The sequence below is a fragment of the Symsagittifera roscoffensis genome, chromosome 7 (genome assembly GCF_963678635.1).
Source record: "Symsagittifera roscoffensis chromosome 7, txSymRosc1.1, whole genome shotgun sequence".
Classification (NCBI taxonomy): Eukaryota; Metazoa; Xenacoelomorpha; order Acoela; family Convolutidae; genus Symsagittifera; species Symsagittifera roscoffensis.
In genome coordinates, this window is record NC_087068.1 from 44,188,041 (window position 1) to 44,764,756 (window position 576,716).

At 35.8% G+C, this 576,716-nt stretch overlaps 16 protein-coding genes across 16 annotated transcripts in view; 4 read left to right on the top strand and 12 right to left on the bottom strand.

The window, feature by feature from the left end:
- Positions 1-2,434: 2,434 nt before the first annotated feature.
- LOC134851436 (mitochondrial enolase superfamily member 1-like) lies at positions 2,435-29,694 on the top strand. The gene is made up of 8 exons (XM_063867513.1): positions 2,435-2,624; positions 9,166-9,279; positions 9,367-9,623; positions 16,401-16,601; positions 16,906-16,983; positions 25,811-25,961; positions 26,138-26,335; positions 29,317-29,694. The coding sequence occupies exons 1-8, from the start codon at positions 2,558-2,560 to the stop codon at positions 29,577-29,579; spliced, it is 1,329 nt and encodes a 442-aa protein (XP_063723583.1). The 5' UTR covers positions 2,435-2,557; the 3' UTR covers positions 29,580-29,694.
- A 1,859-nt stretch (positions 29,695-31,553) lies between these two features.
- On the bottom strand, positions 31,554-33,348 carry LOC134851549 (paraplegin-like). The gene is made up of 3 exons (XM_063867679.1): positions 33,222-33,348; positions 32,875-32,956; positions 31,554-31,883 (listed from the first exon to the last, which is right to left on the bottom strand). Exons 1-3 carry the CDS (start codon positions 33,258-33,260, stop codon positions 31,576-31,578), a joined length of 429 nt encoding a protein of 142 aa, XP_063723749.1. The 5' UTR covers positions 33,261-33,348; the 3' UTR covers positions 31,554-31,575.
- Positions 33,349-35,962: 2,614 nt separating this feature from the next.
- On the bottom strand, positions 35,963-251,929 carry LOC134851547 (paraplegin-like). The gene is made up of 11 exons (XM_063867677.1): positions 251,900-251,929; positions 50,069-50,335; positions 47,563-47,713; positions 47,114-47,227; positions 43,847-43,997; positions 40,655-40,816; positions 40,119-40,337; positions 39,489-39,643; positions 37,697-37,828; positions 37,348-37,429; positions 35,963-36,312 (listed from the first exon to the last, which is right to left on the bottom strand). The coding sequence occupies exons 2-11, from the start codon at positions 50,308-50,310 to the stop codon at positions 36,005-36,007; spliced, it is 1,716 nt and encodes a 571-aa protein (XP_063723747.1). The 5' UTR covers positions 50,311-50,335; positions 251,900-251,929; the 3' UTR covers positions 35,963-36,004.
- On the bottom strand, positions 58,968-66,393 carry LOC134851295 (TATA-binding protein-associated factor 172-like). Its single transcript, XM_063867309.1, has 4 exons — positions 66,009-66,393; positions 62,700-65,504; positions 59,656-60,993; positions 58,968-59,357 (listed from the first exon to the last, which is right to left on the bottom strand). Exons 1-4 carry the CDS (start codon positions 66,381-66,383, stop codon positions 59,034-59,036), a joined length of 4,842 nt encoding a protein of 1,613 aa, XP_063723379.1. The 5' UTR covers positions 66,384-66,393; the 3' UTR covers positions 58,968-59,033.
- LOC134852044 (uncharacterized) lies at positions 68,581-70,748 on the bottom strand. The gene is made up of 2 exons (XM_063868324.1): positions 70,364-70,748; positions 68,581-69,858 (listed from the first exon to the last, which is right to left on the bottom strand). Exons 1-2 carry the CDS (start codon positions 70,736-70,738, stop codon positions 68,581-68,583), a joined length of 1,653 nt encoding a protein of 550 aa, XP_063724394.1. The 5' UTR covers positions 70,739-70,748.
- On the bottom strand, positions 72,921-73,706 carry LOC134851601 (histone H1.2-like). Its single transcript, XM_063867745.1, has one exon. The coding sequence runs from the start codon at positions 73,559-73,561 to the stop codon at positions 73,064-73,066; it is 498 nt and encodes a 165-aa protein (XP_063723815.1). The 5' UTR covers positions 73,562-73,706; the 3' UTR covers positions 72,921-73,063.
- LOC134851548 (uncharacterized) lies at positions 81,124-166,679 on the bottom strand. The gene is made up of 5 exons (XM_063867678.1): positions 166,669-166,679; positions 92,924-93,045; positions 92,429-92,605; positions 91,238-91,453; positions 81,124-81,938 (listed from the first exon to the last, which is right to left on the bottom strand). The coding sequence occupies exons 2-5, from the start codon at positions 93,018-93,020 to the stop codon at positions 81,229-81,231; spliced, it is 1,200 nt and encodes a 399-aa protein (XP_063723748.1). The 5' UTR covers positions 93,021-93,045; positions 166,669-166,679; the 3' UTR covers positions 81,124-81,228.
- Positions 118,596-122,014, bottom strand: LOC134851117 (uncharacterized). The gene is made up of 2 exons (XM_063867054.1): positions 119,771-122,014; positions 118,596-119,383 (listed from the first exon to the last, which is right to left on the bottom strand). Exons 1-2 carry the CDS (start codon positions 120,039-120,041, stop codon positions 118,839-118,841), a joined length of 816 nt encoding a protein of 271 aa, XP_063723124.1. The 5' UTR covers positions 120,042-122,014; the 3' UTR covers positions 118,596-118,838.
- Positions 213,445-218,752, bottom strand: LOC134851550 (selenoprotein T2-like). Its single transcript, XM_063867681.1, has 6 exons — positions 218,645-218,752; positions 218,013-218,255; positions 217,467-217,704; positions 214,380-214,467; positions 213,910-214,240; positions 213,445-213,727 (listed from the first exon to the last, which is right to left on the bottom strand). The coding sequence occupies exons 3-5, from the start codon at positions 217,659-217,661 to the stop codon at positions 214,107-214,109; spliced, it is 417 nt and encodes a 138-aa protein (XP_063723751.1). The 5' UTR covers positions 217,662-217,704; positions 218,013-218,255; positions 218,645-218,752; the 3' UTR covers positions 213,445-213,727; positions 213,910-214,106.
- On the bottom strand, positions 218,754-223,243 carry LOC134851545 (exosome RNA helicase MTR4-like). Its single transcript, XM_063867676.1, has 2 exons — positions 220,433-223,243; positions 218,754-219,172 (listed from the first exon to the last, which is right to left on the bottom strand). Exons 1-2 carry the CDS (start codon positions 223,239-223,241, stop codon positions 218,904-218,906), a joined length of 3,078 nt encoding a protein of 1,025 aa, XP_063723746.1. The 5' UTR covers positions 223,242-223,243; the 3' UTR covers positions 218,754-218,903.
- Positions 251,930-260,351: 8,422 nt separating the features above from the next.
- Positions 260,352-341,036, bottom strand: LOC134851164 (neuropeptide receptor 15-like). Its single transcript, XM_063867131.1, has 4 exons — positions 340,024-341,036; positions 310,537-310,693; positions 286,035-286,225; positions 260,352-261,712 (listed from the first exon to the last, which is right to left on the bottom strand). The coding sequence occupies exons 1-4, from the start codon at positions 340,614-340,616 to the stop codon at positions 261,220-261,222; spliced, it is 1,434 nt and encodes a 477-aa protein (XP_063723201.1). The 5' UTR covers positions 340,617-341,036; the 3' UTR covers positions 260,352-261,219.
- A 74,900-nt stretch (positions 341,037-415,936) lies between these two features.
- On the bottom strand, positions 415,937-418,107 carry LOC134851435 (glutamine synthetase-like). The gene is made up of 3 exons (XM_063867512.1): positions 417,861-418,107; positions 416,346-417,426; positions 415,937-416,178 (listed from the first exon to the last, which is right to left on the bottom strand). Exons 1-3 carry the CDS (start codon positions 417,872-417,874, stop codon positions 415,978-415,980), a joined length of 1,296 nt encoding a protein of 431 aa, XP_063723582.1. The 5' UTR covers positions 417,875-418,107; the 3' UTR covers positions 415,937-415,977.
- A 20,798-nt stretch (positions 418,108-438,905) lies between these two features.
- The window catches only part of LOC134851192 (hydrocephalus-inducing protein-like), a gene marked incomplete in the record, with an annotated part of 215,673 nt that continues 77,862 nt past the window's right edge, over positions 438,906-576,716 (bottom strand). The window contains 58 exon segments of the mRNA XM_063867161.1: positions 438,906-439,445; positions 439,880-440,029; positions 440,614-440,838; positions 440,978-441,208; positions 441,734-441,877; positions 442,801-442,971; positions 443,284-443,496; positions 444,872-445,091; positions 445,489-445,661; positions 445,935-446,083; positions 448,826-448,949; positions 455,334-455,535; positions 455,855-456,024; positions 456,290-456,529; positions 469,652-469,859; positions 470,418-470,565; positions 471,105-471,270; positions 471,545-471,686; positions 476,285-476,506; positions 477,123-477,422; positions 477,642-477,809; positions 478,098-478,376; positions 478,852-478,968; positions 479,304-479,318; positions 480,057-480,223; positions 480,552-480,829; positions 481,010-481,165; positions 481,473-481,883; positions 482,159-482,405; positions 482,646-482,756; positions 483,109-483,282; positions 483,535-483,673; positions 484,474-484,506; positions 485,216-485,320; positions 485,609-485,850; positions 486,085-486,356; positions 488,285-488,384; positions 488,823-489,024; positions 489,281-489,465; positions 496,844-497,000; positions 498,081-498,383; positions 500,320-500,545; positions 503,696-503,731; positions 504,021-504,074; positions 504,823-504,905; positions 505,631-505,782; positions 509,196-509,351; positions 510,573-510,620; positions 510,948-511,095; positions 511,368-511,748; positions 514,136-514,320; positions 518,509-518,649; positions 518,920-519,143; positions 528,115-528,309; positions 529,036-529,474; positions 537,602-537,690; positions 541,675-541,815; positions 543,109-543,141. Of these exon segments, the coding sequence (XP_063723231.1) occupies positions 439,092-439,445; positions 439,880-440,029; positions 440,614-440,838; positions 440,978-441,208; positions 441,734-441,877; positions 442,801-442,971; positions 443,284-443,496; positions 444,872-445,091; positions 445,489-445,661; positions 445,935-446,083; positions 448,826-448,949; positions 455,334-455,535; positions 455,855-456,024; positions 456,290-456,529; positions 469,652-469,859; positions 470,418-470,565; positions 471,105-471,270; positions 471,545-471,686; positions 476,285-476,506; positions 477,123-477,422; positions 477,642-477,809; positions 478,098-478,376; positions 478,852-478,968; positions 479,304-479,318; positions 480,057-480,223; positions 480,552-480,829; positions 481,010-481,165; positions 481,473-481,883; positions 482,159-482,405; positions 482,646-482,756; positions 483,109-483,282; positions 483,535-483,673; positions 484,474-484,506; positions 485,216-485,320; positions 485,609-485,850; positions 486,085-486,356; positions 488,285-488,384; positions 488,823-489,024; positions 489,281-489,465; positions 496,844-497,000; positions 498,081-498,383; positions 500,320-500,545; positions 503,696-503,731; positions 504,021-504,074; positions 504,823-504,905; positions 505,631-505,782; positions 509,196-509,351; positions 510,573-510,620; positions 510,948-511,095; positions 511,368-511,748; positions 514,136-514,320; positions 518,509-518,649; positions 518,920-519,143; positions 528,115-528,309; positions 529,036-529,474; positions 537,602-537,690; positions 541,675-541,815; positions 543,109-543,141 (10,544 nt within the window).
- LOC134851273 (nose resistant to fluoxetine protein 6-like) lies at positions 463,376-468,275 on the top strand. Its single transcript, XM_063867280.1, has 5 exons — positions 463,376-463,820; positions 463,968-464,159; positions 464,517-465,029; positions 465,225-465,400; positions 467,637-468,275. The coding sequence occupies exons 1-5, from the start codon at positions 463,376-463,378 to the stop codon at positions 468,273-468,275; spliced, it is 1,965 nt and encodes a 654-aa protein (XP_063723350.1).
- On the top strand, positions 546,066-549,466 carry LOC134851193 (urotensin-2 receptor-like). Its single transcript, XM_063867163.1, has 4 exons — positions 546,066-546,710; positions 546,900-547,231; positions 547,796-547,916; positions 548,945-549,466. Exons 1-4 carry the CDS (start codon positions 546,104-546,106, stop codon positions 549,082-549,084), a joined length of 1,200 nt encoding a protein of 399 aa, XP_063723233.1. The 5' UTR covers positions 546,066-546,103; the 3' UTR covers positions 549,085-549,466.
- On the top strand, positions 574,617-576,076 carry LOC134851761 (urotensin-2 receptor-like). Its single transcript, XM_063867987.1, has 2 exons — positions 574,617-575,565; positions 575,718-576,076. Exons 1-2 carry the CDS (start codon positions 574,637-574,639, stop codon positions 575,905-575,907), a joined length of 1,119 nt encoding a protein of 372 aa, XP_063724057.1. The 5' UTR covers positions 574,617-574,636; the 3' UTR covers positions 575,908-576,076.

Genomic DNA, 576,716 nt, shown 5'->3' on the forward strand with positions numbered 1-576,716 from the left:
ACATTTTTTGTAGTTTTTTCAAACGTTTTCACCACACTTAAATTATCTTCTTCAAATTTTAATTGAAATTTTCAGTCTTTTTTCTTGTAATGGGGGGCTGCATAGTACTTTGAGGGGTTGTAAATCATGCCTCCAAAACAAAAATAACTGCTAAGTTATTGTAGTTTTAGAGATATGACAGTTTTTTCAATTTTTTCAGAAGGTTTTCAGAAAACAGAAGTTTAATATAAAATTTTTTTAAACTTTTTGAAATTCTCAACGGATTTTTAAGGGGCTGTCAGAGAACTCGAGGGGCTTGCAAGTATCGCCTAGACATATGACTGCTGAAGTTTTGTAATTCTTGAGATGTGACGTTTTTTATTGTTTCTCAGTTTTTTCTCAAATTTTGTTTTGAAATTCCTAAACCTGTAGTTGGGTACTGTGAGAGTACGTACTCTCAGTAGTTGCAAATTTTGCATCCAAATACGACTGCTCAAATTCTTTTAGTTTCCAAAATGTGACGTTTTCTAAGTCGTTTTAAAACTATTCAAAGAACTTAGATGTTTAAAAAAAATCCACAAAATTCAATGGCTTTTTCAAAGTTTGAATTTGAAAAAACTAATGAAAAAAAAAACTTTTTGAAATTACGAACCATGTTATTGGGAGGGTGCTGTCAGATTACATTCAAAGGTTGCAGATCCTTTTTCATTATATTTGTTTTTTTTTAGTTCTCAAAAATTTGAAGCACTGGAGGTGTATTACACGCTACCCTCTCTTTAAATCAGTTTAAATATCTGGCAAAAAAGCTGACCTAACATTGGTGTGAGTGCAGAAAAAAAACAAATAGCTCACATAAATGGACTTATATTATTGGAATGTCTTTGCTGCAAAGAGTCAAATAGCTGACATAAAAAGCTGACATAAGCGCCCTGTCTGAGCCGGAAAATCCAAGAATTTGACATGAATTGAATGAGGTGTTAAATTATTGAAAAAGTTCAAGTAGCTGAAAAAAAATAAAAAAGTTATTGAGTTACTACGACATATATACCCCCCCCCCACACACACACGCGCGCACACACACACACACACACACAAACACACACACAAAAACACACATACACACACAACTCACACACACAAACAAACACATGACGTATCTCTGAAGATAGATTTGAGCCAGCAGCTGACATAAATTAAGTAAACTTTTTTTATCTCGCTGCGGGTCTACTCGACCTAAAACAAACCCAATGAAAAATTATAAAAACGAATCGATGACCAGTCAGTTCTATACCATTAATCAAAATCTCAGACCATAGCGTGAACATTAGCGTGAAGAGAAAACTGTTCAAATGAGCCCAGTAGTTTAGTTAGGAATCTTGTTGATTCTCTTTGCGCCTTGTTGTTAGAACAAATTTTTTCTCTCAAAGTGAAATTATCAGTCGTTGTAGCTACTCGAGAAACCCAATTTCAAACTAAATTTGAGAGTTTTGAGCAATTTTTTTAGATGATTGCGCAAAATCTTGCTTGAGCGGTTTTGCGTGGTTTTTCACAAATATTTTAGCGGTTTGTTTAAAAAAAGCCGCCCAACAAAAACCGCGGAATAATCAGTGAATTTTGAGATGTTGACTTTGAAAATAAGCCTCTGAACACCACCCATGTTTTATCTTGAAGGTTTTCAAAGGTTTGCAAAGAAAATCGGGTATATATTTTGCAAGCTTTCAAAAAAAGTTTATCCAAATTTTTAAGGACTTCTCTAAGATGTTCTGCCACTCGTGACTTTGAGCGAGATCTCAATTTTATACAGCCAATCCTGATTTCTTAATAACCGATCGAAGAGAACCGGAGTGAAAAGACTGGCGAGAAAATGATTATACTATAATAGTTCTTAGATTTATTCCTATGGTTCTTCTAATTCTATAATCCTAGAATTATTACTATAGTTCTTTTGACTCGATTCATGAACTTAATGACGCTGGCCTTCAGTCAGTCTGATAACGCTAGCGCTGATAAAAACTGTAAAGTTGTTACATGTTTTATATGGTGGTTATTACTTAAACATCCAGCCTGTGCATGTAACAAAACCGCCATATCTACGAACCGCCAATGCGAAGCAGAAATTAAATCAGAATCTGCTGTTAGGTGCAAAAGTTTTAGTTGTTACTTGGGTCCCTTAAAACTTTGATTAGTTTACGAATAATTTTTCAAACTTTCAAAAACAGGGCAAGCTTGTCAAAAAATTCGTCGGACCCATCGTTCACTATAGGTTTTTCAAGGACCAAACTATCATACTTGTACCTTTTTGTTATCATGCAAAGAAACGCTAGTTTTTAGCTTGTTCGAAGGGTGTTTTTTTTCTGCTTGTTGGCCCTTCGGCTTGTTGGCTCTTCGGTTTATTGGCCCTTCGGCTTTTTGGCTCTTCGGATTATTGGTCTTTTGGTTTGTAGGCCTACCGCCGTTCATATGCGTGCGATTCTGCAGAATGAGTATGTAATTTTCAAAGAGAACTCAAATCTCAAACTTGTGTGCAAATATCAGTTATCAAGAATTCATCTATAAATATTGCCAATATTGTATTAAAATGAATCTGGATGTTAAAATTGTGAAAGTGAGAAGCTGGGATGTTCGCTTTCCTACTTCAAAAAACGGTAAAACTCTAATTTATTTGAGATACTTTGCTCTATTTGCTCAGTTGCGTAGCTCAACCTGAAACTTTTGAGGGCAGCAATGGGTGGTTTTTGTTTCAAATTTTTCGACCTCTGTTTGTAGAAAACATCTAAAACGTCTAATTTAAGAGGTATAAATTTCTGCGCCTTTAAAAAAAAATTTTTCGACCGGGTTACATCAAGGAATGTTTTTGACTGAACACAAGTTTGCACTTGAAAAAAATTTGACTTCGGAAAAACAATTCTATATCCATTATCAAAAAAATTGATGATGGATACTATTGTGCTTCAGAGTAATTTTTTTCAGCAAAATTTCATCAAAGGGTTGCCCTGAACTAGTCGTTTTTACCTCAAATTGATTTTTTTTAAACAGATAAAGCTTTTAGAGGCTTCATCAGAAACAGTTGCTCTCGTTTCTTTTCTGTTGCTGAGCTTCTAAAAATTTTGTTTCATTGAAAAATTTCAACATGTAATTGTGTTTTGCAACTGTAAGTTTCGGGGAATAAACCTCTAAGCAAAATTTAAAACGATCTACTACGCCACTGACAATATCCTTTAGTACTGAGTTTTGAGGGGGTGTCCGAGGTTCAAAACTACTCACATTCTCAAAAAAGCTGGTTTAGTTGCAAGTAACTCTTATTTGTATTATGTTTATTGCCCCTTTTCGTGATTATCTCTCGAATGTCTCCCTTTTCACTGAGTCGCAAAAGTTTTGGTAAGGTAAGTGAACTGAGAAAGTAGTTCATCAATTTACTTGAAAAAAAAAGATCCGCGATCGTTTTTGACAGTTGGCTCTAGCAATTGATTATTCCACCGTTTCTTTTTTTTTGCTGTCTTTATTCTTAGTTGTTATCCCCAATAGACTAACTGAGAATCAAATAACTTCTTGCTTAAAAAATGCTGATTCTTGTCTACTATGAGAACCGAACACTCGAGTCAATAGCAAAAATTGTTCTGAAAAATTGAGGCCCTCCGGTATCCTCCAGTTCCTTTCCTTTTTTTTCTTCTTGTTTTAGCTGAGTCACGCCATTCTCTTTCAATCCAGGCATCCGCTTAATTCACTCCTCCGCACATAATTTATGACCACATCTATCCAACTGTCAACAGTGACTAGAGCGACCTCATTTTTTTTTTTCAATTTAGTTGCTCTTTTCTAGATAGAGGTATGCGGTAGATGTTACAATGCGAACCAATCAATTTATTCCTGACCTCCATGAATTCTTGCCCCCGATTTCAACCCAGCCTCCAAATCATGCTATGCTTACTCAGTGAGCCTCCCAAGGTCTTTGTTTTAATTATCCCGAAACTGTTTCAGTACTCCTGGGTTAAGATAAACATTTTTCATTGGTAGCTAATTAGTTTCAGGCTTCCACAAAATCCCCTGAACACTTTATTCCATTCACTATTTTTCGCCATCAGGGGAAGGTGGTTCGTCTATTAGGGGTCAAAAGAGCCCAAAAATTGACTTCGGGGAGCCCAGTGAGTTTCCCACTGAAACATATTAATTCGTAGACTTAGTTCCCATGCCGTGATCTCATTACTGCAGAATTCCTCTGGGCCTATAAATTTTTCATGTCTTATTGAATTGCTATTAAAATACCATAACTAAGCCGAGTGCAATTTTTACCAAGTCAACTTTAATTGGTTTTGAAGAAGTAGATATTTGAAAAAGCCGCAAGTCATTTTTGTGCCGCCTACGGGCACCCTTCATCCAATTTCAATCTCATTATTTGATCGCATTCCATCCCAAGTAAATACCTAGAGATACTTCACTTTCCGTAAGTTCAAGGGTTTCTACGCCCTTTGGGGTCACAACACTCAAAGGTCAACTTAAACTCACCATTGGATCACCAGTGGTCAAACTTCCTCGAACAATTTTGGGGTCTTACGGCGGTTGCATTCAACAAATTTGACCAATATCCAATTAAAACTTCTCGGGTTCTTCCACTTTAATGGTCCATCATCACTCTTCTCGGGAAATGACTATTAACACTGAAAAATGGCATCGGAGTGGTCTGGTTCACAAATGTTTTTTTTCCGTCGCTTGTGACTAGCAATTTTGCCGCTATAAAATACGCATAGTTTACTCATTATTTGTATAAGTTGCCTCTTTCCGGTCTAAGAAGGTGTTTTTTCAAATTATAATAGCTTCCGATCCAAACGTTGGAAATATGTCAAACTATAACATTTGATGTATATCATCGCTTTAAGTGTCCGCTTTCTACAATCTATTGATGTCGAGAAATAACAAAAAAAGTACAGGTGGATTTGTTTAATTAGGGCATAAAATCAGACGTGAGGGTTCGGGGGGTCTGGGAATCTAAACTTAAGCTTTACTCAACTACTAAATTTAACATAACATAATAAATTTTGGCACCGTTCCAGCAGCTAAATGCCGAGTTTTGATAGGGCCATTTACACTTCCCGAGACCATTATTACTTGGGCCAGGGGGGTCCTAGGGATCCGGACTTAGGCATGCCCGGGTGAATTAATTATGTAAAATAAAGAAGCCGAAATTACTATTACTACTAGCTAATAAGAATCGATTAAAAATGCCAATTTCTCAAAAGTAAGCCAACGTTAAAAAAATTAAAATTCGAATAGTTACTTTTTTTGGGGAAAAATACCGGAAGGATGAATGCCGTTGAAACTCATTTCAGAACAATTAACGGCATAGCAGTAAAACGTGGAAAATGACAACCTTTAGATTGCTAACTCGCAGCTGAGTCGGATGAAAGTAACCGTAAATGTTCAGAAAGGGGCCTAGAAAACTAGACGACAACAAATGAGACGAACGTTTCAAAAGGAAGTTAGGCTGATCAAAATCATTGCTGTGAAACATATTATTGTGAACAAAAAAAGGTTAAAAACCGCGATAATTTTTTGTTACATGTACAATTCGAGTTTTTTTCACATATTTTGGCAAATAGTGGCAATATTGTTCCAGTAAGCATCCAAACTGATCGTTTTGTATTTTTAGTAGCCAGCTGGCTGCTAATTTTGTAGTACTCCAGGAAAAAAAATTTAACGCCTGAGTTGAATTTGATTGGCTCGTCTTAGAGTGTTTTCACAGCTTTTTTTGGATCATTTTGGATTTCGCCCAAAACTTTTTGCCTAAAAATTTCTTCGTCATTGTATATATCTTCAGGATCGTGATTATGGTTGCCGGGATTTCGGAGAGTTTCTAAGTTCGTCGCTAAGCTTCTGCCACAATCAGAGATAACACAATAATAATGACAACCGGACCTAGTTTTTTAATCTTTCTCAAATCTAAGTCCATCATCGGTAATAAGATTTTTTCGACCTTGGTGCTTAGACGCAACAAATTTGAAATTTTGCGTTTTTGACTGCTTAATTTGCAACTTAAAATGCTCAGTCGAATGTTATTTTAGACTGTAAACAATTTTTGCACCCAGTTTCATCTTTTTTTTCAAGGGTTAAAAATATTCGTCTAATTTTCTTTTAGCTTTTCATAATAATGGTCGTCTAATTTCCTTTCAAATTGCGGCGTCTAGTTTATTTGTTTTCTAGTTTCTCAAACCCGTTTCAGAAAGCTTTAACTCTTTTCAGTGCTTTTTTTAAACAAACAATCAAATTACCTCTTTTCAATGCTTTTCTCAAGCAAACAATCAATTACTTCTTTTCGGTACTTTTCGTAACCAAACAATCAAATTACTTCTTTTCAGAGCTTTTTCTTAAATAAACAACGAAATCACCTTTTTTCAGTGCTTTTCCTGAACAAACAATCAAACTTCTTCTTTTGAGTGCTTTCCTCAAGTGAACAATCAAATTACCTCTCTTCAGTGCTTTTCTTAATCAAACAATCAAATAATCTATTTTCAGTGCTTTTGTTAACCGAACAATCAAAGTACTTTTTTTCAGTGTTTTTCTTAAACAAAAAGTCAAAAAGATACTCCTAATCATAATCGGTTTTTGGGGTGCCGGACTTCCAGCCGAATTCTAAAATTAGGGAATTCAAGCCGAATAGTTCTTTTTAAAGTCGTGAAATATGATTATATTGAAAACTTTTTTGAAGAATTTCTGAATTTCTTGATCGGCTTCTTGTCCTACACTTTTTGGGGTGCCGGACATCAAGCCGACGGGACTTCAAGCCGAATTCTAAAATTAGGGATTTCAAGCCGAATAGATCCTTATAAAGCCGTGAAGTATGATTAATTTGAAAATTTTTTTGAAGAATTTCTGAATTTCATAATCTTTCTTCACTAGTTATTGGCTTTTTCATAGAATTTAAGCCTTCAAAGATTGTTTTGGAAAGTTGAAAATGAAACACGGTTGAAAGTTATTTTCTTGTTTATAAATTATGCTTTTCAAAAAACAGCTGATGTTATTAGCGGATGCCAATCACAAATGGTGCATTGTCATGAATAACGCTTCCCGTACCTTACAAAAACTTGGAAACCAGATCTGAGCATCGTAAAATCTTGCCTATTTCAGATCTTGTCCAGACATGGTGCATGTTTCGTTTGGACATGGACATGTCTGAATCAGGACTGAGGCAGGTATGGATTCCATCACAGAAGCAGATCTGCTCAAGGTCTGATTCAGACCTGGAACATATATGGGTCAGATCTGAACAGATCTGCACCAGGTCTGACCCATGTGTGCCCCAGATCTGAATCAGGCCTTGAGCAGATCTGCTTTTGTGATAGAATCCATACCTGACTCAGTCCTGATTCAGACATGTGCATGTCCAAACGAAACATGCACCATGTCTGGACAAGATCTGATAAAGGCAAGATTTTAAGATGCTCAGATCTGGTTTCCAGGTTTTTGCTGGATAGATTTCCACTCACTAAAATTTCAAAAAGACTCCTGTGCAGATCGATTCAAGGGTCTAAAAACAGTTTTGATCAATTTTTTTTCAGAAGAAACCTACGAGACTTATCTCTTTCGATGGTGTGTTTTACTAGGAGTCATTAAGCATGGCCAAAAGTAAAAACCCTCAGATAACCTACTGTTTTTTGAATTAATTCTTGGAAAAAGGATTTACACGTCGATTTTCATTTTTAAGGCCGGTATCACTGAGAGTATAAACATGACAATGAAATGAAAATAATTTAAGTAACTTGATTGAGGATATTTTCTAATCATAATTAATATTGAAGCAGTAAAATGAAAAGGGAAGGATACTAACATACTTGATTTGAGAAGTTTCTAAACATAACCGAATCAAACGTACCTTCACAAATGATAACAATCCAACCGAAGCTCGTTCCAAAGAATGAAAACGCAAATAATCAACAGAAGCAGCTAGTATCTTCTTGAGAACAAGAAGAGGAGTCACAAATGTTCCTCAATCAGAGGAACATGGATGACAGACATGACAGCAGACAACAGCCCAGCTGTCTTTATAAATTATCTGAAAAGAATTGAAAACAAAAGAATGCAAGCTATAACTGGTCCAATCAAAAATAGTTGTATAACTGTCGAAATAAGTTGTATAACTGTCACACAAAGAAATAAGTTAATTGTCGAATGGCTAAACAATAGCCGTGAAGCTATTTCGGAATAATAGAGAGAAGATGAAAAAAAATTTTTGTTTCGCAGGTTTTTATTTTTAGCCACCCGACATTTCGTTCCAGAATTATTACAAACACATTATTCTAAAAGATCTACGTCTATAGAATTTATTTCTATACGTGCTTTTCAAAAACTGAAAACAAGGACGTGATTTTAAACGAGTTTTAGTGTTATTTGTCAAAATAACAAGTTTCAACTATAAAAACAAGACACGTGACAAAAGTTGAGAAATCATTCGAAAATTTCAAAAAAAAAATTTTTTCAGATCTGATCATGTCTGATGCAGTTCAGGACAGATATGCAGTCTCACTACAAATGGATTCACCCTGGGCATATCTGTATTTCTATTTTTTTTCTGTAACATTAAAATTTTTGTATTTTCCAGGTCTGAACATGTCTGATACAGTTCAGGACAGATATGCAATCTCACAACAAATGGATTAACCCTGGGCAGATCTGTATTTTTATTTTATTTCTGTACGGGTTATTATGGACTAAACTTGCCAAAAATTTTGAAAAGCAACGTTTTACAGATGATAAAATCGTGTTTTGAGGTGTCTGTAAAATTTTAATTTCGGCTTGAAGTCCCTTCGGCTTGAAGTCCCGTCGGCTTCTTGTCGTAGACTCGGTTTTTGAATACTAAATTTAAAAAAAAATAGCATAAATATATTAAAAATATATATTCAGCAAACGTTCACTGATAGCTCATAGAGCGAAGGACTGCTTAAAAGCTGATTTTTTTAGATTCCTTGTTCGGGTATGAGTCGGGAAGGGATCAACATATTTTGGTAATAGAATTTGTTGGAATTTAATTTCATTTTCAGCGATCAATTAGTTTATTATACAGGAAACTAGCCCAGCAAAATGGACTACAATATCATTTTTTGAAATTAAACTAACATAAAAAAAATTCTTCAAATTCTTGCGGAAAACCAAACTTCTTGCAAGTTCTCGCTGCAACCAGGTGTCATTTTCTTTCAGCTCATGGTTCTGACGCGGTGCATGGCCTCGTTGACTACTCGTGTGTCTATGTGCAGATATTCACTGACGCTCCTGATGACAGTTTGATCGGGTGTGGGTTGACCTTCACAATAGGTATTTACCATAAATAGGTATTTACCATAAACAATTGCCATAAAAGGGAGCAACACATTTTTGGTCTTGTCTGTTCTTCTCATGTAGGTCGGGGAAATGAGGTGGTCAAAAAGTGTGTGGATAGTCTCAAGAGTAGAATTATGGGCGTGAACTTATCCGAAGTAGTGCGTGAATTTGGACAATTTGCGCACAGTTTAGCCAACGACAACCAGATGCGCTGGCTCGGACCAGATGGCGGAGTGTTGTCACTGGCTTGCTGTGCTATCCTGAATGCCATTTGGGACCTGTGGGCTAAAATTGAGCAGAAGCCAATTTGGAGACTACTTTGTGACATGAACTCAAAGGTTATGACCTAGTTTAAGCGTTCTCGCATCCAAGTTTAGGCGAGAATAATCAATTATAACGGATTATTATGATGATTTTTCGACAATTATAATTGATTATAATTACCAAAATTAGGTGTTTAAAGGATTTATAATTGATTATAATCGTGATATTTTCCAAGAGATTATAATCTCTTATAATTGATTATAATTGATTATAGTTCTTACAAAAAAACCTTAGAATCAATTATAATCGGATTACGAAACTAAGTCAGTTCCAATTGGAACTGACTTAGTTTCAGTCAATAAGCAAAACAGTTTTCGATTTCAATGGTGTGACTGGTTGGCAAAAATGGGAGGCTAGGTAGAATTTCTAATTATTTCCTTATCGTGGGAGGGGGATTCGTTACTTGTGTCAGGGGCTACAATATGTTCAGTTGTCAATCATCCTAGTTGTCAATCATCCTAGTTGCTATTCTTTATTTCTCATTCTTTAATTAAGTGTGAGTTTGGTACCTGCCTGTCAATCAACTAAAAGCTGTCTAGCTGTTATGTGTTGACCTCTAGTTCACTCTCTTATTTATGCGAACTAGAATACAGTCAATTGAGTATTTAACAGCCATCTTTTTACAAACCCTTGTTATGGCGCAGCCAGTGGATGGTGGGGGGAAAAACCCCCTTGGAATTGTGGCCTTCTGGCCTCCAACTCAGGCGGAACCGCAACTTTTATGGGAACACTGGAAACAACGATTTCATTGGGCGATGGTGGCGAAACATGGACTAGTCTCGTCCGACTACTACTTTGCATCGACATTAACTGAAGCACAGATCGCAGACCTGGGTGACATTGGTGGAAGACCACGGGCAGAAGGTGAACGTACATTGATATCGAATCTGTATTTATGCCTGGGACATGAGGGACAGAGAGCCTTGCATAACCAGCATCCACATTTAGATATGGAAACAATACGATACCCACGTTTTTTGGATATCTGTGTAGCTCTTTTTCAGAAAGAGCGGAACGAAACGTACGAGAGGTACCAAATGTTGTCGAGGAAACAAAAGGAGGGTGAGAGTCTAGAATCGTTCTATGCAGAACTTAGCGGAATGGCGGCAAGATGCAATTTGGGCACCCAGGAGCGGAAAATGGTGAGAGACATATTTATTTTCAACATGAGGAACAGGGACGCACAGAACGAGCTGTGTCGGGAAACTAAAACCCCGGAAGAAGCATTGCGAATCGCAATGTCATATGAAAGAGGAGACAAGTACGCAAGGAGCTACAAGGGCGCCGTATCCGGTTCCACGGGAATGGCGCATCCATCGCCAGGGGGTTCCCTACATATCAAAATGGAACCAGTCAGCAATATTCGCGGATCCAGGGGACGAGGAATGCCAAGGGGACGGGGTCAATATCCAAATCGTGGAGGAGGTCGAACACACGATCGAATGCAAGAGCGCAGATGTTACAACTGCGATCAACCGAACTTCACCCCAGAACACCGACAACGATGCCCAGCAAGAGCCGTCACATGCAATTTCTGCAAAAAGATTGGGCACTTTGAGAGGACTTGCCGGGGAAAACGACAATCCAGGGGGGGACAACCGGTTGGATTGATCCAAGCGGATGAGCTCTTCGACGAGGAAGATACCCCCTCGGATGACGTGGAGCCCCAAGCTGCGGCAAATTCAGTAGGTTTCGTTAAACGAGAACACCACAGCTGGTCATCAGAAAGTTCAGACGATTACATGGTGATGGCAATTCGACGGAAGAAGGAAACGGTGTTGAAAGTTGCTGGGCCTAAACTCAAAATATTCATTAATGGGCACCCGATGAACATTTGGATCGACAGTGGATCGCCGATATCCATTCTAACACTAGAAGATTTGAGAAGAACAGTGGGAAGAGCGGGAATCAACTTGAAGCAGGATAGCACTGACGATGACGAATTTCGCGACTACAGTAACAATCGGATCAAGATGTTGGGCAGAATGGAACTCGAGTTAGCATCAAACGGCTGGAAGACGACAGCAGAAGTCCGAGTCATTGGGGGGACCAGACCATCCATCGTGGGACGTGATTTGATGGGTAAACTTGGACTCCAGTTGATGCAAGCAGATCCAAGGGGGGAGTCATGAATATCCAGGGGGCGGAGGAAAATTCATGCAAGGAGAGGCACGATGAACCAGAGGATGAACAGATGGATCAATGGCAATCATACTTCAGTAAGCTATTCCCAAAACTTTTTACTAGAGTTGGAAAAATTAGGAACTACAAAGTTCAAGCAGAATTTTTCAAAAATCTTGTACCAGTGCAGCAGAAGGGACGGAGAGTGCCGGTAACGCTCCAAGAAAAAGTGGACAAAGAAATTGATAAGCTATTAACCCAGGGACATATAGAAAAATTGAAAGAGTGTTTGGATCGATATTTTGTTTCTCCGATCGTCATCACCGTGAAAAAAGACGGGTCCGTAAAATTAGCATTGGAATCACGAGAGCTTAATAAACAAGTGCATAAAAACAAATACCAGATGCCAAATATAGAAGAACTTGTAGATACAATAGGACAACTCATATCCGAGAAAAAACAAGGGTAGGTGTACTTTACTACGATGGACCTCACGTACTTGTATGGGCAACTACCGCTTAGTGAAGAAACAAGCGTGCATTGTAATTTTTCTTTGGTGGGCGGACGATCGACAGGAACTTACCGTTTCCGAACAGGGTTTTACGGGTTAACGTCAATGCCGGCAGAGCTCCAGCGAGTAATGGACTCAATTTTAAACGAATTCCCACAAGCGAACGCGTTTATTGATGATATTTTGGTTACAACCAAGGGAACGGAAGTAGAACATATCTCCTTGGTTGAAAAGATCCTCCGGAAACTAAACCATGAAAACATATCCTTGAAGTTACCAAAATGCGAGTTTGCGAAACGCGAATGCGAGTGGCTTGGCCATCGTATAACCGAAACGGGGGTTACGCCCCTTAAACGAAAAACATCGCCGATAGACGCACTAAAAGCTCCTAAAACAGTCACGCAATTAAAGTCATTTATGGGCTCAATCCACAGCTTACATAAATATTTACCGGCGATAGCGGAGATGTCAGCTCCATTAAGGCCACTCCTCAGCAAGAAAAACGAATATAATTGGACCGCGGAATGTGAAAATGCTTTCCAAAACATTAAAATGGGGGTAGCGAACATAGTTGAATTAAAACACTTTGATATTCATAAGGACATTAGAGTTGTTTGCGATGCAAGTCACAATGGCCTTGGAGCGGTTTTAGAGCAATTGGGTACAGAAGGGTGGCGCCCTATATCTTTTGCATCACGATTCTTGAACGCAGCCGAGAAAAAATATTCCACTAACGAGTTTGAAATGCTGGCGGTGGTATGGGGGGCCAAGTATTTCAGAAATTACATCCTAGGAAGATCATTTACAGTCATTACCGATCATAAGGCTTTAATTTCATTACTTAACGGGAATAACAAGAAAAACAAAACACTTTTTTCAAGACTGACACGTTGGCTGGACAGGCTGATTCCTTTTGACTTTGTAATAGAACACAAACCGGGCGCCAAGATTGGATTGGCAGATTATTTGTCAAGGCATCCTAGCGAACCCCCTAAACCGATAAGTCAATATGATAATTTGTTCACCGTGGCAAAAATCGCTTCGATTAGAAAATCCCTTGGTTTTACAAATGAATTAAAACCCCTTGGTAAACGAAACTATCAGAATATTGGAGAAACTGGTTCTAAACAGTCTAGACGGTTTTCATCCAATCACAAGCGAGAACGAATAACATGCATACAACCAGCGACGGTTGAGGGCGGAAAGTCATGCGTGAAGACAACGACCAATAGGAAACGATCAATTTGCATAACGCTTAAATCAAAGAAATCCAAGGGATATTCAGTGTGCTCTATATATCGTTCCCTTGGAAGACGGTTAAACTTGCCTACATCGACACACTCAAACAAAATGGATAGCGACTCTAATTGTTCTTTCCCAGTATTTGAAATTGAAAATGTTGAAAATGAAACAATTGATTCCCAAACTAACAATCCGAATATACTACAACCTCAGATCAACTCTCCGCTTAAATTAGATGAAAATTTATTGAGTAGCGATGAAATAACTGTCATTAACCCTGAAATTGTTGCAATTACTAAAAACACACGGGATTCAAAAATTAATACAGTACTTTCAATACCTTCGAAATTTCCAGGCGAGCTTTTTCCTACTGTTAACCCGAATCAGCAAATTATGTCCATCATTCCCCGTGATTGCAAGGTTATCAAGAAGTCCCAATCGTTACCAGAACTTTTTAATTTAGAATTTGTTGCCTCGAACATACCGGCGGATGTGAACTTAGTACGAGTAAAAGAAGCATTGGAGAAGAAGACTAACTTGAAAGAAGAACTCCTGAAGATTGGGAAGTACTGGGCTCAATACGCTAACGATCTGTCGTTACGGGACGATTGTGTGTGGTTGGATGGACGGTTGGTCATCCCTTTACCTTTACAAGTCCCAGTGGAATCGCGGATACACTATTACCATCACGGTAAAAGAAATATGTTCGAAGCAGCGCGTGACGTCTGGTATCCTTACATGTACCGCAGTTTGGCAGCAAAGGCCACGTACTGTCAGCAATGCACGGAAGCGGGTAAGAATCTAAAATCGTTATTACCCAAGGGAGACATGGGTAAGGTCCCAGAACCAAGGGAACCCAATGAATGTCTACAGTTGGATTTCTGGGGGCCGATAAATTACTTGAATGAAAGTAAGAAATATGTTTTGGTTGCTACGGACCGATTCTCAAGGTGGCCGTCAGCAATGGTTACTACCACTAATACGTCAGATAAGGTCTTAAAATTCCTTGATAAGTACATATCGCATCATGGAGTACCTCGGAAGATCCACGTTGATCAGGGATCATGTTTTACATCTAATAAATTTAAAAGCTTTTGTAACGAAGAAGGCATCGAGCTAATGTACTCCCCAGTGAATGATCATCGAGGCACGGGGTCCGTTGAACGGACAATAGGAAGTTTGAAGAATTTTGTCCTAACATATGCGGCAGAAAAAGAACATAAGTCTCTAGAATCTATGGTCGATAAAGCGCTAGGCGCCCTACGATTCTCCAAAAATGCAACTACTAAATTAACACCTTTCGAAGCTCACCACGGCAGGGAGGCCAATACCGTTTTACGAAACCTTACGAAAAAACCAAGTTTGAAAAATTTGAATTGGAAGAACGTCTTAAAACAAAAATGTTTGTGTTTAGACGAAACTGATCCTGAGATGAGTCAAGTTGCATTCCCCCAGCATTCGAGTTGGGAGGAGAGGTCTGACCTTACATACGCTCCAGCTTTGCGAAGGGCCCCTATCACGCTGGATAGTGACCAACAAATGGACGCATGTCCAAGGGAGGTATCGGAAGTTGCCCCACAAATCCAAGGGGTGGAGACACTGGCCCTAACATCCAGGGGAGTGGAAGAGGACGCAACCTATACCAGCGTACTATCAGCAAGACCCTAAATCGGTATAAATTACTAAAATCCAATGTAATCTCTGAATCCGAACATACTTTAAAACTTAAAAACGGATCCGTTCTTAGGAAAAGTGCAGTGGCATCAAAACCGAAACCTGACCTTTCCAAGAAACGGAAGCCGGCTACGCTCAAGGATATGCTAGCGAGCGCAAAGAAAGGGGCAGTCGTGAGCCCGAAATCAAAAAGAGCTAAGACCACGCAGACGGTACTAGTAGCCACCTTCGAGTCCGACAGTTCGGATACTGAAGACTATCAGCCATTAAACATTCCGGTACGACTACCGGTAGAAATGCTAGCGAGACGCGAAGCAATTGCGGCGGGACAAGGCCCAAGCGGCAGAACGACGGTAGTGGAAGGAGGAACGGGAGCTAAAGCCAAACCCAGAGTGACAAGAGCTAAGCGAGGAAAAGGGGGCCAAAGAAAACAAGTGAAGGAAAGCCAGGAACGTCCAGCGTTAGTGGCGCGAGAGTGCATTGTAAATAGCAGTCAAGAAGAAGACTTGGAATCAGGCAGTCAAAGCGAAAGCTCGGGAACCAGACGGAGTACTAGAAGGAGAAAGCCAGTAGACAAAATGGGAGGGGTTATGATCGAAACTATCCAGGGGGCGGAACAAACAGGAAAACATCCAGGGGGAGAAGGAAAATGAATCTTATTCTACATCTATTCAAAAACTCGTTAACCCAGGGAGAGGGATGGCCATAAGCCTAAAACTCAAGTTTGTTAAAACTCAAGTTTTTGTTGTATTATAGTTGAGGCGGCAGGTTGAAGGTGTAGTTATTATATTCAAATTTAAATTACTATGTATTTAAATTTTACATCCATACGGAAATGTCAGGGGCTACAATATGTTCAGTTGTCAATCATCCTAGTTGTCAATCATCCTAGTTGCTATTCTTTATTTCTCATACTTTAATTAAGTGTGAGTTTGGTACCTGCCTGTCAATCAACTAAAAGCTGTCTAGCTGTTATGTGTTGACCTCTAGTTCACTCTCTTATTTATGCGAACTAGAATACAGTCAATTGAGTATTTAACAGCCATCTTTTTACAAACCCTTGTTACTTGGTACTAGGTACAAAAAGCTTATTAGAATCATAGAAAATCTTTTTTTTGCTGATCTTTTTTAGCCCAATTTTGTTCGCCAAATTTGTGTTTTTTTTTAAAGAGGCCCAATTAAAATTCGGAGTCGTGAAATTGAGTCGTCCTTGATAATGCAAAGAGAAATATTCGAGTTTCAGGATTTGATCAATTGTGGTATTTGGAAACACTTGGCGGACGAACTGAGTCCACAAGAGGCGTTGGACATGTTAACTTCTGTTGAGTCAGCAGATGATATCAAAAGAAGAATAGATCACGTGACTAATCACGGAGTGGCAGCCTATACAACTGCATGCGGGTGGTTGGGCTATACAGATGATTATATGAAGGACAAAATTCAGGTATAATTGATGACAACAACTGATTTTTTAATAATTATAATTCTGAACTTGCCAACATAATTCAGTTTTTACTCAACACGACAAATTTCAGCTTCAAATGCAAAGCTCAAAAACGGAAATTGCTTGTTTTGTTCACTATTTCTTTCCAAATGGTTAAACTTGAAATGGTTATTTTGAAAGCTTTAGGCGAAAGTTCTCAAATGGTTGAAAATTGTTAACATGTTGATGGCTTCCTGTAAAACCATCTGCATGCGATCCCCAAATTAATCAGTGAATAACCTAATGAGCTGTGATGTTGTTTAAGAATTTCATGAGTGAAGGATGGACGGCATTCAAAATAAAAGTGGGGGTCAACTTGCAGGACGACATCAGACGTTGCAAAGTGAGTTTCAAATTTCATTACACTCGATTTGCAATAGCGGATGATCAAAGTTCTGATTGCAAAAAAACTTTTTAAAAAAGTTGGATTAAATTTCATGTTGTTTTTGCTATTTTTTCGAAGTGAAATGACGAACAAGCAGATTGTAAAGTGCTTTTAAAGTAGGTCAATGTACCATTAATATCTTGAAACAATATCCACAATCTTCCCGAAATTTGAGTCCGAATAGCAAAAACGCTATTTTTTTTGTTCTGGGACATTTTTTTCGGAATGCGAATCACGACAAACAGGAACTTAATATGTTACCTCACTTGACGCCTCACGAGCTTTCCTCGGAGTACTTAAAATGAGGTCGTGAAAAACTACCCTCACGCCAAAGTTACTTCCAGCCACTTCCCTCCAAAGATTGAAAACTTCAAAATTAGTCGAAATTGTCGAAACTGGAGGTACCATTTAAAAAATTCAGCTATAGTGCCAATCATGCCCTCGAAACAGTATGTGCTTCTCGGAAATCAGCTAGTCAGTAAATGGAATCTTTTTTAAATTTTGGCATCTACCAATCACAGAAGATTTAGCAAACGTTGTTTAACCTGTGAAGAATACAATGCTGTTATAAAATTTTCCGGACAAAAGGTATCATACTTGAAAAATACAGCGCTTTATTTTCGAATTGGATTGCCTTTAAAAATTAGACAAAAAATTAAGAGACAAAAATTAAGAGAAAAAACTTGCTAGAAATTATAGCCGAATTGATATGGTGCATATGATTTTGAGAGATTCCAAGTTTACCCCCAAAAACTATCATCAACTATTTGACCAACTGCTGACTACATGAAAATGAGCTTCTTATCTAAGCTATCAAAGTTTATGAAAACGGTTTTTCAATAAAAGATTGGTATTTTAAAGATTAGAAAAGAACTTTTTGGCTTTGTCGGTTACACGAAAAGCTCACTTTCACATGCAGTCTTTGGTAAATTTTGGGCCCGGATTTCGCAAAATACATTGCATCATATTAATTCTGCTAAATTTCCAGGCAAATTTTCATATGAACTCTTTCTTTAATTCCAACCCAATTTGACAAAAACGCTACGTAATTTTTAATTTAATCTGTTTTGTCCGGATAATTTAAATCAACACTGTAGACTCTTTTGCATCATTTCTCCACATTCCAGTCAAAGCTATGCTCTTGAACACAGCTTTTTTGCTACCGAAAGCTATTTTTGTGGCTACAGCTGTAGCGCAATACAATTATTGCAGCCCAAATCAGTCAAACTGCGGTAGGATTCAATCTAGAAATAAAGAGAGCTCAACCTCACACACCATCGTTGCCACGACAAGGGAGCCAATACACCATAAGGCAATCTGAATATGAACGCTTTAAAAGTAACCTAATTAGTTCAGTCTAAACTGAAGGTACCATTTAAAAATTTCAGCTAATAGTGCCAATCATGCCCTCGTCGAAGCAGTATGTGCTTCTTGGAAATCAGCTAGTCAGTAAATGGATTCTTTTTTAAATTTTGGCATCTACCAATCACAGAATGTTTAGCAAACGTTGTTTAACCTGTGAAGAATACAATGCTGTTATAAAATTGTCCGGACAAAAGGTATCAAACTTGAAAAATACAGCGCTTTATTCTCGAGTTGGATTACTTTTAGACAAAAAATTAAGAGAAAAAATTTGCTAGAAATTATAGCCGAATTGATATGGTGCACATGATTTTGAGAGATTCCAAGTTTACCCCAAAAACTATCATCAACTATTTGACCAACTGCTGACTACATGAAAATGAGCTTCTTATCTAACCTAACAAAGTTTATGAAAACGGTTGTTCAATAAAAGATTGGTTTTTAAAGATTAGAAAAGAACTTTTTGGTTTTGTCGGTTACACGAAAAGCTCACTTTCACATGCAGTCTTTGGTAAATTTTGGGCCCGGATTTCGCAAAATACATTGCATCATATTAATTCTGCTAAATTTCAAGGCAAACTTTTATGTGAACTTTTTTTTTAATTCCAACCCAATTTGACAAAAACGCTACGTAATTTTTACATTTAATTCGTTTTGTCCGGATAATTTAAATCAACACTGTAGATTCTTTTGCATCATTTCTCCACATTCCAGTCAGAGCTGTGCTCTTGAACACAGCTTTTTTGCTACCGAAAGCTATTTTTGTGGCTACAGCTGTAGCGCAATACAATTATTGCAGCCCAAATCAGTCAAACTGCGGTAGGATTCAATCTAGAAATAAAGAGAGCTCAACCTAACACACCATCGTTGCCACGACAAGGGAGCCAATACACCATAAGGCCAACTGAATATGAACGCTTGAAAACTAACCTAATTAGTTCTCAATCTATACTGTATTTCAATGCGTGCGACACGTACTTGGCCATGTTTAAGCGTTTTTGCAACATTAAGGGGCATAACGTATCTATGTGTGACTAGGCCATACCGTATATTGCAATGCTTAAAATTTTTTTTGATTTTACAGTTTATCAATGCTGTGCCTTTTGAAAGGCCAAAAGAAAGCCATAGTTTATGATGTCACTACGGGACTGGAGGAGGGGTGCGTAGTTTAGGGAAGTGTAAAGGTTTGATTCAGCCATCTATACATTATGTATGAACGTTTTTTGTTTCAGGGTAATCTCAATAAATTTCAAAGCAGCAACCCTGTTCTCCCTGGGGTTCCGAAGTTGACCCCCATATCTGAGTTCCCATTTGTTTCTGAAGCTTTTGGATATGACAATTTTTGTAATTTTAGTTCAAAAATTCTCAGTAAGATTAGATTTCAAAAATTCTAAAAATTTGAAAACCCAACTCTAGAGGTGGCGCTGTCAGAGTATGTCAATAGTTGCAGAATTTTACTCTAAATTGGCATGCTCAATTTTGTTTAGTTTTCGAGATCTAATTTTTTTCAAAGTTTTTTTGAAATTTTAAAAACCTACATTTAAGAACATTTGACAAAAATTCAATTTCAAAACCCCATAGTTGGGAGCTATCAGGGTACTCTCAGGGGATGCATGTCTTACCTCCATAAGTGACTGCTCAACGTCTTACTTTCGAAAAGCTTAGATTTGAATTTCTTATTTTAATTTTTTTAAATTTTCAGATCCACGTAGCCATCTATCCATATTTGTTTGCACCATCTATCCAAACGGCAATCCATTAAGCCATAAACTCATTCATCAAGCTTCTGATTTGTCAAGCAATCCATCCAACCAGCCATCAAGCCAATCATTCATTAGTCGGTCTATCTCTGTAGCCATCAAGCCTTTCATCAATCTACTCATTCATCAAATCATTATTAAGCGATCCATCCATCTAGCCATCAATTTATCCAAGTGGCCATCAATCAAAGCATTCATTCGTCAACTCAAGACATCGTTCAAGCAATTCATTTTTTCAGCCAATCATCCAGTCAACCAGCAATCTAGCCATTCACTCGTTCTTATATCCTCCCATTCATGCATCCATCAACCTCTACATCTTTTTAGCCCCTCTCAATATTCCCATGCATGCACACAACCAGGCTTTCATCCACAAATTAAGCCACCATACATCTACTCATCGGTTGATGAATCGAACCAGCCATCCATTCATCTTGCCACCCGTCCATCCAAATAGCAATTCATTCTTGTAGCTATGCATTGATATAGCCACCCATCCATCTTTCCAGTCAACCAGCCTTCCGTCTACCAATTTAGCGCTTCATCATCCCTGCTATCTTTTCATCCACCCATCTAAGCCGACCATCAATCATACTGCAGTCCATCCACACATTCGCCAGTTCTCCATTCAGTCATTCATCATCGATCTAGCCGTCCATTCATCTAGATTTCAATCCGTCCCGCATCCATCCATCTAGATAATCATACATCTCATCAGTTATCCATGCAGCTGCTCATCGTCGAACTAACCATCCATTCAAACTGACATCACTTTATCCATCCAACAAGTTATTCATCCAATCAGCCGCCATCATCCCATCAAGCCATTCATTCTTCAAGCGATCCACCCTTCTAGCTTTTTATCCATTTAGCCATCAATCCTTCCAAACAGACATCCATCCATCCAAAAAGCCATCCATGCAGCTGGCTCTCCATCCATTCAGCCGTCCATCATCCCATCATCCATCTATCGTGCCTTCCATCCATCTAGTCAACCAGCCTTCCGTCTATCATCATAGCCCGCCGTCAATCCTGCCATCTATTCATCCATCCAACGATCCACCAATCTCAGCCATCCATCAATCATCCGACCGCCTAGCCACACACTCACACAGTCCTCCATCAAGCCGTTTATCATCGATCTAGCCATCCACACTTGTTGATATCCATTCAACCAAGCATGACCTCAGTCATCCATCAATGCAGCTGTTCATCGTCGATCTAGCCATCTCGCCATCCATCCATTGATCCAACGGGCCATCCATCCAACCATCAAACCATTCAGTCTTCAAGCGATCCATTAATTTAGTTATCCATCCATCTAATCGTCAATCCATCCATTAATCCATCCATTTAACACGCTATTTGTGCACCTGGCTATCCATCCATTCAGCTGTCTCTCAATCCCGCCATCCATCCATACCGCCATCTATTCTGCCGTCTCTACATCCAACCAGTCGTTTTTCACTGCAGCCATCACTCAAGCAGTCCATTACTCCGACCATCTAGCCATCTATGCGTCCATCGAGCTATCCATCCTGTCTTCAATCTTTTATTTTATCCATCCAACCAATCTTTCTAACATCCATTGATCCGTCCAGCTATCCTTCCCACCAGCTAAACAGTTTATTTTTCTCTTAAAGATGAACGTTTTAATTTTTCATGCAGCTTTAGCTGCAGGGTGCTTTCTAGTTTAATTTAATATTTCTTCTTATGTTTTCAGATGGTTCTTTTTTTTCAGATGGTTTTTTTTTTCAGATGGTTCGCGAGCTGATCGGGTCGGGAGGTAAGTTGATGGTGGACTGTAACCAAAAGTGGGAAGTTGATGCAGCAGTTAAATGGGTCAGGGAACTCTCCCCTTCTGACATCTACTGGATAGAAGAGCCCACACATCCAGATGATATAATTGGTTAGTTTTGTTGATAACAATATCCACAATCTTCCCGAAATTTGAGTCCGAATAGCAAAAACGCTATTTTTTTGTTTGTTCTGGGACATTTTTTTTGGAATGCGAATCACGACAAACAGGAACTTAATATGTTACCTCACTTGACGCCTCACGAGCTTTCCTCGGAGTACTTAAAATGAGGTCGTGAAAAACTACCCTCACGCCAAAGTTACTTCCAGCCACTTCCCTCCAAAGATTGAAAACTTCAAAATTAGCCGAAATTGTCGAAACTGGAGGTACCATTTAAAAAATTCAGCTATAGTGCCAATCATGCCCTCGAAACAGTATGTGCTTCTTGGAAATCAGCTAGTCAGTAAATGGTTTCTTTTTTAAATTTTGGCATCTACCAATCACAGAATGTTTAGCAAACGTTGTTTAACCTGTGAAGAATACAATGCTGTTATAAAATTGTCCGGACAAAAGGTATCAAACTTGAAAAATACAGCGCTTTATTCTCGAGTTGGATTACTTTTAGACAAAAAATTAAGAGAAAAAATTTGCTAGAAATTATAGCCGAATTGATATGGTGCACATGATTTTGAGAGATTCCAAGTTTACCCCAAAAACTATCATCAACTATTTGACCAACTGCTGACTACATGAAAATGAGCTTCTTATCTAACCTAACAAAGTTTATGAAAACGGTTGTTCAATAAAAGATTGGTTTTTAAAGATTAGAAAAGAACTTTTTGGTTTTGTCGGTTACACGAAAAGTTCACTTTCACATGCAGTCTTTGGTAAATTTTGGGCCCGGATTTCGCAAAATACATTGCATCATATTAATTCTGCTAAATTTCAAGGCAAACTTTTATGTGAACTTTTTTTTTAATTCCAACCCAATTTGACAAAAACGCTACGTAATTTTTACATTTAATTCGTTTTGTCCGGATAATTTAAATCAACACTGTAGATTCTTTTGCATCATTTCTCCACATTCCAGTCAGAGCTGTGCTCTTGAACACAGCTTTTTTGCTACCGAAAGCTATTTTTGTGGCTACAGCTGTAGCGCAATACAATTATTGCAGCACAAATCAGTCAAACTGCGGTAGGATTCAATCTAGAAATAAAGAGAGCTCAACCTAACACACCATCGTTGCCACGACAAGGGAGCCAATACACCATAAGGCCAACTGAATATGAACGCTTTAAAACTAACCTAATTAGTTCTCAATCTATACTGTATTTCAATGCGTGCGACACGTACTTGGCCATGTTTAAGCGTTTTTGCAACATTAAGGGGCATAACGTATCTATGTGTGACTAGGCCATACCGTATATTGCAATGCTTAAATTTTTTTTGATTTTACAGTTTATCAATGCTGTGCCTTTTGAAAGGCCAAAAGAAAGCCATAGTTTATGATGTCACTACGGGACTGGAGGAGGGGTGCGCAGTTTAGGGAAGTGTAAAGGTTTGATTCAGCCATCTATACATTATGTTATGAACGTTTTTTTTTCAGGGTAATCTCAATAAATTTCAAAGCAGCAACCCTGTTCTCCCTGGGGTTGCGAAGTTGACCCCCATATCTGAGTTCCCATTTGTTTCTGAAGCTTTTGGATATGACAATTTTTGTAATTTTAGTTCAAAAATTCTCAGTAAGATTAGATTTCAAAAATTCTGAAAATTTGAAAACCCAACTCTAGAGGTGGCGCTGTCAGAGTACTGTCGATAGTTGCAGAATTTTACTCTAAATTGGCATGCTCAATTTTGTTTAGTTTTGGAGATCTAATTTTTTTCAAAGTTTTTTTGAAATTTTAAAAACCTACATTTAAGAACATTTGACAAAAATTCAATTTCAAAACCCCATAGTTGGGAGCTATCAGGGTACTCTCAGGGGATGCATGTCTTACCTCCATAAGTGACTGCTCAACGTCTTACTTTCGAAAAGCTTAGATTTGAATTTCTTATTTTAATTTTTTTAAATTTTCAGATCCACGTAGCCATCTATCCATATTTGTTTGCACCATCTATCCAAACGGCAATCCATTAAGCCATAAACTCATTCATCAAGCTTTTGATTTGTCAAGCAATCCATCCAACCAGCCATCAAGCCAATCATTCATTAGTCGGTCTATCTCTGTAGCCATCAAGCCTTTCATCAATCTACTCATTCATCAAATCATTATTAAGCGATCCATCCATCTAGCCATCAATTTATCCAAGTGGCCATCAATCAAAGCATTCATTCGTCAACTCAAGACATCGTTCAAGCAATTCATTACTTCAGCCAATCATCCAGTCAACCAGCAATCTAGCCATTCACTCGTTCTTATATCCTCCCATTCATGCATCCATCAACCTCTACATCTTTTTAGCCCCTCTCAATATTCCCATGCATGCACACAACCAGGCTTTCATCCACAAATTAAGCCACCATACATCTACTCATCGGTTGATGAATCGAACCAGCCATCCATTCATCTTGCCACCCGTCCATCCAAATAGCAATTCATTCTTGTAGCTATGCATTGATATAGCCACCCATCCATCTTTCCAGTCAACCAGCCTTCCGTCTACCAATTTAGCGCTTCATCATCCCTGCTATCTTTTCATCCACCCATCTAAGCCGACCATCAATCATACTGCAGTCCATCCACACATTCGCCAGTTCTCCATTCAGTCATTCATCATCGATCTAGCCGTCCATTCATCTAGATTTCAATCCGTCCCGCATCCATCCATCTAGATAATCATACATCTCATCAGTTATCCATGCAGCTGCTCATCGTCGAACTAACCATCCATTCAAACTGACATCACTTTATCCATCCAACAAGTTATTCATCCAATCAGCCGCCATCATCCCATCAAGCCATTCATTCTTCAAGCGATCCACCCTTCTAGCTTTTTATCCATTTAGCCATCAATCCTTCCAAACAGACATCCATCCATCCAAAAAGCCATCCATGCAGCTGGCTCTCCATCCATTCAGCCGTCCATCATCCCATCATCCATCTATCGTGCCTTCCATCCATCTAGTCAACCAGCCTTCCGTCTATCATCATAGCCCGCCGTCAATCCTGCCATCTATTCATCCATCCAACGATCCACCAATCTCAGCCATCCATCAATCATCCGACCGCCTAGCCACACACTCACACAGTCCTCCATCAAGCCGTTTATCATCGATCTAGCCATCCACACTTGTTGATATCCATTCAACCAAGCATGACCTCAGTCATCCATCAATGCAGCTGTTCATCGTCGATCTAGCCATCTCGCCATCCATCCATTGATCCAACGGGCCATCCATCCAACCATCAAACCATTCAGTCTTCAAGCGATCCATTAATTTAGTTATCCATCCATCTAATCGTCAATCCATCCATTAATCCATCCATTTAACACGCTATTTGTGCACCTGGCTATCCATCCATTCAGCTGTCTCTCAATCCCGCCATCCATCCATACCGCCATCTATTCTGCCGTCTCTACATCCAACCAGTCGTTTTTCACTGCAGCCAACACTCAAGCAGTCCATTACTCCGACCATCTAGCCATCTATGCGTCCATCGAGCTATCCATCCTGTCTTCAATCTTTTATTTTATCCATCCAACCAATCTTTCTAACATCCATTGATCCGTCCAGCTATCCTTCCCACCAGCTAAACAGTTTATTTTTCTCTTAAAGATGAACGTTTTAATTTTTCATGCAGCTTTAGCTGCAGGGTGCTTTCTAGTTTAATTTAATATTTCTTCTTATGTTTTTTTTTTCAGATGGTTCGCGAGCTGATCGGGTCGGGAGGTAAGTTGATGGTGGACTGTAACCAAAAGTGGGAAGTTGATGAAGCAGTTAAATGGGTCAGGGAACTCTCCCCTTCTGACATCTACTGGATAGAAGAGCCCACACATCCAGATGATATAATTGGTTAGTTTTGTTGATAAAAACAAACCTAAAATCAATTAACCTGTAATAATTAATATATATACAATTATTTTAATTTGCACGAGGTCAAAATGAATAAGTTAAGGGAACGGTGGGGGGGGGGGTGGTTCTATGAATAACATTGCAAAGGGGTGAGTGTGCAGTGTTCTTTTATCCAGGTCACCAGAAGATCAAAAGTGAAGTGAACAAATTGGGAGTGCGGGTGGCCACAGGGGAGGTGTGCAAGAACAGAGTGCTGTTCAAACAGATGTGCAGTCAGGGAGCACTGGACATCTGCCAGATAGACTGTGCCAGAGTGCTGTCCATTAACGAACTCATACCCATTCTCCTACTCTGCAGAAAATACAACATCACTGGTAGACTAAACTACTAATTAACTAATTAACTAGTGTGTAATAAGTTAAGTGTATAATAGGTAGACTATAGTGTATAATAGGTAGTGTATAATAGGTAGACTAATTAACTAGTGTATAATTAGTTAATAAAGAAAAAATGAAATAGACAGAGTTAGTAAAAGTAGCTGTTTTCTTAATACTAACACCTCAAAACTGGTAGTTCATCATAGAATTCGTAGAGTTTATATCTGAAGGCTGCCTGAAGACTTGAATAATCAAGCAAAAATGGGTTCAAAATTAACAAATGGCTCTTTCAGTAATGGCTCTTTTAACAATTGGCTCTTTCCAACTTTGTTTTTCTCAGTAGTCAACAAGGCTGTTTATAGTTTAAATTGTTTGCAATACATAGCTTTGATCACGTTTCTTGAAAATGATTTAAAAATATCTTCATTCCACTCTGAATCTAGCTCTGCAATATTGGCACCAATGAGCTTGCTTTCAGTTTCGATTGACATATACCCGGGCTGACGTCCATAGAAGAAAAATGCTTATCATACAGTTTCATAGATGAAGTCTATGGAAAAATGCTTGTCAAAGAAAATTCATACAAAATTTAAAAAGTGGTTTAAAAAGTTTTAATGAACATTTTTGGTCTAATTGCCTCTTTTGAAGGTTTCTGGTCATTAAAATTATATTTCATCACTTTTGCTACGCGTTCATAAAGAAAGTATATTTCGCATCCTGGATCGAGGTTTGCCATTTATGTTTCGCTGTCGATATTCGACCAAAAACCATGGCTAAGAGGGCCCTATAGTTAAATTCAGACACGAAACGTGACTAAGTTGAGTTGGTCAAAACACAAATTCGAGTATGAGCAGAAAACTTCAAGCTGAAAACAGAAAGACGAAATGACTGTTTTAAGACCATTTATCCACGGGGGAAAGGACCAGCACAAGAGCTGTACAGCTCATCACGGCGAACCGCTGTTGTGCCCTTGTTTAAGAACTACATGCTATTTTTTTTTTTGGTTATTTTTCTGGGCTGGGTAATGTTGCTTCACCCTCAAGCAACGAGCACGGATCATGGTGGGCCTCGAACATCCGACCTTTCGATTGAGAGGCGGAGACGTAACCACGTCTCCACCGCTCCCAAGTATTATTGTCAAATACAAAAAAGACCATTGGATCCTTGCCCAATCTCAAAAAAACTCTCAAAATCATTCTCAAATTCATTCTCAAAATCAAAAGAATCAAAACAAAGTCGAGCTCAAAAAAAGAAGATACACATTATCTTAAGCAAAAGACCAAGAAGCAATTTTCCATGAATAAAACGACGCTTTAAGGTCTTTGTTGATGCAACAGAAACATAATGATTGTAATTTTTGGACAAAAAAATGATGGTCAAAATAGAATTAACATATCATTAATTAAATAACAGATCAGTGGTCTGCCAGAGGTCTGTCAATTTCTTTCTGTCTTTGGTAACCAAAAAAAAACATTTAGCATCTGCTTCTTTGAAAATTAAAACAATTAATCACACTCTGAACTTATGTATTTTATTGGCCGATTTCTTTCATGTTGAATATATTGCTTGGTTGAAATCGCGTCAAAGATCATTTCCTCAAGAAAACGCAGTCAAATGAATTTCCTTGGTTGAATACAATTTGTTATCGAATTTTCAAAATGCTTTTGCTTTGCCAAATGCCCTTTGTCCGGCAAAGCCCTCAATGTTTTGAATGCTTTTTAATGAATCTGCGATATTTTTTTTATTCAAAAAATTTTCAGAAAAATAAAAATTCTTGAAATTTTCCAAAATTTTCCCGCACGCGTGCAATTTCCAGCACAAAGTTAGTTACTTCTCATCCAGTAAGTAACAATTTATTTGAAGGAATTGGGTTACCTCACTTCATTTTGGAATTTGGACTTTTTTATTTTCGCTTCATACGCTACGACATAATAAAAATTGGTGAATAGCGCGCATTTGTTATCCCGAACTTGCCAAACAAATTAGCAATTTTTAACAACTTGTAACTTTACAAAATTTAGTCGCAAGCAAAATTGAGCTTCAATTTCGAGCGTAAGCCTGATGGTGTAAAAACTTCCGTCAAAATTGGTTAGATAAAAATCTTTCGAAGTTTTTTGAAAATTTTTCCACCACGCGTTATGTAACGTATGAAGTGATGTATGTATCGTGTAGTCTCGTGCTAATAAGGCTAAAAAGCTCCCCTCAATTCATTATCGAAAGTCGATAGCAAAAAAATTTTGAGCGTTTTTTGTCCCAAATGGATCTAGGACAACATGTGGGCGGGAATTCAAGCTAAATGCTGAAATTTAAATTTTACTAGCAGTTCAAAACGTTGAAATTTCATTTTTAAACTGTAATTTTAAAAAAAATAGGCAAGTTAAGTTCAAAATAATCAATTTTGGCAGAAGCACACGATTGAAAGATGGCCTCCGCTAGTTACGTCAGTCGGATTGATAACTGTCCAATTAATACACAAGAAAAACCATTTCAACAATGTTTCATCTCTGTATATCCTTCAACTCCTCTTTACGGCCCAAAATAAATGAAAAAGTCCATAAACCTTGAAAAAAGCATGAAAGGAAAAATTTGTTAAAAATTTTACAAATTGATCAAAATTCTTGATTTTTTGAGAAATAGGGAAAATTTTGCAATTTCTTGAAGGTTTTTGAAATTTTTTGATGTCTGGTGCCAGTGCCAACTTAATCTCGATTGTTAAATTTCAACCTCTGTAACTCTACAAAATGATCAAATATCAATTTGATTAAGAGCTCAGCACCTTAATAGTTTCAAATCAAAATAGACTAGTTACTCGAAATTGGTTACTCGAGAACTAGTTACTCGAACAACCCCTCTCTTACCCCAAGCAAACATGCTCAAAAATTATATTTCTGAGATCCCGAGGATATAAATTCGCTAGTCAACCAATCAAAAGCCACAATTTCATCAAATCAGATTTCTCCATGTACACTCTGTTTTAGTCTGTCCCCATGGAGGCGGAGTTGGATTATGCGAAATGATACAACACTTGGCCGCCTTCAACTACGTCAGAATAGCCCCGCTGGACCCAAACAGTGACTCACCCCCTCTGGTGGAACATGCTGACCACCTGTCGCATCACTTCGAACACCCTCTGAACTGTTTTGGGGGAGTGTATAACGTGCCGGAAAGTAAAACAGCAGGATACACGACTACACTTAAGACTGAGTCTTTGGCAAAGTATGCGGTGTCTATGAGTGAATGAACTGAAATAGTTGAAGCAAAACGAAACAAATTGTGAAAAGAATTAAGTTTTTGGCTAATATAATGACATTATAAAAGTAATTGATGCACGACTGTTTTTCTTTCAATCACTTCGTGTTCGGGTTTAGTTTCTCAAAACAAAATCAAGTATCAAAATTAAACATGAGATGTAAGAAAACACAACTTGAAATGACTTCTACGAGAAAAAAAAACAAATTTTGAAATGTTCGTTTTTCCCATCCGTGTAGGGAAAAACAATTAGTTTTGATGAATTATTAATGGCAGTCAAAGGTGTTCCGGCAGCTTATGAAGAGTGGGAAGGAATTACGGTGTAGGGTCCGTTTTTCAATTTTTCATCCAAACTTAAATACCTCGAGGAAAACTCAACTGTAGTATTATATTACAACTACATGAATCATAATAAAATTTTGAATTTTTTTTTCGCAATGTCAAGAAAAGCAGGTCTTCGTTTTATTTTCGTTTTTCAAACTGAATTAGTCAAAGCTTATGACACTGACGTCTCAACAAGAATTTAAACGCTATTTTGAATTTCTTTTCATAATTAGAGTTTTCTTGCAATTCCGTTTAATTTGATTGCCTTTCAATTAATTTGAAAGAAGAAAGAACGGGGACAATAGCATTTTTAGTTTTTTTTTCAAAAAGTTTCAAAACAAATTCTGACAAGACCTCAATAAATAACCAGTAGACAAGACAACTCATTGCAGCATGCAAAAGTGCCAATTTTTTTAAATTGTTTACAGCAGCAAAAAACCTGACTCAGGTTGGATTACAGTGAACAGGTGTTTGCTTGTATAATAGCAATAAAAAAGGGCATTGGTTTTCAAACTGGTAGTTTTCATATAACTTTGATCGAATTGTGAAAAAGCTAACAAAACTTTTCACACAGAAGCAAAGCTTCGCTTTGCAAACACTTGCGAGAACACGACCAAAAAGTAACTCTATCGAGTAAAATAAGAAACAGTAGAAATAAGCCTCGAAGTAGCAAAAACTCGGCTATGTGTATGATTCAAATCTGCGACTTACTGCAATCAAGACATTTTGAGTATCACGCACTGTCCACTCAGCCAAGCAAGCTTAACAACCGACAAACACTATGCGATTCCGCAAAAGTGGCACCAAATCCAAATAGACTCAATTTTGCATGTAATAATTTGGAACATAACAAGCTGAAGGCATCCAGACAAACTTTGCATGCAACAAATCGCAAAGCATGAAGCCACATTATGTATCAATCATGCATTTCAAAAAACTGCGAGATAAATTGAGTTAAAAAATTTCTGAAATCGAGTTTTCATTATTGTTGTTGTTTGAAACAAATCATTTTTTTCGGTTCATTTAATGAATTAAAAATGCATCAACTGTTTTAACTTATTACTTTTCGAATTTCAAAGCATATGCTATCAAAAAATTGTAAAGGTGCTCCATCATTATTGTGGTGCCGCACCATAATGGTCCCGCACCAATATTTGCGACTTAGATTGGGAAAAAAGGAAAGTTCGTACTAAAACACATTGCTTCGCAAGTTTATTACTGTAGAGATAGCCTATTTAGAGCTGGAAAATTTTTGTAGGGTTCACTGAAGAAACTGACGTTTCTCGGGTTTGTTCAAAAAACTTTGCTCTAGAAGGCGCTATTGAATTTTGTTGATGACGCGTTAAGCTTTTTAAAGCAATTGTTACGTTAATATCAAGTCACTTTGGTTTTCTAATGTTTCATTTCTTTTTTGATTGGTGCTAAGAAGAAATTTTGTTAAATCATTCTCAAAAAGCTTTTTTCGAGATGCTAAGCAATTCTTGTTTGAACTGAGTTCTACCTGAACTTTTCAATCAGAAATTCAAAAATTTCAAGTCAAGTTTATTTTGCTCGGCGTACTCTGGCAGCTCAATGCTAGAAAAGCATTATAAAATTTGCAAAACTTCAACCAGAGGCGTTATTTTAAAAGAAATTGCAATAAATTTAAACTACCAATAAAAAAATCATGCTGCATTAGCCTTTACAAATTTCTCTGAAAAAACAGTCGTTTGTTCCGGCAAGTCCTTTTCAAACTTAGGAGGTCCAATTAGTTGTTCAATGTCTTTGTAAGTTAGAGATTCTTTCTTGAGCAACTCTTCGGCCACTAAGTCTAACTTGTCTCTGTTTTCGCTGATGATACTTTCCACTCTTTTGTAGCATGTGCTTATTTCCGCTTTCATCTCTCGATCCATTTCTCTGGCCAATTGTTTGCTGTAAGGTCGCTCAATGTAGTCTTGTTGGAAGGATATGAAGCCAATGTTTTCGTTCATACCTGAAGAACGAAAAAGCATCCATAAATGTAATTTCTTTGAAGTACGATGAAATTATAAACATGGTTAACAGACAGCTGGAAGAGTCAATGAACGCTATTTACAAGAAAAAAAAACTATTGCCTTGTTTTTTCAAAAAAATTCAAGTTTCGAAATTCAACGAATAAAATAGATGGCCTTAAAGCTCTTTGAATTTCAAAAACGAATAATGATTGACACTTTTTTGGTTAAATTACCCAACTTGAGAAAACTGGATCAAAATTTTCATTTCACTGGAAAATTAACCATTCGCTGAAAAATCTGAATATTAAATTCCACTTTCAAAATTCGAACTCGATCACGTTTTTCGTGACCTTTACCCGTTCGTGTTTGATAGTGGACTTTGCCTTCCTTTTAACAAAGTGAACTTGAGCCTGAACAAATATTAAGACTTTTCCTGAAAAAAATCAGCACCACCTAGATAAGAGTCTGAACTACATTCCTCGACTCTTAATAACAAAAAACTTATGCTTGTTAATTTATTATACTCTACATCAAAAAAGTAAATTCGTTCGCATCGTGAGGCGGCAATTCGTAACAGGCGACAATTAGTAAAAAGCCACAATTCGTAACAGTAGATTAAGCAGGGAACACTGATTTACGCGCAGTATTCCTCTCGTGCCGAATGTAAGCGCAGCGGAGCAAGCGTATTCTACTTGCCAATGCTTTGTTGCAATTGTCGCTTGTTAAGAATTGTCATCTGTTACGAATTGACGCTTGTTACGAATTGTCGCCTGTAACGAACTGTCGCCCTACCCATTCACATATTCTCTATTGCCTTATATCAATTAGTGAACGCTTTTAACTAGGTACCATAGGCAGATATTATTAGGAACTGTTTTTTATCTTGCAACTTCCTGTAAAATCTATTTTTACACCCTAGTAGACAACTACTTCACTTTTTGATAGTAAAATAAGTACAGAAAAGAGCCCATAATGTTAGCTTTTACGTACCATATTTCTCCACCCTGTCCTTTGCTATCTTAGTCACTTTCTGCAGATCTTCTGCTCCATGAGACGACACCTGGTTGAACACCTTCAACATGCCAATATACGTTAAATTACAACTACTCATTTTTTGCTTCTAATAAAATCATCCAGAATTAGTTTTTCAACAAATAATCTGTGGTAATAATGCAGTATTTTTCCCAGTGTTTCGATCAACCAAGGACTTTTTCCCATTAAAATTGACCCTCCATTAAATTATAGCCCCTTTTCTGTCATTATAACAAAAACTAAGTTTGGACGATATCATGAATAGATTTGGATGGATTGGATAAATTGAATCGTCTGCAGCTTACCTGTTGTTCGGCCACTCTGCCCGCCAGACCGAGACACATGCTATCTAGCAGGTACTCACTTGTGGCCAGATATATGTCCCTGTCCGCGTGCCATGCTGACCCTATGGACTTGCTATAGACCACGATGCTGATCTGAACAAGACATTTACTATTTCCATAACATATAAACTTCAATAAAAATAAACAACACTAAGTTCAAATAGTAGCGCAAAAATTTACCGCTATCCATTTTTTTATGTGCATTAACCCTTTAGAGTTTCAAAATTCAATTTTTCAGATGCTTTTGTTAAAAATTTCCATTGAATTGATTGATTGCAATAACTAAGATCTGAACAAAATTTAGAAAATTGTGTTTGAAATCAAAAACTAGAAGAAAAAAAACTGATACTTTCAATCTTCGATTTAATTGGAACAATTTATCTCATACTACGACTACCTCAAATTGATAAAATTTTCATAATGGCCGACAATTTTGTAAACTCAATATCAACAAATGTAAACTCAATATCAACAATTGGTTCTCCCAGAGCTGTTCTCAAGATAAACCCTTCGTAGGTCGAGCGGCAAGAGCTTAATGAATAAACGGCTCCTGTTGTTGGCAGCAGCTTTAGAATTAGTGATGTAATTCATCAAATTGCTCTAAAACAATTGCTCTGGATTTAGATCATCGCTAATCGATAACTTGTTAATTCTTTCCTTTTACTCTACTTTCTCTCGAAATCTATATTTATGACAGCATATCTGAGTTTCAATCGAATCTTCGACTGTCCTTTCTTTCTTACTGGATTGCTTCTGACTAGATTGAAAATGGAGAAGAGCTTTGTATTCGGGTGTCTTTTTTGTTTTCTACGCAAAATCAGGTAGGTAAAACAAACATTTCATCGGAATGGTTCAAATTAATATATAGTTTCCAAAGTCTTTCAGTCGTGATACGAACAACATTCAAAAATGTTCAAACATTTGTCTGTGTCGAGAAAAAGCGGTTTGAAAATCTAGACTAATTTCAGTGTAATTTATTAGATCTTCTTACAAAAAACGGAAGGGGAGCTTTACACCACTTCCGATACAATCGTTAAAAAATCTAAAAAAGCCAAAACAGTTGAAAAAAAATGGAACAGCCAAAAACAATAGATGTATCAAAACGAATAAGACTAGTGTTGAGAAAACTAAGCCATGACAAAAGAATTCGCAATGTCAAGAAAAGCAGGTCTTCGTTTTATTTTCGTTTTCAAACTGAATTAGTCAAAGTTGATGACACTGACGTCTCAACAAGAATTTAAACGCTATTTTGAATTTCTTTTTATAATTAGAGTTTTCTTGCAATTCCGTTTAATTTGATTGCCTTTTAATTAATTTGAAAGAAGAAAGAACGGGGACAATAGCATTTTTAGTTTTTTTTTCAAAAAGTTTCAAAACAAATTCTGACAAGACCTCAATAAATAACCAGTAGACAAGACAACTCATTGCAGCATGCAAAAAAAGTGCCAATTTTTTAAAATTGTTTACAGCAGCAAAAAACCTGACTCAGATTGGATTACAGTGAACAGGTGTTTGCTTGTATAATAGCAATAAAAAAGGGCATTGGTTTTCAAAGTGGTAGTTTTCATATAACTTTGATCGAGTTGTGAGAAAGCTAACAAAACTTTTCACACAGAAGCAAAGCTGCGCTTCGCAAACACTTGCGAGAACACGACCAAAAAAAACTCTATCGAGTAAAATAAGAAACAGTAGAAATAAGCCTCGAAATAGCAAAAACTCGGCTATGTGCAGGATTCAAATCTGCGACCTACTGCAATCAAGACATTTTGAAAATCACGCACTATCCACTCAGCCAAGCAAGCTTAACAACCGACAAACACTAGTCACAAATGAAGCACCTACATATGCTAATAACTTGCCAATGCGATTCCGCAAAAGTGGCACCAAATCCAAGTAGACTCAATTTTGCATGTAATAATTTGGAACATAACAAGCTGAAGGCATCCAGACAGACTTTGCATGCAACAAATCGCAAATCATGAAGCCACAATATGTATCAATCATGCATTTCAAAAAACTGCGAGATAAATTGAGTTAAAAAATTTCTGAAATCGAGTTTTCATTATTGTTGTTGTTTGAAACAAATCATTTTTTTCGGTTCATTTAATGAATTAAAAATGCATCAACTGTTTTAACTTATTACTTTTCGAATTTCAAAGCATATGCTATCAAAAAATTGTAAAGGTGCTCCATCATTATTGTGGTGCCGCACCATAATGGTCCCGCACCAATATTTGCGACTAAGATTGGGAAAAAAGGAAAGTTCGTACTAAAACACATTGCTTCGCAAGTTTAATACTGTAGAGATAGCTTATTTACAGCTGGAAAATTTTTGTAGGGTTCACTGAAGAAACTGACGTTTCTCGGGTTTGTTCAAAAAACTTTGCTCTAGAAGGCGCTATTGAATTTTGTTGATGACGCGTTAAGCTTTTTAAAGCAATTGTTATGTTAATATTAAGTCACTTTCGTTTTCTAATGTTTCATTTCTTTTTTGATTGGTGCTAAGAAGAAATTTTGTTAAATCATTCTCAAAAAGCGTTTTACGAGATGCTAAGCAATTCTTGTTTGAACTGAGTTCTACCTGAACTTTTCAATCAGAAATTCAAAAATTTCAAGTCAAGTTTATTTTGCTCGGCGTACTCTGGCAGCTCAATCCTAGAAAAGCATTATAAAATTTGCAAAACTTCAACCAGAGGCGTTATTTTAAAAGAAATTGCAATAAATTTAAACTACAAATAAAAAAATCATGCTGCATTAGCCTTTACAAATTTCTCTGAAAAAACAGTCGTTTGTTCCGGCAAGTCCTTTTCAAACTTAGGAGGTCCAATTAGTTGTTCAATGTCTTTGTAAGTTAGAGATTCTTTCTTGAGCAATTCTTCGGCCACTAAGTCTAACTTGTCTCTGTTTTCGCTGATGATACTTTCCACTCTTTTGTAGCATGTGCTTATTTCCGCTTTCATCTCTCTATCCATTTCTCTGGCCAATTGTTTGCTGTAAGGTCGCTCAATGTAGTCTTGTTGGAAGGATATGAAGCCAATGTTTTCGTTCATGCCTGAAGAACGAAAAAGCATCAATAAATGTAATTTCTTTGAAGTACGATGAAATTATAAACATGGTTAACAGACAGCTGGAAGAGTCAATGAACGCTATTTACAAGAAAAAAAAAACTATTGCCTTGTTTTTTCAAAAAAATTCAAGTTTCGAAATTCAAAGAATAAAATAGATGGCCTTAAAGCTCTTTGAATTTCAAAAACGAATAATGATTGACACTTTTTTGGTTAAATTACCCAACTTGAGAAAACTGGATCAAAATTTTCATTTCACTGGAAAATTAACTATTCGCTGAAAAATCTGAATACTAAATTCCACTTTCAAAACAAGAAGTCGATCACGTTTTTTGTGACCTTTACCCGTTCGTGTTTGATAGTGGACTTTGCCTTCCTTTTAACAAAGTGAATTTGAGCCTGAACAAATATTAAGATTTTTCCTGAAAAAAAATCAGCACCACCTAGATAAGAGTCTGAACTACATTCATCGACTCTTAATAACAAAAAACTTATGCTTGTTAACTTATTATACTCTACATCGAAAAAGTAAATTCGTTCGCATCGTTAGGCGGCAATTCGTAACAGGCGTCAATTCGAAACAGGCGTCAATTCGAAACAAGCGACAATTCGTAACAGTAGATTAAGCAGGGAACACTGATTTACGCGCAGTATTCCTCTCGTGCCGGATGTAAGCGCAGCGGAGCAAGCGTATTCTACTTGCAATGCTTTGTTGCAATTGTCGCTTGTTAAGACTTGTCATCTGTTACGAATTGACGCTTGTTACGAATTCTCGCTTGTTACGAATTGTCGCCTGTAACGAACTGTCGCCCTACCCATTCACATATACTCTATTGCCTTATATCAATTAGTGAACGCTTTTAACTAGGTACCATAGGGAGGTGTTATTAGGAACTGTTTTTTATCTTGCAACTTCCTGTAAAATCTATCTTTACACCCTAGTAGACAACTACTCCACTTTTTGCAAAGGGGGTTGATATTAAAAATAAGTCCATAAAAGAGCCATGTTAGCTTTTCCGTACCATATTTCTCCACCCTGTCCTTCGCTATCTTAGTCACTTTCTGCAGATCTTCTGCTCCATGAGACGACACCTGGTTGAACACCTTCAACATGCCAATATACGTTAAATTACAACTACTCATTTTTTGCTTCTAATAAAATCATCCATAATTAGTTTTTCAACTGAATGATCTGTGGTAATAGTAATGGAGTGTTTTTCCCTGTTTCGATCAACGAAAGACATTTTCCCATTAAAATTGACATTCCATTAAATTATAGCCCCTTTTCTGTCATTATAACAAAAACTAAGTTTGGACGATATCATGAATAGATTTGGATGGATTGGATAAATTGAATCTTCTGCAGCTTACCTGTTGTTCGGCCACTCTGCCCGCCAGACCGAGACACATGCTATCCAGCAGGTACTCACTTGTGGCCAGATATATGTCCCTGTCCGCGTGCCATGCTGACCCTATGGACTTGCTATAGACCACGATGCTGATCTGAACAAGACATTTACTATTTCCATAACATATAAACTTCAATAAAAATAAACAACACTAAGTTCAAATAGTAGCGCAAAAATTTACAGCTATCCATTTTTTTATGTGCATTAACCATTTAGAGTTTTATAATTCAAAATTTCAGATATTGCTGTTTAAAATTTCCATTGAATTGATTGCGATAACTAAGATCTGAACAAAATCGAAAACCAGAAAAAAATTGATACTTTCATTCTTCGATTTAATTAGAACAATTTATGTCATACTACGACTACCTCAAATTGATAAAATTTTCATGATGGCCGACAATTTTGTAAACTCAATATCAACAAATGTGATCAATGGATGTTGGTTCTCCCAGAGCTGTTCTCAAGATAAACCCTTCGTAGGTCGAGCGGCAAGAGCTTAATAAATAAACGGCTCCTGTTGTTGGTAACAGCTTTAGAATTAGTGATGTAATTCGTCAAATTGCTCTGAAACAACTCGAATTTAGATCATCGCTAATCGATAACTTGCTAATTCTTTCCTTTTACTCCACTTTTTCTCGAAACCTGTATTTATGACAGCATATCTGAACGGTAGAGAGTTTCAATGAAATCAAACTCCTTCGACTGTCCTTTCTTTCTAACTGGATTTCTTCTGACTAGATTGAAAATGGAGAAGAACTTTGTATTCGGGTGTGTTTTTTGTTTTCCACGCAAAATCAGGTAGGTAACACAAGCATTTCCTCGGAATGGTTCAAATGTTATATAGTTTCAAAAGTCTTTCAGTCGTGATACGAACAACATTTAAAAATGTTCAAACATTTGTCTGTGTCGAGAAAAATTGGTTTGAAATGTTAGACTAACTTCAGTGTAATTTATTAAGTTTTCTTACAAAAAACGAAAGTGGAGCTTTACGCCACTTCCGATACAATCGGGAAAAAACCGAAAAAAACCAAAATAGTTTAAAAAAATGGAACAGCCAAAAACAACAAGATGTATCAAAATGAATAAAGCCTAGTGTTGAAAAAAATATGCCATGACAATATAATGTGAAATTAGTATCGGAGGAAATTAGTATCGGAGGAAATTAGTATCGGAGGAAATTAGTATCGGAGAAAACTTACCAAGCGCTATAAAGAGTCGAAAGTACATGAGCAGAAACTGTTTCAGCCGAAAAAAGATCAATAATACATTAAAAACTATTTAAAAATGTCCCCTTCTCCTCAAAAAAACCTCACACACACAAACAAATTCTTCAGTCACCAAACGACGCAATATACGGCCACTAAGCCGATAAAACAAAACATATTCTGAAATCATTAAAGCAGAATAAAATTTTCAACTAAAAAATACCAAGTCACATTGGTAAAATTACGAGCAGCAGAAGTAAATTAAAACACAAAAAGCAACTAAAAATTATGTACAACAAAAAAACAATACCACGATGTGGCAACTAAGCCGACAATACATCAGCAGTCAAATCATAAACCGGCAATTTCTTTGAAACCGAATATTTTCCATGTTGAAAAAAACTTGTCAGATTTAAACCCAGGAACTTTGCCGTACCAGGCTCTTTCGTTACCTCTAGACATAGTGAGCCGGAGACGCAAAGAAAATTGAATTCATCAACTGGGTCATTCGGTCTAGGTCTCCTCTTTTCCTAGTTTCCTACTTACCCTTAGTAGAGGTGCCGTGTGTTCCAACTGCCAAGCCACAATGGCATGTCCCGCCTCGTGGTAAGCGAACTTCCTCTTCTCCATCTGCTGCACACTGCCACTCCTTTTCTTCAGACCAAACTTCACTCTCTCAATCGCATACCAGAAGTTCTTATCTGTCCCACATCAAACTCTTTTTCATTTCTTGCTGCTTTTTCACTTTTTTTTCTTCAAAAACTTGCTGCTTTATTAAAATTCGGTATGGAAACAAATCCTATGAAGTGTTCAATATAGAACAGATTTGACATTCTGTGTCAATGATAACAAAATATTGTCGATTAAACAGCTTTCAAAAAAGTCGATTAAAGTGTAAAGTGTAGTCTACACATTGCTCATTAAATTAAACTTTCTCTATTTTCCGAGCTTAAATTAGGAAAGGAATCAAAAGTTTTCTCGGTCGGTGTTTTATAAATTATGCATTGTTTATTTAAGACCTGTACATTAGATTCTCAATTTTTTTTATCATAACGATAACTCTGAAACATTTTACCGAATAATCGGTTTGATAAAAACAAAAAAAAACAGAAGTGTTTCACCAGTATGACAAATCAAACGTTTAAGCAATCGGTTGGATGAAAACGAAAAAGAGCCCTGATATAAACTCGTGGTTGTGTGAGCCAGCATTAAGAGCTGCCTCATTGCAGAAGTTAGAGATGTCAGCCCCCGTGAATCCTGAAGTGTATTCTGCCAGTGACTCAGCGTATGACTCATACGGGTTCTCTAGCTTCAGTTTCTTCAGGTACACGTTGAATATTTCCACTCGCTCTGACAGAGTGGGGAGAGTCACTGTGATCTGTCGGTCAAATCTCCCTGAAAATCAGAATTCGTATATAAGGTTTATTTGATATAGAAGTATAAATCGCATTTCATCATCATATAAATTAGGTACATTTACAACTATATCAGGGCCACTATACGGGATAAACCAAACTTCAAATTTATCTGTTGCTATTGAAACCAAGGTTCTCGAAGGTATATATCTTTAAATATCACTTCCTCCAGTGACTTTCAATTGAAAAAGTTGAATAACATAAAACTCTGAAATATAGCCAAAAAACTATGTTGACGATAATGAACCCTGCCTTTGAAAAAACTAAAACGAAAAACTACAAGAATATGCTACTAGCCTGGTCGGAGTATAGCCTGGTCGAGTGTATCCTGCCTGTTGGTACTGGCTAACACCATTACCCCTTCGGATGACGTCATCCCATCCAGTTCAGTGAGCAGCTGGTTCAGAGTCTGCTCAGCCTCCCCGTTTTCAGGAAAACCACCACCGCCTCCACCACCAGCTATAACAATAATAATAATCATATTAATTGTTCCCGAAATTTGATACTTAATAAAAAGAGGCAAAGTCTACAGAACAACGTCAGAATCGCCCGAAAAAAAGACATTAACATGCGTCGATGACATCTTTTGTCTATACAACCAACGACTTCGATATTTTTCTTTCATATCATTTGAAAGCCCTGGAAAAAAACGATACCATACGGTAAATTTGAGCTATTTTGGTATGTGTATAAAAATGATAAATTTTAGAAAAATGGCCCTTTTGACAAAAAAACCGACACCCGGTACGCATAAATCAACTTATTTGAATTTCACATATGACTAACACAACACGCAAAATGTTTTCAGTAATTACCCACAAGCTTATTTGTGCACCAATTCAATTGTTTGCGTAACAGCCATTTTATTAATTCAATCTTTGCTATTTGAAATTGCACTCGTTTCTTACTGCTTGCTTAGACCGAAAATCTTACGAAGCTTTGTTTAATACTTCTGAATTATTTTAACTGGCCTGTTTTTTTTAGATTGATTTGTTATTGAATTTTGTGGTAGAAAACACAGGAGAAGAGCCAACCCGAGCCAAAAAAGTATAGGACCAATCCATTTCCAACTACATGCCCGAGGATGAAGAAACAGCGGAGAAATACCCTTTAAGAAACTACGCAATCCTGATAGACGAGTTTCGGGGTTAAGAGTCCAAATGTGCAAGAACAAACAAAAGGATCACCTCCAATTTACCGAACCCAAAAAATCAACTTTCTATCAGCCTGAAAGAGTAGAATTACCAGAAAAAGTCGTCACACATTCATCCAAAACCGCAAACTCGATTGAAGAATGTCTTTAGAAGAAAGTCCCCGCGACGCTGAATAATGAGTACAATGAGCAGGAAGATCTAAATTCTGTATTGGAGCTATTTTGAGTCAACAAAGTTTGCAACAGGAAGATTTGGGACAGTTTTCCAACAGCACTCGGGCATTCCGCTGAGACCAGATAAACCTAAGTCCGAAGTCCAGCAGAAGGGCCGAAGTCCAGCAGTTACAAAACCTGCAAGTGAAAAACTTGGACGGAACCGAAGAGTTTCTTGACGTTGCTGTCAACAAAAGGCAGACTACAGAAGAGGAAAAGAGTTTGCAACGCGAGCCGTCCAAAAGTGCTGCAGAATCTTGGTTCGCAAAAGGCCTACAGCTTTTAAAAGTCGGACCAAGTTGATCCCAATTAGGTTTACTGTATAAAAAGCCTTAAGATGATTCGGTTGGCGGCAGCCATTTCATGGATCTGACAGGAAATATAGAACAGGCAAATAATTGTATCGTATCGCCCGTAAAAAGTGTTTTGGCCATTCAGACTACACAACGCCTCCATTAAAAAAGTTATAACAAGAAATGATATCGACGGAGCCTGGTTGATCTTCAAAGATAGAACGGACAAATTTACAGTTGACGACGATATAAACGATATAATCAGGCCCCTGGTTAACCAGATACTTGAAGTCCGCCGAGTGATACCGAAAGGACAAGTCCAAAATCGGGCAATTGCATTGGAAGGTGAGACCGACTTTTAGAGGTGAGGCCTTGGAGCGGCTGGTGACTTAAGTCTATAGCAAGATGCGGACTGAATCAAAAACTGCGATTAGAACGTTTGTTTATCTCACTTTTGTGTAACCTTCAAGGTTCAATTAAAATCAATGTCTCCTAACTATAAAGGTGGCAACCAGACATGATATGTGAAATTTTTGGTCTGGGTTTTGGTACATACAAAGCGTCGTTAGATTTTTTTCTAATAGAAGGCTCAACATTTTTCGACTTTTGTTTTGGTTCTTAACATCCTGTTCAATCTGCAAACTGCCGTTATTGTTGGCCTTAGGCGAAGCTTTCTTTAAAAATTTTAATTTTTCACACGACGTAGGATTTTTCTACCGAAACGAGCATTTCAACCGCAATACGACTAGTGGGAAGCACACTCGCTTGGCAATCCCAAATTCCCGGATCGATCCATACGATTACCAAATTTTCGTGGTAAAACTGGTCGAATTTTAAAAAAAAATCATCCCAAGCATATATATATATACCTCAATTTTTTTCGTAAGTCGTTAATAAGTCCAAAATTGACTAAAAAATACCACGCATAAACATTCCGTAATTTTCAAATATCTGAACGATTATATAATCAATCACATTGTTCTTAACTGATTTTCGAGGCTAAGAGAACGCCATTAGACTATTTGGCTCGTTTTCAGACGTCTACGAAACAATAATTATTGCGACTATCGAATAGTACGCTCGAGGTGGTTTTTTATTCCGTCAAGTCTAGATGATCGAAGCAGGGGCGGTTTTAGGGAGGGGGGCGGACGCCCTCCTACACCCCCCCCCTCAGGGATTCGACCCCCTGCCGACCCAAAGGGTCCCCCTTTGGTACTTTTTAAGAAATCCATTTTTTGCCGACCGACCCTAAAATTTTTCTAAAGGCGCCAATAAAGACTAACTTTGAGGGGGAGCGCGCGCCAAAAAAACCCGATTTTTTTGTCAAAATTTTTCAAAAAGTGCCTAAAAACGGCTTTTTTGACCTGTTTTTTCAAAAATTTGGCCAAAACAGGGACCTTTTAGTGCTTTAGAAGAGCTCGGAAAATCAATTTGGTCGACCTAAAAAAAAAAGGTCGTCAAAATTTTCGAAAATTTATGATAATGCAAATAACGCAATTTAATTTTGCGCAGCGAAATATATATCGCACTGAAAAATTGTTCCAAATTCGGAATTCAGGCAAGATAATTGGTCGAATACGTTTCATACGTACGATTCAAATTTTCCCTCTTGATGTGACATTGCCCAAAACAAGTTAAAAGTTCCTTAGTTGACCACTCTACGAGTGGTCGGAACAAAATGAAAACAGCGCTGCAATACAAACTAAGCTCAACCTTCGTACTATATTTTATCTAATAACCAATCAAAGGCAATCATTTCTACTTGCATATTTTCGAATTTTTTTATTCGGGCTGACATCAAATACAATGTCCCTTATTTTGAAAACTGGCCTCTTTTGGCGGCCAGAGCATCCAGTTCGTCCAGAAACACAATACAGGGTGCATCCTCTCTAGCCTTCTTGAACAGATTACGTACCCTCCTCGCACCTAGTCCCCCAATCATCTCCACGAAGTCACTGCCAGCCGCGAAATAGAAGGGAACCTGAACATGAAAATTATCATCATTCTCTTTGAAATATTTCACACCTTTTTATGTATTTCGCGGGTAGACAAGAATTCAGTCATCAAAAGCGTAAAAATCAATTGCAACTTTGTTTAAAAGTTAGCTACTTGGAGTTATCGAGTTAAAATTTGGACATGAGTAAACTAAACGAGCGAAAGAGTTAAATTCAAACCTTTGATGATTTTAATAGTTCCACAAAAGAACGACAAAATACTCCGAAAAAAGCTAAGTAGTATTTTGACTACTAAGGATAGATAAAGGCGCACGGTCACAAAGATTTCTTGTACAGAGAAAACGATTTCCTTTCCTTTTCCAACTTTTTAAAAATTAAACAAGGATAGCCGGTTGCTGTGCGAGTAGCACAATGTTCCCACCACATTAGTAAATAACTACAAAAAAAGAGTTGTTTTTTTTTCTTCAAATTACTGTCGTTTCTTGTGCGTGGTATGCTTACAGAACTATACAAACGCGTAGAAAGCTAGTAAATTAAGCATAAACAATTAAAGTTGGCTTCAAAAAATAAATAAACAAAAAGAAATGAAAAAAAATATATATAAAACAACATTCTAAAATTTTTTCCTATTTTTTTTTGCTCTAAAACTTTATTTTTGAAAAATTTTTACTGCCGAGGAAGCGCTAAATGAAGCTTCCAAAACAAGTTACCGCCGAACAATTTTTTGAAAAAAATTTAATGTCGTTCGAATCATGACTGAAAGTTTTCATTATGATATATCTATCTGATTTTGCGTGGAAAAAAACATAGCCAACAGACAGATGGAAAAGAGTTGAAAATGAAAACGCAAGCAAACAGAAAAAAAAACACTGACTTGTTTTTTCGAAAAAATCTCAACTTTCGAATTTCCAAGTAAAAAACAAACATATGGCTTTAAAGCTCTTGGAAATTCTGGAACAATTTATGAACGACTCTTTTTTTGATAAAATTAACCCAATTTGAGAAAACTGGATCAATAGTTAAAAATTTAATACCACTGGGAAATCTGAAAATTAAAATCCAACTTAAGTTTGATAACGTTTTTCATGGCCTTAACTTTTTAGCTGTTTCATATTGGAGCTTTCCTTCCTTTTAACAAAGGAAATGAACTGAAATTAAAATAATCCGAAGTCAAACCGCAAAAAACTAAACTTTAAGGCTGAAACTAAAACGAAAAAATTTAAGGCAGAAGGAACGAAAAAATTTAAGGCTGAAACTAAAACGAAAAAATAGATCGCCACCTATACACAGAGGCGAAGCGGAGCTTCGCACTACTTGCGATAGAACAAAATCATAGAAAAAAAACAAATGGCTGAAAAAAAACATGATAGACCAAAATTTTCGCATGCCTCGATGAAGGAAACCAAGGGCCCAGCTAAAGCAAAACTTTTACGTTTTTGATAATTTTGAATTTGTTCTACCGATGCATGACGAATTGCGCAAACTCGAAAAGTGACTTTGAGAGGGTATTTTTAAAGAAAATTGAAAATGTTTCTAAAAAAGGAACAAAATTTACAAACTTTCCAAAATCACTAACTTTTTCTATTGAAACCAGGTCAAGGAGGGGGAAGTACAGAATATTTCTAAAATCAGGTTTCTCGATTGAACACTTAACTTGAGAATTGGCACGAAACTTTTTGAGTAGACTCAAAAAACGGTGAAATCTTCAAGGTTTCACTAGTATGAATGCCATAAATTTAAAAAAAAAACAAAGCAAATTATAAAAGTAAGCTTCCAACAACCTGTTGTGTCGATTAAACCTATATATCAGATTTGGCAGGATAGTTATCGAGAAATGTTCAAAAAACGGTCAACAAATCAAAATAAAAAAAGTGACACTTCCGAGAATCAAAGTATTTTGTTTTAAAAAAATTGGGCGTAGCCGCTTCTGCTGAAAAAATTCATCTGACCTGCAATTTCGATTCAACCCAAAAATCATGATTTGGGAGGGTAGTTTACGAGAAAAATTGAAAATTTTCATAAAAAACGGTCAATGAATAGAAATTTTGACTTTTCCAAGGGCCATAATTTTTTGTGTCAAAAACGTTGGGCGTAGTCGCGTATGCAAATGAGTTTCTTAAAACCCGTTATCTCTATTGAATCACAAACTCAGAAAAGGGAGGTTAGTTTTCGAGAAAATTTAAAAAAGATTTAAAAAATGGTCAAAAAAATTAAAAGTATGACTACTCCGAGGGCCATAATTTGATGTGTAAATGAAGTTTGGGCGTAGCCGCTTCTGAAGGGGAGCTTTTCAAATCTATTCCATTCATTGAAAATAAAATCTCAGATATTGTAGGTTAGCTTAGAAAAAAATCAAAAATATCTGTCAAATATTCCCCCATAGACTTTTTCGAAGGCTGTAGAAAAAGGAGTAAAGCAAAAAAAGAACACGGAAGTATGCAGGCACATCAGAATGTAGGCGCTCTTCTAATAGATATCCCCTTTTGAGAATCATTAGATGGGTTCTTTTGCAAAAAGTCATAAAAGTTTCCAAAGAGTCTCAAAAAACAAAAAAAAACCATCCCATACACTATCATAATACCTGTTTTTATCAAGCAGGAATTTTAGGCAAACAAGGCAAGCAAGTCATTTAAATTCAAATTAGCAACTGAACAACTAACAAAGCCGAAACAAGACCGACAATCCTTGAACAGGCACCAATTAAGCCGAAAAAAAACTGGCTTTTGTCAAAAGTTTCGAGACCCCACTGAAACTACCCTGTAGTAACTAGTACCTACCCAGTAGTTAAATTTGAATTTTCATGAAATTGAGCATGTCAGCTGCATAGCAGCATCATAAGCGATTCAACTGATTTTGTTAAACTTGTTGTTAACCCAAAAAAAAACTGTGTACATTCTGATTTGATATCGCTTGCTAATCGCAAGCGTAATCAGAGCCTGAACTACATTAATCAAATCTTAAGAAAAAAAACAAACACACCTACGAACAGAAAGTTCCTCCCCATTTTCAAAATATTCAGAGCAATTATATATTAACAGTTTGTGATGTTGATAAAAGCAAAGTTCAATTTAAAAAAATGCTGGATGAACTTTAATGTGCATGTAAGAGAAAATGTACAAGCAATTTTAGTTTTGAACATTACCTGAGCCTCGTTTGCAACTGCCTTGGCCAACAAAGTCTTGCCACATCCGGGAGGTCCCAACAAGAGCGCCCCTTTTGGTAGTCTGGCGCCTAATGTCGTGTACTTGGCTTGATTCTGAAACAGGTGAGACAAATGAGAAAGCATTGCAGTTTATCCTCATAATAGATAAACTTGCACGAATTTCCTATTTCGCTGATGATTGCTCATTGTCAACTGCATTTCTGTCATTAAATACGAATTTAGCGTGTTTTACCGGAACGACGACTAACAAGTCATTTATTCTTCCGACTTTCTAAGAAAATACGGAATACTTTAAAAACTGGGATTTAAATACTGTGGCAGAGATCTTCTGTATTACTTGCACAGCCAGTGGCTCACCTTGATGATCCTTAAAGAGAACTTGATAAACTGAAAATGGAATTAATTGACAAGAATTAAGAATTCCTTACCTTAAGGAAGTCGACAAACTCCATCACCTCTACTTTGGCCTCTTTCATGCCAGCCACGTCCTCCATTTTCACAAGCTGTTGCTTCTTTGGGTCAAACCTCTCCCATGGGTCCTTTGAGATCACCCCGAATATCTGTCCCAAGTTCATCCTCCTATAAAGAACAGCCTCAGAGCTCCATTTTACCAATACCAATGAATCGGTTCAAACTTATTAGCACAGGACTCGCACCTACGGTGCTTCAACTAAATCGTTGAGCGTGAAAAGATCTTCCTAAAATATTTACAAAAACAAGGACTTTTAATAGAGCCGTAAATTTGATAAATTTGAGTCGGCCCATCCATCACGGTTTCGGTTTTCCATTTCATTAATTGAACATTTTAAAAAGTTATCTTTTAGATTATTTTTCATCAAAATGATCTTATCTCTAAAACTACATTTAACCTTTAGGACTTAAACAGAATCCCTGACAGCCCCACGATACATGGTTGACAACTTCAAGTTTTGTCAGGTTTTAAAATCCATGTTAAAGAAAAAACTTTAAAAAGCATAAAATACGCTATATCTATGCTCTTAAAAGGCTTTGTTCAGTCATATCTGCAGGCCAAATGTGCAATCCTTGAGTGTATTCTGAAACACACCACCATAGGATTGAGAGTTTTAAGTTATGTTATTTTTTTTCAAATATAAATTTCTTGAAAAAAAGATAAATATATAAGAAACGACATAGCTCGAAAACAAAAAGGATTTGAGCAGTCATACTTGTTGCCGAAACGCACCCTTTAAAATCTCCTGAAAGCACTCCAGCATAAGTTTTAGAGTTTTAAGTTCTGTTAATTTTTTTAATCTAAAAGTTTTGAAAAAATCCTAAAAAACGCCATATCTCGAAAGCAAAAGAGTTTTGCGCGCTTAAGTTTAGAGGGCATAATTGCAACCCATAATGTTACTCTGAGAGCACCGCACCATAGGGTTGAAAATTTTCAGTTCTGTAAAAATTATTTAAATCTAATTTCTTTAAAAAATTTGTTTAAATCATAACACCGCCATATCTCGGAAACCTAAAGATTTGAGCAGTAATATTTGGAAGCCAGATTTGCAACCCCTGTACGCTACTAGCACATTACTATAGGGTTGAGAAAATTCAATTTTGTCAAAGAAAGATCGAAACGGAAAACTTTAAGTTTGCATTGCGAAAAAGGAAAAATGCTATAACGTTAACAGTTACTCTTCAACAGATGTAAAATTAAAATAAAAGGTGACCTTGGAAAATTAAAACGTTGAATTCAAAGAAACATATTAAAGGTTGCAAAATATTTCCTTATTACTAAACATTTCAACATAGGGATTTCAACATGTCAAGTGAAACGCCAACTAAATATGTATAAACAGATTGAAATCGGGAACTTTTTCTACGCAAAATCAGTTATCAGCAAAATCGTTTAATTTTTCAACACAAAATCAAAAACACACAACGCGTCTTACAAAGCCTAATGATATATGTTATTGAAGCAGTTACAGTGATGACTCAATCGATATTTAAAAACGTATATCATCAGATTAAACTATTATCAAATTAAACATATTATCAGATTAAACTGTGGAAGCCAAATTAAATCTGTTGTTGCCAAAATCGCATAGTTGATTAAATTATTTGTTCAACCATGTTTTTAATCTGAAAAACTTATGTTCCGATTTGATAAAGCGAGCTCGTATTTTGTGGTTTTAGATAAGAACTTAAATATTTTTCCGCCACGCTTTTACTTGAAAATAAAACCAAAATCTTAAAGAGCTGAATTTAGTTAGATTTATTTAAGATCTTTAAGATAAAATTATAATGAACTTTCAAACACATACGTTAAAGCGTATCCAGCATTAACGTCCATATCAATTAAAATAAAACGGATAGCGCGTATTTGAAGCATCATGAACATCTTAGTACAGCTTAAGGAAATTCTAAAATATGCGAGGCAGATTTCTTTTGCTATCGCAAAAAAAGAATACCGGGATTGACTGCCAACTAAAGAAACCCTCAGATCTATCTATTGAAAGATAATATTCTAATTTCAACAAACTTTGAAATATATTTAGCATATTCACTTTGCAATTACAATCAAGAAAAATGATAACCAAAGCTCTTGAGTCAGTTTTACTCACGACTATGTGGTCTGGGAACGTCCCACGTTTCGCCCCTAATAATTTCACACATTTCGTCCTCGCACGTTTCAACCCTAACTTATTACATAATTAATTAACGCCGCCTTCTTAATGTACATTTTAGGACACAGTTAATTAACGCCGCCTTAATGTATTTTATGAGGGGCGAAATGTATGAGGGCCGAAATGTGCCACTAGATTTAAGAGGGGCGAAACGTGTGAGGGTCGAAATGTATGAATACCGTGATCTGGTGGTTTAAAAGTTGAATCAAACAGCTGATCACTAGCATGTACAGACATCGGTTCGAGTCCGGTCACAGCTTAAATAACTTTTGCTTGAGTGATTTTCTCTCACCTTGACTGTGTATAGTTTATTGCATGAATGGAATGGCCATGATATCCTTTTTTCATGGTGGGAACTGAGGCGTCATTTTCGTATTGCTTTCTTTTTAACACGTACTTTCTGTTTGCTCCCACTGAAATCGACCTTCTCGAGGAACATTTCGTCAGCTGTGAAGAACTTTCAAGTGAGAAATTTGCTATTCCATACGAACTGTGCCGTCGGAGAAACAACGAAGACTTTGATGTTGATGTCATTTTATCAAAATGTTAATCGATTCATCTAAAAATAATATTAATTTATGAAATTCAGGTTCCGGGAAGCGATCATTACTTGCTTGGTTTAGAGTTGGACTAACAAGAAAAAAATTTAAATCATTTCTTCTCGACACTTAACAAGTGTTTTCGCTATTTTTCCACAGCGATCGAATCCCGACTAAAACGGCTTTATAATGACACTATTTGAAGCTTATTAGTCGTACATGCTTTTGTGCTGATGAAAGTATAGAAAAACTAAAATTCCCGAATACAAAACTCCTACCCTCTGCGTGGTTGGGACATCAAGTGTTGCCGGTTGGTGCGCACGTGGATTAGAAAAATGCGAACAAGCACATTTATTGATGCAAACAAACTGGGCTGTGGTATTTTGAACATTAAGAACTAATTTATTGAATTATTTGTTTTCGAAAGTTAGAAGACTTAATCGCGAAAGTTAAAATGGTCTAGGAAGCTTAAATTTCTCCGCCTGCGTTGCAAAAACGAATCGAGACTGCAGGGTTTAAATATTGCATAGAAATTTCCGATACCTGGATGGCTTTCGGGAAAAAGCTTTCGCTGGTCGGAACAAAAATGAAATCTATAAGGGGCTTAGCAAAAAAATCAAGGGGTAATTTCGAAGCAAAGGTTTTAAATTTCGTAGATTTTTCAGCAGCAAAGCAGCAAATTCAAATCGACTGGTTTCTTAAGCTCATATCCTGAAAGGAACATGCTCAGATGAAATTTCTCCCAGTTCAATCTCGCTTAAATTGCATATATTTGTATGTTTGCCGTGAGACATACTTCGTTAAATTTGAAAGTAGCTTTAAAATGCTCCATTCCCGAGTTTTTCAATGGCTTTGTGCGTTCACTAACTCTCAGAATGAAATTTGATTTATAATTATTATTCCGATCATTTGAAAAATGTGGAAGAACTTTGTATTCGGGTATTTTAGCTGATTTCTTTTTGTTTCAAGCCCTATCAGTCGTGATCCACATGACAATAAAATTTTTCAAAATTTTTTTTCCAGTGTCGAGAAAACCGGTTTGAAATTTCGAGCGAGTAAAGCGAGAGCAGCGAACATGCTTGTTTTTGCTTAACTTAGGCCGTTTACAATAGCTTATTTCTGTTTAGTTTCAATTTTACTCGTTTATTTAGATTTTGGAGTTTTAATAACGCCTTTTTGAAAATCACAAACTTTTGTAATCACTGCGGGATAACAAAAAAAAATGATTTTAAAAATTTTTTTTTGAATGATTTTTTTTGTTTCTCTTGTCATTTCTTTTCAAAAATTGTAGTCAAGTTTTCCTGTGTTATATTGACTGTCGAATATGCCTAAGTTGTATAAATAGCATTCAATATTTAAATAGCACTTTCAGAACCAGAAGTCGATCACGTTGAGTGTACACTTTTGTTCGATAGTGGAGTTTGCCTTCCTTTCAAAAAGAAAATGAACTGAACTTAAAAAGAAATCAACAGTCAAACCGCGAAAAATAAAATTTGAGCCTTAATAAATGAGTGTTTTAGCTGTCTTCTTTTTGTTTTCCAAGCAAAATCAGGTACCACAAAAAATTTTTTACACATAAGCGAAGCGAAGCTACGCGCCACTTGCGATATAACACAATTGAAAAAGAACGAGGTCAACCAAAATTTTTGTATGTTTTGATAAAAAACAACTAGGGGCCCAGCTAAATTTGGAGATAAGTGTTTGATATTAAATGAATTTGCTATACTGAAGCGAAAAAGGGATTTAAAAAATTCGACTTTGCCTTGAACCTTAGTTGTTTCTCTACTAAAATAAGTAAGAACAGTAAAAAAAATACTGAGATAAAAAATTTTCCCAAGGACATTGTAAGAGATAACATTTCTCTTACAAAAAATTAAGGTCTCGATGTTCCCATTGGAAAAATGATCGCAACCGGTTCTTTCAATTGAACTTTTCATCTCAGATTTGGTTGCAAAAATTTTAAGAAAACTCAAATTGAAAAAACGGTCAAAAGTTCTAAAAACAAAAAAATTCAAAAAACTTTAAAAAAACGAAAAGACTTTGCAAAATTCATAAATTTCTGAATTGAGGCAGATCATTTAGTCTTATCATTAGGACAACTCACTTGGTCTACCCATTAAAGTCTATTAAAGAGCAGGTTGTAACCGCTTCATCAGAGAAGATTCCCAACACCGAGTTTCTCGATTAAACACAACCTGAAAATTGGCAGGGTAGTTTTCGCGTAAAGTCAAGAAAATTCCAAAAAACGGTCAAAATTTCAAAACAATGACTTCTTTGAAGGCCATAACTTTTTTCAAAACAAACTGGGCACAGCCTAATATAAAGGTAGGCTTTCAACTACCTGTTGTTTAGATTAAACCTATGATATCTGATTTGGCAGGATAGTAAGCGAGAAAAGTTCAAAAAAGGTCAACAAATCAAAAATTTGATGTTTCCGAAAATCATAGCTTTTTGTGAAAAAACCGGAGGTAGCCGCTTATTCAGAAGGGATTCACGCAATCTTTAATTTTGATTCAAGCCAAAATCTCAGACTTGGTAGCGTAGTTCTCGAGTAAAGTAAAAGTTTTAACAGTACAAACGGTCAAAAACCAAAAATTTGATTGTCCGAGGGCCATAAATTGAAGTGTCAGAGAAAAACTTGGGCGTATTCATATTCGCACGAAAGTGCTTCCCACAACTCGTTTTTCGAATTGAACCCAAAATCTCAGATATGGCAGTGTAGTTTTCGAGAATATTCAAAAAATTTAAAAAACGGCCTTCTAATCAAAAATTCGACTTTTCGAGGTCGATAATTTTTGTTTAAAACAAATCTGTAAGTGGCGGCTAAGACAGGTAACCTTCCCGCTACCCATTATATCCATTGAACCAGCAATTTGAAAGACTAGATTTTGAGACAAGTCAAAAAGATTCACGAAACTGTAAAGAATCAAAATTTGACTTTTTCGAGGGCCATAAATTTAAGTGTAAAAAAATTGGGTGTAGCCGTTTATGCAGGGAAATTTGAAGAACCGTTCTTTTCAATGAAACCAAAAACTCAGATTTGAGATGGGTAGTTTTTGAGAAAACGAAAAAAAAATTGAAAATATGGGTCAAATATTCCCCCACAGACTTTTTCGAAGACTGTAGACAGAGGGGTTAAGTGAAGAGACTAAAGGGGAGTATGCAGGCACACCAAAGAGTAGGCGGTCTTTCATTCGAAATTAAAATTTTTCCAATATATTTAAAATTTTTGCAATATATATTTGGAAATAAGTTTCCATTGCAAAAAAAAATCAACAAACCGATTGGTAAACAAACAACCAATTACAGAAGTCCGGAGGGGAGTGTTATAATTTTTTTTACCTTTGAAACGACTCAAAATTAGATCATCAAGGCAATAAAAAATAGGCCAAAACAAATATTTAGCGAAAAAAAAACAAAGGAAATACGAAGTCAAGGTAAATAAAATTACATATTGTAGGAGTAGTTAAAAACATAAAAATCAACTTAAATGAACTGCATTCAAAAAAATAAAGATGTCGCAACTAAGCCGACAAAACTCAGGCAGACAAATCATAAGTCGACAATTTTTTTGAAACTGGATATTTCCAGATTGAAAAGAAAAAAGGGCTCTGCTCAGATTCAAACCCGGGACCTTTGCTGTCCCAGGCGTATTCGTTACCACCGGACTAAATGTACCGGAGATGCTTAGAAATTTGATTTCATCATGAACCAAGGTATCAAGTGATTCTGTTAAACAAGTTGATGACCCGAAAAAAAAACGTCTAACGTTGCAAACGAAAACGTAGAGTTTAAGAATACATATTTTTCATTAAGTCGACTTTAATATGTAGGGCGAGGTTAAACGGAGCTTCACACGACTCGTGAAGCAACAAAACATTTAAAAAACGTCGAAAATGAAAAAAAATATATGGCCACAATATTTGAGCAGACATAAGTTGATCCGAAAAAAAATCTGATTATATAGTAAAACCTTCAAGTTTTAAGTACCACCTGAAACTGCAATGAAGAACATTTGCAATTAAAACTACAAGAAAATTTTTTTATAGCATTAGTAAAATCTGTAATTTAGCAACTAAGCCGACCATCTTCGAGCAGACAAACTTAAGTCCGACAATTAATTTCAATAGAAAATATTTTTGAATTGCATACAAACTGACAAAACCAAGGTCCAGCCCAGACGCGAACCCCAGACCTTAGCAAGCAAAAGCGATCGCGTTACCCATAGGCCGACTAGGAAGGAACCTTTTAGATGTTAGGGTTCAAATTTTACAAAAAGATTTGTAAAAATAACAGAGTGAAGAAGAGAATGATTTGAGCCGAAAACTGTTGTCATAAATTCAATTTACTAATTAGGCTTTTAGCCTAATTGTTGTGATAAACTTATTAAATAGTTTGAGATGGGTATGTGCTGGTGATCACCTGGCTCGACCTTGCACACTTCCTGACCTGCCCGAAGTGGACCACTGGTCTTCAGGTAGCGTGCCATCCGCGATCTGGTCTGGAACCCGCACTGGAATTCTGGTCTCCTGGTGTGGAACCCGTAGCCCGATCTTGACTCTGGCTCTCCCCTTCTGCCTTCGTTATCTCTACGTCTGGGTGAGACCCCTCCTACGTTAGGCATGCAATTGTTTGCCTCTTTCTTCTCGACCGTGTTTCTGGTTTTAGCTTTCAACCGTGTGCAGAACGGTCACACCCCTGTTGGATCTACTCACATGCTGCTGCTGGCTCGCGAGAAACCTGATCCACAATCACGACAAGAACTGCGGTCACGCAAGTTTAAACTCAACTCAAAGCTGTCGTTTTATAACATTTCTATGCTCCTTCTTTTATGCGCTGGTGATATTGAGAGTAATCCTGGCCCGGCTGTCGACCCTACTCAGTTGTTCAGATTTGTTAACGCCGCGGAGATCTTAGTCGGGTCGTCTGTGGCCATCTCGGACCTAACCTCCGGTATCTATGATGCTTCTATCCTCAAAGTTGACAACGATCGCTTCTTTGCTCACTTTCGTGGTTGGAATAAAAGCTATGACTCCTGGGTCAACCTTGATCAAATTTTCCGGCTCCCTGATGGTTATGTTCCGATAGGCCGGAATTCTCGCGGTCCTATTTGCCTTCTCGCGCCTCCTGTCTCCAGTCCTATCTCTGTCGCTTTAACGAGTTCTCCTTCTCGGGATGCTCCTGTTAGCTCTGGCCTCTCTCAAGGGATGTCAAGTATGACGATCTCGGCTGAGCTCGCCGAAAGCGCTGTGCCGGATCTTTCTGACGTCATGTCTTCCAGAGTTGACACTGTCCGGTTCGTTCCGATTTCTCTTCGTAACGAGTGGTCTGAGGTTGTTGGTCACGCCCTTGACAACTGCGCCACCGCTCCGGACAAACTGAAAAACTGGATTCGGTTGCTCATGCTCCCCAAATGTATCTTGAAAGCCCCTCGCCGCGGAGGCAAGTCTCACGCCACTAATAACTGCAGAGACATTCGCCAAAGAATCAAGTCCTGGAAGGAGGGCAATACTCGGACCTCTGGTCTAACGCTACCAAAGGAACTAAAGAGCGAACGAAGAAAAACAGCAAACCTTCTCCTGACTTTAATGTCCGCAGAGCCAAAGAGCTAGCAGGCCTCGGTCAGTTCGGCAGAGCAGCTAAAGCCCTGTGTTCCGATGGCCTCGTGTCCAAAAGTGACGAGTCGCTTAAGGACCTTCGCAGTCTTCATCCTTCCGCTGACCCTCCTGTCTTTTCTGGCCGGGATGAATCCCCTCTTGCCTACCAATTCGAATCTGAGTTCGTTCATAAGTCTCTCAAAAGTTTCCCGAGCGGCACTGCTGCCGGTCCTTCGCGCTGGTTTCCTGAGCACTTTGTTCACGCCGTTGAGTGCCCCACTCCTCAGACTGCTGCCAGAACGTTAGAGTCTCTCAACAGGGTTGTTAATATCCTCGCTGCCGGGCAAGCCCCTTCTAGTCTCTCTCCGTGGCTGTGCAGTGCGAATCTCTTTGCCACCGCTAAACCCAAGGGTGGTGTCCGGCCTATTGCGGTCGGCGAAGTGCTCCGAAGGCTCACTGCTAAATGCCTTGCTAAAGCCGCCAACGCTGAAGCTCGTGATTTTCTGTGTCCTCACCAGCTTGGAGTCGCTACCAGCGGTGGCTCGGAAGCCATCGTCCACGCTACTAAAATGACAGTCAAAAAGTGCTCGGAACATGGTCACCAAGGCGTCTTAACAGTGGATTTTGAGAACGCTTTCAACACGCTAGACCGCACCGAGATCCTCCTTCAAGTTCGCAACCGTCTTCCCGGTCTCTCCGCCTTTGTTGAGTTTACCTACGGTCACCACAGTCATCTGCTGTTCGAGGATGTCATTCTCAACAGCGAGAAAGGAGTTCAACAGGGGGATCCGCTAGGGCCTCTCATTTTTGCGGTCACCCTGCACTCTCTAGTCGAATCTCTCAAGTCGGAAGTCCCCGGTCTCACCCTCAACTGCTGGTACCTTGATGATGGGATTTGTGCCGGCGACGAAGACTCCTTGCTCAAGGCTCTCGAACTCATCACTTCCAACGGCTTGCATCTCGGCCTCAAAGTCAAGCACAGTAAGTGTGAGTTGTGGGCCCCTGTGGAGTTCTCCTCCATCCCCGTCTCTATCCCGAGAGCAGCGTCTAATGGCTTCGAGCTTCTTGGCGCCCCCATTGGTGATACTGAGTTCTCAGTTAAAGTCCTGGACAAACGCATCTCGAAGGCCACCAAATGTCTTGAAAAGTTACCTCTTCTTGATGACCCCCAGCTCTCACATGGCATCACTCGCACTTGCCTTGCTGCTCCCAAGCTGACGTACTCTCTTCGCACTCAGCCGCCCTCTCAGCCTGTCGCAGCTTCCCTGCAAGTTTTTGATGAACTCCTCCGCGATGCTCTTTCTGTCATAGTTGGCTCACCTGTTCCTGATCTTGCCTGGTCCCAGTCTTCCCTGCTTATCAAAGATGGCGGACTTGGCGTCCGGCAAGCTCGCGACCAACACATCCCTGCCTTCCTAGGGTCTTCGTGTCAGTCAGCTCATTTGGTCTCGTTTCTTACCGAATGCGACATCACTGATACGCCGGAGTTCCTGCGTGCCTCGAACGAATTCCGTGAACAGTCTGGAAGCGTTAACACTCCCGGTTTTACTCAAGAAGCTTTCCAAGAGAAACTCGATAAGGCCACCTACAACGCTTTCTTCTCGTCTCTTCCCGATTCCCGCGAGCAAGCTCGTCTTCAGTCGCTCTCTCTGCCTTACGCCGGCGCTTGGCTTACTGCAGTCCCCATTAAAGGTCTTGGCCTGCACCTGCTACCTGCTGAGTTCCAAGCTGCTGTCAGATACCGCCTTGGTCTTCCTGTGTTCGCGTCTGCTCGTAGGTGCCCCGCGTGTCCGTCTGGCACTCTGGACGCCCTCGGGGACCACGCTGTCGCTTGTGGGGGGAGTGGTGGCCGGATCTCCCGTCACGACAGACTACGGGACATTATTTTCAATGCTACCTCGGCTGCCTCTTTAGCCCCCATCAAGGAGCAACGGAACCTCATCCCTGGAGAACGGTCCAAACCCGGCGATATTTTTATCCCTACTTGGAGCGCTGGTCGCCCAGCTGCTTTCGACGTCACCGTGACATCCCCGCTGCAGTTATCTCTTCTCTCTCGTGCGGCGGAGACCCCCGGGGCGTCCCTGGAAGTTGCTGAGGACCGCAAATTTTCGAAACACGAGAAAAACTGTGAGGAACAAGGAATCAGTTTTTTCCCGTTAGCAGTCGAAACGCTCGGGGGTTGGTCCGCTTTAGCTATCAAAACCCTCAAGTCAGTTGCTATCCTCGCTGATGCCAGACGTTCTGGTTCACGTGACGCTCGTGTTGCCCCAGTTCGCCTTCTCCAGAGCCTCTCAGTGTGCCTCATGAGAGGAAACGCCACTATGATTGTCAGCCGGGCCATCTAGTCTTGTGCAGTTTATTACGTTTTTTGCATTCCCAATTCTGGTGCTCCTTTGTTCCTTTGCTGTTAGCGCAAATTAGTTTTAGTTTTCTATGTTAAATTTGAAAGTTTTTCAAGATAAAAATTAATCAGATTTGCATTTAGAAAGTGACAATCAGTAAAATCGATATTCCCTATTTACCATTGCTACTAAAATTGACCATTCTGTGGAAAAAATTATTTACGGGAAAGTAGTCTAGTACCCAATTGCAATACCATTGCTTATTGCAAGGGTAAAAAGAGATACTTCAAGACTCGAACAAAGCATTTCAAAATGCCGATGTTAGTAAACATTTCTTAGCAATGAATTGGCCTTTTTTAACATGTTAACAGAGGGGCTTCTCAAACATGTGGCAATTGAAACGCCAATTCAATTGTGTGTATATTTTTTATGAACTTAGAGAGCTTCAGGGGCGGATTTAAGGGGGGACGCAAAATATTCAAATTTTGAAGGGGAGAGCCCGCCGAAAAAACGCAATTTTTTTGGGCAAAACTGTCAAAAAGGTGCCTAAAAACGCCTTTTTTGGACTGCCTTTTCAGCAATTCGTCTGGCGAGCTTTCGAAAAGTTTTGGGAAGATCCCCCCCCCCCGAGAAAATGCTAGATATGCGCCTGGAGAGTTTGGTTTAAGTGTGAAGATAAACTGAAGACAAAATAAGACGCTACGCCAATTTAATCTCAATAAACACATAATTTTCCATATACTTTATAGTTGAAAATTTCATCCAATTCAATCAATAACTTAAGCTAAATCGTCAATTTTACTGAGCGGTTCCCATAGATAGTCCAGTTCTTGTAGCAACGCCCCTTTACTATCTTCAACTTCAACTTTTCGCCTTTTGATCTGCTTTCCAGCATCTTCGTTCAAACTAGCCAAATACGATTCAGCTATAGACGCAGTTTGCATTGAACTAGTCGCACTGTTTTCTTCGTTGATAACTGAATTTGCAACTGCAGTTTTGAATTTCTGGATACTCATGATCCGCTCCTCGATGCTGTCTTTCGTGATTAGTCGGTACACTGTGACAGTTTTGGTTTGCCCGATTCTGTGGGTACGATCCATCGCCTGAAATCATCGCAATGAGTCAGATTATACGTAAACTAAATTTCAAGTTTTTTGTGCTTTGCATATTAATCATTCAAGCTTGTTGACAAAGTGAATCGTGAAAACATATATACAATGTTTTTTAATCAAAACAGTAAGCTTTTTTTAGGTCAAAACATTTAAAAAAAAAACTATTTCAGAGGAGCACTTGCTTTCGATCAGATTGCAAACTTTATTAAAAAGAACGAAAAAAATAACCCCCTTCTATAAAAATAAACCTCATCTTTAAGTCAAAGCCACTCCTTGGTCATTTGCCAACCTGTAAATCCTTCACAGGATTGAAGTCATGCTCTACAAAGACAACGGTATCTGCTCCTGTCAAATTCAAGCCCACCCCTCCCACTGCAGTAGTTGAAAGAAGGAGGTCAAATGTCGGGTCACCGTTGAACTTCTTCACCACGCCCATTCTCTCAGCTGGCGTCAAGCTTCCGTCCAGAATCAACAAGTTCAAAAACTTGAACTCTTTCTCCAAAACTTTCTCTCTAACTAATTTCATAGTGGCTTTGATTTGAAAAAACATAAGGACTCTATGTCGATTGAATCTTTCGTTCGAAAATATACTCGACAATAACTCGGAAAGTGCTTCCATTTTTCCTGAAGCTATGTTATAGCGCGGGTTCAATAGTGTGGGATCATTGCAGATTTGAAGTAAAATTTGCATTAGTTTTAATGAAGAAGTCTTTTCGGAACAGGTTGTTTTGAATTTATTTTCCGTTTTCTCGTATAGATCTTTTTGCTGTTGACTCATTGTGCAATAGATATCTTGAATGACTTTAGGCGGAAGTTCTTTGAGAACCGATTCTTTCTCTCTTCGTAAAATTAAAGGCAGCACTTTCGCGTGTAACTGTTTCAAAGCTTGCGAATTACGTTCCAAAGTTTTACTCGACTTGTTCAATGTCTCTTCATTTTTGTTCAAATTTTTCGAAAAATAAGATTTGAAGTGCTCAATTGAGCCCAAATATGAGGGTACCAAAAACTCGAACAACGTCCATAATTCACAGAGGCTGTTTTGAATTGGGGTTCCTGTAAGAACTAACCTATGTTTTCCTCTTAGCCTCTGAATGGCTAAAAAAGTTTTGCTCAGTCTATTTTTTATCACGTGACCCTCGTCGAGTATTATGTAATCGTATTCGTGACTGGAAAATTGTTCAATATCTGATCGCAGTATATCGTATGAAGTTATTCGAACAATATACGAACAGGACTGTTCTGTATTTGAAATCGATTTCCGTTTATCAATGCAGTCTATAATTAATTTTGGACAAAACTTTTGAATTTCGTGGTTCCAATGGTGGATCAAACTTTTTGGACACACAACAAGACTACATATAGGTTTTCTTTTTTCGATCACCTGATTTTTGTTATACATGACGTGACTAACTTTTTCGGTCACAAGATTTTTGCTTTTGACCACGTGATTTTCCATTTGTTCTGCTAGGACGCAGATGCACATAAGAGTCTTTCCTAATCCAAGGTCATCGGCTAGAATTCCGTTCAGGTTGTAATTTCTGAGAAACTGCAGCCAAGAAACGCCTTCCTTCTGGTACGAGCGAAGATTAACTGTGATCGATTTGGATATTTTTGGAGTCGCGAATGCCTACAAACAATCAAAAAGGTGAAAAAACATCGAATATTTGTCAATTCTATTTCTATCAGAGCCTTGGATTGCACAGTCCAAGGCTCATTAGAACCCATTCTGAAAAATTTCGTACTCCTTAGCTAGCTCTTAATAGTGAGAGAACTACAACAAGAAAAGTATCGACATCTAAATTCAAGTCCCCTTTTAGAGCTGAAAATAACGACATGCCTCAACGCGATGACTCGTAGTTTTCTCTAATCTGAGCAAAGACAATAATCTTATGCAACTATGCGTTATTTCAAGTAAAAACCGGAAAATCTAAGCTCACCTTGGGAGCTATGGAATCTTACCTTAACGATGTGATTGCCGATATTGAATGAAAATAGTGGACGATATGGCGGAAAAAAGGATCTAGCACTTCTGACTACAAGAAGAAAAGCACAAAGCAACTGTGACACAGAGGCAAAAATGACTTGCGATACAAAAATGAATGACTGTGATTAAAATCAAAAGAAAAAGCAAAAAAGACCCCGAACAAAATTACCAGCACCATTAGAAATTTTACACGGAGCTTTCGGGACGCTAAAAAAATTAAAGTAAAATTTTCCAAAAAGTTAATCTGCAGAAACTAAGCCGGCAAAAATAAGCAGACAGACAAAACTCTAAAAGAGCCAAAATTTTTCGGCTTGGAATCGAACTCCCGAGCTTTGTTGACAAGCATGGGTGTTAAATCAACTTAGAAGAAAGCTGAACCTTCAATAAATAGGGCTACGGGAATTAAGCTGACAAAAGTAAGCAGATGGACGATAGTCCGGAAAAGCACAAAAAGCACGAAGTTTGTAAAAAAAAACTGGTCCCGGTCAAATTGGAACGCAAGCCTTTGCCGTCTCAAGCAGGTGTGTTATCTCTGCGCCACCTGCGCCAGTTTGATTGTTTGAATTGATATATTTATAATAAAGGGAGTATATGTGTGAGTCCAGGATCCAGGATGTAAGTCCTGTGAACATAGTTATTAACGGGAAAAAAAGTCTAGCGTTCGATTGCAATACCCTTGCTTATCGCAAGGGTAATGATGATAATCAATTCATATCTGTGGGGGAAATAGCAAAATACCGTGTGATTAACTATCTTTTTCCTGGGTTTCGACTCAGCCCTAAGCAAGGAACACGGAATGTTCTGGTCCTCCAACTACTAGCCTCTCGATTAAAACGCAACTCCTCTGTTCTACTCAACAGTTTTTACGTCAAATTGCGCATTAAAACTTGAACTCTTTCAGATTCGGAAAGAAAGAATTTATTTCTCCATAATTGTAAATATATTTCAATTTATAACATCAATCAAAATAAACACATACACAAAATGAAGAAGTTAGATAACAGACAAGCATTTCTAATGAGAATCTAACCATGTTTGGTTTATAAACAATAAATAAACTATCAATAAGAGGAAAATTTTTTTTCTTTGTTATCTATATTAACTTTTCCTAATTTAGCAAAAAACAAAAACAATGAACTATCTATTGTTCTTAATGTGCAGTTAGAAATACTGTACACAATTTGAGAATATTATTCATAATTTCAAAAAACTACAATTTTGAAAAAAAAATCGCGATTTCTCGAAAACTACCGAGAGTTGGAACGTCATGTTTCGCGCCCAAACTTCGAAGTTTAAACCATGGCCTGGTACAAATTCAATAAGTGTACGAGAAAAGAAAGTTTGCAAACCTGATTGTTGATCAGCTTAGATAGAAACTCTGAACTTTCTTCATACGCTCGAAGCATCAATTCAGACCCCATTATTGCACGGCTAAAAATTCCTTTATCGACCGTATGTGAACTTTCACAGTCGACCACATTAACAGCTTTGTGCAAAATTAGTCCAAAAATCCTCGATGCCAGACATCTAACTTGGTTATCGTAACTCGTGATCGACTTCAAAACGGGCGCGACAAAGGATACAATCAAACGAGAATAGTCAAAAATTGTGCCGGCACTGCTCTGATTACTTCGGCGATTGATTTCCAGGACTGCCATATAAATTACCAGCATGTCAAAATAATTTCGACTTCTATCATGTTTATTTTCATCCAAAAGCGACATAAATATTATATCTGCACCTTGTCTCCCAGTTTGGGGATTCAACAATGCGTATACCATAACTTGGCTCCTGAGAAGGGTTAAATCTAAATGGACTTCTTTGTTGCTTAAATATTCTAAGGAGATAATTTTGCTGAGCACTGTTTCGACGAAACTTTCTTCAAGATTTTCGTCAGAAAACTCAAGCAAAGAGGAAACGTTAATCAACGCATCAATACGCATTTGCACATTGTTTGATTGATTTAAAGTGTCCAAGATAAATTTTTGAGTTCGAGTCAATGCACACGAAGCTACCAGGATCTTGATGACCATTTGAAGGTGAATTTTCTGAGACTCATTGAGAAAATTTACAAAATTCTCGATTATCTGAATTTTTTGTTGATTTTGGTCACCACTTTTTCCGAAGTCTTCTAAATATTCTGAGACCTTTTCTCGCTGAATTTCCGAAATAAAGCGAAGCAAAACTTCGCATAACTTTTCGGTTGCCTTCTCCGAAAGTCGATTTGAATTGAGAAGTGAAATCAAATATTTCGAAGCCAGCGAAGTTTGAGATAAATTAGCTCCCGATTTCAAACCAGCTATCAGTGCATTGACCAGTGGTGATAATTTCTCCGGTAGAGATTCTAATTTAATCAGAACGCATGCGGCAAGAAGCCTCAAGTTAGTCCAGAAAGATTCACACATTTCGTTAAAAACATTCAACTCCGATCTTACATCTTGTAGTAAATCATCTTCCTCAGACTTGTTGCCTTTGAAGCTTTTCAAGAAGAGTGAAATTTCATCAATACTTTTTAGCTTTTCAAAATTCGCGGAGTCTTTAGACAACTTTTTGAGCTTCGTCTTGATACTCGAAAAGAACGACAGCTGTTCTTGGAAATAAAATTTTTCGCAACATAAGTAATTTTCGACCTCTGAACAAATACTTGTCATATCACTTTGGGAAAATTTTACCCAGCTGTCATTTGCAATATTTAGTGCTTCGAGTCCAATTCTGACATTCAAAAACGCAATCCATCCATTCGTTTTTGAAAGAAAGGTCGGAACTATCTGAGCAAAGTCCGGCTGAACTGAAATGAGCATAGCTAAAATCCGAATAATTTGGTCATGAATTTTATTGTTTATTTTATTACATTCGTTCGGCACTTCTATAACAGCTTTTTGTAATTTATATTCACAGATTTTTGAATCTATTTCAATAATTGAAGTTGGCTTCAGTAACAAAATTTCAAGTAAATTTTGACAAACTTTCCCGATTTTCAAATAAATTTTCTTATTGTACTGATATACGAAGCTGTTTAAAGCAAATTCAACAAATCTTCTAATTTCATTAATAATTTCCGAGTTTTCGAATAGTTTCAAGCACAATAAAGCGCATAGGTAACAATCGGCAACAAAATTGCTTTCTATACTCCGAATAATTTGCAGACAGTCGATTACTTTTTGACTACTTTCAATATTTTCTGACAATGAAGTCAAATTGAAAATGGTCGACCAGCAACAATTTTTCACCAAATTTACCTCTAAGTCAATTTTGAGAGGATTTTTTGCCGTAAGAAGTGAGTGCACCAGTTTTAAAGTGGTTGGATTTGCAAAACTGGTAGATTCTGGTTTGGAACTTCTGGTAAGTTTTCCCATTACGAACGAAAACAGATCTTGTTTCCTTGAATGGTCTATATGTTCCATAACATTCAGAAACAATTCATCTTGTAATCTAGATATATCTGAATCGATTTCATCGTCAAACCGGTCATTTCTGATGATACCTTCAACAACTTGATTCCATTTATTTTTTGATTCATATCCATGAACCGCGTTTTTATGTTTCACTTCTGTGCAAAACATAGCTTTAAGTAAAAGATACGAGTTCATTTGTAATCTCCAAGTCCTGCCATTCAGCATTTTTTTCGCCAGTTCGAAACATCGTCCAGTTATTGACAGTTTGAAAACTAGTTCTGAAAAGACGTCGGCTAACAGTTCTCGAACTGGTATTGAAGTTTCCTCGCTCACGAAATCACAGAAGTTATCAAGTAGAAAAACTTCTGCAATAAAGTTCAAAACAAACATGGTTTTCGGTTTATTGCGCCAATCGCTCATCGGAACTATTAAATGTTTGAGACCTAATGCTGCTCCGTGTCTTCTTTCCCATGTCGATGACTTAAGAGCGTTCAAAACTGTCGCAGTTGTTTTTAAAAGAAACGACGCCACAGAACTTTCACAACCAATTGCTTCACTTCTCGTCTCTATTTCTTCTACAGAAAAAGTCGGCCAGGCGATTTGAACTTTTAGTTGACTCGAAAAACTTGGTTCCGATTTTAGGCTTCTTTCTGTTGTGAGCAATTTGGAATCTTCTAGAATCTGACTTGTAATCAATGAAGGAAGCTTGGAATCTTGATTTGTACTTCCAAATATATCGCCTATTTCAGTAGGTACGTCCTAAAGCCATGAAAAACTATTAATCATGAAAAAAAAACTTCGATCGCTACAGTTTTCTGAAGTTCCAAAAATTGTTAAATAATATCAACAAGTTTCCGATTGCTGTGCAAAAACACAGAAGTGCGCGGGCTCAATTATTCAAAAATATATTTAAAAAAAAACATTCTCAATTTTTTCAAATTCGGGCCATTTTTTGTGCGCGGTCTTTTTTTAAATTCTTTTTAATTCAAGCCGGTTAATCTCGACGCTGAGAAAACTAGACAATTCTTCAATGTCGCTCGGATCACGACAGAAAGGGCTCTATAATGATATATCACTCGATTAATTCTGATGATTATTTGTGGAACCTGATGTTACGTGAAGTAGAAAAAAAACACAAAACTATATCACGCAGAGACAAAGATCTTTCCAAACTTCAGAAGTAGCAGCAGAAAAACACAATTTGTATTTCGAAAACATTATCAAAATGATCGTGAATGATCGTAGTAAGAATTGTTTACTTACTAGGGAATCATAGACAGTAGTCTCTTTCGATTGCAACTCTTCATACGTATCCACAAACAACGAAGGTTCATCAAAAACAGAACAGCGTTCAAATGTTGAGCCTGTGCTCACAAGAAATTGTGAGTTTTCCAAGCTGAAGAAAAAATTGGTTTTATACTTTTCGGAGAAACTTTTCAGAACCGATGCACAGCATATTCGGCAATTGTTATTCCGAGAATCCAAAAGCTGTGTGCAAATTTGTTCCAATATACTGGGTACGCTATCTTCAGATTGAAGCAGAACTTCGGTGATTCGATCTGCAGCATCTCTTTTCAAAGAAAGCGAAGTTTTATCGCTAGACAACAGGTTCAGCGCCCTTTCTAAGCGTGAACTCATGTTTTCAAAACAGTCTGAAAACGTTTAGCACGTTATGCAACTTAAAACCAATTATTAAGTTACTTAAAGGGTGAAACTAGACTACTAGTTTAAAATAATTAATTATATGGGGGCGCTAGTTGTTTCATTCCGCGATCTCAACAACCAGTCAGTGGTCGTTTTGGTGTCAGAACAAAAAATATCATAACAAAACTTGCGCACGACAAAGATACCATGCCAAAAGATCGCATGTAACCGCTGCTTTGACCGTCTTCCAAAGCAGCGGTAAGTCTTTCCCTTTTGTAGTCGCCATACACGACATCCTTTCGTAAACTGCTTAATCTAAGTGAGGTGGCCAGTCATTGAGCAGAATAGTCTCCGAGCAGAAAGGTTCTAAGAGCGGAAAAACTTACAAACATGCAAAATTTATACGGGCAAATCAATGAAACAATTGTTAGAATCGTCCTTACTGCCATGGAAAAGAAGCTAGCACACAGGAAAGGAAATGACAGTCAATTTTTTGTCGCGTTAACAACTTGTGTGACAGAATCACTTGGTATCTTGGTTCATAATCAATTCAAAATGTTAAGCTTCTCGGCAACACTTAGTCTGGAGGTAACGAACACGCCTGGGTCAACAAGATCCTGAGTTCGAATATGCACAGGACTTGTTTTTTTTTGTTTCAAACGGTAAATATTATTCGTCTCCTTATGTTTTGTCAGCTCAGTTGACAAATCTTAGATTTTCTGCTGTATGCAGTTTTCATAGTAGTTGCTTTTTATGTTTTCATTTAATTCTGCAATTTGTAATTCTACTGGCCTTGACATCGTATATCTTCCTTTTCTTGTTTTTTCCTCAAATTTTTTTGGGCGTAAATGATTCCAGCTTAGTTTTATCGGCTTACTAACGTAATTTTGGGTCGTTCGAGAGAACCATTATTTGTATGCTTTCCTCCGGATTGCATAAAACGTTAAAAATCTCAGAATAGAATTTATAGTTCAAAGTTTTTCGTGACAACAATTTCACTTTTGCTCGACGCTTGTTTTTGAAATTTCATTAAACGCCGTTGAATGTGTTTCTGCACGTGTGTTTTGCAAATAGAACGTTCCTGATAACATTTTGAAGTTTTTTAATGTTTTTTTTTTTACTCGGTGGCTGTCATTTCCTTTCCAGTCTGCTAGCTTGCAATGCCATTTTTGTGGTATCGCAAGTGATGCGAAGCTCTGCTTCGCCTCTGTGTTTAATATAATTTATTCATTTCCTTGGTAGTAATGACGATTCTAACAATTTTTTTATTGATTTGCCCGTACAAATTAGCATGCTTGTAAGTTTTTCCGCTCTTAAACCCATTCTGCTCTGACGATTCCGCTCATTGACTGACCACTTTACGTAGAATTAGCAGTTTACGAAAGGATGTCGTGTATGGCTGCTAAAGGAAAAAACTTATGGGGGAGGGTCAAAGCTGCTGTTACATGCGATCTTGATACCAATATACCAAGTGATTCTGTCACATAAGTTGTTAACGCGACAAAAAAGTCTATATTCGGTTTCATAACGTTTGCTAATCGTAAGCGTAATTTCATCACATTTTTCTAGAATAAACTTTTAAAAAATGTTAATCAAAATACTCAGTTCATGCTTAATCTATTCCTTTACATCTGTGTATATTGACGATGCGTTTGTTTTACCGATCTGTTTTTCTGCCTTTTGGACTTTTTCTGCTCTTACACTATTCTCCGCCCCCTCTGAACATGAACAAGTACCAAAAAAGCTTACCGAAAACAAAAATTTTACCCTAAATTATTTCACGATTATTTAATGCGCCGTCTGAGCGATTATTTAATGCGACCCCAAAACTTCTCCAAAAAACCTTTGGCGCCAATATATGGAGTATATCAAAGGAATATATAAAAGTGCTGTAAGTTGAAAATGTTTTTGGAAATGGAAACAATTTAGTAGTATATATAAATTTCGAGGGCGGAGCTCTATCCCTTAAAAAATCAATTTCTGGTCACAGTCTTCCAAAAAGTACAAAGAAAGCAATCAGTTTAATGGGCCAAAAAACGGACGACAAAATTGTCCCTGTTTGAAGTCGTTACTTTAACGGATTACCCTTTCGATTTATTTTTACTATTGGAAACGTTTAAGACAACGATCGCTCTCGATTCTCACACCTTCCTAGTGGTTACGCAGCGACCCAAAAGAAGCAAGTCATAGTTCAACATTTCAAATAATCAAAATGTTCAAAATCTATTTCAATAATTGAAGTTGGCTTCAGTAACAAAATTTCAAGTAAATTTTGACAAACTTTCCCGATTTTCAAATAAATTTTCTTATTGTACTGATATACGAAGCTGTTTAAAGCAAATTCAACAAATCTTCTAATTTCATTAATAATTTCCGAGTTTTCGAATAGTTTCAAGCACAATAAAGCGCATAGGTAACAATCGGCAACAAAATTGCTTTCTATACTCCGAATAATTTGCAGACAGTCGATTACTTTTTGACTACTTTCAATATTTTCTGACAATGAAGTCAAATTGAAAATGGTCGACCAGCAACAATTTTTCACCAAATTTACCTCTAAGTCAATTTTGAGAGGATTTTTTGCCGTAAGAAGTGAGTGCACCAGTTTTAAAGTGGTTGGATTTGCAAAACTGGTAGATTCTGGTTTGGAACTTCTGGTAAGTTTTCCCATTACGAACGAAAACAGATCTTGTTTCCTTGAATGGTCTATATGTTCCATAACATTCAGAAACAATTCATCTTGTAATCTAGATATATCTGAATCGATTTCATCGTCAAACCGGTCATTTCTGATGATACCTTCAACAACTTGATTCCATTTATTTTTTGATTCATATCCATGAACCGCGTTTTTATGTTTCACTTCTGTGCAAAACATAGCTTTAAGTAAAAGATACGAGTTCATTTGTAATCTCCAAGTCCTGCCATTCAGCATTTTTTTCGCCAGTTCGAAACATCGTCCAGTTATTGACAGTTTGAAAACTAGTTCTGAAAAGACGTCGGCTAACAGTTCTCGAACTGGTATTGAAGTTTCCTCGCTCACGAAATCACAGAAGTTATCAAGTAGAAAAACTTCTGCAATAAAGTTCAAAACAAACATGGTTTTCGGTTTATTGCGCCAATCGCTCATCGGAACTATTAAATGTTTGAGACCTAATGCTGCTCCGTGTCTTCTTTCCCATGTCGATGACTTAAGAGCGTTCAAAACTGTCGCAGTTGTTTTTAAAAGAAACGACGCCACAGAACTTTCACAACCAATTGCTTCACTTCTCGTCTCTATTTCTTCTACAGAAAAAGTCGGCCAGGCGATTTGAACTTTTAGTTGACTCGAAAAACTTGGTTCCGATTTTAGGCTTCTTTCTGTTGTGAGCAATTTGGAATCTTCTAGAATCTGACTTGTAATCAATGAAGGAAGCTTGGAATCTTGATTTGTACTTCCAAATATATCGCCTATTTCAGTAGGTACGTCCTAAAGCCATGAAAAACTATTAATCATGAAAAAAAAACTTCGATCGCTACAGTTTTCTGAAGTTCCAAAAATTGTTAAATAATATCAACAAGTTTCCGATTGCTGTGCAAAAACACAGAAGTGCGCGGGCTCAATTATTCAAAAATATATTTAAAAAAAAACATTCTCAATTTTTTCAAATTCGGGCCATTTTTTGTGCGCGGTCTTTTTTTAAATTCTTTTTAATTCAAGCCGGTTAATCTCGACGCTGAGAAAACTAGACAATTCTTCAATGTCGCTCGGATCACGACAGAAAGGGCTCTATAATGATATATCACTCGATTAATTCTGATGATTATTTGTGGAACCTGATGTTACGTGAAGTAGAAAAAAAAACACAAAACTATATCACGCAGAGACAAAGATCTTTCCAAACTTCAGAAGTAGCAGCAGAAAAACACAATTTGTATTTCGAAAACATTATCAAAATGATCGTGAATGATCGTAGTAAGAATTGTTTACTTACTAGGGAATCATAGACAGTAGTCTCTTTCGATTGCAACTCTTCATACGTATCCACAAACAACGAAGGTTCATCAAAAACAGAACAGCGTTCAAATGTTGAGCCTGTGCTCACAAGAAATTGTGAGTTTTCCAAGCTGAAGAAAAAATTGGTTTTATACTTTTCGGAGAAACTTTTCAGAACCGATGCACAGCATATTCGGCAATTGTTATTCCGAGAATCCAAAAGCTGTGTGCAAATTTGTTCCAATATACTGGGTACGCTATCTTCAGATTGAAGCAGAACTTCGGTGATTCGATCTGCAGCATCTCTTTTCAAAGAAAGCGAAGTTTTATCGCTAGACAACAGGTTCAGCGCCCTTTCTAAGCGTGAACTCATGTTTTCAAAACAGTCTGAAAACGTTTAGCACGTTATGCAACTTAAAACCAATTATTAAGTTACTTAAAGGGTGAAACTAGACTACTAGTTTAAAATAATTAATTATATGGGGGCGCTAGTTGTTTCATTCCGCGATCTCAACAACCAGTCAGTGGTCGTTTTGGTGTCAGAACAAAAAATATCATAACAAAACTTGCGCACGACAAAGATACCATGCCAAAAGATCGCATGTAACCGCTGCTTTGACCGTCTTCCAAAGCAGCGGTAAGTCTTTCCCTTTTGTAGTCGCCATACACGACATCCTTTCGTAAACTGCTTAATCTAAGTGAGGTGGCCAGTCAATGAGCAGAATAGTCTCCGAGCAGAAAGGTTCTAAGAGCGGAAAAACTTACAAACATGCAAAATTTATACGGGCAAATCAATGAAACAATTGTTAGAATCGTCCTTACTGCCATGGAAAAGAAGCTAGCACACAGGAAAGGAAATGACAGTCAATTTTTTGTCGCGTTAACAACTTGTGTGACAGAATCACTTGGTATCTTGGTTCATAATCAATTCAAAATGTTAAGCTTCTCTGCAACACTTAGTCTGGAGGTAACGAACACGCCTGGGTCAACAAGATCCTGAGTTCGAATATGCACAGGACTTGTTTTTTTTGTTTCAAACGGTAAATATTATTCGTCTCCTTATGTTTTGTCAGCTCAGTTGACAAATCTTAGATTTTCTGCTGTATGCAGTTTTCATAGTAGTTGCTTTTTATGTTTTCATTTAATTCTGCAATTTGTAATTCTACTGGCCTTGACATCGTATATCTTCCTTTTCTTGTTTTTTCCTCAAATTTTTTTGGGCGTAAATGATTCCAGCTTAGTTTTATCGGCTTACTAACGTAATTTTGGGTCGTTCGAGAGAACCATTATTTGTATGCTTTCCTCCGGATTGCATAAAACGTTAAAAATCTCAGAATAGAATTTATAGTTCAAAGTTTTTCGTGACAACAATTTCACTTTTGCTCGACGCTTGTTTTTGAAATTTCATTAAACGCCGTTGAATGTGTTTCTGCACGTGTGTTTTGCAAATAGAACGTTCCTGATAACATTTTGAAGTTTTTTAATGTTTTTTTTTTTACTCGGTGGCTGTCATTTCCTTTCCAGTCTGCTAGCTTGCAATGCCATTTTTGTGGTATCGCAAGTGATGCGAAGCTCTGCTTCGCCTCTGTGTTTAATATAATTTATTCATTTCCTTGGTAGTAATGACGATTCTAACAATTTTTTTATTGATTTGCCCGTACAAATTAGCATGCTTGTAAGTTTTTCCGCTCTTAAACCCATTCTGCTCTGACGATTCCGCTCATTGACTGACCACTTTACGTAGAATTAGCAGTTTACGAAAGGATGTCGTGTATGGCTGCTAAAGGAAAAAACTTATGGGGGAGGGTCAAAGCTGCTGTTACATGCGATCTTGATACCAATATACCAAGTGATTCTGTCACATAAGTTGTTAACGCGACAAAAAAGTCTATATTCGGTTTCATAACGTTTGCTAATCGTAAGCGTAATTTCATCACATTTTTCTAGAATAAACTTTTAAAAAATGTTAATCAAAATACTCAGTTCATGCTTAATCTATTCCTTTACATCTGTGTATATTGACGATGCGTTTGTTTTACCGATCTGTTTTTCTGCCTTTTGGACTTTTTCTGCTCTTACACTATTCTCCGCCCCCTCTGAACATGAACAAGTACCAAAAAAGCTTACCGAAAACAAAAATTTTACCCTAAATTATTTCACGATTATTTAATGCGCCGTCTGAGCGATTATTTAATGCGACCCCAAAACTTCTCCAAAAAACCTTTGGCGCCAATATATGGAGTATATCAAAGGAATATATAAAAGTGCTGTAAGTTGAAAATGTTTTTGGAAATGGAAACAATTTAGTAGTATATATAAATTTCGAGGGCGGAGCTCTATCCCTTAAAAAATCAATTTCTGGTCACAGTCTTCCAAAAAGTACAAAGAAAGCAATCAGTTTAATGGGCCAAAAAACGGACGACAAAATTGTCCCTGTTTGAAGTCGTTACTTTAACGGATTACCCTTTCGATTTATTTTTACTATTGGAAACGTTTAAGACAACGATCGCTCTCGATTCTCACACCTTCCTAGTGGTTACGCAGCGACCCAAAAGAAGCAAGTCATAGTTCAACATTTCAAATAATCAAAATGTTACATCTAATAGTTTACAGACCTCTCGGTCCAGGAAACAATAAAATATTCAAATAGGATTAGTTTTCAGTTTTTCTAATATTGCTAGGTAAAGAAAAAGTCAGCCTATTTCTTGGTTGGCTTTTTAGCCGCTGTTTTCTTTGCTGGAGATTTCTTTGCTTTGGGTTTGGCGGGGCTTTTTGTCTTCTTAGGAGCTGGTGCCTTCTTTGTTGCGGTTTTTTCAGATGTCGCTGTTTCGGGTGCCACTTTTTTGACTGGAGATTTCTTCTTCGGGCTAGTTTTCTTCACTGGTTTCTTCGGTCCTGGTTCTTTTGCCGGCAGCTTGAAGCTTCCGCTGGCTCCGAGGCTCTTGCTTGAAGCATGGACTAGTTCCTTTTTGCTGACCATCCTTCGGAGGGCGACTTTGACGTGGTTGGCGGCCTTTTCGTCCACTTTGTAGTTGGCGTTGATGTATTTCATGATAGCTGCTTTGGACGATCCTCCTTTCTCGTTCAGCTCTTTCACTGCTTTTTTGATCATTGAGGCGAACGGTGGATGCGATGATGTTTTGGCAGCGACTGCCTTTTTGGGGGTTGCTGTTTTCTTTGGGGTAGCAGCAGGCATTATAGTAATAGTTCTGAGATTATATATCGACAGAAATTTGCTACACAAAAGAAAGAATTCAATGGCACAAACTGATATTGACTGGTAATTCTGTTCAGTATTTATACCATTGAGCTCAACCGGAACGAAAACTACCAAAGCAAGTCAAAAATAACATATCATTTTTACTGAAAAATGCTTAAATATCAAATTTAAAACCTTATTTTAAAAACAACCGCTAGACTAAAACCGAATCTTTTAAGCTAATATTTAGGCTATGAATCTAGCTGTTCATATGGTAAATATCTCGATTATAACAACCCACAAGAAAACCCCCAATTGTGAGAATAACGACCTTATGACATAATCAAAACTTGCGAAACCATCCAAACTTTTTCAAAATATTGTGATCGATAGCACATTAGATTTCAACTCACAAAAAACAAATATTAACAAGATAAAACTGAATAATTTTGGTAATTTTTAAAATTAAAATAACCTTGTGCTTTCGAGACAAAGAAGATTATTTGAAAGCAAAATGATGAAAACGTAAAAAAAGTGAGCTAGACTTAATAAAATAACAACGCAACAATCTATGATTTTGCAAGTCTTTTCCTTATTCGGGACAAATTCATGACAAAAATACCACAATTTGTTAAGTGGATCATCTAAATCGTTTGAAAAAAAATATGACTTGTTTTAGTAGGGCAGAAGGTATTTTTTTAATCGACTATTTCTTAATATTACCAACATCAGTAACGTGCTACCACCAACTTCATTGCTGCTTGCTAAATGTTAACATCATAACCGACAGACAGGTGGAAAAGAGTCATGAACGCAAGGAAACAGGAAAAAAATATATTGTTTTTTTTTTGACAACTTTCGAATTCCAAAGAAAATAATATTTGCGGGCATCAAAGCTCTTTGAATTCCGAGATCAATTTATGACGACACCTTTTTTGATAAAAAAAATTAACCTAATTTGAGAAAAGTGGATCAGCGAGTAGGTAAAATTTTTATTCCGCTGAGAAATCGGAAACCTAAAATTCACTTTCGAAACTGGAAGTCGATAACATTTTTCGTGGTGTTTATATTCTTGCTGTTGTATTCTGGTTTTTGCCTTCAACAAGAGAAATGAAGTGAACTTGAAAAAAAATCAGAAGTCAAACAGTGACAGTTCAAATTTTAGCGTGAACAAACTGAATAACTTTCTCCTAAAAAAAATCAAGAACTATATAAGAGTATTCATTCACTACGTCGTTCATGTCTCTTCAAAAGGGGTGAGGGTCAACCGCTTTGGTTCTTTTTTACAGTATTGGAGAATTTTTTACAGTATCGGAGAACTTCGACAACGAGGTTTAAAAATCCCAATAAACAAAAAGTTATTTGTATGACAACAAAAGGAAAAGGTAATCTCTAGACACATTAGAGACAAAAATTATTGACCTGCTCTACTCTTGCTATTTTCAACTTTAAAAAACTCTAATAAATGATAAGGCGATTAAAAGATAAGGCGCATTTTATATTAAATGGTCTAAGTTAAAACCATATTCAAACAGTTGCAAAAGATTCAATGAACGCAAGGAAACAGCAGAACCACTGACATGTTTTTCGAAAAATCATCTTTCGAAATTCAAAGAAAAAATAATTGCCCTTAAAGCTCGCTGAATTTCAAGAACAAATATAATTGGCATTTTTAGATTAAAAATAAAATATTTTGAGAAAACTGGATCAATCATAGAAACCGTTTTTTATTCCGCTGCGAAATCTGATAACGAAAACCCATGTTCGAAAATCAAATTCGATCTCGTTTCAACCGACAATTCTGCTTTCGCTGTTTTATAGTGGAGTTTGTTTTTTAAATAAAACCCAACGAACTAAATTTAAAACGAAAATCAAAATACAAACTTCAGAAAAATCAAATTTGAGCTAAAATTTTAATTGAATTGCTTTAATTTAATTAACAGTTTAAAAATGCAAAACTACAAACTTTTTTGTGACAAAGTTGATATCAATTGGAAACGAAAAGCAAAATTACCCCAATTTCTTCCAGTTTGCACAGCAGAAAAAAATTAATTCGCAAGAAATCAAAAGAACATAACTTGAAGCTTAAAACTAAGATGCCCTGAAGACTTGGAAAATATTTTGAGAAAGCATTTTGAAAACTATGAAAAACTGTTTTCAAACTTTCTTAACAAAAAGAGGTCATCACAATATAAAATTTTAACATAGCCAAAAAAACAGTTGGAAAATTGTCGATGAAACCAATAAACAGAAAAAACAACTGATTTTTTTTGAAACTTTCAAAGTTCAATGAAAAAAGAACAAACAGATGGCCTCAAAGCTCTTCGAATTTCACGAAAAAATTGTGCTTGATTCGTTTTTAAAAAATTAACCCAATCTGGGAAAACTGGATTTATAGGTTAGTTTTTTAATTTTGCTGGGATATCTGAAATGAACGCCTTTTTCAAAACTAGTAGTCAATCACGTTTTTTGTGGCCTTTACACTTTTGCTATTCGATAGTGGAGTTTGCCTTCTTTTACACAGAGGCGATGCTGCGGTTCACAAACACTAGCGAGACCACTAGCGCAAACACTAGCAAAAAAAAGCAGCCTCATTGAGCGAAAAAAAAAGAAAATATAAAAATAAGCCTCGAATTAGCAAACTTTGCTGCAAATGGGCTTCGAACCTGCAACCTCGAGAATTGGAGTCTCAAGCCCTGCCCTCTCGTCCAAGATGACCTAAAAACCGACAAAAACTAGTCACAAAGAAAGCAGCTACAGTGCAAATGCGATGCAGCAAAAGTGGCAGCAAATACGAATAGGCCACATTATGTTTAAATTATGCATTTCGAAAATTTCGAGATATAGAGTGAGAAAGTTTTTGAAATCGAGGTTTTATTATTGTTATGTTGTTTGGTTCATTTGATGAATTTACACAGAGGCGAAGTTGCACTTCGCATAATACACAAGCAAAAATATGACCGATAACGCTACTGGGAAAAACTTGAAGCTTAAAACTAAGATGCCCTGAAGACTTGGAAAATATTTTGAGAAAGCATTTTGAAAACTATGAAAAACTATTTTCAAACTTTCTTAACAAAAAGAGGTCATCACAATATAAAATTTTAATATAGCCAAAAAAAAAACAGTTGGAAAATTGTCGATGAAACCAATAAACAGAAAAAACAACTGATTTTTTTTGAAACTTTCAAAGTTCAATGAAAAAAGAACAAACAGATGGCCTCAAAGCTCTTCGAATTTCACGATAAAATTGTGCTTGATTCGTTTTTAAAAAATTAACCCAATCTGGGAAAACTGGATTTATAGGTTAGTTTTTTAATTTTGCTGGGATATCTGAAATGAACGCCTTTTTCAAAACTAGTAGTCAATCACGTTTTTTGTGGCCTTTACACTTTTGCTATTCGATAGTGGAGTTTGCCTTCTTTTACACAGAGGCGATGCTGCGGTTCACAAACACTAGCGAGACCACTAGCGCAAACACTAGCAAAAAAAAGCAGCCTCATTGAGCGAAAAAAAAAAGAAAATATAAAAATAAGCCTCGAATTAGCAAACTTTGCTGCAAATGGGCTTCGAACCTGCAACCTCGAGAATTGGAGTCTCAAGCCCTGCCCTCTCGTCCAAGATGACCTAAAAACCGACAAAAACTAGTCACAAAGAAAGCAGCTACATTGCAAATGCGATGCAGCAAAAGTGGCAGCAAATACGAATAGGCCACATTATGTTTAAATTATGCATTTCGAAAATTTCGAGATATAGAGTGAGAAAGTTTTTGAAATCGAGGTTTTATTATTGTTATGTTGTTTGGTTCATTTGATGAATTTACACAGAGGCGAAGTTGCACTTCGCATAATACACAAGCAAAAATATGACCAATAACGCTACTGGGAAAAACTGAATGAGTCAAATTTTGAGTTTACAAAATTTCATAAGTGACGTACGCCAATTATGATTCTATATAATTGGTAAGTGACACAAGCCAATTATGACGCATTAGCAGCACCAGTCAATTTGAAAAAAAAAATTACCGCGCGAACGCATTTTATTTAGTATACGAAAAAGTTCTTTAAAACATCCGACCCTGTCCAGTTTCGAACCCTCTTATTTTGCTGCTGGGTCTCCTTCCCTACCTCTACGGTACAGATCCATGATGCCTTGAAGCTTAAGCTCTATTAGTAAAAGAATCTGTGTTAATATCCTTAGCATTGGCTGTAACCTTAACACTTTCAAAATGAACATATTTTGTTGCAACAAAGGCATCGCAACAATATTTGAGACTTATCTTGGAAAAAAAAGAAAGTTCACACTATAACACAAGCTACGCTGGTGTAAAAACTCATCAATTGAATTAACTTATTACTATTAGAATGTCAAGGTACATGCTAACAAAAAGTCGTAAAGTGCCCCAAAAGTGGCACCAATATTTGCGACTTAGGCTAGAAAAAAGAATGATCCTAGTATAACACTAACGCTCACTGAAGCTCGCTAAGGTAAACAAAGAAATGAACTAGAAAAGAAAACTAAAAACAAAATTGAAAGTAAAACGCGAAAAAAGAGAATTGAGCGTGAACAAAATTTAAGATTTTTTCCTGAAAAAAAGCCTTAAAAATACCAAGAATTATATAAGAGTACTACCTTCGTCAATTAATCTAAACAATATTCACCCAATATGAAAGAAAATTGATCAAAGTAAGTTTTTGATCACGCCGGGGCATCTGAAAACTATCGGAACTAAATTCCACTTTCGGAATTAAAAGCCTTTCGGAACTAAATTCCACTTCCGGAATTAAAATCCAATCACAATTTTCGTGTCCTTAAGTTTTGCTTATCAAAAGTTAAATTTGCTTTCATTTTAACAAAGGAAATGAATTGAAAAAATCGAAAATCAAACCTGAAAGAATCAAAGTTGAGCCTGAACAAATTTTAAGACTTTGCCTGAAAAAAAAACAAGAAAAAACGAAATATATAAAAGTCTCTTAAAAATAGACTCTCACATTCATCGACACTTGAAAAATATTACACTATTTACACTACCGACACTTACACTATTACTATAATTATTATACTTATAATATCCGAAAGCAATAAATATTACGTTATTCAAAGCAAAATTTTAAAAATCCAACAAAAATGGCTTCAGGCTTCAAGTTTTTCAAGGAACGCTCGCTATGTGTCGACTATGGCATCATGTTAACGCTTTGCTTTTTTCTGGCTCTGCTAATTTTAACGTTTTTACATATTTTTTGTTTCTTAAGGCTTTATTGAGATTAGAGCGGTGCGAACACTTTGTACTCCTTCAGGAGAATCCGATTAATCTTGTTAGCCAAATAATTTCAATTCACCAATAAAAAGTTGAAACAAAATCGATTAAATCGCACAATTTAATTACAGCTATAAACAGATACTGGATTTGAACACAAAAACTAAACACAAAAAGTTGCGAGCCAGGTTGAAAAAAAAAGAATACATTTTTGACACAATCGTTGCTTGCAAATAAAAACTACCTCTTCTAACTGATTTTTTGAATATCTGGTTTTTGAATAACTAATGAAAAAAATAAAATAGCTTTTTGTATTGTGTTAAGCTAATGATTCTAGCTACTGTCTTCTTCCCGTACAGGTGCATTTACATTAATTTTTTTAAATTGATTGAGAGTACCAATGAGAAGTAAGCTATTCTTCTAAAATAATTAAACATACGGTGCATCAATGAAAAAGAATATCATGATAAGTTTGAATTACCTAGCGAATACTATTTACAACCCTGGTCCAATAAGTGTATGTACAGTAGAATTTACACAACCAAATCAAATCACTTCCAATAAATCACTTGACAAAAAAATGTGGAAACTAAACGGACATTTTAATAATACACGGATAAAAAAAAGTTTTTTTTTCAGCTAAGTTTTCGTGCATCACAGAAACCAATCAAAATTCTTCGCCGAAACTTCATTGTAACCAGGGGCGGATCTAGGATTTTCTCGAGGGGGGCGGGGGCGGATTTTCGAAAAATATTCCAAAATTTTGACGACCTTTTTTTTTAGGTCGACCAAATTGATTTTTCGAGCTCTCCCAAAGCACTGTTTTGCCCCTATTTTGGAAAAATTTTCTGCGCCGCAGGCAAATTTTTGAAAAAACAGTCAAAAAAAGCCGTTTTTGGGCACTTTTTGAAAAATTTTGACAAAAAAATTGCGTTTTTTTTGGCGCGCGCTCCCCCTCAAAGTTAGTATATATTGGCGCGAAAGGCGCCTTTAGAAAAATTTTAGGGTCGGTCCGCCAAAAATGGATTTCTGAAAAAGTATCAAAGGGACGACCCTTTGGGTCGGCAGGGGCTCGAATCCCTGAGGGGGGGGGGGCGTCCGCCCCCCCCCCCCCCTAAATCCGCCTCTGATTGTAACCACATATGAATCTTAGCTTTAAAACGGATACTTCCCTTGGATTTTTTTTCAGTGCCAGAAAACAAAGCTGCAAATTAATTAACCTATAGCAGAATAATCTGAAGAAACGAGAAATAGAAAAAGCTTTACAATTATAGGAACAATCACGAATTTGATATGAATAAATAATGATAAAATGTTAGGATATTTCTGATTTAAGATACTACTTATTGCATAATTTCTGGAAGATAAAATGCCTGATGATGACGACTGATTGGCTGAATATTTCTAAGAAGACATTTTGAGACTATCGATTTTTCCGAGCTATTCTTTTTGGTAATACTGCTTTTCTATATTAGAATAGAAAGATGAAGCTTTTAGATCTTACTGATTCAAGATGTCTTATTTATTAAAACCAAATGAGGTTAAGTCACATAAATGACACAGGAGCGAAGCAGAGCTTCGCACTACTTGCGATATATCACGAGATTTTATCGTTAGCTAGCAATTAAAAGAGAGACAAGCCACAATGTCGAAAAAATTTATATTTAAAAAACTAACTTTACCAATTTTTTCACATGTTTGTCTCCATTTGTCCGGAGAATCAAAATAATTTTGCAAAAATCAGCATTGAAACAGAATTTACGGATCGGTACTCAAGCCGCAAATATTTGTTGAGTAAAAAAAAGCAAAAAAAAGGCATAAAAATTGAGTAATAAAAGGCAATACTCATAATCGCTTGTTGTCGTGCCAAAAAGCAATAAAAGGCGACCAAGCCTATGTAAAAAAACAAAGTTGAATGAACATTTAAAAAGAAAAAATTTTAAAAAACGGTTGTAAATTTGCAATAAAAAAAACTAATTGACGTTGTATGTATACAAAATTTGTTTTTTTTTGGTTGCAAATTTACAACCGTTTTTTAATTTTTTCTCTTAAAAGGTTCATTCGGCTTTGTTTTTTTTTACATAGACTTGGTCGCCTTCTATTGCTTTTTGGGACAGCAAGCGACAATGAGTATTTAGGGAGATTTAAAAACTTGTTTCCAAAGATTCCAAAATTTTTATGACTCAACGGAGGTCTGCTCAAATATTTGCGGCTTGAGAACCGATTCGTAAATTCTGTTTAATGTGATTTTTGCAAAACTAATTTGATTCTCCGGACAAATGGAGACAAACATGTGAAAAAATTGGTAAAGTTAGTTTTTTAAATATAAACTTTTTCGACATTGAGGCTTTGTCTATCTTTTGTTCCCGATTACAAAACACTTGCTCTCACATTTGTAATGAAGAAACTATGATTCCGAAGATTTGCCAGGATCCCTCTCACCTGACCGAGATCCACTATGACTCATGGGAACTTGAGGATACCTTCTCAATGCTGGCGAATCATCATTACTATGGCCATCCAGATCAACCTCGACATACCCACTTAATCCGGTTGATTCTTTTCGGACGCCAACATTTTCATTTCTGGTGTTTGAAGCTAATTTACTTGAAGTTGATATATTTGAAGTTGATTTCTTTTGCGATTCTATGTACTTGAAGAACGTGTATAGTACACCACCAAGAGTGTTCAAAATAATACCAGCAAAACCAGTCCCGTTAACGTGCACGCCGCCGAAGGTGAAAAAGCCGATGATAGTAGTCAAAACTGATTTCATTGTAGCACCTAGACTAGTCGTCAAGGCTGACGTTACTGCTGTGCATAGAAATTGCGAGTAAACTAACACTGTACCTGATACTGTCACTAAGCTGAAGTGAAATAGGAATCCTTCCAGGAACCAACCATGAAAGTCGCGAAGTTTTGAGAACTCGTCAAAAATGAATATCGCACTGAGGCACAATGGGAAGGCATTGACTGCAGTGATGTAACTGATATCGAGCACTGATAAATTGTCTTCCTTTGAGGACTTTTGCACCATCAGTAGATATATGCTCTGGGCTATTGAGCTCAAAATTCCATAGGCGTAAGCGTCTAACTGGAAAGAAAGATCCCCGTATCCTGCAACACAAAAAGCGGTATTCGAACGATCTAATCAACATTTAAGAGATAACTATAGTTATAGTGATAACTATTTTAGTGATAACTATAGTGATAACTAATGTGTTCTAGTTTGAATGCACCTCAAAAAACTTATTGACGACTTAATACAGCGCTCTCATAACCCGATACCTTAAATAAAAAACCTTGAAGTGATTGGTTCAATCCATTAGACCCAAACAAAGATGAATTTCAATTGTCAAAAAAGTGCATTGAACGTTTTGCTGTTTTTGGGCCGCATAACGGAAGAGAGATCTCTCAAACTATTTTTATTGGTGATTTTTCCTAACTGATCTGGAATTGATCTTTCTTATTCGGTTCAAACTGGAAGATCACTTCCGGATTTTTGTTAAAATTAGCTGGTGAAACATGACCTTTAGTCATTGGTTCGAGCAACTTTGTGCGGGTGATTTACCATATATATTTGATCTGAATTGCTACTGGAACTATCACTCAAATCTCATTAATTCATTCCTTATTAATCAACCGTTTGTCGCTGCAATAACCTTGATAGGTTATGGGCCCAGATGCCCAATGACGAGTGAGAAGTCAGGAGTCAAGATTGACTGTTTGTTCAAACGAATAAGAAAAAAAGCTGAGATTTGCAGTGGAGTTGTGACAGTGAAAAACACAACTTGAAATATACAACTGATCAGTTAGAGAACTCCGAGAATAGGAGCAGGCCAAAACTACTTGGAGGTAGACGATTGACCAGACACAGAAGTGCAAAGATAGAAGAAGGGCAACACAACTAGTAGAGACAGGCAACTTTGACGACAGAAGCAGGGCAACACAACGTCTAGAGATAGACAACTCTGACTATAGAAGCAGCGAAACACAACACAGAAGAAGAGAAGACAGTCAAAAGCTACACGAAGGGGCACTGAATGAGCACAGCAGTGGAAGAAGTATTACACTATTGATAGTGAAAGAAAACTGAATCAAACTGATAATATATATGTTTTATTTGTAAAAGTTGCTGATTTATACCGAATTTTTGCGGAAGGATAAATTCGTTCGTACGCGGTTGCTCGAATCCGACACAAAATCAATCCAAAGAATAGATTGCCATTAAAATATAAAGAAACTGATACCATACCCCAGAATAAAAAGACGAACTTCTATTTTGCTAATATAAATTACCTAGTATGAAATCTGAGGAGGGACCTCAGCTTTGCTAATTTGCTGATGTGTTATTCGGTACGCACTCCGTTAGGTTCAAAATCGAATTTAGGTAATCAAATATACTTGCATAGTTATATAAGCGGGCGATATTGATGTTTATAATATATGATTTTGATGTCAGAGAAAACGGGGTCATTGAACTTTACCTAGGGCAAATTTTAACGTTTTGGATTGAAGCTTAACCTTTGTGAAAAAAGTTAAGTCGAAAATAAAAACTTGGATTAGGAAAGAAATTTCGAATAGGATAGTTTTTTTGGGAAAAGAAGAAGATTTTTCCTACTTTGAAGAGCAATTCGAGGCACGAATTTTTCACTTGAAGTTAAACAAGATTTTAGATGAGACAGTTGATTATAGAAATTTTATGCCAAGTTAAAGACCGAATGCAAGCAGTGATCAAAAACAAGCTGCAATAGATAAAGGAAAGGAGATTTTGAAGAAAACCAGTTGCATATCTGGTACGAACTTAAGCAGGCTCTAGATAAGAAATCAGTTTTGTTTTTAAGAACTTATAAAGGCAATGGTAGCAAAGCTTGCGATGTTTTACGGAAAAGGTTTAAGAGTTTTGAAAAACCCAGGCTGCAGAAACTAATCTGCGAACTTACAACTTCGAAAAACAATAGCAATAAAACAGTGATAGATGATTTGACAAGAGCAGAGGAGACTCAGTATAACTTCGAACAAGTGAACGAAGGAGTGAGTGAAAAAATGTTAATTTCAATTACTTTGAAAGGACTTCCCCAAAAATTTGAAACTTTTTCTAATATAGCTAAATTTAGTAGAGATGAGTAAGGTTTAAATGAGTTGAAAAGAGATTTAGTGAATTTTGATAGCGAGAGACAAGTAATTGAAAAAGAGCATGCTTTTAATAGCGAGAATAGAGTTTGTTTCAAGTGTCATAAAAGAGGACATGTGTCGAAACAGCGCAGAGAAAACTTAGGCAGCAGACAAGATAGTGGATACAGAGCTCGAAAAATTCAGTGCTATGAACGCAAGGAGCTTGGACATATTGCAAAAAAATTGCCAAGCAAAGAAAAAGTTCATTAGTAAGACTAAACGAGAACAGCAGAACCTAGCAGCTGAAACAGAGGCTCATTTTAGTTTCCTGAATGGAGTGTCTCCGGGCGACGACTTAGTTGTAGACTCTGGAGTTACCAGTAATATGATTAGGGATCGAGACATGTTTGTTAGTTTAGATGAGAACTTCAAATGATCGGTTAGCATTGCATATTTCTCTGAATCAAAAATTTTAGGTAATCAAATCAAGAGTGAAAGAACAGAAAGGCGAGTTCAAGATGATTGAGCTGAAGGATACTTTGTACATTCCTGAAAACTCAATGCAAATTTCTCTGAATCAAAAATTTTAGGGAATCAAATCAAGAGTGAAAGATGAGAAAGGCGAGTTTAAGATGATTGAGCTGAAGGATACTTTGTACGTTCCTGAAAACTCAATGCAAATTTCTCTGAATCAAAAATTTTAGGGAATCAAATCAAGAGTGAAAGATTGAGAAAGGCGAGTTTAAGATGATTCAGCTGAAGGATACTTTGTACGTTCCTGAAAACTCAAGAAATTTGCTCAGTGTATCAAAAACGAAGAAAGCAGGAGCAGAATTGTTTTTGGTGCGGGCTCGTTTGTTCGCCAGGGAAATGTTTCAGTTTACCCATTAAGAGAGGAAAGTGGTCTCTTTTTATGGGACACTTTTGTAGGAAAAGACGAGTGTTTTGTAGTTAGCACATTGAAACAGCGGCATTGCAGGATGGGTCATAATAACTACAAAGATTTAAGTCATTTGCAGCAACATGAAGGCATGAATATAAGTAATTTTAAAATTGAGAATTGTGAAACTTGTGAGTTAAAACAAAAAAAAAACCAGTCCCGAAAGATTCTTATACCAGGGCAACCAGGACACTAGATATTGTTCACACAGATATTTTAGGTCCTATCGACCCGATAGCAGAGGATGGACATAGATAAGCTATAGATTTTGTGGACCCTTTTTCTAGATATTTGAAAATTTATTTCATGAAGACGAGAGATGAGGCAACAGAAAAGTTGGAAAGGTTCATAGTAGACATAGGAGTCCCTCAGACTTTAGTTTCAGACGGCGCAGGAGAGTACATTGGTCAGGATTTTAAGCGAGTTTGTAGGAAACAAAAAATAAGACTGGAAACATCGGCTCCTTATACCCCTCAAGAGAACGGAAAGATAGAAAGGGTGTGGGGAACAATTACTCCAATGGCTCGCTGCATGATTTTTGATGCGAATTAATCGAAAACTTATTAGCCTTATGATCTTAATATGGCTACTAGTCTCAAAAATATGTGCTTTCATTCTGCTATAGGCAAAACACCTTACGAGTCTATGTATGGAGAAAAACCCAACCTTAATTTTGTGAAAACTTTTGGGTGTGTAGCGTATAGTTTTGTGGGAAAACAGTTTCGCAAAAAAAACTAGACAAAAACTCTAAAAGGGGAAATTTTCTGGGGACATCGGGAAATAGTAAAGCTTATCTGATAGGAAATGAGAGTGAAGAAAAACTCAAAGTGAAAAAGTCTAAAAACGTTAGTTTTGACGAATCTAAGTTCTACTTTGAGAAAAAGATAGAGAGTGACGAAGAAGAAAGAGGAGGTGATGTTGTATTTTTCGGAGACGTTCTCGAAAATATACCGAAAAGTACTAAGAAAGCTTTAGCAGACCCTGACTGGCAAGAAACAATGAAAAAAGAGTTTGAGTCATTAGAGAAAAACAAAGTTTGGGAACTAGTTAGAAATAGAGGAGACAAGCCTATAGGCAGCAGATGGCATTTTGCTTTGAAGTACAGACCTAATGGTGAAATTTCCATGTTTAAGGCTAGGTTTGTTGCTAAAGGTTTTAGCCAAGTTTAGGGAAGGGATTTTCACGAAACGTATTCGCCTACAACCAAGATGTCGACCATAAGAATAGTCCTGAGCTTAGCAGCTCAAAATAGGTATCAGTTGCGACAGTTAGACATTAAAACTGGATACTTGAATGCCAAACTAGATGAAGATATTCTTATGAAGCAACCTGAATGGTTCGAGAAGTTTGATGAAGAAGGAAAACCTTTAGTTTGTCTTCTAAAGAAAAGTCTTTATGGACTGAAGCAATCCGGTAGAAACTGGCATAGGACTCTAAAAAGCTATCTTGAGGAATTAGGTTTTGAAAATTCAGTTTTTGATGAGAGCTTGTTTGTTAGAAGGATTGTGGGAGAGATAGGTTTAATTTGTTTGTGGGTCGATGATATAGTGGTTTGTGGAGTAGACAAAAATTTCTGTAGCTGGTTTGAAAACAATATCTCTGAAAAATTTGAGATAAGCGAGATCTTAAAAAGTTCTTAGGAATGAAAATTGATTACTCAGGAAACGAAATTAGGATAAGCCAGGAGAAATATGTTGAAAAATTGATATCAAGATTTAAGATGACCGAAGCAAAGCCGATAACGACCCCTCTTGTTGAAAACGAAAAACTGACAAAATAAGATTGTCCTTTAAAAGGTAGCATAGAACAAGAAAATATGAAAAAATGTGACTATCGAGGACTTGTTGGTTGTCTAAATTACCTAGCTTTATCAGGTTGACCCGACATTTGCTTTGCAGCAAATTTTCTAAGTTCTTTTGTGGAAAACCCAAGTGAAAAGCATTGGAAAGCCGAAAAAATTGTCTTAGATATCTGCTAGGAACAAAAAGTTTACCTTTAGTATATAGAGGGGATAAGGCCTTGAATCTTAATAGCTATTCGGATGCGGACTGGTCTGGAAATATAGACAATAGGAGAACTACCTCAGGATATTGTTTTAAACTCAGTGACAACTCAGGTGTAATAAGTTGGTCTAGCAGACTTCAGCGTTGTGTATCAACTTCAACAGCCGAAGCAGAACACAATGCTGTGGTCGAAACAGTAAAAGAAGTAATTCATTTACAGGGCATACTTAGCGACTTAGGCATAATTTGTAATAGATCTTCAGAAGTTTTCGTTGATAACCAAGCTTGTATTGCCCTTAGTAAACACTCAATGAACCACGGAAAGACGAAGCATTTTGCCATAAAACTACACTTCCTTCGAGAGTTAGTTGAACAGAAGAAAGTGACATTAACTTTTTTACAAACAGCAAACATGCCTGCAGACACATTGACGAAAAACTTGGGAAGATGCAAAACTGCATATTTCCGAGACACTCTACTAAAGGCGGGGTATTGGTGATTTTTCCTAACTGAACTGGAATTGATCTTTACTATTCGGTTCAAACTGAAAGATCACTTCCCGATTTTTGTTAAAATTAGCTGGTGAAACATGACCTTTAGTCATTGGTTCGAGCAACTTTGTGCGGGTGATTTACCATATATATTTGATCTGAATTGCTACCGGAACTATCACAAAATGGATAGCCTTCGATTGATCCTCTGCGATTCGTAGAATCAACAATCAATTTTGATATAATTTTTATTTGAAAAATGGGAAGGTTTTAATTTTTTCTTCTTTTTTTGTTTTCCACGCAAAATCAGCTACCACAAATAATCATCGGTGAGATTTGAGTCTCATATCATATTAAAGCCTTTACACTCGTGATTCAAACGACAGTAAGAAATTCAAAAAATTGTTCCCATCGAGAAAAGCCGGTTTAAAATTTTAAAGCTTTTCGTCTTAATTCGAGCAAAAAAAGCAAACGAGCAGGCTTACAAAATACAATAGCTTTTTTAATGGCTGTAAAGTTTTTTTGAGTGTTTAAGCGCTTTTATGAAAACAAAATTTCAAAAATTCGAAAAACGGCAAAAAAAAATGAAAAAAATTTCGAATATTTTTTTTCAGATTTTCAAAAAAAATCTTTCAAAAAAAGATATTTTTTCAAAAAAAACACTAATTTGAAAAAAAAAATTGTTGAAATTTTTTTTTAAGACTATGGTCGGGATATTCTCTGCTGCTTGCACAGTAACCAGTTAGCCTCGTTTTAATGATTATTATCATGATTAACTTTATGATTAATTCTTTTATTATTATGATTATCTTTCTTATGATTATTATTATTATTATTATTATTATTATTATTATGATTATTATTATGATTATTATTAATACTATTATGATCGTTATTATCGTTAATAAATAGGGTGTAGACCCGATAGTCTATAGCCTATCTTAATACATGAGGACCAACACCCCGCTCCTGGCTGATCTGCTCCAAACTATGCTACTATAGTTATTAATATTAAAATGATCATAATTATGATTATGATTATGACTATTATTATGATGATTATCAATAAGATCATGATTAGTATGATTACTATTATGAATACTACGAAGATTATTATCATTATTATGATTAATACTATGATTATTGTTATAATCAGAATTATTAAAACTATGATTATTATTATTATGATTATTACTACGATTATTATTAAGATTATTATGATCATTACATAGAGGCGAAAATATTCAAAAATATGGCAAGCAAAAATATGAACCAGAACGCTACTGGGAAAAACTGAACGAGTAAAACTTTGAGTATATATAATTGTTTAAATGAAGCACGCTAATTATGCGTCAACATAACTGCTAAGTGACGCAAGCTAATTATGACGCATTAGAAGTACCAGTCAATTTGAAAAAATATATTACCAACTAACATGCCTCAATTTATATAGATGACGCATTTTAGCCAGAATACAAAAAAATTCATTAAAACATCCGACGCTGCCCAGGTTCAAACTCTCTTATTTTGTTGCGTGTCTCCTTTCCTACGTCTACGCTAAAGATCCATGATACCTAGAAGCTAAACAGCTATGTGTAATATAATAGTCTGTGTAAATATCCTTAGCATTAGCTGTACTTAATAGCTGGTTATGGATCTTATGCATATATTGCAATTAAAGAACACTTTCAAATAAACACTGCTATTTGCGACTTGGGTTGCAAAAAAAGTTCAAACTAGCACACAAGCTTTGCTTGAGTAATTATGTTTATTATTATGATTATTATTAATATAATTTTTATAATGGTTATGATTATGATTATGATTGTTAATATTATGATGACTATCATGATTATTTTTACTACAAAGAGGCGTAGCTGAGCTTCGCATCACTTACACAATCTTAAAAAAGTCAAAGTCGAAAAAAACATGTTGAAAAAAATGGATGAACAAAGTTTAGTATGTCTCTATGAAGGAAAAAAGCGATTCGGAAAACACTTTTTCTGTAATACCCGCATCTGAAGAAAAAAATGTATCCTTGACAATCTCAGTATATACAACAAGAGTCCTTTTGTGTTAAAACTTTACAAATTTGATGAAACTGTGGCCTAAAAGAAACGACCTTTCAATGAAAATTAATCTAGGTGTTGACTTTATAAAGACAAACGCGAAACGGAGCTTTGCACTACTTGCGACACAACACAATCATAAAAGAAGCATCAGTCGAAAAAAAACATGTTGAAAAAAATGGGTGAACCTAGTTTAGTATGTCTCTATGAAGGAAATATAGGACCCAGCTAAGGCTGGATATACGTGTTTGATATTTATTGAAATTATTATACTGATGCGTGACGAAATTTGCAACTTCAAAAATTGGATTTTGCAAAAAACCCTTAGCTGTTTATCTACTAAAATAGGTAAGACAGAAAAATTGAGAAAATTTTTCCTGAGACATAAAATTTCTCTTCCAAAAAAAAACAGTGGTAGACACTTTTGCAGAAAAAACCCGGGCAGCGGCTTCCTGATTGAAATTTTCATCTCACATTTGATAGGGTAGTTTTTTTAGAAAATTCAAAAAGTTGCTATAAAACGGTCAAAGGTCAAAAGCTTGACCTTCCGATTGTTTAACTTTTTTCTGCTTAAAGTAGGATGTGGTAGCTAAAATAGAAAAGATTCCAAAAATCGAATTCTCGATTAACTTTTTAACCCGAGAATTGGCACGATAATTTTAGAGTAGAGTCAAACAACTTCCAAAAAACTTTGGTTTGACAGAACTTTAGAGTAGAGTCAAACCACTTGTTTGAAGGCCATAATTTTTTTTTCCGACTGGGCATAGCAAATTATAAACCAACTTGCAAAAACCTGTTGTATCGATTATACATTTGACATCAAATTTGGCAGGATAGTTATTGAGAAAACTCCCTAAAACTGTCAACAAATCAGAAAGCTGACTTGTTGCGAGTATTTTCCCGTAAAGTCATAAAATTTAGAAAGAGAACGCTTAAAAAAATCAAAAAATTGACTATTCCGAGAAAAATTACTTTTTTTTTGTTAAAACATTGTGAGCTTCCAACTACTCGTTATCTCCGTTGAACCCAAAATTTCGGGTTTTGGAGGTTAGTTTTCGAGAAAAAATTTAAAAAGCTCAAAAACAGTGAAAAAAAAAATAAAAAATTTGTTCATTACGAGGGCAATAATTTCAGTTGAAACAAAAATTGGACGTAGTCGCTTATGCAGGAGAGCAAGAAGAGACCAGGGCAGTATGCAGGCACACAAGAATGCAGGCGGTCTTTCTATGGATACCATTTTGTAAAAATCGATGGAAGGGTTTTTGAGAAAACACTAAATTTTTGCAAAAAGTGATAAAATTTTCCAAAGCGTCTCAAAAAATAAAACAAAAACCCAATCCCATGCACTTTCATAACACCTGTTTTTATCAAATACGAATTTTAGGCAAACTTGCCAAGCAAAACATTTGAAATTCAAAGAAGCAACTGAACAAAACTCCCGAAGCGGAAACAAGGTCGATAATGATTTTGTATAAAACTTTAAAAAGGTTTAAGTCCCCAATGAAACTACCCTGTAGTAATTAGTACCAACCCAGTAGTTAAACTTGAATTTTAATGAAATTGAAAATGTCAGCTGCATAGCAGCATCAAATGAATCATTGATAGTGATTAAACTAGTAGTTAACCCGAAAAAAGGCTACGTTCCGATTTGATAACGCTTGCTATTCACCAGCGTAATTATACATGAATAAGTTAAACACATGCAAATTTTGAGCCTTGTATTGACCCTCTTGAAAAAGAGAAGGGGGACACTTAAAGGGATGCCGGAAAAAACTTTCAAAACGAACTGTTAACATACCTGCTAGTATGCTCCCTAGTGTAATGAGCAACACAGAAGCGAAGACCTTGGCCGATATGTGGTATTTGTGAAGTAGAAAGTATCCCAGGAACACATTGAAGAGAGGGCAGAGTCTCTTCAGAACATTGTACATGGGGATGTTCAGTCCATTTAGACAGAGGAGCGCAAAGGAGGAACTGGCGATGTAGCAGACACTTGGCAGGAGAAGAGACGAACCTAAAAAAAGATAAAAGCTTAACCAAACTTACCACGTTAAAATTAATTTCTTAGACGTAAACGACAAATCTAAGCACTAAGTCAACGAGAAAAACCACTGAATTCAGATCTACTAAAGAGTATTACCCTTGCGATAAGCAAGGGTATTATAATCGGGTACTCGACTTTTTCCCGTAAACAACTTTGCCCACAGGATCTTCACTTCTAGAGGACATTCACATCTAGAGAATCTTCACTTCTAAGGATCTTTCATCTGATATGCTCAAATTCTTGAAAACTCATAAAAGTACTAACAAGTAATTAGTTTAGGTCCGTTTCAGGTTGTAATTATTTAGAAAAAAATCGGGTTCCTGGTTTCCCTCCTAATTTCTGTCGGTTCAATTTTCTTTTTTATACGCGATTTTTTTAAAATCTGGTAGGGTTCTTTTTGGTTTAATTTTCAAAGCATGAGTTTCGTTCCAAATCAAACAAACTTTACTATAACTAAAATTTCACAAATTTGTAAATTTACCATGTCTGACTGAGTTTTTTTCCATTTATTTTTCGTTTGTTTTTTTGATTTGTCTTTTTTCTTTCACTATTTGTAGCGCTATTTGTTCTTTGCCCAGAGGTGCGAAGCGGAGGTTTGCTGCACTTGCGGTACAACACAAATAAGTTAGCGGACGACACAAAACATGGCAAGACAAAACATGGCAAGTTAGCCGACAAAAAATGAGTCAGAAAAATCCCCAAAAAATGGCAATTTTTTCCCCATAAAATGGTGCAAAAAATGGCGAGAGAAAATGGTTACGTGGTAAAACGTCGATAATTTTTCTAGATAATTCTTTCTAAATCCAAAGCACGTTTGTATATTCTACCTTTGACGCTTGCATATTCTATCCCTAACCTAACTTTTGTTGCGGGGAAACCATGGAATCCAAAGTTTATTGACATGTTCGGAAAAAGGTCCGGCTTAACAAAAACAAATAAACAAACCCAGTTTCATCGAGTAGTTTGACAATGATATCACCTTGCACGTCTTCAACACTTCAAAGCAGAAAACCAATATTAAAAACTGGATCAGCAGAATAAACATGGGACAGTTGAAGTTGTAGTTAGACACCAGATTCTTGTTCATGAAGGCCATAGCACCAGACATGAAGGCATAGAAGCCTGAGTTTAGGCATCGTCATAATTAAATTACAGGAAAAAATAGATACTTTAACATAAACTGACAGAAAAATTATTGCTTTTTTTAAGCATTAATCATTATAATTAAACGTTTCAGTTATGCTTTTATATCTCACAACAATTTGAAATCTTTCAGCTTAACTTATGGCGGTTTGTTGCATGGAATTGCTGGAAGAACCATTGACAGAACTTGCAGCAAATGAGATCTCCATAAAATGTGGATAGTTATTTTAAATTGAAAAACTCAATTGAAAAATTATTTCATTTCCAACAGTCATTTCTAATTTTGACGATGAGTGCCTGTGGCTAGCAGAGATCGCACTACGTCCGAGTGCAATCCCAAGAGGCTCGACAATGCTGGCAACACATGCCACTCGTTCCCACTCGACTCTGTCATGTTATAGCCCCATGCAATAAAACCTGAAAAAGACATCGGATCATGAAAAAAGACATGGAATCTCACAGTCCCCAAATAGACCGAGCTAAGAAAAGACAAAATACGAATTCTGGTTACATGTGTTTAGCGCTGCGTGTAAATTACTCCATTCTGACTGTTAAAGTTACCAAGTTAACCTCCTCTCCCTTAAATTTGAACCAAGTTAACATCTTTCTTCTTAACCGATGGGGGGAATTACAAATATTTTAAATGTCTTAACAATTTAAAAGATTTGAAAACAGAAAACTTCGGTTCCCCGAATCAATAAAACTTTTGAAATCAGAGATATGCTTGCTATTTTTTGCAGCATTACTCCAGTAACCTACTAAGGAAAACTGGCTCTTTCTATAATAGAAACCCCAAGAAATTGAAAAAATTAAATTATGTTATTTGTTGAAATCGCAAAAAAGATAATATAATTATAATTTAATTTCATTTTATTATCTTTTTGGCGATTTCAACAAATAACATAAAGGCGTTACGATAGATTTTCAGAATGCCAAAAACATTGAAATTTAGCCGTAAAACAGGACAAGACCCACAAGGATCCAGACGACGCCGCCTTCCAGTGGTGGATCCGACATCTTGGCTTGTGTGTGTGTGCCCTCCGAGCGGGACAAGCGGGAAACGCACGAGTTATCTGTGCGGCAAAGAACACACAGGGTTTTCGGAACGGAAGGGAACAAACCGGGAACGGCGAGGACCCAAAACCCCCCGGAATACCAACAGAGTGGCGAAGACCCAGCCAGTCAGAGCACCTCTTACAACAACATTGTGGCCAGAACCTCCCCCAGGTTCGAGTGTGTCGGGTTTTTTGTCGCTGACTCGGGACTAGCCCATCTGGGTCAGCTAATAACGAGGGCCGGAGACGTTGAGAAGAATCCGGGACCCACGCTGTGCGGAGAATGCAGGAAGAAAGTAACAAGCAACAGCGTGAAATGCACATGGTGCGAACAATGGATACACCAAGGATGTAGCGGTCTATCCCGGCAAGAGATCCAACAGCTAGCTAAAGCCAACAGATATGCATTTGAGTGCACCAAATGCAGTTCCGCTCTGTCGAACCCTAACAGAGAGTTTCCCGAGGTTGAAACGAGGGGAGAAAAACCCTGCGAAAACCCCGCGCAGGAGCCAAAGGAAGCAAACGGAACAGACACAAGGGTACCAAGGGAACAAGCTCCCTGGCCCCACCTCGACCAGGAGTCAGCAGAGGGTGAACCGAGGGGAACAAATACCTGCGACAACCCCGCGCAGGGCCCAACACTGACAAACGAGCTCCCGCAAAGAGAGGAACCGAAGAGTCCCTGCCTCCATCCCGGACAGGAGCCTGAAGAAGAAGAAACCAGGGGCATAGACAGTTGCGAAAACCCCGCGCAACATCTTCTGCGGCAAAAAGACTCGGACAAAGGGGAGAAAACAAGGAGAGGAAAAATGAGACGCCCCACTGAAGAACACCGGGAAGCTCGCAGACAGAAGAGAAAACAAAGAAGATTACCCACTCCCCCCGAGGGACAGCCGAGTATTACGGTAACTGCATGGAACCTACAAGGGTTATCAGTCCACGAAAGAAACAGAAACCGACTGAAGAGAGTAATTACGTATGCACAAGGCAAAAGATGGGAAATAATCTTAATATCAGAGCTTCGATCAAAATCGAAAGGAGTGATATGGCTAGGTGAAGATAGTGAACAAACAGCTGTTATACACTCCCAACGTAGCGGTATAGTTCTCAGTGGCGAGGCCCTCAAGTCCTGGATCAGCGAAGGCCAAAAGAAAAGTTTCTCGGAGCGCACTACCGCCATAGAGGTACATGGTATGAAAATTATATCAGTTTACCAACCACTTTGGAGTAACGGGGTCGAAGGAATAGAAGAATATAGACACTGCCTAGAAAATGAAGTAGCCCGAACCCCCAAGACCAAGGTATTAATAATTGGAGGGGACCATAATGCTCACATTGGAAGGGAGAGAGCCTGTGAAACAAATGGAAGGTATGGTCTAACCACGCCAACAACCGAAGCAGGAGGAGACCTCCTCGATTGGTGTGTAGCGCACGATCTCCAATGGATAAACTCTTTCTCTAACCTTAGGAAAAGGGGAACTTGGTTTAACCACAGCCACCGCAGATGGTATGAGCTGGACGGATTTATAATGAGGCGAGGAGAAAGGCACAGGCATGCAAAAAGGATACAAATTACCGAGGAGCTAACGCTATCGGACCACAAGCCGGTATCCCTCCACCTAAAAATCCCAAAGAGGTCCAGACCAACAAGAGTAGCACGGAAACCAGCAATAAACTGGGAGAAATTGAGTACTGAGCAGACAGCTCTAAAATTCCAAAAGGAGACCGAGACAAAGGAGGTGGACGAGGATAGCTCATGGAGCGAAATAGCGACAGCGCTAACGCAAGCTGCATTAAAGGTATGTGGAAAGAGAACCAGGCAGATAGCGAATCCGTGGACGATCGGCCACGAAGATGAGCTGTCACAGCTCCATAATTCCATAGCTTCGGCCGTGAGGGATAGAAACGAATCCTTAGAGCAAGACCGTCCACTCCAAGATATACTGCGTAATAGGGACAACCTTAGGAAAGCAAGGGCTAAAATGAAGGGGAAGCTGAAAGAATTAGAACGTGAATGGTGGGATAAAATCCTAGACGAATGCCAACAGGCCAACATCAAAGGAGATATGGGCACCATGTACCGAACACTACGCCAATTAGGCGGCAGAGATAGGAAACCGGATACTGGCACAACACTCACAACTGATGAATTCAAAGCCCACTTCGAAGGAGTATCGAAAAACCGATATGAAATCAGCCCTCAGCTTCTAATGGATACTGTTGCACGTATGGGGGATCACAGAGCGGAAAAGAAGTATATCGAAGAAAATAACCTGCTAAATGAGACCCCATCGGATAAGGAAATACAGGACTGCATCAGTGAAATAAGGGAGTCCGCGCCCGGAAAAGACAATGTCCGCATAAAGTACATCAAATTGGCCAGCCCACATATTAAATCAGCAATAGTGGCCATGGTTAAAAAGATGTTCTTATTCCGCGCCCCGACATGGCACGAAATCCTAAAAAACGGACAAATAGTACCCCTACATAAGAAGGGCGGAAAAAATGATGTAAACAACTATAGAGGAGTCTGCCTATTGGCCATGGGCAGCAGGATCCTGGCAAGAATTCTGTCCAAAAGACTAAGAAAGTGGACAGAACGCCTAAATATTCTAGATGACAATCAAAGCGGCTTCAGGACCGGAAGGTCGACTGCGGATGCAACACAAATCCTGGTCAGAATAACAGAAGACGCAGACGATCTAAAGAAGAGGCGAAAAATCTGGAACCTGCCTCAAATTGAACATACTGACCCTGAAGCAAGGCTTTTGGACCTACGTAAAGCGTATCCCAGAGTGAACAAACCAGCTCTTTGGGAAATCCTGCGAAACTACGGGATGAAAGGACCCTTCCTAGAATCCCTAGCAGATTTACACGAGGCAACCAGTTACCAAGTGAAAGGGAAGGAGGGAGATAGCGAGGAATGGATCCCAGAACGGGGTCTCAGGGAGGGTTGCTCGACATCGCCATGTCTATTCAATATCTATCACCAAGTGGTAATGCGCATAGCGGAGAATGAACGGAAAAAGATATCAGACGCGAAACATGGACAGACGGGCATAAAATGGCGATGGATACCAGGCAGCAATATACCGGATATAAACAAGATCGAAAAGTCAAACAGCGAGACGCAAACTGTTAACATAACCATATCCTTGTTCGCATTGACTATCATCGGCGAGCAAAGAGAGCTGGAAGAGGGCGTTAACATTATCAAAGAAGTCATGGAGAAATTTGAGGAAAAGAACAACACAGACAAAGAAGAAAAGGCTTTATTTGGATCAGAAGAAGCAGAAGAAATACGCATGTTGGGTTGTTGGCTAGGTCCCAAAAAAGACCTAATGAATAGAAAAAAGCGAGCTGGATACCTATGGGCAAAATGCCGCTCGCAACTTCTGAAAAGTAAACTTCCCAGAAAGAAACAAGCACAAGTGGTGCAAGCATGTGTCGAAAGTGGGCTCCTATTCGATTGCGCTACTCGGCCGTGGTATAACCAAGAGATCAATAATATTCAGTCGTGGATAGATAAAAGGTATAGATATCTCTGGAGTAATAAAAAGGGTCCACCGCTGAAACAAATGCATTTTGAGGGGGTTAATATGCAGGACATCCGGAACATGTACGACATAAGATCATTGAGATGGAAGATCGAGAAACGTACATTAGAGCGGATAGGCCACATATTAAGAATGAGCAACGCAAGGACGGTTAAAATGGCGGTGTTAGGGTGGCTGGGCAGCCTCGAGGAAATCCAGAAGCGACCAGGTTACAAACGGAAAACCATTTTCTACTGGAGGAAGTTGCTCAAGGAGGCCGGAATCAACTGGACCGAAGCCCCTAAATTTGCCTTAGACCGAAAAGAATGGAAAAGAAGAATCAAGATACGCATGGACCACTTGGAGAAATGGGAGTACCAACAAGGGAATCGCCATGATGGGGAAGAAAAGTTAGAGAAGAGGAATTTCGATCTCCCCCCGACGAACTTACAGTGTGACATATGTGAAAAGGTTTGCAAATCGGTAGGGGGACTAAAGATTCACATAAAGAGAATGCACACCGAAGCCTCGCACTCTTTCACGTGCAGTCGTTGCCAGAAAACATGGAAGACAGAAGGTCCATACAAAAATCACGTCAAAGTCTGTAACCCTCAAGAAGCTGAAAAACCCAGAAAATACATAGCAAAAAAGAAGGAATGTAGCAAATGCAACAGGACACTGTCGGCGACAAACATGGCCAAACACACAGACAGATGCAGGGGGGAGGGCATGGCTCGAACGAGCCGAACGCCTAGAAGAAGAAGAAGAAGAAGAATCCGACATCTTGGGCCCCACCAAGATGCAAATGGCGTCAAGCCCCCCCTCCCATTGGGTCGGGAGAAGCTCAGAAGTCTCCGGGTTTTCGGTTACGGAGCGTCTGAAGCCGGCCAGGCTGCTCCGTCTGCTCATCCTTATACTACTACTCCGCTCCGGCATTAATCCAAACCCTGGTCCAGGGCCTTACTTTTGCTCCCCTTGCTCTTTCCGCATCAAACGCACCCAGCCCAGTGTCTGGTGCCACATCTGTGGTTACATTCACCTTAAATGTAGTGGTCTTACCCACCTTAACCAACACCACACTGACTACTATTGCCCTACCTGTACCTCTACCTACATTTTACCTCCCCCAGGCACCAGGTCCTCTAACTTGACCACCCCCAACTCCCAAACTTGTTCAACTTCCCTAACCGCCCCCCAACCCCACCTCCCTAACCCCCCTCCCCCTCCCACCCTTCCCACCTCCTCGAATAATAATTCCTCCTCCCAAAATCGCGCAAATCGTAATCGTGTAAATAGTGTAAACAACTCAAGTTCAAACAACCATTTTAATCATACTGCTGTTAATAATGTAAATAGTTCACCACACCCCGCCAAAGGCCTTTTAAAAATCCTTCAATTTAATTGCAACGGTATCTCCGGAAAAGCACCCGAAATTGCTGCTTTCTTATCTCAAAATCAAATTCATATTGCTGTCTTCCAAGAAACTAAATTAAGAAAGAAATCTCGAAACCCCTCACTTGGCTCACACTACACTTTAGTTAGAAAAGATCGAGAAAAAGAAGGGGGCGGTCTTCTCATAGCCATACATGAGTCGATACAATACGAAGAAATAAATATTAACAACGATGGAACACTAGAGGCTATGGGCATATCAGTGGTAGCCAGTTCATCCAAGCTTCGTATTTATAATTTCTACATCCCCCCTCGCTCGAGCTGTCCCCCTGGTTACTCTGCGTCCCTTGCCGAACTACTTGAACCTGGGGACGCCTTAGTACTCGGGGATGCCAACGCACATTCACAACTATGGAACTCCAACATCGAGGAAGATCAACGCGGCTCTGTACTTAGCAATGAAATAACCGAATCCACCTTTGCACCATTAAATGATGACACACAAACCAGAGTCCCTTTTAACTCAGAAAACCAACTCTCGTCACCAGATATTTCCCTCGCATCCCAATCGCTCTTACTCTCCACATCATGGACCCCAATTAAATCTCTAGGATCAGATCACCTACCCATTCTTCTAGAACTACCCTTGGATGATTTTATAAATTTTTCACCTAAAAGGACTTTTATAAATTTTTTAAAAGCAGATTGGATCAAATTCACAGAGGAAATTGAGGAGGGTTTCTTTTCAGCGGTTCCACCTTCCGGAGTTGCCGCCGGAGAGAAATTCTTGAGGGACCTGGTGCTCAGGGCAGCACGCCACCACATCCCCGCTGGCCGTATTCGCCACTTCACTCCCTCTTTCCCCCGAGTCCACTGCCCTTGCCGCCGAAAAAGATTTAAGCCGACAACAAAATCTCCCCCCAGAAGTCATATCCCAACTGAACTGTAGACTCATGAAACAGACAGCAAAGGACAAAGAAAATAAATGGCGAGAATTCCTCCGGACTTGCGACTACCACACTGGTGCCAGAAAGTTCTGGAAAGTGGTACGCTCCTTAAATGGATCTAAGCCCGTGGCAGGAAGACACCCCATTACTTTTGGTTCTAAACCCATACACTCACCTCGTGATATTACCAGCTCTTTTAACAAACAATTCACCAATGCCAGACCCCACGCCTCTGACAAACTCCTTCGTATAACGAGAAGAAAAATTGCCAAACTACCGCTGTCAGACAGCCCAATTTTTACCCCTGAAAATACTAAACAAGCCATTGCAGACAGCAAACCATCGCGAGCGCTAGGTCCCGACGGCCTTTGTAATATACATCTTAAACATCTCGGCCCACTTGCTACTCAATACTTAACATACCTTTTTAATATCTCTTTGTCCGAAAACATTATCCCCCAAATTTGGAAAAATTCAAAAATTGCACCGCTTCCAAAGCCCAATAAGGATCTTAAACAATCAACATCTTACAGACCTATATCCTTACTCTGCCCAGCAGTTAAAATTCTGGAGAGGCTCGTTCACCCCATCTTTACCAAACATCTCCCCAACGCCAAACACCAACACGGCTTCCGCCCTTTTCACTCCACCACCACAGCTCTCTCCACTCTCGAATTTTACATTTCAGACAGTTTTAACCAAAATCGCCCCCCTAAACGTACGGTACTGGCCACACTTGACTTATCTAAGGCTTTCGACATGGTGTGTCATCGCTCACTTGTGGAACTCGTTCATGACACTCCCCTCCCAAGAAGTCTAGTCCGCTGGCTAAGTAATTACCTTAATGGTCGACAGTCTGCCACCTCATTCCGTGAACACACATCCCCTCATCGAATAATCCACTGTGGCGTACCCCAAGGTTCTGTTTTATCACCCACACTCTTCAATTTTTATGTCCATGATGCACCGCCACCTCCCGATAATGTAAACCTTGTTTCGTATGCAGACGACTTCCACCCCTTCGCAAGCAGTTCCAATATTGATATCGCCTCAAACTCCATCAATAGCTACCTAAAAAGGCTCTACGATTTTTTCACCTCACGCAAACTAAGTTTCGCGTCCTCTAAAGGATCAGTTACACTTTTCTCCTCTTATAACAAAGAATTTAATAAAACACCTAGTGTTCTTTTAAATAACGAGGCGCTACCCCTAAACAAAAATCCAACAATCTTAGGGGTGACATTTGATCCAACACTTTGTTTTGCCACTCACTGCAAACAATCCGCTGAAAAGGCCAGACGCAGGATCGGAATCCTGAAGGCATTAGCAGGATCAACCTGGGGTCACTCCAAAGAAACCCTCCTCCTAACTTTTAAAGCTTTAATTCGCCCCATACTTGACTATGCAGCCCCCGCATGGTCCCACGCATCAAGTAACACCTCCATAAATTGCCTGCAGGTTGCCCAAAACCAATCCCTTCGCGTTGTTACTGGATCAAATCTAATGAGTTCCACTGCCCACCTGCACAGTGAATCTGAAATCCTAACGGTCAAAGACCACCATACCCTTCTGTCATCTCAATTTTTTATCTCTACCTATCGTCCCACCATCCCATTAATTTTATACATTCACATCCCCCTCCTCCCCGTCTACTTCGCCCCTCAATTATAAGCTGCTTCAAAGAAGACACCCAGAAAATTTTAACCGACTTTTCAGTCTACGCAAACCACCCTCTAGTTCTGGACGACCGAGACGAAGTCTCCACTTTTATTTTTAACTACTACAAACCAATTTTAAAAGACAACCATACCTCCCTTGTAACCAAGTTCCTAGCCGAAACCCCTCCGTCTAAAGTTATTTGTATCCCTCCCCCAAAGATTGACCCCTCTGAAAAATCTCTCCCACGTCCCACGCGCTGTAAGCTCTCCCAACTCCGGTCTGGCTACAGCCGGCTCCTTAACACTTACCTATCCCGCCTCGACAGCTCCATCTCCCACCTTTGCCCAACCTGTTCCCTTGCCCCCCACACAACATGTCACCTTTTCAACTGCTCCCAAAACCCCTCCCCACTCACCCCAGCAGACCTGTGGCTTCGGCCGGTAGAGGTTGCTAAGTTCCTTGACCTGGAGACAGAAGAGCCCAACCCGACCCGCGTGGGCTAACAACAACAACAACAAGGCCCACAAAAAAAGTTATGAAAAAGAAAAACTTGGCAGGATTCATCAACCTAATAACGGATAATTTACATCTGAGTAGTCCCTTTCGTCACACCCACCCAACCTTGCTGCATGACCCACCCGCCTGGTCAAATCCTTTTCTGCGAAGGGGGAATGGAAAACCTTCTTGAACGCTGTCATTTGCCACCCACGTGTGCCCTGAGGGCATGTTCTCAATCATAGAATTGTATAAAAAAAGAAAAAAATCGCAGCCAACTTTTGAAAAGAATGTTCATGAAGTCTTTTAATGCTTCCAATACTTGGTTCGGGGTCTTGGATGTCCCCTGATGGCACCACAATTGTCCCAGGGAGCATTTATACGGAAAACGGCGAAAAATTGAACTCTCAAAAAGATGCAATTTTTGACCGATTTCAAAAGTTTGACCCTCTATAATAACTCAATCGGCTACGCGAAACCAGTTTTTGGTGTTTCATTTTTGGTTAAAAAAATATCAGCAGCTGAAATTTTTGATCACAATGTTTGATTGGATATATCTAATTTACAAATGCAAATTCTGATATTATGCATTAATGCGCAGAACTGTACCAGTTGATGCTCAGGAAACGTTTATCTATAAATCGCATGTAGTTCCGGCTACACTAACTCAGTGTACTCAAGGTAGCTTAAAAGTATTTTCGAGAAATACTTAATGAATTAACAACGTCAATAAACAATTAACATTGAATCAACTCGAACGAGAAAATAAACTCCACCTAACAAAATATCAAATGCGACGAAAAAAAAACATGTATAAAATCATTCCCCAATGGTTTTGCTGTATATCAAGATGTTCCACAGTACAAAGACTTGGAAGTCTTTTTAAAAAGTAACCCCCTAGTGGTCCCTGCAAACGATAAAAAGCAATGTAAAAATCAAACCGATATACTATTTTATTCATTCAACGCGGCGAATAAAGATTCTCGTTCCTGAAATAGTTTTTTTGCAAAGCCGAGGACGACAAAATTTATTACATTAACTTAGAAAATTCCAGCTGATATTATCACTGACATTTACAGCAAATAAATTTTTAATACAAAAACGTTGTCCGCCTAGGGCTAACGCTGGGCTCAAGGCCCGTAAGTTGTTGACCCAAGATAAACAAGACTGCTCGTAACAGGGCAAAGTCTTGAATGTTCCGACTGTCCATTAACTGGTCTCGAATAGTTTTTGGTTGAAGACAAATTGACAAAAACGTTTTCGGTTGAAAATAATAAGTTTTGAGTGTTAAATTCGACTCCTGTAATGTTAATAAGATCAATTAGCTTGCCTCAATTCAATTTAGAACGATTTGTAGTGCGGGATAAAAAGAAGATAAGAAAAAAAATTTGTAGTGCGGCGACGATTGTAAGAAAAACCAACTGGGCTTATACACTCCTCGCCTTCTTCGAGAGTCGGAACAACAAGTACCTCCTCAAGTTAGCTCAATTTATTCAATTAAAGAACTGAAAAGACGGCAATAAACTTCACTCTATGTGAAATTTGATTCAATCAACGTTTTTTTAAACAAATCTTTTATCATTTTAGTCCTTATAGCCTCGAGCTATCACATGATGTACAAATTTTGGGTTAAAAACAGTGCACACAAAACAATTGTATCAAAACAGGTCATGAGCCGACAAACCGATGCCAATATACTTCAAAGTAAGCATACATTTTGGGAGGTTGCATCTTCTCAAAATGAAATCCTTGTCTAAAAAACACTTTCTTAGCACCTGCGGGCTTGCAGTTTCAATCAAGTATAAACTATCAATTTTCTAATTTTGGTTTGTTCTAACAAGCCATCCAGAGTTCGTAGAGACTCGCAATGGGTCGACCAACGTAATGCGGTTTAAAGGCTAGCAGCCAAACGATCAAATTAACTGGTCACATGCAGAAAATAGATCACATGGATGGGTCTTAGCATCCCAGACCACAAAGTGACTACTTGAAACTTGGCTGATACGTTTATTTCATTACTAATGTTTTTGTTCTGTAGAGATATGCCCTATCCACATTCCCAACTCCTCATATCCTGTAAGCAAAAAGAGATGTTCTTAAACCAAAGTCAGGTCATATCTGGAGAGCTAAAAATTAAAATAAACTTATGTAAAAGTTCAACGACCGACCATTCTTATTTCTTGGTCTTCGTTGCAGAAGGAGCTTCTTCACAACCGGGAAGGGTTATCTCGTAAGATCCCAGCCTTCCTGATTTGCAAAAAAGGACAAGTAACGATTGTATCTAAACAACGCTACTTTCTGGAGGGCTTTTGTTCTTCGGGTCATTAATTCTCTCGTTCGATATCTTTTCGCAGTTTTTATTGTAACACTTCTGCGATTGTTCTCGTTGTTCTAACTTTCGCGAGTTTTCAGTTGTCTCAAAAATATCTGATTATAATGCATTTTTTTTTTCTAATTGAAATAAAAAAAAACATTTCTTCAGTAAATCCGACCTTCAGGTTTTGCTAATAACGCCCTATTTTGCTATATTCGATGTACCGTGCCTTGTGAGTTTTTGTTCCGACCAGTTGAAAAATGGTGAGGAACTTTGTACTCGGTGTCTTAATTTTTTTGTTTTTGTTTTCCACGCAAAATCAGGTAACACAATCAATTATCGAAATGGGTCGAATATATCATATTAAAGCCCTTCCAATCGTGATTCGAACGACATTAAAAATTTTCTTCTGAACTTTTTTCACGGTGTCGAAAAAACCGGATTTAATTCTCGATTTTTCGTCTTAATTCTAGCGAAAAAAGCAAGCGAGCAGGCTTACAACAGCTAAACTATGCCTAATTTAAGACCTTTAAACTTAACTTTAAGAAAGTAAAACCAGTTTTCGGAATTTTAGGCTCCATTTTCAAAACCAAAAATTTGAAATTTTTTTGCAAAAAAAATTTAAAAAATTTTTTCTAGTCATTTTTCGGCAAAATTTTTTGTCTAAATTGCCTATATTAGTATGACTGTCTAATATGTCTAAATTTTATCTTTACGTCAGACCCTTTTATCACGTCAAGCAGAAAAAACTACACTAAATTGAAAAAAGTCTTAAATTGTAGTTTTCTAAATTGTACAGTAACCGGCTATCCTCGTTTTACAATTTGCCTACGATTCTGTTCTAATGGCACATACGCCCAAGACAGCTAGCTCAATATAGTGCACCATCAAAATGATACAATGCCATGAGGCAGAATCTACAAAACACACATAGAAGGAAATTTATCTGCATCAAACCAACTCACTACGTGCTATAAATGGCATCATAACACATTGATATAGCCTCTCAATTTTTTCCTTAATCGGCACCATGAAGAAATAAGGAAGATAAAATATCTAATCTAATTTCTAGTGTGTTTTCAAATTTAATTTTTTTAAAAAGGTGCTGGGACGCAGGAACATGCTGCCACGCAACAAACTAAAACTAACCTAGGCTCTTTAACCTTCTCCGGAACCATTCTAGCTGTTATTGTACTGAATATTGAAATTAAGAAACTGTGAGTAGATTGAACATAGAGTAGGCTACAAGTTTCTTCGCATTATCACCAAACTTCATACTTGATATTACCACAAAACTTGAAACTTCTTCCTTGTCTCTTCCCCAGTCGTTTTCAGTTTTTTATTCATTGCGGTCTTGACTGAATTTCGATGAATTACAAAACTCTTCTAAAGGCTTCTGAGCCAATGTCCACTTGAAACGAGCTGTATACCCGGCTTTTTCAACATTTTTTCATAGTCGTACATCCAAGCAGTAATATTGGCTCTGAAACATGGCCTTAGCCTTTTCCAGCCCATATATTACCTTCATTGGAACCTTAAGTATTTCACATGTCATCTCGTACAGATCTAAGCCTTTGAGACAATTCCATTGAAAAATCAGAATATATACAAAATAGAAGAAGAAATTGAACTCTCAAAAAGATGCAATTTTTGACCGATTTCAAAAGTTTGACCCTCTATAATAACTCAATCGGCTACGCGAAACCAGTTTTTGGTGTTTCATTTTTGGTTAAAAAAATATCAGCAGCTGAAATTTTTGATCACAATGTTTGATTGGATATATCTAATTTACAAATGCAAATTCTGATATTATGCATTAATGCGCAGAACTGTACCAGTTGATGCTCAGGAAACGTTTATCTATAAATCGCATGTAGTTCCGGCTACACTAACTCAGTGTACTCAAGGTAGCTTAAAAGTATTTTCGAGAAATACTTAATGAATTAACAACGTCAATAAACAATTAACATTGAATCAACTCGAACGAGAAAATAAACTCCACCTAACAAAATATCAAATGCGACGAAAAAAAAACATGTATAAAATCATTCCCCAATGGTTTTGCTGTATATCAAGATGTTCCACAGTACAAAGACTTGGAAGTCTTTTTAAAAAGTAACCCCCTAGTGGTCCCTACAAACGATAAAAAGCAATGTAAAAATCAAACCGATATACTATTTTATTCATTCAACGCGGCGAATAAAGATTCTCGTTCCTGAAATAGTTTTTTTGCAAAGCCGAGGACGACAAAATTTATTACATTAACTTAGAAAATTCCAGCTGATATTATCACTGACATTTACAGCAAATAAATTTTTAATACAAAAACGTTGTCCGCCTAGGGCTAATGCTGGGCTCAAGGCCCGTAAGTTGTTGACCCAAGATAAACAAGACTGCTCGTAACAGGGCAAAGTCTTGAATGTTCCGACTGTCCATTAACTGGTCTCGAATAGTTTTTGGTTGAAGACAAATTGACAAAAAAGTTTTCGGTTGAAAATAATAAGTTTTGAGTGTTAAATTCGACTCCTGTAATGTTAATAAGATCAATTAGCTTGCCTCAATTCAATTTAGAACGATTTGTAGTGCGGGATAAAAAGAAGATAAGAAAAAAAATTTGTAGTGCGGCGACGATTGTACAAACCATAATAAGAATCATAAAAGATGTAAGATAATAAACTTAAAAATTTGTAGTGCGGTGAGGATTGTAAGAAAAACCAACTGGGCTTATACACTCCTCGCCTTCTTCGAGAGTCGGAACAACAAGTACCTCCTCAAGTTAGCTCAATTTATTCAATTAAAGAACTGAAAAGACGGCAATAAACTTCACTCTATGTGAAATTTGATTCAATCAACGTTTTTTTAAACAAATCTTTTATCATTTTAGTCCTTATAGCCTCGAGCTATCACATGATGTACAAATTTTGGGTTAAAAACAGTGCACACAAAACAATTGCATCAAAACAGGTCATAAGCCGACAAACCGATGCCAATATACTTCAAAGTAAGCATACATTTTGGGAGGTTGCATCTTCTCAAAATGAAATCCTTGTCTAAAAAACACTTTCTTAGCACCTGCGGGCTTGCAGTTTCAATCAAGTATAAACTATCAATTTTCTAATTTTGGTTTGTTCTAACAAGCCATCCAGAGTTCGTAGAGACTCGCAATGGGTCGACCAACGTAATGCGGTTTAAAGGCTAGCAGCCAAACGATCAAATTAACTGGTCACATGCAGAAAATAGATCACATGGATGGGTCTTAGCATCCCAGACCACAAAGTGACTACTTGAAACTTGGCTGATACGTTTATTTCATTACTAATGTTTTTGTTCTGTAGAGATATGCCCTATCCACATTCCCAACTCCTCATATCCTGTAAGCAAAAAGAGATGTTCTTAAACCAAAGTCAGGTCATATCTGGAGAGCTAAAAATTAAAATAAACTTATGTAAAAGTTCAACGACCGACCCTTCTTATTTCTTGGTCTTCGTTGCAGAAGGAGCTTCTTCACAACCGGGAAGGGTTATCTCGTAAGATCCCAGCCTTCCTGATTTGCAAAAAAGGACAAGTAACGATTGTATCTAAACAACGCTACTTTCTGGAGGGCTTTTGTTCTTCGGGTCATTAATTCTCTCGTTCGATATCTTTTCGCAGTTTTTATTGTAACACTTCTGCGATTGTTCTCGTTGTTCTAACTTTCGCGAGTTTTCAGTTGTCTCAAAAATATCTGATTATAATGCATTTTTTTTTCTAATTGAAATAAAAAAAAAACATTTCTTCAGTAAATCCGACCTTCAGGTTTTGCTAATAACGCCCTATTTTGCTATATTCGATGTACCGTGCCTTGTGAGTTTTTGTTCCGACCAGTTGAAAAATGGTGAGGAACTTTGTACTCGGTTTCTTAATTTTTTTGTTTTTGTTTTCCACGCAAAATCAGGTAACACAATCAATTATCGAAATGGGTCGAATTTATCATATTAAAGCCCTTCCAATCGTGATTCGAACGACATTAAAAATTTTCTTCTGAACTTTTTTCACGGTATCGAAAAAACCGGATTTAATTCTCGATTTTTCGTCTTAATTCTAGCGAAAAAAACAAGCGAGCAGGCTTACAACAGCTAAACTATGCCTAATTTAAGACCTTTAAACTTAACTTTAAGAAAGTAAAACCAGTTTTCGGAATTTTAGGCTCCATTTTCAAAACCAAAAATTTGAAAATTTTTTGCAAAAAAAATTAAAAAATTTTTTTCTAGTCATTTTTCGGCAAAATTTTTTGTCTAAATTGCCTATATTAGTATGACTGTCTAATATGTTTAAATTTTATCTTTACGTCAGACCCTTTTATCACGTAAAGCAGAAAAAACTACACTAAATTGAAAAAAGTCTTAAATTGTAGTTTTCTAAATTGTACAGTAACCGGCTATCCTCGTTTTACAATTTGCCTACGATTCTGTTCTAATGGCACATACGCCCAAGACAGCTAGCTCAATATAGTGCACCATCAAAATGATACAATGCCATGAGGCAGAATCTACAAAACACATATAGAAGGAAATTTATCTGCATCAAACCAACTCACTACGTGCTATAAATGGCATCATAACACATTGATATAGCCTCTCAATTTTTTCCTTAATCGGCACCATGAAGAAATAAGGAAGATAAAATATCTAATCTAATTTCTAGTGTGTTTTCAAATTTAATTTTTTTAAAAAGGTGCTGGGACGCAGGAACATGCTGCCACGCAACAAACTAAAACTAACCTAGGCTCTTTAACCTTCTCCGGAACCATTCTAGCTGTTATTGTACTGAATATTGAAATTAAGAAACTGTGAGTAGATTGAACATAGAGTAGGCTACAAGTTTCTTCGCATTATCACCAAACTTCATACTTGATATTACCACAAAACTTGAAACTTCTTCCTTGTCTCTTCCCCAGTCGTTTTCAATTTTTTATTCATTGCGGTCTTGACTGAATTTCGATGAATTACAAAACTCTTCTAAAGGCTTCTGAGCCAATGTCCACTTGAAACGAGCTGTATACCCGGCTTTTTCAACATTTTTTCATAGTCGTACATCCAAGCAGTAATATTGGCTCTGAAACATGGCCTTAGCCTTTTCCAGCCCATATATTACCTTCATTGGAACCTTAAGTATTTCACATGTCATCTCGTACAGATCTAAGCCTTTGAGACAATTCCATTGAAAAATCAGAATATATACAAAATAGAAGAAGAAATAAGAGTGCGCATACTATCAGTTTCACAGAGGCAATGCTGAGTTGAAAAAAGTTTTCGCATGTCTCGATAAAAAAATAAAGTCCCAGCTAAAGCTGGAAGTACCTGTGTGACATTTTTGATATTATTATTTTTATGAGGGATGAAATAGGTAAATTCAGAATTTCAAAATTGGACTTCGCCCATAACCCTTGTTGTTTCTCTACTGTAAAAATTTGGAACTTTCAAAACAACAGAACATGTTTTTTCAAAATTGAAGAATTGCCGTTACTGTAGGAAGAATTTTTGCAATCAGTTCTGTCAAATGATTCCTTCAGTGCAGATGACATGGGCATGTTTAAGATTCTTAGAAATCAAAAAGTTTATAAGAGGTCAAAAAATCAACATTCGATTTTTCAGAGAATCATAGTTTTACGAGTAAAAACAAACTGGATGTAGCTGCTTAGGCCAAAAGGATGTACTCAAATACTTTTTCAATTTTGGAGCTTAGTTTTCGATAAAGGTCAAATAGTTTCAAAAGACGTGCACAAAAATTTTAACCTGACTTTTTTGAAGGACAACTTATTGTGTTAAAAAAAGAAGTCATTTTTTCAGGGTAGCTTTCTACAACCCGTTACTTTGGTTGGTACCAAAACAGCGGATTGGAGAGGGTAGTTCGAGAAAGTCCAGAAATTTCAAAAAACGGTCGTAAAAAGAAAAATATAACTTTTCAGAGAGCACAAGTTCTGCAGAGGCGACGTTGCAATTCGCATTCACATGCAAAAATATGACCAATAACGCTACTGGAAATACTGAATAAGAAATTTTGAGTCTACAAAACTGCTAAGTGACACAAGCCATTTATGACGCATTAGCAGTACTAGTCATTATGAAAAAAATATATATACCAACATGCCTCAATTTATAGAGCAGACGCATTTTAATTAGCATACGAAAATGTTCATTAAAAATCCGACCCTACCCAGGTTCGAACCCTCTTATTTTGCTGCTGGTCTCCTTCCCTAGCTCTACGCTACAGAACCATGATATCTTGAAGCTAAAGTGCTTTTTGTAATATTGCAGTCTGTGTTAATATCTTTAGCATTGGCTGTACTTAACAGCAGGTTATTGATCAAAATGAACACTTTCAAAATGAACACTAATATTTGTGACTTAGGTTGAAAAAAAAGAGTTCACACAATCACAAAAGCTTTGCATGTGTAAACAACACGTTCTTTCCAAAAACACGTTCTATCCATTGAACTCAAAATCTCACAGTTAGGCGGGTGGTTTTTGAGAAAACGAAAAATTGGGTAAAAAATCCCCATAGACGTTTTCGAAGACTGTAGAAAGTATGTTAGAAGAAAAGAGACTAAGTGCAGACACACAGGTTTGTACGCAGGTCGTCCCAGCAATGCTCGCTTTTCCTACCAATACCCGTCGCTAAAACTTTTGCAAAAAGTGCAAAAAAATTTCCATAGCATTTCAAAAAAAGTAAAATGAAATAAAAAAAAAACGAATTTCATAAATTTTCAAATCATCTGTTTTTATCAAACAGAACTTCTACAGAACCATGCCTAATGGAAAAAAAATCATTTTTAAATTAGCAAAAGAACAAAACTTGTGAAGCAGAAACGAAGCCGACAATCATTGGGCAGAATCCAATCGAGTTGAAAAACTCAAAATTGTAAAAAAAAAATTACTTCGAAAGGTCCACTACTGATCTTTAATGAATAGCACATGTAACTACTATTATATTTGCTTCAAAACACAAGAAAAATCCGTGATAGGAGACATCAGCCGACATAACTGGAGCAAACAAACGAAAAACCTACAATTCAATTTTTGTTGAAGATAGTTTTTTCAATTTTATAAATACTGAGAAAATAAACACTTAGCCGTTTGTTATTTATAATAGTAATTGAAGAAGCTAAGAAAAAATGTCGTTCCAAGTTACCATTAGATTTGATCTATGCAGATGACATCGTAATATCCGCTGAAACGAAATCCCAGTCTATTGAGAAGTTTAAAATTTGGAACAAGACTTTGCAAGAACGCTGTTTAAAATTTAACGTGGAAAAGGCAAAGCTTTTGATTTCTGGCCAAAAGTGTTTTCCTCAAAAAAACCATGCACTTGTTGTCTAAAGGGAGTCGGCGCCGATTCAATGCACTGCAATTTCGGTAATCAATGGGTGCATAAAAAATGCAGTGGTCTCACGAAAAAATCTAAACATGATACTAATTATGTTTGTCCAAGATGGAATAATCCTTACAATTATAGCTCGAATCAGAATACTACTCCACGGATCAATCAAGTAATCAGTAATGTCTTCAATAACGTTAATATTCAAGATTCATTACACTTGCGAGAACAAGTATCTTGAAATCGGGAACTAGATTTGCTTTCAGAAAGCTAATATTCTGATCGATGATGCATTTATTGCGTAATTTTCAGCATAAACATAAATCTTTTCACCCAGATAACAGAATTCTTTTACAGTATCCATGGCCAATTCTCGCAAATGTAATAAATCTTAAAAAATAACGTTATTGAAGTTTAGGCCAAGGATACTGTAAAGGAATTCTGTTATCTGGGTGAAACGATTTATGTTTATGCTGAAAATGACGCAATAAATGCGTCATCGATCAAAATATTAGCTTTCTAAAAACAAATCTAATTCCCGATTTCAAGATACTTGTTCTGGCAAGTGTAAAAAATCTTAAAGATTAACGTCATCGAAGTTTAGGCCATGGATACTGTAAAAGAATTCTGTCATCTGGGCGAAAAGATTTATGTTTATGCTGAAAATGACACAATGAATGCGTCATCGATCAGAATATTAGCTTTCTAAAAACAAATCTAGTTCCCGATTTCAAGATATTTGTTCTCGCAAGTGTAAAAAATCTTAAAGATTAACGTCATTGAAGTTTAGGCCATGGATACTGTAAAAGAATTCTGTTATCTGGGTGAAAAGATTTATGTTTATGCTGAAAATGACGCAATAAATGCGTCATCGATCAGAATATTAGCTTTCTAAAAACAAATCTAGTTCGCGATTTCAGGATACTTGTTCTCGCAAGTGCAATAAATCTTACAGATTAACGTTATTGAAGACATTACTGATTAGAGACATTATTGAAGATAAAAATCTTGCATTTCTTGGGTTTTCGAATCTATGCTTAGAATGATTATTAATTTCTCATTTACTTCACAACCGACAAAAATTTGGAAAAACTCAAGGAAAAATGTAAAAATCAATTGTTATTGTTTAAAATATCAAAACTTCAAATATCAAATGAATGTTTGCAACTCGCAGGGGTGATAAAAATTGTTTTGACTATAACTGACAAAACATTTCATTCTTATCAAGAAAATTTTATATACAAAAAATTGCAGTCTGCTAGAAAAATTCGTCCTTCAACCGGCTACAAACTTTTGTTGTAACTACTTGAAGCTATTTATTTTAACGACGGTGGTGATAGTCGTTTTAAGCACCATTGTTTCTTAAGATTTCAATTATTTGAGAAAGTTGCAAATAGCAGGACCTTTTTAGTGCGGAACTTTGCAAATAGCATAAGCAGAACTTTAAGAGCAACCCCATGAAAACGTTAGAAAAAAGATCGCTTGAAACTGAACAAACAACAACAAGAGACCTTAACAAACAACATAATACAAATGGAGCTTTAAACACTCAAATCACATGTTCTAGATTTTTCTATAATCACATGTCATATCGAATGATATCAGACCTCTACGGAGATACTTTGAATAGTAATACATCAGCCATTGTAGATGCACTTGGAACATTGGCCGAATTGTTCACACTTAGAGCTTGCTGACCAGCTGAAATTAACTCATTGGCAGAAATCATTGGTTCAAGTTTGCTCCCATTACAATCCTCAATTTTGATGGTTCTCGTTTCTTCACGTTTTAATGTTACGTCTAGATATCCCGGCACAATCGACGCAACTTTCTTATACTCTTTCACTTCAAGATAGTACTCTCGCAATTTATCTTCATGTGCCGCTGTCGTTTTTGAGATAACAACAAAGGCTTCTTTTCCTTTAGCATTGCCAAGTGTCATTTTAAAACTCGGGTTTTCTACGTTCAGTCTTGCCATCAGCTTGTCATGTCGGTTCGCGAAAGCTCTGGCTTTCGGAATACCTTCAAAATTCTTGTATATCAGTTTTTCATTTGGACCTCTCAGAAATGTCTGGATTTCTTGAACTTCATGGATCGCTTCAGGTTGGTTCCACGTTAACTGAGGTTCGCCTGCGCTTACAATTTGTTCCAAGTATTTCAATCGTAGTAAGCATACTTCTTTTAGGGAATCTGATATGATGACATTTATCTTCATCTTCTTCGTCACAACATATTTCGCAATCCATTTAACTACCGTTTGATTCAGTGGCCGGTAATTTATAATTGACTCTAATAAGCGATTCGCGGTGCCAAAGTTCTTATTGTTTTCCATGGTTTCAATTAATTTCAAACTCGAATCTATATATCTTTCAAGGTGATCTGGATGCCCTTCTTTCACCAAAAATCCGATCCGGTCGCAAATTTTCTTCTGCAAAACTGAGTTATTTTTAGCTACGGTAGAAAGTAATGATAAAAGTCTAGACACATCCGAAATACTGCTAATAAGGACGTTTACTTGCTCTTCAGGAAAAACTTGCTTTTCATTCATATAACTCAAAATAAGGGTGATCGGGTCATTTGAACTTGAATACTGCCTTGATGCATACGAGTTGTAATAATAATTGCGAAAAGAACGAGTCAATCATCATCATTATTTCTTCATGCGTGAAGCCTTTTTTGATATTTTGCAGACAATTGAAAAGGTTATCGAAGTCTCTTGCATTTCCACAATTTTTTATGAAACAATGGAAATAGTGCTTGACCTCTTCTTCGGGGAATGAACTCACAGTTGCCGCTAAAACACTCGCAGTTCTGGTAGAACTTATTCCGACTTGCACTAACAATTTTAACAAATATAAGATCAGCTCCTTGCTTTCCAGATGGTTGCAGACGTCCAAAAGGCTAATCGATTCACTTTCGTTTAGTGTTAGGCCTGAACTCATAGCATCTTTCACCAAACGCTTTGCTTCTTCAATCTTCTCGTTTTGGATCAAATTTTGTATTCTTCTAACTACACTTGAAAAATCCGACTTACAAGTTATTGAGAAGTCGTGGTCTTCCCTCCACAAAACGAGAACTCTCTTCTTGTACCATTTATCGCGAGTTGCTCCTTCATTGCCACTTGGACCAGAACACCCGGATCCGAAATCTTTGGCCATCCAAAACCCATCTTTTCCCTTTTCGTTGAAGCCACTATCACCCGTATTTTTGCCTGTCTTTGATTCATAATTAATCAAGTTTTTCGCAGTCAGAGGAATTTTTAAGTTTCGAGCAGGATCAGTATTTTCAGTAAGGGATTTGAGTTCATTCAAGCTCACTCTAGTTTTGATAGTTTCGCAGACCTCGAATCGACATTTACCATTACAAGACATGTGCCAGCCGGAACCCCATCCACCCTCCCCGAACCCGCATTCTCCCGAATCCTTGATTTTAAAATTAGCAGTCGCCACATAAAATTTATATCTAACATGACCACTTTCTTTTCGATCACACTCCAACGCGGCTTTAACTCCAGTTAAAACACTTCGATCATTGCCTTTGAAAAATTGGACGATGTCCTCAGATTTTTTCGAAATAGACGCGTCTGAATATTCAAAATCAAGAGCCCAAACTAGGTACGAAGCACCAGGTATATCCATGTATCGGTTCAATTTCACACAAAGATCTTGCGTACTAGAATTGATAGTGCAGGGTGCAGGCGCTTTTCCGAGACCATTCCAGCACAGTGAATAAACTAACGCGACTCTATAACCCGAAGTGATTGTTTGTAAAGCGTGCGGACAACTAGCAAAATGAGCAACAAAAACGCATTGTGAATTACTACCTTCTAGACTGTTTTTGAACACTTTCTCCTGTTTATTATGTTTCACTACAAGATCTCCGCCACTGAAAATGGAAGGCAACTGTATAATTAAAGTACCGAACATATTGTCATGTTTTTCCGTATCTTTATGCTCGTCAAACTTGCCACCCTGTTCATAAATAAGCAACTTGTACAGAACGCCATAAATTTCTTTATCGTCCAAACCCAAATCTTTTTTAACTTTCGATTGAATAAGCTGATCAACCTTGGAAGCGAACTCACTACTATCAATCGAAAAGTATTTCGGGTCAATTTGAATACTTTTTCTCACCTTTTTATCAATCAACGTCTCTTCGCCCAATCCGTACGGAGAATCTTTGCAGTACTTTCTCACGCTTTCGCAAACAATTTTAGTCATCGGTAATGGTAAAATTCCATAACCTAGAATATTTATCATCGGCATGTTCGGAACATCAAGAACACTTAATAATCCACCTGTCGCGTAATCTCCGGAACCATTAGAAAACTTCTCAATAACTGATTTCAATTCCTTTCTCAGTTTCTCCATTGTAACCATATCAGAAGCTTCTGACGACGAAGAGCTTGCTCTGGGCTCACATTGATTTTTGAAGTCCAGTTTAACCTTTTTGACAGAAGATGCATAATAGCTGCAGTCGGATCCAGAAGAATCATCTTCAGGATCGATTCCACTCATGATGTCAATTTTTGACCTCTGCCGACCCTTGCGACGAGACCCTTCTGGTAAATCGATGAACTTTACACGTCCATGAACTTCAGCGTGGTCGATATCTTCACAGCTCTCATCTTCGTGTTGACGATCTCGCGTTGAACCGAGAACTTCGCCATTTCCTGGTGTCATCTGAAAACTGTCTCCGTTTTCGGAATCAGACTTTTCAACATAATCATCGTCATCGCAGGAATCTGAGTCTATTTCACTCGCCTCAACCTCTTCTATTTCAGAATCAACGTCCATTTCTATATCCGAATAGGCGTCCATATTTCGTTTTCTTAGTTTCTGCAATCAAAATTATCTGTCATATGATGCCTGCACCGCATAATATCACACCATCTGAAAGAGAATGAAAAAATGTTTATTGAATCCTTGTCTTAGCATACTTCAACTGAAATTCCCCAGGAAGAAAAAATACTTGGGTTCAAAGACCTTCGATTACTGCGACCAACGAAGCTGAGAAGCAACTTCGGATCCGGCTAAATCAATGCAAATCCGGGTGCTACAAATAAAAATCAAATCGCATGAAAAACTATATGAAATTAAAACCATTCAAATCGTGAATTGGACTGCAATGGAGAAAAACGGAACGATATTTTTGCTTTTTAGAGATTGAGTAAGTCAGAGGCATTGTTTGACAGGAAGCTGTTAATCTTATTGGAAAGCTTTGGTCAACTTCTAACCACTCTTCAGATCTTATGCTGCCATGTTTTTTTTAAAAACTTCGGCATTAAGGAACATAACTAACACGTGAAAAAAGCTGAAAAATAGACGACAGACGGTTCGAAAAGTGTCTTTTATGAAAAAATTTCAACTTTCGACAAAAAAAAGAAAATATACAGCCTTCAACCCCTTTCAATTCCTTGAAATTTAAGTGTTTGATACTTTTTAAAATAAAACTAATCAATTTGAGATAATTGCATTAATTTTTTAATAAAGCTGGGATTTCTGAAAATAAAAATCCATTTTTGAACCGAAGTCTTTCACGCTTTTCGTGACCTCTACACTTTTGTTATTGAAAAATGTGATTTGCCTTCTTTTCAGCAAAATTGAAAGTGAACAACTTAAAAAACTTTATTCAAACTTAATACTGAAAACAAAACGAAAAGAAATTGAAAAAAAATCGTAAAAATAAAAAAAAAAACTCAAAATTTGAAAATTAAATTTAAATTTTTGATTACCAACAAGATGGCTCAAAAAACTAACTTTACTCAAAAACAACTAAGTTTTAACGGCTTTGATTAAGCATAAATAAGTTATTTTCAGCTCTATTTTAAGCCTGCTCGCTCACCTTATTCGATCGAAATTAGACCAAAAATTTCAAGCAAGTTTTTCTCGACACTGAAAAAAATTTTGAATCACGGCTGAAAGGGCGTCAATATGATAAATCACTCGACACTTCCCGATGACTTTTTGTGGTGCCTGGTTTTTCGCGAAAACAAAAAAAAGAAAAACTAAAACACAACTGATTAAGTTCCTCCCCATTGTCCAAATGGTCGGAACAAAAAAGTACGAACAGTGACGATACTACAATCCTTAAATTAAAATTTCCCCTTGTCCACTATCTAGGACAAAAATTGACATCAATAAGTTAATAGATGAAAAGGACCAATAATTTTTGGTGGCGCCGCTTTCCTTCTGCTTATTTTAGCGTTTACCTTTTTTTGCGGGACTTTTCATAGTAAATGTGAAACTTGGCGAGGAAATCAACAAAAACTTGCATGCGCAGGATGCCAATTTCTGAAAAATTAACAGTGCATAATCTTCGTCCACCATACACGGTTGCTAGTCACATTTTTTAATGATTTCATCTATTTTTTCTCATCAGAAACAATATGACGGTTGCAACTATTCTCAAACACAGGAGTGGAAAATGCAATTTCAATTCTTATTAATGGATTTGACGAAAATACAAGTTTCAAATTTGCTATTTCTGAAAAAGTTTTGTTTCTGTAGGGGAAAACTTTTGTTCCAGAGGGGAATATTAGCCTAACCAGACAAATTCAATTTTTAAAAACAGTCGTTCGCTTTCACTGCAAAGATAATTCAAACTTATGCTCTAAATTGAAGGCCAAAATTGAAATTCTAAAACAACTTGAAACTATGAATATCGACAAACATCTAAAAGGTTTCTACTATATGTCAAAATTTCAAGCCAATAACTTTGATAGATGCAGAGAAACTAACGAAAACGTGGAAAAAAAACCGTTCATTCGCTCGATCAATTCAAAAAGTTGCAACTTCTGTGTCCCGTGACTCTACATTGTTTTGCTGACAAAGCTGGAGATGATTTTTTGAAATTAGGGCAGGTCAACACTATAAAACTTACTTTTTTTCGGTCAATCAGTTGATTGGTTTATCCACTAAGCTGTCAACCCAAATCTGCTCAAAGAACTGTATTTAAATCGTATGTCGTATGCTAAAAAACCGATATGCTGAAAAACTGGTACCAGAATCCTTAATTACAAACGTGCGAATTAATTGAAAAAAGTGAACTCTATTAACAAAAGATAATTTAGCGTTACTTCAGTGCTCTACTAAATGGCATAAAAGCAAAAATCTACAACTTCCTGCTCAAGTGTGCGCTTCTGATGTAAACTATATTCGAGTCTTTTCTGTTTTAGGGCCCAAAACTGAAATTTTTCAAATTTTGGTGGAAATTACTTACAGCTAAAGAGTAAAAAAAACGCTCTATGAACAAATTGACAACTTTGGGCCGTATAACAGAAAAAACGACCCCTTTATCTTAAACGATATAATTGAAGAAGCTGAAATTTTTAGGAAAAGTTGATCTATAAGTGTCATCGTACGTACAAAAACTACACTTTATACAAAAAGCAGTCAATATTTAAAAAGATACATTTATTTTACATATCGCATTTATTTCAATTGGCCTTTCTTGGTGTTAAAAATTAAAATGGCCTATTTTGAACTTTGCTTGATGTGCTGCAGTTTCTACGTGCAGTCTCAATTGGTTCATATCACAGCAGTGTACACCGCATAAAGTGCAGTGAAATAATTTGATCGGACCAGTTGTGGCTGTCTTCTCTTTCTTAATAGCTTCAACATGGGGTTTTGATTTCACGTGACCTTTAAACTGCCCTGGACTTGATTCGTATAAATTACACAACGCACATCTCAGAGTAAACCTTTCATCTATTTTCTCCTTTCGATTCTTCATACAGTCGTTATTTATATGCTTTTTCATTATTCCGATGTTGAAAAACACACCATAACAGAAATTACATAAAAACTTGAAATAGTATTCTTCAGGTTTAAATTTCCACATTTCGTTGATGTGTCCGCGCGAATGATTAATCAATTGTTCAAACAGTGACATTTCAGCATTGCACAGCAGACATCGAAACTGATGAAGAGGTGTTTTGCTACTGCTAGCTGCAAACTTTTCCAGATTCACCAATTCCGTTAGGGTAAGAACACTTTTTCCATCTAAAATCACCAGTCCGACCGATTTAAAAACAGACGCGAAGCAATCATGTGTTCCCTTTCGTTAGCTACCAAAAAACATCATATAACGAGGTTTTGATCAAGACCTCTCAGAAAGAGCCAAAAAAAGTCATTTAAGAATTCGCACGAGACATAGATAATTTTGACAATATGAAGTCTTTTTAGTATTCCAGGAGGGCTGGAATGTGGTCAAATTGAAAATCGACAAAAACTGTTTAAGCCCCCCATCAAAAACACCCTAGACTCATCACCCCTGCTATTTCTATCGCAAATTGAACATAAAAGGAAAGGCTCATTGTGAAATGTAAAACTGCAGCTTTTTCCGAAGAAGATATAAAATTTTGCGCCACGAAACAAACATTCGCTTACTTCTCTGTTGATGCTCATCTTTAGAAGACTGATTGTCTCTTAAGGTAGACACATTCACAAAATTGACCGAATTATTACTGCTAGGCGCAACTGTTACTGGGGCAGGCAATCGGAGGTATCCAGGGTTCATTAGACTCATCTGGGCCAGCAACTGGACATTTCTGATGTAATCTACATATCTGTGGAACGCCGCGAGTCGCTCTCTGTTTCGCTGTTCCTCGTCACAAACATGACAGTTGAGGAACCCTCTGTTGTGATGAGTATGCGCCATTTAGAGCACTGAGTTAATAATTACTGAATCTTGGTACACTATTTGTAAAGTATAGATCATGTGAAGCCTGCAGGAAGGCTTTCAAAAGGCGTTGCAATTGATAGCCAAGCACTAAATTCGGCAGAGAAGTTGAAAATATAAAACAGCAAGAGCGTTGCTTTATAGAGTACGAAAATCGAAGCTATGAAAAATTCACTAATATGGAATTTGACGATATAAACTATTTAACCAAAAATAAGCTCGCCTCTAAAACCAATATCAGAATTAACTGACACGTCAACAATTATAATATTTTCAAAAACTGAATACCTACGTCTAACCAAAAAAATATATAAGACTAGTAAATAAACAATAAAATACTGCTTGGTTTGTGACTTCAAGCAAAGACTACAGTCGCACAAAATGAAATTTAATCAACAAACACCGAAGTAGCTAATGAAGCTGACTCCAAGTACAATCGAAAAGAAAACTATGAAAAACCGTTGAATATTTTTTTCTGAGCGTCAAGCAAAAAAATTAAGATATTAACAATTCTTCATGATTTTTAAAAGTCAATCAAATAACATTGAAAAGAAACTGATATCTGAACGTACTGCTAATGTCAAACGATTAAAATCGAAGAATAATTAGTCTTTCAAGACCCTTCTAGATGTGGAAATCAATCGGACTTCGTGTCGATTTTCAAAAACCCACGATGGCGTTCTTGGTTTCGGAATGGGTCAATTTTGACCCCATTACATTAGATACAAAACAATCACATCAAACCCTACATCTTCCGGTCAAAATAACCAATAGTGTAGCGGCTCAGTTGTTGCGAGATTTTACCACCTTTTATCTTTTAGACACACAGCCAAAAAAAAACCTTGTTTTAAAACGATTTTAAAACACAGTTTTGGACTGTGCCTGACTGTTAATCATTACAAGTTACAAATTTTGGAAGATCGATTGCAAATAACCTCCATATTTGTATACATAAAAAACCGAATTCTAAACATAGCCAAAGATAGCCTTAATAAGTTTCATGGAATAAGTATTTGTGACCTTTTTGATAAAACAGCCAATTTGAGAAAATTGGGTCGACAGATAATTCTTTTATTCGGCTAGAAAAAAAATCCATTTTCAAGCTTAAAGTAAATCACGTTTTTCTCAATATTTGCATTTCGTTATTGTGTAAATTATGATCAGGTAAATAGTTAATTTACCTTCTTTTTTTACCAATAAACTTAAAACAGAGGCGAAGCGGAGCTTCACATCATTAGCGATACAACACAAAAAGAGCAAAGCAACAAAATCTACCAATTTGTTCCAAAAATTTTCTAGATTTGCCTTGATTGAATTTCATTTTGAGAAACCCATGCCAAGGAAAATAGTTGAATGTTAAATTAGCACCGGAAGAAAACTTGCGAAAAGTTAACATAGCAAAACAATTTTCTTTGAAAACTCTTTTTGTAGAACATCCCCGCTCAAAACACACACACCTAAGAATATTTTTCTTGCTTATCAATATACACAAAAATGAAGCCACCAAGCCGATATAATATCAGCCGACAATTTTTGAACCGAATAAGTAGAAAAAAATACAAACAAAATCCGAGTTGATAAATTTTTAATCAAGAAAAAGAAAGTGAGTAGTTTAGTTGATTGAAGTACAGTTTAGGGATTTTGATTGAGTGATGCCACTAGGCAAATTGTAAACATGGAAAAATCTAAAATTCGATGAGGTTACGCTTGCTAATAACATTCGTGAAAATAATCAAAAACCATTACGTCAAAAATGAGTAACGTCGTTTATTGTGCAGAACTTGCCGCCACATTCCCTTGAAGACAGAAAAAGTCCAGTCAAATTTGCAAAAAAATTCTGGAAATTTGACATTTTTTTAAAAATTGAAATTAGACGTTAAAAACCATTAACTTGAATTGAATTAAAAAAAAAATAGCTTGAACCTATAACACACCTGACTACTTATAACTAAAACTAGTTTCAGGTAATTTTAGGACAAACAAGATCAGAAACCATGCATCCGAAAAAAAAATTCTAGCAGAAAAACTCTAGGAGAAAATTTTGGCGCCTATAACAACCAGGAAAACATGAACTCTATTTACCTTCATGAAAGTACCAAAAAATCTATCAAAAAATTACAGAATTAATTACCCGGCAAAAAAGCCGACAAAAGTTGGGTCGAAATCAATAATGCCGACAAAAAATCAACTTACAGCTAAAATCTTTTTCAGCTGTAAAACAATTATCACTTGAGTCGTTCAATCCAGATTTAAATTACAGCTGTTAGACGCGCATTTTGAGTAGAAATAGAGTTAAATTTGGAGATGAACAAATTTCAGTCATCCTGTGGACAATAGTACCCGATTGCAACAACCTTGCTCATCGCAAGGGTAGAGATTCACGAAAACAAGGTCCAAACGCGACTCGAACCCGAGCGATGTCGCATGTACGAAAAATTGTTTAGGGGAAGTTAAGTTCCTGATTACAAGACACTTGCTCTCGCAAATTAAAAAAGGAATGGAGAAATCGCCTTTTCGAAAAAAAAACAAGTATTCAAAATTAAATTTTATCTAATATTTCTTGGTAGCCCTTTCCCTTCTATAGAACTGTCGCATGTGCGAAAAACCTAACTTAATTTTAGAACAACTAAAAAAACTAAACCAAAGCCTTTTAAAAATCCTTGCATCGATTGACGTTCAAATTAATTTACAATTGATATACCATTTGCCGAGCATGCCCGATTTCATTCAGTTCCGATAGAACTGTTGAAAAATTTCTTTAATAAAACGTCGGGCAACCTTTTACTGACACTTGATTGACACAATTAATACCCAAAATTTCCAAATAAAGTTTATTTATGATATTTTATTTGAGTAAAAAGATATATTCTAATTAGCCAATCACTAAGTCACTAATAGTTTATCAATAAAATATTATACGCTGTTACCTTTATCAAAACTATTCAAGCAATTTGAATGAAATTAGAGAAGACTGCTATTCAATAACTCGTCCGAACACCCTTGCTTTCTGGTTTTAATTTAGCAAGTAGAAAAACACTTATTTCAATTTCTTTCAAATTCCATACTTTTAAATATTTTCTTTAAATCCTTATAAGTTATTCCATATTTTCTAAATAGGACGGCACCAATCATGGGGTTAACGACCGCTAGGGTGTCACTTAGATTTGTAAGAATTGTCCATGTGATACTCATGTGTACCATGCGTATCACAATTGGGGCCCGATTTTTGCAGAATAAATTGATCCATTTGAAATCGGCTAAAACTCCTCGCAAATTTTGTCTCATCCTTTCTATCTAAAAAATCAACCCAATTTGTGAAAAACTTTTAAAATTTAAAACTTTTATTGTTTTTCCAGATAATTTGAATCAGTACTTAAGCTAGCTCGCGTCAACACAGATTTTTTTTTCGCTGTCATGGAATGAAATATGATTTGTTTGGAGTGCAATCAAAATCGTTTGGAGCACAATTTCAATAAAAATATGCAGTTCAAATATACCCTTCAAATGTTGATATCAAAAATAAAAATAAATATAAACGAACATATCAAATGAAACATAGCATATCTTAAAAATAAGGTTTAGCATAAAAGTAATAGCAGCTGAAATAGCAGAGATGATCAAACTTGCGCAGGGGTAATTAAGCTGACATTACATTTTCGGGCAGAAAAATTCTTGTACATAAAACCATCAAAAACTACTATACTGAGGACATACGCATAAGAGTCATTTTTGCCATCAAAGCCTTTACCACGCAATACGAGGAAAACACCATACGAGTGGAAAGAGCTGATTAATTATAAGCCGAAACCTTTCATACGGAACAAAGCGAGGGAAAAATAAAAAAAATGAAAGACCAAATCGGTAAGAACAACAAACAATAAAACCTAATAGAAAATGTATCTGAAATGCAGAAATGCTCAAAAAATGTTTTTGACGAAATCTCATAGTTGAACAAATGATTTAATTGACCTATTTAACCAAGTTGTAACCTGAAAAAAATCCATGTTCCGATTTATTATAGCTTGCTAATCGCAAGTGTAAATAAGCCAGCCAGTTATTAAGAATCGCCATTCAAATTTACTGCAATTTTACATTTCCCGACATGAGAGATAAGTATATTAGCAAACTCAAACGTTGCCATGCAAGTGTTACATCTGAATCTGTTCATTGGAGACTCATCGTCGCCACTTTTCACGTTTGCCATGTGACGTTTGCCGTTTTGGTGCTGTATCAAACTGGACTTTCCAATCACTGACATGCCACATAAATTACAATGGAAACTAGGGGGCTTCTCTTTTTTCCCGGGCTCAGAGGCTTTTCCCTGGGCACTTTTCGACTTGACTTGAGAGGCTTGCTGTGCACCTTTTCGACTTGTATACGCAGCATCTCCAGATCCTGCAGCAGAAACATCTGATTTTTTCTTCGACTTTCGCTTGGGAGTAACTGATACGGCTGAGTCGTTAAGCGAAGGCAAAGATTCATTAGTCCTGTCTTCGTACAAGGATGCAACTAAAGGATTATGATTGGAATATTCCGACGTCGGGTTGTCGAGAAAACTAAAATGATGAATTCGCACTAATATCTCGAAGTGTTCGGCCGACAGCAAATTGCGCTTTACGAGACATTCCACGTGATCCATTGATTTGAGATGCGCCAAGAAATCTTGCTCGTTTTTCTGATTTGTGTCACATAGGAAGCAGCGGTAAAAATCAGAGTCTGCCATGATTTAAGAATCTTTTCAGCACTGAGAGTACTCAATTCAAAGCCAATATCGAGGCTGACCGCAGTCTTCAATTATACTGAAGCGGTCCCCATTAAATATCTGAAAATACATGCAAGTGAGTCGGCATGTAATTGAAGTTGATAGGGGGCAGTACAACAGTGCCGAAGTACAACAGGGGTGCGTATTCATAGGTTCCAAAATGAAAAATCAGTCCCATAGGTTCCAAAATAAAAAAGCAGTCGCATAAGTTCCAAATCTTTCCAATTGGTCAAAAGACTAAATTAGCCGAGTCTCGGTTTAAGGTCGCCGGTGGGCGCGCTACGCGCGCGTCGCCGCTTCGCGGCGATAACCGGCTCTAAATTTCGTATAGAGTCCTACCCTTTGGTGGCAAGCTCGCAACACGTTGGCGCGGCTGCGGCGGTCACTATTCTGCAGCTTGAGTTTATGCTGGTTGAACAGTAAACAATCTATCCATAAATTCGTTGGCTCAAATTTCAACCAATCAGAATTCAAGAAGATAAATTTTGGAACTTATGCGACTGATTTTTCATTTTGGAACCTATGAATATTGGAACCTATGGGAATTCACCACAACAGGTGGGTATTCACAAGTACCAAAATGATAAATCAGTCCCATTTGTACCAAAATAAAAAATCAATCGCGTTAGTACCAAAAATAATCAATTGGCCTAAGGCTATTAAGCCGACTACTTTAAGCTCTTGGTTTAAGGTCGCCGGTGGGCGCGCTACGCGCGCGTTGCCGCTTTGCGGCGATAACCGGCTCTAATTTTCGTATAGAGTCCTATTCTCTGTTGGCAAGCTCGCAACACGTTGGCGCGACTGCGGCGGTCACTATTCTGCTGTTTAGTTTTCTTCTGGTTGAACAGTAGAAAATTAACGTAATAAGTCGTTGGCTCAAAATTCGACCAATCAGAAATCGAGTTGAATAATTTTGGTACAAATGGGACCGATTTTTCATTTTGGTACAAATGACCGTTGGTACAAATGGGACGTCACCGTACAACACTGCCGAAAAAAAAATTTAGTTCAACAGTGCCGAAAATATGATCAATTTTTCACATATTAAGTTCGGCAATCAAAAATTAAACGGCGAACGTTTACAATCTTAAGTAGCACTTAATATTTTGGGAGAGAAAATTTGGAACTTAGACGTTTTGGCGCCAAAATAATTGTTTAATTTGCAGTTGCAGACATTTTTGGCGCCGAAATTGGAGTGATTTTCTTTGATAATTAGCGTCAGTAATTTCTCGCTCTTTAGAAAATGCGTTTAAATTATTCTGAAATTTTCCCGCCTTTTTCGGCACTGTTGTACTTCGGTACTGTCTCATGAACCAATACACAATTTTTGCTTTTCTTCATCCCAATGATCCTGCAACTATTTGAACAGCAACTTCTGCTTTTGTTTCTGTAATCGGCGTGAATATGCTGGAATTCCACCATTCGAATTCAGTTGATATGTAGTGTTCTTGAATAAGCCAAAAAGATGATATAAATTTTCAAACTCTTCATCGCATAGACAGCATAATGATTGGTCTTTTATACCAATTTTCCACAATAATTATTTATAACGTTAACAGTTTTAAAACACCGATAGAAACGTTTCTTTTCAAAACAACTTAGTTGTCTGTTTTTCATAACCATTCGACTTAACCCTCCAAATTTTGTCGGTCAACCATAAACTTTTCGCAATTGCCTGTAATCTGGTTTTTTCCATGCTTTCTCGCGAAGTGAGTTTTGATGTATTGCGTGGTAGATGAGGCGAAAACTCGTAGAGTCATCAACATGCAAAAATGACTGATTTAATTCCAAGCAATTTTCATCCGCTTCTTCGATGGTTATCCCTACTGTTTTAAGATACCTATTCAAGAGCTTTTGACTCTTTTCGTCCCCCAAATCTTTTCGGGGGATAAAATGTGAACTTTTTAAAAGCTAACTTTGAATATAGCCATGATTCGTTCAAAATTAACCACAGTAAAATAGAAAATTGAATTTAACATTGATTTGTGTAATTAACAGCACACAAATGCACTCCCGCATAAACAATGCAAAATCTAATTTTATTTGCGCGTTTGTAAGCAATGCATATTCTACAAAGATTATTTTTCAGAATTAATAAATGCTGTGGGAGGGCAATCTACGGTACGGTACGTCACTTAAGGGGGAGTTGAGGGTGGAGATTGTACAGTTGATCCAAGAAGAAGAAGAAGAAGAATTTATTTCTCAATAATTGTGAATATATTCCAATTTGTAACATCAATCAAAATAAACACATACACAAAATGGAGAAGATAGATAACAGACAAGCATGTATAATGAGAATCTACCAAAGTTTGGTTTATAAACAATAAACAAACTATCAAAAAAAGGAAGAAAAAAAACATTTTTCTTTTTATTTATATTAACTTTTCCTTATTTAGGAAGAAAAAAACAATGAACTATCTATTATTCTTAATGTGCAGCTGGAAATATTGCACACAACTTTAGTATATTATACATGATTTCAAAAAAAAGAGAAAAAAAATCCTTTTTTTTCTATGTTGTTTTTCGAAACGAAAAAACTATAATTTGAAAATTGGGTGAAAATACTGTTTTTGGGTGTCCTGCACGTATGACGACCAGGGTTGGGAACTTATTAAAAAAGGTTATTGTTCCTACTTTCGATACGAAAGTAACGGAATATTTGTGCTCGGGTGGGTTTTTTTTTTCTTCAGACAAATTTCGACTTTTTACCTAGCCATTTTTGACGGAATTTTTTATATCATTCGAAAGCTATTGTTGTCCTGAGCTCAAATTTGAAAAGATATTTCACCTGTGATCATTTTTCGTAAAGTTATGGGGGTTTAAAGATTGCCATTTTGGCCAATTTGGGACTATTAACGCGCGATATATTTCGCGCTATTAACGCGTAAGCGGATATTTAATCCCTCTTAAAATCGTTCCAAATTGGTTGAAAGAAGCTTATTTGCCATAATTGATTTGTTACAAGGAGCTAAATCTATCCTTTTGTACTTTATATGGCGTGTGGGGGGATGATTTTTATAAAAAATTTCAAATTTAAGAAAAAAAAATTTTCATTTTATTTTATTACATTTAATTTTTTTCATGTTATTACTGCTCCATAAAACCATAAAAGGCAGTCGGAACATTCAGGGCTTCGCCCTGATACGAGCAGTCTTGTTTAACTTTCAATTTAACTTAGCTATTTCCTAAAAATATAGGTAGTACTTAGCATCACATCCTTTCAACAAAAGCTACAGAAGCTTGGTGGGTTGCCTGTGGCCGAATGGGTTTCAACCCCAAGTTGGTGACACTTGTTTCGACTATAATGGGCGCATAATGCATAGTCTACATAAGCTCAGAGGCTTATATTAAATAGTTTCAGATACTTGAAATGTTTACCGGGGTAGCAATGGTTGCCCCGCGATAAAATGTCCGACAGAAGATATCACTTGCTCAAGACATCATCTTCAAAAATCTCCTGATTGCGGATTCTCAAGCACGCCATCTTGATTTTCCAAATTTCAATATCTTGTCCCTACCTGGGGCTCGAATTGGTGCGGTCCAAAACTTCTTACCCGAGAAAGACAAATTCAACATCATCGCTCTGCTCATCGGCGGAAACGACGCCTTCAACGGAAAAGACCCCTCCAGTATACCTGCAGGCGACATTGCTGAAGAACTGTCGAAGCTAGCCGAGGAGCTGTGTGAACGAGCCAAAAAAGTTTTCGTCATCGGAATCCCTCATCGTAGTGAGAACCGAGCTCGATCTGCAAAAATAAACGAATTCCTAAGAAAGATAAAAGGAACTTGGAAGTTTAGAGGAGTGAGTGAAAAAATCCACAGCTCATATCATTTGAAAACTGACGAAGTGCACCTCAGTGAAGAAGGTCTGAAGGGCATTAAAAGTATTCTCAAGAATAAAATCTTATACGATAAACATTCGAACATCTGCAATACAGAAGGACATCTGGTATATTACGAGTGTCGTTTCAAGAACTGTCAGTGCCCCTATTAACGTAAGTAGAAATAGTGAACCGCAGGCCTCCCCTTTTCGGGAACCACCAGGTTTGTCTATTCCTTCTTTTTCCCCTGAGTGAGCCACAGGCCTCCCCTTTTCGGGAACCACCAGGTTTAACTGTTTTTCTATCCATAGTATAAGCAAAAATGGGCAAAAACTGCAAAACATGTAAAAGAGGCTTTGCCGGCAACGAGAAAACATACACTTGTGTCGCATGCAACGCTCAAATGCATTTGGAACCAACTTGTGTTGGGTTGTCTCTAGTGGCCATAAATGGAATAAAAGAACTAGGGCCGAATGTCATGTTGCTTTGTAATACTTGTTTGCAAAATAATGAACGAGACAACTTTATAAGATGCAAAACCCTGGCCAACATAGACGAGAAGCTCTCAAACATTGATGTAACTGAAAGCCTTAAAAGCATGGAAAGAAGACTTACCGATTTAGTAGATCAAAAAATTGGAAATGCAATGAAAACGACATGCGATAAAGTGGAAAAAACTTATAGTGCCGTTGTAGCTGCTGAAACCACCACCCGGATAAATCAAGCTCAAACCACTCAACATGCTGCCAGATCTAACTCTGATCACAACATAAATCAAAGTTTTAGGATACAAGGGGTCAAAGAGGACCCTGAGAAAACAAAAGGAGAAAACCTTGTCCCAACAAATGACGAAGTAAACGAAATACTAGACATAATTGGAGTGAAGCCGAAAATAATAGAACTAAAACGACTGGGAAAATTTGATCATAATCGAATGAAGCCAAGAACACTGCTGGTAACTGTACCTAGCGAACATGAAGCACGACTAGTACTAGCAAAAAGCCGAGAAAAGCGAGAACAATTGGTCGAAAAAGAGGTCTACCTGCTACCAGCATTGACCAAAGAGAGTGCAATTAAAGAGAACGAAATCCTTAAGAAACGAAGACAACTACTAGATGAAGGCGTTCCTCGCGAAAAGCTGAAAATAAGGAATCTAGAATTGTTCAATGATGGTGTGAAAGTAACTATTGACACTGAAGTTCAGGAACCCCAGCATTGACTAGGATTCCTCAACATTCTGCAACTAAATACTAGAAGCCTAATCAACATAGAGAGAAGAACTAAGCTAGCAAATGCAATTGCAGTTGGAAATTTTAATGTCATATGCTTAAGCGAAACTTGGCTTAACGAGAATATTCAATCATCAGAGCTTTTTCTAAGTGAATATAACATCTATAGATCTGATAGAGCTATTGTGAGTGGTAAAAACTGTCACGGAGGCAGCCTAATAGCTGTCAAGAATAGTCTAATTACCGAGGACTTATCCACCAAACATGACATTCCTGATTCATGTGTGCTATGTAGTATAAAACTTCATCAAACTGAAATGATAATTGGCTCATTCTACAATCCGCCAAAAAACAGTAATTACAGATACAAAGTGCATGAATTTGAACAACTGATCAAAGCCATTCCTAAAAACAAACCGCTTCTCTTATGTGGGGATTTAAATTTCCCAGAAACAAACTGGAACACCCTCACCAGTACTGACGAGGAAGAAAACCAAATACTGCAAAGTTTTGAAAATGGACTCTTTAGGCAGGCGATAGATTTCCCAACATGTGTGAAGAACATACTAGACGTAGCCTTTTATCGGAATTGCTATACAAGTGCCGAACAAGATTTTAACGTTTCCAAGATTTATGACTGCTCAGATCACAATGCCATAATGTTGTCTATTGAATGCACGGTATCAGAGTCGAAACCATACTTGGAAAATTTTAGAAGTTTTGGAAATGCCGATTTTGAAGGAATAAACAATTTTATAAACGAGAACCCATTTGAACCAGTATGCCACACAAACATTAACAAAATGCATGAGGAGTACACCCAATATTTGGATGAAATCATTAAGAGTTTTGTGCCTCTCAGAACAAGACATAGGAAATCACTTCCACCTTGGATAACAAGTAGCACTTCAAATTTGATCAAAAAGTTACAAACAAAACGGCAATCATGTATACTCAAACCGACCAACTACAGAAGACAACAAGTTAAACTGTTTGAAAATTTAGTAACTGAATCATCGGAATTGGACAGGAAAAACTACCAAGAGGAATTGTTTAGAACACGGAACACTAATGTAATTTTTAAACACCTAAAGAACTTGAATAAACATACAAGTCTTCCTAAGTTACTCATAAAAGATGAAGTTGAAAGCACAAATCCAAACGAACAAGTCAACATGCTAAACGACTTCTTTCATTCAGTTTTTAATCCTAAAGAAAGTTTTAGTATTAGAGATATTCAATTTGAAAATCCCTTGTTAACGAATTTTGATATATCGAAAAAGGCAGTAAGTGAGATTTTATCAACTCTGGACGTAACAAAGTCACGCGGCCCAAATGGGTTGCCACCTAGCTTTTTTCAGAAAACGAACCGCAATATATGCAAACCGATGAACAAACTTTTGAGAAACGTAAAACGCCTACGAAAAATACCTGATTCATGGAAAACAGCTGCAGTTACTCCTGTTCACAAAAAAGGTGACCGAAAAATGGTGAACAACTATCGACCAGTATCGCTATTAAATATTGACAGCAAAGTCCTTGAAAAATGTATATACAAAGACCTGTACCCTTACTTTGCCTGGTATTTGACGAAACATCAACACGGTTTTACTAAAGGTAGATCAGTTTTGACAAACATGCTCTCTTTCCTGAAAGAAATATATGAAGCGCTTGACAATGACTCAAACGCAGAAATTGTAGCATTCTACACTGACTTTGCAAAAGCCTTTGATAAAGTTCCGCATTTTGATCTACTTAAGAAAGTTGCACTTATAGGAATAGGAGGCTGCATGTTAGAGGTACTCTATGACTATTTGAAAAACAGGAAACAGTTTGTACGAGTAGACAATATCAGCTCAAAAGTTTTAGAAGTCACTAGTGGTGTTCCCCAAGGATCACTTTTAGGACCACTGCTCTTTTGCATTTTTATTAACGACCTACCTGAAGTACTCAAATTCTCTGAACCATATATTTTTGCGGATGATCTTAAACTACTTTCCATCAAAAAAACATCAATTGAAATTCAAGAAGATCTGGACAAAATTCAGCAGTGGGTAACTGAAAACAAAATGGAATTAGCACTAGATAAATGTGCAAAAGTAAGTTTTAGGGGCGGAGACGCTAACTCTATGCTTTTTGGTGTAGTGCTTGGAACATCGATGGTTGTGAAAGATCTGGGAATTTTTGTGTCGGGCGATTTAAGTTGGAAGGTACACATTGAAACAAGATTAAAGAAGGCAAACCAAGTACTGTACCTCCTGAGAAGAAACCTATCAGCAAAGATAAATACGTTTGTAAAGTTAGGCCTGTATAAGTCACTAATACTCCCAGTGTTATTATACGGACCCTCATGTACACATATATCGAGAGGGGATCAACTGCAGTTGGAGCGATTTCAAAAGAAAGTAATCCGTTGGATCACTGGAAATAAAACGGGAGTGTACATCAACGAACTACGCTTGCTAAAAATTTTACCCCTGCCCATGTTCATCCAGCTAAATAACATCTTACTTCTTGCCAGTCTTGATTCTAATGAACGAAATGAAATAGTGTTAAACAGGCGAACCACACGGGCTAGAAATACAGAAATTTTTGAGATGCGAAAAGTGAGAACGGAAAAAGCGAGAAACGAATTTGTTTTCAGAACCAGTAGGATTGTAAATCGATTAGAACCATATATTCATTTTGATAAACGAATCGGCCTCAAGACGAGAATTTTAAACACGATGTGGAAATTTGTAAACGAGAGATTTTCAGAAATGACAACGTGCACGTGGCAATTATTCTGTGATTGTATCACGTGCAGAAACAAGTGGACATTGTTTTAGAGAAGACGCCGGGACCAAGAATCCCAACAGCAGTGCTGTGAATCCCCAACAACAACAACAAAAAACGACCAAACATTAGGTCATTATGCATGGAACAAAATATAAGCCGAAATCAGTTGGGCAAATAAAAATTTTTAACAAAAAAAACGGAAAATAAACAATTTCAAGGTTAGGTAAATTACAAATTGCAAAAGTAAAGGAAAACACTAAAAGCAACTACAAGGAAAATTGCGTACAGCAAAAAGAAAGATTTAGCGACTTTCGCGAAAGGTTAGGTAAATTACAAATTGCAAAAGTAAAGGAAAACACTAAAAGCAACTACAAGGAAAATTGCGTACAGCAAAAAGAAAGATTTAGCGACTTTCGCGAAAGGTAGTTTGTCATCTGTGTAATTACGAAATATCGTCTTTCGGAAACCAATATTGAGAAGTTCAATTAGAAATCAAACTTGCAACCTTTAGGAGTTCCCTAACTGCACCACAAAACAAAGTAAAAATGAAAACTTCAACAAATTTCAAAAATCTGTTTTTTTTGCAGATAATTTTGAAAAATCGTTAAATACGCCATATCTCGGCTCTTAAAAGTTTTTGATCACGCATATTTGAAGGCCAAACTTGCGAACTTTGAATGTAACGTGAAAAATCCTCATCATACAATTGAGATCTTCAATTTCCGTTGGTTTTCATAAATTTAAATTTTTTGAAAGATATTTACTATAAAAATAACGAAATGTCTCCAAAACCTAAGGATTTGAGCAGTTAAATTTTGAGGGTACTAAATCCACGACATAAAATATCTTAAGAGAACTCCATCATTGCGTTGGAATTTTCCAGTTCTGTTAGTTTTTTAGAGTTTTTGGAAAAAAAAACAAATTGTCTCAGCCTCAGGTAAAGTGGAGCTTCGCACCACTTGCACTACAACGCAACATGAAAAACACAAAATGAAAGAAGTCTGAAAAAAGTTCATTCTAGGCAAACATGACAGACTTTTCAACATATGATTAGCAATGGAACAAGACAAACGCAGAGAAAATGAAGCCGAGAATCTTTGAGCAGACAAATTGAGCCGAAAAAAAAATACTATTTTAAGAAAAAACATCTTTCTGTTTAAAGTCCCAACTGAAACTACAGTAAACAACTTTTGCACTTGCACAAACAATGAAAAATGCTTACACCACAAAAATTGATATTGCAACTTAGCCGACAATCTTTGACCTGACACCAGTTAAACCGAAAAAAAAAGATTTTATGCACTTTTAGAAACTTTTAATTCTCTCCTGAAACTAGAATGAACAACATATGCACTTGTAATTACCATAAATTTGCTTACAGACTAAAAACATACCAATGATGGGGCAGCTAAGCTGACAATCTTTGAGAGGACACCAGTTGAACAAAAAAAGGACTTTATGAAAAAAAATTAAATATTTGAAGTACCCCTTGAAACTATAATGAAAAACACTCGCCCTTTCAACTGCAATGTAAGTGGCTTACAGCACCAAAAAAATCCGTAGGTGAGAACTTATCCAACAAAACTTCAACAAACAAACGGAAACTCGACAAACATGGGCTTATATACTAAAAAAAACAAGGTCAAGCCGAACCCCAACTTTAGGTTGCAAAGACAGATTTTCATTTATTTCAACAAAACAGCAAGGATTCAGTAATTCAAGTTTTGTGAATATTTTTTACTTGAAAACCAATCATAGAGAAAAATTAGGAATTCGTTTGTATGTGTGCGATGTGGGAAGGGAGGGCCGTTCGAAGAGGTGCTTTTGATTTTGATTGTTTGCGCGGGGAGAGGCGGGGGCAGCGACTGAGAGAATAATCATACGCGTTTTATTGAATACTCGGGGACGGGGAGGAGGGGCAATTTTTTTCTATTTAGTAATGTCTCCTTTAACTTTTATATCCGAGTTCATTATAAAAAGTCTGCATGTTTCAATGAGGTATGCTTCAGAGAAGCCCGTAAAACAGGCAGGAGATGCCCTAACTACGGGAGGCTACAGTTGGGTTACCGTAGGGTAGAGGTAGGGGGTAGGGTAGACTAGGGGAGTGGAAAAAGTTCGATTTGAAAAAGTTCGATTGGCACCAAGGTCAAACCTCAATTTTTTATAAATCGAAGTTATTATAATTCGAGGTCAGTGATGAAAAATTATACTTTAACGCAAAAAAGAAGTTCAAAGCTGTCAAATTTATTAACATGTTTGATTACATAAATGATTGATTTGAATTATGTCTGAATTTAGAAAACGTATCAATCAGTCCACTGTTTTTCTCAATTTTTTTTCCTTTAGTTATCAAAATGCCGATGGCATCCGTTCTTAAATTATTCGATGAGGCATTGTTTAATAAGCTAGTTACGATTGACGGTGCGGTAAAACAAAAATCAAGCCGAGATTTTTGGCATCAATAATGCCGAGTCTGAACTCTCCTGGGAGAGCAAATACACGTTAGTAGAAGAAAGGTCAACCTACAACCCACAAAATATTGTTTTTAGGAAGAAGTCCACAAAATGGTTGAAAAATTGTAAGCTGGAGTTTTCTCGATTTGAAACCCGAACTTTGAAATTTATTCAGCAACAAATAAACTGCGAACACCCCGGCCTACATGATATGACGGGCATCAGTGAAGATGATAAAGTGAAGTACCTGGCACTAAATCAGATCACCAAAGACCCAATTCCGCAGAGGCGGCGAAGAAGAAGAAGATTTGTAACCGTTCAAATGCAGAATCCAACGAAGATAAGGTAGAGGGGAGCTTTTGAAAAACTTCAAAATTCGATTGGTGCCGAGGTCAAATCTCGTTTTTTTTTCAAAGTTGTTATAATTCGAAGTCAGTGATGAATTAGTATATTTTTGTAATTAGTATACTAAAATTGTCTCATTCCATAAAAGTTTGATTTGAATTATGTCTGAATTTATGAAACGTATAAATCAAACCTGTTTTTCTCAATTTTTTCCGTTAATTTATCAAAATGCCGGTGCCATCTGTTCTTAAAGTGTTCGCTGATGCATTGTTCAATATTCTTGCCTCCTTTGACCGTGCAGTAAAATACAATCAAGCTGAGATTTTTCGCATCAATAATGCCGACTCAGACTCCCCTGGGAGAGCAAATACAGTTTACTGAAAGAAAGATTAAGCAATAACACACAAAATACAGTTTTTATGGAGGAAACCACAAAATGGTTGAAGAATTGTAAACTGGAGTTTTCTAGACTTGAGTTTTCTAGACTTGAAACCCAAATTTTTTCAGCGACAGACGAAATCCGTTCGTCCCGGCCTTGATGATATGATAGGCATCAGTGGAGATGATAAAGTGAAGTAACTGGCACTAAATCAGATCACCAATGACACGATTCCACAGAGACGGCGAAGGAGAAGAGTTGTAACCGTTCAAATGCAGAATCCAACGAGGGTGAGGTAGGTAAGGGGAGGGTTTGAAAAAGTTCAAAGTTAGATTATTACCAAGGTCCAATCATATTTTCTTCCAAATTGTTATGATTCCAGCCAGGCCAGTGATGAACTAGTATATTTTTAAGCAAAAAAGAAGGCCAAACCTGTCAAAATTTTTAACTTATCTGAATCTATAAGTGTTTAACTTGAATTAAGTCTGAATTTAGAAAACGTATCAATCAGTCCTGCGTTTTTCTCAATTTTTTTTAGTTTATGAAAATGCGCGGTGGCAACTGTTCTTAAAGTGTTCGATGATGCATTGTTCAGTATGCTTGCTACGCTTGAGCGTGCGGTAAAATACAATTAAGCCAAGATTTTCCGCATGAATAATGTCGACTCTGAACTATCCTGGGAGAGCAAATACAAGTTACAAGAAGAAAGGTGAACCGATAACCTACAAACAAATGTTTTCAGGGAGGAGTCCACAAAATGGTTGAAGAATTATGAACTTGAGTTTTCTAGATTTTAAACCCAAGTTTTGTAATTTTTTTAGCAACAAAAAAAATCCAAACACCCCGGCATTCTGATATGATGGGCATCAGTAAAGAGATAAAGTGAAATTCTTGGCACTAAATCTGATCATCAGTGAGCCGATTCCGCAGAGACGTCGAAAAAATAGAAGATTTGTAACCTTTCAATGGCAGAATCCAACGAGGGTAAGGTAGGAGAGTGTTTGAAAAAAATCAAACTTTGATTAGTACCAAGGTCGTACTCCATTTTGCGAAGTTGTTATAAATCCAGGTCATGGATAATTCAGCATAATTTCAAGCAAAAAAGAGGGCCAAACATGTCAAATTTCTAAACTTGTGTGATTCTATAAATGCTTGATTTGAATTATGTCTGAAATAAGAAAACGTAATAATCAGTCCTGTTTCTCTCAATTTTTCTCAAGTTTATCAAAATGCTCCGAACACCCCAGCCTTGATGATATGGTGGTCATCAGTGAAGATGATAAAGTGAAATACTTGGCACTAAATCACATCACCAGTGACGCCATTCCGCAGAGACGGCAGAGAATGAGAAGAGATGTAACCGTTCAATGGCAGAATCCAACGAGGGTAAAGCAGGTAGTGATTGAAAAAGTTCTAACTTTGATTAGTACCAAGGTCATACCCCATTTTTGCGAAGTTGTTATAAATCGAGGTCAGTGATGATTCAGTATAATTTCAAGGATCTCAAAATATTGAATTTTGGTTAGAAGATTGATGCTTTGATTTCAATCAAGGCTGGGTACTAACCTTTTCTCCTTGCTTTCGAACTCGAACTTCAACAAGGGTCTTTGAATATTGGATTCGTTGTTTGAATAATAGCTTGGTAATGACGTTTTGACTTTCTCTTTCGATTGCATCTTCAATCAAGTCTTTCGAAATTTAAATCTTATGTTTAAAAAATTGCTTGAAAGTACTTTTTCAAATAACTGTTTGAACCTTTACTTCAATTAAGGCTCTCAACGCTTGATGATCCGGTTTGAAAACGGCGAAGTAACTGTGTATGTGGACATCCGGGATTACTACTGGAAGGATGGAGTGATGACGCCATCACCCAAGAATGGCATCCGCATCCACCCCTATGAGTGGGCCATACTGAGGGCAAACATTCGCCACATCCAAAAAAAGCTCAAGGACTTGGAGAGAATTGAACTACCAAAGTGAACAGAATCGAAAATTACTACCAATCGAAAAGGCAAAAAATAAGGCCAAACCTGTCAAACTTTAAAACTTGTCTGATTTTATAAGTGTTTGATTTAAATTACGTCTGAATTAGAAAACGTATAAACCAGTCCTGTGTTTTGCTCAATTTTCCTTTATATTATCAAAAAGCCGGTAGCATCCATTCTTAAAATTTTCGCTGAAGCATTGTTCAATATTTTTGCTTCCTTTGACAGTGCGGTACAAATTAATCAAGCCGAGATTTTCCGCATAATTAATGCCGACTCTGAACTCTTCTGGGAGAACAAATACAAGTTACTAGAAGAAGGTTAACCGATAACCCAAAAATTATTCCTTTTTTTTTGGGGGGGGGTCCGCAAAAAGGTTGAAAAGTTATGAACTGGAGTTTTTTAGATTTAAAACCCAAATTTTGAATTTTTTTAGCAACAATTTAACTCCGAACATCCCGGTATTGATGATACGATGGGTATCAGTGAAGGGTTTTAAAAAGTTCAAATTTCGATTAGTACCAAGGTCATACCACACGTTTTTCGAAGTTGTTATAATTCGAGGTCAGTGATGAATTAGTTTACTTTTAAGCAAAAAAGAAGGCCAAGCCTGTCAAATTTTTAAATTTATCTGATTCTAAAAATCCTTGATTTGAATTTAGAAAACTTTTAATCAGTCCTGTGTTTTTCAAATTTTTTCCTTTAATTTATCAAAATGCCGGTGGCAGCTGTTCTTAAAGTGTTCGATGATGCTTTGCTCGAAATTTTTGCTGCCTTTGACCGTGCGTTAAAATACAATCAAGCCGAGACTTTCCGCATCAATAATGCCAATTCTGAACTGTCCTGGCAGAGCAACTACAAGTTACTATAAGAAAGGTTAACCGATAATCCACAAATTATTGTTTTCAGGGAGGAGTCTACAAAATGGTTGAAGAATTGTAAACTGGAGTTTTCTAGATTTGAAACCCAAACTTTGAAACTTGTTTAGCAACAAATGAACTTCGTTCACCCCGGCTTTGTTAACATGATAGGCATCAGTGGAGATGAAAAATTGAAAAACCTGGCACTAAATCAGATCACCAGTGACACCATTCCGCAGAGACGGGAAAGAAGGATAAGAGTTGTAACCGTTCAAATGCAGAATCCAACAAGGATAAGATAGGGGAGGTGAGCTTTTGAAAAGGTTCAAAACTCGATTAGTACCAAGGTCAAACCTCAATTTTTTCAACGTTCTTATAAATCGAGTTCACTGATGAATTAGTACTTTTTTAAGCAAAAAAGATAGCCAAGCCTGTCAAATTTTTAAACTTGTCTGATTCTATAAATATTTGATTTGAATTATTTCTGAATTTATGAAACGTTTAAATCAGTCCTCTTTTTCTCAGTTTTTTACTTTAATTTATCAAAATGCCGGTGGCTGCTGTTCTTAAAGTGTTCACTAATGCAATGTTCAACATTTTTGCTTCCTTTGACCGTGCGGTAAAAGACAATCAGGCCGAGACTTTCCGCATCAATAATACCGACTTTGAATTTTCCTGGGAAAGCAAATACGAGTTACTTGATAAAAAGTTAACCGATAACTCACAAATTATTGTTTTTAGGGAGGAAACCACAAACTGGTTGAAGAATTATGAACTTGAGTTTTCTAGATTTAAAACCCAAATTTTGTAATTTTTTTCAGCAACAAAAAAAATCCGAACACCCCGGCATTCTGATATGATGGGCATCAGTGAAGAGATAAAGTGAAGTTCTTGGCACTAAATCACATCACCAGTGACCCCATTCCGCAGAGACGGCAGAGAATGAGAAGAGATGTAACCGTTCAATGGCAGAATCCAACGAGGGTAAAGTAAGTAGTGATTGAAAAAAATCTAACTTTGATTGGTACCAAGGTCATACCCCGTTTTTGCGAAGTTGTTATAAATCGAGGTCAGTGATGATTCAGTATAATTTCAAGCAAAAAAGAGCGCGAAACCTGTCAATTTTTAAAATTTGTCTGCTTCTATAAATGCTTGATTTGAACTATGTCTGAAATTAGAAAACGTAACAATCAGTCCGTATTTTTCTCCATATTTCTCAAGTTTATCAAAAGGCCGGCGGCATCTGTTCCTAAAATGTTCGGTGATGCAATGTTCAACATTCTTGCTCTTTTTGACCGTGCGGCAAAATACAATCGAGCCCAGATTTTCCGCATCAACAATGCCGACTCTGAAACCTCCTGTGGGCAGGGGAAGGTAAGGTTTGAAAAAGCTCAAAATTCGAATACTACCAATCGAAAAGGCAAAAAAGAAGGCCAAACCTGTCAAACTTTAAAACTTGTCTGATTTTATAAGTGTTTGATTTAAATTACGTCTGAATTTAGAAAACGTATAAACCAGTCCTGTGTTTTGCTCAATTTTCCTTTATATTATCAAAATGCCGGTAGCATCCAATCTTAAAAATTTCGCTGATGCATTGTTCAATATTTTTGCTTCCTTTGACAGTGCGGTACAAATTAATCAAGCCGAGATTTTCCGCATAATTAATGCCGACTCTGAACTCTTCTGGGAGAACAAATACAAATTACAAGAAGAAGGTTAACCGATAACCCACAAACTAATGTTTTCAGGGAGGAGTCCACAAAATGGTTGAAGAAGTGTTAACTAGTTTTCTAGGTTTGAACTTGTTTAGCAACAAATAAACTTCGTTCACCTAGATTTGAGGCCTTGATAATATGATAGGCATCAACAGAGAAGATAAAGTGAAATACCTGCTACTAAATCAGATCACCAGTGACACCATTCCGCAGAGACACCGAAGAAGGATAAGAGTTGTAACCGTTCAAATGCAGAATCCAACAAGGATAAGATAGGGGAGGTGAGCTTTTAAAAAGGTTCAAAACTCGATTAGTACCAAGATCAAACCTCAATTTTTTCAACGTTCTTATAAATCGAGTTCACTGATGAATTAGTATATTTTTAAGCAAAAAAGATAGCCAAGCCTGTCAAATTTTTAAACTTGTCAGATTCTATAAATATTTGGTTTGAATTGTTTCTGAATTTATGAAACGTATAAATCAGTCCTCTTTTTCTCAGTTTTTTTTTTAATTTATCGAAATGCCGGTGGCTCCTGTTCTTAAAGTGTTCACTAATGCAATGTTCAACATTTTTGCTTCCTTTGACCGTGCGGTAAAAGACAATCAGGCCGAGACTTTCCGCATCAATAATACCGAATTTGAATAATCCTGGGAAAGCAAATACGAGTTACTTGATAAAAAGTTAACCGATAACTCACAAATTATTGTTTTTAGGGAGGAGTCCACAAACTGGTTGAAGAATTATGAACTTGAGTTTTCTAGATTTAAAACCCAAGTTTTGTAATTTTTTTTAGCAACAAAAAAAATCCAAACACCCCGGCATTCTGATATGATGGGCATTAGTGAAGAGATAAAGTGAAGTTCTTGGCACTAAATCTGATCATCAGTGAGCCGATTCCGCAGAGACGTCGAAAAAATAGAAGATTTGTAACCTTTCAATGGCAGAATCCAACGAGGGTAAGGTAGGAGAGTGTTTGAAAAAAATCAAACTTTGATTGGTACCAAGGTCGTACTCCATTTTGCGAAGTTGTTATAAATCCAGGTCATGGATAATTCAGCATAATTTCAAGCAAAAAAGAGGGCCAAACATGTCAAATTTCTAAACTTGTGTGATTCTATAAATGCTTGATTTGAAATAGAATCACACGTCTGAAATAAGAAAACGTAATAATCAGTCCTGTTTCTCTCAATTTTTGTCAAGTTTATCAAAATGCTCCGAACACCCCAGCCTTGATGATATGGTGGGCATCAGTGAAGATGATAAAGTGAAATACTTGGCACTAAATCACATCACCAGTGACCCCATTCCGCAGAGACGGCAGAGAATGAGAAGAGATGTAACCGTTCAATGGCAGAATCCAACGAGGGTAAAGCAGGTAGTGATTGAAAAAGTTCTAACTTTGATTAGTACCAAGGTCATACCCCATTTTTGCGAAGTTGTTATAAATCGAGGTCAGTGATGATTCAGTATAATTTCAAGGATCTCAAAATATTGAATTTTGGTTAGAAGATTGATGCTTTGATTTCAATCAAGGCTGGGTACTAACCTTTTCTCCTTGCTTTCGAACTCGAACTTCAACAAGGGTCTTTGAATATTGGATTCGTTGTTTGAATAATAGCTTGGTACTGACGTTTTGACTTTCTCTTTCGATTGCATCTTCAATCAAGTCTTTCGAAATTTAAATCTTATGTTTAAAAAATTGCTTGAAAGTACTTTTTCAAATAACTGTTTGAACCTTTACTTCAATTAAGGCTCTCAACGCTTGATGATCCGGTTTGAAAACGGCGAAGTAACTGTGTATGTGGACATCCGGGATTACTACTGGAAGGATGGAGTGATGACGCCATCACCCAAGAATGGCATCCGCATCCACCCCTATGAGTGGGCCATACTGAGGGCAAACATTCGCCACATCCAAAAAAAGCTCAAGGACTTGGAGAGAATTGAACTACCAAAGTGAACAGAATCGAAAATTACTACCAATCGAAAAGGCAAAAAATAAGGCCAAACCTGTCAAACTTTAAAACTTGTCTGATTTTATAAGTGTTTGATTTAAATTACGTCTGAATTAGAAAACGTATAAACCAGTCCTGTGTTTTGCTCAATTTTCCTTTATATTATCAAAAAGCCGGTAGCATCCATTCTTAAAATTTTCGCTGAAGCATTGTTCAATATTTTTGCTTCCTTTGACAGTGCGGTACAAATTAATCAAGCCGAGATTTTCCGCATAATTAATGCCGACTCTGAACTCTTCTGGGAGAACAAATACAAGTTACTAGAAGAAGGTTAACCGATAACCCAAAAAGTATTCCTTTTTTGGGGGGGGGGGGTCCGCAAAAAGGTTGAAAAGTTGTGAACTGGAGTTTTTTAGATTTAAAACCCAAATTTTGAATTTTTTTAGCAACAATTTAACTCCGAACATCCCGGTATTGATGATACGATCGGTATCAGTGAAGGGTTTTAAAAAGTTCAAATTTCGATTAGTACCAAGGTCATACCACACGTTTTTCGAAGTTGTTATAATTCGAGGTCAGTGATGAATTAGTTTACTTTTAAGCAAAAAAGAAGGCCAAGCCTGTCAAATTTTTAAATTTATCTGATTCTAAAAATCCTTGATTTGAATTTAGAAAACTTTTAATCAGTCCTGTGTTTTTCAAATTTTTTCCTTTAATTTATCAAAATGCCGGTGGCAGCTGTTCTTAAAGTGTTCGATGATGCTTTACTCGAAATTTTTGCTGCCTTTGACCGTGCGTTAAAATACAATCAAGCCGAGACTTTCCGCATCAATAATGCCAATTCTGAACTGTCCTGGCAGAGCAACTACAAGTTACTATAAGAAAGGTGAACCGATAATCCACAAATTATTGTTTTCAGGGAGGAGTCTACAAAATGGTTGAAGAATTGTAAACTGGAGTTTTCTAGATTTGAAACCCAAACTTTGAAACTTGTTTAGCAACAAATGAACTTCGTTCACCCCGGCTTTGTTAACATGATAGGCATCAGTGGAGATGAAAAATTGAAAAACCTGGCACTAAGTCAGATCACCAGTGACACCATTCCGCAGAGACGGCAAAGAAGGATAAGAGTTGTAACCGTTCAAATGCAGAATCCAACAAGGATAAGATAGGGGAGGTGAGCTTTTGAAAAGGTTCAAAACTCGATTAGTACCAAGGTCAAACCTCAATTTTTTCAACGTTCTTATAAATCGAGTTCACTGATGAATTAGTACTTTTTTAAGCAAAAAAGATAGCCAAGCCTGTCAAATTTTTAAACTTGTCTGATTCTATAAATATTTGATTTGAATTATTTCTGAATTTATGAAACGTTTAAATCAGTCCTCTTTTTCTCAGTTTTTTACTTTAATTTATCAAAATGCCGGTGGCTGCTGTTCTTAAAGTGTTCACTAATGCAATGTTCAACATTTTTGCTTCCTTTGACCGTGCGGTAAAAGACAATCAGGCCGAGACTTTCCGCATCAATAATACCGACTTTGAATTTTCCTGGGAAAGCAAATACGAGTTACTTGATAAAAAGTTAACCGATAACTCACAAATTATTGTTTTTAGGGAGGAAACCACAAACTGGTTGAAGAATTATGAACTTGAGTTTTCTAGATTTAAAACCCAAATTTTGTAATTTTTTTCAGCAACAAAAAAAATCCGAACACCCCGGCATTCTGATATGATGGGCATCAGTGAAGAGATAAAGTGAAGTTCTTGGCACTAAATCACATCACCAGTGACCCCATTCCGCAGAGACGGCAGAGAATGAGAAGAGATGTAACCGTTCAATGGCAGAATCCAACGAGGGTAAAGTAAGTAGTGATTGAAAAAAATCTAACTTTGATTGGTACCAAGGTCATACCCCATTTTTGCGAAGTTGTTATGAATCGAGGTCAGTGATGATTCAGTATAATTTCAAGCAAAAAAGAGCGCGAAACCTGTCAATTTTTAAAATTTGTCTGCTTCTATAAATGCTTGATTTGAACTATGTCTGAAATTAGAAAACGTAACAATCAGTCCGTATTTTTCTCCATATTTCTCAAGTTTATCAAAAGGCCGGCGGCATCTGTTCCTAAAATGTTCGGTGATGCAATGTTCAACATTCTTGCTCTTTTTGACCGTGCGGCAAAATACAATCGAGCCCAGATTTTCCGCATCAACAATGCCGACTCTGAAACCTCCTGTGGGCAGGGGAAGGTAAGGTTTGAAAAAGCTCAAAATTCGAATACTACCAATCGAAAAGGCAAAAAAGAAGGCCAAACCTGTCAAACTTTAAAACTTGTCTGATTTTATAAGTGTTTGATTTAAATTACGTCTGAATTTAGAAAACGTATAAACCAGTCCTGTGTTTTGCTCAATTTTCCTTTATATTATCAAAATGCCGGTAGCATCCAATCTTAAAAATTTCGCTGATGCATTGTTCAATATTTTTGCTTCCTTTGACAGTGCGGTACAAATTAATCAAGCCGAGATTTTCCGCATAATTAATGCCGACTCTGAACTCTTCTGGGTGAACAAATACAAATTACTAGAAGAAGGTTAACCGATAACCCACAAACTAATGTTTTCAGGGAGGAGTCCACAAAATGGTTGAAGAAGTGTTAACTAGTTTTCTAGGTTTGAACTTGTTTAGCAACAAATGAACTTCGGTCACCTAGATTTGAGGCCTTGATAATATGATAGGCATCAACAGAGAAGATAAAGTGAAATACCTGCTACTAAATCAGATCACCAGTGACACCATTCCGCAGAGACACCGAAGAAGGATAAGAGTTGTAACCGTTCAAATGCAGAATCCAACAAGGATAAGATAGGGGAGGTGAGCTTTTAAAAAGGTTCAAAACTCGATTAGTACCAAGGTCAAACCTCAATTTTTTCAGCGTTCTTATAAATTGAGTTCACTGATGAATTAGTATATTTTTAAGCAAAAAAGATAGCCAAGCCTGTCAAATTTTTAAACTTGTCAGATTCTATAAATATTTGGTTTGAATTGTTTCTGAATTTATGAAACGTATAAATCAGTCCTCTTTTTCTCAGTTTTTTTTTTAATTTATCGAAATGCCGGTGGCTCCTGTTCTTAAAGTGTTCACTAATGCAATGTTCAACATTTTTGCTTCCTTTGACCGTGCGGTAAAAGACAATCAGGCCGAGACTTTCCGCATCAATAATACCGAATTTGAATTTTCCTGGGAAAGCAAATACGAGTTACTTGATAAAAAGTTAACCGATAACTCACAAATTATTGTTTTTAGGGAGGAGTCCACAAACTGGTTGAAGAATTATGAACTTGAGTTTTCTAGATTTAAAACCCAAGTTTTGTAATTTTTTTTAGCAACAAAAAAATCCAAACACCCCGGCATTCTGATATGATGGGCATCAGTGAAGAGATAAAGTGAAGTTCTTGGCACTAAATCTGATCATCAGTGAGCCGATTCCGCAGAGACGTCGAAAAAATAGAAGATTTGTAACCTTTCAATGGCAGAATCCAACGAGGGTAAGGTAGGAGAGTGTTTGAAAAAAATCAAACTTTGATTGGTACCAAGGTCGTACTCCATTTTGCGAAGTTGTTATAAATCCAGGTCATGGATAATTCAGCATAATTTCAAGCAAAAAAGAGGGCCAAACATGTCAAATTTCTAAACTTGTGTGATTCTATAAATGCTTGATTTGAATTATGTCTGAAATAAGAAAACGTAATAATCAGTCCTGTTTCTCTCAATTTTTGTCAAGTTTATCAAAATGCTCCGAACACCCCAGCCTTGATGATATGGTGGGCATCAGTGAAGATGATAAAGTGAAATACTTGGCACTAAATCACATCACCAGTGACCCCATTCCGCAGAGACGGCAGAGAATGAGAAGAGATGTAACCGTTCAATGGCAGAATCCAACGAGGGTAAAGCAGGTAGTGATTGAAAAAGTTCTAACTTTGATTAGTACCAAGGTCATACCCCATTTTTGCGAAGTTGTTATAAATCGAGGTCAGTGATGATTCAGTATAATTTCAAGGATCTCAAAATATTGAATTTTGGTTAGAAGATTGATGCTTTGATTTCAATCAAGGCTGGGTACTAACCTTTTCTCCTTGCTTTCGAACTCGAACTTCAACAAGGGTCTTTGAATTTTGGATTCGTTGTTTGAATAATAGCTTGGTACTGACGTTTTGACTTTCTCTTTCGATTGCATCTTCAATCAAGTCTTTCGAAATTTAAATCTTATGTTTAAAAAATTGCTTGAAAGTACTTTTCAAATAACTGTTTGAACCTTTACTTCAATTAAGGCTCTCAACGCTTGATGATCCGGTTTGAAAACGGCGAAGTAACTGTGTATGTGGACATCCGGGATTACTACTGGAAGGATGGAGTGATGACGCCATCACCCAAGAATGGCATCCGCATCCACCCCTATGAGTGGGCCATACTGAGGGCCAACATCCGCCACATCCAAAAAAAGCTCAAGGACTTGGAGAGAATTGAACTACCAAAGTGAACAGAATAGAAAATTACTACCAATCGAAAAGGCAAAAAATAAGGCCAAACCTGTCAAACTTTAAAACTTGTCTGATTTTATAAGTGTTTGATTTAAATTACGTCTGAATTTAGAAAACGTATAAACCAGTCCTGTGTTTTGCTCAATTTTCCTTTATATTATCAAAAAGCCGGTAGCATCCAATCTTAAATTTTCGCTGAAGCATTGTTCAATATTTTTGCTTCCTTTGACAGTGCGGTACAAATTAATCAAGCCGAGATTTTCCGCATAATTAATGCCGACGCTGAACTCTTCTGGGAGAACAAATACAAGTTACTAGAAGAAGGTTAACCGATAACACAAAAATTATTCCTTTTGGGGGGGGGGGGGGGAGGCCGCAAAAAGGTTGAAAAGTTGTGAACTGGAGTTTTTTAGTTTTAAAACCCAAATTTTGAATTTTTTTAGCAACAATTTAACTTCGAACATCCCGGTATTGATGATACGATGGGTATCAGTGAAGATGATAAAATGAAGTACTGGGAAGTAAATGAGATCACCAGTGACCCGATTCCGCAGAGACGTCGAAAAAGAAAGAGTTGTAACCGTTCAAGTGCAGAGTCCAACGAGGGTAAGGTGGTTGAGGACTTTAAAAAGTTCAAATTTCGATTAGTACCAAGGTCATACCACACGTTTTTCGAAGTTGTTATAATTCGAGGTCAGTGATGAATTATTTTACTTTTAAGCAAAAAAGAAGGCCAAGCCTGTCAAATTTTTAAATTTATCTGATTCTAAAAATCCTTGATTTGAATTTAGAAAACTTTTAATCAGTCCTGTGTTTTTCAAATTTTTTCCTTTAATTTATCAAAATGCCGGTGGCAGCTGTTCTTAAAGTGTTCGATGATGCTTTGCTCGAAATTTTTGCTGCCTTTGACCGGGCGTTAAAATACAATCAAGCCGAGACTTTCCGCATCAATAATGCCAATTCTGAACTGTCCTGGGAGAGCAACTACAAGTTACTATAAGAAAGGTGAACCGATAATCCACAAATTATTGTTTTCAGGGAGGAGTCTACAAAATGGTTGAAGAATTGTAAACTGGAGTTTTCTAGATTTGAAACCCAAACTTTGAAACTTGTTTAGCAACAAATGAACTTCGTTCACCCCGGCTTTGTTAACATGATAGGCATCAGTGGAGATGAAAAACTGAAAAACCTGGCACTAAATCAGATCACCAGTGACACCATTCCGCAGAGACGGCAAAGAAGGAGAATAGTTGTAACCGTTCAAACGCTGAATCCAACGAGGGCAAGGTATGGAAGGGTTTGAAAAAAAATCAAAAATCGATTAGCACCAAGCTTAAACCTCATTTTTTTTTCAAAGTTGTTATAATTTGAGGTTAGTGATAAATTAGTATGTTTCTAAGCAAAAAAGAAGGCGAAATCTGTCAAATTTTTTAACTTGTCTGATTCTATAAACGTTTGATTTGAATTATTTCTGAATTTATGAAACGTATAAATCAGTCCTATTTTTCTCAATTTTCTCCTTTAGTTTGTCAAATTACCGGTGGCATCTGTTCTCAAATTGTTCGCCGATGCAATGTTCAGTATTCTTGCTCACTTTGACCGTGCGGTAAAATACAATCAAGCCCAGATTTTCCGCATCAACAATGCCGACTCTGAACTCTCCTGGGAAAGCAAATACAAGTTACTAGAAGAAAGGCTAACCGATAAACCAAAATTCAATGATTTTAGGGCTGAGTCCACAATATGGTCGAAGAACTATGAACTGGAGTTTTCTAGTTTAAAAAACCAAAAAAACTCCGAATACCCAGGCGTTGATGATATGATGGGCATCAGTGGAGAAGATAGAGTTAAGTACCTCGCACCAAATCAGATCACCAACGACCCGAGTCCGCAGAGACGGCAAAGAACGAGAATCAATGTAGCCGTTCAAATGCAGACTACAAAGAAGATAAGTTGGCGGAGGGAAAGGTTTGAAAAAGTTTAAAGTTCGAATACTACCAAGGCGAAACACTATTTTTTCGAAGTTGTTATAATTCGAGGTCATTGACAATTAAGTGTATTTTTAAGCAAAAAAGACAGCAAAACCCGTCAATTTTTAAAACTTGTCTGATTCTATAATATTTGATTTATGTCTGAGCTTAAAAAACGTAACAATCAGTTCTGTTTTTCTCAATTTTTTCTTAGATTATCAAAACGAAGGTTGCTTCTGTTTTTTAACTATTCGCTGATGCAATGTTCAAAATTTTTGTTTCCTTTGACCGTGCGGTAAAAATAATTAAGCCAAGATTTTCTGCTTCAATAAAGCCGACTCTGAACACTCCTGCGAGAGCAAAGACAAGTTACTAGAAAAAAGATTAACCGATAACCCACAAAACTTTGTTTATAGGGAGGAGTCCACAAAATGGTTGAATAATTGTAAACTGGAGTTTTCTAGATTTAAAACTCAAGTTTTGAAAACTATTCTGCGAAGAGTTGTAACCGTTCAACTGCAGAACCCAGCGAGGAATGATGTGCTGCAAGCTGCGATGGCCCCGTACAGCAACGAGGCTGTCATCGCTCACACTACTGCCCTTCAGCCCAACGCTAGCTTCTTTCCTCAAGATGACGTTGACCAAATGCTAAGAGCACCAGAGACGAAGTTCAAAAAAGGAGTTCAAACCGGGATGATAAAGGTGGAAGAAGTCATGTTAAAGCTAAGCAAACTCAACTGGGTAAGTTTTTCTGTTCAATTACGTTGATTTATCTCATACCGTGCCCGCATTTTTGTTTTTGGATTACTTGCCAACATCCGGCCTTTCCTAACAAAAACCAAACCCGAAGAGGGAATCAGGCCAAAAAGTAAGTCTGGAGATACAAAAGATGAGAAAACTCTTCCAGAAACTCGCTACGCTTGAGTTCATCAGACGATATCTTAATTTCTCCGACACTCTCTTCCAAGCGTCCAGAAGTCAACGAAAGTTCGGATGCACACGCGGATGATGAATTGGGCAAAAGGGAAGAAATTGAACAACAGTTCTCTCCACACAAAATTCCACTTCCAATTTTAAACTTAGGTACTGAAATTTAGTTCCAACTCCCTTTGATGGCCATCTCAACGACCACTTCATTGGCTTTACTGCATTATCAGTTTGCTCTGTATGAACCTTTAAGCTGTTTTGTATGAACCTTGAGTTTACATTCATTTAATTCAATCTCCAGATGCTATTTCTTTTTTTAATCATACCCTTTCTAATTTTTGATTTTCCCTGTGACTTGCAATTTCAATCAAGGATCTCAAAATATTGAATTTTGGTTAGAAGATTGATGCTTTGATTTCAATCAAGGCTGGGTACTAACCTTTTCTCCTTGCTTTCGAACTCGAACTTCAACAAGGGTCTTTGAATATTGGATTCGTTGTTTGAATAATAGCTTGGTACTGACGTTTTGACTTTCTCTTTCGATTGCATCTTCAATCAAGTCTTTCGAAATTTAAATCTTATGTTTAAAAAATTGCTTGAAAGTACTTTTTCAAATAACTGTTTGAACCTTTACTTCAATTAAGGCTCTCAACGCTTGATGATCCGGTTTGAAAACGGCGAAGTAACTGTGTATGTGGACATCCGGGATTACTACTGGAAGGATGGAGTGATGACGCCATCACCCAAGAATGGCATCCGCATCCACCCCTATGAGTGGGCCATACTGAGGGCCAACATCCGCCACATCCAAAAAAAGCTCAAGGACTTGGAGAGAATTGAACTACCAAAGTGAACAGAATCGAAAATTACTACCAATCGAAAAGGCAAAAAATAAGGCCAAACCTGTCAAACTTTAAAACTTGTGTTTGATTTAAATTACGTCTGAATTTAGAAAACGTATAAACCAGTCCTGTGTTTTGCTCAATTTTCTTTTATATTATCAAAATGCCGGTAGCATCCAATCTTAAAATTTTCGCTGAAGCATTGTTCAATATTTTTGCTTCCTTTGACAGTGCGGTACAAATTAATCAAGCCGAGATTTTCCGCATAATTAATGCCGACTCTGAACTCTTCTGGGAGAACAAATACAAGTTACTAGAAGAAGGTTAACCGATAACCCAAAAATTATTCCTTTGGGGGGGGGGGAGTCCGCAAAAAGGTTGAAAAGTTGTGAACTGGAGTTTTTTAGATTTAAAACCCAAATTTTGAATTTTTTTAGCAACAATTTAACTTCGAACATCCCGGTATTGATGATACGATGGGTATCAGTGAAGATGATAAAATGAAGTACTGGGAAGTAAATGAGATCACTAGTGACCCGATTCCGCAGAGACGTCGAAAAAGAAAGAGTTGTAACCGTTCAAGTGCAGAGTCCAACGAGGGTAAGGTGGTTGAGGGTTTTACAAAGTTCAAATTTCGATTAGTACCACGGTCATACCACACGTTTTTCGAAGTTGTTATAATTCGAGGTCAGTGATGAATTATTTTACTTTTAAGCAAAAAAGAAGGCCAAGCCTGTCAAATTTTTAAATTTATCTGATTCTAAAAATCCTTGATTTGAATTTAGAAAACTTTTAATCAGTCCTGTGTTTTTCAAATTTTTTCATTTAATTTATCAAAATGCCGGTGGCAGCTGTTCTTAAAGTGTTCGATGATGCTTTGCTCGAAATTTTTGCTGCCTTTGACCGTGCGTTAAAATACAATCAAGCCGAGACTTTCCGCATCAAAAATGCCAATTCTGAACTGTCCTGGGAGAGCAAATACAAGTTACTATAAGAAAGGAAAACCAATAATCCACAAATTATTGTTTTCAGGGAGGAGTCTACAAAATGGTTGAAGAATTTTAAACTGGAGTTTTCTAGATTTGAAACCCAAACTTTGAAACTTGTTTAGCAACAAATGAACTTCGTTCACCCCGGCTTTGTTAACATGATAGGCATCAGTGGAGATGAAAAATTGAAAAACCTGGCACTAAATCAGATCACCAGTGACACCATTCCGCAGAGACGGCAGAGAATGAGAAGAGATGTAACCGTTCAATGGCAGAATCCAACGAGGGTAAAGCAGGTAGTGATTGAAAAAGTTCTAACTTTGATTAGTACCAAGGTCATACCCCATTTTTGCGAAGTTGTTATAAATCGAGGTCAGTGATGATTCAGTATAATTTCAAGGATCTCAAAATATTGAATTTTGGTTAGAAGATTGATGCTTTGATTTCAATCAAGGCTGGGTACTAACCTTTTCTCCTTGCTTTCGAACTCGAACTTCAACAAGGGTCTTTGAATATTGGATTCGTTGTTTGAATAATAGCTTGGTACTGACGTTTTGACTTTCTCTTTCGATTGCATCTTCAATCAAGTCTTTCGAAATTTAAATCTTATGTTTAAAAAATTGCTTGAAAGTACTTTTTCAAATAACTGTTTGAACCTTTACTTCAATTAAGGCTCTCAACGCTTGATGATCCGGTTTGAAAACGGCGAAGTAACTGTGTATGTGGACATCCGGGATTACTACTGGAAGGATGGAGTGATGACGCCATCACCCAAGAATGGCATCCGCATCCACCCCTATGAGTGGGCCATACTGAGGGCCAACATCCGCCACATCCAAAAAAAGCTCAAGGACTTGGAGAGAATTGAACTACCAAAGTGAACAGAATCGAAAATTACTACCAATCGAAAAGGCAAAAATTAAGGCCAAACCTGTCAAACTTTAAAACTTGTCTGATTTTATAAGTGTTTGATTTAAATTACGTCTGAATTTAGAAAACGTATAAACCAGTCCTGTGTTTTGCTCAAGTTTCCTTTATATTATCAAAAAGCCGGTAGCATCCAATCTTAAAATTTTCGCTGAAGCATTGTTCAACATTTTTGCTTCCTTTGACAGTGCGGTACAAATTAATCAAGCCGAGATTTTCCGCATAATTAATGCCGACTCTGAACTCTTCTGGGAGAAAAAATACAAGTTACTAGAAGGAGGTTAACCGATAACCCAAAAATTATTCCTTTTTTTTTGGGGGGGGGGGAGTCCGCAAAAAGGTTGAAAAGTTGTGAACTGGAGTTTTTTTAGATTTAAAACCCAAATTTTGAATTTTTTTTAGCAACAATTTAACTTCGAACATCCCGGTATTGATGATACGATGGGTATCAGTGAAGATGATAAAGTGAAGTACTGGGAAGTAAATGAGATCACCAGTGACCCGATTCCGCAGAGACGTCGAAAAAGAAAGAGTTGTAACCGTTCAAGTGCAGAATCCAACGAGGGTAAGGTGGTTGATGGTTTTAAAAAGTTCAAATTTCGATTAGTACCAAGGTCATACCACACGTTTTTCGAAGTTGTTATAATTCGAGGTCAGTGATGAATTAGTTTACTTTTAAGCAAAAAAGAAGGCCAAGCCTGTCAAATTTTTAAATTTATCTGATTCTAAAAATCCTTGATTTGAATTTAGAAAACTTTTAATCAGTCCTGTGTTTTTCAAATGTTTTCCTTTAATTTATCAAAATGCCGGTGGCAGCTGTTCTTAAAGTGTTCGATGATGCTTTGCTCGAAATTTTTGCTGCCTTTGACCGTGCGTTAAAATACAATCAAGCCGAGACTTTCCGCATCAATAATGCCAATTCTGAACTGTCCTGGGAGAGCAACTACAAGTTACTATAAGAAAGGTGAACCGATAATCCACAAACTATTGTTTTCAATGAGGAGTAGACAAAATGGTTGAAGAATTGTAAACTGGAGTTTTCTAGATTTGAAACCCAAACTTTGAAACTTGTTTAGCAACAAATGAACTTCGTTCACCCCGGCTTTGTTAACATGATAGGCATTAGTGGAGATGAAAAATTGAAAAACCTGGCACTAAATCAGATCACCAGTGACACCATTCCGCAGAGACGGCAAAGAAGGAGAATAGTTGTAACCGTTCAAACGCTGAATCCAACGAGGGCAAGGTATGGAAGGGTTTGAAAAAAAAAACATAAATCGATTAGCACCAAGCTCAAACCTCATTTTTTTTTCAAAGTTGTTATAATTTGAGGTTAGTGATAAATTAGTATGTTTCTAAGCAAAAAAGAAGGCCAAGCCTGTCAAATTTTTAAATTGATCTGATTCTAAAAATCCTTGATTTGAATTTAGAAAACTTTTAATCAGTCCTGTGTTTTTCAAATTTTTTCCTTTAATTTATCAAAATGCCGGTGGCAGCTGTTCTTAAAGTGTTCGATGATGCTTTGCTCGAAATTTTTGCTGCCTTTGACCGTGCGTTAAAATACAATCAAGCCGAGACTTTCCGCATCAATAATGCCAATTCTGAACTGTCCTGGGAGAGCAACTACAAGTTACTATAAGAAAGGTGAACCGATAATCCACAAACTATTGTTTTCAATGAGGAGTAGACAAAATGGTTGAAGAATTGTAAACTGGAGTTTTCTAGATTTGAAACCCAAACTTTGAAACTTGTTTAGCAACAAATGAACTTCGTTCACCCCGGCTTTGTTAACATGATAGGCATTAGTGGAGATGAAAAATTGAAAAACCTGGCACTAAATCAGATCACCAGTGACACCATTCCGCAGAGACGGCAAAGAAGGAGAATAGTTGTAACCGTTCAAACGCTGAATCCAACGAGGGCAAGGTATGGAAGGGTTTGAAAAAAAAATCAAAAATCGATTAGCACCAAGCTCAAACCTCATTTTTTTTTCAAAGTTGTTATAATTTGAGGTTAGTGATAAATTAGTATGTTTCTAAGCAAAAAAGAAGGCGAAATCTGTCAAATTTTTTAACTTGTCTGATTCTATAAACGTTTGATTTGAATTATTTCTGAATTTATGAAACGTATAAATCAGTCCTATTTTTCTCAATTTTCTCCTTTAGTTTGTCAAATTACCGCTGGCATCTGTTCTCAAATTGTTCGCCGATGCAATGTTCAGTATTCTTGCTCACTTTGACCGTGCGGTAAAATACAATCAAGCCCAGATTTTCCGCATCAACAATGCCGACTCTGAACTCTCCTGGGAAAGCAAATACAAGTTACTGAAGAAAGGCTAACCGATAAACCAAAATTCAATGATTTTAGGGCTGAGTCCACAATATGGTCGAAGAACTATAAACTGGAGTTTTCTAGTTTAAAAAACCAAAAAAACTCCGAATACCCAGGCGTTGATGATATGATGGGCATCAGTGGAGAAGATAGAGTTAAGTACCTCGCACCAAATCAGATCACCAACGACCCGAGTCCGCAGAGACGGCAAAGAACGAGAATCAATGTAGCCGTTCAAATGCAGACTACAAAGAAGATAAATTGGCGGAGGGAAAGGTTTGAAAAAGTTTAAAGTTCGAATACTACCAAGGCGAAACACTATTTTTTCGAAGTTGTTATAATTCGAGGTCATTGACAATTAAGTGACTTTTTAAGCAAAAAAGACAGCAAAACCCGTCAATTTTTAAAACTTGTCTGATTCTATAATGTTTGATTTATGTCTGAGCTTAAAAAACGTAACAATCAGTTCTGTTTTTCTCAATTTTTTCTTAGATTATCAAAACGAAGGTGGCTTCTGTTTTTTAAGTATTCGCTGATGCAATGTTCAAAATTTTTGTTTCCTTTGACCGTGCGGTAAAACTAATTAAGCCAAGATTTTCTGCTTCAATAAAGCCGACTCTGAACTCTCCTGCGAGAGCAAATACAAGTTACTAGAAAAAAGATTAACCGATAACCCACAATACTTTGTTTATAGGGAGGAGTCCACAAAATGGTTGAATAATTGTAAACTGGAGTTTTCTAGATTTAAAACTCAAGTTTTGAAAACTATTCTGCGACAAATGAACTCCGAACAGCCCGGTCTTTCTGATATGATGGGCATCAGGGAAGATGAAAAAGTGAAGTACCTCGCTCTAAATCAGATCACCAGTGACACGATTCCGCAGAGACGGCGAAAATGGAGAAGAGTTGTAACCGTTCAACTGCAGAACCCAGCGAGGAATGATGTGCTGCAAGCTGCGATGGCCCCGTACAGCAACGAGGCTGTCATCGCTCACACTACTGCCCTTCAGCCCAACGCTAGCTTCTTTCCTCAAGATGACGTTGACCAAATGCTAAGAGCACCAGAGACGAAGTTCAAAAAAGGAGTTCAAACCGGGATGATAAAGGTGGAAGAAGTCATGTTAAAGCTAAGCAAACTCAACTGGGTAAGTTTTTCTGTTCAATTACGTTGATTTATCTCATACCGTGCCCGCATTTTTGTTTTTGGATTACTTGCCAACATCCGGCCTTTCCTAACAAAAACCAAACCCGAAGAGGGAATCAGGCCAAAAAGTAAGTCTGGAGATACAAAAGATGAGAAAACTCTTCCAGAAACTCGCTACGCTTGAGTTCATCAGACGATATCTTAATTTCTCCGACACTCTCTTCCAAGCGTCCAGAAGTCAACGAAAGTTCGGATGCACACGCGGATGATGAATTGGGCAAAAGGGAAGAAATTGAACAACAGTTCTCTCCACACAAAATTCCACTTCCAATTTTAAACTTAGGTACTGAAATTTAGTTCCAACTCCCTTTGATGGCCATCTCAACGACCACTTCATTGGCTTTACTGCATTATCAGTTTGCTCTGTATGAACCTTTAAGCTGTTTTGTATGAACCTTGAGTTTACATTCATTTAATTCAATCTCCAGATGCTATTTCTTTTTTTAATCATACCCTTTCTAATTTTTGATTTTCCCTGTGACTTGCAATTTCAATCAAGGATCTCAAAATATTGAATTTTGGTTAGAAGATTGATGCTTTGATTTCAATCAAGGCTGGGTACTAACCTTTTCTCCTTGCTTTCGAACTCGAACTTCAACAAGGGTCTTTGAATATTGGATTCGTTGTTTGAATAATAGCTTGGTACTGACGTTTTGACTTTCTCTTTCGATTGCATCTTCAATCAAGTCTTTCGAAATTTAAACCTTATGTTTAAAAAATTGCTTGAAAGTACTTTTTCAAATAACTGTTTGAACCTTTACTTCAATTAAGGCTCTCAACGCTTGATGATCCGGTTTGAAAACGGCGAAGTAACTGTGTATTTGGACATCCGGGATTACTACTGGAAGGATGGAGTGATGACGCCATCACCCCAGAATGGCATCCGCATCCACCCCTATGAGTGAGCCATACTGAAGGCCAACATCCGCCACATCCAAAAAAAGCTCAAGGACTTGGAGAGAATTGAACTACCAAAGTGAGCAGAATCGAAAATTACTACCAATCGAAAAGGCAAAAAATAAGGCCAAACCTGTCAAACTTTAAAACTTGTCTGATTTTATAAGTGTTTGATTTAAATTAAGTCTGAATTTAGAAAACGTATAAACCAGTCCTGTGTTTTGCTCAATTTTCCTTTATATTAGCAAAATGCCGGTAGCATCCAATCTTAAAATTTTCGCTGATGCATTGTTCAATATTTTTGCTTCCTATGACAGTGCGGTACAAATTAATCAAGCCGAGATTTTCCGCATAATTAATGCCGACTCTGAACTCTTCTGGGAGAACAAATACAAGTTACTAGAAGAAGGTTAACCGATAACCCAAAAATTATTCCTTTTTTTTGGGGGGGGGGGGGAGTACGCAAAAAGGTTGAAAAGTTGTGAACTGGAGTTTTTTAGATTTAAAACCCAAATTTTGAATTTTTTTAGCAACAATTTAACTCCGAACATCTCGGTATTGATGATACGATGGGTATCAGTGAAGATGATAAAGTGAAGTACTGGGAAGTAAATGAGATCACCAGTGACCCGATTCCGCAGAGACGTCGAAAAAGAAAGAGTTGTAACCGTTCAAGTGCAGAATCCAACGAGGGTAAGGTGGTTGAGGGTTTTAAAAAGTTCAAATTTCGATTAGTACCAAGGTCATACCACACGTTTTTCGAAGTTGTTATAATTCGAAGACAGTGATGAATTAGTTTACTTTTAAGCAAAAAAGAAGGCCAAGCCTGTCAAATTTTTAAATTAATCTGATTCTAAAAATCCTTGATTTGAATTTAGAAAACTTTTAATCAGTCCTGAGTTTTTCAAATTTTTTCGTTTAATTTATCAAAATGCCGGTGGCAGCTGTTCTTAAAGTGTTCGATGATGCTTTGCTCGAAATTTTTGCTGCCTTTGACCGTGCGTTAAAATACAATCAAGCCGAGACTTTCCGCATCAAAAATGCCAATTCTGAACTGTCCTGGGAGAGCAAATACAAGTTACTATAAGAAAGGAAAACCAATAATCCACAAATTATTGTTTTCAGGGAGGAGTCTACAAAATGGTTGAAGAATTTTAAACTGGAGTTTTCTAGATTTGAAACCCAAACTTTGAAACTTGTTTAGCAACAAATGAACTTCGTTCACCCCGGCTTTGTTAACATGATAGGCATCAGTGGAGATAAAAAATTGAAAAACCTGGCACTAAATCAGATCACCAGTGACACCATTCCGCAGAGACGGCAAAGAAGGAGAATAGTTGTAACCGTTCAAACGCTGAATCCAACGAGGGTAAGCTATGGAAGGGTTTGAAAAAAAAATCAAAAATCGATTAGCACCAAGCTCAAACCTCATTTTTTTCAAAGTTGTTATAATTCGAGGTTAGTGATGAATTAGTATGTTTCTAAGCAAAAAAGAAGGCGAAATCTGTCAAATTTTTTCATTTGAATTATTTCTGAATTTATGAAACGTATAAATCAGTCTTATTTTTCTCAATTTTCTCCTTTAGTTTGTCAAATTACCGGTGGCATCTGTTTTCAAATTGTTCGCCGATGCAATCTTCAGTATTCTTGCTCCCTTTGACCGTGCGGTAAAATACAATCAAGCCCAGATTTTCCGCATCAACAATGCCGACTCTGAACTCTCCTGGGAAAGCAAATACAATAAACTAGAAGAAGGGCTAACCGATAAACCAAAATTCAATGATTTTAGGGCTGAGTCCACAATATGGTCGAAGAACTATAAACTGGAGTTTTCTAGTTTAAAAAACCAAAAAAACTCCGAATACCCAGGCGTTGATGATATGATGGGCATCAGTGGAGAAGATAGAGTTAAGTACCTCGCACCAAATCAGATCACCAACGACCCGAGTCCGCAGAGACGGCAAAGAATGAGAATCAATGTAGCCGTTCAAATGCAGACTCCAATGAAGATAAAATGGCGGATGGAAAGGTTTGAAAAAGTTTAAAGTTCGAATACTACCAATGCGAAACACTATTTTTTTGAAATTGTGATAATTCGAGGTCATTGACAATTAAGTGTATTTTTAAGCAAAAAGACAGCACAACCCGTCAATTTTTAAAACTTGTCTGATTCTATAATGTTTGATTTATGTCTGAGCTTAAAAAACGTAACCAGTTAGATCATTGGAAGTGAAAACTATTACAAAAAACTTATCGTTAAGCTTCTCCCGGCGAGGCTGTAACATTATTTAAGTCAGTAAGCTTGATCATAGAAATGAAGATAAAACGATCGATGTTTTGTTAAAAAGTTGAGATTAGGTGAAACTGTACCGCTAAATCAAGAAATTATTGTAGGCGGAATCCAAGCAGAGGGTCTAAATCAGGAAGCAATTGGAGCTGAAACCCGCTCTGTTGCAGATGATTATATGGTTCTTCATTATCATGAAGAGCGCTTTTGAATCAGACTGCCTTTTATGATGGTTGTGATGACGCGACATTTAGTACCTCATTTGATTTATTGTCTTTTGCAGCCATGCTGCAGATTTATATACCAGTCTGCTCAAGGTCACTGGTTTGGCCTTATCGAGCGACACACTGTGTGTGATCACTCTTATGTTCTGATACATCGCTTGCTAGATGTAAACTTTATTCAACCTTTATTTAATTTGTTTCTCTTAGTCAGAGCCTGACTAACTAAATCTAAAGTAACCAAGAATCTAAGCAACTAATCTATCAATTCACTATTACGAACAATCTAGTTTTGTCCTTTAAATCTCGGCAAATGTCATGGCGCAGCCAGCAGTTCCTGTGAACGAAGACAGGACTGACCTGTTGGGTATTCCTCCTTTTGGGCAAAACCTTCGATTAACCCGCCATTCCTTTGGGAATCTTGGATTGGACAATTCTTCCTGGCAGTGGGGTTGAAAGATAATCTGAACCCTCAGGATGTATTAGCAGAACCCGTGGAGGTCATCGACGAACTACCCCCAAAAGCTGAGACTGTAGGTGCAGCGGAAACCGCTGCGGAGACCGATGCACGCCTCCTCAGAGATCAGGCAGCAATTCGTCGCGTTAATGAGTTCAATATCGAGCACAGAAGAAAAGGCCCTAGAATAGGCTTAAACTGGTTTTATCACGAAGCAGAAGCCCGACTGAAGTCACGGCTGTTTTTCGCTCTAGGAAACGAAGGGAAACGACGCTTCGCGGATTCCTACCCGCATACGGACATTAGTGTTACCCCTTTTCGTGATTTTCACAAGGCTTGCGAAACACTATTCAAGATAGAACGCGATTATACTGTTGAGCGCATTAAACTGTACAATAATATCTTTATGTTGGTAAACGATACTTTTTCTTCATTTTATGCTCGCCTCAGTGCTCAAATTGCCTTGTGTAATTGGCCACGTGCTCAAGAGAGGGATACTCTGAAAGATCTTTTCATAGGACGAATTCGTGATGTGGATGTTCAACAGCAATTGATTAAGGATTAAGGCAAAAGCAGACTTAGATGATACATTTCAACTCGCTCTGGAGTGTGAAAAGGGGGCTAGCACGTCGGCCCAGTTCCAAAAACGACTCCCGCATAACCAAGGTTACCGGCAATATAAAGGTAAAACAAGAGCCCACTTTCTCAATACAGTCATCTAGAGGAAAGCGGAATACTCCTCAGAACAACTCCAATCGACCAAATACACAAAGTAACAAAAGCAACAAGGCATGCTATTTCTGTGGCAATCCTTTTAGCCCGGAACACAGAAAGTCGTGTCCCGCTCGAGAGGTTACATGCAACCTTTGCAAAAAACGAGGCCACTTTGCTAAATGTTGTAATTCATCAAGACGGCGTGTCAATTTGGTCGATGATAGTGAGGAAGTGACAGACCCCTCAATCGATTGCAACTTCATAGATGCAGATTATGATAGCGAACCTGAATACAGTGTGCTACAGCTAGAAAGTGCCGTTAGGATAGATAGCATTGAGCTCCTCAGATCAAACAAAGGGAAACCGAGAAGCCTTAGTATCCAGCTGCGTACGGGATCGAGCTTTTTCTATTCAACTATCGACACTGGAAGTCCGGTCTCATTTATTAATAAACGGACTTGCGATTTAATATTACAACGCAACCCGTCTTTCAAATTTCGAGATATCGCACGGTACCCTATAGACACTCTGTATGTCGATTACAATAAAAAACCGATTCGCCTCCTTGGCTCAGTTTGTCTCCCGATCTCGTCTAGTGGTTGGAAAGTGGAGGAGGCTTGTTTCCTTGTCTCCGAGCACGGAACAAGAAATCTGTTGGGTCTAGACCTACAAGACCAACTGGGTGTAGTGACCACCCAACTGAGGGCAGAACACGTTCAGCAACTTGAAGTTCAGAACCAAGATCCTATCTCTGATTATTGGAGTTCTTTCTTCGCCAAAAAATACGCGCATGTGTTTAATCGATTAGGAAGATCAAAAAACCACAAAGTGTTTAAAAATTTCAAGTATCCTTTGGTACCGCGTCAAGTTAAGGGACGTAAAGTCCCAATTCACATCCAGGATAGAGTCGCTAATGAGATCAAACAATTGGTAAAACAAGGTCACATTGAGAAATTGGATAAATGTACGACCGATTATTTCATAGCACCCATTGTACTGACCGCCAAAAAGGACGGCTCGATAAAACTCGCCTTAAATGCTAAACCGATGAATGCGCAAATCTGGAAGAATAAATACCAGATGCCAAATATTCACGAACTTATTGATTCGGTGGCCCAAATAATCACTAAAGACGTACCTGGCACCGTTTGGTTCACCTCGTTAGACTTGAAATATGCTTTCAGCCAGCTGCCATTGTCGTCAGTTACCAGCAGTCATTGTAATTTCAATATTTTGTGTGGAGATGCTACGGGGACTTATCGGTTTAAGACAGGGTTCTATGGGTTGACCGACATGCCGACTGAGTTTCAAAAGGCGATGGATTGTACCTTGCAAGGATTGGAAGGTGTAATTTGTTACTTGGATGACATTCTAGTAGTCACGAAGGGAGATGTCCAAGAACATAATAATTTGGTCGAGAGAGTGATGCAGCGACTCGATGCAGAAGGCTGGGCATTGAAATTCAGTAAGTGCGAGTTCTCAGTAAACCAATTAACTTGGTTAGATTACGTTATAAATGAGCACGGGTACTCTCCGAAATTTTCAAAGATTGATGCGATCCGATCACTTAAACCCCCCAAAACTTTAAAGCAGCTCCGCTCGTTTAAGGGGACGTTAAATCATTTACAACGATTCATACCTGACCTATACACTTATACCGTTCATTTCCGAGAATCTTTAAAGGCATGTAATAAACAGTCTTTCCGGTGGGGGGAGGAACAAGATAATGCCTTCAAGAGTATCATAAATCTGTTGGCTAACATTCCCAATTTATTCCATTATGACTCTTCAAAAAAGTCTCGGGTAAAATGTGACGCTAGTCATAACGGGTTAGGAGCATGCTTGGAACAGGAGATCGAGCCGGGGGTTTGGGCTCCAACTGCGTTTGCCTCACGCTTTCTCAATAATGCTGAAACAAAATATAGTACGAATGAACTTGAGTTGTTGGCGATCGTTTGGGCGTGCGAACATTTTCGTACTTATTGCTTGGGCAATCGTTTTCAAGTATTAACCGACCACAAAGCCATCATTTCGGCACTGAGCGAAAATTATAATAACAAATCCTATCAGTCGCGCCTTTCGCGTTGGGCGGACCGGTTACTAACATTTGACTTTGAAGTTATTCACGTGCCTGGGGTTACGTTAGGCATTGTGGACTATCTGTCTCGCCATCCAACCTTCTCAGCTCCAGCGCCATCAATTTACGATGAACTTTTTGTTGTGAAGTCTATTGAGGCTTTCAATTCGGCCTTATCATTTATTAATACATTCAATATACTCGATTCGGCTAGTAAATTATGTTCTCCGTCGCAAGAGGTCGCTGTGCCTCAAACTCTGAAATCAAATTGTTTTCTCGACCAATCAAATCACGTTATGCAAATTCGCGTGTACGGTCTCTCACCGAGTGAGGGCGTCGAGTCATGTTGTTTCAGAGTTGACCAATCAGAAACCGGTATGCTAATTAATAATCGTAAACCAAATTCGCTCGCCTTGAATCATTGTCTCCGACCTGAATTGTTAAAAGATAGTTGCAACTCTTCCTTCTCATCTTTATTTCACTCAACAAAATCTCTTTCACTTCACTCATCTATTAACTACAACATGAATCCATCTAATCCTACTGCACTACCACATTCCGCTCTTCAACATACTAACGACAAACCACCAACTCAACCAGCTCACCTTACTGAATCACACCCATCACACAGCTCAATGGAGGAACAAGCAGAACTCCTCTCTTTTGTGGAAAATTTCACCTTGAGTTCCCCTTATTTTCGACGGCCGAGCCCGCGCCCTTCAGTAAGATCTCGTCAAGTAGGACGAATCTCTCGCCTGGATCAGGTGCGCCAACGTAATCGGACCAGAGAGCGTGCGGCGAAGACCCGATTTGTTGCTGCCAGGACTGCCTCTAGAAGGGAGGGACACAACCAGCTTTTGGAGGCTATGAGGAAGTGCCGATTATCAAGACCGGGGAGAATCCACACTGCTGGTAAAGTTGGCGTGTATGCAATCAATGGTGGAAAACCTATCATCTCAAAGTCCAAGAAAGAAATTGTGGGACTACCAGGATTATTCGACGCTGATCTTTTAGCCGAGCTCACGGAGGAAGACCGATTTCTGGGCCCGATGAAACGGGCTATTGATAGCAAGGACGTTTCCAGTTTTAATAAACTCGGAGCCTACATGGCCCAATTTTGGCCTAAGGCAGCGGTTGTCAACAACTGTGTGATAGTTGACAACAAACTGGCCATTCCAGAAGTTTTGAGGCCAGCTGTCCTTGCCCGCCTTCATCGGTCGCATCCGGGCCAAGAGGCCATGATGTCAGCCTCAGAGTACATTTGGTGGCCGTTCTTGAACCGGCAGATAGTCGACACCTGCGAGAAGTGCCGCGAGTGCACATTGTATGGTAAGAACCTAAAGCCCGTTAAAACTTTTCATACCGCTCAATCTTTGCCCCAGTTGACGGGGCCAAATCAGGAGTTGCAGTTAGATTTTGCTGGTCCTATTTTGGATGACAAAGGTGTGAAAATATTCCTCTTAGTAGCTATCGATCGCTTCTCGAAATTTCCTTCCGTACTTATTACAAAAACCACTGGGGCTGAAAAGGTTACGAAATTTCTTGAATCTTATATCCGAATTCATGGTTTACCTCATTCTATCAGGACTGATCACGGCTCCGGGTTTAAAAACGACAGTACAACAATTCTGTTCTAGTAAAGGTATTAAACATATCCTTTCTCCAGTCGGAGACCATCGAGGCTCTGGTCTCGTCGAACGTACGATACAGACTATAAAACGCAAGTTAGGCACTGAACAACTGGATCCTAATTTCGGTAATTTTAAAGAAGTACTCCATCGAATAATAGAAGATATTCGTAAAAATAATCATTCTACACTTAAGAAGTCACCTTTTGAAATGCACTTCGGACGTAAGCCCAATACTGAATGGTCACAAGCTTTTCATAATATAGTTAATTCTGATACTTCAGCACAGAGACTTGAACGCAACCTCTTAACGCCGGATCAAATTGCCAGTCAGGACTATAGTCGAGATCGTGTCAAGGTGGTGCCCAGAGGCAGTCTCAGTCCTCAGATTGCTCCGCGCTTCAACCCAATGTTCTCACTAGAGGGAAACATTGCGGAGAGTGAGCCGTACAAAGCGCTAGCTGATCTTGCTCGGGCGGCTAATAATTGGACACAGCATAAGAGAAACCTTCCGCCAGATGGGGGAAAGCGGGTTCTACAGGAGCTGTCGAGTCGCCATTCGGATTTGGCCCAGTCATTAAAAACAGGCCTTTCTCGCAAAACACTCTGCTTTGCGGAAGACCGGTCAGCTACTACGCCTCCAGGGGCCCAGGATACTGTTCGCCGTTTACCGACACTTCAACACCGTCGGCAGTCCAAAACAAGTAAACTAGAAACTCTCCTTTTATCCGATCCTAACCGCGTGAGAGTGTTTAGAAAAATTATAGATCGTCAGTCTGGCAAACCTCTTTCCTCTTTTTAAGCTTGCGAAATTCAAAATTACTCGCATCACCGATCACACCTATGTTACTGACAAGGGAAAAGTTTATCGAAAAAATCATGTCTGCCTTAAGCCTAACTTCAATAATAACTTTTCAGCAACACACAGCACACTAGGTGATCGTCTCCAAACTTCTGGAACATCTTCGAAAAGTGGGGGAAAGAAACCAGTTACTCGCGCATCTCATCCGACGTTGCTTGAAAAACGGCCAGCTAACACGAGCGTGTCACAGCCGGCGGTGGTGGATCTTACTGTTGATTCGTCTAGTGAGAGTCCTCCCGACCAGCACGCTTCGCATGAAATTCGGATATCTACTCCAATGGAAAAGCGATTACGGTTACATGACGAATCACCGCCTGTCACGTTTGGCAACTCATCCCTCACACCGGGCCAGTCTCCAATGGATACTTGTGTCTCTCTACCGCCCATCACTCAGCCTGTTGACCCTACAACTTTGGTTGCTGGTCTGCATCAGCTACCACTTGACGTGGTCGACTCCGAGGGTCCAGTTCTTCCAGACAAAAGTGCTCAAGCAGACCCATATTCGTCGCTCCCATCTCTTTCTCTCCCAGCTCAACCGGCTACGGATGATTCGGAAGGCACTCGGACCTCATCTCGTAGCAAAAAGGCCACAAAATTCTTCGGCGACCCATTACGACACTCTGTTAAATCGGTGGAAGAAGACAAATCGCTGGAAAAAGAAGCTGACATATTACCCTCCAAAAGTGTTCTACCTTCCTCACAGTCATCTAAATGGCGACCTCTCATTCGGGACCGTTCACACTTAACTTCTCCGGAGGCGCCATTCTCATCATCGCTGGATAAAGCTCAGGACGGAAAATGAATGTCGCTAAAACTTACTTTCAAACTTTTAACAAAACTTCGTTATGTAAACATTATTTTTATCACCATGCATTTTTACGGGATAGGGGTGCTATCTAAAAAATAATGCTTAGGGGTGCAGTCTATTTATTTATTTATTTATTGAAAAATTTTTTGGATTCTCCAAGAAATTTTACCTTCCGCGGGGAATGTGATGAGGCGACATTTAGTACCTCATTTGATTTATTGTCTTTTGCAGCCATGCTGCAGATTTATATACCAGTCTGCTCAAGGTCACTGGTTTGGCCTTATCGAGCGACACACTGTGTGTGATCACTCTTATGTTCTGATACATCGCTTGCTAGATGTAAACTTTATTCAACCTTTATTTAATTTGTTTCTCTTAGTCAGAACCTGACTAACTAAATCTAAAGTAACAAAGAATCTAAGCAACTAATCTATCAATTCACTATTACGAACAATCTAGTTTTGTCCTTTAAATCTCGGCAAATGTCAATGGTATCTTAAGTTTTATAATAATTTTCCTAAAATCCGAGCAGCGTTAAAAGTTGCGTTTTTAGAAGCAGAAGGGACTCAAGAGGAAGGTCATATACTCGACAATACTCAAAGTAAGGACCAAATTTTTATCACTCGAGATAAGTATTCGAGAATTTAATAAGTAAACCATTGTTTGGAAGGGTCTGTGCAAACTGTAAGTATCTTCTCAAAAATGCAGCATGATTATATGAACACGAAATCATAAACCGATAAGAAACCTGAAACACTTCACAATGCTTAATTTTCGAAACAAATGTTTCGATTACATTACAGTGCGACCGACACTATTCAGTTAACAACGCTGTCAGTGACTTGTATAAGAGATGTTGTTCTTTGATTGAGGCGCGATTGATTGATGGAAACCAAATGAACAGATTTCTATCAACTTGCTCCTCAATCAAACCGCTCCCAATTACTTGAAACGGGACGCCCGATTAATATGTTAATTTGGCTATTGGTAGAAACATTCAATCCCCTGCTTTTGAGTACAACGAGGGTGATTCAGTTCAGCATTTGAATCAGACTGCAGCAATTATGAACAGTGATCGTTAGTCAATTTTCAAAAGCTGAAAAGAAATTCGAGCGTAAAAAATGGCAACTTTTAGAAGGAAGTTAGGCTCAAGAAGCAGATAGGTCTGATAGAAAAACAAAAAAAATTCATCCTAAGTTCGAGAGCTTTTAAACGCGAAAAAAACTTCCGAATTGCTTTCAAGGAGATTTTCAATTTTGGGCAAAATATCAGTCTGTCATCCAGAAAGAAATAGTAGTTACCGCTGAGGCAAAAATATACAAGACTTCGAAAAATCTGTACGCTAATTTTTAATGAAAGCAATTTTGAATAGACAACAACGGAATCGACAAGGCGCAATTTACAACTCAGACATTGAAACGAGAAGAGACGAATCTTCTAAGTCAAGTGACGATTTGCGGACTACTCCTTACTCTTGAGAAACTTATTTTTCCTTAAACTTGCTCGATGGTTGACTTGATAGCGCTTATTTCGCAAACCAACTCAGAGATTTTAACCGAACTTTTTTTTCAATTAAGAATGTTCTTATGTTTTTTAATTCAGAGTTAAGCCGAATCAATTTAAAGCAAAATTGAATTTTTTAATCTAATGGAGTAATTGATAGTACTTTGAGGTCTCACCGCACAATTACCCAACAATGATGGACTTATGACTTGTAAATGGCTTGGAAATATTCTCGACCGAATGTTTCTCAACACCGGTTAGATAGAGTTTTCCAGCTCTGAGATAATCTGCACCAAACCGATGTTTTTTTAGAAACTCTGCACCAACCGGATATTTTTCAGATAAATGCCTCTATCTACAGAACTAGCTGAAGTATTTTCAAGAGCCCAATCAGAGCTACTGGATAAAGTTGAACTGGAGGCCAATTTAAACAATAGAATCTGATGATTCCATGAAATTTAAAACCGAACCAAGAAAGAAAATGCTGTTATGAGAAGAAAATGTTCTATATTTTTTCGACGCGCAAAACGATTAAGCGAGAAAGAGGTAGGTCGACCAATTTAAAGTCAACTTAATGTTTTTACTTCAGTTTTCTATACTTTGTTTTTCCTTAGATTTGACAAAAAGTTCCCCTTGTCGCAAAAGCATCTCATCTGAATTTCATTCAAATTCTCCAAAGTTTGACGAAAAGCTGTCAACAACATTTCAATGCCGCTATTGAAGATACAAATTTTTTAGTTGCTTACTATTTTTAGGATTAGAGTCAAATTGTTTACTGCTTATGGTTCAGAAAACCTATAGTTAGTGGGTAGCTCGTGAAGTAAATAATTTCATCAAAATGAAATCAGGCAAGTTGTATAAATCTCATAAAACAGTCAAAACTTGATCAAAAGTTCAAATGGTCAACACTAATTCAAAGGCTCAACACATCATTCTGAGTTTAGAACAAACTGATCAAAGTGATTAAAATGATGATTTAAATCGAGACCGCAAATGTTGGTTTATGTCTTCAATGTTTTCGAACGTTTATAGGTCAAAAATATTTCGTTTAAGATTCCTTGAATGATGAGATTTTAGTTGACTTGAACTGTGCTGCTACGACTAAAGGTGTCTGTAATTGTTCAGAGGCAAGACTTCAGATTACTTTAGTGTTTATGCAACACCTTCTCACGTGTTGCAAACAAATTTTGGCTCACCTTAAAATTCTGAAAAATGTAATTGATATAGAAAAATTAGGAAGTAGCCTTAAAGGCTTTGTTTATCAGTTTTTTGATAAAACTGTCCAATTAAATAAAAACCTAAAATAGGCGGAACCTAAGCAGAGGCTACAGCAAAGAAGGTGAAAGTCGTTTCTTTGCCAATGGCTCTATTTTTTTGCCGTAAGAGGTGGTGTTTTTTTCGTCTCTTTGCTAATTTATTCAATTGAAAAATTATTCATAATAAGCAGTTAGATCATTGGAAGCGAAAACTATTACAAAAAACTTATCGTTAAGCTTCTCCCGGCGAGGCTGTAACATTATTTCAGTCAGTAAGCTTGATCATAGAAATGAAGAAGAAACAATCGATGTTTTGTTAAAAAGTTGAGATTAGGTGAAACTGTCCCGCTAAATCAAGAAACCATTGTAGGCAGAATCCAAGCAGAGGTTCTAAATCAGGAAGCAATTGGAGCTGAAACCAGCTCTGTTGCAGATTATTATATGGTTCTTAATTATCATGAAGAGCGCTTTTGAATCCGACTGCCCTTTATGATGGTATGTTAAGTTTTAAAATAATTTTCCGAAAATACGAGCAGAGTTAAAAGTTGCTTTTTTTAGAAGCAGAAGGAACTCAAGAGGAAAGTCGTATACTCGACAATACTCATAGTAAGGACCAAATTTTTTTTTCACTCCAGATAAGTATTTGAGGTTTTGTTAAGTAAACCTTTGTGTGGAAGGGTTTGTGCAAACGGTAAGTATCTTCTCAAAAATGCAGCATGATTATATGAACACGAATTCATAAACCGATAAGGAACCCGAAACACTTCAATGCTTAATTTTCGAAACAAATGTTTCGATTACATTACAGTGCGACCGACACTATTCAGTTAACAACGCTGTCAGTGACTCGTATAAGAGATGTTGTCGTTTGATTGAGGCGCAAGTTGATGGAAAGCAAATGCACAGATTTCTATCAACTTGCTCCTCAATCAAACTGCTCCCAATTACTTGACAACGAGACGCCCGATTAATATGGTAATTTGGCTATTGGTGGAAACAATCAAACCCTTGCTTTTGAGTACAACGAGGGTGATTCAGTTCAGCATTTGAATCAGACTGCAACGATTATGAACAGTGATGGTGAGTCAATTTTCAAAAGCTGAAAAGAAATTGGAGCGTAAAAAATGGCAACTTTTAGAAGGAAGTTAGGCTCAAGAAGCAGATAGGTCTGATAGAAAAACAAAAAGGAAAAACTTCATCTTAAGTTCGAGAGCTTTTAAACGAGGAAAAACTTCTGAATTGCTTTCAAGGAAACCTTTCAATTTTGGGCAAAATGTCAGTCTTTGTCATCCAGAAAGAAATAGTAGTTACCGCTGAGGCAAATATATACAAGACTTCGAAAAATCTGTACGCTAATTTTTAATGAAAGCTATTTTGAATAGACAACAACGGAATCGACAGTGCGCAATTTATAACTCAGCCATTGGCTGGTGTAGGAGATGTTGTGCAAAGTGGAGTTGATTCATACCAAATTACAGTTCAAGCAAATCGATCCCAATTACAAGACACTGGGAACCCCGATCACACCGCAACGATTACAATTAGAGCTGTTTAGTTTAAGTCAAAAACAAACTGATAGAACTTGCTTGAAATTTTACGAGCAGACAAGGTTTTAGATAGAAAACGAAATCTTTCAAACAATGAAACGTTTTGAAAAAATTCCAAAGTAACCTTACTTTGAATGCAAACTGTTAGTTTCGTCGTTGTCTACAAAGAAGTGATATTTTTCCGCCTAAGCAAATTAAATTTACAAACGTTTGTTAATTAGCTGTTCTGATTAGAGAACAACGCAATCGACACTGATCAATTTACAACTCTGACAAACGCTGGCGTAAGAGATGTTCTAGAAAGTGTAATTGATTCATACCAACTTGCAGTCCAAGCAAGTCGGTCCCAAATACCAGAAACAGTAACCCCCCAATGAAGATAGTTTATTGTATATTGAAAGCAAAACTCATCCCGTTGCCTTTGAATATAACAGAGGTTCATCTGGAAATTTCCAGTTTTTGAAAATTTTCATCTGCAAGATTTCAACTTGGACGTTTTGGTTAGATAATAGATAATCAAGTATTACCCGATGATGCGATGCACCGGCTTCATCGTTGTGGGTTACGAAAACTAAAAGAAATATGGGTGGGCGCAAAGTGTTGATCAGTTATTCAAGACAATGCCGCTCATTAGAGAGCTTCAGATACGAAATAAGTCAGTTGGGTCCTTTTTTGTCGAGCAGAGACATTTTTTGATGAATCCAGTAATAAATTCAGCTATAACGGAAAAATTGGAATAACAGACTGGCCTCAACTGCGGCATTTCCTCATCAAGTCTCTTGTAAATAATACGAGCGCTAAAAGGATTGTGTTTCGGATATATGCTAGACCAATTAACAAAGCTCTTTCAATTGCTTCTGTCAAAATAGCAAAAATGAAATTAGTGCAACCAACTCGTATCAACAGACTGTCAAAATAAAAGTTGGTAATCTTCGTAACAAATTGACGAATTTCTAATTTTTGATCGTATGTGTTCATTTGACTTTTTAGGGAATGGCATTGTTTGATGGGATACAGGTAACAAACCAATGGTGTTTATCCAGTACTTTGTGCAAGATCCGGAAAATGACGTGGAAAAACGACGCATGAACCGGAAGACGACGTTCTAAAAATGCATTCCAGTTTGTCAACTTGCAATCACAGTGAGATGAAAAAATTGCTCATGTGGCTCCTGGTGAAATGTACTTCAAACGTTGGGTTTCCTTTTTGAGAATGCTTTGTAATCGAAGCCCTTATGTGAAAGATTTTGCGCAGATTGCCAATCTTGATCTTTTACAAAAGAGTACAATGATAATTCACCCGGAAGCCAAACCAGCTAACGAGCATAGGAGAGCTCACAATGCCAATTTACACGAAGTTGCCTTTCTGCTCAACGAGGAGGCGAATTCAGAAGACATAGTTGTTAGGAAACAAGGCGGACAATTTTTAGAAAGACCAGATACGCACAGGTCGTACTATGCGCTGCCTTTGTGCTCTTGTTTCCGTATGGAACCGATGGATGGCATCCAAAACTTCTACAGGAGTATGATAAACAAAAATTGAAACGGTAGTTTAGTTTTGGGGAAGTTTCCTATTTTACTGAATAAGATGTAATGAGTAAGACTTAAATATCAGTTTGTTTAGTTACCAGGACGCATAAACCGGAATTTTTTTATTAAGATTTACTGAGCAAGATTTATATATCAGTTTGATTAGATACCAGGACGCTACATGCTTAAATTTCCATAAATCTGAATTTTTTTCATAACTTTACCTTCAATCTTTTGTCGAATGAAGTTCAGAATTGTCTCAGCGAAGGACAAAATGCGTCGTCCCGACCCGATATCTTGATAAGAGCAGTCAGGCAAAAGCTGCGATATCTAATGGACGATACCTAACTGGGGGTGATTTATATTTGTTAGATAAAACAATTGAATATCATTTCGTGGAGAGAAATTTTATTTGTTAGATGAACCATTTGAAAAATAATTCGAGACGTTGCATTTTGTTCGGAGTTTTTCGGGAGAGTAACCGCGTACATGTACGTTATCGAATATCAGATGCGCCGTCTGACGACATTCTGTTGATGGTAGCAGCTGCCAGCCATCTTAATTGTGTGGAAGATGTTCATTAAAACAGAGCTGCCTCCAGATCCTCATTTTTCCGAGACGAGCCAGAACTTGCAATCGAAGAAATTTCGGAATATCGTCTTCAAAAGCATGGTTCATGAACCTTGTGGCCGGTGAAATCCAAAGTCGCCTGGTATGACTGACTGTAAAGGTTAGAAAAAACTCCAAAGCAGTTTAATGATACAACTATCTGGAACGATGATCGTCCTTATCCACAATGCCGTCGTCGCGATCCGCAGAATGAAGGGTCTTTTGTTTTAATTGCGGGTTATGTAATTGACAACCGAGGGATTCTGCCCTACAATTCTAAACTCAGCTTGTGTTACAGTGCTCATCAATTTGGAAGCTTGTATTTCTAGGTTTACACCGGAACATATCTTGAAATATCTGAACGAGGTCTATTGCTGACCGATTCGTATTAAATTTCAACTGTCTGTTGGAAACTTTGTGAAGCACAGCTTTTTGCAAGTTAATAAAAACAATTAATTAGAAGTTGAAGGCTGAAGTATAATGATACTAGCCGTTTTTATAATTAATAGGGATGCGATAGAAACATGACACGACTTAAGATTGCCGAAATAATTGATGAAACTGGAGTGTACGAAAACTAAAGATGTTTTGGCGCAGTTGAAGCTTGTGTAAGAATTTTCATTCCGCAATCTGAGCATTTTTCAGCTGTTCAGGTTCTTCCAGTTCATTTGGAAAAAGATAATTGGATAGCTTTCGCTGAGCGAAACATATATGAGGCATTGAATATATCCCGTATTAGCAAAACTGAAGAAACAGCTGTTTTACATGCAACCGCCAACATCCAAACAATGATGTTAAGTATTCAGATTTTCCCCTCAAGTTTGTGCGGAACTCGGTTTAAGAACTTTGGAAGTCTAGAAAACGTAATGGTTTAACTATTGACCGAATACCGACTGTGCACTCCTGTGCTGGTGAGAAACTTTACATGCCGAGGCAGCTGAATCATTCGAATTCAGAAGATTTAAAACAACAATACAACTAAACTTTCTTGTATAAGATAGTTTTGCTTTAAATAGGAAAAATATCTTATGGAGAATTGAAATATGTGCAGGGCGAACAACTGGAAATGATCAGGATGAGTTCCTCTCGACTGGAATTTCTTGCAGACGATGGCGAATGGACTATGGCTTTATCAGGAGCTGCTTTCTCTCCAGCCTCTCCTTCAGTGCCGAGACTTTTTTTATCACAGCTGCTTTTTGCGAAGTCGAGGATCCGAATTCATTGTTTGAGCGGCATTGAGAGTTTTGGTAAGACAGTTTACTGTACAAGAACTCAATTTTAACTATCGAGTCGTTGCGTTGTAAAGTCGCATCGACATAGAACAAATACTAAGACCACCAATGGAATTTGGCCAGTTTTCGTTTTCCCGTTATCAGCGAGCAACCAAAGGTTTCCTTGAAGCAGTCGATGAGCTTTGCAGAGGATGTGACCGATAAAACAGATTACAATCGAGATGTTAAAACAGAAAAGCTGGATGCGTACTTGAATGAGGGTTGACAAAGTCTAAATCCCGGAGAAAGAAACAATTTTGATTGTGTATGGATTTGTCCAGTGTTCAGAGCAATGTTGCTTGTATTTGGATGCTCCAGTTGGAACTGGAAAAAGATATACATTGAATTGTCTTCTGAGAGCGGTGCGAACAGTCAATGGAGATGAAAGAACACCAGTCTTAGCTGTACATTCAAGTGAAATTGGAGCTGCACAGTTATATGTAGGACTAACAGCACATTCGCGCTTCCGTATTTTAATTAAAAACTGAAATGTCACTGACCGATTAGAGTTGTCCAACCTGATTAAAAACTCCACTCCTTGTCTGAGATGAAGCACCAATGATGTATCGACACAATGTGAAAGCGCTGGATAGTTTTTTGCGTGTTTTCATGGCTGTGGATTTAGTGTTTGCAACGAAAAGCATAGTTCTTTCCGGTGACTTCAGGTTTGTAGTTTTTCTCTGATAATTCCTGTTGGGTCTGGTTGTTGGATCTTGGCAACGGAGATCTGAAAGATGATATTTTCCTTTATGCTTTCTGATGATGTTTTCTCTCAATGTTTTCGGACACAGACAGCTCCATCGACAGCGTTTATCGTGAAATTCTGTAATGCTTGCAGACAAACTTTGTTACTTTTTGTTTGATTCGAAATGAAGCATCAGGACAGTGGTTCGAAATAATGAGTAACTTTTATATGACTATTAAGTGTGTTGCTTAATTCGCAGTTTGTCGCTTGAAATCATGTTTTTGTTGTTATCCTGTATAGTAATATCAGCTTGTATATAGTTTTGAACAATTATTTGAGCAAAGGGAGTGAAGTAAAAAGAAACAGGTCATAGTGCAGTTAAGCTTGTAGGTCTAACGCTAAAAAAAATTTAAAAGTAATGTATATTTGCCATATTTTTTCCGTGAATGAAATTTTTGGTTTTTTGGCACAAGTTATTCTGTTTTTTTTTAAATTGCTCTTTTATTTTGTCTGCTATTCACAAAGAAATTTAGTTGATCTGTTTTCAAAAGAGTTGGTTTTGTAGCACCGGAGGGGCGCTTGACGCGCTAGTTTTGTTGTATTTTTCATTTAATCAACTATCACGTAATCAAAACATCTATTGAGTTTAAGTCTTTGTTTTCATTTTCATTCCAACACAAATTTCAAGTTCAACTAAACTTTCTCATCAAAGAATGAACCCAGTAAAAAAGAGCAGTTCTACTACATTTTCGTGCAAATTTAGTAAACTTCGTTACTACAAATTTCGCAAACATAAATTTTTAACCATCATATAATCGTTATAAACTTCTTTGGGCTTCAAAACTGTCACGCATTGATCAGTTTCCGCAACAATCTGATTCACTTGTTGTGTAACTTGTCTCGTTGTTCCTTCGCTAATGCACGCTGATGCCATTTATCATCCAGATGCATGTTAAGCGTCAGAGAAGATGGTACTATCATGTTGCACACGTTACAATGAAGTGGAATGGTACAATCTAATGACTTTTTAGAATCCGAATTTCTCCTATTTATGGAACGATTTCTCGAATTCCAGTTTATTTTATCTTTATGTTTCGCCTTGCAATGATGACTTACATCCCGAAAACTCGCAAATGATTCGGCACAATTTACACAACTGAACAGCTTGAAATCAGAAGTCGTTTTTTCTACAGAATTTTCATCATTATGACGCCACAACAATTCAAAACTGTAAAACGTTTCACCACAATCGTTGCATTTGTATAAGTTTGCGTCCAGCGGTAGATCACAAATAACATCATCCATTTTCTGCAAATGTTTTCGCCCTTTTTCATGAAAAAGTGTTGAGTTAAAATCACCTACATCTTTATCACAGACAAAGCATCTAACGGAGCTCAAACTGCATAAATTCTTTACAACGCTTTCTTTCTGTGAAATGCTCAAATCATTTTCAGACATTTTCGATTCCATCGGCAAAAAAATTCTTTTTCTTTTCTTCTTATTTCGTGACCGCCTTTTGTTAACCGTTGATTCTACAACTGAATAATCTTCATCACCGCCACGTGATAATTTTTCCTCGAAAGCTAAAGCTATATTGTGGTCCAAACTTTCCATAAGAGGTCGCACATTCGACACTCCAGATGATGTCGTAGCTTCGACATCAGTTGAATTTTTGGCCGAAGGACTCAAAATTTTTGCCTCACTCAAGATGATAGCTTGTTCCGATGAAACCAAATTTCGGCTCAATAAACAATTTATATGCGTTGCAGTTGTCAAATGCGCATTGAATTCACTCAAGTTCTGCTGTTTTGTTCCACAGAGAAAGCAATCATAGAACCCAAAGTCTGCAATTGCTCCCCTCATTTTAGCGAATTAATCCAAACTCAAACTTAAACACAAACTGATCTTGATTAAAAGTAAATGGAAAAAACGCAAGAAAAATGCAAAAAAAACACAAATAAGTTTTACTCGACTACGGATGACTATTTCGCAATAACTGGAAATAAAATTTGAGTTACACAGAGGGAAAATTGCACTTCGAATACAAAAGCAAAAATATGACCGATAACGCTACTGGGAAAAACTGAACGAGTAAAACTTTGAGCCTACAAAATTTCTTAAGTGACACACGCCAATTATGAGTCTGCATAATTGCCAAGTGACGCAACCCAATTATGACGCATTAGCAGTACCAGCCAATTTGAAAAAAAAAAAGAAATTTGTCAATATGCCTTTATTTATAGAGCGGACGCATTCTATCTAGTACACGAAAAAATACCTCTACGCTACAGATCCATGATACCTTTAAGCCTAAGTGTAATTTGTAATATAATAGTCTGTGTTAATAGCCTAAGGTTTGAAAAAAAGCGACTTCGGTCGAAAAAAAAGGCAGTGTAAAGAATGAATTGGTTGCTAAAAAATCCCAGAAAAGACTCACGGATATCAAGGAAAGCAACAAGCCCTAAAATTAAGCTTACATGTCAACAATATTGATCACCCCTCGGCATCTAATGCACGTCAGTACGCTTTCGTTTTCTCTGTACATTCTTCTTGTATGTGTCGCTAGGCCAGATCTCGATTCGAATGTTCGTTTGCATAGTTTACATTCCGTGAAACACTTTTCTTCCTTTGTGATCTTTCAATTTTTCTCCAATCGTTCTCTTGTGACTCCTCCCATCGTTCCAAGTAAGACTTTCGACTCCTTAAATTCGCTTTCAACTATTTCCTGTCCAGAGCCCTGTCTTTTATCTCTAGCTGGTCCATGCCTGTTTAACATATTCTTTTGATCCAGTGTCTGGGGCTATCGGTTCTTTGTTTCTGTTTTGCAGTCTCTTCCAGTTAACTCAGCCATCCGAAGGTTAAATGCTTTACTCTTGTCGTCGGGCATTCGTATCATGTGCCCTAAACGTTCCATACTTTGTTTCTTGATTTTCAATCGAATTGATTTAACTCGAATTTCTTTTCTCATATTCCATCTGTTTTTGTGCTTTTGTTCCATTTCTTTCAGTGGTGCTTGATTCTTGGAACTCCACGCATATCGATAGCATTTGTCCTCTTCATTTTGTATTTTGTTGATTTCTGATATTATCCATGTGCTTACTTGGCAATTCAAGATGGTGCTTTTACTACCGCCTCTATCACTCGTGCTTGCGTCTTTTTTGTTTCTCGAGACGCATTTTAACCTTGTTCTATGCCTCCATCCCGCGTTGGATGCATTCTTAATCATCTACGGACTCACCTAGCAACCTGGTCACGATAAAGGTATCATCTTCAATTCTGAATAGTGAGTCTCTTTTTTCATACTTTGTTTTCCCAAACAGTTCATAATGCGTATTTGATACGCAGTAGAGATTCGAGAAAAAAACCATTCTTTCCATATTATGACAATAACCTAGGAACTTGACCTAAATTAGAAAATTGACCTAATTTTTTCAAAACCATTAGATGGCATCAAAGAGTTGAGTGGCATTGTGTCTTTAGCATCATTTGAAATAGTTGTGGTCGAACTTGAGCTGAGAAAAGCATTATACAGAGAGGCGAAGCTGAACTTCGCACCAACTGCGATACAAAACAATAAAGCAGCTAAGTCGAAAAAAACGAAAAAAAAAACATCGATAATGTTCATGAACTAGATATATTAAAAGTAATAAATATAGCTTCGAAACAAAAACGAGCCAAGACAATGGAAGATAAAATAAGCATCAAAAATAAATAGCAAGCCGAAAATACCTTAGCAGAAACCCTTTAAGCCGAAAAAAATATCGACAAAGTTTATTAGGTCCACCTCACCCTTAAACACACACGCATACACATACAAACTTTATTCGCTCGACAAATAAAAAGCCGACTAAGCCGATATGAAATAGGCCGAAACCTATTAATACGAAAAAAAACGAAAGCCGAAAATTATTCAAAAAAATTAGGACTAATAAAAAGATATTAAGTCCCCCTTGACCTCAAAATGCACTTACACGGCTCCTCAAACAATGCAATAGAGGGCTACTGAGCAGATATAATATAGGCCGAAAAACAAAAAAAAAAGCCGAAAAAAAAGCCGTAGATTCGCTGAGATTTGTCTACGGCCAATCTTACTGTAGCTCTTCCATCAGATTCACCGGAGTCAGGTTTTTATCGAAAGGCCAGACGCACTTACGCTCGTCACAGGAGTACCTCGCTTCCGCGTTGAAGGAATATCTTCAATTTACCAAAACCTAGGAACGGTTGCTGACTGACTACCAAGAAAAATGACTACATAGCAAGATAACACGAAATTGAATACATTTATTTCAAAAATATGTTCCACAAAATCAATTTTTCGACCTCTCTGGAAACAATTAAACAGGCACAATTTCTGCTGAAGAAAAACTCAGAAAAAAATAAACATAGAGAAAAACCGCGAAGGTATGGTGTTTATTGGCAATGAAGGGAGTTAACGGATAACGCGGCTGAAAAAATACGCCCAAAAAACTCTACCGCAGCAAAATTTATGAGGGGCAAAGATTTTGATTTCATAGATCCATAGGCAGTATTCTAGCTTTCAGACCGCAACGGACAAGCACTTATTTTGCGAAACATTGAATCACGCATTTTCTTTTCTTGGATACGACAATTCACGACGGAAATTAACGGATAGTTCGGCTAAAATATGCCGGACAAAACTTCTACCGCAGCAAAATTTATGATGTGTGATGAGTTTGAACTCATAGATGGGGATTATTCAAGCTTTCAGACCGCAACGGATAAACACTTTTGTTGCGCGAAACTTTGAATCACGCAACATCTTCTCTTGGATCCGCAATTCATCTAAAAACAACCATCTAAGTTTCCCTAGAAAAAAAGCATACCCCACTTCCGAAATTTTTTATTCTTGAAAGGAACAACCCGTGAAATATCAAAAAAAATAATCTTCGTATGAATCTCTGAACATAGCCAATCGAAGAGTAATGAACGCAAGTAAACATAAAAAAAACACTGACTTCGTTGAAAAAATCTCAACTTTCGAATTTCAAAGCAAAAAATAGATGCCTTTTAAGCTCTTTGAATTTCTAGAACAATTTGTGATCGCCGCTTTTTTGATAAACGAAACATGAACGCAACTAGAGAAAACTGGATCAATATGTAAAGTTTTTATTCCGCTTGGAATCTAAAAACTCAATTCCACTTTCGAAACTAGAAGTCGTTCACGTTTTTTCGCGCCATTTCTACGTCCGTATTTGGAGAAAGCTATTTACGTCCTTTTCAGCAGATGAATTTCAATTGAACTCAAAAAGTGCATCATACCTATGTGCATCAATATTTTAAGACTTTTTCCTGGAAAAAAAAAACGACAAGACCTATATAAGTCTTCACTACGTTCATTACTCTTAATAAATTAAATATCAATAAAAGGTAGGATAGATTAAATATAACTTTTGTTCCTTGATCTATCAAGCACCAGTGGGTGTAGGTGACGAAGGTGGTGCCAAAAACAGGCGACTCAGATCTCCCCTTTTATAGTCCACCCTCAATTTCACAAAATCGTGAACCACTGTCTGTTCAAATCCTTCCAGTTCAGGGCCATTGATTACTGACGACAGATGCTCGGCGGGAGTTATCAGTAGGTTGCAAAGTGCTTGAAGACTGGAGAAGAGTTCCATCAAAAGAGGTACACAGAAAGACTCGGCAACTTTTTTATACTCTGAGAGGTCCATGGAAATCTGAATACCTGAAACAATAATAAACTGCAGAACGAAAAAGAAATAATTTCTCCCAATTTATGCTTACACATTTACTAGCATTTTCTAGAATGGGCAATTTTCCGAAAAAAAATCTAATTGTCGACAGTTTTTTTAGATGGATGTGATATGCGTTGCGATATCAAATTGAAAACAAGTTGGAATTCAATACTGTATTCTGAATATTGAATTTAGATTTTTTCTTTTCTTTGTTTTCTCATGTACTGAAAGATAGATCATTGTTAAGTACTCTGATCTCTCACTTAGTCTCAGTGTCATCACTTATGTATGACCTTGAGCGTACCATAAAATAATGATTTAACACCAGAGGTTGGCTGTACATACGTATAATAAATACTGCTACTGCAGTAGCGGTATGACACACCCCCCTCGGTGAAAGAAATAAATTATACAACATCAGTAGGATAATTTATTTAAAAGAGTTCAATTTACTCAGTTCTGAAGAAAGTCTTTTAGATGGATTATGTAAATTTCAGTTTTCCTCCAGCTCAATTTCCCAACTCGGGTTCCAATCTACTCCTTCGTCTAAAGTAGCATATCCGAATTTTCGCATAAATAAATGTCTTTCGAGTCGTCGCACTTTTGACTCCAAGGGTCTGTCGTCCCGATCTTTGAAATCTCTCAGTTGGTTTCTGTATTCTTTAAGTGCCTCCTTTAAAAGACCTCTTCCTGTAAGAATTTCGGATATTTCTTTGATTGAATGTTTTATCGGATCTCCGAATCGTTTGGGTTCTTTGTTTGTCTAGAACTTCGTCGAACACCTGACTCTTCCGCACTTGATTCGTCCGAGAATCCTTGTGGTGGTTCGAAGTTTGTATCCAATTCTGAGCCTTTTTGAGGATTTTCTCTAAGTTCATCCGCAACTCGCTGCACCCCTCTTTTTAACAGTTGGTCCGCGTACTTCTCCCAGTCAGACGGTGCCAAATTTCTATTGTGAAACGTCTCCACTATATCTTCCAAAGGGGTGTGCGCGTCAATGCCCTTCAGTTTCGGACGCTGTTTGATTTTCGGCGTAGAGCTCGACTGGATTTTGGTATCTGCCCTGACCGAATCCGGCTTAGATATTGCTTGCTCTTGTTCCGAGTTGACTGCAGTCGCAGTTTGGTTTGCGTTGGTTCCCTGTTGTTGCTTGCTTCGGCTTTTCTTCTCTTTTCCGCTCTTTTCCGGCTTATTCGTGTTTGTTTCCTCTGCTGATTTTGGTCCCGCCAGGTTTGGTTTAGCTCTTTTTATTGCAAGATTCAGTCCTCCCCCGGCCTCTGTGTCCTTAGAAGTGACTATTGTTTGGCTCTTCTGAAAGCGCTCTGTTGGGTTCATTTCATTTGCAATTTCCATTTCTCCTTGGAGTTCATCCTCCGATTCCAGTTCCTCTAGTAGTTCTGGAGAACTGATTCGCTTGAACTTTCTTGTAGGTTCCGACGATGGACTTTTACTTGTGCTTCTCTGTTTTTCTTGTGTAAGTACGGTTTTTGATTGAGCTATGTCCGATTTTCTATAGATCGAACCGGCCGATGTCTTAATTGTTGATTCCGTTTCTGAAGCTATTTTCCCCTTTAGTGGTCTGGTTAGGGCTTGTCCGCTTTTCCTTAGAGGGTCCTTTCTAAGTATTGTCTTGGGTGGTGACTTGCATTGGTTTTCTACTTTATCTTCCACGAATCCTTTTTCCCAAGAGTAAATCATTTCTTTTCGAAGATCGGGATTGAGTTGACCTGTCTCGTCCACTAATTTCCTGATGTCATTTTTAGCTGCATCCCTTCTTTCGTAGTTCCATCGGGCATTTGCCTCCAACAATTCCTTTAGGGCTTTGGCTCTTTCTTTGTCTCTGTCCGATGTTATCTGCTGCTTGTGCAGTGGGCTTGTATCCCTGCTGAGTTGTCCCTTGCGCACTATCTTGAGATTCTCTCTCGACTGATCAATCCTCCGTTTCATTTGAGACGCAGTCAGTGCTGAGCGTTCCAAGTGTTGTTTGTCTAAAGAATCAGAATTATTTAAAAACCTATCCCTCACAATTTTAAATTCTGTTTTTGGTAGTCTGCCGAAATGTGCTTGGAACGGGGATACTTGAATTGTTTTCTGCTTGTTCCACCGTAAATCTCGCATTATAATACTGAGACATAATTTGATTGATTTATTATTTTCATCGAGCATCATCACTCCCAGTCTTCTTTTTATTGTTTGAATTGTACGTTCAACCAACCCACAACCTCTGTGATCCCCCACCGGACAGAATTTTTGTTCGATATTAAGTTCCGAACAAAATTTTTTTAGAGTTTTTCCCTTAAAGCCTGAAAATTGATCCGAACGAATTGATTCAGGGACTCGATGTGTGTCGATATATGATCTCAAGAATTTTACTGTGCTCTTTCCACTTGTGGATTTTGTAACCTTCACTGATGGAAATTTTGAGAATCGATCAATAGCTACTAAAAGATAGATTTTTTTTCCTTTCTGATTTTCTATAGGCCCCGCGTAGTCTAGTTGTACCTCCTGTCCCGGCTGCGTGAGCAGTGGTAGTGGTTTTGACGAATTTTTCGAAATAAGGTATTTAACATTCTTACCATATCTGGTACAACTACGGCACTCCTCTGCCAAATTCACGATGTCCTTATTCATGTGTGGCCACCACAGATATTGCGCTGCTCCCAACATCGCTTCCTGTCCTGGGTGTCCCCGATGTATTCGTTTGAGGACAGCTTGTCGTAGTTGAACTGGTACCGCTAGCCGATTATTGACTAAGATGCAGTCGTCCTGAACTGCCATCTGCGACCACAACGGATTTGTATAGGGTCCCATCATTTCGAATCCTTGTTTGTCCCCTCTCTCTACCACTCTCCTGAGGCGGTCCATCCACGTGTCTTCTGTGGTCAGTTCTGCTAGTAAGTTTTTGTCGAACAGTTTTGCGAGGTTGTCCAGAGTCTCTACTTGTTGCTGCTTTTGCAGTCTTGATTTTCCTAGACCCTTTGGCGGTTGAATTGAGCATACTTCCTCCTCACTCTCCGCCTCTTCTGTGGTTGTAAGGTCGACTTCTAATACATTCACCTCACTGAGTTTTCGTTCTGTCGATGCGATCGGTTTTGACGATGTTGGACTTGATTCGTCTTCCACATTGTCCCTGACTTCTTGAGTATCGGCCACCAGTTCTCGATTTTCCTGAACATTGTTTTCTCCGCCTATTAGCTGCCAGAATGAGAGCAGTCTTTGGTCCGCTATTCGTTGTTGTTCCGGTTCCAGTGACCATTTTACTCGTTGTGCTTGACGTGTTTCGCTGTCTGAGCTATCCCTATTCTTTCTGCCTCCTCGTATAATTTTTCTCGTACGTTGTACTGTCTCTGTGATCTCCTCCTCTCCCGAGAGTTCGTTATTGGTGGAAAATGATCGGTTCCACTTTGGGTCCATTAGGCTTTCTTCACGCTCCTCGTTCCGCCAATCTTGTGGTGGGCTGGACCACCAGTCGTATGTTCTGTTTGTATTTTCTGACATCTCGATTCTTGAGTCTGTTTTTTCTATTTTTTTCGGTACTGGTCGTTTTTTCGTTTTGCAATTATTTAAGACTGACTGTTTGCTGGGTTGATTTGACAAAAGAGTGATTTGTTTCTGTTGAACTGTTGTGTTCAGCTGTTTTTGCAGTCGTGGAAACTGTTTTCTCTCGTTCCGGTCGAGCTTTGTTCGGTTTTGACCGTTTTGGTTGCTATAGCAACCATTATTTGATGACTGTTTCCTAACATTCCTTCTAGAACATTCTAGAACGTTTTCGTTCCGGTTGAGCGACCTTGAATCTTTAAGCCTACTGTTCCAGCAGTCGAATGCTTCATGAAAAGAGTTTATTGTTGCTACTACAAACTTTTCGTCTAATTCTGATTCGGGCCAGGGATCATTGAAAGGATCACGCGATAAATAATCAACTATGCCCATGTCCCTCCCCGGAATGTGAACTATGTTGAACTGATACGGCAGTAACCGGTCAACCCACCGGGTTAGGCGTGATTGGTAGGTCTTGTTCGATTGATTAACATCCAGTGCTGTTGTAAGCGCTTTATGGTCAGTTGCGATGGTAAATGGTTTCCCCAGAAGGTAGTGTTTATATCTATCTACTGCCCAAACAACTGCCAATAATTCCAACTCATTTGTTGAATATTTTTTTTCTTGCGCATTTAGGTATCTGGATGCGAACGAAATTGGGACCCACAACCCTTCATCATTTTGTTGTTCTAAAGTCGACCCTAGTCCATCATGGCTAGCATCGCATTTAACTCGTGTTTCACGATTTGCATCGTAATAATGCACTTTCGTAATATTTGCCACAGCTCCTTTTATAGCATTAAATGCTTCTGTGTGAACATCCCCCCACTCGAATTTTTTCACCGGTAGTTTCATGTTTTTTAACTTTTTCTTTTGATTTTCTTCTTTAAGAAGTGGTCTTAATTTTTCTGTCAGACTTGCTACGTTAGGTATAAATTTAGCTAAATGATTTATACTTCCTAGAAATGACCTTAGTTGTTTTAGGGATTTGGGCGGGTTCAAGTTTACTACCGCTTCCGTTTTAGTGATCTTCGGTCTAACCCCTTCTTCTGAGAGATGATGACCCAACCAATTCACTTCTTGTTTGAAAAATTCACATTTTGATAGTTTCAGTGCCAAGTTTTCCGCATCCAATTTCTTTAATACTGCTTCTACTAGATTGGCATGTTCGATTTCACTTCCCTTTGACACAATAAGTATGTCATCCAGAAAACAGAACGTGTTTTTAGCGTGATTGATGGTTCTATCCATAGCCTTTTGAAATTCAGCTGGCATATCTGCTAGTCCGTAGAATCCTGTCAAGAATCTGTAAGTTCCGGTTGCTTTTCCGCCCACAATGTTAAAGTTGCATTGCCTAGCTGTATCCGCAGCTAATTTTAGTTGACTGTACGCATATTTCAAATCTAACACCGATAAATATAGCGTACCCTTTTTGTTTTCAGTTACAATCTGGCTTACCCCATCAATAAGTTCATCTACATTTGGCATTTGGTATTTGTTTTTGAACAATTGTCTATTGATTGGTTTCGCGTCCATTGCCAATTTTATTGAGTCGTCCTTCTTTACTGTTATCACAATCGGGGCGATAAAGCAATCACTTGTACACTTATCAAGTTTTGTTATATGACCTTCTGTCAATAACTTCTCGATTTCTTTTTCGACTTTATTTTGTATATGAATTGGGATTCTTCTCCCCTTTTCTTGTATCGGACATAGTGGGTATTTGAATTTTGAACTGACGATGTGGTTTTTAGAAATGCCTTGCCTTTCGAATAAGTTCTTAAATTTATTTAAAAATATTTCTTTCCAACCTTCCGACTGCTCGCACATGAGCACGTCAAACCTGGTGAGTTCTTTTGGCGCTGTTCTTTGTGTAGTCACTATTCCCACTTGTCCTTGCAAGTCTAATCCCATGATGCATCTAGTTTTTCGCTCTGATACCAGAAAGGTTGCGCCCTTAACTTCCCAGCCCGCTGACCTCAGATTGGTTTTTAGGGCTCCCAGGATACTGATCGGTTGTTTGTTGTAGTCCACAAATTTTGTTTGTAAGTTCAATTTGTCAGACGGTATGAATCTCACTTTGTTTGATTTTTCCATGATTTCTTTCGTCGTTGCCCAGTTAAGAAATGAAACAGGACTACCAGTATCCACTGTTAGCTGAATAATCTGGTTATCTATTCGTACCATAGCCTTTAGTGACTTTACGCGGTTCAATGTTGGATCTCGAATAGAGTCTATTTTCTGAACTCTAACCACTTTTCCGTTTGTTTCTTTTCTCATCTCATTTATTCGATCTTTCACATATTTTGAAACTCGTTCATTTTCCGGTTGTTGAGTTTGTATCAACATGACTTCAAATTCACTACAGGACCCAACACCTTCACTGATCTGGTCGCATTCCACTATCGATTCTTCCGAATCTTCCGCAACTTCACTTGTTGTGATCTGCACATTTTAGCGAAATGATTTGGTTTACCACAGTTTTTACAGTCCTTTCCCATCGCTGGACAATTTTTTAGGTGTCCTTGTTCAAACGTCCTTCCACATCTATTACATGGTTTTGTTTTCGTGTTTTGATTTTTGTTATTATTCTGTCTGTTACTATTTTCTCTTCTATTTGGAGTTTTGGTTTTCCCCCCCAAATTTCGAACTGCCATTACAGGTTCCTGTTTTATTCTTACACCCGATGTGTAATTGCTACTTGATCCTCCTGCCGCCGCAGCATTAGTCTTTTGAAATGCCATTGTGGTTAACTTGCTATGTTCGAATTTTATAGCCCTTTTTAGAACTTCCTCTGGATCCAGGGTTTCGAATGTCAACGTGTCCTGTAATGTCATGTTCTTCATCTTCGAGATGAACAAGTCTCGCACTATTTCATTTTCCAATGTTCCTAGTTCTGATCGGGCTGCTTGAGCAGTTAACGCTGCGTGGAATGATTCCAGAGATTCTCCAGGTTCTTGCATTCTCGTAAATAACTTGTATCTCTCGTATGTTACACATTTCACTTTTTGAAACGAGACTTCTGCCAACTCTGTTACTTCTCTGAACGTCATTTTCGATATTTCTGCGTGCGGATTCTTTTGTAGGAATCTTTTCTTTCCCTCAGTGCCCAAAGATAGAAATAGTCGTGACACCAGTTTCTTTTGTACTTCGTTGTAGAAGACATTGTGTCCGACTCGTGGGCCTCTTGTTCTTTTCTCTTCGTTCTCCAATGCTACTCTGTCTCTAGCTAGTTTATCTCTAAGAATTCTGGCGTTCCTCGCATCTTCGTTCTCCCCATCCCTGGGCGTTTCCGGGCGTGGTGGTGGTTCCTCTAATATGTCTTTTGGTTCTTCCAAAATAATCTCTGGGTTCACATTTTCTTTGACCGTAACCGCCATGAGAAATTGTTCGAACCAGATTTTAAATTGCCACGGAGGGTCTAGATTCGCTGATGCCCAAAATACCGGGATTCCCATATCCGTTCTGTTGTCTTGAGCTGCGAATCCTGCTGGCTGCGCCATGTGATATGCGTTGCGATATCAAATTGAAAACAAGTTGGAATTCAATACTGTATTCTGAATATTGAATTTAGATTTTTTCTTTTCTTTGTTTTCTCATGTACTGAAAGATAGATCATTGTTAAGTACTCTGATCTCTCACTTAGTCTCAGTGTCATCACTTATGTATGACCTTGAGCGTACCATAAAATAATGATTTAACACCAGAGGTTGGCTGTACATACGTATAATAAATACTGCTACTGCAGTAGCGGTATGACAATGGACTAAAAATGACTTTGAGCTAACAAAACATCAAAAGATACAACATCGGTAAAAACTTCAGTGAAGCAGGCTGTGTGAAGGGGGATTGAAGTTCGCTCATCCTTAATTCCGTTACTGCTTAAACATTTTAGTATGAGCTGATATGACTGAAATAGATCAGACATCAGATGTCGTATTTCAAGAAAAAATCCGAATTGTCTTTTTCAAAAATTTGTTTAAATGGTTTCAATTATCCGTACACTGCCTGTCCTAAATGATCCAGCTAACGATAGTACAATTTACCTCCATACAAAGACACCTGCAGTCTGCGAATCTGAGCCAACAGATTCGAGTGGAACTGGAGTCCAAACTGGAGCAGAATCTCATCCGTCCACTGCTTCTCATTCCTCTTTAAATCCACACTAACTCTATTCACCACCTGTTGCACGAAAGAGCACACCTGTTTGCATGTCTCAGTCGGCCCGTGCATTATCGATTCGTCATCCAGTTGTTGGAACTCTTTCAGATTCTATTCAAAAAAACAGATGGCCTCGAGGATCTTTTACTTTCTAGAACAATCTATGATTGACACTTTTTTGATTAAATTAAACCAATTTGAGAAGCAACAAGCTTTTTGATCGCAGAAAAACTTCGTCAATATTTTTTGAAAAATTCCGCAATAAAAATGGTAACTCATTGTAACTACTTTTGAAATGGCATTCAGAGTCCGTGTTGAGGGAACTAAGCCGACAAAAAAAAACAGACGGACAAACTTCTATTTGGCAAAGAAAAGTCCCGGTTGGATTCCAACATAAAGTCTCTGTCGTCTCAAGCATGGGTGGTAATCTCTACGCCAGATGTGCTAGAAGGTTCATAGAGCTTGAATTTATTACGTCGCAAGTATTCACTTGCGAAGTCTTATGAACTATGAAGATATTTACGGTAGAAAAAGTCTGGTACCCGGTTGCCACAGCCTTGCTTATTGCAAGGGTAATAAAGTCACTTGCCGGTGAAAACTTACTTGGTTCGAGTAAATCTTTTTGATCCAAGCAGAGTAGTAATTCAGAGTTTTCTCAATTCCAGCATTGATCAAATTCTCAACTTCAGTAAACTTCTTCATTCTCAGTTCATCACAATGAGCGGGAATAGTTATCAATCCCTTATTCGAACTCGGGTTAAACAGAATATAATCTACGTACAGATTGTTCACTTCAGCAATTACACTGTAAGCACGACTTACAATACCGAAATAGGTCAAAAACGGCTCCACTTTTAGATTTTGAAGGTCGGACTGCGTGCTTGGCGTACCTTCGCTCACCAAATGCATGACATACACCAAATTATCATCGAACACAGCATCGAATAACAACTCAACAAGCGCGTTACCGAAATCATTTTTGTCCGAAGTCGAGTTCAAAAGCTTCTCGGCTCTCGCGACACTCGATTTAACTTCCTTCACGACTTGAATTAATTCGTCCTGATAGATCAATGCCGGATAATCAAATGTTTCCGAAAAAGGTTTTCTTCCAAATGTTTTCAATTGCACAGGAGTTTTCTTTACATGATTTTTAGTTGAATAGAAACTTGAACTTAGATCTTGGCAGAAATTGAAAATTAGCTTTCTTTCGTTCGCCATATAAGAGCTGAGATAGTTGGAAAATAGTTTTGTTTTGAGGGAGTATATATTACTTTTATTCACTAGTGAAGCTTGTTTCGAAAGCCTTTCGCAGAATCTTTGCATTTTAGCTTCGAATGAACTCAACATTTCCAGTTGACCCTTACTAAGTGATATGTTTTCCTTTGAATCCGATGATAGCATTAGGCTATGATCGATATAACTTTGAATCTTTTCCAGGAAAAGTCGGTTCAGAAATGTCGCAAAAATCTGCTCCGAATCTTCAAATACAGACTGGATTTCACTTTCTAGATTTTGAATCTGGCCCAAAATGTCCTCAAAAATAGTATCTGTCTCGATTGAAATTTGAGAGAGAAGTCTATCCACAAAAACTGTCACGCATTTTTGGTTATAACAGTCGAATTTCGCCATTAATTTTGCGAACTTACTCATGGATGTAATATCGTTTTCTTGAATAGCAAGCGCAAATTTCTCAATCAGCAAATTCTGAATAGAACCATGAGCGCTTCGTATATTCATAGCAGCCGATTGGAATTTAGATTCATCTAGCTCGGCCAAAACGAGTTGCATCTTTGTAAGCAAGTCAACAAATTCGGCTAACGACGCTTCGCTTTGATCTGACTCAAATTTGTCTTTTGGGAAGGAGTTACGCATGAACTGGTTGAAATTCGCAATCAAGAATTTAGCCTCAGAAATTCGCGTGTGGGGCTGGCTTATGTTTTCCAGTTGGTCTCCCAATGATACTAGTTTCTTCGATATTTCGATGATGTCATTTTCCAATTTGATGAAAGCCTAAATACAAGGAAACATGAAATAAGCCAGCTTCTTTGTATTAGTTAATTTTTTAAATCTCTTAACGCCGAGGTGGTATATTTCTTAGTTGACTTGCTGGAATTTGATTTTAAAGATAAATAAAATGTTCCTGTAATAATCAGTAGATGTTGACCTCTCGCGAGCACAAGCCGAGTTTTATTTTTGAAATCAGTAATTTGGAATAAATTAAACACTTTTAACCAATTAAGGGGGGATGGGGGCAGGGGGTAAAGGACAAGGAAAAATGACTATTTAATTTATAGACTATTTGTTTTTGTTTAAGATGTGCTTAATTGTTATAAACCATGGTGATTAAAAAATGTATTATTATGCTAACTTGGGGCAGCGTTTTGAGATTCTACCGGGCCCGTTGGCTGTCCTCTTCGGGTTAAATTAAAGTTAATTTTGTATAAATCCATGCTGAATTTGCTTTAACTCGTGAGAAATAAATTCTCTTTCTTTCTTTCTTTCTTTCTTTCATTCAACTGATACTTATGTTTGGCGCGGGACAGTAAAAGAGCCTCTATTTTATTCGGAATGTTCTCTTGTACCAACCTCTGAGCATCTGGCGTGTTGGCTCTCGAGGTCTTGGACTCTGTGCATCTGGTCTTCGATTTCACTCCTCGAGATGGCCTGCTGCTTCTTCAACTCACTCTCCATCTTGTCCTCCAACTCCTCAAGGTCACTCATTGTCTGAGACAGCACACTACAACACACAGGTCAAAGGTCGTCACTCACTTAAATGATGTATAACATTTTTGTTCTGATCTCTCTTATAATGTTTTGATCCGATACTATTTGGTACATTTTGAGTCAAAAACTTCAGTTTGACGAGTTTTAGAAAATTTTTACTTCCAGACCAGAACGCGTCACTACACTCGCAAAAGCCACATCCTTATTATAAAATCAATTTTAGTTTAAAACCCAGGCTTATAAAAAATAACCTTATCCACCATCACCTCAAAAATTTAACCTTGATAAAGTTAATCGTATCTATCATCACCTCAATTTATGAACTTAATTTAAAATCAACTAGCGTGTAACGCACCTCCAGTGCTTCAAACTGATTAGTGAACAAGAAATCTGCTGACACAAAAAAAATGGAAAAATAACAGCGAAGTACATGTAACCGAAAAAGACAGGGAAACCCAACAACGCTTTTGATTTCATGTACGGTAAAAATAATTTTGACTTGAAGGTTAAAATCTCCATAACTACTGAATTTCAGATCTTCGTAATCGAAACAAACCCTTAAAAAGCCGACAGCATACAGCTGCACTTTCCATTCTAAAAAATTGAAACAATCAATTGCAAAATCATCAAATTCATAAATGTGATTCATAATCCATCGCAATTAATTTTAAGATATCAGACTCTTTTCATATCTCGGAAACCAAAAGCATTTGAGCAGTCACCTTTGAAGGCAAAATTTTCAATTTGTGAGATTACCTCGACAGCACCTGACTACAGTGTTGGCAATTTCAAATCATGTGAATATTTTTAAATAACAATTTTCTGAAAAAATTTTTTTTTTAAATGTCAAATCTCGGAACACAAAAAGATTTGAGGCATTTGAGCAGTCCCATTTGGAAGCAAGATTTGCAATGGCTGAGGGTATCCTGACAGCCCCTCCCACTATAGAGTTGAGAATTTAAGGTTTTGAGCAGTCATATTTTTATGCAAGATTTGGAACTCAAGAGAAAACTGAGAGCACCCAATTTCAGGGAAGAGAATTTCAATTTTTTTCATTTGTTCACATAATTTCTTTTAGAATTTTTTTTTGAAAAAATCAGAAAAATCGTCATATCTCGGAAACTAAAAGGATTTGAGCAGTCACATTTGGATGCAAGATTTTTAATGACTGAGACTACCCTGACAGCACCTCATACTATAGAAATGAGAATTTCAAATTTTTTATCTAAGTCATTTGAATTTCAAAAAAAAACATAAAAACCTCATATCTTGGAAACTAAAAGGATTTGAGCAGTAATTTTTTGAAGCACGATTTGCAACCCCTGCGAGTACCCTAACAACACCCAACTACAGGATTGAAAGTTTGAATTTATGTTGAATTCTTTAAATATAAGTTTTCAGAAATTTTTTTTAAAAAAGTCACAAGAATCTTAAATATTGTAAGCTAGAAAGATTTGGGTGTTTATAATTGGACTTATTTGTAACCCCTAGGTTAACACTGACAGCATCTCACTTTTGGGTTGCTAATTTCAGACTAGACAAAAAAAACACGCTGGAAAAAAATCAAGCTTGAAAATTGAAAAAGAAAAATTTTAATCATTGCAATATACGATATAGCTTACACATGCAAAAAAAATTTCGTTAAGCATGCAAAAATAATAAGTTGAAAAAGCTTTAGCAAGGCGAGATAGTGTAGCCCGCATTTAATTATCTAGTAGATAATTAAGCAGTGAAACTCAAATTTCAAGTCTGAAGTCTAGTCAATGATGCTAGTTTTTATTTAATGAAAACTTTTCACCTGTAGAGCTTGGCCGAGTCAAACTCGAAAGAGTCAGGTCCCCCCGAAGAGCTTGCCGACACGGAGCTTGACAGAGACTTCTCCACTAATTGGTCGACAAATTGTGTGACATCGAATGTCGCACTCTCGAAGTCCGACTGCTCATACATTCTATAAATGAGGATCAAAATATTAGACAAAAACAGATTCAAACATACAGAATAAATATACTCATTACAAATAAAAAAAAAACAGACAACAGACAGTTGGAAAACTCTCAATTATCGAATTTCCAAGAAAAATCTCAATTATCGAATTTCCAAGAAAAAATAGATGACCTTCGAGCTCTTTTAACGTTTAGAACAATTTATGATTGACATTTAGTTGATAAAATTAAGCCTATTAGAAAAAACTGGATCGATAGGTAAATTTTTTATTTCGCTGGAAAACTGAGAAATAAATTCCACTTTTGAAACTAGAATTCGATCAAGTTTTTCAAGATTTGTATACTTTCGCTGTTCGACAGTGGAGTTTGCCTTCCTTTTGACCAAGGAAATGAACTGAATTAAAAAAGAAATCATAAGTCAAACCGCGACAAGTAAATTTAAGCCTAAACAAATATTCGGACTTTTTCTAAAAAAAAGCAAAAAAATAATCGTCACGACCGATAAAGGCTCTGAACTACGTTCACCGACTCTTAAAAATCATTTTTAAATTAGAAGTATAACAGTTCAGTTTATTAAAGAAATCAAGCCACGAGGTCTTCATCTTAGAAAACCAACTTCATTAGGCGTACTTTTCGGTATCAATGTATTTCATCGGAGATACTTTCTCACATTAACAAAGTTTTCTACGCCAGCATCTTCTAAAACGTTCTAGATCTTCTATCACTGGCTTTTTTTTGTTTACCTTTGGACGCAATCGCGCAATCGACACAACAGCATGCTTATTGTTCCGACTTTGTATTCGGCTGTTTTAATCTTTTTTTCTTCTTCCCAGGCAAATTCAGGTACCACAAATAATAATCGAAATGGGTCGAGTGATATATCATATAAAAGTCCGTTCAGTCGTCATTCAAACAATTTTAAAAAAAAATTGCGAAAATTGCCGAAAACTGGTTCAAGAATTTTTAGTTTCAGTCAGATTTCGTGCGAGTAAAGCGATCGTGTAAGGTTTGATATTTATATTAAAATATCGGCCATTCAGGCTAAAAAACTTGATGTTAATAAAAGGAAAACTAGTTTTGGAAGCTTCATTTAGCACTTCTCTGGCAAAAAACAAATTCAAGAATTAGAAAATTTTTTCAATTTTTTGTTTCATTATTTTTGGAGACAATTGTAAACGTTTATGCCTAATTCACTAAATTTCCGCAAATTTGTATAGTTCAGTCTTCAGACGAAGCACAAGAAAACACGCTAATTAAAAAAAACTATTGAGAATGTAGTCGGAACTTTCTGAGCTATTTGCACAGCAACCGGCTATCCTTGTTCTAATATGATCTCGCCTTAGTGAAACAGCACCCTCTTAGTGGTAGAAAAAAATGGACTTTTTTTGCTCGATTTCTGCTTTCCTTAATGGAATTTACAAGTTAAACCACTAAAACACAAAAATAAGTGAACAGATAGAACTTTTTCCGAAAAAAAACTATTCCAGCTTTCTAAAGGTTTCAAAAAATGTTTCTCTATGGTAAATTGTAGCTTGAGAGGATAGTGTCAGAAATTTATTGATCCAAGACTTGTAAGGTCTTGGATCAATAAATTTCTGACACTATCCTCTCAATGATTTCGACGTTTACTATGAAATCCGCTCGAATGTGAAGCTTTCTTTTAAAAATTCGAATTTCCATTAAAATTGAACTAAGTTAAATCAACAAAACTACTTATAAAACTATTCTTTTCAGTTTGATTACAGCTGAACAAAAACAATCTAAATTACATTTTTACAGTTCGAAGCAATATATGCGGATGTATTCGCCTTAATTTAGAAAGCAGGAAAGTTGTCGTGTTCGAATCTCCACAGTCCAATACTCCTCGCGTAGTCTCTCAATGAGTCCACTTCTGATTGCGTCACTGGTCTGTCGATGTCACTGTAGTCTGTGTTGCCAATCCGACTTCTGAACTCCGTTTTACCAACTAAAACGCCACAAAAATTAGGCGAAAATAACAGAGAATATGAAGAAGACAACAGATTAAGCCTACGAAAATTGAACACCAAATTAGAAGCATGGAGATTTAACCAGATAAAATTAACCAGATAAAACTTAATCCGACATTATCAAATGCTTATCCAGAATTCTTGTCTTTTATCCAGAATTAGGTAGGTAAAAAACAGCTTTCGCAGAATAAATTTGAAAACTTTAAAAATACAACAGTAACACTATAATGTGTTGCCAATTCGACTTCTGAACTCCGTTTTACCAACAAAAACGCCACAAAAATTAGGCGAAAATAACAGAGAATATGATGAAGAAGACAACAGATTAAGCCTACGAAAATTGAACACCAAATTAGAAGCATGGAGATTTAACCAGATAAAACTTAATCCCACATTATCAAATGTTTATCCAGAATTCTTGTCTTTTATCCAGAATTAGGTAGGTAAAAACAGCTTTCGCAGAATAAATTTGAAAACTTTAAAAATACAACAGTAACACTATAATGGGTTGCCAATTCGACTTCTGAACTCCGTTTTACCAACTAAAACGCCACAAAAATTAGGCGAAAATAACAGAGAATATGATGAAGAAGACAACAGATTAAGCCTACGAAAATTGAACACCAAATTAGAAGCATGGAGATTTAACCAGATAAAACTTAATCCCACATTATCAAATGTTTATACAGAATTCTTGTCTTTTATCCAGAATTAGGTAGGTAAAAAACAGCTTTCGCAGAATAAATTTGAAAACTTTAAAAATACAACAGTAACACTATAATGTGTTGCCAATTCGACTTCTGAACTCCGTTTTACCAACTAAAACGCCACAAAAAATTAGGCGAAAATAACAGAGAATATGATGAAGAAAACAACAGATTAAGCCTACGAAAATTGAACACCAAATTAGAAACATGGAGATTTAACCAGATAAAACTTAATCCCACATTATCAAATGCTTATCCAGAATTCTTGTCTTTTATCCAGAATTAGGTAGGTAAAAAACAGCTTTCGCAGAATAAATTTGAAAACTTTAAAAATACAACAGTAACACTATAATGTGTTGCCAATTCGACTTCTGAACTCCGTTTTACCAACTAAAACGCCACAAAAATTAGGCGAAAATAACAGAGAATATGATGAAGAAGGCAACAGATTAAGCCTACGAAAATTGAACACCAAATTAGAAGCATGGAGATTTAACCAGATAAAACTTAATCCCACATTATCAAATGTTTATCCAGAATTCTTGTCTTTTATCCAGAATTAGGTAGGTAAAAAACAGCTTTCGCAGAATAAATTTGAAAACTTTAAAAATACAACAGTAACACTATAATGTGTTGCCAATTCGACTTCTGAACTCCGTTTTACCAACTAAAACGCCACAAAAAATTAGGCGAAAATAACAGAGAATATGATGAAGAAAACAACAGATTAAGCCTACGAAAATTGAACACCAAATTAGAAACATGGAGATTTAACCAGATAAAACTTAATCCCACATTATCAAATGCTTATCCAGAATTCTTGTCTTTTATCCAGAATTAGGTAGGTAAAAAACAGCTTTCGCAGAATAAATTTGAAAACTTTAAAAATACAACAGTAACACTATAATGTGTTGCCAATTCGACTTCTGAACTCCGTTTTACCAACTAAAACGCCACAAAAATTAGGCGAAAATAACAGAAAATATGATGAAGAAGACAACAGATTAAGCCTACGAAAATTGAACACCAAATTAGAAGCATGGAGATTTAACCAGATAAAACTTAATCCCACATTATCAAATGTTTATCCAGAATTCTTGTCTTTTATCCAGAATTAGGTAGGTAAAAAACAGCTTTCGCAGAATAAATTTGAAAACTTTAAAAATACAACAGTAACACTATAATGTGTTGCCAATTCGACTTCTGAGCTCCGTTTTACCAACTAAAACGCCACAAAAATTAGGCGAAAATAACAGAGAATATGATGAAGAAGACAACAGATTAAGCCTACGAAAATTGAACACCAAATTAGAAGCATGGAGATTTAACCAGATAAAACTTAATCCCACATTATCAAATGCTTATCCTGAATTCTTGTCTTTTATCCAGAATTAGGTAGGTAAGAAACAGCTTTCGCAGAATAAATTTGAAAACTTTAAAAATACAACAGTAACACTATAATGTGTTGCCAATTCGACTTCTGAACTCCGTTTTACCAACTAAAACGCCACAAAAAATTAGGCGAAAATAACAGAGAATATGATGAAGAAAACAACAGATTAAGCCTACGAAAATTGAACACCAAATTAGAAACATGGAGATTTAACCAGATAAAACTTAATCCCACATTATCAAATGCTTATCCAGAATTCTTGTCTTTTATCCAGAATTAGGTAGGTAAAAAACAGCTTTCGCAGAATAAATTTGAAAACTTTAAAAATACAACAGTAACACTATAATGTGTTGCCAATTCGACTTCTGAACTCCGTTTTACCAACTAAAACGCCACAAAAATTAGGCGAAAATAACAGAGAATATGATGAAGAAGGCAACAGATTAAGCCTACGAAAATTGAACACCAAATTAGAAGCATGGAGATTTAACCAGATAAAACTTAATCCCACATTATCAAATGTTTATCCAGAATTCTTGTCTTTTATCCAGAATTAGGTAGGTAAAAAACAGCTTTCGCAGAATAAATTTGAAAACTTTAAAAATACAACAGTAACACTATAATGTGTTGCCAATTCGACTTCTGAACTCCGTTTTACCAACTAAAACGCCACAAAAAATTAGGCGAAAATAACAGAGAATATGATGAAGAAAACAACAGATTAAGCCTACGAAAATTGAACACCAAATTAGAAACATGGAGATTTAACCAGATAAAACTTAATCCCACATTATCAAATGCTTATCCAGAATTCTTGTCTTTTATCCAGAATTAGGTAGGTAAAAAACAGCTTTCGCAGAATAAATTTGAAAACTTTAAAAACACGACAGTAACACTATAATTCGTAGCAATTTGAGTCCTTATTAGTAATAATATAAGAAAAAAATTTTTTTTGAAGATAAAATCCGTTTTCATGGAAATTTCAAGTCGAGCTTTCATGGAAACTTTAAGACCAAAAAATCGCGTTTTGTTGTGCGCGCGTTCCCCTTCAAAATTAGTATATAATGGCGCCATAGGCGCCTTGAGAAAAAATTGAGGGTTTGTCGGCCGAAAATGAATGTCATAAAATAAACCAAAGGGGTGACCCTTGGTTTTGGATACCGTTACATTGTAACTTTACGAGGGATATGAGAAACTGGAAAAAGCCTTTCTCCAAATAACTTCTGGCACTTAGTTGTGATCATTTGAAAGAATCTTGAAAAAGTATGTAGGGGATTCGCAGGGAAGCGTTAAATGAAAATTTGATGGCGTCTAAGACAACCTGCCAGGTCTTCCATTGTTGTTATAAAAGTTACGTCATATTTAAAATCAGGAACGCTCGACTTGAAAAAATTTTACAAACTGATGGGTAAAAAGAATCGTAGAAGAATTCTGCTGTCATCTAAATCAGACAGAAAATATCAAACTGTTACTTGAGAAATAGGCAAGTTTTATGCTGAGTTATGTTAAATGACGTTGACTAAGAAAAATTACCTTTTGGCTAGCCTATTTACCCCGTCCATCTATGATCTAAATTTTAGCCCCTTTATAGTTCAGCACTGCGCATTCAAAGGCCAAAAAAATTCCATCTATGTTGCGTTTTATGGAAGCAAGATTAACCTTACAATGGCTTTTAGACCAGTGTTGCACAACCCTCGCTTGTCTTCCAATCTGTTCACGTCGCAGTTCCTCGGACACGCCCTGCATCGTGACAACTCCCGCTCTGCATCAAGTAATTTCGCCTTCAAGTTTTGAGGTGTCAGCAAATTAGCACTGGAAATATAGTCGTAGACTAGAAATGGGGGCGCCAAATGAAGATTCTGTCTTCGAAAAAATTCAGTTCTTTTACCAGAATTGTAGCCAGCACGGGTTAAGAAAAGCACGGTTCTGTTCATCCTTGCGTAGATGTCATTGAGTTTTCATTATAGATTCATGCCATCTGAAGTTTGTACTATACTTGTTTGACGATACTGTGGAAACTCCGGGGGGTTTGCTTCCATTTCGAGCAGTATATGACACAGCAATTACTATTTGTTAACTATTGAATGACTACAATGCATTAAACAACTTTATGTGCCGTGTTTTTGTTGCATGCGATGTATCTTATCCTGCAAGTAGTCTTTTGTGTGCGAAACGTAGCATCACGATTAAAAGGGTTTGACAATAAATACTACTTTTGAGGAGGGAGTGCGCGCCGAAAAAAAAACCGCTTCCAAAAGCTTGCCTGTGACCTAGAAAATTTGATCAAAACAGGTCTTTATAAGGATTTGGGAGAGCTCAAAGAATCAATTTGGTCGACTAAAAAATGTCGACAAAATTTTAGGATTTTTTTGAAATCCGCTCCCCTTCGAGAAAATCCTAGATCCGCGCGCCTGAGATTGGGGCTAGTTATTGGATCAATAGTTGTCTAATTTTTGGTTACATCGATAGTGATTTTCGTTACCGCTAGCTTAATTTAAAAAAACTACTAAGACCGATGATTGTTTCCAAACATAGTAACTAGATAGTTAAGAAGCTTCATTGAACATATTTTGCAAAAAACTTTTAAAAATCTTGAACAAGTTACTTGAAAAAAAATTGAAAAAAATTGACAATTTTTGAGTGGGGCAGCGATGTTTTTTTAATCAAAACAATTTAATTTTCTACCCTAATAAAATGCTCTGTGCTCTCAACTCGTTTGCTTTATACGCTAAAACTGGATTACAAATCAAATTTATGTAAGCATTTTTTTCTCCACTCAGAAATGGCAAAGGGGAAATTTCGATCAATTCACGATTACAACGAATTTAATATGATATTACATATCTGAAGTTTATGTGTCACCTAAATTTTTGTAGAAAAGAAAAAAATTAACACAGAGGCAAATCGGAGCTACGCACCACTTGCGATACAACAAACATTAAAAAAAAACATAATTCAAAAACTTTTAAAAGTCTAGGGGCCCAGCTAAAGCTGGAGGTATATGTTTGATATTGAATGAATTTGCTATACTGATGCGGTACAAAAACAAAAAATGTGATTTCCAAAATTGGACTTTGCCCAAAACCTTAGTTGTTTCTCCACTAAAACAAGACTGCTTGTATCAGAGCGAAGCCCTGAATGTTCCGACTGCCTTTTAAGGTTTATGGAGCAGTATTAACAAAAAAAACTAAATGCATTAAGAAATAAAATTGAAAAAAATTTTCTAAAATTTTAAATTTTTTAATGAAAATCATCCCCCCATACGCCATATAAAGTACAAAAGGATAGATTTCGCTCATTGGAACAAATCAATTCTGGCAAATAAGCTTCTTTCAACTAATTTGGAACGATTTCTAAGACGGATTAAATCTCCGCTTACGCATTAATAGCGCAAACTATATCGCGCGCTATTTGTCCAAATTTGGCCAAAATGGCAATCTTTAAACCCCCATAACTTCACGAAAAAAGGTCACAAGTGAAATATCTTTTCAAATTTAAGCTCAGGACAACAAAAGCTTTCGAATGATATAAAAAATTTCCGTCAAAAATGGCTAGTTAAAAAGTCGAAATTTGTATGAAGAAAAAAAAACCACCCCGAGCACAAATATTCCGTTACTTTCGTATCGAAAGTCGGAACAATAACTGAGAAGAGTGAAAGCTTTGAATTTTCCCAAGATAACATTTCTCTTACAAAAAATAAAGGCACGGTAGGAATGATTATCTCAACTGGTTCTTTTAGTTGAACTTTTCATCTCAGATTCGATTGTGTAAATTTTAAAGAAAAGTCAAAACGTTTTTAAAAACGGTCAAAAGTTCTAAAAAACGGTCAAAATGATTTCCAAAATCCATGAACTTTTCCTGCAAAGAGCACGTTGTGACCGCTTAAGCAGAGAAGATTCCCAAAACTGGGTTTCTCGATTGAACGCAACCTGAAAATCGGCACGATAGTTTTCGCGTAAAACCAAAAATTCACAAAAAAAACAGCCAGTTTCGAAACTTCGACTTGTTTAAAGGCCATAACTTTTTTCTAAAACATACTGGGCATAACCAACTATAAAGGACGGCTTTCAAAACCGTGTTGTTTCGATTGAAACTTTCTTCTTGAACAAAATGGGCATATCGAGCTATAAAGGTAGGCTTTCAACAACCTGTTGTTTTGATTGAACCTATCATATCAGTTTTGGCAGGATAGTTAGGGGTAACAGTTCAAAAAAATTGTCAACTAATCAACAATTTGACATTTCCGAAAATCATAACTTTTTGTGTGAAAAAATGGGGGCGCTGCCGCTTATGCAGAAGGGACTCAGTTAACCTGTAATTTAGATTGAACCCAAAATCTCAGACTTGGGAAAGCAGTTCTCTAGAAAGGTCAAAAACTTTTCAAAATTTTGACTTTTCCGATTGGCCATAACTTTTGGTGTCAGAAAATTTGGGAGTAGTAACTGGAAAGTGCCTGTTAGGTAATTAAATCGATGAAAAAACAGACCGAAATAATTAGGGCCGAGGAAAGAAATACGAAGTCAAGGTAAGTAAAATTACAAACTTTAGGAGTAAATCAAACATTAAAAGCAACATTGAAAAAAAAACGTGCGCAGCAAAAAAAAAATTTCAAGATGTGACAACTAAGCCGACAACAGATTAACAGACAAATAATGGGCCGACAATTTATTTAAAACAGATCATTTCCCGTTTGAAAAAAACAGGTCCTGCTCAAATTCGAACCCAGGACCTTGGCCGTCCTAAGCATATTCGCTACCTCCAGGCTAAGTTGGCCGTGCTTTCATAATAGTTTGAATTAATTATAAAGCAAGATACAAGTGATTCTGTTAAAAAGTTGTACAAGTGATTCTGTTAAAAAAGAAATTAACTGAAACACACGAATAATAGGTTCTTCTCCACTTTGAGTAGTCGGGACAAAAATGATTCAGCAAACTAATGTCACCAGCCAAAGCCACAAAAGTCTTCCTTTTAACATCAAAAAGATATCCTCATAATTTTGTTACTTATATGAAAAAAAAATTCTATGCACTAGGTAATAGTCGATATATAGTCTACACAAAAAAATCATTCCATTCTGAATGTGATCTTTTAATTGCATTGCATGGGAAAATATTAGGCAACAATGCACACATGGAATCTCGAGCGAGTTAAAAATTAGATGAGCAAACTTTAACACAGAGACAAAGCTGAGCTTCGCAACACTTGCGTTACAATAGAAGAAAGCCGCTTAGTTGAAATAAAACTGAAAAAAAGGAAATTGCCGAAAAAAGCATGGGACAAAAACTTACCGAGCAGCGAGAAAAAATAAACAACAACATTTTGAAGCAGAAGAGTGTTTGCAGTAATTCGAGCAGGAGATGATGCCAGAGGATGATTACTACGAACAAGGTTAATTACGGGGAAAAAGTCTAGTACGCGGTTGTAACAAACTTGCTATCGCAAGTGGAAAGAGATTTTCAAAAATTTCGAAAAAACTGAGCTGCAAACATGTCTCAAAACAGTAAATAATCAAATCTCTATAAAAGCTCTTCCGACTACTAAGTACAGTTTAAAAGCATTGGATATGGAGAAAAAAAATAGAATCAAAATTTAAAGTTTTACACAGAACTCTGCCGTAACAAATAATCATATCAAACTTAGTCTAACTTCCGGTCACATGAACAAGTTTTTTTGAACTCTGGACTGAAAAGGCTCCAATATGAGACCACATTTGAACAAAGCGCGAGCTTACTAGCGACACAATTCCTCACTCTACGAGAGCAGTCAAAACAACAACTTTCTGAAACCTGACACAAAAATTCTTTTGAAACGCGCTTATGTTGAGCACTGACTGTATATCTGTTTAGCATCCGGTACAGAATTTAGCGTGCCAAAGTTAAAAAAAACAGAAATTCACACAGAGGCGAAGCAGAGCTTCGCACCACTTGCGATGGAAAAAAATGTATGTTAAGAAGAAAATTAGATTGGAAAATTGTTGCAATACAACTTTGAAAATCAAACCAGCGACATTATTAGTTTGTCTCAACAGACGTTTTAAACCTGCCCGCTATGCAGCAAAATGTTCAGAGGACACGCGATGAAACCACTTGTAAACATCAATATGATCGAAAAAAAAAAACGAATTCTGAATTGTTTTTGACGTAAAACATTTATAAAAACTTCGCAAAAACTAAAACAAATAAGATTGAACAACCGACACACTTTACCGGAAAAATCAAACTATTCTTAATACAAACTATCTAAAACAAAAGAAAATTTCCCAGAAACAATAACAAAACAAATCAAATCTTAATATTTTTTCATCTTACCAAAAATTTGGAGGTTCTTTAATTCTGATTTGATAAGACTGCAGGCTTGCTTGATCCTCATGTTTCACATGAAAGGGCTACCTTTCCAAAATCTGAGCTATAATCCAATGAAAAAAAAATTAAAATATCAATATCGAAAAAAATTAAGCAAAAACTGTGCAAAAACTGATGAAATATTTTATCTGTAACAAAAACATTGCAATAAATACAGCCGATCGAACAAATAAAAACAAAATACCACTTTTGCTACGCAAATTGAGATGAATAAACAGAAAATTTCAAATAAAATGATTCATATATGGAAATTGTTCATGTTTGATTTTTTCTCTTTTTAAAGGGTCTAGGAGGCTATTTGAAAATTTTCTAAAAATTCATGCAAGAATTCGATCACTCCCATATAACACAAACAAAAATTAATCGAAACAAAAAAACATTCGGACGAAAATAAGCCGACGAAATTAAAGCCCACCTCTTCCGATGCCGAAACTCGACCAAAAATTCTAGGCATAGAAAAACTCTACAAAACTCTTAACAAACACCAAAAGACAATGCCTAATTCCAACCACTACACGCTACACCATGGTGAAATTGATTTGAAAAGATTACCATTTCTTCAATTCTGTGAACAAAATTCTTTACGGGAAAAAAGTCTAGTACCCGATTGCAATATCCTTGTTTATCTTAACGCAAGGTAATAAAGCTCAGTCATTTTTCGGGCAATTTTCAAATATTTCTGCTCTGATCTGCAAACAATTAGTTCATACAAGATCAGTTTCAATGTTTGGATCCCTGAGTCAACCTACATCGCAAAATAGAGGAGACTTACGGTTGAAAAACAACAAATAGTTTATAATATTATCCATTGAATCATGGCTTGCCTAGCAAATATGAACAAAGAAGACATGCTTCTAGAGGCTAAAACATGGCTTACCTAGCAAATATGAACAAAGCACACCTGCTTCCAGAGGCTAAAAAAATGCAGAAAGTGCTAGAGGAAGAAAAAACCAAAAAGTAGTCATGAAGATACCATTTTGAGAATGCATGTTGAACTACAAGAATCTCGTCTACAACAACAGAAGCTACAACTTCAACAGAAAACTATCACAAGTCTGAAAAAAGATGTAGAATTATTCCGAAAACAAACAGAAAAAATGATTGAAAACTTACAAGAACAAAAACAACAAGCTGAGTATCCGACATTTCGTCCCTCGGATTGCAAAAAAAAACCTAATATCGGACAGCTCATACCAAAAAAATAATCAACAGCATATTGGGCCACTAACCGCAATACATTCATATTCATCGGCTACTATAAAGGACGTAAATAGTATTGTTGACAATCATACTTTTGGGACAAACGCCTGTTATGCATGGGGGACAGCATTCTAATGATGCGGAACTAACCGGAAAAGAATCTTGTGATCAACTTCGTGAAAATATCGAGAAATAGATTCAAAAATTCAGGCCTCATAGTTTGTAATAAAAAAACTCCCGTGAAAAATGTTTTTTTTTGGCATTGATCAAAACAACACTGAAGTAAACATTTTCAATGATGCTCTGGAAAACATGTAATTGGAAATGAATGGTACATTTACGTGGTCAAAAGTTGAATGTTTCAATTAATCTAACAGCTACCAACATTTGTGAAGACGGAGTGCACCCAAATGCCAGTGGCATTCAACTATTAATGGAAAAACTATGGGGCTATTCTTCTAAAAACGGTCAAACCATTTCCAATTCTGAAATTAAACCTCGGAAAATAATTCGCAAACTAATGGACGTTTGGGTTAAAATTTTGACTGTCAGCTGATGAACTTGCATTTTTTGCCGCTTTTTCAGTTTTTTGTGTTTTTAGTGCTTTTTGTGTTTTTAGCAGAGAAAACATTTGCAAAACGTTATTTACTCAAAAGTTCTTCCATTGAAGGAAACTAACACAATCAAATACCTGTCTTATTTATGTTTGTATCTACTATTGTATTGTTTTAACTTGAGTTTTTTTACGTATCGTAAAAAGACTCATATTAGTCCTCTTAGGAGACATTGGGGGAAATCCTGGTCACTTTCAAGACCTGCAAGAACTATTATCTTATGAAAATTTTTTTGACACTGAAAGTCAACTTAACACAGTCAAACTTTCCTTGATAAATTTCAGAAGCGTGCAAAACAATTATCAAAAAATTGTCGATTTTTTAGGTGAAATTTTGATGAATACTATAGTTGTAGCAACAGAAATAAGGCTCAATAACAAAACAGTAGGAAATACTTTTTTAAGCTCGAGGCATAATTTTGTTCATCTTCCACGCTCAGAAAGGACAGGTCTAAGAAAGGGGGAGTTGTTGGAATTTGGACTCTTTTAGCATTGAAAATGCCTATTCGTAAATATCTCATGACTGCTGACAGAGTTTTTTGAGTCATTATGGGTTGAAATTGAGTCATCATGCATGCAAAAACTTGCAATTAATGTTTCTTATTGCTCAAGAAAAACCTTTCTCCGTACTTTTTGATAAATTAGGTGGTGAAATTTCTAGAGTGTTTGCTTCAAAAATGGAAGTTTTTGTATTTAAGGACTACAATATAGATCTTCTAAAACAACACGAGTCATAAAAACTTTGCTGCAAATTGAGGTTTAAATATACCAAACCACTAAACCATCACTTGTGACCGATAAAAATATCTCACTTATCTACCATTACTTAGTTTCCAACAACCAAATAAATTATGTTACTTCGTACGAATTGCCATTCAACACAGACCACTAAACGCTTACATATGAAACATTAATTTCTTGCAAGCCAAAAAATGACATCGTTGAAATTGAGACAAGAAATTTCCATAATTTTGATCGGGGAAAAGTCAACTTAGACCGCGAACTTTATGATTGGTCAAAAATATATGAAAAATCCTCGGGACCGGAAATGCTTGATCTTTGGGGCTTTTTGTTGAAAGGTTATAAGTGCGAATGTTCCATATCGCACAAAAAATATTTAAATCAAAAACTGGTAACCAAAAACAAAAAACCATGAATTCATTGATCCTTGATGACTCTTACAAACAATTATTATAGGTATTTCAAAATATGGAAAAACACTGGCTATGAGGTAGCGCAGAGAAAAAACAAAAAGGTTAGAAACTTGGTCAATCGAAAATTGGCAAATACTTCACAAAAATATCATGTAAAATTTTCGGCAGCTCTCCAATTGTAAATAACAATGGGATTTCATGAACAACAAAATAGGGAAAAATAGTAATCAAAAGTCAGTAGCTATTAGCAAAATAGATCTGGAAAATGGCAAAAAAAAACAAAAGATGTTACTGAAATAGCAAATCATTTGCATCATGTTTTTTCAAAATATGGGTATTTTTAATGGTGAACATATACACCGAAACCCAAATTACAAACGCAGTTTTTGATTTTCGATGCGTCACAAGAAAAAAATTACGAAGATATAGATAAATTACCGCTGAATAATTCGCCGGGGCCAATGGGAATACAAGCTTTTTGCCTTCAACAAGATTAACTTGCTATCGGAAAAATGAAACGTATGGTTTTTCCAGAAAGACATCAAATCTGCTTCACGATTTTTTAAGAGACTGTCAACAATGTGTAAAATTTCAAAATCATTATTGTGACTGGATAGCACTTAATCATGCCGTTCCACAAGGTTCTGTTTTGTGACCATTAGTTTTCATTGTTTATGTAAATGATTTTAAGAACCAAATCAACAGGAACATGAATTTAGTGCATTTTGCAGATGATACAATCATCTTACTTACAGAAACTCAATCAATGCTCAAAAAACTAGAAAAGTAAATGAATAATTGAATGAAAACAAACTTAATGTTCATTAAACGGAACTTAGTCTTTGGGGAAGAGAATAGTTTAGAAAAAATTATTTATAGAGAAAAAACAAAACACGCAAACGAATGCCAGGTTTTTTAGAGTTTTAGTGGAAAAATTGAATAAATGTCTAAGGAAAGTTGCAATTGCAATTTAGTCAAAGCACTGTGTTCGACACATGGTACCATTAGAAACAAGAGTTATGCTTTTCAGATCATTAGTTTTGTCGCATTCATCTTTCAGCACAGCATTTTTTCAAAATCTACTCATGTCCAAAATTACCAGAATAAACAGACAAAGTAATTGAGGAATCAATGAGTTTTAATTCCGCAGAAAATATGATCAGGCATGAGATCTACTTCTCAAGTCTAAGGTTTTGCCAGCCGAACTTTTCATTACCCAGCATAGCTTGACTAGAATGTTCAATATGGTGAAAAATAATTAAAAACAAGAAATTGGTAGGCAGTTTATCTATAACAGAGTACCTTTGAAACTAAACAAACGCACAAAACAAATAAAACAAAATAGATTCCTAAAAATAAATTGGGGAAAGAAATCTGCAGAAAACAATAGTTGCAATAAATGGAAAAAGTTAAAGTAAAGCTGAGAAAAGCTAGGGTTAAACAAAAATTTTAATTTGAACTCAAAAGTTTTAAACAGAAATACACGAAAGTTCCTATTGACAGATCCATTAGTTCTTTTCGAGATTATTTTTATATCTAATACTAGTATTGTTTTATTCATTTTTATTTAAACAAGTTGCATTTGTATATTTACATGCCGGTGTAGTTCTTGATTTTTAACTTATTATTATAATTCCATTTCGTAGCAGCATGTATGTTTAACCAAGCGGTTATTTTGAATTTACATGTTTGTGAAAAAAAATCACTCTGAGTGCCAACTATTTTATTTTAGCTTTTAATTTTATTCAAAGAAAACTCATTCTGGGTACTTGACACGTTTGGTCAATAAGGAAGCACTGCCAAGAACGCTTCAATACTTATCAAAAAAGCCTACCGATTAGAAATTATACCATTAACTTTATTTCAGTGCCACAGAAAGTGTCAGTAATGTCAATTTTGAGGCTCTTTATTGAAATGCAAATAATTAAAAAAAACAAAAGAAATGCAAAATTCTAACCATGAAATGAAAATTAACAGCTAGGAAAATGTAGAACTCACTGACTTACAATATATTGGCTTTTTCGCCTTTTTCTCCGCATATTTGATAATTTTGTTTTAAAAATATAGGCCATGTCCTGCGTATGGTCGATCATTGTGTGTAAACAAAAAAACTCAGTTCTTTCGGTCAAACCAGCTAGGAAATTGGCAACCTACAAACAAAAATCTACATAATGTTATGTAGGAAGTTGTGTTTTTATTTGACTTACTTACAATAATTTAAAGCCGACAAGAACTGGGGGAAATAAAACTCCGCAAGAAATTTCAAAGCAAAATTACGTATTATTAGACTTTCACACATCTGTTGAAAATAATCAATTACCAAGATGCATAAAATAATCAATCACCAAGATGCATAAACGCAATCTTTGGAATATAAATACTTTTGAGTTCGCTTCAATAGTATCAAACTTTCAAACTAACCATTCCTGAAAATAAATAATTAAAATTTGACACAAATGCAAAACAGTTTCCTACCAATTGCTAAACAGTATTAATATAAATAATATATATAAAAACAAAATTATTGAAAATCAGACTTGGTAAAATGACAAGTTACAATTTTTAAACAAGCGTAAAAAATCAAGATCAAAATAAAATCTATGCTAAGCAAAAAAAGCCGAAAAAAAACAGAACCAAATTAATTAAATTTCATTTAGAAAAACGGGAAATGAACTGACGGAAACCAGGACGAAAAACAGCAGAAATCCGAAATAATAAACATTTTTTCAAAAACTGGAAATGGACTACACCGGAACACAGGAAATGGACTACACCTATTTACTACCTAAATGAAGAGATTTTTATTAGAATTTTCAAGAAATTGAGCATTTCTGAAATTTATCACTCCTACAAAGTTCACCATTCTGTCCCTTAAGTTATTTCCGGGAAAAAATTATAGTACCTGATTTCAATACCCTTGCTTATCGCAAGGGTAAAGAAACTGAACACAGAAATAAAGTGCAAAGAGCAGCCGTTGCCAAGTGGCCGGGTTCGAATCCCACTTCGGCCATGACTGGAGGTGTCCCAGTGCCATCCACTTCCTCAAGCTGCGGCGAAATGGATGACATCCCCCTCTCCCACGGTTAGTTCTGCATTGAGTAAGACCGGGGGGTAATTAAAAAAAACAGAAATAAGAAATTTTTACGTATCGTAAAAAGACTCATATTAGTCCTCTTAGGAGACATTGGGGGAAATCCTGGTCACTTTCAAGACCTGCAAGAACTATTATCTTATGAAAATTTTTTTGACACTGAAAGTCAACTTAACACAGTCAAACTTTCCTTGATAAATTTCAGAAGCGTGCAAAACAATTATCAAAAAATTGTCGATTTTTTAGGTGAAATTTTGATGAATACTATAGTTGTAGCAACAGAAATAAGGCTCAATAACAAAACAGTAGGAAATACTTTTTTAAGCTCGGGGCATAATTTTGTTCATCTTCCACGCTCAGAAAGGACAGGTCTAAGAAAGGGGGAGTTGTTGGAATTTGGACTCTTTTAGCATTGAAAATGCCTATTCGTAAATATCTCATGACTGCTGACAGAGTTTTTTGAGTCATTATGGGTTGAAATTGAGTCATCATGCATGCAAAAACTTGCAATTAATGTTTCTTATTGCTCAAGAAAAACCTTTCTCCGTACTTTTTGATAAATTAGGTGGTGAAATTTCTAGAGTGTTTGCTTCAAAAATGGAAGTTTTTGTATTTAAGGACTACAATATAGATCTTCTAAAACAACACGAGTCATAAAAACTTTGCTGCAAATTGAGGTTTAAATATACCAAACCACTAAACCATCACTTGTGACCGATAAAAATATCTCACTTATCTACCATTACTTAGTTTCCAACAACCAAATAAATTATGTTACTTCGTACGAATTGCCATTCAACACAGACCACTAAACGCTTACATATGAAACATTAATTTCTTGCAAGCCAAAAAATGACATCGTTGAAATTGAGACAAGAAATTTCCATAATTTTGATCGGGGAAAAGTCAACTTAGACCGCGAACTTTATGATTGGTCAAAAATATATGAAAAATCCTCGGGACCGGAAATGCTTGATCTTTGGGGCTTTTTGTTGAAAGGTTATAAGTGCGAATGTTCCATATCGCACAAAAAATATTTAAATCAAAAACTGGTAACCAAAAACAAAAAACCATGAATTCATTGATCCTTGATGACTCTTACAAACAATTATTATAGGTATTTCAAAATATGGAAAAACACTGGCTATGAGGTAGCGCAGAGAAAAAACAAAAAGGTTAGAAACTTGGTCAATCGAAAATTGGCAAATACTTCACAAAAATATCATGTAAAATTTTCGGCAGCTCTCCAATTGTAAATAACAATGGGATTTCATGAACAACAAAATAGGGAAAAATAGTAATCAAAAGTCAGTAGCTATTAGCAAAATAGATCTGGAAAATGGCAAAAAAAAACAAAAGATGTTACTGAAATAGCAAATCATTTGCATCATGTTTTTTCAAAATATGGGTATTTTTAATGGTGAACATATACACCGAAACCCAAATTACAAACGCAGTTTTTGATTTTCGATGCGTCACAAGAAAAAAATTACGAAGATATAGATAAATTACCGCTGAATAATTCGCCGGGGCCAATGGGAATACAAGCTTTTTGCCTTCAACAAGATTAACTTGCTATCGGAAAAATGAAACGTATGGTTTTTCCAGAAAGACATCAAATCTGCTTCACGATTTTTTAAGAGACTGTCAACAATGTGTAAAATTTCAAAATCATTATTGTGACTGGATAGCACTTAATCATGCCGTTCCACAAGGTTCTGTTTTGTGACCATTAGTTTTCATTGTTTATGTAAATGATTTTAAGAACCAAATCAACAGGAACATGAATTTAGTGCATTTTGCAGATGATACAATCATCTTACTTACAGAAACTCAATCAATGCTCAAAAAACTAGAAAAGTAAATGAATAATTGAATGAAAACAAACTTAATGTTCATTAAACGGAACTTAGTCTTTGGGGAAGAGAATAGTTTAGAAAAAATTATTTATAGAGAAAAAACAAAACACGCAAACGAATGCCAGGTTTTTTAGAGTTTTAGTGGAAAAATTGAATAAATGTCTAAGGAAAGTTGCAATTGCAATTTAGTCAAAGCACTGTGTTCGACACATGGTACCATTAGAAACAAGAGTTATGCTTTTCAGATCATTAGTTTTGTCGCATTCATCTTTCAGCACAGCATTTTTTCAAAATCTACTCATGTCCAAAATTACCAGAATAAACAGACAAAGTAATTGAGGAATCAATGAGTTTTAATTCCGCAGAAAATATGATCAGGCATGAGATCTACTTCTCAAGTCTAAGGTTTTGCCAGCCGAACTTTTCATTACCCAGCATAGCTTGACTAGAATGTTCAATATGGTGAAAAATAATTAAAAACAAGAAATTGGTAGGCAGTTTATCTATAACAGAGTACCTTTGAAACTAAACAAACGCACAAAACAAATAAAACAAAATAGATTCCTAAAAATAAATTGGGGAAAGAAATCTGCAGAAAACAATAGTTGCAATAAATGGAAAAAGTTAAAGTAAAGCTGAGAAAAGCTAGGGTTAAACAAAAATTTTAATTTGAACTCAAAAGTTTTAAACAGAAATACACGAAAGTTCCTATTGACAGATCCATTAGTTCTTTTCGAGATTATTTTTATATCTAATACTAGTATTGTTTTATTCATTTTTATTTAAACAAGTTGCATTTGTATATTTACATGCCGGTGTAGTTCTTGATTTTTAACTTATTATTATAATTCCATTTCGTAGCAGCATGTATGTTTAACCAAGCGGTTATTTTGAATTTACATGTTTGTGAAAAAAAATCACTCTGAGTGCCAACTATTTTATTTTAGCTTTTAATTTTATTCAAAGAAAACTCATTCTGGGTACTTGACACGTTTGGTCAATAAGGAAGCACTGCCAAGAACGCTTCAATACTTATCAAAAAAGCCTACCGATTAGAAATTATACCATTAACTTTATTTCAGTGCCACAGAAAGTGTCAGTAATGTCAATTTTGAGGCTCTTTAATTGAAATGCAAATAATTTAAAAAAACAAAAGAAATGCAAAATTCTAACCATGAAATGAAAATTAACAGCTAGGAAAATGTAGAACTCACTGACTTACAATATATTGGCTTTTTCGCATTTTTCTCCGCATATTTGATAATTTTGTTTTAAAAATATAGGCCATGTCCTGCGTATGGTCGATCATTGTGTGTAAACAAAAAAACTCAGTTCTTTCGGTCAAACCAGCTAGGAAATTGGCAACCTACAAACAAAAATCTACATAATGTTATGTAGGAAGTTGTGTTTTTATTTGACTTACTTACAATAATTTAAAGCCGACAAGAACTGGGGGAAATAAAACTCCGCAAGAAATTTCAAAGCAAAATTACGTATTATTAGACTTTCACACATCTGTTGAAAATAATCAATTACCAAGATGCATAAAATAATCAATCACCAAGATGCATAAACGCAATCTTTGGAATATAAATACTTTTGAGTTCGCTTCAATAGTATCAAACTTTCAAACTAACCATTCCTGAAAATAAATAATTAAAATTTGACACAAATGCAAAACAGTTTCCTACCAATTGCTAAACAGTATTAATATAAATAATATATATAAAAACAAAATTATTGAAAATCAGACTTGGTAAAATGACAAGTTACAATTTTTAAACAAGCGTAAAAAATCAAGATCAAAATAAAATCTATGCTAAGCAAAAAAAGCCGAAAAAAAACAGAACCAAATTAATTAAATTTCATTTAGAAAAACGGGAAATGAACTGACGGAAACCAGGACGAAAAACAGCAGAAATCCGAAATAATAAACATTTTTTCAAAAACTGGAAATGGACTACACCGGAACACAGGAAATGGACTACACCTATTTACTACCTAAATGAAGAGATTTTTATTAGAATTTTCAAGAAATTGAGCATTTCTGAAATTTATCACTCCTACAAAGTTCACCATTCTGTCCCTTAAGTTATTTCCGGGAAAAAATTATAGTACCTGATTTCAATACCCTTGCTTATCGCAAGGGTAAAGAAACTGAACACAGAAATAAAGTGCAAAGAGCAGCCGTTGCCAAGTGGCCGGGTTCGAATCCCACTTCGGCCATGACTGGAGGTGTCCCAGTGTCATCCACTTCCTCAAGCTGCGGCGAAATGGATGACATCCCCCTCTCCCACGGTTAGTTCTGCATTGAGTAAGACCGGGGGGTAATTAAAAAAAAACAGAAATAAGAAATTTCACATGGGATAAAAGTTGTGTCAACGTGTTTAACAAGCTCCGTTTTTGTAATTAGAAAATATTCGGTTCAATGAGCTGTTTCTGGTAGAAAGTAATTAAACCTGCGACAGTTCTGCAAAACGAAAGTGCATTAATCATGAAAAATGTCAACATTAACAGCCCAACAATGAATCTTATTCAGATCCTAGTCCTCAGAAACTTCTGATTGAAGATATTTTGAAGAAAGGAATATAAATTTACTTAACTGATATATTTTTGAGAACATAGCTTATAATTTGACTTTAAAATGCAAATACTTGAAAAGAAATCAAAAATTGACATGCGCAAACAGCAGTTTCTGCTTCAAACATAATTAAACGCCATCTTTGTTCTAAGTGTACAGTCACTGGTCAGAGATCGGTAAGTATTGTCGGCTGACCACAGCGATGTGAAGAAATCGTTTTGTTGGTCTGCGTCATTGGTCTACCGAAGCCTGGTTAGCAACAGACAGTCCAGAGCTGGAAAAAATATTTAACTCAACAAAGCATAGCCAACAGACAATTAGTAGAAAACTGTCAAGGAACAAGAAAGCTGAATAATTGATTTTTGAAGCTTGTATGTTATTGATTTTTGACCAAATGTATATTAAATTAATCAGGATTATTTTTAATTGAAATTTTTGTTGATAAAAAAAAATTACCTTGATGGCGGGTCGACGAGAAGCGTCGTCAGAGAAGAGTAAGAAATCATGTTCAATCACATGACTGGTCTAGTCTACATATAAAACTGCGTGTTCCTCATAAAGCGCTTCAGGAGGTGATGTTCATTTGGTTGCTGTTGTTGGCATCATAACATAAGTGAGTAGAGGCGGCTATTGGGGGGGGGGGGGGGTTGGGTTTAGGCAGAGGCGCTTCTTGGGGGTGCTTTTGAGAAGGATGTCGAGGCAGAAGAGGATTGACTGTTTAGGATCTCGAACAACTCGTTTGCCGAGGGGGGACGCCCAGAGCGCAATTTGGACCATACTTCCACTCCTAATACATACGGAATAGTGACATTAAAACTTGAAAAGCTCACTGCCAATATCGAGAATTAAGCATATTAATTTTTTAACAGTTAAAGAACCAAGAAGAAATATTTTTTACCAGTTATTTTTTGAAGATATGAGCTCACCGTTGAATTGAATTTCGAATGCTCCGGTAGCGATGAGCTGTCCCTCGATAGCGTTTGAGATGAAGAATATCATCATCGAGGCATACAACTAAAATAACCGTACAAAATATGCTAGAAGCAAGACAACGAAAAAAATATTTGTCTTCAATAACATTTCTTGTTAAGATGAGCAAATCGTATGTAGTTAATTTTTCTCGAGAAGTAACACCTTAGACAAAATTGCACACATTGAAAAAAAAAGCCAAAATAACTGATTACGAATTCTTGGTCCACTTTTGCTTTTAACTTTTATAAACAATATAACAGCAAATTTCAGCAAAGATAGCCAATTGCTGTGCAAGTAGCTAACACAGTATGTTGCGAAACAAATTCTTTAAAAAAGTTCTTTTTTAAATTATTTGTTTTTTTTGTGCGAGGTTTGATGATGGATCTGAACGAAAGCCTAAAATTTAAGCATCTTCAAAAATAATAGTGAAATAAGCATTTTGGTCGGCCGTTTTCTTTAAAATGACTAGAAAAACTCCGGTTTTTCTTGTCTCTGGGACAATTTTTATTTGAGGTACCTGATTTTGCGTGGAAAACAAAAACGCTAAAACGCACCCGAATTCAAACTTCCTCCTGATTTTCACAGGTAGGAACACAAATACACATACTATATAAAAACTTAATCAATAAAATAACTGCAAAATTTTAAAAATACATGGTTCATTATATAATAATGACACTGTAATTAGAACGTTTCGGGAGAGGAGCACCAAAAACCTTTGAAAAAAACTGGAAAACAAGCAAAAAATAATAAGCTTACTTTGAATACAAAACAGGATGTTTTCGAATAAAACAACAAAAACAAGGATACCCCTTTGCTGTGCAAGTAGCACAGAAGGTTCTGACCACAATCGAAAAAAAACTATTTAAAAAAAACTGTTTTTTTTCTGATGGTGTTTTTTATTCAGTGTGTGGATGAGAAAAGCTGAACAATAGCCCAGAATTTAATTATATTCGATGATAAACTAAACTTTTATAAGTTTTATTGAAAAATCAATACAATTATTAAAAAAACTTGCAAGTTCCAAATTTTTTGCAAAAAATTTTGATTGTTTTTAATTTTTTTTTCTGAGGAAGCCTCTAAACTAACGTATTTTACTAGAAATAAATTAACTTTTTACGGCTTAATTTCCAATGTGTAAAAATATGATAAAAATTAGCGCTCAGAGATACCTGAAAACGAATTAATAAATCCAAGATTTTTTCTGCCAAGCAGTTCTCAATTTATTCAACTTTAGTGTTTCGACCAATGAAAAAGGAAGGAACTTTTAAATTCGAATGTATTTTAGTCATTTTTGTTGGCTTTTCACACAAAATCAGGCAACGCGACAAAACGATATATCACAAAACCGGTTTAAAAAATTTGAGTTTTTATCTTTTTTCGGGCGATTAGAGCAATCGATAGTTTTCTAAGTTTTCTATAGATTCGAAAGACATCAAAAACCGGTTTCATAATTTTTTTTCCGTCCTTTTCGAGCGAGTCAATCGAGTCTAAGTTCGACCAAGTCGAGTTCCGAACGTTCTTGATAAGAAAATTGATCATTTACGCCAAGAAAAATTTGGTTTTAGTAAACGAAAGAAAACTAGCTTTGGAAGCTTCATTTAGCACTTCCTTGGCAAAAAAGCTTTCTAGAAACTTATTGAGAAAAAAATAGAAAAAGTTACTCGTTTTTGAAGATCTGTTGTCGATAATGTCTAATTTACTTTCTACGCTTTCGTCAACAAGAAACAACTCGAACTTGAAGTATAACCTAATTTGTAGTTTTTATGAATGTGGTCGCAACGTTCTGTGCTACTTTGCACAGCAACAGGCTATCCTTCTTTTATATTGAAATTTGTCTTGCATCAGGCTGTAAGCAATTATACCTTATGGTTCCGACCATTGAAAATGGGGAAACTTTGTATTCGGGTGTATTTTAGTTTTTTATCTTTCTCGCCAAATCAGGTACCACAATAAGTAATCGGAACGGGTCGAGTGATATATCATATTTAAGTCCTTTCAGCGGTGATTAGAACGAAATCTAAAAAAAATCAAAAATTTGTTGCAGAGTCCGACAAAAACCATTTTGAAAAATTTATAAGCTTCATTTCACACTTCCTTGGCAATAATAATTTTCAACAAGCGAAGCAGAAAATTTAAACGAAGCAGAAAATTTAAACAAGCGAAGCAGAGCATAAACATAAAAAACAAAAGTCGAAAAAAAATGAAAAAACTAGGTCTACCAAAATTTAAACTTGCATAAGTCTCAGTAGATGTTCACTCTTGGCAAACATGCCAGATAGTTAAATATTAAATTAACAACAGAAAAGAACTTACGAAGAGGAAACAAAGCCGACAATCGTTGAGCAGACAGTTAAAATGAAAAAAAAAACATTTTATAGTAAATAGTTTGATCATTCAAGACCTCCAAAGTAGAATGAACAATACTTGCACTCACAAATGCAATGAAAATTTCTTACAGCACAAGCAAAATCCCTGATGTGGCAACTATGCCGACAAAATTTGAGGAGACAAACGAAAGTCCGACAATTGCATACATACTGAAGAAAAAACCAAGTCTGGCCGAGTCTAGAACCACAGACCATACCGTGCAAAAGCTACGACGTTACCGTTGGGCCACATGGGAAGGAATGAAACATGAAAAGAAGAGAAAAAGGGCTGAGATGTTAAAATAAAAGAGAAGAGGAGTGAAAAATAAAAAGAATGTAAGAAAATTTGTTTACGGGAAAAATTACTAGTTACAGATTACAAGACACTTGCTCTCGCAAGTGTAACTATTGTCCAAAAAATAAGAAAACATTCTTTGAAGACAACCAATTTCGATTATACCTAATTCACTATTTATCTACTCGTTTGTATAACTGACTCATCACACCACGCACAGAAGAACTACACTATTTGAAAAGGAAACCCTTGGCGAATGGCTATTGTTTTTTGCGACCATATATGCAATTTGAAGGTGATTCTTCAGTGCTGGGAAATGCTGTCTCACCACCGTCAAGCAACGAGCACAGCTCATTTTTTCAGATGATCTTACATACCTTATTTTCCCAGGCCCAAGCCATGGCTTGTGGAGTCGGCAACCCTGCTAGTTCGAACACGTTGTATCCTGACACCACGCAGAGAATGAATGCGATCTTGAAGTACCCGAGAGCCAGCGCCGCGTAGTTTTGCATGGGAGGAGGAGGGTAGTTCTCTCCGTGGACCTCGATCTCAGGAAAATTACTTTGAATCATCTTGGAGAAGTCCTCGAAGAGTTTTCGATACCCTCATCCGTAGCTTAAACATAATATCCACATTTACGAGCAAGTTTTTTGTCTTACAACCAGAAAAATAACAGTTTCAGAAAATGGAAGGAAACATTTCGTAAATATAATAGCAATTTAACATTTCTTGTTTATCTGCTGGGCCGCTTAGATATAAAAAAAGTTAATAACTTTTAGCACTTCCCTTCAACTTTGGTCTGATTAAAATGACAGCTGATAATTAATATCGTAAACCGACGAGATTAAAAAATTCTTGGCATGAATTTTAAAATGGACGTTTTTACTCGTGGTAGAATGTAATATAAAACTATGAATACTGACCAGTATAGAAATTTGATAGCTGGTCCAGAGAAGGACTTCATAGGCACTGATTTGTCCATACTGGACGCCCCGAACTCATTGGCCCCGGTTATATCTCTGAAGGTGATAAGAGAGAGAAAAAGAACCAGACCAGCTGCCACCATCCGTTCAGCTGCTACCGGCATGGCCGAAACGTGAACAGATAAACCCGATCACACACGGATAGGAGTCTGATTTGATATTCACTCAGTCAAAACAGTAAATCTGAAAAAAAGACAAGCATAATGAATCGGCCAAAGTTTTTATCAAATTAATTTGTAAAATTTAAAGTTATTTTAACTGCGTGTAACACCATTTGGATCTATCAAATTTAACACTCCTAAATACTTGCACCAATTATAGACTCCTTGCATAAATAACACCATTTAATGTCTTTGTTTCTTGACATTGGTAACTCAATTTTGACAGAGTGAAATTAAAGAATCACGGAATTGTCATAAACGAGCAAATTTTCTATAAAAATCTATCGATCAAAGTACAAACTCCCCAATCGACGGGGCGAGCCGCCTAGTGGAATGGTCTGATTATGCAAAAACTAAAATGCGCTCAGTCGCAAGAAATTTACTAGCCGCTGAAATATCATTTCTGTTTACCTGCTTCAGGATAAAATATCAACGTGTTTCGATCAATACATACGAAATTTAAGCTGGTCATAGCAATGATATTCACTTAGACATACAATGAGTAATTCACAAAACGAAATAAAAGATTTCAAATATTGAATTTCGAAATCAAACTCTTCAGAAACATTTCAAACAAATCGAAGTCCTTAACATAACAATTCAACATCAACCAACGTAAGTCTTGAATCGCTTCAATTTTGCAGACTTGATAAAAGTCCCAATATTTCGTTCACAGATAAAGCGAAGCCGCAAACACGATATCTCTTTTAATCTGTTCGATTCCCTTGTTGAACTTCTGTTCCAAATCTGCATTGCCGATTGCCTTCGCAGCCTTGGTCATTTCTCTCATCAGTTCCTCCAGACGTCGCATTCCTCTGATAATGGAACCCTCGAATATCTCAGATAATTTGCAGACTTCGTTGAAGGGAGATCCCTTGGCCCAGGCATGGGATATTTCCATCAAGCTGGGTCGGAATGAACTCACGTAGTCATCTTCATCTAAATTCAATCTTTTTTGGAGTTAAACAGGCTTAACAACTCATTAAATTAGGCGCTAACGCTACTGAAATCGAAAGCCATCAAATAAGGTTCATTTTACTGCTGTTTCATACATGTTTCACACGTGCATCAAACTAAGCAGCAACTCGAAAAATACCGATTCATGATTCAAAGGCAATCATAAATTTTCAAATCTCAAAACAAGGATAGCCGGTTCCTGTGAAAAGAAAACATAGCGTTCCGACCACATTAAAAAAAAACATTTTTTTGTTGTTGAAAAATAGTGTTTTTCTGCGTGTAGAGAGAAAGACAAAAATTAGTATTGGCTCCAGTTAACTACAATTAGTGTTGTAATTTAGGTTCTCTCGGCACTTCAGTGATCGGAATACTGATCATCAAGAAGTCATGTAGGACGAAAAAAACTTTTAAGCTCTTTCGCTATATCTTATGTCACAGGTTAACTATTTTCCAATTTAGTCTAACTTAAGCTGAGGCCTAATGAAGATTTTGAAATCATTAGGCCAAAGCATAAATTAGACAAAATTGTTTATTGTAACCATTAAACCTGCGACATACGATATAGCTACACAGTTTAAAAATTCTGATCAACAGTTAACGAATAATGCCATGGATGAGTCTTTGCGTCCTCTATGAGATCGTTTTCCAAAGCTTTTTATTCCTCCGATAAGGCAACAGCACCTTAGTTAAGATAGCAGCAGGAGATAGGCTTGCCAAAGACGCCTGAGATTTGAAACCAGATAGAACAAAAGTCTTTGTTTCAATGTTTTTTTTTCAAAAAAAGGTGTCAGAGCTCTTTTAAGGGTCGTTTTTTGGAAATATCATCTTGCAAACAAAATCCATATAATTTTTCAATAAGAGCAGAGGCGGATTTAGGGGGGGGGGGGGGAAGCTTCCCCCTCAGGGATTTGACCCCCTACCTTGAGGTATCAATATATACTAATTTTGAGAAAGCACGCGCCACAAAAATGAGATTTTTTGGTCAACATTTTCCAAAAATTGCCTAAAAACGCCTTTTTGGCCTGTTTTTCAAAATAAAATTTTGCCTTCGGCGCAGAAGATTTGACCAAAACAGGGTCTTTTTAGTGATTTGGGAGAGCTCGGAAAATCAATTTGGTCGACCTAAATAAAAAAAGGTCCACAAAATTTTCGAAAATTTTTGGAAAGTCCGCCCCCCTCGAGAAAATCCTAGATCCGCCCCCTGAACAAGAGGTCAAGCACTGTCCTTAACTACCAACTCACCTATCGTAATTTTGCAGTCCGCTGAGACCTTTGCAACCCTTCTCGCTGTCTCTTGTAGAACTCTGAACGGTTTTGCTAGTCCTTCGTCTAAATTGGGATTTTCACTTCCTTTCTCCTGAAAAGCAAAACAGCTTAACAAAGCTACCGCTTGTTCTGAAGTCAGGTCATTGAATACTCCGTTGAACATCAACTCCGTCAGAACTAATTCGTCTCCTGAACTTATTTCGCATGCCACTCTTCCTTTCGTTTCAATGACGTCATTCTCACTCGCGTATCCGAGTCGTCTCAAGACTCTCTTACGGCATTTGAGCTCCTCCATTTGGATAATATTTTTAGCCGACTTCAGGTCGCCTTTAAGCTCTAACATTCTCTGTTCCAACTTGTTACATCTATCGCACAGATCGAAAAGGATAGACAACTGTGGGTCATTGTGTAATGGGTGCTTGAACATTCTGTGTTCCAATGTTTCAATACGTTTAATCACATCAATTGCCGTTGCATCTTTCACACCCATATCGGCACACAAATCCAACTGTGGGAATCCTTGAGGAAATCTTTTGCATACCTCCTGAATAGACTTTTCAACGCCTTCACGGCTCTGCTTGCTTCTGAGATCCTTGGGTAGGTGTAGTCTAATAGCGCTTATTTGATCTAGAGTGTTCAACATGACTGGTGCTACTTGCAGCTCGCATCTTCCAGGGATATTCGGTTTTCCTGGAAGCGGCTCTTCAAGGGTAGGATCAACATTAAGTAACACTTCTACCACATATTTAGGAGCTTCGTCGGCTTTACTTTTCGTGGATTTCTGAAAATTCACCACCGCGCCCCAACCATAGTCAACATCTTCGTGCTTGACTTTCGCAAGCCTTCCTGGCTGCATGAAAGGCAAAGCATACTTAGGAGTCACCATATATTGGTGCAAGTCGCGTCTCAATTTCTCCAACTGTTGTCTGATTTTGTAATAGACAAGAGCTTTGTCTTCGTTTGGAATTTTTAAAGACTCATGCTCAGCTTGAAGCTTTTTGAATGCTTCGATGGTAGTTGGAACAGAAGAAGACTGCTGGAACTGGAAAAAGGATTTTTCTAACATGTATTCCGGGTTGATCTCTTCTACTCGGAGCAAATTAAGAACCATATTGTAAGTCAAATGGAAAGCACTGTTCAAAGGGTCCGCTTGGCCTTTGATCAAGTTACGCCCAACTTCAGGTGAGAGTTTTTCATCGACCATCAGAATCACAATTCCACGCTCATCGATTCCTCGACGTCCGGCTCTTCCAGACATCTGGATATACTCTCCCGAAGATAGCCACCTGAAATTCTTTCCGTCGTATTTCCTAGCATTTGTAAAAACGACGGTTCTTGCAGGCATGTTCAACCCCATCGCAAACGTTTCTGTAGCAAATAAAGCTTTAACGAGACCTTCTCCGAATAAAATTTCGATTGCCTCTTTCAAAATGGGCAGCAAGCCTGAGTGATGGATGCCAATTCCTCTTTTGAGAACCGGTAACATTTGTTCTACTTGAGGCAACTTTTTATCTTCATCGCTGAGGCAGTCGATCGCATTATTAAACACTTCTTCAACTAGCTGTTTTTCTTCTGCTGTGTTGAAATCAAGCTTTTGCTGCTGCAGTGCATATGCCTCGCATTCTTTCTTACTGAAACTGAACACTATCACAGGTTGAAAGTTTCGCTCGTTAATCATTTTCACTATTTTGAAAATGTTGCTTTGGACTTGAGAGTTGTTCTTCTTTCCTCCTCCAGTTCCTCCTGATTCACTCGAACCCTTTAAACTTTCCATTGCCAGATTGAAATTATCTTCACGGAATTCACCTTTTTCGTTGACAACTAAATGCAAACCCTCAGCTCCAGCCGGGTAAATGTAGTGCTGCAAAGGCGTTGGTCGATAGTCTGTATACACCACGTGACACGATTGCTGATGCAAATGCGCAACCCACTCTGCAAACTGTCGGGCATTAGGAATTGTCGCCGACAAGAAAACATAATGCACATTATCAGGCAACAAAATAATAGTTTCCTCCCAAACCACACCCCGTTCCTTGTCTCGCATGTAGTGAATTTCATCAAATACCACCCAAGCTACTTCGCGCATGACCTCAGATCCTCGGTACAACATACTTCGCAGAATTTCGGTCGTCATTATCAAGCAGCCAGCTGATGGGTTAATGGTTACATCACCAGTCATCAAACCAACGTCAGTGAATTCTTCTGTCATTTCTCTAAACTTCTGGTTACTAAGCGCTTTGATAGGCGTAGTGTAAATAACACGCTGTTTATCTCGAAGCGATGTCGCAACTGCGTACTCAGCTACCACTGTTTTACCAGCTGATGTATGAGCGGACACCAGAACAGATCTCTTATTTTCAATACAACGGATCGCTTCTTCCTGGAAAGGATCGAGTTTGAATGGATACTGTTTTGCTGGTGTCGTAGAAAGAGATTGCAACTCTTCAGCCGCAACGCCTTTAGGGGTGCACATTTCATGAACACATCCGGTTCTTACATCGGCTACCTTCGCCGTTTCTATTTGCGGCATCAATTTTATCAGTGCCATTTCTTCTTCTGCAATTGAAATTTTAGTCTTTGCAAAGGACTGTTCGTCTTTCTGTACATCAAAAAGTCCATCGTCATCTTGAAGTAAGTTATCCACATCTTTGAACCCACTGTCTGTGTCGGTCCCAGTGGATTTCGAAGCACCTGATTTTTTACGGGAGTCCAAACTCTTCCGCGGCTTCTTCGGAGCAGGTGTATCGTCTGCGCTAAACACGTCAAATAAATCACTTCCCGACATAGCGCTCTGAAAGATATATCGAGATTGAAAAAGCCATGTTCAGTTCATTTTAGCAGAAATTTGACGCAGAAGAGAAACTCTACTTTGCGTCCGAAAATCGAATTGAGAGAATCTATTAAAAACTAGAGAAAAAAAACTTGAAGAAGAAGAAACACTTTAATTACTCTAAGGAATAGTCGTTGCAATAGTATACTACTACTACTAAAAGACTTCATTCCCTGATAATGGGCAATGACAAAATAAAAACAGCAGTAAGCGCGACAAGTCGCGCATTTACACTTTTAAAAAAAGGAACATGAAGAGTTCAAATTAAAATCCGTCAGTTTGTTGAATAACAGTGTTTCTAGATGTTTTTTCACAGTTGATGGATTCTGCAACAGGTTGATCCCCTTTCCTGAAACATAGTTTGCGTTCTCCACAGTACAATAAAAATAGCTTCCCCATGTGGTCTTTCGGTAGCGCGAACACAGTCGTATCGCTGGACCGATTACCCGCTCGGGAGTAATAAAAAGAAATGAGTAACAAAAAGAAACATGATTAAAAATATTAAAATCATAACGGTTTTGCAGAAGTTTACTGAAAAGAACAAGGTCGTTCAGGTCGACCATAATGGATCAAAATGCAGATTCAGCATATTCGAAATTTTAGCAGTGAACCTTCCGAATTGGCGATTTTGAGGGAATAAGAGCGTTATTGGAACGATTGGCAAAACGGTGAGGGCTAGAATGTTCTGGTATTTTAAAATTTTAAAAATTCGAATTATGACGTCATATTTCTGAGAAACATCAGAAACGGCCATTTTGGCAGAAAAGTCGAAGAAGGACACAACAACGATAGTTGCGACGACGACAACAACGAGAAAATTGAGAATCGGAATCAGAGAAAAGCAGAAGTAGCAGAAACCGCTCCAAGTTGCAACTATTGTGTCGCTACAATAGTTGCAAGGCAGTTGCTAACAACAGTGAGGGATGGAAACCAGCCTTCCGGGTTACAGAGAAATCAAGCTTAACGTGCTTGATTCAGTGGATTCGAGAATCAGGAGGGGTTTCGGGACTGGAACTTTTATCATCTTATATGAACTTTTAGCTTCCCTGTCATGTCCTGATTTGAATTTAACTAACATCTGAATTCATTTTGCTAGAATGAGAAGCTAGGAGTTGGGTGAAAGGGTTGATCCATCTTCGATGGAGATGATGATTTTTATCTACTGAACAAAAACATTAATAATTCAATAAGTGGTAGTAGCCCTGTTTTTAGGAGTGACCTCGTGGTCTGGAGATACTGAGACCCAGCCATGGGTTTACTATTTCTGCATGTATTTCAGTTAATTTGAGTGTTTTGACCGAGGCCGAAAGCAGTAACGTTTTTTGTCGACCCGATGTTGGAAAGACCACCGTAAGTACTGGCTTGGTAGAGACGGTGAAAAGCATGCAAAGCTCTGTTTGGACGTTAGCCAGTCGTCTTAGGACTTAGTTTTGTTCTCCCTCTATATGTATCTTCCGGGCGAATGTTACATACATGTTTTTATGGCGCTCCTGGGTGTTATTCTTTTTTAACATCATGACCGGCAGAACCGTTAACGAGCACTCCGCGCCGAGCGGATGCTCACATTAACGCCCTTAATAGGCATAAACCGCCGGGGCGGAAGGGTAGTTCGGAACGCGGAAGCCTTCCGGATTATCGTGAATAGCTTTTTAACCTAGTTAAGACCGAAAATTCACGAACCAGGAAGGGTGGGGGGATTCGCGGTCCCGTCATTTCCTGAGTGGTCCATGACCAAAAACATTTAAAGATATAGATAAAACCAAACAAAAAGTAGTATAGTACCCAAAAAAAAAACATTAAAAAAATAACCGAAAAGACCAAAAACAGTAAAAAAAAAAAAAAAGTAAAAAATCAGTAGATATCATCCCCCCAGACAAGATGTGATCCGACCCTCCCGTTTGTTGTTGATAAAGATATTGTTGTTACAGGCATTTATATCAGTCAGGATCGTTACGATCAATTTTGTGGCCCGTTTTTGAAGCTTGTACTGTAGGGTTATTTGAGCATTTAAGCACGTTAATGATAAATTGCGCTCAATCCGGAAGGGTCAACTGATTTGCGCTCAATCCGGAGGGGTCTTGGGAGAAGATTGATCCGGCAAGCAGTACAAGGAGCAAGAAGAAGGGGCTCAACGACAACAACAATTGACTGTTGGGTATCGTTAACAAGTTTTGTATCCCTTTTGGTGTCCACTGTAGTGACCCTTCACCGAACTGCGAATATCCGAGTTAAGCACCTTAATTCGGATATTAAACAAACCCGGAGGGGTATAGTATTACTAATATTATTTTTTATGTAGCCTATATTAATACTCCTATACCGTTTTTCAGTGAAAAACACAGAAATTAGACCGGTTTTTAGGGTCAAAATAGCGATATTTTGATTCCCACACAAATCGCAATTTTTGAGATATCGATAATTTTTGAAACGGAAAAAAAGCGCTAAATTAGTGTGTTACATCGTAACTGCACTACTATAATAGATAAAACCGGTTAAGTTTAGTTCGGAAGTGGTTGGAACTATTTTGGAACAAAAAACCAAATTTTCGTGATTTTTGAGAAAACGAAACATTATAAATTCAAAATTTTTTTTGAAATTTTTGAGTTAGAACAGTAAAAATAGTTGTTCGGACAACTTCCACTAGTGAATCTACGAGTTTTAAAACCCGCTACCCGAAAGCCTTCCGGGTTGCAGAGAAATCGAACTTAACGTGTTTGATTTGGTGGATTCATCAACCCGGAGGGGTATAGGTAGCATAGTTTTTCGCAAAATTTTTCAACTAAAGCGTTTTAGATCAGGTCTTTTGCATTGAACTAGAAAAGTATAGGCCTTCTGAGCTCGGACCAATAATTTTCAGGTCGAAAAGAACAGAATTGTGGAAAAAGTTAGGCGGAACCTATAAGAGAAAAATTTCTTGACTTTAGAAAAAAGATGTTTTGGTTAATAACTTTGGAACTACTGGGCATATCCAATTGATCTTGGTACCAATAGATCAGAAATTAGCTGAGCTTACTGATAGGGACAAAAGTTTTTCGAAAAAGAAAGCGTGAAAAGTTTTTGAGATTGTTTTTAGCAAATTCACCAATTTGGGAGGGAGACCCTTCACGTTTTGTAAATTTTTTTTTAGGAAAGCCCTTACACCCCTCCCAAAAGGTAACAGCGGTTGAATAGAGTAACTTTAGGCTGTTCTAGACGAAAAGGGAAGGCTAAAGGCACACGAAAACCTTAATCGAGCCGAAGTTAGGCTAGCGATAAGACCCTTCACCGTTAGCGTGAATTGTCAAATAAGGGGCTTAACTTCAATCCGGAAGGGTCTAGGAAAGGATCACATACCCTTCCTAGTTAATTTAAAAAGCATAATAGCATCGAAGAACGTATCCGGAGGGGTATAGGTTGAAAGAAGGAAATCTCCGAAAAGCTACTTTTACAAAAAAAAAAAAAAATTCAAATTCGGAGGGGTCCCAATCCGGAAGGGTCATGTTTTCACAAAACCGGAGGGGTCCAAATCCGGAGGGGTCTTATATTCACTATTTCAGAGGGGTCCAAATCCGGAGGGGTCTTATATTTACTAACTCAGAGGGGTCCCAATCTGGAGGGGTCTAAATTTTGCTAGTCCGGAAGGGTCTTATTTTTGCCAATCCGGAGGGGTATTATTTTATTAAAGGACTTAGGTAAACGGAAGAAAAACTAAAGTGAAAGGTATAAGGTTATTAGCAGACAGGCTAGGAATCAGTGACTGCACTGGTAACTTGCCTTTCATTAAAGACCAGACCAAAACAAAACAGGTCCGAACTCGGATATTCGCGACACTAAGTCTAAACTAAAAAGAGCGTAATTCATTGGTGTGGATTGAAACCCAAAACGTTTTTGTGAAAAGTGACTGCCCTGAGGATTGTAGTAGGTCTAGTTCGGGCAGTCCGAAGGCAGATAGGTAACACAGTACTCGGTGGGTGCAATAGACGCGCACTTGAGAAAATTACTGCCTTCAAAGTTTTGTCTGTTTGGTGCAGCACCGAGCAGGGAAAGCTTTTTCTTTAAAATATAAGTTCGACTATTGTACTGCGACCAACTAAAAGTACAATACACATACGTTTTTTTATAGAGATATTCATATTCTGTCATTATATATATTTTTTTGTTTTTGATTTTAAATCAACATAATTTGTGCTTGATTGGGTAGTGAGTACACTATCTTTTAAATTGACTGATAACAACATATTGTGCTAGTTCTCAAATCTTACGAACGATAATCGGTTAGTGTGAATAAATTATATACAAACTGTACTCTGATAACATACAGGGATTCGTGGTCACTATTTAATAGAATCTTGTGAAATTTATTGTGTTGTGTCATTATTATTGATAGTCAAAATATAAGGTTACTAGCAATCGAATTAAGTGTATATGCATTAATAAGTGACAAATTGAGAATGTGTCTAGACAAGTCAAGGAGACCTAAACGGGGTAATAGCTCTAGGAAATTCATACCTAAAAAGCAAAGAAGAACAATGACCGATCCTTTTGTGGATTGGATCAAACGAGCCCGGACCGACAAAGGGGAGACGGTTTCAGGCAGAATGGTTGAAACAAGGAGTCGGAAGACCTCAGAAGAGCGAAAAAAACCGTTAGAAGTGGAGGTCAATACGGACCATGCCATGAACGACAACCAGGAAGTCTGGCGAGTGAATCTACTCCGGTGGAACAAGGCCATGATTTTGCCACTTCCACCGGGACATTGGATCGAGAGGAGATGTCGGAACTGTCCGACATCTCAACTGAAATAGCGGCAACTAGAAGATCTCCAACAGACAACACTATGATGCAGGCGGAACTGAGAAACAAACAACGTCATCATCGTTCTCAGAAAGAATGAGGAACACCTTAGGAAACATCTTTCCATTCACCATGGGAGGGGGCGCAGGAAATGGAGGTGAATCCCAGGAGGAGGAGGACGAAGAAGAGCAAGTGGACTCTGGGTCTCAAGTCAGCCTCAATAGTTCGACCCAGGAGAATGAGGCATACGTCGGAAGAGAGACTGGAACCAGGGACAAATTTGGTGTAGTGAGAACGATAAGCAAAGAGGTAAACACACCGGGCCAGTCAAGAGACTTCGCGACTATGACAAATTCAGAGCTGCAAACTGGGGGGAGTAGAAACAGAGGGCTAGGCAACGCATTGGCGGATCCTGAGGTGGATAATGAAAAGACGTCGAGGCAGAGAGTCAAGGCCCGGATCTCGACCAGCACGAAGCTACCTGGGACCGACAGGGTTACACCGCCACTAGTGACGCCACTCGTGGATAACGGGGCAGCACTAGAAGAAGCCTTAAACAACATAGTGGACAGTTTAGGAGAACAAAATGAACAGATGTCTAGAAGAATGAGTGAACTAGAAAGGAAACAGTTAACAGAAAGAGAAAGTCTGCGGAAAGAAATAAACCGCAATAGACAAGAAGTTGGTAGGAGCGAAAAACGCTTGAAGAAAGAACGGACGAGCATATGGCGAAGAACTTGTCGCGAATGACAAGAGAAGCGGAACAGAGAGAGTTACGCTTAAGAGACGACATGGAGAAGTTGTGAATTCAGCAAGAGCAGTCTCTTGGGACTCTTGACACAAAGATAGACGCGATGATGGAGAGGCGAACTCAGGCTATCATGGACAGGTTGGACGGGCTACTAAGCAGCAAGAGTGGACCAAAAGAAGGGGAACCGAACTCGGGAGGTCCCAGCAGGGAGCCGAAGGTGAACTTCAATGAACATCAAAAGAGGAAGACATATGGACCCACTAGAGGCAGGGGCAGTTCAACAGGCTATGCCACAAGGGATAATAGAACATGGGGCCCGAACAGTAGAGCAAGTTCAACGGGGAACAGACAGACCTCTAATGAACGACCAACGCAAGGCACACATGCGAGTGGGAGAAGTGATTCCGGTAACAGAGGGTATGCAAGCCCGGGGAGGAGTCATGTGGGCCAAGCGGGAAACACTCACGGCGATTCGGATTGCAGGAATGCACCGCATACAGAGCCTTTGAGAAAGTGTGAGGACACTCAGGCGGGACACTCAGGGGATGCTACGGCAACGGCCACAGCCTTTGAACCCCTAAACAGATCTTTGGAGACATTCCTTACAAGGTTATCCAGAACCAATGAACGCAGTGAGAAGTCCAGAAGAGTTTTTAAGAAACCAAGATGCTATAAAGACGAATCTGATGGCTGTATTGATACCTGGATAGAGGTAATGAAACTGCATTTCGAGGAAGAGGACTTGTCGGAGAGACAGGAATGCAGTGCGCTCACCAGTAATTTGGAAGGGACAGCCCTAAACTGTGTCATGGCCAAGAAGCAATATCAGCGTGACACAGCTGAGAAAATCTTCGAAATCTTGTTAAACCGTTTCGGATCAGGGGTGCAGGGGCACCAAGCGATGATGCGCTTCGAGAAACGGATGCAACGAGAAGATGAAACGATAGACAAGTTTCTCTTGGAAATGCTGAGAACACGCAGCCAACCGGATGAGTCAAATCGAAGGATGAACCTGGCCGTAGCCTCAAAATTCATCGATGGTGTGAAGAATGATGAACTTCGAACAATGCTAGCAACGCATTACACCACTATCAATTAATGCGCCAACACCAGAGGAGTTGAGGCTCAAGTCAAAAGAGTATCTTTTGTTGAAACCTCCTTCGAGATCTGGATACTACAAGAACAATTATGGCAATTTTAACAACGGACCAGCAAACCAAGGGAACAATTGGTACAAACCGAGGGATGATATGGACAAGAGACGCTCTTGTGCCAATTGCAGTTCAACGGACCATCATGTGTCAGCATGCCCAACTTACAAACAAGGCATGAAAGCAATAGGCTTTAGCCTCGAGGACGAGGATGCGTCAGAATTGGACCATGAGGATTTCATGAGAGGAGTAATTGCAAAATTCGGCCCGAGGTGTTTCTTTTGCAACTTGGAAGGCCATTTTAAATCAGATTGTCCGCAATTCTGGGATGCAGTGGCAGACATCAAGCATCCAAGGCATGAAGAAGCTTTGTCAGGAGTGAAAGCCAGCAAGGCTCGCCTGTTGAGTGAAGCGGAGGCACGCAGAAAAGATAAACCTCAAGAGCTGGCGGCAAAGAAAATGCAAGCGGTAACAGAAGAGACACGTGAACCGGAACCAGCAACTGCGGCCGATGACTTCAAGATTGATTATAAGGCAGCCGCGAGGGATGCTCTAAGTAGAGTGCAGCAGGAACTGGTGACGAAAGAGATCGAACAAAAAGTGAAACTTGAACTGGAGAATGAGAAATTTCAGGAGCAACTGAATGCCTTCGAAGCAACGGAGTTCGAAGAAACTAAAGCACAAGCAGTTTGAGCATGAAACTTAATGTGATCTCCGGTCAGAGGTTCGGCATGGTGCCGCAAGGAAGCAAGATACAGTCGATAATCTCAGTAGCTGGACAACAGGTAATCAGAAATTTAAATCGAGGAGCTATTTACGTAGCCGGAAGAACACCAATAACGGTCCTCCACATGGGAGGACGGGATCTTTGGATGAGCTTCCTGGTAGTAGAGAATTTGGACGACGCCGACCAATTCATCTTGGGCAGAGATTTTGTCAGGAATTCTGACGTGATGATTGACTTGAACAACGGTCTGATACGGATTAGAAACCCGGACAGGAAGTATGTTAAGAAACCAATTAATAGGATAAAAACAGACGAAAACAAGGTACCAATTTTTTTAGATAGAAAAGTAAAACTACAGCCAGGACAAGCTGTGGTGGCAATTTTTAGAATGAGGAATTTGAATTCTTTAAGTGATAGTAAACAGGTTTGCTTAGTACCGAATCCAAATAGTCAGAGTTCGGTGATTTTAGGCCGGAGCTTCTCGGTAACGCGAAACGGACTGTGTGTCAGTGTGTTATTGAACACACTGGACACCACGGTTTCAATCAGCGTGAAAAGAAGCTTGGCTACGCTTTGCCGATGAGGACCGGCTATGAGGAGACACAAGTCTTGAAGAAACATAGCGTGAAAGACTGTCCTTATCATGCTAGTAAAGATAAAATTTTGAAGAGGATTAATGAATTAAAATCTATTCATAAATTGTTTTCAATGAAATCCGAAACGGACGACGGCTTATCCAGCTGCTCGAATTTTCCGGAACGCCCCTCGTCATATGAACTAGAATCTGACAAACCGATTTTGCCAGAGATAGAACATTTGAAAAGGAAAATAGGTGAGGGAGATTTCGAAAAATTGCGGAACCTCCTAAATCGGAACGCAGATGTATTTTCAAAACATAAGGCGGATATCGGTTGCTGTAATTTCGTCGAACACGAAATCGAACTTGAAGAGGGCGCCGTTCCCCACAGGGAAGGCGCAAGAAGAATGACGCCACACAAATCGGAAGCGTGCCGAGCGGAAATAGAAATGGTGCTTGAATACGATATGATAGAACCCTCGAAATCGCCATGGGCCTGCGGAGTAGTAATGGCGAAAAAGAAAGGGGGGCAGCTTAGATTTTGTTGCGACATTCGTTACTTGAACGCGGTAACAATTAAAGATGCGTACCCGATACCGCGGATAGACGAGAGCCTCTCTAAGCTTGGTGATGCCAAGTTCTTTACCACATTGGACTTGGGTTCTGCCTTCTGGCAGGTCCCTCTGCGGAAGAAGGATAGAGAGAAAACCGGATTCGCGTGCGAATTGGGATTGTACCAGTGGAAGAGGATGCCCTTCGGCTTGTGCAATGCAACGGCCAATTTTCAAAGACTGATGCCTCAGGCTTTGACGAGAGTGACCAAGAAGTACGGGAATCTCGTGATGTGTTACGTGGATGACGTAGTCATAGCGACACCGACCCTGGAAGACCACATTGATAGGCTCGATGAGGTCTTTGGATACATGAAAAGAGCAGGATTGAAGTGCAAACCATCGAAATGTGAAATCCTTAGGGATTCAATTAAGTACCTGGGAAGAATGGTGGACAGGCATGGTGTGAGACCGGACCCGGAAGCAGTGGAAGCAGTGTTGACATGGAAAGCTCCCAGAACGGACACACAGCTCCTGGGCTTCCTAGGGTTTGCCAATTACTACCGGGAGTTCATAAAAGGATATGCGGAAAGGGTGTATCCGATGCAAAAGCTAATGCGCAACAAAGGGAAAAAGTTCGAATGGAACGATGAAGCACAACTTGCCTTCGAGAACATAAAGCGGGAACTGTGCGAAGCGCCAGTGCTAGGCAGGCCCACAGAAAAGGGCATGTATGTTCTTGACACAGACGCATCGGTAGTGGCCATCTCAGGAATATTGCATCAAGAGCAAGAATGGAACGGAAGAACGGTTCTCCGTCCCATTGCATACGGCAGCAAGGTCTTGAGTGACACGTGGAAAAGTAGAGTCTCGTGGAAAAGTACCGTGCATACTTGGGGAGCGCTCCCTTCAAGTTACGCGTGGACAACAGAGCGTTATCCTGGTTGAAGACCTACTCGATGGATCAGAGTTATATTGGTAGATGGATAGTAAGATGATAATCGAACATAGGATGCGTGATAAACACCAGAATGCTGACAGCCTCAGCAAGAAAACTGAGTTCTATGAAAGATTGGAGCAGAAGCAGGCCAATCAGGCGGAAATAAAGGAGGGATTCTCGTTTCTGGACAAAGAAACTTACGAAGCGCTTCCCTTAACGAGATGGTTGGATAAGTCTGGACATCCAATTCCAGGGCATCCTGAGTTACCTGTAGAGAAAGCAGCCGGAATAAAGATCCTATCCAAGGAGGACCCGGTCCCCTTGGATCTGTTGCTGCGCTCGAATCTGGTCCAGCAAGAACTCTCTCGCATGAACATAAACAGCCTCTCATTATTGGATAAAACGGTGCAGGTCACACCGCAAGTGATGCGGATGCTGGGTGGATTGTTAGAAAGAGAAGTGACCAGAGATGACCCCGAGTAGACAGCAGCAGTGGCATCGCTAACAGTCAGTGAGAAGGTGAAGATCATGCCGTCCAGACGACAGCACGCAGAGAACGAGAGGGATTGTAGGACAATAGTTCAGCAACTAGTATCCTCAGTACCCCACGAGATTTTAACCAGTACTTCTTACGGACAGAAAGAACAGGGGAGCAGCAAGCGAAAGAAAACCGTCACCTTTTTGGACCAGGATAAGGAAGGTGAAAAGGCAGAAAAAAATCTGCTGCAAGACTATTTGTCCGGGGAGACGAATGATGAGAAGAACCAGCGATCACAAGATCAACACCCGGGACAAGAAAGTTTGTCCGGGGAGTCTGAGATAGACGAGAAAATTCCTGATGAGAAAAAGGACCTAGAGAACAGGGTTTTGTCCGGGGAGTTCAAATGGATGCGAAGAAGGCACAGACATGATCTGGAGGAGCGTGCAGTCTCCAGCACAACCTCTTCAACGGATGACAATTCCCGAAACTCAGGAATGGACACCTATTCAGACAGGAACTCGAGCTCGGGATTAGAACTGTCCGAACTAGCGATCCACACACTACTAGTGGAAACTCGGGCAAGGGATCTGGACAGAGATGTGTACCAGGATCCTGACAGCGATCGCTACCTTATACCAAGCGAAAGAGTCTTTGACAACGCAGCGGATGATTTGGAGACAATAGCGGTATCGAAACGTTCGATAAGTCTGTTGCCGCAGAAAGAGGTGGTCAGGACTGATCTTCAGCCGTTTAAACAAGAAGCACAGCCGTTGGCGAAGATTTGGTGCGTTAAGATGGAAGAAGACACACACCAGCCCAACGAGCTGAATAGTCAGATGAGGGTCATGAAGACGTACTTAAAGGCGAGATACAGACTCTCGGATCTTCTAAGGGCGCAGAGAAATGATCGCATGACAAGCAACCTGAAAAGGTGGATAGAGAATGGTTCTCCGGATAAAGGGGACCTCGAGGAAGATAGTTATCGCATCCTGAGACAGTACTTCATGCAGAAGGAAGGGAGGTTATATTTGAACAAGGACGGGATTGTGGCTTGTAAAATGTAACATTCGCCCAAATACTACACAGCGACGGAGCGTAGAAAAAGTACCTATTAACGACTGGCAGGCGTCAGTTACCTTAATCCTACTCGTTTTTCACCGTCTCGACCTTGCCAGTTGATTTTCTGGTCTGTCTAGGGCCAAGTAAAAAGTTACCATTTTAAGGCCATCAGTCAAACGACTTTTGATCAGCTTTCGTTTACATGCGAACACAACCACATAGCTGAGTCTCGGATCCTCAGACTACGTGATTGTCATTAAAAACACGGCTCGAACAACCTATTTTAATATGTTTTTGTGTGACAGTTCTATATTAAATCCATTGGAGATGGATTGACCCTTTCCTCTTTCTAGCTACTCATATTCTAAAATATCAAGTTAAACCGGTGTTAATTTAAAGTTTCACGACATCCAAGTAGCTATACAGTCAGTTTTATACAGTCCCTTCACATAAAACAGTCTCTGGGGGACCAAGCCTCCGCTCCCGTAATATTCCTGCGATAACGCGCTTATCTCTTCTAATTAGCGTCCCGGGAGGGTTCCGTGGAATATTTCTTCCCCACCGAAGCTTCCTTCTCCACTAATATCTGCTGATAAGGGTCTTATCGTGCGTTGCTGCCACGATAAGAGGCTTCGTATTCTCCGTCTCTTGCACGACTGTTTTTCACAATATTTGTCGTTGTTCTGATTTTCCTAGTTCTTCTGATCAAAATGGCCGTTTTTCGTATTTCTGAGAAATATCAACTTGAAAATCGAAATTTTAAAAATAGAAAATTTCAGAATACTTCGACCCTCCTTTCAAGCACTTTTTTGCTGTTAAGGCCTTTTCTCTCTGATTCGTGTTTCGTCGGAAGGTTGCGCTGTGCCAATCTGACAGAATGGCACAAAAGAAGAGAAGAAGACAGAGTCCTATACAAGTATAACGCGATAGTGTTACCGCAACTCTATCAGACAGAACTATTATTCAGGTCGCATGATCAGATGGGCCATCAGGGGATCGATAAAGTATATCAGAGGATCCTGAAGCGCTTTGAGTGGCCTGGAATGAAAAAGGCATGTGAGAAGTGGGTAACAGCATGTCTGTCATGCCAACAGGTCAAGGATCCAAGGAAGTTGCGATTTCCATTACAATCGATCGAGTCGTGTGAATTCAACGAGGTGGTGCAGATATATCACCAAAAGATATGCATGACAGACAGTGGTTATAATCAGGTGTTGGTCATGATAGATCATTTTACGAAGTATGCAGAGGCCGTGCCCTGCATAACTGCCTCGGCGGAAGAGACATGCGACCACCTGATCAATACGTGGATAGCGAGACATGGCTGTCCGATGACGTTTCAATCGGATAATGGAACAGCTTTTGTAGGAGAGCTTACGAAAGAGCTTATGAGACGCTCACAGGTCGCTCAGGCTCACTCCACGACATACCACCCTCAGACGAATGGCTTAGTGGAAAGACAGAATAGGACGTTAGTGTCGATGCTGAGAGTATATTGTTCCAGGTACATGACCGATTGGGACAGATACCTTCCACAGGTGATGGGAGCATATAACAGCACGCAACGCTCCACCACCGGAGTCAGTCCACAAATGATGCTAACTGGACACGAGAAGTCTTTATCCTTAACCTTCTTCTACCCAGAGTATGAGGGAAAGAAAACGTCTCCACAGGTCTACGTGAGGGATGTGATCAGACGCCAACAGGAGTTGAACGATTTGTGTAGACGAAATACTCAGCAAGCACAGGCAATGCAGAGGAAAAGATTCGACAAGAAAGCAGCTGGTGCAAAAGCTTACTCGGTGGGAGACTACGTATGGGTATTTCAGAACGTTATACCACCGAAAGGGACGAAAAAGCTCCTAAAAAAGTGGAGGGGACTCTTCATGATTACAGAGTTGCAACAGGAAGGACGCTTTTATAGACTGAGTACTGGCCGAGCCGCCCACTACGAGAACATCAAGCCACACAATCCATCGACAGAAGACTGGTGTATACCTGCAGATATGGAAGAAGGGGATTAGCTAATGATGGATCCTGCTTGTGAGGTCAACGAGAAGGGCACCAGGGAGAAGAACGATGAAAACGAAGTCGTGGAGGAAGGAACGGACACACCGCTGGACCTGGATCCAAACGAGGTGATCGAAGCGGACGATGAAACCTTACCCTACGCAGAGGAGGATTGGCAGCATCCCGAACAGATAGAGGTGCCCAAGAACTTGGAACCGGATCTTCCGTTAACGATACAGACTCGTCAGAAGGACGGGACAAGACCCAGAAATAAACACAATCCTTACGGTGACGACTTTGTAGTGGATAGGATAGATCTGAAGAAGATAGTGGAGGAAGTAGTGGGTGAAGAAGAAATAACTGTGTCACAAGACATTGACATAGTCGATGATCACGATGATGAGTGGGTCGACGACCGGTCGAAATCCGAGGTAGAATTCGACGACGAGCAACAGCAGTCATATGAACAAGACTTGACGAACCTGCGTGTCCTAGAGTGGCTGAACGAAATGACCTCGGACCCAGAGGGGACCAGCGCCACGATTCGAGACGTAGATCGTGAAAGCATGAAGTACATCAAGACCGAACGAGATGACCCTTCCTGGGCTGCCCAGGAAGGATGACTACTCATTCCAGCTTCTAACCTCGACTTGATACCCGGTATGCGATCGACGGGGACGTCGATGGATGTTTTTGCTCGGCGAGTGGGGGTAGGACTTACCCACACAACTTGATAATAAAAAAATTAAGAGTAGCAAGAGAAACAGGAGACTTAGAAGCAGAAACAGGCGAAGAACCTAAGAAACCTGACATAGGTAGGGTAGTTGAGTCATATTTTAACTTACCAAATGAATATTCAAGTAATATAATACTAACAGACAGTGATTTCATACTCACAAATAGAACATGTGCAATAGCAATCACAGCAGACATGAGTTTTAGGACAGCGTTAGCGGCAGATTTTAAGAGAGAATACAAAAACGTGGAATTCCTTTGGAAGCAAAGACCAGGGATAGGGGGCGTAGCGGCCTTACCTCCGGCGGCGTCGCAGATACCGGGAAAATACCTATGCTTCTTGGTAACGAGGGCGACGGAGAAGCAGCACGTGGATCCAGGGAACCTAGTCTTGTCCTTGACGAGGCTGAGGGACTTCCTCGTGGAAATGGACGTGAAGGAACTCTCGCTTCCAGTGTACGATCCAAACAGAGGACGACTGCATCCTCAGGAATTGTACGCGCTTGTACACGTGATATTCTCTGATACTAATATACATGTATATTTACATAAGAAATATTACTTAAGTATAGGCTGAGTGACGTGCGAGAGGGTGTTAGGCTAAAGACTAAGTTGTATGTAATGAGTGATACGTGTGCTATGTTATGTTATGTGTTATGTTATTAAGATTAATGGGTAAGAAGGGGTTAGTGACCATGAACAACTGAATGACGATCTTAGGAATAGATCCAAAGTTTGGACTGTCCAATCTTAGGTCGAATTCCAAAATTTTAGAGACCGATTGATTTTTATAAATTTTAGGATAAATATCTTTTTATCTGAACTGTTTTTAAGCAAATTTTAACGATATATGTTAAGGTGAGACTGACAAGTGTGATATTTGTGACTTCTTTTCTTGATCTTGATTGATCATTTAATTACTCACTTGAGTCAAAACCTTGGAATCGAATCGAATCAAATCAAATCTGAAGAACAGTATGGACAATTTCAACTTGGATGAATTGATGGACCTGGCAGAGGCATATGTAGGACCGATGATAGATGCGATCTATCGTCGGCTGATCAATCGAGACTTCGCTCTGGAGGACCCAGAAGTAGTCATGTTGCTGACAGCCCTGATCAACATCTTGTGGCATGACAACCGTTGGGACCGCCCCACGGAAGTCCTGCCTGTTGATGGAAGCATATGGAGAGAGGGGAGTACTAGACCGCCCGAACATGAGAGTGATGAGGTGGAGAAACGGGGCTCTCTCAGGGAGTGTCTTGGCGAATGAGCCTGGATTGGGAAGTTCAAGGACTTACCAACCAGGTGAGATGCCTATGCCCTCCAAGCTCAAACCTGGGCTGACGAGAATGCATCAGGAGATGAACAGCGAGGCTGCCTCGTTTGGTTCACCACTGAGAGCAGCTGTGCCACCAAAGAGGGCGAAAGTAGGACAGAAAGTTCAGACGAACCAAACCATGCAAGATCTGGATGAGATGAAGGATGAACTGGAAAATACGAAGAAGGAGCTGGACGAGATAATCAAAAGCATGCTCAAGATGGAGGACGATCGAGACATGTGGAGAAAATTTTTCAAAGACTGCAACAAAAAGCAGGGTCAAGAAATTGAGCGCTTGAGGCAGGACTACAAAGAGCGATCGGAACAGATGGCGTTGACAACGGCCGTGTAGAAAGTGATACCTGCAAGGAATATTCCTCGTGGGCAGTCCCCGATGGAGCTCTTGACGCCTCAAGAAATGAGTCAAACAACGGAGACACGGCTCCCGACAGAGACAAATCGAGTAACGATCCCGGACCCTAGTGACACCTTGGGTGACCCCGTCGTGGAACAAACAGCGAGGAAGCTGATAGAGACAGCTGGACGACTGGTCGCGAACAAGAATGCGCCAGGTTCCGGGGTGACTGCACCCTATGGAACGATCGACGACGCGGGCAGAGTACGACTCTCCCAGACCGTGATCAGACAGGGGATAAGTGACGTGACGCCACTCATGGGGAGCTCGAAGGCCCCAGAGAGAAGAATACAGAAGATGCCAGCGAAGAAAGTGTCTCGCATAATAGACGTACAAAAGAACAATCAATTGAAATATAATTTCACGGGAGTTCCGGAGACAGATCCGAGAGCTTGCTTCAATCGAGCGACTTGGAGCCCTGCAGTAAACCTGCAGCAACCACCACTGGGGACATCTCATCTGATACTGGGAGACAGCTTGGTCAGAGTACTATCGATTTTGAGGACCTCGTGGGTCACCACGGTGATGGCCTTTGGAGGCGCGACGATAGCCCAGTTATATCGAATGGTGGAACAGATGAATCCAGGGAGGATCCCCAATGTGATGATCCTGGTTGGGAGGAATGACATCTCCAGAGGTTCAGATGAGCAGGAAGCACTATGGGAGTCAATGATGGTGTGTTTGTTTACTACCCTCTGGCAGAAATTCAATTGCGCGGTACTGACCGTTTGCACTGTGCCAATGAACACGAGAAGCTTGAGCACGAGGTGGAATAACATTTTGAGGAACCTCGCAAGTCGGAAATCGAACATGAGTTGAGAGCTATGGATCAGGCCAGACTGACCACGGACGGCATCCACTTCGACAGTATCGAAGGACAAGCTTGGTTGAATCGAGTCTTCCAAGAGCGGTTGGACGAACTAGAGGCGGAATTCTTTGACACAGGAGTGCTGAAGGAAGAAGGAACAGCGAGTGACGCGTTGATTACTGCCTTTGTGCCTCCTAGCCTGGAAACACGCTTGGGGACGGTTCTGGCCGTCACGAACTACAGACAACAGAGTTCCAGCGAACCAGGTCAAAGGACAGACGTACAGGATCGATTGGAAGAAGCGCCGATGAGGAGGACCATCCATCCTAGGAGAAGAATAGGACCTGTCAACCCAATCGAAGAGACAGCCGGCACGCCTAGATCGGACACGAGATCGGAGACGACAAGTACCAGTCGAGAGGAGAGACGCCCGGGCAGAGGCTCGTTGATGTGGTCAAGACCCATACTGTCTCCCTGGCATGTATACAAAGACGAGCTAATGAAGCTGGATCTCCAGAGGGTAAGCTTCATCGAAGATGCAAGGAGGATGCTGAATGGAGCGACGCTATCCGTCAGCAGATTGTACTCGATAACCGGCGTAGACTGGTTGATAGCCGCTAGCATAAATTTCAGCTCCACGACGGCCTTGAGATTTGCTGAACTAGAGGGAGTGCCGTCTAACAACACAATGGGAGCAGTGAACGCGAGACCATTGCAAGACGTGAGATTGAATCATGATGAAGGGAATCGAGAAGAGAGACCTGGAAGATTTCTAGTGGCAAGGGCGCCGATCGGACAACATGTGAAGATGTTCAGGCAAGTAAGCTCATCCCCTGGTCATGTGAATGAGAGAATATACCCAAAACTAGTGAATCAAAATAGTGATGTCCAAAGATACGGCGGATTGAAAGCGATAAAGAAAGATGAGACCATCTTCGCCGCCTGTGACAAAGCAGAAATGAGGAAGGCCAAGATTATGATAGTAGCGAATTCAGAGTTTGTGTACACCTCCAAGTCTCTGTTTTGACCGGACGTCATAATGTTGGCAGCGGTCGACCTGGACCTACTGCAATCGATATCTCTGGCTATAGGGGTACAAAGGCAGACGGACATGAACCCAATTACGATCGTGTTTGCTGGCATCAATGACCATCTACACAGTAGAGGTTTTCTGAGCAGACTCAGAGATCCTACAACGGCAGAGAACGCTGTGTGGCCAGCGATAAAAGATATCCTTGAGTCGATGGGTGAAGTGGTGGATGCGACGAAGGAGGGGTCGTTCACCAAAGTGACACCGAGAATAGTATTCGCGTTGTCTCCGGGGTATGCACATCTCCCGGATGGACTGAAATTTGTGTATGCGATTGTGACCTTGCTTTCGGAAAGAAATATGATGTGATCATTTCAGCCCCGAATCGCATGATAGAGATGGAGAACCTGAGGCCACTCAAGGCTGAACTTCCTGCAGTGTGGTCAGATATCTCAAACGCGATGAGAGGATTCAAGGACCATGCGCTACACATGTTAGTGTTGGACGAGGTGCTGGGGTTGGAACTGTCCAATTTCAGTCGACAGCTCAAACTGAAACCGGGAATAGACGACGACCATCGAGTGATCGCGGCGATGTCCAACGACATATGGTTCCGAGCAATGGAAGTGACAGGTGAAAACACGAGGAGGAAAAATTCACTAGAGACGAGAGCTCATTTGGAGGCGATGGTTTTGAGAACCAAGCCGGAAGCCAACCAGTGGCTACACCTGAATCCTAGAGTAGCGGCATTGGGTGCAGATGCTTTTGAGCAAGGCCTTGTGATGATCACAAAGATCCATGCCTACTTGTTGAAGGAGGTGAACCTGGCGGAAAATGCCGGAGAAAATACCGCTGAATTTGTGAACAGAATGTGTCTGATTACTCTGGAAACCTTCTGGACCCAGGAAGTGAAGGGACAGCAGGGCTTTGAACGGACAGACAGCATGCTGGAAGGGTTGGGAGCCGGATGGACCGCGAACTTCTTGGCAAAAGTCTACCCGAAAGTCTCGCATTACTTGATAAAAGAATTCCTCCAAGCAGTAGTGGAAGTGTCAATAGTGGAACTAATAGCCTTGTTCGTGACATTTGGAGCAGAGAGTTTCGTGAAAGGACCGGCGATGCTGCTCACCGAAGGAATCCAGAACCTGCGGTTAGATGGACTTCTGACATTGATTGCGATTACCCACGGAAACTTGGGAGGACTAATGAAATTGACACCTTGTCCAGAGCAGATGAGAGAGAGAGTGAGGAACTTAGACATGAAGAAATCCACGGACTCGTGGAATAAGATAAGAGACCTGAGACACACTCTTATCCAATATCTCTTACAACAAAATCGCTTTGGAACGGGAGAAGACGAGACTATTGAAAGAGAGGAAGATGTTAGACGACATGTTGGAGGCATGCCCCTGTTAACCGATCTGAGCTTGGCTATGAGAACCGATCCCTTAGCGCTGATCAGAAGAGTCACGGAGTTTGTGACAGTGATCTATGGACCAGCAGTCACGTTTGCGTTCCCTGACGTTAAGGTGGAGGCATATAGGAGGTCGGTGCTGCACCTGAACCTCATATCAGCAGTGGACGGTAGTACACTGAACTGGTGTGAACAGCACACATTGCGGGAGCTCATGAGTGAAGATCTGTTATTTACGAAAATATCGGAGCCAGAGATGACAGTCATCAATTTTGACGATCACTTCCGTGATCGCATGGGAGAAATAGAAAGAGGACACATCGAAGTGTTTCCGAAGCTTTGGAATCTGAGATCCTATGATAAAACGAATGGTGAAATAACCAGAGTGCCTCGTCTCACTGCAGCATATCATAAAGTGAGAGAAGAGACGGAGGACTGGGGTGATTACGAGAAGCCGCCGGAGGCAATCCCTGAATTTCCTCTGATAAGAAGGATGTTGCTCGGAGCAGTCTCCGTGGTACAAACTCCTAGGTTGAGAGCATTCGAAACCAATGAAAAGAGAGTAGGGAATTTAGTGGGAACGATGGATCCATACTTTGTAGGGAGAAATGCCGCCGTGTTACAATACACACGATTTGCATATACGGATCAAGCGACGAGAAGGCGAATAAGCAACGCCGCGACTCCCAAGCCTGGAAGATTCGACGAGGAATGGACGGGATTAGGCTTAGCTCCGATGAAGATGAGAGGCAGAACCGAACTGCCTGAAGCCTCCTTGATCCTGACTAGTGTGAAACTGGAGTTGAAAGTGGGAGGAACACTGCAGGCGAGAACCTTTCTAGCACCCTTCGGCTGCGAGGATTTCAAAGTGGTCCAAGGAGAAGAGGAAGATGGATCGGCCGGTATATTGATAATACCGAAGTTTCCGGAAGGAACCGACAATGATAAGCAAGGACCCTCGAGCTCAAAGAAGGATAAGTCAGAACGAGATGACGGACAGGGAGGAAGCCGTCAAACTGAAGAACCCATGCAACAAGATGCAAGTCCAGCTGGTGGGGAAGACGACAGGGCATCGACAGGAAGAGCATCCAGCCTGGATTTCAATATCTTCAGTGATCTTGAGAACAACGCAAATACGTTGGAGACGACTGAGCCAGCGGATGAAGGCATCTCGACACTGGAGCCTCCGTCAGCCTTTATGGAAATGAAACGGAATTTGCCGGAGAGCAGCTCTCCTGGCAATTCAAGGAATAACGACCAAAGAATCCTCATGGAATCACCTAGACGGAGAAGAATAGAGGGCTCAGCCAGAGTACCTTTCTTGGGAACGCTGCCCGAAGAAGAATGGGAAGTACATCATTGAGACCACGAGAGTAGGACGGGATGCAAATTGGACAGAGTGGCGTTCATGGAAGATGTCTGGACAGTGGTTCAGAGCTATGGGACCCAGTCCATTCTGAAAACGGGTCTCAACCAACCCGGGTCTCAACCGACTCGGCACTGATGAAAGTGAAGCGAATTCTCCCATCAAGATGACACCGCAGGACGATAAAGGAGAGGTGGTGTATCTGTCAAGAACCAGGAGAGGGACGATGCGATCAAAATTGGTGATTGATAGGATCAATGCGATGAAAATGAAGTTAGGCATCAGAGTGATACCGAGGAGAGTCGGAAAGACGAAGGTGGATTCGGAGATATCGATGAAAGCTGTTAACTCAGCGAAAAGGAAACGAGTCGAAGAGGTCATGGATTTGGGACAAGGTGATTATCAATTGCCTGGCACCGACAATATGTTGACTGATATAGCGATGGTGCCACCCATTCTCATGGCGGGAATAAAGTCAACAGTTTATAAATCCAAAAGGAGTGACCGCACTCTGACTGGAGCAACCTTGGAAATGGAAATACTCAGCCAATGTGGAGAGAGCAAAATGAAAGACTTTAAGCCATCTCCCATGAATCATGGAAAGGGAAATGTCGCAGGACAACTAGTACCAGTGGAGTATAACCGACTGACGGTATCGGAGGCTGTGTCGATAGATGAACCGGCCGGTGGATACATGGAAATGTTGGAATACCGAAACTCGGCTTGAGGGTACGTGATGGCTCTGGAAGACAAGGGTGCCATGGAGGGTTATATGCAGACAATGTTGCAAGGCACCACCCTCAGGCAGAAGGCGTACGGGACTTTAGCATCGTCTGAGATACAGGCAGAAACGATGGAGCAGTTGGTGAGCCTTCCATAGAAAGCAGTGGTATTAAGGTACTTCGAAGAAGAGATGAGGACTACGCCAAGAATACACGCTCTCGTGGCAGAACCTTACGTAAGAACAGAGTTACAACTGAGATTTGCCTGGTGCATGATGGGACTAACTCGCGAAGAGTATGATTCAGAAGAAAGGAAGAGTTCAAAAGAAGAGAAGGTTATCCTTATGACGAACCTGAGGGATCTGATAGTCCAAGAGGGAGCAGCAGTAGCGTGTGCGAAGCGGAGAGACGCTCTCTGTTTCATTCGATTCATGATAGAACAGATTTCAGTACCTGCGTTGAACACTTGTGTTAAGATGCTGAGGGAAGGCGATGAGCGAGCGAAAGCCTTACTTTTGCTAGCACTGCTAGATATGCAGCAAAGCAAACCGATGAGGGTGAAGATGAAAGAATCCGAGGAGTTAGAACCCATGAGAAAGATAGACGAAATCAGGAGATTCTCAAACAAGGAGCTGAGACTCACTAAAGAAGCTATGGGGGCACTGCCGAAATCCAGTGAATACTGTGGACCGATCAAGAAGAAATCGTATAGCTACGTATCCGGAATCATAGGGATAGCGTACAACCCTTTCCTGAGTGAAGACATACGCGATTGCTTCTTCGATTACGAGCAGGCGGTGTTACTAAGATTCTGGACGTCCAGAATTGTAACGATTAAGAGCGTTAACAATCTACAGGCCAAATTGGGATTGGTCTTGGAAGAAGAGGTGACTGCACCTTCCGTACCAAAATCCGACAAAAGAGTGGAGTTTGGGTTGGGATTCTCGGATGAATTACTGAGAACGAGCTTGATGGCAGTGTGGGAATTGATGAGGCCATCATGGTGTCCTAGTCCCAATGCTGACTCGATATTACGGGCGTCACAAGACGTACAGAGGGACTAAATGCAGACTGTAACCTGCGTGACCTTAACATCATATATAATGTGATGATAACGGCCTCTAGGAGCAACGGAGAAGATAAAGTGGAGTTGCCTGGCTGGGGACCAGAAGACTGGGTCAAACCTGGTAGCTGTGGAGGTCTGGACTGTGTGAAGACCCTAGAGAAACAACACGAGCAATTGACGGTATTGTTTGGGAACGTCGTGATGAAAACAAGGACAGAAACGAACTGATAGCAGATTGCCATGGAGGAACCGAGGTGAATCTAGTGACTGCACTAGGATTCTACAGCATGTTTGGTTCTCTAGAGTCACTATTGAATCTAGAACAGAGACATGAGATGGTCACAGCCATCAGTGTAGAAGTATTCCCAGGAGTTCTGCAGACTGAGCAGAAGTACATAGGAAAATGGAGGGAAGCGATCGAGACGGAAATGAACATCAGATACAGTGAGACTTATTGTAGACCATCAGGAGCACGATATTTGGTGGGTTCGACATTGGCTCCAATGTGCAAGAGCAGATACCCGGTACGATTCGTAGCCGTGGATGTAAAGAGTACGAGAACGATCGTGGATCAAGCCTTCTCAGTGCCGAAGTGTGTGAGACTGGCGAGAATGTCCGAGAAATCTTACGAGTTGCTATGTAAGATGTTCTCAGCAGTTCCAGAGAGAACCAAGGAAGAGTTGGAATCAATACTAGGAAAGAAGTTCATGGGATACGTGAGCGGGAACTTCAGTGACTTTGAGAGACAGAAACAGAGAGGATCAACTGTCACAGATTACAATACAGTAGACGAGAATGATGAAGTCCACTGAGTGATGATGGAAGTGGAACCATTACTGGAAGCTTCGGGAAAATGTAATTGGAGGAGCATCATGTTGACACATGACGAGTTTCCCTGCCACTGCTTGCTGCAGAGCTGGTGGTATCCCAAGCGTAGTAATCTGGTGTTGATCTGGGACTCTAGAGAGCTGCTCTCCATGGGTTTACCAGACTCATCACAGCCCATAACAATAGTGATAGTGAAAGTTATGATGATGATACGATGGCTGGAAGCTCACGTAAGAGAGAACAATAGACAGGAAGCGCCGACGAGAGAACAGTTGCGGAAATTAGATTGTCTAAAAGATTTAGATCTTTTTGAGACAATGTGCAAAATTCTAAACATTCCGATGGAAGTGAAGAAGATATGGGCAAGAAAACGATTGATGCCATGGTTCAGAGCTAACATGAATGCATGGTTGTACGAATATGCTAAAAAGCATATGTCGAAGCACGGCAGAGTGTACAGTGAATATCAGCTGGACATTGGAGCAGGAGCTTTCAAGCGAGCTCTCGTGACTCATCGGAATGCAGTGACCACCGCTGTGAAAAGAATTTCCAGGACAAGTGAACGTAGTGGAAAGGAGAAGACAGAGATGTTGAAGGAAGATTTGGAGAGAAATGTGACGTTGTGTCTCCACAACAGCTTCTGCAAGAACAGAGAATCTAACGTGGATCCCCTACCTTGTTGCAAACAGAGGGTAGAAGAGCAGAAGTGTTGGAGGACGGCTTCCAACAGCGTCAGGATAGCTAATGACGTGTTGCAGGATACAGAAACTGAGAGTGCAGAGTCAGTGTCGCAGGACGAGGAAATGGAACATTGACGAATGGCCGAAAAACGAGATGCAAAAAGAGACGAAATTAGAAGAATTTACATTTTCTAGAACTTCTAAACGACGAAAAAAGAAGAAAACAAAGGAGTGATGAAGAAAAAGTTAAAACTCAGAATTGTTTTATGTGTGTGAAAAAACTCAAGTGAGAAACTAAGCAACCAAGTTGTAATTGAAAACGGAAACATTTAGTTGAGTTTTGAAGTTGTTGCATTTATAAATTTGCGTTTTGATTTTAGTTAAGTGGCTTTAGAGACACTTACTTACTATTTATTTAGAAAGGCTTGAGTGAAAAAGTATATTTAAATATTCCAGCCTGCATGATTGTTTTTAATCAGCTAGGAGAACTAATCACTTTGTGGTGACATGAAAGGCTTGGGTAATCTCTCGAAGAGGGAGATTGTTTCATTGTTCTTTCTAACCACAGAGTTACTTAGTTTTAATATTCAGGACAATAACAAGCGAGAAGTCCGAAGGGATGAAGCATAGTAGGATAATTTTAGCTTGTTGGTTGGCAGGACTGTCCTGCAAACCAACATCTTTTAAATCTAGGAGAAAAAGTTTTAATCAGGACGTTGACATTGGAAATCGGAAAATATGTTTTTATCCTAGGTCATATCCTCAATGTGCAGATTAATGAAAGAATTTGAAGGCTATAGTGATGTAGTATGATGCCATTTATATTCTGCAGTGAGTCGATGTGACGTGGATAAAAGTAATTTCGTGCATTTTGTAAATTCTGTTCGATGACACTGTGCCTATTTTACGAACTTTGCGAGATTCAATGAGGACATTGACCGGACTGTCCGGGGAGTATGTGACATTCGACCAGAATGGATCAAAATGCAGATTCAGCATATTCGAAATTTTAGCAGTGAACCTTCCGAATTGGCGATTTTGAGGGAATAAGAGCTTTATTGGAACGATTGGCAAAACGGTGAGGGCTAGAATGTTCTGGTATTTTAAAATTTTAAAAATTCGAATTATGACGTCATATTACTGAGAAACGTCAGAAACGGCCATTTTGGCAGAAACGTCGAAGAAGGACACAACAACGATAGTTGCGACGACGACAACAACGAGAAAATTGAGAATCGGAATCAGAGAAAAGCAGAAGTAGCAGAAACCGCTCCAAGTTGCAACTATTGTGTCGCTACAATAGTTGCAAGGCAGTTGCTAACAACAGTGAGGGGTGGAAACCAGCCTTCCGGGTTACAGATAAATCAAGCTTAACGTGCTTGATTCAGTGGATTCGAGAATCAGGAGGGGTTTCGGGGCTGGAACTTTTATCATCTTATATGAACTTTTAGCTTCCCTGGCATGTCCTGATTTGAATTTAACTAACATCTGAATTCATTTTGCTAGAATGAGAAGCTAGGAGTTGGGGGAAAGGGTTGATCCATCTTCGATGGAGATGATGATTTTTATCTACTGAACAAAAACAATAATAATTCAATAAGTAGTAGTAGCCCTGTTTTTAGGAGTGACCTCGTGGTCTGGAGATACTGAGACCCAGCCATGAGCTCACTATTTCTGCATGTATTTCAGTTAATTTGAGTGTTTTGACCGAGGCCGAAAGCAGTAACGTTTTTTTTGTCGACCCGATGTTGGAAAGACCACCGAAAGTACTGGCTTGGTAGAGACGGTGAAAAACATGCAAAGCTCTGTTTAGACGTTAGCCAGTCGTCTTAGGACTTAGTTTTGTTCTCCGTCGATATGTATCTTCCGGGCGAATGTTACATTGATAGCAAATGGGTAAAATACGTAAAGTCAAAAGGGCAGCAACATAATTATCTCTCCCAGAAACCCATTTTACAGCTTTCTTGTTTGTGAGATTTTTCCATTTTTTTGAGCAAAGTCATTTTTGGGTTCCAGACACATGAGTTATACAAAAGAATACTTTGAACACAGGCAACATACACAGATAACTTCGTCTTTATCGGGGCGCTAAAAGGAACAGTCCGTTTGATATAATGAAAGCTCCGCATGCTTTTGCCCAAATTAATATTGATATGGTTGTTCCAATTAAGGTCTGGACATAAATTGACACCCAAATCTTGAACCGAATTGGATATAGTTATGGCAGTATCATTAAAAAAGTGACATTTGTGAGTAACACAGTTTTGCTGGGGTGAAAAGTTAAACCATTATCCTTGACCCAATTTGCAGCTGAGTTAGTATCGTTTTGGAATAACTCGGATCTAGATTTTGAGAAAAGCTTTAAATCGTCTGCAAAAAGGTAACAACTGGACGAATTCACACAATCAGGTAAATCATTAATAAAAAAAATTAAAAATAACAAAGGGACCAAAATACTGCCCTGTGGTACACCACTGGGAACAGCAGTACAGGACGAAAGAAAAGTATTTATGCGGACTCTCTGAGTGCGACCTGAAAGATACGAAGAAAGTAACTCAATAAACGCATCATCAAAACCAAAAGCGCGTAGTTTGAATAATAACTTATTGTGTGACACAGTGTCAAATGCTTCTTGAACATCAAAATAAACAGAATAATAATCAATATTACCATCACAAGAGCTGTACACTTTTTCAATGTAGTCTAATAGCTGAGTAAACGTACTGCGCCGGCATCTAAATCCGTGCTGTGCATTCGAGAGTTCGTTACGAACATGGTTGTAAATAAAATTAAAAATGATCTTCTCTAGAACGAGAGACAATCGGGGTAAAATACTAATGCCTCTGTAGTTACACACATCAATTTTACTGCCAGATTTGAAAGAAGGTATAACATACGCTTGTTTCCAAATATTTGGCCAGAGACGCGTAGAAATAATGCAAGTAAAAAGAACGTAAACAAGCGGCGCTAAAATATTGGCACAGTTTCTAATAATGAAAGGGGGGATACCATCAGCTGCAACCGAGGCAGTGTCCGGAATTTTCTTTAAAAGCAGTTCAACATCACTGGAACTAAAATTGACTTCATCTAATTTAATACAAGTGTCTTCGCTCACTTCAGGCATCGGCGTAAAAAACCGCTCCGGTTTAAAAACCGAAGATAAAAACGTATTGAATAAATTTGTTTTGCAATGGTCGTTTGACGCTTTTACTGACATGTAAGTAATTTCAGCAGGTAGCATACCACCACCAGATAAATTTTTAAGAAGTTTGTAACAATTATTTGTATCAAGAGTTTCAAAATTAGATATTAATATTAATTTGTCAAGCTCAACGGACTCCATAAGGGTAGCCTGCAAATCACCAAGCTTGTGAGAGCTAAGTAACCCAACAGACTTTAACCGTCTCTTCTCAGTAGCAACCGTATTAGTGACGTGAACAGAGTGGCTAGAAAAATGAAACGATAAAAGCTTCCTTTTCTTGCGCTTGACATTAACAGACATGTAAACTGCATTTATTAGGATGTTGTACCAACTATCAAAAAAAGGTTGAGCATTGTACAACATTTGATAATAGTACAAAAGAAAATTGTTGAAATACATCAGACCAAGGTCAAAATTAGAAAGATTAAAACTGCCTTGAGAGTAAACGGGAACATCGCAGGAACTGGATGCCCGTTCGTTGTAATTAATTTGAATGTTGACAGAAATTGGATAATGATCCGAACAAAAAGTGCTGGAAAGGACAGATACAGAGCAAAGATTTGGACAGTTAGTAACAAAAATGTCTAAAACATTGCCGTTAATATGAGTACTGTTCTCGACTAACTGAGCGTCATTAAACTGTTCAAACAAATCAATGATTGAATTTGAATAGTCTGAACAAGCGGTATAAGACGTCCAACAGATATCTGGGGAATTAAAGTGGCCGCAAATACAAATAAAGCCATCAGGATGCCTAGCAGCAAATCTACTAGTATTTGATAAAATACACGAGTTGAGCACATTACTCTGAATGCGGTACTCGGAAGAAACTGGTGGTTGTAAATAGTAACAACAAGCAAAGGGGGGTCGGATTTGACAATACAACAACAAGCAAAATCGTAATCAGCGCTAGTAAAATTGTAAGCGGAATACTGGGAGCAAGATTTGTACACAATTGCACCTCCACCATGAATACCATTTTGCCTATTGTTTTGTGATATAACAGTATAACCACAGTCAGGAAGGATATATTAACAGTAGTATCCAGCCAGGTCTCTGAAGGTATAGAAATTCAGGATTGTAAACAGATAGAAAGTTAACACAGTCTAATCGTTTTTTGTACACTCGCCATACTGCGAATGTTCCACACAATAATACTAATGTCTGATAGTCAAGACTGGATAATAATTTCTACGTTGTTATGGAAAACCTTCAGATTTTTGATTTTTAGCACAACTTTAGGAGTTCCATTTTGCATGAGCTCCCAGCGTTTTTTCAAAACACGCTTTATCAAAATAACCTCTTCTTTTGAAAGCGATTTGCTAATATAGACTGGGTTATCATAATTCCGAAGTTTATATCCTTTTGTCAAGCATTTCCTAGCATTCCATTCATTGGAAAATTTAACAATAAGGGACCGAGGGCGATCTGATTGTTCATTAAAGGGACCAAGCCGTTTTACCAGATTAATGTTGTTTTTATCCCATTCACCGAGTGTTTCTAGAATATTCTTTAAATGTTCATCATCGTGTTCCAAACGCTTTGCATTGGACAAGTTTGTAAGTTCAGGTATATTCATTACGTTTATCAATGCTGTCCATATTATGAATGGCAGAAGAGGGTGGCACTGGGGGGCCCAAGTGTCCCCGATCGGGCACTGGGTCTGCACGATTAACTTCAGTTGTAACTTTTTCAACCACAACAATCAATTGCTCAGAAATAGTTTCAGCAATAATTTCTTTCAATTTTGCAACTGTACTTTGCAGCAAAAAAGAAGTAACTTAGCTTGTTTAGCATTTTGAGGTATGAGTTCGACAGGAAGTCCTGAGCAGGAATTGTGAAACCAAGCCTCGCAAATATCGCACTGTTCACCGGAAGCTGTTCACCGGAAGATCCACTGTTCACCGGAAGCCCCACTGCCTTTCGCAAACTTCGCACACGAGTCTTCTCCAGCTAGAGTCGAGCCAGATCTGCCACGTCGAGCACCAGCCATTCAAACCGGAAACTATTTAATAAGTTTATCACAACAATTAGGCTTAAAGTTAATATTAGTGAGGAAGTCAGATTAGTTACTCATGTTTGAATAAAATGAGACGACGTTATTACATCAATCAAATCCTCAATTTAAGAAAATAATCAGAAGTTCAAAAATATCGAGGTTACAGCCAGGAGTACCTTCATCACATTATCCAGCCAAAATCCTCAAAAGTTACTAGAAAAAGTTAGTAAAGTATACTGTGGATAGAAGTAAAGAGAGTCAGATGGTTGGGAATCAAGCTAACCAGATTGAGAAAACTAATACCTGCACAAAATATACCGGAGTTTAAAAAGAATCAAAAAGACTGATCTGATATGAGGCTACGGGTCTATCATATACATATATTAAGCTGGGTTTTTGTTCCCTTTGCTCTATAGATATAAAATTTCTTCGAAAGTGAAGTACTTTTTATCATTAATAGTGCCGGGTACACAGGCAGTGTTCGCAACCTATATTGTGAGGGAGATTCTCTGCTTAAACAAACTGTCTGTCCTGGGTTCCTCGGTACACGTGCAGAAGTTGTTACAAAATTTATCCAGAAACATCTGTGCTAGGGCCCTCGACACCATGAACTTCAAAAGCTATTGATTGAAAAATACATCCATCATTAGTTAAATCTCTATTTTTGTCACATTTTTGATCTTCCATCTCTGCCGTTCCGGGGTTAAAAACAGAGCTTGCGTGTACTCTACTAGGGGCTAGGAATTCAACTACCGTTACATCCCACAGGTGTCGTGATTCTTAATCAGAAAGAATGTAAATGGAGGCGAGACTTTTCTTTATAAGGGCATTCAAATTTGAAAGCCTAGAGATTCTCCCTGCCATTTTGATAGTCAAGGGGTTTTGACTGAGATATAAAACAGATATATGGAGGAAAAACAAAAATTCTTAAATTAATATGTAAAAAAAAACATAAAAACAATCTAACGAAAACAACAAAAAAAGAAAATTGAACTATTTAAACAAAAAAAGTTTACTAAAACTAGTATTGAATTCCCTCCGTTCGTTGTTCAAATGTAAAAAAAAACGAAAATTGTAGAGAACTCTTTATGCAAGACATTTTGATCCAAAATGTTTCGTGTTTCAAACGTCTCATGAGTTTTCACGGTTTTTGCGGTATTGTAACAAAGTATTGAGGTATTGTAACAAATTATTGAGGTATTGACTGGGTTTGGTATTGGTATTGGTATTGGTAAAGATGATTCAGTTCGATATTGGTATTGGTAGTGGTATTGAGGCCTTGGTGTTGGTTTTGTGGTGTTGGCATTCGTATTGGTATTTCATTTCCTGAAGACAGAACATGCCATCCATCTTCGGTCAAACTCATCAGCGTAAAATTTACTACAGAGTTTGAATTCAAGAAATTGCCAATCAAATTACCACGGCAACCGAAGACTCTTGTAGAATGTCGGATGAAAGGTCGACCTCCCATTGTATTAAGACTGAAAAACGACATTATTAAGACCAAATTTACTCGACACTGAGACAACATTTTTTTAAAGCTTAGAAATACGACCAACGGGTCTTAACGTTAATCATAGCACAATCAACCTTCTCAGCGCTTTCCTTGGTTAGTCAAGATTGACTGGCTAACATTTCCCTTCAGAACAGAATGAGAAACAAAAAACTATAATTAGCATAACTTGATCGCAGTTTTCAGAAAAAAAATCAAAACGACGAAATAAAATGTACTCAGTTTTGCAAAAAAAAATAAAACGTATCATAAAAACCAAGCTACAGTCAGAAGTCTCTTCATCACATATTCCAGTCAACATTCTAGGAATTTTCTAGACATGGAAGAGTATCGTAGAACGTGAATAGAGGTAGAGAGTCAGATGAAAAAGATTCAAGCCAACCAGATTGGAAAAACTAACATCTGCCGGAACAAACGGATCTGAAAGAAACCCAAAAGGTTGACCTGATATTGAGTTCCTTTAGAAAAATCTGTTGCTAGGGCCGGCATCACCCTCGACTTCAAAGTTTAATGGCCGAAAAATATATTCATCAATAACTAAAGATCTATATTTATCAGTTACACCATCTTCCTCCTCGGTCGTCACCGTTCCGAGGATAAATATTGAGTCTGCGCTTATTCTACTAGGGGCTAGGGAGTCGACTACCGTTACATCCCGCAGGATTTGCCTACCAACAGCCCATGGGTCGAACGTCAAAAGGTGTGGTCGCTTCTGAACCGTACTGTAGAGGTATCGTGACGATCATTCATTTCTACAGTTCTTGTTCTTACATAAAGTATGGAAATAAGAAATTAAAAATGTTATTTCAAACGTTATTTTAGACATCATCATATTAAAGTTTTTTTTAAGTTTTATCAGGGGTTTGCACACAAAAATATAGTTTCTGCAAGCTAAAGCAATTAGCAAAAAGCTCAACTTTTTCTGTGTTTGGGCATCAGTCATAACTTTTCCGGTTTCAGTATATTTTTATGGTCACCTTCTCATAGTCGTCGGCCAGATTTTCATCATCTAAAAACCAAACGTTTAATTAAAATTACCAGTTTTTTAGTAGCTACTGATTTATTTCAGCTAACAATGGCCAAGTTTTGGCATGCTTTGCTTTGTTTTGTCCTCTGAAATAACGATAGAATTTACGTTTAAGAATTAACTCGGTTTAGTGTTAACGCAAGGAGTACAATTGTATGACTCCCGGCGGTTAAATTAAACGTGATTTAACGTAGTTTCTTTATTGAGCGAGCTAAATGCTATACTAAAAAATAATTTAAGTAATTAATAGCAAGCGGTTGCAGATTTTTATCTATTCTTATGATGGTGATATCCTTTGCTCCAAAAAAATGCCTAAGGATTTGGTGACTTTATCTTCCCATAAATGGTTTAGGAGCATGGTAAGCGACTCAAAGCAATTGAGCCCCTCATTGCCATTTGGATTTTTAATCAGGTCAATAAAAACTAGCGGAACAATATTGTCCGAACCTATTCCAAAACCATTTGGAAATGACACAATTGACTTTTTAATCATAGAACTCAGTTACGAAAAATTATTGGCTTTCCGGGTTTGAGGCACTTATATTCAGCCTTTGTTGGGTGCTTAGATGCCAATTTGTTATTGTTAGGAGTCAAAAAGCGTGCGATCTTGTCATTTGGAGTGGTTAGCCCTATTTCCCTCCTCCTATTTTCCTCATCGAGTTTGCTTTTAGTTTTAACATCTGCTTCTGTCTGCGGTTTACACAGTGAGGATTATAGGCAGTAAAACAACATTGAAATTAATTTTATGTTGAATATAAAGATCATGGCTGTCGTTGTTTACAACCAGTTCTTTTGGGTGGTTCCAGAAAAAAAAATCAACCAAAATGTAATATTACTTACATTGCAGAAAAATCATTCGTTTTGTCCGAAAGATTTTCTGCCAAGAAAACAGTTAGACGGTTGTGTAATCTTTTATCAGAACGGTTGATGAAACAAGTAAAAAACTGTGGTCATTAAAAATTCGTAAATTTGTACATCGTCAGGACAAAAAATTACAAAAGCGAACAATTGCTTAGCACCACTCGCATTAAATGCACAATCAGATGAAAGCAGCATGGCGCTAGAAAAGTAGCACTTAGATCTTTGGAGGATGTTTTAGTTGCAAAAAAAAACTTTATAAAAAAAACTTCTCACTTGATGTTTAAAATGATATAAAAGTTCCCAGGGGCTGATTTCGAGTACTCAAATTATATTGCTAGAATAAGATGGGGCACTACCTAAAATTCAGGTAAAAAAAGCCGAGAAAATTGAAACCAATCGCCAGAAATTAAAAACTTTACCAAAAAAAGAATCGGCGCATAAAAAACATTGAGAAATTTATGTGATGCCCCCGTATTATCTGGGGTAGTTGTAGAAGTATTGTAAGCAAAAAAAACAGCATACATCAAAAACTAAATCATTAACTCGATACCGTTGAAATTGTGAATTAAACATACCTTTCGCACAATTTTAGTGCATCTCCAGAATTAAAAATCAAACTAAAAATTACAGAGTAATCCAAATTCATAAAAACTGTAAAACACATTATTCACAAAAAGTAATTTAATCAACTTAAGAGTAATTATCAATTATGCAACCTTTTTTTAAAATCTTCATCCAAAATTTTGTTCTTCTTTTTAGAGTGTTCTTCTTTTTCCTAGTTTTCTAATCTGTGCAAAGACTTTGTACGACACTACTTAACAAAGTTTCCCATTTTGACTCACAGAAAAACCTTCACACATATTCGCCACCGCTACTTCTTCTGCCGCTGCTTTCAATATAAAGGTTTAAACTAAATTCTTTTTGTCTGATCTACCCGCTCATTGCTTCGACGATCCGGAAAAGGATCCAGAAACGTTCCTTTCAAATCGTTGAAATTGACAACAACTGTTCATTCCGCAATGCTGAAAAAGACAAAAACAAAGTTTGCTTCTTTGCTGGTGCAATAATGCCTACAATCCAGCTGGAAAATACCAACTATCAGACAAACGAGAATTGCTTCAATGCAATTTGTAGATCTATGACTTGACGTGGTTCTCCGAAACTAAGTCTTCCCGATCAAGCAACATACTCTGCCGCCGCACGTAAACAAGTTATGAAAAAACCTCGAAAATCATTAAAGATAAAATAGCACAAAAGATTCAACAGAACTAAATTGACTCTATCTTAATACACAAACTGCTCCTCACTTTGGTGGGGTGTGGGAGCTTCATCTTTCGGATATTCCACAAAATTCTATTGAATTTAGTATCGCAGAGATTTTCCAGGAATCTTTTTTGAGGGCAGCCTAATAAAAAAGAGGCTTTTTCAAATAAGTTTCAGTGCTATTTTGCTCTTCATTACCACGCTAAGGTCAATTTTGTAGCAAAACAAAAAATTGTCGGTTCACGCGTCTGGATGATAGGAATATAATTTTTGAGTGTTTAGAGATTTTTCAATAAGCTCCAAATGTTTATGATCTTATAAAAAGGCGAAATATTATTTTATTATTGGATTCCTGCCACAAACGTGTTTTAGCCGTTCAAGGGACTCCAAATATTGGACGCTGGATTCCAAATATTATTGTTTGACTCCGCGGTCAATTTGGTAGTTTTGTTGCTGGAGTCAACAATTTGTCAGTGAATTCCGCAGTTTTTTTTTCCAGTAACTCAATTTTAATATCAAGTCTTTATATCGAAGAGTAGCCCTAAAAACAGACCGCTGGTTAAATATCAGACCAACAACGCTAGAACCAGTACATCTTGTCACTTTTGCTTTGGAAAATGTGAAATGTTTTTGGCCCAATATTATCTTTGTTTGGCCCAATACCTTCTAGAAGAGAAAGAAGTTTTTTTTATTATCCAAACAAAGTAACTGGTATGGATAGCTATATAACAAATAGTTCTTGATTTACCAAATGCATGCTGTAGTAAAGGAGTGAAACGCAAACAATGGACACAGGGAAAGCAAAAAAAATCAAGAGGACAAAACTTGAAAAATTTGAAAGCAAAAATCAGAGTTCATGCTCGTTGTACTTCTGATAACCGGCAATAGCTATATGAAAGTTTTGATTCAAATTATTTAAGTTTCTGTGGTATTCAAACAATTTACTCTTAGAAAATTGGTGAAAAAAAATCATAGAAAACTACTAAAAAATATCATCACAAATTATCATAACAGAATATACTCAGAGAACTTTTTTTGTTTCCTTCTGTTCATCAATCTTCTCCAACTGTCAGTTACTCAAACTTTTATTGCATATTTTGTGCCTAAATTTTCGTTTATTTTGATATTTTTGATGAATTATTTGTCATTTATAAGCACTAAAGTCGATGATGTCCAATTCTAATGATGATGTTCAGAACTATTTTGTGCCTAAAGTCTTGTTGTTTTTGAATAGTTTTCAGGAGAGTACCGCATTTTTTGCGCCCAAAATCTTGTTTAAATTGATGAAATTCAGGTGACCAAAATTTTGTTTTTATTGAAGATTTTCATGATTTGTGTCGTGTAGTTTGAATGTTTTTGTGTTCATGTTTTTCATGTGTTTGTGAGCAAAATCTTGTTTTTATTGAAGACTTTCATGATTTGTGTCGCTTAGTTTGAATATTTTTGTGTTTATTGTTTTAATTTTTAATAGACTGCTAATAATGCAAAATCACTTTTTTTTAGACAATATAATCCATTTTTTGGACAATTTGATTGATTTTTTTGGCTCCTTAGGAAACGCCTTAAAATCTATTTTATACAAACTGTGCACAAATTGTATACAGATTTTAAACCATAAAAATCTTTTTGCTAGACTATATAATCGATTTTTCTGAAATTTTCAAAGTCCTTACATTATCCAGTTTAGACTTAATAGGGTTTTATACAATAGATTTCTTAATACTAAAAAATCTACACCAAAAAATGCTTATAATCGATTGAAACTTTTTTTGCCAATGCGGGAGTATTCTTGTTTCTACTCATATTACCCTAGTCGATACTGTATCTGAATTTCTGGAAAACAATAGCAATTTATATAGTTCTAATCCGTCGTCTGTCTGTGTTTTAGAAAAGTGAATTATATTCAAATTTTCTGAAGAAACTTTAAGAGAACAAATTATTGTTCCGACTTTTGATACGAAAGTAACGGAATATTTGTGCTCGGGGTGGGTTTTTTTTCTTCAGACAATTTTCGACTTTTTAACTAGCCATTTCTGACTAAATTTTTTAAATATCTTTCAAAAGGTATTAATGACTTGAGCTTAAATTTGAAAAGATACTCCACCTCTGATCATTATTCGTAAAGTTATGAGAGTTTAAATATTGCCATTTTGGCCAATTTGGGACAATGAACGCGCGATATATTTTGCGCTATTCACGCGTAAGCGGAGATTTAATCCGTCTTAGAAATTGTTCCAGATTGGTTCACGGAAGCTTAATTGCCATAGTTGATTAGTTCATAGGAGCAAAATCTATCCTTTTGTACACTGTATGGCGTATGGGGGATGATTTCATAAAAAAATCAAATTTTAGAATATATTTTTTTTCATTTTAGTTTTTCACATTTATTTTTTTTGTTACTACTGCTCCATTAATCTTAAAAGAGAGTCGGAACGATCAGGGTTTCGCCCTGATACGAGCAGTTTTGTTGTTTTTGGATTTGTTCCTTGTCAAATGCGCTTTTGTCTATGTTTTCATAGACAAAAATCATAAATATTAAGTGCTGGGGAGACTATTTTTTATTCTCTCATAGTTGCTTGATTGGTACTAAATTCTACCTGAATTCTATTTGTATAATAACATTTTGAAAAAATTTTTCTTCATTTTTCTGCAAAAAGTGACTCATTTGTCCCTGACGTTTGCTCAACAACTAGTTCTTTTAGAAATAGCTAATAGATATATCTCATAACATATTATAAGACAATAGTTATCTTATGATAAATTCAAGTTTTGTTCATGGGTCTAAGCAATTGAGGAAAAAAGGAAAGTTACAATGGTGTACGGTTAGTATTTTCATGCTAAAGCGATTATTTTTTTAGTTGAAGTGATACAACTAGCCTCGATAATATTCAAATTTGACCAAAAAAATTTCAAAACTAAACTTTTTGAATTTCTGCGGTAGAAACGGGTTTCAACTGATAATTTAGGAGTTATTTAAATTCAATTTTATCGATGCGTGAAAAAACATTAAAGTCTGTTTAGTCTTTCAAGCATCTTCGAAAGAGTGAAAAAGAACTGTCGCATAAACTCTTACGCATAAATAGATAAAAACAAATCAAGCCGCCGGGCACTGCACGTGATTTTAAACACAATTTGTTTGAGCCTTTGTTTCACATAGATTCCGGCTTTCATTTTATCTTTAAATCGTGGAAAAAAATTAGTTCTTCAATCTACAGTTTAAGTTGAACTTTTATGATTTTTTAAAAAAATGTAAAATAGAAAAGAATGTTGAAGAATAGCTGCTTTGATTTTAGGTTTCCTGTTATGGAGATAAAACAAGTCTGCCCATTTTTTTGGGAAATGACTTTTTTGGGAAACTATATTCGATTTTCCTGAAAAAAGGGACTTTATACGTGAAGGTGCCTTAAACGGCGTGCTGGACCTGTTTTTCGAAACCTGCTCAAGCATCTACATTTTTCGTTAAATTAGGGTTTTATGGTTTTTTTGGGAGAGCTCTGAAATCAATTTGATTTGAATGACCTAAAAAAAGGTCATCAAACTTTTTCAGTATTCATTTTGAAAATCTGCCCTACGCCTCCAGAAAATCCTAGATCCGCCCCTGATCTCCGGTACGCTGATCTCCAACTCTGCCAACGCACCTAAGCTTTCTGATGTAAGGGAGAGTATCTGAATTTTTGATTTTAAAGCTGAGAGTTCCACAGTGAAAATTTATTACTTAATCGCTACAAAACTAGATTTTACCATAAAATATTTATTTTTATCGACTTAAAATAATACACTTTCAGTCTCATAAATATAACAGTTAAGGTTGCACATAAAACATTTGGCTACACAAATTGAACTTAAGTTAAATAAACATGCGAGAAATGAATTATTGCTAAAATTAATCACAACATATTGAGTTAACGGATGTGGGTAAACGATAGCCCAATAAATCTTCTTTTTTGCCCAATAAATTTTCTTTTTTGTAAGGAAATGGTTTGTGGTAAATAGCTTATATTAAGTCAAGATGAAAATAAAATGTTTTACAATTATTTTTTTTTAAATCGGGGAAACTTGAATTTAGTTGTGCACAAGCTGTAGTGCTACTTTTGACGAAATGAAATCTAAACTAAGAGAATTTTATTAAAATTAAGTCATGATTAGAATCAAAACTATTTATATTAAAACTATTTAAAACAATTAAAAAAATTTTCTATCACCAGCAGAACAATGACAAGCATAAAGATAGATATATAATCTGCCAAAAATTGCGAAATGATGTCAGCTAAAATATAAAGTTCTAAAAACAACTGAGACAGACACACTGGAATCTGTTTTTGCGCGTTTTCGACATTAGAAAAAAATGATCCTCAAAATTAGATCTAGATTCTCAGATTTATTATTAAATATAAGGTTAATTTATGAGTAGTTGATAACAGTAGAGCTCATAATACACTACGAAAGATGGTTCTTGAGCTAGTTTAACCCACCCCTATCCCTACAAATTTGCCCCTGCTTTCCAGCGGTTCTTAAGTGACAGCGCTCAACAGCCCTGTTAATTTACCAACATCACCACACGAAAGAAAAATAAGCTCAAACAAGTGCCATGGGTTAATAACTGACGTGAGCTGAAGGGACGAGAGAGAGAGAGGAGGGGGGGGGGGTAATTGACTTTATTTTTCAAATTTCGGAATTGTCAAAGATATTATGTGCGCCATCCTCAACGTTCCCATTGGCCAGGTCGAACCCCTCCTCCGACCAATCAGTTTGCTCTATGAAGTCCACACCGCCTTCATCCTTATCGTCAACCGCATTCACAGAGGTCGACGAAGTGCTTCGATCTCTTGAACTATCTTGACCTCTGGTGGAATTGCAGGGGAAAGGAGCTAAATGCGCGCCTTTTTGATGAGTGTTATCCTTATTTGCATCACGTGACTTTGAGTTCACGCCAGCTGATTTTTGATCAGGAGACTCCTGGACATCTTTGATTGTCGGCATGTTTGCAGCGGGGGCTTTAGCCACTGTGTGGCCAGTTGGGACTTTGACTGAGACTTTGGAGGTGTTTCCCGTCGTTTGTCCAGTAGTAATCACGCCCATTTGGGGTCTGGGGGCGTTTTTGGGTCGGGCTGTCAGTTTGCGACACAGCAGTGTCGATTTGAACTGGCTGCGAAACCTGGAAAATGAAAAAAAAAATTTGACCAGGTGCTTTGCTGAAATTTAACAATTTTATATAATTTTTGCTGGTTGATTTTGAAAAAAATTTTTCGAAAATTAATACTTGATCCAATTAAGTTCTACCACAATCGATAACTTAATATTGCGCTGGTTACAATCAAATGAACTTATTTTTCCCCAGTCAATAGTTTTCGATTTTTTAAGGGATAAAGAGAATTGATAAACATATTTAATTGGATTATATTTTTTTTAAGTTTGGCTTAATGGAACCTGATCTAAACTATATTTTATGATTGGATAAATTAAATGTTTTACCAATGTAAAGTATTTAATATTAACCAATCATGATCCATCTAACTAACAACCCACTTATTTGTAAGTGCTGAAGTTACTTGTAATTTCAGCACCAGAGAGATTTGAATTTAACTTAGAAATTAGTTGGACTCTCCCGAGCACTTCAGCAGCCGCAATAAACCAGTATACCCTAGATCTATTGAGCCTAGCAGAGACTAGTTAAACAACCTGAGACTAGATAGTATAAGAGTAAGATTAGGATCGGTATTAGACTAAGAAGTTGCACGAATCTATCCGGCCGAAAATAAGATAGCGTGACGAGCAGACGGTGTACCCTATCCGAAATTACTCTATGAGTTACACTTCGGTCATAACTCATCTGGTGCGACCATAAGTCTCGAACAAGACCTTACTAGATTAGAATTAACCAAAAATAGATTAGAAATTAGACAAAAACATTTACAAAATGTTATACGACAATAATTTAATTGAAATGTCTCTCCGACTCAATAGATCAGAGCCAATATTCCGAACCATAATAGAACTACCCGGAATTGGAAGGAGACCTCGAACCAAAGACGACATACGACAAAGTAGAAACTTGCCGTATAGTTATATGATAGTTCGGCAAAAGCCAGAACAAACTTTTATATTTCGAATACTACTTGCAATGAATTTAGATTTCCATTTGCAAACATAAACCTTGAAGTTACTCTTCAAAATCATTTCAGGCGCTAAACAAAATTAATATTATACAATAACGATTGATAAAAAGATCTAAGATCGTTTTCCTAAAACTCTGCAGTATTATACAAAACATGTTTGAAAAATATTTATTGGAAAACAAAAATAAAAATTAGTAGCATGACAATAAATGGTTAGTAATCATAAATCATCCTGTTGTTCCAGCTTCATCATCTAAAACATAACAGCAATCATCAACTCACTAACATCATAAAACACTAAATTTTTCCTTTACACACATTTAAAACTTTATTAAAACTTAAATTCACTTAATTTTAAAACCAGATCATCAAGGCTTATCCTTGGATCTTAAATCATTTTCTACTTAATTAAATTTTAAATTTGATCATCAAGGCTTATCCTTGGATCAAACAAAACAACTTTGTTCTCCCCCACCCACTTAATTAGTGTCTAACGACCTCAAACGTCGATTCACTACCCAACCCTTTCTAAAGACCCAAGACTAATAGAAATTTTTAAAACAAAACTAATCATTCAAATTAGGATAAACAGTGAAGAACTTCGGTTATTCATCCTTCACTTGACCCCCCCTCTTACCAGACCCAGGATAAATCTTAGACTTCGTAAGTTTAAAATAGTATCTAACGAACTACTCGCGTTCTAATTATACCTGAACCTTGTGGATCGATTTACTATTCTCCAACCCTTGAACACAATCACTACCCCTAAGTAAGATTAAGTAAGTTAACACCTTAGCTTATACTAGTCACGAGAAAGTAAAAATCATTCTTCGGAATCGATATACTTTTCTCTCCAACCCTGAACAAATAGACCCAGGTTAAGCTAACCAAAAAATCGTAAGAACTAACAGTTTAGGAAAATAGAAATCATTTAACAACCTTTGCATCCGTCATTCTAAACCTTATGTCATTTAAAAACCTAGGAAATAAACAAACAATCGTTTTACACAATTGTGAAATAGATAACAAAAAATACGACCTTGTAATCACACCTCATACACAAACAGTTGGATACATTCGAACAAAACGACAAACACTAAAAAGAAAAATAATAACTAAACAAAGACAAATAACACGAAAAAGATTTTCAAAAAATCGAAACGCATTTTCAGAATCAGAAACCAACAGTTTAGACGAACTTTACAAACTAAAAGAATCAATAGATAAAAATTACCCACAACACGATCAATTATATTTTTCTGACTCAGAAACAACTTCAAATTCATCACAAAGAGGAAAAAGAAGAATAAAAAAGCAGTACAAACACAAACCAGTACATTTATACAATTGGAATCAACCAATTCGACACATTAATAATTACATATTAACAGTAATCGAACGAAAAAATGAGTTCAACGCACACCCCAGGTGAAGAAACTCCAGATGATGATGAAATCTTTCCTTTTATAGTAGATGCAGATACTGATAGAGGACAACACATATTTTGTCAAAATTTACTCGTAAATTTATTTGAACCCGGAATCAGTCCATGTAAAACAGAGTTCCCCGATGTAAAAATCAAAAGACAAATCATAGATCACTATCTAAAAGATATATGCAACATAACACAACAGTATGGAATCTACTCTATAGAATTCACTTCCCCAAACCATAATAATAGAACATATACTATTCAAACAGACGACCTTGATTTAGAATTTTCAAAAGTTTTTTCAGAATATATAAAAAGCATCCAATATCATAACTCACAAAGAGCAAACTCCATATTCACCAATGAAGTTTTCGCAATAATATATAGTTATATTTCGATATTAGAAAACGAAATCCCACTAACAAATGTCTCACCGACAGAAACATCTAAACATTTGAAAGTACGACATGAAATTACACTACTCTCTAGTTATTTAAACATCATTAAAGAAAATTTCACGAAAGATGACGTTTCACAACATACCAAACACGATTTACAAAAAATTTTAGCATGGTTCATAATAGATTATTTCACACACAATATTGATTTAATTGCACAAGCAAGAAAAAATTTTAGACCCCAAAATTCGAACGATGATACCGCTATCACAGAACAATCAGATTATGTTTGGGACCCCGAATGGTCTCATCCCGCATTTATAAGCTTTCCACAATCAATCTCAAGTCAAGCAATAGGTACAATATCTTACATAAGAGATTATGTAAGAGTAATACCATTAACAATTGATGCAACACCATTAAACTATAATACATTTTTACCCGATACACAAAATAATAGTTTAAACTCGACAGTCATACACAACGAAAACCTCAATGGAACTAGGAATCTTACTCAACAAGATATCCAGACACCATCACACTTCATAAATGAAGAAATTGTACACACAACAACTACACAACAAAGTATTTCACCAATACGCCCAAATTTAACAACACCAAGAAATACAAACCCTTCACAAACACAGGTAACCTTACAATCAACCGTTAAACCTTCGGTTGCCCCTAAATATTCACATATGGATTACCAAACATACAGACCCATGACAATACCATCAAAAACACGCAAAACATTCACTAAAAACAACTTTGCAGACCATAATTATAATTATACACATCCATCAAAAACAAATTATCAACCACAAAGGAATTTTAATCAATATACAAAACCTCGAAACTGGGATAACCCAACGGCCCAATATAATTCCAAAAATTTTCAACCAAATCCTCCACAGGATCGCAGTGAAAATTACCCATTTTTTCAACAGAATAAAAATAAAAAACAAACATCTTATCAAATGGATTATTTATCCTCAGATGACGATTTCTTACAACCAGATATATTTGCACCAAATACTCAAGAATATCGTAGACAAGGAATACAGAGAACACGTACAAATCATAGAAATTTTTCTCCACAATCAATAGATGCACAACATCAACAACCAATTCAACAACAAAATTTAATTAATACACAATCTTTTCAACCAATTCAACAACAAAATCCAATGACTGCACACTCGTATCAAGCATCACAAATGCAAAATGAAATACCACTCCCATATTATCTCCAACAACATGAAATAACAAGAAACCAACTTTCAAATTTTTCTCAAATGCCAAATGCAGCAGAATCATTACAAATGACAATGAATCCATACCTTATGGGTGGATCATCAATAACATCAAACAAACCTTTAATGGTTTTCACAGGAACAGACCCTGAATACTCTGTAGAAGATTATTTAAATGCAGTAACAGCAAACCTGATTTTAAATATAGGACCTGAACCAATTAATACGCCACTACATCAAAACTGGATACATCGACGCACAGCGTTAATACAAACAACCTTAGATGGCGCAGCCCAAAAATGGTTTTCAGTACTACCTCTAGAAATAAAATCAAACTGGAAAAGATTTACACAAGAATTTTCAAAAATGTTTGACTCCGAAAGAAACAAACAACAACAAAGAGTTTTATGTAATGAAATTCGCAGATTACCAAACGAAACCATCAAGCAAATAGCAGTACGAATCGAAACACTAGTTCGAAAAGCATATTCATTAAATACACATGACTATAAAAACACAAAGATGACAGAAATCTTAATGATGACCTTAACACCACAATTAAGGAAAATAGCAATAAAAAAGAGAGCATCTCATCCTTCTTCAATTCGAGAACCCGATTTAGATTTTCGAAAACTAGTAGACAAACTAGAACAAGCAGAAATCACGATGAAACTAGAAGAAACGGAAAATCTGAAATTACAATACGTTAACAGAATTGAAACGACTCCCACTAATATTAATAATATACAGGAATCAGAAACAGACCTCGTTGAAAAAATCACTGAAATACTCAATATTTACGAAAAGAACCCGAACTTTAAAGGCAAACCATCTTTCAAAAAATGGTGTAATTATTGCCGACGATACGGACATAGTATTTCCGAATGTAGACAAAAACAGCAAGATAGTCAAAATAAACCTCAAAAATACAAAGAACCAAATAAATCATTTTATCAATACATGAAAAAAGATCAAAATCTACCGAACAAAACAGTTCACAGCAACAACAGTTCAGGAAAACCACTTCCGAACAATACAAATTATACAAGAAATCAATCCCCATATAACTCAAGTTATAGAGGAAGATCACCAGAACGAAGAAACACGTATAATTCATCACAAAATCACTACAATAGACCAAATAGTCGAAATAACTACTCCAGATCAAATTCAAATACACAACGATTTGTTTCTAGATCTAATTCCCAATCAAGAAATAACTATTATCCAAACAACCAATCACGAAATTCATCATACAATAGGAATAGAAACTACTCCTATAATCGAAATAGAAGTTATTCAAACAACCGAAATCAAAATTATCCGAACAATCGATCAAGGAATAACTCATATAATAGATCGAACTATAACAGACCAAACAATAATTACCAAAACAGATCGCGAAATAATTCACAAAATCGACACCCAAGTTATAATAATCGTTATAGAAATTATTCCCAATCACCACACCGGAATAATAATCACTATAATAACTCTAATAATCGTCATAGAAGCAGTACACCTAAACATCAAAGACAAATCAATCAAGTACAATCTAACCCAGAAACAACATCAGACCCTCCAGGTATTGATGACACAGTAACTGATACGTTACAACTCAATCAAATAAATTGTACATCATCAGATTCAGAAAGTGATACTGAAAACACTCTTTCTATCAATATGATAAAAGTCGAAAATGACTATGAATCTGTCATATATGAACAACCCTTTCCATCACATATATATGAAAATCAATCAGAATTTCTTCAAAATTATTACACTACACCCATAAATTCCACACCAACAACGCAAGAAACAAATGCAAAAAATACTACAGAACAACCCAATCAAAATGTCAAAACAAAATGCTTGAATACACACCACATCTACCAAAATATACAAAAAGAACAACCCAAAGAAAAAATTTGGACAATACCATTTCTCTTAGAAAGCCCAAGAAATAAAGAATTTCAACCACCAGACCTTGAAATAGATTTTTTAATTGATTCAGGAGCAGAATCAAACATAATAAACATTCCCACATGGAATGAAATAAAAACTTTACATCCAAAGCTAACACCTCTTGAAACCTCCAGTAAGCTAGCAACAGCACAAGGATCAACATTGATAAACTACGGAAAAATCCAATTATTTCTCCTCCCCACCAGAACAATGGAACAAAGTAAAATTCTAAACAAGCCATTTAAACAAATATTCCATATCACTGATATTAAATATAATATCATTGGAATACCATTTATTTCGAAGTATATACCAACAATTAACATCCTAAACAGTAAAATATTAATCAAAGATAAATATACAAAAACAAAAGAAACATCCCTAACATTTTTTCAAAGATTAAACAAACAACCACCATTCTTTTCAAAATTTTATCCAATATATAACCAACAAAGGAAACACCTGAAACCACTATCAGGAAACATCTATAATTTTTCAATCAAACAAGTTCACCAATATGATAAAGAACAAAACAAACAAAAATTTTATATGTCAGATTTTGAATTCAAACCTATTCATAAATTTTTCAAAATCACAATCTCTTCAATAAAATATTTGAAAAATTCGAATTCAGATATTATTTCCTTACACGTTTATAACAACACACCTTACCAAGTAACATTACCTTTAGGACTTTTAGGATATTGTGAAACTAACGCTACAATATCACCAATACACGAAAAAGCCTATCGCGTAAATAATATACTCCAATTACTAGATATTTGCCAATCTACAATTCTTAATGAAGAATTATCTATAAATAATATAATAAGTAACGAAAACAGAAATACGGATTATTTCACAAAAACTCCATATTTCAAACCTACATTCAACATAAGTAACTACACAGAAGACCAACAGAAATTTTTAACAATGTTTAATTTCCAACATTCACAAATAACACAAGACGAATTCGAAAAGTTAGCCAAACAGCTAATTAAATATTCATCAGTCTATGCAACATCAAAATTCGATGTTGGCAAAATCAGTTCATCACTACATCTCCCATTAAAACCAGACGCAGTTTTCAAAAAACAGAGAGCAAGTAAAGTACCAATTCACTTACATGATAAAGTAAACAGATTACTCGATATTTTAGAACAGTACAATATTATATCACCAGTTAATAAAGAAGAACAACCAAAAGGCAACACATTCATCAACCCTGTTATCATTCTAGCTAAAGGAGAATCATTAAAAATCGTTCTCGACGCTAGATACCTTAATTCACTCATAGATGAATCAAAATGCAATTGGCCCATCGAACCAATACAAGTTATTTTAACAAAAATAAACGGCAAATACTTTACAACCGCCGATATGAATAGTGCATACAATCAAATGCCACTAGATGAACAATCACGACGTTTAACACAATTTGTTATCGGAAACCAACAATACGAATTTAACCGCTTATTCTATGGAATATCCATAGGACCAGCAGCATTTTCAGCTTTTATGAGCAAAATTTTTAGACCACTAATACTCAAGAAAAACGCAATCACCTATTTAGACGATGTTTTTATGCAATCACAAACAAAAGACGAAATGTTCAAAGTTTTAGAAAAATATCACCAAATACTTCAGAACGAAAATCTGAAGGCCGCCCCCGATAAATCACACTTCTTTTTAACAAGAGTTAAATTCTTAGGACATAACATAGAAAGAAAAACAATCACTCCACTGAAATCACGCATTGACGCTATTCAAAAACTTCAACCACCAACAAATAAAAAGAAAATCCAAGAATTCCTTGGAATGTTAAACTTTTTAAGTAAATATGTTTATAAAATGCAATTATATCTACGACCATTTTACAACATCCTTAGACAACAAAATAATTTTGAATGGAATACAGAACATCAAACACGATTTGAAGAAATAAAGAAACTTTTAACTGAACAAATTTCAAACACAATTCCAGATTCAAATCAACCATTCTATGCAATGTGCGATGCTTCGAACTTTGGCATCGGTGCAGCACTATTACAATCACATAATGGTACAAATAAAATGAACCTCATATCAGCAAATTCTCGATTATTCACTCAAGCAGAGCTACGACTCTCAACTCTAATGAGAGAATGTACAGCCATAATATATACACTGACAGAATATGAATTTCTGATACTTGGATCAAAACATCCCACAGTTTTATTCACAGACCACAAACCAATCATTTTTCTTTTCACACAGAAATCTAACCCAAACCACCGAGTTTACAGATTTCAACTAATTCTAATGAAATTTCCAAACTTACATATAGTTTGGACTGCAGGAAAAAATCTTGCATTACCAGACACCTTAAGTCGAAATACACCACCTGAATTACTTACACGAAAAACAACAGTTGAAATACCCAAAAACATAAAATTCTACCTTGCAGAAAACGAAACATCACCCCGATTGGAATGCAAATATGCAGTAAAAACTGATATTGAACAATCACAAATAAATAATTTACAACATTTCCCACTTTATTTAGATTGTCAAAATAATCATTATGAAGTTGATCTACTTGGAACATCAACTTTCAAACCAATCCCATATTCTCAATGGATCAAAAATAACACCCAACAAAAACGAACAAAACAACACCCGCCTAAAAAAGACCATTTTCCACTAATTGAAAAAGAAGATTTAACTGATAAAATAAATTTATCAGGATCACAAACAAATGATTCAAAATACACAATAAATCAAGTTTTTGACCTTCACGACCCACTTGATACAATACCCTTATCTAAATTCGAAATTGAAAACATTTTTCTCCCCCCAACAGATACGATTACACCTTCAACACTAAAACAATATCAAAATCTTGACCCGATAATTAGACAACTGAAATCATGGCACAAATATAAAACTAAACCTATCAAAGCAGATTCAACCATTCTAGGAAACAAAACACTCCTCCGATACTTTCGCAAATTTAATTACACAACAATCAATGAAACTACAGACCTTTTAGAATACAACTTAAACGAATCCACAGTCCCCTGTCTCCCTATAAGTATGATTCTTATAGCTTTTAATATTTCACATACACAAAATATTAAAGGACACTCTGGATCAGAAAAAACATATTCAAACTTTATACAAAATTTTTACTTCCCAAATGCACCAATTTGGATAAAAGTACTATGCAATGACTGTATAGTATGTCAACTAAATAAACCTTACCCAAATCAAAAACAAATAGCACAAAAACAAGATTTTAAAGGACAAAGTTTGTACTTTAATCATCGTATCTCATTTGATACTAAAGGACCAATTTCACCCTCATCAGAAGGAAACTCCTACATTATGGTAATTGTTGACGCATTTACACATTATGTAGCACTTAACCCAGTACCACATTGTAACGCTTATTACGCTTACACAACACTCTATGAACACTGGATAGCAAAATTCGGACTACCAGAAATTTTAGTCACAGACAATGGTACAGAATTCATAAATAATGAAATAATAACACTATGTCATTTATACAACATTAAACACAAACCACGTACATCTCATGCACCTTGGACAAACGGCTTAGTCGAAGGTATGAACCGTTCATTACAAGAATATCTTAGATGTATCATCAACGGAAATGATACAAAATATACCGAATGGTCAGCAGATGTAAAATTATTTCCCTTAGCGTATAATTCACAAATTACGACAACTTTAGGAATGTCACCATACGAAATGGTTTTTAACCAAAAGCCACGCAAACCAATAATGTTTACAGCAAATTCTCATAAAAACGCACAAGGTTATTGTCAACCAAATAAAGACTCAATTTGTTATAACCTCCCATTACATACGCACGATGAAGATCATTTTCATCACCCACAAATTCTTAAATTAGCCTCCGGTACACACACCGAATGGATTTTAAATAGAGATAAGAAACACAATGAAATTTACCAAAAAATAACGAAAAAGTTATTACAAAGACAAAACATAAATGACCAAATCAATTCACGTTTTACACCAGCTTCCGATTTAAAAATTGGAACATTCGTTTTAATACCTAATTTTAATACTCAAAAAGGAATTTCTAAAAAATTACAACCCCTCCGAAAAGGACCCTACCAAATAATTGCAAAACCCACTGATGTCACATATAAAATTACCGACTCAAACAAAAAAGAAATCGTTCAACATCGAAACAACCTATTACCTTATTACCCGAAAGAATACGCACTCCGCGAATTAACTCAATTATATTCTTTCACAGGATTAAAAATCATTCAAAATGAACCACATCTGAAAAAAAACAGAACAAAATGATAACCCCACCGAAAATCAAAACACAAAACCAACCACCACCAAAAACAATACGCAAAACCATAAAGAATCTCCAAAACAAAGAAAAAATAGAAAAATGACAGAACAAATAATACCCCAAGAAGAAATAGGCAAATCAGAACATAGAAAAACAACAAGACTCCGAAATCAACCACGTAAAAACTACAAAATGTTCATCCCCCAATCTAAAATATTAAAGAAAGTAGAATTTAAAAAGTAATTTTAAGATTTTATACTTTACAATCTTGAAACCTCCGTAACATTTTTCATTTCAAGTTTTCAAAATAACATGCTCACAAGTACGCAATAATTCTAGTTCAAAATAGACCAATAGGATTCATCCAATCCGCCACTTTCTCTAACTCAAACTAAGATCAATTAGACGAATAATCTAGAACTCCAGGCACATCTCTAACTATAGCTTTACAACCTCCAGGTCAAAAATAAGCAAACCACTCCAACTTGACAGCTAAAATAAATATCACCATAATACCGTACCCCTCCCTTATCTAATAACCCAAAGATCAACAATATTTCCCCAACTCAGACCACGAATACCCCCAAAACAAATTTGATAAATTAGCCTAAAGTAACAAAATGAAGATTTTAATTAGCCTAAAGTATAAAAATCTCACCATACCCCGGATCATTTGACAAACAAAAATAAAGAAAAAGACGACCTCCCAGTCACCATGAAAATTGCCCCCAACAATTTTTTACAAAACTCAACCCACTTGTCAAAAAACTAATAAATAATTCGACCACACTAGAAAATCGCCTCAAACAGCAAAAAATATTCGACCAAGAGATCATTTCTTAAATGCTCTTCTCTCAAACAGTTGCTCAAATACTTATAAATTTTAAACATTTTTTTTCAATACTTGAAGCCTTTATAATATTTCTTTTTGATATACTTGAATCTTTTCTAATAATCCTAATCATTTTTTGTAACATTTTTTTAATTTTCTACACTATACTCGAACTATTCCTCCAACTTTCCAAAACCCTTGAATATATCCACAGGTACGATTTTAACAACTTGTCTAAATGATACGAACAATTTTCAGTAGAACTGATATTTTTTTATTGTTTGTAATTTTCATAACATTTTTATCATCCCTCATTTTGACAATATGTAAATGTATAAAGAAAGCAATCATCACATTTGCCCTAGCAACAATTTTTCTAATTATTTTTTTGGAAGAATATTATAATAAACATAAACCTTCCCACTAAAGTAACAATTCAAAAATCCATCAAAAATTGCTACCCAACAGTCACAGAATCAGTCTTCACCGACATCATCCCAAGATAACCAAACACCACCTTCAACTACTCAAAATCCTCAAACATCTACACGAATTTCTTTTCAAGACAATCCATACACTTTTGAAGAACGGCACGCTCGTTTATCTGAACCACTAGAACCAGTTCAACGACAAGCATCCCTAAGTGAACCAACATACAACCTTTACCCAACACTACCACAAGAACTAAGTAGAATACGAAACCTTAGTCAAAACCAAAACACAACAGAAATAAATAGACAAATTATACATCCTCGACGAAATAGAAATTTTCAAACTCCCCGAGTTCATTTTGATATACCTCAATCCCCATCACAAACCACTCCAGAAAACACCACTGGTATCACACCAGAAACTCCTACACTTTTTTCACAACGAAGCACTTCAAGTCTACCTTCAGACTACTTAGGTTCAACACCAACATCTGAACAAGCACGAGAAAATCCTTTTAACCCCCCAAACCTAACATCACGACTGCCATATTGGACTACACATTCATTCACACAAGGTGAACCAAATTTAGTTAATGACCCCATAGATATTTCTACGGATACAACAACATCCTCATCACTACCAGAAACATTATCACTACCATCAACACCATCAATAAGCCAATTTTCACCACTACCCTTTAACTTAAATTTTCCAAATAATCTCGACGCCAGATATCGAGAACAATCATCAATAAATATTCCTTTAAGACTAGATTGGAATACATTCACAGCACCTCCACCATTATTTGGACAACATCAAGAAAGTAACCGCCTTCATAACTGGGCACTTAATAGATTACAATATCGCCAAGATATTCACAACGATATCCGTGATCACAATATTCAAATACTCCAACAAAACAGTTTACAATTAAAGTTTGAAATCACAGTTAAGTTAAATAACATTACCCAACATCCCTACCCATTAAATCCACCTAACATCACAGCTCAATCACTACCACCACCGTTTATAACTACTGAAGTAATATATAAATACGACAGATACACCAAAAACACAATTGGTTACATTACATTTTATAACCCATACTCAGGATTATCATACACATGTATATTCTAAAATTATTAATTTTTCTCCAACTCCTTTTTCTAGTAACCTCAAACCAAAACATAAACCCTTCCCCTCGTACAGGACCACAAGATTTATTAGTAACACATTACGATTGCGAAGAAAATGAACAAAAAACACTACACAAATATGCAATAAATCAAGTATCACAATGTGAAACAGAACCACAAGCTATAGAAACCACAGATATAATAGCAACACTCTATTCCAAAGCCCGAGCAACAACAGTTACAGGTTATAAATTCACAGCGACATTTTCCGAAAAGAAAGTACATTGTTCACAAGTCTCGAACGGAAACAAAAACCGACTTGACCATGAATCATTCTATCAAAGTAATATAGAACGTCTTTTACATCTCAATCCCGACGATTGTAAAAATGAATTACTTAGACTAAACATCACACAAAATAAAAACTCCGCTAGAAAGTTAGTTAATTTTCAAGTTTTCCCAGACTCTGTACACCAATCACAACTTGAAAGACACCAAGGACATATAAAACTAGACGAAAAATACCCGTATAACGGCGCACACGGACGATTAACCTATGACCTACATGATAAACATTGGATACCACACATTGGTATAAATAACCCATCAAACTGCAAAGCAGACACGAAAAATAAAGGATACCAAGAAATAATGTTTTTCGATTGGAAAATACAACTCGAAAAAATACAACTCACACGAGATTTATCTGATAATACAATGATCTATCAAGGAATCCGACTACCTTGTAAAAATGATCAAGGATATTGCGACCCTACAACAAGAACACAAGCAACAATTGTTTGGTTCCCCGAAGATACATGTACAACATTTCAAGTAGCAAAAATACACGCTCGTATGATAAAATTTCACGAAAAATATTTTATACAATCAATTCCATATGAACAAGTCCATCCATCACGCAAACTAAGTTCCGATTTTAGAAACATAGACAATATAGAAAATAAATTGACACGTTTTCAAATATATCAAGAAACAGAACTTGCATGTAAATACAGGAATCCACTTCACAGAACACAATACTTTGAAATATTAGTTGAATACGAAAAAGGATTCGACATGACCACTGGAAAAGTAAAAATCGACCCATATGCCACAGGTCATCCTCTAAACGAAGGAACATCCTATATACCAGTTAATTTTGAAAAAAGCAACGGACAACCTGGTGGACATCTAAAACCTTATGACACCAGAAGCACACGCTTACAAGAATTATCACTAATGAATACTACATATTTCGGTAATATCCACTATGATATTCATTTGGATATGAAACTAGACTATACAATTAGCCGCATTTTTCAAGAAATGTCACTCTCCGAATTAGAAACACTACACCAACTATGCGAATTAGAACGAACACAAATATTACAATCACTTGCACTAGCAGTATTAAAAATACCCTACGCAGGATACTTATTATCAGGAAATAGATCAAATTTTTTAGACTATGAAGGAAACATCTTATGGTTTTATACTTGTACCAAAAAAGTATCACCACTATACGTTTTTGAAGATAAACGATGTTATAAAAGAATCCCTATCTTTTATAAGAATAAAGTACATTTCGTGGATACACTTTCACGAAGAACCTATTTCTGGGATACCGCAGTCCCATGTGGATCAGAAAATAGCCACAATGTAGTACAACTAAACCCTGATGAAAATAAATATTATCTTCTCACTCCATATCCCACATTAATGGAATCACTCAAAAAATTTTCACCAGAAAGCATTCGCGCTATCGCTCGAAACCCAAATATAGACTTACAATCAATAGGAATCTATTCAAAATCAGATATTCAACATCACATTAGAACACAACAATTCCAAGAATTATTAACACAAATGGACACTATACAAAGACAATCAATAGACCAAAACTTACGCAAACTTGCAGAAACCGCAGGATTTGCCGATATCTACACACAAGACTATAGCGGATATTTTAAAGACATTAAAGATTATATATATCTAAACGGCGAAAAATACCGTCCCCAAGATATATCACCAATTAACATTTTTAGCTTTGTTACACTCAAAAATGAGATCCTAGATTTTCTAGGATGGCCCTACTACATCTTAGAAAAATTGACTATTTTATACGCAATGTTTAACTTTATTGGATTTCTTTTCTCACTTTTAAAAGGAATCTACAACACATGTGCTATACAAACACAAGTAAACAGACAAGCAAGCGTAGCACGCATACTCTTTGCAGGATTTTTTGGAATCTTTTCTACATCTATAAACAAAATTCTTTTAGACGCACAAATAAAAGAATATAACACAAAAATAACAACACGACAAAATACATACGACGAAGAACATAACAATGTAGACATAACGCCAACGGCACCACAATTACCACCCCTACCAAATAACCATCCACTATCCCTAGTCCCACGAAATTTTCGAAATTTAGCAATCACACATAATCCAAATTTTCGACTCAATACATCGCAAAGTCCCGTCCAACATATAATAACACATCAATCACATGATGATAATACTTATGAACAAATTATCGAACAGCCCCATACCACCGCTTTTCAGTCTCAAAATAATAATTTTTTTAGCCCACGATGAGCCGCCAACTTGGATCACTACACCGATCAAATTCCCATCCAACCAATCTTACCTCTTCAATCCCAATCATACCACTTTTTGCTTTTCCGCCACCCGATTTTCCATCTAGCAATGTAACATCAGACATGAATTCCGACACTAACTCACATATTTCAGTTTTATACTCCATCTCACAGCTAAATAATCCAAACATTGAAACCCCCGATGAATTTGCCGACTCAGAACCATCCCCATCCAATAATTTTCATAACCCTTCTAATTTTTCTCAACCTCCTTTTCAACCCATATTATCAAACAACCCTGACCCAATCACTCCGACACCCTCTTATGCTTCCCATGTTACCCCAACCTACTCCTCATACCATTCTGACCAATCATCTCATTCTCCAAACACCCCCCGAATCTCCCCAGAACTAGATAATTTTATTACCCTCCAACAACAACCCTACCACCTTAACACCCCGACCATAAACCAAATCTCCTCCACTACAAATTCATCCAATCCCCCTACACCCTCTTCAAATTATACTGAATCACTAACACCATCATCCACATCCACTATATCTTCACTAAACACTAATAGAGCTTACCGCACTTTTAAAAGAAAATTCCCCAACCATCCTTTCCCAGCAAAACCAGGAACAGCCCGTGAATACATCAACCACCCCCAGCATACTAACACTAAAGAATTTTTAGCTATCACTTTACCCTCATTTCCACAATACACCTTAAACACCCCCCACGACACTAACGAAACACGCAACTTTGTAGATGAATACGTTTTAATGCCCACTCTCTCTTGGACCTCATACTATCATTTCACTAACCCTCTTTGCTTACCTTTATCCAACACTTCCATCGACATAGAACGAAACAAAGACATTCTATATCGACTAACTACACCGCTAACCGCTAGACAGTTTACTTACGTTGGATATAAAAAATCACTAAAAATACACACTGCACCTAGAGCTAATGAATATACACTAGAATACTACGATCACAACATCATCAGAGCTAACCAAGATCAATTCTTAGACGACGATCGCTTCGCTAATCCACAAATCACCGAGAAATTTTTCATCAAGACACCATATGTATTTACACTAAACATCTTCGACCGAAAGTTTGATCACATCATTTCAGAAGCACTAACAAACACACAAGCATACGAAAGTTTTAAAGAACGCTTCCAAATCTTTTCACTAACCTTTCACTTCCTTGCACCACACGAAAGAGATTTGCACTGCTCACATGATATTATGTTGCGCACTAAACAAACACATACATACAGTTACTATCGTTTCATCCAAAATCACTTTGACCTCCACACACCCTCTAGACAACCACACCATCGTTTTCAATTCATCAATTCAAAATACACTTCACCGTATTTCCTAAATTTCACATATTGTATTAAAGACACTAACCTTCATGGTATTCTTCGTAATTATGACCCCTTAACCCAAATGTACATTTTCTGCCCCATCACCAAGACCTTCAACGCCGAAGAATCCCGACCCTTCCTTATCCCGCACGAGTTCCTACAACCTATAGAAATCCCAATTTTAGAATTCATCCACAACACTAAATTTAACCACAAATTATATAACTTAATCCAAAACACACCTTATGAGTTTGCAGTAGGCACTGAAGAACTAACCACTATTAAGGCACTTCAATTGCTTTGGCCACTGCTTCAGACTAAAAATATCATCCGCATTCTAGCTAAACTACTAACAACTTCAGAACTAATTCACGACATCTTCCCCCACGGTTATTTCCCCGACGACTAACAGGTAAGTATGAATTAAGTAAATATTACTAACTAATTACAGTATTAAAAACTCACCATTCTTTATCCATGTTTTCTTTAGATTTTTAGCCTTCATCCGACAATCACCTACAAAAACCACAAAAGACAAATAAAAATCGCAAATTTCATCAAACAAATTTTAAAAATTCTATTAATCTCTTACACTCATAAATTTCTAAATTTAATATCAATGCAGTAAGTTCATCTATAATATTTTCCCCCAAAGCAGTAAATCTAATTATGATGAAAATTTGTATCTTAAAATTCCCCCATAACTAGCAGTAAATTTCCAAATTCTATGCAGTAAATTAATAAAATGCAATTGCAGTACTAACCTTTTGATATTTTCATTTATTCGCACAGAAATTCTATCCACACTCGCACAGCTCGCCCACGAAGAATTGTTTAAAATAATGAATTCCAGTTTCAAGTTTTCACACTCAACAACTCTAACATATAATAACATGTTTCAAACTTTCCTTTAACCCGGTTGGAAAGGAATCATATACTAAACAAAACTAACCAACGCAGCTTACTAAATACCACAAATCATAGAATAACAGCATGACTAAGAAAAGGAAACCAACGGTACCCAAACCGGATTAACCCAGTTTAAAACTGGATAATTTATTCTTTTGAAGACTATTACAAAGTCTTAGAAAGAAATAATAAAACACAAAAAAGTCAAAAGACAAACCCATACCACAAACAATTTGCTTTTTGGAAAAAGTACATAACCAACAAGACATAAGTAAGACCACAACAAACCCAACATAAAACGTTGTCACATAACAGGACCCCTCACAAACACCGCATGAAATCATACTCCCACACCTGGCCTAACCCACCAGGAAAGGACGTCCTGAGCATGCTCTATAGCCGGCCTAACCCACCGTGCTACATCCACGCTTTGTGACCACACCTTTATTTTTAATAAGAGCTACTCAAGGGTGAGTAACTCTTCAAAATAACCGAACTAAAACAAAAAGCTTTTGTGAAAACAACTAACTAAAATCATAATTAAAAAATATTAAATTAATAAAAGTTTTATAAAATGTAAAATCACATGATGCAATATATAGATCAGAATACAACACCAAGGACGAACATCAAAAGACAAAACGACCCCACTACACTCGAGAGAGAATGACCAACTACAATCGATATGCCGCTCACAATCACAACTCAAAGGATTTAGAGTACGACTTGACTTCGCAGAAAAGGACTTCATTGAACTAGACCAATGACCACCTCGATGTTCAAGTATACGTACAGATCCGAGTAACCAGGCATCCCCTCCACGCACAATCTCCACGCCATTACCAAGCTAGATCAAACACAAAAGAAGTTCTCCACGAAGAACAGAAAAACCTGACATAGCCAACCATTCTGAAATCAGAATTGATTTTGTTGCAAAGACTCAGTCGTTGTCACAAGAAGAAGCGGAAGAAAATTATGATGTTCGCCAAATACCAACGTCCATCATCCATCCTTGAATTACAGAAGAACTGTTCTAAAAAACTCTGTAAAACCCGGATGGGTGGAACCTGATCTAAACTATATTTTATGATTGGATAAATTAAATGTTTTACCAATGTAAAGTATTTAATATTAACCAATCATGATCCATCTAACTAACAACCCACTTATTTGTAAGTGCTGAAGTTACTTGTAATTTCAGCACCAGAGAGATTTGAATTTAACTTAGAAATTAGTTGGACTCTCCCGAGCACTTCAGCAGCCGCAATAAACCAGTATACCCTAGATCTATTGAGCCTAGCAGAGACTAGTTAAACAACCTGAGACTAGATAGTATAAGAGTAAGATTAGGATCGGTATTAGACTAAGAAGTTGCACGAATCTATCCGGCCGAAAATAAGATAGCGTGACGAGCAGACGGTGTACCCTATCCGAAATTACTCTATGAGTTACACTTCGGTCATAACTCATTAAGTTGGTTTGAACTAAATTCTCGTTTTCTAATACAGCTTACAGTAAAGACTATATATCGCTGTAAGAATTGATTACGGGCGCCGTTGGTCCTTACGATAGAAAAAATACAGACTAAGTCTCCAAGTCAGCATAAATTAAGGAGAGCATTTAAAGATAAAGTCGCGACTTCACCTTTACAGGTTTTGATTTACACTGTCTTTAATTTATGCTGATTTTTACTAGAATTCAGTTCGAACCAAGGTTTTCATTTACGCTGTCTTAAATTCTGATTTTAACAGTTACATTTTTTGTAAATTCATGAAAACAATTTCGAGAGAAATCCCTGAACAATTTCTCATGAGAGAAAATTCACTTAAGAGAAAAAAGACTAACATCTCATGAACAACATCTTTTCATCCCTCTAGTTTTATTGGCATAAAAAAACTAGCATATTAAGAACCATTTGAATTGATCATAAAACTGGAAATTGGGTCCGGTACTGGCAACGAGCTCTCGATAATACGATGATTCTGATGGTTTTAATTTAGATGGTTTTAATAAAGAATGTCCATTGGATCTTCCAATCATAAATGCGGCAACTTGCAGCAAAAGATAACTCGCAGCGCGATAAAAGACATCAATTACAAACTTTCCATTTCAGCAACGACTACCAGTGGACCAGAATCTCGAATCTCGAAAACAGCATTTTAAAAGATTTTAAATTCGCTGTAGTTCCAAAACTGCCAGTGTCTACTCCCGTTGGTTTGTCACAATATGGCACCAATAAATGTGGATAAAACAGTATCATATGATAAACTTCCTACTGAGCCGTATTTGACAATAACACTGAAACTGACATTCCTCCTCCTCAGTTCCCTTCGCTGCATTTTACAAATGATAATTTCAAGGGGGCATTCGTTTTAAAAAAACGGTATTTATTCAGCCAAGTTTTTCAAAAATTGCTTTTAAACGGCATTTTTCCTGTCGTTTTGGCTGGGCTCGAAAAAAGGGAAAGGATTGCCTTTTAAAATGTTCACTAAGTTACTCAAAAACAGCTCTCCCAGGAAAAAGTTCTGCGGACGCCACTGGAGGTGAAATAGGTACAATGACAACTCGCAACAAAAGACAAGAGAGCAAGAAAAAAGACAACTAGCATGAAAAGACAACTAGCAAGAAAAGACAACTAGCAAGAAAAGACAACTAGCAAGAAAAGACAAGTTTCAGGAAAGCGACAACTGGCAAAGTTTTAAAATTCAATTACTACAACGTAAGAATTTTAGCTTCAGATCGCCGGTGGTCTAAATTTTGCATAAAGTCATAACCTCTGTTGGCAAGCTCGCAACAGAAAACCGGCTCTAAAATTTGCATAAATTTTGTTGGCAAGCTCGCTACACGTTGACGCGGCTGAGTCTTTTGCGAGTTGTCTGTTGAAATATACCTTTTTTGCGTTTTTTTTCTCCTGATCAATTTCGCTGATCAAAAATTAGTAGTTAATACTAAAAGTTTGTTATTTTCTTGAGTTTATGTCCTGATAACAAACCTGCGAATTTAAATAGCTAAGGCCGCTCCCAAAATTCTAACTAAGGCCGCTCCCAAAAGCCGCTCTCATGGCCGCTCCCAAAATTCTTAAAAATCAAAGGAAAAATTAAAATTCTGATACAAATATTCATAACTTACAAAATTTTGAGGGACGGAGGTTTTAAAAAAAAACGACTAATTTTTTGAAAACTAAAAACTAGTTTGGACGTTTTCAAGTCAATCGGATGAGTTGCCGTTTTCAAACCGATTTAAGTAATCTTACTCCCATCCAGCATTTTTTTCTCGTATTCAGATTAATAGGAAATCATTTACTTGAAAAATCAGCTGTACGAGCACACCTGCCTACAGACAAGGGTCAAAATTATTACAAGCTGAAGTTTTCAAACGCACAGATGAACAAGAACGTTTTTCATATTTTTATTCTTTTCTCAGCGAGTATTTTATATAAGGTAAAAGGTTGAAAAACTGACACAAGGTAGATGAAACGTTTGAAAAGGATCTGGCTGCTTGGAAATTTGAAGAATTTTGTTTTGGAGGCGTCAAAACGTTCATGCAGTGAAACCTGAGACATCCATATAAACCACGCAATAAATTGTTTTTGTTTTGGAAGCTGATTAACTTAGCTTGCTCCTTGTACTACATAAAAGCGAAAAATAAAATGAACACAAGATAACTTCTCATGAAATTCTGACTAATAAAATCGCAGCACGTTTGCGCAGACAATTTAATCACCTCTATAATAATGATGCTCCTGCATATTTTTCGACGACTTGAGTAACCTAATTATTCAAAAAAGTACTCACATCAGTAATTTTGGCTCAAACTTGTGCAGTGTTCTGGAACTAGCTGCTCAATCATTGTAATAACTTGTTAATTTTTGAGCTGTTTTACGCAGGGCAAGGGGCAAGGCAAATTGAGCAGCTTTCCAACGAACAATTTTTAATCAATAAATTCAAAATCAACAAAACTGCTCGTATCAGGGCGTTATAATTCCTATAGACAATTTTAAAATAGAGCGATGTTTTTTGATTATTTTATTTATTTTAAAAAAATGAAAAAAAATTCAAAAATTATTTTTGATGTTTTATTGAAAATCACCCGCTACACGCTATGTAAAGTAGATAGTGATATATTTCGCATATAGCAAAGTGTTAAATCGACCAAAGAGCTTGCCTCAATCCAATTTGGAATGATATCCAAAACGGTTTAAATTTCCGCTTACGCGTTAATAGCACAAAAAATATCGCTCGTGCGTTAAGTGTCCCAATTGGCCAAATTGGCAATCTTTTAACCCATATAACTTTTTTAAAAAGTTTACAGGTGAAATATTTTTATGAGCTTAGGACAACAGTACCTTTCGAATGATTTTTTAAAAAATCCTTCAAAAATTGCCAGTTAAAAAGTCAAAATTTGTCTTGAGAAAAAAACCCACCCGAGAACAAATGTTCCGTCACTTCCTTAGAAAGTCGGGAAAATTAGTTGTTTACGAGAGGAGTTTTTCCGATTTTTAGAGAAAACTGATTATTTATGCTTGCTGTGGTTTTTTTAAATTATCCCGCACATCAAAATTGTTTCAAATTAAATTGCGGCTAGCTAATCGGTCGTATTAATTTCGTATGACTCAAATTTTCTTAGTTTATCTTTGATATTGTCCAAATTTTATAGATATTTAATTTTTTTCCCATAAACAATTCGATCTCGATTAAGGGGCAGTCGGAAAACTCAGCGCTTCGCCCTCATATACGAGCATTCTTGTTCTACAACAAAAATCACTAGCTTGATTGACTGGATGTTTACCGCTTCCAAAACATATTTTTTATCTGGCCAGATTCTTTCAAAATATCCAGCAGTCATGTGTCCCAATTTCAACCCTGTACTCTAAAAATTTGCCGATAAAACAAAAAAAAACTTGAAAAAAAGATGGTTCGTTTGGTCGTTGTAATAAAAAACGTGAAAAAAAGTTGTAATATTTTTGAGCACTGATTGTATTATAACTCTATATCAAGAGCCAGTTCAAAGCCTTTTTGCCGAAAGCATATTGATCTAAAATTATCGCTTTCTGCGCTCATTTGATACCTCCATGCTTTTAATATAGCGTTTGCTACCTTGAAAAAATTAAGTGTTCTAAAAAAGACATACGGGTTAAATGTTTTATTTATAGAAAAACTTTTTTGCCACTTATGGACAAACGAATACGCCACAATTTCAGTGAAAACAATTCCAGAAGTTGATAAATCAAATAGATTTATTTATGTCTTTCTTCTGAATTAGGCTACTTTTCTTGTTAGGCTAACCTAAAATAGATGCATAAATAATTGATTTGTCACATCAATTAATCAAATCGATTTTGTTATGATGATTTATCACAAGTATAAGACGGTCCATTACGTACAGATCTCAAAACGTGCATTTTTTCAAGGGTATCATTACGTATTATTTTGTAGTTGATGAGTTTTTGTGCGGCACTCAGTTTTTGGTTCAAGTCATTACAATTCGGGAGGGGGGGGGGGTTATTTCTGGGGTGACTGATAATTATTTTTGTGTTTGCGAACTCCACATTTCGGTTCCTAATTTTTGCAAACGTAATGGTTTTTAACTGAAAAAGCTCTAAAAAATGAGACTAGTCACCTTTTTAAATTTATCTCCCGTTGATTTTGCTTTATAATCTTGCTGCTTTTGCAAATCGAACTGCCTGCATCGCAGGCAAATATAATTGCATCTCAAAAGCGTCAATTAAACCCGTGTTTCCTTGGGCTGAGAAAAAGACGGTGGCATACATTTTTATCTGGGTTCGAAGTCTTTAAAACGAGGAAATACCACCTATTTTATGGAAAAGCTGGAAGCGCTCTGTGCTTTCAATCTATTTCTGCGGTCCAATTATATATGAAATTGGCCTCATTGAACGATATTTGTTCATTCATATTCATAACCGGGAAGGGAAAAGAAGAAAAAGAAGAAACGACCCCAAATTAATTTTGAACATCCGGCCGTAAATATAACCATTGAGACAAATATAAGTTTGAGCAGTTTGTTCTGATGAACAAAGTTAGCACATTGACAAATTCTCTACAAACCAATATGATCACAAGAACTAAACCTTGATAAACTTCACACCTTTTCGTATTTCCTGTGTTTTAAGACAGTTGATGCAGAATCAAATAGATACAAGAAGAAAGATGTGGATTGTCATTAAAAGCAGACATTCCACAACCATCCCCTCCCCCAAAATCTCCCCAACCCTTCATAAATCCCATTATGCCTTGGATACAAGTTCAATATTTTAAGAAAACCTGGTTTGGTTTCTTAGCAAGTTGGTTTTGCTCCTTAAACTACAGGTGGGAATTTCGAGATCTATTACAATAAATGTAAATGTATTTGAGGCCAAGACAACTTTAACTCGCGCAGAAGATTTCAACAAATATTAATAATAGGTTTCAACTTGGTAAGCATTTACAACTCCCGCTCAAAATCTCAGCGACTGGTTTTTTGATCTTTTTTTCCTCGAGGAAAAAATAATAATATTATATACTACTGGAAAAAGTACTGAGATTTTTTCTTCCAATTTCCCCACCCACTAAAAAAATAATAAAAGGCTGCAGTTTAGCATTGATATAACGTTTAAAAACAATGTTCAGTAGCATAAATGGCGTTAAAGCATGGTAATGAATAGGTGAACTTACTTTTCGTTCATGACAGCGTAGATGATGGGATTGAACGCGGTTGAGGTGCAGTAGATCCATGAAGCAGTCAGGGTCAGTTCTGCCTGGTAGGGGATCGGCCCATTGGACAGAATAGCGAACAGGTAGATCCCAAACAGAGGTGCCTTAGTGATGTCAAACACGAACACAACCAACGTCATCATCTTCACAGCCTGAACAAAAAGCAAAAATAAGGATAGCCACTTAGAACAATGCGAAGGAAAAGTTGGATCTACTAAAAATAGCCTTGATTTTTGGGCAAAGGAAAAAGCAAATTTTTATCGGCCCTGAGTAAAAAAAAACACCGCTAACTCCACAAGCTCTACAGAATCAGTACCATCCAGAAACAGTTTGAGTTAAAACACTGAGTCATAAAATTTGGAAAACCGAATAAGCAACAAATGAAAATTTAATGTCTTGGAAACTCTAGCGAACTTTGCCATAAATTTATGGAATATTTCAGGTTTTTCATATCTAAGAATGATTTAATCTCCGCTTATAATCATTATAACCGGAGGGTCAATCATTACAAAAAAATCTTTGTTTTTTTTCTAATGAATCATTTGTATTTTTGAAGTTTTAAAAACATGCAATTCTTTTTGTAAGCCAAGGCTTCCTATCAAAATGTTGACTTCCACACGTGGTTAAACTTGAGTACGCATAGGAATACAATAAAACAGATTTTCCTCGAAATTTTTGAGTTTTTTGATTTCCGGATCACGGCCAAAAAGCTATAATTTCTATAATTTATCACCAAAGTTAAAGCCCCTACGAGCTTTTCTTGGGGCGCTTAAAATTGAGAAAAATGTGCCATAGTTCCTAACAGTCCTTTTTAGCGATTAGGTCGGAACAACAAGTGGTTTGTATCAGTACTTGATCAATCAGGTGAACGTCATTTAGGCATTTGGTAGCCTGTCAAGTGATCTCTATAATTTTGTCTTCAAGCTTATAAATCAGTGGGAAAAATCTATATATTAGAAAATGAGTTCTAACCCATCCGCCAAAAAACCGCTGAATTAATACTTCACAATTAATCTTAAAACCCAGAAAAATCAATTAAATATGTATTATCGTTAAAGTTTGAAACCAGAATACCATGTGGCTAGTACCAACGCTTGATATCGGGTTTAGTTAACAATATAAATCCTTAAGAAAAACATTTTTCAATTTTAACAGGTGCAAATCAAAGATTTACTCGGAAAACATTTTCCCCAAAATTTTTCACCTTTTTAAGTAGAAAAATGATTTTCCAAATTTTCCCTAAGCAATCCCCCCTTCATTGGCTTTTTTCTACGATGATGCCTATTAAAAAATTGCGTCTATTTGGTGCGTTTACTCCTTAAAAGCTTTTATACACAGGCTCCAAATATATAGATATATATTATTATATATAGTTTGCCATTCCGGACCGGAGGACCTTCTCCCTGGGAAAAATTGAAAAAACATATTGAGCTTTTAAGTCCCTAGAGGACTGGAGTTTATATATCTCCTGTGGGAATTCATTCAGTTTTAGAGTCGCCATGGGACTGTGGTATTACTTCAACTCTTTCTCTGGATTTTGAATTCTTGTTTTCTGTTCCGTCTTATTTTGTGTTTTTTTCTCGTCCTCGTCCTCTTGATGTTTCGCATGATCCTCTGAAGGGATTTCCGTTGTTGTCACTTGTTGTATTCTGATTGTATGTGTGTCAATGGTGAATAGTACCTCACGCTGGTTTGACTGTGAATCCGTATTAGGACTGTGAATTGAGGTTATAAGATGTATCAGTTTTTTAAAGCTTCTGACTGCTTTTTTTCGGTATAGCGTCGATTGACGACTTCATCAAAAATTTTTATGATTCATTTGTGTGTCCTCAATTATATTTATGAATTTGGGTTTTCTAGCGCCCCTGTTGGAGCTGATTGTCTGGTTCTCGTCATTTTTCTTGGACCTCTGTTGTTTTCGATGACAGTGGAGTGTTCTTCTTGTTATGCCTTTTAGGCGATGGAGCGGTGTAGATTAAGTCTCTCTGATGTTGCTAAATTATTTGCAAATTCCGTGCTGCCTGTTGGTTGTTCTACCAGTTGCACGCGCATTCGCGGTGTGGGCTTTTTTGTGCCAGTCAACCGCCTGTTCTTTTTGCGTATCGTTTTGCCTAACATTTCTCCGAGCTGTCACGTGTTGTTTGCTCCTGTTTTTCTTTCTTCGTGAACTTCTTTGGCGTTGTATCCCCTTTGAACATGGGTTGTTTTGGCGCGTTTTGGTGTTCGATGTCTCAAATACTCAAACAAGGTCCTGTTCTCCGTGCGGATTAGTAAGCAACGTAATCACATAGCCGTGATGGTCTGCACGGTCCGTAAATCATTAGATGGGGAACGAAAGCAAGTTCACTTTTCTTAGTAAACGTGGTTGTTTTCCTCCCACGCTATCTTGTTTGTATGTAAGAAATTTGCCATCGCTTGTTTTTCACCTTTGTTCAAGTGTTATTGAAGCTTTTGTTTTTGTGGCTTTTCTTATTGCTTTTCTTGCTACTTGTTCTATTCGCTTTTTGATTTTATGATCTATTTGTCGTTGAATTCCCATGTATTTTCAATTTTTAACGTTCAATGGCTACTGTCCGCCTATTTTTCATAGCTGTTTCCTGATCATTCCTTCGTTGTCTTGTAATCTCTCTGGTCGTCGTTTGATCACCACATCATCTTCCAACCGTCGTTGGAGGTCATGCCTTACTTTTGCGGTAAGCAGCGGGTGCATCATGTTTTCCAATTTAAAAATGCCTGTTTTTCATTTTACCAATATAAATTATTTGGCGAATTGGTTGTTCCTCTGTTCGATAGAGGTTTGCTGATTTTTTTTTCGATAGAGTTTATGTGAACGTCGAATGGTGAAATTTTTGTTACTCCGTGGGCAGTAATTAAGAGTCTTTTTTTTTAAATTTCGGCAACATCCGACAATTGTTTTAATGTTTTGCTATTTTTTGTCTATTCTCTTTACCCCTAACCTGCGCTTTAAGGTTCGTTCTATCACTCCTATTGACCTCTGGTCGTCTAATGGGGCGAATATTTTTTTACCTTGTGTGTCCTACAAAAATTTGTGAAGTTGTTTGCCCTAAATGTTTGCGCCTGATGGCATCTTATTTTCCTTGGGAGGCGTTTTTGAAATGCATCTTTGCATAATTTTTATAGCAACGTCTACTGACGTGTTAGAAACTGCCTCATCTACAGGGAACTTTAACCACTTACCAATATATCAATAGCAACTAATATCTATGCGTCACTATTCAATTCGTCTGGGAGTAGTCCTTCAGAATTTCTTTTAGTTTCTTCGTTTTGTTCAACAAAGGTGGAAGTTGGATTGAGTGTTGTTTTCCAATTACAGGTTTTTATTTTTTCAAGGATTCGTTCATTTCCAGAAGTTTTGTGTCTTTTGTTTTACTGAGCGGTATATGTGCGGTAAGCATAAGTGTTGGCAGTGGTCGAGCATTGCGACAGATCCCGCATGGGTGAAGTGGATGCTCTGCAGTACTGTTTGTCAGATCTGTGTTTGTAGTGCGATGCGCTCCTCAATGAGTATGCAGTCGTCTTGGTGCGTGTCTGATTTTTCTACTTCTGTTTGAGCGGCAATTTTGTTAGCTTTTTTCGATTAAGTCGCTGTTGTGTGGCATTTGCTTGCACTTTCTGAGAGAACGCCTTTGAAAATGCTGTTTTTTTGTTCTCTGCGTTTTTTGTCAAAAGTTGCCTGGTTCTTTGATTTTGGTTTCTGTTGATGTGGAATCAGGTATATTTTAGTCCGTAACGTTGGACGATTCCATCGTTCATATGTTGTTACCGTTGTACTACGACGGTGCTATCATGTGTTGGAAAGGCTTTCTCTCCAATCAGAGTGCCCAATCCACTTTTCTTTATTTTGACTTCCGTTTTGGGTTTGGTTGAGAATTGAGGTACTGATACATCCTCGGTTTTGTGCACTGTTCAGGAGGAAGCCACACTTGAAAAGTTTCTAGCCAAACCTTTCTCTCATTATTTGCGAATTTTGGATTTTAATCAGATAGATGAATTGAGTTTTTCTAGTTTCCTGTTGAAAAACTGAGATCCTGTTGGTTGTGTTGCGTAAAAGAATGATCAATTTTGTGTTGACTTGTATGGTTTAATTTTTTTGGACTGTTTGAAACGAACTTGAGATTTCAAGTCTCTTGTCAGCTCTCTTTCATTTTTGGCGCGCTTTTCGACCAGTCGATACGGTGCGCTTTTCTGATTGGCTAGCTTGTTTAGAATGAGGTTGTCAATCATCTCAAGATTGAAAATGAGTAAGTTAATTGACGCCACTAGAAATTCATTCTAGTACACGCCCATTGCTAATCCAATTAGATTCCGCGACATATAGCTATTAATCCCTTTTTAGTTCCCGTCAAACGTTTAATGTCAAAATTAAAGAGGATAATCAGTCATTCCATCTTGTGAGCCGGTTTTGCTTTTTGGATCAGTCAGTTGCATTTGTTGGACTGATTAAGGCATGGTGGTTTGTAATGACGGGAAATTTTTTTTTGTTAACTTACTAACTAAAGTGTACAATGGCCCAAACGACCCCCAAAAATTGAAGTTCGGAACGTTTTTCCTCTAGTTGTTTTGGTGAAAAGGCGATTGCGTCCCAACCCTCATCAGTAATTTGTCCGAGTGCTGCCCCTAAGCCGAATGTTGATACATCGCATGCCACGCGTTTCTCTAAGTTTAGATCGAAGTGCTCGTTTTCTGAAAATGATGATAATATTTTAAGAACTTTTTCGAATGTCGTGGTAAGTTGGGTCTTCCAATCGAAATCTTTTTTATCTATGTTTTTCAATAGTGGGCACAGTGTTGCAGCAGCTTGAGCAGGAAAGTGTTTTTTGAGGTCGTGAATCAGGCCCATGAAGTTTTTTATTTGAATGAATGCTTTTGGTGCAGTTAGTTTTTTTTGCATCCATTTTTCTAGTATGTGTCCTATTGCCCTCTTTAATTACTTTACACCCTAACCATTCCACTGATTTGAATTTGTCTAACGTGATGGAATGATCTTCATCTAGCAATGTTAAGACTGCCTTCAGTGTCTCTATGTCTCTCTGTATTTTTCGACAGAGCTTTTTGTCACTATCAGAACACCATCTAGAAAAGCGTACGTTTATTTTGCATTTTGTCAGTGTCAGATTGATGAATTGCAGTTTCATTGCAGTGGACGTTAACGGCTCAAATGAGTTCGTTTTAATTGTTCTTCTATGCTCAGTACCTTTCTCGGGACCAATTAGGTATTCATACACATCTCGCGGGGATCTTGTTTTTGCTGATACTTTTTTTGCTAATTAATCATTGTTCATGTGTGCAGAAAAATATATCTTGACTCAATTGTCTCCTCCATTGCTGCATTCTGCACGTGATGCAAGTTCAACCAGGTCCGCTTGGAGTTTTTCGAATGTCTCGTTTGTTTTTGCTTCCGACAAATTAGGCTGTTTCTCGATCATGCAAATTTTTTTTTCAATACGGAAATTGAACAGTCTCGAAAATTAGAACCAATATTTCTCGAAACCGAGATAATTTTTTAGTTTTTTTTAATTCAGTGTTGGGATCACGGCCGAAAGTGTTGTTAAGTCCATATTTTATGGGTTTTGTGAGTCCACATTTATTAAGCTTTTTCTAGGTTTTGTGAGGCCACATTTGAGCATTTACGTGAACTTAGAAGAATCAGTCAAAGCATGTTCCCTAATTTTACTGACTGATTTTCTTGTTGATTTGCACAAATAAATAAAATGCAATATCTTACTGCAGGATCTTATTGAAACTCTGGAAAGTTTCTGGTGTTCCTGTTCATTTTTCTGAACAACCATCATCCTGCACTGATTTTAACGTAAGTTTCGATAAGTTCAGCTAATTAATCGAAACTTACGTTAAAACTTACGTTTTAAGGTTAATGAACATATTTTTTAAACCATGAAACAGGCACAGTATCAGCCATTTGTTAGAAAATAGTCTGTTTTTTAGTGGACAATTGAATTTTTCAAACTTTTGAACCAGAAACAAGTCAAGATTCGCAATATCTGAGTACAGACGAAAGATTGTTTTCAGTGGGTAACAGCCAATTAACATTTATCGTGGTCACGTGTGTGATAGACAGAGTGGTCCCTTTAGAAATCAAGGGTGACAGATGGTCCCAAATCACACTAATTCTGAGAAAATATAGCAATCAAATAAGTCTAAGGTCGCCGTTTTTATTTGATTTAATTTTTTTGAAGCTTTCATTGACATCACCAAAGCAATTTAATTGGAAAAATTTGAGGTACACATTAGGGACTCTAATCAATTCTTGGAAACTTGCATCCGTTTTATTACTCATCATGATGAGCCTTTAATTGACTAAGTATTCCCGATTTCACAATTTTTCTTACTCAAGCGTGAAATTTTTAAAGAAAGACTTTCATCGAATAACCAATTAACTTGACCAATTTTAGAGCAAGGAAGCGCGTCAGCTCACCCGCACTCAGTAAAAAGAAAAAATAATCGATTGTATTATAATTATAACCGTATTTTAAGCAAATTTATCATTAACTATTTTTGGTGACATTGTAATAAATTATAATCAGTTATAACAAATTATAATGCAGCTATTCTGCATGAAAACACAGTAAAAATCAAATTTAATTTAAGTTTAAGCAATAAGCAGGGGCGGATCTAGGATTTTCTCGAGAGGAGGGGCAAATTTTCAAAAAACGTCCGAAAATTTTATCGACGTTTTTTTTTAGGTTGACAAGATTAATTCCAAGCTCTCCCAAGGCATTAAAAAGAGCATGTTTTGGCCAATTTTCTTCGCGCCGCAGGCGAACTTTTGAAAAAAAACTGTCAAAAAAACATTTGTAGGCGCTTTTTGGAAAAATTTGGCTAAAAAAGTAACGTAATATTTGTGCTGGGGGTGGGTTTTTTTTTCTTCAGACAAATTTCGACTTTTTAACTAGCCATTTTTGACGGAATTTTTAAACATCATTCGAAAACTATTGTTGTGTAGAGCTTAATTTTGAAAAGATACTTTGCCTGCGATCATTTTTCGTTCTCGATCAGTTTTGACTTTTAACCATATTTCTTTCAAAATTTATTGTTGTCCTGAGCTTAAACTTGAGAGATATTTTACCTGTGATCTTTTTTTGTAAACTTATGAGAGTTTAAAGATTGTCATATTGGCCAATTTGGGACAATTAACCCGCGATATATTTTGCGCTGTTAACGCGTAAGCGGAGATTTAATCCCTCCTAGAAATCGCTTCAAATTGGTTGAAGGAATTATTTGCCATCCTTGATTTTTTACTGAGCAAAATTTATCACTTTTACTGTATATGATGTTTGGGGAATGATTTTCACAAAAAAATCTCTAATTCAAAAAATTTTTTCTTTTTATTTTTTTTTCTATTATATTTATTTTTTTCATGTTATTACTGCTTCATAGAAATAGAACTTAAAAGGCAGTCGGAACAGTCAGGGCTTCGCACTGATATGAGCAGTTTTGTAACTTTTTTCAATTCATAAATTACTACAGATACTTTTACGGGCTACTAGAACATTCAGAGGTTTGCCTTGATACAAGCAGTTTTGTCTTCAATTTACTTTGGCTGCTTTGCTTTTTTTGCCAAATATTTAACAATGACAACTCGTGTAATTTTGTAACAAATGAGACGTATTTTTTAAAAAAATTTTGACACAAATGATTATTGGTACAAATTGGACTCCATCGCTTTAGAAATATTATATATTTAGTGATAAAAAGGAAGTCAGTTTGAAAAAAATCTCAAATATTAGTTTTTAATTAGGCAAATTAAAGTTAACAATCAAGAGCTTGTTTGCTTCCAGTTTGAAGCCTGCCACACCGTATTGCTGAGCGCCCAAAGAAATTTTATAGGGAAATTATTAGTTCTAGCTCCCCTGAAACTATGGTACCTACTAAAAGTTCCCCTCCCCCTCAAAAAAATTCAAACCAATGTTTAGCGCTAGAGCTTTCTCTTCTAACTTCGTTGCATTCAAAACTTTCCATATTTAATATACAAAACAATCTCCCCGCAAAACTTTTCTTTATCTTAATGGATAGTATTTAAACAAATAGTTCCTCCCTATGTTATAAACACACCAACAAAAAAAACTGCTCGCATCAAAGTGAAGACCTGAAATGTTCCGACTGCCTTTTAAGGTCTATGGAGCAGTAATAACAAGAAAAAATTAAATTAAAAAAACCGAAAAAAAATTGAAGTTTGAGATTTTTTTGGAAAGTTGTTCCTTAAAACGCCATATAAGTACAAAATGATAGATTTCGGTCCTAGTAACAAAAAAGACTGGTCGTAAAACAGGGAAAAGCCTTGATAGTTCCGACTGCCCTTAATTCATATCGATTTAATTTTGGCCAAAGAAAGTACTATAAACCTATGAATTTTAAACAGTATCGAAGTGAGAAATATTGAGTCGTATAAAATTAATACGACCGATCCGATTAGCTAGCTTCAATTCAATTTGGAAAGACTTTATTGGGCGAGATGATTCCCCAAGCATAAATAATTAGCGTTAAGCTCTCAGAAAATATGAATAAATTCTTCAAAGCGCGCTTAATTTAGTCCAGAACATAGCCAATTGGTAAGATTCAAACTTCCAAACTTAACAAAAAAATTGGAGGTAAAACATCTTTCCAAATTTGAACTCAGGAAGTCGATATCATCAATGGGATATGGAAACTTTTGTTGAAAACTTTCATTTCGATCGGCTTTCTTCGACCAATTTGGAACGACAGTGACGACAGTCAGGGAATATTTGCGCTCGGGTGGTTTTTTTTTCTTCAGACAACTTTCGACTTTTTGATTAGCCATTTTTGACAATTTTTTTTTATCATTCAAAAGTTATAGTTGTACTGAGCTTAAGTTTGAAACGATGTTTCACCTGTGATCAATTTTCGCAAAATTGAAGGTGTTTAAAGAATGGCATTTTGGACAATTTGGTACAATTAACGAGCGATATATCTCACGCTATTAACGCGTAAGCGGAAATTTTATCCGTCTTAGAAATCATTCCAAATTGGTTGAAGGAAGCTTATTTGCCATAATTGTGGTCCCGACTTTCGAAGAAAACGGAATATTTATGCTCGATGTGGTTATTTTATTCAGTCAATTTTCGCCGATCGAAATGATAGTTTTCAACAAAATTTTTTATACCCCATAGATGATATCGACTTCTTGAGTTCAAACTTGAAAAGATGTTTTACTTCCGATTAATTTTTGTAAAGTTCTGGGGGTTTGAAAGTTACCAAGTTGGCTATGTTCTGGACTAAATTATGCGCGCTTTGAAGAGTTTCTTCATAACGCTGAGAGCGTAACGCGAATTATTTATGAGTGGCGAATTATCCCGGACATCAAAATCGTTCCAAATTGAAATGAGGCTAGATCATTGGTCGTATTAATTTCGTACGACTCAAAATTTTCACTTAGATATTGTCCAAAATGTACAGGTTTTCAATATTTTCTTTTCCCAAAAACTATTCAATGTGAATTAAGGAATAGTCGGAACATTCAGGGCTTTGCCCTGATATACTAGCAGTCTTGTTTAGAATATGTATAGTTGTGTAGTGTTTTTTCTTGATCTCGATATATGAAGGTTTTATAAAGTTTTCAAGTCATGAATCTGTAAGTTTTTAATGAAAATATTTGCAACAAATTGAAATACTTGTTAAACTAGTTTACTTCGCTCAAACTATGACCCATTACAATTTTGGACTATTCTCTAATTTAGCCTTATTTAGAAGTATTTATCAGAAGTTTTTGGTTATCTAATCTTGACGTCACTTGAACAAATGTCGAATTTGATCTGTAGTTGAAATTTGTTATCAAAGTTCATTTGCGCGTTGAAATTGTCGTTATCAATTTAGATAAAACTATGGTAGTTGAAGGAAAATCATCATGTATTTTTTTCTAAACTAGTTCTCATTTACTCCGTGAAGGAAGGAAGTATTTTGATTTGATTTTCAATAAAAGTGCTATTGCTTTCAACCGTGAAAAAATGAAGTAAAATGAGCATAAAAGTGGAAATTAGCAATTGTAAATGAAAAACCAAACAACTTGTTCTTTGAAGTAGAAAAAAAACAAGGAAAAATTGCATTTCAGAAATCAATAGCAAAAATGTAATGGAGCGTCTCACTTAAATTATTGAACGAAAAGTACCAAGCTAATGATCAGAGTAAGGATGCACAACCATAAAAGACGCCGATTTGAACCGGCACATGATATATATTGCACGATGATTAGTTTCAGGCAAAATTCGAAAATATTAGCTAACATTATGAGTTAATATGAGTTAATATTAGCTAACATATGAGTTACTGCAGATTTATTTACTTTTTACCCTTTTGAAAAATGAAGATATTCGTTACTATTTACAAAATTCACTTATGCTTAACTTTTAAGTTTTTATTGTTCCGACTTTCGTAACGAAAGTAAAGGAAATATTTATGCTCGGTGTGGTTATTAAGTTAACATTAAGGTTTTTAAGTCTGGTTAAACTAACATGCCCAACCCCCCTCCCCCCACCCCACATACACCAAGTTAAGCTACTCTAACCCAGCGTTCATTTTAATTTAAATCTACTTAGCGCTGCAAGTAAAATGCTCTATTCTGATTGGCTGAAAATTCGAACTCAGTGCCAGGTTAGCATCATCCACCCTAAACGGATTAGGGGGGGGGGGGATGTTAGCTTGTTGCTATTTTTTTCATCTGACAAACTTCGATTTTTTAACTAGCCATTTCTGACGGAATTTTCTTTATACAATTCAAAAGATATTGTTGTCTTGAGCTTAAACTTGAAAACTCATTTGAAAGGGGTTATTTTTTGTAAATTTATGGGAATTTAAAGATTATCATTTTGACCAATTTTGGGACAATTAACTCGCGATAAATTTCGCGTTATTAACGCTGAAGCGGATATTTAATCCGTCATAGAAATCGTTCTAAAATGGTTGAAGGAAGTTCAATAGCCATAACTGATTGTTACAAGGAGCAAAGTTTATCACTTTGTACTTTATATGATGAGGGGATGATTTTCACAAAAAATCTTAAACTTAAAAAGTTTGTTTTCATTTTTTTTCTTACAATTGATTTTTTTCACGTTATTACTGCTTCATAGAGCTTAAGTGGCAGTCGAAACATTCAGAACTTAGTCCTGATACGAGCAGTATTGTTTCTTACTTGGGAGTAGTAGCTTCTTATGAGGAGAACATAGCTATATAATATTTTAAATGATCCTATACCGCTTATGCAGAAATTAAGAAAACAAAGCAAGTGTCAATGCCACGTGTGAAACTAATTATTCATGTAGATTTCAAAACCTAGATAAAAAGTATTCCCTATTTTTCGAAAATACTGTGACGTAGACAAATATCCCAACATAAAACTGATTTGCTCATTTAAATTGAGCAAAGGCCTAATGTTTTTGTTCTCTGACATTTTTAAAACAGTTTTTTTGGAAGTTTTACAGTCAAGAGACAAAAAATTGCAACTTTTTGATTTCAACGAGCAAAAAAACAACAATTTTCTTTTCACATTTTTGTTTTTTTTTCTCTGTCAGTAGTTTTGATAAGTGTTCAAATTTTGACACAATTTTGATGACAATACATGGAAAAAAACTAGCTGCATCAAAATTTGAGAACTCATATTTTGAAAGCGTAAAAAATTTAGTGTATTATGATAAGTTTCTGAGGAGTTTTTGAAATGGAAGAACTCTCGCAAATAACTCAAAAAAGGGTTGTTGAGAACGTCAGCTAATAAAATTACGCGCTGTCAAGCTAAATTTCTCAGGCTTCATGGGGTCGAAGGCTCCGCTTGATATGGATACAAACTCGGAGGAGAGCGATTCAACCATACAATCTACGAAATCCTCTGGTGAATTTAAAAGACACGTATCATTAGTTTTGGAAAAGCGGGCAAAAGTTTGCGAGGAATTGCAGAGAAAACGTACTGAGCTAGGCGATGTTCTCGGGGTTGAGAAACCATTCCAACTTCCTTGCGGATTTTGTTCGTTAGATGATTTATGCAGAAGGTCTCAATACATTTTGTGTAAGCGATACAAAACCACATTGTTCGAGTACTTGCTTAGAAAACAGTAAAACTGTGCTTAAAATCGAGTGTGATTGGACGACCGATATTCTTGAATACAAAAAAATAATGGGAGAAAAAACAATGAGGCAACGAGGCAACAGATCCACAAAAAAAAAGCAGACTCCTGGTCATAGAAAAGGACGACTCCATGGAAAAAATTGAACCAAATAATTATTTCTCATAAAAACGTAAATTTTCTGTAATCATTGCTGAAAATGATATTAACTGCTCACCCTCTTAAACTCCTGATTCGTCTCTTAATTTTGACATTTGAACTGATATGAGAGTATGGCAAAATAGATTGTTGTTTTCGAGAGTGCTTAGCTCAGTCCAAGTACTCAGTGCTGTTACAAATTTTAGCAATGAAACGAATAAAAAACACACATAATCATTCTTAAACTGTTGGTCAGTTACAAAATGTTTAAAAACTCTCGAAAAAGTTTTTGAAAAAGAAAAGATTTGATAGTTTAATGATGATAAGATAGGCAAGTATGATTTAATACCAATCTTAACTTGATGAATGGAAAGGTGCTCATAATTTTTTTTATCTGGACGGTAAAAATTGTTTTCGGAAAAGTGCCTTTGTTTTTTTTGCGTAATTTGACAAACAGCCAATGCGTTACAAAAAAGTACCTGTGAACTATTTTGTAACATACTTTTTAGCAACTCTTAAATAATTTATCTTCATAACCTGCCCAATTTTTTTGCGTTTAAAAAAGGTTTAATAAATTTTTCCTTCAAATGATCTTAATAGATCGGAATAGAAACACGACTGCACGTATCAGGGTGAAACCTTGAATGTTCCGACTGCCTTTTAAGGTCTATTGAGCAGTAATAACATGGAAAAATTTAAATGTAACAAAAAACAAATTTTTGTTTTGGAAAAATAGATTTTGTGAAAATCATCACCCACACGCCATATAAAGTACAAAGTGATAGATTTCGCTCCCTAAAACAAATCAATTATGGCATATAAGCTTCCTTGAACTAATTTGGAATGGTTTCTACGACGGATTAAATCTCGCTTAAATTAGCCAAAATGGGAATCTTTAAACCCTCATAACTTTTCGAAAAACAATCATAGGGAAATATCTTTTCAAAGTTAAGCTCAAGACAAAAAAACCTTGTTATTGAAATAACAAAACTCCATCAAAATTGCTATATAAAAAGTCAAAATATGTTTGAAGAAAAAAAAACCAGCCCGAGCACAAATATTCCCTTGCTTTTGTTACGAAAACCGCAACGACAAAAATAGGGAGAAACTTTGTATTCAGGTGTGTTTTAATGTTTTTAATATTCTTTTATTTTCCACGCTAACCCAGCTACCACAAATAATCAATAAAAAGAGTTGAGCAATATATCATATTCTATATCGAAAGAGGTTGAAAAAATCTAAAAAACTGTTCCCAGTTATGAAAAAAAAAACCAATTTGAAATTTTTGGTTTTTCTTCTTTTTTGATCAGGCTTACAATAGCTTCTTTTAATGGCACAAAAGCTGACACTAGCCAAAGTTTGAAATTTAAATTTTTTTTTAAACTTGGGTTGTTTCAAGCATTATAGCGCTTTTTTGGAATCAAAAACTTCAAAAGTTCGAAAAACTGGAAAAAGTTTTGAAAAAAATTTTGAGATGTTTCTTTTTCTATTTTTTTTTGTATCATTTGTTTTTCATATTGCTTATTTATTTATGATTTAACTGTGATTGCCCAATATGCCTAATTCGTATTTTTTTGTTCAGCCCGCCATTTTTATCACACCACGACGAAAATAACAACATTTTATCAAAAAAAATTTTTTATTGTTTTTCTTAAGGCTATGGTCAGAACATTCTATGCTACTTGCACAGTAACCGGCTATCAATGTATACCATCTGCTCTCAAGATCAAGAATCAAATTTCGTGGTGGCGAATAATCCACAGCCAGCCATTTTTATCTCATAAAATTGAACACTATTTTGACAATCTTTTTTTTTGTAAAAAAAAAAAACGATTTGCAATGATAGCTCTAGTTGTCAGTTAGGATAGTCGGTATAAATTGTTGCGACAATTTTAGAACCGTCTTAATTTTTTTGAAAGGATTCAGGATTTACTTGAATGGAATTTTTTTCTTAATCAAAGGCATCAACGCTTGGAATACAAAATTAAGCAGTTATTTATTTTTCCAGCGAACATTTTTTGTAAATAGGAGGCGTTTGAATATTTATCTTTATAGCAAACATAACAACAACTAGCTGAAGCAAGCTGAAGGGCAGTCCAAACATTCCAAAAGTAGACATTTCAAAAAGCACACAGTTTCTTTTTTTCTATTGTTGTAAATAACTATTTCCCCGCCCTTTTCAAAGCTTTTTTTTTGATAAATAGAAAAAGTATGTTTTCATTAAACCTTTGAAAAAGAACAAATATTCCTTAATTTTTTTTTATTTTAAAGGGTTATTAGAGCAAAATAAATTGGAATCGGTATCTTTTGAGGTATTTTTGTTTTTTATTGATAGAGCAGAACTATATTTTTCTTTTGTTGATATTCAATCTATATTGCGTCATCTTCTATCTCTTTATTATAAAACTAAAACTTCTTTCCCGCCCAATTTTTATTACTTTAAAGTTAAGTGTATTCTCACGAAAAGTTTTTGGTCCCATTTGGCTTCCAAGAAATTCAACAATTTGCTCTATTTCATAAAAAATGTCCAATTACCCGGAAAAGAGGTGAATTGCGATATAGCTCTACAAAACTTAAACGTTATTTCAACTATAATGACCTGAAATTTGAAAGAACAATAATCTTGTTGAGTCATTTCTGTGCGTCTAAAAGTTTTGAAATCAAAATACCTTTCGCTTACGTTTCCTCAATTGTGGGGGTTTGGAATTCGAGTAGTCTGTGAGCCATGCAGAAGTTATTGCAAGTTCTGTAAATATTGTTTTTGCAAAAATTTTCTGGAAGTTATATTCAACTAATAAAAAATATGGAATTTAAATGGAATATAATCAATTATTATGGCGTTTAGAGGATTGTGATCAAAGAAAGTCCGGCCCGGGTGCATTCAAATCATTTGATAGTAACTCAGGGAACTGTAGCTGCTGCGCTGTGTAGAAAATTTTAACAGAAAAGTTGCATGGGCCTCGATCCGGAAATCTTCTGCTTTCTAGAGCGGGCTCAAAAAAATACCTATGCGGGGTCAAAAAAATGATTTTTTTTTCCAAAAAAAAGTCGGCCGAGACGATCGAGAAAGTCGAAACATCAAATTTTGGTCGAGAAAGTCGAAACATATCTGAACTGAGTTGAACAAAGTCAAATATTTTTTAATGGGTCAAAGTTTGGTCGAGAAAGTCGAAACATATTAAAGTTTGGTCGAGAAAGTCGAAACATACCGAATTTTGGTCGAAAAAGTTAAACTGCGCACCTCGACCCGTGTGATATAGTTCAAAATTTATAGTTATTCAATATTTTTCCCAAATCATTTCGATTTTGATTAATGGGCAGTCAGAATCTTCAGGGCTTTGTCCCGATACGAGCAGTCTAAATAATAATGAAATAGATGTGATTGGGTCGCGTTTGAGCAAATTCGGAGATAGAAGATACCATCAAAATAAACTAAATTTAATTGATTACCTCATTTAAACTTAAATGTCTTGAGAACATCATCAAAGCGGACTAGAAGAGCGAAGAATCTAAGATGACATGTAGGTCTCCCAATACAACCCCTCCTTGTAATCAAAAAACCACTGTGCTAGGGGTCAAACAAAAATTGTAAACAGGCCGAGAGCTTGAAAGACTCGAGACTGGTGAGAAAACAACGAAGAGTAGAAACGAGGGAAAGAGCAAACTATGACACAAAAAAGGAGGGATATTGAAAAAGAGAGGAGAAAACGAAACACAAACTGGCTGTTTTGATCTTAACCGAGAGACAAGGAGACTTACAAAGGGGCTTACACAACATATCTGAGTCAAATCAAGTGAGTGGAACCGAGTTGAAATATATTTTGGCCGCAGTGCAACACAACATGAGAAACTGTTTTTCCTAATGAGGGCAGAATTGATGAACTCAGAGAATCAGTTAACAAACCAGAAAAGGAAGTAAGAATTCAGGATGGCCGATGGAAAATAATCGGGAGATAGTTGAAAGGAAAAGTATAAGGAGGAAGCGAGAATGGACAAGGGGATAACATTACAACGAACACGAGACGGGATGTCAAGAAGCATTATCAGGATTAGTCATTTTGGTTTTGAGCAACCGATCTATATTTGACTTGCCCTCTAATTGTGGTGACGCAAACTCCCAACCAATGAGAGTTTAGCTGTTGTCCAGGATGTGTTTGATAATGCCAGAAACGACGAACTAGAAGTATACTCATCCTATGACTTCATGATTCTAAATCAGCAAGCGAGAAATAATAGGGGCTACAGACCTTGGCGTGAAGGTCTACAGAGGTAGAGATTTAACGTTAAAAGTGATAGGAGGAGACCGAAGAGGAGACCGAAACAAGTTTAGAGTTTTTTGCACCATTCATCTCGAAGTTGCGGTTATGATATATAAAGGGTGGACGCTGCACGAAACAAGATTTAAATATAAGACCACACAAGAAAGCTTACGCGATTGGAAACTCAGAAATTGTGCTTAAGGATTGTCAGACGCTACTTCAAATTATTACGGAAAAATTGTAGACAGGAAGTTTTTGAAAGCAAAACTACACCTCAAATCTTCTAGACAGAGAAAAAGAGAACAGAAAAAGAAGTTAAGTGAAAAATCGAAAAACAAGACAGCATAACAATGTTTAAAGGATTTACAGGTCTAACTTTTTCGAGCTCAAACTATAAGACCACAATCAATAACTAGAATAATACTTCAAAATTATCCCGAGAGCTTTGTCTGAAGGAGTTATCAGAAATTATTCTGATTTTGTATTTTATGAAAAACGCAAAAAAATATACAGCGGTAAAAACTCTTATCACAAGGAGCCAGACATCTAAAATTGGCTCTTATAGTCAGGAAGTCCCGACATCTTATAAGTTTACCGAAACCCTGGGTTGACCAAAATGCTAGTTATACAATTTACATACATGTAAAAATGCTAGTCAATTCCATGAGTTCAAAAAGTTGCATGAAAGGTATATACAATTAGTGATTTTTTATATTATATTTAGAATTTGTATAACTAGAATTTTTCCATAAACCAAAACATTTGATTTTTTTTTCACTCTAATTTCTCAAAATTTTGGCTTGTGTTTCTAACCTTTGCTTACCCATAACTAGAGAAACCAATATAGAAGGTCTTGCTTTTTTAATGTATGTGAAACGACCTAAATAGTATTAGACTTGTCTGACAGAAATGATACAAGGAAAGCATCAAGCTTAAAATTTTAATTAAATAGGCATTGATCAAGGCATAAATAAAAATAGGCATTAATCGAGGCATAAATAAACAAAACAAATCAGCGATTGGACTGTTTTTGAAAAAGTTATCCAGCAAAACGAAAAAAAATCAGTTTTTGTGGACTAAGTTATTGACACAAAAAACTAAGTTTTGCATAGAAAAATTTTCAAAGAAAATGTTTTTTGAGTACAAGTTTCGTTTGGGGATTGGAAAACAAAAACAAAAAAATGGGGCAATTTTGAAACACGATTTAAATTAAATAATGCTAGTCATACAGTTTTCATATATGAAAAATTTATGAATGGCAATTTTTGACAAAAGTTTTTCTTTTTTATTTATGACAATAAACCTACATTTATGCCAAAACAGAAAAATTGTTTGAAAATTCGGTGACGCCAGTTTTGCAAAATGAGAGATTGTCCTTTAAAATTGATTATAATAGATTATAATCTCTAATTTTGCCAACTTCCAATCACAACATAATTATAATTTATAATTTAATATAAGTTTGCTGTCATTACGGAAATTAACACATGTGAGATGTTTGTCACTTTTTTGGTTCATCTGAACACAAGTTGTAACCACGAAACAAAGTTTCAATGAGAGCGCTTCGTAATAATTGACAGCTTCCCGCAGTAATTGAAAATAATTCAGGATTACTGTTACTGATTGTTGCCAGTTCCGAATCGGTTACTGTTACTGATTGTTGCCAGTTCCGAATCGGTTACTGTTGCTAATTGTTGCCTGTTATTAATCGGTTACTGTTACTAATTGTTGCCAGTTACGAATCGTCGCTTGTTTGGTACAATTCTTCATCTCACGGAAAAATGGCAGCAAAAATTCATTTAACCGACATTTTTTGTCAGACCGGGTGTTATTCGAGGTTTTTAGTCCAGCGAGGTTAAAATCTTACTGGGGGTTCACCAGGGTCCATGGTATTTACAGGAAGCATGTAGATGGAATGGAACAGCTCCAATTTAATTGGTTGACACTTTCGGCCCGAAATTAGTCGAAATCAATTTGATTGTATGAAGCTTTTTTGTGACTGGTTTAATTTAATTATTCCAGACAATATAAAACAGATTCTTTTTTGCAGAAATCTGACCTCACTTTTGAGTTATTCATCATGATAATGATTTTATTGTTAAGACAGCAAAATGGCCTCAAGCTTTTGCGTCAAAGGAAACAAGACCATAAAAAGACTCTTATTTAGTGTCCGTTTAGCTAAGGGCGAATTTCCGTAAAATTTTACCTTTTTCCCAGTAATCAATCCTTGCTCAAGAAGAAAACTGCCTGCAGCCAATTTGCATTGGATTATTGAATTTTCCTAAGTACGTTCTCAAAGAGATCAATTTCTTCAAAAGAACAGCAAATAACTGCTGTATCAAAAAACAACCGCCTGCAAACCTCTTTTTCAATTATCAAATCTCTAATTAACCAAAAAAAATTTTCCAAAAAATGTATCTTGCATGTATCTTTTTTGTCTTTCTTTTTGCCATTTTTCACCTTCCTATGTTAAAAGTTAACATTTTCGCCTTGTTGCCAAGAAATCAATCTTGATCAGTTATGACCCTTTAATTTTGTTGGTCTTATTTCGATCAATTGTTGCCCCTTTACATTGTGTTTGTCAATCATGGAAATTAAAAAGCACTCCTCAAAGAAAATTGACAAGAAACAAAAGCGTGAAAAAGCAATAAAATACGGTGACTAAATGCTTTGCTCCGCACTTTTCACTCGATAAGAGTTGATTTAATCAAATTTGGTGCTAAATTTTCATGATCATTTCACGAAAAGTTGTCTGGGGATTTCAGCGACTTTATTAAAAATGAAGTCAATTTTCCTCGAGCAGTTAGTTGGAAGTTACTTTGAGTGTTTGCAATTTTATTTTGCTTTTCTTTTAGGAGTGTGTCATTTTAATGAAAATTCTTTAAAAAAGTTAATTTAGATAAAGTGATTCAGCGTCAAAATAATCTAAAACTCATCTTAACATGAAACAACTGATCTAAACTAAAATTCACGATGTCAAGATATAAAACTTTTAATACTTTGTTGATTAACAAACTGCTTGCTAGTTTCGATGCCTCCTATGGCTCGTTGTAACGATTATCTAACCTTAGAAAGGATTAATTAGATCAATTAAACAATCTCGTCACCCCTTCCCCAGAAATTGAACACACAGGGTCTTGCTGTGAACTTTATGAACTGTATTTTTGAAAACGCTCATTTTTTTTTCAGAAGAAAAGATAGCATGACAATTTTTCCTGTAAAAAGATGTTACTGATTGAGTTATTAAACTATAGAAGTTGCTTATAACAGATGTAGGAATTGCTCTCCGTTTTGATAAGCACAAATTCTCATTCTTTTTATAATCATGTTCCTTAACAATTCTGGCTTGGAATTGTTGAAGATCCACCTCGTTCTGGGAACTGTTTACAAACTCTGGCAGACTAGTGTAATTGAAATGTTGATGCAGCACGTGGGTTAATTGAAAAAAATGGAGGTGCTTGTAAAGGTCTTTGGAGGTGCTTGTAAGGGTTTAGAAACCAAAAACGTATGTTTTTAGTCTGCATTCATGAAAACTATTTATTGTTCCGACTTTCGATACGAAAGTAACGAAAAATTTGCGCTCGGGGGGGGTTTTTTTTCTTCAGACGAATTTCGACTTTTTAACTAGCCATTTTTGACGGAATTTTGTATATCATTCAAAAAGTATTGTTGTCTTGAGCTTAAATTTCACCTGTGATCATTTTTCGTAAAGTTATGGGGGTCTAAAGATTGCCATTTTGTCCAATTTGGGACAATTAACGCGCGATATATTTCGCGCTACTAATGCGTAAGCGGAGATTTAATCCGTCTTAGAAATCGTTGCAAATTGGTCAAAAGAAGCTTATTTGCCATAAGTGATTTGTTACAAGGAGCAAAATCTATTCTTTTGTACTTTATATGGCTTGTGGGAAGATGATTTTCATAAAAAATTTCAAATTAAAAAAAAAATCAATTTTATTTATTACATTTAATTTTTTAAATGTTTTACTGCTCTATAATCCTCAAAAGGCAGTCGGAACATTCAGCGCTTCCCCCACATACGAGCAGTATTGTTGCTTTTGCACGTATGACCAAATGTAATGAGAAGTTTGTGCAGCTCGAAAGACATTACGTTGAGCAAATCAATAATTTTTGTAACTGTATTAAATCACAGCCTTTTTTAAATTTTCTCAATAAACTTAAAGTTAAACAGATCAGATTTTTCAAAAAATACAGCTTATTCATTAACCCGTCGTTGTAAAGAATTCACGCTAAATTGTGCAAAAAAGGCAATCTTTGATTGGATAATTATTCAATAAAATTTGAGAAATAGATTTTCAAAAATTTTGATTATAATCGAATGTAATGATTTTTTTTGTTTCGAAAATTATGGAGACTGACATCAAAATCCAAAATAATCAATTGTTTTCTTTTTTTTACTGAGTGCGGGCATGGTTTGCGCTTAACACATTGCCTTTCTTTAATCCGTCACAATAATTTTTCCACGTTAAACTGTGGCACTTCATATTGTTTGAATAGCTCGTTACTTGATAAAAAACATGTCGCTTTGCAATAAATCAACTTGCGCGAAGGCGGTTATTTTGTCAAACGAAAACTAGAAATTTTCAAAGTTATGAACTTTTGAACCCAGTTTTTGTTCCGACTTTCATAACGAAAGTAACGGAATATTTGTGCTCGGGTGGGTTTTTTTCTTCAGACAAATTTTGACTTTTTAACTAGCCATTTTTGACGAAACTTTTAAATATCTTTCGAAAACTATTGTTAAGTAGAGCTTAATTTTGGAAAGATATTTTGACTGCGATCCTTTTTTTAAAGTTATGGGGGTTTAAAGACTGCCATTTTGGCCAATTTGGGACAATTAACGCGCGATATATTTCGCGCTATTAACGCGGAAGCGGACATTTAATCAGTCTTAGAAATTGTTCCAAATTGGCTCAAGGAAGCTCATATGCCATAATTGATTTGTCACTCATCAAATTTATCACTTTGTATTTAATATGGCGTGTGGGGGGATGTTTTTACAATTCAATATTTTTCAAAACAAGTTTAAGTTTTTTTTTTTTACACTTAATTTTTTCAAGATATTACTGCTCCATAGACCTTAAAAAGCATTCGAGACTTTTAGGGCCTTGCGTTGATACAAGCAGTCTTAAGGCTAAAGTTTCGACAGCTAAAATTGACTCTCTAAATCAAGCAACAGTGCCCTCCTGCGGGACAAGATCGCAAAATATTCTCACCCATGTCATTTTTTCAAAAAAAAAGTTAAGTTTTTTTTCGATTTTCGATTTTTCCTCAACCTAGAAAAGACTTGCAATGTTTTTATGCAATATTGCTAGGCGAGTTTTTTCACAAGTAAATAATATGACATCAGAACAGTGGACTGTTCAAAAATTATTTCGAGAAAACTAAATAAATTTTAAAACAATTTTTGTAGTCTAACTTTTGTCCAAAATAATGCGTTTCAATACAGCGCGCGCTCTTCAAAAAAAAGTATAAATCGGCTCTCAAGGGGTTTTTTGAAAACCACAGGGGATCTTAAGTAGGAGTAGTAAAATAGTAGCAAAGGGGATCTTCGGTGTTGAGGGAGTTTAATCATTGAGAGAAAGGGGATCCAACCACTACCGCTTGGGATTCTGCATACAACATTACTTATTAAATTAATCACAATAACCTTCTCGTTCCGACTATTGAAAATGGGGAGGAACTTTGTATTCGGGTGCGTTTTATTTTTTTTTTTTCATTTGGTTTTCCATGCAAAATCAGCTATCAGAAACAATCATTGGACTGGGTTGAATGATAAATCATAGTAAAGCTTTTTCAGTCGTGATTGGAACGACTTTAAAAATTTTGGAAACAGTTTTCCCGGTGTCGAGAAAAACTGGTTTGAAATTATTGGTTTTTCGTCTAATTTCGATCAGGTGAGCAGGCTTACATTAGCTTACTTATGCTTGAACCTTGAAAATTTAGTTTCACTCAGATGAAGTTAATTTTTGAGGTTTTTAGCATCATTGGAGGAATCAAACAGTTTTTAGTATCATTGGAGTTTTTAGCATCAGTGGGGCATAAGTTTCGAAAAATTAAAAAGTATTTATTTTGTTTTTGGTTTTTTTTGTTTTTCTTGTTATTTATCTTCAAAAATTGTTTTCCGTTTTGCATATTTCACAATGAATGACAAAAATACCTAAGCTCTACTTTTTTACTCAGATTCTTTTATCACACCACGCCGAAAAAATGACACAAATTAGGAAAAATGACTATAGTTACTTTTTAAGACTGGTCGGAACTTTCTGTGCTACTTGCTATCCTTAAGGATAGCAAGTAGCACAGAAAGTTCCGACCAGTCTTAAAAAGTTACAACAGCCATTTTTCCTAATTTGTGTCATTTTTCGGCGTGGTGTGATAAAAGAATCTGAGCAAAAAGGTAGAGCTTAGGTATTTTTGAGCGGTTTTTTAAGCAACTTTTGAGCGGTTTGAGCTGTTTTTCCAAAAAAAAACCGCCCAAACCGCTCAAACCGCTCAAATCTTGCTGGAAAAACGCTCAGTCCGCTCATATCTTGAGCAATTTTTGAGCGGGATCTCGACCCGGGTTGTTATGTTTAGCTTGGGTTTATAGATTTGTATTGAATAAAAACTTGATTTTATTTTAACAACAAATATAATGGTTAAAACGTTTTTTTTTTCAATGTTAAACTTCAAGGATTGTGAAAACTTCTAGAGTTTTCGTCAGCAAAACACAGTGCAAGCTGTGGAGAAAAAGTAGTAAACATTTATTGCAATACAAAAATTCTGTTAAGGCCTACAGACAACTCCTCTGCAATTCGCAGGAACCACATTAACTAAAATAACTGAATCAACTTTCGTGCTAAATTGCGAGACGAACTCGCATAAGCAATGGGTTGATTTTCAAATGATTGTTAAGCGTTGGAATAGTGATGTTTAGCGTAACAAAGGAGATTTAAAAGACACTAAATTTGGCCTAATTGTTTACCGGGAGTTATGTGACTGACCAGGAGTGGACATTGGGCTTTTTTGAGATGTAGAGGGAGCAAATCACAAAAAAAAACAAGAAAACATCCATGAAAAAAATGCTTTAATCACTGCGAAAAGTTCGTTTTGCGCCAAACTTATCCTTTAAATCCCATTTGAATTTTTTTCTTGCATTCCAGGGTCAAATCTACGATCTTCTTGAGAAGGGAGAGGATTTACAAAAATTTGTATCGATTTTTGGCAATACTTTTATGTCACCAAATTTATTTTCCAAGCTTTCCCAAATATAACAAGACTGCTCGTATCAGGGCGAAGCCCTAAATGTTCCGACTGCCTTTTAAGATCTATGGAGCAGTATTAACGTGAAAAATTTAAATGTAATAAAGTTTATTGAAAAAAAAAACGTTTCTCAATTTTGATATTTTTTTAATAAAACAATCATCACCTCCATAAGCCATATAAAGTAAAAAGTGATAGTTTTCATTCCTAGTAATAAATCAGTTATGGCAAATAAACTTCCTTCAACCAATTTGAAACGTTTTTAGGCACTTTGTAAGGTTTTGTCCAAAAATCGCCCTCTTTCGGCGCGCGCTTTCCCTTAAACACTTTGGCGCCAAAGGCGCGTTTAGAAAAACTTTAGAGTAGGTTAGCCGAAAATTGATATCTCAAAACAGTACCAAAGTGGGGGCCACTTTGAATGACCAGGGGGTGAATCACAAAGAGAAAGCGTCCGCCCCCCTCTCACCCCCTCTCCCTAAATCCGCTACTGGTTTGACCAATAAACTATTTTTTTGCACGCAATCCATCTTGAACCTTAGTGTATTTGATATTTAAGACGCTTCAAGAACAGTTTTGAGTCGGTAAGTCAAAATTGATGTGTTAATTTAGTACCAAAGGGGGTGGGGGCTTATCAGTGGGGAGGTTTGGAATGTGCTGGGAAGGGAGAGCCTAAGTTGCGTCCCTAAGACTGACCCGTTGTTTGATGGCGATCTGCCTGGCCGAGACACTCTCCCCCAGCTGGCGCACAGTGGTTCCCCTCATCCAGAGTTCGGCCGCTGTCCTCCCGTACACCACAGAGACCACACCCGAAGGGATCAAGAAGATGGCCAACGAGTACACCACTATGTCGCTGAAATGAAAAAACATTTACAGAAATGATTTTTCTAAAAGATGGTTTATCCATAAACGAAGGGACCGACATACGAACTGTTCAGCTCTTCACGGGGTACCTCTGTTGTGCCCCTGTTTAACGTCTACATGAATTTTTTTGATTATATTTGCGTGCTGGAACGGTGCGCCTCGACACGGTGAGGATCACGGTGAGCCTCGGACATCTGACCTTGCAATTGCGATGCAGAGACGGAACCACTTCACCGCCGAGTTAGAATTACACTCATAACATTAAAAATCATAATATGAATCTGTTAGTGCGTAATGGTGTTATACCCAAATATCACTTTAAAAACATTTTAGTTAATAAAAAAAATTCGGAATCTGCCGTTGCAGGCAATCAATTTAATCTGTTAGCCGGCTTCACTTAATAGGTTTTTTCATACCCGGTTTGCTTAAAAAAAACACTCTCGATCACAAAGCTCGTTCTGAATTTCAGCGATGGAACGAAAATTGCCTGAAATTGAATGCAGTTTAGAACTGTTTTGAAAGTTTTATGGATCATATAAATCCTATTGAAGTTTCCTATTGAAGTTTTTATTGAAGTTTGCTATTGAAGCTTCCTTTACGCCTACACATTAAAAACTTAATCAAGAGTTTCATTGGGTATGCAGCGTTTTTAAGAATTGCTTTAATGAAAGTTATCTCAACTTGCTATTTATTGAAAGAAAGGTTGAAATCTGTAATTGAAAAGAAATCTGTCAGCAAATGTTTTTTTTTCATTTGATTTTCAGTTTCTAATCATTTTAAACTTTCTCACATTCATAGCAGACAGAAACTACAATCAAACATTAGAAAAGCTTAAAATCTATCTAATCTTTTTTGGGGCTGTAAGTTAAACACCTCTCGTCATTTTTTTCAACGTTTTTCTAGATTTTTAGTTGTATATTTGTATTTTATTGGCCTAGAAGTCAGAAAATGAAAACAGAACAAAAAAACTGCCATCTTTTTCTGCTAGAAATTCAAAACACATTTTCAAAATCGTTTTTTTACGTTTCTTTTTGGTTTCTCCCATCAGGAATTCGACCCCCTGCCGACCCACCAAGAGGGTCCTTTGGCGCTAATATATACTAAGTTTGAGGAAGAGCGAGGCGCGCGCCGAAAAAAATGCGATTTTTTGGTCAACATTTTAAAAAAGTGCCTAAAAACTTCTTTTTTGGGCTGTTTTTTCAAAATTTTGCCTTCGGCGCAGAAAATTTGGTCAAAATGAAGTCTTTATAGTGATTAAAGTGAGCTCAGAAAATCAATTTGGTCAACAAATTTTCAAAATTTTTTAGAGCAAATCAAATGCTAGCTCATTCCTTTGATTTTTTCAACCGTAGCTTTTACCTTTTCAATCGCTGACAGAAAAAACAGAAATTTTGAGGAGTCCGCTACAAAAAATTACGTTACAGTTATTTGCTGATAGTTTTTCCAGCATTTCCACTTACCAAAACTTCAAATGCTTAAAAACCTAATGCAAGTAAACCCAGGATCATACATGCACCAGATAGAGCGCGTTATCAGAAAACTATTCGGCAAGTTATTAAAAGATTATATTTTTTTAAACATTAAGTTTTTAACGGACTCTAATGGTTCATCAACCAACTCAAGTTGCTAGCTCTAACTAATTATTAAAACCTAAAATTTTCAAATCATTAGAAACTTTCAAAAACTTTTTTCATACTTCAAAAATTTAATCAAATTCGCGTGATTGAAAATTTTGGGCAAATTGCAAAACAACCGGTTATCTTTCTATCAAACATAATTTCAATTTTATATGGGCCTTTGACATTGAGTATAGATGTTTTATGAGCACATCTACAGGAGACAGTCTATCGAGTTAACGATAACAATTAGTAAACGAAGAAAAATCAAACTAACTCAAAAATTTGCCGACAGAAGTGTTCGGTTTTTTATCAAAAAATCATCAGTTCCGTGGGTGTACAAAACAGTCCGAAAACATTTCGATACAAAACAGTCCGAAAACAGCCCCGAGTGATATTTGTTTTTAAAAGACGGTAGGCCGAGAACTCTCGTGTGTCCAAACAATCTAACGACAAAACAGTGACCGTCGCAGTCGCGTCACATTACGAGGCCAAACTGTGCATTTTGTGCATCGTAAGCGGACTCCGCAACAAGGACGCTCCCTTTGTTCTTTTTTTGTCCTTTACTTTCCTTTGATCGTACCGACAAAATTTTCACATGTTTAAAGACTTGTCTCTGGAATCCAGGAACATACAGACACAAAATTGTGCTCCTATCCAGTGCACAGTTTGGCCTCGTAATGCAATGTGTTGCGAATATGCCAACAGAGGGTAGAACTTCAAACAACAATTAGAGCCTGTTAATGCCGCGAAACGGTGACGCGCGCATAGCGCACCCACCGGCGACATTAAACCGGACTGTTTGGTATCGGATTGTAAATGCATAGAAAATTATCGGGCGAAAGTCGAGCTAAGTTTCAACTGGTAAAAATTTCGACCTGCTCACCAACCAAAGAGCCCTTTGGTGCTACTTTGCGACATCGGTATCCCGTCAAGAAAATCTAGGATTTTCTTGAGAGGGGAGGGGGGAGGAGTTAAAACTTAAGCCCCGCAGGCAGGTTATTGTAAAAATACGTAAAACATGCCGTTTTTGGGCATTTTTTGGAAAATGTTGGCCAAAAGATTGCGGTTTTTCGGCGCGCGCTCTCCTGCAAAATTAGTATATATTGGTGGCCAAGGAGATTTTAGATAAACATTAGGATTGGACGGCCGACAGTGGCTGTCATAAAATAATACCGATGCGGGAGCATTTGGTTGGCGAGGGTCGAATTCCTGAGAGGGGGAAAGGTCGTCTAACCTTTCACTCCCCGCTAAAAATCCGCAAAAGGGAGAATTTCATGAATGCGCGTAGATCTAGGGTTTCTTGAGGGAAGTAGGGTGTTCTCCGTAAAACAATATATAGACCACGGGCGGGCGGATCTAGGAGGAGGGATCTGAAAATTCTTTCGGTCTTTTTTTTAGGTCGGTCTAATTGATTTCCCGAGTTCTCCCAAAGAACTGTTTTTGCTAAATTTTCTGCACCGCAGTCAAGAAAAAACATGCCAAAAAAGGCGGTTTTAGGCACTTTTTGGAAAATTTTCACCACAAAATTTCGTTTTTTTTCGCTTCCCCTGCAAAATCATTAAATAGAAATAAAATAAAGCGCTTTTAGAAAATTTTAGGGTCCGTCAGCCAAAAATGGATATCAAAATAGTACAAAGGGGGACTCTTTGGGGGACCGAGCAGAGGCCCCCCCTCCTCTAAAAAAACGCATTTGAAAAAAAATGCATCAGTTGGTGGTCAACCAACAAATATAAAGTAGACCACTCTCAGAAGTAAAATGTTTTGACTTATACTTTTGTGGTCGCAAGTTTGACACGGTAATTCATTCAAGAAGAAATCGATTCCTTAATTCAACTCGGTAATCCGTCTGCTGGTTTTGAAGTTCTCGCATTTTTCTTTTTAGCTTGCATGTTCATGCTGATTATTAGTGGTCAGCAGACAAGTTTCCTTTTCAGTTATCTAAAATATTTATCTTAATGAAGTGAGTTAGTGATAAAATTTCAGGTGACGTAAAAAAGCTATTTTTGGAAGAAAAAGTAGTTCTGGATGCCCACTTGTTTGAAGGTTTAATTAAGCTAATAGGGATACATTTCAGAAGCAAATATAGGGGGGGGGGGACATTCTCTCCGAGGGATTCAACCTCTGACCACCCAAAATCCTCCCTTGATTTAATTTTGGTATACCAATTTTATCAAAACCATTTCCGATTCCGATTCCGATTCTATGAGAACCTTTTTGATCGACCATTCGCTTTGTGATCTTTTTCGACATCATTTACACAAATTTGGGAGAGTGATAAACTTCCAAAAACGGCTAAAAAGTTAAAGTAGGCCGACAAGCCAACCAGAATCAATTTAGTCGGCTTAAAATATTTACACTTTTTTGAAAATCTTCCTCGAGAAACCTCAGATCCGCCCCTGATACAGTTAATAAAATACGTTTTTGTAGGGTTTTAATGCACGAACCAATATCAAGGTTTTCCCAGTTTCCTAAAAATATATATCAATTGGATCATGTCACATAGGATTCTGTTTCTGACATAGACTTTATTGATTGCACATGTTAAATTGCAATATGGATTTCTAAGTTGCGTTCTAAGATTTCACGGTTAAGTTGCAATTCAGCGATTTTTTCGGCGGATTGGTTATTCCGATATCAAAAACGAGATGCTCACTTTAACTATGACAGATTTTTTCTGCTGTTTGAGCAGTTAATTAATGCGCCTTAAAGGGGTAATATAACCAGTGGATCCATTTATAAGATGAATTCATTAAGTCTAGACAAGATGCTTAACTGGGATCAATAATGTCAGCAGCCTATCGAGGGGTTTATTTTGTTACCACATCAGCTGAAAGCTCGCGAAATCAGCAGGATACCCAAAAGTCAAGCATGTGTGTGTGTGTGTGTGTGGGGGGGGGGGAGCATTAATGGATTGGAGGTGTTATGGACCAATCTGTCAAGGAGGCCCTAATTTAATACCCCCTTTTTTCCGCCAAGAAAAATCTTTTTTGTTTGAAGGCCAATTCAAACAATACAATGGAAATAAATGGAAATGACCTCAAGAGAATGAGCTTATACCAAGAGAAAATAAGCTCAATACCATGCGACATAAAAGAAACCACTTACCACTTAATGAAATCTTAGTCAGCATTTGGCATTAATGTCGCCATTTTTTTTCGATGTTGGGTGCGGGTATTAGTTATTTTTCAGTAGTCTAAAATATTGGTTTAATTTTTTTCGAGAGTTTTTTTCTCGTAAATATATTTACAATCAAACTTATGTCATAACTAATTAAATATCACATTGTATACCATGTGAAATCCATGCCATAGAGCCATGTTATGGTTCTGTTTGTTCAATCAGCCAAACTGATAATGAAACTTGTTTTTCTAAGACAGGATTTGCTTTCTTAATTTGGGAACCTTAACTAGTCTGATAATTTACATGGTTTCCTTCCAGTGAAATAAAGTGTATAATACAAGAGCAAAAGCCCCCGACCTTGTTTGAATCGATTGAGTTCAGAAATCTTTGGACGCGGCGGGTTTTTATGACTTTCTCTGGAGATAACATGCTTCTTCCCTAGGATAATATTGACGTGTAATCCTCTTTGGATTAAATAAACCCCTCGCTTACAATATTCGAAGGCGGCGTCGAGAAGAAAAATATGCAAACATTGTTTCAACAAATATAAAATAGACCCTTTTCAGTGGGAAAACTATCTTAATAATTTCAACAAGTTCAAATTTTTACATTTCGAAGCGGTTGAAAGCGTTTTAGTCTTGAGTGGGAAGCATTTTAACAAAAAACTTTGATTGCGTTTTGACAACATTCGGTAGGATTAAAGCAAATTTATTATGCGGCAAATTTTCCGCCAACAGAAATTAAAATTTTTAGGGAGCATGGGTAAATTATCAAAAACACTAAAACTCAGGACAACGATTGTTGGTTTGATTGCAATAACCATGAAGAATCGATAGAAAAAATTTATTGATTATTTGCAGCGCTTAAGTCTGAAAAGCTTAGCAGTATTTTCCTCTTACATTGTTTATTGCTGCGTCGGCTAACTAGTCAATTTCCGGAAAAAAAAAACATATATTAGTATTCAACTGCTGTTATGCCCTAAATAACCTGAAAAAAACTGCAGGGCTATTTAGTTAAGAAGAAAAAAAACTGTAACTTGAATAAATACGCATGCTGTTCAAAAGCAACACTTAGTTCAAAACTTTGGTTATAATGAATTCCACAGTCCGTCGAAAGCAATGTCCATAAAAAAGCTGGCAGCAAATCAAAACTTGCTGCAAATCATAGGAGAACTGGTTATAAAATCACATTTTGGGAAGATAAAACCTTTAAAAATCGTTATATAATTTTAATTTCATCTCTTTTGAAAACATGAAGACTTTTTATTTTAAATGATTTATCCTTTGCAATTTAGAAAATACAAACTGATCATTTTGAGTCAAGTTTGTCTTGCGGAGAAAATTTCATTAAAAATGTTTTAACGGTAATTTCAAATAATAGGTAGAGTTTATAACATTTATTCGTTTTTTTAACCTAAATTCCTGAATTTGAACTTGATTTGATGGTCAAGATGGGAAAAAAAACAGCATCAATTTTTGGTCAGCCAATCCACCTTTTGTAAGGGGGCGGGGGGACGCCCCTCCCCTCAAGAATTCGACCCCCTGCCAACCCAAAGGGTCCCACCTTTGTACTATTTTGAGATATTCATTTTGGTGACGGATCCTATAATTTTTTTAAGAGCAACTTTGGCGCGCCAGTGTATACTTATTTTGAGCGGGGAGCGCTCGCCGAAAAAACGCAACTTTTTGGTCAAAATTTTCCAAAATTGGCCTAAAAATTCCATTTTTGGCCTGTTTTTTTAAATTTGGTTTGCGGCGCAGAAAATTTGGACAACTAAAACTCAGGACAACGATTGTTGGTTTGATTGCAATAACCATGAAGAATCGAGAGAAAAAATTTATTGATTATTTGCAGCGCTTAAGTCTGAAAAGCTTAGCAGTATTTTCCTCTTACATTGTTTATTGCTGCGTCGGCTAACTAGTCAATTTCCGGAAAAAAAAACATATATTAGTATTCAACTGCTGTTATGCCCTAAATAACCTGAAAAAAACTGCAGGGCTATTTAGTTAAGAAGAAAAAAAACTGTAACTTGAATAAATACGCATGATGTTCAAAAGCAACACTTAGTTCAAAACTTTGGTTATAATGAATTCCACAGTCCGTCGAAAGCAATGTCCATAAAAAAGCTGGCAGCAAATCAAAACTTGCTGCAAATCATAGGAGAACTGGTTATAAAATCACATTTTGGGAAGATAAAACCTTTAAAAATCGTTATATAATTTTAATTTCATCTCTTTTGAAAACATGAAGACTTTTTATTTTAAATGATTTATCCTTTGCAATTTAGAAAATACAAACTGATCATTTTGAGTCAAGTTTGTCTTGCGGAGAAAATTTCATTAAAAAATGTTTTAACGGTAATTTCAAATAATAGGTAGAGTTTGGAACATTTATTCGTTTTTTTAACCTAAATTCCTGAATTTGAACTTGATTTGATGGTCAAGATGGGAAAAAAAACAGCATCAATTTTTGGTCAGCCAATCCACCTTTTGTAAGGGGGCGGGGGGACGCCCCTCCCCTCAAGAATTCGACCCCCTGCCAACCCAAAGGGTCCCACCTTTGTACTATTTTGAGATATTCATTTTGGTGACGGATCCTATAATTTTTTTAAGAGCAACTTTGGCGCGCCAGTGTATACTTATTTTGAGCGGGGAGCGCTCGCCGAAAAAACGCAACTTTTTGGTCAAAATTTTCCAAAATTGGCCTAAAAATTCCATTTTTGGCCTGTTTTTTTAAATTTGGTTTGCGGCGCAGAAAATTTGGTCAAAATGGGGTTTTTAGAGTGATTTAGGAGAGTTCAGAAAATCAATTTGGTCGAATTAAAAAAAAAGTCGACAAAACTTTCGAAACTTAAAAGCCGCCCCCCCCCCCCCTCGAAAAAATCCTAGATCCACCCCTGAGCCAAGCATAGATTTATCAAAAGGTGTTTTTGGCGCCGGTGCGAATTTATACTAAAATGGAGGAATGGAGGCGATAAAAAACTCTATTTATTGGCCATAGTTTTTCGAAGTAGCTCAAAAACGTCCTTTTAGCATGTTTTTTTTTCATAACTTTCATAACACAAGGTGGAAAATAGAAGAAAAAAGTATATGGTGGAAAATATAATCATGAATTATTGCGTATTATTACGTTAAATTCTACTGAAACATAAATTTAGCCATCGAAAACGTCACTCTGACTGGCTTTTGGTATTATTTTACGCAATCCAGTTTGGTCGAGAGCTCTTAAAATTTTTGGACTTTTGAGAAACCTTATTAAAAAGGCCAAAAGAGGTCAGAGAGCTCAGAATTTTAATTTAGTCGGCTTGGAGTTTTTTTCTGAAAATCTCTTTCTTGAGAAAAATTAAGGGGTAAACTTGAAAAAAAAAACGTTTCGCAGGCTTCTTGCATTATGTATTATGCTATGATCAAACGTCCGCGGAATTTCTGAGCAAAAAAACTTGAATTTGTTTTTTTTATCTTAAATCTTATCAAAGGTACTTTTGACTCAATATGAACTAAAACTCAGGGGGTAATCGCCTTGTTAATTAAAACTCGAGCACCACTCAATAAAATCCCTAGATACGCTGCTGACGCAAACGGATTGAAGTTTTATATCATTCACGTTTTCTGAATCCATACTTTAACGTATTTAATGTTTATATGGGTTGTTGAAATATCTTGAAATTTTCTCTCTGAATCAATTGGACTCGAAAAGGGTTCAGTTTAGAAGCAAAAAAATTGACAGACACTAAAATAAATATATAGTTGCGTTTCAATCCTAATCTTACCTGTTTTTTAGAATTTTTTAATAAACGGATTGATTGTTTTTTTTTAAATTCTCGTTTCCTTGGTGCAAAAAAACTTGACAGCTCAAAAAAAATTGCATAATCAGATCAGTTATTTCAAGAAAATCCTATAAAATTTTTGAAAACAACTAAAGTTTTTGAAAATAACTAATTGCGTACTATGACTAAAATTTCTACTATAACTATTTTTTATCAAAATCATGGCAAAAAGGGATTATTTATTTGTGTCTAATTTTTTAACCAAACCATAAGAAATATATAATATTTCAGAGATATATCACATTGAAACGTAAGAAAAGATTTGGAGTCTAAAAAAATTGCCAATATACTATAATTTTGCTTTTCATGCTAAATTAAAAACGACGAATTCATAATATAATTATTTACGCCATGCCAAAGCTCTTTTTATTTGTGACCCTGTGTATGGCGCTCATCGAACATGGTTTGTACGATGAACACAAAGTTTTTTTGTGTTTTTTGCATTCAAACTTAATCTTATGCCGCCATAACTTAAACCGTGATAATGCTTGTAAGTGAATTGAAAAAAAAATTTTGTCAAAACATATTTTTGGTGCCACTTCTTTTGACGTATGGCTCAATGGATGCAAATAATCAAAACCATAAGTTTTTTGCCATAATCATTTGAAATTTGTTGCAGAGACAGATTTGAGTTGCCATTTTCTTTGAAAGCAAGGTGATTTAGATCAATTATACTGAATTAATTCAAAATATCAATATCTCCCCGCAATATTAATATGTAATGTTGAAACTTATATACTCTACAGATAATATACAGATAATAGCTGTCAGTTTATATATAATGATTAAAAGCAAAAACCAAAATAATGTCGCAATCAAAATTTGTTATTCTTAATTTTTCATGGTAATCATCTTCTGTGGCGGAAAAATTGATCCAATCACTGCTTCAAAACATTCAGCTCAATCTATGTTTGCTTATAATTAAGCAAGACTGCTCGAATCAGGGCAAAGCCCTGAATGTTTCGGCTGCCTTTTAATTGGTCTCAAATAATTTAAGATTAAGCTGAAAATGTAAAAATTTAATTGTTCAATTTGAGTTGTGTATCAAATTTATGAAGCCAATTAGCTGCCTCAATTCAAGTTGGAAGAATTTGGCAGTGCGTAATAAATCACAGCGAGAAAAATATAGTGGTGTACTGGGCACATTCAGATTATGAGCTCGAGCCACCGAGGGATCAAAGTTCTGTACAATTGGTCTGAAATAAAAAAACACCACGAGCTATATATTCCTCTTTTCTTCGAAAGTTGGAATAAATAAATTAGAAAAGAAAATTTTCAGGAGTTCAAAAAAGTTTATCTAAGATTGAAAGATTAGTTTCTCGGTTTTTTTTTGCAGTGCTTCTGATTTGTTCCTTTAGATATCGGAAATTTAATACGAATGAATTGAATATTATCTTGATTTTTTATATTTGTTCAGGCTTTTGAAGAAAATTTGGAATATTTGCCCTGTGTGGCTATTTATTTTTTGTCTTTTGTCGAAAAAAATTACCGGCGAACATTTTTTTGAATATGGAGAATTCATTAGTTGCCACTTTGACTTTTGTCTTAGATATTTTTAGCATGCATTTTCTATTTTTTTAATGCACTGCGTACACATTAGAAAATTCCATCTCAGATACGTTTTAACTTCAATTTAGGCAAAAAATTAGATGTAATAAAAATTAAATGTAATAAAAAGAAGAACACTCGTATCAGGGCGAAGCCCCTGAATGTTCGACTGCCTTTTAAGGTCTACTGAGCAGTAGTAACATGAAACAAAATAAATATAATAAAATAAATTATTTCAAAATTTTTTAAAAGATTTTTATGAAAATCATCACCCCACACGCCCTATAAAGTACAAAAGAATAGATTTCGTTCCTTATAACAAATCAATTATGGCAAATAAGCTTCTTTCAACCAATTTGGAACAATTTCTATGACGGATTAAATCTCCGCTGACGCGCGTTAATTGTCCCAATTTGGCCAAAATGGCAATCTTTAAATCCCCATAATTTTACGAAAAATGATCACAGGTGAAATATTGTTTCAAATTTAAGCTCAGGACAACAAAACCTTTTGCATGGTATAAAAAACTCCGTCAAAAATGGCTAGTTAACAATTCAAAATTTGTCTGAAGAAAAAAAAACCACCCGAGCACATATTGCGTTACTTTCGTATCGAAAGTCGGAACAATAAAATAAATTGCTTTAAATTTCAGTTTTTTTTGTGAAATCAACCCCCACACGCCATATAAAGTAAAGTGATGAATTTCGCTGCTAGTAACAAATCACTTATGGCAAATAAGCTTCCTTCTACCAATTTGGATTGGTTTCTAGGACGGATTAAATTTCCGCTCACGCGTTAATAGCGCGAAATATATCGCGCGTTATTTGTCCCAAATTGGCCAAAATGACAACCGTCAAACCCTCATAACTTTACGGAAAATTATCACAGGTGAAAATCTTTTCAAGTTTACAGGGCAACAATATCTTTTGAGCGATAAAAAATTTCCGTCAAAAATGGTTAATTAAAAAGTCGGAATTTGCCTGAAGAAAAACAACCACCCCGAGCACAAATATTCCGTTACTTTCGTATCGACAGTCGGAACAATAACAATATGGTAGATTGGTATGACTTCTTGCAAAAGACGGAACAATCCAAACTTTCGCGTGTTGAGGAAACAAAAACACCATTAAAATGCCAACGAAATTTACGTTGCGTGCAAATGACCATGGAATCTACAATGATTTTAGTAGGCGGATTAATGGATTCTATTTGACTTGTTTAAAGGCTTGTCTCAGGATTGCAGTCTTAATTTGCATGCACAGTTTTGGGCTTCTAAAGTTTCCAGTTTTGCCTAGTAATGTTTATTTGTTTGAATAAAATTGTTTATATTTCGAGGTGTTTGTCTGATCAGTGATTCACACTGACAGTCTAATTGATTATCGATCGAATTAAGAAACTTTTTGCTGATCAAATTCAAAAGTTTTACAGGATACAGGAAAAGAAATTCTAAGGTAGCATTGCTGCTTGAAAAGCTCTAGACCCATTTTGCCTCAAAATTCAAAAAACTCAAATTTTGTTTCAAGCAATAATGTAACTGCGTATGGCTAAATATTGACGCATATGATGCATATAGTACAAAATCTGGCGCAACACCTTTAGAAATTGTCAAAAACGGGCTGTAGCTTTTAAGTTTCTTTGTATGGATAAAAAATTAAATAACCAAAATTATCCACTTCAAGGCACAATAAAAATTATGAAACTTGAACCGCCCTTTCCGAATTATGAAATTTGAATCGTCCGCTTTGAATTTGACTTGCAGGGCTTTAAATTGAAAAAAAAAAAAATTAAGTGATCGCAGTTTTCCTTATCTCAATCTTATGAATTTTTCGCTATTTCCAACGTCAATTTAAAGACCTGTCCCTGTGATGTCAATCTTAAGCTGATAACTTGCACCTTTTAAAAAACCCTCCTGTTAAAATTTTAACTCTTATCGCACCTTTTGTGCAGGTTTTATCTTTTACTTTTCCCAGCCCTGTGGTTGGAAAATTGATTTGGGTGGAAAATTTATGCCTCGCTCTTTTGTGCACTACGAAAGAGCGCGGAAGGAAAGGGAATCGAGTAAAAGTAAATACTGCATAAATTAAACAAACAAATTGGTTCGGAAAGCTCAAAATCTTCCAAAAGGCGATTTGTAAAAATTAAATTTCCCTTAATTTATTTCTGACAGGCTAATTCAGTCTAAATTTGAAAAGAAAACCTAATTCAATTAGTGTTTTTTTTACTCGTGACGCAGGCTGTGCCATATGTTAATGGGTACACTATCTATAAAAAACCTAGATAGTAAATCCTTCATTCTTCTAGTAAAAAGAAAAATTTTAGTTCAGAAAAATAGTATAAAACTTATTTTTGGTTGCTGTTTTTTCTGGCTTTCCATTAATTTAGTTGTTGTGGTAATGCGAAAGAACCATTCATCATCAAGTGGAGAAATTTTAGATTAATTCAGGCACGTATGCTGACAGCGCCGAATACTAAAATCTTGGCTATGACAACTTGAAGCTATTTACTTTTGAACAAAAAAAATTGTTGCTGCACGTAATGACAAAAATGGTTTGTCATCAATTTTGTTGAGATAACGTAGAGCTATCCTGAAATGTATCGATTTGAAGTCGATTTCAAATAGATGAAAACTAGTAGTTCATATCACCTAAAAACAAATCAAACATGTTTTAAATCAAAACGAATCTATTTTGTAATATGTTTGCACGGGGGTGAAGAAATAAGACAACAAGCAAATTAGACGATCAGAAAGTTACTGATATTAGAAGATAACATGCGTCCTGTACCAAGAAAATTCCTTATTTCTGACCTGGAATACTTTGTATCTAATCTAATTTTTGGTCAGAAATTCTTTGTGAAATTTTTAAATAAAGCATGGATTTTCTTTAAATTCTTTATTTCTCATCCTAATTCTGATCAGAAACCAGCTGAATCTAGGCTATTTCTAGCTAGAAAAAATGTACTGGTGGGACCCGAACCCCTTCCCTTCTGATTTTTTAGCCATTTTCTCTATCAACTAGGCTACAGTCCTTGATATTTAGCCGTTGTTTTAGCAGTATAACACTTGTTATCACAAGTGTAAATTTGCATTGTATATCTACTGTTATTGTGTGTAATAGAAGCATGTTTATCTCGTTGCGGTTGAGAAGTGAACTGATTTCTGGTTATTTCTTTCCAGTAATTGTTTATTTCTAAACTAGAAAATAAATAGACAACTTCTGCACGGAAAATACGAGAAAACTAGGCTAGATAATCTACATAAAAATTCGATCTAAAAAAACAGCTTCCGTTAGGTACGGGTTACAAATTGCGTGAAGATTTTTACATGCATAAAATTATCAGTTTTGAGCAAACACTGGTTGTTTAACCGAAAGTTAGGTTATTATTGTCGCAGTTTTATAATAATGCACATCAAAAGTTCAAAAGTATACTATTCTTTTTTTATTTATTATTTGATAATATTTTTATAATAATATTTTTGATCGATTCTGTGAAATACTCTTTTTTTGTGTAATTTCTTTCTTAGCAAAAAACGTCAGCAAGTTATCCTCTGTTTTACGATCGCCAAACTTAGTTGTCGATTAAGTTCCGAGGCCATGTTTGATACATGTTGGTTGAAGAAAAAAATCAGTTTTAACCGATTTAGAATCCATCAAAATCTAATTAAATAGAAAGAAATCGGCTTACGTCATTTGATGTGTAGTAGTGTTTTGTGCAAGCTTACAAAATATAGTGATTCAATATATTTTCAACATGACTAATATAATTACTCTCGAAACTTTTTTTTGGCTTTATTTTTCTTTGGTCGTTTTTTTTCAGAAAAAATTGTAAAAATTTGAGAAGAATTATTTTCAAAACTTTACAATTAGGTTTTTCATCAATTTTATTTTGGGTTCAAAAATTTGATTTGACTTGACCAAACTTTTCACTTTATTACAAACTTTTCATCTCGTTAACTTTATAAGCATAGCGTAGTTTTGTCTATATAGAAAGTTTTTGTGCGCAAAATTTGATGTGTTTTCACCATTTTTACTTTTTTAACCAATGCAAAGCTACAAAAATAATTCTCACCGAAATATTTTTGAGCAGCTTTATGTTTTAGCTGGAGAAGAGCCATCTTTTGTTCCCAAAAGTTTAATGAATCTGAATGTTCAATAATTTGGAGCATTTTTACTTGGAACGCGTTAGTTTAAAAAATTACGGAAAAACAAGCAAGCGTCGTAAAAATCGACAATCCAGTGGAAAATTTGGAAAGAATACTACAGGCTAACAATATGATTTTTTTATCACCAAAAAATTGACAAAATATAAATTTAGCGAGTTTTAGAGCCTTTTCGGGTTTTGGGTATCTCGCAAAATCTTATTAAAATCAATTTTGCGAAAAGAAACGTATATGTCCAGTGTGATTTAATTCACTCGAACGCCAGCACAAAATTTTGAATGTTTGGATCCTGAAATAGGGCATCGAAAGCACTTTTTTAAAATTTTATTATTTAATTAAAATGAAAATACTTCATTGGTCTGCTAAATCTAAAATATACAAGCAATTTTGAAAAATGCTAAATTTCACATGTAATAAAAAAATTTTGAATTAAATAGTTTGCTTCAACCATTGTGGAAAGATTTTACCGACAAAAATTTTTGCCACCTGCCCAATGTTTCAACGGAATTAGGGCAAGCAATAAACAAGGAAGTTGTCGATTTTGCTCACACCTTATTTAAAAAAACTTGTTGCTGGTAAAACAGGGGCTCAAAGTCTCAACAATTTTGCAGATAGTACTTTCAGATAGTCAAAAATATCATAACTTGTCTTGAGAAAAAACAGTCCGATCACAAACATTCCGATCACAACTCTTTTGAAAACCGGAGTTAGGGCTTGTGTACTGATGAATGTCTTTTGACAATACTACAAGGTTTCAAAATTTTTTTGAGCAATTTTATGATGTTTGGATGAAAATTTTTTGCTTTTTGTATTATAATTGACAACAAATTTAAAAAATGCCAACAGAATGTCTTACAGCATCTAACTAAAACTTTTTGCTACCAATAAATGAAGCCAAATGCTTGGGAACAATTTTCAAATATCCGTTTTTCAGTACTATGATTAATATAATACGTTTAAACTTACCATTGCAAATATGGTACAAGTTTAATGATTTTCCTTAGTATGCAAAATATTCAAAATGTGTAGCGAAAAAAAAAACTTCAAAGTTCCCAAATTTTGCGCATGATATCAAACAAGTATATAAAAAGTATATGAAAAAAAAACTGTTTCTGAGGAGATGACATCTAACTAAAACTTTTTGCTACCGATAAATCATGCCAAGTGCTTGGGAAAAGTTTTCAAAAAACAACTTTTCAGTTCTATGATTAATATAATACGTTTAAACTTACCATTGCGAATATGGTACAAGTTTAATGCTTCTCATTAGTATGCAAAATATTCAAAATGTGTAGCGAAAAAAAAAACTTCAAAGTTCCCAAATTTTGCGCATGATATCAAACAAGTATTTAAAAAGTATATGAAAAAAACCTGTTTCTGAGGAGTTGACATCACAACGAATAAAAAACTTGAATTTTCAAAAATAAGGGAAAAAGTTTCAACATAAAAAAGTTAAAGTTCCTTGCGAACTGTTTTTTTAACGACTGAGACCTAAACATGAATTACTGTTCACATGTTTACTTGGATGAACTAAAAAAAACACGTCAACTAATATACATTCATTTTTTTCTACAAATTACTCTGGCCACAACAGGCAACTTTTGTTTAAATTTTGACATTTATAAACATTTTTACTTTTAGGCACTACAAGCTTATAAAGTACGCTAGTGGTTTCACAAAAACCTTAAGCAGAATCAAAAAAATTAGGTTATTAGTTTTTTTCTAATCAAAAACAGAGGCTGAAAAAAATCAAGTTGGCTTGCGCCTGCCAGTTGAGAAAAATGTTGTCATTTTTTTTCTATCGGGTTTAGTTCGCCTGTGAGCCGATCGCGACCAACCGAAAGTCGTTTTCCCTCCGCTTTGTGCCGCTCGCAGATAAGTGTTATTCGTTCGTAAAATGTGTGATGCATCTGTTTGGCCTGCAAAAGCTGGAATAACTGTATTTTTTAAAATGGCGACAATTTTTAAATTGGCCAGTTTTTGTGGTAATAGACTAGAATTAATGAAATTCAGTCGTGTTACAACTCAATTTTGGCTGTAAGTTTTTTTGCTTTTTGAAACAAAATTGGCAACAAACAAAAAAAAAGTGTTAACAAAATGTTTCTAGCATCTAACTAAAAATTTTGCTACCAATTATTCATGCCGAATGCTTGGGAACAATTTTCAAAGAACAGTTTTTTAGTACTATGATTAATATACTACTTTTAAGTTTACCATTGCGAATATGGTACAAGTTTAATGGTTTTCATGAGTGTGCACAATATTCAAAACTTGTAGCGAAAAAAATTACTTCAAAGTTCCCAAACTATGCGCATGTTATCAAACAAGTATATGAAAAGTATATGACAGAAAAACCTGTTTCTGAGGAGTTGACATCACAACGAGTAAAAGCTTTGAATTTTCAAAAAAGAGAAAAAGTCTCAACATAAAAAAGTTACAGTTCCTTGCGAACTGTTTTTTTTATCTACTGAAACCTAAACGTGAATTACTGTTTACATGTTTTTTTGGATGAACTAAAAAAGAAACCTGTCAGCTAATATACATTCAATTTTTCCTACAAATTACTCTGGCAAGAACAGGTAACTTTTGTTTAAATTTTGAACTTTGTTTCAAAAAATCTCCTTTTATTCAGGTTGCGATTGTCTGGACATTCATAAACAGATTTACTTTTAGGCACTATAAGCTTATAAAGAACGCTAGTGGTTTCACTAAAACGTTAAGCAAAATCAATAAAAACAAGTCATTAGTTTTTTCTAATCAAAACCAGAGGCTGAAAAAAAATCAAGTTGGCTTGTGCCTGCCAGTTGAGAAAAAGGTTGTCTTTTTTTTCTGTCGGTTTAGTTTGCCTTTAAGCCGATTGCGACCAGCCGAGAGCCGTTTTCCCTCCGCTTTGCGCCGCTCGCGGATAAATATTATTCGTTCGTAAAAGTTGTGATGCATCTCTTTGGCCTGCAAAGGCTGGATTTACTGTACTTTCTTTAAAATGGCGACAGTCTTTAAAAAGGCCAATTTTTGTTGTCATAGACTAAAATTAATGAAATTCAGTCGTGTTACAATACACTTTTGGCTTTGAAAATTAGTTTTGAGACTATTATGAATATTCTATGAAATTCAAAATTAGAAATATCTGGGACGAACTTGAACTGATTGAAGTTCTCGAGGAAATACTAATAGCGATAATTAATTGGCGCCCGTCAATCAACTTTAACGAAAATTTTTTGAATATTCACTCATTTACAGGGTGTTACTGTGCATGAGGGTTTTTGAAAAATCTCTTTCTCTAAAGTTATTGAAGATATAAACTTGAAAACTTCTGTGAGCAGAATAAAGTGACAAATTACACAAAAAGTTCATTAAAGCTTCGAAAGTGTGATAAGAAAAGTTGAGGTTTTTGTGAAAAAGTTTGCATTCTAAGCGTAAAATTTTTTGAAAAAGTAAAACGAAAGCATTGACACCAGAAGCTAACATTATAGCAAACACTGGCAGGAAAACACAAAAACAGAGCCTCCAGAAATTAATACAATTATACAAAAATTGGAAAAAAAGACATTACCACATCAAAAAAGGCCCTCCAAAAACTCTGCAACTCCCTTTCAATCTAATTCTTGTGTATTTCAGTGAGCACCCAAAAAAAAATCTATCTGAAATGCGTCACATGCGTTGGGCTAGTCAGCCTCTGCTATCGGACTAATTTGTCTCAAAGTTCATAGATTTAAGACATACAAACCCGTGTTGGTCCATCAAATCAAGCAAAACACTCTGTCAGACAAAGACATATTTTGCATGTGATTCCATGCGAAATGTCTGTTTTTCCAGCGCAAATTGTAAGTCTTCATCAAAATGGCTCGTGCAAGTGACAAAGAGAACGAAAAATTAGGTCACGTGTTGGAGTTTTGAATGGTGACGTTATTGGGATTTCTGGTTCAAAATTCAACAAGGGTGACTAGTGTCTTTTGTTTAGCATGATTACTTGAAAATGCTTCAAAACACTGTTTTAACAATACAGCAAAAACATCGCGACTCTCGCCACATTTGATTTCAACAGGATAGAGCAACGTCGCACACCTCGGAATTGGTTTTGAGTTCGCCGTCTCGCTATTTTGGAAAAAGAGTGCTCAGTAGGCGTTCCATTGTGCCACGGTTGTTACAAAAAAACACTCAGCCCTCTGGACTAGGTGCTCTGGGGATTTGTGTCAGTTGAGGTTTTCCGAGGCACTCCACAGTCTTTGTAAAACCCCATGGCTTGTGTGGAGTGACTTTTCTCAGGCATCCAACAACAGAGAACGGAAAAATCCAAATTTAGATTTTTCAAATTTTGTTCAATTCAAGCGATGACAAAAATGCTAGTCATACTATTCTCATTTATGAGAAAAATGTTTATCAAACAATTCCATATTATTCATTAGAAGAAAAAAAATTGTACGAAAATACCATAAATAGCATTTTTTCCACTAATAGAATTGTATGACTGAAGTTTTTTGTAATTTTTGAAGTTGATTGACTAACATTTTCTCCAAAAGTGGAATTGTATGAGAAGAATTGTTTCCATTGATTGAAAAAAACTTTACGTCTTGCGTTAAAATTTCTATAACACAAGAATCAAAGTTTTCTCAGATGAGAAGACCAATACGTTAAACGGCAGCCTACGGATTTAGATATGCCAACTTAGTTGATCTAATGAAGACCACACATAATTAAAACAAAAAATAATCGCAATGATGAGGCCTCTATATTGATAAATTCAAAAGTTGAAAAAGTTACCCAATTTTTGGTATATTTATGTTTACATGTTATTATCTTACAACGAAAAAATCAAACTTTACAAAAAACTTTCTTTGTGATTTTTGATTCTTCTGTGTAAAAACTACGTTATATGCGCAAACTTAAAATTTTCGCATGAGCTTTTTTTCCGGAATATGTTTGTATGTTCATAAGACTGGTTTATCCACTAAAATGAGAAATTGGTACCCTCTAAAAGCTTTCCCTGAAGTCTGGAATTTTTGTGTCGGAAAATCTTTATCATACCGTTCTCATAAATGAAAACTGTTTAATAAGTTTTTTCCCATACCTTAAAAAATTAGTAATTTGACAGTCAAAAGTTCTCCCATTTTGGCAAAAAACCGCTATAAGTTTTTCAAAACTGCTTGAAAACAAACATGCAAAATTTCACACTTTTTGTTCTCATGAAAAAAAAAATGCTTATCAAACATGTTTGACAAGCATGATTTTTCTAAAATCTCAATTTATGAATTTGTTAAATTAGCATTTTTTGTATGGAATTCATCCTGGGTTGTTCGACCAGCTCAGCATCATAAATTGATATTTTGTTTGCGTTTTTTGATAAATGAAAACTTAGAACGCCAATTTTTTGGCCAACCAAGAAATTTAAGAAGGCCATGTTTTTTAGAATGCGATTCATTTTTTGGGGTTCCGTGACAGTCCCTCCGACTTCAGTTGTGTTCAGTTAAATTAAATTATGTTATTTTTTTAAATAAAAAAGAAACTATTTGGAATTTGTGTCTGTTGTTCCAATTCTTGATTTAGTTCCCTATACGGCTCAAGTTATAACACATTACTTGTTTTGATTGTTCAAAGTTTAAGTTTATCAAAGCTTTTCCTAGCAAAAACAATTTTATACCACTAAAAGGACAGCCGGATGCTTCAAGAGTATATGATTTTATCCTTCTCCTCTATTCAAATTGCGAATAAAAAATGACAATGTTTATCTTTTATTACAGTTGAGTGTACAAAAGAATCGGGTAAATTAATGCAGCTTTCTATCAATCACTATTTCTGCAAAAAAGATTCCCCTAAAACGAGATCTGACACCTAGGATAAAATTAATTAAGAAAATGTTTCCGCTGGATTGTTTTTGAGCTCTAGAGTTATGCAGGATATCTAGATTAAAAAAGACAGGAGTACGATATAGCACAGCATTAGGTGAAAGGTCATCATCCAATTATGCAGATAAGGATTATCATTTAATCTTCTTCTTGATTTTAGACACAGATAAATGAAATTACCTTTGTGAAGGGTACTCGAAGATTGATGATAATAAAGTGACAGCGTAAAAAAACTTCTAAAGTAATTCTTATTTCTGATAATTTATGTTATCTTATTTCTGGTTGTTATTGTAAAGTGTTTTGCTCAATTAGTGCATTTGATGAAATATCAGATTTACGAGGTGTGTTATTTAGTAACTTTAGGGAAGGACTGCATAAATAGAAGCAGCTCAAAGTCCCAAAAAAAGCATTTTTGTTGACCCAAACTGGTTGGAAGAACTTTTTTTCCGGCGCAATAATTTGTTTTAGGAGAGCTCAAAAAATCGTTTTATGTTGTTTTATAGAAAAATTGATCCCGTCTCTCGGCAAAATTTTTAGCTGAGCCCAGGGGCGGATCTAGGATTTTCTCGAGGGGGGGGGGGCGATTTTCGAAATTTTGTTGACCTTTTTTTTAGGCCGAACAAATTGATTTTCCGAGCTCTCACATAGCACTAAAAAGTTCCTGTTTTGGACAAAATTTTAAAAAAGCCAAGCAAAAATTAGAAACGAAACTTTGTTTTACAAAAAGGTAAACTAATAGCCTACAGCGGAACCTCTCGATTTGATAACCATAATAAATTGAGTGCATATACTTTTTTAATTTTTTCACAAATTGAAAAATGTTAAATTCTTGACATTTTTGATGTTTTTTTTCTGAGTTCTGCTTCTTGAGATTTATATTACGCATTCGCCTTTTCATGAGAGCACACACAATTTCTATGATTTTCAGATCTGGTCTATATAGAAGCCATTCTATGGTTTCAGCCAGTAGCGGGTTTAGGGAAGGGTAATTTGATTGATACTCACTGAGAGAAATCATGCTTTATTGTATGTTTTCAAATGTTTTTTCAGGGGATTGTTTTTTTAGGTAGAAACCAAAAGTATTGGTATCGTTGACTGAAGAATAAGAGAAAACCAAAGCAAGATTTGAATATTGAGTTCATATATCTACGGTGGTAAAACTTTCAACATCATAGATCTATGAACTGAGTATTCCGATCTTGCTCTGGTTTTTGCTTATTTTTCAGTCAATGAAACCAACAATTTTGGTTTCTACGTCAGAAAATGAAAAAAAAAAGAAAAACCCAATAAAACAAGATTTCTCTCAGTGAGTAAAAATTTAGATTTTTGAAACACCCCCAAAAAGTCAGAGTCTTTTCAGTCACTCTCTTTCTTATTGCAGTTATAGTATTTTACTATTACTAGTAAAATAATTTTGCCGTTCTGCTGAAAATGGCATCGTTAATTATCTATCCAGCTAAAATTGCCATTGAGCATTCATTGAACGAAAATCCGATAAACTTTTTTGATTTATTTTTCAGTGTGAACAAAGTAGCAGAAAATGAGCAGAGTAAATGATAAGTGGTAGAAAAGCAATTGTCCTAGTAAAGAATTGATCTATAGTCTTATTTTGAAAAACCGTCATATTATGTCTTAAGTCATTTTTGATAATCAGACCAATTATTTCAAAATTTTAATCAGAACGATTAAATTAATTGGAAAAAAAGCAGTTCTGTTGGCTAGTTTATTAAGCTGCTAGTTTATTATAAAGGTGTATAGCGTCTAATTTTATGTTCATAGAAAAATAGTTATCTGAAAAAAAATTGAAACAGTTGACTTTTTACTATATTTGAAAAAAACCGTGTTTACAGAAGTAAAAACAGAAAGTTTGAACAAAGTCAAATTTTCAATACTTGATTGGGTTTCTTTATAGCGTTTAACTATTCGAGTCTTATGCACTAAACGGCCCTAAATCAATTTTTCTACATCGTAAGCTGGAAAATATGGGATAAAATTTGATTGGGTAATTTTAGCCAATCAAATTCAAGTTACACGGTCAGGCTTTCCGATCAATTTTTTTAGCAGATAAAAATATTAGCCGAAATTGCCAAAAAGGTGGAACTTTGAGTCAAATTATCAAATTAATTTTAAGTCACTTGTGAAACTTTTCCCAGGCAAGCAAAAATCAGTAAAATGGCTTGACAAAACAAAATTCAATTTTCTTCATCATTTCGGCTAATAATTTTATCGGCTTGGAATTTCAATTGAAATGGCAGAAAATATCGATGGAACTTGATTGGTTAATTAGCCAATCAAATTCATCCACGATAATTTCAGTGCAAGAGATGTAGATTTAATGAATTTGGACCGTTTAGTGCATAAGACCCAACTATTCGGCTAACAGTAGCTCTGGAGACCCCAAGGTGCTTCGAAATAACTGATATGGAGTAACCGCGGCGTGACTTGGATGCGATCAAAATTCGCAAATTTAATGGGGTGTAGTGTACATGACCCCCTGAAAATCGTTGTATGTATAACTTAGCGATGTTTCCTTAAGTTGCTAGCAGAATAGGTGACACTCGACTAAAAAAACGCGTTTTGGCATTTCAATTCTTTAAATAGCAGTCAACACCGTCCTTTCATGATCGCTGTTCATTTTGTCAGCTGTCTCAATCTTTATAATGTCCCACGTTTCGCCCCACACACATTTCGCCCCTCTTAATTCTAATGGCACATTTCGCCCCTCATAAATTACTGGCACATTTCGCCCCTAAAATGTACATTAAGAAGCGGCGTTAATTAACTGTGTAATAAGTAAGGGGCGAAACGTGCGAGGACGAAATGTGTGAAATCATTACGCGAGAAATATGTGAGGGGCGAAATGTGCCCCTAGATTTAAGAGGGGCAAAACGTGTGAGGGGCGAAATGTGTGAATGCCCAATCTTTATTTACATGACTGTAGTCTTCAGCATTTGTGAAAGTTAGAACTTATCTTTCCAATCGCGTTTGACTGCCAGTTTTTGCTTAAACTAGGAATGCGGCAATAGGAATCCAAAGTTGCACAGAATTTCAATTTTCATGATTTTTCAAGCAAACATATTCTAGAACGTTATTGTTGAAAAAAACTATTTATAGTGGAAGGTTATGAAATGTCATGCGCCTTCCAGCCAAATAAGATTGACCTGAGTTTTTGCAAGTTTTGATGGCTAATTAAGAACTTGAAGAAACAATAAAACTCTCAGCATGAGCTTGAAATAACAAGGTCATTTTGGGGGCACGCCAACTTCATTTTGACGCTTCATTGAAAACGGTTCGAATTTACTTGAAAGTGAAAGCGAAAACAATTACGAGTGAAATCAAATGTCAAAAAACATTTGCTTAAGACCCAAACATGTCGTTTGACTATTGAAGTTTCAGCGGAACAGGCTTTTGGTTTTTGAACAACGAGAACTGGAAAACTACAACGTTTTCCCTTTGAAGTCGGCTATAATGGTAGTGAAGGGCTTGTTAATGAGATCATTTCAAAACACAGGTGTGATATGTAGCAATAAATCAGGAATTGATTTATAGGCTTGTCTCAGTCAAAACAAAAACACAGGCTCAAAACATTTGCAGACAGCTTTTATGCACAAAGCCACTAGGTGCTGAAATTGCAGGATCAACCGTCGGTTCAATTTTAATAATATCTATCTTGAGTCATAGTCTAAAGAGCACTTCAATGCCAAAAACTTTCATAATGATAATTTTGTGGGCGCGCATTTCTATGAATTGCAAATTCTTTTTACTTCAAAAATAAAACATTCTTAGGGGGGAGGGGGAAGGGGGCTCCTTGGAAGGGGTCATTGGTGCAAAAGATAACACTGTCGGTCCAAACTGCATTCTTCCAGACTAAGAAAACTTGAAAGAGTTTATAATTCAATAGCGGTTCTCATTTTTTAAATCTAAAACTGCTGAATTTAGGTTCAAAGGGCGGTAGTAAAATGTAGGATGTTGCCTTGTTGGACCTTTAATTGGGGTAAGGATGGATTAGTTTATCCCGCACTGAAGTTCCATGGGTGATATTCAAGAAAACTGAGTTTTATTATCTTGTTTCACAGAAACCTTTAAATGATTGTAGCGCATGGATTAATACTCGATTATAGTTTTAACAAACCAAAAACTTTAAAAAATGAATATAATGGAATTGTTTATGAATATATTATCCGTTATTATCAATTTGTTTTCGTGAATCTCCAGTGAAGGATTAACTCGATAAGAATTACATGAAAAAATTTTCAAGAAAATGACAAAAAATCTAAAATACTACTTTTTTCAGATTTAGAAATTTTGCTGCTTCTTTTAGTAATTTTTTAGCAGTAAACTATATATCCATAGAGAACTTTTTCAAGCTGGTTGATTTGAATAATAGGAAATTGTTGCTATAAAAATGCTGAAACAGTTTTTTGATCTTAAGCACAACCAGCACTCGATTATATTGTCATTCTATTTATAGTCAGTATCTAAAAAATTACGAAAATAATTGATTATAATCCATCAAAAATGGATTATAATGCACTATTTTTTTTATCAATATAATCCATTATAATCGATTATAATCCTTTAAAAATGGATTTTATTTCTTATATTTTTTATGCCAATATAATCCCTTATAATCGGTTATAATCAAAAACAATGGACTTTTTCGAGAGGTGAGTCATGAAATCTGCAAATTTTTCTCAAAGTTATCGCATTTCCTGTTTAGTGCAGTTGCTACGTATTAGGTTTCATAAAATTTTAAATTTCACTTTTCAATTTTTATAATAATTTTTGTCTTATATACCCCGTTTACCCCCTCCCCTGTTACCCCTCCCCCCTCCCCTCCCCCCAATTTAACCCTCCCCAATTTACCCCCCCATCTTAGTTTAAACCCCCCCCCCCCCATTTACTGAACGTCGGGTCGGGAGGGGGAGGGGTAAAAATGTGGGGGGAGGGTGACCTGAACAACTGAGTATACTCCCTCCCCCGTCCTCGTTCAAAATGGTAAACAAACTAGGGGTGGGGGGGGGGGGGTAATGGGTAAACTTTAAACTTGAGGAGATAAACTTTAGTAAACATGGGGGTGGGCGTAGGAATAAACGTAGGGGAGTGGGGGGAGGGGTTTGGCCAAATGCGGATGGGGGGCAAAGTGTGTGTGTGTGTGTGTGTGTGTGTGTTTGTGTGTGTGTGTGTGGGGGGGGGGGGGGGTTAATTCGAGTAGGTTTAGATTGCGAGTAGACCGTGAGTAACGCAGAAATGTTGCAAGTTTTGCAAATGATTTTGCAAAAAAATGTATAGATTATAATCCGTTATAATCTTTTATAATGGATTTTAAATGGTTTATAAACCATTATAAAGGATTTTAAATAGAGTATAATCCATTATAATGGATTTTAATGGATTGTTTTTTACAAAAATAATCGATTAAAAAGACAATATAATCGATTTCGTGGTCTAAATTTGCAACAATAATGAATTATAATCACAAGATTTTAGACAACAATTTTCCATAATAATCGATTGTTATCCATGGAACTCCGGTGCGGGAAAACTCTAACTCCAATTGTCCTAAGTGATTTGCATCAAATTGATTTCACTTGTCATTTGACATTTAAAAACGCCAGTGTTTTGCTTGTTGTCTGTTCAGCTCAAATACAGTTGCGACCGTAACCCCCTAGCTTCCTCATGGATTTGGCCCTTGCAACACTGAAAAGGTCTCTTTAGCACTATTTCAAGACATTTTTTGGTCAGCAAACCAAAAAATATCTGAAAGCAGCACTAACGCTTAAACACGATAAACATTCAGGGAAAACGTAGGCTTAGAAAATCAAAATAAATCCTCACCAAACGAAAGATTGAGTCAGTTTTTGCTTAATTTGTTGAAAAGTGTGCCTTTAAAAGTTTTAGCAAAACTGGGCATTCAGAGTGCATTGGGTAAGCTAGAAAAAAAAACTTTTCTGACTTAGTTTGGCCAGCCTAATGCAAAGGCCGACAAAATTATAGGAATCGGTCAATTTTGTAATAAAATTCTAAAAAGACAATTCGAAATCATAATTTTTTTGCTTATCATCTTATAGCATCTGTTCTTTTTATGTGCATTTTAAATTTTTCCAGTTAAAAAGACATGGCTATAATTACAAAATTGATTGCAAAGGTAAAGGTATTCAGCAGTAGAAGTCAGAAAAAAGTGAAGTTATTCTATATTTTGGTTGTAAATTGATTGGAGTTGATATAATTACTCCTAATTTTTAATGCAGATTGACAGGAAATGTTATAAGATAAGTTTAGAAAGTATATCTGAACAGAAACGGTAAGATGAAGTTGACATTCACAAATTGGTAACCCAAGTTATATCTAGGTTAACATCCGCGTCGAGTTGATATGGTCTTGGTACAATTAACATTTATTTTTAATGGGCATGAAAAACAAATAGTATAATTCATCCATGTGCCTGATAACTTCTCGGAAATAGTTAGAACAATAGCGTTCAAGCGTTCTTTTAATTAGCGTTCTGAAACAGCTAAAGAACTCTTTCATATTGAACTAATTGATAGTGCTAGCATTTGACAAAAACCTTGTCCAGCGGCCTTGATATGTCTCAAGCGCGTCCAGACAATTCAGCCGATTTGAAATTCAGAAAATTCAGCCGAAATTATGCAGACAATTCAGCCAAAGACAATTCAGCCAATAATAGTGACCACCGCAGTCGCGCCAACGTGCGAGCTTGCCAACAGAGGGTAGAACTCTTACGAAATTTAGAGCCGGTGACCTTAAACTGAGAAATAACTCCAATTACCATTTTTTTCCCTAATCTAGCGTTTTGTAAAACTGGCTGAATTGTCTCAGGCTTAATTGTCTTCAGATTTCTGGCTGAATTGTCTGAATTTCAAATTGGCTGAATTGTCTTTGGCCGAATTGTCTGTGCGCCGTCTCAAGCGTGCACTATCAATTCAGTGCAACTTAAATGAGTGCTCTAACTATTACTTGGGCTACTTTTTTGTTTTTCGCTGTTTTCATTGAGCACGTTTCTTGACAAGAGGCCGGGATAAGTGCGCCAAAATCTTAAAATAAAATATAAAATAAAATAGTGTGATCTAACATGTGACAGTTTTTATTCCGACCTTTTTAAAAACGTGGAGAAACTCTGTATTCGGGTGTTTTATTTTTTAAATTTTTTGCCACTCAAAATCAAGTTCTAAAAACAATATCATGAAATTGGATTAAATTATACATCATATTAAAATTTTCCAGTTGTGATTGGAACAGCATAAAAATTTTTGAAACTTTTTTCTTAGTGTCCAGGAAAAACCGGTTGGAAATTTTCGAGTTTGGTATAATTTTGAGCAATTAAAGCCAACAAGCAGGCGTATAATAGAAGAATAAACCATGAAAATTTAGTAAGTTTTTTTCAATTTTTTTTCTACCGCCATTTTTTAAATCAAAAAAACTTAACAGCAAACAATAACCGCAAAAAAAAATTTCTATTTATTTTTAAGCAAATTCGTCAGTCGCTTTTTTTACAACATAAGAGCCAAAATGTTTTGCTTGATTTTCTGAATCAAATGTACAATTCGCGTTTAAATTATGATTTCAAAACTCACAAATTGGGTGACAGACATTTGGTAATGATGTTGAATAATTATACTCTGATAGTCACCTAACCTAACGTTTTAATCACTTTTTGGAAAGTTAAACTATAGTTTGAAATAAATTTTGCGGCAAGTTTTCACGAAGTAAATTTTTACAGCTAGTTTTAACCCACAACTGAAACTGTTTGAATGAGTGGAAATCGTACTCAACTAATATTTTCAGCCGTTGAAAGCATACTCCGATAGAAAATTTTGGATTTTTTGGGTTGAAAGTTGTGGGTTGAAATTTGACAACAGTGCATTTTGATATAACATTCTTGACAACAGTGCATTCTTATGTAATAGTTTACATAATCTACACACTCTTAGTTCAAACCAACCGCAAAATAAGCTGTTTGAGCTATCGCGCAGTAATCATGTGGTCAACCGACAACCAATCAATTCAAAATCATTTGTCAAACCTCAGCTGAAAAGGCAAACTCAAAAGCACTGAATCAAGAGTAGATCACTAAGATAAGGCCCAATCAACGAGTTGGATTTTTTCATCTTCCTTATTTTTGAACAAGATCAGAAGACAAAGCTTGATATGGTACAATGTACTATCGTTAGTTGTGCGTGAAAGGGCATTTCGTCGTCTACGTCTCGCTATCGATTCAAAAAGGGTCAATTTAAAACTCAAACCCTTATAACGAGCTGTTTTATGGCGTGGTCAAGACATGGCGTGAAACGGTAGCATTTTTCCTCCTTTGGCAGATCAGGGAGGGATCTAAGATTTTCTCGAGAAAGAAGGCCATCCAAATTGTTTTTTCAAGCTCTGCCAAATCACCTTAAAGAAATTTTTGGTCAAGTTTTCTGCGCCGCTGGAAAATTTTTGAAAAACAGGCCAAAAGAACGTTTTCAGGCACTTTTTTGAAAATGTTGGCCCAAAAAATCGCGTTGTTTCCGCGCTCCTCATTGATTTCAGAAAAATTTGGCGCCTTAGGTGCCTTTTATAAAATTTAGGGTCAGTTAGCCAAGTTTTTTGGATACCTCAAAAGAGAACAAAGGGGTTACCCTTTAGGTCGGCCGGGTGTCGAATCCCTGAGGGAGGAGGCACCCCGCTCCCCGCCAAATCATCCGCCCCTGGTTGGCAGTACGATATCAATGGGCATGATTTATATCACAGTGTGTCACATTTTCAAACAACCTTCATTGTCCTTTTTTTGATCGAAGATTAAAGGGGTCGGCTCGACTATGGGCAGTCACTTATAACCAAAATAACCACTCTTGATGCAAGCTACCAAAGAATCAGTTGTTTCAGCTATCGCGAAGTAATCACATATAAAGTTCACTGAAACACTACTTTTGTTTGCAGTAATTGGATGTCGGCAATTGATGTGAAAAAAAAACAACCACAATCAATAGTGCCTCCTTGGAATCGGTGCTTATGTCAATAACAAAAAGGATCTGAAATTTTTGTTTCTTACTACTTTCTTTTCGCTTCTTTTTTTTGGAGTGAACTGTCTTTCTCTTAGCACATTTAAGAAATGATTCATAAAACTTCCCTATTTAATCTCGATTTCTAATGAAAAAAGTTTTTGTTAATTAGTTTTAAAAAGATTGAGCGTTTAAAAGGTCTTACATGTTGAATTGTTGGGTGGTGATGTCTGAGTAGCAGAAGTTATGGTAGCAGGTACCTTCCTGGGAGGGCACTGAAATCACAAAACTCTTCAGGAAGTCGAACACTCCGAACCCACAGCACACCATCCAAGTCAACCCCATCAACCCCAGTGCGTACGAGCGGGGAATTTTAGCCCGAAAGGGTCTCAAAACCCCCACAAGTCTGTCAACCGCTATCACCACATTGGTGTAACTGGCCACAGCTGGCACTATTTTGTTCAGCGATTTGGCCAGTTGACAGGGCAAATCGGGTAAGAAATCAAAAGACAGGATCCATTTTTTATCGAAAATCAAAACTGAAGCCATAGGTGGCATTCCTACAGTAGCTTGCACTATGTCGCAAAGTGCTAAATTAATGATAAAAATGTTGCAGTAAACTTTGCGCATTTCTCGGTCGGTTAAAATGGTTTTTATAACTACGAAATTGCCGACCACGGAAACTAAAACAATTAATAGAAAACCTAGAAATTGGCAGAATTTAAAAAAACCTAGAATTTCTGATATAAAGTCGGTACACATTGACAAAGAGTCGTTCCCAAATAAAAACTCCGTCATTTTCAAAATTTTTAATGAAATTAACAAAGTGAGCTAAACAAAAATTTCGGTATATTGCATTACATATAATTTCAGTTATATGAATTTTTCCTAGCAATAAATATTATTAATTTGATCGAAAATAGCGTAAAGAAATTTAGATAACGGCTTTTTTCGAAGCCTAAATGAAGTATGCTATAGTAAACTGAGTTCTTTAAAGTATCAAACTAAGGAAACATTCAACACCAAAATAACGAAATTTTATACTGTAATGATGTTCAACTACGGAACAAATCATCTCGCCAAGAAGTGTTTTTTTTTAAATTTTCTAGCTAGTATGTGTACTATTAAGGTTCACGCAGACTTTTTCCGTTGACTTCTGTTTTATTTTCTCTTATTTGCAATTGTTACCATTTAAACTGAATATTTCGTAGCAACCAATCAGAATCAAGCAATCTAGAGTAAATGAAATAAGGAGAGAAGAGTTTTAGAGACAGTCAAGGTATGGAGGTATGAAGTAAATGGTATATTTTGGGGAAAGAGTCTTGGTGCGGGCACTTTTCCAATTACTGGGACCATTTATTAAATGCTGACTTAGTCTCTCATTTAATAACACTTATCCCAACTATCAATCGCTAAAATCAAGTCAGTTTTAATCAGAAAATTGTCCCAGCGGAAAAATGCAATTTCTTTACAGACAAAAATAGCAGTCAGAAATCAGATTGTCTCATAGGCTGGTTATTCAATTCTTCTTAGTTTTTCAATTTTTTGTAAAAATAATTTCTCAAAGTGAACCTGTTAAGGTCAAATGTGGACTGAACTGATTGTTTCGGTTTTGCTGCCCATTCTACAAAAATTTTATTCCAACCTAAACCAACCGAGCAAGGATTGGATTTTTTGTTTTTACCTTTTTTGTTCTCCCGCTTTTTTCATTTTTTGATTTTAACGGAATTTTTGAAGCACATTTTGCAATACCACAAAATTAAATTTTCGTCTTTTCATGTCGCGCTCTCCTCCCTTCCCCCCCCCCCCCTTGAAATTAGTTTATATTGGCACTAAAAGCTCCTGAAATAAATTCAGAGTCGATCAGCCGACAATGAATGCCCTGAAATAGCACCAAAAGAGGGACCCTCTGAGTAGTCAGAATGGCCACTTTCCTAATGGGGACCCCTCCCAAAACCCACTGACCCAGGGTAAAACAAAGTTTGAGGAAGTCTATCCGTGCTAAAGCTTGAAAAAGCGGCATTTTCGGCGTAAATAAGCCTGATCGGTGAATGCGCTTTGAATGATCCGTAAAAAAGAGCCAAATTTTTGCGAATCTCATCTTTTTGAGGTTTCTTCCACGGATCAAATACTTCAATTCTGGCCATGTACAGAAACAAGTCTGAAAACCCACTTGTTTTGTACATCTTTCTCTTAAAAGAACCCGTAAATACAGAAAACGCACCATTCATTCGAAACAAGGGAAAATTGACAAAATATCTACATCGTACTAAGAGCCAATGAAGGATTTTCTCGCGGTGGGAGATTTAGAAAAAAGCTTTTGTCAATTTTTGTAGGTCGACCGATTTGATTTTCTGAACTCTACCAAATTACTAAAATTACTATAAAGACTCTATTTCGACTAAATTTTCTGCATCATAAGCAAATCTTCTGCAGCGCGTTTTTCGGCATTACCCCCCCCCCTCTCCTAATTCAAAATTAGTACATATTGGCTTACATATTCTATATCAGCTAGTTCAAGTTTAGTGTCCAGCATAGATTCCGCTGGAGCCACAAATTAATGCATGAGCAAAAAAACCATTGATTTTGCGAAATGATTTTTAAAAAAGAACATTTGCACCCCCGTTTTTTCGCTTGAGAAAAATGTATGGAGGTTTTTTTTAAAATTCATTTCAAAAACTATTCATATTTGGTGAATAAATTTACTTGCTTCTATCGTTAAGTCAAAAAGTTTTAGTCAAAGAAAGGAATTCGAATAGAAACAACATAAGAATAGGATGTTGAGCTATCACGCAGTAATCATGTGGTCAACCGACAACGAATCATTTCAAAATCATTTGTCAAATCTCAGCTGAAAAGGCAAACTCAAAAGCACTGAATCAAGAGTAGATCACTAAGATAAGGCCCAATCAACGAGTTGGATTTTTTCATCTTCCTTATTTTTGAACAAGATCAGAAGACAAAGCTTGATATGGTACAATGTACTATCGTTAGTTGTGCGTGAAAGGGCATTTCGTCGTCTACGTCTCGCTATCGATTCAAAAAGGGTCAATTTAAAACTCAAACCCTTACAACGAGCTGTTTTATGGCGTGGTCAAGACATGGCGTGAAACGGTAGCATTTTTCCTCCTTTGGCAGATCAGGGAGGGATCTAAGATTTTCTCGAGGGGGGTGGGGATTTTCAAAGAAAACCCAAAAGTTTTGTCAACTAAATTGATTTTCCAAGCTCTCTAAAACCCCCATAAAGATTTTTTCGTCCAAATTTTCTACGCCACTGTCAAATTTTTGAAAAACAGGCCAAAAAGGGCGTTTTTAGCACTTTTTTGAAAACTATGACAGAAAAATTGCGCGCGCTCTTCAACTTATATTATATTGGCAACTTAGGTGCCTTTAGGAAAATTTTAGGGTCAGTCAAACAAAATTGAATATCCTAAATTATCACAAAGGTTGACCTTTTGGTTCAGGAGAGGGTCAAATATCCTAACAAAGTGGCGTCCGCCTCCATCCGCCCAACCCCCCAAATCCGCTATTGATTGTACTAAATCCAAAAATTAGTATATTTCATTGGACTTATTTATCTCTCACTTGAGGAAGTCATCAGATATTGCATGAAAACTGTATTTTTTCCTTCATTTTTGTCATAGTCCTAGCATGTTGATTTGCTTATCTTAGAGTTGTCGTTCTATTTTTAAATCTTCTGCTGTTTTTTAATAAATTATTCGTTTTGCCTCGTCGTTCTTTTTGTCTCTTGATTTTTGAATAAACACGCTCTGTTTTATAGAGTTTGATTAACCATTCATTCAAATAAAGTTAGCCCATCAGTCAGCCATCCTGATGATTTTTGTTGTACCTGATTTTGCGTGGAAAACAAAAATTAAAAGTGAAAAAAGGAAACTCACCCAAATACAAAAATCCTCCACATTTTTCAATTGTTCGGAACAACAAACTGATTCTGTTAGCGTCTAGCAAGGTAAAAATTAGTTTTTGAGCCAAAACAAATCACTTTTAATTGATAATAGCACAATAACTATCACATATTGTTTATTCCATATTTGAGGAAAACTTTTTTCATAAATTTCAAAAATTTTAAGCAATTTCAATATGCTATAAGAAAACTCGGTCAGAAATGACTACCTAAAAGCTGAAATGTAACCCAAGTTTAGCTTGCTTTCTTTTCGGATATCAAAAAAAATAGATGATGCTTCATGCTTCCTTATTCGAATTGGATTCAGTCAACTAATGTATTGTTTTATTATCATAGTTCAGAAATATTCATGTCAAAAGTATTCTCAAAAATTTTCAAGTAATTCCATGATTCCATGAAGTTTTTTAGTAAAGTTTATGATGATTACAAATAATTATACCAAGTATTAACTCAGTATTTTTGGTTACTCAGTCAAAAAAGTTTTACGGGAGGGGGGAGGCTGACGCTCTCCCCCCTCCAAAGGGTCAATCTTTGGTAATATGTTCTGAAAAATTTGTCTTCGCTGATCACCTTAGAGTTTTCATTTGGAACATTTGGCACTAATATACTTTAATTTTGAAAGGGAGCGCGCGACAAAAAAGAGGGATTTTTTTGGGCCAAACTCCTGCAAGAAAACCTTAAAGTTGTCATTTTTGCCTTATTTTTCTAAAGCTTTGCCTGTGGGGCAAAATTTTTGGCAAAAAGCGATTTTCATGGTGATTTGGGAGAGCTTGAAAATTTCACTAGGATGACCTATAAAAAGGTCGACGGAATGTTCTTTTCTTTGAAAAACCGATCTCCCATCTCGAGAAAATTCTAGATCCACTCTTGATTACAAATGATTTCTTTGTGCTATTTCCAAGAAAAAAAATTTCAATATGTAAGAGCTTATGCCATCAATTGTTCTTCTTCCTTAATTTACAAAAAAAAATTGTTTAGAGCTTTTTAGTTCAAGTTTAGAGCTTCAAGTTCCTGGCATAGCTAAATATTTATGGGTACCATTTTAATAGTTCATTTTTATTTCACATGCATTTTGCTGTAATGCCAAAATTATATTTTAAAAAATCAATACTGAAGCAATTTCTATCCTAAAAACTTTAAAAGAAATCTTAAGGAGAACGAAAGTTTTTTGTGTCATATTAATTCATAGTGCTTTTTTGGCTTTTCGAACCAATTTGAACTTTTTGTTTCAAAATTCAACATAAAATGATCTGTCATTCATGCAGTTAGGCAAATGATCGTTTTCAATTTAGCAATTGTTCTTCCAAAAAAATATAGATTCTAAAGATATAGAAAGATACAGAAAAAAGATATAGATTTAAAGATATAGATTCAAAGATGTTTTAGTATTTATTGCAAAAAATATTTTTCAGTTTCTGTTTTTTTTTTAAATTAATGTTGCACATATAAATGAATTGACAAAGTTTTTTCACGAATTATAAGATTATTTCATATCACACCATTTCGAACCTATTGAAATGTTAGTGACATCTTTTAAACAAACCGTATTTTCAATTGAACGTCAAGAAATAAATCATGCTCCAATGTGTGTTCATAAATTCATTTGAAATTGTGAAATTCCATTTGAATCACGCTCAAAATGGCCAAATATAAAACAAACAATTTTTTAAACGAATCGCATGCGCGTGGAGAAGATTATATTGCTTTGACCGACTGTTTAGGAAGAAATTGGAACACTACGTATACAATTGATCGACTTGGGAGATATAAAAATTTGCGAAAAGGTGGATCATACAATCGAAAAATTGACAAAGAAGTTATTTTGGGCGCTATTGACATTCTGGAGGGCAATCCACTGATGACATTGCAGCTAGTGAATTTTGCGTTAAGAGCGCACTTATCCCAAAAACCCCATTTTACCCAACAAGATTCTGAGGAGGCTCCCAAAGTACAGCGTATTACTACTTTTGGTTGAAGCTGCAATTTTGTGCTGGAAAGCAGCTATGAAGCGAAAATTGCAAGAAGAGAAGGACTCGTTCATCAGAGCTGATGCCTTGACGGAGCAACATTTCAGGATTACCGTTTCCGTCATGTCAAATCTCTTGTGGAACGAACAAGTTGTGAGATATCCCCACAGAAATGTGTTGGTTTGTACATTCCTACGATGACATATATCCCGGGTTGTTTGGCCAGAATTAAAATAGATGGATGATCAATGGATGTTGCATAAAAACCGTTGATTCTGTATATCATATTCTGTTCTTAATCATTTGAAATAACTTGTTTTCATTTGCAGTCATTTGTGAGCACTCCATCGTTTTTCTATTTTTCTAGAACTTACGAAATAAATGTTTTTTCAACATAAGTTACCTATAATTCTTTTCAAAATACCGATTGTTCAATAGGCTTTGAAAAGGTGTAGTTGAAACTGGTGAAATTTTTCACTGCTTTTTAACCTAAGTTAACGTCTATGAAAAGCATAAATTAACCATAACGTACATGGTAGTTCAAAATCAAAATGAGATTATAATTCAGATAATTTTATTTTGATAATTCTAATAATTTTGATGATAATTATATCGAAAAAAAAGGTGAAGTAATTATCGATTATTTTTAATGAAATTTTTTTTGTTAAAAATAAGTTGCTGAGAAAAGGGGTCGATTTTTATTTAATTTGATTTGATTGTAAAGTTTTTTTCTCAGTTTTGGAAAATTTGGTACAAAATGCTTAAAAAAATCGATTATAGAGGATTGAAATTGGATGCAAGGGCGCTGATGTTTTATATTTTATACTTTACAAAGAGGGTCTTTTTGTTTTAAAAAAGGACAAATTGAGATTGTGTTCTTATCTATTTTTTTTTCAATTTATTGCTTACAAAAAAACAGCAAAAACTTCCATAAAATTGGCAAAGTGTATGGTATAATATAGAATATTACTATGAACCATTAGCAGTTCATTAAGTTAAATCATTGATTTGATTTTTTAAAATGGATACAAGAAACAGTTTTTATCAGATTTTTTTTAAAAAAACAATTTCATGAGATATGCCAAATACCAACCGAAACTTTACTGAGCAGGTCAGCAAATTATTTAAAGGTAAATTAAATTTTATTTCATTTCAAATTTGGAGGAAGTTTCAAATCGTTATAAAGTATAAACTTTGTTTATGACTAAGTGTTTACTTCTATCTTAATGGCGTGGGAAACTCCTTACATTATACCCGATTGGGGGTACATCGTTAAAAAAAATCCCCTGTTGAAAAATAGAAGACAGTAGCATAACAAGGATTAATAAATTGCGACGATTTTCCAGTTTTCCTAATAAAATTACGGATGTCAAAATGCAAAGCAACATAATTTATTCAACTTGTGACTCGGTTGATGTGCAAGTCGGTTATTTTGAAAACTAGAACTTGGGCAAAACAGGCAAATCGAACAACAAACTGAAGAAAAATAACAAGAAAAACGAAAAAAAAAAACGTTTAAAACGTCAGAAAATTTCAATTCTTTTTGCAGAAAGTTTTCGGGCGCTAAAGTTTATTAATTTGGCGTCAAAATTTCAACAACTAAATCAACGTGAGTAAAAATAAGTTTTCACGGCTTAAATTTAGCTTAATTAAGCCATTAGAAGCCTTCAAACCTTATTTTGATCAATCGTATTGGCTCAAAAATAGACCAAAAAGAGACCAAACACTCAAAAGTTTTCAAGGATGATTTTGATTCTCAAAATGGCGTTACAATAAGCTTTTGTAAACGGCTGAATTTAAGCATAAATCAGCAAGCTCGCTTGCTCTACTCGCTCAAAATAAGACGAAAAACCAAAAATTTCAAACCGGTTCTTTTCGACACTAAAAAAATATTTGCAAAAATTTTTAATGTCGTCCATAATCTTGACTGAAAAAGTTTAAATATGTTATATCACTCAGACTATCTTGATGATTTTTACTGCACCTGATTTTGCGAGGAAAACAAAAAAAGAAAGTGACAAAGTGAAACTCACCCAAACACAAAATCCTCCACATTTTTCAATTAATCGGAACAACAAACTGATTCTGTTAGCGTCTAGCAATGTAACAATTATTTTTTGAGCAAATATAAAACAACATTGATTGATAATAGCACAACAACTATCACATGTTGTTTATTCCAAATTGGCTGATTGACAATGTTCGAACCCCAATGACTTTGCAAAAAATATTTGAGGAAAAGTTTTTTTCATAAATTTTAAAATTTTATGCAATTTTCAGGTAAGCCAAGTAATTTCATGGTTGAAGCTTTGGAAATTTTAATTTTTTAGTAAAGTTTTTTAAATTATTTTTTTTATAATGTTTTTTGATGATTTGAAATTTTTTTATTGATGATTACAAATCATTAAACCAAGTATAAACTCAATATTTTTGGTTGCTCAAGCAAAAACATTTAAGGGAGGGGGGAGGTTGACGCCCCCCCCCCCCCTCAAAAGGGTCCATCTTTGGTAATATGTTCTGAGTTCTAAAAAATTTGTCTTTTGGGCCAAACTTGTGCAAGAAAACCCTAAAAATGTCATTTTTGCATTCTGTTTCTAAAGTTTGCCTGTGGGGTAAAAACTTTGGCAAAAAGCGATTTTTATGGTGAATTGGGAGAGCTTGGAGGTTTCACTAGGATGACCTATAAAAGGTCCCCAAATAGTCTTTTTTCGTTGAAAATCTGATATCCCCTCTCGAGAAAATTCTAGATCCACTCTTGATTTCAACTGAATTGTTTGTGCTATTTTCAAGAAAAAAAGTTTTTCAAAATGTAAGAGCTTATGCAATCAATTGTTTTTGATCCTTAATTTACAAAAAAAAATTTAAAACTTTCAAATTAATTTTCCTGGCATAGCTGAAAATTTATGAGTACTATTTTTATAGTTCATTTTTATTTCACCTGCACTTTGTTGTAATGCCAAAAATAAGTTCTAAAAAATCAATACTGAAGGAATTTTTTAACATAATTAACTTGAATTGAAACCTCAATGAGAATGAAAGTTTTTTGGGTCAGATTAATTTAAAGCGCTTTTTTGGCATTTCAAACCAAATTTGAACTTTTTGTTTTAAAATTCAAGATGAAATGGTCTCTCATTCATGAAGCTTAGCAAATGTTCGTTTTCAATTTAGCAAATGTTCTTCCAAAAAAGATATGGATTTTAAAGATTTAGAAAGAGACAGAAAAAAGATAAAGGTTTAAAAATATAGATTCATAGATATAGAAAAAAATTAACAAATACAAAGGTACTATAGATAATTGGACGCTTCTCTGTAGTTGCAAAAATCAAAGAGCTTACAACTTCTCTGCAGTTGTTAACTCAGTATAAATCAAACGCGCATGACTTTGTTTTCAAAAAAGTACTTTAGATTTTATTATTGGAGTTGGAGCATGAACATAAAAATCCTGTATGAGTTGAAATGAATGGTGAAAAAAAATTATAAAAACGAGGGCATAACTCACGGGGATTACTCACAAAACCCACATCCTATCATCACGGAGTTTTGAAAACCAAAAAAAAAAAAAGCTTAAGGACAAAAAGGTCATCTCAAAAATTGATACCCAAAAATTATTTGATAAAGAGGTTTGTTGTATATCTATGCGAAAACCATTTCTCTGGAGACCCTTTTTTGGTAGTTGATAAAAAAATGGCGACATTCGGTGACAGAAAGTACTTGAGAAGAGGTTGCAATAAACGGGTGTTTGTACTTGTTCTGCCCAAATACCTTTAATTTGCGATTTTATAAAGTTGTTAGTATGAATGAAGAGAAAAAAACACTGATCGCACTGATTAATTTGGTTATTACAAAAATGGGTTCATTTTTTTCTTAAGCCAAATACCAAAAAGGCCGAGTTTTGAGCAGATATGAGGGTGGTGATTTTTAGAGCTATTTTATTGATGAAAGTCTTTTCTTCGATAAAAGTCTGCAGCTAATTTTAAATAAATTTGAATTAAAATTAATATTTTGTTTAAAAAATGCTTGTTTTTTAATCGCCTTAAAGTTTTTTAAAAAGTTTTGAAATAGTGCTGATGTCTGATCGGCTAATTTTAGCCACTTAAATTGAATTAAAATAGTTCCAATTCAAGACGTTGAAGTAGTGCTGATTTAAATTATCAGTAACAAAATGAACAAAAATTGAAACTTAAAACTGTTTTTCACAAATTCGGTTGATTTTAGACAAAAAATGATAGGACTAATCTTGTTGAAAATTTTAACAATATTTATATGTTCCATTTGTCTTGGAAAACGCAGGCCCAAAAATTGACCCAAAAACAATCGTTTTTTTTTTTAGCTTTGTTTAGTCAATCAAAAACTGCTCCAAACCTATTTGTTTTTTACTGACAAAACAATATCACTGTTAGCCTCTTTTTTAGCTCAGCAAAAGTGAAAAACGTATAATTTTCTCAATTTTGTCTCAATATTTTTATTTTTGATTGCTGTCGTTTATTTTATAAAAAACACCAAGTTTTTGGAATTAAAATTTTTCTTTAACCTATCGCGACCACGTTTGAAAGTTACACTCTTTTTTAAGTTTAATGGGCTACTGAGGATTTGCAAGAAAGAGTTTTGTTTTCTTAGTAAATGAACAAATAGTATTAGAGTTATCTTTTATGGGTTAAACGAAGCCAAAAGTGATCGTTTTTGGGAAAATTTTGGGCCAACATTTTTCGCAAAAGTGCTTTATATTATATCTGTTAACACTTTAAGCAGGATTGGTCTTCATCATTTTTTGTCCAAAATCAACCCAATTTGATTTTGCATTTTAAATTTCAATTTTTATTCATGTTGTCCGGATAACTCAAATCAGCACTTTAATAACTTTTATGCGGAATAAGTAAGAAGGCCTCGATAAATCACCAACCCGCTCTTTTTTTGTTCCCTCGCCACTTCACTCAAGCATCACAAATAACTGTATGAAATATAACTGTTATGAAAATTAAAAGCTGCTAAGAAACCTTCTGAAAAGCCAACAACTACCTAAATTAAACGCCCACTCTAAATCAGGAACAAACTCTTTTCAATGCCAGTATCCATAACAAATAAGCTAAAAAGGGTCGAACCATTTGAAAGTTTTTTAGCTAGCGCCAATTTAATGAAAGAAATCACCTAAAACAAAAGACTTTTTAATAATTGTTTTTTTTTCGGTGCTTAATTTGAAAAAAAAATTTCCCGTACAAAACACTGAAAATTTTAAAAAAATTATTTTGTGTTTTTTTCTTTTTAAACAACTTCTCCATTTCTTCATATGTAGTAAAATTAACTTTTTTCTCAAATTGTCAATTTTGTTTATAAACTTGTACTTAGATGAGTTTTAATTAGACATGTCTTTTTTGTAAAGATAGTACTAAATACAATCATTGAAGAATTAAATTTAAATTGCCGCAGTATTTAAGATTACAATATTTTTCGATAACTCATAAAATTCAATTTTCTTTTAACTATTTACGAAATAAAAACCAATTATTTTTTGAAGCATTTGTGTTTTGTTTTTTGAAATTTTTATCCATTTATTCTTACTTAATTTGATGATTTTTTCTCAAATTGTCAATATTTTTTACAAATTTTTACATAAATGAGTTTATACTAGATATATCTTTTTTTATAATCTTGATTTAATAGGGATATTACAGAGACTTTCATTTAAAAATCAAATTTAAACCGCCACAGTAATTAAGCTTACAAAATGTTTTGATAACTCATAAAATAATACTTTCTTTTACCTATTTACGAGATAGAAACCAATGGTTTTTTCGAAGCGTTATCAACCGGCTTCAAACAGATTTTATAGCAAATATCTCAACGTCAAAATTTGAAATATCACCTACAACGACTCTGTAAGTTGCATATTAAGAGTTTGTTTCCTATCAAAACAGTGGCAAACTATATACCTCAAAGACAGGGGTTGATGTAGGAGGGGAGGGGGGTGGGGCATACTCTTTTTTTCCTCCCTTTGCACTACTTTGAGATCCCTTTTTGAATGACTGAACCTAAAATTTTTCTAAAGAGGCCTTTGGCGCCAAAACATACTAATTTTGAGGGGCGAGCGCGAGCCAAAAAAAAGCGATTTTTTGGTCAAAGCTTTCCAAAAAGTGCCGAAAACGCATTTTTGGCATGTTTTTTTTCAAGGTTTTGCCTCCGGCGCAGAAAATTTGGCGCCAAAAAAAGAGTTTTTCAGTTTTTTAGTGCTTTGGGTGAGCTCGAAAAAACACTGCTTGACCAAAAAAAAGGTCGACAACATTTTTTGGTTGAAAATCCGCCCCCCCCCCCCCCTTTCCTCCCTCGAAAATTCCTAGATCCACTCTTGCTCAAGGATACAGTAAATAAACTTAATCAGCAGTTTTTTTATTTCATTAGCAGTGTGAGGCAGAGAGGTTATTAAAATGAAAGAAGCAAAAACTATAACGAGCGTTAATAATACCAGCTTTAAACGCTTGTTGTTGACAAGACAAATAGAGGATATATCTTAAAAAAAACTTGGATCTAAAAATTAATATCTGTAGTTGTTTTTGATTTTAAAAACTTTTTGGCAAATTTTTTTGTTTTGTGCTAATTAGTCGGCTTTATTTTAAAAAAAACTAATTTTTTTGAGTTGAAATCAATCAAATACTAAAAAGACTAAAAATTTCTGAAGAGCAAGGGAAAGATTGTTGTTGACTTTCTCCAAGAATTAATAAATATTCAAAATGATGCTCTTAAAAAAGTCAAATTCGGTACCACTTTGAAGTTTTCAGACCAAACATGAATATAAGCCTGGTTTTGCTGACAAGTTGTTGACGGAAAAACGATTCTTACTGCTATTCGACTCAACATTGTATTTAGCCTTTTTTGATTTACGATCAACCTTTTTGCAATAAAATCGTTCGCATTCCCTATAACTTTTTCTGATATTGTTTCCCAATTTTGACCTAAATACTGTTGCTGAATTGGGTTTTCATGTTTTTAATGTTTTTTTGTGCTATAGCAAGCCCTCTAAGTATTTAAAATCTTAGTGTTTGTTGTTGTAGAAACCTCAGATTCATATAATAGTATTAATGATAATGCAGAATTTAGAAATAAGATTCAAGTGAGTTAGGTCCTTTAGGTTAACTCATAGAGTAATTTCGGATAGGGTACACCGTCTGCTCGTCACGCTATCTTATTTTCGGCCGGATAGATTCGTGCAACTTCTTAGTCTAATACCGATCCTAATCTTACTCTTATATCTACTAGTCTCAGGGTGTTTAACTAGTCTCTGCTAGGCTCAATAGATCTAGAATATACTGGCTTATTGCGACTGCTGAAGTTCTCTTGGAGAGGTAACTAATTTCTAAGTTAAATTCAAATCTCTCTGGTGCTGAAATTACAAGTAATTTCAGCACTTACAAACAAGTGGGTTGTTAGTTAGATGGAATATGATTGGTTAATATTAAATATTTTACAAGTGGTAAAATATCTAATTTATCCAATAATAAAATGTAGTTTAGATCAGGTTCCACAAGGGCTATATCAAATTCCCAGTTTTAACATTTTTATTTTAAATTGTCAGAAAGAATCTTGCTAAATATTTCCACCTGATTCGGTTTTCAGAAATTGAATTTTGGTTGCCACATTTTCAATAGCTTAAAACAATTTTTAGAAAACACATTTAAATGAAACTTTGTATGAAGGTATTATGTAAACAGTGAGTATTACAAACACAAAGGAATGCAAAAATGAAAACTCAATAAGCTTTTGACAATTTTGAGATGCTTTTTTTACACAAAAATGGTTGTCAAAAAAAATCATGCGTAGTGGGATAGTTATCAAGGTATACAAAAGGGAGGAAAAGCCATCAAGGTCCACCAAAGGCTGGGAATAGTTAACAAGATAATTAACAAAATAGTTAACAAGATTTCTCCGTCAGAGAAAAATCAACTTATAAGTTATTATTATGAGTTTATGTTTGGGATGGCTCACTCATAGAGTAGTTTCAGATAAAGTAAAACGTCTGTTCGTCATGCGGTCATACTTTTGGCCGGATAGATTTGTGCAACTTCTTAGTCTAATTCCAATCTTAATCTTACTCTTGTATTTCCTGGTCTCATTAGATCTAATATATAATGGTGCTGTTGCGTTGAGGTTAGAATCGAGGAAGAGTAACTGTTTGCTAAGTTAAATTTACTCTTCTCTGTCTAAAACTATAAATAGTTTCAGCCTTACAAATCAAACTGGAGTTTGATTTTTATTTTGGTTTGTTTTATATTTCTAGAGAAACGATTGGTGAAACCTAAAACGAAAAAGTGAAACACAGAAATGGTGAAAGTTTTGTTTATTTTTAATTGATAAAATTACAAATTCATACTTACGAAGGGTGGGGTTCCGAAAATGATCATCACGCCTGTAATAATCATTGAAGATTTTCTTCAAGGTTTCTATGTTTGCAAATGAAAATCTAAATTCTATGCTAGTAAAATCCTGAATACAAAAGTTTGGTCTGGCTTTTGCCGTGTGATCATGAAATTTAATGGTAAATTTCTTCGTAGTCGTAGATCGTCTTTTGTCCGAGGCCTTCTTCCAATGCCTGGTAGTTCTAGTGTTGTGCGGAATAGCGGTTCTGATCTATTGAGTCGTAGAGCCATTTCAATTAGGTTATTGTCATGTAACATTTTTGATCTGTTTTTGTCTAATTCTAATCTATATGTTAGTTCTAAGCTAATTTGTTTTTTAAGGTCTTGATCGAGACTTATGGTCGCACCAGATGAGTTATGTTCGAGGTATAACTCATAGAGTGTTTAACTAGTCTCTGCTAGGCTCAATAGATCTAGAGTATACTGGCTTATTGCGATTGCTAAAGTTCTCTTGGAGAGGTAACTAATTTCTAAGTTAAATTCAAATCTCTCTAGTGCTGAAATTACAAGTGAAACACGAAAATGGTGAAAGTTTTATTTATTTTTAATTGATAATTTTACAAATTCATACTTACGAAGGGTGGAATTCCGAAACAAAATCCACGGGGAATCTAGTTTTGATGGGGTCTGAGTTAATTTAAAGCTTAGATAGCATTCGGATTACGACGTTTTTAGTGCGTAAGAGTGGCCAAAGTAGTTCAAGCGCGCGGATGATATTAACTTCTTCAGTGACTGCGGAAAAATCTTGGTTAGAGTTTTGAATGAGTTTTTATAATTTATGGTTGAACTTAAAATTATGAACATTTTCTAACAGGTTAGTGTCAACGAGTTGGATATAATCATGCAGGAAAAAAATGAGGTTGGAGTCTTCAAGCGTGAAGTTGTTGGTGAGAGGGCAAAATATGTATATTTGTCGTACGGGATCATAACTACGGAGGATGCCGTGAAAACTTGTTGATTTTAGGCAATATGTGAAATTAACAAAATGAGATTATTTATATTTAGAGGTAATAGGTGCGAAGCGGTGTTGGGGAGTGCGGGGTGGTGAACTGTGAAGAAAATGTCGTTGAATAAATTTTAAAAAAAGTATAAGTGCGTGCGAATTTAGTCTTTAACATAACTTCATGAGAACAATTAGCATCTCGATCTTTCGGTGGTAGAAAATTGAATGTGCAAAGTGATCCAACTTAACTTACTGAAAAGAGGTTCGTAAGCTTTTATTATGATTAGCGCATTGTCGATGATGTGATCGATTTTCTTATATGTGCTATCGAGGTGAAAGATGTATCAGACTTAATGAAAAACTTTACGGTTGATTGTGTATTAACATGAGGGTCAGTATCATACGGTGAGTTTCCATATATTGACGACTGTGTGATCACACTGATTGATGGAACATCGGTTAGCTTTTGGTGCAATGAATCAGTTAAGTTTTTGGTTTGAGTCTATGTTCGTGAATTGATTTAGGTGGAGCGCGTAAGCTTTTTGGTTAATGATTGAATCGGAAAGCTCATCCGTATTTTTTTATGAGAGATACTTTCAGTGCGTTAGTGAAATTATATTATGATTTCCATTAGAGGGTTGGTAGTAGGGAATGTTCGTAAACATATTGGGCTCGGTGGGCTCGTCAACATTTTGAACCGTTGTAGTAGGGGTACTGGAGGAAGAAGGTAAAATTTTAAACTAAGAATGAGGGTGGACTGGTATGGCGTGGATGATAGTATGGGAGTCGAGATGATAATGGGCGATTAATGAGAAATTGTCGTACTTTATTTAAATGTTTGCGTTTCATAAAAGTTCTGTGTTTGTGCACGTGTTGGGGCAATATGGACAGATGGGATGGATGATTCAGAGGTTGAAGCGGACCGAGTGAGTTGGTGAATAATTAATGAGTTAGCGGTGTGATGAATTTGTTGCTGGTGAGTAGTAAAATCATAAAAATTATGCTCAAGCTGGTCATCTAGGATGGGACTAGGTACATCGGGTGCAATACTGGAAAAAGGAGAATGGATAGAGTTGAAGTCAGTGTGGTTGGAAGTGGTATCGTCACTGAGGAGTGTCAGGGGTAGCGTCAGTGGGGTAGCGTCAGTGGGGTAGCGTCAGTTATAGATTGGAAAGGTAATTGGGAAAAATTAGTGGGATTGAGCTCGGAATCAAGGAATTACTCGGGTGGAGTTATTGAAATTAGAATTAGTTTTAAAAACACTTTGCATCGAGTCGTCAGAGTCCGTGTATGGTGAGTTAGAAGAAAAACTGGGTAGGGGGAACAGGTGTGTCTTGTGGGTGGTATTATTGTCCATGTAGATAAAAATAATCTTTGATATCTTTAAATTATCCATTGTAGTCTTGTCTATAGAAAACTGAAAACGCTGCTGTTTCAGCGAAATTGCGGAGGTTTTGATCAATTGATTGTCTTTGGATTGTATCCATTGTAGTGAGGAGTTCTTGAAATTGACTTGTTTGAATGTGATGTGTCTGAGTTTTTCTATATACCTATAGATTGTAAATCTATCTCAGGATTTTGAGCTATTGCGCGGATGCTTTTGAGTAAAAACTCCTTTAAAGGTGGCATTTAAGTAGGGTATGATGTGAGAAGATAATGCTTATCATAGTTTGGGTTAGACTGCAGTACTTTGTTCTGTTTTTAGTTTTTGTAGTCGAATTCTATAGAGGTTTTCTGGGAAAAATATCCTTCAATTTTTCCATTGGCTTTGTAAATTATTAACGGAATGTAAGATTTATCGTCATCTCTGTTTTGATTTGTGTCGGCTATGTCAATTATTAATTTGCCTGTTTTCAAATCCAAATCTTTTTCGTATTGAATAAATATTTCTGAAAAATGGTTTCGAAAAAGTGTTTTTGAATTTTTGCATGCTAATTCAATTTCAGGGTAAATTTGAAAACGTGTTAATTTGTTTTCTATACTGTGTATATTCTTAAATTGAAATAAATTTGATTTTTTTTTTCAATCAGGATATAATTTATCAAATGGTGTAAATTCTTTGAATTTTGTTTGGTGAGATTTATTCCTTCTTGCGTGAATTTTAGCGATTTGAAATGTGGTACATGTGTCTTCAGGGATCAAACACTGGTTGCCCGTGTTCGTGTAGTGGAACCGCAATATTCTTGTTTCTTTTTACAAGGCAAGCGAATTACTTGATAAATTATAGTGTGATCTTTTGAATCTCGTGTTAGTTGTACTTTTTCTGGGTGGATTTTCCAATCGTAAAATTTTATATTTGGGAATCATGATTTTTTTGTGTCTGCTTTACAGTTTGATGAATTTTTTATTTCAAAAATGAGGCATCCAGTTGTTTATCAAGTTTGTCATAGGTTAACCGTCCGTGCGCATCATGATAGGGAAAATTATTGTCTATCTGGATATGACTTTGGTGTTTTTTAAGTTGTGCTTGATGTGCGGAGTCTTGGAATAAGGAGATCATGTGATCCTGTGTTTAGAAAGAAGAATTTTTTGATTTTTTGGTTCAAATTGTACAAAAAAAAGAAAAAAAATTGATTCATAAAATGATTAAAAGATACTGGTGTGCAAGAGTCCTGAAAACGGGTTTTTAAAAGTTATAAACCTATGGTCTTTTTTGTCTATCTATCGTAAGTAAATATATGTTCTGTTGTTAAAAAAGGAAGGGTTAAGGCTTGAGCGGTGATGTTGGTGGTGACAGTGGTAATAAGTGACGTACTAAACTGTTTAATTTACTGTGGTTTCAAGTTTAAAAGTTTAATTCAGCTGTGAAAGTATTTGAAGATTATGATCTTGAATGTCTTTGCGAATATCGTGTCTATACTGTAGTCTATTCAAGGCCCAATTATGGTGGCGATTACTATCGAGGTGATATCAGAAAAGTAGAGGGGGTGTTACAAATGAATTCCAGTCATTGTATTTTGCGATATCTCTCGTTTATTTGACTTGAAAAATTGTGGGGAATGTAGATGATGGTGCTAGACCTGTGACTGAAGATGTTAGTGGAAAGGATGGTGTTTTCGGTTGTGTCAAAATTGTATCCGGAGAAAATTCTATCGGTTCATTTACAAGGTTGAGTTCGCCTTGAGAAAACGTTTGGGTCATCCAATGTGGGAGTCTCTGTGATGTGCGGGGGGAGGGTTTGAAAGTGTTTTCACGAACTTGTTCGGATGTGAGTGTTGAACCTAAACAATGTGATGGAACAAATGGTGCGATTTGCTGAGAAGTGAAGCTGAATGGCGGGGGGGTACTTTGTATTGTACTATGAGAAAGATCTAGGGGGAGTTGTTTTGGAGATTGAAGCATATTAAAATAGAATCTCGGTGTTGTTAGGTTTCTATTGCGTCGGATTTAATAGTTTTTTTGTGAGTTTTAGTTGTTGGGATTTGGTTTTGACTTGAATGTCTTTTTCTGTTAATGACTTGTTGTAGTGAGGGATAAATACTATATCTTGGTTCGTAATATGGTTCGCTTAGGGGTGCGTACACATGTGCGGGTGTTAAGGTTTCTGATGATGATGCATACATTTCTTCAAAGGTGTAGGATTTTTCTATACATGATAGACAAGTATATCATATATAGGTTTTGATATGTTTAACGAGATATAGACGTTGGTTGGGGGTCTTGGACTGGGTTGGTAGGTTGGGAATCAATGATGGGTGTTGGATATGAATTTTGTTTTTTTTTTACTTTGTATTTAATTGCTGTATTATCTACTTTTTTGTACCTGATAATATTCTTCAGTTTCCTACTTAGTAAGTTTCGTATCACTTAGAACATTTGTTCAGTATTGTACCTGATTAGGTGGTCGATCGTTTTGGAAAGAGAAATGTTTGTCTGGAAGAAGGAACAGAAATTTTTAAATTGAGTACTAAAAATTAGAAACATGATAATTAAAAATTCTGAAAAAAAAAACAGTTATGAAAAAAAAAATACATAGTGTAAAACTAGAGAGAGACAAAGTAATACAAAGTGTAAAAAAAAGTATTTAGAAATAATAAGAGAGATTTGGAAATAATTGTTTTAAGATTCTGCTCAACTGAGTTTGAAGCAAGTAAATTCTAGTTAAGTTTAGGCTAATCTAGAATTTTACTTTTGATCATGTTCTTGGTATAAATGGAAACAATATTGATGATTTTCGTATTGATTGGTAGAAGAGGAATGTAACTTTAATACAATATTCGTTTAAAAAGTCAAACATGGGGTTTTGGAGTTGAAGTCATAGATCTAGTTCAAATTGGATTTATATCGGCTAATATCAGCGGTGATGTCTCAATAAAGAGTGAAGTCATATCAAATAAGTCGATTGGTCAAATTGTATTTAAATTTTTCTGAGAAAGAGACAATGTAACTATGTTTTGAAAGTTTTTTAATACTTTCTAGATGAATATAATAACGGTTTCTTTCGATAATTTTATTGATATTATGTTGGAATTCTATTTTCATTAATATTTTAGATTGCGGGAAAATAACTTTGTAATCTTTTCTTGGTTGAGTTCCGAGACGAGATATTTGAAATTGTTGTGAATTCTATTTGTTTGAGGTATTAGGTTTTTTCATGTTATTTTCGATTAATTCTTTGTTTTTTTTTATGATTTGTTTAGAAATTTTTTGGGACATTTTCTGTGGAGTATGTGTGGTGAGTGTGGTAATTGATTCAAGTATTCAAATCTTTTTGGATCAATTTCATCTTCTGTTTTTTCAACAATTTGTAATCCTGTAAAGGAATATAATTGTTTTAGTTCACGAAGAGCGTACTCTTTTGGATAGTATGGTGAAAGGTTGTTTGTATGTTGTATTTGATTTTTTTTGTAGTCAATTAGTTTAAATGTAACATCTGAAGGTTGTTCCGTTCTGTCATGGTCCTTTGCGAATAGGTTGTAGCTTTTTTGATATTCCTTTTTGTATTTTAAAACTTGGAATTAAAGCAAATGTCTTAAGGTCGGATGCTGATGTGAAGCGAGATTTTATTTGAGATGGTATATTTGCCTTTGAAAAAAATTTTGAGCAATTTTCTGATAAATTTCTTTGGGTTTTTTCTTTTTAATATCAATTCTGTTTGGCTTCCAGGAGCTAATTTTAAAATTTGTGGTTGGTGAAAATGGTCTTCATCGTGAGTGTGAAGTGACAGGTTGTAACAAATTCAATCTTTAGTTGGGTGACAATGTCCTTGTGCATTTTTAGGGAGTTGGCAGTGAACATTAAGGGTTTCGTGGTTTTTGGTTAAAAGCCATTTCAAAAAGTGATAGTCCAAATATTGTTGTGATCTGAAAAATTTTTGCCAATGGGAATAATTTTACATCAGTTCACCATTCTGTGTAATTTTCATATTTTCCATTTTTTACACGGCAAAAGTATTCTTGTAGTGAGCGGTTCATACTTTCAACTAGTTCAAATGTTCATGAAGCAAGCAAGGTTTATGTTAGATTTACAAAATAACAATTTCAATTTTTATGAACTCTGTTCCATTATCTGCAACAAGGATTTCGTTTAGTTAAATTTTTGCTATTGAGTGTTGATAGAGTGTTGTATATGCATAATAAGCGTTACAATTGGGTACAGGGTTGAGTGCTACATAAAGTGTAAATGTGTCTATAATTACCATTATGTATGAACTTCTTCCTGAGGAGGGTGATATAGGGCCTTTTGTATCAAACGAGATTCTATGGTGAAAATATAGACTTTGTTTTTTAAAGTCTCGTTTTTTTTTGCATTTGTTTTCGGTGTGGGAAAGGTTTGTTCAATCGACATGCGATAACGTCATTAAAAAGTACTTTTATCCAAATTGGTGCATTTGGGAAAAGAAATTTTTGGTTGAAGTTAGAGTATGTTTTTTTTCCTGATCCTGTATGTCTTTTTATAACCAAAGGGTGTGATGTGTGATTTGCTATCAAAACTAAACTTAATGGTAGACAGATGACTTTCATACATCGGTAATGTACTCCAAGATATCAGTATTTTTGTTTATTGTGGTTTTGTTAAATTTTCGGAACTATAGGAGTAAAATTTTACCTCCCAAAATTGTAATATCGAATTCAACGGGTTTTATTTTGTTTTTGTGTCAAGATTACTGTTCGCTGATTACAATGTTTTTGGAGTAATTGAGTTGGTAATTTTACTGTACAGGTTATAAAGATAATTAGAATTTTGTTATTTGATAGAGGTATTTTGCCAAAAGGGTCTTTTAATTCGAACAATTTATTGATAGTTTAGTTTTGAGTTGTTTTGAGGTGCCAAAACTAATGTATCAATTAGGTCTGCTTTTCTTAATGATGGGAATCATTTATTGCGTTGTGGCTTCTCATGATGCGCTTTTAACTGTGTTTTGTTTTTGATCCAAGATGTGCGTGCTATAGGTTTGAATGCATCTTTGCCTAGTAAATCGACTTAATAATGATTGTTTTGGCAAATTTACTATAGTATTTACCTGTTCAGTATCAGAGTCAATTTCGACTGCGTATATACCTTCTTATTGTGGTGATGTTTCTTTTTTTGAGAGAGAGAGAATTTTTTTATTCTGTGGTATTTATACAGTTGCTTTTCATGTAAGTAGTTCGGGTGGTGTATTCCGACTACGTGTATCAGGTAAAACCAAAGTATTTACCTGCTGTCCAAACGATATGTAAATTTGGGAATTTCGTTAATTTTAATTGAAATCTATATACTCTATGTTTTGTATAGATTTTTGTGTAAAGAGAAAAATCATGAGTGATTGGTGTTTAAATAAAATTTTTGGATGTTTTGATCAAAGAAACAAAAAATCATATTCTGATTATGTATATATGATGAAAGTAAATTCTATTATGAGTGAGGAGATTCCTAATTCTGCTTGTGTGAAAAGTCTTGAGTTTGCTGATATTAAATTCGTTTGTTGGTGCCTTGGTGTGATTGTAAAAGAGATTTGCCAATTCCAAAGATAGAGGCGTCGCATTCGAATCTGGAATTGTATTTTAAATCTGTTTAGTGGAAGAGTTTGGTTTCCATTGAAGCGTTTTTCATGTTCAAAGGTCCAATCAATTGTGTCTTGTTGTCTAACAATTTTACAAAGTATAATTGCATTTTTTAAACGTAATTACTTGGAAAGTTTAACGTTTCAAGGAATTCATGGATTTAATATTTTGAATGTTGGTTTTTTTTGAAGTTTTAAAATTGCCATCTTTTATGGGTTTTCAAGGTCGTTATTGTAGTTCCTTCTATAATTTGTTCAAGATTATTTACACGAGTGGGGAAAATGTGATTTATCTGGGACTGCTTTTATGTTTTCTGTTAACAATTTTTGGTGGTATTAATCTAAAAGTTTCTGATTGAACGAAAAGAGTTTCTAAATATGTGATATAATTTTTACGTAGAGTTGGTGGTCTAAAAGTTTTAATCATAAAGGCAGAAAAAGCTGCTGGTCCTATGGATACTTCAAAAAGAAGTCAATTGAGTTCGTATTATTGGTCACAATAACAAAATGGATCAAGCAGCGTGATTTTTCATCTTGTGGTGTTTTATTATATGCACTATTCATATCTGCTGTGGTATAGTATTGTCAGTTTATTTTTGTGAGTTTTACCTGTATTGGTTTTATGATCCAAGTGCATTTGATTGTATGCACTATTCATATTGGGGATGGTATAATAGTGCGGCTAAATTGTTATCGGAGTCTTGGATAATGCTTTTACGTGAAATTGTTGTTAATTACCTAGTTTTATCTGTTTACCTTGTAATTCTAAGCTTTCTGTTTCCTCTAGTTTCATGGGGATTTTAGCTTGTTCTAATTTGTCTACAAGATTGCTGAAATCTACATGGGGTTCTCGAACTAATGATGGATTAGATGCTCTCTTTTTTCTTGCTACTTTTCTTAATTTTGGCGTTAAGGTCATCATTAGAAACTCTGTAATTTTTTTTGTTTTCGTAGTTCTGTTTCTTGAGAAATTAAATTTTTTGTACTAGAGTTTCGGGTCTCACTGCAAATTGTTGTATAGTTTCATAAAGGAGTCAACGAATTTCGTTTTTAAAACTCTTTGATTTTGTCTGTTTCATTCAGAGTAAAATATTTTTGAAATTTCTTGAGTAATTTTTTTCCAATCGCATTTAATTTCTGTGGGTAAAATTGAAAACCCTTTTTGAGCTGCGCAATCGCTCGAGAGTGTAGTTTGTATCAGTGCTCTGCGCCTATATTCAGTTTTGGTGAAGTGGTGTATTGATAGGTTCCGGGCCTATAGTTAAAATTGTTTTTGCCTTGGCAGCATTTAAATAGTCTTTTTCTGAATATTCAGGGTTGGCTCCTGTAAATACCATGACTGGTTTATTAGATGATATAGATGAGCCACCCAGAACGTATGTATTCATCCTCATTTGAAGTCTTCTGCTGTATTTAGTTTTTGTATGAAACTTGTAAGATGATTTTTTGTTATTTCATGTGTTTGTGAATAGTAGGGTAATGGAGTTTCATTTTTCATGGATTCGGGTTGGTAACGTTGATTATTTGTATAGTATTGTGATTGCATGTTATGACTAGATTGTGTCAGTTTTTGTTTTTGAGAAGATTGTCTTGGTTGTTGGAGGTTCATATAAGGTTCAAAAACTTCGGGGTGAAAACTATTATCTGGTTGATCTATATCCATCCAGTGCTTCTTTCGTTGACGATTGTGATACTTTGAATGTTTTTGATGGAAGTAGGCTTCATCCTCAGATTAGTTTGGTTGGCTTCTTGTGACTTGTCTATTGATTGAGTTGTTTTTGTTTTGTTGAAAAAATGAATAATTTTTAGTGCGGTCTGTCTGAAATTTCTTTTTATCATCAAAATTTACATGTTGAGATAATGATTTTGGTATCTGTTGGGTATAAATATGTTCATGCAAAAAGATTTGTGATGTATAGAAAGGTCATGTTAATGGGTTACTAATGTTATTATTAGTGGAAGTTTTTCTATTTCCAGTTGAGTATTTTGTTTATTAGGTGGTCGTTCTTTAGTTATTGATCTTTTTGTTTGATTACCCCAATGTGAATGTTTTGGAACGACTGATGGTTTGGCTGTTAATTGTAATGTCCTCGGTGAAAAAATAGCATTGTGTTTTTGTTTGGTGTTGTCGGATGCATAGTTGTGATACTTTGTTATGTCGTTGTAGGTAGTATTTCGAACAATTTCTTCATTTACAAAATATGAAGGTGTTTCGATATCTTGTTGCGTTAGATTTCTAGTTCCGTTTAGGGTTTTTTGTGTGTTTAAAAACGTTGAATTTAAACTGTTGTTGCTTGTTCTGTCATTAAATATTGCGTTATAATTTAAAAGTGGTGATATCAGGTTGTGAGTGGAGTTACTCTTAAGTACTTACTCTCTGAGTACTAAAATGGTTGCAAGTGCTGCACTTGAGATATCATTTGGGATATTGAAAAACATTACAAGAGACCAAATAGGATCCCTGCAGAATCTGTTTCATTTGCTGGTATCGTTTCGTCGTTTGTTTGTGGTCTATAATTTTTTCTTGCTTGTGAAATTAAGTCTAAATTCTGTCGAAAATAATTTATAATGAACCATGCTACCATTCTATGTACATCAATTTTAATTATTTGTGATATATCACTGTCAGTGAGTGTTTCACAAATTGAGTCTTAAAATCGTGAAAAAAAGGTTAACTTCGCGACTTACTATTTCGTTTCGAGATGTTTGTGGTGGAGATGTATAAAATTTTTCATTTGTTTCTAATATGGAAGGATATTTATAAATGATGGCGAAAACATCACTCGTGAAAAATTAGTTTGCTCCTTGCAGGTTTTAATTCAAAAATTTTGATGTATTTTATGAAGGTTAATTTGATGAATGTGTTGGTATGATTTCAATAGTAATTATGCCGTGAGGTGATGTGATATTACTGATGCCTGGTAGAAAGTGATTGAGTAGTAGTCTTCTTTTTAATTAAAGAATTTCTTGTTTGCATGGGCTGTTTCCTTTCTGGAAAAAATTTACGATTACATTATGACAAAATTGCAATTGTTCCCTAGCGGGGTCGCTTTTTGGGTTAAAAACGAAGGGGAGGGTATAGTCATTGTCAAAATTATCGTCTTATTGAATCGTTTTTTGTGTGGGACTACAGTTAACGTGTAACTTTCATTATGTCGTATGGGTTGATTCCAACAGTAAAGTCTTACTGGTTTGCGAAAATATGAAATTTTATTCTGCGTTTGCCTTTTATGAATGATGCTGTTGTGGCTTCTGATTGGGAGAAAAAGTTTTTGATTGTCTACTGGTTTTTTTTGTCGTGGATTAAATCTTGAAGGCTTTGAAGTCCTTGTATCGTAGTTGAATCAGTTTATTTGTTTTTGCATCGTGATTATTACCTTCTTTTTCGCTTGCTTTTTTTTGGTCTGATGTGTCCTAAATTTTTTATGCGGTGTAATTACAAGATTGTGTTCGGCGCAAAATTCAGGTGTTAGAATTTTTTCCTAAGCCGACAGTTATTACGATGTTATCTTAATTATAGAGGATAGATTGTCGTGAACGGACAGGTTGGAGATACAGTATTTTGAATTGTTACAAAGAAATTATAATTTCTCGATTGGTTTAGTAACATTAAAAAAAAATAAATCCTACTTAGTGTTTGGATTTGTGGTCAAGGGTGGAGGAATATTAAACCAATTCACAAGTTTCAGGTAAAATTAGAACACAAGTAGATCGTTAGATACTATTTTAAATCTTACTAGTTTTAAGATAGGCTTTGGCTTGGGTCAATTAAGAGGAGGTGCTCAATTGAAGAATGAGTAAGTGAAGTTCTTCACTGTTTATCCTAATAAATATGGTTAGTTTTTGGTAAAAGTTCAATTGTTCCCGGGTTGTTTGAAAAGGTTGCGTACTGAATCGACGCCTGAGGTTGTTAGACACTAGTATTAAGAGGTAGAGACAACAAAATTGCTTAATTGATCCAAGGAAAGCCTTGTTGATTAAAAATTTCTTATGATTTGATATAGAAGTTAGGCTAAAAATTCAAAGATCCAAAAGTAGCCTTGATGATCTGGTTGAACAAAAAACAGTTAAATTGAATTGAAATAAGGGTTGGCCTTGATACATTTGTATCTAAGATTAAAAGTTTAAGAAAAGGTTAGAACTTAAAGTTTAAATGATATTAGTATCTTTAGTAATTTTGTGCTATGTTTTAGATGAAGAAACAAAAAACAGAGTTAAAGAAAACAGCAGCCCTTGAGAAGCAGAAGTTCTTTTGAAATAAATAAATGAAAAAGATTTAGTCAGTAATTTTTTGTATGTTTTATTGAGTAAGTTTCAAAAATTAAAAAGTTTTCAAAAATTGTATAATCGACTGATCGAAATCAGTTTGGTTCTTACATGATTTTTATCTATACATCAAGGAGAGATATATAGCTTGGGAATGAACATTACTACTCCAATTTTTTTAATTCTTTCTAGTGAATGAATTTTTACTGCATTGATAAATTTATAGAGAGAAAATTGGTGCAGTCTGTTTTTTCGTTTCACGATGTAGAAGCTCGGTCTGTTGTTCGGGTTGTGCCCTGGTGTAAGCTTGATTACTCGTTTGAAGCGATTAGACACTTATTGAGACATGAAGGTAAGCTAATTAAGTTTTTAATGCTTTTAAACGTTTTTGTGGTGTGTTTTTTGATCTTATTTCTATTTTGTACTTGCTAAATTCAATTTTGTAGAGGTATGTTCGAGAATCTTGGTCGCACCAGATGAGTTCAAGTCCGAAGTGGCTCACTCATAGAGTAATTTCAGATAAATTTCACCGTCTGTGAGTCACGCTATCTTGTTTTTGGTTGGATAAATTCGTGCAACTTCTTATTCTTATACCAATCCTAATAGTTTTCTCATATCTATTAGTCTTAAAAGATCTAGTTTGTACTGGCATTTGCGAGGTTTGATATCAAGAATTGTTCTTAGGAAGAGCGACTGTTAGCTAAGTTAAATTTATTCTGCTCTGGTTAAAACTATAAATAGTTTCAGCCTTAAAATTTTTATAAGTGTTAGTTATGGATCAGAATTGTTTAGTTCTAGGTATTTTACAGAGATAATTTATCAAGAATATAATAGGATACAATAAATACTTCTTTTGAACTGGTTTCAATGTGTCGAGATTAGGTTTAACTTTTTTTTCTTTTGCGGTACCCCTGAGAACTTCAAACTTTAGAAAGATTCCCATGAAATTTAAGGTTTGCGTAAATATCGCTCCTAGAGTGATAGTAACATGATGTATTCTTCTGATGAAAAGTCATAGCAGAACCTTCAATGAAATAGTTGAACAAAAATTCACTCGTCTTTGCGCAAAACCAATTAAGTATATGTCTGAACAAATAAAACAGAGCCAATTATTCATTAAGGTTTCAGTGCTGCCAATGAACTTGCTCTAATCAAGCGCTAAAATAAAAAAATCATATTGATCGGAATTAATGATGTGATTATAGGGAAATTTGTTGATTCAGCATTGTTTTTTCTTCAATTGCAACTCGGGAACATAACAAAAGAATTGATATCTACTATGCTTAGTTTTGGAGACTAATCACTATTGATAGAAATTTCAGCTCCCTATAAAATTGTTGGCGATTCTACTTCGATGAGTTAACCCATTTTCGTGCGTTATGATTAACAAAAACAAAAAGCAAATATGTCATGAAATATCATAAGTCATATTTTCGTTCAAATTAGTTTAAATTTTTGGTTGTTTGTTATTTGATTAATTATCAACTTGATGACTATTTTTAAGAAACAACTTGATTCAAATTCATATGGCAAATGGAAGCAAAACGGAGACTTCGGTGATACTCAATCCCAAAAAATGCAAAAAAAAAACAAAAACAATTATTTACCAACCCCAGGGAGAAAATCAGAGGGGAGTAAAATCATGGTTACCGGAAAAAACTTTAAGAAAATTGAGTTAAACTTTCATCGAACTAGTCCTAATAAAAACTTGTTCTAAATTTTACTACAAATTTTCTAAAAAAAGTGCGTCGTTCTCGCAATTTTTCTGTCCAAGTTATTAGGTTCACAGGCCTTAGATTCACAAACTTTCTGGGTAATTGATTAGGTTCATAGGCTTTACTAACGTGTTAAGACAAACCTCCTCTAAAAACGCGCAATTTTGTTTTACAAAACCAAATTATGAAAACGCAGAAAGACTTGTTCGCTTCGGGCGATTTCATAGTTAACATTAGGAACAAACAACTGTAAAAATGTCAAAAATGAAACCAAATTGAAACAAGGATAACTGGTTGCTGTGCAAGTAACACAGAACGTTCCAAACACATTCGTATGAAACTACAAAGAAAAACTCGTAGAAAAATAATGCGTTGGGCATAATTTACTACAATTGTGTTAAATAATAAATAACTCAAAAAACGAAAAAAAATCAAAAAAAAAGTTTTATATAAAATTATTCTGAATTTGTGTACTAAAATATTTAAATTTGTAAGAAACTTTTTATGGCCGAGAAGGCGCCTAAGGAAATCGCTCAAAGTAGGCGCTTCTCAACTCTGGGAAATTTTTTTTTTGCAAATTTCTAAAGTTCGTTCAAATCACGACTGGAAGGGCATCAAGATTTACATTACTCGACCAATTCGAATGATTAATTGTGGTACTTGATTTTGCGTGGAAAACAAAACGAAAAAAACTAAAACACACCCGAAGACAAACTTTCTCCTTTTTTTCAAATGATTGAAACAATGATTGAAATCGGAATTCGGAATATGACGTGTGAAAAAGATAAACACAATTTTTGAATAGTCTAGCGACAAGTTTTAAGAATACTAACGAAGAAGAAACCGACCTACAACTGATACAGACATGAAAAACGAAAACTTCATTTTCGGCGCAGGAGTCAAAAATGCAACTAGTTTTATGAGTCATCAATGAGATAAAACTTCATAACTGAAGAATATTTGGTTTTTGGTTTTAACACAAAATTAACCTAGACAAAAATTTTAATTTAAATGCAAGTTCTTTGCGATTGATAATATAAATGGAAAATGTAGAAAATTTCAGCTGTTTTTTTGAACAAATACTCAGCACAACTTTGTTTGACGTGTTTAAAATTTTCATTATCAAGAGCATAGACTTCGGTAGTATTTTTTTTCGGATGAGCTCAGAAGGGCAAAATTACACATTTTTTTCATACAAGATAACCAAAACAATTGTAGCAATTCATTGTCGGTTTCTTTTCAACATCAATTTTGAGTAATAAATAAAAAATTGGGAAACAAATTTTTATAAGCTTGGTAAAAAAAATCATGTTTAGTGCCAAAAAAAATTGACTGCAGAGGCAAAAACAAGCACAGAATTTGCCTAGTTTCATTATTGAGCGCATGAAAAATTTCGAAAGTTTTTTTGCAGGCTCTTAAAAACTCCATTTTGTTTGTTGAGCTCCAAAATCGATTATGCTATTAGATACTAGAATCGTGGGTTTTTGTTTGTTAACTGATGAAGCAAACTTTTTAATTAATCTGTGATAAATTTGATTATTTTTTAAAACTTTTTTGATCTATGGCAAACAATTCAAGATGACAGCACCCTGGTTTGGAGTCGTTCGCTTAAAGTGTTAGCTCCAAAAAAAAATTCAGCAAGAATCAGTAAAAACATATCAAGGAAAACCAATTTCGGTCTGCGTCAGACTGACATTGAGAGCAATGTTGGCAAAGAGCGACCAGTCGATCCATTCGACACAAGTCGAGCTTTGCGCGAGAATTGGTTTTGTTGCTTAATTTTTTTTCTAGTTTTTGATTTTGAAAATGGTGGAACACCAACACAGTTGAACACAATTGTTTTTGGCCGAGCCCGCCAAATTGCCAGTTAGTTCTAAACAATGTCAGTCTCATGTTTCATTCTGGTCGAGTTGGTCAAAACATAGCCCGCTTAGATCGAACGCAGCAGAACAAACTTTGCTTCGATTGAAATCGTCAAAACAAAGCACGCTTCTGTCAAACCTAGTCGATTACAGTTTTGCAGCGGTCAAGATGGTCGAAACAAAGCACGCTTCTGTCAAACCTAGTTGATTACAGTTTTGCAGCGGTCAAGATGGTCGAAACAAAGCACGCTTCTGTCAAACCTAGTCGATTACAGTTTTGCAGCGGTCAAGATGGTCGAAACAAAGCACGCTTCTGTCTAACCTAGTCGATTACAGTTTTGCAGCAGTCAAGATGGTCGAAACAAAGCACGCTTCTGTCAAACCTATGTGATTACAGTTTTGCAGCGGTCAAGATGGTCGAAACATAGCCAGTTTGGACTGAGATGGTCAAAAATTAGCGAGCTTGTGTCGAACACAGTCGAACACAATTTTGCTTCGGTCGAGATGCTCGAAACGAGTCGGTTGGATCGAGACGGTCGAAACAACAAGCTTAAGTCGATTAGGTCAATATATAATTCAAACACCTGATCTGGGTACTACAAGCTATGAAAATTTTTTAAAAAATTACTTTTCCATTAGTGGTGAAACATTTGACAGTGCTGACAGTGTTGCATTTGCAAAGTATTAAACAAAATTTTTAAATTACCTTGGCTGCAATAAAGTCAACTAATTAACCACAGTCAGTTCCTTGGATCCCATCTTTAGCGTGAATTGTTTGAAGCGGAAGTATGATAGCTAGCTCACACTTTACAGGGATACGTTTGACTTATTTATCGCTTAACGCCCACATCTTTCGAAACTTCAAAAATTTTATTTTTGTTTTTGAAGAAAGCTGAAGACATCACTCATGATGAGTATCGAAATGTTAAGGGTATTTAAAGACTGGAGCTATTAAACGAAAAAGGAAGAATGAGTTTTTAACATACGCACCAGTTTTTAACTACATAATGATCCAGTGGGAGCATAAAATCTATTTTGATTTCACAAATTACTTTTTTTTTGCATTACGGTTTTTCTTATATTTTTTATTTTTCTTGTATTTTTTTGAGAAAAAACGCATCCACCAATCTCTTGGCCGTACATTTTGAATTTAAGAAAATCATGACTTCAGAGGTAGTTTATCTGATTTCTCGAAGATTTGATTTTTATGAAGTAAGATACTTCTTGAAAAAGAAAGGTTAGACCTTGTAGATTTTTTTTACTGGAGTACACTGGATTTGTATTTGATTCCATATATTACTGAAATCCAAGTTTTGGTCTGGAACTCAATAAACACAAGTATTCATTCCTTCAAATATCTGAAGTAAATTTAAGCCGAACACCGGATCTAAATTAGAATCAGCAGGCCATTCTCCGCGGAGTAAAATCACATATCACAAAAATTTGAAAAACTCCCCGGGCCGAGGTCCAACAATGATTTTGCGGCCAAACCTGACATTTACGCGACGTAAATTTTATACTCCCACCCCAATGCTGAAGTCCTGCAATGTCGCAATTTTTGTCGCGCATAGTCAGCAAAGTCGGAATAAGATTCGCGCAAAATTGCACAAATTGTTTTCAGACATTATTTTTGATGCTGTAGTTCAAGAACTTAACTATAAGCTTTTTGTTCAAGAAAACTTCCCATTTGATCTAGGATTTTCTCGAGGGGGTGGTCTGATTTTCAAAAAATTTTCGAAATTTTGTCGACGTTTTTGTTTAGGTAAACCAAATTGATTTTCTGAGCTCTCCCAAAGCATTAAAAAGACCCGGTTTTGGTAAAAACTTTTTTGGCACTTTTTGGAAAAGCTTTTTTTTGGCAAAAAGCTTTGTTTGGCACTTTTTGCTTTTTTGGCACTTTTTGGAAAAAAGCTTTTTTTGGCACTTTTTGGAAAAAGTTGACCAAAAAATCATGCTTTTTCGGCGCGCGCTCCCCCCTCAAAATTAGTATATATTGACGTCGAAGGCGCCTTTAGAAAATTTTAGGGTTCATCACCAAATACGGATTTCGTAAAATAATACAATGGGGATCTTTGAGCAAAAGTAACTCAAAAAAAAAATTGGTTTAACTCAAACTCTATACATTTTTGAAATTTCTATGCAGTTTTGAAAATTAGAATTTCCAGTGGTATAGGATATTATCAACCAAAAAAATCCCCCCCCCCCAAACCGTACAAAATATCGATTTAGGGAGGAGAAAATAAAGAATTTTCTTTAATTTTTTTGAGTATAGCCTAAATTGATTCAAAATTAACCATTTTTATGAAAAAAATGAGTTAAAATATTAATCTAAGCAATTAACAATATACAAATGCAATTACGCGTACAAAAATTTAAGAACCAAACTCATTTGCTCGAAGGCATAAAACGCATGCTCTATACAAAAACAATTTTAAGGTTTAATACAATTTTCTTGGAGGGCGCATCTTACTGTAGGTCACTTAGGGGGGATTATACGGTTGATCCGTAGAATTCAATATAATTCATTCAATAAATTGCACGCAGCAATTTTTTGTGAAATCGTCTTGTTATTAACTTAGAAAAAAACGCAGGCAATAATTGTCTAGCTATGCATCTAGTTGACGGCCTAGGAAATTAGACGAAAAGCAAACTAGACGCGACCAACAAAAACTAATTTAGACGTCGAAGCTAATTTTAAAAAATAGGAAATTAGACGTCATTGTATTGTTCTTCTGTGAAAATTTGTTTACTGGCAATAATTAACTTTCGTTCGAGCTTTCTTAAATGCAAATCAACTTTCCATATGACGCAATTTTTACATTCCGCATTTCTCGCATGCAGCAATTGTATAATTTATGCATTTCTAAAATGTTTTTATAATATTGAGGTTAACGTTTTGTAAATCAATTATGATAAATATTTTGATATGCAATGGGATCATATACTATTTTTGTAAAATTGAAAACTTGTTTTAAGCAATAATGTGTTAACCCTTTGCTTTTCGTCTAAAATACTAGTTTTCCAAAAACAATTTAACAGTCTAAATTCGTTTTTGTCGGTCACGTCTAATTTGCTTATCGTCCAATTTCCTAACTCCCTTCTAGTTGTTTTAAAAATGAGTATTCATTACAGTATAAACAGATTTCGTGAAAAAGTATGCTACTGATCTGGTGAAGATTGTCACGCAATTTCAAGTGAAAAGAATGAATTATGATTTTAAATATTTTGGCATAAATTTCAACTTGAATTGTTTTGTGTATTTGGTTAAAAGTCGTGCAAAACACTTCGATTGTGTAAAGTTGCAGCATGCTCATTCTGAAACGTGGTGGACGCTACAAAATAAAATTTATAAAAATGCAAATAAGATCCCGCACCGAGCGCCCATGGATCATAATCGAATATTTTGTCATAATATGGTCAGTATCTACAAAAGTATCTATAATTTGTAACAGCGGAGAGTACGTGGACTGAGCTAGGCGCTCCCAAAAAATACAATCTACTTTTTGTCATACTCTCATATCAATTCAAATGTCAAAATTAAGAGACGAATCAATAGCATAAGAGGGTGAGCAGTAAATTTTAATTTCAGCAATGATTACAGAAAATTTACGTTTTTATAAGAAATAATTATTTGATTCATTTCTTTTTTCCGCGGAGACGTCCTTTTCTTTGACCAGGAGTCTGTTTTTTGTTGCACTGTTGCCCCGTTGCCGCATTGTTCCTTTCTCCCATAATTTTTTTGTATTGTTCAAGAATATCGATCGTCCAATCACATTCGATTTTGTGCATCGTTTTACTGTTTTCTAAGCAAGTATTCGAACAAAATACTGTGGTTTCGCATCGTTGGCACAAAATGTATCGCGATCTTCTGCATAAATCTTCCAACGAACAAAATCCGCAAGGAAGTTGGAATGGTTTCTCAACCCCGAGAACATCGCCTAGTTCAGTGCGTTTTCTCTGCAGTTCCTCGCGAACTTTTGCGCGCTTTTCTAAAATTAATGATGCGTGGCCTTTAGTTTCGCTTGGGGAATTAGTGGATTGTATGGTTGAGCCGCTCTCCTCCGAGTTGGTATTCATATCAATCGGAGCCTTCGACTCAGGAAGCTTGTGAAATTTAGCTTGGCAGCGCGTAACTTTATTATCTGACATTCTCAACAACCCTGTTCTCCCAATAACCATTCCAAAGGCACAGTGTTGGAAATCGCAGTTGCTAACGGAACAGTCACTCCCAACCAAAATAGCCCCAGTTTTACAGTTATTGATGGAGACTTTGTTGACAATACTTTTGCCGAACTCTGCCACAATTCCATATCCGCGTTGGTTACTTATAGTCGTGTTCAAGATAGTAGTATTACAGTAGTGCATTTGAATGGCGCCTTCAGCTGCAGTCTTGGTCAAACTGTTGGCCTCCAAATGACAGTCTCTTATAGTGACATCGCCTGTCATTCTACCAGTTATAGCTTGCTCAGAGCAGTTTTGAATCCTGCAGTTCTCAATCAGAGCCGAGGCGTTTGCTCGCAACTCGATGCCTATAACTTTTGTGTTGTGGATTAAGCTATCTGAAATATGTAGCTTACTTACGCCGTTCTCAACGTGACAGCACCTACTGCCATCATTTTCCCAGGATGATAATAATACAGCTCCGTAAGTGTCAACAAAACGGCATTTTTCCAGATAAATCTGGGAGTTTTTGTGTAGAGAAACGGCTGCCCCGCATTTGGACATGAAAGAACATTGTTTGGCATGCAAAACAGAATTATAGTTGCTGTAAACAGCGGTGGTTTGAACAGGCTGCCAATTTTTGACGGAAACTCTTGTTAGAGAAATGTGCCCCACCCATAAATTGAAAGTGTAATTTTGTCGTGAATCGGTTTGTATCACGTTTTGTATTACTGCAGGGGGGTCTTCGGTGATCCATTTTCTAGGAGAATTCACATCTCCAGGAGCAGGGTTCCAGTTTCCAACAATGTCCACTTCACAGGGAAGGCACCGAGGGAGGTGCTGCTGGATTCCTAACGCCACAGACCAGGGTTCCTCGTAAACTCCGGGATTCATCAATAATGACACTTTTCTGTTCGCAGCAAGATACGCGGCCAAAATTGCGCCAAACACCGAATGGTGGCAATACTTTTCAATTTTATCCAGTAGAAAACAAGCGGACTTGAACTTGATCAAATTATAGCATGGACTACTCTCGATTTTATCTCGAATCACAGCTTCCGCTATTTTCTTTTCCAGTGTTCCGACTTTCAAAAGATGTTTCGCTTCATTCTCTTGCTTTTCTACTTTTTTCCAGGCATTGGGACCTTTAGACAGGAGGTTCAAGCATTTTTTGTAATGCTCGAAATGCTCAATTGAACCCGGATTAAACTCTTGTGTTTTCGCAAAAAAATCTTCAGCAAGTCTAAGACTCTTTTTATCCGGACCATTTTGCTCGAGACTTATGTGGTAATAACAATAAGCTAGTTTTGCTGCTGTTTCGGCCAAATTTTTCCGAATTGCGCTTAGTTCTTCAATTTTTGAAACGTTTAGCTGACTTCTGTAATTTTGCGATAGCAAGTCAAAATGTTTGGTCAAATCGGCAATTTTTTCCTTCAACGGCATGTGGCTTAACAGTTCTGTCCTTTGAATTTCGTCGGATCTCAGCTGGTTTTTAACTCGGGTTGTATTTTTTTCATGTGATTGTTCTGAGCTTGGCTTTTTTGTCACTGACTTCTGCGATGTTTCTTGTATCTGGTTGTTCAAAATCTCAATTGATTGTCCTTTTTTTGCCAAAAACTCGCAGATTTTATGAATATCCATAGGTGAACGTTTTATATCGAACGTTGTGATCAAATAAATGGGAGAAAAACCGAGTTGTTTTTCGTGCATGAAATATAACAATCGATGTCTATCGATTTGCAACATGATTTTGAGGAACTCGGTTTCTGAGCAAATAACCAAGAGGAGCGCGCAAAACTCTTGCGGAGAAGTAGAAGAAATCAAATGATTCAAGATGCCTTGATTTTTCAATACCGCCAATGTATTTTCATTTGGTAATTTGAACCACTCTAGATGTTTTGCACTCAGTGTTGCATACGCATCCGGCTGGAAAGGGGGTTCAATGTGAGTCATTCCGTCAATTATGGGGTTAATGCCAGTCAAAATAATAGGAAGGGAAGACATGAAGAAGCGTGTCTGAAGAATGGAAGCTACTCTTTCGCCCAAATTGGACATATCTGTTTTGATCCAGGAGTAAGCGTTTTGAAAGGCAAATTTAGGAGCAACCATACGCCAAAGATTCGGCGCGTTTTCTTTTGAATGAACGTGAATATCTCTCCCAAGGACTGGAGATTCTGTGGAATTGTTCACAACAGTTACTAGTTTCGTCGTGGCTCTGGTGAAGGCAATGAAGAGACTTTCAAATAGAAAATTATGCCAGAAATGAGGGAGGGATCTCTCAAGCAAAACAACTACCGAGCCATATTCCATCCCATCCACGTGATTCCCAGTCACGAACGTCACGACCGGAAAATCATCAGGAGTGGATTGATTTAGCTCTAGGCTTTCTTCATCTTTGAAAAGTTGTCGAGATTTGCTTAGGAAGTCTTCGGGGTTTCTATACTCGTATTGGATGTTGCTATTCTCCATTTGTGACAAGATTCGACTCAAAGTAATAGGATGAACAAATGGAACTACTAGAATACTTTTCAAGCCACGTGATTCCAGAACAACTTGTTTGATCGAGTTGAACGCCTCATCGACGAATCTTGTCTGTTCAGGATCCTCTGTCGAATCTAATTTGAGTATCTTTACAACAGGCTCAGGGCCTCGATAATTGTGTCCGGCTCTCAGACACATAAGGCGATTTTCTGTGTCCATTTTGCGGAAGTCCTCCGCAAAATATGCCAGTTCTACTGAAGATCGCAACGAAGATGATAAATGCAAAATCTCGAAATTCGGCAGAACTGGCTTTTTGGAAGAGATGATTGATTTGTCCGACGTGAAAATTATGACATGCTGTGAATGCAAAAATTTGGAAATGTGATCAGATCCGAAGCTGTGAATATACTCGTCGACAAGAATTAAATCGAAATTTTTGAGCGCACTTTCCGAGCTTAATAAATTGGAATGTACATGAATATCTCGATTGCATGATTGTTTCTTCAATTTTTCAAAAAGTATCTGCGTTGAACCCAAACGTCCGTCACACACGACAATCTTGAGTTCCCTGCTATTCTTATTAGGCGCTAGAACTAGTTTGGATAACTCAGCTACATATAGAAGGAGCATCGTTTTACCCGACCCTTTGGGTCCAGCCACTAAAATGCGACATCCTTTTGCGGTTTCTTTATGCTGTTTCAGCTCTGCATGTATACGGCATATTACTTTTAGCTGCTCATTTGTCCACAAAATAACTGACTTTTTGTTAATTTGCTTGCAGTGTGAGGATTCGCTGGTTGTAAGAAGCTGCTGCATATGGGCTGAAACTTCATCAATGTCTACTACTTTTTGACCATCTGCAGTATCTGACACGGTTTGTCCGAACACCTTCATCGTTTCTGATGTTTTCAATTTGACTTCCTGAATAGTATTGGACTCAAATTTTTCATGAAGAAAGGATAAACTTCCCTCCATGGTGTTCAAAACCGCAAGTCTAGAAGCTAATTTGGATAAATTGATCGCTTGTTTTTGATCTACATTTGGAACTTTTTCCAGCATAATTTTCCATGAGGATTGAAAGTTTTTCACATCGTCTGGCTGGAAAACAAATCTTTGTTCGTGGGAATCAATCCGCTTCCAATATCCGTCTCGCCGCAGCTTGTGAACATCAACTTCAGACTTTAAGGAACATATTACTCCGTAAACTGGCGGAACGGTTGCATTGCACTGACCAAAGTCTCGAATCAAACGAATAAATTTCGTATGTTTTTCCATGTCTTTGACCAGGTTCATTTCCTTAATCTGCATTGAGTTTTTCACATTCAGAACAAAAACTCCTTTGCGATAATCAATTACGACAAAGTCTATTTCAACTTTGGCTTCCGATGAAGCGAAATGATTGCCATCGACATTGGGGAAAATTAGAGTTCCTCCGATCTGGTCGACGTTCTTGAGACTCATCAATTTTTTATAAATCAAAATTTCCCCCGATTCCCCAGTCTGCAATGAACTATAACGATGCTCAAAGTTTTTGGTCATTTCGGAATTTTGGAGAAATACGCGGGGGACTCTAGCAATGGGAATAGAAGCTACATGGCCAGCTGTTGACCAATCTGGATTCTGTGAGTAGAAAAACTTTGACACTGCGGCTTCATCTGCAACTGATAGTTCACCGCCTCCAGGTAAATGAACTTTGAAGTTGTTCAGCTCATCGTTGAAATTGTTCATTTTGTTGGCCAGCTAAAACTGACGGATACTGCTTTCTATAAACGAAAAGACCCTTTAACATTCAATCCTCGCATTCCCAATGGATTGATTACAAGGAGAAAAAAGAGAGATGATTATAAGGTTGTAAGGAGAAAAAAAAACTGTTTTTATGAATTATTTAAAATATAGGAACATATGTTAGAAGAAAATTATATAGTATAAAAGTTTTCAGTGTCTCAAATTTTTGCATAAAACAAGGTGCATTACCGGAAAAATCATAAGAGTAATTAAAATTTTTGCTATCAGAATCAGTGCATCTTGCACGCTAATTGTATCTAAATCACACTTTACTTATACCCCACCCCAAATTGAACCAACCAAAACTTATTAGTTCATTGGCTTAACTAATTTTCGATTTAACCCAGGTTAATTTTCAATCGCTAAACAGAAAACAAAATTAAAATGTTATTTCGATCTTCAAAAAAAAATTTTTTTTTGAATTTTCTTCTGTTTAGCAACTACAAATTTTATAATCACAATTTAATCATTTTTTGAATTAAAAGAACTGAACAATAAAAATATTCAAAAACAGATTCAAAAACACCATTGAAATACATATAAAGCTTGTTTGGGGTCCTTTTACATTTTTTCTAGTTTTAAATTTTTTTTGTGATAGTAAGTTCTATTTTCCTTGTTCTTTGCGAATTTAAGACTTGTAGAAATCAGAAGGTTTGATAAAAATAGATATTTAATTGAACCAAAATTGTTTTAAATTAATAATTATATGAAAATAAATAAAAAATGATTTTTTTTAAATTACGCTACATTCAAACTGTTTTTGGTCATTATAATTTTTTCCATTTTTTCAAATTCCCTTTTGTAAATTGTTCATTGCTTATTGTTTTTGTGGAAATAATTTTTGGGCGAGCTAAAGCTCTCAAAAAACTATTTTGCAGCTTTTTCTTGTAACTCTCTGACTTCGAAAACATGGATTAACTATTAACTACTTGTTTTGTAAATTTTGTATCAATGTAGCATAATAAAAAAAAACTTATTATAAATCGTCCAAGAAGGTCGAAATCAAAGAAAATTGTAGATACTCACCCCCCAAGTGCGTACTTTTTTTGTTCCAATTGTTATACGGTAAAAAGTGTTACCTTGTGTCTTGTTAAATAATTTTTTTAATTTTAAAATGTTTTAATAATTCACCAACTCGAAAAAGGTTATTTGATCAGAATTTGGTTAAATCAGAACAAGAGAACCGTTACCGTTTACCAGGCCAATAATTGTTGGTAAACATTTTGAAAAACCATAAACCATAACAAACATCAAGTGTAAAAACTTGAGAAGTATCAAACTAAAATTATGAATTAGCTTGCCTCAGTTCAATTTGGAACAAATTTGTAGTCAGGGATACGTTCACTCATAAATAAATCGCATTATGCATTAAAAAGCATAATTAAAATCGTCACAGCACGCACAAATTAAACCACACTATGATCAACTTTGCATTTTCCAGCCCCAGAACCTTCAACTATGTTTACGTTTCAATTTTCAATGCTTATTTTTTTTAAATGTTTTAAATTACGTTGAAACTTTTATTTGTCTTATGTTGAGTTTGAAATATAAATGAGATTATCGGAATCAAGTGAAATGCTATTAAGTAATGATGTATGATCTTGTTTTTTCTTTAAAACGGTAGCATTAGAAAAAAATTAATTTGGATCGAGGTGGTTTTAAATTTTACCTGAAACAAAAATGTGTTATTGAACGGAGTAAAAACAGAAAGAAATGGTGGAAATGAAAACGCCAGTTTGGTAGAAAACACACAATCGATGAACACACTGACGAAAAACCAACGAACATTTTTAAAATGGCAACCAGGAACACGAGTGGAAAAACGAGAAAAAAAAACTCAAAAAACTGATGAGTTAAGTGGAAGTTTAGAAGACATAGAACAAGAATTGTTAAGATCAATAATTTAAGATGAAAAAATTTTCAAAAATTGGATAGGCAAGTTTGAAGACATATTTTACATCCCAAATCTGAATCCTAGCAAACTATTTGATTAACAAAAAAAATCATTGTGGATAAATCGTTCGCAGTTACCAAAAATTTTACAGGCGCCAAAAAGTGTTATGAATGCATTAACAATTTTATTGAGTTAACATGTAGAAGGAGTAATAAAATGGCCCACTCAGAAATGCGCAAAGGAATGGTTGTCCCAAAAAAGTGACGAAAACGACAATGATTATCAAATAAGACGAAAAAGTGATTTAACAGGAAGGGTTAACACGGCAAACAACACAGAAATGAAAAAAGAAGTTATGGGTGGAACTACCAAGCATCGTATCGAAGCCAAAAAACACAAACTCCAAATCTGATATAAGCAAGATTATACGCCAGAACAGGTAATTCAAACAAAATTCACGAAAGAAAAAAACAAAGATAGAGAGACATCGCAACGCTATTAAATCGTAAGTCTAAATCTGAGACAAACATTAAAACGACAAAAAATGGGTTGGAAATTCTGGTTGATTCAGGCGTGCTAAAATCGTTAATATCCCTGTCGGATTTGAAAATTATTGAAAGTAATTTAACTCAGGAAGACTCTAAGGGGCTGGAAGAACTCTAAGGGGCGGGATAATTACAACTGGAAAATTCATTATTGGCCGTGGTGGTGTGATACATGCAAATTACATTGGCCTGCTACCAGCTAAAGAAGAAAAAAATTCTTTTTAAAAGTTCAATGAGATAGATGATGATCTTCCTGTACTGTTTTACATAGAAGCAGTTAAAAAAGTTTGCGTAACGAAGCAATCTGAAAATTTTGTACTGAACACACCAGCGGGAAATTTTGGCGCCGAGAGACCTAACACAGGCCATGGCTTATGGACAGCAGCAATTGGCTATCACAAACAAACAATCAAATTAAGTTTTAAAAAAGTAGGATTGGGAAGAGACCACTTGGATCGAAAAAATCAAAGTAAGTAAAATAAAAAGTAGAAAGACAAAAAATCAGCATTCGTGTGTTGGGCAAAAATGAACATTTATAGGCAAATCCAAATTCGCAAAAAAAGATATTAAGGAAAAAACTATTAAATCAGTGATAAAAATGTAAAAAATTATTCAGAAAAATTGAGCAAAATGGAAACATCAAAACGCTAAGGTCGACTAGATGTGTAGATTTTAAGAAGCCGTTTTAAAAAAAATATAGCAGCTTGGAGTAATTGAAACAAAAATACATCTTTTACCGGTTGATCGAAGATTTGTCAAGTTTTTCAACAGCAATATCAACAATAATCATTGATGACTAAAAACCGGTGAAAAAGTGAAGGGAAGAGATCTGGATTGTTTTTCAACTTTTGGAAATTCAAAAAGTGTTTCACATGACCTTGGTGGTGAGTTCAACATTGACTTGACTTATTTACCAACTTCAACAATTCAACGTTACATAAAACAACCGCAAATTATACAATTTTCTTGTTTGGGTTAATGAAAAACAGATTAGGGATCTTAAAAGTGACTTGAAAAAACCAGAAAAAAAGTAATTTAATTAAGTAAAATGCTCTGCTAGCTTGAGCTATTTTTGCTGAAAAATCATTTTTTTTGAGGCATGACGATGACATTAATCTAAATAAGGTATGAAACAAATCCCGAGGATTTTTAAAACAGAGATGAGCGCCCGGATTTCGCTAAGATTGATCAGACCAATGAGGTACTATCAAAAACAAAAAAGAATGAACACAGAAACTCTACGGAAAATTTTACTGAGGATCGGAGGAAATGTCACCAATCAGAAAGATTGAAGAGCGCAAAGCAGAAAAAGGACCTGAAGGAACTATTTTGAAGGAAGGAAAAGAAAACAATGAGAAAACCCAAAAAACTTAAATCACATCGAAAAAGATGAGCAGAGGCCAAACGGAGGATTAGAACTGGTTCAAGAAAAAGGAAAAGGTCAAAGGTGTTCTAAAGTGACATTAAAACACAGAAGTCGAGACGATTCGGGAAGTTAAAATATTTGATCGAAGGTTTCGGGGCAGACCCATTGAAAAAGAAACTCAGGGATTCTCAACGGAATTTGAGGCGAGCAAACTGTTTTTCATTCTAGTACAAGAATCAATAGAAACAAACATAATCATCGGCCTAAAATGCTAGGGAGTAACATTAGGGATATATCTACATTGCCGAACGAACAAGATTTTTGCTCAAGAAACAAAATGACAGGAAGATTAAAACATAACTATGAATAGAAGATGGGGATTGAAAGATTTTTTAATAGATGATGCAGCATTCGTAAGTGAAACGACGCCAATAGAACGATCACCAAATGTGATACCGAAAAGGCAATTCAGTATCTTATCGCGATACGAAATGGCGACTCCATCCTGACTACTTAAATTGAATAACAATACTGCAGTCGTTAACACACAAACTTCTATTCTTTTTGTGAAAAGCTCGCTTTTTGTGAGTGATGGAGCTGGTTAGCTGACAAGTTCGAATAAAAGTTTTAGGCGAAGACTACTTTAGAAAACATGATGTGTGGATGCTGGGAAGAAAATGTGATTGATCAAGAAATTTTTCCGAGATAAATTGCAATTTCGATTTTGTTTTATAGCAACTATGATGTGGGATATTCTTTACTGGTTAAATCAGTGGGTCACCTCGTTGGAAAAACCGGATTCAACTTAGAGGTTAGCTAGTGAAATAAGCCTACAAAAAATGAGACCTACTTCGGTATTGTTCGAGCTTTAAAGAGCGTGTTTTTCTTCAATAAGTGCGCGCCTAATTAGAAATTGGGGTTTTGCAAAATTGAATGAACACTGGAAATCAAACTCTACGGTAACACAGTCTGAAAATGAGATCAACAATGGGACGTATTGAGTTGATCCGAAAAAAGAATGAGTGAACGTATTTATCTTCTAGTGGGCCTCAAAGATGCTATGAGGACTAAATCTTAGCATATTTGAAGCAGAGGAACAACTGTACCAAATATTGGACAATATCAAACATCAAGTGTAAACAATTGAGTAGTATGAAATGATTGCGACCAATTAGCTTGCATCAATTTAACTTCGATTTTTTTCGCATCTCAGAACCACTAGCTACATTTTTTGTGGAATCCAGAACAACTAGCTATATTTGCTTGTTGCGGAATCCGCAACAAAACAAATGTGCCAACAAAATTTACGTTACAGGTATATATATGCGGAATCCACCGAAATTTTGTTTGTTGAATTCACTTACACTTTGGAACATATTTTAAGACTTGTCTCTGGAATCCAGGAACATACAGACACAAAATTGTGCTTCCATCCAGTGCACAGTTTGGCCTCGTAATGCTGGATATTTCTCGTTACGTTTTCAGCACATAGGTAAAATATGCTAAAAGCTCATAAATTAAACCGGAAGTCGACATCCTCAATGGAGTTTCAAAAAAATTCGGATGTAAAGTAATATTTCGATCGCCGAAATTTCAAAGAAAAAAAAAGCCATACAAGCATAAGAATTCCATACTTTCTTCGAAAGTCTGATTAAAATATTTAATAATCCTGCCTATCAGCGTGTGTGTCCAATAGAGTGCAGTTGGTTTGCTTGCTATTTGAATATTTGCTAACTGAAATTAGTTTATTCAAGCAGCGAGCATATCGCAGAATGTTGCACAAGAAAAAATGAATGTTTCATTCCCCCGAAAGAATCAAGTAGTTTTTAAAATTATCTGAAAACTAACCTAATTAAATCAATTGGCGAATATAATGGGCATAAAGGTTCATCATTACGCTCAAATTTTTTAGATCAGTTAGTTTTGCTCGGTCGATTTGTAAAGATATTTAAGCCAGACTATTTTGCCGAGCAAATTTTTCAAAGAATTTATCAAACCCACATGAAAAATGATGGCAGATAAGATATTGTTTCATTTTTCAGCTTATGGCTTTAAAACTGGTTAATCTTTATTCATTTATTCTGCCAAAAACTGCATATTAAAAGTGGAAATTTGTCGGAAGAAAAATACAACAACTGGCTCAATTATTCCTTCTTCTTCTTCGAAAATCGAAACAAAAATGTGGAGCATTGAAACGTGCAAGTGAATGCTTGATGGCTAAAAACTAAATACCGGCGCAACTGACATTTAGTATACTGAACCGACTAGATTGTTTATTTTTTTTTACAGGACATCAGTTTTTTGCATTTATTTTTCATTAGTTCCAAAATTTACTCATGTTAACAAACTCTATAGTATATTGTGATATTGGGCGATTATTTTTCACCCAGCGAATAACTGGCTATTTAAATGGTGTCTTTTCTTTAGTCGGTTCAAAATTAAAAATTAGTCGATTTTCTGACTTTATTGAAAATATAGGTTTTCTTTCGCTGGCTGTAATTTTAACAAATCAGATTCGAGCATTATGATCATATTTTTAATATATGAAAAAGATCACTTCTGTGCTCTCTATATTGGTCCGACAAACTTTTAATGAGATGTCATTCACAAAAATTTTAAACACCGTCCGAATCATGAGTGAAAAAAACTTATTTTCTAAAGGCCAGTCAGTTTTGATGCAACCTATTTTTGGAAGCTGTTTTCCGTTTGGTCTACTCGCAAACACCTTTTTAATAAGCACTCACAAAAAGAAAAACACATAAAAATTTGACAAAAAGTCAAAACTTGAAACTCACAAAGAAATGAAAACAAAAAACACTCGAAAAACTTACTGATTACTTTTTACCAACTGAAACTTTTTTGGAACATCAGAATAATTTACTCATGTTTACGACTTAGTCTACTCTGATTTTATTTTGTGACCATTAAGTCATAGTGTGGAAAAGGATATCAGCCCATTATAACCATCTCCCACCTTAAACGACCAAATGAACTATATCGTCCCCTCTAAAAATAATAAATGACAAGTTTAAGCCGTAAGGCCTGTACCCCGTAAAGGCCTTAAAGTTAAGCCGTGAGGCCCTAAATTTCAAATAACTTCGACAAGCACTTGGCTTAATAGAAGAGTTAAATATTCACTTTCGCCTTAATAAATATTTAGCTAGATGCCCGCTAATCAAATTTGCATATTTGTGTGACAAAAATGTGAAAATTAAACAAAACTTCAAATCTTATCCTTTCACATGGACATGCTAACGGGCCGTTCCCCGACTGGGATATCTGTCGCACATATCATTGCTACCGCCGCATATTTTGAAAATGATCTCAAGTTTAATTGCCGTTAAGATACATAAAGTAGGTTTTATGCATGATCGTGTTTAAATTTTGTTTTATGCATGATCGTGAAACGAAAAAGCCTTGGGCATGACATCAGGCAACAAACAATCCGGTTTGCAATGGACAAAGAATACAAAAGATAGTTTTGTATTTCAAATTCAGCTAACACAGCAGTTTGAGTGCTTAACATTCTCCAAATACATACCAAGACTGCTCGTATACCAGGGCAAAGCCCTGAATGTTCCGATTGTCCCTTAATTCGTATCAAATAGTTTTTGGGAAAAGAAACTGTTTTAAAACCTATAAATTTTGAACAATATCAAAGTGCGAAATAATGAGTCGTACAAAATTAAAACGACCAATCTGATTAGCTAGCCTCAATTCAATTTGGAACAATTTTGTTGTGCGGGATAGTTCACCACGCATAAATAACTCGTGTTACTTAGTCCAGAACATGGCCAATTTGGAAACTTTCAAACCCTCAAAACTTCGCAAAAAACAATGTGAACTCAGGAAGTAGTTTAAATTTGAACTCAGGAGTCGATATCTTCAATAGGGTATAAACAATTTTTGTCGAAAACTATTATTTCGATCGGCGAAAATTGACTGAATCAAAAAACCACACCGAGCATAAATATTCCGTTTTCTTCGAAAGTCTGCTCGCAAACTAGTCATAATTTTGCGTATAGTTACATGGGTTTAAAAATTGAGATTTTGGCTAATTTAGGTATGTACCGCGCGATATCTTTTGCGCTAATAAAGCGTAAGCTGAGAATAAACCTGTCCTAGTGTCATCTAAGAATAGTTGAAGCCGACTATTTGTCATAATTGTTACGTTACTGGGAGCAAAATCTATCATTTTGTAATCAATCTGACCTGTGTGGGGACAACTCTTAAAACAAAAAACAAGCCTAGCTCCATAGTTCTTAAACACAGTCGAAAGATGCAAGTCTTCGCCCTCATGCGAGCAATCTTGTTTTATAAGGCTTCAGGAGCAAACTTACAGCTTTGAAAGTTTAAAGAAATTACAGCTCAAATAGATGTTTTTCACTTGTTCAAATTCAAGTGTTAATCTCTTCATAGAATTTGCTTCACTATAATTCTTTCAAGTTCCACTTGTGCCCCAAGGTAACAAAGACTGCCAGTATCAGGGATTTTGCCTTGAATGTTCCGCCTGCGCCTTTAACTTCTAGCAGTAAATTTTGACTTTAAATTAACAGTGAAACTTTTCTCAGTCTTTTTTTTATTTTAACTAGAATACGAAGTGACGTAACTATCTTCAACTAATGTAACTATAAGAAAAAAAACGCCACGTTTGACAAATCATTGAGCCAGCCAGATTGACAAATTATTTGAAAAATTATTGAGCCAGCCAGATTACAACTCCTCTTACGCTTCAGTGCCAGGAAACCTATTGCGCGTTCATGATCTCAAAAAAACCATATTTGGGGCCCACTAACCGAACAAAAAACAATTAAAGGTGAAAGCATCTTTAAATTTGAGCTCAAAATTTTTCAGATGATTTTAAAAATCCTTTCGAAATACCTTGTAAGAGCTAAAAAATAACTAATTATTTTATTTACTAAAAAACATATCAAGCTTAATTAACACCAAACTTAAATTTCTGTTATTTCAACTCAATCACACGCCGTTTTTGTTTCAGCAGAAAAACTATGTAATTTTAAATCTCACACATTATGATTTTCGAGTTTTTGACATGAGACTCTTTAGTACTACTCTATTAAAAACAATTTTTTAGTCGGATTTTGATTTTTGTTTCCCATGGCCGTAACTATGCAAAAGGAAAAACCTTGATCATAAAACCAGACTAAAACTAATTCAAGATAACTTGCAGCAATTGGAAGCGCACTAAAAAACCTGGGTTTTTAAATTTCAATTCTCATTCTAGGATTAAGTCTGCTTCAGCAAATACTGAACAAAAAAGGCTCATGTTTATTAGCACAATTCTTCCAAATAGAGATTCGTTATCTGAAACTTTCAATAATAAGATTGGACGTTTTTTTGTTTTTGTTGCGACCATTGAACATGGGGAGGAACTTTCCACGCAAATCATCAGAATGAGTGGTATACCAGATCAGAACTTTTGTATTCCTGATTCAAGCGACATTTACAAACTCTCAAAAGTTAATCTAGTGTCGAGAAAAACTGGTTGAAATTTTTTGATTTTTAGTTCAATTTCGCTCGACTAAAGAGATCAATTCACAATCGTTATGCTAGAAAGAATTATAATTGGTCTTTGGATAAAGAACTTGATTTTAATAAGAAGAATACTAGTTTTGGATGTTTGATATAGCACTAATTTGGCATAAAATGATTTTTTTTCGAAGAAAAATTTAAAATATTGTGCTAAAAGTTAGCAATAAATTTTGACATTTTTAAAATTTTTGTTTTCATTTTTTATTCACTTTTTGCAGAAAACTGTTGTCGATCATTTTTAATTTTCTAAATTTCTACGCGATTATATAGTTCTCAAATCGAACCACCAATTAAAAACGAAACTAGGTTGAAGAAAAAAAAATCTTTTTTTTTTAAAAAAATGTTCGGAAATGGGCCGTACCAGATAAATAAAAAAATTTCAAAGTTCATGTTGTATATTCAAAAAAAAATGTTTGGCATGTCAAAAATTGAAAAAGAGTACTGCTTTGTATTGTAAACGCTCAATAAAGAAATGAAACAAAAAAATTTAAAATGGGAAAATTGAGATAAAATACTTAAAAAATAAAGCAGTTTCAAAAAATAAAAATAATACATGGTACAGTGGGTTTTGCAAGCTCAACTTGATACAGCTGCATGTTCGTCAATGAACACACTAAAGTTGGATGATCATACACGAAGCGGAAATAAGATAATCTGATATCACCCCCAACAGAAATTTCTTTTCTTCAACCAAAACTGATGAAATTTGATCAAAAGTGCAATGAGAAAAAAGTTGACAAATAATATATTGTAAATAGAAAAAAAAGAATACAATTAATATCAAAAAACGGAAGGTAATTAGAAACAATCGATTGTAATTTTGATCAAAATAGATTTTAAGACTCAGGTTTTTAATATGTTGAAATCAAAATTTTACACTTTCAGCTCGACCTCAAACTTTAATTATATTTGATTAATATCCGTGTGTGCTCGTTGCGGTTAATAGTTTCTTTCTTTTTAGGGCTAAAAAAAATCAAAGCACCCTGAGCTGGCACTGAATTCTGTTTCTTAGACCGATCTGTTTTATTGCTACGACTTTCCAAAAAAGTGCGGAATATTTAAGCCAGGGGTGAATTTTTTTATTCAGTCAACTTTTGATTTTTCAACGAATTATTTTTGACGGAATTTAAATTAAATATATAAATTTATGTTAGTTGCGCTTTTGAAAATTGCTCGAAATCCGCCCCTGAAAATCCGCTATCTTAGATCCGCTCCTATTACCGCTCCAGTTTATAATTTTTCAGTTTCAATTTTGGATCTTTTTTCTCCCTCCCCCCACCTGCAGAATTTTCTAATATATATATTTTTCATATTATCCGATTGTTATGAAAGCTGGCATACAGAATAATTATGCTATGGAAGCTTATTTGGTTTTCATAATCAACCTTGTAAATTAACCCTGTCAAGTTACAACACAAAGTTGATGCTCGGTGTGAGGTGGTTTGGGAGCAAAAAGAGCCGAGAGTGTATAAATAATATTTAAAGAAATCTGTTTGATTCATAATAAAAAGATACGCTACGTTTATTCTATTCTTGAGCCAGCCAGACTAAAATGCCTCTTATGTTTCAGTTCCAGGAGACCTATTGCGCATTCATTATCTCTAAAAAAATCAATTTTGAGTCCCCATAACTGTTCAAAAAAAATTGCAGGTGAAGTATTTTTTAAATTTGAGCTGAAAATTTTTCAGATTTTTTTTAATTTTCAAAATACCTAGTAAGAAACACGAATAACTAGTTAAAATAACTAAAAAATACATCAAGCATAATTAACACCAAAATACACGAAGTTTATCTCTGTTATTTCAACACAATCACCCGCCGTTTTTGTTTCAGTAGAAAACATATGTAATTCGAAATCTCAGATATTTTGTTTTTCAAGTTTTTGACATACGACTCTTTAGTACTACCCTATTAATTACATTGTTTTAGCATCTGAAAAATTTTGTGGTCTGCAGTTCAAGTGTAGAAAGATTTTCATTTTCTAACACTTGAACTCTAAAATATGTTGCTTTGAATTTGGGACTCCTCGGACGACTATAATTTATTTTGGGATAATCAACGTCCTCTGACGACTATAATTCATTTTGGGATAAACAACGCGCGATATAATTTGTTCTATAAAAGCGTTACTGCCAATGAAATCCTTCCAAATTAAACTGAGTCAAGAATTTTGGTCTTTTTAAACGTTGCCACACGCAAAATGTATCACTTGAAACTTTATATAACTTGGGAGGGGGGGGGGGGGTCCGGTAAGGCTTAAGAAAACTTAATTCTTTTATTTATGAAAAATGTTTTCACAATTTTTTCAATTTTGAGTTATGACCGAAGTGTATAACTCATAGAGTAATTTCGGATAGGGTACACCGTCTGCTCGTCACGCTATCTTATTTTCGGCCGGATAGATTCGTGCAACTTCTTAGTCTAATACCAATCCTAATCTTACTCTTATACTATCTAGTCTCAGGTTGTTTAACTAGTCTCTGCTAGGCTCAATAGATCTAGGGTATACTGGTTTATTGCGGTTGCTGAAGTCTTCTTGGAGAGTCAACTAATTTCTAAGTTAAATTCAAATCTCTCTGGTGCTGAAATTACAAGTAATTTCAGCACTTACAAATAAGTGGATTGTTAGTCAGATGGATCATGATTGGTTAATATTAAATACTTTACATTGGTAAAATATCTAATTTATCCAATCATAAAATGTAGTTTAGATCAGGTTCCACCCATCCGGGTTTTGCAGAGTTTTTTAGAATAGCCTTTCTGTAATTCAAAGGATGGATGATGGACGTTGGTGTTTGGCGAACATCATATTTCTTCTGGGTTCTTTTGTTAGAGAAGTTCCAGGTTCGATCGTTGTGTCATCTCATGACAACGACTGGGTTTTCGCAACAAACTCAAATCTGATTTCAGAATGGTTGGCTATGTCAGGTTTTCCTGTTTCATTGATGAGAACTTCTTTGTGTTTTGATCTTGTCTGGAAATGGCGTGGAGATTGTGCGTGGAGGGGATGCCTGGTTACTCGGATCTGTACGTATACTTGAACATCGAGGTGGTCATTGGTCTAGTTCAATGAAGTCCTTTTCTGCGAAGTCAAGTCGTACTCTAAATCCTTTGAGTTGTGATTGTAGGCGGCATATTGATCGTGGTTGGCCATTCTGTAGTGGGTTCATTTTGTCTTTGGATGTTCGTCTTTGGTGTTGTATGCTGATCTATATATTGCATAATATAATTTACATTTTATAAAACTTTTATTAGTTTAATGTTTTTTAATTATGATTTTGGTTAGTTGTTTTCACAAAAGCTTTTTGTTTTAGTTCAGTTATTTTGAAGAGTTACTCACCCTTGAGTAGCTCTTATTAAAAATAGGAGTGTGTGTCACAAAGCGTGGATGTAGCGCGGTGGGTTAGGCCGGCTATAGAGCATGCTCAGGACGTCCTTCCTGGTGGGTTAGGCCAGGAGTGGGAGTATGATTGCATGCGGTTTTTCTGAGAGGTCCTGTTATGTGACAACGTTTTATGTTGGGTTTGTTGTGGTTTTTCTTATGTCTTGTTGGTTGTGTCCTTTTTTCAAAAATCAAATTGTTTGTGGTATGGGTTGTCTTTCGACTTTTTTGTGTTTTATTATTTCTTTCTTAGACTTTATAATAGTCTTCAAAAGAATAAATTATCCAGTTTTAAACTGGGTTAATCCGGTTTGGGTACCGTTGGTTTCCTTTTCTTAGTCATGCTGTTATGCTATGATTTGTGGTGTTTAGTAAGCTGCGTTGGTTAGTGTTGTTTAGTGTATAATTCCTTTCCAACCGGGTTAAAGGAAAGTTTGAAACGTGTTATCTTGTGTTTGAGTTATTGAGTGTGAAAGCTTGAAACTGAAATTCATTATTTTAAACAATTCTTCGTGGGCGAGCTGTGCGAATGTGGATAGAATTTCTGTACGAATGAATGGAAATATCAAAAGGTTAGTACTGCATTTTCGTTTTATCAATTTATTACATAGAAATTCAAATTTTACTGCTATTTGTTGGGAAAAATTAAGTTACAAATTTTTTATCATTATTAGATTTACTGCTTGTGGGGGAAAAATTTATAAATTAAATTACTGCATTGGTATTATATTTATTTAATTGTTGGTGCAAAAATTTTATAGAGTTTTAAACAGTTTTTGAAGAAGTTTGCTATTTTTTATTTTTCTTTTGTGAATTTTTCAGATGATCGTTGGATGAAGGCTAAAATGCTAAATAAGACGTGGATAAAGAATGGTGAGTTTCTAATATTTTAATTAGTTAGTAATATGTATAATTCATACTTACCTGTTAGTCGTCGGGGAAGAAACCGTGGGGGAAAATGTCGTGGATGAGATCGAAGTTGTTAGTAGTTTAGCTAAGATGCGGATGATATTTTTAGTTTGAAGCAGTGGCCAGAGCAATTGAAGTGCTTTAATGGTGGTTAGTTCTTCAGTGCCAACTGCAAACTCATAAGGTGTGTTTTGGATTAGATTATATAATTTGTGATTGAATTTAGTGTTGTTGATGAATTCTAAAATGGGGATTTCTATAGGTTGTACAAATTCGTGTGGGATAAGGAAGGGTCGGGATTCTTCTGCGTTGAAGGTCTTGGTGATTGGACCAAAAATATACATTTGGGTTATGGGATCATAATTTCGAAGAATACCATGGAGGTTAGTATCTTTAATGCAATATTTGAAGTTAAGAAAGAATGGTGAGGTGTATTTGGAATTGATGAATTGAAAACGATGGTGTGGTTGTCTGGAGGGAGTGTGTAGATCAAAGTGATTTTGGATGAAACGATAATATGTATATGTGTGAGTTTGTTTAGTGCGCAACATAATATTGTGTGAGCAGTGCAAATCTCTTTCATGTGGTGCAAGGAAAAGAAAGGTTAGTGAAAATATTTGGAAGCGTTCTTTAAAACTTTCGTAGGCTTGCGTGTCTGTTAGTGCTTCTGAAATAATGTGGTCAAACTTGCGATCGAAGATATTTAGTGTAAATACATATGGTGTTTTAATGAAAAATTTCTCGGTGATTTGTGGGTTAGCGAAGCGATCGTCGTCTAAGAATTGATCTTGGTTAGTTCTGATGATGTTATGATCGTAATATTCTAGTGTATATTCATTAGCTCGGGGTGCAGTGTGTGTTTTTAGTGATTTTTTATATCCAATGTAAGTAAATTGTCTAGGTGTTAGTGGTGTAGTGAGTCGATATAGCATGTCCTTATTCCGTTCTATATCGATGTGAGTGTTGGATAAAGGTAAGCAAAGGGGATTAGTAAAATGATAATATGAGGTCCAAGAAAGAGTAGGCATTAAAACGTATTCGTCTACAAACCTGCGTGTTTCGTTAGTGTCGTGAGGGGTGTTTAAGGTGTATTGTGGAAATGAGGGTAAGGTGATAGCTAAAAATTCTTTTGTATTAGTGTGATTTGGGTGATTTATATATTCACGGGCTGTTCCTGGTTTTGCTGGGAAAGGATGGTTGGGGAACTTTCTTTTAAAAGTGCGGTAAGCTCTATTAGTGCTGAGTGAAGATTCAGTAGATGTGGATGATGGTGCTAATGATTCAGTATAAATTGAAGAGGGTGTAGGGGTAGGGGGGTTGGATGAATTTATTGTGGATGAAATTTGGTTTATGGTTGGGGTGTCAAGGTGGTAGGGTTGTTGTTGTAGGGTAATAAAATTATCTAGTTCTGGGGAGATTCGGGGGGTGTCTGGAGAATGAGATGATTGGTCTGAATGAAGTGAGGAGTAGGTTGGAGTGACTTGGGAAGCATAAGAGGGTGTAGAATTGATTGGGTCAGGGTTATTTGGTAGTATGGGTTGAAAAGGGGGTTGGGAAAAATTTGAAGAATTGGTGTGAAAATTATTGGATGGAGATGGTTCAGAGTCGGCAAATTCATCGGGGGTTTCAATATTCGGGTTATTGAGTTGTGAGGTGGAGTATAAAACTGAGATGTGTGAATTAGTATCGGAATTTATGCCTGATGTTACATTACTGGATGGGAAATCGGGTGGCGGGAAAGCAAAAAGTGGTATTATTGGGATTGGAGTGGTGAGGTTGGTTGGGTGGGAATTTGATCGGTGTAGGGATCCAAGTTGTCGGCTCATCGTGGGCTAAAAAAATTATTATTTTGAGACTGAAAAGCGGTGGTATGGGGTTGTTCAATAATTTGTTCATAAGTATTATCATCTTGTGATTGGTGTGTCATTATATGTTGGATGGGACTTTGTGATATGGTTGGTCGAAAATTTTGATTATGTGTTATGGCTAAATTTCGAAAATTACGTGGGACTAGGGATAATGGATGGTTATGTGGTAGGGGTGGTAACTGTGGTGCTGTTGGCGTTGTGTCTACATTGTTATGTTCTTCGTCGTATGTGTTCTGTCTGGTTGCTATTCTTGTGTTATATTCTTTTATTTGTGCATCTAAAAGAATTTTGTTTATTGATGTAGAAAAAATTCCAAAAAATCCTGCAAAGAGTATGCGTGCTACGCTTGCTTGTCTGTTTACTTGTGTGTGTATAGCACATGTGTTGTAGATTCCTTTTAAAAGTGAGAAAAGAAATCCAATAAAGTTAAACATTGCGTATAAAATAGTCAATTTTTCTAAGATGTAGTAGGGCCATCCTAGAAAATCAAGAATTTCATTTTTGAGTGTTACAAAGCTAAAAATATTGATGGGTGATATATCTTGGGGACGGTATTTTTCACCGTTTAGATATATATAATCTTTAATGTCTTTAAAATATCCGCTATAGTCTTGCGTATAGATGTCTGCAAATCCTGCGGTTTCTGCAAGTTTGCGTAAGTTTTGGTCAATTGATTGTCTTTGTATAGTGTCCATTTGTGTTAATAATTCTTGGAATTGTTGTGTTCGAATGTGATGTTGAATATCTGATTTTGAATATATTCCTATTGATTGTAAGTCTATATTTGGGTTTCGAGCAATAGCGCGAATGCTTTCTGGTGAAAATTTTTTGAGTGATTGCATTAATGTGGGATATGGGGTGAGAAGGTAATATTTAACTTCATCAGGGTTTAGTTGTACTACATTGTGGCTATTTTCTGATCCACATGGGACTGCGGTATCCCAGAAATAGGTTCTTCGCGAAAGTGTGTCAACGAAATGTACTTTATTCTTATAAAAGATAGGGATTCTTTTATAGCATCGTTTATCTTCAAAAACGTAGAGTGGTGATACTTTTTTAGTACAAGTATAAAACCATAAGATGTTTCCTTCATAGTCTAAAAAATTTGATCTATTTCCTGATAGTAAATATCCTGCGTAGGGTATTTTTAATACTGCTAGTGCAAGTGATTGTAATATTTGTGTTCTTTCTAATTCGCATAGTTGGTGTAGTGTTTCTAATTCGGAGAGTGACATTTCTTGAAAAATTCGGCTAATCGTATAGTCTAGTTTCATGTCTAAGTGAATATCATAGTGGATATTACCAAAATATGTACTATTCATTAGTGATAGGTCTTGTAAACGTGTGCTTTGAGCGTCTTGGGGTTTTAGATGTCCACCAGGTTGACCTGTATTCTTTTGAAAATTAACTGGTATATATGATGTTCCTTCATTTAGGGGATGACTTGTGGCGTGTGGGTCGACTTTTATTTTTCCAGTGGTCATGTCGAATCCATTTTCGTATTCAACTAATATTTCAGAGTATTGTGTTTTGTGAAGTGGGTTTTTATATTTACATGCGAGTTCTGTTTCTTGATATACTTGAAAACGTGTTAATTTATTTTCTATATTTTGAATGTTTCGAAAATCAGAACTTATTTTTCGTAATGGATTTACTTGTTCATATGGTATTGATTGTATAGAATATTTTTCGTGAAATTTTATCATACGAGCGTGTATTTTTGCTACTTGAAATGTTGTACATGTGTCTTCGGGGAACCAAACAATTGTTGCTTGCGTTCTTGTTGTAGGGTCACAATAGCCTTGGTCGTTTTTACAAGGTAATCTAATTCCTTGATAGATCATTGTGTTGTCTGATAAATCTCGTGTGAGTTGAATTTTTTCGAGTTGTATTTTCCAATCGAAGAACATTATTTCTTGGTATCCTTTAATTTTTGTGTCTGCTTTGCAGTTTGATGGGTTATTTATACCAATGTGTGGTATCCAGTGTTTATCGTGCATGTCATAGGTTAATCGTCCGTTTGCGCCGTTATATGGGTACTTTTCATCTAATTTTATATGTCCTTGATATCTTTCAAGTTCTGCTTGATGTACAGAATCTGAAAAAACTTGGAAATATACTAACTTTCTATCTGTGTTTTTATTTTTTGTGATGTTTAGTCGGAGTAACTCGTTTTTACAATCTTCGGGATTGAGATGTAAAAGTCGTTCTATATTACTCTGGTAGAATGATTCATGGTCAAGTCGGTTTTTATTTCCGTTTGAGACTTGTGAACAATGTACTTTCTTTTCAGAAAATGTTGCTGTGAATTTATATCCTGTAACTGTTGTTGCTCGGGCTTTTGAATAAAGTGTTGCTATTACATTTGTAGTTTCTATTGCTTGGGGTTCTGTTTCGCATTGTGATACTTGATTTATTGCATACTTGTGTAGTGTTTTTTGTTCGTTTTCTTCACAATCGTAATGTGTTACTAATAAATCTTGGGGTCCTGTGCGGGGAGAAGGGTTTATGTTTTGATTTGAGATTACTAGAAAAAGGAGTTGGAGAAAAATTAAAATTTTTAGAATATACATGTGTATGACAATCCTGAGTAAGGGTTATAAAATGTGATGTAACCAATTGTCTTTTTGGTATATCTGTCGTATTTGTATATTACTTCAGTGGTTATAAATGGTGGTGGTAGTGATTGAGCTGTTATGTTTGGTGGATTTAATGGGTAGGGATGTTGAGTAATGTTGTTTAATTTAACTGTGATTTCAAACTTTAATTGTAAACTGTTTTGTTGGAGTATTTGGATATTGTGATCACGGATATCGTCGTGAATGTCTTGTCGATATTGTAATCTATTAAGTGCCCAGTTGTGAAGGCGATTACTTTCTAGATGTTGTCCAAATAATGGTGGAGGTGCTGTAAATGTATTCCAGTCTAGTCTTAAAGGGATATTTGTTGATGATTGTTCTCGATATCTTGCGTCGAGATTATTTGGGAAATTTAAGTTAAAAGGTGGTGGTGAAATCTGGCTTATTGATGGTGTTGATGGTAGTGATAATGTTTCTGGTAGTGATGAGGATGTTGTTGTATCCGTAGAAATATCTATTGGATCATTGACTAAATTTAGTTCACCTTGTGTAAATGAATGTGTTGTCCAATATGGTAGTCGTGATGCCTGGTTTGGGGGGTTAAAGGGGTTTTCACGTATTTGTTCAGATGTTGGTGTTGAGCCTAAGTAATCTGAGGGTAAGCTTGAGGTGCTACGTTGTGAAAGAAGTGTTGGGGTTTCTGGTAAGATACCAGTGGGGTTTTCTGGAGTGTTTTGTGATGGGGATTGAGGTATTTCAAAATGAACTCGGGGAGTTTGAAAATTTCTATTTCTTCGAGGATGTATAATTTGTCTATTTATTTCTGTTGTGTTTTGGTTTTGACTAGGATTTCGTATTCTACTTAGTTCTGGTGGTAGTGTTGGGTATAGATTATATGTTGGTTCACTTAAAGGTGCTTGCCGTTGAACGGGTTCTAGTGGTTCAGATAAGCGTGCGTGTCGTTCTTCAAAAGTATATGGGTTATCTTGAAAGGAAATTCGTGTAGATGTTTGAGGATTTTGGGTAGTTGAAGGTGTTGTTGGGTTATCTTGGGATGATGTCGGTGAAGACTGACTTTGTGACTGTTGGGTAGCAATTTTTGATAGGTTTTTGATTTATTATTTTAGTGAAAAAGTTTATGTTTATTATAATATTCTTCTAAAAAAAAAATTAGAAGGATTGTTGCTAGGGCAAATGTGAGGATTGCTTTCTTTATACATTTGCATATGGTCAAAATGAGGGATGATAAAAATGTTATGAAAATTACAAACAGTAGAAAAATATCAGTACTACTGAAAATAGTTCGTATCATTTAGACAAGTTGTATGAATCGTACCTGTGGATATAATCAAGGGTTTTTGAAAGTTGGAGAAATAGTTCGAATATAGTGTAGAAAATTAAAAAATATATTACAAAAAATGATTAATATTATTAGAAAAGATTCAAGGATATCAAAAAGAAATATTATGAAAGTTTCAAGTATCGTAAAAAATTGTTTGAGGTTTGTGATAATTTTAGTGACTGTTTGATAGAAGAGCATTTAAGAAATGACTTCTTGATCGAATATTTTTTGTTGTTTGGGGCAATTTTCAAGTGTGGTCGGATTATTTATTAGTTTTTTGACAAGTGGGTTGAGTTTGGTAAAAAATTGTTGGGGGCAGTTTTTATGGTGATCGGGAGGTCGTCTTTTTCTTTATTTTTGTTTGTCAAATGATCCGGGGTATGGTGAGATTTTTATACTTTAGGCTAATTAAAATGGTCGTTCTTTTACTTTAGGCTAATTTAACATATTTGTTTGGGGGATATTTGAGGTCTGAGTTGGGGAAATATTGTTGATCTTTGGTTTATTAGATAAGGGAGGGTTATGATATTATGGTGATATTTATTTTAGTTGTCAAGTTGGAGTGGTTTGCTTATTTTTGACCTGGAGGTTGTAAAGTTATAGTTATAGATATGCCTGGAGTTTAATATTTTTCGTCTAGTTGGTTTGTGTTAGAGTTATAGAAGGTGACGGATTGGTTGAATCCTATTGGCTAATTTTGAACTAGAATCGCTGCGTGTTTGTCATCATGTTATTTTGAAAAATGAAAGTGTAAAAGGTTTCAGAGGTGCAAAGATTATTAAATGTAGAATTAAAGTTGTTTTTGAAATTCAACTTTCTTCAATATTTTAGATTGTGGGATGAATAATTTATAATTTTTACGTGGTTGATTTCTAAGTCGTGAAGACTCTCTATGTTCTGATTTGTCGATTTGTTCTTGGGGTATTATTTGTTCTGTCATTTTTCTATTTTTTCTTTCTTTTTGAGATGTATTTTGATCTAGATTTTTTGTATTGTTTTTTGTGGTGGTTGATTTTGTTATTTGGTTTTTGAGGTGAAAATCTTTTTGTTCCTTTGTTGTATTTTCCGTATGTGGGTCATTTTGAATAACTTGTAAACCTGTAAAAGAATATAATTGAGTTAGTTCGCGGAGTGCGTATTCTTTTGGATAATAAGGTAATAGGTTATTTCGGTGTTGAACGATTTCTTTTTTGTCTGAGTCGGTGATTTTATATGTGACATCAGTGGGTTTTGCAATTATTTGGTATGGTCCTTTACGAAGGGGTTGTAATTTTTTTGAAATTCCTTTTTGAGTATTTAAATTGGGTATTAAAACAAATGTTCCAATTTTTAAATCGGAGGCTGGTGTAAAGCGTGAATTTATTTGTTCATTAATGTTTTGCCTTTGTAACAACTTTTTTGTTACTTTTTGGTAAATTTCATTGTGTTTTTTATCTCTGTTTAAAATCCATTCCGTGTGTGTACCGGAGGCTAATTTAAGAATTTGTGGGTGATGAAAATGATCTTCATCGTGTGTATGTAAAGGTAGGTTATAACAGATTGAGTCTTTATTTGGTTGACAATAACCTTGTGCGTTTTTATGAGAGTTTGCTGTAAACATTATTGGTTTGCGTGGCTTTTGGTTAAAAACCATTTCATATGGTGACATTCCTAAAGTTGTCGTGATTTGTGAATTATATGCTAAGGGAAATAATTTTACATCTGCTGACCATTCGGTGTATCTTGTATCATATCCATTGATGATACATCTGAGATATTCTTGTAATGAACGGTTCATACCTTCGACTAAGCCGTTTGTCCAAGGTGCGTGAGATGTACGTGGTTTGTGTTTGATGTTATATAGATGACATAGTGTGATGATTTCATTATTTATGAATTCTGTACCGTTGTCTGTAACTAAAATTTCTGGTAGTCCGAATTTGGCTATCCAGTGTTCATAGAGTGTTGTGTAAGCGTAATAAGCGTTACAATGTGGTACTGGGTTAAGTGCTACATAATGTGTAAACGCGTCAACAATTACCATAATGTAGGAGTTTCCTTCGGATGAGGGTGAAATTGGTCCTTTAGTATCAAATGAGATACGGTGGTTAAAGTACAAACTTTGTCCTTTAAAGTCTTGTTTTTGTGCTATTTGTTTTTGATTTGGATAAGGTTTATTTAGTTGACATACTATACAATCATTGCATAGTACTTTTATCCAAATTGGTGCATTTGGGAAATAAAAGTTTTGTATGAAATTTGAATATGTTTTCTCTGATCCAGAGTGTCCTTTAATATTTTGTGTATGTGAAATATTAAAAACTATGAGAATCATACTTAGAGGGAGACAGGGAACTATAGATTCATTTAATTTGTATTCTAGAAGGTCTGTGTTTTTGTTAATTGTTGTATTATTGAATTTTCGAAAATATCGGAGGAGTGTTTTATTTCCTAAAATAGTTGTATCTGCCTTGACGGGTTTAGTTTTATATTTGTGCCATGATTTTAGTTGTCTAATTACTGGGTCAAGATTTTGGTATTGTTTCAATGTTGAAATTGTAATTGTTTTTGTTGGGGGGAGAAAAATGTTTTCTATTTCTAATTTTGATAAGGGTATTGTATCAAGTGGGTCATGGAGGTCAAAAACTTGATTTATTGTGTATTTTGAATCGTTTGTTTGTGGTCCTGATAAGTTTATTTTATCAGTTAAGTTTTCTTTTTCAATGAGTGGAAAAAGATCTTTTTTAGGTGAATGTTGTTTTATTCTTTTTTGTTGGGTGTTATTTTTTATCCATTGTGAATATGGGATTGGTTTAAAAGTTGATGTTCCAAGTAGATCAACTTCATAGTGATTATTTTGACAATCTAAATAAAGTGGAAAATGTTGTAAATTATTTATTTGTGATTGTTCAACGTCAGTTTTTACTGCATATTTGCATTCCAATCGGGGTGATGTTTCATTTTCTGCAAGGTAGAATTTTATATTTTTGGGTATTTAAACTGTGGTTTTACGTGTAAGTAATTCAGGTGGCGTATTTCGACTTAAAGTGTCTGTTAATGCAAGATTTTTTCCTGCGGTCCAAACTATATGTAAGTTTGGGAATTTCATTAAAATTAGTTGAAATCTATAAACTCGGTGATTTGGATTAGATTTTTGTGTAAAGAGAAAAATGATTGGTTTGTGATCTGTGAATAGAACTGTTGGATGTTTTGATCCAAGTATCAGAAATTCATATTCTGTTAGTGTATAGATTATGGCTGTACATTCTCTCATTAGGGTTGAGAGTCTTAGCTCTGCTTGAGTGAATAATCGAGAGTTTGCTGATATAAGGTTCAATTTGTTTGTACCATTATGTGATTGTAATAACGCTGCGCCGATGCCAAAGTTCGAAGCATCGCACATTGCGTAAAATGGTTGATCGGGATCTGGAATTGTGTTTGAAATTTGTTCAGTTAAGAGTTTCTTTATTTCTTCAAATCGTGCTTGATGTTCTGTATTCCATTCAAAATTATTTTGTTGTCTAAGTATATTATAGAATGGTCTTAGGTATAATTGCATTTTATAGACATATTTACTTAAAAAATTCAACATTCCAAGGAATTCTTGGATTTTCTTTTTGTTTGTTGGTGGTTGGAGTTTTTGAATAGCATCAATGCGTGATTTTAATGGGGTGATTGTTTTTCTTTCTATATTATGTCCTAAGAATTTTACTCTTGTCAAAAAGAAGTGTGATTTATCGGGGGCGGCCTTCAGATTTTCGTTCTGAAGTATTTGGTGATATTGTTCTAAAACATTGAACATTTCTTTTTTAGTCTGTGATTGCATAAAAACATCGTCTAAATAGGTGATTGCGTTTTTCTTGAGTATTAGTGGTCGAAAAATTTTGCTCATAAAAGCTGAAAATGCTGCTGGTCCTATGGATATTCCATAGAATAAGCGGTTGAATTCATAATGTTGGTTTCCAATAACAAATTGTGTTAAACGTCGTGATTGTTCATCTAATGGCATTTGATTGTATGCACTATTCATATTGGCGGTGGTAAAGTATTTTCCGTTTATTTTTGTTAAAATAACTTGTATTGGTTCAATGGGCCAATTACACTTTGATTCATCTATGAGTGAGTTGAGGTATCTAGCATCGAGAACGATTTTTAATGATTCTCCTTTAGCTAGAATGATAACAGGGTTAATAAATGTGTTGCCTTTTGGTTGTTCTTCTTTATTTACTGGTGATATAATGTTGTATTGTTCTAAAATGTCGAGTATTCTGTTCACTTTATCGTGTAAGTGAATTGGTACTTTACTTGCTCTTTGTTTTTTGAAAACTGCGTCTGGTTTTAATGGGAGATGTAGCGATGAGCTGATTTTACCAACATCAAATTTGGATGTTGCATAGACTGATGAATATTTAATTAGCTGTTTGGCTAGTTTTTCAAATTCGTCTTGTGTTATTTGTGAATGTTGGAAATCAAACATTGTTAAAAATTTCTGTTGATTCTCTGTGTAGTTACTTATGTTGAATGTAGGTTTGAAATATGGGGTTTTTGTGAAATAATCCGTATTTCTTTTTTCGTTACTTATTATATTATTTATGGATAATTCTTCATTAAGAATTGTGGATTGACAAATATCTAGTAATTGGAGTATATTATTTACACGATATGCTTTTTCGTGTATTGGTGATATTGTAGCGTTGGTTTCGCAATAGCCTAAAAGTCCTAAAGGTAGTGTTACTTGATAGGGTGTATTGTTGTATACATGTAGAGAAATAATATCTGAATTCGTGTTTTTCAAATATTTTATGGATGAAATTGTGATTTTGAAAAACTTATGGATAGGTTTGAATTCAAAATCTGACATATAAAATTTTTGTTTGTTTTGCTTTTTATCATATTGGTGAACTTGTTTTATTGAAAATTTATATATGTTTCCTGATAGTGGTTTCAGGTGTTTTCTTTGTTGGTTATATATTGGATAAAATTTTGAAAAGAATGGTGGTTGTTTGTTTAATCTTTGAAAAAATGTTAGGGATGTGTCTTTTGCTTTTGTGTATTTATCTTTGATTAGTATTTTACTGTTTAATATGTTGATTGTTGGTATATATTTAGAGATAAATGGTATTCCAATGATATTGTGTTTAATATCAGTGATATGGACTATTTGTTTAAATGGTTTAGTTAAAATTTTATTTTGCTCCATTGTTCTTGTGGGGAGAAGAAATAATTGAATTTTTCCATAGTTTACCAATGTTGATCCTTGCGCTGTTGCTAGTTTACTGGAGGTTTCAAGAGGTGTTAGCTTTGGGTGTAAGGTTTTTATTTCATTCCATGTGGGAATGTTTATTATATTTGATTCTGCTCCTGAATCAATTAGAAAATCAATTTCAAGATCTGGTGGTTGAAATTCTTTGCTTCTTGGACTTTCTAAAAGAAATGGTATTGTCCAAATTTTTTCTTTGGGTTGTTTTTTTTGTATGTTTTGATAGATATGATTTGTATTCAAGCATTTTGTTTTGTCATTCTCATTGGGTTGATTTGTAGTGTTAATTTCATTAGTTTTTTGCGTCGTCGGTGTGGAATGGATGGGTTCAATATAATAATTGTGAAGGAGTTCTGATTGATTTTCATATATGTGTGATGAAAATGGTTGTTCATATATAAAAGGTTCATAGTCATTTTCGACTGCTATCATATTGATGGAGATAGTGTTTTCTGTTTCACTTTCTGAGTCTGATGATTCACAGTTTATTTGATTGAGTTGTAACATATCATTTACTGTGTCGTCAATACCTGGAGGGTCTGATGTTGTTTCTGGATTTGATTGTACTTGATTTATATTCCTTTGATGTTTAGGTGTACTACTTCTATGGCGATCATTAGAATTATTATAATGGTTATTATTCCTGTGTGGTGATTGGGAATAATTTCTATAACGATTATTATAACTTGAATGTCGATTTTGTGAATTATTTCGTGATCTGTTTTGGTAATTATTGTTTGGTCTGTTATAGTTCGATCTATTATATGAGTTATTCCTTGATCGATTGTTCGGGTAATTCTGGTTTCGGTTGTTTGAATAACTTCTATTCCGATTATTGGAGTAGTTTCTATTCCTATTGTATGATGAATTTCGTGATTGATTGTTTGGATAGTAATTATTTCTTGATTGGGAATTAGATCTAGAAACAAATCGTGTTGTATTTGAATTTGATCTGGAGTAGTTATTTCGACTAATTGGTCTATTGTAGTGATTTTGTGACGAATTTTGTGTATTTCTTCGTTCTGGCGATCTTCCTCTATAACTTGAGTTATGTGGTGATTGGTTTCTTGTATAATTTGTATTGTTCGGGAGTGGTTTTCCTGAACTATTGTTGCTGTATACATTTTTGTTCGGTAGATTTTGATCTTTCTTCATATATTGATAGAATGACTTATTTGGTTCTTTGTATTTTTGAGGTTTATTTTGATTATCTTGCTGTTTTTGTCTACATTCAGAAATACTATGTCCGTATCGTCGGCAATAATTACACCATTTTTTGAAAGATGGTTTGCCTTTAAAGTTTGGGTGTTTTTCGTAAATATTGAGTATTTCAGTGATTTTTTCAACGAGGTCTGTATCTGATTCCTGTATATTGTTGATACTTGTGGTATTTGTTTCGATTCGGTTAACATATTGTAATTTCAGATTTTCTGTTTCTTCGAGTTTCATTGTGATTTCTGCTTGTTCTAGTTTGTCTACTAGTTTTCGAAAATCTAAATCGGGTTCTCGAATTGAAGAAGGATGGGATGCTCTCTTTTTTATTGCTATTTTTCTTAATTGCGGTGTTAAGGTCATCATTAAGATTTCTGTCATCTTTGTGTTTTTATAGTCGTGTGTATTTAATGAATATGCTTTTCGAACTAGTGTTTCGATGCGTACTGCTAATTGCTTGATGGTTTCATTTGGTAATCTGCGAATTTCATTACATAAAACTCTTTGTTGTTGTTTGTTTCTTTCGGAGTCAAACATTTTTGAAAATTCTTGTGTAAACCTTTTCCAATTTGATTTTATTTCTAGAGGCAATACTGAAAACCATTTTTGGGCTGCGCCATCTAAAGTTGTTTGTATCAACGCTGTGCGTCGATGTATCCAGTTTTGATGTAGTGGCGTATTAATTGGTTCAGGTCCTATATTTAATATCAAATTTGCTGTTACTGCATTTAAATAGTCTTCTACAGAATATTCAGGGTCTGTTCCTGTGAATATCATTAAAGGTTTATTTGATGTTATTGATGATCCACCCATAAGGTATGGATTCATTGTCATTTGTAATGATTCTGCTGCATTTGGCATTTGAGAAAAATTTGAAAGTTGATTTCTTGTTATTTCGTGTTGTTGAAGATAATATGGGAGTGGTATTTCATTTTGCATTTGTGTTGGTTGGTACGAGTGTGCAATCATTGGGTTTTGTTGCTGAATTGGTTGAAAAGATTGTGTATTAATTGGGTTTTGTTGCTGAATTGGTTGTTGATTTTGTGTATCTATTGGTTGTGGAGAAAAAATTCTATGGTATGTATGTGGTTTCTGTATTCCTTGTCCACGATATTCTTGATTATAGGGTGCAAATATATCTGGTTGTAAGAAATCATCATCTGAGGATAAGTAATCCATTTGATAAGATGTTTGTTTTTTATTTTTATTTTGCTGAAAAAATGGATAGTTTTCACTACGATCCTGTGAAGGATGTAAATTTGTTTGAAAGTTTACTGAATTAGTTTGTGCCATTGGGTTATCCCAGTTTCGAGATCTTGTATAATTATTAAAATTTTTTCGTGGGGGATAATTTGTTTTTGATGGATGTGTGTAATTATAATTATGTTCTGCAAAATTGTTTCTAGTGAACGTTTTACGTGTTTTTGACGGTATTGTCATGGGTCTGTATGTTTAATAATCCATGTGTGAATATTTTGGGGCAACCGAAGGTTTAACGGTTGATTGTAAGGTTACTTGTGTTTGTGAAGGGTTTGTATTTCTTGGTGTTGTTAAATTTGGACGTATTGGTGAAATACTTTGTTGTGTAGTTGTTGTGTGTACGATTTCTTCATTTATGAAGTGTGATGGTGTCTGGATATCTTGTTGAGTGAGATTTCTAGTTCCATTGAGGTTTTCATTGTGTATGACTGTGGAGTTTAAACTATTATTTGGCATATCAGGTAAAAATGTATTATAGTTTAATGGTGTTGCATCAATGGTTAATGGTATTACTCTTACATAATCTCTTACATAAGATATCGTACTTATTGCTTGACTTGAGATTGATTGTGGGAAGTTTATGAATGCGGGATGAGACCATTCGGGGTCCCAAACATAGTCTGATTGTTCTGTGATGGCAGTATCATCGTTTGAGTTTTGGGGTCTAAAATTTTTTCTTGCTTGTGAAATTAAATCAATATTATGTGTGAAATAATCTATTATGAACCATGCCAAAATTTTTTGTTAGTCGTGTTTTGTATGTTGTGAAACTTCATCTTTCGTGAAATTTTCTTTAATTATATTTAGAAAACTAGAGAGTAGTGTGATTTCATGTCGTACTCTTATATGTTTAGATGTTTCTGTCGGTGAAACATTTGTGATTGGGATTTCGTTTTCTAATATCGAGATATAACTATATAGTATTGCAAAAACTTCATTGGTGAATATGGAGTTTGCTCTTTGTGAGTTATGATATTGTATGCTTTTTATATATTCTGAGAATACTTTTGAGAATTCTAAATCAAGGTCGTCTGTTTGAATTACATGATTGCTGTGATTCTGGTTTGGTGAGTTGAATTCTATGGAGTAGATTCCGTATTGTTGTGTTAAGTTACATATATCTTTCAAATAGTGATCGATAATTTGTCTTTTGATTTTTACATCTGGGAACTCTGTTTTACATGGACTGATTCCGGGTTCAAACAAATTTAAGAGTAAATTTTTGCAAAATATATGCTGTCCTCTATCAGTGGTTGCATCTACGATAAAGGGGAAGATATCATCATCATCTGGACTTTCTTCACCTGGGGTGTGTGTTGAGCTCATTTTTTCGTTCGATGACTGTTAATATGTAATTATCAATGTGTCTAATTGGTTGATTCCAATTGTATAAATGTGCTGGTTTGTGTTTATACTGCTTTTTTATTCTTCTTTTTCCTCTTTTTGATGAATTTGAAGTTGTTTCTGAGTCAGAGAAATATAATTGATCGTGAATTGGGCAATTTTTATCTATTGATTGTTTTAGTTTATAAAGTTCGTCTAAACTGTTGGTTTCTGATTCTGAAAATGCGTTTCGATTTTTTGAAAATCTTTTTCGTGTTATTTGTCTTTGTTTAGTTATTATTTTTCTTTTTAGTGTTTGTCGTTTTGTTCTGATATATCCAACTGTTTGTGTATGAGGTGTGATTACAAGGTCGTATTTTTTGTTATCTATTTCACAATTGTGTAAAACGATTGTTTGTTTATTTCCTAGGTTTTTAAATGACATAAGGTTTAGGATGACGGGTGCAAAAGGTTGTTTAATGATTTCTATTTGCTTAAACTGTTAGTCCTTACGATTTTTTGGTTAGCTTAACCTGGGTCTATTTGTTCAGGGTTGGAGAGAAAAGTATATCATTCCGAAGAATAATTTTTTACTTTCTCGTGGCTAGTATAAGCTAAGCTGTTAACTTACTTAATCTTACTTAAGGGTAGTGATTGTGTTCAGGGTTGGAGAATAGTAAATCGATCCACAAGGTTCAGGTATAATTAGAACGCGAGTAGTTCGTTAGATACTATTTTAAACTTACTAAGTCTCAGATTTATCCTGGTTCTGGTAAGAGGGGGGATCAAGTGAAGGATGAATAACCGAAGTTCTTCACTGTTTATCCTAATTTGAATGATTAGTTTTGTTTAAAAATTTCTATTAGTCCTGGGTTTTTAGAAAGGGTTGGATAGTGAATCGACGTTTGAGGTCGTTAGACACTAGTTAAGTGGGTGGGGGAGAACAAAGTTGTTCTTTTTGATCCAAGGATAGGCCTTGATGATCAAGTTTGATATTCAATTAAATAGAAAATGATTTAAGATCCAAGGATAAGCCTTGATGATCTGATTTTAAATTTAAGTGAATTTAAGTTTAAAAAGATTTAAATTTGTGTAGAGAAAAGGTTTAGTGTTTTTATGATATTAGTGAGCTTATGAATGCTGTTATGTTTAGGTGATGAAGCTGGAACAAGAGGATGATTTATAATTACTAACCATTTATTGTCATGCTACTAATTTTTATTTTGATTTTTCAATAAATATTTTTCAAACATGTTTTGTATATTACTGCAGAATTTAGGAAAACGATCTGAGATCTCCTTATCAATCGTTATTGTATATTAATCATTTGGTTTAGCGCCTGAAATGATTTTGTAGATTGACTTCAAGATTTTATGTTTGCAAATGAAAATCTAAATTCATTGCTAGTAGTATTCTAAATACAAAAGTTTGTGTTGGCTTTTGCCGAACTATCATATAACTATATGGTAAGTTTCTACTTTGTCGTATGTCGTCTCTGGTTCGAGGTCTTCTTGCAATTCCGGGTAGTTCTCTTATCGTTCGGAATATTGGCTTTGATCTATTGAGTCGTAGAGACATTTCGATTAAATTATCGTCGTGTAACATTTTAAAAATGTTTTGTCTAAATTCTAATCTATTTTTGGTTAATTCTAAGCTATTAAGGTCTTGTTCGAGACTTATGGTCGCACCAGATGAGTTATGACCGAAGTGCATAACTCATAGAGTAATTTCGGATAGGGTACACCGTCTGCTCGTCACGCTATCTTATTTTCGGCCGGATAGATTCGTGCAACTTCTTAGTCTAATACCAATCCTAATCTTACTCTTATACTATCTAGTCTCAGGTTGTTTAACTAGTCTCTGCTAGGCTCAATAGATCTAGGGTATACTGGTTTATTGCGGTTGCTGAAGTCTTCTTGGAGAGTCAACTAATTTCTAAGTTAAATTCAAATCTCTCTGGTGCTGAAATTACAAGTAATTTCAGCACTTACAAATAAGTGGATTGTTAGTCAGATGGATCATGATTGGTTAATATTAAATACTTTACATTGGTAAAATATCTAATTTATCCAATCATAAAATGTAGTTTAGATCAGGTTCCAATTTTTTCAATACAGTTAATAAGTCGTTATACTAAAAAAATCAGTAATTGATGATACAAGGCAGTCGGAACATTCAGGGCTTCGCTGTAATATACGAGCAGTGATGTTCTATTTTCTATCAGAGTTGGTGCTATAAAAAAAGGAAAAATTATCTGCTTCTCTGAATTTGGTTTATGCAATTTTGGCAAATATGAATTCAACCGCTTGTGTTAAGGATAGTCGGCGACAGTGTAATTTACATATTTAATCTGTTGTCTCATTTTTCATCTGTTATAATTCTTACTTTGTACTGTTGTTAGAATTATGATTTTTATCTATGCGGAATTAGATGTTTTAATACTACTAATCAATCTATCTTCTTGTCTTATTTTAACATTAGTTATCAAGAATCAGCTCAATTATTTAGTCTGGGAACACCTTTAAAATCAATGGGTCAACTTATTATCTATCCAGCAAGATAAAAAAGTGTGATCTACTAACCCAGAGTTTAAAATGGATTATATTTGCTCAGCCATGCGTGAGAAAATTCTGATTGGCTGAAAGTTTAAATTAAAAGCACTGTTGACATTTTCCCACTTTACAGTGCTGGCGTAAATTATCCGGACGAAACGCATTAAACTAGAAATTTTAAACGCGTTTGCTCAAAAAGTTTTTTTAGGTATTAAATGATTAAGACAAAGTTTGCCTAAAATTAGAATTAAAACTGTGCAAAATTTTTTGCCCCAAAAATGGATCTTTTTTTTTGGTTAATATAAAATCATGTTTAAACTACTTGGTCACTGACATAATTTTATCAAAGCGAGTCTCTTACGTAGCTCGACAAATTTCAAAAAAGGTAAGTACTCCAGAAAACTGCGCATATTGTTTAAAAATTGTTTTTGATTTTATGAAAATTGGTGCTTTATATAGTGAAAATGACCTTTTCTGTCTTTCAAAAAAAATTAATTGGTTTATATAAGGTTTTGAAAAATATAGGTTTGTTGGGCCACGTAAGATTGTTGGGCCACGCAAAAAGCTCATTTTGATATAATTGCAGTGATCGACCAAGTAATTTTAGCGTAATTATTGATTAACTAAAAAAGTCAAAAATGATTCATTTTTGGATTAAATTTTTGAAACCGTATTTTGCCAAACAAATTGCACCAATATAATGCTACAAAAATTTTAAGCAAGTTTTGTCCTAATCTTTTATTACCTAAAAACCACGCAATTTGGTAAGAATGCGTTTTAAATTTTAGTTTAGTGCGTTTTGTCCCGATAAATTCAAATAGGCACTGTATTTAAGGGTTAGAGTTAATTGAACAATAATTGAATTTTATCTGTTAAATTTTGAGGAGTTTTTGTCCTAAATGGCACAACTTTATAAATAAAACATCTTGAACTGAAAAAATTACATGTTTAAATCTAGTGAGATAATTTTAGACAAAGGTTTAACAGGCTGAAACATTTCAAGCAACGTTTTTCGATCAAAATTTTATACGGGTAGAGATGATACAGATATGAAAAAAAAATTTAATCTGTCCTAAAAAAAAATAACGTTTTTCAAAAATATAAAATATTTTTTTTTCAAAATTTTAACGAGAGTTTTGTTCACATTGGTTGTTTTTCTTGTTATATTTGATTTCTTGGGTTTTTAGCTAATCACTCGAATTTTCGAATCAATTTATAAACTGAAGGTTGCAATAAGGTTTTGAATAGAAGGTGCAACTATACTTCGCACCAAGCACAGTTCCATAAAGGCCTGAAAAATTGCTGATGTAGTTTTATGTTGAATTAACACCTGCTCCATGAATGACGCAATTTTTGATAGCACATTTTTTTCGGTGTCACGAATTGTTTGTCTCATACAATTTCATATATGGCGACTATGGAAAAAACTGATCATACAATTTCATATATGGCGACTATGGAAAAATGCTTGTCATACAATTTTCATTGAAAATTTAAAAACTGTATTAAACGTTTTTAGAGAAATACTTTTGTTCTCTTCTCATCTTTTGAATCTCTCTGCTCAACAAAAGCATGATTTTAATTTCGGTCAAAAAATGCTCGTCATAAAATTTTGATATATGAAATTTGTATGATAAGCATTTTGCTCTAGAAAAAATAAAATCTTCAAAATTAATTTAACGATGTTTCTGGATGAGTTTACATGAGTTTAAAAAAATATTTATAACGTAGTCCAGGATGAGTTTTTCACCCAAAAAATCTAAAAATCACAAAAAAGTGTTTGTTTTTGTAAACACGATTAATATTTTTCTATTTCATTTCCTAAGATAAAAATAAATTTGTTATAAAAACAGGCCTTTTTTTTCTGAACAACCAAAATTTTCAAACCAAACATTATCTAGCCATATACAAAAAGTTACGTTGTGAAAGTTACATGTGAAAATGTAAACATTAACGTAGGTGGCATAATTCACCAAATGCAGTTTATCTTCGTGGTAACTGCCAGAAACACTCTGGGTTTTCTTATGACAAACAGTCCAGGGTTAGTGTTTCGGGTGAAAAACAAAGTTTCAAAACAATTTTTTTTGGTATTTTGATTTATGGAAAAAATGCTTATCATACAATTTCATAGTGTGGAAACAATGCCTGTCATAATATTTAATAGTATGGAAAAAATGCTTATCATGCTATTTTCGTAGTATTTTTTTGGTCTATGAAATAGTATGACAAGCATTTTTTTCATAATATGAAATAGTATGACAAGCATTTTTTGTCAACCCGGGGCATTAACTTATGGCGGTCAACCGGGAGATTTGCTCAGATTTAGCGTGATTTGGGAAACATCTGCCATATTCGATTTTTAACGCGACCCCTCTATCACAATCACAAATGCACCAAAATTTTGTCATAAAAAACTAAATTATTGTCATTTTAGCAACATTTAAGCTTTAGCTAGAAAGGTTTATAAATACTGACCTGAATAAATTCCTTCGGTTTGAAGTCTCGTCAGCTTGTTGTCCTTAGCCCATAGTATCTCAGCATAAAAATGAGAGTATAGAAGCAGGAACTTAAAAGTAATAAAAAACAGTCTGCTGTCTAGTCTACGCTGTAGAATTACTAGTCTCAGACCGGCGCATACAAAGAGCGGCGCAAATATGGGTGTAGCAAATCACGTGCTGTTTATTTCTAGGTAAAGATAAATTTATACATGCTCTTCTGTCTGGAAAAGATACCTCGGGATGTTTCTACATGTATTATTGTATTACGAAGTACATAGATAACCTATAAATCACGTGATGTAGTCATAGGTACATGTGCCGTGTGATAGAAGCGGTATGTTCTCAGATCATATCAACCGCAGCCCAGACTATCACTTCTGATTTGTTAAAGTAATAAAACTGCAACTTGCATTTAAACTTGACTTTTGTGGGTTAGATAAAATTTCTGTCTAGAATGAAAAAACGGGACTCAGCATAGCAAAAGGGAAAAATTTCAAGCATTGCGGGTGAAAAACATAGCCATGGTTTGGTTCGCGTTTGGTTCAAACACTGTTCAAGCAATGGTTTGTTCAAAAATACTTTGCTTTGCGTTTTTTTTTTGGTTCTAGCCCCCTCCCAGAAGATTGAAAAAGGAAAATGAAAAGTACTTAATTCAAAATATTACGAGGCCAAAATGTGCATTGGATAGCCGCACAATTTGTTGTCTGTATGTTCCTCTTTTTCAGAGACAGGTCTTTAACATGTTCCGAAATATAGGTGGATTCCACTTAAAATATTTCCGTGAATTCCGCCTACAAAATCCTGTAACGTAAAGTTTGTCGGCACATTAATTTTTTCGCGGATTCCGCAACGAGCGAGGGTAGCTAGTTGTTCCGGAATCAGCAAGTGTAAGCGGAGTCCCCAAAATTAACGCGGATTCCGCAAAAGTACGCGAATTCAACAAAGATACATGAATAGTAGAAAAACACAAAAGATAGCGCAAAAAGTAAAGGAACCCAATTTTTCCAGGAAAAACAAAAAACTCAGGACAGGAAAATCCTTATTTACGCTCCACACACGGTATGGGTACAAAAATTAGGAAAGAACTAAGACTACTAAGAAATAGCGGCTTTGCATTTGTTCCACATCCAAAAAACGTACGGGAACAGTAGACCTACCCAATTAAGCAATCGTGTGGCATACAAGTCAGCTCGACACAATAACAACTATTGGTTTATAAAATTAGAAAAACCAGATGCTCCAGTGCATGCAAAGTTCGTGAAACAAAGAGAGGGGCAATACGTCAAGGCAAAACCAAAAGCGGCAAAAGAAAATCAACGTACTCAAAGACTCAAAGATCCAGCAGTGCCTCGGCACGAAAGGACAAAGCGGAGGAAACAACAAAACAACAGAACCCATCGTCAAACGCAAACTAACCGGTACAAGGATCCAGCAAGAAAACAACAGTAAGCAGCAAGGTCGCAAAACAAAAAAAGTCTAGATAAAACGGCAAATGGACTCGCGGAGCACTCTGACGAAAAAACATAAGCTTCAAATTTTCGTAGACATCATTGTCGGAATCAGACATCATCATGTTTTTGTCAGCGGAGAAAGAACAACCAATGTGAAAAATAATACCTGGGAAAACACGAGATTCATTACCCTCTGAATGAACACAGGAACCCCAATCAATAATGGAGTTAATGGGGGAATGAATACACAACTTGAAGGAGAAGACGCGACACGAACCAAAACCTATCTGAAGTTCCTGGAAAACCTAAATTTTGGTTAAAACAAAATCACTAAGAGAGAAACGAAGGAGGTTACCGAATTTTTAACAAAGAGCGTGTCATGGGCAGCCAGGGAAAGCAGACTCCAGGGACATCAAATAGTCAGAAAAACCAAGAACAAGGCAAGTTGAGAAACTCTTAAAACAGATGCAACAAGAGGGGATCAGAAAGAGGAAAAAGACAGAGGATGAAAACAAACAAAAAAATACAAGGAAGACAGAAAACCGGAAGACAGTGAAACTCAAAGAGCGGAGAGGTGCGAGGGAAATGGGGAGTGCAACCCGATAGTAAACAATTTCAAGATAAAACTTGAACTCATTAAAAAATGGAGAACTACCGGGGATTTTTATCCTCTCGGTTTTATAGCCCTAGATATTTTTATAAAATAAATATTTCACTTTAAGTTATACATCCTATAATTTTGATGTAATTTCTGTGTTCGGTCTTGAAGGTCAATGTATTGAGGTAACCTTCACGGCACCAGCGATTGGTTCAAGAAATCTTTATAAGAAAGAGGCCTCTTGTCTACAATTTGATCCCATCAAAAAATTAGAATAGGTCTTTTTTGCTTCTTGTTTTATTTATTAAAGGCACCGAAGAGTAGATACGATTAAAGAACCCATCCAAATAAAATTGTAAGATAAGATTTTCTTTGACAAGAAAAAATATTGATAGAATATATTGGTCCACTGGTTCTTTTTGAATCTGCTCGGTTTGTCAAAACGAGACAATCGTCAGTCGTAAGAACGATCGCAAAAAATGATTACATAAAAAAAAACAATTTATAAGCTGCAGCATGAAGAAAGGGGTAATGAAAAATTTAATCGTAGAATTGTAACGTGAAACGTCAATGACGGGTAACGTCTATATTTGGCTTAATTCTGGTTTCAAGTAACAGATCATCTAAGTTGCGATTGTCTCTTAATACTCTAAGTTAAAAGCTGCAAAAACAATTTTCTTCCTTTCACGTCAGGTAGTTTTTAATAACTTTTGTAACAGTTTGAACAACGGTGGGTTCTTGTTTCTCTGTTTGAAAACAATATTTATTTTCGGTTGTGGATGATCAAATTTTCTTATAATTTGATCGAACAGTTTTTCAAAACAGCCTTAAGTTTGTGTTCATCGAACAATTTTTTATGATTTGAAAATAGTGATACGTATAAAGAAAAACTTATCAAGGTCTCATTAGAAACTATTTTTTTTGGCTTTGACCAGAACGAAATGTTTTGAAACTAGTATGAATTGACTGACAATTGCTCACGTGATGCATTTTTAGTTTTTTTTCTCCATACTTTTCTTATTTTAGTTTAGTTTGTTTTAAACGCTACATCTTTCTGAAACAAAATTTGCACTAAAATGATTTTTTTCAGGTTCTATTTTTTGTAATAATGATTAATTAAGTGACTTTTCAGCAAACAATCCCACTGTTGCTGTACTTCTGTTTTGTGAAATGATCATATGCTTCAAGAACAATTTTTAAAAATGTTTTTTGATTGAAACTGTTAATGTCAAAAAAAAAATATGGAATTTTTGATCGAAAAAAAGCAACCGTTCTTTCTAAGAGACGTCCAATCTTTGTAACTGTTTTTCATTTAAAATAGACATGAAGCACATGATTAAATCAATATGAATAATGCTATTCCACTATGAAAAATGCTAAAACTAAAAAAAATGTTAACAAATCTATCAAAAAACCGGTCACGTCAAAAATCAGTAACTTCCCATTTAGTACAATTAAGGTTAACAGGGGCGGCTCTAGGATTTTCTCGAGGGGGGGGGAGCGGACTTTCAAAAAATACTCGAAAACTTTGTCGACCTATTTTTTAGATGGACCATATTGATTTTTCGAGCTCTCCCAGAGCAGTAAAAAGATTCTGTTTTGGATAAATTTTCTGCGCCGCATGCAAAATTTTGAAAAAACAGGCCAAAGGTGTTTTAGCCACTTTTTGAAAAATGTTGACCAACAAAATCGCGTTTTTTCGGCGCGCGCTCCCTCCTCAAAATAAGTAAATATTGGCGCCAAAGGCGTCTTCAGAAAAATTTTGAGGTCTCTCACCAAAAATGGATATCTCAAAATAGTACAAAGGGGGTCGAATCCCTGAGAAAGGGAAGCTAACCCCCCCCCCCCCCCGCCCCCTAAATCCGTCCCTGAAGGTCAGTAAACTTTTTCAATTATGCGCAGACAATTTCTAAAAAGCATTCTGCAGCCGATTGGGTTAAGGTTCTAAACGAGGACAAGTATGTCTCAGAAGTCTGTTCCCGAGCGCGAGGGAAAAAAACTAAGCATTTACGTTTATTATTTAGTTAAATAAAGTTTTTAATATTCCTTTCGTTTTGATTTTTAGTTTTCTTTTTTTGTTTATCATCTCAACTTCAAATGAGGTCTGCATAGCTTTCGATTTGCGCCTCCAGTGTCGTTTTGTTCAGATCGTGTTGGCGCTTCAGCAACAGAAAAGGCGTGATCAGATCTTCGCCAATCATTTCGCACATGACTTGGTCTTGTTCAAGAGCATTCAGTGATGTATCCAGATTTCGCGGGATCTCTTTTTCTTCATTAAAACCAGGAGGGGGAGGCTACAAAAGTTCAAATTTAATCAAATTTCTAGATTCTTTCTAAAATCTTTGAGGCTAAGTAATCATTTTTGAAAATATCATGAAAAATGCGCTGCAATTAGTTGTATTGTATCAACTTTAAGTTTCCAAATTTGCATGAGATAGTTCGCGATTTGAATTGAACTAACCGTTAGCTTCTTGCGCAAACCATCAATCCCTGCAGCCAAAATAGCCGACAAGACAAGATATGGATTGGCAGCAGCTCCCCCTCCCCTGTATTCCAAGTATGTTCCCGAAGACTCAGATCTTTTCACTCTTACCAATGAGGATCTGTTCTCTTCAGCATAGCAAATATGGTACGGCGCAAAACCTCCCTCATAGAACCTGTTGTAACAGTTATTAGTGTGACATACTAAAGCAGTTATAGCTGGCGCATGTTCCAACACACCCGCAATCCAGTTTTTAGCCAGGTCAGATAAGCCATCAGAGTCTGAGTCATCGGTGAAGACGTTGGTTCCAGATTTGTTCCAGAGGGAGAAATTATAGTGACCCCCACTTTGGACCGCGAGCCATGGGTTACACATGAACGTCGCCCGGAATCCAAGGTCAATGGCAGTCTCTTTCACACATTGTTTGTACATCAAAGCATGATCGGCCGCTTTGATTCCCCAATAAGGCTTCATAGTTAGTTCAAGTTGTCCCTGTCCGTGTTCATGCATTATAGTTTCAAGAAGAACCCCCGCTTTTTCAAGCCGGTCCGAAACTTCGAAGCAAAAATCCTCAGTTGCTTTCAGACCTACGGGTGAGTATATATGCATCTTTGAAGTAACAGGCTTGCCATCCTTGGCCATAGCAAACTCGTACTCGAGTGCTGAGTACAGACTCAAACCGAATTCTTTTTCCAGAGATCCGAGGAGCTTTTTACAGACAACCCGCGGGTCGAACCCGCACGGTGTAGAATTTTTGTCTTTTTGGTGCATTTCTCCGAATACCTGGGCTATTTTACGACCCGATTTCGAGCCCGACCAAGGACATAAATGCCAGGTGTCGGCTTCTGGAATTATGAAGACATCTGGATACCCTGCGTCGCTGATTTTTGGGTAATCGGCCGGAATGCTTTCAGAAGACAAGATGCATGTCACGTTTGGAATGCTCAGTCCAGATTTCTTTATCTGAGGATAAGTGTCTCTGTGAACAACTTTGCTCCGAGATATTCCCATGGTATCGCAGGTTGTAACACGAATAAAGGCTGGTTCATCTTTTGTCGCGCTGGGTTTGAGTACCAGTATAATAGCTGGGTCCTTTATAAAAAGCAGCTATGAAATGAGATAGTCCGTGATATGTTCACGAAAAAGCTTCAAAAAGGCAATTGAGCAATGAAAAACCCGTATATCATTAGTTTGATGCGCACAAGTTTTCCCAGTAGCGGGCTTAAGGAGGGTGGGAAATAACTCTCTCAGCACCCAAAGGGCCCCCCTTTGATACTATTGTACGACACTCATATTTCAACTGACGAACCTTAAAACTTTTCTGAAAGGAGACTTTGGTGCCAAAATACTCTAATTGTGAAGGGAAACGCGTCAAAATAGGATCTAAAAAAGGTCGATTCACCCTCCCGCTCCCCCTCGTGAAAAACCTATATTCGTTCCTGGACTCATCAAGCTTTCGTTTATATTCAAGGGACCCAATTATCATATTTATACCTAGATTTGAACATAATTTCGTCCTCAAAATGAGTGAAAGTTAGGTTACTAATTAGATTTGTTGGTCAGTTTAACCAACAGATATAAAGAATGGGCTTGATATGATGCAACTAAGAGCAAAATCACCTCAATATACTCATATGAATGTCAATAATATATCGAATCTTTTGAATTATAACTGTCGATCAAATCTTCGGTCTAATCAGTCAATGTAAAGGTTTATTTGATAGCTAAAGGTAAAGAGCAGAGGCAAACAGCACTTTAATCAAATAATACACCAAATTGAATTAGACTTTAGACTTGCGATTGTTCTCTAAATCAGAATCCGCACTCCATTTAGCTCAAGTTTATGATATAGTTCATCTCTTTTTTTAGCTCTAAATGTGAAACAAAGCTAGAATGCCTGCTTGCATCAATTCAACACAAGTATCTTCCGACTGCCCATTAACTTCTCGCGGATATTTTTTAATAATTGAAAAACATGTTAAAGCTTTAAACTTAGATACTGGAACCAGATCTAAACTAGATTTTATTATTGGATATTATTCTGATATTTTATCTCTATAAAATATTGAATACTAACCAATCATACTCCATCAAACTAACAACCCCCTTATTTGTAAGTGCTGAAACTACTTGTAGTTTCAGCACCAGAGCAATTTGAATTACACTTACAATACAGTTGTTCTCATTCTGGAACTAACTCGCATAAACCGGTGTACACTAGATCTATTGAGACTAGGAGATATAAGAGTAAGATTAAGATTGGTATTAGACTAAAAAGTTGCACGAATCTATCCGGCCGAAAATAAGATAGCGTGACGAGCAGACGGTGTACCTTATCTGAAATTACTCTATGAGTTTAATCAATAGATCATAACTCATCTAGTGCGACCAAAAGTCTCGAACAGACCTTAACTAGTCTAGATTTAGAAAAAATAGATTAGAATTAGACATATACAACATTTTAAAAAAATGTTATATGACAAAATTTAGTAGAAATGTCTCTACGACTCAATAGATCAGAGCCAATTTTCCGATCAATACGAGAACCACCCATATTGGAAGAAGACCTCGGAAAAGAGACGACGTACGACTAGGAAGAAATCTACCAATTAATTTCATGATTGTACGACAAAAACGAGATCAAACTTTTATATTTAGAATACTTCCAGCAGTAAATTTAAATTTTCATTTACTGACATAAAATTTTGAAGAAACATCTTCAATAACCTTTCATGACGCTAAACCTAATAATTATACAATAACGACTGATAAAAACAACACTAGTCGTTCTCCTTGAAAAATCTGCAGTAAATTAAAAAAAAATCTTGAAAAAAATATTTATTGAATATAAATTACAAAAACTAGTTAGTATAAAGCATAAATTGTTAGACTATATAGATAATTCGTTCATCCCAGTTTCATCACCTAAATCATAACAGCAAATCTCAAAAACTAAGAAACATCAAAACTAAAATCTTAACCTTTTTAACTTAACCTTTTATCGAAAAACTATCGAGGCTTATCCTTGTTTTCACTTAAATTAATTTCCTTTAGAATAATAGATCATCAAGGTTTCCCTTGGATCTTTAAATTAATTTAAATTGAATCTAAATTTCTGATCATCAAGGCTTCCCTTGGATCTTTATATTAATTTAAACTAAATCTAAAAATCTGATCATCAAAAGCTTCCCTTGGACCTTTAAATTAATTTAAACTAAATCTAAATTTCTGATCATCAAGGCTTATCCTTGGATCAAATAGAACAGTTTTGTTCTCCCCCTCCCATATTAATAAGTGTCTAACGACCTCAAACGTCGATTCACTACCCAACTCTTATTAAAGTACCAGAATAAACAAAAAATTTTCAAATAGCTAACCATTCTAATTAGGATAAACAGTGAAGAACTTCGGTTACTCATCCTTCACTTGATCCCCTTCCTCTTAAATTTCCCAGGCTAAAACACTTAAACGTAGTCAATCATAAAACAGTATCTAACAAACTACTTGCGTTCTTGTTATACCTGAACCTTGTGGATCGATTTACTATTCTCCAACCCTTGATCACAAATCACTACCCCTAAGTAAGATTAGGTAAGTCTTAACTTAGAATTATTCACCAGAAAGTAAACATCATTCTCACGAATCGATATATGCTTTTCTCTCCAACCCGACAAATACGACCCAAGTTAAGCTAACCTCAAAAATTGTAAGAACTAACAGTTTAAGACACTAGAAATCACTAACCCCAAAATTGCATCCAACATCCTAAACCTTATGTCAAGAGACAATTTGGGAAACAAACAAACAATTATATTACACAACTGTATAATTAACGACGAAAAATACGTCCTCATAATCACACCACACAGACAAACAATGCTATACATAAAAACAAAAAACAAACACTGAGAAAGAAAATTATTAACAAACAAAAACAAATTATTAGGAAACGATTTTCAAAACGAAGAAACGCAAGTACCAAAAAGCTTAATTTAAAAAGTGACACAAGTTAACTTACAGACACCCCGACAATGGCTGTCCGTAAATTTTAGACACCATCTGAGCACAAAAAAAAGTTTAGGACACAAATTGCACGAAAAACCCTCGAAAAACCGCCAAAAAATGGAACAATTTTTAATGGAATTTGTAGACAAATTTTTCAACTTTTTGGGACAATCGTGTAAACTTATTTTGCGAGACGCAAGATCTAGCCTATAAAACCCAGATTAGTTAATAAAAGCAGCCCCAGAACATCAACATGAGAAAAATTCGCGTCCCAACCCAAACATCTGAAATCCACCGAAAAACAAGGAATTTGGGCTATTTTTCTAGTTTTTCAAAACTAGGGACAAAATTCAAAATTTGAAGAACGTTGGGCACTAGAAGTGACTATTGGCTATGACTAGGACAAAAATATAGATGAATTCATTTTTAATTGCGCTAGGGAGAAACTTTTCAAGATTTCAATATAATGAAAAACAAAGAAAGTTCAAAGTGAAAAAATTGCATACTACCAGAGTTTGACCGTAGCAGTACTTTGCGCCCCAATAAACACGCACTGCAGACTCCACCGAGTGTATGAACACCTATTTAATGTTATGCAATGATTGTATAACATGTCAGTTAAACAAACCATACCCAAAACAAAAACAAATTGAAGAAAAACAAGATTTTAAAGGACAAAGTCTATAGTTCAATCACAGAATTTCATTTGATAAACAAGGACCAATATCACCATCCTCAGAAGGAAACTCATATTTAATGGTCATAGTCGACGCATTTACACAATACGTAGTACTTAACCCAGTGCCCCATTGTAATGCTTATTATGCATTTACAACACTTTATGAACACTGGATAGCAAAATTCGGATTACCCGAAATCCTTGTTACAGACAATGGCACTGAATTTATAAACAACGAAATTATCACACTATGCCACTTATAAAATATTAAACCACGTACATCTCATACACCTTGGACTACTGGATTAGTCGAAGGCATGAACCGTTCATTACAAAAATATCTCAGATGTATCATTAAAGGAAATGACAAACGATATACTGAATGGTCAAAAGATGTAAAACTATTCCCCTTATCTTATAAATCACAAATCACAACAACTTTAGGACTGTCACCCTATGACATGGTTTTCAATCAAAAACCTGGAAACCGATAATGTTCACAGCAAACTCTTCAAAAAATACACAAGGTTATTGTCAACCGAATAAAGAATCAATTTGTTATAACTTACCTTTACATACACACGATGAAGATCATTTTCATCACCCACAAATTCTTAAATTAGCCTCCCGTACACACACCGAATGGATTTTAAACAGAGATAAAAAACACAATGAAACTTACCAAAAAGTAACAAAAAAGTTGTTACAAAGACAAAACATTAATGAACAAATAAATTCACGCTTTACACCAGCCTCCGATTTAAAAATTGGAACATTTGTTTTAATACCCAATTTTAACACTCAAAAAGGAATCTCTAAAAAATTACAACCCCTTCGAAAAGGACCATACCAAATAATTGCCAAACCCACTGATGTCACATATAAAATTACCGACTCAAACAAAAAAGAAATTGTTCAACACCGAAACAACCTATTACCTTATTACCCAAAAGAATACGCACTACGCGAACTAACTCAATTATATTCTTTCACAGGTTTAAAAGTTATTCAAAATACCCCACATATGGAGAATAAAACAAAGGAACAACATGACATTCATCTCGAAAACCAAAATAAAAAATCAACTATAACGAAAAACAATACAAAAAAGCTAGATCAAAATATACCTCAAAAAGAAAGAAAAAATAGAAAATTGACAGAAAAAATAATACCCCAAGAACAAATCGACAAATCAGAACATAGAGAGTCATCACGACTCAGAAATCAACCACGTAAAAACTATAAAACATTCATTCCACAGTCTAAAATATTAAAGAAAGTTGAATTACAGAAACCACTTTAAAATTGATTAACATTTTCACCTCCTGGAAGGTCTTATAAACACCCGTACTTTTTCTCAAAACTCATGCTGGAAAGCACTTCAAAAAACTAGTTCAATTTCAGCCAATAAGAACCTTTCCGAATCATCCCCTTATTTTTGACACGACTTCTTTAGCCGACAAACAATCACCTTCAAGCATATCTCTAACTATAACTAAAAGACCTACAGCCCGTTGATATTACTATCCTAGAATTCATCCATAACACCAGATATAACTATAAACTTTTTAACCACATCCAAAAAACACCTTATGAACTCTTACCTAGCAATGAGGAGCACAAAATCATTAAAGCACTCGAATTGCTTTGGCCACGTCTCCAAACTAAATACATCATTCGTTTGATAGCTAAATTACTAACATCATCAGAAATCATACACGACGTTTTTCCTCACGGATTCTTCATAGACGAATAAGCTAATATGAATTTAAAAAATTATACTAATAAGTTAGAACAAAAACTAACCATTCTTTACAAATGTTTTTTCTTTTGATCTCGTCTTCACAGGCACGTTCATCAATCATCTACAAAAAAGAAAAACAAAACAAAAAACAGAAAACTTTTTTCTTGAATCATAAATTTATTTTAACCAATTACAATAAATGAAGCAGTAAAATTTACCCCCAAAACAGCAATAAATTGATATATAAACTCATTTCCCATATGCAGTAAATATTCTTAAAATGAAAACAAATTGATAATTTCAACCTCACAAATGAAGCCGTAAAATTAATAATTTCATAGTACTAAGCTAATAAAAAATGCCTATAAAATTAAGGCAGTACTAACCTGTTCAAAGAGGCTTCTTTATTGTTTTAAATTTTCACTCGCCCACAACCCTATCCACAATCGCACAGCTCGCCCACGAAGAATTGTTTAAAATAATGAATAGAAGTTTTAACTTTGACTGATAACAACTCTAACCAGTTTTAACACATTTCAAATTTTACTTTAACTAGGTTGGAAAGGAATTATATAATAATCCAAACTAACCAACGCAGCTTACTAAACACCACAAGCCACAACATAACAGCATGACTAAAAAAAGAAAACCCACGGTACCAAAACCGGATTAAAACAAGCTTAGAACTGGATAAATTATTCTCTTAAGAATAATCGAACTAAACAAGAACGGTTTTGCGATAAAAATTAAAACAAGATCATAACTAAAAACAAAAGTAATAAAGATTTATATATGTAAATACTACAATGCAGTATATAGATAACATACAGCCCAAAAACGAGCAGCAAGGAACTTGACAACCCAATCACACTCCAACTACGGAATGGCAAAACACACCCGACATGCTGCCTACAGTCACTACACTCAACGGATTTAAAGTACGACTTGGCATCGCAACAAAAGAAACCCATTGAAACAGAACAATGGCCATCTCGATGTTCAAGTATACGTACGGATCCAATTCACCAGGAACTTCATCCAAAGCCAAACGACATGCCACATACGAACGTGATTGGAGCATTGCTATTCTCTAATCAACCAAATCAACACTCATCACAACCGATCAGATATCATCATACGATCTCCCGAAACGATCGTGATAACAATCCTTCTTCCTAATCGGAAAAAAGAATATGCTCGCAACTTCTAAAGAAAGACACATCATCCATCCTCCACTACAGTAGAACACTGAAGAACTAAAACTCTGTAAACCCCGGATGGGTGGAACCAGATCTAAGCTAGAATTTATTATTGGATATTATTCTGATATTTTATCTTTATAAAATATTGAATACTAATCAATCATACTCTATCAAACTAACAACTCCCTTATTTGTGAGTGCTGAAAATACTTGTAGTTTCAGCAACAGAGCAATTTGATTTAAATTTAGAATACAGTTGTTCTCATTCTGGAACTAAATCGCATAAACCAGTGCACACTAGATCTATTGAGACTAGGAGATATCAGAGTAAGATTAAGCTTGGTATTAGACTAAGAAGTTGCACGAATCTATCCGGCCGAAAATAAGATAGCGTGACGAGCAGACGGTGTACCTTATCTGAAATTACTCTATGAGTTTAACCAATAGATCATAACTCAATACTTTGAACGAGATTTTCTGCGTTAGTTATAACAGAACAGAATTAAGGGTAGGATTGTCATCACTGCCCGAGTTTCTGAGTAAAATTTCTTTTCAAAAAATCTGTTCTTTATGATACAAATATCTAAAAAAAAATGGGTATCAAAATTTTTGCCAAAACTCAAACAAATACTTTCAGTTCCATTTTTAAAAATTAGACATTAGATGAAAAATGACATTGTCACCCTTTGGGTGGCCAGGGCATCGAAATCTTGCTTCCAAGGTCAAAAAAAGACAGGCGTCAAAAAAAAGGCGTTGCACGATGCTGAGTGATATATCACAATCAGTTGATTTTATTCTGATATCAGAACAAGACTGCTCGTATCAGGGCGAAACCCTGAATGTTCCAACTACCTTTTAAGATTTATGGAGCAAAAATAACATAAAAAACCTAAATGTAATAAAACAAAATGAAAATTTTTTTTTTCCAAAGTTTGATATTTTTCATGAAAATCATCCCCCCACACGCCATTTAGAGTACAAAAGGATAGATTTCGTTCCTTGAAACAAACCAATCATGGTAAATAAGCTTCTTTCAACCAATTTAGAAGGATTTCTAAGACGGATTAAATATCCGCTTACGCCTTAATAGTCCCAAATTGGTCAAAATGGCAACCTTTAAACCCTGATAACTTTACGAAAAATGATCACAGGTGAAATAATTTTTCAAATTTAAGCCCAGGACAACAATACCTTTTGAATGATTAAAAAAAAATCCGACAAAATGGCTAGTTAAAAAGTCGAAACTTGTCTGAAGAAAAAAAAACCCACCCCGAGCACAAATATTCCATTACTTTCGTATCGAAAGTCGGAACAATAAAACACCGCAACAGAATGACAAAGTATGGTTTTAATTGATCTGACCATTTAAAATGGGGAGCAATTTTGTATTCGGGTGTTTTTGTTTTATTTTTCTATTTTCTTCGGCGCAAAATCAAGTATCAGAAATGACAAATAATCATCGGAATCATTTTAAAGACTTTCACTCATGATTCGAACGACAATAAAAACATTCAAATTTCAATCATCGCTTTCTTAGTTTTTTATTTTTTGTTCCGACTTTCGATACGAAAGTAACGGAATATTTGTGCTCGGGGTGGGTTTTTTTTTTCTTCAGACAAATTTCGACTTTTTAACTAGCCATTTTGTCGGATTTTTTTTTAATCATTCAAAAGGTATTGTTGTCCAAGAGCCAATTTTCCGATCAATACGAGAACCACCCATATTGGAAGAAGACCTCGGAAAAGAGACGACGTACGACTAGGAAGAAATCTACCAATTAATTTCATGATTGTACGACAAAAACGAGATCAAACTTTTATATTTAGAATACTTCCAGCAGTAAATTTAAATTTTCATTTACTGACATAAAATTTTGAAGAAACATCTTCAATAACCTTTCATGACGCTAAACCTAATAATTATACAATAACGACTGATAAAAACAACACTAGTCGTTCTCCTTGAAAAATCTGCAGTAAATTAAAAAAAAATCTTGAAAAAAATATTTATTGAATATAAATTACAAAAACTAGTTAGTATAAAGCATAAATTGTTAGACTATATAGATAATTCGTTCATCCCAGTTTCATCACCTAAATCATAACAGCAAATCTCAAAAACTAAGAAACATCAAAACTAAAATCTTAACCTTTTTAACTTAACCTTTTATCGAAAAACTATCGAGGCTTATCCTTGTTTTCACTTAAATTAATTTCCTTTAGAATAATAGATCATCAAGGTTTCCCTTGGATCTTTAAATTAATTTAAATTGAATCTAAATTTCTGATCATCAAGGCTTCCCTTGGATCTTTATATTAATTTAAACTAAATCTAAAAATCTGATCATCAAAAGCTTCCCTTGGACCTTTAAATTAATTTAAACTAAATCTAAATTTCTGATCATCAAGGCTTATCCTTGGATCAAATAGAACAGTTTTGTTCTCCCCCTCCCATATTAATAAGTGTCTAACGACCTCAAACGTCGATTCACTACCCAACTCTTATTAAAGTACCAGAATAAACAAAAAATTTTCAAATAGCTAACCATTCTAATTAGGATAAACAGTGAAGAACTTCGGTTACTCATCCTTCACTTGATCCCCTTCCTCTTAAATTTCCCAGGCTAAAACACTTAAACGTAGTCAATCATAAAACAGTATCTAACAAACTACTTGCGTTCTTGTTATACCTGAACCTTGTGGATCGATTTACTATTCTCCAACCCTTGATCACAAATCACTACCCCTAAGTAAGATTAGGTAAGTCTTAACTTAGAATTATTCACCAGAAAGTAAACATCATTCTCACGAATCGATATATGCTTTTCTCTCCAACCCGACAAATACGACCCAAGTTAAGCTAACCTCAAAAATTGTAAGAACTAACAGTTTAAGACACTAGAAATCACTAACCCCAAAATTGCATCCAACATCCTAAACCTTATGTCAAGAGACAATTTGGGAAACAAACAAACAATTATATTACACAACTGTATAATTAACGACGAAAAATACGTCCTCATAATCACACCACACAGACAAACAATGCTATACATAAAAACAAAAAACAAACACTGAGAAAGAAAATTATTAACAAACAAAAACAAATTATTAGGAAACGATTTTCAAAACGAAGAAACGCAAGTACCAAAAAGCTTAATTTAAAAAGTGACACAAGTTAACTTACAGACACCCCGACAATGGCTGTCCGTAAATTTTAGACACCATCTGAGCACAAAAAAAAGTTTAGGACACAAATTGCACGAAAAACCCTCGAAAAACCGCCAAAAAATGGAACAATTTTTAATGGAATTTGTAGACAAATTTTTCAACTTTTTGGGACAATCGTGTAAACTTATTTTGCGAGACGCAAGATCTAGCCTATAAAACCCAGATTAGTTAATAAAAGCAGCCCCAGAACATCAACATGAGAAAAATTCGCGTCCCAACCCAAACATCTGAAATCCACCGAAAAACAAGGAATTTGGGCTATTTTTCTAGTTTTTCAAAACTAGGGACAAAATTCAAAATTTGAAGAACGTTGGGCACTAGAAGTGACTATTGGCTATGACTAGGACAAAAATATAGATGAATTCATTTTTAATTGCGCTAGGGAGAAACTTTTCAAGATTTCAATATAATGAAAAACAAAGAAAGTTCAAAGTGAAAAAATTGCATACTACCAGAGTTTGACCGTAGCAGTACTTTGCGCCCCAATAAACACGCACTGCAGACTCCACCGAGTGTATGAACACCTATTTAATGTTATGCAATGATTGTATAACATGTCAGTTAAACAAACCATACCCAAAACAAAAACAAATTGAAGAAAAACAAGATTTTAAAGGACAAAGTCTATAGTTCAATCACAGAATTTCATTTGATAAACAAGGACCAATATCACCATCCTCAGAAGGAAACTCATATTTAATGGTCATAGTCGACGCATTTACACAATACGTAGTACTTAACCCAGTGCCCCATTGTAATGCTTATTATGCATTTACAACACTTTATGAACACTGGATAGCAAAATTCGGATTACCCGAAATCCTTGTTACAGACAATGGCACTGAATTTATAAACAACGAAATTATCACACTATGCCACTTATAAAATATTAAACCACGTACATCTCATACACCTTGGACTACTGGATTAGTCGAAGGCATGAACCGTTCATTACAAAAATATCTCAGATGTATCATTAAAGGAAATGACAAACGATATACTGAATGGTCAAAAGATGTAAAACTATTCCCCTTATCTTATAAATCACAAATCACAACAACTTTAGGACTGTCACCCTATGACATGGTTTTCAATCAAAAACCTGGAAACCGATAATGTTCACAGCAAACTCTTCAAAAAATACACAAGGTTATTGTCAACCGAATAAAGAATCAATTTGTTATAACTTACCTTTACATACACACGATGAAGATCATTTTCATCACCCACAAATTCTTAAATTAGCCTCCCGTACACACACCGAATGGATTTTAAACAGAGATAAAAAACACAATGAAACTTACCAAAAAGTAACAAAAAAGTTGTTACAAAGACAAAACATTAATGAACAAATAAATTCACGCTTTACACCAGCCTCCGATTTAAAAATTGGAACATTTGTTTTAATACCCAATTTTAACACTCAAAAAGGAATCTCTAAAAAATTACAACCCCTTCGAAAAGGACCATACCAAATAATTGCCAAACCCACTGATGTCACATATAAAATTACCGACTCAAACAAAAAAGAAATTGTTCAACACCGAAACAACCTATTACCTTATTACCCAAAAGAATACGCACTACGCGAACTAACTCAATTATATTCTTTCACAGGTTTAAAAGTTATTCAAAATACCCCACATATGGAGAATAAAACAAAGGAACAACATGACATTCATCTCGAAAACCAAAATAAAAAATCAACTATAACGAAAAACAATACAAAAAAGCTAGATCAAAATATACCTCAAAAAGAAAGAAAAAATAGAAAATTGACAGAAAAAATAATACCCCAAGAACAAATCGACAAATCAGAACATAGAGAGTCATCACGACTCAGAAATCAACCACGTAAAAACTATAAAACATTCATTCCACAGTCTAAAATATTAAAGAAAGTTGAATTACAGAAACCACTTTAAAATTGATTAACATTTTCACCTCCTGGAAGGTCTTATAAACACCCGTACTTTTTCTCAAAACTCATGCTGGAAAGCACTTCAAAAAACTAGTTCAATTTCAGCCAATAAGAACCTTTCCGAATCATCCCCTTATTTTTGACACGACTTCTTTAGCCGACAAACAATCACCTTCAAGCATATCTCTAACTATAACTAAAAGACCTACAGCCCGTTGATATTACTATCCTAGAATTCATCCATAACACCAGATATAACTATAAACTTTTTAACCACATCCAAAAAACACCTTATGAACTCTTACCTAGCAATGAGGAGCACAAAATCATTAAAGCACTCGAATTGCTTTGGCCACGTCTCCAAACTAAATACATCATTCGTTTGATAGCTAAATTACTAACATCATCAGAAATCATACACGACGTTTTTCCTCACGGATTCTTCATAGACGAATAAGCTAATATGAATTTAAAAAATTATACTAATAAGTTAGAACAAAAACTAACCATTCTTTACAAATGTTTTTTCTTTTGATCTCGTCTTCACAGGCACGTTCATCAATCATCTACAAAAAAGAAAAACGAAACAAAAAACAGAAAACTTTTTTCTTGAATCATAAATTTATTTTAACCAATTACAATAAATGAAGCAGTAAAATTTACCCCCAAAACAGCAATAAATTGATATATAAACTCATTTCCCATATGCAGTAAATATTCTTAAAATGAAAACAAATTGATAATTTCAACCTCACAAATGAAGCCGTAAAATTAATAATTTCATAGTACTAAGCTAATAAAAATTGCCTATAAAATTAAGGCAGTACTAACCTGTTCAAAGAGGCTTCTTTTTTGTTTTAAATTTTCACTCGCCCACAACCCTATCCACAATCGCACAGCTCGCCCACGAAGAATTGTTTAAAATAATGAATAGAAGTTTTAACTTTGACTGATAACAACTCTAACCAGTTTTAACACATTTCAAATTTTACTTTAACTAGGTTGGAAAGGAATTATATAATAATCCAAACTAACCAACGCAGCTTACTAAACACCACAAGCCACAACATAACAGCATGACTAAAAAAAGAAAACCCACGGTACCAAAACCGGATTAAAACAAGCTTAGAACTGGATAAATTATTCTCTTAAGAATAATCGAACTAAACAAGAACGGTTTTGCGATAAAAATTAAAACAAGATCATAACTAAAAACAAAAGTAATAAAGATTTATATATGTAAATACTACAATGCAGTATATAGATAACATACAGCCCAAAAACGAGCAGCAAGGAACTTGACAACCCAATCACACTCCAACTACGGAATGGCAAAACACACCCGACATGCTGCCTACAGTCACTACACTCAACGGATTTAAAGTACGACTTGGCATCGCAACAAAAGAAACCCATTGAAACAGAACAATGGCCATCTCGATGTTCAAGTATACGTACGGATCCAATTCACCAGGAACTTCATCCAAAGCCAAACGACATGCCACATACGAACGTGATTGGAGCATTGCTATTCTCTAATCAACCAAATCAACACTCATCACAACCGATCAGATATCATCATACGATCTCCCGAAACGATCGTGATAACAATCCTTCTTCCTAATCGGAAAAAAGAATATGCTCGCAACTTCTAAAGAAAGACACATCATCCATCCTCCACTACAGTAGAACACTGAAGAACTAAAACTCTGTAAACCCCGGATGGGTGGAACCAGATCTAAGCTAGAATTTATTATTGGATATTATTCTGATATTTTATCTTTATAAAATATTGAATACTAATCAATCATACTCTATCAAACTAACAACTCCCTTATTTGTGAGTGCTGAAAATACTTGTAGTTTCAGCAACAGAGCAATTTGATTTAAATTTAGAATACAGTTGTTCTCATTCTGGAACTAAATCGCATAAACCAGTGCACACTAGATCTATTGAGACTAGGAGATATCAGAGTAAGATTAAGCTTGGTATTAGACTAAGAAGTTGCACGAATCTATCCGGCCGAAAATAAGATAGCGTGACGAGCAGACGGTGTACCTTATCTGAAATTACTCTATGAGTTTAACCAATAGATCATAACTCAATACTTTGAACGAGATTTTCTGCGTTAGTTATAACAGAACAGAATTAAGGGTAGGATTGTCATCACTGCCCGAGTTTCTGAGTAAAATTTCTTTTCAAAAAATCTGTTCTTTATGATACAAATATCTAAAAAAAAATGGGTATCAAAATTTTTGCCAAAACTCAAACAAATACTTTCAGTTCCATTTTTAAAAATTAGACATTAGATGAAAAATGACATTGTCACCCTTTGGGTGGCCAGGGCATCGAAATCTTGCTTCCAAGGTCAAAAAAAGACAGGCGTCAAAAAAAAGGCGTTGCACGATGCTGAGTGATATATCACAATCAGTTGATTTTATTCTGATATCAGAACAAGACTGCTCGTATCAGGGCGAAACCCTGAATGTTCCAACTACCTTTTAAGATGTATGGAGCAAAAATAACATAAAAAACCTAAATGTAATAAAACAAAATGAAAATTTTTTTTTTCCAAAGTTTGATATTTTTCATGAAAATCATCCCCCCACACGCCATTTAAAGTACAAAAGGATAGATTTCGTTCCTTGAAACAAACCAATCATGGTAAATAACCTTCTTTCAACCAATTTAGAAGGATTTCTAAGACGGATTAAATATCCGCTTACGCCTTAATAGTCCCAAATTGGTCAAAATGGCAACCTTTAAACCCTGATAAATTTACGAAAAATGATCACAGGTGAAATAATTTTTCAAATTTAAGCCCAGGACAACAATACCTTTTGAATGATTAAAAAAAATCCGACAAAATGGCTAGTTAAAAAGTCGAAACTTGTCTGAAGAAAAAAAAACCCACCCCGAGCACAAATATTCCATTACTTTCGTATCGAAAGTCGGAACAATAAAACACCGCAACAGAATGACAAAGTAAGGTTTTAATTGATCTGACCATTTAAAATGGGGAGCAATTTTGTATTCGGGTGTTTTTGTTTTATTTTTCTATTTTCTTCGGCGCAAAATCAAGTATCAGAAATGACAAATAATCATCGGAATCATTTTAAAGACTTTCACTCATGATTCGAACGACAATAAAAACATTCAAATTTCAATCATCGCTTTCTTAGTTTTTTATTTTTTGTTCCGACTTTCGATACGAAAGTAACGGAATATTTGTGCTCGGGGTGGGTTTTTTTTTTCTTCAGACAAATTTCGACTTTTTAACTAGCCATTTTTGACGAATTTTTTAAAATATCATTCGAAAGCCATTGTTGTCTTGAGCTTAAATTTGAAAAGATATTTTACCTGTGATCTTTTTGCGTGAAGTTATGAGGGTTTAGAGATTGCCATTTTGGCCATTTTGACTAATTTGGGACAATTAACGCGCGATATAATTCGCGCTATTAACGCGTAAGCGGAGGTTTAATCCGTCTTATAAATCGTTCCAAATTGGTTGAACAAAGCTTATTTGCCATAATTGATTGGTTACAAGGAACGAAATCTATCTTTTTGTACTTTATATGGCGTGTGGGGGGATGAGTTTCATAAAAAATTTCAAATTTATAAAAAAAAAATTCATTTTGTTTTATTTCATTTAATTTTTTATGTTATTACGGCTGCTCCATAAACCTTAAAAGGCAGTCGGAACATTCAGGGCTTCGCTCTGATACGAACAGTCTTGTTTTGTTTGTCATTCAATTTTCAAAAACGAATGTTGTCGGATATTCCTAGTTCACTAATTCTCTACGCACTTGTAAAATTTTCTAATTAAAGGACGCACAAAAAAGACATTATTTCAATTCTTCTGGAATTTTGCACATCAAAAGACCCTCTGCGAGTCATGATTGACCCCTTTCTAACCCATGGTTTGATCCAGTTCCAGCCATGATTGGACCCCATTCCACTTATGATTCGAACCTACACGACCATGTTCCACCAATGATTTGGCACAGTTCGACTCTTTTGACCCAGTTTGACTGAGGATTCTTCCCGGCTCGACTCAAGATTCGACCCAGTTCAACCCCTGATTCGACGCTATTTCACCCATGCTTAGATTTTGTTTAAATCTATCTACCCTGTTGGAAAAAGGAATCGACCCTGGCTTACACATGTTTTGACTTAATTCGAATTCGTAGCTTTGCAATTGATAATGTAGCTTTGCAATTGTCAGAAAATAATAACGGGAGGGTCTGGTTTAGTAACTTCGAGCTGAAGAATGCATATAGTTAACTCAATTTATGTAAAAGGATCAGTGAACAAAGCAAATTTAGTATAGCAGGAGGAGATACCACTGGAGGATCTTATGGACTTGGCGATATGCCTAAAGAGTTTCAAAAAGTCATGGACTCACTTTTAAAAAGAATCCCATTCACAAATTGTTATAGAGACGACATACTAGTGGCTTCTGAGGGAACTGTAGACGTAAAGAAAGGTACTGCGCAAAGAACACTTGAAAATCTAAACAAAAGCAATATGGCAGTGAAATGGGGAAAATGTGCATTATTCCAGAAGGAGCTCGGATTTATGATTTCAGAAGTGGGAGCAACACCTTTGGTCAAAAAAGCAGATGCAATAAACTGTCTCCCTATTCCGAAAAACATATCTGAAATATGAGCATTCTTCGGTTTGATTAATCAAAACGTTAAATTGTTCCCGAAACTTTCCCTCCTAATTTCTCCATAACGACCAATACTCAACAAAAAAAGTCAGTGTTGTAATGGAACAACAGTCATTCTATTGTATTTAAAAAAGTAAAATCTGAATTTGTAAATATTATCGAGAATAGTCCTTTAGACATCAAAGAAAAAACAAGATTGAAAAACAGTTTCAAGGGGGAGAGTGGAAAACCATTGATGTCGCTTCGAGATTTTTGAATAACGATGAAATGAGAAACACTATACAAACGACCTGGAACTCTGAGGTGTAGTCTGGACATCTGCACACTTTACAAGCTATTTATATGGTTCTGATTTGGAAATCGTTATGGATCACAACGCGCTATTATCTGCGCTTTCCGCGAACTATAGTAACAAACCAAAGCCCATCAGACTAACCCCATGGGTAAACACGTTTTTACTATTTAATTTCAAAATTTCTCATCCTTCGGGTAAAGATATGGGATTCAGAGATCTGTTATCAAGAACGCCTTCAGGCAAAGTTTTACCCCCTTTCCACTACGACGAAGAGTTTGTCGTGGCTTCGATCGGCAAAACTCGAAATATCTTAACGAATTTATCTAATTTATTCCTGTATATAGAGTAATTAGAGATTGAACGTGGGTCACCCCAAATACAATGTTATATACTAATTTCTCGTCGGGAACGAATAGTTCAAGTACTGTGATGGGTTGAAATTTTACCGATCACTCTTTAGCTTTTTTTTAACTCAAAATTTTTGCCGCTAACACTTCTTGGATTGGTCAGTCGCTCAAAATTGGCAACAACTCCCACGTTAGATCAGAAAACTGCCATCTAATTGTTTACCTATAGATAATTCCTAATTCAACTTCAAAAGCAGTTCGTTTATGGATAAGGCCCTGTTACATTTCATAATGCTTAAGGAGAATTTTTGCAAAAAATGAAGACTGTGTGTACGTCGAATACCAATTTTTCACAAACGCTATTAATTGTTCCAGAAGAACAAAAATTTGCCCTCAAATTTAAAGACGACACTCTAAATAGCGATCATGCCGCCTTATCAAAACAATATAAAGCAAATTTAAAAAAAGGATCATCACCGCTAATACCAGAAAATCGTTGTTCAGAGAAACGTTTCCAAAGTTGACCAGGGACGATAAAATTTTATGGGATTAAATAACGACACTAGAGAACGGCCGCCCACTGGGAATCCATGGATAGCATATGAAGAATTACGAGAAGGACTTGCGCATTAAGGATGAGCTCCTATTCCTGGACAACAAATTTATGGTTCAAGCAGCGATCCGAGGGGCTCTCAGTTCAAATTCATCCTGAAATTTCTGGCTGAATTTATCTGGTGGGCGCATATTTTTAGAGAGAACTACCACCATAGCAAGTCATGCAGCTAGTGCTTGAAAGCCGATAATAACCTTAAAACTTTGTTGGAATCGGAGGACTCGAGCAAACTTCCGGAATTGTCATTTGCTATTGAAGAGATAAAATTAGATTTCGCCGGCCCTTTGAACGCTTTTGGGGATGAAGAAATACATTCTTCTCTGCATCGATCGATTTCCCAAATTTCTTTCCGCAAAAAAGACTACCAATACCTGCCAACTTCAGTCATTTCTTTCTTGAACGATAATTGACATCTTAACGGCGCTCCAAGAAAAAGAAATCAGAGTCGACCATGGGTCACGTTGGTTATCACACGATTTTAAATCTCTCTGTGAGGAATTCAATGTCGAAATTATTTATTGTACAGTAGGAGAACATAGATCAAACGGACCTGTAGAAAGACTTGTAAATACCGTAAAATCCAAGCTTCTTGCTATATCTTACGAATTACCCAAATTGATTTTGATTTCCTCAATCGAAAAAATTTTTTGGAACGCACGAATTACAAAACAACCTTCCATTGGTTGTACACCGTTCGAAAAACAGTTCAACCATACTGCTAGTACTAAGTGGAAAAACTTGATTTCCCTTGATAACCGTTTTGATCATGGGAAATCGATCTTGTCACACCATCGGGCGAGGAACTGGGAGCTCCATGATGAGGCAGAGGATGGATACGACGACCTGGACTCGGATCTCTCTTCGGATTTAGAAGCGAACATCCCTCTGGCTAAGATCTCCTCAAGAAAACCGGACCTTCCGCCAAACGTCACAAGCGAAGCTGACCATTCGACGTAACCTCTCGAGAAAAAAAACAACAAGATACCCGTACTTTAATCCCGTCAAGGGGGCAATCATTGATTACTTTGAAATTACGGTTACATTACAAATTGGACACGTTTTACAAAATTCAGATCTAGCGATCAAATGGAAAATACCTCCGGGCCCTCCAAAAACTCTTGTTAATCCACCATGTATGGGTACTGTTCGTGAAAACATGGTTATTTCAGCTGGAAAAAGGAAAATGTCGCTACCCAAGAAGGCCATCCGGACAGACACCCTTAAGAAGGCGATTTCTGGCAACACGATGCTGACTCTTGGCATCATTCAGTTCCCGCCGGAACTAGTGATCATTCCAGAACATCTCAGGTTCCTTTTATTCGTCTTCTTCGTTAAGTTTAAACTCTTGGTACAGCTTCATTGATGAATACTTCGAGGTCGTTCCGAACAACAACGCTCCGATATGTCAGAAAAGAGTCACATATCATTACAATGACTTGAGTCTTAGAGGCGGCTATATGAACACAAACTCAGAAACCGAAGAGCTTAAAGGACCCACATGGTCACTCAGACAAGGCCTTTGTCCAGACCCAGACGAAATGTATGTTCCCCACAGTTTTACGGAGAGCGCAGATACGTCGATAACGTAGAGGACGTGAGAAGATTTCAAGACTCGAGACCGACTTAGCGACACCCTCAGCCTTCCTTTGATAGTCAAAATCGGACTTACTCATTCCTCTCCCTAAATCTCTTCAAAAACAGACTATTGTCGTCGAAACAACACTTACCTGGTCCTCTAATAATTCCACTTCAACGGAGCTTCTCATTATGCTTCCCTGAATTCAACTTAGTGGAATTCTTCCAATGGGGAAAACACGGAACGATTTAGCAGCGAAAAAGTTCAGGACGCCATGAGTGAAATCTCGTCGACAATTGACCAGGATTTGAGACATCCTCTAGATGAATTTGATGCAACATTCAATTAAAACTCCAGGAACTTAAATAAACTCTAACTTTTTATCATCAACATCTTATCCTTTTTAAGATTTCATTTCACATTTACATAACTCTATCATTTTATTTATGTGTACATTTAGATGTACATTGGGTAGCGTAGTTTTGTATTTATTCTCTTTATATTATTAGTGTAGATTAAGTAAATTTTGTAAAAGTCACCGTTTGTACAAATTTGTAAATACTAATCCCAAACTGTAAATACTTAATTTTTTGTTCTGTTCATTTCATTTAGTTTTGTGCAGTTTGCAAATTTTCTTCACTGTACTTGGAAGGGGGAAATTGGTGTATATAGAGTTTGTTCTTAGTTAATTGTAAATTTTAATTTTTTTACCGCTGGGGAATGTTGTGAGTTGTTCATTTTGTTTGATCTTTTGAACTTTGGTATTGATAACATACCTGCCAACTATGCTATGAATCGACCAACGGTCGATCATTTTCAATGTTTGTTATAGTTTGAGAACAGGCATTTTAATTGACAAAATTATTCTTCTCCTTTAATTCTTAGTTAGTGTACCTAAATTGTGCATATCAATTTTATCATTAGAATAGTTTATTTATCTAAACCTTGCTTCATAATTATTCTCAGTAACCATTAGAAACCTTCTCCATTCAATTCGTTGATGCAAAAAGTTGTTTTTTTTTTCTAAAAAAAAACAACTAGTTGTGATTTAAACTACGCTTTTAGTCTTCTCTGTTCCAGAGGAAAAAAAGGACCCTTCTCATTTTTAATTTGTAGTATTTAAAATTTTCCCAGTTAGGTGAAACGTTGTGCTTGCTTTTTTGTTTTTATTTCATTAGTCTATGACCTTAATTTAGTCTTTGACCTTGACTCATCGACAAGGATTTCCTTCGGGAGAGCGAGTTCAGTGTTTATAAACCGAATTCTTATACCCCCGCGATTACCGGTAGTGCAACCGGGTATTAGACTTTTCCGGATAGCAACTTGGTCCAGAAAATCAACAACTTACTTTGCACAGTCCCAGCTTTTAGTTTGGTTTGAGATTGCGCACAGGCTTGGAATGACAATGTTCTTTGGTTCAAGCTTTTGCTCTTTACTTCCAATTTAACAATAGGATATGATCAGGGGCGGATCTAGGATTTTCTCGACAGGGGGGGGGCGGATTTTCAAAAAATTTTGACGAACTTTTTTTTTTAGGTCGACCAAATTGATTTTCCGAGCTTTCCTAAAGCACTAAAAAGACGCTGTTTTGGCCCAATTTTCTGCGCCGCAGGCAAATTTTTGAAAAACAGGTCAAAAAAGCCGTTTTTGGGCACTTCTTAGAAAATTTTGATTAAAAAATTGCGTTTTTTTTTGGCGCGCGCTTCCCCTCAAAATGAATGAGGATATATTGGCGCCCAGGGCGCCTTTAGAAAAAATTTAGGTCGGCCCCCCCCTAAATCCGCCCCTGGATATGATTATCAGCTTTTCTAAAGTCTATCAGCTAACTTAATTTAGTTCTACCTGCCAGCTTTCCTTGTTTGGTCCTGAATTAACCTACGTGCATTTTGCCCTCAAAATAACTGATCTTTCATTTGTTTCATTAAACTTTCGGCTCAAATACTTTTGTCGTCATGATGACATCGACCAGAAAACTTGTTAGACCAGCGAACTAACTTTTTTTTGATAGAAAAATCAAGCACAACATTAGTATGTCGTACAAGGGGAGTATTACGTCCCCAGGAGCTTCTTTTCTCAAAATAAATTTTCTTACTCAATAGTTATTGAAGCCCAAAAAAGAAAAAAGGGCACAAATTCAGTAAAAACATTTTTCCCGCAAATTATCTGTAATTTTTGTCATACTTGCAGAGCAATCCGCTATACTTGTTACACAATATTTTTCTTGTGAGTCATACGGTAAATAAAATATGTGCTCTTACTTCCAAAATATCTATTATGGATTTGACGCAAATCGCATTTGATTAAAATTACAACATTAATTAAAATTATTTACATTATTTACAATTCACATTTGATTTTATAACACTTTCAGAGTTTTCACCTCAATCAGATATAACTAAAACGTGATAGAAGTTTGATTCGTGTTTCAAACGAACAAAATCTAGGGCGTGACTCCTTTCAGGTAAAAAATCCAGACAATATTTTCTCCGTTTGTAAGTTCTCGAGGGCAGTATACTTTCAGCTTCCCCATTTTCGTGTTTTTACTTCCGTCTGGGTTTCCCTCATAGTACACCATAATACTGTGCGACTTCTTAGCACGAATGGAGTCGGATTCCCGAACTGAGAAACATTTATTGTCGGTTGTCATGTAGAAGTTCACCGGTTGGTTGAAGACATTTTTGAATACAATTGGTGTGCTTGAGTTGGCTTTTATGACGTAGGGTCCTTGTGGTTTGGGAGCCAAGCATGTAGCAAACAGCGGGATCTGGAAGTCTCCGGCATGTGACGACGAAACCTGCAGGAAACGAGAAAATGTTTCAACTATTCACTTTCAGCTTTTCTTCCAAATTTGCGTTTAGGCTCGGCGAGCACATTTTGACTATGACTGGGAGGCCAAAACATATTTATTTATTCTGTACGCTATACTTTTTGTGCAGTGCCCATTAAAAAAATGTTAATTGTTATTGGGTAATTTTATTTCAATTTCTTAAATATCTGAAAACCAGGTGAAAACCAAAAAAATCTACACAAAAATCGACATGCCTCAAAGCTTCTAAAATTGCTCAACTTTTACAAAAAAATGATGAAAACAAATGTTTTTTTCCAAGTTCGAAGAGCATATCGAAAAAATGCGATAGAGCCCAAAGCAAAAAGTAAGTATGACAAAAAACTATCAATGAATTGTCGCAAGGTTTTCAGAAGTGTTCGTCAATTGACTACTTAACCGACCTCTAGCATGGCCTTGAAGTCTCCGACTGCTGATGGTTCGTAGGTGACATCTAGAGGCACTTCAGATCCACCCACACTCCCTGAAGAGGCAGTCACCGTCTTCTCAATCGTGAAATCCTGAACTGCATTGCTGCCGTCCACTGACAGAATCTACAAGAAATGTACTACTAGAAAAAAATTCAAAACTGTTTTTTTTTAATATATAAAATGCTCTATTTAATAATCTCCCCCATTTCAAGAAAAGGGAAAGTGGTTCGCCCTTTTTTTCAAACATAATCTTTTTATTTCTTTGAAATTACACTAAAAAACACAGCCAACAGGCAGCTGGGAAATAGTCGATAAACGCAAGTAAACAGAAAACAAATGGTGAATTGTTTTCTTGAAAAAATCTCTCGAATTTTGATAAATATTGACATTTTCGAAATAAGAAGTCAATCACGTTTTTCGTGACCTTTACACTTTTGATGTTCGATAGTGGAGTTTGCCTTCATTTTAGCAAAAAATGAACAGAAAGTTAAAAATATCAAAAGCCAAACCCCGAAAAATAGAATTTGAGCCTTTTTCCTAAAAAAATCAGCAAGAGCTATACTAATGAAAATCACTTTCTCTTTTACATGTAAACAGTCATTTTTATTTTAACAATGATCATTTTATGGCAACCAAAATGTCGTTCATGCACTTGATAAAAAAACTTATATGCATAAAAAAGTTGAAAGAATTAAAATGGTAGTTACTTGGCAAGTAAAGTCAGTTTTGCTTTTGTAATAATTCACAATTTTTGCAGTCAAAGCTTGGTTCGACCCCAGAGTAGTCTTGAAGAACATCGGGCGTTCGAGTCCAGCCGGGAGCGCTTTCATTCTGAACTCATACACAAACAGTCCAAGCTCATTGCATTGCAGCTGCACTCGGCTGACATTTTCACCTTCTTTCAGGGGCAAATAGTCGACGCTGATTGAGCCCTAAAAACAAACGAATTTTCAAAGAAGTATTATTGCAAATATTATCCTGTAAAACAACATCCTTCCAATTCGTTTCATGAGTTCTGTCCGCAAAACGTCAGCAGGCGACACTTTTTCTGCTCTTACAAAGACGACTCACCTCAGCCTCTGGCGGCAGAGTGACAGGAGATGGTACAGACAGTTCCGACGTGTTGCTACTAAGGGTCACGTTGACTGCAGTAGAGAGGGGGTTGTGCACTTTGAGAGTGTGAGAGGCAGACTTGCGCACAGTCGAAGTGAGGTCTATCGTCTGCAGCACTCCAGGCGTGATGCTCTTGAAGGACACGAGGAAGTATTGGTACTCTCGTGTCTTCTCGTTCGCCAACACAATCTTAAATAGAAATTTCTCGCAAACGAGGCTTAACACTTTGATTCCAGACGAGGAGATGGTGCTTCGTGCTAGAGAAAATTGGGAGCAACAAAAAAGATTTTCAGAGCTCTTCTTAAACACTATTACAACTTAATTGGTCGAAATCCTTTCGCCTCAAAAAATTTTAAGCACCATAATGCTTAATATAGTTAAAATTAATAACTCAATTTGAAATGCGATATAGGGTAATTATCAAATCGTGAACTATTTCTGTGAGTTTGAATATCTCAATTGAGAAAAAACAATATTTTTCTCTCAATTCAATTTGTCAGTTTTTTCAAGGTCAATTAAGATTAATTAATTGGATTATTTGACACTGTTTATACGTTGAAAAAGTAAAAAATAAAAAAATTGGACAACAAATAGATAAAAATAAGATAGTGAAAAAGAACATAATGCTTTCAAGATGAAAAATTGAATCAACTATTTGACCTTAATATCAATTCGCTGTCAATGAGCAGGTCTGCGTTGACCTTGACCTCATACCTTGGCAGTGTATGTTCCCTCTCTGTAAGAGTAGAAGTTGAGTTTGTAGTCTGCGGTAGACATGGCAGGCACCTCCACGTAGTCCAGTCCCTTCAGAGTCGTAGTCGCATCCAGCTTCTCCGGCTTCACCATCTCAATGAACGCCTACACAACCAGCACATAATTATTGTCATATAAAATCCTAATTAAACTCTTTCTTTAATCCATTTTTGTTCTGAATTTATTTTTAAGAATCAAACTTCTTTTTTCACCAGTTTTTCACTAGTTTACATTAATTTACAATACGGCCAAAGCAACTTGCATAATTCTAGAAATACTGTAAAAACTCTTTTAAAATACTATTAAAAATACTATAAAAACAATTTGCATAATTTTTAAAATACTATAAATACTATAGGTTTTCGATTTGATCGAGAGGGGCAAGTCAAAGCTAGATATTGGCAGAGATGATACTGAACACAAAAGGACGCTTTGTCTTTTAACATTCACTGGATTTATTATTTTAGTGCAATACTCAATTTGCACAGAAAAAAGAATTTTGTGGCGTTGTTTGTTTTGTGGCATCAAGTTATCATCCGTCACCTCAAAGTGGTTTAGAGGATGGATGATAACTATGTTGTTATTTGAATATTCAGAGAATCCGAATGGAGTTTAGTATCGTAGAGCAGTTTTAATCCAAATTAAATAATGGGGAGGCAAATCTTAATGTGCTCATATGGGGGAGGGGGCGAGAGGTTTTGTATGTTAACTTGGTCCGTTTTGCAGTGAAGTGTGTATACGTGGCCTTTTGATGCTCTTCCAAGATAGGATTTTTTGAATAAATTTTGTAAACTGTATACAAATTGTTCCCTTCAAAGAAGCGAATTTATTTTCTGTTATACGGCCCAAGACTGATCTTTTTCGGTTTTTGAAAATTAGATCATTATACGCGAATCGGATTGGTTGAAATTAGTTCCTGCAAAAAAAAATCTGGATATTCAATAAAAAAAAGAAGCTCAATTAACAATTTGATAATTTTGGGCCGTATAGCAGAAAATACCCTATTTATTATACTCTTCTTATATTACCTTGAACCTCTGGTGTACTTGTAGCCAGTTGGAGACAGTGAGTACTTCTGTGTAGTGGGTCTTGCAGGGGATCTCTCTGGTGAGACTGCTAGTGGGCTTAGGGTGTTCGGCTGTGCCTATCAGCTGGTACAACAGACCAGACCCATCTGGCATCGGGAAGAACAATGTGCCCTAAATTATTGTTAAGTTAACAGAGTATCCTTATTTTTTTGTTAAAACCTTTGAACAGTGGTATGTTAAAGTTCCTATCTAACTACTAAATTTCGTCTATTTTACCCCAAATGACAACAGAAAAATAAACTTTCCCTGTTTTCGAGAATTCGACTCTTCAGCATTCTAAGTCTTCCCCTATTTATTCACAAGGGAAAATATAAAAAACGAGCTATCGAGCTCTTAACACAGAACCGTTTTGGCGCGTTTCGTTACAGTAGTTTCGACTTTAATCTTTGGCAGGTATCCAAAAGAAGGGGATATTAACTGTACCGTGTGTTTCTTTCCATCTAGAATAGTCATGCTCTGTGGTTTGTAGACCAACTCATAGTTCTTAGTGTGTCCCGCATCTACATTGAAGACTTCACTGCCGTGCCACTGTTCCCCGTCTATCACTGGCTTCAGATTCCAGTTGGCGTAACTTCTGTTCGCCAGAGAGATCGTCTTCTTGTCAGCGCCTCGAACGGGTGCTGTGAAGCTGAGAGTCTAGAAAAAAGGATAAACTTAATCTTGTAATCAAGAGATGTAAAAAATCTGAAAAAAGGTGTTCATCTTTCAATTTCGAGAACTTTTTTCAAAAACCAAACATTATTTCAATAAAATGGATGCAGGAGAAACTATTAAATGGCCGGAAAATTCAAAAAGTTAACGCCATATAACTCAATTGTAATAGCAAAAGTCTTTTAAATCTTGCTGATATCATTATTAACATCTGAAACGGACTATGCTTAGACAGGCTGGATAGCCTTTCATAGATCCTCTGCAAATCGCAGAAACCACAATTATTATTATTATTATTATTATTATTATTATGATCATTATTACTATTATTATGATGATTATTATTATTATGATTATTATTACGATTATTATTATTATGATTATTATGATTATTATTATGATTATTATTATGATTATTATTATTAATATTATGATTATTATTATGATTATTATTATGATTATTGTTATTATTATCATTATTATATTATGATTATGATTATTATGATTATGATTATGATTATTATGATTATTATCATGATTATATTATGATTATTATGATGATTATTATTACGATTATTATTATGATTATTATTATGATTATTATTATTATTATTATGATTAATATTATTATGATTATTATGAGTATTATTATTATTATGATTATTATTATGATTACGATTATTATTATTATGATTATTATTATTATTATGATTATTATTATTATTATTATTATGATTATTATTATTATTATTATTATTATGATAATTATTATGATTATTATTATGATTATTATGATTATTATTATTGTTATTATTATTATTATTATTATTATTATTATTATTATTATTATGATAATTATTATGATTATTATTATGATTATTATGATTATTATTATTGTTATTATTATCATTATTATATTATGATTATGATTATGATTATTATGATTATGATTATTATTATTATTATCATGATTATATTATGATTATTATGATGATTATTATTATGATTATTATTATGATTATTATTACGATTATTATTATGATTATTATGATTATTATTGTTATTATTATCATTATTATATTATGATTATTATTATTATTATTATGATTATTGTTACGATTATTATTATTATGATTATGATTATTATGATTATTATTATGATTATAATGATTATTATTTTGATTATTATTATGATTATGATTATTATGATTTTGATTATTATTATGATTTTTATTTTTATGATGATTACTATTATTATGATTAACCAGTTGAAGTGTTTCTTGAGTTACATAATTGAACCTTGATAACGCGTTTCTAGAATAATCGCAACAAAAACGATCAGAACCTTGATGATACTAACTTCTCGGATAGGCGCTGTGCCCACACACATTCCAGTGAGACTCAACTTGAGTGGTTTGTAGTGTTCAATGTAACACATGAGGTTGTCGTATCTGATCTCCTGGCTGACTGTCTGCGGGTGGAAAGTGAGGTCAAACACCAGCTCCATGCCGGGGGACAAATAGCCCTCGGTGGGGGAGATGGAGAAATCAGGTGCGAATTTGGCCGCATTCCACTGGAAGCTGAAAAAACAAAAATTCTTTTAACATCTTTCAAAAGGAGGCAGAATTAAGTTGTGTTGAAGTTACCATAAGGATCACGTTTTTCTAAGGACTGAGCGATACTAACTGAGAGGAATGGGATGATTTTATTAAAAATCTAAAATATCTAAACATAAAAATGTTCTAATTATTGCAGTTTGATCAGAGATGCAAACTTTCAACCTATTTATGTCACACCAGTGGGTCATATATACTACATTTTTCAAATGTTGGCAAAAATATATTTTTAATACTGGAGCAAATCACGTATAATTTTTTATATCTCGAAAAAAAATATTTCTTGTTTTTCACACCTTCACTATGGCAAGCAGGACCATATGAACTTTTATTTCGTTGATTAGTTTCAATCAGGTTATACCTGGCCCCGATGTCACCCGAGTTGGTCATGACTAGTTTCCTGTTTGAACTGCTGTTCAAGGTCACAGCCCCGAAGGGAATGGTCTCACTGTCCAGAGTGACCTCGGTGGCCTGACAACAACCACTCAGAGCAAACAGAGGTGACGTCATCATACCATCCACTTCCAGTAACACCTAGAAAATTTCGAAAAGATATTTATCAAACTGGTATCCCAAAATTGCCACTGGAATCGCAATAAAGAACTATTAGACAGGCTGATTCCACGTTATTATTGCGGTTCGCGTACAAACTGGTCAAGTCATTTTTCCCTTTGAATATTGCGGCCAGCTTTCTCTTTCAAAAAGCTGCAGAGAAAGAATCAGATCATGGGAAGTAGCGCAACAAACAAAAATTATTACACGTTCCATGACATTTCACAAAAGTATCCTTTTTTCTGCGTGACTTACTTCTTCCAGGAACTGGGTGACTCTGGTCTTTGGGTGAAACTTGACGTCAATGTCTATGCACCCGTTCTTCGCAGCCAGAGTGATGTCCTTCTCTGGCCACAGAGACAGAGTACCCGGATCACAGATTGCCGGGTCAGTCAAGTTGGTGCCTGAATTGAAACTAAGACATTTAGAAAAAGAAAGGCTAAGTTATCACACTGAGGCAAACCGCACCATCGAACTACAGTGCTGATTTAAATTAACCGGACAAAAAGAACTAAATTTGAAATTTACAACGAGTTTATTCAAATTGGGTTGAGTTTAAGTGAAAACTCATGAAGACAAAACTTTTGCTTAAAATTTTAGTAGAATTAATATGGTGTAATTTGTTTTGAGAAATTCGGGCACAAAATTTTATACCAAAAATGGGTCATTTTGGCTTTTCTTAATTGATCAAAAATTACGCCGAAAAGACCCAGTCGACCACAGACATAAGTATATCAAAGTGAGCTTCTTACGTTGCCCAACAAACTTTAAGAAGGGTACATTCTCTAAAAAAAAAATTGCAAACCGTTTAAAAATTGTTTTTAAGTAAAAAGTTGGTATTTTATATAGTAAAAACGACCTTTTTTGTCTATCAAATAAAAATAAATTATTTTATACAATGTTTTGGAGAATATACCCTTCTTAAAGTTTGTTGGGCAATGTAAGAAGCTCACTTTGATATAATTATGTCTGTGATCGACTGGGTATTTTCGGCATAATTTTTGATCAATTAAGAAAAGCCAAAATGATCCATTTTTGGGATAAATTGGCCCGAATTTCTCAAAACAAATTACACCATATTAATTCTGCTAAAATTTTAAGCAAGTTTTGTCTTCATGAGTTTTCACTTAAACTCAACCCAGTTGGGGAAAAACGCGTTTTAAATTTCAAGTTTAACGCGTTTTGTCCGGTTAATTTAAATCAGCACTGTGTTTGCAATACATACAAACATAGCATTGCAACCTAGCACATAGAACAGGAAGCTGAAGCCACCAAATCGAGAAAAATATTATTTGAAAAATTTCAAAAGTCAAACATTTACAATAATTTCCAGTTTAAGAACATAGAAAAACAGACTGTGGGAAAAATTTTAATGAAAGCAGGGATGCAAAAAAAATACTGAATTGTTTTTTTTTCTAAAAACTTTAACTTTCGAATTTTAATGAAAAAAAGAGGCTCTTAAAGCTTTTGAAACTTCGAAAGAATTTTATGATTGACGATTTTTGAGAAAACTAATACAGCAGTTTGCCTTCCTTTTAGCGAATGAAATGAGTTAAATTTGGAAAAAAAAATTGAAAAAGAATCATTACTACATATGCAAGTGCCTTCTCTGCGTTCATTGTCAATTACAAATATATCGCATACACAATCACTAGTGTTAAACAATCACTCAGAATAGTTCATCGAGCAGCCACTACGTGGGTAGATAGATGCCAATTGAACTGATAACAAATTAACTTAAAAAATTTGAGCTAAAAATTTTGAAAATCTTACTGCAAACTAGAAATTCTTAATGCCAATCACTACTGAAAACACAAAGTTAAAAAAAAAACTGACCACCAAATGAGGCAAAAAAATAGACTAAAACATAGCAAGGATTATCGGTTACTGTGCAAGTAGCACAAAATGTTCCGACCATAGTTTTAAAAAAAAACTACAAGAAAAATTTTTCCTTTTCAATTTAGTGTAGTTATCTCTTTGTGGTGTGATACAGGATCAGACGTGAAACTATAATTTAGGCATATTCGACAGTCATAGTAAGAAAGGCAAACAATTTTAGAAGACAAATTACCGCGAAAGCAAAAAAAAAACACATTAAAATCAACAACAAAAAATCAATTTTTTTTCGCAGTTTTTGAAATTGTTGATTCCAAAATGATATTAAAAATCTCTAAAAACTGATTTTACTCCAGTAAAATTAAATTTAATTAAATTTAAGCATAAATAAGCTACTGTAAACGGCCTAAATTAAACATAAAATTGCTTTACTTGCTCGAATTTAAACGCAAAATCAAAAATTTTAAACCGTTGTTCTTGACACTGGAAAAAATAGTCGAAATTTTTAAATGTCGTTTGAGTAAAAATTTGCGTGACACTCTCAGCATGAAAAAAATGAGCAGTTTAGATAGACTCGTTTCAGCTTGAAGAGACAGTCGCGCTAGTAAAGTGGTGTGCATGCACGATAGGGCGCACGTAGGTCCAGGGATGGATCCCCTAAGTGAGCTTAAAGATGGTCTGAATAATAAAAAAGCAAACCCCAAGCAAATGTTTATTTCCCACTTTCTTCGACAATCAGAACAAAAAGAACTTGGTCCGTGACTTGAACTTAGACTTTGGGACCCGAAGACACTCGCTTCATGACTAGACTAAGTTGTAAAACCTAGAAAAAATATCGTGGTTTCCTAATAAAGCAAGGTCCATTTCTTACAGATTTGTAAATGTTAATTAACTGAAAAAAGTCTTGTTCCCGATTATAAGTACACTTGCTCTGTCAAGGGAAAATACTCGAATCCACTATATAAGATAAAAATATTTAAGTATTCTCTATATCAGCAAATGAGACAGTTTGCAGTCTAAAAATGGATATGAAGTCATTTGAGAACTTCGTCGACATTTTTATGCAGCTGCATACGAAAATTCCAGCTGATATACCTTTTTGTATGCAGCTGCATGCAGAAAGGTACATCATCAATGATTGCAGCTCCTAAGAATAAACAGAGCGTGTATATTGGGAAAACTATGAGAGTTTATTCCAAAAAAGGAAGTTTGTGATGATTTTATACAAGTCTGTTTTATAAGAGACAAAGCAGAATGATGGAAAATTGGTCGAGTTGGTTATAATCAACTGGGTGAAAAGTTTGTTTTACCGAGCGAGAATGTGACCGGTGAGAGACTGTGGTTGACAAGATGGACTCTCTTCTTGGAAACCTGTCCTATCCTGATGGCGCCCAAATTGCACGTCTTGTTCTTCGTACCACCCATCACGTCCAGCTGCAAAACAAAAAGATATTACAGTTGCAATATGAATATGAATTCGAGTCAAAATATTTCTCATAATTTTTTAATCGATTGTACACAAAACAAGAGTCAGAATAAAATATGGCTCCCTGATACTATCGTAAATATTTGAATTATATAACGAAGATTTTTTTTATAAACGCGTAAGATTTGTTATAGAGAGATCATGTTCCACGTTAAGATCTCACAAAATATGGTACTCAATTAGTTATCTAATTAGTTAAGATCTTTTTATCAACCCAGGAAAAGATCAATTTTAACGGCCAAAACTGTAATGTATTGCCAAAACTGTAATATATCAGAGTAGATAAAACAAAAAACATAGTCAACAGACAATTGGAAACTCAAGAAACCAGAAAAAACACTGACTTGTTTTTTTGAAAAACCTCAGCTTTCAAAATTCGCAGAAAAAATCGATGATTTCTCTAGAAAAACTCGATGATTTCACAGATAATTTTCTACAAAAATTTATGATCGACACTTTTTTGATAAAATAGAGTCAGTTTGAGAAAACTCGATCAAAATGTTTTTTTTTGCTGGAAAACCTGAAAATTAAATTCCATTTTCGAAACTAGAAATGGATCACGTTTTTTGTGATCTTTACACTTTAGCTGTTCGATATTGGATTTTGCAGTACAAATATGATAGTTGGGTCCCAGGAAAAAGATGGGTCCCGCAATTTTTGGGTAAAACTTCAAAAACACTAGTAAACGAACGCAAACCATTTTTTCGAAGATTTTGAAACCTACAACTTGTTCTTCAGAGACCCGAGACTCATCATCATCATCATCATCACATATGTTATTTCGACACCAATTTCTTGAATTCAAAGGTGTTTGAGTTTAATTAAAAACCAGTTTTGTCGTATAAATAATCAGTCGCTCCCGCTAAAGATGAGTTCGTTTCTGTCGATAGCCGTACGTACTCTAAAATGAGCTGGGATTTAAACAGAAAATGTTCTTTGAAGATGGTTAAAAATCGGACCCGCTCTAAAATGAGCGGGGCGTTTTATCGTCGTCGCCTTCTTTGCCTTCGTTTCACAGCCATTGGATTTTCTATGCTTCTGAAGGCGTCATAAAAGTCCTTAGCAAGTTCGCGCACGCCATTTGCTGTAGGTTAAAGTCCATCTGCGCAAACATGCCTCCGATAGCTGAACTTTACAGTTTTAAAGAGCGGGATTTTTTTACCATGCCGTTAGATTTCTGTAGCATTTATTCACTCTCCTGATAAGAGAGCGTTCACCTTCCCGGCTAATAAGTGACATGACGCCAACTTCGAAATTGCAGTCAAGGAGTCTAAAAATAGCACTCTCCATCTCCTCGGCTACTTCAGTCGCTCCCAATGACTGGCGCCCGGAACGGTCAAACAGGTTGTTTGTTCCTCCCATTATGAGCACTGTTTGTACATCCAAGTTTTTCATGTCATTGAGAACCTGATCGCTACAAAGGGTTGAGAGAGTTCCACCAGGGCACGAAACTGTCACGGAATCTGGCAGAAAAATCCCATAAACTAGCGATGATCCCAAAACAGCATATGTCACTCTCTTGATCTTATCAGAGCTCAATATTATCCGTCTTTTGGGGAGAAACCTGGTTTCAACATGAACATTTCTTAGACGCAAGGTTTCGTTTAGCTTTTGAATTCCAACCTTTCTAGTTTCAGTCATTTTAGCAACCTTTAACTGAAACAAGTCTCATAGTAATACTGGTTAAACAAATACGTTTTCAACTGTTTACGAAATTCAGTTTCATTTGGTAGTTTAAGGTTACATGGTAAGCTATTCCAATGGTGTGCGGCAGCAAATCTAAACGTCCTTTTTCCATAGTTCGTGTTAACCAGTGGTTTCTTAATGACCATGGTCCTTTCACTGAAACGGGAGGAACTTTTTTGTAGTGAAAAATATTTACTCAGATAAGACGGAACGATTTGAGGATTGAAAATGCATTTGTGTACGATTGTCAAAACTTTAAAAATCACTCGAGATTTTATGGGCAACCAATGTAGATCATGTAGATAAGGAGTAATACTCGTTGACTTCTTCAAACCGAAAACAAATCTGCAGGCACTATTTTGGACTTTTTGCAACTTGTAGAGCAGATAAATTGGGAAGCTCGAGTACAAGCTATTGCAGTAGTCTAATCGACTCAAGACTAGCATTCTTGCCAACATATTTCTATTTTCAAAATCAAGGTAGAAACGTATGCTGTATAGTTTCCGGAGACTGTGGTAACTGGCGCCACACGCGGAATCGATCTGTTTTTTCATTGACAAGGATCGGTCAATGAGGCAACCTAAAGACTTCACAGAGTTTTCTGTTGATTTCATCAGCTTAACCGTTGAATTTCCAATGAGTATTGAACCGTTTGTTAGACCTTTTGACTTACTAGTGGCTAGGTTAATTACTTGGCTTTTTGATTCATTTAACATAAGCCCCATGGACGAAAACCAGTTCGAAATAATAACCAGAGATCATTCTATTTCTGCTAATTCACTCTCATTTTTAATTTCACAGTCTAAAGTAGTATCATCGGCATACACTTGGTGTGAAAATTTAGTTGAGCCAATAATATCGTTCAATGGTGTCAGGTAGATTGAGAACAGGAGGGGTCCCAGAAGAGAACCTTGAGGCACTCCAAATTCGAGTTCTTGAGAATTCGATAAAACATCATTGATAGCAACAATTTGAGTCCGATTCTCTAGATAGGAAAGAATTAGATCCACTGCATCATTCGTCATTCCAATCCGATTTTTCATGATCTTTCTCAATGTTTTATGATCAATGGTATCAAATGCAGCTGAAAGGTCAAGGGCTATCAAAAGGACCTGTCTCTTGTTGTCGAGACTAGTCAGTAGATCATCTGTAGTTTTTAGCAGAGCCGTTTCAGTTGAAAAATGCTTCCTGTAAGCAGATTGGTGTTCATCTAGAAGATTATAGGAGCTAAGGTATTGATCGAGCTGTTTATATAAAATTCTTTCAAAAACTTTACTGATAAACATCAGATTCGCTATTGGTCTATAAGAATTTAAAACGTTTTGGTCAAGTTTGTGGTCTTTAAAGAGAGGAGTTATTACCGCTCTCTTGAGACACTTTGGAAATTTGGACTGATGGATGCAATTGTTTCTCATAATGATGAAATAATCTTTCCGCGAGTGTGCTATTCTTTTCATATCTATCGTTTTCAGTATATCTTCTCGTGAGTTCGCGTTTGAAACCATTCTTACTGCTTCTTCTAATTCATCTATAGTCCTATATTGGAATTGGAAAGAAGAAACTGCAGTGAAAGCAAAGAGTGGCGGCGAGATGCCATTACTTTTAACATTTGCCACTAAATTTCTAACCTTCTGAATGAAAAATTGGTTGAAGTTTTCAGCTAATTCATAATCACTGGAGTATATCAGTGGGAGAACGTTTTGTTGTTTTTCTCCAGCAAGGCGTTTCAATTCACGAAATTTGAGCGAATGGCTATTTGAAAGCTCAAAGCGCCTGGAAAAATATATCAATTTCTTCTCTCTAAACAGATCTTTACATTTCTTTAAATACTCCTTGAAAACTGTTTCGTTTTCTAATCCAGGTTTTACACGCATTACGGGTTCTAAATTTCTACGTTTTCGTTTTACGTCTGCTAACTCTTTATCGTAAAAATTACAAAATCGGTTTTTGACAACTTTGGTCTTAGTTGGCACATAATCAGTTTTCAGCAGCTGCAAAATTTCGATAAAATTCTCTGCCATCTCGTTCGGGTCACTGGTGTTCAGATTCAAGATTAAATTCTGATCTATTTCCGTCTCTAAATGTTTCCAGTCTGTATTGTTCCAATCATAAATAGTCAATCTGGTTTTATCCTTCCGTTGAATTGCGATTTCATAAGTGAACGTCAATAAATGGTGATCAGAGTATTCAACGTGCTCATTTCTAACTGGTGAGCACAATTCCGGGTTTGAACAAATTATGAGGTCTAGAATTTTCCCGTATTCGTGAGTTGGTTTCTTAACAATCTGTTCTAGGTTATATTCCAGTAGAATCGAACAAAATGTATTGGATTTGGCACAACGTCTGTTTTCTAGATCCAAATTAAAATCCCCCAGGAGGAGAATTTGGGTTTCAATTGATGAAGCAAGAATATTTTCAGTCAATTCATTAAAAAACTCGTTATAATTTCCACTCGGCGGTCTATATATTGCTGCAATTGTTATTTTGACTTTTCTAGTCACGACCGTAGTTACCAAGAATTCACCATCGTCCGAGAGATGGCTTAAAATTCTTTCACCCTGTAGTTATTCGTGAGAAATTATGGCAACACCTCCACCTATTTTAGCCGTTCGTGAAACATGATGGTATCGATATTCATTTGAAGAGTCTATGTACTGATTTAGAATATATTCCGTATCCGGCTTAAGCCAGGTTTCAGTTATGATCAAGATATCAACTTGTTCTATAGCCAATATGCTCTGTATTTGATTTACTTTTTTCGCTAGAGAACGTATATTAATTACACCAACTTTCATAGCATTCGATTGAGACTCGGGTTTTTTATTTGATTTTAGTCAGTCGCTTTTCAAAGTTCTGAGCCAGGTTCTGGCTTCTGTTTCAAGATAGTACCTGTTTATTACAACGTTTTCCGGCCAAGAATTAGGTTGATCAATGATTGTTGCATGTTCGCCGTCAAATACACAGTGGAAACTTTTGTGGCGAGATTTTTCCTTTGTTATTTCCCTGATATGATTCAGAGGAAATCCTTTGCTTTGACACCATGCGACTATATCACTTTCATCATTTGTCTGTTTTATTCTTCCAACATAGAGATGGCGTCGTGGTCGTGGCTTCTCTACACCTTTGAGTGCTTCTGTTACCACTTCTCCCGTAAGTAGTGGTTTCTTTGGTCTGCGGTCATTTCTATCTTTGGAGCCTTTTCGCTTCGTAACCCTCGAGCTACCAGCTTCTGAGGATACACTTTCACGAGCATTTCTGATGAATGCCGAAGAATTCAGATTAAACTTCGCTGCCCCAGCATAATTGGTTTTGTTCTTTTCAATTATACTACTTGGTTCCCGATATTGCTTCAGCGATAGCAGCTCAGACTTTAATTCGTGCACAACTTGCGCCATAGTCTTTATTGAGAACAGTTCTTGTCGCAGTTCATCAATAACTCGGAAAACATCTCTTTTACAGGTTCCACAATCTGGGCAACTCCATTCAATGTGCCCAACCACCTTATCGGCAGTGTTGAGGCCAATACACGCAGAGTGGGCAGAAGCTTGACAACCGACGCATTTCGCCGATTGATTGATTTAAGCGTTTTGACATACTGTACAGTGGAGAGACGACATATTTCAATTGTCTTGCTGGGAATTATTGGTCGTTTCCGCTCTAAAATGAGCTGGATTTTGGTAGATTTGTTTAAAGATATTTCCAAATTCTCTTTGTCGTTTCCGCTCTAAAATGAGCTGGATAACACCCGGGAATTTGTTCGTGTCTTTTCTGGCTGTCGTAACCACTCTCAAATGAGCTGGTTTATCTTCTTTATCTGATTCTGTTTGTGTCAATTTCGATTTCCATCAACCGGATCTCTAAAATCCCTTCGTAGACAAGGGCTACCCAAGATAAGATGTTTATCCGGTTCGTCGAGACATATCTATCTATTTAATAAGTTTATCACAACAATTAGGCTAATTTAAGAGTCTTTCATAAGAGTCTGAACTAGGGTCCTCGACTCTTAATTATCATGACAACACGTGGGTGTTAAAATGAATGACAAATGCTTATGCGTGTGGCATAAGTTACACAGAGGTGAAGCTGCGCTTCACAAACACGAGTGAGAACACGACAAAAAGCAGCTCTACAAAGTGCAATAAAAAAAAGTATAAATAAGCCTCGAATTGGTAAAAGTTCGGCATCGTCTTGGATTCGATCTCCGACCTAGATATTATGAGTCTCACGCATTAATCACTCAGCCACGGACGCTTAATAAAACACAAACTATAGCCACAAATAAAGCAGAGAACGGATGATATGAGTTTTCCTAAGCTACTGATCGTTATTATAGCAAAAGTGGCACCAAAAAATGAAGACTTTTATTTGCAAGTTAGGTTGAAAAAAAAGGTTCGTACTAAAACACTACGCTCGCAAAGGTAAATAGACTACAGGTCCATTATGAGCTATGACATTTAATGCTTGTGGTTTCTTTATCTCAAATGTTTTACACAGAAATATAATATTTGGGAAATTTTGCTCAGAAACTATAACTTAAACTGTGTAGAGAAAATTTTGCGCAAATTTTCCAGGTGCGAAAGTTAGTTGACGCGGCAAAAGTAACAATTGACGGTTGATTGAAAGATTCAAATAGATCAAACCCATACCTTCAGATCACAGCCATGTCCAGTAATGTTAACGTCTGTCTCAGTTAGTCCATTGATCAGGAACTTCACCACTTCACTGTATTTGACGCACTTCTGGGGGGCGAACTTGAACAACACCTGGCAGCTGCTGTCTGGCTCCAAAGTGCCCCCACCTTCCATCGACACTTTCAGGTGGGGCTGATTAGTGAAGAGACAGTCCACGCTAAAGGTAAGATTATGATGACAATTTATCCCGAGAAACTTTGGCGCGAAAGAGGGGTTTCTATACTTTTTAAGCTACATTTTTGCATCAAATTTTGACCCCAACCCTAAAATTTTTGTTCGAATTTTGCTCCGTAAAAAAGGTTTGCGCGCACGCTTCTGTGCGCAGTATACAAAAAGACCGAAATTTGAGCTAGTTTACTTGTATACAAACGTTGATTAACATAGCAATTTTTCAAATGGAACTTTTCATTAGTTAGTTTCTGAAATATGATTCCGTCGTTTTAACGAGCGTTCTCCTATTTGATCTTTGGACTCACTTGATGGTCTTGCAGTCGTTGTTGGTAATTGTGAGTGAACTCTGCTTGACAATCTGCTCATTAGCCGACAGGAATGTGTAGCCGAAATTGTATTTGCGGAAGGAGAACTTCACACTTGGTTTCACAGCCTTCCCCACAAGAGCTATTTTGTACTTGGGCCCATTTTTAACCTGTAAAAGTGTGTTTTAAGGAAAAAAGTGCATAGATTTGATAGTTTAAACGCCAACTCTGAAACTTGAAAAATAACACATTTCTTCAATGCCGAGATAATATGTGACGAGCGAATCGATCCGAAAATCAAAAGAGGAAGAAATAGCTGATCGATTACGAAGATGAAAACAATAAAATCTCAAAAGTTGAGGTTCTAAAACCTTAGCACTTTCATGATAGACTTTGATTTAAGAAAATGAAAAAGAATAACTTCTAAGAACTAACCGACAAATTGAGCAATGCTCCGCTGAGTGAATGTTTGCATTTTGGGTGCCACGTCAGAATGGCAGTGGTGGACTTCCCTGGTTCCACAGATGCCCCACTTGGGTCCATACTCAGTGGGGGCTGGTGAGGGGAGGCGGAGGATGGAAGTTGGGGTTGGGTGAGAGACCAAGAGTAGTCGAAGAGGTATTTGCCACTGTTGGCGATCGAGAACGTTTTGATCAGTTTGTCGTTCACTTCGACCTAAACACCAAACTTAACTTCCATTGGAGTAACTTTTCATGAACATGTATCTGAACTATCAATTCACCAAGTTCAGATTTCATTGAAAATAACTACGAAAATCCATTATAATCGATTTGTTTTCACTTTTCTTAAATGCGCGAATCTTATGCTCCAGGGCATTTCCGAATGAATATGTATCTGTAAAAATTAATATTTCTGTTGTTCATTCATACCGTGGAACTGTTTTTGTTATGCCAAACTTGATCTACATTAAGTTTGTGAATGGTTTGCAATATAGCCATATGTAATCATCTTCTTTGATTTCAACCTGCGGACTCGTCTTTTTAAATCGTTTTATGATAAAGCAACCTTGTCATATATGATTGTGTGAATTGGTATCTTTTGCCATTGGATATTTTCGTAGGACATCTTTTGTCTCAACACCATAAGATATACGATTAATCCCAATCGCACAATTAGCCCCAAGACAGTTCAACAGAGTTAAAATTCAGTCAAACCAGCCAAAGATACCCAGATTTGGGCCAGTAATTGTCTAAATTGGCTAATTTATCTATCTGTAAGCCCAAAAGATCTACAGAGACACAAAAACAATTTATGCAAGTCAAAAATAATTGTGACAAATTAGAACACAATAATATCTGAACAAAGCTGGACAATAGTCAATTTTTTTATTCAACTTTGTTTTTGTAATAAAACTAACTCAACCTGAGGCAAATTTTGATTTAGCTGGGAAACCTTACTTTGCAAACCACTTTTGAAATTCGAATTGAATAGCATTTCTTTGATAGATCAAAAATTGCCTACATTTAACAAATAAATTCAAGTGAACTTGAAACTAGACAAAAAATTGGACAGCAAACATGAACAAGACTGCTCGTATCAGGGCGAAGCCCTGAATGTTCCGACTGCCTTTAAAGGTTTATGGAGCAGATTTTTTTTCTAAAAATTTTTTTTCTTCATGGTTAATGATTTTTTTTCTAAAATTTGACTTTTTTATGAAAATCATCCCCCACACGTCATATAAAGTACAAAAGGATATATTTCGCTCCTTGTAACAAATCAATTCTGGCAAATAGGCTTCTTTCAACCAAATTGGAATGATTTCTAAGACGGAGTAAATCTTCGCTTACGCGTTAATTACGCGAAACATATCGCCCGTTAATTGTCCCAAATTGGCCAAAATGGCAATCTTTAAACCCCCATAACTTTACAAAAAATGATCACAGGTGAAATATCTTTTCAAATTTGAGCTCATAACAACAATACCTCTCGAATGATAAACAAATGTGGCTGATTAAAGAGTCAAAATTTGTCTGAAGAAAAAAACTCACCCGAGCGCAAATATTCCGTTACTTTCGGGGAGCAATAATAACTGGAACAAAAATAAAAAGAACATTTAAAAAAATAATAATTGAAATTTTTTGGTGAAAATCATCCCACCCACCACACGCCAAATAAAGTACAAAAAAATAAATTTCACTCCTAGTAACAAATCAATTACGGCAAAAAAACTTTATTCAAACAATTTGTAACGATTTCTGAGACGGATTAAATTTCCGCTTGAGCGTAAATTGCGCGAAATATATCACGCGTTAATTGTCCCTAATTGGCCAAAATGGCAAAGTTTAAACCACAATAAGTTTACGAAAAACAATCACAGGTAAATTTTTTTCAAATTTAAGCTTCGGAAAACAATACCTTTTGAATGACAAAAAAAAATCCGTCAAAAATGGCTAGTTAAAAAGTCGAAATTCGTCTGAAGAAAAAAAACGCACCCTGAGCACAAATATGCCGTTACTTTCGTTACCAAAGTCGGAACAATAACGTATAAGCTTCCTACAACCAATTTGGAACGATTTATAATACGGAAATGAATCTCCGCTTACGCGTTAATAGCTTAAAATATATCGCGCATTAATTGTCCCAAATTGGCAAAAATGGCAATGTTTAAACCCCCCATAACTAAACAAAAAATGATCACAGGTGATATATTGGTTCAAATTTAAGCTCAAAACATTAACATCTTTCGAATGATACAAAAAAAATTCCGTCAAAAATGGCTAGTTAAAAAGTCGAAATTTGTCTGAAGAAAAAAAACCCACCCCGAGCACAAATATTCCGTTACTTTCGTATCGAAAGTCGGAACAACAAGCTCAAAAGGTCTATAAGTTAAAAATACAAAGGACAGTTTCATAAAAATTCTTGAACAAGGCAACAATTTTATGTTTTCTGAAATTTAAAAATAGATGTGACAACATAAATATATAAACATTAATACGGAACAAGCTCCTCTTAGCTTAAAAATAGATGACAACATATAAAATATAACGAGTCATTCATCATATGCACTTAATTTCCAAATGTTGGAAGTAGCAATGACACCAAGAGCAGATATAGGCTTTTCTCGTGGTGGGGGGAATTTTCAAAAAAAATTTCGAATATGTAAAAAGGCAAATTTTTTATTCCGCTGGGAAACGTGAAAATTGAAATTCATTTTCAAAACTAGAATTCAAATACGTTTTTCGTGACCTTTACACTTTTGCTGTTCGCCACAAGAGTTTGCCTTCCGTTTAACTATAGACTTGAACTCTAAAATAAATCAAAAATCATACCATGAAAAATCAAATTAGAAAGTGAACACATTTTGAGACTTTTTCCCAAAAACAAAAAAATCATCATGACTTATAGAAAAGTCTTCACTACGTTCATTGTCTCTTAATTAAACAACAAAAATAGATGTGGCAAAACATAGTCAATCTCAACGCAAAATAAACTCAATGCTAAATAAACAAATTGCTACAAATATAAAAATAGACGTTAGACACACAAATATATAAATAAACTAAAACTATGCTCCGAAATTTTGACAACTGCAAATAGATGCAACAACAAAAAACCAAATTAGCTGTTAGTCATTTTAGCTCTAAAATGGGAGAATCTAGGTGCCAAAAAATGACCCAATGTAAGCTATTGTAAGAATAATCAAGATTTTAAATTTAGTAGTCAAATCATGGTTCTGAAGTAGCTGCATCTCCATCTTCAACGCATTTGTTGAATTTTTCTCTCTATTAATAAAAAAACGACCACGAAGTGAGATTCATTCAGATTGTTTCAGTATATATTCACTCTTGGATTTCTGAATTTGTTAATCAAAAGTTTTTAAGTTTCATAACGACAAAATATCCCACAGGTTTTTGATCCTTTGATTGAGCAGTTTAAGCGAACATTTTATTCCTACATGATTATATTCATTCATTTGCTCCGTTCATAACTGGCTTCCGTTATTAACAAGAAGTTGTTTTGAAATGGTATTTCCAATATTTTTCATAACAGTGCTGCTTGCTCTGCTTTCACCCAGTTTATGCTTCGAAAACTATGTTCGAATGTTGAAAGACAAAATTCAGTGGGTATCTACCAAAAACCGGTCGGATCAAACCTTGCCAGAGCATTTACAAGACTTGCCTTTCTATTTGCAGGCAAACCCAAAGGTGTTTGAAAACCTTCGAGAACTACACAATGCCAGTCAGTGCTATGAAGACTGGCAGTTGTTGTTGTTGTTGTTAGCCCACGCGGGTCGGGTTGGGCTCTTCTGTCTCCAGGTCAAGGAACTTAGCAACCTCTACCGGCCGAAGCCACAGGTCTGCTGGGGTGAGTGGGGAGGGGTTTTGGGAGCAGTTGAAAAGGTGACATTTTGTGTGGGGGGCAAGGGAACAGGTTGGGCAAAGGTGGGAGATGGAGCTGTCGAGGCGGGATAGGTAAGTGTTAAGGAGCCGGCTGTAGCCAGACCGGAGTTGGGAGAGCTTACAGCGCGTGGGACGTGGGAGAGATTTTTCAGAGGGGCCAATCTTTGGGGGAGGGATACAAATAACTTTAGACGGAGGGGTTTCGGCTAGGAAATTGGTTACAAGGGAGGTTGGTTGTCTTTTAAAATTGGTTTGTAGTAGTTAAAAATAAAAGTGGAGACTTCGTCTCGGTCGTCCAGAACTAGAGGGTGGTTTGCGTAGACTGAAAAGTCGGTTAAAATTTTCTGGGTGTCTTCTTTGAAGCAGCTTATAATTGAGGGGCGAAGTAGACGGGGAGGAGGGGGATGTGAATGTATAAAATTAATGGGATGGTGGGAACGATAGGTAGAGATAAAAAATTGAGATGACAGAAGGGTATGGTGGTCTTTGACCGCTAGGATTTCAGATTCACTGTGCAGGTGGGCAGTGGAACTCATTAGATTTGATCCAGTAACAACGCGAAGGGATTGGTTTTGGGCAACCTGCAGGCAATTTATGGAGGTGTTACTTGATGCGTGGGACCATGCGGGGACTGCATAGTCAAGTATGGGGCGAATTAAAGCTTTAAAAGTTAGGAGGAGGGTTTCTTTGGAGTGACCCCAGGTTGATCCTGCTAATGCCTTCAGGATTCCGATCCTGCGTCTGGCCTTTTCAGCGGATTGTTTGCAGTGAGTGGCAAAACAAAGTGTTGGATCAAATGTCACCCCTAAGATTGTTGGATTTTTGTTTAGGGGTTGCGCCTCGTTATTTAAAAGAACACTAAGTGTTTTATTAAATTCTTTGTTATAAGAGGAGAAAAGTGTAACTGATCTTTTAGAGGACGCGAAACTTAGTTTGCGTGAGGTGAAAAAATCGTAGAGCCTTTTTAGGTAGCTATTGATGGAGTTTGAGGCGATATCAATATTGGAACTGCTTGCGAAGGGGTGGAAATCGTCTGCATACGAAACAAGGTTTACATTATCGGGAGGTGGCGGTGCATCATGGACATAACAATTGAAAGCGGGCTTTGGAAGCGGTGCAATTTTTGAATTTTTCCAAATTTGAGGGATAATGTTTTCGGACAAAGAGATATTAAAAAGGTATGTTAAGTATTGAGTAGCAAGTGGGCCGAGATGTTTAAGATGTATATTACAAAGGCCGTCGGGACCTAGCGCTCGCGATGGTTTGCTGTCTGCAATGGCTTGTTTAGTATTTTCAGGGGTAAAAATTGGGCTGTCTGACAGCGGTAGTTTGGCAATTTTTCTTCTCGTTATACGAAGGAGTTTGTCAGAGGCGTGGGGTCTGGCATTGGTGAATTGTTTGTTAAAAGAGCTGGTAATATCACGAGGTGAGTGTATGGGTTTAGAACCAAAAGTAATGGGGTGTCTTCCTGCCACGGGCTTAGATCCATTTAAGGAGCGTACCACTTTCCAGAACTTTCTGGCACCAGTGCGGTAGTCGCAAGTCCGGAGGAATTCTCGCCATTTATTTTCTTTGTCCTTTGCTGTCTGTTTCATGAGTCTACAGTTCAGTTGGGATATGACTTCTGGGGGGAGATTTTGTTGTCGGCTTAAATCTCTTTCGGCGGCAAGGGCAGTGGACTCGGGGGAAAGAGAGGGAGTGAAGTGGCGAATACGGCCAGCGGGGATGTGGTGGCGTGCTGCCCTGAGCACCAGGTCCCTCAAGAATTTCTCTCCGGCGGCAACTCCGGAAGGTGGAACCGCTGAAAAGAAACCCTCCTCAATTTCCTCTGTGAATTTGATCCAATCTGCTTTTAAAAAATTTATAAAAGTCCTTTTAGGTGAAAAATTTATAAAATCATCCAAGGGTAGTTCTAGAAGAATGGGTAGGTGATCTGATCCTAGGGATTTAATTGGGGTCCATGATGTGGAGAGTAAGAGCGATTGGGATGCGAGGGAAATATCTGGTGACGAGAGTTGGTTTTCTGAGTTAAAAGGGACTCTGGTTTGTGTGTCATCATTTAATGGTGCAAAGGTGGATTCGGTTATTTCATTGCTAAGTACAGAGCCGCGTTGATCTTCCTCGATGTTGGAGTTCCATAGTTGTAAATATGCGTTGGCATCCCCGAGTACTAAGGCGTCCCCAGGTTCAAGTAGTTCGGTAAGGGACGCAGAGTAACCAGGGGGACAGCTCGAGCGAGGGGGGATGTAGAAATTATAAATACGAAGCTTGGATGAACTGGCTACCACTGATTTGCCCATAGCCTCTAGTGTTCCATCGTTGTTAATATTTATTTCTTCGTATTGTATCGACTCATGTATGGCTATGAGAAGACCGCCCCCTTCTTTTTCTCGATCTTTTCTAATTAAAGTGTAGTGTGAGCCAAGTGAGGGGTTTCGAGATTTCTTTCTTAATTTAGTTTCTTGGAAGACAGCAATATGAATTTGATTTTGAGATAAGAAAGCAGCAATTTCGGGTGCTTTTGCGGAGATACCGTTGCAATTAAATTGAAGGATTTTTAAAAGGCCTTTGGCGGGGTGTGGTGAACTATTTACATTATTAACAGCAGTATGATTAAAATGGTTGTTTGAACTTGAGTTTTTTACACTATTTACACGATTACGATTTGCGCGATTTTGGGAGGAGGAATTATTATTCGAGGAGGTGGGAAGGGTGGGAGGGGGAGGGGGGTTAGGGAGGTGGGGTTGGGGGGCGGTTAGGGAAGTTGAACAAGTTTGGGAGTTGGGGGTGGTCAAGTTAGAGGACCTGGTGCCTGGGGGAGGTAAAATGTAGGTAGAGGTACAGGTAGGGCAATAGTAGTCAGGGTGGTGTTGGTTAAAGGGGGTAAGACCACTACATTTAAGGTGAATGTAACCACAGATGTGGCACCAGACACTGGGCTGGGTGCGTTTGATGCGGAAAGAGCAAGGGGAGCAAAAGTAAGGCCCTGGACCAGGGTTTGGATTAATGCCGGAGCGGAGTAGTAGTATAAGGATGAGCAGACGGAGCAGCCTGGCCGGCTTCAGACGCTCCGTAACCGAAAACCCGGAGACTTCTGAGCTTCTCCCGACCCAATGGGAGGGGGGGGCTTGACGCCATTTGCATCTTGGTGAGGCCCAAGATGTCGGATCCACCACTGGAAGGCGGCGTCGTCTGGATCCAAGACTGGCAGTTGATCCTCAGCTACTCGCAGGGGGATGTGTTTAAGTTTTGGGATTCCTACGCAGTGCCTGGAACTGGGATCCTTGAAGGTCATGTGACCTTTCCAGGCCAATCCGAGGAGTGTTACAATGCAAAGAATGGTTTGACTGGAATTGCAGTCAGACCTTTTCCAGACACTGAGATGTTTATTGTGAAATTTTATGGGTTCAGTCTGGGAATGTGTAATCCTTCTTCTTGCTCGGCCGAAGAAGTATCATTTATATTTGGAAACAGCAGCACAGTTGTCCTTGCCAGAAAAAAATTCAACGCAGATGTCGGCTTTGTAGTTGCAGTTCTAGTCTATGGCCTTATTCTTTCTGTAGTCTTCTGCGCAACTCTAAGAGGCACCTTCTTGAGAGCCAAAGGTTAGATGCATTCAAACACTTGTGAACTGGTTTGATTGGTATTGAGAGAAATAAACCAATCAGAGATATAATCACGTTTTTAAACTAATTAGTATCATAAAGTTCGGTAACTTTTATGACTAAAACGTTATCAGCGAACGGTTTCAGCAAAATACGAGAGCCTGAAGAGTGACAATCAGGCGACGTATGACGTCACACCGCCAACAGTCACAACAGTTCAAGAGGAAACTGACCATACAAACTCAAAAGAGCTGCCGCAGTATCAGCAGCGGAGAGATCCACTTGCGATCAGGATTCTTATGAGCTTCGACTTCTACGCCAACTTCTGCAAAATCTTGGGTGAGTTGAGGCTTCGAAAATTTTTTGTTTTCATGATTTTTCACCTGTTGCACTTCGGTTTTCAGCAGTGCCCACTCGAGAACCAGATAATCCCTTCTGGTTCTTTAGTGAACTCTGCTGAAATCCAATGAAGGTCAAATATTAGGCAAACAGGGTGTATTAGACTTAAATTTGCCTAATATCTGACAGAAATGCAAAAAGAGCGTCAAAAGTTTTCAATAAATCTTGATTATTTCTGAAAAAAGTTACCGGCAGCAAAAAAAAGTAGATATCATCAGCGACATGTGCATATCTTTTGATATACAGCTCGACTCTTTGACGGAGAAAAAGTTTCTAGAAAATGGTTAGCTTTTTCAGAAACTCCGAAGGTGCCGAACCCAGACCAGCTGGATGTGTTAAATGGGATGCGAGTGATGAGTCTGGGCTGGGTAATCATCTCTCACCTTTTGCTGCTCTGGCTCACAATCGTGGACAACGTAATCTACGTCATCGACAGAAGCAAAAACCTGCTATTCCAGACAATCGCAAACGGATTCTCGTCTGTCGATACTTTCTTCGTCATGGGCGCATGCCTAGTCATGCTAGGAACCCTGAGATCCATGGATAAGCTGAAGAGCGCAAATAAGCCTCAGGGGGTTTTCTGGTGTTGGTTCTACGTGCATCGTTTGATACGACTCTGGCCAACTCTCCTGCTCACAATCCTCTTTGTAGCCGGGATCTATCCTAACCTGGCTCCCCTATTTTACAGTCCAATTTTCCAAAACGAGGATCCCAGTATGCCCTTTGCAGCTAGGTGCAAGAGATCAAACTGGCTCTCTACTGCATTTTTCTACAACAATCTGGTGGATAATCCTAACATCGCCTGCATGGGTACAACTTATACTTGAGCACTATGAAAATGAGTTTGGAAACAATTTTGAAGCAGTTCGATATACGGTGATAATAATAGGGCAACTCTTTTTTCAATTTTACTACTAAAAGTATAAATTTGATTGTTCCAGTTCCCCAGTCATCAATAATGCATAAGACAGATATTGCGAATTTAACCGTGCTTTTTGGTTTTAGATTGGACTTGGTATGTCTCCAATTACATGCAGTTCTACCTCATATCACCTATGTTTGTATTACTGACCATGAGAAAGAGACTATTCGGAGCAGTTGCCATTTCCACGGTCATCGCCATCAGCACCCTGACTGTCATATTGGGATCTGGTTGGAATAAAGTGCCTCCAGCTAACTCTGTGAGTGTATGATTTGCAACATTTGTTTCGATATTATTCAGTAAATTTGACAATAACGATGAAAAAAAATAAACAAAAAGGTGAAACGGAGCTTCGCGCCTATTGCGATACAAGAACTTGTTCCTAAGAAATAGTGTTTGTTGACAAAATAAAAAAAAGTGACGATTTGAAAAACTTATTTCCTAGTTTTCAAAAACACCAAAATTTTGAACACTAACCACAATCAATAAAAACTCCATTACACTTTAAAACCATGACCGCTCAATTATAAACACAAAAACAGGCGAAAAAATTGTTTGTAAAAAGTATTATCACTTAAAAATTTCAAGTAAGATAAGTTCAAAGCTTCGGATAGTTTACGACACAATTGCTTTTTGTTGACTAAGAGGGCAAAAAAAACTCCAAAAAATGGTTATTTTAATAAACCGTTGAAAAAATTTCAAAAAAATTATTTCACAAATTTTTTTTCGAACACCATTACCCACATCGCAAGGGTATTGCAATAGGGTACTAGAGTTTTTTCCTGCAAATAACTTTGTTCACAGAAAGATCAAAAATAGAAATTGTTGAGTTAGGTTGAGTTCTTAAGGAAATCAAAATCTTGTTTGCGTCTCCGGCGCACTTGGTCTGATGTAACGAATACGCCTGCAACTGCTTAGGTCCTGGATTCGAATCAGACAGGACCTATTTTTTTTCAAACGGTAAGTATTCCGTTTCAAAATAATTGCCGGCCTATCATTTATCTGCTTCTATTTCGTCAGCTTAGTGTCGTATTTCTGAGTTGTTTCAATGGAAACGTATTTTCTATGCGCCCTTCTAAATTGTACAAAACTCGAAAATTCTGAATAGAAATTATAGATTTTCATGGCAAAAAATTGGTTTTCGTTTTTTTCTTCCTTTTTTCCTCTTGATAGGTTTCGGCTTATATTAAATCACCTTCATGGCCACATATTGCGTCTTTCGATAAGCGAAAAAAATTTGATGTGCTAGTGTGTTTTGAGGGCGACATAACAATTTTTTTCCCGCCTTTTTATTTTTCTTTTTCGGCCTAAAAGGAGTCTTCCTATACTATATCGGCTTATTGGCCTCATTTTCTTTCATTTAAAGAGCAGATGAAATTTAATCAGTGTGTTTTGAAGGCGAGGGGTACTTGTTAACTTTTTATAAGTCTTAAGTATTGTCGATTTTTCCGGCTGAAACGGTTTCTGCTAAAGTGTTGTGTTTTCAGCTTTGTTACCACTTGGTAATTTTTTCCGATGCTAAATTCACATTCTATTGTCTTGGCATTTTTTTTTCAAAACTAGTCTGATACATTCTAATAGATTTAAATTTGCAACATTTTTGGTTTTTTTTCCGCTTTAGGTTGTTCTTCGGGTATGTTTTGGTAAGCGAGCGAGGTCTTATAAGAGTATAATTCCAATAATTTACATTAAGCCGTGAAATTTTCTTCAGTAAAATTTGTTTTTTTTTTAAGTTCTCCTAGCGTATTTCCAGTAAATTGTTTGATAAGAAACCTTGTTTATTTTTTTTGAACAAAAAACGACACAATTAATAAGACATAGCCAACAGACAGTCAAAACAGAGTCAATGAACGGAAGAAAATGATAAAAAAAAACTTTCGAATTTCAAAAAAAATAGAAAGCCTTAAAGCTCTTTGAATTTCTTGACTAGTTTATGATTGACACTTTTCGTCAAAATTAACCCAATTTGGGGAAAATGGATCAACCAGTAATTTGTTCATAGCGCTGGATAATCGGGAAAAAAATTCATTTCGAAACTAGATGTTGATCACGTTTTTCGTTACCTTTACATTTTTGCTGTACCATAGCTGAGTTTGTCTTCTGTTTCACAAAGAAATGAACAGAATTTAAAAACAAAATCAAAAATTAAATCTCGAAAGAGTAAATTTGAGCCTCGAAAAATTTTAGACTTTTCTGAAAAAAAAAAAAACAAAAAATCATAATGATCTATCTAAGAGCCTGAACTACATTCATCAACTCCTTTAAAGAAAATGTTTTTTTTTTTAGTTTTTTGTTTTTGAAGCCGGAACATTCGGCGCTACTTGCACAGCAAGCGGCTATCGCAGTTTAATTGACAATTTGGTTTGTCCTGCTTGCGATAGAACAGCTAAATGATTTCCTGGAAAATTAGTTAGAAAACTGATCTCAATTAATTGTCCACATCCCATCACTAAAAGTTTTATATTTTAATTTTTTAAATCGTTTCATAATTTCAGGGCTTCCCTATTCTCGCCAGATATGAAACTGCTTCTGTTACCTTCGATATGTTTGGCCCGTGGACAATAAAGACATACTTCTCCTCTTACTGTCGCTTCCAGGCGTACGGAGTAGGACTTTTGCTAGGGATCGCACTTTATGACAAGAAAGCGATGAGCGACCATCTCGAAAAGATCCCGTTCCATGTCAGATTACTAATCATCACTGGCACCTGGGTGTCTGGATTAATGGCCGGCTCAGTCTCGGTGTACGGTTGCTACTTTTGGGCCAACGGGGCTCACACAGGCGTATGGGAAGTGGCAGTCTACAATGCGACTATGCGTCTTATGTGGGCATATTTCATCTGTGTCATTATACTCAATTGCTCTTTAGGTTACGGCGGAGTCATCAACGATATTCTAGGCGCCAAAATCTGGTCTTCATTTGCTAAAGTTAACTACACAACTTATATAATACACTTTGTCCTTCTCCAACTGTTTGTGCAGACTTTGGAACAGCCGATCCGGTTCACTACCTTCAACTACATTCTATATGCCAGTGGGATGCTTATGTGTATTAACTGTGTGGCTTTAGTTTGCAGCTGTATTATTGAGACCCCTTTCATCCAGATGGAGAAAGTGCTATTGGGGGTCAAGTAAAAGTTTAAAAAAAAACTGACTGCGAGACCATTCAAAGTCAACACTGTTGCCGTTTTTTATTAGTCTGGAAGTCGTCTTATTAACTTGAAATTTTAAATAAATAAAAAAGTTTTGGTTATGACTAGCAATCAAGTACATCCCCAAAATTTCCAAGTTGAACCCCAAATTTCATTGTGTTAAAACCGTCCCAAGACCCCATTTCAAATAAAAAACTTTAAAGTAAAAAAAAAACATTTAGAATCCAAGCACATGATCACATGACGGGATTGTAAATCATCACATATTTTATGTATATCTAAATAGATTTTACATGACGAGTTCCACAACATTTACAGACAACGGCGGAAATTGAAGAACTCAGTGAACAAACAATTGGAAAAAATGGTGAACTCAGGAGAACCGATGAAAAAATTACAGCTTTTAAAACATTTCTCAACATTCCAATTTCGGCAAATATTGGCAAATAATGGCCGGCTCAGTCTCGGTGTACGGTTGCTACTTTTGGGCCAACGGGGCTCACACAGGCGTATGGGAAGTGATAAATATATATCAATCAATTTAAACCTCCTAAAACTTCAAAATTATTTTATGGTTGATACTTTTCTTTTGATAAATCTATCCCAATTAGAGAAAACGGGTGTCAAACAAAGATCAAATTTGAGCGCGAAGAAACTTTAAGATTTGTTCCTGAAAAAAAATGATGACAAACTATGATCTGAAATATGTTTACAAGATAGTGTCAGTCAATAATTGAATTGACAAATTAGATGCTTTTCATCCATAATCAGTGAAATTTTGATCTGGAAAAATGTATTATTGCAACATTTGTATGGTATTCACGCTATTTGGGTAATTTTTTTTCATGCCAATTGGCAAGTAATCGATAAATGGCTCTAATAACCAACAATGAGGAGGCAATTTGGATTCGCTGTGTTTTGTTTTCACGCAAGTTTCAGTTCACAGATACAAGTCACACTAGTTCGAGCGATGTTTTAAATCGAAATCAATTCAGACGTGATTGGGACTGCAATTAAAAGGTGCAAAACCTTGATATCGAGACGGGGTAAAACCTTTGAATACTCGTTTTTTGAAACTCAATTAGAACAAGAGTGAAAAATAAATTTGTCAGAGTCAGTGTCAATTGTTGCAGTATTCACGAAAGGTTATAAATGTTGGATATTCAGATTTTAAAAATTTGTTCAGCAAAACTGAAACTGGTGAACAAGATTTGCTGAACAAATGAACTTAATTTTTTCTTGTTTTTATTTTAAATTTAAACACAATAGAAACCCTCCAACTTTAATAGCAAGAAACCCTCCGAGCTGCTTGAGACAAAAAAAATCTTTAATACAAAAAGATTTCAGGATAACATTTACCTCTCCGAAGTCGATTTCGTTGATCTGCGAGTGACTCAGTTCCATTTTTTCGTTCTCTCCCTCGATGTAGAACAGCTGTGAGTCCATGCCATAGCCAACTGCCTTCAGATTAACCTTGAGAGGCATGGACTTGAACTGGACTTGAAGGAGGACGTTGAAGCTCACTTCTTTCTCCAGTCGTGCGTAGAAACGAAGCTTCACAGCAGTTCTGAAGTAACAAAGAAAAATTTCATAACTTCAACATCTTTGCTAAAATTTTGAAAAAACATGATAATTTCAAGATCATTGTTGAATCTCTATGCCGCCTTTATGAAGTTGAAATGTTCTGTCTATTGAAGTTTTAAAAATATTTCAGTTTATAGAACAAATATATAACTCAGAAGTGGAGTCGACTTTAAAAAGTGAAAATTATCTTCGAAATTTTGGAATGAAAAAGCCCTACAGAAATGAAAATGTTTTTCTTGAAAATTCAGTTGTCTCAAATTTATTACAAAAGTCAGAAGCAGAAACTACAAAACTTAGGTTCAGAATAAGAAGGCATTACAAAGAACCCTATATGTCAGATAAGCTATCAAAAATCGTATGCTCATTTTATTATTTTTAAGTCAATTCAGAGACGTTTGAAATCTGACCATATAGTCTACAACAACAAGCTCTCAGGCTTAAAACTAAGTTGTAAAACTTACAAGAGCTTGTAAAACAATTTATTATCATTATAAGCCGAGTATTGATTAGCGACTATGGTAGAAAGTTTTAAACCACTGACCTTGACTTGGGTTCCAATGTGAATGCCCTTGGAGTGACCTGTACGCTCTCTCCTGTGTCTGGTTCAATGAGTGAGGCCTCGTCAGCTGTCACTTTGTACGACTCGTCTTCGTGATTCACCACGTACACCGTCTCCTCCGAGTAAGCACCTGAATCAAAACAAAGTTTGTTCGTTACTTTTTTATTTAAATACATGTTTTATCACGTCGTTCTGTCGATATTTTATCCATCAATACCGCCATATAATACCATAAAATAGATTAGGGTCAAATAAATTATTTACAGTTTGAAAAATATGGTATTAGGACATCAATCGCTTTCTATTGGGCTTTTTCGTTTTCCTGGTCAAAGTCAAAGTCAACTGGCCATCACTGCCGTTTAATTTCCAAAGATTTTTTTTTTGATAAACTGGACCTCAAAAATTTGATTTTTTTTTTCAAATTCAATGTGTCGAACTGAAAATTTGTTGCTAACTACCTATAAAGCAGTAATTGCCTTTTCGACAAGAGCTTGCAAACTTATACCCTTATACCTGTAACCACTAAGGATGATGCTAACATTTCATTAATTATTGCTAGAGTCATAAATGAATAAAAAATAGGGGGTTGAATACACCAGAATATAATAAACTTTTTGTTGATAGTTTTTTTCATTAGACATTTTCAATCTGATTGGCTATGACACTGACCAATGAGGAGGCTCTTGAAGTTCACGTGGTTTCTATCGAGTGTTACTGATGGCTCCGAAACATGTCCAACTAGCAAGAATGGCACTTCAATTCCTAGTTTGGGAATCTGGAACGTCCAAAAAGTCTCGAACGAGCCCAACTTGCGCCCTTTGAACTCGAACAACGCCTGAAACACAAATTTAAATTGTCCAAAATTTCCTATAGCGCAAAAAAAACAGCATTTAAGAGGACTCTTCGCATATCCTTGAGGCCGCTTTGAACTATGAGATCCAGGTATTTCTATTCAAACTCCAGCGCGTTCTTGTATATAGTTTGATTTTGTGTGTCGCGTGCTTTGCTTGCATTTAATGGAGCTATTTTGCAATTTACCATGTTTTTATTCATTATTTGTGTTTTTATTTGTCATTTGCTTATTTCAATATATCGACACAGATACTAACATCTATTGCTTTTCCGACTAAAATCTGTCCTGACTTCTTCAGACACTTGAACTCATTGGACGAGACTGTTTCGGTCTCAGAGAGCGACTGACTCCACGAGAAGAAGAAGGGGTGCTTCGTGGGGTTGATCACACGGAACGATCTGAAACACGCATTTTATGTTACAAACTACAGGGGAAATCAGCGAAGACGAGTTTATTAGCCTATTTATTAGTCATCATCACATCATCGTGATCTAGTTTGTCTTGTCCTTTTAAAAAAACTCAAAGGTGACATGAGTCCAGATAAATAATTAATTTTTGGGTCTCTTTGATAGGCCAGGGGTCGTCCAATAAACCCCCTAAATCCGCTATTGGCGAATTCGAGCAGAAGACTAGCAAGAGATGGATTGCAATCGATTTTATACAGATAATGTAGCGGTTCTTAAGCATATCGATTTGAATGGATTTAAAATCGATTTAATTCAATACAAAAAAGTATCTTAAAAATCAATTTCAATCGATTCTAAATTGTTTTAAATCTTTTTTTGTCAACATTTTTTGCTTTCAATTTCCTACGGATTGAGTAATAACAAAGTCGATTTGAATCGATTTTTATTTACATTTTTGTGTACTTATTTTATACAGATTATACACAGATTAGGTTCAAATTTTGAAGACTATCAAACAATAGAAAAAAAAGAGGAAATAAATACGCTTTTCAATTACGCTTAGAAGTAACGTACGCTTTTCAATTAAGTTTTTGTTTTGATGTTTGGCCTGACAATAAGCTATGAGGATAACTAATATCTAAATTTTGTGCACAAAAAAATGATTTTTTTCTTTTTGAAATTTTAATTATATGGTATTTGCCTAACAATATTGAGCCTAGGGTGTCCCACTCTTTAACCCCACGATATTTAACCCCCTATGTTTACACCCCCAATATTATAACCCCGTAACAAGATACCCCACACAATTTAAACCCCTTTTAATGACAATAATTTGTTTCAAATTAGGTCGTTTTTATAAGTACAGGAGTAGTCCAATGAAGTGTACTAATTGAGGCCTGAAAAGCTAATCTTAATTCACTTGATGCCTCAAGCATCTCAAAAAAAATTGCGCCATAAAAGAGTCGGAAAAATAGCAAAAGTTGACGAGCTTTGCCTTTATTGTGGATTTAACTACATAAAAAGTCTCGTCCCGAATCGGGAAGTCCTATTCCCCCTTCATTATGGAATCAAAGGGATGCGGCTTCATCGGGTTTGGCCAGAACAACAATTGCTGTAGATGGCTGGCATTATGCCATACAGTCATACTTCAGTGGATCTCATCCCAGTATATGGAAAGTGATTGCAAATTTGCAAAAAGACGCTTCCGTCCAAAAACTTAATTTCTATAACGCCTCGAGTGCGCACCAATTTACAAAAAATAAAAAAATACCAGTTCTCATTCCTTTTTTGCAAAAAGACGCTTCCATCCAAAAACTTTATTTCTATAACGCCTCGAGTGGGCACCAATTTACAAAAAAGAAAAAATACCAGTTCTCATTCCATATTTTGCAAAAAGACGCTTCCGTCCAAAAACTGAACTTCTGTAACGCCTCGAGTGGGCACCAATTTACAAAAAAGAAAAAATACCAGTTCTCATTCCATATTTCATTTAAATTCAGCCAATTAATCTTTTATTGGCAGGAATTGTTTCAAGATCAAGTTCAGTTTTGAGAAAATCTAATCCGTTTTGGGAAAGGATCATAAAGGAAGCTTTAAGGATCATTTGAATCAAGTCGGTCGGATTCGTTTTCAAGTTCATATCAAAGTCTAGACTATCGGCAAGGAGGGTCATTTCTGTTCAAATCTAAAACGCATTTAGCAGCGTGCATGTAAATTTGTTTTGGTTCGCAAAATTTTTCGCAATTAAAGCTTTGATATTTACCGATAATATGGTTCTGAATCCCTTTCAAGTAAGTTTCACTTTGATTCAAACAATTGGTACTAAGAAGGGGTTATATTGTAGTGGGGTTATCTAATTTCAGGGGTTATTTGAGTGAGGATAAGAAAAAGGGGTTGAGAAAGACGGGGTGATAAGCTTGGAAACCGAGCCTAGAACGTTAATAACAAAAATAAAATTTGAAAAAATTTTACATAGTTTTCCTTCTCATTACCGCGGGAACCCTTAGTTTTGCAAAACTTGAAAGGAAATTCCTAAAACGCAAAAAGTTGCTGTACAAAGCTCTTCTTCAGTGACTTTTGCTTTCTCTAGCTCTCCCTGAGATTTTCTTGAGTTGGACATTTTGCTCAAGCTCCCAAGCAAAACAAAAAAGTTATGTGAATCAGTTTGTTTTGAGATTTGATGATCTTCACTACTTTGCAAAAATTCTTTTAAATCCATTTCTTTTTCCTTGCCTCCATTTAAAACCCTTTTAAATCCATTTCTTTTTTCTTTTCTGTATTAAAATTGACTTATATCGATGTCAATCTCAAGTTTGTCAGTGAGGCTGTTCATAGAACCAACCTTGGTAATTCGTCAAAAATCAGACAAACATTTTTTCTCCGCTGGCAATTGATCATAGGACAAAATTAAACGTAAAACACTGAAAGCCAGGCACTGTGCAAGTAGCACAGAATTTTCCGACCATAGTCTTTGAAAAACTACAAAACAAAGTTTTTATCAAATTAGTGTAGTTTTTTCTGCGTGGTGTGGTAAAGAGATCTAACGTAAAGGTATATTTTAGGCATATTCGAAAATCATAATAAAAAAAGGACAATTGGATACTTTTTTAGAAAAAGGAGTGGAAAAACAGAAATTTTTTAAAAAAAATATTGAAAAAATTCAACATTTTTTTTTCAATTCAATTTTTTGCAGAAAAAATTTGAATTTTTCTTAAGTTTTTGGTTCCTAAAATGGAACTAAAAGTCCAAAAAATAACTTCACTTAATTAAAACTAAGCTGTTTGGCCTTGAATTAGTCATAACTAAGCTGATCTAAGCCTGCTTGCTTGCTTAATTTGGTCAGAAAAAGACGAAAAATCAAAAATTTTTAACTGGTTTCTCTCGACGCAGGGAATTTTTTTTGTGCGTTTTTAATGTGGTTCAAATTTCGACTGAAAGGACTTTAAAATGTTATGTTACTTGACCCAATCTGATGATTGTTTGTGCTACCTGAATTTGCATGGAAAACTAAAAGAAAAGAAAAACTAAAACACATCCGAATACAAAGTTCCTCACTATTTTTCAAATGGTCGGAACAATTAGGCTTTCACTCAATAAAATGCCTTAGTTCGAGGACCATTTTGAATGAGATCAGATTGGAACTTCAAAAAAATGATTACCGTGAGAAAATGATGTCAACTACCTTCTATGAAGGTATCAGTAGTTACTTGGTATCAGTAGTAATCAGCATTTATACCGGCCTGAAAAGCAAGACTTCATGATCTCCAATAAATTTTCTATCTGAGTGAATATTTTCTCAAAAAAGTAGATTAGTAAACTTTCTTCATACACTAGAACATTAGATGCGAGAAACCTCAATTGATTGATGTGAAAACTTTACTAGACTCAGCTGTTCTTAAAAATTCACGCCTTATGAAAAAACTTGTTGGAGATGATGAAAAATTTGAACTTCAGACCCAGATATACTGGTAAGTGATTGATTTCAACTATTGATACGTTCGTAGAGGGTAGCTGAGATGATTTGCTCACGGCCGATGAAAATTTTTTTAACTTCCAAACAAATGTTGTCCAAAATGATACTGAAAGTTAAATAATTTTTGCCCAGTTGTTTTTCAGAATTTAAGATCACCTTCAAATCTAAAAACCATTCACGCATTTTTTGCGCCATTTCTGCTCCTTAATTGGAGAGCTTAATTTACTTTTATCAAATGAATTTGAAATAAATTTGCAAAAAATCTAGACTCAAACCGCAAAAGATCAAATTTGACGTGAACAAATTTTAGGACTTATTCTTCGAAAAAAAAACGCAATATGACCTATTTAAGTGTCTTCACTATACTGAAAATTATTAGAAACTGTATAAAAAATCAACCGAGCCTTGCTTCTATTTAAAAAAGAGTATTTGATTGCTGTGTGAGTAGCGCAGAATATTAGGACTGCAATGTGTAAATCGAAAATTATGAAAAACAAAATAAAAAAAATTTGTCTAATTTTTCTGCAGTTTTCTTGGGTGCTGGGAGCTTAACTTTAAAAAAAAAGATATTTCTAGCTGATATAACTTAGAAACAGCCGAACAAAGCCAACAGAGAGTTAGAAAAGAGCCAATGAACGCAAATAATTAGAAAGAACTACTGATTTGTTTTTTGAAAAAAATATCAACTTCAAATTTCAAAAAAAAAGAAATAGATGACCTTAAAGCTCTTCGAATTTCTAGAACAATTTATGATTGACAATATAAATTTTGAAAAATTAAATACAATTTTTGAAACTAGAGATCGATAAAGTTTTTTGTGATCTTTACACTTTTGCTTTTCAGTAGTCGAGTTTTCCTTCCTTTCAACAAAGAAAATGAAAAATTTAAACAGAAATCAAGAGTCAAACCAGGAAAAATTAAATTTGAGCCTAAGCAAATTTTAAATCTTTTCCTGAAAAAGAACAAAAAAAATATCTTGACCCATATAAAAGTCTGAACTATGTTCATCGGCTATTAAAAAGCTGAAAATATCAGCCATATCTCGTTTTTAAAATTTTTTAAGTGATTTTTGTTGTTTATGAATATTTTGAGGCAATAAAATGAAGCGAATCACCACCTTCTGATAGTTCTGTTGATTCCACAGCTGTTGAACTCTAACACCCTAGTGTTCGGGTCCACAGCCGAGTCCATGAGGGTGAACAGATTTGACCCCAGGTGTGACCTCTTGTTAGAGGTCAAGTAGTCCGAGTCCTCCAGTTCGAAGTGCACGTAGGGAAGGAGACTCTTACCGTGCACGGCTATCACGGGACCCATCACGCCTTCTTCCAAATTCGGGATCCTAGAAGAAAAAAGTAAAACTCAAAAAAGTGGTGAGATAAATTCAAATCCAAACTTCGAAATGAAAAACACAATTGTTAAATAAATTGTTTCAAAGTTTTTAAGCAATCTTTATAAAATGGTGTTCAAATAATTGATGCGTTTTGACACTTAATTGATGGGAATTAAATTTAGGTTTCAAATCACATGTACAATTTGACAATTGTTTTTTAGTTCATTTATCACTGAAATATTTTGTAAACTCTAAGTAAAACGAAGATAGCCGGGAGAGTACTCAAAAATGCAGGAACTATTTAACAGCAGATTAACTATTTTTCAAAATTATAGTAAGAGACATTCAGATCAATTTTTCTCGACTCTGAAACAAAAAATGTAAAATTATTCTTTCCGAATGATGACCACAAGAACCTTAAAATGATAAATGACATACTTGACTGCAAAAAAGCGTTCTTTGAGCTACATAAAATAGGCTGGAATGAAAAAATCTGGGCCATAGTCTTTGCCAGTCTTTCATGACCTGATCAGAACAAAAAAAAGCCAATTTTCTAACATTTTTTCGCTTCATAATAATTAAACGCTAGCTCAACAGACTTTCATGCTATTAAAAGTCAACATACCTGCATACTAGTCGTGCATTAAACTCCTTCACATCTAATGGGCAAAACTTGACCTTGAAAGTCTGTGACAGACCCGCCCTGACCACGCCTCTAGGAGGTTCCACCAGGAATGGAACAGTTTCCAAATCATCCAGGGGTGCCGGGCTCTCGTATCCAGAGGCTGCAGTTGGCTTGGTTGTCGCATTCTGCGGGAGGAAGTCGGCGGCCGAGTCAGGCATAACTGAGACTCGGAGAGAGTTGACTGTGCTGACGTTGCTGTGAGTGGATTGAATTGTCCGCTGTCTGACTGGACTCTGTTGCCTGCAAACAGGTTCCGCTCCAGTAGAATGTTAAAAATATGCAAAAGTCGTGTAAAAAAATCAACATTTTTTAATGTTGTTACTGTTATGAACATAAAACTATTGATTTAAGTTGCTTAAAGTTTCTTCAGCGAAGAAATTCCACAACCGATAATTAACAATTAAATGTTTTCAAAACCATATCCCTTCGAATTTGAGAACGGAACGGTAATACACTAACATTATAGGTAGCGGAGACTCGTTCAGACGCGCTGTTTGTTGCTGGTCCACTGAGGCCGATCGTTCATCTAGCAGATCCTTGGCGAAACTGACAGATTTGAGGTTGCTCTCATTGACAGCCTGCCATTCGTACTCGAAGTTGATCTTGGAAGTGTTCTCAAGGCGAAATCTAAATCGGATAAACAATCATGATGCAAATTTATGTCTTATTTTAAGAGTTAAAAAAAACAGGGTATAAAAAATGAGCATTCAAAAGCCAGCTGAAAAAAAAACTACGTCATTGAAATCAGGGAGAACTTTGATGCTTATTCTTGGCATCTTCTTTCACTTCTTGCAATAAAAATGAAGGTTAGTTGATCTTGCTTCCCACAAAAAAAAACATTAATGAAAAATAGAAAATAAAAGACAGCATTTTTTCAATTTATAGATCAAATTAGATTAAAAAAAGTGTACGCACTCGTAAACGCGTGATTGAAACATAAGCGTGTCCTTGAAGTGGATATCAGTTCCATTCTGAGAGTTCACTTTAAAACGGCAGTAGTCGCTTATAGCCGAGTAGTACAACTCCACGTCGCGTTTCGACCCATCCACCACTTCGTGTTTTGGCTCCGGTTCAACCAGGGTCATCTTTTTCCTGAACGGGGGATTCAAGGTAGATGAAGAGCGTTGGGATCCTGATTTTCCTTGTTTGGGGGAGAGAGCGCGAGAGGTTCCCGATTTGTCACTTGAAGTGGCACTAAAATACAATCAAATCTATAAGCTTGAAATTTTGCAACAACAGTTTTGGATTGTTATGAAAATGGAGAAGACAAGGCATGCAAAATATGGTTGAAGGCAGAAATATAAAACAATGAAGTGGTGACAATTTTGCACATTTGAAATGGCAAATATGTTCAAACTTTCCTAACTTTAGCTTAGATTGAACTCGAGTAAAAAAAATGACCAGAGAATTATAGACCAATGTGAAATGACCTTCGGATTCCCAATCGACTGTTTCAAAACAAGTTAACTTAAGCGAAGGGATCCCATAATTCAAACTGGTTAAAATTGATACAGTACTTTACATCATATTAAGTAACGTCCAAAATAACGCATTATACATATTTGAACGTCCAATTGAGATCGTGGGAGTTATGCAGTATAAGGTCATGTAAGGAAACAGTCTGGGGAAATGAATTTTTTAAACAAATCAGGTCGTGATTTTGCGGAACCTCGTAATGCGAGCGACTCTGGAGACAGTGGCTGTTGCTCCTGGTTGCGGTGCCTCGACATTCAAATTAGAGACGATGGCGTCCTCGTGGTGCATTCCAATGGCACTGATGCCGCTTCTTAATGAGGAAAAAAGTAAATTGATCGACCAGCCCAAGAAAATTAAACCGAACAAAAGTAAAATGATATGAACTGTAACGCAATGCGATGCAAACGAAGACTGCGAAAGTTTGAAATCAAAACAAATATATAGAGAGTTTGAATGGGCCATATAAGAGCGGGTTGGGGGAGGGGTTAATAAGGGAAAGAAACAGTCTTAACCTTGTGCTAGTGCAACGGATTCTTTGAACATTGAGATGAAAAACTTTGTCACGACGGACCCAAATTGTGATTCTCAAAAACGTTTATGCAGAAACCCAATTTCCTATGCATAGTGATACAACTTCAAACTTACTCATTAACGTCGAATCTGTAAATTCAAAACATTTGAGCCAACAATGAAAATAAAAATTGCCAAGATTTTGTATAACAGAAAAAAACGCGATTTTATTATTTTATACTTTATTGTTCCGACTTTCGACACGAAAGTAACGGAATATTTGTGCTCGGGGTGGTTTTTTTTCTTCAGACAAATTTCGACTTTTTAACTAGCCATTTTTGACGAAATTTTTTTTTATATCATTCGAAAAGTATTGTTGTCATGAGCTCAATTTTGAAATGATATTTCACCTGTGATCATTTTTCGTAAAGTTACGGGGGTTTAAAGATTGCCATTTTGTCCAATTAACGCGCGATAATTTTCGCGCTATTAACGCGTAAGCGGAGAGTTAATCCGACTTAGAAATCGTTCCAAATTGGCAAAAAGAAGCTTATTTGCCATAATTAGTTTGTTACAAGGAGCGAAATCTATCCTATTGTATTTTATATGGCGTGTGGGGGATTGATTTTCAAAAAAAATTTCAAATTTTAGAAATTTTTTTCTTCATTTTGTTTTAATTAATTGAATTTTTTAATGTTATTACTGCTCCATTAACCTTAAAAGGCAGTCGGAACATTCAGGGCTTCGCCCTGATACGAGCAGTCTTGTTTCTTTTGAATAACCCTTCTGAGATATAAAAAAAATTAGGAAATTAGGATACCGTGTAAAAACAAATATCAGCTTCTAATAATGACAGCAGAGTTAAGGATGAAAACTAAAAACACCAACCCTGTGCGTTTTCTGGAGAGATTGCTGGGTTCTTTCTTGTCTGGGTCAAAGTGGTCATGTGCAGATGTGATGCCGGCAGATGTCTTCTCGCGTCTAATATCCACCCACTGCATAGTTTTCATAGAGTTGTCCCAGTCCATCCCACCACCACACTGACCATCAGATGTCTGAATGAACAAACATAGTTTTCATGATTTGTTCAACACCAGAAGTTTAAATAGTTTTAATCAAGTTCACTGGCTATGAAAATAGACCACGTATGTCAAAACTATCTCATTTTTTATTTCAATGATCATGAAATATTTCTCGATCTGCAGCCCACATCCGACTCACAGTTTACCATTGTAAAAAACTTAACGCCTTGCAATTGAAACTCCCTGAAAATTATAACTCAAGATTTCCGCCACTTTCAGCAAAATCAACTTTTCTAATAATCGTTTTTTATTTATTTCTCAAGTGTTGCATGCATGCAATTTCGTTCAATTTTCTTCATACCGTCTCATCGGTATCAGCCAATCTGATCTTGCTCAGAGCACACACGACCTCTTTCATCTTCACTTCTACGGGGTTCGCACTCTTGAAGATGACCACAATATCCTTCGCACAGTTTGACCTCAAGTGACCCGCAGAGGGCGTGAACGAGAGGTGGGCGTGGTCCGACGGGAACTCGAATCGGATCAAATCTTCCTTCGAGTGGTTTGTAAGTGTGAACGACATTTGTCGTTTCTCGTTTAGATAGACATCCCCGAAGTCGAGATGATTCGTTTTGGGCGCTAAAATAATCAATTGGATTGATGCATGAATGCGTGATATCCTGCTAGGTTCCTGAGCTTTGAAAAATTACTGAAAATCAGATCATTTCTACTTGACTTCAAATCTTGAATTACATTTGAAATGGAGAAAATAGCATGTGAAATGTCATGTGCAACTTGACCCCCTTGATGTTGCCATACCTTTGATTTCGCTGTCATCCATCATGGCCGAGGAGTCTTTAGCCTCAGAAGCACTGCTACTGTCCATGATTCTGGCATTGGAAATGTCATTCACAGCTCCATGCACATTATCGATGGATATTATGTCTGAATAGCCCTCTCCAACCAACACAATGTCTGAATAAAAGGGTACACTATTTAGTTTTCACAGCATTAGGGAATTCGATCGAAAAATTTAAGGAGACATATGGCAGCAGACTTATTATTACCGTTTTTACTCAAAAAGCCTGATGAGTTTTGCTAGATGATTCTGTAAAAAAGTCATGGTATCCTCAAGATCATATTAACGTAAAGATTCTGTGGTGCTTTACTGAGATACAAAATACAGCAGGAAACTATAAAAATCATTCATTTAACAAGTAATTTTGTTATGTTGATTAAATTCGAATAAATTCGGTCGAACAAAATTGGCCCTACTACAAACCCAATTCCTCAAAGTTATTTTTCTCCACCACAACTCGGATTCCATCATGGTATCTCTTCTCCTCTTTGGGAACAAATGTCACCCAGAAAGTCGCACTCTCTTGGTACTGCAGTTCAAAAACGAAGTCATGCAAAGACTTGCGACTTCCATTCGTCTCATGTTTATCTTCATTTGTTTCCGCCTCCGATTCGCTCATCGACACGAGAGTGACGTCATCTCCAGCTTCGACTTTGAAGACTCCTGATTGGTCTCCGACATCCAAGTACGCTTTGCATACAAGTTCGCCTTCGTTTTTAAGAACCACCGGGATTGTCTGGGCGTGGCCGATTAGGATCCTCTTGAACAAGAGGAGAGGATGTCCTCGGTTATTTTGGAGAGCTGGTCTGGCCACAGTAAGTCGAGGCAGAGTAGCTGAAAAATGTGCCTTTTTGTAATCAATGTTACAAACGCCGAAAAATTAAAGAGCAAAAAGTTACTTAAATAGATTGGTGATTAATGTAACTGTAGAGAATCAATAGCATTTGTTCAGTAACAAAACTTAGATAAAGTAAACTAAAGTAGAAAAAGTCAACAAATGTTTCTAAATAATTATTCAACGTTCACTGGCTAGAACTTCAAAGTCATAGAAACGGGAAGCGGTAAAAGATCTCGCTAGACGCTTAGATATAATTATCAATTCAACCCACCTTCTCCAGTGATATCGAATGAGAAGTAGTTGGAAGGTGTGAACTGGGCTACCCCGTCGACCATGGCTTCAAACACAGTGCTGTAGTTGTGCATGCTTGCGGGCGAGAAGGTGACCACAGCGTAGACGTGGCTGTGGGGCTGGATGTTGACTTGGTGAGGGGACACTTCGAATGTCTCCACTGTCTGTTTATTCGATTTGCTCTGAACTGAACTGTTCTTCACTGAGAATGTCACGTCTGCTGCGACCTAGAAACAAAAAATTGTCAAATTAAATTGAGATTGGTCATATCCAACTTAAAGGGAAAAGAAACACTATTCAGAACTACAATTTCAAAAAAATCTACTTTGACATGAGTAGAGGTTCGTACATTTTTGGAACCATTTCTGCAGGATACCTTGAATTATTTAACTCAGAGCTATTTTGAAACAGGATTTTTTCCGAAAAAACCAAAACCTATTTGAGTGCGCGAGAAGCTTTGAGCTTACTTTGGAGGGATTGACGATCTTGAATCTGGCTTTGGCTTTCTCTCCCACAATGATGACATTTGAGAACACGAATCGGTTCTCATCTTCTCCATACACTCCACAGAAGGTGTACTGAAAAAAAAGGTTTATTCTACGATGCATACTTTTTTAGAAATTAACCGTGCAATCGAATAGTTCAAAGCTTTAACCTTTTCATTATTTCACACAACCCCGCGAAAATAGGGCGCTGTTTGTCAGTAGACTCAATATTGGTAAAGCTGAACTAATAATTCTGCAATTAATAATTCCCATAGGTAGGAGATTATTAACTATATATCATAAAGGGATTGACAAATGCCATAAAGCCTAAAATGGCCAAACTCCAAGGAATAAAACGAAGGCCAATTTGTTGTCTTTTTGACTCTTTTTCTCAACGGAAGGAGCAACATACACATGACACCAAATCAGATATGAATCCAGTTACCTGTGAGGTGCTCTTGTAGTTCCTGAGATTCTTGCAGACGATGTGCTCCTCAAAGATAGAGAGGATGTTCTGCGTCTCAATCACGGGACTGCATACATCCGAGATGAGTTTAAATGGGATCCCGTTTTTGGTCTTAGGAGTCATCATACGGTCACTGATGTCCAATAGAAGATCCTGACAAAACATCAACATTTTTTTATCAAACAAAATGGAAGACATTTTTAGCTCAAAATTTTTCTCTATCGTGTCCAAAACCTACATGTTATACCCAAAACTTACATTTTAAACATGGTATAATTACATTATACCCCGTAAAATTATGAGAAATGTGTCAAACTTCAGTTGGCAAGAAAATACTGTAGGACAGGTTTCACTTGCTTTAGGCAGTTTTCACATCTGCTAGCTGCACTTTAATCAGTCTTTTACCTCTTCGAAGTGTCCAATGGTCTCTCCATATGCCTCCACTTGTACAACCTGTTGAGTTCCAGTGAGCACAAAGCCGAAAGCAGGCGACAAGTTGAAAGCCTCCATGTTCAGTTTGAACTGCGCATTTCCAGTCATGGGACTAAGAAACAAATATTAACAACAATAGCCGGTTAAAAAATGTATAGTCTTAAAAAATACAATTTTTTTTTCAGATTATATCGTTTTTTTTTTCGGCGTGGTGTGATAAAAGAAGTTGAACAAAAAACTAGAGATTAGGCATATTCGACAGTCATAGTAAAATAAGCAAATTGAAAACGATTTTTGTAGAAAAATTACTAGATCAAAAATCAAACAAAAAATTTCAAAAATTTTTTCAGTTTTTTTTTGCAGTTTTTTGAACTTTTAATTGCAAAAAGGCGCTAAAATGCTCAAAAACCTATGCTCGAGTAAACTAAGTTTTTACTTTTTAAAATTTTTGAGGACTTAAATAAGATATATCACTCAACTCTCTCCGATTATTATTTGTAGTAGCTGCTTTTGCGTGGAAACCAAAAAAAGAGAAAAAAAACTCAAACACACCCGAATACAAAGTTTCTCCCCATTTTTCAAATAGTCGGATCAATTAGTATTCATTTAAATGGGTATACTTACAAATCAGCCTTCATCGAAAAAGGAAAAACTAATCATGATTCACCCAAGTTTACAGTTGTTCATCCAAATAGCGTTGAGATAATCAAGAATTACAATCTACGCAGATCAAAACAGGATTTCTGTGACAAATTAACACTCCTATTAAAATCAAAGCATTCAGTCGTTTATTCAGACAGTGATTACATCATTCGCTTCGCTAAAGAAAAAAACGGCGCTGATTGTTCATCAGTTTAAGTTCAGAAAAAAGCCAATCGATAGGCGGTCATGAAGATATAGATCATTTTTTACCGTTTATGATGAGTACGTGCCCAACTATGAAAACTAAATAGAAATAAGCAAAATTAGTTGCTGTGCATGGGGTACATAAAGTTCTGACCTCGATAATAAAAACAGAAAAAAAACAGCTTTTTCAAATTGTATCGGTTTTTGTTCTCGCTGTTATAAGAGGATCTGAACGACAGCCTAGAGCCTAGCGAAATTCAGTATTAATAGTAAATTGAGCAAATTCGACTACAATTTTTTTCGAAAAAAGAAAAGAAAAACAAAAAAAAATGATTTTCAAATTTTTTATCGAAAGTTTCGAAAATCGAAAGTTTCGAACCGGCTTCTCTCAACACTTGGAATTTTTTAAAGAAAAAAAACGAAAACACTCCCGAGGACAAAAAGCTTCCCCACTTTCAGAGGTCGGAACAATGAAACTTGAAAAACTTGTCTACATTGCAGTAACTCTCGAAAAGGCAAACCGAATCTAACACTGAACTAAATTTAATGATATAAGGATAGCTGGTTGCTGTAAAAGTAGCACAGAATGTTCTCACCACCTTTATTCAAGTAAGGATCAATTAAGTTAGGTCAAAAACGGCAGATTGATGGGCAAGCATTATGTTATATTATAGCATAATCCCTAGCAAGCTTTTCGTGAGGTAGTTAAAATCAGGAAAAAAAAACAGACTACAACATAGTTCTTTCCCTTCACTTCTTGAAGTGATCGAAACAAAAAATGTTAATTTTTTTTTGAAGATTGGCTCACTTGTTTGGGTCTGATTTCTTGCCTCCTTTGGGGTTCAAAGTAGCCTTACTCGACACTGACGCATCACGTGATCTCGCTGTTTCAGCCTTGGCACCACGCTTGCCCCTGAAAACATTCAACAAATTTTGACTAAATTATCTTCACAATCAATCATAACATCACATGTGGCATTGAATAAAATTAGCGACTAATAAAACCAGTAACATATCTAGCATTTGGAGAGGGACGAAATTTCAAAAAAGCGAATTTCGCCGACCTTTTGTCAAGGTCGACCAAGTTGAATTTTCGAGCTCTCCCATATATTTATCAGATCCTTTTAAAAATCAAAGAAACTTTATAAAAATGGGTCAAATCAGTTAAAATTTAATCATCTATTAGCAACCCAAAACGTACTTTTTCTCTACAAGCAGTTGATCATCTTTTGTCACTGGTCTCGTGATGTTATACTGAAAATCAAACTCCCCCAGGTTCTCAATCGTGAAGAACTTCTGTTTCCTTGTTCCACTACACACGGGACCGAAGTTGAGATCGTGGGCGGGACTTATTTTGAACCGACTGAAGATTGCCCTGACTGAGACTTTAATCGGTATTATGGCAATCACTTCGCCCAGGTCGCCTTGAGACGGTTCAACAATCTGAAAAATTATATATAAGACGTGAAATGATATTTCTAATAAGGAATTATTTTTCAGTTCAAATAAATTACCAAGTTTTGTTACCGCTCATGATCGTTCCGACTACCAGAAAAAGACAAAAAAATTTCTTAAGCTCTTGGATTTTCTTCCAAAACCAATCAAAAATAGAGGAATCAAGTTTCATCCTGCTTCCTTGTTTTTATACCTTCGTTTCTTTGTTGATACAAAGCTTACCTTGCACTTGATAATAGGCGCATTCTTAATCGTCAGTTCTTTCTTCGTGAAGAAACCCAAAGTGATGTTAGTCGGTTTGTCACTAGCCGATAGAGACCCCTCAATTGCAGGCGTGATCGAAAAGAACTTACTCGGATCCTCACTTAGCCCACACTGTTCGAACAGGAACTGGTACTTGATCTCGTATTTGCCTTTGTTTTTCAACGAAAGCGTTTGTCGGATGTTCTCATCACCGACACGACACGAGCCGAAGTCAAGTCCACCTTCGGGACCTAAAATTGCAAACCAGATTAGTTATTGTGGTAATATTCGTCAAACATAGCCAACAGACAGTTGGAAACGATTCAAAAAACGCAAAAAAAAACAGAAAAAAAAACTGACTTATTTTTTGAAAAAATCTCAATTTTCGAAATTTAAAAAAATTGTATGCTCTTAAAGCTCTTTGAATGTCAACAAAAAATTATAATTGTTTCTGTTTGGATGAAATTAACCCAACTTGATACAAAGAGGCGAAGCTGCGCTTCGCAAACACTTGCGGGAACACCACCAAAAAACAGCTCTATCAAGTGAAATAAGAAAAAGTAGAAATAAGCCTCTAATTAGCAAAAACTCGGCTTTGTGTAGGATTCGAATCTACGAACTACTGCAATCAAGAGATTTTTAGTTTCGCTCACTATCCACTCAGCCACGCAAGCTGAACAACCGACAAACACTAGTCACGAATAAAGCATCTACATGTGCTAATAACTAGCCAATGCCATTCAGCAAAAGAGGCCCCAAATACAAATAGACTCAATAGTTTGGAATAAAACAAACTGAAGGCAAACACACTAACTTTGCATGTAATAAATCGCAAAGCATAAAACCAGATTATGTATAATTTGTGCATTTCAAAAAGTTTCGAGATATAATAAGTTAGAAAATTTCTGAAATCGAGTTTTCTTCGGTATTGTTATAATCTTTGAAACGAATCAATTTTTTCGGTTCAATTGATGAAGTAAAAATGCACCAAATGCGTTAACTTATTATTCTTTGAACGTTAAAGCACATGCTATGAAAAAGTTGTAAGGGTGCCCCAAAAGTGGCACCAGTATTTGCTACTTAGATTGGAAAAAAGAAGGTTTATACTAATACACTGGCTTCGCAAGTGTTAAAACTGTATAAATAGTAACTTTTTATTTCTGCTGGATATCCGATCTAAAACCAGTTTCGAAAATAGAAATCGATCACGTTTTTCGTAATATTTACTTTTTTTACCATTAGATAGTCAGTTTGCCTTCCCTTTCTTTATCAAAAGAAATGAAATTGAAAGCCAAACCAAAAAAGTGAGCCTGAACAAATTGTGCAACTTTTCCTGATAAAAGAGAAACAAAAAATCATCACAACCTTTATAAGAGTCTGAAATACGTTCACCGACTCTTAAACAAAAGATTAAGCATATTGTGACTTCCTCGTGTTCCAGGTTTTTAAAAGACCTCATGGTTTTCTAAGTCTTCCTCATTCTTGCACAGAGAAAAGCCAGACGAACAAAATTTCATAAGAGATCAGTTTATGCTGCAAAAAGAATGAGCTGCAGCTTGTGAATAGCAATAAAAACCGCTAATATTTATTTATTACGGATGATTAGTAGCAAAGAATTCGGACGTAAATAAAAAGATAAATAAGTTCATTTTCGACACTTCCGAAATAAGTCAAATGCCCTTGTTTGTTTAATTACTGCCCAAAATTTTTGCTACTGATTATGCAACAGACAGCAAGAATATTCTAGAATATGCAGACTAGATGAAAACTAGTTTAGATGGTACAATTCTCTCTTACCATATTCTAAAAAATAATACATAAAATGAATGAAACAAAAAATGTATGAATTGCAACTAACATTACACAAAATGAACAAAATATTGGACAGGACAATGATACAAAACACCATGGGTTTATCGGTAATGTCCATACAAAATCGATTATAGTTTCTTTTTCTGTCAAAAAAAATAGTTATTTTATAAATGGCCTGGAGTTTCAGCCCAAATTTAACCTGACTACTGCAGTGGATTTATTCAACTGGATGCTATAGTCTGGATTAGTAAGATGAAGAGTAATCTAGAACTATTGTTAAAGAGCAATACTCTGAATTTTACTATTGTCTTCAATTCGGATTCTTTGCTAATAGGTGGTGCAGTTCCTGGCGACCGGAGATACCTACCTTTGGGGAAACTCATATCGAGGAGTACATCATACGCTTCGCCTGTGGCCACCACTTGTTCTGTCTGCACAACGCCCATGATCTTGTCCACGTCCGTTACCTACGAACAAACAACTCATCAAACATGTTAATCATGTTATAAATTTGAAAATTTGACGTCAACTTTTTTGATTTCATTTTTTAAAGCAATTTGACCCATAACATATCCTTGTGCTTAAAACCACAAAATATATAAAATATATAACCACAAAAAAAACAGCCGCATCTCATCTGGATATTAGTCATTAAATTAAATTTCATGTCAATTTATGGCACTTAACTTCAAAATTCAACAAATTTGGCTGCTACAGGCCAACGATACAAATGAAATAAAATTTTAACCTTTATAGAAATGTATACTAATGCAAAAATGAAGTAAATGCAACATTGAAGACATATGAAATCTTTTCATCAGTATCTTGTCAATTATTGGGAGTTTTTCTCAAATCAGAATATGCATATAAATCTCAAAATTCTATTGATCAGTGTTCATTCATACCTCCATTTTCACAGTCCTTTTCGGAAGGGGCCCTGCTTTGGTGGCCTTGAACACAGCAGTCACCATCTGCTCCCCGAGAGGGGGAACCACTCCCTGCTCAGCCGATAGAGTGACGTCATCACGCAGACTATCCATGCCTATGATCTTCCAAGCAGCTGGAAGTTTTGTCGGGTTCCGGAACGGGACAACCTTTGTGTCTTTTCTGCAAAAAACAGCAAAAAATTGGCTTAAAGGCTAATTTAGTATTACAAAATCTAAACTTGGAAACCTACATTTTCAAAATAGCTGCTTCATTTAGTATGGTCTCAAAAAAAACTGCTTATCTTGGCCGATGATTTCAGATTTATCTTGGGTTTTAATGATTTTTATACTTTTCCATTCAATTTTGTCGAGCAGGCGGTTCAAAAACATTAATATAACTTATGGTAGAAATATGGTAGAAAACATCATGTAGCGACCTGTGCAAGAGGACTTTGTCAAACTGAAACGCCACTTTGCCGTCCACTTTGGGAATCTCTAGCTGGGGTTTGCACCCCTGGCAGGATATCTTCAACAAGAGGGGTTCTGGGTTGTCCTTGATGCAACACACGATCACGTCCGAGATCTCGCCTAGGGTCTTCGGATAGGCCCATACTGTCAGTTCCTGTGAATACAAATAACTATTAAACAAGAGCAATTAGTTTCAGTGCAAAGACATAAAGGGACCAATGTTCATAATCACCATCCACACCATCCAATAAAAGCAAAATAGCAGGTTGCTGTACAAGTAAATTCTAAAACATAGCCAACAGACAGTTGGAAAAGAGTACGTGAACGCAAGTGAACAGACAAAACTACTTTCAAAGAAAGAAATAGATGACCTTGAAGCTCTTCTAAATTTTGAAATTTGTGATTGGCACTTTTTTGAAAAAAATAACCCAATTTGAGGAAACTGGATCATCAAGTCAAATTTTTATTTCGCTGTGAAATCTGAAAATTAAATTCCACTTTCGAAAATAGAAGCCGATCAAGTTTTTCGTGACCTTCACACTTTAGCTGTTCGATAGTGGAGTTTGCCTTCTTTTTAACAAAGGAAATGAAATGAATTTAAACACAGGCCTTCCATTTAACCAAGGAAACGAAATGAACTGAAACACAGAGGCGAAGCTGAGCTTCGCACCACCTGCGATACAAATATTGATGTTATGAAAATCAAACGGTAAAAAATTCAAAAAATCGTTTTTGTCAATAAAAATGGCAAATAAAGCCCAAAAAACGAAAATACCTGCACCATTAGAAATTCTACAAAGAGCTTCAGTAGCGCTATACAGAAGCCAATTTTTAAAAAAGTCCTTTCTGGGGAACAAAGCAGACAAAAATAAGCAGACAGACAATAGTCTAAATTAGCCAAAACTTTCTATTTGCAAGAAAAACAAGTCTCAACTAGAATCAAACTCACTGGCTTTGTCTTCTCAAGAATGGGGGTTACAGAAATTTGAAATAAAACTGACCTATGGACCAACGAGAACTAGGCCGACAAAAATAAACAGACGCACGATAATCCGAAAAAGCACAAAAACTTTAGTTTGCAAAAAAGGGCCCGGCTAGATTCGAACCGCAAATCTATACCATCTCAAGCCCTTGTTTTATCTGTGCGCCGGATGGTTGATTCGATTTGAGTGTATAATTACCAAGCAGCAATAACAAAGGCAAAAAAACGTGAGCAGAAAACCTTCATGCAGAAGAAAGAACTAAAGTAAAATGCTTAACTTATAAAAAATAATAAGTCCCTTTTCCCGTCAGAGCACAAACACGCGCACAAAAACTTTTTTCGGACGTAACGACGCAATAGGAGGCCATTAAGTCGATATTTATTAGGCCGAAATTTAATAGGCCGATAAAAATCACGAAATTTTTTTTTTTTTTAAATGAAATTTTAATAAATCGAGCTGGTTAAACTACAACCAATGTGAAAAGCAAATTTCAATTCTGCCGATTTTTTAAAATGCTAAAAACAACTGCAGTTAAAATTGTTTACAGCTAAGATAAACGATTCTCAGATGTGGGAACTAAGCCGACAAAATATAAGCAGCCAAATCATAGGCCGAAAATTTTTTTGAACCGGTACAATTACCTTTAAAAAAAAACTGATCCTAGTCCAATTCGAGCCCAGGACCTTTGCCATCCCAGGCGTACTCGTTAACACCAGGCCAAGCATGCAAGAGACACTACAAATTTTGAATTCTTTATGAACCAAGGTACCGCCAGTTCAATGAGTCCTGTGGACAAAGTTGTTTAGGGGACAAAAATCTAGTACCCAATTGCAATACACTTGCTATCACAAAGGTTAAAAGTCAAACCGCGAAAACGAAAACTTGATCCGGAACAAAATTTAAGACTTTTCCTGATAAAAATGAAAAAAAAAATACCGAAACCTATACAAGAATCTGAATTACGTTGATCGAATGTTTCATCGAAAATTTTTTTAAATAAAAAAAACTTGTAGTCGTCAGTAGGTAGAAAAAATTGCATAAAGAGAAGTAACTTTAAAAAAACGTCGTAATTGCACTGCATTAGAATCAAATTAATATCATCGAAATACAATTGTTTATGTCATCAAATTTTGGAACAACAAGTAACATGGACAACATGCAGTAGTCGGAACATCAAGCAATCGAAAAAAAATCAAGATGACCTTAAATAAAATTCTTAACTTCGTTCAACTACATTTAATAATATTTCGGTTTATAGAAAAAAATGTGGGTTAAGGAGTACCACTACCAATTGAGCTTGTAACATACAACATACGGATATTTTATCAACACTGAGAAAACATGGAAAAATTTATAAAAACAATATTCAAATTGAAATTACACCAAAAATATCATTTACATTTACCAAAGGAATGAAACCAACAGACAATGAACGCAAGAAATATTGTTTGATAAAATTCACCTAAGTGAGAAAAATGGACCAATAGGTAAATTTTTAATTCCGCTGGCTATCTGATTAAAATCCACTTTGGAAACTGAAAAATGTTCTCGTTTTTCAAGATCTTTAGACTTCTGCTAACCTTTAGTGGAGTTTGCCTTCCTTTAAACAAAAAAATAAACTGAGCGGAAAAAGAATGAAAATTCAAACAGCAAAATTTTCCTAAAAAAACATACAAAAAATCATCAAGACCTATTTAAAAGCATTCACTACATTTATTGACACTCAAAGTAATGAAAACCGAAAAAACCAATTTTTTGAGAGGACAAATCGTATCATATAAAAATAGAATGAAAACAATGATAGCCCGTTACTGTGCAAGTAGCACAGAATGTTCCGACCATAGTCTAAGAAAAGTATATATACATATTTTTTAAATAATAGTCGATCTTTTTCTGCTTGGTGTAAAAAAGGGTTTGAACGAAGCACTACAACTTAGGTAGATTCGTCAGTCATAGTGAAAAAAGCAAATAAGACTTCTCAAGAAAAATCACAAAAAAAAATAAACAACTTTTAAATTTTCAATTTTGCAGAAATTTTGCATGGGGCTAAAAACTCCATAAGTTAACTTAACTTGGGTAAAACTAACTTTATTCGCTCAAACTTCGACAAAATCAAAAAAGTTTTTCGCGATATTGGGCCAACATTTTGAAAACTTTCTTCACGTTCGAATCACGACTGAAATAGCTTCAATATATGTGTTACTAAGCTCTAACTTGAAATTGTCAAATAGTACTCAGAAAATAAAAAAATAGAAACTACTTACAGCAATTTACCAAAAAAATGAGCAACTTTGTCTACGAACAATTGTCTTGTGATATTTCATTCGACCTGATTGTGTAAATAAAACTATTAAATGCAAAACCCGGTTTCTTCTTAAAAGCTAATTATGTTGGTGCGTGAACTAGTAGCGGAAATGACAAATCGCTAAAAAAAACTGGAATAAATAGGGATGCATCAGGACATCCCATCTCTGCAAGCACTAGCATATGTGGGACTCATTGAAGCATTTCACAGAGCTTTTGTGCACGTTTCCTTTGAACCTTTTGCATTAATTTATGCGTTTAATATCAATTTTAAACGAATATTTTTTGTTTTGTTTCAACTTTTTTTTCGCTAGAAATATGAAGCGGTATCAATATATCAATAAAGCAATGAGGTAAAATATTGAAGATTAGAAAAAATCGCATATTTTGTTTTGTTTTTGAAGATTTTTGAACGAAGCTAGACCTCCAACTTATGAAAAACTTTTGTTACAAGCTTAATTTCAAAGAACTTAAATAGCCATTGCAATATTTTTCTTGGAATGTATATCACATATGTACGGGAGCTGACGCAAGTCTTCGTTCTTCGAATTCTGGGTCGAGATGGTCCAATGTGTTATCTATAACATGCGACATCAAGGATCTAGTCTGGTCCAAAACGTCCAACACAATAGGTAAATAGCTAACAGCTCCCCCATAATGAACTTTTGATTCATCAACGCTTAATCTCAGAACCTGTTGATGCGGGTTCGAAACTCGAAGATCGTAAAACTGAAACTTTCGATGTAGCAATTCTTTCATTTCGTTTAAGTTTCGCAAAGCTTGTGATCTGTTTACATCATGAGGCGTATTAGGAACTATAAAAACTTGATAAAACTTGAGCAGATTGTTGAAGTGAATCTCGCAACGTCGGAAAAGCCTGAAAAATAAATGCATCACGCGTGCGAAAAGAGCATTTCCGGTTTGGGAAAGACGGTGTAGATAACATTCAACATTTTCCATGCATCTAATTTCAACACATCCTGCATCGTCCCAGGAATAAGGCCTTCTCGCATGTTCAAGCGCCCGAACAAATGAAAACTGCTGTTGAAAGAAATTTTGGTATTCGTCTAATATACTGGCGTACTCGTTGTAAAGCCGGTCTTGTTCCAACTCACAAATCGGAGACATCAAATTTTGAAATCTTATCAGACTCTTTTTAAGTTCCCTAATTTTCCTGAGTATAACTTAAATCAAAATACTGTAAAATTGATGCAAGGTAAATTGTAAAAAAAAACAGCCAGCCTGCTTCATATTACTCTTTCGAGTCATATTCCTTGTAAGCTAGTACCGAGATCATTATAGCTCTCAGAGAAGGATTTTTATTTTTTTTGGAAAGCAGATCTAAATTTTATTTGGGGCTTTTTGAGAAAGATGTTTCCATGCATTTTATGGGAATTGGAACGGTTAAAATTGAGAGGAATGATTAAAAAGGGTCGAAACCTTTTCATAGCGGGTGTATTGCAGTATTTCGAATAGGGTTTTACATTAATCAAAGTAGCATTTGGCCGGCCGATCACCATCATATCACCACAGTCACTAATACCAGCGCGTCTTGGAGACAAAATATGACCACCTTCGCCTCGCATCCAAACAACCGCTGTATTATTCATTCGGTCAGTAGATTTTGGCGCCTTTTTCTCTTCACTTGAAGTTTTGGCATCACCTGCGGATCCAACCGCGGATTTATTTGATTCCGAAGACTTGGAAGTCCCGCTGCCACTTAAGGTATTACCACCGGCGCCACCGCTACTCCCAACGGAAACCCGAAACGTCCCGCTTCCTGTTGTTTTGCCTCGGGTGTTTTTGCTGCCATAGCTTTTAACAGTTCCATAACTTTCGTCGTCAGGAGCATATCGTGGTTTCTCGTACATAGATGCAAACGGATACGAGCCGTTTCGGTTGGAGCTTGGGTGGTTTGGTTGTTTAGGTGCCGGTGGAGGTTTACCCGCCGCAATCGAGGGTCTCGGAACCGAGTTCGATCTATTTTGACGCTGTTGGTTTCTCTGAGCTTCAACTGAAGCCCATCCGCCTCTTGAATATATAGTACTTTTACTAACTACTTGCTTCGAAGTACCGGCATACGCCTCTTTGGTTGGAGCAACCTGCTCATTATTTTGAGCCTGGTTTTGGTTTTGTACATATGCAGGCATTTGTGATACAGTAGCGACACTTTCTTTAGCGTTTCCGTATTCCTCATTTACGGATTCAGCTACCGGTTTTTTAAATGAAATGGTGTTTTTCTTCCCCTGCGACAGATCTGAATTGGATTTCGAGGAACTGTTGTTTTGATGACTCCATTCATCAAGATTACTTATTGACATTTTGCTATACGTTAAGCTCTTAGAACCACTGAAGCTTTCAGAAGGATTTCGTTTAAGAGTTCCCTTGAATGCGGACCCTTGAGGCGCTCCGCTGAACGTTGCAGCACTCTTTGATCTTTCCACTTCAGCACTGTTTCCGGAACCACTTAAGCTCCTCCGATTACCTCCCATACTGCTTTGAGACCTGTAAGCAGTTCGTGAATACTCTTTTCCACTTGAGCTACGGCTTAAGTCAGCACTTCGATTTCCAACGTTCGAGAGATTTTGATTGGACGCTTTTTGTAGAGCATCGTCTTTTTGCATCATGCTACTCGAAGTTTGACCTTCTGAAATTGAACTCATTTCTTTACCAGATGAAGATCCTTTGCTCGCCTGTCTTGTTATCTCAGCCAAAAGTGAAGTTCTCGAGTTATCTGATATCCTGCGTCCAGCGATTGTAGAGTTCAAAGACATGTCCGAGTTAGCGCGGGACATCTTAGTTCCCCTGGTTGCATAAGTTCCAGCACTGCTTTGAGAACGGGTTTCTGGGTTTCGACTCCCGGCCACGGATTTTGCAAGCGCTTGGTCCGAGTTGAAACCTGAGGTGTTCGCGTTATATGTCGACGACATAGCACGGGAACCAGCGACTGACTTGGCAAGAGCTTTGTCAGAATTCGACATTGCTGTCGATCCTGAATTGTCGTAAGTTGCGCCTGTGTTTTTAGACATAGCATCCGGTTGTTTCATGCTCATACTTTTGCTGGCTGCCGATTCACTGACACTAACTGCTGTAATTGCGATTCCAGCACTAGGTTTGGAAGTAGCCACTTTTGATGGTTTGGGTTGGTTCATAACGACAAAAACTCAGTTTTTTTACCGGAAAAACTCAAAATGTCTAGCCGCTCAAAATTTGATATGAGCAATTAGCTAGCTATACAGACCATAAAATATCGCCGGTCAGGAGTTTGACGTTTGAACGAATAAAGCAAAAATATATAAATACAGAAGAATTTAAAGCGTTGTTTTAGCTGTGATAATCTTGGTTTGCTCAAAGCGTGAAATGATAAAGCGGAGTTCAGAGTCAACAGGTATGCTGCTGTCATCAATCAATATCAGAAAAATGATTTTTCCTTGTTACCAAAAAAGGCACGTGCAGTTTTGCAATTTATTTAACTTTGAATAAAGTACAACATGTATTACGCGTATATAATTTTATTTCGGCTCTTTTTCCTTTTCCGCCCCACCTCAAATAAACATCAATTTAATGGTGTAACGAGGGGTTTTACAAAGTAATGAAGATCAAATATGTTTGCCATAGCCTAATTAGTCCGCATGCCAATTTTTGTAACAATCTGAGGCTCTTTTTCCTTTTCCCTGCCATTTTTTACGTAAATTTTTTATGTTGACCACATTGTCCGATTGTTATGAAAATTTACATACAAGGCCTCGACAAACATATTTGGTCTTCATACTCAACCTCGTAAAACCACTCGTTACACTAATATATTGAAGCTCGTGTGAGGGGGGGGGGGGGTTTGAAGAGCCCAATCTGACAATGTGAACGCGATAATTACTATTGAAATTTCGCAGGTGGGGTGAAAAGGAAAAAAAGCCTATATTTCTTGTCAAAATCTTACTAGGCAAAAAATTTAAGCTCTGGGAATTCTTTCTTCCTCTTATCAGCAGTTTTTTACGTCTGATGGCTACGAAAACGAGCATTCTGGCTAATTAGGCTCACATAAGCATATTTGGTCTTCATACTGCCACGGTCACTGTTGCTGGGTAAAAAACAGGAAGAGTAACATAGCTCATTTCCGGCCTTATAGTGAAAGATGATAGCCCACCAAACTATATTTTGGTAATAGGCAAGGGAGTAAAAGATTTTGCTGTGCAACGTGGAATAGTATAATCGGAAAGAGTCGATGCCATTTAGTGCAGTACTAGCCTTTTTCTCCCCCACAGACAGAGAAATGTTGTGAGTGTCCATAATGAATGTGGTCTCGTTGGAGTCCTGCAGGAAGCACATGGACATCTCCACGTCCAAGAGGGAGTCGTTGAACAAACAGAACTTTTCCATGTTCTCAGGGTAGGCCGTCTCTTTACTAGACAAAACTACGCTTTTTATGAACTTAATTACAATACACAATCCACACCACTTGCGATATAAAAATGAATGACTGCGATTAAAATCAATCAAAAAAATCAAAAATTGTAAAAACCTTCAAAAATTGTTTTTGTCATAAAAAGTTATAAAAATTACAAAACAAGCCCAAGATCCCAAAAAAATTACCTGCACCATTAGCAATTTTACATGTAGCTTTCGGAAAGCTAGAAAAAAGCCTAAATTTCAAAAAAAAGTCTGTTCTGCAGGAACTAAGCCGGCAAAAATAAGCAGAGAGGCAAAAACTGCCAAACATTTCCAGCTTGCAAAAAAGTTGTTGATGCGCCAAGTTGTTGATCGAATTTGATTTTATTCATAAAGGAAGTATTTGAGTTAGTCCAGGATCAAGGAGGTTAGTCATGTGAACAAAGTTATTTACTGGAAAAAAGTCTAGTACCCAATTGCAATATCCTTGCTTATCGCAAGGGAAATAAAAGTAATAGCAAAACATAGCAGTCAGTTGGAAAAGAGTCAATCAAAGCAAGGAGACAGAAAAAAATACAGAAAAACTCAATTTGAAAATAGATGACCTTAAAGCACTTTGAATATTAAGAACAATTTATGATAGGCAGTTTTTTGATACAATTAACCCAATTTGAGAAAACTGGGTTATAAGGTAAAAATTTTGCTCCGCAGGGAAATTTGAAATGTAAATTTCACTTACGAAACTAATAGTCGATCACGTTTTTGTGACCTTTACACTTTTGCTGTTCGATTAACAAAAGAAGTGAACTGAACTTTAAAAGAAACCAAAAATCATACTGCGAAAAACCAAATTTGAGACTAAAAAAATTTAAAGACTTTCTGAAAAAATGAGGCGACCAATGGCTGATCGAATTGAAGCCAAAACACTCAAACAGACCAACGATGAACAGAAATTTCATCAGAAGCTATTTTTCCCGACTTCAATTATCCCCAAATTTATGTAAATCGCCATCAAACATCTATGCAAACTTAAATTTTAGTGCTCTTGAATAACTCGAAATTAATTAAAGATAAATCACTTTGATGATTAGCTTACTCGTCTCGTTTTTTATTCAGCAACAGGGGTCCAAACTCGAAACAGTTGCCAGATCCAACATAGCACTTCTTCGCGATCTCTTTCTTTCCCAACACTTTCTTGCACGACGGGAACAGCACTCTGGGTTCTCTGGATATCGCCGGAAAACAGGAGATGCCTCGGAGGTGTAGTTGGTATCTGCGTCTTGTGCCGACTAGTTCAAAATTTAGCGTTTGGTCGAACTGCCCGGCAGATGAAGCAATGAAGCGTACTCGTATAGTTCGCTCGCCTTTCGGAGCGATCACCCATCGTAGGATGTTTAATCTGAAAAGTAGAAAAACATAAATTATGTAGATTTTTTAAAATTTTATTCATCACTAATTTTTTGTCTCTTCTGTGCCAAGAAAGACTTGATCCAGATTAAGTTTCAAAAACTTGGAAGAAGCAGCTTTGCAGTTTTGTGGATATTGATAATTGGATCTTTAGTCTTTTCATTTCAACTAATGTGGTTAATTTAACTCCCACCCGCATCCAGTTTCAAGCGTTAATAATCGATTATAATATGATTTTAGTACCAGTCTTACAGAAATTGAGAAAAAATTGATTTTAATCAATTAATAATCGATTATAATCTCTCTTTTCGAAATCAAATATAATCAATTATAATATCTTTGATTTTTGAAGATGATAGAAATTTAATTCATTGACATGACCGAAAAAAAACGAAACCATCTGAACGGTTTCAAAATTTTCAGTTTTGTGCCTCAATCATCTGTGCTTTTTGAATGATCATCGGTATAAGCCAGGTATAAACCTCTACATAAGCCAACAATAGAATTTCAAAAATCTGGAGATAATAATTGCTGAAAAACTAAAGTTTACTTGTTATATTGACCTACGTTGCAAACGATTGGCTCAATTCAACAGTATACTCTTCCAAGGAAGAAACTTTTTCTCAACCAAGTCATTACTTCTGTTCTATAATGCATATGCGTAATCAGTTTTTTCATGGAATACTGGTTTACGGGACAGCCAGTAAATCCAACTTTATTAGGATCTTGATTTTCCTGAAGCGTATGCTATGCACAATTTTTTTTCAAAAAAAGAATGGATCATGTCTCAACTTACTTTCATACAAACAGACACTGTTTACGAACTTTTCTTTATTGCAATATTCAAGAAAACTATTTTACAGCGTGTAGCCTGACACGAAATATAACTGTTATGAAATGTTATGAGATCCAATCCAACAGTTTATGCAATGAGAAGAGTAAAAAAATACTTCCACCTTTGAAACATTGGACGAATAACAATGGGTAAATCTTTTACTATCCCAAAAAGACGATGCCTCATTTTTTTAAAACTAAAAAATGACCTTCAACTCCAAAAATATCAAGATTTCCCTAAAAAAGTTTTAGCGTGTGTTGATAAAAACGTTAAGTATTTCAAATATAACAGCGTTTTAACGGATTTTTTTTACTGGTCAATTTACCTCTCGGCTGGGTACTTGCTTTAACTACTTCCAATATTTTTCCAGGTTGTTCGTTGCAAGCCAGTAGGCTAATGAGGGTCCTTGGTGTTTGATTATATACACGCACAATATGAGCTCTGCATTTAAAATACCAGAAATGAATTCATAATCACACAAGACTGCTTATATCAGGGCGAAGCCTTGAATATCCCGACTGCCTTTTAAGGTTTATGGAGCAGTAATAACATCTATCATTAACAAATTAAATGTAATAAGAAATGAATTTTTTTTTAATTTGAAATTTTTCTATGAAAATCACCCCCCCCACACGCCATATAAACTACAAAAGAATAAATTTCGCTCCTTTCACAAATCAATAATGGCAAATAAGCTTCTTTCAACCAATTTCGAACAATTTCTAAAACGGATTAAATCTCCGCTTACGCGTTACTAGCGCGAAGTATATCGCGCGGTAATTGTCCCAAATTGGCCAAAATGGCAATTTTTAAACCCCCGTAACTTACGAAAAACAATCACAGGTAAAATATCTTTTCAAATTTGAGCTCAGGGCAACAATACCTTTCGAATGATATAAAAAAAATTCCGTCAAAAATGGTTAGTTAAAAAGTCGAAATTTGCCTGAAAAAAACACCGAGCACAAATATTCCGTTACTTTCGTATCAAAAGTCTGAACAATAAGTATATGTATAACTCTCTCCTAAATAAATATATTATTACTGTGATATGAATATTTGTTTTAAAAAAATTAGTTCACAACATCTGTCTGACCTCGGAAGAGCCGAATCATCCTCTTGCACGAGACCAAACACAGCCTCAGTCGGTTCAGCAGCACTGCTCTTTCCGCCCGACTTCTTCGTGCCACCAGAAGCAGCACCTGAGTCCTCTCCCGCAGTCGTCTTCTTACTCTTACTCGACTTCTCTTTGCTCCCGCCTAGAGTCCCAGTTCGACTCGATTTGGAATCTTTCTCTCGGCTGCTCTCTTTTTCTTTCTTGCCTAAAAATATCATGTTTTTTCGGAAAATTAATTTGACAAAACCGGTTTTCAATTTAAATGTCCAAGTTTTTTATTTGTGCTCTTTGAATAAGCGAAATTCATTTTCGAAAAGAGGCCAAAAACAAAAAAGGTTTACTAGAAAACGTATGTGGTTTTTTTTTTGAATGATTGAACTATTCAAAATTGAAATAAGTGTTTACAAAAACTGGTATTTAGATTTCTCGAAACTGCTCACTTCATTTCAAAAGTCAAGGTTGAAATTAAATCCTCATTTCAGCTTTTTAAATCAGTGCTTGTTGAAGGGGAAAATCAAATCAAAATTAAAGATTTTGGCCATTCTGTCATCAAGAAAAAAATCTTTTGTCGACTCAATTTTTAACCAGTTGAACCATTTCATGATCAAACAATTTTCAAAAAAGCAGAGGTGAGTTCAAGTAGCTGAGTTTTTAAAGCTTTTATTTATCAATGGATGTAAGCATTACAATATTCACATGAAGCTGTTTAAATTATGAGTATGCAACAAAAATTGAACAAAAAACAGCAAAAGGGAAACATAAAGCAGAGATGTTTATCATTTCATAGAGGTAGAATTCAAGTCAACATACAAGAATGCTCAAAGTTACTGCTGCTTGTAGAAGTAAGCTACTCGCAGAACAATCGTTTAAATACCATCCAATAGGTGTTTAAATGAATAAGATCAACATTACGAGGCCAAAATGTGTCTTATGAGGCTGTAAGCGAATTCGGAAAAAGGTTGACAAGGCTCTGAAATGGAATCCGCAACAAAGCTAAAATTTCATTGATGAGAATACAGAGACAAATGGCTGAAGAAATACTGTACCGATCAAAAAACTTGCTCAAGCAGTAAAATTTGGAGAATCTAGAATAAAACTTGCGGAATCCATAAACAGAAAAATGCACATGCGCGACGTTGCCAAATACTCCTTTTGTTAGTGGAATCCGCATTTTGTTAGCAAAGTTTAGAAGAAAATGGTTACATGTTTAAATTGTTTGCACAAAAATTGATAAGGTGAAATTTGTTTTACCCAGCTTTTTTTGTAAAACCTCTATTTTCGTTACATTAGGAAAAAACCACCATCAACAATTAAGATAAAAGTCACAATCAGCAATTAGGTCAAAAGTCAGCAATTAGCAAAAATGTCATCGTCAACAAATAGAATAAAAGTCCCAGGATCAATGAGGATAAAAGTCAGCGTAAGCAATTTTGATAAGAGTCAACTTCAGGAATTTGGATAAAAGTCAACGGCAGCAATTAAGATAAAAGTGCCAACAGTTACTAAGATGAAGACTATAAAAGTAAGAGACTTTCAGCATTTTAGATGAAATGTATCAGCTTTATTTATATCTGGGTTCACCATCCTCTAACCAATCCCTATCGTAAAATGATTTGAACTAGATTGAGTTGAAAAAAGGACATTCATCCCAAAAGCTGAAACAAGATCGCTCGCATATCAGAGCAAAGCCCTGAATGTTCCGACTGCCCCTTAATCCATATCGAATAGACTTTTGGGAAAGGAAACTAAAAAGAAAATATTGAAAAACAATAAATTTTGGACAACATCAAAGATCAAGTGTGAAAATTTTAGTCGTACAAAATTAATACGATTTTGCTGAGCGGGAATATTCACCACGCATAAATAATTCGCGTTACGCTTTCAGGATTATGGATAAAATCTTCGAAGTGTGCATAAATTAGTCCAGAGCATGGCCAAATTGGCGATTTTTCAAATCCCAAAACTGCAAAAAATATCTTTTTAAATTTGATTTTAGGAAGTCGATATCTTCAATGGGGCATAAAATCACCGAAAATTGACTGAATAAAAAAAACCCTCCCAAATACAAAAATATTCCGTTTTCTTCGAAAGTCGGAACAAAAAATAAGTGAGAAATTGATGCATACGTTGGCAGCTATAAGGTACATCCATAATTGTTCCGACTTTCGAAGCAAGAGCGGAACAATTATTTAACTTGAGCTCTTTTTGAAGATTTGTCTTGGAATCTATAAACTATATTCGAATCCTTGTTTTTTAATACCGCAATTGCTTTTTACTGTTCCGACTTTCGAAGAAATTGACGGGATATTTGTGCTCGAGAAGATTTTTTTCCAGACAAAATTCGATTATTTAACTAGCAATTTTTGAAAAAAAAATAAATATTTATCATTTGAAAAGTACTGTTCTTCTGAGCTCAAATTAAAAAAATCACCTATGATCAATTTTTTGTAAAGTTATGGGGGTTTAAAGATTGCCAATTTTGGACAATTAACGCACGATATATTAGAAATAGTTCCAAATAGGATTGACGCATGCTCTTTGGTCTATTCGATACTTTCCTACATGCAAAATCTATCACTTTGTACTTAACATAGCGTGCGGGTGGGTGATTTAGAAAAAACATCAAAATTGTTTTTTGAAATTTCGAAATCTTGAAATGATTTTATTTAAAATTACTCTAAAGAATTCAAACTTTAGCTCTTAGTGGTACACACTCTTTCAATCTTTCGCTTTAATAGAGTAAATCATTTTTTGAGTAATTTTTGCAAAATCTAGTAACAAATCCTGTTTCCACTAACAAATTTACAAATTCAAAATTTTCTTGAATATTCGCTTGTTTGCGGTTTCTGGGGCACAACAAAAATGCCGATGAAAATTGTTACAAACATTTGTTTGTTGATTCCGCGATAATTTGATCAGTCGATTCCATAAACAATTTTTTTTGTTTCAAGCCTCGTACGCGGATTCCCATGACCCACACGCACCAAACAGTTCGCCTTATGGGAGCACTGTTTGTTTTGGCCTCGCAAGGAACCTCCTAATTTTTTAAATCACAGTTTGGTCTCGTAATTTTTTAACTTTTAAGTTTTAGATATAAACTTTGGCAAAGACCTTAGGATTATAAGTGGCGCTTAGCATGCTGCGATTCCTTTTTGTTCAATTTATGGGCCAAATTTTGTATTTTATCTAGTTGTAAATTCAGTAGACACATTCTAAGCAACCGTATCATGTATAGTTCCTTGAATTTTACCTCTTTTAAAGCTCAAGCTCTAAGCAGTTAGTTTATGATTATACTATCTTTAACTACTATTCTCTGCAGCCCAAATCGGACCGTTAGGAGATTTCGAGCTCGTACCGATGCTCATTCGGCGACTCGATTTCCGACTAGGAGCTGAAAAGTCAAACACGGATTATCAAGGAAAATATCAATAACAAAGTAACATGAACAATAAAACAAACAGTCAAAGAACCAAAATAGATCTGATGTTCTCGTGCGTAGAAACACCAGCCGAAGTTGAAAAATTTCCAGCTTGATTTATGACTTGCAATTCCAAAACAGTCAACTTCTTGAATGCAGTTTTTTTTCATGAAGTGAACCAAAATGTTGAAGCTGAATTTCAAACTGAACAAACTATGAAATTGAACATAAGCGAACACGATATAAGCACACATGAACAGACCTGAGGCGGAGAGGGAAGAAGGTGCAGGACTAATTGCGGCCAAGCGCAGAGCTTCTAATACAACATTTGAGGAACTATTCATCACGCGTATTTTTTGGTTAACAAACGGCTAATTTGAACTTGAGTAAAATAAACGCTTGAGTTTACGTTTTTTTATCCGTTTCAGTGAACTATGAAAAGAGGAGAAGGGTACACCATAAAGACTTCATTACATAACTAAATGCTTATAAGGAACCACCGGAACGGTTTACTGATTTGCCCTTAACTTCTTTTAAATTTAAGGCATGAATATTATTTTTTATCAAGCTAATAATTAAATAGAAGGACACTTGCTGTAATATGTAATTTGTTTCACAGAGCGAAAACAAAAGAACATGTTGTTTTTTTTCGGGTTTTTATTGGTTACTTCAATCCTCGTTCTGAGGATCCTGAAAATTGAAGACAAAGTCTCCCTAGTTAAACGAAACAAGAATGAACTTCTTCCAATTATTTGAAATTTTTATTGCATGAGTGCAAGTTTAGACAAAACTAAAATTCGGCACCGCAAAAATTATATAAACTTTTCATAAATATTTCTGGTGCATGTAAATAATGGCGGTTATTGAGTATATAGATTTTAGATTTCAGTCAAGTTTTAGAATGTTTGACGGCAATTCACGCAAAATCAGTGCACAAAAACAACTTTTCCATAAATTGCTAAGGGTCGAATCCTTGAACTTTTGACTCGCATTCATTGAAAAAAACTGACTGTCAGCCTCAAGTTTTTTTGTTCTCCATATAAGACATTCTGCAAGCAGCTCACCTTTCTTAAGAAGTGCTTCCTCCTTCTCCCGTTGCTCCTCCTCTTTCTTCTTCGCCAGCATCTCCCTCTCAGCCATCAAATTCCTTGAACACAAATTGGACGCTGTTTTCTGGGAAACAGTTGGAAGTAAATTGTTTACTTATACTTTATTGTACTTTATGTTAAATAGCCTTTTAAAGTATATTAATTAAATACTTATAAAGTGGAAGTAGAAAAAAAAGAGCTCCTCGTGGAAATTAAAAATCTCGGCGATCTCCAGAGCATTTGTTAATAGCCAAAACTGCCACGTTTTTCTCAATACAGGGAAAATTTTTTGACTTTTCTAAAATCGACTAATGAGGCTGTACTTGATACCAAACTTGACCACTATAAGTTTTCTTGGAAGTCGGGCAGAAGAAAAAACACCCATGCCATAGCTTTTATTCTAGTTAGCAACACTTAACAATATAGAGGCAGAAAACGAATCTGGAATAATTTGACTTATTTTGATGACCGACCGATGATAACTTTAGACGCATGAAAGTTTTTGTCCCAGGAGAATCAGAAACTCGAAAAACATCTCGATATCAAAAACACTATGAGCAGTGTAACATTATGACACTATGCTTAAGCTAATTAACAAAGCTTTTAGTTAATTTTTAAATTAAGTAGATTTATCTACGAGCGAACCAATCAGCATTAAGGTTAATCAGTTCTTAAGAGTAATCTGTTTTAGCACCAGTAATTATAACTTATATGCAACTGTTCTCGTTATGCAAAATGGATATCTAAGGTGGTTTGGAACCATTCATTTATTTTTTAAACTCACGGGTCGTCTAATGCGGCGGCTATGAATGAGAAGTTGACACTGGGGTCTGGTCCAATGTGGGGTTTCCTCTTGAGGGGAAATGGAACCACGGAGAAGGTGGCAGAGGGAGGCACAGGGGGTCCAGTGATGCCGATGCCCAGACCCTCGTGGAGCTGGAATCAAACAGTAGAATGATATGTGCGGTTCCCAGTCATATGAGCCGTTTCTATGTGAGGTTTCGATTATATGCGGGGAATCGTGTAAGAATGGATTCATAATAGTTTTACTTTATAACAATTGAGTTCATGTTTTCAAAAACTCTGACTTCTAATATTTATAACTTTTAATTTAAAAAGCTTAAAAAAACAATGCCAAGGCATGAATGAAAAATAACTAAAGACAGTAATTTGTTGTAAAAGCTTAAGCAGCAAAAATCCTAATTGCATTGACGTTGAAGCATATATTGACAGATGAACAGAACAATTAACGTTTTAGTACCTACCAGAACATTAATTTTGAGTTAAACTCTAATATGGTCCAATAAAAAACATTGCCAAAAGATACTTGGAAAAATGTTAATAAACCCAGTGAACCAAAATAAGAAGGACTTTTTGAACATTTTCAAGTTTGGAATTTCGGAGAAAAAATAATATCATTAAAAACTCTTTGAAATCCAAAATTTTTTAGGGTTACCACTTTTTCTTAAAACTAACCCGATTAGAAACAAGATAGCCGGTTATTGTGGAATAAGCACAGACTGTTCTGACTATAGTCTTAGATAAAACTTCAGAAAAAGTTTTTTCAAACTATGTGGTTTTTTTTCTGCGTGGTGTGATGAAACGATCTGAACGAAAAACTAAAACTGAGGCATATTCGAAAAACATAGTAAAATAGGCAAACTGGACAACAATTTTTGACAAAAAATCAATGGAAAAGCGAATAAAAAATGTTTAAAAATTCAAAAATTTTATTTTTTTTTGCAGAAATTTTTCTGGCGCTAAAGATTCTCAAAATGGCACTAAAAATTTCAAAAGCTAACTTTACTCGAGAAAAAAAAAGTTTTCACGGCTTAAACTCTGCTTAAATAAACTATTGTAAGCCTTCAAACTTTATTTTGACAAAATAGACCACACATTAGCTCAAAAATAGACCACACATTCAAAAAATTGCTCTAAAATGGCGTTTTTAATTCTAAAATGGCGCTAAAAGACTTGAAAAATTTATTTTTCTCGAAAAATTTCAATTTTCACATCTTAAATTGAACTAAAAAGCCTTTCTTTGTAATGTTAGCCTGCTGCACGCTCGCTTTATTCCCTCGAATTTAGACTAAAAAACGAAAATTGCTGACCAATTTTTCTCGACTCCGAATAACATCTTGAATTTTTTAAATGACGTTGGAATCACGGCTGAAATGGATTCTTTCATGATATATCACTCGACCTATACCGAAGACTATTTGGGGTACCTGATTTTGCATGGAAAAAAAAACTAAAACACACCCGAATGCAATATTCGTCCCCATTTTTAATGGTCCGCAAAAAAATGGGTCAAGAGGCTGCTCGTTTCAGGGTAAAACCCTGAGGGTACCGCTTGCCCTTTAGTATCTTCGAAACCGTTTTTGAAAACATCAATTGAAAAAAAATTGTACAATTTTCATTGCAGAAAATGACTTTTTGTATTATTTACACTAAATATATTGCCTTAATTCAATTTGGAACGATTTAGGAGCAGATTACAGATTAGCCAGCCGCTTACGCAATAACAGCACGAAATATCTAGCGCGTTTTTGTCACAAATTAGCCAAATTTAAACCTCGATAGTGTTTCAAAAAATAATCACAGGTAAAGCATCTTCTTACAGTGGAGCTCAGTACATCACTGGCCTTCAGATGGTTTAAAAAATTGCCGTTCAAGCATAGTTAGTTAAAAAACCAAAATTGGTCTGGAGAAAAACAACACCCCGAGCATAAGTATTCCGTCACTTTCTCAAAAGTCGGATCAACAAAACTGATCGTATATCAAGGCAAAATCTTTACTGTTCCAACTGCCATTAACTTGTCTTGAACAATTTTTGTAATAAAATTTTTATATTGCAATATCAAATGTGAAGTGCTAAAATTTGAGATGAATTAAAATGACCAATTAATTGGCAATTCAATTTGGAACGATTATGAGATCAGGTAATTTGCCACACGTGAACAATTTGCGTATGAAAACTATCAAGTTTTACTCAAGCAGCTAGGCCAACTGATTTTTAGTCTAGTACAAGCATACTCGCAAGCATACCAGAGATTTCCGGAGCGATACCATACGCTATTAAAAAACACCAAGACATATATAAGAAAGCTCAATACGTTCATTACTGTTAAGAATCACCCCAAGCATATATATTCCTCGCTTTCTTCGAAAGTCGGAACAACAGAGTTGCTCGTATCAGGGGACGCCCCAAGTGTTCCGCCTGCCTTTTAACGTCTACGGAATAGTGTTCTACTTAAGAAAAACTACTTTTTTAATCATCCGCCTTGACATTATGTAAATTACACAGCAAAATATTTAGCATATAGTATCGTGTTAGTTAGAAAACGTAGCAAGCCCTACTTCAGTTTGGAACAACTTATAGGCCAAATTAAATCGTCGCTTACGCGTTAACAGCATGAAATATATCGCGCGTTAATTTTCCTTAATTAGCAGCATTTAAACCCCCATAACTGAAAAAAAAGATCATAGATGAAATATCTTTTTAAATTTGACCTCAAGCTAGCATTACGTTTCAGATGGTATAAGATGGTGTAAGATTTGCACGTTCGTAACTGGAGAACGTAATTTTCTTCCCTTTTAGCAAAAGAATATGAACAAGACAGTAAAAAATCAAATTTTAGCACAAATGTAAACAAGACTGCTCGTATCAGGGCGAATGTTGCGACTGCGTTTTAAGGCCTATGGAGCAGTAATAACAAGGAAAAATTAAATGCAAAAAATGAAAAGAATTTTTTTTATTTTGAGATTTTTTGAGAAAATCATCCCCTCGCCAGCCATATAAAAAACAAAGTGATAGATTTCGCTCCTAGTATTAATTATCTCTGGCAAATAAGCTTCATTCAATCAATTCGGAACGCTTTCTAAGACGGATTAAATCTCCGCTCACGCATTAATAGCGCAAAATATATTGTGCGTTTATTGTCCCAAATTGGCCGAAATGGCAACCGCCAAACCCCCATAACTTTACTGGAAAATGATAACAGGTGAAATATCTTTTCAAATTTAAGCTCAGGACAACAATACCTTTTGAATGATTTAAGAAAAATTCGTCAAAAATGGCTAGTTAAAAAATAAAAACTTGTCTGAAGAAAAAAACCACCCGAGCACAAATATTCCGTTACTTTCGTTACAAAAGCCGGAATAATGAATTGAACAAATTTAAAGTTCACACTAAAGAGCATGAAAAAAAAATTTTCCATAGGAAAACTTTTTTCTGCTGAAAAAAAACAGGACGTAACTAATGTTTATTTTGCATCTGTCGACTTTTTTCGACTTTTCAATTTGGAGCCACAATTATAATTTTCCCAAGCAGTTATCTTTTATGCTACCTCTTCATATGAAGGGAGAACTCTGGCCTCAAACACACACGAGTCCAGCTTCACCTCTGGATTGGCCACATTCACCTGGATGAGGGGCACTCCCATGTTCTCTAGAGTGGCTCTGGCCTCCTCATCACGCTCCACCGGCTCACCACCTCGAGTGGCCTGCAAAATTTAAACCTCTTGACCTTTTGTCCTTCTGGTTGATGAATCAACTGATGACAGCAATGATGTTTTTTATTCGATACTTATATGCACAAATTCCAGATCATTCCCAAATAAAGAAAACTTTTTAGACTGGAAATTCGACTTTGATAACCCAATCAATTTGATTTAATGTTTCCTAACTCGCTCAAACAAAAAATTGATAACGTAAATGTTTACCTAAGGCATTAGTACGTAAATTATTTTAAAAAAGGCTATCAGCCTAGGAACAATTTTGAAAACAAGCTTTGAAAACACGCTTCTGATTTGATCTCATACCTGCTCAGGATTTTACTGTATTCTAATCATTACATAGTGCATTAAAATGAACATTACCAGATTGATCATTTTCATCCTGATCGCAATTGGCACTTGTGCACATAATTTTTCGGTACAAGGTAATTGTCGTTTTTTTTGATGAGCCTCGCTAATTAGTTCTTTTTAAAAAAAAATATTCGCAAGACAATTTATTTTTTAAATTGCTTCTTTGTGACATGAAGATTGATGACGGAAACAAACTCTATATCTCATTTGAAAAAAAACCATTAAAGTGGCCGCTTAATTAACAATCTAAAATGATGACTGTTGAGAAAAAAAAAACGTTTTCTCATTATTTCTACCATGGAATTATGACTATTCAGCATTTAATACCCCTCTGCGTTTAGACCCAGCCGCACCCATAGAAGTACTGGCGCCTTTTTTGCGGGCGTTAGCCTGGGCTACGGACGCTTTTGGTCCCCCTTGACCAACTGCTGGTCGGTTTTTGAGAGAACTACTCTGTCTGGAACCGAGCCCAATCGGGCCTCTGCCACCGCCTACATGACTGGTGGCTTTGGACGAGTTCTGTTTAGTATGCATAAAATTCAGTTTAACTTGATATCCATTATTAATAAAAATTAGAAATAAGCAGAAAAAAACTACACCAAAACGTCGTTTTAACCAATAAATACAATAAGAATGGTCGATTTTCCATTGTTTTTCCCCTTAATTTAGGTTAAAATTAATTGCAAAAACAAAAACCAATCTTTAAGCTAGGACAATGGAGTTGAAACGTTCGATAGAAATCACTGCAAGAATCATAATCAAAGGATGTAACAAATACCTTCGCAATTGCAATTGGATTCATGAAAAATTTAATAACTTTTGTGTTTAAATGACAGCTAATAAAACTGAAGAAATTACCTCTTCGTGATGTGCTTCTTCTTCGTTTTCGGCTGTCAGAATTGGAGGCTAGAATACAAATAGTAAAAAAAGAAACAGCTTGTGAGTGAAATTTTATATAAGTAGGGAAAATGCATAGTGATACTCGATTTTATGCAGATACTCAATTTTATCCTTGACGCTGAAATTTTTGATCTTTGGAACAGTCATGCTTTGAACAAAAATGGGATAAATCAGTATTTTTCAATTATCACAACGATGACTTGAGCATTTATAAAGAAGGGAGCGGGGAGCTTCTTTAATATGTATCATAGACAGAAGTGAGTGTGTTTGCTAGATCTAGGCATTATACTGAAATTGATAGTCGATTCGACTGCTACCCGGAAGTGGCCTCACCCCGACTTTGTATCTCCTGGCGTGTCTAGGAACGGGAGCATCTTCGTCCCCGTCCGCACTCAGAGGTCGTCCAGTTTGTCCCTTCGTTCTGTCCCATCTCTCCAGTAGTTTGTAAATGTCATTTTTGAACATCTCGTAGAACTTGAACCTGAAATTGTTAACTTTAAGAATTGCAAAGAAAATTAAATGCTTAGACTACCAGGCGTCGAAATTCTGTAAGAAGATACAGCTCATTCTAATGCAAACAAAGCTTCATCTTGAGAAAACCAGAGATATTGGGGACCGCACACTTAATTTTCGCCTATTTTAACGAGCATATTCCTATTTCATCTAGTAAACAAACTTCAAATCATCGAATCGCTTTCGTTGAACAAATGACTGAAAATTTCTCGAAAAAAAACGTTTGCAAAAAAATCTCACCTGGTGTTCTGAACAATTTCTTCATCTGTCAATTTTACAACAGGAGCTTCTTCTTCAATCACAGGCTGGGCGGGAGGCTGTGACGTCGCCCCTTTCTTCTTCCCCTCCCCCTTATTATCACCGCCCACCCCACTCGTGTCGGCTTGGGACCCTGAGCCTTTACCTCCTGCTCCTGCCACGCCACCAGCACCCATATTTGAACTCTGGGCTATCGAGTTGTTACTTTTATTGCTACTTTTGTTCTCGGTTCCATGTGAGGAGGTTTTACTAGCGTCAGCCTTCTTCTTTTTCTTGGCTTGTCGTTCCGCTTCCTGACGCGCCAGTTCCTCCATTCGCTTCTGCTCTTCTTCTTCGCGCTGTTTTTCCTTCTCAATTTCCATTCTGTACAGAAAGAAGGCTTCAATTCTCGTGTCAAAGAAACTTTGGCATATACAAACATTTACTACACAAGTACAAATGAAATCCATATTTTGACCCGGAAGCCAAAGGCAAAATAAGGATAGACAGTTGCTGTGCATGTAGTACAGAATGTTTTGAGCGCACTGGTTTCAGTGACATTTTTTTTTAAATACTGAAAGAAACTTTTTTGTTTAATACTTTCAAATTTCGGTTATTTTATTTTTAAGTAAACGGCGAATAAATTAGAAGACAAATTAACAGACTGAAAAGTATCTTCTTTATGATCACGTTAAAAATTTAGTACTAAAATTTAATAAAATTGAATTAGGAGTGGGAGGTAGCCTCTCATCAATTTTTGTCTAATCTATACTATATTTAAATGCTAGTGACAGCTATCTCACATGTTTAAGCTTGATAATTTTGCATGTTTAACGAAAGAATTTTTTCATGTTTAAGCTATATCATATATTGCAATGCTTAAGAAAATTTTTCAATCAGTTTTCCGCAAGGTCATTAACTTTTCAGTAAATTTTTTCGAGGCCAAATGAAGTCTGTCTGTCTGAAAACCTGCTTTTTAAATTAATTTGATAATGACTGTCTACCCGTCTCCTAATTTTTAATTTGGTTTCGACGATTTAGTTCAAAGTAGTGTTACTGTCAAACGGTTGCCTCCAATCTCTCTGTATCTTTATCTGGATTTTCTATCTTTTCTATTTTTTTTCTTTTTTTTTGCATCTTTTTCTACCTTTTTTTCTATCTTTTTTTTTTAATATTTTCTATATTTTTTCTATCTTTCCTTACCCTGTAGTTGGGTGCTGTCAGGGTACTCTCAAGAGTTGCGAATCTTGCCTCCAAATATGACTGCTCATATCCTTGTAGTTTTCGAGATATGACGTTTTTTGTGATTTTTCAAAAAGTTTTCAGAAAAGTTAACGAACTTTTTTCTCCAAATCTTGAAATTCCCAACCCTGTAGTTGGGGGCTATCAGGTTACTCTCAGGTATTACGAACCTCGCCTACAATTTTTACTGCTCAAATCCTTATTGTTTTCGAGATAAGCATTTTTTGCGATTTTTTTTTAATTTTCAAAAAACTTTAAATTAATTTTTTTTTCAATGTTTGAAATTCCCAACCCTGTTGTTGTCAGGGTACTCTCAGAGTTACAAATCGTGCCTCCAAATATGACTGCCCAATTCCTTTTAGTTTTTGGGATATGACGTTTTTTTGTGATTTTTTCGAAAAATTTTCAGTAAACCCAAACAATTTTTTTAAATTTTTTTCTTCAAAATTTGAAATTCCCAACCCTGTAGTTGGGGGCTGCCAGAGTATTCTCAGGATTTGCGAATCTTGCCTCCAAATATGACTACTCAATTCCTGGTAGTTTTTGAGAAATGACTTTTTTATGATTTTTTCAAAAAAAAATTCAGAAAAACAAACAGTTTTTTTCTTCAAAAATTGAAATTTCCAACCCTTTAGTGGGGGCTGTCAGAGTACTCATAGGGGTTGCGAATCTTGTCTCCAAACATGGCTGCTCAAATTCTGGTAGTTTTCGAGGTATGAGGATTTTTTAAATGATTTTTCAGTTAACTTAGGTTTCGAAAAATTCTCAAAATTTAAATATCGCAACCCTGTAATTGGATGCTGCCAGGGTACTCCCAGGAGTTGTAAATCTTGCCTGCAAATATGGCTACTCAAGTATTTCTACTTTTGGAGGCTTGATTTTTTCGAGATCTGGTTTCCAATGTGGTTGTGGTCCAATGTGTGCAGTTTTTCTTGAGTTTTCAAAAATTCGAAGCACCGTAGGTGCGTTACATGCTAGATTACCTGAAAACCGAAAACTTTCAGACCGAATTTTCTCGACACTAAGAAGACTCTTTTGAACACGTTTTGGAATCCAAACCACGACCAATAGAGCTTTAATATGATACCACAACTTGACACCTTACGTGTTTTCCTTGAGGTGAGGTAGTGGGTGTTCCTTGAGGTTGTCCCTGAGGAATTTAAAAAAAAACGGACCCTTATCCATAGTTCCTTTCCACACTTACAGAAAAACACAAAAACACATTTAACAAAACTGATAGCTTCGAACTCTTTCTGTTCAAAACGTCATTTCACAAGTTAATTTTAATGCAAATATTAAGCTGGCAACCAGTCTAGATGGTTACTCACAAAGTTAGTTATCTTTACTAACATATAAAAATATCAATAAGTTTAGATAACAAGACGTGAAATCAGTTGCGTGAAAGTTCTAGTTAAGCAATGGAATCTCACTGCACATCATGACCAAGTAATTTAAAAAATAAGAGAATCGTAGAGTCTGTTTTATGGTCAGAGGCTAGCGAGTTCGAATCCCAGAGTATACAAACTAACCGTTTCATTTTCTCCCGTTTGAACCTGAGTTGCTTCCTCTCCACCTCCTGTTTGGACCTGGGACTGAGTGCCTCGAACTCATCCTCCGACATCTCCTCGATTCTCTTCTGCTCCTGCTTCCGTAACTCCTCCAACTCCGCCTCCTTCTGGGCAGCCACTACTGCCGCTCTCTCTTTCAAGTAGGCCTAAAAGAAATTGACGTATTAGAGACGTCTAAAAAGGGAACTTGAATGACTATTTTTCAAGTTAACCCACACAATAAAACTAATATTATACACAGACGTATGTAAGCGGAAACGAAAATCTCACGATAGTTCATTGAAATTTTTGCCACATTGAAATGATTGCAAAATCCATAGCGAGATAAGCCGATCACAGATCACAAGCAGCACAGACTGTTAAGACCACGGTTATTTAGGCCGTTTTGTTGGCATCGGCCTTACGTGACTACAGTTGTCTTTCAAAAATTAGTAACAAAAATCCGAAAACTTTCAAAAACTTTCTAAAACGTTTTCCCCTTTTTTTATTGGAAATTATTTTCTCTTTGAAATTTTCAACTTTAAAGTACCAGGAAGCTCTCTTTACTCGCTCGATATTAACATTAAAAAAGACTTCATATGATATTTATAAATAACTGTGCTTTCTGAGATTCGCAGAGAATCAATGAACGGCTATCGGAGGTGCTATAATGCCGTTCATATCAGGACTAATAGGACTTTATTTTGAAATATCACGACTGATTCTAATGCTCATTTGCAGAATCTGATTTTGAGTGTAACGAAGTTAAAAGAAATAAGAATAGCCTGTTGCTGTGCATGTAGCACAGAAAATTCCGATCACAATTAATTTACAAGAACTAACGAAAGTAACGGAATATTTGTGCTCGGGGTGGGTTTTTTCTTCAGACAAATTTCGACTTTTTAACTAGCCATTTTTGACGGAATTTTTTTATATCATTCAAAAAGTATTGTTGTCATGAGCTCAAATTTTAAAAGATATTTTACCTGTGATCATTTTTCGTAAAGTTATGGGGGTTTAAAAATTGCCATTTTGAGACAATTAACGCGCGATATATTTCGCGCTATTAACGCGTGAGCGGAGAGTTAATCCGTCTTAAAAATCGTTCCAAATCAGTTGAAAGAAGCTTATTTGCCATAATTTATTTGTTACAAGGAGCGAAATCTACCTTTTTGTACTTTATGTGGCGTGTAGGGGGATGATGTTCATAAAAAATTCAAAATTTAGAAAAAAAAAATTCATTTTTTTTTCTTCTTACATTTAATTTTCTAATGTTATTACTGCTCCATAAAACCTTAAAAGGCAGTCGGAACATTCAGGGCTTCGCCCTGATACGAGCAGTCTTGTTTTCTATTTCTCCTCAATTGCTTCTCACTTTTTATGGTTTGTTCAGATAAAATCAAAGTTTCCCAGGCCTTAATCAAGAGTTCTTTTATAGACTAGACTTATTGTTGCGGAATTTTTTTTTTATTTTGTAAAAACTTTTCAAAAAATTGCTAATTCGAGCACTTCAAAACCTAGTGCCACAAAAATGCTAGACTAAGCTCTAAAAATTAGTTTTTTTTGCAGCTAACAACTGAACACTTAATCTTTGAAAATTAAAAATAGCTTAGTAAATTTTTTTTTTGCGTTACACGATTGCTTCACTTGCTCCAAATTAAACTAAAAAGTAACACTGAGGCATTTTAAAAACTTTTTAGCACTTAATTGACTCAAAAGGCTTAAATGTAGGGATTTGTTTATATATCATCACTCGACCCTGCGAAGCTGCGCTCCTCAAACACAAGCGAGGAGAACGCAAAAAAGAACTCTAACCAGGCAAAACAAATTGAATTAAGGAAAAGTTTCAAACTACACTATGAGAAAAAAATTTAATGAGATTATGAATATCACGTTCTCACATCTGATCCACGACCGCTTGTAACTTTGATAACACTAGCCACCAATAAATAGCTAGTTTCTGTCAAAATGCCAATGCTACGCAGCACAAATTTGACCAAAAAACAAAAAAAAAACAATTTCAATGTTACGGACTTGAATCTCCGCTTGGAAGTAACTTAGTTGCCCAGCTAATGCTGGACCCAACTGATTTAATACTTTAAATCATATATTGTACTAATACGGAATGCCAAATTTTGGGGAGGGTGCTCATGCTTGAAGGACCGAATGCTTGAAAAATTTCAACCAATCAAAATCGCTAAGCGTTTCTATTGGCTAAAGGCCTTTCTCACTATATCGAAGTCAATATTAACAGAAAATGTATCAAATCAGTGGAAAATAATCAAAAATATTACAAATTGCGGGTTACAACCGCATTACTATTCAGATAAATCATCAAGATTAATGAGTTCAAAATCATAAGAATTTTTCAGTCTTGAAATTCATCTGCTTATTATCTAATCGGTCAATATTAACACTAATGGCCTGGATTTATTTTCTTACTTTGAGATTTTTGCGATTTATTTTTAGATTTTGAATACTCAATTCTGATTGGCTGAAATTAAGCTAAAAATAATTTCAAGCATTCGGTCCTTCAAGCATGAGGGACGCCACCCAAATTTTCAAAAAAAAACTAACTCTACGCAAAGCTCTAGCGATTTCTCTGCTTCAGTAGGGGATTAGCCGCTGGTTTAAGGGAAATGGATACTAAAAATATATACTAAAATATTCCGAGAAACGATCGAAAATTCAAATTTGACTTTTCCTAGTCTTTTAATCTTTCTAATTAAGCAGAGGAAAAGCCTTTTAAGTAGGGAAGGCGCCCACAACCTGATTTTTATAGATTGAACCCTTGATATCAGATTTAGCTAGATGTTTTCGAAAATAGTGATGAAATTTCTAAAAAAAAAGGTAAAAATTTCATCAAATGGATTTTTCTGAAGAATAAACCAACTTTTCGAAAATTAATAGGTTAAAACAGGTTGCGCGGAGAAAATCTAAGCACCATATTAGCTTGAATGAACTACCAATTTCAGAATCAGAAGGTTAAGTTTTGGAAAAACGCACAAAATTCAAAAATTGGACATTTTCTAAGTCCATATTTTTCTCAAAACACAGGGTAAAGCAATTTGCACAAGGAAAATTCTCATAACTGATTGTTTTTTTTCGGTTAAAACCTTAATCTCTAACTTGGTAAGGTAGTTTTTCAAAAATATCAAATTTTAAAACTTAACAAAATGTCAAAAAATTGCCTTGGTTGAAGCCATAACTTTATTCTACCAAATTTAGAGAATAGCCGCTCAAAAAGGGTAAATCCCCATAATTTTTTCTTTCGATTGAAACATTCATCCTAGATTTGTGCCTTAAATCTTTGAGAAAATGAAAAAATTCAAAACAAATAGGTCAAAAAATACCCCTACTGAAATTTTCGAAGGCTGTAGAACGTGAAGTTAAATGGAAAGAGACAAACGAAATATGCAGGCACATAGAAAAGCAGCCAATTTTTCCGTTGGTTTCAATTTTTTTGAAATACGATACAATAGTTTTTGAGAAAAATCCAAAGCATTGCAAAACAAAAAAACAACAAATTCTATAATACATTTTCAAAATACCTGTTTGTTTTTTCAAACAGGACCTAATATTAGCCAAAAATAAAGCAGCAAGATAAGCTTTTAAAGTGCTTATGCTTAATTAGGCTTAAAAATGATTGAATTGAAACCTACCAAAAGTTTCACTAAATGAGCACTTTTATTTGCTATATAGGTTAGAAAAAACTCCTGGTACTAATAAACACGTATCGCATGTGTAAAAATTACAGCCAACAGGCAACTAGAAGTGGGTCAATGAAAGAAAGGAAACAAATAAATACTGGTTGTTTTTTTTTGAAAAAACTTGACTTTCGAGCTTCAAAGAAAACAATATATGGCCTTAAAGCACTCAAAATTTCAGTAAAAAAAAACATTTTTGCACTTTTTTTGATAAAATTAACTAAATTTAGAAAAATTCGATCAGTTTGTAATTTTTAATTTCACTGGGAAACTTGAAAGTCGAAACTAGAAGTCGACCAAGTTTTTTGCGAGCTTAACACTTTTGCTGTTTGATAGTGGAGTTTGTGTTTATTTTATCAAAGGAATTGAGCTGAACTTGGAAAAAAAGTCATACCGCAAAAAACTTTAAGCATGAAAATTTTTTAAGACTCCTTGAAAAAAAACTATAAAAACATCACGAGCTATATAAAAGTATTTACTACGTTCTTTGACGTAATGGCCTTCCTTAGCAAAAACATCCTGAGAAATGATCTTCAAAAAGAAAGCTACCTTCCATGGAGAAAGCATCCGAATGAAAAAAAAATGATCGTAAAAGATAAAAAGAGCTCAAAACTAAGAAAATATGATACCTGATCAGTCTTCGCGTACCTGTGTGAGGTTTGTTTCGACAAAATAGATGTGTTTGCGGTTGTTGATGGCCTTGAGCAGCACCTGGACTGTCACCAGGATGCTAGGAGTGAAGATACTTTCTAGTCCGTCAAACACCACACCTTTGAAGCAATCTCTGCTCTGAAATAGACAAGAATGTAAGCATGGATAAAGTCTCTGTAGCAAACCGAACAAAGCTGAACATTACAATGGTTTTTGTTTATTTCGGATTTTCTACTTAAAACAAATAGTGACCTTTAAAAAAAAAGCAATAAAATTGTTTCTTTTCATTAAAGAAAAACGTCTAAGAAACTTTCTTCCATAAGTGGAGATTGTTGGCGCTGAACAACCAGGAAACAATCAATAAACTAAAAAAGGCGAATCGTACCTAGCCATTAATCTATTGCTCACCTGAAGTCTTTCCGACACCAAATCCACCAGCATTTCTTCTGACAAGTGACATGACATGAACCCCTCACTGTTTGCGGGGTCAACAGAGTCCAGTTCGGTCAGTTTCCGAGGAACCGGGAACGCCGGGAGGGTTTCTGGCTGCGCTGGTTCAGCAGGTGCGACAGCTTGAGCTGCTTTTGCACCAGCTTTAGGTTGCGCAGCGGGAGCAGCTGGTTTCTGGGCCGCTGAAAAAGAAAAACGAAATACGGAAAGGCTGACGTGAAGTTTTTAACAAAACATGCATTGTTTCTGCTTGAGATAAAGATGAATTGTAAGATGATTCGAAAGCACATAGAAGTTCACAATTCGACCCTTTCAAAATTTAGATCTATGCAGGTGCGTGCTCTTATTAATCTGACCATTGAAAATGGGGAAGAACTTTGTATTCGGGTAAGTTTTAGTTTTTTTTTCATTTTTTGTTTTCCACGAAAATCAGGTACCACAAATAATCATCAGACTGGGTTGAGTGATATATCACATTAAAGTCCTTTTACTCATTTTTATTATCGAATTGTTCCGTCGAGCAACTGAATAGCTCTGTTATCGAGTAAGTATTGACCTTTTTTGTCGTTGCTGAGTTAATTACTGAAAAACGTTGTAAATATCGGTGAAAATGTTTAACTGTTTTCCTAATACTTACTGACTTTTTTGTCGTTGGCTAAACTCATTTTAATTATCGGATACAGTTCCGATGAACGAGTGAACAGCTTTTTATTTAAGCAATTGAACTTTTGTCGTTGTCTTGTTTACCAAGTACAACAAGCTACAACTAGATATGATATATACATCTGATACGACATGACAAAACTATATTATGGGTACACCGAGAGGGGGCCGTGCTGGGAGGGGGAGGGTAGGGTACCTCTGAGAGCTTGCATCTGTTTCCAGGTGAGTGGTTGACCTGGGATTATTCCGAGCTCCTTGTGCAAACGAGAGGTGGGAGACATAGCTCGCTCCTCTGTAGTTAAGAGTGCAAAACAAAACACACACAATTACACTCCATGAAAGATGATCATAGTAGTTTATAGACCATAATATTCTTTGGTTAAATTTAGACCATTCATCAACAAAAACAATTGCGTCAAAATGAAAACCCCCGAAGTGATTGAAAAGCACAGACAAAAAGGAATGCTTGGAACAAAAGTAGTGAATAAATAGACGTTTTTCATTCAATTGCTTTTTTGGACAGGAAATAAATTAAAGCCTCAAGTTCTAGAGAGAAAGGTTATATGAGAGACCATTTGTCTCGAAGAACAAAATACCGACAAAAATAGGAGAGTATCCCTCATGGCCGAAAAATTGAATGTCCGAAATTTAAATAAGCCGATAAGAATATTAAAAACTTGACAAAAAACTTGAAAATCTGCCAATTTTGGAAAGTTTAATGGTCAAAAAAGTTCGGACATCCGGTTCTTCGGGTACGTGAATAGTCAGGGGGAAACAGTGCAATGAACGCCATAAACATCATCAAGCAGCTTTCGAAAACTCTAACAAACAATAACACTCAAAACCCATTCAAAATTGAACAAAGAGTTTATGAAACCATCAATATAATAAGCAAGCAGCGAATCTCAGATGAACCAAAAAACGAAGCACACAACACGCAACTGGCCTTGACTATCGCTGACTGATTTCGCCACGACATTTTCTCGTTTTGAAAGCATCGAGCTTGGCCAGCAACTTTTTGCCGGAAACGTTTTGCTTCTTTCTAAGTCGTTTGAGACATCGTTTTTAAACTGCAAAGACGATGAACTGTCACTCAAAACCCTAGCTGAAGAAAAATTGGCGCGATTTTGAAGACTAGAAGATGATGTTTTCTTTCTGTAACTGGACCTAGAATTTGATTTCGGCACTCCCGTTCGAGAGCCTGATCGACTAAAACCTGGTCCTCGAGATGCTTTAAGACAAAATACAATTCGTTTCAATAAAGCAATTCAGTTTCAAAAAAAATTTCAAAATTAAAACGCCACTACACAAAATACGTTTAACAGAAATAGGATGGTCTAGTTTCTTTTTCATACAAATCATCCCATAAAAAAACTATATCGCCTTGAATTTTTTTCTTTAAAATGATGAAATACCGAGTAATTCAGGCGCGACTGTATTTAAGATTTTTACTAACATAATTTCTCTTTTTATAAAAGTTCTAAAACCATTTTAAAAACAATTGAAGAACAAGAAAAATGGTAATATGAAAAATTCATGACTACCAAACTCATAGACCGGTCAAAACAGATAGCAGACAAGTTATGAGAGGAAAGCACAATATATAAAAAGACGAATGTATAGCTAAGAACTTTCTCTACTTAAGCAGAAAAAACTCAACCCAGCGATGGAAAAAAAAACATTTTTCAAAAAAGCAGTGAAACGAATGGTAAAACTAGAAAACCATATAAGCTCCGACCACAATGATTTCAGCGAAAATATTAGAAAACTACGGATATCAAACCGTAAAGGAACGTTTCAAGATGTTTTGCTTCTTTTTTTTGTTTTTTTTTCTAGTCAATAGAGCTAATATTTGTTATTATGAAATGACACATGCCTCCCTCACTTATAAATTACTATTCTTAGTTTCAGATAAAGTTGAACAATGATTTCTGTCATAAAAACCATCTGATTTTAACCCAAATTCGGAGGTGGACTCTTTTTCTAAAGGGCATATCATCAACGAGGACCGGCCTATTAGCTTGAGTGTCGATTAGCACGCCAATGTAAAAGAATATAGTACTCAAAATAGCAATTTTTTATCAGCGTGCATTTAGCCGAATTTTTAATATAGCGAAAGTGAATTTTTCATTCCCTAACAAAATAAGTGATACGCCTGAACTATTTGAAAATTTAGGCTATTTTTACTTCTAAATACACACAATTGAGGCAATGACCGCATGCTTATTGGCACACATGCTAATAGCTACGCCTCCATCATCAACATTCATCGCTACTATTTTTTCTACGTCAATTTTTATTCGCTTTTGAAGCAAAACCTTCGCGCTTGAGTATAATTTTAAAGCAACAAAACTTGCTAACGTTTATTTGAATAAATAGCAACAAAACATTCAAATAAACGTTATCGTTCGAAAAAATCGTTATTTTTTACGGATTTTTACGAAAACGTTATTTTTTACGTATTAGATTTTGTTTTGTAAATCATCCACCCACACGTTATTTAAAGTACAAAGTGTTAAACTTTGATAACTTAATAAATAGAACAACTAGCTAGCCTGAATTCAATTTGGACCAATTTCTGAGAAATGTTAAGAAGTCGATTCTGCGTTAATACCACGAAATATAGCGTTAATAAAGCATGAAGTATAACGCAGTATGAAGCACGACTTAATAATCCAAATTAGTCAAACTGCAATTTTCAAACCCTTATATTTTTGCAAAAAAAAGATAGCAAAAAAAAATATCTTTTTCAATGTGAACTCTGGACACTAATAGCTTTCAGATGATATGAAAATCTTGTCAAAAAGTGCTGTTAAAAAGTTAAAGCAACTTAGTTTTAACTTAGTTTCGTTCGAGTAAAGTTATAGTTTTTGGAGTTTTTTAGCGCCATTTTCGGAATCAAAAACTTCAATAAATCGAAAAAAATTTCTGCAAAAAAATTGGGGAAAATTTAAAAATTAATTTACCGATTTTTTTTTTCATTTTTCTTGCCATTTTTTTTTACAAAAACTGTTTTCCAATCGGCCTATTTGACTATAACTGTCGTGCTTGCCTAATTTCAATTTTTTTCTTCAGATTTTTTATAACACCACAGAGAAAAAACGACACTAATTTCAAAAAAACATATATATTTTTTAAAGCTATGGTCGGAACACTCTATGCTACTTGCACAGTAACCGACAATCCTTGTTTTATTTTTTCTTATTTTCTCTTAATGACGGAACAAGAATCAATAAAAATGGGATATTGTAAAACAGTCATTCAAAAAGGTCAACTTTTACCAAAAAACCACATAGCTATCTTTTTTGTCTGCCATAAAAACTCTGCCATTTTCAGGAAAACTGGACAATTTTACAACTCTGCTCAAGAGCAATGTTATCAGCAATAAACCACAGAAAAGAAATCAGATGACATTTTTTCAGATGATGAAAAGCAACAAAATCATATCATCAGTTCATTCAAGTTAAACCCCACATAAAACAAAAACGGTGGATATTGAAGCTTAACAATTTCCTTCATGTTATCCAAAGGTAACAGTTATTTGCTTGATTTTACAACCGAATAAAAATATTAATTGCCTCTATACCCATTTCGTTAACAAGCTTCTTCAGTCAATTTTATGGTTGAAGCAGTTACAAAAGAAAAATTCACCCCTGCGGCGTGACATTTTTAAGAGTACTTTCAGAAAATTAAAGCCCAAATTGGACAGCACAGCCGTTAATCGACTCATTTGCATAAGCTGATTGGAATTGAAGACTAAAAAAACTGAAAGCTGACATTAAAACGAAGACTTATATTACAATTTGTGAGATCAAGTTTTGCAGACATCAATAATAAAAAAGGGATTTCAAATTCACTACAATTTCTACAAGATTAAAAAATATCTTTATTATTTTGCGTCCTCAAATTAACCCCACAATTCAGACTACCAAACTGCTTCAAAAAATTATTTGATCATCAATTTCAAAATTCAAACTTGAGAAGCTCATTAGTAATATTAATTTTAATCAATATTCACAATCTGAAATTTGAAACCATATAACTTTAGAATTGAAGTTGCAACCGAGTATAAATTCTATTTGAAAGCGACATATGATACCAATGTTATAACGGGAAATGATCAGACAGTCTGAATGAAAAGTGATACGGCATGATACATTACTTTTTCATACCGCGTCGTTACATTGCAACCGCGAGTCAAAAAAAAACTGTTGTGCAGTCAATACTATGATTTCAACAGACCATTAAACAGTTTTACGTGAGTAAAGAACTCGTTCAATTTTTAAGCACCAAATTCTTCAGCCAAATTAGGAAAAACTGACCTATTTTTAACGGTGGTTTGTATGAAATGTATTTTGGTTTTAAAAATACATCCCCACATTAAAACCATTTTCTTAAAAGCTTTATCTTACTTGTCAGTCGTCAATTATAATTACCTAAGCTAGGAAGTAAAATTGCCCTTCGAATTCAACTTGAAGGGCTTCGATATCTTCTTACCAAAAATAGGGTTTGACCCGTTTTTTTAAATTTTTTACTTTTTGTTTATTGATATTATAAGTAAATTCTTCCGTATAATTTTTTAATTAACAATAGTTCAAAATCGAATGAAAACTGCTTGAAGTGACAAACAACCCGGGGTAAGTACACAGAGATTTGCAACGCAAAATCTGAACATTAAAACTAATTTTCTGCTGAGATAAAATTAGCTGATCGATTGAAAACTAAACATCCGTTTGTAGAAGGCCTCAGCATAGGGGGATATTTTTACAATATTTTTGTTATCATTGTCGGTATCTCAACAAGTAGCCGAATTACGTGGAAACTCCCTCAGGGATTCGAACCCCCGACTACGCAAAGGGTCCGCCTTTGGTACTATTCTAAGATCTCCATTTTTGGCTGGCTGACCCTTAAAATTTTTCTAAAGGCACCTTTGGCGCCCAATAAATACTAATTTTGAGGGTGGAGCGCGCGCTGAAAAACTCAACTTTTTTTAAATCAAAAATGTCTATAAAGTGTCTAAAAACGTCTTTTCTGGCCTCTTTTGAAAAATTCACCTGCAGAGCGAAAATAAGTTTGGACAAAACAGGGTCTTTTTAGTGCTTTGACAATAGTTTTGATAATTAAAATATGTTTTTTAAAACTTATTATTCTCAATGATATCTGTAGTCGGAAAACATTGTGCTACTTGCACGGTGACCAACTGCTCTAAATTATGAACAGGAACTCAGATACAATTCGTAACAACTTAATTTGTACACTATCGCATTTCAACTCCACAACAAAAAAGCATATTTATTTTTCAAAAAAGGCTGAGTAAAGCTGTTATTTTTAGTTATTTATGTCAAAGCAAATCTGATAAAATGATTTGGGTAATTTCTTCATAATCACACCCTTTGGGGAGACCATTCATTAACGTTCCATTTATATTAAAATTAAGCTTATTAGTTTTTCGCCATTCATTACTCCACAAGGTAGTTAGATTAATAATCTATTCATTTGCGGGGGCTTTCTTATAAAACCACCTACACTAAAAATTCAAAGATGAGCTTTTAAAATTACAATGGCATGCATAAGTTGCTGACGTCAACAATATCAACGGTTCTCATTAGAGAAATCAGTAGCGGATTTGGGGGGGGGGGGGGCCTCTTTTCTTCAGGAATTCGACCGCCTGTTGACCCAAAAGGCCACGCCACCCTTAATGCTACGTTAAGATATCAAGACTTGGCTGACTGACCTTAAAATTTTTCTAAAGGCGCATTTTGCGCCAATTTATACTAATTTTGAGGGGGAGCACGCACCGAAAAAAAAAACGCGATTTTTGGTCAAAATTTTACCAAAGTGCCTTACAAACGTTTTTTGTCCTATTTCTTTTTTAAATTCTGCCTGCGGGTCTGCGGCGCAAAAAACATTTGGTCAAAAAAGGTCTTTATAAGGATTTGTGAGTGCTCAGAAAATCATCTTAGTCAATTAAAAAAAAATCGGCTTTTGAAAAACTTTTTGAAAATCCGCCCCCCCCCCCCCGAGAAAAACCTAGACCAGCGCCTAAGTGAAAAGACTGCCAATCGCATCAAAATATTTACGTTTTGACAAATTTACATCCATTTAATCTAACTTAAGCCGAAAAAATAATCTTGAAAGCTAAAATTATGCTTCGGTTGATTTCTGTTCCATTTATTCTTTGTGGGTTTTATGCTTGGGTTACGCCTGGCTTTTGAATTAGACCAACTTCGACATTCTAACGAAAGTTTTTTTTTACAAAACGGTTTATACCAAAGATACTTTGAGCTCAAATGTAAAAAAAATATTTCGTCTTTTTTATTGTTTTCTAGTTTGAAAATTACCAATTAGGGATAAATAAAGCGTGTAAATTGAGGCACGCATATTGATTCACATAAAAAATGGTCGTTGTGAATATTTTTAATTTGGATTTTTATTGGGAGCTGCGGGAAGATTAAAAAAACATTGCGTGGTGGGGAATATTCAAATGTTTGGGAATTCAATTTAAAAATTTTAACGAAATTTACTCAGAACTGTGAAAATACAATTGAAAAGAACATTTAGGTGTTTGAAATGACATTACCAGTTTGTTATCCTTCATCTTATTTTCGTTTGAAATATGTCTCAATGTACTGACTGACAGACCAGAAAAAATGGACCTCACAACTTTTTGTTCCGACATTGCAGAAAAACAATCCGCTTTCAAAATAAATCCTAATTGCTCCAAGCTAAATAGTAGTTGAAATAGATTCTAACTGAAAACCAAATCTGAATTTCGAGTCTTTTCTTAAAAGCTGAGAGCTTCACAATGATCCGATCATTGTGAAGCTCTCAACTTTTAAGAAAAGACTCGAAATTCAGATTTGGTTTTCAGTTAGAATCTATTTCAACAACTATTTGTATCAAGACAAAACCCTGAATCTTACGACTGACTGCCTTTAAGGTCTATGGAGCAGTAATAACAAGAAAAAAAAATAAAGTATAAAAAAAATTTAACTGATTTTTTTTTTAATTTGGGGTTTTTTGTGAAACTCATCCCCCATGAAATATAAAGTACAACGAGACAGATTTCGCTCCTAGTAAAAAACCAATTATGGCATCTAAGCTTCCTTCAACCAATTTGGAACGATTTCTAAGACGGATTTAATCTCCGCTCACGCGTTAATCGCGTGAAATATATCGCGCGTTAATTGTCCCAAACTGGCCAAAATGGCAATCTTTAAACTCTCATAACTTAACAAAAAATGATCACAGGTAAAGTATATTTTCAAATTTAAGCTCAAAACAACAATACGTTTCGAATGGATATTTAAAAAATTCCGTCAAAAATGGCTATTTAAAAAGTCGAAATTTCTCTGAAGAAAAAAAACCCACCCGAGCACAAATATTCCGTTACTTTCCTTACAAAAATCGGAACAGTTACAATCACTTTCTGGTGTATATTGGATCTTGGGGCAAGATTTAAACAGAGACGAAGCGTCGCTTTGGATCAGTTACAATAGATCACAAAAACAGCATGCCGAGCTGGCCGAAAAAAAATCAACCGGAGTTCAAAGCCGACGCAACGGCAAAACGGAGCTTCAGACCTTTTGTAAAACATCACAAACAAAGAATAGTGAGCTAGCCGACAAAACAAATAAGCGAGAAGTCAAATTTTAAAAATTAATTTAAAAACTAATATGTCACCGTTTGTCTCAATTGAAATTATTTCAGAACAACCATGATGAAAACGATCATTTTCGGCCTAGACATAGCATTAAAACAAAATTTGAAAAGTGACAACTAGGCTGACAATACTAAGATAGACGACCACTGCGCCGAAAAAATATCATATGAATTGGAGCATAAAAACATATAAAAACTGAAGTTTATGGATACGCCTCAGCACAATATATACTTTTTGCCATATAAATGACGCACTTTGAAGCTACTGAGTCTATATAATATGTTCCGAACCGGCTGAAGCCAATTATACCTGTCATTGAAAAATGGAAATTGTACCAAATGGAGTTGGTAACTGTGAAAACAAGAGAAAAAAATTTCAATTAGAGCGGGTATCTAACATGTTCAACGTGTGTTTGTTGGTCTAAACTTCCTACAAAGGCGTCAGGGAGATGAGGCTTTCCTCTCTCTCTAAGTAATTTGAGAAAAACGTATGAATTTTCAAATTTTGTCTTTTTTGTGAGGATAAGTTGTCATAACTGTGTCACATCGCTTCTGAATTACAGCAGAAAACCTTTTTCACCTAGAAACACAAACTGAGCTAAAAAAAATCTAAAGATATAGCTTTATTATACCATTTTTTTAGCCATTGGTTTCAATGAGTTTCCGATTTAAATTTAAAAAAAAAATCGGCAGTAACCATTTTTAGAAAGATTCTAGAATGCTCTGGAAAATTGGTAACCATTTTATGTTTCTTCTTTTGACAAAAATTCGTATTACTCAAAATTAATTATTATTAAAATTTTCTAGATTGTTCTAGAAAACTCTTACCGGCTTCTCTCGCTTCCTCCTCGGCACTTTTTCCCTCAGGGTGCAGTTTGTCGTACATGGTCTTGGCACATTGCTGTCTGGCCGAAAGCGATTTAGCCGAATCACCCGATCGCATAGCCGAGAGAACCAACTCGTCCACGTTCAAAGCAGACAGGCCGTATTTTGACTCCAGCGATTTAGCCACTGTGCTTTTTCCTGGAAGAGAGAAAAACTAATGTCAACAAAACCGTATTTTCTCGTAAAAGAGCCGTTCCAATTAAAAGACGCATTTTATGATGACTTGAAAAATAGGATTGCCGCCGTATCCTTTCTCCTCAAAAAATGATATTGAACAAAACCATTTGAAATATAAAATATGATGCAGGTATTCCTAATTTTCATACCAAAAATAATTTTCTTTTTCTTTTGAACTAAATTATGAATTTAAACTATAAAAAACAAATCGACTATATGACATTTAATCTGCATTAACGGCAAACTGAATATTCTACTTGATTGCTTGACTTTCAATCAGCAAGAACAACATCAATTGTCAAGTATTTTTTCACAATATGATGATGTATTGCTTTTTTGAAAAGAAATGCTTGTGGCAAATAAAAATGGAAAAATTAAGTAGTTGTAAAAACAAACGTGTTATCGCTTTTAAGTCTAGCTCATTTGTGTAAACTTAATAACTGAAAATATTCTTTACCATTTTTTTCTCTGGCATAAATAGTGCAGAGCTTAAAAATTTAAATCACAATAAATTACAAATTTTGGACGGTAGTTCTGGTTTTTGTAATCATGCTTTGTTCTTTATCTCAAAGCTATGATTTTTATAGTCAAAAATGACAGACGATGTCTAGCCATTTCATTTTGGTTAGAAAATAACATTTAAAAAAATTGTCTTACAACTTAAGAAACAAAATCCCGGAAACCAACCTGATTCTGGAGCCCCATAGACAACTATAGCAATCCCTCTTCTGTTTTCTGACGCTTTTCCTTCCGGTGACAAATCAATGTTCAAGTATCTCGCAATCGCAGCTGTCACAGGGGTTATCTCTAAATCCCCCACTCCTTTATCCTTAGCATCTTCGGGGGGAACATCCCCTGAAGTCTCCTGAACTATCCCCCCAGTATTATTCGACCCACCAGCTTCTCCGCCCGATGAACCTCCATGGGTTGTCTGGTCCAAGGTCAGATTGTTTGCACCAGTGGTTCCAGATGTGTCGATGGGCGCACTGATTGTCCCGTCGACTGTGATGTTCGGCTTGATTGTTGCCGTGTCGACCGAGGAATCACCCGGTGGCATAAGAGTTGTCCCCGTCTGAGCGGTGACATCACCAACTGATAAGTCAACATCTGAGCCTCTTTTTGAGACCTGAAACATTTTTAAAAGCATAAGTAAAGCAAAAACGCACACTTTAGGTTTTAAAACAAACAAGACTGCTCGTATCAAAGCAAAGACCTGAATGTTCCGACTATAATTTAGTTTCTATGGGGTAAGTTTGAATTAAAACAATTGATGAAATTTTACAAAAAAAAAAGAAAATTAAAAAAAAATGTTGAGGTTTTTTTTGAAAATCATCCGATTCACATGCTATGTTAATTTAAAGTGATAAATTTTGCACTTACAAAGTAAATTAAATAGACCAAAAAGCATGCCTCGATCAAATTTGAAACGATTTCTAAGACAAATGAAATCTCCGCTTACGCGTTAATAGCATGAAATAGATCGCGCGTTAATTGTCCCAAATTGGCAATCATTAAACCCCCATAAACCCCGGATTAAATATTTTTTTAAGTTTGAGCCTAGGACAACAATACCTTTTGAATGATATAAAAAATTCCGTCAAAATTGCTAAAAAGTCGAAATCTGTCTGGAGAAAAAACCACCCCGAGCACAAATAAACCATCATTTTCTTCAAAAGCAGTCGGAACAAAAAAATCTTACCAGCTGTTTTTTTTCGCTGAATTTTTTCCCGATGTATTTGCAAAAAAAAACAGCTAGCAAAAAGAATTACTGCTTATTTTCAAAATTATTCATTCCACTCATTTTTAAGACTGAAAAGAATTAATTTTCTTTGTCGTTAGTGTTGCGTTGCTCCGCTTCGCCTGTGTCAAAAATATATTCGGTTAGAGAATTAGAAACCATCAAAAGAGCAGTTTTCAATTTATTCGGAGGCAAAAAGTTGGCATTTGAGCAATTTACAACATGCCATGTCGTAAAATGAGCGCGAATAATTAATCAAACAACCTGCCAGAAATTCAACTGGGGAAAACGTCACCGAAAGATGATTATTATTTGAATTTCATTAATTTCTCGTCAAGTGAAAATTTTGACAAAACTTTAACTTCCACAAATTTTGTTAAAGAATTGGCCCTGTTGTTGCTACTGACCGTACGCTTGTCAGATTTGATAGAAATCAATTAAAAAAAGTGTCCTTGTTTTAATTTTGACTGCGGTCCAATTTCTTCAGTCACGTGATTGAGCGAGGCAGTTTTATTTCCTCGGTGCAAGATTAAAACCTATCTTTGAACCTGAAATCTGATTTGAGTTAAAAATTGGAGGAAATGAAAGTAAGAAAAGTGATACCACCAAAAGGGGTTCGCAATAGGAAACAAAATCTGTCGAAAGTAAGATTAATTTCCGATCCCGTTCTTACAAAAGGGGATAAGAATTAGAGATGCAACTTGTAGCCGATTGCATTGACATACCCTTAAAAATAAAGAGGGAATATCAGCAATACCGAAACCCCTAATACGCTATAGAAAGAAGAAGGAATCATTACTTTCAAAATAACTTCCTTTTCACGCCTTTTTCTGGTCTTTACTTTCCTTATAAAACTCAGTTTCATAAAAATATTTGAAGTGACTTTTGTTTGATTACAAAAACGTATAAAAAATTGGACCAATTTGTTCCTCTTTTCGTTCAATTACAACATTTCTTTTAGTTTCATCACAAAAATCATGCATTTTACATCTCTTTGTTCAGAAAAGCCGCTCTTATAAAAAAAATTCAGTCTTTTAAAAATAAGATTAACCTTTCAAATTACGGAAAAATAATTAACGGTGAAGGTAAATTCCAGGTAAGCTACTATTACTATTTTTTTTGAACAAGATTTTGAAATAAAACCTTTTTTTAGAAATAGTTGAAAATTTCCTTCAAGAATTTCTTTTAGTACTACTGAAGAGAAGTAAGTTGCTCAAGAAAACAAAAAAGACGTTTAAATTTGTTGTTTTAGAAAGTAAGATATTAAAACAGAGGTCAAATAAATTCCACGTTTAGTTTCTTCCACCTTCAGCCCCGTCATAGATTCTGTTCTGAGCAAAAACTGCCAATAAAAAAGATAAAATATTTGCAATTTACGATCGTCGATACAATGTATAAGAAATACTAAATCACGTACTGTCCTATGTTTGCAGATTTTACCATACCATTTTGAGCAACAACAAGGTAAGCTCACAGTTTATTTTCATATTTATTCCTACAAATATTTATAGCAAAACCACATCAAACATATTTTAGAAACAGCAAGCTAAACCTAACATTGCCGTACAAAATAGTCCTCTAGCTGGACTGAAGCTGCCCAACCAAATATATTAGATATTTATATTTCAAAAATCTTAATCTCACTGGAATTTAATACTTTTTAACGCTGCCCTGATAAAATAGAAAAAGCAGTATTGATTTGAGCCTCCAAACCTCACAATTAGAATGGCAAAGCTGAAAACAAAATTCCAAAATTCCAGTCAAACAACAAGAATTAGCTGACCACTAAAAGTGAGGAGGAACTTTTTTTCGGGTGTTTCAGTTCTTTCTTTTTAAACTTTTCTTTCCACAAAAAAAACAGGTAATACAAAAAAATACAAAAAAAACAGTCAAATGAAGTCAACGAGTAAAAAGGGTACAGATTTTTATAAGCTAAAAAATCAATTTTTTTAGATTAAAAACTAATATTTTAAGCTTGAGTAAGGGCTTTCCATGCACGAACATTTAAAGAAAAAAACCAAATTTAAGTTAGAAAAATTGTTGCTTTCAATTGAGCAAAAACTGCTGAATCTAACTGAAGCGATTAATAAAGTTTCGAAGCTTAATTTATTCTATTCAATTGAACAAAAATTTTAAAATTTCTCAATTCTTCGTTTTAAATTATTGTGGTCGGGACCTACTGGGCTATTTAAACAGAAAGTAGAGTTTTTTTAAACTTTTTTGAAAAAAAGTTGGCGCTACTGATAACTTACAATCAAAACCGTCGAAAAATACAAGAACATTTTTTTTTTCGTTTTTTTTTCTCAATAAGTCTTCTTTTTTCGTTTATTTTCTCAATTAAATTTTCAACAAACTATAGTTAACTGAAGCCAGTATTAATGTTACCAAGCTTGATTTTGTTCATATCCTGCACATACGCAAAAACACATATTTAAAACACAAACAATAGATAATTATTAATTTTTTCATTTGTTTTTCTTTTATATTACTGTAGTCGAGAACTTTTTTTTTTTTTTTTGGCGCGCAGAACCGGTGATGCTTGATTTTACAAACTTGGCGCGACTGATAAAGAGCATCCAAAATCATCAACATCTGACACACAAAACTTTGACTCACATTCCGATCACAAACCTGATATGGTTCGTTCACGCCAAATTATCATATCATACACACTCGTAGGGGTATCAAAAGTTATATCAAAAGAGAGCCAATTCAGTCTAATTTCAGTTTCGAAAAGTTATTTCAAAAAATTTGCTCGAAGACAAGGTCTGAATAATTTTGGCTTTTAGTCTCGATTTGAAACTCTCTTCGACTCCCAGACTCTAAGCTTATTAGTAACTATAATGGAAGCTTAAAATCAATCTACTACTGCTTCCAAAGAAAACGCAGAAAAATTGAAAAAAAAAAATCCAAATTCTTGTTCAAACGAAAACATTAAAATTGCGGAAAACTCATTGAGCAAAAGCTAGATAAATGTTAGAAAAAAGCGGTCAGCCATCTTAAAATTAAGGGTTTTATATGGAATATCAGGCAATTAATGAGAAATCGCTCTTACCTTAAACTCTATCCTTAATAGCAGCTTTTTGACACTATCGACAAAAACTTATAGTACGTTACAGAGTAACTTAGCTGCCCTGAAGCTCAAAAGTAGTGATCGATCACCTGTTCTAAAGGAGATAACTAGAAAAAAAACATACATAAACGTTTTTTCTGAAAAATTGTATAAGTGAAAACTTATAAGCTTGGAGAAAAGTTGTAAGCCACAAATAATAGCAAAAGCGTTTCAAATTGTTCTTCCACAAAACGATTTCAAGAAAACCTCACGACGAAAGAAATGGATCAACTTAACAAACAACCAGGAGGTGAACTGGCAAAAATCTAACTTGAGTGTGAAAAAAAACTTCAAACAGAAAAAAACTACCCGACCTAATTAGTTGATAAATCAATGCATTCGTCCACTAACACTCAAAAAAGAGCTAGATATAAAAATTTTGTTCCAATTAATCTCAAAAAATATGAAAAAAAAAAAAACATATATACGGTACTTTGGTGACAACTCTACATAACATCAATCACGTCAAAAAAAATCGAAGAAGGTCTAGCGTTATCTGCCTTATGAGTTGTGATTTGAACTCCAAAAACAATACTTCTGAAATTTTCACTCAGTGTTAAAAAAAACTGCTCTTTTTTTGCTATTCAGAAATTCTTATCGCTAGAATAAGTCAATAAAAGCAATTTTACAATAGATGAAACAATTTTCTGCTAATACTATTGTAACTGTGAGGCTTCATTTCAAACTAACTACGAAAACGATAGAAAATTAAAAAATTCAAAAAAAAATGCGGAACAACCTTTGAAAATTTACCTATAAATTACAATCGAAATTTGGTCCAAATATTCTATGCTACTTGCTCAGCAACCACTTTCTGTACCGACTTTTGTAACGAAAATAACGGAATATTTGTGCTTGGGGTGGCTTTTTTTTCTTCCGATCGTTCACCTTCGGAATATTGGACTAAAATCATCCCCCACACGCCATATAAAGTACAAAGGGATAGCTTTCGCTCCTGCTAATAAATTAATTATGGCAAATAAGCTTCCTTCAATCAATTGGAAACCATTGCTAAGACGGATTATATCGCGCGTTAATTGTCCTAAATTGGCCAAAACGGCAATATATAAACCCATATAACATTACACAAAATGATCAAAAATGAAATGTCTTTTCAAATTTAGGCTCAGGACAACAATAACTTTTGAATGATTTTTAAAAATTCCGTCAAAAATGGCTAGTTAAAAAGTCGAAACTTGTGTGAAAAAAAATTCACTCCGAGCAAAAATAATCCATTACTTTTTTTACGCAAGTCGGAATTTAAAAAATCATTTTAAAATTACGTTTATTTTTTCATGTTATTACTGCTCGCTAGACCTTAATAGGCAGTCGGAACATTCAGGGCTTCGCACTGATACGAGCAGTCTTGTTTGCATTTTATATTACTCGTTGAGGAATTTGAGTGGATGATATAACAGTTTCGACTAAAAATTACTTTTCCAAACCCAAGAGAAAACAAGGACAGCCGGTTACTGTGTAAGTAGCACAAAAAGTTCGGACCACAGTCTTAATAAAAGCACAAAAATCATTTTTTTTCCAATTGGTGTCGTTTTTGTTTTTTTTATTGCATGTTGTGATAAAAAAGCTGAACAAAATAATAGTAAAACAAGTCAATTGGAAAACAGTTTTTGAAGAATGAAAAACAAAAAACATTTTGAAAAAATTTCAAAAAAGTTTACAAAATTTTTTGCGGAAATTTTTTGGTGCTTTTTCAAGTTTTTGATTCCCAAAAATGCGCTAAAAACTCCAAAAACTACCTTTAATTCAGTAAAACTAAGTTTCCACGTTTTGAAATAAGCTTAAGTAAGCTATTGCAATTACTAACTACCTAACTAATTAGCTCGAAATTGGAACCAGTTCTAAACTATTATTTATAATTGGATATAAAAACAATTATATTATTGATAAAACTATCCTAATAAAATATTACTAACTAACCAATCATATTCCATCTCTAACTTTGACACTTATTTGTAAGAGCTGAAACTACTTGCAGTTTCAGCACCAGAACAATTTGAATAAATCTTAGACTACAGTTCTTCTCCTTCTGGATAAACTCCAAGAACTAACTCGCGAAAACCAGTATACACTAGATCTTTTGAGACTAGGAGATATGAAAAAAAAAGATTAAGATTGGTATTAGACTAAGAAGTTGCACGAAACTATCCGGCCGAAAATAAGATAGCGTGACGAACAGACGGTGTACCTTATTTGAAATTACTCTATGAGTATAGACCAAAGGTCATAACTCAAAATTATTACAAAAATCAAAAACTTCAAACCGGTTTTTCTCGACACTGTGAAAAGTTTTTAAAAAATTTTTAAGGTTGTTCGAATCACGCCTGAAAGGGGCTTTTTTATGATAGATAACTCAACCCTGTCCGATGATTAATTGTGGTAGCTGATTTTGCGTGGAAAAGAGAAAGTTGAAAAAAAAACTAAAACACGCCCGAATACAAAGTTCCTCCCCATTTTCAATGGTCGGAACAAAAAAATTTAAAACTGTACGAAACGCGACTGTTCAGTTGGGTTCAAATCAGTTCTCAAAATTACCGCTACTATGGTGCAAAATATTGGACTAAATGCGTGTTGAAAAAAAATTAAAACAAAAAAAATAGTTCAGTTGGGTCAAAATTGTCATAATATTGTCGTCTCCTGATCGGCCCTCAAGTGGATAATCAATGGAACACTGTATTGTTTCTAGAAATAGAAACAGTGTTACACTATTCTGATTGATAACTAGAACGTAATAAACATTTCCCAAACTAAAGTAAACGCTTAAAACGCGCAAAAAATAGTAGACGAAAATGTGAATCAATATTTCACATACATATGCAAGAAAACCTTAAAACCCTAAAATAAATGCAGATAAAATGAAAAAGAACACAGCACCACGCATTATGCCCAAACATAGATTTTTCAGACTGCCCTTTAACTTCAATTGAAAAAAAAATTATTAAAAATTGTTTCTTTTTTTTTGTTTTATTTTCGATTCAAATGTTTATGCCCCACACGCTATGTAAAATATAAAGGAATGTATTTGCTTCATGTGCAAGCCTCAATTCAACTTGAAGCTATTTAATCTGCCGCTGATGCTTTTCAGTAGCACAAAATATAAATCAATTAGCCCAATTTGAATTATACTAGTCAAAGTAGTCCCAAATTCATTCCGTGGTAAACCTTACAAAAATTAATCCCAAAAGTAAAACATATTTTTAAAATATTTTTAAGCTTTGATTTTCAAAATTTCTCAGATAGTTAAAAAATCTGTCAAAGATGGCTAGTTAAAAAGTCAAGCCAACCCGAGTCAAATACTTTTCGATAGTCGGAACAGCAAGACAGCTCAAATCCGGACGAATCGATGAGACAAAAAAAAACAGAAATGATCGTTTTTGGGTTGAAAATTTAGGCACAATATTTTTTTGAAAATATACCCCATAACAATACTGCAAAACTCTAAGAACATTTGCTTACATCATTTTTCGTCTAAATTCCGTATTTTTTGTGCAAACACGGCGCGCTCTAAATTTCAAGTTTTATTCGTTTTTTTTTCCGGATAATTTAAAGCAGCGCTGTAGTGTATAATTAAGTTCTTATACGAATCAAGCTTTGAAGTTGGAGTCCATAAAATTTAACCTTAATACATCCAAGAGATGTAGAGCAGAGAAATATAACCAGATATTTAAGCAGACTAAAAAAGTCACTTCGTATGCTATATGAATAAACTGGCAAGTAGGCAGAGAAATCTACATATTTGTACTTGTAATAATTAAATACAGTAATTCAACCAATTATTATACCAATCTCAATACATTTTTGATCACCCCCTGGGAAATACATTTCAGCTCTTATTGTTGCAATCGAGTCTTACGAATGAGGTTTGATTATTCTTCAGGCATTTTGGGGGGCAGGGTTAAATGCAAAAAAAAAAATTAACAGCAAATAAAAAGCAACACTACTAAAACATTCAACTTCAAAACAGAATCTGCTTCAGGCATAATTTTTGTTTTTATTTTAATTTTCTTTTTCATTCAAAAAGTCAAATTATACAAAAAAACTGGTCCAAAAGAAAATAATAAAAAAACTAGCCCGAAGAAAATTTTCTTTTTCAATTAAATGGCAATTAGATTTTTTTCGATACAAAAAGTCGATAGAGCGAAAACACATTAAAAACATTTTTTGAAAACCATTTACGCTTTCGTACACGGTTTGAGAGACGATATTGGTCTTGCTCCTTATAAGAATAAACGTTACACATTCTTCTCTCCTCTTAGCTAGTAACAAATATCCGGCCCTATAATGACCTAATCCAAAGGGTAATCAAATACAATTACTAAAGCAAGAAATGCATCTTTTCTCTTTTGTTATACGGGTTTAGACAAAGTGGTTCAAATTAAAAGTACCTTTCCGTCCTGAGGGAACTCTAACTTGTCCTCATCTGATTTATTTGAAGACTTGGCTGACTTTTTGTCTTCCTTGCCCGCGTGACGTGCTGAAACAAAGCGCGTATTTCAAAAACGTCAAACCATTATTATAATATTTTGAATAATGAGCAATTTTCAATCGAAGTTTTAGCTGCGAATTTCAAATTACCTTTTCTTTAATCTATAAATTGTTCAACTCGAATTCGTTTCTTGTTTAATAATTAGTAACATTTGCGGAAAAAGCTTCACAATTCAGCCTCTTTGCAATGTCAGTTCTTTGAAGTCTTTCAAGGGATAGAAATCTTCAGAAAAATCAATTAAACCGAATTAAAGGTTCTTGTTAGAGGAAGTTACATCTGAGGTATTTTCTTAAACAGACCTCTTGAACAGAGAGAGAATAAAATCTAGAAAGGTAATTGTGAATATTGACTCAACTGTCATATGATTTATTTATTAATTCATCTGCCGAGAAAATCGGGGGTTTCAGTCCATTAAAAGCAGGCCAGAAGAAGGTATCATGAAAGTGTCAATCACAATCAAGCACCAGGTTAGGAAGAAAACCTTTATTTAAGGATATCTAATTTTTCCTATTTTTACACCCCGTCCATCTACCGTTTTGAAAAGAAAAAAAAAGAAACATCGTATCAGAACGAAACCCGAATTATTTCAACCTCCTTTGAATTAGTTGTCTTCAAGAAGTAAGAAAACAAGACTGCTCGTATCAGGGCGAAGCCCTGAATGTTCCGACGGCCTTTTGATGTTTATGGAGCAGTAATAACATTTAAGAAATTAAATGAAATAAAAAAAATGAAAGTTTGACTATTTTCATGAAAATTTGAAATTTTTCATAAAAATCATCCCCCCACACGCCATATTAAGTACAAAAGGATAGATTTCGCCCCTGTAACAAATCAATTATGGCAAATAAGCTTCTTTCAACCAATTTGGAACGATTTCTAAGACGGATTAACTCTCCGCTCACTATTTGTCGCGCGTTATTTGTCCCAAATTAGCCAAAATGACAATCTTTAAACCCCCGAAACTTTACGAAAAATGATCACAGGTGAAATATCTTTTCAAATTTAAGCTCAGGACAACATTACCTTTCGAATGATAAAAAAAAATCCGTCAAAAATGGCTAGTTAAAAAGTCGAAATTTGTCTGAAGAAAAAAAAACCCACCCCGAGCACAAATATTCCGTTACTTTCGTATCGAAAGTCGGAACAAAAAGGGTGGTCAAAAAATTAATCGGAGCCACAAAAAAAAACAAAGAAAACTTTTGGAGCAAAACATTAACACAGTATGTTTTTCTTCCGCACTTCTAAGCTCACGTAAAAAAAAACGATTCTTGCCTTAATTTGCAATTAAGAAATAAAACTCAATTTTATTGTTCCGAGTTTTGAAAAATGCGGATTGTTTATGCTTGGGTGTTGTTTTGCTCAGTCAAAATTCGGCGACCAAAACAACGGTTTTTTATGAAGTTAATTTTATACCTGATTGAAGATATCGACTCCCTCAGCACGAATTTTTCAAAAAAAAAATTAAAATTTTTTGATGCGTGGTGAATCATCCCAAACTACAAATCATTCCAAATTCAATCGAGCCAAACTAATCGATCCTATTAGATTAGCAATTTATACTCTTTCGAAAGGCAAGCGTATTGCAACGGGTACTAGACTTTTTTACGTTAATAACTTTGTTCACAGGATGACTGAAATTGGTGGTATTGATTGTGGGTGCTTTCGGCCTTAATTCGGTCAGATTAATTTCTCTGTTTTCTTTTTCTTTATTTCATTGATTTGATACGATAATGATTGAACCCGAACAACTAATTTTAAAAAATTTAGGCCAACATCACTGACCCTTTTCAATTAAATTCAAAAAAGTAAGTCTGAAAAATAATTTTGAAACCATTTTTAATTTTAGTAGTTTAACCGGCGTTAGTTAAGTTCTTTTTGTTATTGTACGCATGAACTTTTTGCGTAATTTTTTGTATAGTTAATGTGAATGAAGTTCTTCAGTGTCAATTTTTGATCGTATTTTTATTCGAGTTTTTTCTGGGCACTTTTTGAGCCGGTCAAAAGTTAGTTTGTAGAATGCATTTCTTGCAAAAACTTTTGGGGAAAAAAATTTTTCAAATTAGTTTTCGGTTTTTAATTTTTTATCAAAGAAAATTTTTCTATAGTTCTTTGTTTTCGGCCATTAAAAATATATGCATTTGTGTTTATAATTTTATATCCGAAAAAAAATGGTTCATGGATTTTTTTAGCTTTGCGCGATTTACAAAAGTTGTCAACGCTTGTCTTATGAGCAGTTTAATGCAGTGCAGCCAAGTTACTTGCAGCTGGACTAAACTTTTGCATGTATATTTTTGATTTATTTATTACTGCCTATATTAAAAAAAACTCACGAAATAGAATTTTGAATTCATTTCTCATTTTTAGTTTCAAATTTTTGCATCAAAGCTTCGCCTCTGTGTCAAACGTTCACAAACTTGATGCTTGATATTGTCTAAAACTTATGATTGTCCAACCATAAGACTCTTCGACACCGATTAAGGGGCCGCCGGAACATTCAAGTCTGACTACCTTCTATTTACTATGTCGAGTCTTTTGACACCCTAATTTAAAGTTAACGAGGGGGAAGGAACTTTCAATTCAGGTCTGTTTTTTTTTAAAAAAACTTTTTTTAAAGCAAAAACAGGTACAAAAAATAATCGTTTGACAGTAATGTACAATTTTGCACCGATTGTAATACGGATCGAAGTTATTTCAGTATTTCTTAGTTTTCTTTCACTAAGTTACAAAAACAATTTGGCGCCATTTTTTTGTTGAATATTGCAAATGCTAGTCAATATCAGTGTCATCTTTAGTTTTATATGATAAAAATGTTCAAAAAAAAGAATGAATCCTTAGACAACTTTTCAATTCTTCGAGTCTTTCGAATTCCAAAGTAAAAAAACAACTGCTTTTTCAAAAAGTGGTCGCAAAAACTGAGCAGATAAAGACTAAAATCTAGGGTTGAGCTAAAATTAAGCTCAAGAGTCACAATAAAAGCAAAAATGTGCTTATTCACAAGGTGAAAATTTTTTGAGCTTAAGTCTGTTTTTTTTTTTCAAGTTTTTTCCACACAAAATTAAGTAATACGATTAATCGTTGGACTTTAGACAATGTCGGATGATGAATGATATTCAAGGTCTTTTAGTCGTGATTCAATCGATACTTAATTTTTTGAGAAAAAAACTGGTTTGAAATTTTACTTTTTAGACAAATTTATAGCTAATGCTGATTTAAATGATCCGGCCTAAACGCATAAAACTTGAAAATTATAATGCGTTTTTCTCTAATTGGGTTGACTTAAGACAAAAATGATGAGAACAAAACCTGCTTAAAATTTCAAGAGAATCAATATGGGGCAATTTGTTCGCAAATTTTTTTTTCAAAATAGTGTACTTATTTTCTGCGTGGTGTGATAAAAGGATCTTTATGAAAAACTGGAACTTATATTTGACTGTCATAGTCATATAGACAAAAATTGGCAAAAGTTGATTTCCAAATGGCGCTAAACCAAACTTACTAGCTCCAAAAACTTACTTTAGTCCAAAAACAACTTTACTTGACAAAAAGCAAATTTACACGGCCTAAATTAATCAAAAATAAGCTATTGTAAGCCTGCTCGCTCGCATTATTCGCTCGAATTTAGACTTAAATCGAAAATTTTAAACCTTTTTTCTTCGATACTAGGAAAAAATTTGGGAAATTTAATGTCGTTCGACTCACAACTGAAAGGGCTTTAATATGTTATATAACTCGGCCCATTATCATAATTACTTTTGGTACCTGATTTTGCGTGGAAAAAAAAAGGAAAAATTAAAGCACACCCGATTACAAAATTCCTCCCTATTTTTCAACTGGTCTGAACAATTGGATGGTTTTCAATATCAAACAATCAAGTTAAAACTAACTCAATCAAAAGCAAGCGTAAATTAGTTTGAGAAGAACAAAACAATAACGAAAGTTAGCAAATAAAAGTTTTTTTTCTGCAAAATCCACCTTGGTCAGAAGTCTCATCAAGGTCTGACGGCGAATTCTCGTCAGCATGCGGAGGTGCTTTCACACTTGATAACTTTTGACTGGGACGACGGATCCCTTTGTAGCCGCCTTTAGAAGCGGCACTTTGAATTGACCTGGAGCCTGACAAGCACGGTAAAACTAGATATTAAACAAATTTTAATTGCTGAGAATAACGAATTTCATGATGAAAATGCGAAGCATGTGGTTTACATTGAGATCTTGACAGCTTAGTCAGTCTAAATTATATTAAAGTGAAGTGAGCTGTTTAAATTGAATTAAATGTCACCTTTAGATTACTCTATAGAATAGCACAAAAAAGTTAACATCACTATTTAAAAAAATAGCTTTGACATCAGGTGAATACTTTGAAACTGGAAACCAGATATTTTTCTGTGCACAAAACAAAAGCATATGGGAGATCTTGCCATGCAATCGTGAGATCCATCTAATAATAATGAACAAAAAAATTTAAAAAAAAAAAATTCCGTAAGGCTTTTTTCGGGTGGCGCTTTTTTGCGTGCTATCAACAACTACCGCCGAACACAAAAAGTAATAGAACAAATAATGCACTTTGAAAACAAAGAGAAAGAAAAGTACTTCAAAAGGTGGAATAAGAAAAAAATCAATAAAACGCAAAAAAAATCAATATTGGAACGGAAATTAAACCTGATCAGCTTTACTCTTTATTATGTTTATACGATTATAATGTTACCGTCATCAGAAGTTACTATGTCGGATACAAGTTGTAGCTGGGACTTCGGTAAACCGAGTTTAATTGCTGCCTTGGCTTTTCGCAGTTTTGTACGGGATGACTCAGTTCCTGAGTTTTCCGCCCCTGAAATTTTCTGTATAATGAAAAATCGTACCAATTTCGAAAGTATTTAGCCTGTAATTTCGTGGCCGGTTTGCGTATTCAGAATCAAAATGGACATAAAATTTTCATGGATAGATCAAATATACTTCCCGAACCAAGAAACGATCTACAACTGATATATTTTCATGTTCAGATTTCTTATTCAGTGAGCTATAATATTATAAGTGGTATTCACACATTTCGCCCCTAATAAAATTATTGGCACACTTTGCCCCCACACATTTCGCCCCTCAAATTATCAATTATGAAAGCAGCGTTTAGTTAATTGTATAATACTTTAAGGGCAAAACGTGTGAGGGGCGAAATGTGCCAATAAAAGCGAAATAAGTGTGGGGCAAAACGTGCCACATTCATCGTAAGTACGTCAACTTATTATGCTAATTTAAACTATGGCTTAGTTGAAAGATCTCACCTAAGATCTTAAAAGGGGTTTTCTAATTGTTTATTACCTAATTTGTCACATTTTTCATACCAGATCACAATAAATAGGTGAAAAACTATTTTATCAATCAAGGGCGGTAATAAATTCAACAACTCACCTGAGCTTGATTTCCTTGATTCCGTCTCGTCATCTAAAACAACACAAAAAAGATAAACTAAATTGCTTTTAAAACTCCCATTAAAAATATAGTATGATGGATTTGTAATTTTTAAAAGTTAACAGCGTTCAATTAGCACATATTTACCAGAAGGATAGCTAGTTGCCTTTTTGGAGGTTATTGTTTAATTTTTAGTTTGTAAAGGGGACTGAATTGGATAATGATAGCTAAAAATAAAAAAACAAGTCTCAGAATACTTAGATTGGAAACAGCCGGAAGTTTCCAGTCTGACAACCCTGAAAATGGAAAAAAAATTGCACCCGTTTTTTGACACTGAGGCAAAATTCAAACCAGTTTTCTCGAAATTTTTTTGAATCCCAATAGCGTTTTAATCTGATACCACTTAAACAACTTTAAGATTGCACTGAGGTTGTCAAAATCGGGAGGAAAAACACTGTCTAATACATAGTTCGTTCCATCAATTAGTTTTTTTTAGCAAATCAAAACAAAACTGCTCGAATCAGAGCGAAGACCTGAACATTTGACTGCCTTTTAACGTACATGGAGCAGTAATAACATGAAAAATTTAAATGTAATAAAGTAAAATTAAATTTTTTTGAATGATATAGAAAATACCGTCAAAAGTGGCTAGTTAAAAAATCGAAATTTGTCTGAAGAAAAAAACCACCCGGGCGCAAATATTCCGTTACTGTCATTACGAAAGTCGGAACAGTTACTTTCAGTTATTGTAAAAATTGTTTAAATCCGTAAAATTTGTGCTGCTGAAACAAAGCCGACAAACGATAAGAGCATAAACGACTAAGTTGGGCTTCTGTTCGGAATATAGCCACACCCTGTTGTCGTCCCAAGCATGTGCCTTATCTCTATGCTTAGAGGGGGAAAGTAGTAGCAGGAATTGATATGCTAATTATGTTGGCGGATGAAATCTGTAAGCAACCATATACCCGATTTCAATACACTAGCTTTCGCAAGTGTAAGCAAAGATTTCACACTTTGACTTTTTTCAGTGACCGCAAAAAATATAGACCTAGGCAACAGTAAAATTATCTTCTGTTAATTTCTCGCGAACTGACAAACTGGTCCAAACATTCACATCCAAATTCTAAATACTAGTATATGAAAAATATTTTAAAAACTTTTTCATTACTTGAATTATCTAATGGAAAGATGAGCGCCGATATTGACGAAAGATGGGCGCCGAAACTACACAAAGAGGAACTTTCTGAGCTGCAGAAACAAATCAGATTAACAATTAAATTCTCAGATTTGATCACTGACTGTGCATTTGAAACGCCTACTTTGAAGTCTGTTTAAAATACAACATTTTAATCAAAACTATTGAACATGCGTATTAACGCACTTTAAAAGGATTATCCATTTCAAGTACAATTAGAACGAAAAAAACTTTTCGACAAAAATTTTTTCGGGATACAAACAATAGCTAAAGAGTAACTTTTTTCAGGAAAAAAATCCATTTTTGTCTTCATTTTCTAAGGATTTGTTTTTCGCCAGATCCAATAAGCTTCATTGACACATTTAACAACTTTGTAAGCTTTTTGCTATCTTAAATTGACTTGCTTGGCGCCATTGGGTTAATGCCACATAGTCTAAACAGCTTCAGAAAAGTAACATTAGTCAAACATTTGAACTTTGAGGATAATCGATTTTTCCCATTTGATCTGAATTAAAGCAGAGACAGACAAAAAAATGATTCCTAGTAATTTCAAAGCACAACTCGGAACTAATTTGAGGGAAAAATTTGAGGGCAGAATATATGCTAAAAAAAGTCAAGCGTTGGCGTTTGTTGATTGCCGTGTGTAATTTTTTCACCATTTTTGAGGGGCAGATTAATTTGCGCTTTAGAAAAAAGGGCCATGCAAATTGAATGCATTAAAAAATACAGCTAACAAATAGACAATTAGTTTTCAATCGCTAGAGTATTTCAACAGTCCCTGCCCAACCCTTAATGAGTTGGTAGGAAAAACAGCAGTTTGAAATTTTGGTCACAAATGGAAAATTGCTTCTTGTATTTTACTATTAGCGAAGAGTCCTGATGAGTTTTCCATTTATTTTTACCATCTACAAAGACATCTACATGGTAAAAGTAGCTTTCGTTTTTGATTTAACTTAGAATGAACTTAATTGTAGCTAGAGATAATTAAAACGCATTCATTACGTGTAAAATACTCGGCATAGGGCTGTACTTGTTCATATGACCTCACAGATAACCAATCATTAGCCTTTGAACTGCCCAAAACTGATTTTCAGTTTTTTTCTTCATTCTTTTCAAAAATTAAATTTTAACCAATTCTGACTGGCTAATTTAAGTTTCTTTCATTCTTCCCCCTTCCTTTGTCTTCAATAATAGCCTAGAAAAGTACAATCCATGACATCTCCTTATAATTTTTTAATGCATCAGTGATTTTAAGGGTATAAGGGTTAATAAATTGTCCAGATTGAGCGCTTCGTTTCCATAAACCATGTTTCTTTTTCCGCAAAATTCTCAACAATTTTTAATAAAGAATAAAAATTAAATTAAATTCTGAAGAACCCCAAAAAGGATAATAATTTGCAAAAAAATTGTTCAAATTACAACTAATTTAAAACAATCGAGTTTGAGAGCATTCAAATTTAGACCAATTGGAATAAAAACCATTTGATCGCCTCCTTTAAATCTCAACAATATTTAATTGTTAAATTTCTGTACGACAAGCGTAATTAAGACGCCTGTAAAAATGCGTTTTGCTGAAATTTGAAAGCAGCTTGAAATCAATTTTATTTCTACTTTTAGTTTTGCAGTTCAACGAAACCATTCAATGGATTAAATTTGAAGATGGAACAAATCTATATTTGCGCTGGATCCCAATCCTAACTTCGATTGAGAGCAAATCTAATCAAACAAAGCGCTTAGAAGAGTCGGACCCTAGACCTAGGCTGTGACTTGTATGCTTCTAACCTATGCGCCAATATTAATATGGACTCTCAAGGAGTTCCCATGGCCGACAACACCTTAGTGCTGGGACTGGCAGCGACTGAGATCAACTATGAGCAGCAAGAAGTCGAAGAGACGGCAAAGGGAGCCTCAGTAACATATCCGATTATATTTCTCATGGGTATTTTAGCAAACTCTTCCGTTCTTATTACCATTATTTTTGGTCACAAATTGACCCGAACTATAGTTCTCATTGCTAACATGTCTACAGCCGACCTTTTGTTATTATTTACAGGCTGCTATCTCAGATATTACGACCGATTTGTTTCAATAGCAAACACTCCTTTTTGTAAAATTTTCAATGCCGCCGATATAATGTTCCTACAAATTTCAAGTCTCACAATTCTAGCAATGTCCTACGAGCGACTAGTTAAGGTCACCGATCGAGGCCATTTGACCCGAGAGAGCAAAGCCAAGCCTCAAATTGTAATCTGTGGGCTTATTTGGCTGTTTGCTTTCGTCATATCTCTGCCCGCTGCTTTTTACGCCGAGCTCCATAGTAACGTAATCGCATGTGTTTCAACATACTCAGAGTCGGTCGGAATCCGATACAACTCGGTACTATTTGCCACAACTTACTGCATTCCAGGTAAGCTTTGTTATTAAAACAAAAAATTTAAACACAAAACAAGCTACAAAATTATTAAAATTATAAACTTGATTTTGTCCAAAAAGCAGACATTTCGAGACCAGTTCTGTTTATTTCTTAAAACGTGTTTATTTTTTAAAATACTAAATTACCGCTTGGCCTTCTAATTTACTGCTTTGGAATTTCTAGGAATCCTGATCGGAGTAATCTATACAGTGATCATCTTCAAAACCAAATCGGTACTTTCGCTTGTATCCAGCAACACAATCCACCAGAGTCGAATCTTCCGAATGCTTGCGGCTTTAGTAGCTCTTTTCTGGCTATTTCACTTTCCTTTCTGGCTCTGCCTCTTCCGAGCTATTTTCAGCCCTCTAAACTACCACTGCTCTGAGTTTTGGATGGAGAGTGCGATTGTGTTCACGTATGCGAATGCGGCTGTCAACCCATTTCTATATGCTATCATCACAACTAGCAACTGTACAGTTTCCAGTTTGTCTTGTGATTTCGCGCCAGAAGAGGATGTATGTATTCATTTATCTTGTTAATGTCTCCGATACGTCTATCCGTTTATCTATGTTTATCTACGTCTATCTATGTTTCAACAGAGATTTTTTTCCACTTTTTCAGTTTCATGAAATTTGGAGCATTGATTTTAGATGTTTTGTTTCACAAATTTTTGGCTGCTTTTACAGCATCCGTGGAATAAAGTACAAAATATGAAAATTAAGTTTAATCTGTTTGTCACAGCCAACAGGCAGTTTTTCAAGTGACAATAAGTTCAAGGAGACCAAAAATAACTTGCTTTCAAATAAAATTTCAACTTTTGAATTTCAAAGAAAAAAACAATCACTATCATCTTCAAAAATCTCTTTTTATTTATCTTTAGAAATGTCTTTTTCATAAAACTAACTCAAATTCAGACAACTGTATCAATACGTAACTTCAAAAGTCAAACCGTGAAATATTAAATTCAAGCGTGAACAACAGTTAAAATTTTGTTCTGAAAAAAAAATAAAATACCACACGACCTGAATGAGTCTTCATTTTGTTTATTTGACACTTAACAAGCACAGACATACATGTAGGTATCTTGCGACCGAGAAGATGACGAAAATGAGAGCGGAGAAGGAGAGGATCGAAGCGGACAAAGTGGTCAAGTACCCACCCGACAACATAACAACCACCATCACAACCCCCACAATCAGGGTTAGTATTAAATTTTTGTGTAAACATCAAACAAAATTCATAAAATTGTTTAGATAGGGCACGATTTAATTTGGGATGATACGTAGGGCACTTTCAGCATTTAGTAATAAAAGGAGCAGTTGAGATAGACTCGTACCAGGTGAATGGATTAGTGTGAGCACTCGGCGGAGCCGACGTTGATCTATCCACAAGTGAGCAAATTTTTTGGTCTGAATAGAAAAACTACCACTAGCATATCTATTTTTGCTTTTTTAAAGTCAGTTTTTAAAGTCATGAACAAAGTGAAAATTTGTTGCTTTCAAAATCACGACTTAAAAAGTTCGTTTAAGTAAGAGTATAAAATCGCTTATAAAATCTTAGAAGAGTAAAAGCTGACTGATTTTTTTAAAAGAACTCTTTGATAGTTATTGTATCAAATTGCAGAAGTGGATATGATATAACTTACAAACCCTAAATGTAAAATCTCAATTTAGTTTTAAGAAACCATCCGGTTGAATTGGTTAATCGATTGGTCATGATAAACTAGCTAGAACACAAAATATAAAAGGGCAAAACATCGCATGACTTTTTTAAGCGGTTTAATGGTACAATATTGCCCCTAAATGACATACAGTAGAACTTTCGCCTAGCCAAGTAATAATTTTGAAAAGAATTTTGTGAATATGCACTGTAGACAAAAGCACAAATTAAATTGGCCTGCAACATTTTTATACTTTTAATAGCATAAATTAATGTTTTCAGTAATTTTTAAAAGTAAACTGCTAACTGATTCAACTTGGGTTATACTCAAAGTTGTTTGTCAAAAAATCATCTCCCCTAAACCATGGGAGGGGCAGGGGGTTAACAAAAGTAAAATTTCCAAAGACTGAACAAAAAACAAACTTTTTTTATATGGTGGTAATTTATTGTATATATAGATTCCAATATTGTTACCATTGCTGTAGATTTGTTGATGTCATTTAAAAATTCTGTCAAATACGATTTCATTCAACGCTTAATAAAGGTCGAATAAAGGTGATATGTTTCAGGAGGAGTTCAGGGCCAAATGAAGACAGAAGAAATAGTTCTAAATGATTACACAGGCAATGGCCAAACATCAGGGGCGATGAACGGCAGCCAATTAAAACTGATGATCGGAGAAGCATGCGTGACCAAATTCGATGTCTAATTTTTATAAATAAGTTTGAGAAGAATGAATGCAAGAGCTTCAATGATTAGATGCCGCGCAAGTTCATTTAAGTGTTCCGACCACATCCATTTAAGCTTTTTCATATTTTTGTTTCGAATTTTTTAAGATGTTTTGGTTTATTGGTATTCGTTCACTTTAAGACCGTAAGATTGTGTATTCGATCCCCTGCCATGGCAGTGATAGTGTAAGGACGAGCTCTCACTCAACCTCTAGCTTCAGGTCTACCACAGCCTGACCGCTTTCGGCTGCAATAGTGGTACCACGAGAAAAGTCTAGACGCAAAAAAAAACAACCTTGAGTTGCAAAAAAAGAGCTTCGCTCAACAAGATAGCTCAGTCTGGAATGTGGGGAATTAGGATGAACGGACTATACTCAGACAGGCTGGATAGCCTTTCATAGATCGTCTGCGCATCACAGAAACAAAATTTATCATTATTATTTTCGAGGGTAGGGGTGTACAATTCGTCTTCCCGATAAAATAGCAAAAAGCTGACATAATGGTTCAATGTTTATAATTTAGGCGCTTCACATAAATACCTATAGAAAAGAAAGATTCGATTGCGTCGACTTCATGCTCTAACTTACATGCTCGAAATACAACTAAACAGACTTCAAATGATATCTCTCGGCACTAAGGACTTCGCTTTGTTGTACATATTACCTGACTTTGCTTAAGAAAAACATCCGAATCTAAAATTCCTTCCCTTCTTATTTTCGGTGGTCGGAACAAAAAACGCGATAAGAACAATATATGGCCTTTTACTTGAGATGAATCATTACACCGGCATCTGTAACCTATCATGTAAATATCAAGCAAATGCTGTCTATATTTTGCAGGGCGTTTAGAGCACAATCACTTTTTGACTTCAAAATATAAGATAAATCTTCAAGTTCAAGAGTCAGATATCAAAAGCAAGATGTTTCATGTTAAATGCCAAATATTGTTAAGAATGATGTTGAAGAATATATAATACGTGTAAACCTACATGAACGTATTGAAGAAAGCCCCAAACTCTCAAGAGATCAGTAGTAAAAATAATTTCAAATTTGATTTCTGATTTGAAATGGGAATTGCATCTTTACATTTTAATCAAATGGTTAAATTTGTTAAGTATATGGTGCTTTGCAATTTGAAACAAAACTTCTCTCAGAACAACTCTGAAAATACATTTACCTATTTTCTTAATTAATTTCTTTTTGAGTCAGACTGCAGCAAAGCACAATTCAACTCAAGGAACAGAATAAAACACAGATCGAACCAGGTCAAACTATTTGCTCTAAAATATAGCTTAGTCTTGAATAAGGGAAACAAGACTGCTCGTATCAGGGCAAAACCTTGTATGTTCCGACTGGACTTTAACTGGTCTTGAATAGATTTTGGTAAATGAAATAAAAACCTTACGAATTTAAAGCTGATACTATCAAATTTTAAGAATTAACAGCTATTCGAGTTTGCAATTCATAAGACCATTTCAATTCAATTGGAACAATTCTGTAGTGTGGGATAAATCGTCACCAGTAAAGATTTCGCGTTACACTTTCAGCAACAAAATATAGAACGAGCAGTTTAGGTGACTTGTGTCAGGTTGATAGAGCGTTGTGGACACCCGGCGTGGCCCTTGAAAGTCAAGAGACAGATCCCCGAAAAGCAATTTTTTAAAGAAAATTTACATTCAGACCAGTTTGGTCTTAAAAAGATTTTGTTTCAACTTTTGAAGAAAGTAAAAAAGATATAGACTAGGGGTTAATTTTTTAATTGAGACCAAATTTCAAAAAACAACGAGAAAAGGGTATAACAAAAATTCTCGTTTTATAATTTGATGCGTAAGGCGCTTTTTATTCACGCGTGGAGTTGTTATTCGGCTTAAATTATTAACAGATATCGTTACTAGTATGAGTATGATATAAGAGGACCGGAATAGTAGCATAAGTGTTGATTTAAAACCTTTATTAAAAAAATGTAGCTTGAAAACACAAGTTTTCTTTTCACTAATTGACTATTTTTTTCAGTGTACACTTAGCCAAATTTGTAATGAAACGAAAGTGATTTTGTAAAATTCCCTATCGTTTCGGATAGTTTTCGAAAATATTGTCCCAAATTTTGAAAAAAAGTAACGAATATATAGGCTCGGGGAAAATTTTACATTCAGACCAATTTTCAAAAAAAAATTGAGAAATGAGTGTAACAAAATTTCCCGTTTTATGCTTTGATACTGAAAAGGTAAGGAGCTATAGTCACTCGTGAAGAATTATCCAGCAGCACAAAGTCAATCCAAATTGAATTGAGGCAATCTTATTGTTTCAATTAATTCCATGCACGACTCATATTTAAGAACTTGAAATGCTAATTTAAACAAACGCTAACTCATCATGCTAATATTATCAGCCTAAAACTCAGGGACCAACTTTTTATCAGAACAATCTTTTACCAAAAAAAGTTAAAACATAGACTTTTTACCAGACTTGCCGAACAAATTTGATTAATGGATGTATTGACGCCGTTTAGTCTGGTTAAAGACAATTATTTCACGATTTTTACCGAAAGTATGTTTGATTTCACAGCTGTTTTTTGAATTTCTACTAATTTCGACTAATGTTCTATTGGGTCATGCAAACACTTAGACCACAACAACTCGTGGTTTGTCAACATTACATAAACCAAAAAATATTCGACGCCATTTAATTTGCCCTGGATTTGCTGGACTTGCTGGATTTGCCCGACAAAAACCGCCTTGCTGTTTCGACTTTCAAAAAAAGCCAGGAATAAATAAGCTGGTAGTGGTTTTTTCTCTTTGTTCAAAGAAATTTTCTCTAGAGGACCGATCCCTTGACCTTCGCGCTCACCACTAAACTAACCGCGGCTAGGTCTTTGACCAGACCAACCGCTTACTAGACCGATCTTTTACCAAACCACAACGCAATAATTCAGTTAAGATCAGTAAAAAAAAATAGTAGACAATTTGAAAAGAAGCGGTTAGAAAGTTATGTATTGAGTCTGGTTAAAAGACCATTTTTTACTTTTCTGCTAAGATACCGTTCTGTTAAAACGTTGGTCCCCGTACTATCCTGAGTTTACGATCGATGTGAAACGAGTATAATTGAAAAGTTGAAAATTGCTAGTTTGGTCAGTTTGACATAATTAACTCGAGAAAATCATGCCTCCATATAACACTAGTAAAAGACGAATAAACGCGTTTCAAATTGAATTGAGGCCAGCATTTCTGTACTTTTAAAACAATAAGAGATGCTTATAACACCCTTTGCATCTTACATAGCATGCGAGGGAGATGAAATGAACAAAATTTTTAAAAAAAAAAAGTTTCCTATTAGATTATTTCGGCAATCACTCAACCAAAACACTTTTTAATTGACCTTAACTTGCAGTCTTAATATTCAGGGCGTTTTCTTTTCGTTCGGTACGGGCAAACAAACAAAAAAAATAACTGCTGTTGATACAATTTTGAAATCTGTCAGAGCCGACCTGAATATTTCTTCAGTGACCAGCATGTTTCCAACAACAATCAACGTTAGCGACAGACATGTCTGTATCAAGTGTACGACGACCCCCACCAAGTTCAACGACCCCCACCAAGTTTTTTCAAGTTTTTGACTTAAATTCAAGTTTTTGGCTGATGAAACTTTAACCAAATTCGTTTATTTTAAACAACGCAAGCCGTGCTTTGAATCAAGTAATATCGCTTCAGATAGATTTTAATGCAAGTTTAAACCAAAGATGATGCCTTTCAAATATTATATCGGTATTAAAAGTTACTATTTTTGATGTGTGAACTAACCAAATTTTTATTGCTTACCAAAAATTGTACTAAATAATTCATTGTCTGGAAATTGCTCTTTGATAATCCAAATATCACCGGGATCAGCGATAATTTATACTTAAAAAAACCGATTCGATCATGAGCATGAAAGAAAGTGACTGCTACTGATAAAAACGACACAGCAGCACAAATATTGACATCCTAGAAAGATTTATGCAAAATATGCAATTCATAGTAGTTTTCAGCTAATTATTCAATTTATGTATAACCTTCTGTAAAACTCATTCCGTAAAATCAGTTCAATCCAAGTCGCAAGGAAATGAGCTTTTATCTGAAACCTACATCACTTAGAGCTTCTTAAAAGCGATTAAAGGGCGGAAGTTATCTCCATGAATCAGTGGAAAGGCAGTTGTGAAAGAAAATTGGATTTTTTGAAGGCAGCTGATCTCTGCGTGCTCATTTATTTATAATCTAACATTAAACAAGTTCAACTACAAAATCACCATCTTTCTATCCTAATTGTAATAATAAAAAAGTATTTGAAAAAATTATTTGGAAATCGAAGAAAGAAACTGTTTTACGTCAAAAGGCAGGAATCAAACAAGCTGAAAATCATAATAGTCTGAGAAGAAGAAGCTTCTATCATCCACGTATAATGGCGGCAGAAAATTCTCTCTAATAAACTAAAAACATCAATACAAAAATGTGAATAGAAGCTCTAAATGATAATAACGGCTTGATTGTCTCCTTTTCTTTTAATAGGAGTATTGAACATAGCGAAGACTCCTATTTAGGTCTAGGTGATTTTTTTTTCATGAAAATTCCGATAATTTGTTCACGCTCAATTTAGATTTTTTTGCCGTTTTACTTTTGATACATTTTTAAATTCAGTTCATTTCCATTGCACAAAGAAAAGTAAACTCCACTATCGAACAGCAAATGTGTAATGGTCAGATATCCAGCAGAAATAAAAATTTAAATCATTGATCGAATTTACTCAAGTTGGGTTGATTTTATCAACAAAGCACCAACCAGGAATTTTTTTGAAATTCAAAGAGCTTGAAGGCATATAATTTTTCTTTAAATTTCAAAAGTTGAAGCTTTTTCCACAAACCAGTCAGTTCTTGTTTAATTGAAAACTGTAACTTAACAGTCAGTGATACGAGATCAGTACTTCTTTTTTTCTCGCGTTTCTGATCGTAAACCTATATGTTTAAAATGCTACTAATTTATAATTGAACAACTGTTATTTCACAAAACACTAACTTGTCTAACTCTAGGAATGCCCACTCGCACTGACCGTGTCTGCACGAAACAGTCAGTCCCATACAAAACAGTCCGGAAACGTATGAAAATGAACAAAATAACAGTCCGATACAAAACAGTCCGAAAAACAGTCCCAAGTAATAATTGTTTTAACAAGCCGGTAGGCCGAGAAATGTTCTTTGTTCAACAAACATAAACAACAAAATAGTGACCGCCGCAGTCGCGCCAACGTGTTGCGAGCGTGCCGACAGATGGTAGGATTTAATACGAAATTTAGAGCTGATTATTGCCGCGAAGCGGCGACGCGCGCATAGCGCGCCCACCGGTGACCTTAAACCGGACTGTTTTTTTCCTTCATTACATGATTTTTTGAACTATTTTGTATTGGACTGTTTTGTATGGGACTGTTTTGTATATGCACCACACTGACACAAATAGAATTGGATCTATTTAAGCCAAGTGTAATTTGATCATAACTTGAAACAAATCGAGTAACCACGCACATATTAGCAACTGAAATTAATTTTGAATCGATTCATTCAGGAAACTTTGTATCAATTTATTTGTCTAAAAATCATTTTAAATTGATTTGAATGAATTTTGGTAGCTAGTTTCTTTTATTGGAACCTCACAGAAATTGATTTATATCAATTTGTTAAGAAAGGTTGTGAGAAGATTATTTTTTTTGTAGCCTCAAGGAGTTTTCAAAGTTTATTTTTGCTTCAAACTGGAGCAAAAAATTGTACTCAAAAAAATCTCCGTAAAATGATCTGAAGTCATTTCAGGAAGCACTGCTCAGTGCAAACTAACAGCTTCTGAAATCCCTGCACGATTCTCCAACCTAAGCGTTCTCGTGGTGATAACAAGTAATGTTACGTGAAATGTCTTTAAATGCTATTCTTAAAATCAATATCTGTTGCGCAATTTCGTGGGGGTAATTAAATAAGCCGATAAACACAATTAATTTGGAGGAATAAACATGCTGCATAAAATTCGCAAATTAGTTGATCTTAGTTTCTTTTGAGATCAAGTATCAGCAACAAAATTAACTAAAAGCATAAATTAAATTTTTTTATTATATTTTGTATAAAATAAGAAAAAAAATGGATTAAACTCAGTTTGAATCAATTTAAAATTCGTCAAAAAACTATATAGACACAAAGAAAAGATAAATCGGATCGATTAAGAATCAACTGATATTGATTTTTGCTCGTTTTGAAATGAGATCAATTTCAATCGATTTAAAAATGATCCAAATCTATTTTATTTCATCTGAAAGTTTTTGATACTAAAATCGATCTTCGTCAATTTTTATCAGTGCACACAGAAAAAAAAATTGACAACGTAATTATTACTTTTATTTTTTGTTAGATGGACAACCAAGAAAGCGATGTTTACTTGTTGATGCCATCACGCACAAAAAATGTTTCGGTTTTTTGAAATGAACAGCTTAGGATCAGAAATTACTTCCTCGTTTACTTACTGGTCATAAGATGAAGTGTCATAGAAATAGACCTTTTCTCGACACAGCAAAACTTGTTTGCAATATCTATTCGAAGAAGAAATCACAATTGAAAGATTTTGTACAAGCTTATAACCCATATCCACCAAGAAAATCTACTGGTCGGCCAAAAAAGTTGCGATACAAAAAACTCCAGTCAAAATATCGGTTTTCGCGGAGAATTATTGTAGAAAACAGATAAAATGATCAAAAACGTCTCAATTTGTCTTCAAAACTTTCACACAGAGATGGAGCGGAGCTCCGCGTCATTTGCGACACAATGCAAGGCAGTATTGCAAGCTAAATTAGTCGAATGTTGCTAAATTTCAGGAAAACTCCCGTTGAGCCGACAAATAAAACTGTTGTCATAGAAAAAAACTTTGAGCTGTAAAGTTCTGAAATTCAAAACTTTTAAAAATCCTTTACTGAGTTTCCGCGCGGAGCGATTAGAGGCATTAAAATTAAGTCGCCCTTAAACTGACGCACTATTAGGTCACTAATGCGGTAAAGCACAATCATATTACTAATGCTATAAGAGTAACATAAAACAACACCCATAGGCCGAATAAAGCTTGCAAGGGGAAAAAAGGGCAGCGAAAATTAGTACACGAAAAAAAAATCCGCGATGTGGAAAAAACGGAAAAAAATTAACCAGACACACGATAGGCCGACAACTTATTTTCAGAAAGTACGTTTTCAGAGTTTGCAAAAAACAGGTCCTATTCAAACGTGGACTTTGGTCTTCCCAGGTGTAGTTGTTTTACTAGGTCGAATAACTTGAAATTATTATAAATCAAGTTAACAAAATATTCAAGTGATTTAATTAAAGTCGTTAATGTGGAAAAAAATCAATATTCCATTTTGATAATGCTTTTCAATCATAAACTAATTCCGCTGACTGAGAAAACTGAAAACAAAATTCAGTTTTGAAACTAGAACTCTTTTTCTTACCAAATGAATGTGAATTGAACCAAAAATGAAACCAAAAGCCGAATCACAAAAAAACAGCCTGAGAAAATCTTAAAATATTGTCCTACAAACTAGCAAAAAAATTCACAAAGTCAGTGTTTTCAGAATAGCTGTTTAAATTAGACTTGGAGTCTAAAATATTGTTGATTACAAAGTGTAAATCAACAATGATGATGCTTTAGAGTGTTTTTCCATTAGCTTCTAATTATTTATCTTAAAAACATCCACTTGACGATGAATCCATTTATTTTGGCTTTAAATAGCGGATATGGTTTGATAAGTTCACAATAAAATGAACTAGCTAGCTGTTGAGGTCATTCTATTAAAAGCTAATCATCGACAGTTCGTTTTGACTGGAGCGAAATATTTCATACAATATCAGAACAAACTTGGTATTCATAGACTTTATGGGATGCAACAAAAGAACAAGTGAACTATATCAAGTCAGAAGTTCACTATCGATTCATTAAGCAAGAGATTGCTCATTTTGTACCGATCAGTATATTTGAAACAGTAGAGCGAGCATCCACTCAAACTTGTAATCACAGTTATCGCAAGACGCCGTGCTAGCGGCACGTAATGTTCGCAAAACTATGAGTTGCGTAGCAATTTCACATTTAAAAATACTTAAAAAACAATTGGAAAAATTTAAATTATTTGTTGCAAAAAAATCATATTTTCATATAATTTCCAGTTGGTTTCGTTTTTGCTCCAAATTTCGAAGAAAAAGAAGACAACCAATTACACAGAGGCAAAGCAGAACTTCACTACACATGCGATACAACTAAAACATTGCATTGCAAAATGTCGATTAGAAAAAAAGAAGGAAGTTCATTAACAACATTTCCATATTTTTGTCACGAAAAACGTTCATAAACAACCTTAGCAAACATTGAGAATCAATGACCAACGGCAAATAAGGAAAAAAAACCATGCAGTCTTTCTTTAACCCAAAAACGGAACTGTAGTATAAAAACAAGCTATTACATCTTTAAAAATCAAAATTTTTACAACCCATCGCAATTGAAACAGGCAACCGCATTTAAAATTGCTCGCCCGTGAAAATAGGCATCATTGAATGACTAAGCTGATACAATATAAGCCACCTGCCTAATAGAAAAAAAATATTCAAAATCTGAAATGGCAAATTCGCAAACATCAAACATTTTTCAATTGTAGTCACAACTGTTTGAATAAAAAAAAAGTTTTGGGAAGAAACAGCTCGAAAAGCATACCAAATAACATTATAAAATAGAAATGAAAAAAAAATAATAATAAATGGCCGACACATATTAAGACAAAAACCAAAAGTCACCAAAACATAAACATTTGTTCAATAAAAAAAACTATTTCAAAAACCAACTTCTTCCTCAAATGACCTAAGAAGTAGTTTTGACCTAAGAAGAGTTTTCAAGAAAATGAGCATACTTGAGCAGCAATAGCAAAAACTAAGCAGCAAAATTATTCAGAAAATTTGTTTACCAGGAAAAAAAGTCTTGTTTCCGATTACAAATAATTTGCTCTCGCAACTCAAATAAGTTCATTACGCCAGAATTATTAATGCGTGGCGTATTACCCCGAACTCATAAACTTTCTAAATTAAATTGATGCAAACTTTTGATTATATCAAATTTAAATAAAATTAAGCACTCCATGTGATATTATCAATCTTCAGGGATTGCATTTATGTAATTATCTCTTAGACGGCTTTGAAATGAGACCACACTTAGTCACAGCAAACTTTCTTTGAGGCGATTAAAATGCGTTGTAAAAAACATCCTGAGCAACAGTTCTTGACTTTCTGAACAAACCAATGACCTTAATTTTGTGGTACGATAAAATTTTTACTTGCACAGTATTAAATCACAAAACAATAAGGCTGCCCTTTAATTAACGCCAGCTAACTGATCTAATTATTGCGTTATTCACTTTGTAGCTGGCAACTGCGTCTGTGATGGGGTAATAAAAAAAACGAAAATTTTATTTTCTTAAAATATATTTTTTCTATCAGTTTTAAATACAGTTTTTTTTCTATCAAAAACTAACTCAAACACGTTAATCGGCATTTGAACCCTCAGGTTTTCGCCATCAAACGAAAATCTTTGCTTATAAAAAAATAAACCGGGCACAATCAGAAGTATTGTTGTAATTTTTCCCCGAAAATTGTATCAAGAAGGTGAAATTCATGATACATTTGTTTTGCGTAATAAATTTTATTGAAAGTGTTCTTATTCATCAATGCCCAAGACGATTTTTTGTTGCATTTTTCTTCCGTTGTCACCAACTCCCCAGCCCAAAAGTTCATGCTAATACATTAATGCTTGCGACACATGTTACCATTAAACACAAGAATTAGACTTTTTAGATCTTAGTTTTTTGTTATTTATCTTTTAATTCAGCATTTTTATTTTAAAATACCCTTGTCTCGATTTAACAGACTAAAAGGACAAGTTAGCTGGGGATGAAAGTGTGCTATCTAGCAGAAAAAATTATCAAGCACAAATTCTATTTCTTAAGTCCAAAGTTTTACCAGCCGAATTATTCATTACCCAGCAAAGCCTGACTAGAAGGTGCGATGTGGCAAAATTAATCAGATAAATTAAATTTGTAGGGAGTGTATGTATATCAGAGTTCGTTGCATTCTGATCGTTGCATATATCAAACAAACGCACAAAACAAATAAAACAACACAGATTCCTTAAGAAAGGGTGAAAAACATCTGTAGCGAACGATAGTTCTAACAAATGGAACAATTTAAACGTGTTGCTGAGAAACGCCAAATAGAAACAAAAAATTAATCTGATCTAAAAAGTTTTTGTTAGACATACGCGAAAAATCCTATAGATAGATCCATTGGCTCTTTTCGAAATTAATTTTATAACCCAAAGTTATAAATGCATATTTACATGCCGGTGTAACTTACATGCCAAATGGTTATTTCGAATTTATATTTTTGAGAAAAAACTATGTTTTATTGAAAGAAAAAACGAATCACTTTGCAATGATAGGTACGGCACGAGTACCTATTCATATGTGTACCACGTGTTCATATGTGTACCATAGCAAATGCGTCCAGATTTGGCAATGAAACCATGATGTTTCACTTCACAATGAGGTAAACAGTGATCGAAGAGGGGGTTTTGCAAAGGAGTAGGATATCATAATGGGTCTTTCTTATGACTGCCTCGCATCGAGCAACATAAACCTATTTTGGTACTTCAAACTGAAAATTTTATCCGCATTCTCTTTTAACATCCTTTCCTTTCATACTTTGAGGACAGAAAACACAAAAAACTAGCTGTTAATGGACAAAAGGGTAAAAATAGAAACTGTGGGTAAAAATACACTCTCTAATTGGCTGTATCAAATTTAAGGCGAGAGTTCACAAAGAATCTCTTGCGCGATTTCGAATGAGGAACCAGCAAACGCGTATGAATGAAATGCTATTAGGTTATTAGTCTTTTCTTACTTCGCTGGAGTAAAATTAAAATTTAAGATCATTTATCCACGGGGGAAAGGACCAACATACGAGCTGTACAGCTCATTACGGCGAACCGCTGTTGTGCCCCTGTTTAAGAACTGCATGCAATTTTTTTTTTTTTTTTTATTTTTTTTTTTTTTTCTGGGCTGGGTAGTGTTGCTTCACCCTCAAGCAACGAGAACGGATCATGGTGGGCCTCGAACATCCGACCTTTCGATTGAGAGGCGGAGACGTAACCACTTCACCACCGCTCCCCTATTTTGAAATGAAAGCGTACCGATAGCCTGAATATGAGAAGAATTTTCCTTTTGCTTGAAAAGTTTTTGGGCTTTAATCGTTTCGACTTTTGATCCCTCGGCTTACATGCCTCATAAGCAAAACTGTACTTTTATGCGTTTTACTGCTTCGGATGACGTAACAATATGAACCTGATAAATGCACAGTTAATCAGAGCCATTTATTGAATTTAAAATAACCATTTATTCTGTACAATTTGAAAAATGTTCAAGGCAAAAATGAAGAGAACTCAGTCTGCTAAACTTAAGTCTGAATAGCCAAAAAATAGACGTTTTTTCAGAAAAACTACTCTCATGATGAAAATAAAGTGCCAACTGACATAATAAATCGCCACTTTCGCGTTGGCCATTACAGATAATTGGATTTGAAGCGCACCTTAGCCATTTGCGAAGCCTTGAATCATAACAAAAAAAATATGCACGAAGTGCATATTTTCAATCTAAATTTTTAGAAAATGTTTTCATTTCTAAGCATCAAATCTTCATTTCCTTCACGGAGAATAGAGAAAAAAAAACATTTAACAGATACAACCATTTCTTCAATCAAAACTCAGAACAACACAGTTTTCATTTGGGAAAAAAATTAATAGAGAGTTAAGATTGCCATTTGATCGATTCTAAAAAACAATAAGACTGCTCGAATCAGGAAAAAAATTCGGGGGGAAAATGATAACTAAAATTTTCCTCACACGCTATGCAAAGCCAAAAGATATGTAACAAGACTGTTCGTATATCCGGGGAAAGCCCTGAATGTTCCGACAGTACGTTATTTCCTATCGTATAGTTTTTGGAAAATAAAAAAATGAAAACCTATCAATTTTGGACAAGATCTAAGTGTGAAATGTTGAGTCGTATGAAATTAATACGATCGATCCGATTAGCTAGCTTCAATTCAATTGGGAACAATTTTGTTGTGCGGGAAAATTCGCAACGCATAAATAATTCGCGTTACGCTCTCAGCAATATGAATAAATTCTTCTAAGCGCGCAATAATTTAGTCTAGAACATGGCCAATTTGGCAAATTTCAAACCGCCAGAACGTTACAAAAAATAAAAGATGTTAAAATATCTTTTTAAATATGAACGCAGGAAGCCAATATCTTCAATTTTCAAATCTTCAATAAGCCAATAAATTTTTTTTGAAAACTATTATTTTTATCGGTAAAATTGACTGAATAATAAAAAACCACACCGAGCATAAAAATTCTGTTTTCTTCGAAAGTCGGAAAAACAAGACAGATCATAGACTAGGGCGAAGCTCTGAATGTGCCCACTGCACTTAAAGATTATCTAAAAAATTTTACGGTTGAATATTTGTGTAAAAAGAACGCATCATATCGCGCATTAACTATCAAAAACTGACCCAATTAGCAACTTTCAAACCCCCGTAACTTTACGAAAAAAATCACAGGTAAAATATCTTTTTAAATGTGAGCTAAGGACAACAACATTTTTCATATGGCATGAAAAAACTCTATCAAAAACGCTCAGTTGAATAGTCGAAAAATGACTGAATAATAAACCACCCCAAAGCATAATTATTCCTCACTTTCTTCGAAAGTCGGAACAATAACAGTCCAGCAACATATCAGAGGCTCCAAATAGGTTGCCTTAAATCAAATTGGAACGATATCTGAGCCGGATTTAATCGCCGCTCACGCGTTAATAGAACGAAATAGATCGCGCGTTAATTAAACTATATTAGCCAAATCGGCAATGATCAAACCGCCGTGACTATACAAAAAAATCACAAAATATTTGTCCTGTTTGAGCTGAGGTCGTAAATAGGTATCAGATAGTTTAAAATCTTAATCAATAGTGGCTAGTTAAAAATCAAAACTTCTCTGAAGGAAAAAAAACACACCGAGCGCAAATATTCCAACCTTTCTTCGAAAGTCAGAACATTAAAAAAAGTTAAATAGGAAGATCCCTGGTGGCAAGTGGTGTGATGAAAACATCTGAACAAAAAAACTAGAAATAAAAAAACAACTAAAATTAACAAAAAAGTCGTGAAAAAAAAACAACTATAAAAGCAAAAAAAGACGCGAAAAAAATTATAAAAATCAAAAAAAGTTTTTGAATACCAAAATGGCGTTAATCAACTCTATAAAACAAACTTTAATCAATTAAAACTAAAATTCAGCACTATTAGGCATTGTAAACTAACTTCGAGCGAATAAAGTGAGCGAGCAGGCTTATTTATGCTAAATTAAAGTCGTTTAATTTTCACTTTGTTCGCTCGGAAATTAGACTAAAAAGCAAAAATTTCAAGCACGTTTTTCTCAACACTGAGAAAACTTTTTTCAAGGTCTTTGGTTTGATATATTGTTCGACCTATTGTCTAAAACAAACCCGAACACAAAGTTACCTCCCCATTTTTCGAATAGTCGGAACAAAAACAAAATTATTCAAATCGTCTGATTAAAAACAAAATTTTTACATCGAGATTTTGTGGTTGTAGATCTATTCAGTGAAAGGGGAACGAGCAAATGAGTGGATACAACTAGCGATATATAGCTTATTTCAAATCCTGATTAATCTAATCTGAAATTTTTGAAAACAATATAACTATTTTCTTGCTACCCAAAACAAGTTTTCCTTCCGGAACAAAGAGGCGTTAACTTAAAATTGAACGTCATAAAACTAGTTTATGAGCACACGATGATCTCTAAACGTATTTTGGTCTAGGATTTTTAGTTGATCGTGGCTTTCATCTTCATTTTGTTGAATATTTTTTGTAATTTTCAGAGTGTTAAATAGGCAAATTAAAGTTCTCATATCTCAAAAACACTAAGACCCAGCTTTCTCTTCAGCCGCGGAGAATTTCCTGCAGAAAACACAATCTTTTAGTTATCTCAGGTTTTCCAATCAGCATGATTACTGGTTTGTACCATTTTTTAAAGATTTGAAAAATGCTAGTCATACAGTTCCCATTCAGGGCCATACAGTTCCATTATGAGAAAATGCTTGTAATATATTTCCATAGTATGGAAAAATGCTAGTTCATAGTATTTTTTCCATAGTATGGAAAAAAACCATAGTATGGAAAAATGCTAGAGTTTTTATACACTTTTTTAATGGTATGAACTGTATGAGAAACTGTTCGGAATTTTTTCGTTCAATTGATTGATGTCCCCGATACCAAAATTAATTTCAGCAATTTTTCGATTTCTCGCTAGCGACTTAGTTTTTACGCTTTATCTCTTCTGTAGTACTCGTAAAACCTTCTTTTGAAATTTTTTTGGCAATATTGAACTTTTTTCGCAGCCTTTCTTTGCAGCAATGTCTTTTTTCGCAGCCTTTCATGTACTTGACACTCTTGTACGTCTGAGCAACAAAGTTGAACACATTTGTTAATTAAGAAAACCTGAAAATATATTCAATAAAATGTTTCTTTCCATTCATTTTAACACTTTTATGAACTCCTGATAAAAATTTAGAGAGAAAAATTTGAATAAAAAATAAGCTGCCCACACCATTTAATTTGTCAACGTTTCCTCGGAGAATTTGTATTTAATCAATTTTCAAAAATCTTTTTTAAAACAAAATTAAACTCACACTTTTAGCTTCTTACGTCATAATAAAAAACAACAAAGAAACTATTTTATGTATTTGAACAAAAACTAAACCTTTACATTCCATAAACAATTCCCAAATAATCAATTTTAGCGTTTGAACTCGATTTGTACTCTTTTCAGTTTTGACAAATAATTGACATTAAAATGGAGCCAATTGAAAATTAAAAGTAGAAAAATTGCTGACCTCTAGTTTTCCCTACGGAGTTCATGAAATGACATGTTTTTTATTAACCGAGGCCCATTCCAATTCTTATGAACCTGAAAATGAATGTTTATATAATTGCATTGTGGCCATTGGAAGTATTTCCTCACGTCATAGCCCAGATGAGAAAAATAGCATCATAATTCATCATGCACCATCTTTTGTTACTGAGAAAAAAACTCCTTCAAAAAATTGCAGTATATTTTAGCGGTGACAATTATATGCAACCTATGTTGTTCACGGTCTCTTAAATGATACATGATACAATTACTGAAGGTGAAAAGACCAGTTTAAAAAAAAAGACCAGAGAAGCCAAACATCTGAAGTGGAAGTTCCCAGAAGAAATTGGCATTCGTGAATGCGGTCATTAGAGATGCAGTCAGTGTTGCAGTGATTGCGCCCGATTGATTTATCAACTTGATTAAGTAACTTATCAGACTTGCAGTAGATAGATGGCTAGTGTTTTATTCCCGGCTTAGTAAAGGGGCGCTTGTGGTCAATGGTAGCATGAGAAATCTCCATACAATATCTGAACTCACCAAATATGGAATGGGCTCTTTTCGAGATGAACGCAGCAGTGGTTTAATTAAAAGAAAATGTCAAGTACAACATTTTTAACGGCTACATGGAAACAATACCCATTGTGAAGAGGCCTCGTGAAAACTAAAATAGTGGAAAGTAGGAGCCAAATCTGCTTTCACTATTTTGATTATGACCTTGAAAATTAGCCTAGTTTTCATTAGGTTTATTTACAACTCAGACCAACTAATTTTCATGAATTTTCAAAACGAAACCACAAGGCTTTTAATGACTAATAATTTTTTTTCTGAAATCGACTCAACTTACAGAAAAAAAATTTGAAATTTTGCCTCTTTCTTTCATCTTGTTCGGATAATAAAAAGCCGTTCTCAAAAGAGATGTCAATTTTTCTTCTTCGTTTTAAAAACAATTTCAAGTTTTCATTAAAACAAACTAGGTCAAATTATTTCTTAACATGAAATATCAATAAAACTGTACTAGCTATCAAAGCGCGCCTGTTGTCGCTTCCTATAGCAGTCTTTTGTCATTTTGAACAAACAAATTGGCTAGAAGTTCTAATTGAAAAATTTGACAAAAAAGAAAAGCTAGTATTTCAACTTTTCGCTTAGTTTTATAGCTAGTTTTGCCTTTATTTCAACTCTTTCAGTCTCCAAAGTAAAAAATGCAATTGCAAAAAGCATATTCTGTGTTATATAGAACAGTTAGATAAATAAAAAAATAAATTCTTTTTTTGATTTACTTACTTTATATATAATTTGTTCTTTGAAATTTGCTGACGTAACACCATTAGCAATTACTTTCACAATTACCTTCACAGTAATACGTTATAAAAATTACCTTCGCAATATTTTTCCTGATACGCAAATTTTTCTAACAAGACAACCGAATAGACCCTATAAGATAAATCCCTTAAATTCATGACTGCCCTTTAGGGTGGTTACACGTTTTGGTAAGAAAATTTAGAAAAATGTTTAAAAAAATCAAAAAATCAACTTAAAAAACTTTTTTTTGAAAACATGTTTATCCACAGGCAATGTTAAGTACAAAAAGTTACACTTTGGGTCTAAAAACGCATCATTTAAAATAATGCGTTGCTCCAGCAGTTTAAAATAGAATGATTTTAGTGTCAGTTAAATTTGCAGCCTAAGACACTGTTAATTAGTAATTTAGTAATTAAAAATGGTTCGCTTTGAAAAATTCCGAGAAAAAGTTTTTGTTTTTCAAATTGAAATTGGTCTGAAGAAAAAAAACATCCGTATGTTCCGCTCGTGGACTAAGCCCCTAAGAATAAAACCCCCTACTGGGAGAAGTGTATTCAATCTGCAATGAAGCCATGAACTCAAATCTAACAAGATTGCTCTTATCAGGGCGAAGCGCTAAATAATCGGTGTGCGGATTAAATTCTATAAAAACATATTTTTTAAAATAAAAACTGACTGAAATTTCAAAAAAATTGAATAAAAACTTTTTCGGATTTATTTTTTTGCGCGTTCTACAAAGAGAAAATGAATAACTTAAGCGTCCAGTAAATTTTTAATAAAATCAAATAGCTTGCTTCATATTAATTAAGAACAATTTCTGAGCCGGCTCCAGCCGCCGCTTACGCGTTAATAGTAAGAAAAATATCGCGCGTTAAAAGTCTCTAATTGGTAATTTTTTAACCCTAATAACTTGAAAAAAAAAATGTTTGTGTGATCATATTTGTGTGATCATAAATATGTGATCATTATTTTTCAAAAAGTATGAGATTGAAATTTGTAAAATTCTGGCAAAACTGATAAATCATAACAGAGCCCTGAATGTTGCGATTCCCATTAATTGTCTATTCATTGATTTTTGATTCAATTAAGGATAAAAGTTTACAGAAAATTAAAAAACTTATTTGTTTAGAGTTTTTTGTGAAACCTGCACCTCATACGCTATCTGGAAAAAACTAACGTACTGTATTCAGAAATGTACTCAGTATTTAAAAGACTAAATAACTGACATAAGTTGAATTTGGGATGCGAATTTTGAGCAGGATTGAATAGCCGCTTTCCCGCCCATATCACGAAATATTTGTGCGTTAACTATCCCAACTTTCAAACCCTCATAAATCGATAAAAAAATTCAAAAAATATCAGGTAAAAAGCATCCAATTTAAGCTCAAGAGACGTCAATAAATTTCAGATGACAATTGAAAAAGACCTATCAAAAATGACTAGTTCGAGTCGAAATTTGTCTGAAAAAAAAACACACCTAGCAGAAATGTTCGGTTATTTCTTCGAATGCCAAAATAAAAAGCAGCATGCCGATATCAGATTTTGAAGGCTACTTAAAGAATCTGAAATACGATTTAAAATTTTTTTTCGGTCAAGATTTTCGGTTCAAGTATTTTTTCTTTTCATTAATTTTGTCTCTCGAACCTTTGACAACCATCAGTTTAGTTTAATCAGTTTCAACAAAGAGGCGAAGCATGAATCGTCCTAAAAAATCAAATTTTGTCACAATTAGCATGAATCTGGCAGAAAACCCAGACAAAAGCCACTACACAGAAACAAAAAGTTTGAAAATTGTCCAAAAATGATCTATGAACGTTTCTGTTTGTTGGTCTCTCTTTTCAGAAAATTGATTAATAATCATCACTGTTGAGAAACCATCGGAACAATTTGAGTTGTAATTAAGGGAACAAAAAGTGGGTAGACGCCTCCTGAGTTAAAAAAAAAACTTCCTTATAACAGTTTTTATATTCAAAGTTTTATAGTTTCACTTATCCCACAGCACTCATAAACAAAACAAAACTGCTCGTATCAGGGCGAAGCCCTGAATGTTCCGACTGCCTTTTAAGGTTTATGGAGCAGTAATAACATTAAAAATTTCATTGAAATAAAACAAAATGAAAAAAAAAATTTTTCTAAAAATTGAAATTTTTTTATGAGAATCATCCACCCACACGCCATATAAAGTACAAAAGTATAAATTTCGCTCCTTGTAACAAACCAATTATGGCAAATAAGCTTCTTTTAGCCAATTTGGATCAATTTCTTAGACGGATTAACTCTCCGCTTACGCGTTAATAGCGCGAAATATAACGCGCGTTAATTGTCCCAAATTGGCCAAAATGGCAATCTTTAACCCCCCGTAACTTTACGAAAAATGATCACAGGTAAAAAATGTTTTCAAGTTTGAGCTCAGGACTACAATACCTTTCGAATGATATTTAAAAATTCCGTCAAAAATGGCTAGTTAAAAAGTCGAAATTGTCTGAAGAAAAAAAAACCCACCCCGAGCACAAATATTCCGTTACTTTCGTATCGAAAGTCGGAACAAAAACATCGTCGCTCTTCAAACAATAGTATCATCGATGCAACAATATGAGGCGGCTAAGCTGATAAAACACAGGCCAAAACCTTTTAAGCCGAATAATAACTAAGAAAAACACAACCTACGAAAAACACAACTAAGAAAAACACAACTAAGAAAAACACTAAGATAATCACAACCTACGAAAACAACGGAATATTAAAAGGTAAACATGCTCAAATATTAACTTTTGTAGCAAAAAGAAACATCTCTATAACGGCCATAATTTTGGCAGGCTGAAAAATGGGGAGGAACTTTGTATTCTGGTGTCTTTTAGTTTTTTTTTCAATTTTTTTGTATTCCACGCAAAATCAGGTACAAAAATTAATAATCGGAATGGGTCGAGTGATATATGATATTAAAGCCTTTTCAGTCGTGATTCGAATAATGACATTTTAAAAAATTCAAAACTTTTCCTAGTGTCGAGAAAAATCGGTTTAAAATTTTTGCTTTTTAGTTCAAATTGTTTCCTTAGTCTTAAATCTGCCGTCAAATTATTGACTGAGCAATCGTTCCACCATCCAAGCATAAACATTGAGGTAAAAGTGAAATCAACTAATAGCTACTCTAGTTTAAATGTTGCACCAATTTACTTAAGTGCTTGTCGCATGAAATCTGAATTTACCATGTCAAATTTCTAGCAATTTGCAGCGGGCAAATCATATCTGTATTTAAATTTTTTAGAAGTCTTAACCAATTTTTAAATCAACTTCAGCAAATACTGAACAAAAAAATCAACCTTAATAGCAAGAACAGCACAATTATTCGTTGAAACTCATGAAACTCTAAAACTACGATAACAATCGGTTTTCTTTTTTTTCTAAAATCTGTTGTCAGAGAATTAAATGAGCGATCGTTCCACCACCTAAGCATAAACATTGAGGTAAAGGTGAAAGACGGTAATAGCTACTCTAGTTTAAATGTTGCACCAATTTACTTAAGTGCTTGTCGCATGAAATCTGAATTTACCATGTCAAATTTCTAGCAATTTGCAGCGGGCAAATCATATCTGTATTTAAATTTTTTAGAAGTCTTAACCAATTTTTAAATCAACTTCAGCAAATACTGAACAAAAAAATCAACCTTAATAGCAAGAACAGCACAATTATTCGTTGAAACTCATGAAACTCTAAAACTACGATAACAATCGGTTTTCTTTTTTTTCTAAAATCTGTTGTCAGAGAATTAAATGAGCGATCGTTCCACCACCTAAGCATAAACATTGAGGTAAAGGTGAAAGACGGTAATAGCTACGCTATTTTAAGTGTTGCACTAGTTTACCAAATGAGTGCTTGCCATCTGAAGTTGGATTTAACATCGTTTTCTATAACTTCGTTCCACGAAGAAAACTAATCTACTAAATTACCATTCAAAAGTGCTTTTAAATATTGGATTGCTGTGTCTTTTGTTTGCTAGCTCCTATTACCATATCAAATTTGGTCCCATCAAATAAATTTCGGAGGGTGAGTATTCTTGTCAAAATGATGGAGTAATATTAATGAGAATGCAGACAAAAAGAATCATAACTGAGAAATTCTAATTGCATGGACGATTTTCTTCTTCAATCAAACAAAAGGAAAGATGGAAAACGTTCCCTTAATTGAGTCATCTATAGACGAGTAATTAACGATGCGAGCCATACAAAAACAACAACCATCGCCGAGAAAATGGGATGTGGCTAGGGCTTTTTTCTCACCGTCTGCAAAACAACTAGTCGATTGGAACGCTAATTTCAAGCAGCAAACTTGCACGTAACGAAATATTGCTCCGCTGCGCTTATATTCGGATTTTCTTGGTCCCAATTAAGCATCCCAAAAAAAAACATTGTTAAACAAAATTAAATATATTCAGATTTTTGAGAAGAAACAAAACTGTATTGTTCTTTTTCTCTATTGATTGAATTGAATAGCATTTAGGAAGCTTCATTTATATGTATCTTAGCACAATGGTCAAAATCCGAGGCCAGCGTTACATCGAACTGGTAATTGCATATATCAAAATACAGCAAGAAATGGTTCTTACTACCGACCGAATGAGACAAAAAACTGAAACTAAACCAATTCAAATTTAAACAAGGTAGCAGGTTACTGTGCAATTAGCACAGAATATTCCGACCATAGTCTCAAACGAAAAAATAGAACTTAGGCATATTTGACATTCACAGTAAAATATATCAATTCGAAAACAGTTTTTGTAGTAAAATGACAAATGACTGGAAAAACGAAAAAAAAAAATTGTTACAAAAATTCAAACAAAAATCGTTACAAAAATTCCATTTTTTTCAGAAACTTATTAAATTTGGAAGTTTTTGATGCCCAAATTGGGGCTAAAAACTCCGAAACCTAACTTTACTTGAGTAAAACTAAGTTTTCACGGCTTAAATTAAGCATAAATAAGCTTTTGTAAGCCTACTTAGCTTCACTAATTAGCTTGAAACTAAACCAAAAAGCAAAAGCTTCAAACAAATTTTACTCGACACTGAAGCATTTTTCAAATTTTTAAATGTCATTCGAAACACGACTGAAAGTGCTTTAATATGATATATCACTCGACCCATTCCGATGATTATTTGTGGTACCTGATTTTGCGTAGAAAACAAAAACAAAAAAAACTTAAGCACCCGAATAGAAAGTTCCTCACATTTTTCAAATGATCGGAACAAAAAACTGTCATTTGTGCCAACGAAAAAAACAAAAACCAAAAAATATATAATTCTTCAATTTGACTCAAGGCTGTGCAGCTAATTTGTCAGGGTTATAAAGTCTGTGGTCAAAAAATGACAAACGACAGATTATTTTTGGTAACAATTTCCTGTCGGATATCATATTCAGCCTGTTCTGATTTATTAGCAAAGCTCGCTAAAATTGGGAGAAAAATTTTCCTTGTTTTGTTTAAAATGCAAAGCTATGTGACTGCAGCTCCATAAAAATAGATTTAGATGACTATTTCTACAAAAATGAACAAAGCTATCAAAAACTCATCTCCTATCCTTAAGTAAACAAAGAATATTTTTAGACTGAACCTGGGTTATGTACATGTATAAAATATCCATTACGAAGGTCAGTCTCAGTAACATGCCGAGGGCGATTCTGATTGTCAAATATTTCGGAAGGGTTTGGTTACATTTCAAGACATCCATTTTTGGGCAGTCAACCCGTAAATTAATCTGAAGACATATTTGGCGCCAATATATTTTAACTTTGAGCCTTAGAGGAGGGCGATCAAAAAAGCTGTGATCAAAAAAAGTGATCAAAAGAGTAATGAACGCAAGTAAACATGATCGCTTAAAAAAAGTTGACAATATTTTCAATTTTATTTTGAAAAATCATCTTTTTCCTCCTCAAAAAATTCTGCTTACACCGCTTGTTAAACGTATATCATATTTTCTCAACTCTGACAGAATTTACAAAAAATATAAAACAAAGTTGGCGTAATTATATTCGGTTCACAAGTTGGATTGAACTTGGAACATAAATTGAAGATCATGATTTGCGGCAGCCGAAACAGTTTGAAATTAATTGCGATAACTTCTTTTATGAAAATCACAAATGGCTCTCAACTTTCAGTAATTACAAACCAGGAAACCGAGAAATTTTCCCACAGGTTAAAAAAAGAAGTTCATGCTATCTTATCATATAACCCCAATTTGACTCGAAACAACAGCAAGTCAACAGCAAGCTTGCAACAAAATTCCTATCTCAGATGATCCTAAAAGGCAGCAGCAGATATGATAAAATGCATTTTTTCAAAATAAAATGATTGTTCCTCAGTTTGTGATATACATTTCAAATAAGTAGACGAAGTATTAATGTTTTCAAAAATTAACATTGCCAATTAAAGTTTGGGAAAAAGAATTGAACGGTCAGAATATACTGGGTAGACATTTAGTGGGCATCTAATTTGCCCTTTGCCTATCTTCTTCAGATAATACGTAAGCTTACCAGAATTTAATTGCTTAATTGTTTGATTTTTTTGTAGATGTATTTTATGTCTGACGAAAAAAATTCGTTCTTTTTTTCTCGAACGCAAATAAACATAAAAAAACCGACTTCTTTCGAAACATGCTTAACTTTCAAAATTCAAAAAAAAATAGATGCCCTTCAAGCTATTTGAATTTCTAGATCGATTTATGACTGGCGTTTTTTTGATAACATTACCCCAACTTGAGAAAACCGGATCAACCGGTAAAGTTTTTGTTTCGCTGGAAATCTAAAAATTAAATCCCCACGTTTTTGCGCCATTTCCACGTTCGTATTTGGAGAAAGTTATTTACGTCACTTTCAGCAGACGAGTTTCAGAGTTTCAATTGAACTCAAAAAATGCATATATACCTAATTATCAACTATCTATTGACTCAGTTCTATTCTGGCGCCAGAATTACTTATTATTTATTATAGCAGTTTAAAGAGAACTTAAAAACTGTGCACGCAGAAATGTATTGTTTCGCGGCTGGAAATATAATTTCTTTTGGAGACTTTTTCATTTGAAAAAGACCTAAATAACTGTCCTCAACTCGTCAGTGAAACCTAGTTCCCAGTTGCTGTGCTATTTTACTGAAATTTTACCATTCCAAAATTAAAACAAAACCAACAGACAGTTGGAAAAGAGTCAATGAACGCAAATAAACAGAAAAAAATACTGACTGTTTTTTGAAAAAAAAACGTCAGCTTTCGAATTTCAAATAAAAAAGTATATGGCCTTAAGGTTCTTTGAATTTATAGAACAGTTTAAAATTAAAGTTTTTTTGATAAAATAACCCATTTTGAAAAAACATGATCAATAAGTAAAATTTCTATTTCGCTGGGAAATTTGAAAATTAAACTCCACTTTCGAAACTAGAAACAAATCACGTTTTCGCGACTTTTACACTTTTGATATTGGATAGTGGCGTTTGCGTTTCTTTTCAACAAAGGAAATGAAATGAAAATAAAAAGAAAGCAAAAGTCAAACTGCGACAAAGTAAATTTGAGCCTGAACAAAATATCAGACTTTTCCAGAAAAGAAACCCAAAAAATCATCGCGACTTTTATAAGAGTCTGAATTAAGTCTTCGTGAAAAAAAAATTCTTGTTTTTATAGGTTTTTTTTCAGATATGGACCTCGCATTAAACTTCGTTAGAATGAAAAAAAGTAGCCGCTGATTTATCCAACAAAACATCTCAAAAACTGAACTTAATAAACATAGACCACAGATGGTTGGAAATGTGTAAGCAAAAATACAGAAAACCAAAATAAAAATATTTAAAAGATTTAAAACTAAACTTTTGTAGCTAAATAAAGTTGCATAAACATGATATTATTTATCCTGAAGATATTCGAACAATCGTCGTTTATAAACTAGATGCATGATTTCCATTAAAACAAGCCTTTTTCATCAGTATTTTATGTCAAGGTTTTCAAGGTAGTATGCAGTTTCCGAAAAACCACAATCCCGCAGCTAAATTTAAAAGCCCGAGGAGAAAGTAGGAAAAATGGGAAGAAGAGAAACGGTAGATTTTAAGGGGCTTTTTAAAAACAGAGACGGCCTATTAAATTATTTTTGTCCAATGAGCTTGCAGTTTGATAAATGATTTACAGTTTTAAGTTGCTTACACTTCATAATTTTTTTCACTTGATTTTTCTGTGTTTTTAAACAATTTTAAACAGCACACAGGAAATTGCATGTCTAATCGGATTTTGAGTGAAAATATCAGAAAAAACTTGACGCAATAAGCTTTCATATTTTCGTAAGCTGGGATATACAAGGTACCACCTCTTCATAGTTCAGTAGAAAGATGTGAATTTCAGAAAAAATAAAGATGCGTTATTAAAACCATAAGCCAATCAAAAATTGCGTGTCAAATCTGTCAACTTAACATAAATTCTTACCATCTCATTTACTGATTCTCAGTAGCATCAAAAAAACTTCGCTTAATAGCATACTTTCTCATATCTCCCAAAATCAAAAATTGCCAATCAAAAATTGCGTGTCAAATCTGTCAACTTAACATAAAATCTTACCACCTCATTTACTTATTCTCAGTAGCATCATAAAAACTTCGCTTAATGGCATACGTTCTCATATCTACCTAAAAATCATTTTAAGCCCAACTAAATATATTACCAAAGAAGAATTCGTACAATTTTTCCGGGGAGACATTTTGCAGTTATATTTTGTTCATTCCCATTAGTTATGTTCTCATCGCCATTTGCTTAAGACCTTATTTTGAATTGAGGATGAAGCTTATATTTCAGCTACAATAAAATAACATCATTCTTGGTGACACCCCTACAACCCAAATCAACCGATAAACATGAACGACCTTCAAGCGCAGGCGAATAACGACTCACACATAGTTTTGAGAATGGAAAAACTTACAAATAACGCGCGCTACTTCAATGACTCAAAAGGCAGCTCGGACGTTCAGATGGGCGGTTCCATGGCCTCAAACGGATCGAACGAACCTGAAGGAAATTACCTTCAACCTTCCGCTTTGATGTATCCACCGATTTTTACCATCGGCATTATCGTCAATTTGATCGTTTTTTGCACTTTTTATTCAGCCGGTAAATTAAGTAAAATTGTTGTCCTTGTTTGCAATATGGCAGTTGCTGATTTCTGCATGTTATTGACCGGTAGTTATTTGCAGTATTACCAAGTTTTATCTCTCGGAAACGAAACTTTGTGTCAGGTTATGAATGCCGCCGACATCGCTTTTCTTCACGTGTCGGCTTTTACTATTGTCGTCATAGCTTTCGAGCGTTTTATACGACTCAACTATCCTCATTTTATAGTCCACGAGAACAGCTATTATCCCGAAGTTTTGGTGTGCGGCATCATTTGGATTCTGGCGGCTGCCGCCGCTATGCCAGTGGTATACCACGGTGGATTCGATGGCGAGAACTGCAACAACAGTATGGCTGAGAACTTTTCCAGGGTCTATTTTTCTGTGATTTTCTTCACCTCCTACATCGTTCCAGGGGTGGTAGTTGGTCTTCTGTACACGTCAATCATAGTGAAGACATGCTCTTCAGCAAACGCACAAGTTCTGCAACCGATAAACCAGCATAGAATCACCCAAATGCTGGCTGCGATAATAGCCCTGTTTTGGCTATTCCACATGCCGTTTTGGTACTGTCTTATCAAAACCATGTGGTTCCGGGAACCAAGTGAACATTTCACGTACGCCGTTGTGCTTACATATCTAAACGCCACAACAAACCCTTTCATGTACTTCATGTTACGAACATACCATTGCAGAGACTTCATCAAGTGTTTCTATATCAGAATCCGATTTATCTGCCCATGTAAAAAAGCCGCATCCGGTAGCCGCAAAGACAACAACGACAATGACGCCGACGACGATGACGATGATTTCCAATACGCATGCGACAATACACAGAAAACGCCCTTCGATGCACGAAAATTATCCCATCAGAATCGAACCCCAATCAAGTTTTATGATTTGAATGGAAAGAAAAGCAGCTTGGAGAAAAACGTCGGCATTCTTACTCAGGATCAACAGATGAGGTTACATATAATTTCTGAACAAGCTGAAATCTAGAAAATGAGAAAACATTTCAAAAATAAAAAGATAAGACAGCTGTAAAAAAAAAACAACAAATTTTGTTTAAAAACGTTCAGAAGAAAAAACTAAATATAAAAAGATAAATGTGTTCCAGGTTTAACAAAGGTCAACAAGGTCAACCTCAAGGAGTGTACGGACACCAAACTCAAGTGGCCACAGTGGGGGCTAGAAAGAACCTCCAGGTACCTTATGGCCATGCTGCAAACTACGTGAAACAAGAGCCAGTTCTCATGGCCAAAAAAGTGGCAATATATCGACGACCAATTCATGAAACTGGCCTTTAGGCTAACAACTTTGTCGTTTCAATGACACTTAAATGGGCTTTCCGAAAAATCAGACGACATAACGAAACACAGTTTCAGCATGTTGGCTCAAAGATTGACAAAAATGTTCAAAGGAAAAAAACACGAACAGATACAAATTTGCTTAGAAAAAAATTAGATTAGAAATTAATGTCCCAAATTCCGCTGTGCGGAATATAATTGTTTTAGAAAAATTATACTTAATCAAATCTTGTTCAAAAACCGCTGTGCGGGATATTTTATATTTATCATCCAGGACATTTGTAAATTACTGCAGTTTCCCTATAACACAATAATTAAAATTTGAGTGTCGGATCTTTGTTACAATAGTCAATGACAAAGTTGCTTGTATCAGGGCCAAGCCCTGAAAATTCCAACAGCCATTCACCGTCTTTAAAACAATTTATGAAACCATCAACTAAAAACTGATAAAATGTTCAAAAAATATATTAGAAAAAATCCACCCACAAGCAATACCAAGTACAAAATGAAAAACTTAGCGTCTAACAACGTTTTAACAAAACCACTCGTATATCAAAGCGAAGCCTTGATTGTTGCCGACTGCCATTTAGGGCAGACTTTTAAGTTTTTAGGTTGAAAAATTGACGAATTAGTCGAAAAAGTTTTTTTTTCTTCATTTTTTCTTATTAATTTATTCCCGGTACGCTAATATAAACTACAAAGGGATAAATTTAGAGTCTTTTATTCTAATATTACAACCAAATGACTAGCCTCAGTTCAATTTGGAACCTATTAATCCGCCGCTAGCGCGTGTTACAAGAGCGCAATAT

What these genes read in the sequence shown, in the direction of transcription:
- LOC134851436 (XM_063867513.1), top strand. Translation starts at nt 2,558, where the DNA reads ATGAATCTGGATGTTAAAATTGTGAAAGTGAGAAGCTGGGATGTTCGC. An exon ending in TTTGTGACATGAACTCAAAG is followed by an intron (nt 9,624 to 16,400) that starts GTTATGACCTAG and finishes TTCGAGTTTCAG; the next exon opens with GATTTGATCAATTGTGGTAT. An exon ending in CAGAAAATACAACATCACTG is followed by an intron (nt 26,336 to 29,316) that starts GTAGACTAAACT and finishes ACTCTGTTTTAG; the next exon opens with TCTGTCCCCATGGAGGCGGA.
- LOC134851549 (XM_063867679.1), bottom strand. Translation starts at nt 33,260, where the DNA reads ATGTGTCTCGGTCTGGCGGGCAGAGTGGCCGAACAACAG. An exon ending in GCAGAGTGGCCGAACAACAG is followed by an intron (nt 32,957 to 33,221) that starts GTAAGCTGCAGA and finishes GGCATGTTGAAG; the next exon opens with GTGTTCAACCAGGTGTCGTC. An exon ending in GGACAGGGTGGAGAAATATG is followed by an intron (nt 31,884 to 32,874) that starts GTACGTAAAAGC and finishes TTCGTTCTTCAG; the next exon opens with GTATGAACGAAAACATTGGC.
- LOC134851547 (XM_063867677.1), bottom strand. Translation starts at nt 50,310, where the DNA reads ATGACATCAACATCAAAGTCTTCGTTGTTTCTCCGACGGCACAGTTCG. An exon ending in ACACGGCACCTCTACTAAGG is followed by an intron (nt 37,829 to 39,488) that starts GTAAGTAGGAAA and finishes TGTCTTGTTCAG; the next exon opens with ATCAGCATCGTGGTCTATAG. An exon ending in GGACAGGGTGGAGAAATATG is followed by an intron (nt 36,313 to 37,347) that starts GTACGGAAAAGC and finishes TTCGTTCTTCAG; the next exon opens with GCATGAACGAAAACATTGGC.
- LOC134851295 (XM_063867309.1), bottom strand. Translation starts at nt 66,383, where the DNA reads ATGAGTTCACGCTTAGAAAGGGCGCTGAACCTGTTGTCTAGCGATAAA. An exon ending in CTAAGCTGATCAACAATCAG is followed by an intron (nt 60,994 to 62,699) that starts GTTTGCAAACTT and finishes GATTGTTTGTAG; the next exon opens with GCATTCGCGACTCCAAAAAT. An exon ending in ATCCTGTGAAGGATTTACAG is followed by an intron (nt 59,358 to 59,655) that starts GTTGGCAAATGA and finishes CGATGATTTCAG; the next exon opens with GCGATGGATCGTACCCACAG.
- LOC134852044 (XM_063868324.1), bottom strand. Translation starts at nt 70,738, where the DNA reads ATGAGTTCACGCTTAGAAAGGGCGCTGAACCTGTTGTCTAGCGATAAA. An exon ending in CTACTGTCTATGATTCCCTA is followed by an intron (nt 69,859 to 70,363) that starts GTAAGTAAACAA and finishes TCATGGCTTTAG; the next exon opens with GACGTACCTACTGAAATAGG.
- LOC134851601 (XM_063867745.1), bottom strand. Translation starts at nt 73,561, where the DNA reads ATGCCTGCTGCTACCCCAAAGAAAACAGCAACCCCCAAAAAGGCAGTC.
- LOC134851548 (XM_063867678.1), bottom strand. Translation starts at nt 93,020, where the DNA reads ATGACAGAGTCGAGTGGGAACGAGTGGCATGTGTTGCCAGCATTGTCG. An exon ending in GCGATCTCTGCTAGCCACAG is followed by an intron (nt 92,606 to 92,923) that starts GCACTCATCGTC and finishes GCCTAAACTCAG; the next exon opens with GCTTCTATGCCTTCATGTCT. An exon ending in AAACTACTCGATGAAACTGG is followed by an intron (nt 91,454 to 92,428) that starts GTTTGTTTATTT and finishes ATCTTTTTTTAG; the next exon opens with GTTCGTCTCTTCTCCTGCCA.
- LOC134851117 (XM_063867054.1), bottom strand. Translation starts at nt 120,041, where the DNA reads ATGGCGCATACTCATCACAACAGAGGGTTCCTCAACTGTCATGTTTGT. An exon ending in AGATGAGCATCAACAGAGAA is followed by an intron (nt 119,384 to 119,770) that starts GTAAGCGAATGT and finishes TGGTGATTTTAG; the next exon opens with ATGGAAAAAGTGTTCTTACC.
- LOC134851550 (XM_063867681.1), bottom strand. Translation starts at nt 217,661, where the DNA reads ATGATTCAAAGTAATTTTCCTGAGATCGAGGTCCACGGAGAGAACTAC. An exon ending in CTTGGGCCTGGGAAAATAAG is followed by an intron (nt 214,468 to 217,466) that starts GTATGTAAGATC and finishes CGGTTATTTTAG; the next exon opens with TTGTATGCCTCGATGATGAT. An exon ending in ATTCGAAATTCAATTCAACG is followed by an intron (nt 214,241 to 214,379) that starts GTGAGCTCATAT and finishes CGTATGTATTAG; the next exon opens with GAGTGGAAGTATGGTCCAAA.
- LOC134851545 (XM_063867676.1), bottom strand. Translation starts at nt 223,241, where the DNA reads ATGTCGGGAAGTGATTTATTTGACGTGTTTAGCGCAGACGATACACCT. An exon ending in GGACTGCAAAATTACGATAG is followed by an intron (nt 219,173 to 220,432) that starts GTGAGTTGGTAG and finishes GATTGAATTTAG; the next exon opens with ATGAAGATGACTACGTGAGT.
- LOC134851164 (XM_063867131.1), bottom strand. Translation starts at nt 340,616, where the DNA reads ATGACGGAGTTTTTATTTGGGAACGACTCTTTGTCAATGTGTACCGAC. An exon ending in ACCACCCAACAATTCAACAT is followed by an intron (nt 310,694 to 340,023) that starts GTAAGACCTTTT and finishes TTTTCATTTCAG; the next exon opens with CGACATAGTGGTGTACTCGT. An exon ending in AGATCGCCATCAAACAACGG is followed by an intron (nt 286,226 to 310,536) that starts GTCAGTCTTAGG and finishes CTTTTTGTTCAG; the next exon opens with GCTGTGAAGATGATGACGTT.
- LOC134851435 (XM_063867512.1), bottom strand. An exon ending in GTTTGCGCAAGAAGCTAACG is followed by an intron (nt 416,179 to 416,345) that starts GTTAGTTCAATT and finishes GAACTTTTGTAG; the next exon opens with CCTCCCCCTCCTGGTTTTAA.
- LOC134851273 (XM_063867280.1), top strand. Translation starts at nt 463,376, where the DNA reads ATGTCGGATCCACCACTGGAAGGCGGCGTCGTCTGGATCCAAGACTGG. An exon ending in CAACTTCTGCAAAATCTTGG is followed by an intron (nt 464,160 to 464,516) that starts GTGAGTTGAGGC and finishes TAGCTTTTTCAG; the next exon opens with AAACTCCGAAGGTGCCGAAC. An exon ending in AAGTGCCTCCAGCTAACTCT is followed by an intron (nt 465,401 to 467,636) that starts GTGAGTGTATGA and finishes TCATAATTTCAG; the next exon opens with GGCTTCCCTATTCTCGCCAG.
- LOC134851193 (XM_063867163.1), top strand. Translation starts at nt 546,104, where the DNA reads ATGGACTCTCAAGGAGTTCCCATGGCCGACAACACCTTAGTGCTGGGA. An exon ending in CACAACTTACTGCATTCCAG is followed by an intron (nt 546,711 to 546,899) that starts GTAAGCTTTGTT and finishes TGGAATTTCTAG; the next exon opens with GAATCCTGATCGGAGTAATC. An exon ending in TCACAACCCCCACAATCAGG is followed by an intron (nt 547,917 to 548,944) that starts GTTAGTATTAAA and finishes GATATGTTTCAG; the next exon opens with GAGGAGTTCAGGGCCAAATG.
- LOC134851761 (XM_063867987.1), top strand. Translation starts at nt 574,637, where the DNA reads ATGGCAGTTGCTGATTTCTGCATGTTATTGACCGGTAGTTATTTGCAG. An exon ending in ACTCAGGATCAACAGATGAG is followed by an intron (nt 575,566 to 575,717) that starts GTTACATATAAT and finishes AATGTGTTCCAG; the next exon opens with GTTTAACAAAGGTCAACAAG.